The following is a 544,684-nucleotide window of genomic DNA, read 5'->3' as shown; positions in this document are numbered from 1 at the left end:
ATTTTTTCATGATTTTTCTCTCATGTTACAGCTTAAGATCATTTTCAATACTTTTTATTGAAAGAATAGCATACCAATAAATATTTAAGTTTGGGCAAGTGTGTGTTGATGTTCAAAACACTTTGACTGGCATGGTGGAAAGCGATTTCGAATACACCATGTTTCTTCATCAACACTTTTGCCATATAGATACATGACGTAACAAAAATCGCGCCAGTCAAAGTGTTTTGAATATACTTTTGAACAACACTTGCCCAACTTTCTTCCTTTGCTATCCTATTCTTTGAATATGATCTCGGAGAATATGCAATATGTTCGAAAAATCACGAAAAAGATAACAAAAAAAATACAATAAGTAAAAGCGTGCTAAGTTCGGTCGGGCCGAATCTTATATATCCTCCACCATAGATCACATTTGTCGAGCTCTTCCACGATATCTCTTTTTAGGCAAACAAAGGATAAAACGAAAATAAATGCTATGTTATTGGAACAATATCAAGTTATGGTTCATTTCGGACCATAATCGAACTGAATATTGGAGACCATAATAGAAGTCATTGTGTAAAATTTCAGCCAAATCTAGTAAGAATTGCGCTCTATAGGGGCCGAAGAAGTGAAAAAGGGAGATTGGTTTATAGGGGAGCTGTATTAGGCTATAAACTGATTCATGCCATATTCGATACGTATGTTAAAGGTCATGTGAGAAGTCGCTGTACAAAATTTCAGCCAAATCGGATAATAATTGCGCCCTTTAGAGGCTCAAGAAGTCAAGATCCCATATCGACTTATATGGCAGCTATATCAGGTTACGGACCGATTTGAAATACTTTTAATACAGTTGTTAGAAGTCATAACAAAACACCTCATGCTAAATTTCAGCCAAATCGGATAATGATTGTGTCCTCTAGTGGCTCAAGAAGTCAAGACCCCAGATAGGTTTATATGACAGCTATATCAGTTTATGAACCAATTTCAACCATACTCAGCACTGTTGTTGGAAGTCATAATAAAACACCTCATGACAAATTTCAGCCAAATCGGATAAAAATTGTGCCCTCTAGCGGCTCAAGAAATCAAGATTCCAGATCGGTTGATATGGCAGCTATATAAAAACGTGGACCGACATAGCCCATTTACAATCCCAACCGACCTATACTAATAATTAGTATTTGTGCAAAAGTTCAAGCGGCTAGCTTTACTACTTCGAACGTTAGCGTGCTTTCGACAGACAGACAGACGGACATGGCTAGATCGACTTAAATCTCACGACGATCAAGAATATATATACTTTGTGGGGTCTTAGACAAATATTTCGAGGAGTTACAAACAGAATGACGAAATTATTGGGTTGCCCAAAAAGTAATTGGGGATTTTTCATATAGTCGGCGTTGACAAATTTTTTCACAGCTTGTGACTCTGTAATTGCATTCTTTCTTCTGTCAGTTATCAGCTGTTACTTTTAGCTTGCTTTAGAAAAAAACTATATTTGATTAAAGTTCATTCTAAGTTTTCTTAAAAATGCATTTAATTTCTTTCTAAATCCGTAATTACTTTTTGGGCAACCCAATAGTATACCCCCATCCTATGGTGGAGGGTATAAAAATAAAAGAGCGCAAACAGACAAAGAACAAGTAAAAGCATGCTAAGTTCGGCCTGGCCGAATCTTATATACCCTCCACCATGGATCGCATATGTCGTGTTCTTTTCCCGTCATCTCTTCTTAGGCACAAAAAGGATATAGAAAAGATTTGCTCTGCTATTAGAGCGATATTAAAATATGGTTCGGTTTGAACCACAATTAAATTATATGTTGGAGACCTATGAAAAATGTCAGCCAATTCGAATAAGAATTGCGCCCTTTGGGAGCTCAAGAAGTAGAATAGAGAGATCGATTTATATGGGAGCTGTATCGGGCAATAGACCGATTCAGACCATAATAAACACGTATGTTGATGGTCATGAGAGGATCCGTCGTACAAAATTTCATATCGGATAATAATTGCGACCTCTAGGGGTCAAGAAGTCAATATCCCAGATCGGTTTATATGGCAGCTATATCAAAACATGAACCATACTTAGCACAGTTGTTGGATATCATAACAAAATACTTCGTGCAAAAACTCATTCAAATCGGATAAGAATTGCGCCCTCTAGAGGCTCAAGAAGTCAAAACCCAAGATCGGTTTATATGGCAGCTATATCAAAACATGAACCGATTTCAACCATACTTGGCACAGTTGTTGGATGTCATAACAAAACACGTCGTGCAAAATTTCATTCCCATCGGATAAGAACTGCGCACTCTAGAGGCTCAAGAAGTCAAGACCCAAGATCGGTTTATATGGCAGCTATACCAAAACATGAACCGATTTGAAGCATACTTAGCACAGTTGTTGGATATTATAACGAAACACGTCATGCAAAATTTCATTCCAATCGGATAAGAACTGCGCACTCTAGAGGCTCAAAAAGTCAAGACCCAAGATCGGTTTATATGGCAGCTATATCAGGTTATGGACCTATTTCAACCATACTTGGCACAGTTGTTGGATGTCGTAACAAAACACGTCGTGCAAAATTTCATTCCAATCGGATAAGAATTGCGCACTCTAGAGGCTCAAGAAGTCAAGACCCAAGATCGGTTTATATGGCAGCTATATCAGGTTATGAACCGATTTGAACCATACTTGGCACAGTTGTTGGATATCATAACGAAACACGTCGTGCAAAATTTCATTCCAATCGGATAAGAATTGCGCACTCTAGAGGCTCAAGAAGTCAAGACCCAAGATCGGTTTATATGGCAGCTATACCAAACCATTAACCGCTTTGAACCATACTTAGCACAGTTGTTGGATATCATAACAAAACACGTCGTGCAAAATTTCATTCTGATCGGATAAGAATTGCGCACGCTAGAGGCTCAAGAAGTCAAGACCCAAAATCGGATTATATGGCAGCTATATCAAAACATGGACCGATATGGCCCTACACTAATAAGAAGTATTTGTGCAAAATTTCAAGCGGCTAGCTTAACACCTTCGGAATTTAGCGTGCTTTCAACAGACAGATGGACGGACATGGCTAGATCGACATAAAATGTCGCGACGATCAAGAATATATATACTTTATGGGGTCTCAGACGAATATTTCGAGTAGTTACAAACAGTATGACGAAATTAGTATACACCCCATCTTATGGTGGAGGGTATAAAAATATAATATCTGAAAATTTTAGCAGACTGAAATAACAAATTCTGGTTGAGGTAGGAGGTAGAGGTAGGTTAGAGAGTTTTGCTCAGTAAAAAATTATTCTGAACCACTATGAAACGCTTCGGCAGTTTAGTAGGTCCATCTGATGGCTTGTTCCACGATCTTGACTTAACAATACGAAGGTTTTTCACTGCCAGGCTTGAGGTTAGTAAATTACACTGCGGGCTGGCATCTCAATATGTCATACGATACAGTGATGTAGCCTTCAAACCGAAAGTTGCTGACAGAAGCAGCTTCTACAGATTTATGGAACCATATTGCAGTTTGTGGTGGCAATACAGATACCTTGATGTAGGGAAGTTTGAATGTTATTGTAAGGGGTTAGGCGTTTATCGAATATATGATAAACAGTCCAAATTGTATAGGGGAGAAGACGATGGGAAATCTTGAAGGAATGGAAGAGGTTTTGGATCGGATACCTAAGACGACACTTGAAATCTAGTGCCAGGCACTGTTGCCAGCGGCAAAGTCTTGGGTTGACGGAACTCTGGAAGAGCCATCTGGAAGTTCATGTTACACGGATGGAGCAAAGCTAGGAGACAGAGTGCGCTTGGGGGTCTACATTGAGAGCCCAGCGACTGAGATCTATTTCCGATTGCCTCCACACTACGGTCTTGCATGCGGAGGTTTGGGAGACTATGGAATGCGTGTAGTGTTATGGTCTTTACGTGGGCAATTCGAGTGTGTAAAACTTTTCGGACAGTAAACTGGCCATCAAGGCAATAGCAACCAGGACGGAAAGGTCACGAAGAGTCTTGAAATGTAGGGAGCAGACTAACGCCTTCTCTGAGAATGGCACAATCCGCATGTTGTTTGGTTGCTAGGCCATAGCAGAATAAGGAGAAATGAAAAAGCAAACGATTTGACAGTGAAGGCTTGAGGACTGCCGTCAATAAGCTTGTCTAATCCGAACCATTCGGGGCGTTGCGGTCCATGTTAACGGCATATGCGAGGAACGCGCATGTTACACTGGGGAACAGTGAAACAATCTGTAGGATGACGAAAATCTTAAGGGGAGATCTGGATCGTGAGAAGACGAGGCTATTACTTCTAGGAAGTAAGAAGTACATCAGTATAAATTTCGGTTTCATAACAGGACACATAGGACTATGAGCTCAATTATGTAAAACCGGTGAGGTAAGTGACAGCATGTGAAGTGCATGTGGCGAAGATCATGAGACGTTGGAGCACTTCTTATGTCATTTCCTGGCTTTCGCCGCTAACAGATACTGGCACTTTACCAGATATGAACCATGGTAAGCTAAGGAGAACAATTAGGGATTTTGATAACAGCATGGAATTCCTGATTTCCAGCTTTCCACTCTCCTTTTTATAACCACCACTGAAGGATGCGGGTATATTCATTTTGTCATTCTGTTTGCAATACATCAAAATATTCCTTTCCGACCCTATAAAGCATATATATTCTTGATCAGCGAAAAAATCTAAGACGATCTAGCCATATCCGTCCGTCTGTCTGTTGAAATCACGCTACAGTCTTTAAAAATAGCGATATTGAACACAAACTTTGCACAGATTCTTTTTTTTTGTCAATGAGCAAGTTAAATTCGTAGTTGGGCTATATCGGACTATATCTTGATATAGCCCCCATATAGACCGATCCGCCGATTTAGGGTCTTAGGCCCATAAAAGCCACATTTATTATCTGATTTTGCTGAAATTTGGCACAGTAAGTTATGTTAGGCCACTCGATATCGCTCTTCAATTTGGCTCAGATCGTTGGAGATTTGGATATAGCTGCCATATATACCGTTCCGCGGATTTAGGGTCTTAGGCCCGTAAAAGGCGCATTTATTATGCGAATTTGCCAAAATTTGGCACACCGAGTTGTGTTAGGCTCTTCGAAATCCTTCGTCAATTTGGCCCAGATCGATCCAGATTTGGATATAGCTGCCATATGGACCGATCTTCCGATTAAGGGTCTTAGGCCCATTAAAGCCACATATATTATTCTATTTTGCCGAAATTTGGGACAGTGAGTTGTATTATGCACTTCGACATGTTTTTTCAATTTGGCCCAGATGGGTCCAGATTTGGATATAGCTGCCATATAGACCGATCGCTCGATTTATGGCTTTGGGCCCATGAAAGGCGCATTTATTGTCCGATGTCGCCGAAATTTGGGACAATTAGTTATGTTAAGCCCCTTGACATACTTCTGCAATATGGCAAAGATCGGTCCAGATTTGGATATAGCTGCCATATAGACCGATCTCTCGGTTTTAGGTTTTGGGGCCATAAAAGGCCCATTTTTTGTCCGATGTCGCCGAAATTTGGGACAGTGATTTAATTAAGCCCTTCGACATTTGGTTGCAATTAGTTTGATCAAGATTTGTATATAGCTGCTTATAGACACATCTCTCGATTTAAAGTTTTAAGCCCATAAAAGTCAAATATATTTTCGATGTCGCCGAAATTTGGGAGAATCCGTGAGATGTGTTAGGCCCTTTGACATCCTTCTTCAATTTAGCCCAGATCGATGTAGATTTAAATATAGCTAGACCGATCTCTCGATTTAAAGTCTTGGCCCCATAAAAGGCGCATTTATAATCCGACTTCACTGAAATTGGCACAGTGACTTATGTTAGACTTTTCGACATCCGTGTCGTATATGGTTAAAATCGGTTTACTTTTAGATATAAAGACCAATATTTTTTTATACACAATTGACCAATGACTTGTACTTATTAGTAGTGGGTCCAAATCGGAACATATTTCGATATAGCTGCTATGGGACAATAGGTATGCATTTTTTACCGGATTTTGAGGAAAGGTGGTTTACATATATACCGGCCCGGCCGAACTTAACGCCTTGTTACTTGTTTTCTGGATGAATTGGTAGCTCTTGCAATGCTTCTGGCTGATCTCCACTCCAAAGTTGACAATTTTGCTTATTTACATACTCGTTGAGCCAAATATAAGCTTTGTCGCTGAACACAATTTTTCTTAACATTGCACTCATTATTGAATTTTATAATCAAATTCAATAATTTGCAAACATTGTTGGTTTGCAAGACGATTCGTGGTTAAATTATAGACCAAATTGAAGATGTTTGACGGTAAAATAAAACACGAAACGTGCATGAGCGCTTTAAACCAGGGTTGTCAAAAATTAATAACTACAAAATCCCTATTTATGTTGTTAATGACTATATTTTAAGGTAGAGGATAAAATACACCTTCTTGACTGTCGACTTAAAGAAGTCGAAACTTTTTGTCGTCCAAACGATTTTCGACTCAGACACAATTTCCTCAACACCCTCCAGCGAATGTAAAGGGTGATTTTTTTGAGGTTAGGATTTTCATGCATTAGTATTTGACAGATCACGTGGGATTTCAGACATGGTGTCAAAGAGAAAGATGCTCAGTATGCTTTGACATTTCATCATGAATAGACTTACTAACGAGCAACGCTTGCAAATCATTGAATTTTATTACCAAAATCAGTGTTCGGTTCGAAATGTGTTCATTCACCGTAACGTTGAGTCCAACAGCATCTTTGAAAAAATACGGTCCAATGATTCCACCAGCGTACAAACCACACCAAACAGTGCATTTTTCGGGATGCATGGGCAGTTCTTGAACGGCTTCTGGTTGCTCTTCACTCCAAATGCGGCAATTTTGCTTATTTACGTAGCCATTCAACCAGAAATGAGCCTCATCGCTGAACAAAATTTGTCAAAATTTGAACACATTTCGAACCGAACACTGATTTTGGTAATAAAATTCAATGATTTGCAAGCGTTGCTCGTTAGTAAGTCTATTCATGATGAAATGTCAAAGCATACTGAGCATCTTTCTCTTTGACACCATGTCTGAAATCCCACGTGATCTGTCAAATACTAATGCATGAAAATCCTAACCTTAAAAAAATCACCCTTTATATCAGTGACAACCTTTTCTGGTGCCACGTAGTCCGTTGGAGAGTTTCCCGCTAAATGTGTATCAACGAGCTGTTCTAGTGTTTCATCACTAGACATTGTCCATACATTCTCCGACTTCTGAATATATCCCACTGCAATAGTTTTCAAGCATAGCATCTTCTTTAGCCTAGTTGTATCCTCCACGGAACTGCAGAATTCCCTCCAGGAATTGCTCTGAGCCTTTTTAACAAAAAATGAAGGGGATTGCATTTCCTTGTCTGTGAAAAGTTCTCCTTTATTTTGTGGAACAGCCTAATGTACATCTTCTTTACGAGTGTATATCTATCGATTTACACTTCATCCAACAGTTATTTTCAGTTGTAGATAAGCTATGTGGTGTATGTCCATAGTTGCAAACAACGGATTAGAATCCGCAACTTATTCTCATCCTAACCTAACATAGTCTTGGTTGTGCAGGGTATTATATAGTCGACATCACCAAAGTTAGCCATTTCTTACTTGTTCTCATTGAAAGCTTTTTTCCACCAGTTATGTTAATTATCTAATTTCTAATTGCGAACTTTTGCTTTCTAGCATATCTAGTGATACCTGCATCCGTATTGCAATTCAATGAAATGTTGTTTCAGTTGAGGTCGCGTCTTAAGATTGTATACACATAGATTGTTTTCTTACGAGTACAGCTGTCACGAATTTGGTTGTTTTTGTTTAATTTATGATTAACGTTTTTAAAAATTGCTAAACAATGAGTGATAATAATAACAATACAGATAAATCGGTGAAATCTGCGATCCCCAAATGGATAGAAGCGAAATTATTTGAAGATGCCTTAAAGGAGGCGGAACCACAATTTCAAAGTATAGAAGAATTTAAGATTGAACCAGCATTAGCTCCAGGAGAAAATTACATCAGTCTTATGCTCAAGGCGGAATTTGTAATTAAGCTTAAAGGTAAGATTTGCTCAAGAACAAAGGCAACAAATATTAAACAATAAATTTCAAGGCCGAATAAATAAAATATGACCGCTTTCACCCGGAACGGTTATGCAAATAAAGAAGAAGAATAAATTTGGTGCAAAACGGGTGATCGAATTCGTTGATGTAATTAATTTTCTAAATGGGAAGCTGAACTTGGAAATGTATGATCTCAGAGATAACTAAAAATATTCACAAATTGTAATATTAATTCAAGCTGCATGCTTCCATTTAGTTATCGAAGGGTGAATAATTTTTTATTGGACCAATTGAATGCATTGAATGTATAATCTAAGCAGCAATGTTTGTAAAAAAATTCCTGTGGATAGTTAATTCTTAAAATTGAGTCGAACAGCACTCATTGATAAGTGAGAAATGTGCACCTTGTTTCTTAATGAAATGTTCGTGGGCGAATATGCATTTTGCAGTTAACCCATTAACACTGCTGTTGACATTTGTGATCTTTTTGAATTTGCTTTGCGGTACTGCGCATAGTGGTCCATAAGGCTTTTTATCATAATCTTCTTCATTTATTCCGACAATATGGCCTACTCATCGAAATCGTTCTCGTGGTTCTTATGATGCTAATATTCCCCATAGTTCATAGCTTCACAAAGTATTTGTTTTATATAGCATAATTTTTTTCGGTCGAACAGTGGCTTTGTTCCTGAACTGCTTGCTTAATCCAAATTACCATCTGTCATTCAATATTATTCTTCGTTTTATATCGAAACTGGTATCATTCGTTTCATTTCCGTCTGTGCCGAGGTAAATAAACTTTACTAACTTTCTCAAAGTAATAGTTCTCTAGCCAAAGTGAAAATTCCCAAAGTCGGCAAAAAGAAATAAAAAACCGCTCTCAGTTCTACCGTGCTGAATCTTATATACCTCCGCATTTGTGAAGTTCTTTGGTGCAGAAACTTAACAAGTAAAAACGTGTTTAGTTCGGCCGTACCGAACTTTGGATTCCCTCAACCATGGATCGCATATGTCGAGTTCTTTTCACGGTATCTCTTTTTAGGCAAACAAATAATAATGGATAATTGTTAATGATAATGATAATTGTTATGCTTTTGGACCTAGGAGTAGTCCAATTCGGACCATAACTGAGTTGAATGGTCTTCATTGTAGTACATTCGGATAATTATTGCGCCTTGTAGGGACTCAAGAAGCAAAATCGAGAGATCGGTTTATAAAGTAGCTGTACCAGACTATAGATCGATTCAGAACATATAGAACACGTATGATTAAGGTCATGGGAGAAGCCATTGCATAAAATTTCAGCCAAATCGGATGAGAATTGCGCCCTTTAGAGGCTCAAGAAGTCAATATCCCAGATCGGTTTATATAGCAGCTATATCAGGTTATGTACCAATTTAAGCCATACTTGGCACATTTGTTGGAAGTCATAACAAAACAGCTCATTCAAAATTTCAGCCAAATCGGACATGAATTGCGCCCTCTAAACGCACAATAAGTTAAGATCCAAGATCGGTTTATATGACAGCTATACCAGCTTATGAACGGGTTTGAATCATACCTAACATAGGTGTTGGAAGTGATACTAAAACACCACGTGCAAAAATTTCAGTCAAATCGGACGAGATTTGCGCCCTCTGTTTATATGGCAGCTATATCAAAAAATGATCCGAATTGAACCGTACCTTGTACAGTTTTTGGAAGTGGCACGCTCTTACTTGTTTTTGCTCACCACCAATGGGGGGGTATACTTATCTTGTCATTCCGTTTATAAGACCTCGAAATATTATTCTGTGACCCCACAAAGTATAGATATTGTTAATAGTCTCGACATTCTGCGTCGATCTAGCCATGTCCGTCCGTCCATGCCTGCGTTTGTCGAAATCACTTTAGCCGTCGAACGCGTAAAGCTAGCCTTTCTTGGTTCAGATTTGGATATAGCCCCCATATTTTCATCTGATTAGGCCTCAATTTTCATCTGATTAGGCTGAAATTTGGCAAAAGGACTTATGTGACAAGTATGCTCTGATGTGAACATTCACAAGTTATTGGGCTTTTAAAAGCGATCTGGATGAATCAACAGTAGGAACTAGAAGGCATATTCCTTCTTCTGTTCCTGTGGTATCACTATGGACGAAAACGTCTAAGTGAGTCTGAAGGCAGAGTGCCACTTAAACCTTACAAAACTTTCAACATCAACGCTAATTATGATCCGAATCGGTTCATAAACTGATGTAGCCCCCATATAAACCGATACCCGGTTTTGACTTCTTGAGCCTCTAGAAGCCTCAATTTTCATCAGATTTGTCAGAAATTTCGCACAAAGACTTCTGTTCTGACTTTCATCACGATGTGCCAAGTATGATACGATTTGGTCTATATACTAATAGAGCCCACATATAAACCTATCGTGGATTTGACATCTTGAGCCGCTAAAAACCTCAACTTTCCTTAGATTTTTGTGAAATTTGGCACAAGGACTTCTGCTCTGACTTGCAATATCCTTGCCAAGTATGCCCCAAATAGGTCTATAAACTTGTATAGCCCCATATATACCGATCCTAGGATTTGGCTTAGAAACCTCAGTTTTCATCTGATTTGGCTGCAATTTGGTACATTACTGGCTTAGGTGTATGTCCATAGTGACATTGGGTGGATTAATATTCGCACCCTCTTTTCCACCTAACCTACTTAATTTAAGGGGTGATTTGTTAGCTATTATCTGGTTTTAACAGCTCACCCAATTTTCGTGATTTGTTTCACTGTCAAACATCTTCTGTTTGGTCTATAATTTAACCATGAATCGTTTTACAAACGAACATCGCTCGCAAATTATTGAATTTTATTATCATTTAACGAGGAAGCTCATTTTTAGCTCAATGGGTACGTCAATAAGCAGAATTGTCAATTTTGGAGTGAAGATCAGTCAGAAGCATTGCAAGAGCTACCAATGCATCCAGAAAAAGTCACAGTTTGGTGCGGTTTATGGGTTGCTGGCATCATTGGACCGTACTTCTTCAAGGATGATGCGAATCGTAAGGTAACTGTGAATGGTGAGCGCTATCGTGATATGATATCCAACTTTTTTTCTACCCAAAATGCAAGAGCTTGACTTGCATGACATGTGGTTGTAACAAGACGGTGCCACATGCCACACAGCACGCCTAAAAATGAATAAGTCCAAGCAAGCAAGTTCGGTGAACATTTTATTTCATGTTGGGGACCGGTCAATTAGCTGCCTAGATCGTGCGATTTAACCCCTTTTGACTATTTTTTGTGGGGCTATGGTAAAGCTCATATCTATACAGACAGGCTCGCTTCAACTGACGCATTAGAAGACAACATTGAAGAATTTATTCGTGACATACCGGGCAAAATGTTGGAAAGAGTATGCCAACATTGGACTAAGCGGATATACTATTTGAGGCTTAGTCACGGTTAGCATTTGCATGAAATAATCTTCAAATATTAAATTGTATTGACCAAATTATAATGCATTTTTCTGAATTTTGCATGTTATCTTTTTTTATCAGAAACTTTTCTATAGCTCTTAAGAAATCATAATTTGTATTAAGATTACAATTACTTCCTGTAGGTGCTCACGTAGATTTGAAGGACACAGTGGTACATGATTAGCATACCCGAGACCACCGTAGCGCAGAGGTTAGCATGTCCGCCTATGACGCTGAACGGCTGGGTTCCAATCCTGGTGAGACCATGGGAAAAAAACATTTCAGCGGTGGTTTTCCTCTCCTAAAGTTTGCCCCTGTACACATATGTACAAAGTTAATAGCGGCGATGATTTATGTTTCGAGGTGTTGCAAACTAAATAACAAAATTAGCAGTCTTAGATAAGAATGTATCTGGTAATTCAATTAAACTTAAACAATAATTCTCTTCTTTCAGATGACTCTGTGAAGGCAGTAAGTTTCATGTTGAAAGTATGCAATGACTCTGAAGTTTTACGTAAAATGACAAAGGAGCACAATGTATTTGATATCGAAGCAGGAATGTATCGCGATGTCGTTCCTGAGTTGGAGCAGATTTTACGCAGTGCGGGAATCAATGCAAGATTTGGAGCTCGAACATATTCTTTGCCAACAGAAGAATCTTATATATTGTTGGAAAATTTAAAAGAGTATGGCTTTAGTAATACCAATCGTTTGGAAGGATTAGACATGCCACACATTCAAAGTGTTCTCAAAAAATTGGCCCAATGGCATGCTGCTTCTGCCTTCAGAGTTGTCACTAAGGGCAAATATGCGGATGCATATTCCAAAGGATATTTGAAACCCGAATCTTATGAAATGTTTAAGGAAATGTACAACAATGTTGCCCCCATAATATTAGATTGTATTAGACAATACTCCAACTTCGATGTTTACTATGACCAAATTTCAAAATTAATGCCTCAAATGACAGATGAGCTATTTAAGGCGGTTGGCATAGGTGCCAAAGAGGACGATGAAGAATTTAAGGTTCTTAACCATGGCGACGCATGGTCGAACAACATCATGTTCCAATATGATGAGGAAAGCGGTGATATTAGTGAGACCTATTTGGTTGATTACCAGATACCACTCTTCACCTCACCGGCACAGGATTTATGGTACCTCATTATGACATCCTGCAAATATGAGATAAAACTAGCCAAGTTTGAAGAGATGATTGCTTTTTATCACAAGCATTTGGATAAATATCTGCGAATACTAAAGTACCCCAAGAAGATACCAACCCTAAAGGATTTGCATTGTATGTTGCTCAAACAAGGAGTTTGGGGTAAGTGCTTGAGATTTCAAAGTGTAAACATAACATGTTTGTTTATTGTTCTTCGTTTTGTTGCAGCATTTTCGACTGCTATGAACGTGATGGCCATAGTATTGTGTGATCGCACTGAAGATGCCAACATGGATAATTTCATATCTGAGACCGAGTCGGGTTTAGCATTCAAGAAGCTAATGTATACTAATGCCCGATATCGTAAACATATGGAGGCAATTTTACCATGGCTATTAAACCGAGGCCTACTTGAATGTACACAATAGAGATTTGCATACCCTACACCGACACTGTGTTTCAGGGTATTATAGCTATGAGCATTTTTTTGCAATGCTAACAAGGAGATGAGCTAAACCCATTGTTAGGTATACCGATTGGTTAAGAATCACTTTTTGATTCGATTTAGTTATGTCCGTCAGTCTGTCCATAATCTATCTGTCCATGTATACTTGTGATCAAGGTACAGCTCGTTGTTGTTCGATTTTCTGGTTAGGGCAGAATTTTATTGATTTGGAAACAAATCGGTTCTGATTTAGAAATAGCTCCCATATACATATATATTTCATCCAATATGGTCTTTCAAGGATGTAACAGCTTCAATTTTTGTCCAAACCTTATGCAAATATTTTGCACAAGACGTTCTGTTCAACGTCCCAACATAGCCGCCAACAGGCTCGTATCCAAGACTTAATTTCGGGAGGGACCGCCCTCACTGTGGCCACAAATCGAAAAAAATTGCTGCCCAAGCCCTCGATATGGATGAGACTGCAGTAGTCAAAATTTTGGTCCAACTTTACAACATTTTGCATGAGGTGCTTTATTTGAATTACATGATTTCATCCAAAATTGGTTTCAGATATTCATATAGCTCAGCTATATATTTTTTAGCCGATACGCCCTTTTAAGAATGCAATAGCCACAATTATCTTTGATCGTACAAAATCAGTTTTGTTCGATATTTTAAGAGCTATACACAATTTAAGTCTGACCCGATTTAGACATAGTCGTGTAATAATAGTAGTCGGTAGAACGGTGGTGTAGGGTATTTTAAAGTCAGATGAAATGTTATTACTTCTGTTTAAATAAATATGTACACTTTTGTCATTAACCAACACTTTACTTTAATTGGCCATTATAGAGAACTAGCCGAACCGGGCCCGATCCCCTGCGCCTTCTTAAATATTGGGTTGCCCAAAAAGTAATTGCAGATTTTTCATATAGTCGGCGTTGACAAATTTTTTCACAGCTTGTGACTCTGTAATTGCATTCTTTCTTCTGTCAGTTATCAGCTGCTACTTTTAGCTTGCTTTAGAAAAAAAGTGTAAAGAAGTATATTTGATTAAAGTTCGTTCTAAGTTTTATTAAAAATGCATTTAATTTCTTTTAAAAAATCCGCAATTACTTTTTGGGCAACCCAATATAATATGGAACAAAATTATCCTTTGAATATTTATTTTCAACAATTGAAGAGCTTTTAGTGAAATACAATGCTACGAAAATGGTATGCGTATATCGCTTGACTAACAGGATAACAATTTATAAATACCTTTATAAAAAAATCCCATAAGATCTCTATTGGTATATGAATTCGCTCGGAGTATTAAGGGTCATCTAGGTTAGGTTAGGTTTAAGTGGCAGTCTGCCATCAGACTCACTTAGGCGTTTTCGTCCATTGTGATACCTACCGTTGAACCATCCAGATCGCTTTAAAAGACCAACACCTTGCGAATGTTCACATCCACTAAATCAGACAGGTTTTCAAAGAAATGACAACCTAAACCGGAACTCCTTCTGGCTGCTGGTGCGGGACACACACACAAAAGTTGTTCTATAGTCTCTTCTTCCTCGATGTCCCTACAGCTTCTGCAAAAGTTGTTGCTGGCAACCTTCAGTCTGTTAGCATGTTTTCCGATTAGACAGTGACCTGTCATGACGGACACAATGATTGAGACGTCTGTTCTAGCCAATGACAGCAAAGCACTATACCTCTTCAAGTCTAGAAGTGGCCACATAGTTTTGGAATGTTCACAGCCCCCTCTTTGTGGCCGTCTATCATTCGTTGTGCTTCGGGCCTGGTCCTGAAAACTTAGCTTATATGTCGCTAGAGGCGTACTCACAGATTCCAGTGTCCCTGGAGTGTGTAAGGTAGTTCCTAGTCTCGCAAGCTCGTCTGCTTTAGAATTCCGTGGGATATCTCTGTAGCCCGGCACCCAGAACAGGTGAATTTTAAACTGTTCAGCTATCTCGTTGAGAGATCTGCGACAGTCGAGCGCGGTTTTTGTGTTCAGAAATACGTTCTCCAGGGATTTAATGGGTGCCTGCCAATCGTCGTAATGACATTATATCTTAGCCATTCCACCACTTCCTTAATTGCAAGGATCTCCGCTTGATACACACTGCAGTGGTCGGGTAACCTTTAGTTCTAGATCTTTAGAGTACACCCCAAAGCCCACCTGGTCGTTTAGTTTGGAACCATCCGTATAGAAACCTATGTAACCTCTGTTACCAGGGATATCGTAGTTCTAATCGGTTCTATCAGGAATAGTGGTACAATAATTTTTATCAGAAAACGGCTCAGGCAGGGTGTAATCCACACTGCCTGGAACATCGGACATTTTATCAAGTATAACACAGTGTCCATGGCCGCCACATGACCAGTGGGAAAGCTCCCTTAACCTCACTGCAGTGGTTGCTGCAATTTGGGTAGCCACAATATCCAAAGGCATAAGATGTAGCATTAAATTCAGTGCATCATTGGTGTCGTGCTCAGTGCGGCTGTGATGCACAAACAAGCCATCCTTTGGATCCGGTTAAGTATTTAGAAGTTGGTGGACTTTTGAAGCGCCGTCCACCAGACCACAACTCCATATAGCATTACAGGTCTGACAACTGCAGTATATACCCAATGCATGACACGCGGTGTAAATCCCCAACTTTTGCCAATGGCTCTTTTGCAGGTGTATAAGAGTGGCCTTTCTTGCCCTTTCCAAAATGTTGTATTTCAAGTTCAATTTCCTGTCCAGAAAAACACCCAGGTATTTTGCGCTTTCTGTAAATGGAACATTCTCTCCACTCAAGGAGACAGGTTCCACTGTAGGCAACTTGTATCTCCTGCTGAAAAGAATCACTTTTGTCTTGCACGGATTTATACACAGACCACTTTCGATAGCCCACGTTGCTGCTACAAGTAGAGCTTCCTGTATTATATCCCTTAGAGTGCTGGGAAACTTCCCCTAACCGCAATTGCCACGTCATCAGCATACGCCTTTTTTACGACTTTTTCTTCCAGAGACAATAATATATTGTTAAAGGTTATATTCCAAAGTAGAGGAGACAGTACACCTCCTTGAGGTATTCCATCTTTTATGATCCACAGATCCCAAGCCTGCCGTAATGCATCTTTTAGTAAGTAAGCTATTAATAAACTTTCCTACGATAGAGTTGATGCCTAAAACTCCAACTCCTTCATAATTGACATTGGTTTTACATTATTGAAAGCCCCTTCAATGTCAAGGAATGCTACCATTGCATATTCCTTGACAGCGGGAGAACCCTCTATGTAGCCGACTACGTCGTGAAGGGCTTTTTCAGTGGATTTACCTTTACTATATGCATGCAGCTGCGGCGACAGGCGATCTCCAGGGATCTTTGCCCTAAGATATGTTTCTATCAACCTCTCAAGAGTCTTCAGCATAAAGGATGACAGACTTATAGGACGAAAATCTTTCGCCTTCGTGTGGTAGGGTTTTCCTGCTTTCGGAATAAAAATGACCTTCGTGTCCCTCCATTCCACAGGTATATATGACATTTCTTCTGTTTAGTCGATTTCTTCTGTTTAGTCTCCAAGGCTAAAACTAATATAACGATGATCAGAGAAGCTGTGGCCATCCAACACATCCCAATCGCATATTCTTCCACTTATGTATATCTTCCGATACAAATTTAATATCTAGTACCTCCTGCATATTCCTGGTAATAAAGGTGGGTTTATTTCCTTTATTACAAGTCACCAGATTTCAACTTATAATATATTCTATAAGCAGCTCACCTCTTTCGTTGACATCCGAACTTCTCCATATCTGGTGATGTGCATTAGCATCACTTCCCACAGTGAGGCTTCTCTTCCCTACAGAAGCGGCTTCAACCAGCGACTTAAGGTTTGAAGACGGCATCTCTGAATCATGTGCCATATATAGGGAAGCCTGCCAGTAATGAAACATGCTTATTTCAAGGCTGGCTACTACTAAATTTTCAGTGCTTAGCGACGGAAGAAGAAAAACACTTATACTACCCTTTGCAAGAATACAGGCTCTGTGTCTCCTATTCCCCGTACCCTTGAGAAGTTTAAATCCCGGAATTCTTAGTCCACGTACTATTCCTCCACACACCCATGGTTCCTGGATAAGAACTACGTCAAATTCCCCAGCCATCAGGAAGACCTTTAGTGCCGACGAAGCGGCCTTACCTAGGGTCATCTAAGTGTGGATATAAGATACACTTAAAAAAAAAAAGAAATAAAAAACAAAAAATACAAGCAAAATGGCCAGGCCGAACTTTGGATACCCACCAGCTCGAAAATATATGTAAACGACCTTTCGTCAAAATCCGGTGGAAATGCATATCTTTTGCCCCATTGCATCTAAATGTGTTTGGATTTGGACCAAATACTAATAAGTACAAGTCATTGTTCAAGTATGCCCCCGTTCCTTAGTGGAATGTTCATGGGCAAAATTTGAAATATCTAAAAATAAACTGATCTGAACCATATACGTCACGGATGTCGAAAAGCCTTACATAAGTCACTGTGTCAAATTTCAGTGAAATCGGATTATAAATTCGCTATTTTTGGGGCCAATATCCGGGGCCTCTTAACCCCCTTGCCTACGCCCCTGAAGTAAGCTATATGAGAATATGGTCCGATATTCACCATATTCAGGTCGGATGTCGGGGCCCTTAACATAACCTACTGTTTCAAATTTAAGAGATATCGGACAAAAAATGCGACTTTTATGGATTTAAGGCCCTACATCGTCAAATCGGTCTATATGGCAGCTGTATCCAAATATAGTCCAATTTGGCCCATTCAAAAACATAACCTGAATGTAGAAGAAATACGAGTGCAACATTTCAACTCAATATTTAAATATTTAAAGACTGTAGCGTGATTATACGGACGGACAGACACACGGTCATAGTAAAATTGCCATAGAATTTTATGACTATCCGGCATATATACATATATATATATATATATATACATTGTCGGGTCGGAAATGGATATTTCGATGTGTTGCAAACAGAATGACTTAATGGAATATACCCCCTACCCTATGATGGAGGCTATAAAAAAGTGTTTGTTTTGTAGTGGTACCACTTCGTGTATTTTGTATACGGCTTCAAATATAGATACGCTCATGCTCATGCCCTCGCTATTGCAAATTTTGCCCATGAACATTCCACTAAGGAACAGGCTCAAACTTCTCATATATCAATTCAATTTTAAGCTCAATGATAAGGGGCCTCCTTTTTATAGCCGAGTCCGAACGGCGTGCCGCAGGGCGATACCTCTTTGGAGAGAAGTTTTACATGGCATACTACCTCACAAATGTTGCCAGCATTAGGAGGGAAAAACCACCGCTGACGGTCTCGCCAGGATTCAAACACAGGCGTTCAGCGTCATAGGCGGACATGCTAATCTTTGCGCTACGTTGGCCTCCGATATAGGATCATAAATATAGGATTTTTTTAGACCGCTTTACCGATTATACTTCTGAGCACCAAAAATCCTCAATTATTACCAGCCTAGAGTTCTTGAAAATATTCTTTATATAAACTGAAAAATTAAGTGCACCTTTTAACAGATGCCCAAGATTCGGTCCGGCCGAACTTAGCGGGTTCTACATGTTTCTTGTTCAAACCTAATTTTGATTCATGAAAAAGAAATGAATATGTTTAGAACAGATTTTGGTGTGAATAGTATATTTTCAAATTGAATTTATTACTAGTAATCTAAACCTCCTCTTGAATTCAACCAAGGTATAATAAGTTTTAAATGTTTCAAATATATTTCATTAAGAAACATATGATCTTTAAATTTTTCCGAATCCTCTGACTCTCCCATTAGTAGATCCAAATTGGCCAGCTCGGTGGGCTCACACAATGCTGCCGCCATAATGGTGCTGACAGTAAAGATACCTAGAAAGAAAAAAAACATCAAAAAAATTAAAGACTAGAAATTCGAATGAATAACATCTAAAAATGTTCTTAAAAGTCAATTCAAGGGTTGGAGATGTTTTTGTCTTTTCACATTCAACAACTGTAAAACACCATTCAACAAAGATTTAGTAATGAACAAGTAAAAGCGTGCTAAGTTCGGCCGGGCCGAATCTTATATACCCTCCACCATGGATCGCATTTGTCGACTTCTTTTCCCGACATCTCTTCTTAGGCAAAAAAGGATATAAGAAAAGAGTTGCTCTGCTATTAAAACGATATCAAGATATGGTCCGGTTCGGACTACAATTAAATTATATGTTGGAGACCTGTGTAAAATTTCAGCCAATTCGTATAAGAATTGCGCCCATTGGGGCTCAAGAAGTAAAATAGAGAGAGCGATTTATATGGGATCTGTATCGGGCTATAGACCGATTCAGACCATAATAAACACGTTTGTTGATGGTCACGAGAGGATCCATCGTACAAAATTTCAGGCAAATCGGGTTATAATTGCGACCTCTAGAGGCTCAAGAAATCAAGATCCCAGATCGGTTTATATGGCAGCTATATCAGGTTATGAACCGACTTGTTCTTTATTTGACATAGTTGTTGAAAGTAATAATAAAAAACGTCTTGCGAAATTTCAGCCAAATCGGATAGGAATTGCGCCCTCTAGAAGCTCAAGAAGTCAAGTCCCCACATCTGTTTATATGACAGCTATATCAGGTAATGAACGGATTTGAACCATATTTGGCACAGTTGTTGGATATCATAACAAAATACTACGTGCCAAAATTCATTCAAATTGGATAAGAATTGTGCCCTCTAGAGGCTCAAGAAGTCAAGACCCAAGATCGGTTTATATGACAGCTATATAAGGTTATGGACCGATTTGAACCATACTTGGCACAGTTGTTGGATATCGCAACAAAACACGTCGTGCAAAATTTCATTCCAATCGGATAAGAATTGAGCACTCTAGAGGCTCAAGAAGTCAAGACCCAAGATCGGTTTATATGACAGCTATATAAGGTTATAGACCAATTTGAACCATACTTGGCACAGTTGTTGGATATCGTAACAAAACACGTCGTGCAAAATTTCATGCCAATCGGATAGAGGCTCAAGAAGTCAAGACCCCAGATCGGTTTATATGGCAGCTATATCAGGTTATGGACCGATTTGAACCATACTTGGCACAGTTGTTGGATATAATAACAAAACACATCGTCTCAATCGGCTCAAGAAGTCAAGACCCAAGATCGATTTATATGGCAGCTATATCAAAACATGGACCGATATGGCCCATTTACAATACCAACCGACCTACACTAAAAAGAAGTATTTGTGCAAAATTTCAAGCGGCTAGCTCTACTCCTTCGGAAGTTAGCGTGCTTTCGACAGACAGACGGACGGACGGACGGACATGGCTAGATGGACATAAAATTTCACGACGATCTAAAATATATATACTTTATGGGGTCTCAGACGAATATTTCGAGTAGTTACAATCAGAATGACGAAATTAGTATACCCCCCATCATATGGTGGAGGGTATAAAAAATAACGCGTTTTTGTGCTTAGAAATCAAAGAAAGCACAAACAAGTAAAAAGGCATTAAATTCGGCTGAACCATATTTAAGTCCAATATTGAGAGGCATAAAACTACTCACTGCTTAAAATTTCAGCGAAATTAGATAAACCATAAATCTTTTATAGGCTTCAGACTCTTTATCGGGTGATCGGTCTATAGGGCAGATATATCTTAATATAGTCCGAACTGAACCATATTTAAGTCAGATGTCGGGCCTAAAATTACTCACTGTTTCAAATTTTAGCGATATAGGATGAAAAATAAAGCATTTATGGGCATTAGACCCTTTATCGGGAGATCAATTTATATAGCAGCTATATCTAAATATAGTTCGATCTTAACCATATTTAGATCAGGTGTCGATAGGCTTAGGATAACACGCTGTAAGCATTTATAGGCATTAGACCCTTTATTGGCAGATCGGTCTATGTAGTAGCTATTTATATCCAAATATGGTCCGATTTGTCCCGTTCAAGAACTTAACCAGCGTGCATCAAAATAATGTATTTGTGCTAAATTTTGAGATCAATATCTCAATTTTTGAATTTTCAATTTTTCAATTTTGAATTCGTCAATTTGGCCCACATCGGTCCAGATTTGGATGTAGCTGCCATATAGACAGATCCCTCTATTAAGGCCTTGGGACCATAAAAGGCGCATTTATTGTCCGATTTCGCCGAAATTTGAGAAAGTTTGTTGCGTTAGCCTCTCCCATAACTTTTTTCAAATTTGGCCCAAATCAGTCCAGATTTGGATATAGCTGCCATATAGACCCATCTCTCGATTTAAAGTCTTTGCTCCATAAAAGGCACATTTATAATCCGTTTGCGCTGAAATTTGACACAGCGACATCTCGACATCCGTGTCGTATATGGTACAGATCGGTCTATATTTGGATATGGCTACCAAAATGACCAAATTTGTTCTACAAAATTGAACAATTACTTGTACTTATTAGGCCATTCAATATCCGTGTCAAATGTGGTCCAAATCGGACCATATTTCGATAAAGCGGCTATGGGGGCATAAATTATGCATTTTTCACCGGCTTATGACGAAAGGTGGTTTACATATATACCAGAGGTGGTGGGTATCCAAAGTTCGGCCCGGCCGAACTTAACGCCTTTTTGCTTGTTCATTTAGGCATTCCGTTCACAACACCCCCTATCCTACGGTGGTGGCATTTGTCGAGTTCTTTCCCGGTATCTCTTTTTGGACAAACAAAGGATAAAAGAAAAGAATTGCTATGCTAATTGAATTGAGTGTTGGAGACCACAGTATCGAAATCGAATAAGAATTGGGCCTTTTAGGGGCTCAAAAATAAAATAGGGAGATCGGTATATAGGCGAGCTGTACCAGGCTGAAGACATATTCAGACCATATATGACACGCATATTGAAGGTCATGGGAGAAGCCGTTGTACAAAATTTCAGCCAAATCGGAATATAATTGCGTCCTCAAGCGGCTCAAGAAGTCAAGATCCCAGATCGGTTTATATAACAGCTATATCAGGTTATGGACCGGTTATGGACTGTGCCATATTTGGCACAAAATGACGAAATTGGTATACCCGCATCCTCCACCATAGGATGCGGGTATACTAATTTCGTCATTTTGTTTGTGCCATATTTGTATAAAATAATGATATTTTGTTAAATTTTTTTTACAATATTTCAAAAACCGAACAGAGTACCCTGCTTAATGTCAAAGATATTTTCCATTATGCTAAAAGTGAAATCAACTTACCCCATATACCATATTTTATTAACATTTGATGGATATGCCTGAGCGAAGGAAGGTCTTTTTCATATTTCAGCAAAACCAAATTCTCAATTAAATTCTCATGATAGTATTTTATCATTTCATCGAAATGGGCAATTTTCAAATCCAATTTACTGGAAGATAAGATAAAGTAGTACAAATCCATGGCAGGTGAACCATATAGCGGCACTTGTAGATCAACAAAATAGGTAGCTTGCAATCGACTTTCACCGTCATATTGGAACATTATGTTGTTGGACCAACAATCACCATGATTGAGAACATTAAACTCGGATTCATCCCATTGACAGTTGAGATAGACTTTATCCAGTATATTCGAACTTAGTTTATTTAATTTGTCAAAGTATTCTTGGTGACCTGGTAATTGCTTTGTGGCCTTTAGTAGTCCCTTCATGGCATCAACAAACATTTGATGTAGTAAATCCTTCGCTCTTACATTAAGAACACCTCTCATTTTGGTGAGTTCATCTTTAAGTTGAATACAGGCTGCCGATGCGGCATGCCATTGTGCCATTCTCTTTAGAACACTTTTACAATGTTCCATATCTAAGCCGTCTTGCCGTTTTAGAGATTTAAAACCTCTTCTGGTCAAATCTTCCAGCATAATATGCTTGTCACTGACTGGCAAACAATAGAACTTGGCTCCAAATTTCAAATCCTTGCCATAAAATTTATAAAGATTTTCAAATTGTGGGACAATTTGATTATACATTTGGGATTCCCTTTCAAAAAGGCCCCAAGCCTCCCACTGTTCTTGCATTATCTCGTACTTGTTGGGCACTTTCAACATAAAGGTAAGTTTGTCTGCAGAACCATCTATCATTTCGATATCCAATTGAACTTTTAACATATTTGAGGCATAATTCTCTCCTGGTGCGAGTGCAGAATGAACTTTGAATGCTGAGATCTTGTGAAAATCGGGGAATTCTTCTTTGACGAAATTTTCAAACAATTCCGCCCTGATCCATTGTGGAATATTTGTCATGTCTTCTTTACCGGTTATGTTGTTTATAATTACAATCGCTATTATGTTTTTGCTCACCGCTTATCAGTGAGAGCCACGCGACACTGTTGATTATTAGAATAGTAGGGAGTACTTTTTAATGAAACTGAAGAGACGAACGCATGAATTTCATAATATTGCTTGCTGCCAAAGCTTAATACGTTTGTTTATCTCCCTCATTTTTGGCTGAAAAGCTTTGTGAGAAATGCTTTTAAGTTTATAAGGGTTGCCACTTATTCGTCATAACTTAATAAAATGGGGAAAACTGTGGGAAACCAATGTGCATACATAACTTTAAAACCTCAGCAGGAAACGCAAACAAACAGTTTTTTGGACTCTTTGTACTGATGGGAAAAATATATGCACTAGACCAGCGATACCCAAAATAAAATGTGGCTGTATTTGTGAAATACTCTCTTTAAGTATTTTTAACTCTCTTAGTACGTAAAAAATCATTTTTTAGACTTAATGAGTATTGTTTCTCAAAAGTAAAAATAAAATAAAAAAATTGTAAATACTTTTTATACCCTCCACCATGGGATGGGGGTATACTAATTTCGTCATTCTGTTTGTAACTCCTCAAAATATTCGACCCCAAAAAGCATTTACATTCTTGATCGACTAACTTTCGAAGGAGTAACGCTAACCGCTTGAAATTTTGCACAAACACTTCTTATTATTGTAAGTCGGTTGGGATTGTAAATGGGTCATATCGGTCCATGTTTTGATACAGCTGCCATATAAACCGATCTGGGATCTTGACTTCTTGAAACACTAGAGAACGAAATTCATATCCGATTTGGCTGAAAATTTGCATGAGGTATTTTGTTATGACTTCCAACAAATGTGCAAAGTATGGTGGAAATCGATCTATAAGCTGATATAGCTGACTTCTTGAGCCTCTAGAGGACGCAATTACTATCCGATTTGGTTGAAATTTTAAATGACGTGTTTTGTTACGACTTCCAACGACTGTGCCAAATACGACCAAATATAAATCGATCCATAACCTGATATAGCTGCCCTATAAAGCGATTTGGTTTCTTGACATCTTGAGCCTCAACGTACGTGTCAAATATGGTCTGAATCGGTTTATAGCCTGATACAGCTCCCCTATAAACCGATCTCCCTATTTTACTTTTTGAGCCCCTAAAAGGACCAATTCTGATTCGATATGGCTAAAATTTTACATATAGACTTCTACTGTGGTCTCCAACATTCAATTCAATTAGCATAGCAATTATTTTCTTTTATCCTTTGTTTGTCTAAAAAGAGATACCTGGAAAGAACTCGACAAATGCGATCCATGGTGGAGGGTATATAAGATTCGGCCCGGCCAAACTTAGCACGCTTTTACTTGTTGTTTTTGTGTTCTCTAATCGCGAAATATAAAAGGCAAACCTCGTACGACAAGCTGATACCAGCAGAATATATCTCCTTAACCCAAGCAACAATTCCATAGGACACAGCTTGTAATTAATCTGGTGATACATTATCAGGGCCTGGCGACTTATAATACCTTTTTATCATCCAAAGGATTTTTGACTCAGACACAATTTCCACAATAACCTCCGACGAATGTATATCAGTGACAACCTCTTCTGGCGCCACATTGTCCATTGGAAAGTTTCCTGGGAAATGTGTATCAACTTGTAGTTCTAGTGTTGCCACACTAGACATTTTTCATATATTTTCTGACCTCTGAATATATCCCACCTTTATAGGTTTCGAGGATAGGATCTTCCTCAGATGTATCCTCCACTTAGCTGCAGAATTCCACCCTTTCTCGCCCTTGTATTTTCTTAGCTAAGTCTTATATACGATCTGCTTCGTTCGATTATGATGATTTTCCTTACGCATCCAAGAGCACTTGAGAAAGCATTGGAACCACTCTTCCTCAGGGTACTAGGCAGTGGCGTTGTAGACGGTTCCTCCTTAGATGCTTCTTTAGCTGCTACTGTGGAAGTACATTTTGTGTTCGGTCTTTTTCTGCTGGCGCACACCTCGGGCCCAATTTATCCGGATAACCTATCCACACAGGGTTTGTTGGCTTCCGATTTGACGCCTTCTGCTCCTGTTTTCATCGTGGCAGAGGGATATTCAGTCTCCTGCAATCTGCCAGAATTCAGCCAACTATTCTGCCACAACTGCTGAGTCGTCTCCTGACTTCCCCAACCCCAACGCATGTATACACCTTCAGTTTCAACTTGATGAATCAGAAGGATACAACTCCTTCAGACTTGTTGAGGTCTGCGATACAGACGCTGTTTTCCAGTGGCTGTTTGAAAGATTGTGATTACAGTCCCAAATATGGATTCACGATCCGAGGGAATCCTTGGTATCCATTGCTGGAGAAGGTATTTCTTCCTTCTTGACAAAATCCAGTGCTGCACCTAGGCAGATGCGCCGATCTTTTTTAGGGCTCAACGATACATTTTAACTGAGCGTTGATCTCCGAAAGCAATTAGTTTGTATCGGCCCCGATACTAGCCTGCATCGTCACAAACTGAAGGAGACCTAGGCAAGGGTATACAGATGACAGTCCATTGACTATATCACTCCAATTGTTCCTAGGTGTGCGGCCCCATTCTTCTCCCTTGTCGACAACTACCAACACCAAGCTGTCCTTAGCGTCATAAGAAAAGCAATTACTATTGTTCACGCCGTAAAGTTGTTCATCCTAGATGTCCTCGCGTTAACACCACAGGACCATATGGTTAGGCAGTCGAAATGAATGTGAACTCTGTCCTCTTGCTTTGATCCATCTGTTAAGCTTTATCTCCCAGATGGCAATACCAGAGTTCCGTCTATTCAAGACTGTGTCTCTGGCAGCAGTGTCTCAACGTGACACTTGAAGAGTATAAATAAGGGTCCTAAAAAAGTTTAGGTTGAGAACTCCAATCCTTTTGGAATTTTCCTCTATTGATCTCATTCAAAAATATAAAGGGTGAATTTTAATAGCTATAAGAAAACTTTTCAAAAAAATCAAGTAAAAAAGCATTACGTAATGCCGGGCCGAACTTTGGATACCCACCACCTCGGATATGTATGTAAAACCTTTTTCGTCGCAATCCGGTAAAAATTGGATAACTTAAGCAACCAAGGCCTTTACCTACTCACTGTTTCAAACTTCAGTGAAATCGGAAAATAAATAAAGCTTTTATTGGCTTCAGACCCTTTATCAGCAGATCGGTCTATATGACAGCTATATCTAAATATAGTCCGATCAGAACTATATTTGTGTTCTGTGTTAGGAGGCCTTAAATTACTTACTGTTCCAAATTTCAGCGAAATCGGATGACAAATAAAGGATTTATGGGCATTAGACCCTATATCTTGAAATCGGTCTATATGGCAGATATATCTAAATATAGTCCGATCTGATCCATATTTCGGTCGAACATTGGGGAGCTTAAAGCAATTCACTGTTTCAAATTTCAGCGAAATCGGTGATAAATGCAGCTATTATAGGTCTTAGACCCTTAACCGCCGGATCGGTCTATATGGCAGCTATATCATAGTCTGATCTGAACCATATTTAGGTTGGATATCGGGAGGCTTAAAACATCTCCCTGTTTCAAATTGCAGCAATCGGGTAATAAATAAAGATGTTATAGGCTTTAGACCCTTTATCGGCAGATCGGTCTATATAGCAGCTATATCCAAATATGGGCCGTTCAAGAACTTAAACTGCGTGCAGCAAAAAGACGTATCTGTGCCAAATTTCAGCTCAATATCTCAATTTTTGAAGGCTGTAGAGTGATTACAACAGATGGACAGACGGATAGACGGACACACACACGGACATCGGTAAATCGTCTTGGATTTTTACGACGATCCGAAATACATATACTTTGTAGGGTCGGAAATTGATCTTTCGATGGCACCTATCCTATGGTGCTATAGGATGGGATTAAATTATCCATAAAATTTAATGTTTGGAGTTTATTTCATGCAATTCAATTTTGGCATTCTCTTTCCAACATTTCGGCCGGTATATCACGAATAAATGCTTCAATTTTGTCTTCCAATGCGTCAATTGAAGCGGGCTTGTCTGTATAGATATGAGCTTTAACATAGCTCCACAAAAGTAGTCTAAAGGCGTTAAATGGCTCGCTTTAGGCGGCCAATTGACCGGTCCTCTCTCTCAATAAGTCCATTGTAACGCGTGCTGTGTGGCATGTGGCACCGTCTTGTTGAAACCACATGTCATGCAAGTCAAGTTCTTGCATTTTGGGCAAAATAAGTTAAATATCATCTTACGGTAGCGCTCACCATTTACAGTTACGTTACGATTCGCGTTATCTTCGAAGAAGTGCGGTTCAATGATGCCACCAGCCTATGAACCGCACCAAACTGAGATGTTTTCTGGATGCATTGATAGCTCTAGCAATACTTCTGGCTGATCTTTACTCCAAGATCGACAATTCTGCTTATTGCAGACCCATTTAGTCAAAAGTGAGCTTCGTTGCTGAATGGAAGAAGCGCGCGATGAACTTTCTTAACAGAACACGCGTTTTGACAGAACTCGAAACATGCGTGAGCTGTTTAAACCAATGTTGCCAAAAGATAATAGCTAAAAAATCACCCTTTAGAATATGATCATAAATGGTGAACAATTTTATAGAATGGTGGATGCAAAGGAAATAGAAAAATCTAAAACAACCCCTTCATGACGTTTCGAGTATGTTTAGAAAGGCGGAAACTCTGTCTTCATTAGATGTGATCAGCACGGATGAGAATTAGGCATTTAATTAATTTAAATATTTGACCCATTTTAGTCGCATAAAAGCAGTTCTCTAGTGAATACATCACACAAGCGTTTTATATGATCCCCAATTATTGTAAAAGCGGTTCGAATTCATCGCAATGAATAGCAACAACAATCCAAAATGGATAGAATCAAAATTGTTTGTGGATGCTCTAAGGGAATCTGTTGGTGATTTCAAAGAGATTCAACATTTTAAAGTCTCTAATGCCCTGGGACCAGGTGAAAATTATGCCACTATAGTTTTGCGAGTGCAGATTGATTATCTGCTTCCAGATGATTCAAGGCAGTCGCAAAGTTTCATATTGAAGGTAGCCCATGAGAACGAATGGTACAGACAGCATGTTGCCAAATGGGAAATGTTCAAAAAGGAAGCCATGATGTATACCGATATAGTGCCAGAGTTGGAAGAACTCTATCGCTCCAAGGGCCTTGAAGTTCGATTTGCTGCCAAATCATACAACCTGCCAGTGAATGAGGAATATATACTTCTGGAGGATTTATCGCATATGGGCTTTCGCAATGTCAAGCGTCAGGATTGTTTCGATATGCAGCATACCAAAAAGTCTTTAAAAAAGTTGGCTCAGTGGCATGCAGCCTCTGCGGTAAGAGTTGAAAAGAAAGGATCTTATGGACCTCTTTTCCATGGATTCCTGATAGAGGAAACCAAAGAAATGACTGAGCAAATGTTTGGCGACAGTCTTAAATATGTTTTGGCTGCTGTTCGCAAAATACCTAATAATCAAGAGTACTATGGCAAATTGGAATCCTACTTCTCCCGCATAGGCGATGTTATTTACAAAGAACGATTAACCGAATGTGATGACAATGAATTTTTAGCCTTGAATCATGGAGATTTTTGGAGCAATAATATTATGTTTCAATATGAGCAAGGCGGCGATGACGACATAAGTGAAACTTATTTTGTGGATCTGCAGGTACCCAGCTTTGGTTCTGTGACCCAAGATTTGATGTACTTCATTATGTCTTCCGCGCACTTGGAAATAAAAATCAAATGTTTTGATGAGCTTATTCGTTATTACCATCACCAGTTGGTTGAGCATTTAAAATGTTTGGAATATTCGAAGCCGTTGCCAAATTTAAGAGAATTACACACATCTTTGATCAAGAAAAGTGCATGGGGTAAATATGGGGATAAGTGTATCAAAAGCTGTGAGATTGTTTTCTTTATTTTTATATTCCCTAAAGGTATTTTTACCGTATGTTCCACCTTGGCTGGTATATTGTGTGACCCCACAGACGTTGCTAGTATGGAAAATTTTTTGAACGACTCAGAGGATGGGGAAACATTTAGGCAAATGTTATATTTCAATGAGCGATACATTCAACATCTGGAGGTGATTTTGCCTTGGCTGAACAACAGAGGGGCTTTTGAATAGCTGGAGAATTTAAGTCTTCATGGTCTGCTATCTTTCAAACATGAAATCACAACAATCTTAAAATAAGGAGTATACAATTCAAATAATTTTACAGATCCTCAAAGTCTACAGCAATATTATCTCATTTTTTTTTTTTTTGTTTTAAATAAATTTTGTTGTTTACAGATGTGAAGTGTAAAACAATTAACAAGTAAAAGTGCTAAGGTCGGCCGGGCCGAATCTTATATACCCTCCTCCATGGACCGTACTTGTCGAGTTCTATGCGCAGTATCTCTTTTTTGGCAAACAAAGAATATTTAACTAGTAAAAGCGAGCTAAGTTCGGCCGTGCCGAATCTTATATACCCTCCACCATGGATGGCATTTGTCGAGTCATCTCTTCTTAGGCAAAAAAAGGATAAAAGAAAAGATTTTCTCTGGCAGGCAGGCTATAGGCCGATTCAGACCATAATAAACACAAATGTTGATGGTCATGAGAGGATACGTCGTACCAATTTGGTATCATTTGGTACTTTCTTCATAGATGGGTCTAGAGGTCTGAAAATTAACATGTAGGAACAACAAGAAAAATATGATAGGTGACTAAATAATCTATTCACAACTCAAACATTTTGGTACCATTTGGTACTTTCATCACAAATGGAGCTAGAGATATATATATACATAATGTAGATATATATATATATATATATAGGTATATAATGGGTGACTAAATGATCCATTCAAAATTCGTACAGCCTTGACAAAAATGCGACATACGGTGGATTATTCAAAATCGTACATTAAGGTAATAAACCGTACAAAATGGTACTTTCTTTACGAATTAAGCTAAATCACTCAAAATTAGGACTCGTTTACACCTTGACAGTAAATATTGGGCGGTTAGTAGATTTGCTTTTAATTCGTACATTTGGTAGCAGTAGGAGACAGATTTCTGAAATTTTATACGCAATTATAACAAAACTTCATAATCTTATAAATTGTGCGACTACCCACATTTTTGGAAGTCCTACACTAAAAAGTATCAAAAACGGGGGTAGCGAAGCGGACCACCGGAATGCTAGTATACTTATGTAAAGCGAAGGGACCACTTCTGCATTATTTTCTTCTAGGCTAAAGTTTATATAATAAGCTTAAGGGAAGCTGCTGTCATATTCTCTGACAACAAGTTAACATCGGGCACCCCTCTCTGGTTCTAGTAAAGATTCTCCTTTATTATTTAATCGCCAGGTTGCAACCTATAATATATTCGATAGGTAGCTCAGCCCTTACATCTGAACTTTCATATATCTGGTAAGGTGCATAAGCATCACTACCCACAATCAGGTTCTTCTTCCCTTCACGAGCGGTTTCTCTCAGAAACTTTAGATTCGAAGGCAGCATCTCTGGGGGGAAGCCAGCCGTATGGGGGGAAGCCAGCCAATACCGTGATTTGCTAATCTGGATACTAGCATACTCGTCTACTGATTGAAAGAATACAGACACAATGTCTCCCACTCCCCGCACTATTTAGTAGTTTAATTCTTGCTCCACTAACCACGCCTCTACACACCCATGGTTTCCGGATAAGAACAACGTTTCCACCACTGTTGAATCAAATATTCGTATTAATTTGTATACCCTACACCGCTACTGTGGTACAGGGTATTATAGCTGCATTTGTAAAACCCAAAAGGAAGAGAGATAAACCCATTGATAAGTATACCGATCGACTCAGAATCACTTTCAGACTCGATTTAGCTATGTCCGTCTGTCAAGGTTTATTCGCATACAAACTAAAGGTCGCAATTTTCATCCGATCGTCTTTAAATTTGGTATAAGCATGTTTTTCGGCATAGAGACGAAGCCTATTAAAATTGGAAAAAATCGGTTCAGATTTGAATATAGCTCCCATATTTGTGTTTGCCCGATTTTCAATAATAATGCAATAAAATGGTCATTTGTTAACCGATTCTCTCGAAATTTGGCAGGAAGGACTTTACGACTCTCGAAATTACTGGTGAATTTCATGGAAATCGGTTCAGATTTAGATGTAGCTCTCATAGATATATATCACCCGATTTTAACTCCTAGAGCACTGCAAGCATATTTATAGGCCAATCTTGCCAAAATATTACATAACGCTTTCCTCGACGACTAACACAATATCTATAAAGTTTGGTCAAAATCGGTTCAGATTTAGATATAGCTCTCATTTATATGTTCGTCCGATTTTGAAAAATATTGCAAAAAAGTTCATTTGTTAACCAATTCTGTCGAAATTTTGCAGGAAGGATTTTCTTATGACTTTCAATATTACTGGTGAATTTCATAGAAATCGGCTCAGATTTAGATATAGCTGTCATATATGTATATCGCCAGATTTTCACCCCAAGAACCACTGCAAGCGCCAAGCGTTTGACGAATCTTGCCAAAACGCTTTCCTCTCCGACTACCTCATTATATGAGAAGTTTGCTCGAAATCGGTTCAGAGTTAGATGTAGCTCCCATATATATGTTTGTCAAATTTTGGGTAATTTGCCATAATGTTGTCTTTTGTCAACCGTAGTTTTTACAGTTTGAACATATTTACTCGCCGAGGTCCATCAAAATTGTTTCAGAATTGGATATAGGTCCCACATTGTACTTATAGTTTTGGTGTAGGGTATTATACAGTCGGCACCGCCCGATTTTTGCCCTTCCTTACTGATTTTAGTAATGGATAGATAAGCCGAGAAGACATTAATCTTCATCCCTCGCTACTTACATTTACCTGCTATTTACGACTCGTTCTACCAATCGCACATGCCTCGTGCATACTCGTTACTTCATTCCGTCAAACGAACATGCCTCGTATGTGCTTATGACAACTCCTCGACTACCTATTATACCCATGACAACCCCGCCAATGAGTTGTGCAAACAATCAATGTGGAGACCATTGAGTGTTGGCATGACATTGGGTGTTTATTTTATTCTATGCATTTGTTTCCAATGCTGGTGATAGTTCTCAATCGGTCTGTTTTGTTGGTGCTCTTAAGGTTGAGTAACTTCATAGAAATCGGCCCAGATTTAGATATAGCTGTCATATATGTAAATCGCCAAATTTTCACTTCTAAAGCCACTGCAAGCGCCAAGCGTTTGACGAATCTTGCCAAAATTTTGCACAATGCTTTCCTCTCCGACCATCGGTTAAGAATTAGATATAGCTCCCATATATATGTTCGTTAGATTTTGGCTAATTTGCCATAATGTTGTCTTTTGTCAACCGTAGTTTTTACAGTTTGAACATATTTGCTCGTCGAGGTCCATCACAATTGGTTCAGAATTGGATATAGGTCCCACATTGTACTTATAGTGTAGGTGTAGGGTATTATACAGTCGGCACCGCCCGACTTTTGCCCTTCCTTACTGATTTTAGTAATGGATAGATAAGCCGAGAAGACATTACTCCCGCGCTACTTACATTTACCTGCTATTTACGACTCGTTCTACCAATCGCACATGCCTCGTGCATACGCGTTACTTCATTCCGTCAAAGGAATATGCCTCGTATGTACTTATGACAACTCCTCGACTACCTAGTACACCCATAACAACCCCGCCAATGAGTTGTGCAAACAATCAATGTGGAGACCATTGCATGTTGGCGTGACATTGGGTGTTTATGTTATTCCTTGCATTTGTTTCCAATGCTAGTGATAGTTCTCAATCAGTCTGTTTTCGTTGGTGCTCTTAAGGTTGGGTCTGCGCCGCCATCATTGTGAACTCTCTGGTTCTAGAGAAACACGGGCTTAAGTAGTTAAGTGGCATTGTCCGCAATCGAAACAACTTGTCCTGACATAGCTCCAGGTTTTTGCCTCGCACTTAGCTTGCATCCACATCTAGTTGCATCCGTGCTTGGCTCGCATCCGCACTTGCCACGCATCTGCGCTTAGTTCGCCTCCGCACCCAGTTGCATTCGCGCCTAGCTCGTATCCGCACCTAGTAGCACCCGCGCCAATGCTCCCCTGCTAGTAGCGATACATGAAATTGTATATTTATTGATATAGAGTGCACCTGACTTTCCCTACCATTGAAACATAAGACGTCGTCATCGTATCCGCCGACCAACTTTCCGACTTCAGCCGAGCACGACGATCCCAATTTGCTCACAACGGGCGTCCGACAACTGTCGAAAATCATACCTAACGTCGATGCTGAAAATGTTAACAGAACTTAACTTGCAGGAAAATCAAATAAAAATTGTTTCTGTGGGTCTTCTACCGGGAGATTGGTTCCTAAGCGAGATATGCCTAAACACCACATCACTAGAAAGAATAAAGTCTATATTTGAAGCAGATAACCGCAATCGTATCAAAGTTTGGGTGCTTCATACAGGCAAACAGATATTGCTAGCTACCTTGTAGGGTTTTACAACAAAATTTTAAGGGAAGGTGATGGTGGATGGTTTAAAAATGGTATTTTAATTATTTCACAATTATTTCATATAATTTATTTCTATATTTCCATATAATGAGAGTTGACCACGAATAAAGAGCAACAAATGATTAACGTAAACAGCAACAGCAACCCTGTCTTGATTAGATATAAAAGCTTATTTTGAAATATAAAAGCTATCAATGTTTTCGGAAAAAGCTTTCGTTAACTACCATAAAATGAAGCGTTTTGCCTGCAGTAATACCATAGCACTGAGAGCACGAAATAATAAAACCACTTTGACATCGAAAGTACCTCAAACAATGACCAGCCAGAGCAACATACCATCGTGGATAAATTCAACAACATTCGAGGGAGCGTTACGTGAATCTGTGGGGGACTTTAAGAAAATTCAAAACTTCAATGTTTGCAATGCTCTGGGACCGGGTGAGAACTATGCCACATTAATGCTGCGAGTTCAAATTGAGTTTCTGCTGCTGGATGATAGCTTGAGCACACAGTCGTTTATGTTAAAGGTACCTCTCGATAACAAATTATACGAAGAAGAAATGTCCAAGTGGGATATGTTCAAAAAAGAAGCTGGCATGTATCGGGACGTTATACCAGAAATGGAGGAACTCTATCGCAACAAAGGCGTGGAAGTTCGTTTTGGTGCTAAATCTTACTCCTTGCCAGTGACCAAGGACTATATACTGCTGGAAGATTTGTCGCGAAGAGGGTTTCGCAACATAAAACGCCAGAATGGTTTGGATATGCAACATGCGAAGAGTAGTCTTAAGATGTTGGCTCAATGGCATGCCGCCTCCGCCGTCAGAGTGGCCCAAAAGGGTCCATACGACGAAGCCTATGTACATGGGTTTTTAATCGAGAGTTCCAGGGAGATTACCCAACAAATGTTCGACTGCAATTTAAAACATATTTTGGCCGCCGCACGTCAGCTGCCCCATCATGAAGAGTACTATGGAAAAATGGAAGCCATGTTTGCCAACTTAACCGACATTGTCTATAGTGAAAGTTCAACAGAAATCTTTGAGAATGAATTTCTAGCTTTAAACCATGGTGATTTTTGGTGCAACAACATCATGTATCAGTATGATGACGAGGGCAATCTAAAGGATACCCATGTAGTGGATTTACAAATGCCTCGCTTTGGTTCTGTGGCGCAGGATTTGATGTACTTCATATTATCGTCCACTCAACTGGATTTAAAAGTTAAACGATTCGATGAGCTGGTAGCCTATTACCATCAACAGTTGGTAGAACATTTGAAAATCTTGGAATATTCCAAAACCATGCCTTGCTTGAGAGATATCCACAAGTCGCTTATCAAACGGAATGTTTGGGGTAATTAAGATTTTTTTTTTGAAGCTTCTTTGATGGCATATTCACATTGCTTTTCATTTCAGGTATTCTAACAGTTTCTTGCATCATGGCCGGAGTTTTATGTGAACCCACAAATGCTGCTTGTATGGACAATTTTGTGACTGAATCTGAGGAAGGCGATGATTTTAGGCAAAAATTGTTCTTTAGTGAACGTTACTTGCGACACTTAGAGGAGGTGTTGCCTTGGCTTAATAACAGAGGAGCATTTGATCCTTGAGGAGGTATTGATGTGGCTAGTAATAGAGATTTTAAAATGTTAAAAATATTTGCTGTTAGTCGTAGTTAATTTCTTAACCTTAAGTAGTGTTACCAGATTAGTTTAATAGGTCTATTAAAACCTACTGCCATTTGTATCTGTACACACCGCCATTTACTTTAAGTTTGTGATCGAAATATATATGTGTGTATATAAAATTCATAATTAAGCCGTTAACGTTTTATATAAACTGTATGAAATTCGGCCTGGTCGAACTTTTATACCTTCCAACATAGATGGCAGTGTATAAATCTAGTGTTTCCGATTTCGTACCTGGAAATATTGATATGCGGCGCTATACATATATATTGTTGATCGTCTTGAGATACTGAGTCAATCTAGCCATTTCCGTTCTTCCTTTTGTGGAAATCACAATTGCAATCGAACGAATAAAGATATCCGATTAAAATTTGACACAGATACTTTATTTTGAAGTCGATCGTTGCGGATTGCAAATGGGCCATATCGGTTTAGATTTGCTTATGAGTATTTGCGATGGTTCACGTCCGCTACATCAGAGAAGTTTTCAATGGAATGAGAACCTAAAGTGGAACTCTTTCTGACTGTCAGTGCGGGAGATGTACACATCAGATGTTCCAAAGTCTCTTCTACCTCGACGTCCTCACAGCTTCTGCAGATATTGTAACTTGCAACCTTCAGTATGTCAGCAAGCTTTTTGATCAGGCAGTCACCTGTCATGACGGACACAATGGCTGAGACGTCTGTTCTAACCAGCGCACAGTGGCCGATATGCCCAATCTAGCGGTATTTTACCTCTAGAGGGCGCAATTCTTATCCGATTTGGTTGAAATTTTGCCTGACGACTTCTGTTATGACCTTCAACATTTATTTAAAACATACCTGTTAATAAAAATATTATATTACCCATTATACCACTTCTTTAAATACAAGCATGCCCGCTCCATACACACTTCATTAGTCGGGTAATCTTCTCGATGTGACCAATCCTAGTTCTTCAGAGTACATACCAAAACCAAACTGGTCGTCTAGCTTGGAACGATCCGTATTGATGTCTATGAAACTGCTATTGCTCAAATTGGATCTATCAGGAAAGTGACATCGTACTTCTTATCAAAAAGCCGCTTAGGCAGTATGTAAATCACACTGCCTTAGAATATTGGGCATTGTATGAAGTATTGGGTTGCCCAAAAATTAATTGCGGATTTTTCATATAGTCGGCGTTGACAATTTTTTTCACAGCTTGTGACTCTGTAATTGCATTCTTTCTTCTGTCAGTTGTCAGCTGTTACTTTTAGCTTGCTTTAGAAAAAAACGGCTTTCTTGCATGTGTATGGGGCAAGAGTTGGCTTTCTTGCCCTTTCCAAAATGGTAGATTTGAAGTTGAATTTTCTGTCCAGCAAAACCCGCAAATATTTTGCGCTTTCAGTAAATGGAACATTCTTCCTTTCCCAAGGAGACAGAAGCCACTGTGGGTAATTTGTATCTCCTGATGTAAAGACTCAAAACCTTAAATCGAGAGATCGGTCTATATGGCAGCTATATACAAATCTGGACCGATCTGGGCAAAATTGAAGAAAGATGCCGAAGGTCCCAACACAACTCACTGTCCAAAATTTCAGCAAAATCGGATAATAAATGTGGTTTTTATGGGCCTAAGACCCCAAATCGGTGCATCGGTCTATATGAGGGCTATATCAAGATATAGTCCGATATAGCCCATGTTCTAACTTAACCTGCGTATGAACAAAAACAGAATCTGTGCAAAGTTACAGCTCAATGTCTCTATTTTTAAAGACTATAGCGTGATTTCAACAGACAGATGGACAGACAGTCGGACACGGCTAGAAGAATATATATACTTAACTAGCTGACCCGGTCCCGCTCCGGCGCAGCGGAAAGTTTCCTTGGAATATTTATTTTCAACAATTAAAGAGCTTTTAGTGAAATACCATGCTACAAAAATAGTATATCGCTTGACTAACAATTTAACGATATAAGTGCCTTTGTCCGAATTCCATATGATCTTTATTGGTCTACGAATTTAAGTTTGGATGTAAGGTGTACTCCATTCTTAAAATACTTTATTTCAGCCCGCTACTCTCATGATATCTGATTTAGGGGTGGTTTCGGGGGTGAGGTGGTCCCCCAGGCACTTGGCCCAAAATAAATAGGTTATCAAATTCGTTTTCTAATCTTAAATACCACATATTGGCATGGTCGAAAATTTTTTACCCTTTGCGTGGTGTTTTGTGGAAGGGGTGATTCCCTAAATACATGGTCCTAAATTTGGATATCAAATTCGTATTCTACTCCCAAGTACTTTTATTTGAGCCCCATTTTGCGATGGTCACTAAAAAATTGCTGCTCGTGGGGTATTTTGGGAAAGGGGTTGACCCCCAGAAAATTGGTCCCGAAAGTGGGTATCAATTCTTGCTCTGTTCCCTTAATACCTTTCATTTAAGCTCCACATTGACATGGTCAGCAAATATGCCCGATTTAGGGGTGTTTTGGGGATTGGAGTGGTCCGCCAAACACTAAGCCCGGAAAATATATCAGCAACGTGCTCTATTCCCATATATCATTTATTTGAACCCCATATTGCCATTGCCCTCAAAATTGGATATCAAATTCGTTTTTTAATCTCATTGAAACTCCTTATTGCAAAAGTCAGCAAATATGTCCGGTTTGTGGTATTGGCCCTAAAAACTATGAATATTTAGTTCCACTCTCTTTACGACCCAAATTGTTTTGGTGAGCAAATATGTCTTCTTTGGGGGTTGTTATGGTGGTGGGACGTCCCCTAGACAGTTGGTCCCTAATGTTGATATCAGATACGTGGTATACTCCCAAGTACCTTTAATTTGAGCCACTTATTTCCATAGTCGGCAAACGTGACCAGCTTGTAGGGTATTTTGGGGGATGGGCGGCCACTCAGTGAGTTGGCCTTGAAAATATATATATCGGATTCGTGTTCCACTCTAAAAACCCTCGTATTTGAGCCTCATATTGCAAAAGTCAGCAAATACTTTCTTTTTGGGTGGTGTTGTGGAGGTGGGGTGGCCCCATAGACACTTTTACCGAATATTGATATCAGATTCGTGCTTTACTCCCAAACACCTTTCATTTGAGCCCCATATGGCTATGGTCGTAAATTTGTCCCCTTTGGGGGATGTTTTTGGGGAGAGGCGGCCCCCCAAACACTTGGTCTCATATTTGGATATCAGATTCGAATTCTACACTCAAATACCTTTTATTTAAGCCCCATATTCTCATGGTCAGTAAATAATCCTGTTTGGGGAAGGGGTTCACCCCCCAGAAACGTGGTCCCACATTTGGATATCAGATTCGTATTCTATTCATATTCCGATTTAAGGGTGTTTTGGGTTTGGAGTGGTCCCCCAGCACTTGGTTCGACAATTGGATATCAGATACGTTTTCTTATCCTAAATACCTTTCATTTGAGTCCCATATTGTCGTGATTGGTCTAAATATAGGTTTGGTAGGTTTTAGGGTAGGGCGGCCCCCCTAGGTACCCCATCCGAAATTTGTATACCAAATTTTTATTTTTGGGGTACTACATAAGAGCACACAAAATTTCGCTTAAATCGCACCGCCACCATCTGTGAAATTTTCAAGAAAATCGGTTCAGCCATTTCTGAGTCTATAAGGAACACACAAACAAACAAACCTACAAACAAACACAAATTGATTTTTATACCCTCCACCATAAGATGGGGGGTATACTAATTTCGTCATTCTGATTGTAACTACTCGAAATATTCGTCTGAGACCCCATAAAGTATATATATTCTTGATCGTCGTGAAATTTTATGCCGATCTAGCCATGTCCGTCCGTCTGTCCGTCCGTCCGTCCGTCCGTCCGTCCGTCTGTCTGTCGAAAGCACGCTAACTTCCGAAGGAGTACAGCTAACCGCTTGAAATTTTGCACAAATACTTTTTATTAGTGTAGGTCGGTTGGTATTGTAAATGGGCCATATCGGTCCATGTTTTGATATAGCTGCCATATAAACCGATCTTGGGTCTTGACTTCTAGAGCCTCTAGAGTGCGCAACTCTTATCCGATTGGGATGAAATTTTGCACGACGTGTTTTGTTATGACATCCAACAACTGTGCCAAGTATGGTTCAAATCGGTCTATAACCTGATATAGCTGCCATATAAACCGATCTTGGGTCTTGACTTCTTGAGCCTCTAGAGTGCGCAATTCTTAACCGATTGGGATGAAATTTTGCACGACGTGTTTTGTTATTATATCCAACAACTGTGCCAAGTATGGTTCAAATCGGTCCATATCCTGATATAGTTGCCATACACACCGATCTGGGGTTTTGACTTCTTGAGCCTCTAGAGCGCGCAATTCTTATCCGATTGAAATGAAATTTTGCACCACGTGTTTTGTTACGATATTCAACAACTGTGCTAAGTATGGTTCAAATCGGTCCATAACCTTATATAGCTGTCATATAAACCGATCTTGGGTCTTGACTTCTTGAGCCTCTAGAGGGTGCAATTCTTATCCAATTTGAATGAATTTTGGCACGTAGTATTTTGTTATGATATCCAACAACAGTGCCAAATATGGTTCAAATCGGTTCATAACCTGATAAAGCTCCCATGTAAACCGATCTGGGATCTTGACTTCTTGAGGCTCTAGAGGTCGCAATTATTATCCGATTTGCCTGAAATTTTGTACGACGGATTCTCTCATGACCACTAACATACGTGTTTATTATGGTCTGAATCGGTATATAGCCCGATACAGCTCCCATATAAATCGATCTCTCTATTTTACTTCTTGAGCCCACAAAGGGCGCAATTCTTATTCGAATTGGCTGACATTTTACACACGTCTCCAACATATAATTTAATTGTGGTCCGAACCGGACCATATCTTGATATCGCTCTAATAGCAGAGCAAATCTTTTCTTATATCCTTTTTTTGCCTAAGGAGAGATGCCGGGAAAAGAACTCGACAAATGCGATCCATGGTGGAGGGTATATAAGATTCGGCCCGGCCGAACTTAGCACGCTTTTACTTGTTATATATAAGATAGGGTTAGAAAAGGATATTTCGATGTGTTGCAAACGGAATGACAAAATGAATATACCCCCATCCTTCGGTGGTGGGTATATAAACTATATTTGTTATTTTCACGTCATTTGCCGGGCGAATATCAATAAATGTCACAACTTTGGTTTGTTTCTCTTTCAAGACAAGCTCAATGATCGGAGATTTTCTTTGCAAATGGAAAAGGAAAGCCAGAGTTCGCAATACACACCAACCACTATAGGACGCGTTTGGTCTTTGGTTAGAAGACTTTTCAACCATATTAGGTGTGATGGCTTCAAGGGCTGTACGTTGGTATGATGCATTTGCATCGAATTTATTTATTTATTATACGCTCGGCAACCCTGTTAGCTGCACTTTTCGAAGTGCATATGGTTTTTTCTGCGACAATTACATTACTTTCATTGTGCACATGATTCTGTGCATCTGTTGGAAGTTGTATTGATGGCTTCGAACGCTAGACAACGGCAACACGGAGCAGTAGCGAGAATCGAACGTGGTCAATGTGGTATTTGTATCATAGAGGAGTTTTCGCAATAAATACGATACAAATGCACCATTCCAACGTACGGCCCTTGAAGCCATCACACCTAATATATGTGTTATTATTAACGCATATCGTATCGTATCGTATCGATGTTGCCCTAATCGAGAGGTAAACAAAAGAAAAGACTTAAATTTTGAGATCAAAGGGAGTATAACATTGACGTATAAATACCACAATGAACTAAGTAGGACGTTTAAGAGAAAAGCCAGAAAGCCGTATTGAAATATAGAACTCGAAACAGATATTTTTCATTTTAAAGCTCATTGTTTTGTAAAAAATTGTATTAAAGCGTAGGACAATAAAACAAAAAGCCTCAAATATGGGAACACTTAAAAATGTCTAATAACCAGTAAAAAGGCGGCCGGGCTGAACTTTGGATATCCACCCCCTCGGGTATATATGTAAACACCCTTCGGCATAATCCAGTGAAAATTATACAATTTAAGCCCCTAGTAGCCCATAGCAGCTATATCGAAATATGGTCCGATTTGGACCAAATTCGGCATAGACATTGAGTGGTCTAATAAGTACAAGACATTGTTCAATTTTGTAAAACAAAATATTGGTCTTTTTGGTAGCTATATCCAAATGTAGACCGATATGAACCATATACCATATACATCCATATCTGGACTAATATCTGGACTAATAAACCTTAAATCGTGAGATCGGTCAATATGGCAGCTATATCCAAACATGGACTGATCGGAACCAAATTAACAAGGAATGTTGAAGGTCCCAACACAACTCACTGTCCCAAACTTTGGGCCCAAGACCTTAAATCGAGTGATCGGTCTATATGGCAGCTATATCGAAATCGGGACCGATCGGGACCAAATTAAAGAAAGATGTCGACTGGCCTAACGCAACTCAGTTTTGCCAATTTCAGCAAAATCGGATAATAAGTGCGTCTTTTATGGACTCAAGACTTTAAATCGTGAGAACGGTCTATATGACAGCTACATCCAAACATGGACCGATCGGGACCAAATTAAATATGAATTTCGAAGGCCCCAACACAACTTACCGTCCCAAGTCTTGGCGAAAGCGGACAATAAATGCGCCTTTTATGGGCCCAAGACCTTAAATCGAGAGATCGGTCTATATGGCAGCTATATCCAAATCTGGACCGATCGGGGAAAATTGCAGCAGTATGTCGAAGGGCTTAACACAACTCACTGTCCCAAATTTCAGCAAAATCGGATAATAATTGTGGATTTTATGGACCTAAGACCCTAAATCGGCGGATCGATCTAAACAACTTAACCTTAATTTATAAACAACTTAACCTGTTTATGGACCAAAAAGAAATCTATGCAAAGTTTCAGCTCAACATCTCCATTTTTAAAGACTATGGCGTGAGTTCAACAGACAGACGGATGGATATGGATAGATCGTCTTAGATATTTAAGACGATCAAGAATATATATACTTTATAGGGTCGGAAATGTATATTTCGATGTGTTGCAAACGGAATGACAAAATGAATATACCCCCATCCTTCGGTGGTGGGGATAAAAAGTCACAAAGTACCGTTTATGTTTACAAAGTTCGTAAATTGCGACTTAAATCGCTTAGCTCTAACACTGTCTTATGCACAATCCCATGGCAGCCAGTTGTACGTACCGGTTGATCTGATGGAATTCTTCATCGGCAAGGGCTGCGGCCTCAGTGTACAACGCACTGCTACAACAACAACAACTGACTTATGCCTAATCTAATGGCTGGAACTATGTTAGATTTTTAGCCAATTTTTTCCTAATTACTTTTTTTAGATAATAGATTTTCAGATTCAGATTCAATAGGACATTCCCACATAGCTTATGAAACAATGTTAATAAAAATATTTATTATCTTATCATTGAGGTTTTTGTACTGTTTCAACTGGGGAAAACGAACATAATTGCAAATTTCAAATTTTTGTCCATGAACATTGCATTCAGGAACAGGGGCACGCTCATATATCAATGAGTGCTATTCGATTCAAGTTTAAGCCCAATGATAAGGGGCCTCCATTTTATAGCCGAGTCCGAACGGCGTACCGCATTGCGACACCTCCTGGGAGACAAGTTTTTACGTGGGATAGTACCTCACAAATGTTGCCTGCATTACGAACATAATACCAGGCCTAAATTAGGAGGAAACCCTAAAAAATTGAATCTTTAATGTTTCCCCTGGTCTTATTTTCACAGACTCCTACGAGTAAATTTGGATAGCACTATTATCAGACTTACTTTGAAATAGTATAATATATCCACGAGAATATTTTGAAACGATTACATCAGAACAATGCTTTGGAAAATATTATTCGAATACCAACATTCATAGATGTTAAACGCTTAAGTAAAAGCGTGCTAAGTTCGGTCGAGCCGAATCTTGGGAACCCACCATCATGGATTCTGCCAAAATATGGGAGCCCATTTGGTTATAGACCGAATGGGACCGTACTTGGCGTGCAGTTGACGAGAATCATAACAGAACACTATATGCAAAATTTAACCCAAATCGGACAAAAATGGCGGCTTATAAGGGTTGAAGAAGTCAAATCGGGATATCGGTTTATATGGGAGCTATATCAGGTTCTTGACTATTTGAACCGTACTTGGCACAGTTGTTGGAAGTCAAAACCGAACACTACATGCAAAATTTCAGCCAAAACGGACAAAAATAACGGCTTGCAAGGGTTATGAACCGATTTGGACCGTACTAGGCACAATTGTTGGAAGTCATAACAGAACACCATGTGCAAAACGGACAAAAATTGCGGCTTGAAATGGCTCAAGAAGTCAAATCGGGAGATCGGTTTATATGGGAGCTACATCCACATTTGAACCGATATTACCCATTTGTATTCCCCAACGACCTACATCAGCATGACGTATCTGTGCAAAATTTCAAGCGGCTAGCTTTTCTCGTTCGACCGCTATAGTGATTCCAACAAACGGACGGATATGGCTAGTTCGACTCAGAATGTCGAGACGATCAAGAATATATATATACTTTATGGGGTTCTACATCATTATTTCGAGGTGTTACAAACGGAATGACTAGATTAGTATACCCCCATCCTATGGTGGTGGGTATAAAAATGACAAGCAATCGATACAGTCCTTCTGCCAAACTGACATCTGTTTATAAATTAGTTTGGTGCCAATTTCCTAAAGCCTACTACGTGCCTCCATCAATCGTAAAAGTGTTGTCACAATAAACGCAAAGTGTCACCTCTAAATATGGAAACGAATACTAATTAGAATCCATGGTGATAAAGCAATACATATTAAATTGGTGGAACAATTGCTTAACTCAAGTGTTTACAATTTTCAATAATCACATTCAACTTTTTGTTCTGTAAAATAATAGAAATCAATTAATAGGATTATTAGGAAATTATCCACGGAATAACAATTTATTATCGTTGTGCAACCTATTATTCGGAAGAACACTTTTAAGATTAACCACATTGTAAATCTTTTGTTTTTGCAATTCGCAACAAATTACTAGACATTGAAAGGTTTATACCGTAATACCGAACAATGGGATTTGCATATTGATTTTTGTCAAATGGAAAAGCCATAGTTTAAACCGGACAAATTAAAGTTTATGAATATGGACTTAGTAAAAGTGCGTTATGTTCGGCCAGGCCGAATATGATTATACTCTAAACTGTTTATTAAGTTCTTTGTGTGTTTTATATGCAGAAACTAAAACTATGGAAGTGCTCCCTGTAGAATATCACATGCAAAATTTTTACCAAGTCAGCTTAAAATTGCGCTCTCTAGGTCCTCAAGAAGTTAAATGATCGCATCGGTTTATATAACAACTACTATCACATAACATGGATCAACGTATTTGTACAAAATTTTACACATCTGTGTTAACTCCTTCGGAAATAAGCATACTTTAAAAAATCAAACAGAAATCGTCAATTTGTACCCACACCATAGGTTGGGGCGTATGCTAATTTAGACATTCCGTTTTTAACACCTCGAAATATTTATCTGCTACCCTTGAAGTATAAACTAAAATTATGATCTCTGACACCAAGTTTCGAGTTGTCTTCCGTCGTGTCGACTTTCTTAACTAATTTAGCCATGTCAGTCCATTTGTCGAAATTGCGATTGCGGTCGAACGCCTAAAACTAGACCTTTAAAATTTTGCACAAATGGGCCATATCGGTTCAGATTGGGATATAACCCTATCAGGGACGTAGCCAGTAGAGGTGAGGGGTGAGGGGGCTGCAATCGTTCTGAGCCCTCCACTAAATTTCTATTTGTCGAATTTTAGCGTGTCTCTTACGATTTAATGTTTTTTTTGCTATTGTATGCCACCAAAAAAAAAAAATAAAGTCCCAGCTACGTCACTGGTTTTTATATAGAGTGTTCCTTCGACTTGACTTCATAATAGAAACCGCAGTGTAGGCATTTCCTATATACTAACGTACATGTTTGGCTGTTTTTACTATCCACTGCTACTGAGACCCACAAACAACTTTTAAAACAAACTTCAATAATATGTGAACAATATATACGAAATGGAAGAAAATTTAGAAAACGCATAAAGTTCAGCCTTGCCAATTTTTTTTTTGATACCCATGACCATGGATTTATTATATACCCATGACCATGGATTTATTTATATATGGTCCAAATTCGATAAAAAAAAACCACTATTTATAAATCCAAGAAATATTTTCGGAATATCATTCAATATACCACTATGTCACATTATGATCCAACTCTGACCGTACGAGTATTATGCAACTCCCTTTACCAAATTATGTGTCGATGGTGTGGCTCCTTGTTTAGGGAGATATTCTCTGCTTGTATCAACAAATCGTATGTACCTATGGGATGGAGGGACACAAAGGTCATTTTCATTCAAATTGCTGGAAAACTTTACCACTCGAAGGCGAAAGATTTCCGTCCTATAAGACCGTCATCCGTTATGCTAACGACACCAGAGAGGTTATAGATACATTTATTAGGGCAACAATCCCTGCAGATTTCCCGTCTCAGCAACAGCATGTATGTGGCAAGGCGAGTCCACAATAGAACATCATGAACTAGTCAGGTACATAGAAGGTTCTCTCGCTGTCAAGGAATTAAAATTGTAGCATTTCCTGACATCGAATGAGCTTTCAATAATGTAAAACAAATATCAATCATTAAGGAGCTGGGGTATCTTAGCATCAATACTATCGTAAGTTAATAACTTATTTGCTAAAAGATGGGTTAGCAGAGGAACTCCTCAAGGAGGTGCACTGTCTCCACTACTTTGGAATATAGCCCTTCACAATACATTATTTTCTATGGAAGAAAAGGGTGGTCGCGTATTGAAAGCGCAAAATACTTGGGTGTTCTGCTGTACAGGAAGTTGAACTTCAAGTTTAGCTGTTGGCAAAAGGAGGGGGCTAAAACCGCGTGTCATGCACTCTAGTCTGGTCTGTGGTCAATACTCAGCCGGATACAAAGGATGGCTTGTTTGTGCATCACAGCCTCACTGAGAACGACATCATCTGATGCACTCAATTTAATGTTACACCTAATGGCTCTGAGCATTGTGGTCAGACAAGTAGCTGCAACCAATGCTATGAGGCTAAGGGAGCTTTTTCTCTGGTCATGCGGCGGCTCTGAACACTGTGTTATCCATGATACAGTATACGATATTCCAGGCAATGTGGATTACACATTGCCTGAGCCGCTTTTTGATAAAAAGTACTGTACCACTATTCATGATAAAATTCATTGGAACTATAATATCCCTGACAGTAGAAGTTGCATAGACAGCTATACGGATGGTTCCAAACTAAACGGACAGGTAGTCGACGATGGGTATAAATATCTTCTCAGACAGCCAGGGAGCTATTCAATTTCTGGGCAACTTATTTCTGATTTTCAAAACCGTCCTCAAATGTAGCTAATAGCTGAGCAGTCCAAAAGTAATCTGTTCTAGGTGCTGGGCCACAGACATATCACAGGGAATTGTTGAGCGGACGAGCTTGTGATATTAGGAACTACCTTGCATAATCAAGTCGAACTGGATTCAGTGGGTATGCCTCTAGCGACATGGAAGCTACGATTTCAGGATCAGGCCCGGTGCGCCACGAATGAAAGATAGTCACAAAGTGCAGGTTGTGAACACTTCAAATTAATGATCCCCAACTATACCCAGAGAAATTTGTTAATAAAAAACCAAAACTGTTTTCTAAAACAACGGAAAGTCAGCTTCAGAAGTGTGTGTAGTATAAAATATATATGTACAAAACAAATAAAAAGGCATTAAGTTCGGCCGGGCCGAACTTTGGATACCCACCACTTCGGGTATATATGTAAACCTCCTTTCGTCACAATCCGGTGAAAATTGGATAACTTATGCTCCCAAATTCGGCACGGACATTGAGTGGTCTCGTAAATATAAGTCACTGTTGAATTTTGTATTTCAAATTTAGGGTAATAAATACAGCTTTTATGGGCCTCAAACCCTTAACCTGCATATCGGTCTATATAACAGCTATATCTAATTACAGTCCGATTTGAACCATTTTTCTCGGAAGCTAGGCAGCGTTAAAATACCCACCGTTTAAAATTTCGAGAGAATTACATATATACCCGAGGTGGTGGGTATCCTAAGTTCGGACAGGCGGAACTTAATGCCTTTTTACTTGTTTTTATTGTTCTCAATCAACCAACACGCAGCAGATGTCCCTATATATGCAGTGCATTGCGTTGGAAAGGATAGTTAAGGATCGGAGGGGCGAAAGAGGGAGTAGTGTTTATTGACATTTGTTTTGAATTTCTGGATATCGTAAGTAGCGGGAAAGACATCTACCGAAAGAATTCTCTCTGTAGTGCATGGTCCGACCAACTGGCCAATTGATTATAAACCGGTGTGCGCTACCAAGTCAGAAATCAAGAATCGATAGAAATGGAAGAATCGATAGAACAGCGCGAGTTATGTTCGGCTTGATGTACGTAGTGAAGATATTCAGAAGATCAGAGGGAGTGAAATATTTCTTACACCGCTTAAGAAAGCCCAAGCACTTGAATGCTTCCTTCGACACTTCAAATACATATTTTGACCAACGGACATCACATCGAGTCTTCATCCCCAGAACATCAAGAGCCTCTGACTGCTTGATATCTACACCGTCGATTTTTTTTGTGAGACAACAAACGTGCATTTAAATCCACTCTGTTCATTCGACTCACTCAGAAGCGGCCAGCAAATCCAGGCAGAGTTTTACGTCCATAAACTGCCTCCTGTCTTCGATCTCTCGAAGACTCGGCCAAAAGTCGGATGAAAATGAATGACCGAGGTTGCTGTCATCCGCAAACGAGTAGATCGGATGCAAAGTCTGACCCAGTAGATCGACAATGAAAATAAGAAAAAGAGAGGGGGAAAGATCAGGGTCTTGTGGTACTCCTGCCGTCAATGTATATTCGTCAGATGAGAACCCATCCACGAGAACTCTAATAGTGCAATCTCTGAGAAAACTCGATATAAATCAACGAAGTTATTAACGACACCAAAAGCGACAAGCTTTGAAAGGAGTGCACCGTACCAGACCCTATCAAATGTCCTCGATATATCCAGAGCCATGACCTTACTCGCACCGAATTGGTGAATGGAGCGGCTTCATCAGGTCACAGGGCAGGGTTGGTTGCCTCACCCTTCTTGGGAGTAGGCTGCACGTTCGCAATTTTTTAACTCGCCGGGAAAACACCAGCTAGGTTCGCATTAAAATCTCTTAGAACGAATTTAATATCGTGGGCAGGGAAGCGATCGTTCTCTCTCTCTAAGCGCTTGTATTAAATATCCTTGGACTGCCCGTCCTTGTCTTCCGTCGGGGCATTGGCACAAATAAGGCTGATGTGAAAAATTTGGATTTTAAGCCACATCCACTGGAATAGGTTAGGTTAAGTTTAAGTCGCCTATGCCGACGACATCGATATTTTGGGTCGTTCAACGGAAATATTAGCATTTGAAAGAATCGGAAAATAATTAGTGAAAGTGGGCCTGCCATTAAGTGGAGATAAGACAAATGGATGGTATCAACTCCCAAAAAGGCCGAGTACATCCGAGAAGATAAAAAAAAATGGAGAAAGTTGGGAAACACAACTTTGATTAAGTCAATAACTTATCCTACCTCGGCAACTCCGTAACCGAAACGGATGACACCAGTTTTGAAATAAAGCGAAGAATTGTACTGGCTAATAGATGCTACTTTGGACTAAGTAAGCAAGGCCAACTCTCGACAAATGAAGATTACTCTACACAAGACACTGATACTACCCTTGCTGTTATATGGCTAGAAGGCTAGCTCGTCTTAGATTTTTACGACGATCATAAATATATAACTTATAGGTTCGTAAAAGTATATTTTGATGTGTCGCAAATGCAATGACAATATTAACATCCGACTCACTTAGATGTTTTCGCCCATTGTGATACCACAGGAACAGAAGGAGGAAAATGCCTTCTAGTTCCTACCTAAAATAGTATATGCACCTAAATAAAATTAATCCGGGGATATATAAATAGACTGTAGTTGCTGTTGTTTTTGTAGCAGTGTATTGTACTCTGAGGCGGCAGCCCTTACCGATGGAGGAATCCATCAGGTCAATCCGGTACATACAACCGGCTACCATGGGATTGAGACTTTATAGATGGAGATAGTAGCAAATAAACAATTTAGGTTAGGTTAAGTTTAAGTGGCAGCCTGCCATCAGACTCACTTAAACGTTTTCGTCTATTATGATACCACAGAAACAGAAGAAGGAAATTGCTATCTAATTCATACCTTTGAACCATCAAGATTGCTTTAAAAAGCCTAGCAACTTGCGAATGTTCACGTCCGCTAAATCAGACAGGTTCTCAAAGAAATGAGAACCTAAAGTGGGACTCCTTCTGACTACTAGTGCCTGACACACACACAGAAGGTGTTCTATAGTCTCTTCTTCCTCGATGTCCCTACAGCTTCTGCAAAAGTCGTTGCTGGCAACCTTCAGCCTGTCAGCATGTTTTCCAGTGACCTGTCATGACGGACACAATAACTGAGATGTCTATTCTAGTAAATGACAGCAAAGCAGTAGACCTCTTCAAGTCTAGATTAGGCCACATAGTTTTGGAATGCTCACAGCCCCCTCTTTGTGACCATCTATCATTCGTTGCCCTTCGGGCCTGGTCCTAAAAACTTAGCTTACATGTCGCTAGAGACATACCCACAGATTCCAGTAGCCCTGGAATGTGAAAGGTAGTTCCTAGTCTCGCAAGCTCATCTTCTTTATAATTCCCTGTTATATCTCTGTGGCCCGGCACCCAGAACAGGTGAATTTTGAACTGTTCCGGCATTTCGTTAAGAGATCTGCGACAGTAGAGGGCGGTTTTTGTGTTCAGAAATACTTTCTCTAGGGATTTAATGACTGCCTGGCTGTCTGAGAAGATATTTATGCCATGTGTCATCATGACATCATATATTAGCCATTCCACCACTTCCTTAATTGCAAGGATCACCACTTGACTACACACTGTAGTGGTCGGGTAACCTTTTCGATATGACCAGTTCTAGATCATTAGAGTACATCCCAAAGCCCATCTGGTCGTTTAGTTTGGAACCATCCTTATAGAAGTCTATGCAACTTCTGTTACCTGGGATATCGTAGTTCCAATCGGTTCTATGAGGAATATTATTAGAGTACCTTTTATCAAAAAGCGGCTCAGGTAGGGTGTAATCTACACTGCCTGGAACATGGGACATTGTATCAAGGAAAACACAGTGTCCGTAGGCGCCACATGACCAAAGAGAAAACTCCCTTAGCCTCAAGGCAGTGGACGCAGCAATTTGCCTAGCTACAATGTCCGAAGGCATTAGATGTAGCATTAAATTCAGTGCTTTCGATGCTCAGTGCGGCTGTGATGTATAAACAACCCATCCTTTGGATTCAGCTGAGTATTGAACAGTAGGTGGACTTTTGAAGCGCCGTCCACCAGACCACAATACCATATAGAATTGAAGTTCTGAAAACTGCAGTATATACCCAATGCAAGACGCGCGATCTAAACCCCCACTTTTTGCCAATGGCACTTTTGCAGGTGTATAGGGCAAGAGTGGCCTTTCTTAACCTTTCCAAAATGTTGGATTGGAAGTTCAATTTCCTGTCCAGCACAACACCCAGATACTTTGCGCTTTCTGTAAATGGAACATTCTCTCGTTTAAAATTAAGATATAGCATACCTATAGTGTACTTGTAGTAATTGGGTATATATAGCCGGCACTACCTGTCTTTTGCGTTCCCTACTTGTACTAGTTATACCCTCCACTAAAGAGGGGGGGTATACTAATTTCGACATTCTGATTATAACTACTCGAAATATTCGTCTGAGACCCCATAAAGTATATATATTCTTGATCGTCGTGAAATTTTATGTCGATCTAGCCATGTCCATACTTCTTATTAGTGTAGGTCGGTTGGTATTGTAAATGGGCCATATCAGTCCATGTTTTGATATAGCTGCCATATAAATCGATCTTGGATCTTGACTTCTTGAGCCTCTAGAGTGTGCAATTCTTATCCGATTGGGACGGAATTTTGCACGACGTGTTTTGTTATGATATCCAACAACTACGCCAAGTATGGTTCAAACGGTTCATAACCTGATATAGCTGCCATATAAACCGATATTGAGTCTTGACTTCTTGAGCCTCTAGAGTGCGCAATTCTTATCCGATTGGAATGAAATTTTGCACGACGTGTTTTGTTATTATATCCAACAACTGTGCCAAGTATGGTTCAAATCGGTCCATAACCTGATATAGCTGCTATATAAACCGATCTTGGGTCTTGACTTCTTGAGCCTCTAGAGAGTGCAATTCTTATCCGATTGGAATGAAATTTTGCACGACGTGTTTTGTTACGATATCCAACAACTGCGCCAAGTATGGTTCAAATCGGTCCATAACCTTATATAGCTGTCATATAAACCGATATTGGGTCTTGACTTCTTGAGCCTCTAGAGGGCGCAATTCTTATCCAATGAATTTTGGCACGTAGTATTTTGTTATGATATCCAACAACTGTGCCAAATATGGTTCAAATCGGTTCATAACCTAATATAGCTGTCATATAAACAGATCTGGGGACTTGACTTCTTGAACTTCTAGAGGGCTCAATTTCGATCCGATTTGGCTGAAATTTCGCAAGACATTTTTTATTGTTACTTTCAACAACTATATCAAATAAAGTACAAGTCGGTTCATAACCTGATATAGCTGCCATATAAACCGATCTGGGATCTTCTTGAGCCTCTAGAGGTCGCAATTATTATCCGATTTGCATGAAATTTTGTACTACGGATTCTCTCATGACCATTAACATACGTGTTTATTATGGTCTGAATCGGTCTATAGGCCGATACAGCTCCCATATAAATCGATCTCTCTATTTTACTTCTTGAGCCCACAAAGGGCGCAATTCTTATTCGAATTGGCTGACATTTTACACAGTTCTCCAACATATAATTTAATTGTGGTCCAAACCGGACCATATCTTGATATCGCTCTAATAGCAGAGCAAATCTTTTCTTATATCCTTTTTTTTTGCCTAAGAAGAGATGCCGGAAAAAGAACTCGACAAATGCGATCCATGGTGGAGGGTATATAAGATTCGGCCCGGCCGAACTTAGCACGCTTTTACTTGTTTTTTTAATCATCTCAATCGGCAGAAGTCATGTGCTATATTGAAAAGACCTTGGTTCGCAATGGGTGATTGCATCAAAATTATTACTTATTACACAAAAAGTGTCATGGCGTGTTCAACGTTTTGCACTTTCATTCTGTTAATTAAGACCTTCTAATAGTTTCTTGCGTTCAAGTATTTTTCAAATATATTTTTATTAAACTATTTCTTAGTTAATTGTTGAACATTTACTTTAAGTATAACATTGCACATAATAAATTAAATTTCCAATGCCCCTCTGTTACACAACCAAGGTAAGACTACCTGCAGATGCTGAAGAAAGCGATCATTGGAATAGAGAAGTTCTTTGAATTTTTGGCTCTGTTCTGAATCAGAAACAAAATTATCTATAGAAGCTTCATTGGTGCCATCACATAGAACAGCGGCCATGGTAATGACAATGGTCACGATACCTGAAAGTTCATAAAAAAAAACAGTTAATGGATTAAATTTTTTCTGTAAAAGACCGATCTTACCCCATATGCCACCTCTAATGATCATTTGATGTAAGTCCTTCAAAGAGGGCATTCTCTTGCGATAGCCCAACAATTTTAGATGATGCGTCAAGTTTTCATGGTAATAACGCATCATTTCGTCGAAGCGATTAACTTTTAGATCAAGCTGAGCCGATGACATCATAAAATACAACAAATCTTGTGCAGGTGAGCCGTACGAGGGCATTTGAAAGTCCACAAAATAGTTTTCCAACAATTTGCCCTGTTCGTCATATCGGAACATGATATTGTTAGCCCAACAATCTCCATGATTCAGAACATTGAAGTCACTCTCTTTGGCCTTGACCTCTGCAAAGATGACCTTCACAAAATTTTCAGAAAATACCTTTAGTTGAGGATGTAGGTTTTGGCAATTTTTCAATTTCTTGGTGGAATTTAGAATATGCTTTAGACCATCTTTCAGCATAGGTTCCAAGAGGCCTTTGCCCTCCTCGCGTAACATGCCTTTTTGATACAATTGAGGAAGCGGTCCATTATTTTGTACCCACACCGCCGATGCAGCATGGAATTGGGCCATTTTCTTGAGAACACTTTTACAGTGATCCTCGTCCAAGCAATTTTGCCTTTTAACATTGCGAAAACCTCTGACGCAAAGATCCTCGAGTAGAATGTACTCTTCCTTCACAGGCAGTTCATAGGCATTGGCACCAAAGCGAATAGCCACACCTTTGTCGCCATAAAGTTTCTCAAATGCTGGCACTATTTCGCGATACATTCCCGCTTCGGTGGCAAACATATCCCATTTGACCAATTCATTGCGATACAGATCGTTGTCATGCGGCACCTTTAGCATCAACGTGTACTTCTCCATGTGACCTCCGTTGAGTAGACATTCCATGTGGACCTTGAGCATTACGGTGGCATAATTCTCACCTGGTGCCAATGCAGGACACACCTTGAACTGTTTAATTTCTTTGAAATCCTTCAAATTATCCTTAAGGACATTGGTAAACAGCTCCGGCTTAACCCACGACGGAATGTTGTAGGCAGTATCCTTTGACATGTTTTTTCCAAACTAAGACGACTTTTCAGTGTAGTTTGCCGTTACGATTGCGAGTAACCCTTTCCAATTTGCCTTTTAAACTGAACTGAAGTGCCAACTATCTTTGCTAGTCTAGGAAATGCCAGATGCCTGACTGGCGTGCCAAATAGCTGCCAACGATGGTTAGACATTAAAATGTCATGACGTTAGCATGATCTTCGGTAGCTAAGATGTTTCACATTCAAACAAAACGCAGTAGTTAATCAAATTTTATAATATTGTAATTATCTGTCACTATAAAGTATAATTACACACAAATTCTCCTATGATGCATGTAAATGCAAACTAAAAACAAGTAAAAGCGTGCTAAGTTCGGCCGGGCCGAATCTTATATACCCTCCACCATGGATCGCATTTGTCGAGTTCTTTTCCCGACATCTCTTCTTAGGCAAAAAAGATAAAGGATGATTTTTTTGAGGTTAGGATTTTCATGCATTAGTATTTGACAGATCACGTGGGATTTCAGACATGGTGTCAAAGAGAAAGATGCTCAGTATGCTTTGACATTTCATCATGAATAGACTTACTAACGAGCAACGCTTGCAAATCATTGAATTTTATTACCAAAATCAGTGTTCGGTTCGAAATGTGTTTCGCGCTTTACGTCCGATTTATGGTCTACATAATCGACCAAGTGAGCAAACAATTAATGCGATTGTGACCAAGTTTCGCACTCAGTTTACTTTATTGGACATTAAACCAACCACACGAATGCGTACAGTGCGTACAGAAGAGAATATTGCGTCTGTTTCTGAGAGTGTTGCTGAAGACCGTGAAATGTCGATTCGTCGCCGTTCGCAGCAATTGGGTTTGTGTTATTCGACCACATGGAAGATTTTACGCAAAGATCTTGGTGTAAAACCGTATAAAATACAGCTCGTGCAAGAACTGAAGCCGAACGATCTGCCACAACGTCGAATTTTCAGTGAATGGGCCCTAGAAAAGTTGGCAGAAAATCCGCTTTTTTATCGACAAATTTTGTTCAGCGATGAGGCTCATTTCTGGTTGAATGGCTACGTAAATAAGCAAAATTGCCGCATTTGGAGTGAAGAGCAACCAGAAGCCGTTCAAGAACTGCCCATGCATCCCGAAAAATGCACTGTTTGGTGTGGTTTGTACGCTGGTGGAATCATTGGACCGTATTTTTTCAAAGATGCTGTTGGACGCAACGTTACGGTGAATGGCGATCGCTATCGTTCGATGCTAACAAACTTTTTGTTGCCAAAAATGGAAGAACTGAACTTGGTTGACATGTGGTTTCAACAAGATGGCGCTACATGCCACACAGCTCGCGATTCTATGGCCATTTTGAGGGAAAACTTCGGAGAACAATTCATCTCAAGAAATGGACCGGTAAGTTGGCCACCAAGATCATGCGATTTGACGCCTTTAGACTATTTTTTGTGGGGCTACGTCAAGTCTAAAGTCTACAGAAATAAGCCAGCAACTATTCCAGCTTTGGAAGACAACATTTCCGAAGAAATTCGGGCTATTCCGGCCGAAATGCTCGAAAAAGTTGCCCAAAATTGGACTTTCCGAATGGACCACCTAAGACGCAGCCGCGGTCAACATTTAAATGAAATTATCTTCAAAAAGTAAATGTCATGGACCAATCTAACGTTTCAAATAAAGAACCGATGAGATTTTGCAAATTTTATGCGTTTTTTTTAAAAAAAAAAGTTATCAAGCTCTTAACAAATCACTCTTTATAAGAAAAGAGTTGCTCTGCTATTAAAACGATATCAATATATGGTCCGGTTCGGACCACAATTAAATTATATGTTGGAGACCTGTGTAAACTCTCAGCCAATTCGTATAAGAATTGCGCCCATTGGGGCTCACGAAGTAAAATAGAGAGAACGATTTATATGGGATCTGTATCGGGCTATAGAACGATTCAGACCATAATAAACACGTTTGCTGATGGTCACGATAGGATCCATCGTACAAAATTTCAGGCATATCGGATAATAATTGCGACCTCTAGGGGTCAAGAAGTCAAGATCCCAGATCGGTTTATATGGCAGCTATATCAGGTTATGAACCGAGTTGAACCTTATTTGACACAGTTATTGAAAGTAAAAATAAAATACGTCATGCAAAATTTCAGCCAAATCGGATAGGAATTGCGCCCTCTAGAAGTTCAAGAAGTCAAATCCCCAGATCTGTTTATATGACAGCTATATCAGGTTATGGACCGATTTCAACCATACTTGGCACAGTTGTTGAATATCATAACGAAATACTTCGTGCAAAAATTCATTTCAATCGGATAAGAATTGCGAACTCTAGAGGCTCAAGAAGTCAAGACCCAAGATCGGTTTATATGGCAGCTATATCAGGTTATGGACCGATTTGAACCATACTTGGCACAGTTGTTGGATATCATAACAAAACACGTCGTGCAAAATTTCATTTCTTTTTTTTTTTTTTTTTTTTTTTTTTTTTTATTATTCTTAAGTCTATAGATTATAATCCTTACAGACTAAATTATATGCTAAATATTTACGAATATATACATATTTTAGATTCAAAATAAATAAAACTATGTGTTTAAGTGAAGTATTAATTTTCTTTTAACAGAATCACGTTTTTCAGAGAGATCGATGAGGCTATAAAATTTATTAAATTCAACAAAGAGGCGGCGTAAAGGGTCGTTGTTTGCATAGTTTGATGTGAAATAATTTATTTGAAATAGCTGATAGTTTCGGGATGGCCTTAAGGGAACATTTATGTAAATTCTATTCAAAATAAAATCGGAGATTATTTTGCCTTGCATTATATTGATAAGGAAAGTAACATTCAGCATTATTCGTCGGCTTTTTAATGTTGGTAATTTTATTAAGTTTAATCTGTATTCGTACGATGGTAGAGCCCGAGGGTCCCAGCCACGCCCCTTAAGGCAAAATAAAAGAAATTGTTTCTGAACTGACTCAATCGCATTCGAATGAATGGAATAGGCTGGATCCCATATAATGGACCCATATTCCAAAGTAGAACGTACAAAAGAAATATATAATTGTTTCGTTACTAAGGGATCTGAAAATTCTTTACTCCAACGCTTGATAAATCCCAAACTTCTATAAGCTTTGTTCGTAATTAAGGAAATATGTTTTCTAAAATCCAACCTGTGGTCCAACAGAATCCCCAAATCATGAATAGAGTCCACATACTCCACCATACAATCATTCAAATAGTAACTCGTATCAATTCTTCTCAGCCGAAAGAAAGACATATGTTTACATTTTAAAGTGTTTAGTTCTAGCAAGTTAGCATTGCACCATTTATAAAACTCATTAAGATCGGATTGCAGTATACACTGGTTTGCTTCCTCATTAAAAGAGTAGAAAATTTTAACATCATCTGCATACATTAGAACCTTTGATCGATGTATCACGCTGGGCAGGTCATTTATAAACAATGTAAATAAGACCGGTCCAAGATGACTTCCTTGAGGAACACCGGATGTCACAATTATCTTGTCAGAAATAGCATTTCCTACTTTCACCATCTGAGCTCTGCCCATTAGATATGATCTTATCCACTTCAATAACGCATTGGAGAAACCCATAAGATGCAACTTCAACAACAGTAATTCGTGATTGACCTTATCAAAAGCCTTACTAAAGTCTGTATAAATACAGTCAGTTTGATATCGTCTTCTAAATCCTTCATTTACAATCGTAGTTAACTCTAAAAGATTCGTCACTGTAGACCGATGCTTCCGGAAGCCATGTTGAAATTTACAAAAAACAGATGAGACCTGAAAGGATAATATCTCAGTCACAATTTTTTCAAATAATTTAGGAATTGTATTCAGTTTAGCGATTCCTCTATAGTTCGATGCATCAATTCTACTACCCGATTTAAATAAAGGTACAATAAACGATTCTTTCCATATTGGTGGTAAATAGCCAGTATCTAGGGACTTATTGAACATTATAGAGAGAGGAAGAGCAAAATTCTCTGCACAGTATTTAAGAATGCATGAAGGGATTCCATCGGGACCTGGGACCGTTGTGTCCTTTAGACTCTTTAAATTGGCCAACACCGTTGTAATATCCAATAATGGAATAGTAACGGTTGAGAATTCCTCAATATAGTAGGGATATTGGAAAGTGGAATCATATACATTATCAGAGTAGGTAGTTTTAAAAAATGATGCAAATATATTGGAAATTCCAGTATCATCATCTGCAACATCAGATCCAAAATGTAAGCTCTTTGGACAATCATTAGATCGACGCTTAGACTTTATGAATCCATAAAAAGATTTCGGGTTGGATACCAATTCATTCTTCATTCTCGATATATAGCCCTGATACAGTCTTCTATTTAAGATGGTGTATTCCGATCTTGTGACTGAATAATTTACAAAGTCCAAAGAAGAACCACTTTTTTTAAACTTTTTATAATGCTTATTCTTTCTATTCTTTAATCCTGATAAAGCAGCCGAATTCCACGGAGGACCAGTATTCCCACATTTAATCATCTTCGGAACAGCTATAGACAATCCATCTTTCAAAATAGAATAAAACATTTCAATCATCTCATCCAGTGAGTTTAGTGATTTAAGTACAGACCAATCAATCGATCTTAAAAATGAATTCATCTGATTATAGTTTGTTTTGGAGAAACAATATCTTGTCTCCTCTAAATAAGAATTAGCAGAGTCACTAGAGCATAACAATAAGGGAACTTGAATTTTTATGGTGGGATGATATCTATCCTCAGGGTGGACTAAAGGATCCCATGGACAAACAAAAATGTCGTGAGGTTGACTTACGAATACAAGGTCAAGAAGTTTACCAAAAACGTTGTGAATATTATTAATTTGTGACAAGCCGGAACCAAATAATGGACCAATACATTGGTTAGTACTCAATCGGATAAGAATTGCGCACTCTAGAGGCTCAAGAAGACAAGACCCAAGATCGGTTTATGTGGCAGCTATATCAGGTTATGGACCGATTTGAACCATACTTGGCACAGTTGTTGGATATCATAACAAAACACGTCGTGCAAAATTTCATTCTGATCAGATAAGAATTGCGCACGCTAGAGGCTCAAGAAGTCAAGACCCAAGATCGGTTTATATGACAGCTATATCAGGTTATAGACCGATTTGAACCATACTTGGCACAGTTGTTGGATATCATAGCAAAACACGTCGTGCAAAATTTCATTCCAATCGGATAAGAATTGCGCACTCTAGAGGCTCAAGAAATCAAGACCCAAGATCGGATTATATGGCAGCTATATCAAAACATGGACCGATATGGCCCATTTACAATACCAACCGACCTACACTAATAAGAAGTATTTGTGCAAAATTTCAAGCGGCTAGCTTTACTCCTTCGGAAGTTAGCGTGCTTTCGATAGACGGACGGACGGACGGACGGACGGACGGACAGACAGACGGACATGGCTAGATCGACATAAAATGTCACGACGATCAAGAATATATATACTTCATGGGGTCTCAGACGAATATTTCGAGTAGTTACAAACAGAATGACGAAATTAGTATACCCCCCATCTTATGGTGGAGGGTATAAAAAGTCTATCTTCAGTGACAAGGTGATGCGTTCACTCAGAAACGTAGTGGACTTTTCGTCAAAAACTTAAATAAACAAGTCAAAAAGGCCTAAAGTTCGCTTTGGTCGAACTATGGATACCCACTACCATACATATGTGTATATCTTATCATTCTTTAAAGATTAGGCAAAGTTTATGTGGCAGTCTGCCTTTAGACTCACTTAGACGTTTTCCTCCATTGTGATACTACACACTCAAAAAATTTTGAATCTCGACACTAGTTAAAATAAACGAATCTGCAGATATTAATCCGCCCTATGCCACTATGGACATACACCTAAGCCAGTAATCGAGTTGTTGTGCACTCTAAAAACTATAAAGAAACCTCTAAAAAGAAAATTTTAGGTTAGGAATTCCGTGCTACTTAAAAAATCCTTAATTGTTTTCAATACCACTCCCCTAAGTTGGTTCATGTCTGATATTGTGTCTCCATCTAAGTACCGGTATCTGTTGTACGCAAAAGCCGGGCAATGACAAAGGAAATGCTCCAACGTCTCATCATCTTTCCCGCATGCCCTACACATACTTTCACTTGCCGCACCGATTTTACATAAATGAGCTCGTAGTCCTATGTGTCCCATTATGATACCAATAGCTATACTGACCTCCTTCTTGCTTCCTTTCAGTAATAGCCTCGTCTTCTCACGATCTGGATCCCCCCATAGGATTTTCGCTGTCTTACCGACCGTTTCGGGGAGGCCACCGTAGTGCAGAGGTTAGCATGTCCAGCTATGACGCTGAACGCCTGGGTTCGAATCCTGGTTAGACCATTAGAAAAAATTTTCAGCGGTGGCTTTCCCCTCCTAATGCTGGCAACATTTTTGAGGTAATATGTCATGTAAAACTTCTCACCCCAGAGGTGCCGCACTGCGGCACGCCGTTCGGACTCGGCTATAAAAAGGAGACCCCTTATCATTGAGCTTAAACTTGAATCGGACTGCACTCATTGATTGGTGAGAAGTTTGCTCCTGTTCCTTAGTGGAATGTTCATGGGCAAAATTAGCATATAGAATGTTTCGCTATTCCACAATGTTGAAGGCGCATTCGTCACCCACTCGCTTAACTCGGACTGCGTCGACCCGAAAGGCTTCGGGTTAACCAAGTTTGTTGACAGTAGTCTTCTGACCCGGAGGTGGGTATAACAAACACAAAACAAATAAGAGTGTGGTATATTGGCCGGGCCGAATCTTATATACTATCCACCATGCATTGCTCAAGCTCGGTATATCTTTATAGGCAAAAGCAGAATAATGGACAATTTGCTATGCTGTTGGAGCTATATCAAGTAATGGACGAATTTGGACCAGTTTTGGTTTGGATGTTTGATACCTTAGTAGAAGTCATTGCGGCCAAATCCGATAAAAAATTGCGCCCTATTGGAGTTCAAGAAGTAAAATCGGGAGTGGGGTTTATAAGTCGACAGATCGGTCTATATAGGGGCTATATCAAGATATAGTTCGATAAACTTAACCTGCCTATGGACAAAAAAAAAAGGATCGGTGCAAAGTTTCAGCTCAATATCTCTATTTTTAAAGACAGTAGCGATATTTGAACAGACAGACGGACGATCGAAAAGGGCAAGATCGTCTTAGATTTTTAGGACGATCAAAAATATAAAAGGATTTTTTAGCTATTATCTTTTTGACAACACTGGTTTAAACAGCTCGCGCACGTTTCGTGTTTTGTTTCGCTGTCAAACATCTTCAGTTTGGTATAAAATTTAGCCATGAATCGTCGAACAACGTTTGCAAATTATTGAATTCTATTGTCAACTAGCCGAACCGGGCCCGCTACGCTGCGCCTTCTTTAACTCTCTAATATCTTTTTAGGGTGGGGACACTTCACCCTGAATACGGATAACGAATTCATGCCATTGTTGCCTATGAAGCTGAACGCGTTCGATTCCTGGCGAGAACATCGGACAAAGCGATGTTTATCCCCTCTTAATGTTGACGACATTTGCGAGGTACAATGCCATGCATGGTCATTTAAAAAATTTTCCCCAAAGAGGTGTCGCACTGCGGGACGCCATTCGGACTTGGCTATAAAAAGATGTTCCTTATCATTGAATTTAAACTTGAATCGGAAAGCACTCATTGGTGTGTGAGAATTTGACTCTTCTCGGTTGCTGGTGGTAATCTTCTCCTTAGGTTTATGTTCCCCTTAGGAGAGGGATGGCATCTCAGACATTTCGACTCAAATATGGATATTAAATTCGTGCTGCACTTTCAAATCCCTTTAATTTGAGCCCTATATTGCCATGGCCGGTAAATATGAACCGTTTGGAGGGTGTTTTGAGTCTGGGGCGGCCACCGGCACTTTGCACTGAATAAAGATCTCAAATTCGTTCTTTATTCCCAACGGAAATGAAGCTCAGTTTAGTGGGAGCTTTAGGGCGTACCGTAAAACACTTGGCTCCTAAGTTGAACACCAAATTCCTTATTTACTCTCAAATACCATTTGAGTCCCATATTGTAATAATGGGTCAAATAACCCATTTGACGTATCTTTAGGAGGAAAAGCGCCACCTAGACTTGAACGCAAATTTTAATGTCATATTCGTAATCTACTCCCTAATACCTTTCATTTGAGTCCCAGTTAGGGGGATTCCGCTGTGTACTTGGATCCAGATTGGTCTCCAATGCCTTTTATTTGATACCCTTATTGTGCCCATCGGACCACTTTCGGATATGGGTGGCATTTCCAACAACTGTGCCCAGTACGGTCCAAATCGGTTATAACCTGATATAGCTCCTATATAAACCGTTCTCCCGATTTGACTTCTTGAGTCCTTACAAGATCGGTTTAAGTGGGAGCTATATCAGGTTATGAACCGATTTGGATCATATTTACACAGTAGTTGGAAATCAAAATGAAACACTTGGTGCACATTTTCAGCCAAATCGGATAAGAATAGAGGCTCAAGAAGTCAAGATCGAGGATGGGTTTATATGCCAGCTATATGGAAACATGGACCGATATAGCCCATTTACAATTCCAACTGGCTCTCACTTAATGGAAGTATTCGTGCAAAATTTCAAGCGCCTAGCTTTATTCATCTGAAAGCTACGTGCTTTTTACAAACGGACAGACGGTAGGACAGTGCTAAATCGACTTAGAGTGTCAAGACGACCAAGAATATATATATATATATTTTGTTGGGTCTCAGATCAATATTTCTATGTGTTACAAACTGAATTACGAAATTAGTATACGCTCCCATGCTATGGTAAATTTTTGTCCATGAACATTCCCCTAAGGAACAGGGGCAAACTTCTCACATATCAATGAGTGAAGTCCGATTTAAGTTGTTTAAGCTCAATGATAAGGGGCCTCCTTTTTATAGCCGAGTCCGAAAGGCGTGCCGCAGTGCGATAGTACCTCACATATATTTCCAGCATTAGGAGGGGAAAACCAGCGCTGAAAATTGTTCCTGATGGTCTAGCCAAGATTCGAACCTAGGCGTTCAGCGTCATAGGCGGACATGCTAACCTCTGCGCTACGGTGGCCTCCAGCTATGGTGGAGGGTATAAAATATGATTTTAGATAATAATGATAATTGGACAGTTATCTATGAAGTAATCTAAAAACCTATCAGCTATCAAAATCTGGTCTTGTCTGTTAGTAAATAGAAATTTATATTTAAAGATAGCATCCTTATTTTAAAGATTTGGTTATTTGGCTCGATTTCTTTGCTAATATCCTACGAATAAGGAAAAATCTTAAACTTTGAGCCAATTTTTTTCAGTGTACCACTTCTATACACCTTTAGTTTCAACTTGTTGAATTCGTAGGAAACAACTCCTTCAGACTTGTTGAGTTTTGCCTGACAGTCGGTGTTTAGTACGAATACTGCATGTCTCCGATCGCCATCAGTCTCATGCAATCTACCAATCTTCCCTTGGCATGGGATGGTTATGAACACAACACGGGTTGGAACGGGGATCTCCGATTTGTGTGCTGTTTAACGTCAGTCGTATCAAGAAGATCAATTGCGAGCTACCGAGCGCGTCCACAGATTGTGGATAGTGGAATGCTTTGCATACGGAGTTGCTGCAACTGCAATCGCGGATCATATCGAGTGAAAAGTCTCAGTAAGAAGTCGGGTGGTACCAGCTCTTGCCTAAATGCTGTGTGCCTATGATACCCGATATGACGAGGCGAGCTTTTGGAGCCTTTAAATAACCAATGTCCATGACGTTTCCGCGGAGAATGGTCCAATGGGTTGGAAAGAACTTGCTCACCTTGGAGCTTTATAAGGGTCGCTAACTCCACATACGAAAATATGGCTACAACAATAACAAGAAACAATCTTCCAGTAGGTGCTTGAATGTTTGGGCTTAAAATCCCTTGGTCTCGCAAGTATGGATTCAGGGTCTGAAAGTCTCTTTCATGTGCTATTGGGCGAGATGGACTATCTTCCTTCTTGGACAAATCTTTTGCTGCCCTTGGCCACATCTCACCTTTTTTTAAGGAGCAACGAATGCTGTGAAATTTGATTCCCGAAAGCAGTTAGTTTGCATCGGCCATGACACCAGCCTGCATCGTCACAAGCAGGTAGAGTCCCAGGCTTATTTTAAAGGAAGTAATTAGAATTTTCCTACGTTGATTTAGCTAGCGAATCTGCCAGCTTGTGAAATAAAACAGACCAAATATATCGCATCTCCACAAACACAAGCTTGCTTTACAGATATTTAATTTCTTTCTCGTTTATTGCTCCTTGTTGATGGTAATTAACGAATACCAGTTTCGTCTCACTAGTTTTTGTCAATTGAATTTAATTTTAGAATGAATGTGGAATGATAATTTATAAAAAAAATCGGTCGCTAAACCAGTCTTTAATTAATTTGTTATTTGCATTATTATCACTTTCTTTGTATAAACTCAACAACATATTATTTAATTACGAACACGCAATCTAAGCTAATTTAAATAAGAATTTGGTCATTTAAAGTTTGTTACTCTATAATCACCCATGGGAATATCACTCTACCTCTCTCTCTTACTTCTTCTTTTTTTTTCCAAAGATAATTACATGCAATCAATAACAATTTAGTAACAAACCTATTATTGTTTATGTTTGTTGAGATTTCGTGATTTAAAACTACGAGCCGTTGTAAAATATTAAGTTGTATGATGGGAATATTATGACTTTTTGGCATATTTAAATTCGAACGTATATATTCAGCCAAAAGCCAGGCCAAACCTATGATTTAGTATGCTACATTAAAAAACAAGTAAGAAGGCGTTAAGTTCGTCCGGGTGGATACCCACCACCTCGGGTATATATGTAAAACATCTTTCATCAAAATCCGGTGAAAATTACATACCTTATGTCCCTTAGCAGTTATATCGAAATATGATCCGATTTGGACCATATACAAATAAGTACAAGTCACTGTTCAATTGTGAATAACAAAACATTGGTCATTTTAGTACCTATATCTAAAAATAAACCGATCTGAACCATATACAACATGGATGTCAAAAAGCCTAAAATAAGTCAATGTGTCAAATCTCAGTTAAATCGCATTATAAATGTGCCTTTTTCGGGGCCAAGACTTTAAATCGATATATCGGTCTATATGGAAGCTAAATGCAAATCTTGATCGATTTAGACCAAATTGCAGAAATATGTGGAATGACTTAACATAAATCTCTGTGCCAAATTTGGGCAACATCGGGCGCGCTCTTTATGGGCCCAAAACATTAAATCGAGAGATCGGTCTATATGGCAGCTATATCCAAATCTGGACCGATCGGAGCAAAATTGAAGAAGGTTGCCGAAGGGCCTAACACAAATCACTGCCCTAAATTGCGGAGACATTGGACAATAAATGCGCTTTTTATGGGCCCAAAACCTAAAACCGAGAGATCGGTCTATATGGCAGCTATATCCAAATCTGTACCGATCTGTGCCATATTGCAGAGGTATGTCAAGGGGCTAAACTTAACTCACTGTCCCAAATATAAACGACATCTGACAATAAATGAGCCTTTTATGGGCCCAAAACCTTAAATCGAGAGATTGGTCTATATGGCAGCTATATCCAAATCTTATCCGAACATGGCCAAATTAAGGAAAGATGTCGAAGGTCCTAACACAACTTACTGTCTCAAATTTCAGCAAAATCGGATAATAAATGTGGCTTTTATGGGCCTAAGATCCTAAATCGGAGGATCGGTCTATATGGCAGATATATCCAAATCTGCACCTATCTGGACCAAATTGACGAAGGATGTCGAAGGGCCTAACACAACTCACTGTCTCAAATTTCAGCAAAATCAGATAATAAATGTGGCTATTGTTGGCCTAAGACCCTAAACCGGCGGAGCGGTCTATATGGGGGCTATATCAAGATATAGTCCGATATAGCCCATCTGCGAACTTAACCTGCTTATGGACATAAAAAAGAATCTGTGCAAAGTTTCAGCTCAATATCTCTATCTTTGAAGACTGTAGCGTGATTTGAACAGACAGACGGACAGACGGACATGTCTAGATCGTCTTAGATTTTTACGCTAATCAAGAATATACACACTTTTTAGGGTCGGAAATGGATATTTCGAAGTGTTGCAAATGGAATGATAAAATGAAATTACCTCCATCCTTCGGTGGTGGGTATAAAATTGAATGAACATTTAATGTTTTGATATACTACTTGAAGTCATAGGTTAGGCTCAGTTGTGCTGACAGTCTAAACAAGTAAAAGCGTGCTAAGTTCGGCCGAGCCGAATCTTATATACCCTCCACCATGGATCGCATTTGTCGAGTTTTATGCGCGGTATCTCTTTTTAGGCAAACAAAGAATATTGAATAACAACTGTTATGCTATTGGAGCTATATCAAGTTATAGTCCGATTCGGACCATAAATGAATGCTAAACATTGTAGAAGAATATTTCAGCTCATTTGGATAAGCATTGCGCTTTGTAGCGGCTCAAGGAGCAAAATGGGGAGATAGGTTTATATGGGAGCTGTATCAAGCTATTGATCGATTCAGACCATATTAGACACGTATGTTGAAGATCATGAGAGAAGCCGTTGTATAAAATTTCTGAGAATTGGATGAGCATTGCGCCTTCCAGAGGCTCAAGAAGTCAAGATCCCAGATCGGTTTATATGGCAGCTATAGCAGGTTATGCACCGATTTGCGCCATACTTAGCACATTTATTGGAAGTCATAATAAATCATGCAAAACTTCAGCCAAATCAGATGAGAATTGCGCGCTCTAGTGGCTCAGGAAGTCAAAATCCAAGATCGGTTTATATGACAGCTATACCAGATTATGTACCGATTTGAATTATACTTAACACAGTTGTTTAAAGTGATACCAAAACACTACGTGCAAAATTTCAGTCAAATTGGATAAGAATTGCGCTCTCTACAGGCCCAAGAAGTCAAGACCCAAGATCGGTTTATGTGGCAGCTATATCAACGTGTTGGACGTGTTGCCAACACACCACGTGCAAAATTTCAGTCAAATAGGACGAGAATTGCGCCCTCTAGAGGCTCAAGAAGTCAAGGTTCAAGATTGGTATATATAGCAGCTATATCAAAACATGGACCGATTTTGACCATTTACAATCCCAACTGACCTACAATAATAAGAAGTATTTCTGCAAAATTTCAAGCGACTAGGTTTACTCCCTCGAAAGTTAGCGTACTTTCGACAGACAGGCGGACAGACGGACGGACATATCTAGATCGCCTTAAAATGACATGACGATCAAGAATATATATACTTTATGGGGTCTCAGACGCATATTCCGAAGTGTTACAAACAGAATGACGAAATTAGTATTCCCCCATCCTCTGGTGGAGGGTATAAAAAGAATGAATATTTAATGTTTTGATATACTTGCATTGTGAAGCTTACTTGAAGTCATAGCTTAGGCTCAGTCATGCTGACGGTCTGAGTTTAAAAGACTACTCACGCAATACTTACCTCTTGATCACAGTAGCGACAGATCCAAGCCTTTGGTGGGAATCAGAGGAGTTTTAACTTTAAAATCTGCTAAAATATTGACGCATACGGCAAGATTTTTTATCCTCTATCAAAGGATCGCAGAAAAATTGTTTATACCCACCACAATAGGACGGTGGTATACTAATCTAGTCATTCCGTTTGTAACACCTCAAAATATTGATCTGGGACCCCATAAAGTAAATAAATTCTGGATCGTCTCGACATTCTGATTCGATCTGGCCATGTCCTTCCATCCATCTGTCGAAATTACGATAGTGGTTGAAAGCGTAAATCTAGCCGCTTGAAATTTTGCACTGATATTTAGTATTGATGAAGGTCGTTGGGGATTGCAAATGGACCATATCGGTTCAGATTTAGATAAAGCTCCCATACAAAGCGATCTCCCGATTTGACTTCTTGAGCCCCTGGAAGCCGCAATTTTTATCCGATTTCGCTGAAATTTGCAAGTAGTGTTCTTTTATGACTTCCAACAATTGTGCTAAATACGATCCGAATCGGTCTATAACCTGATATAGCTCCCATACAAACTCATCTCCCGATTTGACTTCTTGATCTCTTACAAGCCGCAATTTTTATCCGATTTGGCTGAAATTTTAAATATAGTGTTCAGTTATGACTTCCAACAACTGTGCTAAATACGATCCGAATCGGTCTATAACCTGATATAGCTCCCTTATAAACCGATCTCCCGATTTTACTTTTTGAGCCCCTACAAGCCGCAATTTTTGTCCGATTTGGCTGAGCTATAACCTGATATACCTCCCTTATAAACCGGTCTCCCGATTTAACCTTTATCCGTTACACGTCGCAATTTTTGTCCGATTTGACTGAAATTTTGCATGTAGTGCTATGTTATAACTTCCAACAACTGTGCTAAATCGGTCCATGAACTGATATAGCTTCCATATAAACCGGTCTCTCGATCATCCTTTTTCGTATCCTAGAAGTATGTGGAATATATGTATGCCCCTTAACTAAATTTAGTTTAGCAGAATCCATAGTGGTGTGTTCCCAAGAGTCGGCCCGGCCGAAATTAGCAAGCTTTTACTTGTTTTATATTTACTTACAAATCTACATTCAATTTAATGATTTCAACATAGAGCTGTCGCAGGGAAAATGCTTCTTTTTATACCCTACACCACCACTGTGGTACAGGGTATTATAACTTTGTGCATTTGTTTGCAACGCTAAGAAGGAGACGAGGTAGACCCTTCGATAAGCATACCGGTCGGCTTAGAATCACTTCCTGATTCGATTTAGCTATGTCCGTCTGTCCGTCGATACATCTGTTCGTCTGTCTGTCTGTCCATGTATTCTTGTAATCAAGGTAAAGGTCGCTTTTGTTGGCCGATTGTCACAAAATTTGGACAAGTCACTTCTTTGGTCCATGGACGAACGCTATTGATTTTGAAAAAAATCGGTCCGATATGACCTATTTAAGATGTAGAAGCCACAATTTTTGTCCGATCTTTACAAAATTTTAGATGAGATGTTTTATTTGATGTTGCATATTATGTGCAAAATTTCATAAAAATCGGTTCAGATTTATATATTACTCCCATATATATGTATTATCCGATATGGTCTATTATGGCTGCAGAGACCACAATTTTAGTCCGATCGTTAAAAAATTTTGCATGGTATATTTTATTTGACTTTCCAATGTGTGTCCATAATTTCATAAAAATCGGTTCAGATTTCATATATCTTCAACCCGATATAGCATTTTAAGGCTGTAGAGCCACAATTTTGGTCCGATATTTAAAAAATTTTGCATTATATGTTTTTTTATGTCCCAATGCATTTGGAAATTCTCATAAAAATTGGTCCATACTGTGAATAGTTCCCATATATGTTTTGCATCCTCTTAAGACTATAGAAGCCATAATTTTGGTTTGATTTTTATAAAATTTAGCGAGAGGTGTTCAATTTGATTTCTTAGTACGTGTGCTTAATTTTATTTAAATCCGTCCAGATTTAGATATATGTAGCTGCCATATATATCTTTCATATGATATAGCCTTTAAGGCTCTAGTAGCCCCAATGGGGTTCTTTTGTAAGAAAATCTTACAATGTTCTATTCAGTATGTCAATAGATATGTAAAATTAAAATCTGACTATATTTTAATATGGGTTTCATGCATTTAAAGTAGTACGCAGACTCGGTGGAGTAGGGTATTATATAGTCGACTTTGCCCGACTTTTGGCTTTCCTTATTGGTTTTCGTCAGAACTTGTTTGAGACTTTGAGTGGAGCGGACGTATTTGTATTTTACTCTGCTATCTTATGTCTCCTAAAATAACTGCCTAGTACGAGATACATATTTTTCTGCGATAGTGTTATCCATTAGGCGGTTGATGATATGTGTCTGTTTCCAGTGAAGCGCAGATATAGAGCCCCCGGAGTAGGCTTAGAATTGACTGCAAAGACTTAACAGCTGCGGTGTTGGTATAAGGCCGTAGCATGTTGTCTGCTACTGAAACCTCGACTGGTGGAGTGGCAGCTTCAGGTTTCACTAGCCGACAGACGATTGGTCAGAAGGAAATTTTTACGAAGATACCTAGATCGAGTCTTAAGGACAAGGCCGAAACTAATCTATCCACGCATGCCTATAATTTGCATAGGCCAGGCCACATACACGCTCTTTAAGAGGTTGGGTTTATTGAGAAGCTGGGTCCTAACACTCTCACCGATAATGAGAGAGACTCCCTTAATTGGGCTCGGATATTCCATGAACGGCCTACACCAAAGGCTACACGGCTAGATTCGGAAAAGGCATCGCAGTCAACCAAAAGGTATCGGTCACCTGGGGGGCATCCCAGGCCCAAAATAACTAAGGCGAATAGTAATATGGGTCCAAGAACAAGGGAAAAGAACAGGGCTGCATACCTAGGAATAATTGGGGTGGGATAGTCAATGGACTGTCGTCTGTCCGATGTCCATGCGGAATTACCTGGGCCTCCTTCAGTTTTAGACGATGTAGGCAGGTATCGAGGTCGATACATACTTATTGCTTTCGGGGATTAACGATCAATAGAGATGTATCGTTGCGCCCTAAGACATATTGGTGAGATTTGGCCGGCGCAGCACTAGATGTAATTAAGAAGGAAGATATTCCTTCTCGACCTATGGCGCACGTTTCTATGCCAAGGATTACCTCAGATCCTGAATCCATACATGGGAGACTAAGGGACTGTAATTCCAATCTTTCAACAACCGACTGAAAAATTGGATGAGGCTTATGGTGACCGGAGACATGTAGTATTCGTACTAAACTATGGCTGTCTCGCAGGCCTCAGCAAGTCTGATGGGGTTGTGTCCAACGGATTTAACAAGTTAAAGGTCTATAGAGGCAGTGGGATTGGCAAAATCAGAACAGGAGAGGAAGGCGTTGAAACGGGACCCGGCAAGCCCTGTGAAGGTGGGTCATCCGGTTGGATAGAGCTAAAGGTGTGCGCCAGAGGGAAAGGACAGAACTCAAAAGTTACTTCGACAGCAGCAGCTAGTGAAGCACCTAAGTATAAATCGTTACCAATGCAAGCGCCCTGAGGAAGACCAGTTCCACTGCTTTCTCAACTGGCACTGGGTGCGTAAGGAAATTCATCGTGACAAAATCTAATGAATCTTGCAAGGATGAACTCCTGGCGGACTAGGCTAACGCAACAGTGGTGGAAATTCTGAATCCTGAATACGGCCCGGTTTCTGCAGATATATCTCCACCATTGTAAGGCCTCTTGAGCGGCACTAAAGGTTCTTCTGATCGCAAGTGGATTTGACGTGGTTCTTATTCAGAAGCCGTGAGTGTGAGAGGAAATGGTACGTGGACTAAGAAATCAGGGAGTCTAACTGTTTATCTTCTTTCGTCGCTAAGCACTGAAGATTCAGTAGTAGCCAGCCTTGAAATAATTCAGTCTCATTACTGGCTGGCTTTCCCATATATGGCTCACGATTCAGAGATGCCGCCTTCAAGCCTTAAGTTGGTGGTTGAAGCCGCTTCTCTAGGGAAATAGAGCCTCATTTTAGGAAGTGATGGTAATGCACAAGACCGGTTATGGGGAAGTTTGGATATAAACGATAGGTGTGAACTGCTTATCGATTATATTATAAGTTACAATCTGGCGATTTGTAACAAAGGGAATAAGCCGACTTTTATTACCAGAAGCATGCAGAAGGTATAAGATGTTACGTTTGTATCGGAAGATCTTAGCGGAAGGATATCCGACTTTGAAGTGTTGGATGACCACATTCTTGCGTCAGCATGTCCTAGTGCCAAACCAAGGGGCAAACAGCGGCCGCCATGGTGGACTCCAGAACTGGTTGAGGGAGGGACTGCAGAAGCTCTTCAGCTAAGCGAAAGCCACAAGGGCACCACACGATTGAGATGTCTATAAGGCTGAGCTAAGAACATACAAGGACGAGCTGAGAAAAGGTCAGAACAAATTCCCAGAACAAATGCGGCCCAGATGAGATTGTCGCTGGTATGAATTCGTCGGAGGTTATTGGGGAAATTGTGTCTAAGCCGAAAGTCCATTGAAAGATAAAAAGTTTTGATCCCTTAAGTCGCAAGGCCCTGATGATGTATCACCGGTTGAATTACAAGCTGTGTCCAACTAACTGGCTCCTTAACATAGGTAGATATACTTTGCTTGTATTAGCATGTCAAATATACCTGTGGGCAGAGGGGCACAAAGGTCATTTCCATTCCGAAAGCAGGAAAACCGCAGTGAAATATTTTCGTCTGTTTCGGCAACATTATGCATATAGTAAGGACAATTCCATTGAAACAGACCTTCGCGACATAATCGGCTACATAAAAGGTTATCTCGCTGTCAAGGAATATACAATGGTAGCATTTCTTGACATTTAAGAAACACTACACAACACAACACTACCGTAAGAAAGTTTATTTATAACTTACTAAAATATGCCTTACGGCAGGCTTGGGATCTGTAGATCTAAGAAGATGGGTCAGCAGAGGAACGCCTCAAGGTGTACAGTCTCCTTTACCATGGAATATAACCATTAACAATATATTATTGTCTCTGGAAGAAAAAGGTGTAAATGTGGGCGCGTATGCTAATGACGTAGCTATTGCGAGGGATGTACTTCAGGAAGCTCTACATGCCACAGCAAAGTGGGCTACCGAAAGTGGTCTAGGCGTAAATCCACGTAAAACAGAAGTCGTTCTTTTCAGCAGGGGATACAAGTTACCTAGAGTGACTCCTGTCTCCTTGGGAGGAGAGAATGTTAAATTTACTGAAAGCGCAAAATACCTGGGTATTGTGCTGGACGGAAAATTGAACTTCAAATCCAAAATTTAGGAGAGGGCAAGAAAGGCGCCGTAGCGCAGAGGTAAGCATGTCAACCTATGACGCTGAGCAACTGGGTTCGAATCCTGGCGAGACCATCACAAAAATTTTTCAGCGGTGGTTTTCCCCTCCTAATGCTGGCTACATTTGTGAGGTACTATGCCATGTTAAACTTCTCTCCAAAGAGGTGTCGCACTGCGGCTCGCTGTTTGGGCTCGGCTATAAAAAGGAGGCCCCTTATCATTGAGCTTAAACTTGAATCGGACTGCACTCATTGATATGTGAGAAGTTTGCCCCTATTCCTTAGTGGAATGTTCATGGGCAAAATTTGCAAGAAAGGCAACTCTTGCCTATAAACCTCCAAGAGAGCCATTGGCAAATGTTAGGGGTTTAGATCGCGTGCCATGCATTGGGTATGTACTGCAGTTGTCAGACCTATAATGCTATATGGTGTTGTGGTCTGGCAGACGGCGCTTCCAAGAGAGCTATTGGCAAATGTTAGGGGTTTAGATCGCGTGCCATGCACTGGGTATATACTGCAGTTGTCAGACCTATAATGCTAAATGGTGTTGTGGTCTGGCAGACGGCGCTTCTAAAGTCCACCAACTGTTCAATACTCAACCGGATCCAAAGGATGGATTGTTTGTGCATCGCAGCCCCACTGAGGACGACACCATCGGATGCACTGAATTTAATGCTACACGTAATGCCTCTAGACATTGTGGAGTGACAAATTGCTGCGACCACTGCTGTGAGGCTAAGAAAGCTTTCTCTACTGCTATGACCTTCAACAGACGTCCTAAGTATGGGTTAAATCGGTTCATAACCTTATATAGCTCCCATATAACCCGATCTCCCGATTTAATATAGGGCTCAGTTTATATCCGATGTGCCAGAAATTTTGCACAATGACTTACTATGGCCTCCAATATCCAAACCAAGTATGCCCCGCATCTATCCATAACTTGATATAGCTCCAATAGCATAAAAATCCGTTATTGAACACAGGCTATTCAATAACTAACATTTTAACATTTGATGAGGTGTCTGTTTTCAGAATTTTTGCGTTTCATATATTTGCCAAAACTATTCAAACGAAAACAAAGCTGTACAAATTGAAAACAAACATAAAACAAATATTAGTGTGCAATATTCGGCCGGGCCGAATCTTATATACACTCCACCATGCAACGCTCAAGTTCGGTATCTCTTTATAGGCAAAAACAGAATAATGGCTAATTTGCTATGCTATTGGAGCTATTGTATTGGGTTGCCCAAAAAGTAATTGCGGATTTTTCAAAAGAAAGTAAATGCATTTTTAATAAAACTTAGAATGAACTTTAATCAAATATACTTTTTTACACTTTTTTTCTAAAGCAAGCTAAAAGTAACAGCTGATAACTGACAGAAGAAAGAATGCAATTACAGAGTCACAAGCTGTGAAAAAATTTTTCAACGCCGACTATATGAAAAATCCGCAATTTCTTTTTGGGCAACCCAATATAGCAAATTATGGACGAATTCCAACTATACTTGGTTGGATGTTTGATACCTTAGTAGGTGTCATTGCCACCAATTTGAATAAGAATTGCGCCCTATTGGAGTTCATGAAGTAAAATCGGGAGTCCGATTGCTGCTTAATTTTAAACAAATCGGATTAGAATTGCACTGTAGTGGCTCAAGAAGTCACGATCGCATATACAACAATACTAGCCGACCTACAGATATCGGAAGTATTCGTGCGAATTTCAAACGTGCGTGATTTCGATAGAGGGACAAAAGTGGCTAAATCGGCTTAGAATGTCAAGGCGATGAAGAATATATATATACCTTGTCGGGTCTCAGATCAACATTTCGATGTGTTATAAACGGTGTGACGAAATAAGTATACCCTCGATGGTAAAACAACAAAAATTGAGGAGCAAAACATTGAACAAGTAAAAGCGTGCTAAGTTCGGCCGGGCCGAATCTTATATACCCTCCACCATGGATCGCATTTGTCGACTTCTTTTCCCGGCATCTCTTCTTATGCAAAAAAAGATAAAAGAAAAGATTTGCTCTGCTATTAGAGCGATATCAAGATATAGTCCGGTTCGGACCACTATTAAATTATATGTTGGAGATCTGTGTAAAATGTCAGCCAATTCGAATAAGAATTGCGCCCTTTGGGGGCTCAATGAGTAAAATAGAGAGATCTATTTATATGGGAGCTGTATCGGGCTATAGACCGATTCAGACTATAATAAAAACGTATGTTGATGGTCATGAGAGGATACGTCGTAATCAGGCAAATCGGATAATAATTGCGACCTCAAGAGGCTCAAGAAGTCAAGATGCCTGATCGGTTTATATGGCAGCTATATCAGGTTATGAACCGATTTGAACCTTATTTGGCACAGTTGTTGAAAGTCTTATATAGTCATTATGAAATATGTCATGCAAAATATCAGCCACATCGGATAGGAATTGCGCCCTCTAGAAGCTAAAGAAGTCAAGTACTTTGGACCGATTTCAACCATACTCGGCAAAGTTGTTGGATATCATAATAAAATATTTCGGTCAAAATTTCATTCAAATCGGATAAGAGTTACGCCCTCTTGTAGCTCCAAAAGTCAAGATTCGAGATTGGTTTATATGGCAGCTATATCAGGTTATGGACCGATTTAAACCATACTTAGCACAGTTGTTGGAAGTCATAGTGAAACACGTCGTGCAAAATTTCATTCCAATCGGATAAGAATTACGCCCTCTAGAGGCTCAAGAAGTCAACACCCAAGATCGGTTTATATATATATATATATATATATATATATCAGGTTATGGACCGATTTAATCCATACTTGGCACAGTTGTTAGATATTATAACAAACCACCTCTGTAGGCTCAAGAAGTCAACACCCAAGATCAGTTTAAAATGCAGTTATATCAAAACATGGACCGATATGGCCCATTTACAATCCCAACTGATCTACACTAATAAGAAGTATTTGTGCAAAATTTCAAGCGGCTATCTTTACTCCTTTGTAAGTTAGCGTGCTTTCGACAGACAGACGGACGGACGGACAGACGACATAAAATGTCACGACGATCAAGAATATATATACTTTATGGGGTCCCAGACGAATATTTCGAGTAGTTACAAACAGAATGTCGAAATTAGTATAACCCCATTCCATGGTGGAGGGTATAAAAACTTTTAAGTTGATAGTGTTTGGTCTAAATACCGACACGACACAACCGATTTTCATACTAACATATTTCCACTTGTTTTAGATTGCTGTTAGAATTTTGATGTCATATTCGTTGAACAAAACTTTGATATTTCGTTTTTTGTCTACGTGTATAGTAAATATGTATATTGAACTGAGTAGAAAAACATTTGACAATAAACCAGTTCCTTAGCGGTAGTACAATGAATACTAATAGCAATTGTTTGATTGAATTGTACATCATACATCCATCTCTGCTGTGGTACATAATTTTATTACCAAAATCAGTGTTCGGTTCGAAATGTGTTCATTCACCGTTCAGCGATGAAGCTCATTTCTGGTTGAATGGCTACGTAAATAAGCAAAATTGCCGCATTTGGAGTGAAGAGCAACCAGAAGCCGTTCAAGAACTGCCCATGCATCCCGAAAAATGCACTGTTTGGTGTGGTTTGTACGCTGGTGGAATCATTGGACCGTATTTTTTCAAAGATGCTGTTGGACGCAACGTTACGGTGAATGAACACATTTCGAACCGAACACTGATTTTGGCAATAAAATTCAATGATTTGCAAGCGTTGCTCGTTAGTAAGTCTATTCATGATGAAATGTCAAAGCATACTGAGCATCTTTCTCTTTGACACCATGTCTGAAATCCCACGTGATCTGTCAAATACTAATGCATGAAAATCCTAACCTCAAAAAAATCACCCTTTAAAACTAAGGAATTCTGTTTGTCACACATTTAAGCATCGTGCATAGAATAGACCCATTATAAACTACATTGCCCCATAATCGCTTCCGGCGATTTCTTGGAAATTGATCCAGATTAATATTGGTACCAAATATCGGCTAATTTCACTAACACAAATTTTTTGCCCAAGAGGCAAACCTATTTTTGTGCAGGGTATTAAAAAGCGGATTCACTAGTTTTTAATTTGTTCATACTTGCTTGAATGACTGTTTTGTTATTTTTACAATTTGTATACCCTCCACCATAGGAGGGGGGTGTACTTATTTCGTCATTCTGTTTGTAACTCCTCCAAATGTTCGTCTAAGACCCCATAAAGTACATATATTCATGATCGTCATGACATTTTAAGTCGATATAGCCCTGCCCGTCCGTCTGTCTGTCTGTCGAAAGCACGCTAACTTTCGAAGGAGTAAAGCCTATAATTCTTATTAGTGTCGGTCGGTTGGGAACGTAAATAGGACATATCGGTCCATATTTTTATATAGCTGGCATGCAAACCGATCTTGAATCTTGACTACTTGAGCCATTCTTAATTCTTATCCGAATTGGCTAAAATTTGGCGTTGGGTGTTTCGTTATGACTTCCAATAACTGTGCTAAGTATGGTCAAATTGGTCCATAACCTGATATAACTGCTTTATAAACCGATCTGGGATCTTGAATTCTTCAGCCTCTAGGGGGCGCAATTATTATCCGGTTTGGCTGAACTTGAAAATGTACAAGGGCTTCTAAAGGACGCAATTCTTATTCAAATTAGCTGAAATTTTACACAATAACTTCTACTATGGTGCCCAACATTCAAATCAATTATGGTCCGAATTGGACCATATCTTGATAAAGCTCTAATAGCATAGCAATTCTCTTATTTTATCCTTTGTTTGCCTAAAAATAGATACCGGGAATAAAACTCGACAAATGCTATCCATGGAGGAGGGTATATAAGATTCGGTCCGGTCGAACTTGGCACGCTTTATCTTGTTTTTGATGATTTGTATGGGACAATGGAAGCTCAGCAGATAAATCGATGAAGCTAATTGCATTCAGTTATTTAAATTGATCATTTAATGAACGTGGACACTAAAAAAAATTAAGGCTTACTTTGCAATTTGTCATTATTAATTATCATTATTGAATAAAAGATTCTGATTAAAAGATGTCTAGTGTCGACCTTAATCTCTTTGGTGTTCTCTAGAATTTGCCGCAGTTTGAATATTTGGTCTATGATGGAGTTCCCTGGTCTAAGCTTCATTGATAAGGCCATAGAAATATTTATCTCTTAAAGTTCACTCGAGAGTATTTTGTATGTGATTGTAAGGAGAACGGTACGCACCCAGATATGTCACATTCGGAAGCACACCGAAGAAGCTCACAGATATGGGACACCTGGATCCTAGGATAGTACACTGGCTCAACAGTCGAGTGATTGACCAATACTTATTTAGGCCTCAGAAGTTCGGTGGATTGCGATGGAGAAAAAGTATAACACAATGATAATACAACCTATACTTATCCCATGGCAGCCGGTTGCAAATAACGGATTGACCCGATGGAATCCTTAACGGCAAGGGCTGCCGACTCAGTGCACGTTTTCGGCCTTTTTTCGTCATGGAAGAGACATATCCCGAAGTACCTACTCCACACGCTTCTGGTCTGTGTAGGGATTGAAAAGAACCACGGATCCTAGTTCTATTCGGTTTGTCAGAACGTCCTCCATCATCGATTGGTGTCGGTGAGGTGTAACCGGTGCATGGAGTGGGTACATTTCCGATCTTGCTCGGGCCTTACGTCACTACGGGAATATGGTCACACTGAATATGTTGCAAGGTGCTGTGCGAGCATAAATAGAAGTAGGTCAGAAGCGTTGTCGCCTTCGGCGTCCTCGTTGTCTGAACATATGACCTCCCCGACTTCTCCCGTGCTGCTATATACGCAACAGCAGCTTTCCAGCTCCAATATTGACAGGCCAGTGGCGAGAAGTGTATCGTTTATGCAATAGTCTGAGATGCAATATCGACGAGATAGTAGATTTTATGTGTCGGAAGAACATATTGGTTGCGGCTATTTAGGAGACAAAACTGACCAACACTTGCACCTTGAGCAGTTGTAACGGATATAATGTGCTACGTAATAGCCCTGGATCTAGCCTAGTCATATGCCATATGCAAGATCCTTCGGTCCTTCTGTATAGCTTGTTCGGATCCTTACCTCTAAGAAGTATTATAACATCATCTGCTTACCAAACGGGTTCAAAACGCCTCCTCAGTCAACATACGTAATAGGTTAGTTATGGTAGCCACACAAAGTAGTGGCAATAAAATGCCCTCTGTGACGTGCCCTGTGCCACTTTCTCCTTATATTTATGTCATGGGACCTGCAATTTATACACTTGACCTGCTCCTTAGCATATGGTATATTCAATCTCTAAGGACCCGGTCCGCCCGGCACTGGTCTACTGATTGGATCTATGTGTCGGTCCGCACATTGTTAAACGCCCCCTCGATGTCAATGCAAACCGCCAATGCCAGTCTCCACCGACCTTCCCATGACATAGGCACGCTGTTTGTATTTGGGCAGTTCGCTGGATGTCCTACTCTTTATCATGGTGTCCACAACACGTTTCATGGTTTTGAGTAGATAGGACGTAAGGCTAATGGGTCTGTAGGCCTTTGATGTCGCATAAGTTGTCTTGCCGGGCTTGGGTATAAATACCACCCTTGCTTCCTGTCAGGCTTTCGGAGTATATGCAAGTCCTAGGCACTCTGTGTAAATACTGGCCAGATGAGGCGCCAGATAGTCTACCTCCATCTGTAGTAACGCCGGAAATTTTCCATCAGGTCCGGGTGACTTAAATGGTTTGAAGCTCCTTAAGGATTCCTTCACCATAAATTCCGTTATTACAAACCTTCGATGAACGTCATTAATCCAAGATTCCGGTGTCTCCGTGAGTTCCGTCGTATCCTGTGGAAAATGGGTTTTCATCAAAAGCCTCAACATGTCCTACGTTATCTCTGCTCTCCCTCCCAAGTGGTCTACCAACGATTTAGTTTGAACATGGGTTTTTGAGAAAAACTTTTTCATCATGGAGGCGTGTAAGAAATGCAACATTTTTCCACTTCTGTAGACAACACCATTACAAACGAACAACCCGGTGGTGGGGTTACATTTTTTGGACAAACGAAAATAAAATTTCGATTTCAGTGCAGCATGTCGAAAAATTGCTACAATTTTTAGCACAATCGAAATCACCATTAGATTTTCTTTTTCGATGTATCTTTATAGATTTAGAGCACACAACAAGCCGATTATTGGCTTAAGTGTATGTCCATAGTGGCATGGGGCGGATTGATATCCGCACCCTATTTTCCTAACAAACCTAACATTTTATTATACCCTCCACCCTAGGATGGGGGTATACTAATCTAGGCATTTCGTTTGTAACACCTCGAAAATTTGATCTAAGAACCCATAAAGTATTTATCTTTTTGATGGTCTCAAAATTCTGATTCCAACCATGTCCGTCCGTCCGTCTTTCGAAATCACGATTGCAGAATCCATGGTGGTGGAATCCCAAAATTCGGCCCGACCGAACTTGAAACGATTTTATTTCTTTTCTCTTACTCTTGCCCCTTTAAGTACAACTTAACCATATTAATTTTATCTTAAAGAGCATTCTCAGCACATTTTTAATAAAGTCAATCCGTTTGTAACATCTCGAAATATTGATCCATGGCCCCACAAAGCATATATATTCATGATCGTCTTAACATTCTGAGTCGAACTAGCCATGCGTTTGTTGAAATCACGATAGTGGTCGAACGCGTAAACCAAGTTTCGAGGTGTCTCCCACCACTTGATCTTTCCATCGGGCATTTGGTCTTCCCGGTTTGCGTGTACCACGGCGTTTGCCTTCAAAACTTTTAGGGTACAGCTTTCGATTCTAGACCAAAGTGTTGCCTTAAAAAAACAAATATCGCATCATCAGATCTCAACAAAAAATTTCAATCTTTATTTATATAACAATAAATCTAATAAAAATAATGGATAACTTTTTTTAATATTTAAAATCCCAGAGAATTGGAAATATCATGAATGTAAAGAGGTAACCTCGTTTCCAATGAACATTTCTGTATAGCGAAACATTAAAGAAAACAAGGACGGGAATTGTCCTTTGGCAAATAACTGGTTTCGGTTGTCAGTTGATAACATCAATCAAAATATCCCTTGTAGTACATCCAAGGTAGGGTAACTTCCAAATGTTTTTGTATACGCTCTTCTTTAAGCACGAGAGCCTTTGCCTCAACGCTTTCCTCGGAATCACCCACAAGATTGTCCAATGTTGCAGATTCCACAGGATTTGCCAATGCAGCAGGCATTATACTAAAGGCGGCAAAAGTACCTAACAAAATAAAGGAAAGATCAATGTGAGAGTTATAATTTAATAAAAGCAAAGGAAACCATAGGAATATTCTTATACCCTCCACCATAGAATGGAGGTATACTAATTTCGTCATTCTATTTGTAACACCTCGAAATATGCGTCTGAGACCCTGTAAAGCATATATATTTTTGATCGCCATGTCATTTTAAGTCGATCTAGCCCTGTCCGTCCGTCCATTCGTCAGTCTGTCTGTCGAAAGCACGCTTATTTCAAAGGAGTAAAACAAGCCGCTTGAAAATTTGCACAAATACTTTTTATTAGTTTAGGTCGCTTGGGATTGTAAATGGGCCCAATCGGTCCATTTGGTGTCACTTCCTGTGCTTAGTACGGCGCAAATCGGTACATAACCTGATATAGCTGCCATATTAACCGATCTGGGATCTTGACTTCATGAGCCTCTAGAGGACGCAATTCTCATAAGATTTGGAAAACATTTTGTACAATTTTTTTTGACTTTCAACATACGTGTCTAATATGATCTGAATCGATCAATAGCTTGATACAGCTGCCTATAAACCTACCTGCCAATTTTGCTTCTTGAGCCCTTACAAAGCGCAATTCTTATCCGAATGGACTGAAATATGTTCAGCATTCATTTATGGTCCGAGTCGGACTATAACTTGATATAGCTCCAATAGCACAACAATTCTTATTCAATATTCTCTGTTTGCCTAAAAAGAGATACTGCGCATAGAACTAGACAAATTCGGTCCATGGTAGAGGGTATATAAGATTCGGCCCGGACGACTTGTTTCTATTGCGCTCATTTTAATTTGAACTAGTTCTTATTCGTACAAGCTATCTTATGGAACCGTTCGAGTCAGATCGCTAAAAACTGCCACACTAATGCAAAAAAAAAAAAATAAGACAAAAGTCGGACTGTGCCGACTATATAATATCCTACACCTAACCTATAAGTAGAAATTAGAAATATCACTAAATGGGCGCTTAATCTAATTCTGAACCGATTTTGTTGGACTTTGGCTGAGGTTTTCGGATGGGTAATAAATGATGTTACAAATCTAGCGAATGCGCTAGTCTATGGACAAGAAAAAACGATATTCACGCTAAATAAATGTTTCTCGGAGTTCATTATTGTTATTTCTATACTCTTCACCATAGGATGGGAGCATACTAATTTCGTCATTCCGTTCGCAACACCTCGAAATATGGGTCTAAGACCACATAAAGTATATATATTCCTCACTCATAGAAAAAGGTTTGCTGAAAATAGCAAAATCTGTCTGCTGAATATTGGTAGTTAATTTTGCTGCAGTTGTAGCAGTAGTTCTGCTATTACAGCAGTTGTACTGCAATTTCAGAGCAGTATGCTTATTGCTGAATAAAAATTGAGCCCTTTAGGGGCTCAAGAAGTAAAATATGGAGATCGGTTTATATGGGAGCTGTATCAGACTATAGACCGATTCAGACCATATTTGGCATGTATGTTGGATGTCATGGGAGAAGCCGTTGTACAAAATTTGTGCCAAATCGGATAATAAATACGCTCTCTAGAGACTCAAGAAATCAAGATCCCGCATCGGTTTATATGGCAGCTATATCAGGTTATCCACCGATTTAAACCATATTTGGCACAGTTGTTAGATGCCATAACGAAACACGTCATGCAAAACTTCAGCCAAATAGGATAAGAATTGCGTCCTCTAGAGGCTTAAGAAGTCAAGACGCCAGATCGGTTTATAAGACAGCTATATCAGGCTATGGAAGGATTTGATCCATAATAAGTACAGTTGTTGGAAGTCATAACGAAACACGTCGTCCAAAATTTCAGCCAAATCGGATAGAAATTGCGTCCTCTAGAGGCTCAAGAAGTCTGGACCCCAGATCGGTTTGTATGGCAGCTATATTAAATTATGGACCGATTTGAACCATACTTAGCAAAGTATTCGGAAGTCATAACAAAACTTGTCGCGCGAAATTTCAGACAAATCGAATGATAATTACGTCCTTTAGGGGCTTAAAACATCTCGTGCAAAATTTCAGCCAAATCAGATAATTATTGCGCCCTCTAGTGGCTCAAGAAGTCACGATCCAAGATCGGTTTATATGGCAGCTATATCAAAACATGGACCGATATGGCCCATTTACAATCCCAATCAATGTATCTTAATATGAAATATTTATGCAAAATTTCAAGTTCCTAGCTTTACTACTTGGAAAGTTAGCATGCTTTCGACAGACAGACGGACGAACGCGCACCACTCTCAATGGAGGATTTCAGATATCAACAAGTAAAAGCGTGCTAAGATCGGCCGGGCCGAATCTTATTGGATTGCTTTTTTGGAGTTCTTTTCCCGGCATCTCTTCTTAGGCGAAAAAGATATAAGAAAAGATTTCCTCTGGTATTAGAGCGATATCAATGTATGGTCCGGTTCGGACCACAATTAAATTACATGTTGGAGACCTGTGTAAAATATCAGCCAATTCGAATAAGAATTGCGACCTTTGGGGGCTCAAGAAGTAAAATAGAGAGATCGATTTATATGGGAGCTGTATCAGGCTATAGACCCATTCAGACCTTAATAAACACGTATATTGATGGTCATGAGAGGATCCGTCGTACAAAATTTCAGGCAAATCGGATAATAATTGTAACCTCTAAAGGCTCAATAATTCAAGATCCCAGATCGGTTTATATGGCAACTGTATCAGGTTATGAACTGATTTAAACCATACTTGGCACAGTTGTTGGAAATCACAACAAAACACGTAGTGCAAAATTTCATTCCAATCGGATAAGAATTGCGCACTCTAGAGGCTCAAGAAGTCACGACCCATGATCGGTTTATATGGCAGCTATATCAGGTTATGAACCGATTTGAACCAAACTTGGCACAGTTGTTGGAAATCACAACGAAACACGTCGTGCAAATTTCATTCCAATCGGATAAGAATTGCACCCTCTAGAGGCTCAAGAAGTCAAGACCCAAGATCGGTTTATATGGCAACTATATCAAAACATGGACCGATTTGAACCATACTTAGCGCAGTTGTTGGAAGTGATATCAAAACACTACGTGCAAAATTTCAATTTCAAATCGGACCAGAATTGCGCCCTCTAGAGACCCAAGAAGTCAAGACCCAATATCGGTTTATATAACAGCTATATCAAAACATGGACCTATATAGCCCATTTACAATCCCAACCGATCTACACAAATAAGAAGTATTTGTGCAAAATTTCAAGCGGCTAGCTTTACTCCTTCGAAAGTTAGCGTGCTTTCCACAGACAGACGGTCGAACGGACAGACGGACGGACAAGGCTAGATCGACATAAAATGTCACGACGATCAAGAATATATATAATTTATGGGGTCTCAGACGAATATTTCGAGTAGTTACAAACAGAATGACGAAATTAGTATACCCCCATCCTATGGGTAGAGGGTATAATAAAAGATGTGAGTCGATTTGTGATTTTATTTTAGATTCTGGCCCGAGAATTTGCAATGTTGATATACCTACTCTTAAAACTAGGAATTGATTAGAGTTGACAGACATAACTATGACGAGTTTCAATGATACTGTTTTGACAGATTGGAGAGTATTCGAGGAAGCTTCCTTCTCTGATCATAGATATATCTATATCAATCTATCTTTCTTCACGGACAATCATCCAGCAGTTGGCAGGAGCCATGGTGATCAGTTTTAGGAGCTCTGCCTTCTCAGAGGTTCTAAGAGGTCGCAGCCTGTTTGGTGGTATGGGGAGCTAAGGAAACTGAGGCGGACTGCAACGAGACAGTACAACAAGGCCTGTCGTACCAGTCTTGGTACTATTGTAATTAGGAGTCCATGAAGCGGTACAAGGGCGAGGTAAGATTGGCTTATACAGCCACATGGATTGGTTTCTGTAAGTGGAGGGGGTGAACGAATCCTCTGTTTCGGAGAATTCTACCTACGGCCCGGAAGACCCTCGAGAGTGTCCTGAGAGATGACAGAACTTGTACATGGTCTAGTTCTAAAACACTCCTGTTCACAACGAACTTCTCGGGTGCTCGAATGTGGCCAGTAGACCGGTGACTCCAGACGTTACGGATGTCCCTAGGATACAAAACAGTGCTGAGACGCTGAACAGTGGGAGAAAATCGAAAAAACTAGTAAAAAACAAGTAAAAGCGTGCTAAGTTCGGCCGGGCCGAATCTTATATACCCTCCACCATGGATCGCATTTGTCGAGTCCTTTTCCCGGCATCTCTTCTTAGGCAAAAAAGGATATAAGAAAAGAGTTGCTCTGTTATTAAAACGATATCAAGATATGGTCCAGTTCGGACCACAATTAAATTATATGTTGGAGACCTGTGTAAAATTTCAGCCAATTCGTATAAGAATTGGGCCCATTGGGGCTCACGAAGTAAAATAGAGAGAACGATTTATATGGGATCTGTGTCGGGCTATAGACCGATTCAGACCATAATAAACACGTTTGTTTATGGTCATGAGAGGATCCGTCGTACAAAATTTCAGGCATATCGGATAATAATTGCGACCTCTAGGGGTCAAGAAGTGAAGATCCCAGATCGGTTTATATGGCAGCTATATCAGGTTGTGAACCGATTTGCACCTTATTTGACACAGTTATTGAAAGTAAAAATAAAATACGTCATGCAAAATTTCAGCCAAATCGGATAGGAATTGCGCCCTCTAAAAGCTCAAGAAGTTAAATCCCCAGATCTGTTTATATGACAGCTATATCAGGTTATGGACCGATTTCAACCATACTTGGCACAGTTGTTGGATATTATAACGAAATACTTCGTGCAAAAATTCATTCAAATCGGATAAGAATTGTGCCCTCTAGAGGGTCAAGAAGTCAAGACCCAAGATCAGTTTATATGGTAGCTATATCAGTTTATTGACCGATTTGAACCATACTTGGCACAGTTGTTGGGTGTCATAACAAAACACGTTGTGCGAAATTCCATTCCATTCGGATAAGAATTGCGCCCTCTAGAGGCTCAAGAAGTCAAGACCCAAGATCGGTTTATATGGCAGCTATATCCGGTTATGGGCCGATTTGAACCATACTTGGCGCAGTTGTTGGATATCATAACAAAACACGTCGTGCAAAATTTCATTCCAATCGGATAAGAATTGCGCACGCTAGAGGCTCAAGAAGTCAAGACCCAAGATCGGTTTATATGGCAGCTATATCAGGTTATGGACCGATTTGAATTATACTTAGCGCAGTTGTTGGATATCATAACAAAACACATCGTGCAAAATTTCATTCCAATCGGATAAGAATTGCGCACTCTAGAGGCTCAAGAAGTCAAGACCCAACATCGGTTTATATGGCAGCTATATCAAAACATGGACCGATATGGCCCATTTACAATACCAACCGACCTACACTAATAAGAAGTATTTGTGCAAAATTTCAAGCGGCTAGCTTTACTCCTTCGGAAGTTAGCGTGCTTTCGACAGACAGACGGACGGACGGACGGACGGACGGACGGACGGACGGACGGACGGACGGACATGGCTAGATCGACATAAAATGTCACGACGATCAGGAATTTATGGGGTCTCAGACGAATATTTCGAGTAGTTACAAACAGAATGACGAAATTAGTATACCCCCCATCTTATGGTGGAGGGTATAATATGTCATGTGAGAATGGGTAGAGATATCTCTCTGAAATTTGAAATGGTTAGTGCTGACGTTTTAGCAAGATCGCGTTTTGATTTTGTTTCCTTATTTATTTATTATTATAACATTAATTGCAAAGCATTTAAATTTTTTTGATATTTAATAAATATTTCGAAATTTGTAAAACGTAAAATATTTATATCAGAATCACTTTTTTTATACCCACCACCATAGGATGGGGGTATACTCACCTAGTCATTCCGGTGGTAAAACCTCGAAATATTGACCTAAGACCCCATAAAGTATATATATTATAGATCGTCTCACCATTCTAAGACTAGCTTTATGATTTCGACAGACGGACTATGTCCGTCCGTCCGTCCGTCGAAATCATAATAGCGGTCGAACGCATAAAACTAGCCGCTTGAAATTTTGCACAGATACTTATTGATATTGCATGGTTGAGGATTGCAAATGGGCCATATCGGTTCAGATTTGGATATAGCCCCCATATAAACCGATCTCCCGATTTGACTTCTTGAGCCCTTACAAGCCGCAATTTTGGTTCGATTGGGTTGAAATTTTGCACATAGTGTTCTCTTATGTTTTCCAACAACTGAGAAAGTACAGTCCAAATTGGATAAGGTTTCATATAAACCGGTCTCTCGATTTTACCTGTTTGGTTCGTAGAAGCTTCTATTTTGCAGGTTTGTTAGAAGTTTAGTATGTAGAATAGAATTACGTCCTTCAACTACATTTATTTTGTATAAATTTTTAACCCACCACCATGGAGGTGGGTCCCAAGATTCGGACCGGCCGAACTTAGGACGCTTTTTCTTGTTAGAAGTTTAGTATGTAGAATAGAATTACGTCCTTCAACTACATTTATTTGTATAAACTTTTAACCCACCACCATGGAGGTGGGTCCCAAGATTCGGACCGGCCGAACTTAGGACGCTTTTTCTTGTTTGTATTTTATAATAAATTCTCGTTATATACCCACCACCGAAGGATGGGGGTATATTCATTTTATCATTCCGTTTGCATCACATCGAAATATCCATTTCCGACCCTATAAAGTATTTATAAATCTAAGACGATTTAGCCATGTCCGTCCGTCTGTCTGTTGAAATCACGCAACAATCTTTAGAAATAGAGACATTGAGCTGAATCTCTGCACAGATTCCTTTTTTTTTTGTCCATAAGCAGGTTAAGTTCGATGATGGGCTATATCGGACTATATCTTGATTTAGCCGGTTTTGGGTCTTAGGCCCATAAAAGCAACATTTATTATCCGATTTTGCTGAAATTTAGGACAGTAAGTTGTCTTGGGCCCTTCGACATCCTTCCTTAATTTGGCCCAGATCGGTCCAGATTTGGATATAGTTGTCATATAGAGCGATCTGCCGATTTAGGGTCTTGCACCCATTAAAGGTCCGATTTTGCCAATATTTTTGAGACAGTGAGTTGTGTTAGACCCCTCGGCATTCTTCTTCAATTTGGCCCAGATCGGCCAAGATTTGGATATATCTGCCATATAAACCAATCTCTCTATTTAAGGTTTTGGGCCCATAAAAGGCGCATTGATTGTCCGATTTCGCCGAAATTTGGAACAGTGAGTTGTGTTAGACCCTTCGAAAACCTTCTATAATTTGGCTTAGATCGATTTAAGGTCTTAGGCCCATAAAATGCGCATTTATTGTCCGATGTTGACGAAATTTAGAAGAGTGAATTGTGTTAGGCTCTTCAACACACTTCTGAAATATGGCACATATCGGTCCAAATTTGGATATAGATGCCATATAGACCGATCTCTCGATTTAAGGTTTTGAGCCCATAAAATGCGCATTTATTGTCCGATGTCGCCGAAATTAGGGATAGTGAGTTATGTTAAGCCTCTCGACATACTTCAGCAATATGGCCCAGATCGGTCCGGATTAGAATATATAGCTGTCATATAGACCGATCTCTCGATTTAAGGTCTTAGGCCCAGAAAGATTCTCCTATTTCCCCGAAATTTGGGACAGTGAGTTGTGGTAGACCTTTCGACAACCTTCTATAATTTGGCTTAGATCGGTCTAGATTATGATATAGCTGCCATATAGACCGATCTTTCGATTTAAGGTTATGGGGCCATAAAAGGCGCATTTATTGTCCGATGTCGCCGAAATTTGGGACAGTGAGTTGTGTTAAGCCTTTCGACATCCTTCTGTAATTTGGCTTAGCTCGGTCTTGATTTGGATATAGTCGCCATATAGACCGATCTCTCGATTTAAGGTCTTAGTTCCATAAAAGGCGCATTTATTGTCCGATTTTTGGGAAAGTGACTTATGTTAGGCTTTTCGGCATCCGTGTCTATATGGTTCAGATTAGATCAAAAATACCAATATTTTGTTCTACAAAATTGAACAATGACTTGATCCTATTAGACCACTTAATATCCGTGTCGAATTTTTGTCCAAATCGGACCTTATTTCGATAATGCGGCTATGGGTGCATAAATTATGTATTTTTCACCGGATTGTTACGAAATGGGATTTACATATATACCCGAGGTGGTGGGCATTCAAAGTTCGGTCCGGCCGAACTTAATGCCATTTTACTTGTTTTCATAACTTTCGAGTAAACCCTCTCACTGTTTCGTTTTTATACCCTCCACCATAAGATGGGGGGTATACTAATTTCGTCATTCTGTTTGTAACTACTCGAAATATTCGTCTGAGACCCCATAAAGTATATATATCCTTGATCGTCGTGACATTTTATGTCGATCTAGCCATGTCCGTCCGTCTGTCCGTCCGTCCGTCCGTCCGTCCGTCCGTCCGTCCGTCCGTCTGTCTGTCGAAAGCACGCTAACTTCCGAAGGAGTAAAGCTAGCCGCTTGAAATTTTGCACAAATACTTCTTATTAGTGTAGGTCGGTTGGTATTGTAAATGGGCCATATCGGTCCATGTTTTGATATAGCTGCCATATAAACCGATCTTGGGTCTTGACTTCTTGAGCCTCTAGAGTGCGCAATTCTTATCCGATTGGGATGAAATTTTGCACGACGTGTTTTGTTATGATATCCAACAACTGTGCTAAGTATGTTTAAAATCGGTTCATAACCTGATATAGCTGCCATATAAACCGATCTTGGGTCTTGACTTCTTGAGCCTCTAGCCTGCGCAATTCTTATCCGATCAGAATGAAATTTTGCATGACGTGTTTTGTTATGATATCCAACAACTGTGCTAAGTATGGTTCAAATCGGTCCATAACCTGATATAGCTGCCATATAAACCGATCTTGGGTCTTGATTTCTTGAGTCTATTGAGTGCGCAATTCTTATCCGATTGAAATGAAATTTTGCACGACGTGTTTTGTTATTATATCCAACAACTGTGCCAAGTATGGTTGAAATCGGCCCATAACCTGATATAGCTGCTATATAAACCGATCTGGGGTCTTGACTTCTTGAGCCTCTAGAGTGCGCAATTCTTATCCGATTGAAATGAAATTTTTCAAGACGTGTTTTGTTATTATACCCAACAACTGTGCTAAATATGGTTCAAATCGGTCCATAACCTGATATAGCTGCCATATAAACCGATCTTGACTTCTTGAGCCTCTAGAGGGCACAATTCTTATCCGATTTGAATGAATTTTTGCACGAAGTATTTCGTTATGATATCCAACAACTGTGCCAAGTATGGTTGAAATCGGTCCATAACCTGATATAGCTGTCATATAAACAGATCTGGTTATTTGACTTCTTGAGCTTTTAGAGGGCGCAATTCCTATCCGATTTGGCTGAAATTTTGCATGACGTATTTTATTTTTACTTTCAACAACTGTGTCAAATAAGGTTCAAATCGGTTCATAACCTGATATAGCTGCCATATAAACCGATCTGGGATCTTGACTTCTTGACCCCTAGAGGTCGCAATTATTATCCGATATGCCTGAAATTTTGTGCGACGGATCCTCTCATGACCATCAATAAACGTGTTTATTATGGTCTGAATCGGTCTATAGCCCGATACAGATCCCATATAAATCGTTCTCTCTATTTTACTTCGTGAGCCCCAATGGGCGCAATCCTTATACGAATTGGCTGAAATTTTACACAGGTCTCCAACATATAATTTAATTGTGGTCCAAACAGGACCATATCTTGATATCGTTTTAATAGCAGAGCAACTCTTTTCTTATATCTTTTTGCCTAAGAAGAGATGCCGGGAAAAGAACTCGACAAATGCGATCCATGGTGGAGGGTATATAAGATTCGGCCCGGCCGAACTTAGCACGCTTTTACTTGTTTGTTTTTTTTTTTTTGTTGCAACATCACTTAACACAAACTTACCATAAGCTTTGGCTTCATAAATCATTTTATGTATTTCTCCCAGCGAGGGCAATGGCTTCGAATATTTCAACAATTTCAAATTGTCAATCAGATTATCGTGATAATACTTTACGAACTCATCGAAACGGGACACTTTCAAATCCAATTGAACTGAGGTAACATAAAAGTAAATGAGATCATCTCCCGGTGAGGCATAACGCAGCATTTGATAATCAATAATGTAGGCATCGTTGATCTTTTTGTTCTCATCGTATTGGAACATCATGTTGTTACACCAGAAATCACCATGGTTAAGAACATTAAACTGATTAGGATTGTGTTCTACGTTTTGCAGCAGGAAATCAGCATACCCTTCACTCATTTTTAGCAGTTTCTTGTAGTAAATATCCTTGTTCTTCATATCCTTTACAGCTTTTATAACATTCTGAATGGCTGTGCCACCAATGGCACGCACCAATGGTTCGCCATCAGGATTAATGGAACCCTTCAGATAAATATCGTTATAGGGTCCCTTTCGCTCAACGCGAACTGCCGAGGCGGCATGCCATTGTGCCAACTTTTTCAACATAAATTTGATATGATGCGAATCGAGAGAATTTTGTCGATTGACATTTCGAAATTGCAGCGAATTAAGGTCCTCCAACAGCAGATACTCATGCTCGACGGGCAGTTCATAAATTTTAGGACCAAAGCGAACCTCCACACCTACATCGCGATACATTTGCTCAAAGTCGGGTATGAAGTGGCGATAGACTTCCGTTTCTTTGTTGAAGACATTCCATTTGTACATCACATTATGGTACAGATCTGTATCGTGGGCTATCTTGAGAAAGTACGATTGCGTGTGCAGCGAATAATCGGTTAACATCACCTTTATCTGCACCTTAAGGGCAATCGCAACATAATTTTCTCCCGGTCCCAAGGCATCGTAGACCTTAAACGATTTGATCTCCTTATATTTAGGCACGGTTTGTTGAAGAACTTTTTCAAAAATTTTTGGCTCTATCCAGCTCGGTATGTGGGACATAATGTTGCTGTTTAGCGTACGACTGTTAAAAACGAACTAAAAATTTGCTGCAGTTTTCTTCGAAGTTTTGTTCAATACATCTACATTGAGTTTTTGACTACGCGTTCGCTGTACGAGTATTCGTTATAGCCCTGTTAGAAATTGTTAGCTGTTAGATAATTTAAATTTTAATATTTTACTACAAAGGCAACAAAGACAACAACGAAAGAGAAGACGAACGCTAATCGATCGACTTCGATAACTGGTTTTTTTTTTTCAAAAAAAAATAATGATATTAGGCATTGTTTGTGCACAGTGTAACTAGAATTGAATGGAACAATATGTTGCTTACATTGTGATATATGATACGAAAACAAGTAAATGCCGGGCCGAATCTTATATACCCTCCACCATGGATCGGATTTGTCAAGTTCTTTGGCCGAAATCTCTTTATAGACAAACAAAGGATAATGGATAAGAATAGTTATGCTATTTCAGCTATACTAAGTTATGAACCGATTAGGCCCATACTTGGTTTGGCTGTTATAGACCAAAGTGGGATTCATTGTGCAATATTTCAGCCAAATCTGATAAGAATTTCACCCCATAGAAGCTCAAGAAGTATAATCGGGAGATCGGTTTATATTGGAGCTACATCAGGTTGTAAATCGATTTGAACCATACTTGGCGCAGTTTTTGATGGTCATAATTGCGCCCTCTCATGGCCCAAGAAGTCAAGATCCGAGATCGGTTTATATGGGAGCTTTATAAGGTTATTGACCGATTTGGACCGTACTTGGCACAGTTGTTTTAAGTCATAACGGAACACTATGTGTCAAATATCTGCCAAATCAGATGAAAATTGCGGCTTCCAGGGTCTCAAGAAGTCAAATCGGGAGATCGAATTATATGGGAGCTATATCCAAATCTGAACTGATATGACCCATTTGCAATCCCCGTTGACATACATCAATATTAAGATTCTGTGCAAAATTTAAAGCGGCTTGCTTTACGCTATCCCGACAGCTATCGTGATTTCGACAGACGGACGGACATGGCTATACAGAATGAGACGAGACGATTAAGAATATACATACTTTATGGGGTCCCAGATCAATATTTCGTGGTATTACAAAAAGAATGACTAGATTAGTATACCTAGTCATATACCTAGTCTATAATATGGTGGCGGATATAAAAACACATAAAATTCAGAAAAATGCATGAAATCTTTATTTGAATCGATAGTACGGTCCATATAATTTAATGTTTGAAGATTATTTCATGCAAATTTTCGCCGTGACTGCACCTCAAATGGTCCATCCGCTTGGTCCAATTTTGGCATACTCTTTCCCACATTTCGCCAGGTATCTCAAGAGTAAATGCTTCAATGTTGTCTTCCAATGCGTCAGTTGAAGCGGCCTTGTCTGTATAGATATGAGCTTTAACAAAAAAAATATTAAAGGCGTTGAATCACACTATCTAGGCGGCCAATCGACCAGTCCCGAATGTGAAATAAAATGTTCACCGAACTCTCCTCTCAATAAGTCCATTGTTACGCCTACTGTGTTGCATCTACCACCGTCTTGATGAAACCACATATCATGCAAGTCAAGCTCTTGTATTTTGGGCAATAACAAAAAAATTGGATATCATCCCCCGATAGCGCTCACCATTCACAGTTACGTTACGATTCGCATCATCTTTGAAGAAGTACGGTCCAACGATGCCCCCAGCCCATAAACCGCACCAAACTATGATTTTTTCTGGATGCATTCGTAGATCTTGCAATGCTTCTGGCTGCTCTTCACCACAAAATCGACAATTCTGTTTATTTATGTACCCATTGAGCCAAAAATGAGTTTCATCGCTGAATATAATTTTTCACGCGATGAACCTTCTTAACAGAGCTCGCATTTTGAAAAAAAATCAATATTTTGTAAGACGATTCATGGTTAAGAATACCATATATGGAGGCCACCGTAGCGCAGAGGTTAGAATGTCCGCCCATTTACGCTGAACACCTGGATTCGAATCCTGGCGAGAACATCATACAAATTATCAGCGTTGGTTATCCCCTCCTAATGCAGGCGACATTTGGGAGGCATTGTAAAAACTTCTCCTCGAAGAGGTGTCGCATTGCGGCACGCCCTTCGGACTCGGCTATAAAAAAAGGCCCCTTTTCTTTGAGCTCAAACTTGAATTGGACAGCACTCATTGATATGTTCATGGGCAAATTTGCTAATTTCCACGAAACGTGCGTGAGCTGTTTAAACGAGTGTTGCCAAACGACAACATCTAAAAAATCATCCTGTAGTATCCGTCACAATTATGTTTTTACTATAAGCTATAGGGAATAATATTTGCGCTTTATTGGCCTAGTTAATAGGCTACATTGGAGTTATCATAATCTCGATGGTAGCGCAACAAATGTACACTATCCATCGGACAGACACTCTGACGAACATGATTAGATCATGGTACAAATTAACAGCCATCCAAAATATAGAGGCATATTTCGAACCAGAATAATGGCAAGCAAAATCAATATTAACCCATCCTTCACACTATTCTTAAATTTGGTATAAAATGTTTGTTTTGAATAACAACACTGATGGTATCGCTGATTATATAAAGATTCGTCAACTGCTGCATATTAATTGAATATTTGTTATGTACACTACGAGTTCCCGATTCCCTAATTAAATACAGAACAACCAAACACCTGAAATTCAACATTTGTTATGCCCTCTACCATAGGATGGGATACACTAACATCGTCATTTCGTTTGTAAATCATCGAAATGTTGATCTGAGACCCAACAAAGTGTACGATGTGTAAATTCTTAATCGTGTCGACATTAATGCCTATTTGGGTACGCCCGTCTGTCCGTCCGTCCGTCGGTTTGTCCATCCGTCCGTCCGTCTTACCGTCTGTCTGTCGAAAGCACGCTAAATTTCGAAGGAGTAAAGCTGGATGCTAGAAATTTCAAACAAATACTTCTTATTAATTCAGGTCAATACTATGGTCTCCATTATCCAAAGCATGTATGGCCCGAATCGGCCCATAACCTGATATAGCTCCAATAACATAGCAATTCTTATCCATTATCCTTTGTTTACCTATAAAGAGATACATGACAATGAACTTCACAAATGCTTTTCATGTTCGAAGGTATATAAGATTCGGCATGGCCGAACTTAGCTTGCGTTGAGGTATTCAAGTTAATAGGTATTCAAGATGATCGCAGTAGAAAGAAATTTTAATTAACCACAAATGAGGCAAAGAACAGGGTTGCTGCGAAACAGGAATGCTTTCATCCGTAAGTTTACCTATTCTAAACAGTAGAAATGACAAAAGTATGTCATTAAATTAATTTTAGATAATAAAATTCAATGCATCTATTGCTAGTTGATACATTTCTAAATCATGCTTCTGAAACCATTCAAGTTTTAACAAGTAAAAGCGTGCCAAGTTTTGTCGGGCCGAATCTTATATACCCTCCACAATGGATCGCATTTGTCGAGTTCTTTTACCGGCATCTCTTCTTAGGCAAAACAGGATATAAGACAAGATTTGCTGTGTTATTAGAGTTATATCAAGATATGGTCCGGTTTGGACCACAATTAAATTATATGTTGGAGACCTGTGTAAAATGTCAGCAAATTCGAATAAGAATTGCGCCCTTTGGGGGCTAAAGACATAAAATAGAGAGATCGATTAATATGGGAGCTGTATCAGGCTATAAACCGATTCAGACCATAATAAACATGTATATTGATGGTCATGAGAGGATCCGTTGTACAAAATTTCAGGCAAATCGGCAAAATTTCAGGCAAAAAATCCGCAATTACTTTTTAGGCAACCGAGTATATCAAGACATGGACCTATATGGCCCATTTACTATCCCAACCGACCTACACTAATAAAAAGTATTTGTGCAAAATTTCAAGCGGCTATCTTTACTCCTTCGAAAGTTAGCGTGCTTTCGACAGACAGATGGACGGACGGACGGACGGACAGACAGAAGGACATGGCTAGATCGACATAAAATGTCACGACGAACAAGAATATGTATACTTTATGGGGTCTCAGACGAATATTTCGAGTAGTTACAAACAGAATGACGAAATTAGTATACTCCCATCCTACGGTGGAGGGTATAAGAACCATTTCTTAACGAAGGCAATGTTAGAAATCAGGTCTTAATTTCATTCGATAATATTCATAAAGGAGAATGTTTTTGAAGTGAAGTGTCAATACAAGAAAAAATCTACTTGGTATTTTTTTTCGTTTGGGAATTATTTATATGAGTTAAATAAAATAATGAGGTGATTCACATTCGCCATCATTGTTATTTATAGCCAACAATTTCTATGTTAATGAACTAAATTATGTGTCAAGTTTTTAGTCTTTGTTTTGAGTAGAACAAAATAGAGTTGTCGTGTAGACACCAACCAACCAAAAACACCAGAAGCAAAACACTGTGTCAGTATACAAATAAAAATGTAACTACACAAGTCTTTAAGCATTTAATTTGTTTTTTATTTTCACTGGAATGACCAAAAAGTGGTTTCTAACATATAATCACAAAAAATATTTTCTAAACAAAAGCAAAATTTAAAAAAAAAAAATTAACTCATAACAAAGAGCTTAAACAATAGACATTTTACAAAAATTTTGTTCTTATATAATCTAATACAAAAGTCAGAGTGTGTTTAGTTCTTTGTTTGTCTCTCTGTGTGCTTGTGTGTTTCTTTGTTGATTTGTTCGTTCTTTTTCGTAATGATTCTGAAACATTAACAGATTGTAAAGGATTTTCTGAAGGAAATATATGCTTACATATTGATATATGCGATATCAAGGAGATGGATTAACCGATTGAAAAGAAATTTATTTTTATCTGTGTTGAATAGAAGAGAAATTCTCAAAATTAAAACACAAAACAATTTTTCATATGCAAGTAAAAAGCCGTTAAGTTCGGGCCATATTTCGATATAGCTGCTATTTCGACATAGCTTTTCGTCAAAAGCCGGTGAAAATTGCATACCTTATGTCCCATAGTAGCTATATCGAAATATGTTCCGATTTGAACCAAATACTAACAAGTAGCTATATCTAAAAATAAACCGATCTGAACCATATACGACATGGATGTCGAAAAGCCTAACATAAGTCACTGTGTCAAATTTCAATGTTATCCAAATTTCAGCAAAATCGGATAATAAATGTGGCTATTATGGGCCTAAGACCCTAAATCGACGGATCGGTCTAAATGACAGCTATATCCAAATCTAGACCGATATAAGCCAATGAGGATGTCGAAGGACCTAACACAACTCACTGTCCCAAATTTCAGCATAATCGGATAATAAATGTGGCTTTAATGGGCAAAAGACCCGAAATCGGCGGATCGGTCTATATGCGGGCTATATGAAGGCTATATGAAGTCCGATATAGCCCATATTCGAACTTAACCTGCTTATGGACAAAAAAAAAGAGTCTGTGCAAAGTTTCAGCTCAATATCTCTATTTTTAAAGACTGTAGCGTGATTTAAACAGACAGACGGACAGACGGACGGACATGTCTAGATCATCTTAGATTTTGAAGCTAATCAAGAATATATATACTTTATAGGATCGGAAATGGATATTTCGATGTGTTGCAAACGGAATGACAAAATGACTATACTCCCATCCTTCTGGGGTGGGTATAAAAATTGCAAACATTTTTCGGATTAAAATCGGTCAGACTTGCTTATATATAACAAGTAATAGCGTGCTAAGTTCGGCCGGACCGAATCTTATATACCCTCCGCCAAGGATCGCGTTTGTCGTTCCATAAAGACTGAATAAGAACTGTTATGCTATTGGAGCTATATCAAGTTGTAGTCCGATTCGGATCATAAATGAATTGAATGCTAAACATTGTAGAAGTCATTGTGTAATATTTCAGTCCATTTAGATAAGAATTGCGCCTTGCAGGGGCTCAAAAAGAAAAATCGGGAGATTGGTTTTTATGTGCGATGTATCAAGCTATTGATCGATTCAGATCATATAAGACACGTATGTTGAAGGTCATGGGAGAAGCCGTTGTACAAAATTTCTGCCAAATCGGATAAGAATTGGGCCCTCTAGAGGCTCCAGAAGCAAAATCGTGAGATCAGTTTATATGGCAACTATATGAGGTTATGTACTGATTTGCGCCATATTTAGCACAATTAGTGGAAATCATAACAAAACACCTCATCCAAAAATTTAGCCAAATCGGATAGGAATTGCGCTCTCTGGAGGCTCAAGAAGTCAAGACCCAAGATCGGTTTATATGGCAGCTATATGAAAACATGGACCGATTTGGCCCATTTACAATCCCAACCGACCTACACTAATAAAAAGTATTTGTGCAAAGTTTCAAGCGGCTAGCCTTACTCCTTCGAAAGTAAGCGTGCTTTCGACAGACGGACGGACATGGCTAGATCGCTTAGAATGACATGACGATCAAGAATATATACACTTTATGAGGTCTGAAAAGCATATTTCGAGGTGTTACAAACAGATAACGAAATTAATATTTCCCCATCCTATGGTGGAGGGTATAAAAATCAATTTGTGTTTGTTTGTAGGTTTCTTTGTTTGTGTGTTCCTTAAGACTCAGAAACAGCTGAACCGATTTTCTTGAAATTCATTCACATATGGTGCATAATGATTCTGTGGTAAAAATAGGGTTCTAAATTATTTGATATCTGAAGGTGGGGTGGTCCCTCCCCCTTACCCTAATTTTCAGAAACGCCAGATCTTGGAGATGGTTGGTGCGATTTAAGCGAAATTTTGTGTGGTCTCATATAGTGCCCTAAAAGTAAAAATTTGGTATCCAAATTTCGCAAGAATTTATATCCACTTTCGGGACCAATTTTTTGGGGTCTACCCCTTTCCCAAAATACCCCACAAACAGCTATTTTTTGCTGACCATCGCAATATGGGGCTCAGATAAAGGCATTTGGGAGTAGAATACGAATTTTATTTTCAAATGTAGGACCATTTATTTAGGGCATCACCTCTTCCCCAAAACACCCAAAGGGTAAAAATTTTTCGACCATGACAATATGTGGCTCAAATGAGGTATTTGAGATTAGAAAACGAATTTGATAACATTTTGGGACCATGTGTTTGGGGGACGCCTCATCCCCTAAACTTCCCTTCAAAACCAATAGCAATATGGGGTTTAAATAAGTGGTATTTGAGAGAAGACCACGATGCTGAAATTTTTTCAGGGCCAAGTGTCTGGGGGACCACTTCACCCCCGGAAACACCCCTAAATCAGACATCATGAGAATATCGGGCAGAAATAATGTATTTTAAGAATGGAGTTTACCTTACATCCAAACTTAAATTCGTAGACCAATAAAGATCATATGGGATTCAGATAAAGGCACTTATATTGTTAAACTGTTTGTCAAGCGATATACTATTTTCGTAGCATGGTATTTCACTAAAAGCTCTTTAAATGTCGAAAATAAATATTCCAAGGAAATTTTTGTTTCATATAAAGAAAAAAAAGGCGCAGTGGAGCGGGCCCGGGTCAGCTAATGCATTATAAATATGAAATATTTTTTATACCCTGCACCACCACTGTGGTACAGGGTATTATAGATTTGTGCATTTGTTTGCAACGCTAAGAAGAAGAGCTAGACCCATTGATAAGTATACCGATCGATTCAGAATCACTTTCTGATTCGATTTAGCCATGTCCGTCTGTGAGTCCACGTATTCTTGTAATCAAACTGCAGGTCGTATTTGTTGTTCGATTGTCACGAAATTTTGCATATGTCACTTTTTGGGCCCAAGGGCAAACGCTATTGATTTTGAAAAAAATCGGTTCAGATGTAGATATATGTATCACCCGATTTGTACTTAAATGGCCGTAGTAGCTACAATTTTCACCCGATTGGCACGGACTGTTTTCTTACTGATCTTAATATATATGACAAATTTCATAAAAATCGGTTCAGATTTAGATATAGCTCCCATATATATCTTTCATCAGATTTGATCTATTAAAGCTGTAGAAGCCACAATTTTGGTTCGATCCAAATTCGGTGTGGAGTCGTTTTTTTGAAGTCTCAAAGAATGTGCAAAATTTCATAAAATCGGATCAGATTTAGATATAGCTCCCATATATATCTTTCATCCGATTGGGCTTTTTAAGGCTGTAGAAGCCACAATTTTGGTCCGATCTCTACAAAATTTTGCATGAGGTGCTTTATTTGATGTCTTCATATGTGTGCAAAATTTCATAAAAATCGGTTTAGATTTAGATATAGCTACCATATATATCGTTCATCCGATATGGCCTTTTAAGGCTGTAGAATCCACAACTTTCGCCCGATTTTATATGAGAATTTTAAATTGACGTTCCAATACGTTCGCAAAATTTCATTAAAATCAGTCCTAATTTAGATATAGCTCCAATGTGTATATTTCATCCGATATTGACTTTTATGGCAGTAAAAACCACAATTTTGGTGACATCTTAATGACACATACTGGGCCGTCAATCTCTATTTGACGCCCCAGTATGTGTCATTTAAATTGGCACAAGTTTCGATATATCTCCCATATAACCTTTTATCCGATATGGCCTTTTAAAGATGTGAAAATCCAAATCTTTTGTCCTATGGTAGGAAAATCTTACAATGTTCTAAATTGCTATTTCAATTGGTATCCAAATTAAAGTCTGACTAGATTTCGAGATAAGTTCTACTTATAAAAAGTACTACATGCACTAGTTTTTTTTATTTGTTATATATAGTGCATTGCTGCATATCTGTAGAATTAAATAACATCTAAATAGTCCATTCTTATGCATTTTTGCATAGAATTTTGATTTACTTAACAACGCTCCAAATTCACCGCTGTCGCTGTTAGTATATTTTACGAATTCACTGCAAACACACAGGGAAATAAAAAGCTGATAACATTTTCCTAAAAAAAGCGCTAGTAAAATGTAAATATATAAATGATTATTAGATTAAGATCATATTCTAGCTTTTTTTCTTTTCATACAAATGATATCGGGCCTTTGCAAGACGTTATCTGTTGAATTTAGCAATTTTTGGTCTGTGCTGCGTTCTTGAAATTTTTAACTGCTACACCCAAAAAAATAAAACGTTTGGGCAATTTTTACGACAAACAAAATACTTTTGTCTCGAAGTTTTGTTTTTATTGTAACAGAATAACATTTCCCTTCAACATACAAACATTACCCATAAACATAGTATTATTGAACGTAGCAAATTTTGTTTATTGTAAACTTTTAAGCAGCTTCGTCTACTCTTTAATTGCACTGGATCAATAATTTTTCTCTTGTCCCTCTCCTACTAGAGAGAAATGTCGAATATTTATGCATATAGACCAGTGGTTGGCAAAAATACTCACTATATTGCACATTACTTTGTACGTACACAAGAAAATAATCCCAAGCAGATCCATACGCTTGCAAATAATTGCAATTGTGTACTTGTCATTGGTATAGACACTTTCTCACACACATTTTTTCATTTTTTTGTTTTGACTGTCAGTCAGTATGTTGAGCAGCTCGGACGAGCGCGGATAGTAAATATTTTTAAGGTTTCGGTACAAAAATGTTGGTTTGTCCAATGACAAAAATCATTAGAGCAAAACACAAACGGCTGCCACGTACAAGAAAACACAAGAAGAATTTCTAATGCACATATATGGTTTGATAACATTTATGCGATAAAGTAATATCCATCACAAAGTAGGTATTTAAAAGTGCAAAACAAGAACAACCAATTTTGTTTTATTCATAGCATAACCAAAACAGCACATCATAGTACAAAACCATAATGGAGTTACAAGAAAATGGAAGGTTTTTAAGATATTTGTATATACTAACAACTAAATAAATCTAAATATACTCTGAAAAACAATTGAGATTTGTTTATACTTGTAAACATTTGAATGTGAATTACAGCATTAAATTAAACTCAGTATCATTATCAATATCCACAATAAACGTTTGACATTAAATTAATTTATAAATAAAGAAAAACTAGTTGAAACCCCTTAAAAAGTTAATATTTGTTTCAAATTCTTGCAAGAATTTATCACAAAAAACATGTGCTTTTATCGTAAACAAAGTACAATTTTATTTAGAGAACGGTTTTTAATGTCAAACGAATTATTTTTTTGAGTGTAATAAAAATGCGCGTGCACCGAATTGTGTCTGTCAGAATAAGAAACAGTGGTGCTGCAAAAAAAAAGGTTTTTCGCTTTGCATTTTATCATTATACGATTCTAAAACCAAATAAGAACAAATATTGGCAATGTAGTATAACTATTCTGCATGGGCAAGTTAATTTAGATTGTCCAAAAATAGAAGACATTTACGACAATGTCAACTGGATTGCGACTGCACTTGTGGGGTCTATCGAAGATAGTTGTCTTCTTTGAGAAAAGAAATCAGCCCAAGAAAAACCCTGGATGATCGGGGAGATTCGCCACATTGGGAAAGGGTCCGCAGACTTTTTAACAGAGCACGTTGTAAAAAAAGAGGAAGTTTATTTGGATGTGTATTGCACACGACTAAAGCAATACAATGAGAGTATAAGAGCTGCAAAACGTTCCTCCTGGAAACTTTTTTTCGTACAGTTAGATAGCGTCAATGACGCCGCCGAGATGAACAAGCAAAAAGGCGTTAAGTTCTCGGCCGGGCCGAACTTTGGATACACACCATCTCGGGTATATATGTAAACCACCTTTCGTCAAAGTCCGGTGGAAAATGCATACCTTATGCCCCATATCAGCTATATCGAAATATGTTCCGATTTGGACCAAATATTATTAAGTACAAGTCATTGTACAATTGTGTATAAAAAAATATTGGTCTTTTTGGTAGCTATATCTAAAAATAAACCGATCTGAACCATATACGATGCAGATGTCGAAAAGCCTAACCAAAGTCACTGTGTCAAAATTCAGTGAAATCGAAATATAAATGTGCCTATTATGGGGCCAAGACTTTAAATAGAGATATCGGTCTATATGGCAGCTATATCCAAATCTGGACCGATTTGGGCCAAGTTGCTGAAAAATGTCGAAAAGCCAAACACAACTTACTGTTTCAAATTTCGGCGAAATCGGACAATAAATGCTCCTTTTATGGGCTCAAAACCTTAAATCGGGAGATTGGTCTATATGGCAGCTATATCCAAATCTGGACCGATCTGTTCCATATTGCAGAAGTATGTCAAGGGGCATAACTTAACTCACTGTCCTAAATTTCGGCGACATCGGACAATGAATGCGCGTTTCATGGGCCCAAAACCTTAAATCGAGAGATCGGTCTATATCGCAGCTATATCCAAATCCAAACCGATCAGGGTCAAATGGAAGAATAATGTCGAAGGGCCTAAGACAACCCACTTTTCCAAATTTCAGCAAAATCGGATAATAAATGTGGCTTTTATGGGCCTAAGACTAAATCTGGACCAAATCTGGACCTATCTGGGCCAAATTGAAGCAGGATGTCGAAGGGCCTAACACAACTCACTGTCGCAAATTTCAGCAAAATCGGATAAAACATGTGGCTTTTATGGGCCTAATACCCTAAATCGGAGGATCGGTCTTTATGGCAGCTATTGTATATCCAAATCTTGACCGATCGGGGCCAAATTGACGAAATATGTCGAAGGGTCTAACATAACTCACTGTCCCAAATTTCAGCAAAACCGGATGATAAATGTGGCTTTTATGGCCCTAAAACCAAATCTGGACCGATCTGGGCCAAATTGAAGCAGGATGTCGAAAGGCCTAACACAACTCACTGTCCCAAATTTTAGCAAAATCGGATAATAAATGTGGCTTTTAAGGGCCTAAGACCCTAAATCGGCCGATCGGTCTATATGGCAGCTATATCCAAATCTGGACCAATCTGAGCCAAATTGAAGTAGGATGTCAAAGGGCCTAACACAACTCACTGTTCCAAATTTCAGCAAAATCGGATAATAAATGTGGCTTTTATGAGCCTAAGACCCTAAATCGGCGAATCGGTCTTTATGGCAGCTATATCCAAATCTTGACCGATCGGGGCCAAATTGACGAAATATGTCGAAGGGCCTAACATAACTCACTATCCCAAATTTCAGCAAAATCGGATGATAAATGTGGCTTTTATGGCCCTAAGACCCTAAATAGGCGGATCGGTCTATATGGGGGCTATATCAAAATATAGTCCGATATAGCCCATCTTCGAACTGCTTATGGACAAAAAAAGAACCTGTGCAAAATTTCAGCTCAGTATCTCCATTTTTAAAGACTGTAGCGTGATTTCAACAAACAGACGGACGGATATGTCTAGATCGTCTTACATTTTTACCCTGATTAAGAATATATATAATTTATAGGGTCGAAAATGGATATTTCGATGTGTTGCAAACGGAATGACAAAATGAATATACCCCCATCCTTCGGTGGTGGGTGTAAAAAGTTTCTCTCAAAAACCCATTTCCAATCTGAAACGTTAGTAGACGATATGGAAGTGAGAGCAGAGACAATGGAGCACATGTTGGGGCTTTTAGTGAAAACACATTTTCCTCAGGATACGACGGGACTTACGGAGACACTGGAATTTCGGAATAATGAGGATGATCGAAAGCTTTTCATTACAGAATTTATGGTAAAGGAAGCCTTGAGGAGCTTTAAACCATTTAAGTCACCTGGACCTGATGGAATTACTAAAGAAGGAGGCCCCTGGCCAATATTTTCAAAGCCTGGGACTTGTATGTACTCCGAAAGCCTGACAGGAAGCAAGGTTGGTATGTATACCCAAGTCCGGCAAGGCATGTTATGCGACACCAAAGGCCTACAGACCTATAAGCCTTACGTCCTTTATACTAAAACCATGGAACGTATAATGGATACTATAATAAAAAGTAAGACATCCAGCGAACTGCTCAAATGCAACCAGCGTGCTTATATCAAGGGAAGGTCGGTGGAGATTGCCCTGCACGAGGTTGCGCATAAAATAGAAGAATCCTTCGATGCTAAGACGTACACATTGGCGGCAGGCGTTGACATCGAGGGGGCTTTTGCCTATCTGCGGACCGACACACTGATCCAATCCTTAGAACTGTGCCGGGTGAAACGGGTCCTTAGAGACTGGATAAACCATATGCCATATGCATATGTGGGTCGCATGATATGATATAAGGGAGAAAGTGGCACAAGGCACGCCACTGTGGGACATTTTATGTCCACTGCCCTGCATGAGGTTGTGCATAAAATAGAAGAATCCTTCGATGTTTGAGGGAGCATTTAACAATATGCGGACCGACACGCTGACACGGTTCCTTAGAGACGGGATAAACCATATCCTAAGCATCAGGTGGATAAACTGCCGGTTCCATGACATAAATAAAAGGGAGAAAGTGGCACAAGGCACTCCACAGGGGCGCATGTTATCACCACTTCTTATTATTGAATCCGTCTGCTATGCAGACGATGTTATATTATTGAAACAAGTAAAAGCGTGCTAAGTTCGGCCGGGCCGAATCTTAATACCCTCCACCATGGATCGCATTTGTCGAGTTCTTTTACCGGCATCTCTTCTCAGGCGAAAAAGGATAAAAGAAAAGATTTGCTCTGCTCTTAGAGCGATATCAAGATATGGTCCGGTTCGGACCACTACTACATTTTATGTTGGATACCTGAGTAAAATGTCAGTCAATTCAAATAAGAATTGCGCCCTTTGGGCGCTCAGGAAGTAAAATAGAGAGATCGATTTATATAGGAGCTGTTTCAGGCTATAGACCGATTCAGACCATAAAAACACGTATGTTGATTTCAGGCAAATCAGATAATAATTGCGACCTCTAGAGGCTTACGAAGTCAAGATCTCAGATCGGTTTATATGGCAGCTATTTGAGGTTATGAACTGATTTGAACCATACTTGGTACATTTGTTAGATATCATAACGAAATCGAATAAGAATTGCGCCCTCTACTGGCTCAAGAAGATTCAAGATTGGTTTATAAGGCAGCTATATCAGGTTATGGACCGATTTGAACCATACTGAGCACAGTGGTTGGATATTACAATGAAACACGTCGTGCAAAATTTCATTTCAATCGGATAAGAAGTGGACCCTATAGAGGCTCAAGAAGTCAAAACCCAAGATCGGTTTATATGGCAGCTATATCAAAACATGAGAAGATATGGTTCATTTACAATTTCAAGGGGCTAGCTTTACTCCTTCGAAAGTTAGCGTGCTTTCGACAGACAGACGGACGGACATAGCTATATCGACATAAAATGTCACGACGATCAAGAACTTTGTAGGGTCCCAGACGAATATTTCGAGGAGTTACAAACAGAATGACGAAATTAGTATACCCCAAGTCCTATGGTGGAGTGTATAATAAACTACAAATATATAGCAGCTCACGAATCTGTGCATGAGTGGATTTTAGGTGGATATCAATTTTGTTTCAACCTCTGTCGTGATTTCGACTGACGGTTAGACTGACTTAAATGCTACAATACCAAGAATAGCATAGCAAAAATTTGTACATGTAAGGTTACTGTGGGAATTTAATGCTGCACCTAATGTCTCTGGACATTGTGGCTAGACAAATTGCTGCGACCACTGCTGCGAGGTTATTTAACATTCTCTTTGGTGCCTACGGACTCTGTGTTTGCCTTGATACAATGCGCTTTGTTCCAGGCAGTGTGGTTTAGACATTACCTAAGCCGCGTTTTAATAAAAAAGTATTGTTCCACTATTCCGAAAAGAATAGATTTTAACTACGATTTCCGTGGTAATAGAAGTTCTGTTGACTTCTATGCGGATGATACCAATTTAATGGTCTTTGGGTTGTGCTATGAAGAACTAGGTCATATAGAGAAGTTTACCCGACCACTGTAATGTATATCAAGCGGAGGTTCTTACAAGTAAAGACGTGATGGAATGGCCAAGTGAATATGTCCGAACGACGATTGGCATGACCACATTCTCAGACAGCTAGGCACAGATAAACGAGATGGTTATACAGTTCAAAATTCTATTGTTCTGGGTGCCGGGCCACAAAATTAAAGGAAATTGTAGAGCAAACAAGCTTGCGAGACTAGGAACTACCTCACATATTCCATGGGAACTAGAATCTTTAGGTAATCTTGGCCTTCAGAATAAGACCCGAAGGGCAACGAATGATAGATGGTCACAAGGGTGTGTTGTGACTACTCCAAAATTATGTGGCCTAACCTAGACTTGAAGAGGTTTACCGTTCTGCTGACGCTGGCTAGAACAGGCACTAGTTAAAATGAACTAAATTTGGGAAATATTGAACTGCCTATGGCGCTAAAGAATAATATGCTCGTTGCGATTTCCACAATGTCTTTATAGCTACGAAGTTGTTTATGCATAGTATTAGTTTACTTTCAACTTCCCACAGGTAAAATATGAACTAAAGATCGTTGAAAATTAAAGATAAAATTATTGAAAAAAAAATCACTTTTTCCGAACTCTCTGAAGCATCAAATAGAACACATTTTAATTACTCAACTCCTTTATTTCCGCCTATCTCCCATCTCCACGCTATCAATTACTCAGCTATTGAGAAGAATAAAAGTTAATATGAAACGTTGCAATTATAAATTAAACAAAAACTTTTACTGTTGTCCCAGCCGAGTATTGATACAAGAACCTTATGTTTCTTGGTTCAATACTCTACGCATTCATCCATATCAGTATTGTTTGAGTTTTCGACTACCCTCCACCATAGGATGGGGGTATACTAATTTCGTCATTCCGTTTGTTACTACTCGAAACATTCGTCTGAGACCCCATAAAGTATATATATTCATGATCGTCGTGACATTTTAAGTCGATCTAGCCATGTCCGTCCGTCTGTTCGTCCGTCCGTCTGTCTTTCGAAAGCACGCTAACTTTCGAAGGAGTAAAGCTAGCCGCTTGAAATTTTGCACAAATTCTTCATATTAGTGTAGGTCGGTTGGGATTGTAAATGGGCCATATCGGTCCACGTTTTGATATAGCTGCCATATAAACCGATTTCGGGTCTTGACTTCTTGAGCCTCTAGAGTGCGCAATTCTCATCCGATTGGAAGGAAATTTTTCACGTATTTTGTTATGATATCCAACAACTGTACCAAGTATGGTTCAAATCGGTTCATAACCTGATGTAGCTGTCATATATACCGATCTTGGGTCTTGACTTCTTGAGCCTCTAGAGGGCGTAATTCCTATCCGATTTGGCTGAAATTTTGCATGACGTATTTTATTCTTACTTTCAACAACTGTGTCAAATAAGGTTCAAATCGGTTCATAACTATAGCTGCCATTTAAACTGATCTGGGATCTTGATTTCTTGAGCCTCTAGAGGTCGCAATTATTATCCGATTTGCCTGAAATTTTGTACGACGGATCCTCTCGTGACCATCCACATACGTGTTTATTATGGTCTGAATCGGTCTATAGCCTGATACAGCTCCCATATGAATCGATAATTTTTACTTCTTGAGCCCCCAAAGGGCGCAATTCTTATTAGAATTGGCTGACAATTTACACAGCTGTCGAACATATAATTTAATTGTGGTCCGAACTGGACCATGTCTTGATATCGCTCTAATAGCAGAGCAAATATTTTCTTTTAATCTTTTTTGCCTAAGAAGAGATGCCGGGAAAAGAATTCGACAAATGCGATCCATAGTGGAGGGTATATAAGATTCGGCCCGGCCGAACTTAGCACGCTTTTACTTGTATTTACTAACAACACAAAAGCAAACCATTTTCTCACTTCTTTTCATAAAAGAAGGCCATGCTTGGTTTGTTCAGCTTTGTCATGTTCTATTTATAGACACAATGTCTCACCATTAGAAGTGTGTTTATTAAATTGTTCTTACTTTCGATCATGCATTAGTGAACTAAAAAAAATTAATATGGGAATGAACATTTTAGTTATATTGAACTAAAAATCTTTATGTCTTTAAGTAGTTCATTCAGTAACAAATTTCAGAAAAGGTACTGTCGACGATGATATGCTTTTGCCAATGTTTAGTAAAATTCAGGCTTATTTCAAAAATAATCGTTTAAGTAAAATTATTACCTCCACCTGAATTGTAAGCTATTTTATCTATACTCACGATTAGTTAGTTTTATTCGTACAAAGTTTATGTTCTCACTCTTCATGAATTTTTAACTAATCGTGGATAAATAACATGGACTAACGAGTATTATGTAATTAACTCCTATTTAAGCATTTTTCTGAGTGTTAGTACGGTTTAAAGCAAACATCTCAAGTGCAATAAGAGTGAAGGTAAAACGTACTTCCCACTATCTGACCCTACTTTAGCAGGACAAATACAAAGCATGGAACCTTAAAACACATTTTAAGACCAAAGCAAAGAAATCGCAAACACACTGTCAAAAATATGCCCATATACATTATAGAGTCGAAGATCAATATTTTGAGGTGTTACTAACACAATGCAATCGGAGGCCACCGTAGCGCAGAGGTTAGCATGTCCGCCTATCACGCGGAACGCCTGGGTTCGAGTCCTGGCAAGACCATCGGAACAAACATTTTAGCGGGGTTTTCCCCTCCTAATGCTGGCTACATTTGTGAGGTACCATATAAAATCCTCTCTCCAAAGAGGTGTCGTACTGCGGCACGTCGTTCGAACTTGGCTATAACAGATAGGCCACTTATCATTGAGCTTAAACGTTAATCGGACTGCACTCATTGATATGTGAGAAAATTACCCTTTTTCGTAAGTGGAATTTTCATGGGCAAAATAAGCATTTCACAAACACAACGACTGGATTACTATACCTTCCATCCTATGATGGTGGGTATAAAAATAGTGAGTCTAACGAAATGCAGTCAGTATTCTGACATTTTCAATATTGCGGTACACTCTACCATACCTAATTCTACATTTTTCAAGCGATAATCGCTTTCAATAACATGGTGTTATATTTGAATAGGAATATAGACATCCAAATGTTAACATAATGTTATTGAAGGACGGTATAATATCGAACGCCACAATAGATTAAAAAAATAGCTTTTTAAAGTTTCTACAGAGAGCTTTACAAAAATTAAAAAAGTGTTATATAAAGCTTAATATAAGTTTCTAGCGGGAGAATTGCATTAATTTAAATATGTAAATCAGCCAATGCACAGTGGACGAAATGGAGGGTCCAGCCCGAGATAACTGAAATTTCACAAGAGAGAAATGGTTGTCAGGTATTTTCAATATGTCAGATACGCAACAAACCACTGACTTCGAATCAAGTTGTTTTTGTTACTTTATATACACGTTAAACTAGCTGTGAGCTCTCAAACATAACCTACGTTTCAAAGGGAACATGTGTATTTTTGGTACATTTTATGTTGTGTGGTACAAGATCAACAAACAAAAAAATATTTCCATACATCAAATATATAGTGATTATTTTTAAAGTTTGGGGTATGTGTTAAAAAATAGTTTTCGTGAATTGCGATTCGTATATTAAGTCGTAAATAGCCACATAAATTTCCCGGCCGAACTTACATGTTATACCGACCATCATAAGATGGGTGTATACTTACCTAGTCATTCCGCATGTAACATCTCGAAATATGCGTCTTAGACCCTAAAAAGTATATATATTCTTGATCCTCATGATATTTTAAGTCGATCTAGCCATGTCCGTCCGCCTGTCTGTCGAAAGCACGCTAACTTTCGATGGAGTAAAGCTAGCCGCTTGAAATTCTGACAACTACTTCTTTTTTGTGTAGGTCGCATGGGATTGTAAATGGGCCAAATCGGTCTATGTTTTGATATAGCTGCCATATAAACCGATCTTGGGTCTTGAATTCTTGAGCCTCTAGAGGGCCCAATTCTCGTTCGATTTGACTGAAATTTTGCATGTGGTGTTTTGGTATCACTTCCAATATTTGCGCTAAGTATGGTTGAAATCGGTCTATGTTTTGATATGCTGCCATATACACCGATCTTGGGTCTTGACTTCTTGGGCCTCTAGAGGGCGCAATTCTCATCCGATTTGACTGAAATTTTGCACGCGATGTTTAAGATTGGTTAAAGTATGATTCAAATCGGTCTATGTTTTAATATAGCTGTCATATAAACCTGTCTTGCATCTTGACTTCTTGAGCCTCTAGAGGGCGCAATTGTCATCCGAATTGGCTGAAATTTTGCATGAGGTGTTTTGTTATGACTTCCAATGACAGTGCTAAGTACGGCGCAAATCGGTTCATAACCTAATATAGCTGCCATATAAACCGATCTGGGATCTTGATTTCTTGAGCCTCTAGAGGGCGCAATTGTCATCCGATTTGGCAGAAATTTTATACAACGGCTTCTCTCATGACCTTCAACATACCTGTCTATTATGGTCTAAATCGATCAAAAGCTTGATACAGCTCCCATATAAACCTATCTCCCGATTCAACTTCTTGAGCCCCTACAAGGTGTAATTCTTATTCGAATGATCTGAAATATTACACAATGACTTCTCCAATATTCAATATTCTTTGTTTGCCTAAAAAAGATACCGTGCATAGAACTCGACAAATGCGATCCATAGTGGAAGGTATATAAGATTCGGCGCGGCTGAACTTAGCACGATCTTACTTGTTATACCTACCACCATAGGATGGGTGTATACTTATCTAGTCATTCCGCTTGTAACGTTTCGAAATATGCGTCTTAGACTCCATAAAGTATATATATTCTTGATCCTCATTACATTTTAAGTCGATCTAGCCATGTCCTTCCGTCTGTCTGTCGAAAGAAAGCTAACTTTCGATGGGGTAAAGCTAGCCGCTTGAAATTTTGACAATTACTTCTTATTTGTGTAGGTCGGTTGGGATTGTAAATGAGCCAAATCGGTCCATGTTTTGATATAGCTGCCATATAAACCGATCCTGGGTCTTGAATTCTTGAGCCTCTAGGGGACGCAATTTTCGTCCGATTTGATTGAAATTTTGCACGTTGTATTTTGGTATCATTTCTAACAACTGTGCTAAGTATTGTTCAAATCGGTTAATAACCTGGTATGGCTGCCATATAAACCAATCTTGGATCTTGACTTCTTGAGCAGCTAAAAGGCGCAAGACTCATCAAATTAGGCTAAAATTTTGATTGAGGTGTTTTGTTATGAATTCCAACAACTGTGCTAAGTAGCATTTCTTATCCGAATGGACTGAAATTTTACACAATGACATTCAATACCATAACAGTTCTTATTCATTATTCTTTGTTTGCTAAAAAGAGATACCGCACAAAGAACTCGAAAAATGCGATCCATGGTGGAGGGTATATAAGATTCGACCCGGCCGAACTTAGCACGCTCTTACTTGTTATACCTACCATCATAGGATGGTGGATCTTGTTATTCCGTTTGTAACTTCTCGAAATATTGATCTAGGACCCCATAGAGTATATATTCTTGATCGTCTCGACATCCTATGTCGATTTAACCATGTCCGTCCGTCCGTCCGTCTGTCGAAATAACAATAGCGGTCGAACTCGTAAAGCTAGCCTCTTGAAACTTTGCACAGATAGTTATTATCGATGTAGGTCATTGGGGATTGCAAATGGGCCATATCGGTTCAGATTTGGATATAGATGCCGCAATTTTGGCTGAAATTTTGTACGTGGTATTATTTTACGACTTCCTATAACTGTGCCAAGTACGGTCTTAATCGGTCTATAACCCGATACAGCAGCCTTATAAACCGATTTCCCGATTTGACTTCTTGAGTCCTTACAAGCAGCAATTTTTGTCTGATTTGGCTGAAATTTTGCATGTAGTGTTCTGTTATGACATCCAACGACTGTGTCAAGTACGATCCGAATCGGTTTATAACCTGATATAGCTCCCACATAAACTCATCTCCCGATTTGACTTCTTGAGCCCCTGGATGCCGCAATTTTGGCTGAAATTTTGCACGTGGTGTTCTTTTACGACTTCCTATAACTGTGCCAAGTACGGTCTAAATCGGTCTATAACCTGATACAGCTCCCATATAAACCGATTTCACGATTTGACTTCTTGAGTTCTTACAAGCGGCAATTCTTGTCCAATTTGGCTGAAATTTTGCATGTGGTGTTCTGTTACGACTTCCAACAACTGTGCCAAATCAGTCTATAACCTGATATATTGGTTGCCCAAAAAGTAATTGCGGATTTTTCATATAGTCGGCGTTGACAAATTTTTTCACAGCTTGTGACTCTGTAATTGCATTCTTTCTTCTGTCAGTTATCAGCTGTTACTTTTAGCTTGCTTTAGAAAAAAAGTGTAAAAAAAGTATATTTGATTAAAGTTCATTCTAAGTTTTATTAAAAATGCATTTACTTTCTTTTAAAAAATCCGCAATTAACTTTTTGGGCAACCCATAGCTCCCAAGTAAACCAGTCTCTCGATCATCCTCGTTCGGTTCCTACACGGAAAAGAAACACTTCGAAACCGGAATGAAATCTTATATTAATGCAATGAAGAGCTATAGCTGCCATATAAACCGATCTAGGATCTTGACTTCTTGAGCCGCTACAGCGCACAATTCTTATCCGATTTGACTGAAATTTTGCGTGAGGTATTTTATTACGACTCTTTTCAACTGTGCTGAGTATGGTTCAAATCTGTCCAAAACCTGATATAGCTGCCATATAAACCAATCTGGGGTCTTGACTTCTTGAGCCTCTAAAGGACGAAATTATTATCCGATTTATTTAAATTTTACACAATGACTTCTACTATGGTCCGAATATTCAGTTCAATTATGGTTCAAAATAAACCATAACGTGATATTGTTCCAATAACATAGCAATTCTTTTATTTTATCCTGTGTTTGCCTTAAAAGAGATACCGTGGCAAGATCTCGACAAATGCGATCCATGGTGGAGGGTATATAAGATTCGGGACGGCTGAACTTTGCACGCTTTTACTTGTTATACCCTCCACCATAAGGGGTATACTAATTTCGTCATTCTGTTTGTAACTACTCGAAATATTTGTCTGAGACCCCATAAAGTATATATATTCTTGATCGTCGCGACATTTTACGTCGATCTAGCCATGTCCGTCCGTCTGTCCGTCCGTCCATCTGTCTGCCGAAAGCACGCTAACTTCCGAAGGAGTAAAGCTAGCCGCTTGAAATTTTGCACAAATACTTCTTATTAGTGTAGGTCGGTTGGTATTGTAAATGGGCCATATCGGTCCATGTTTTGATATAGATGCCATATAAACCGATATTGGGTCTTGAATTCTTGAGCCTCTAGAGTGCGCAATTCTTATCCGATTGGAATGAAATTTTGCACGACGTGTTTTGTTATTATATCCAACAACTGTGCCAAGTATGGTTCAAATCGGTTCATAACCTGATATAGCTGCCATATAAACCGATCTTGGGTCTTGACTTCTTGAGCCTCTAGAGTGCGCAATTCTTATCCGATTGGAAATAAACTTTGCACGACGTGTTTTGTTATTATATCCAACAACTGTGCCAAGTATGGTTCAAATCGGTCCATAACCTTAAATAGCTGTCATATAAACCAATCTTGGGTCTTGACTTCTTGATTCTCTAGAGGGCGCAATTCTTATCCAATTTGAATGAATTTTGGCACGTAGTATTTTGTTATGATATCCAAGAACTGTGCCAAATATGGTTCAAATCGATTCATAACCTGATATAGCTGTCATATAAACAGATCTGGGGACTTAACTTCTTGAGCTTCTAGAGGGCTCAATTTCTATCCGATTTGGCTGAAATTTCGCAAGACGTTTTTTATTGTTATTATTGTTACTTTTAACAACTATGTCAAATAAAGTACAAGTCGGTTCATAACCTCAAATAGCTGCCATATAAACCGATCTTGGGTCTTGACTTCTTGAGCCTCTAGAGGTCGCAATTATTATCCGATTTGCCTGAAATTTTGTACGACGGATTCTCTCATGATCATTAACATACGTGTTTATTATGGTCTGAATTGGTCTATAGGCCGATACAGCTCCCACATAAATCGATCTCTCTATTTTACTTCTTGAGCCCACAAAGGGCGCAATTCTTATTCGAATTGGCTGACATTTTACACAGGTCTCCAACATATAATTTAATTGTGGTCCAAACCGGACCATATCTTGATATCGCTCTAATAGCTGAGCAAATCTTTTCTTATATCCTTTTTTTTTGCCTAAGAAGAGATGCCGGGAAAAGAACACGACAAATGCGATCCATGGTGGAGGGTATATAAGATTCGGCCCGGCCGAACTTAACACGCTTTTACTTGTTTTATTTACTAAGAACCCTTCATTTTACTTAGGCATTAAGATCCCTTTTCATAAAAATGCATAATGAATTGTAGGGAAGCCATCAAAGTCAAAATTGGTCTGGCCAGACCAATCTGCCCTTCCTAGGATAAAAAGTTGAAAGGAGGCAACAAGAATTGGATACGTTGCAATATAACAACTCCATGCTGTGTCTGTATTAAAGAAAAAAGAAAAGTTTGGTCAATACGATTCTTGGGAACCCACCACCATGGATTCTACTAAAAATTAACAAAAATTAATTTGGTTGAAGGGCACAAGTGTACTGTACGTACAAAATTTCTGATTTCTGTCAATTTCTGAGATCGGTTTACATGGAAGCTATATTAGGTTATATACGGATTTGACGCGTACTTAGTACGGTTGTTGGAAATCGTAACCGAACACTATGTGTTTCAAAGTTTCAGCCGAATCCGACATCATTTGCGGCTTCCAGCACCTAAACATTTTACAATGCACGTGTTTAGTATTAAGAATGCCGGTACATTTGGTTATCAAATTCCATAATTAAATTCATACTGCTGTGCACACCAGTAATCAAATTCGTTTACCTGTGTTGGCACTACTATTTTTTTGGTCGCAGCTGTATTTACAAACATGCTTTTGTCTCTACCTGTATACATTATGACGTAGTGAACTAAAAAGGGCAGATTATACTTTCGTGAGCTAATATACAATTGCTTTTGTATGAAAGCTTTAGGCGGAAGCTCCACTTATTCGCTGCAGCACAATTGACATTGATCTTGAAGTTGTAGCATGCGTGCCATTAACTTTTCATTTATTTTTTATTTTCACAAATGGGTGGGGTTTTTGGCGTACACCGCCGGTCATATGTAATACACGGTTGCCAGATTCTTTTAGGACAGATCCCGAAAATTCGAAACACAATTTCCCCAAAAAATACAAAAAAATTTCCCCTAAGAAAAAAACAATCTAATGAAAGTTTTTTTTTTTATAAAAAATTAAGTTCTGCCCTCAACCAGTGGATTGATGAGTTTTAATTTTGTTATTGTAAGTGATAACAAGTAAGCGTGCTTTATTCGGCCCGGCCGAATCTTATATACCCTCCGCCATGGATCGCATTTGTCGAGTTCTTTGCCCGGTACCTCTTTTTAGGCAATCAGAGGATAATGGAAAAGAATTGCTATATTATAGGAGCTATATTCAGTTATGGTCAGATTCGGACCATAATTGAATTGAATGTTGGGGACCATAGTAGAAGTCATTGTGTAAAATTTCAGCTAAATCGGATATGAATTGCACCCTTAAGGGGTTCAAGCAGTAAAATCGGCAGAACGGTTTATATGGGAACTGTATCAGGCTATAGGCCGATTCAGACCATATTTGACACGTATGTTGAAAGTCATGGGAGAAGCCACTGTACAAAATTTCAAATGCAAATTGGATAAAAATTGCGCCCTCTAGAGTCTAAGAAGTAACATCGGGAGACCGATTTATATGGGAGCTGTATTAGATTATGAACCGATTTAGACCATACTTGGCATAGTTGTTTTAGCCAAATCAGATAATAATTGCCTCCTCTATCGGCTCAACACACCGCCACAACAACAATATTTTCACAAAACAATTCATATGAGCGTAAATATTGATAAACAGTGAAGTATATTTTATTGAGAATGCTCATAGTCAAGTATTTCCATAATGTGATAACTCAAAATCATTGAATCGCTTGATTTTATTAAGAAAATTTCTTAGGTATATTAAGGTAGTGTGCTTGAAAATTTAAAGATGGCAATGCTTTTTTTGTATTTTGATATGTCCTTAAGTAAATTAAACATGTAAGAGCGTGATAAGTTCGGCCGGGCCGAATCTTGTATACCCTCTTCCATGGATCGCATTTGTCAAGCTGCTTGAATGACTTTTTCAAATATATTATATGAGCATTATCAAGTTAATGGCCGATATGGATCGCAATCGTCGTGGCTGTTAGAAGACAAAGAAATACAATACCTCCAAAATTTCAGGCAAATCGAGTAATAATTTCGCACTCCAGGTGATCAGAAAGTCATATTGGAGATCGGTTGATATGGCAGTTATATCAGGATAATATCCGATTCAAATTGGGTAAATAACTTTTTTATACCCTCCACCATAAGATGGGGGTATACTTAGTCACAGAAAGTGATATTGGAGATCGGTTTATATGGCAGTTATATCAGGTTATCATCCGATATTCTTGATCGTCATGACATTTTATGTAGATATAGCCATGTCCGTCTGTCCGTCCATCTGCCTGTCGAAAGCACGCTAACTTTCGTAAAAATCAAGCTAGCCTCCGACGTAGGTCGGTTGGGATTGTGAATGCGCTATATCAGTCCATGTTTTGATATAGCTGTCATATAAACCGATCTGGGGTCTTGACTTCTTGAGCCTCTAGAGGGCGCAATTCCTATCCGATTTGGCTGAAATTTTGCACAAGGTCTTTTGTTATGATTTTCAACAAGTATGGGTGAAATTGGTGCATAACATGATTTAACTGTCATATAAACCGATCTGGGGTCTTGACTTCTTAAGCCTTTAGAGGGTGCAAATCCTATCTAATTTCGCTGAAATTTTGCATGACGTGTTTCGTTATGACTTTCAACAACTGTGCAAAGTATGGTTCAAATCGGTTCATAACCATATAAACCGATCTGGGATCTTGACTTCTTGAGCCTATATAGGGCGCAATTATTATGCGAAATGGGTGAAATTTGTATAACATGACACGTATGTTCAAATATGGTCTGAATTAGTCTATAGCCTCATACAGCTCCCCTATAAAACGATCTCCCTATTTTCTTTTTGAGCCCCTAAAGGACGCAATTCTTATTCAATTTGGCTGAAATTTTACACAATGGTTTTTAACATTCATTCCATTATGGTCCGAATCGAACCATGATTTGATATAGCTCCAATCGCATAGCAATTATTTTATTTTATCCTTTCGTTTACTTTGTCTGCCTTGAAAGAGATACCGGGAAAAGAACTTCATATATGTGATCCATTGTGGAGGGTATATAAGATTCGGCCCAGCCGAACATAGAACGCTTTTACTTGTTGGGTATTTATAATTTTGCAGATATCTTGGGTATAAAAACATTTTCTAAACAATTTTTGATGGTTTCATATTCTTTGTATATAAACCTGATCTTCTGATCTTAAAAAATTGGATTTTAGTTATATATAGCCGATATATAGACCGATCTCCAGACTTAAAGTCTGGAGGCAATAACTTGATAATTTTTCATCCGATTTCGATGAAATTTGGCACAGTGAGTTCTGGTAGATCCCTTCCCATTTGTGTGAAGTGCTGTTCAGATCGGACTATTTTTGGATATAGCTGCCCTATAGAAGGACCGGCCGATCTCCCGATAAAGGGTATTGAGGCCATAAAAAATCCATTTATTACCCGAATTCGATGCAATTTGACACAGTGTATTCTGGTAGACCTCTACCCATTCTTATAAAATGTATTTCAAATCCAGCCATATTTGGATATAGCTTCCATATAGACCGATCTCCCGATATAGAGTATTGAGCCAATAAAAGGAGCATTTTTCATCCGATTTGGATGAAATTTAAAACAGTGCGTAATACCCGGATATTTACTCAATTTATCCAAATAACCGCGTAAATACCCTTTGGGTATTTACCCATCGCCGATCTCTAGGTATGAACCGATATGGCATTGAACCATACTTAGTACAATTGTTAGAATTGATACTTAAACAGCACATGCAAAATTTCAGCTAAATCGGATAAGAATTGCGTCCTCAAGAAGCTCAAGAAGTCAAGGCCCATGATCGATCTATATGGCAGCTGTAACAAAACATGGACCGATTTGACCCATTTGCAATCCCAAGCGACCTACGCTAATAAGGAGAATTTGTGCAAAATTTCAAGCGCCTAGCTTTACATTTTCCAAAGTTAGCGTGCTTTCGCAAGACGGTTGGATGGGCTGAGGGACAGACGGACGGACATGGCTAAATCGACTTAAAATGTCAGTACGATCAAGAATATATATACTTTATGGGGTCGTAGACGCATATTTCGAAGTGTTATAAACGGAATGAGAAAATTAGTTTTCCCCTATCCTATGGTAGAGGGTTTAAAAAAGTTTTATTTGATTATCTTTTTTTTAGTTTTTGGGTATTATTGAATTAATGGTATAACATTCAGTTTAGTGATGCATTAGGTTGAACAGTAAAAAATATATATATATTGTTTATACCCACCACCGTAGGATAGGAGGTATATTTATTTAGTCATTCCGTTTGCAACACATCGAAATATCAATTTCCGACCCTACAAAGTATATATATTTCGGATCGTCGTAAAATTCAAAGATGATTTAACGATGTCCGTGTGTCTGTCCGTCTGTCCGCCCGTCCGTGGTAATCACTCTACAGGCTTTCCAAATTGAAATATTGAGCTAAAATTTGGCACAGATATGTATTTTTGATGCACGCTGGTTAAGTTCTTGAACGGGTCAAATCGGACCAAATTTGGTTATAGCTGCTATATAGACCGATTTTCCGATAAAGGGTCTAATGCCCATAAAAACTTAATTTTTGATCCGATTTTGCTGAAATTTTAAACAGTGAGTAGTTTTAGGCCTACCAACACCTGACCCAAATATAGTTCAGATCGGACTATATTTAGATATAGCTTTCATATGGACTGATCTGCCGTTAAAGGGTCTGAAACCCATAAAAGCTTTATTTTTTATCCGATTATGCTGAAATTTAAAACGATGAGTAGATTTAGGTCTACCAACATCTGACCCAAATATGGTTTAGATAGGACTTTATTTAGATATAGCTGCCATATAGACCGATCTGCCGATAAAGGGTCTGAAGCTCACAAAAGTTGTATTTATTGCCCAATTTCGCTGAAATTTGAAACAGTGAATTATTTTAAGCCTCCTGACATCTGACCTAAGTATGGTTCAGATCGGACTAGATTTAGATATAATTGTCATATAGACCGATCTCCCAATAAAGGGTCTGAAGATCATAAAAGCTTTTTTTATTGCCCAATTTCGCTGAAATTTGAAACAGTGGGTTATTTGGAGCCTCCCGATATCTCACCTAAGTATGGTTCAGTTGTCATATAGACCGATCTCCCAATAAAGGGTCTGAAGCCCATAAAAGCTTTATTTTTTTATCCGATTTTGCTGGAATTTAAAACGGTGAGTAGATTTAGGCCTACCAACATCTGACCCAAATGTGGTTTAGATAGGACTGTATTTAGATATAGCTGTCCTATAGACCGATCTCCCAATAAATGGTCTGGAGCCTATAAAAGCATTATTATTTTTTTTTTAATCTAATTTCACTGAAATTTGAAACAGTGAGTAGTTTTAGGCCACACACCATCCGACCCAAATATGATAAAAATAGAACTGTATTTAGATATAGCTGTCATATAGACCGATATCGCGGTTAAGGGTCTGAAGTTCTTAAAAGCTTTACTTATTAGCCGATTTTGTTGAAATTCAACAGTGACTTGTATTTATAAGATCACACAATGTCCGTGCCGAATTTGGATGCATAAGTCATCCAATTTCATCGGATTGTGACGAAAAGGGGTTTACATACATACATATATACCCAAGGTGGTGGGTATCCAAAGTTCGGCCCGGCCGAACTTAATGCCTTTTTACATGTTCATATTCGATTTTTTTATCTGTTTTGTCATAGTTCTGATTATTGTCTATGTGCGTTCAAGATCATTTATTTTTGGTTGGCATTTACCACAGAAATGACTACCAAAGCAATGGTTGCCCAATTTATTTATTATTTGGCAACTGTGGGTGATTTTATTTATTAATAAAATCTCCATTTGGTTTCAAAATGTTGTCTGTTTTTACAGCAGACTCTATTATACATGTTTTTGATATAAGTACTATTTAGAACATTAACTAAGTAGGTGACAATTTAGTTGGGATCTGAACGCACAGTAGATAACTGAACGCTATCAGAAACGGAATTTTTAGATTAAAGCTTTACAATGACGGAGACCAATCAAACGCCTTCATGGATTCAAGACAGTTTATTTGAAAATGTGATAAAGAAAATTGTGCCAGAGTTTAAGGAAATCAAAACTTTCAAGCTTACCAACGCATTACTACCTGGCGAGAACTATGCCACCATAATGTTAAGAATACAGCTGGATGTTGATCTTAAGGACAACACTGCTCATACGGAAACTTTGATGATGAAAATTCCCCATGACACTGAAGTTTATCGCAAAGAAATGGCCAAGTGGGATATGTTCACCATTGAGTCATTGATGTATCGTGAAATAATTCCAGAACTGGAACAATTGTATCTTCATAGCGGTTTAACGATACAACTCTGTCCCACCAGTTATCTGTTGGCCACCGACAAGGAATATATTCTCTTGGAGGATTTAAAGAAAAGAGGGTACCGCAACACAAAACGTCAAGATGGTCTGGATATGGAGCATTGTAAAAAGGTTCTGGAGAAAATAGCCCAGTTGCATGCCGCCTCGGCCGTTAGAGTTGAACGAAAAGGGCCATATCCCAAGCAATATGTCAAGGGCATTGCCAATGACGTTGGATTTGAAACAATACGTACTCTAATGGATAGTTGTGTTAAAAATGCCTTAAAAGTAGCCAAATCTTTTCCCAATCATGAGATGTACTATGAGGAAATGCAAAATATGGGTAAACAGTTCACTGAGGTCTTATTTGAGACAAGTGCCTATGATGATACTGATTTCAATGTCTTAAATCATGGCGATTGCTGGAGCAATAACATAATGTTCAAGTATGACACTGAGGGCCATCTTCTTGACTGCTGTCTGGTTGATTTACAAACACCACGCTATGGCAACGCGGCACAAGATTTAAATTATTTCATTCTAACTTCGGCTAAATTGGAGTTAAAGATCAATCATTTCGATGAAATGATCAGGTATTATCATCAGCAATTGAGGGATCATTTGAAGCTTTTGAAATACTCGAAACCCATACCCACTCTGGGTGATATTCATAGGATGATATTAAAAGCAGGGGCATGGAGTGAGAATCTTTCTATTCGAAAAACTCAATTTAAGTATTTTCAAAACTTTCTATTTCTGCAGGTATTTTTGCTGCTTTGAATGTGTTACCTATTGTTCTGGCCGATTCTTCTCAAGATGCCACTGTTGATAACTTAATTGGAGACTCGGAAGAAAGTGAGAAGTTTAAGGAACGTTTATACGCAAATGAACGCACGAGAAAACATTATGAAGTGCTTCTGCCATGGTTGTATCATAGAGGCGCATTTGATTGCAATTAGTTAGAATTCCTTAAAACCTAAACAAAAAGGATTCATTGAATAATAAAATAAAATTTTAGCGAATAACATGTAAAAGCTTGCTAAGCAAACCCCAACGACTTACATCAATAGTAAGTATCTGTGCCAAATTTCAAGCGGCTAGATTTACGCGTTCGACCGCTATAGTGATTTCGACAGACGGACATGGCTACATCGACACAGAACGTCGAGACGATTTATGGGCTCTTAGACCAATATTTCGAGGTGCTACAAACAGAATGACTAGATTGGTATACTTCTATCCTATGAAGGTGGGTATAAAAAGAAAGTTCGGCCTAGCCGAGTTATTCTGCCAAGTTTGGTTGATATGGATATTGCTGACGCCAGGACATTTGCTCATGCAAATCCAATAAAAAACAAGTAAAAAGGCGTCAAGTTCGACCGGGCCGAACTTTGGATATCCACCACCTCAGGTATATATGCAAGCCACCTTTCGTTATAATCCGGTGAAAAATGCATAACTTATGCCCCCACAGCAGCTATATTGAAATATTGTCTGATTTGGGCCAAATACTGCTCGGACATTGAGTGATCAAATAATGCGGCTTTTAGGCGGCCAAGACTTGTAAGTCGAGAGATCGGTCAATATAGCAGCTATATTCAAATCTGAACCGATCTGGTACAAATTGAAGAGGGATGTCGAAGGACCTACCACAACTTACTGTCCCCAATTTCGGCGAAATCGGACAATAAATGAACTTTTTATGGGCCCAAAACCTTAAATCGGAAGATCGGTCTATATGGCAGGTATATCCCAATCTGTACCAATCTGGGCTAAATTAAAGAAGGATGTCGAAGGCCCTAACACAACTCACTGTCCCAAATTTCGGCGACATCGCACAATAATAGTGCCTTTTATGGGTCAAAAACCATAACTCGAGAGTTCGGTCTTTATGGCAGCTATATCCAAATCTGAACTGATCTAAGCCAAATTAAAGAAGGATGTCGAAGGCCCTAACACAACTCACTGTCCCAAATTTCGGGGACATCGGACAATAAAAGCGTCTTTAATGGGTCCAAAACCACAAATCAAGAGATCGGTCTTTATGGCAGCTATATCCACATCAGGGCCGATCTGGGCCGAATTGCAGAAGGATATGGAAGTGCACAACATAACCAACTGTCCTAAATTTCGGTGACATCGGACAATAAATGCGCCTTTTATGGGCCCAAATCCTTAAATCGAGAGTTCAGCCCATATGGCAGCTATATCCAAATATAGACGGATCTGGGACAAATTGGAGAAGGAAAGCGAAGGGCCTAACTAACCTCACTGTCCCAAATTTCGGCGATATTGGATAATATATGCGCCTTTTATGGGCCCAAGACCTTAAATCCAGAGATCGGTCTATATGGCAGCTATATCTAAATCTGAACCGATCTGAACCATATTTAGGTCGGATAACGGTAGGCTCCAAATAACTCACTGTTTTAAATTTCAGTGAAATCGGATAAAAAATAAAGCTTTTATGGGCATTAGACCCTTTATCGGCAGATCGGTCTATATGGCAGCTATATCTAAATATAGACCTATCTGAACCATATTGAGGTCGTATGTCGGGATGCTTCAAATAATTCACTGTTTTAAACTTCAACGAAATCGGGTAATAAATAAAGTTTTTATGGGCCTCACACCCTTTATCGGTAGATCGGACTACATGGCAACTATATCCAAATATAGTCCGATCTGAACCATATTTAGGTCGAATGTCCCAAATTTCAGCCATATAGACCGATCTCTCGGATTTAGGTTTTGGGGCCATAAAAGGCGCATTTATTGTCCGATTTCACTGAAATTTGCGACAGTGCGTTGTGTTAGACTCTTCGACATTTTTCTGCAACTTGGCCGAGATTGGTTCAGATTTGGATATAGCTGCCATGTAGACCGATCTCTCGATTTAAAGTCTTGGCCCTATAAAAAGCGCGTTTATAGCCCGATTTCACTGAAATTTGACACAGTAACTTATGTTAGGCTTTTCGTCATCTGTGTCGTATATGGTTCAGATCGGTTTATTTTTAGATATAGCTACTAAAAAGACCAATATTTTGTTATACACAATTGAACAATGACTTGTACTTATTAGTGTATGGTCCAAACATATTTCGACATAACTGGTATGGGACATTAGGTATGCAATTTTCACCGGATTTTGATGGAAGGTGGTTTACATATGTACCCGAGATGGTGGGTATCCAAAGTTCGGCCCGGCCGAACTTAACGCCTTTTTACTTGTTTTGATTCTACGGAACACACAAACAAACCGAGTCTCATATAGTCATGATGGGTCATATGCCCATTTGGGGAGTTTTTTTGGGGTGGGGTGACCCCCTACAATTCGATCTGATTTTGTATGTCAGATTCGTAATCTACTCCCGAATACCCTACATTTAAGCCCCATATCGATATGGACGACCAATTTTTTAGCTTTTAGACATTTTGGGGTTAGGGAAACTTCCTGGATACTTAGACCCAATTTTAAATACCATATTCGTATTCTACTCTTCAATACCTTCCCTTTGGTATTCATATTGTCTTTATCGGTCCACTTGTGAATTTGGGTGGTATTATTGAGGTAACGGGGAGGGTCCGCCCCCTTTCGATATCAACAAATTATAAAGCATATTTTTTCTTCCTGACCATATTCGTAATCTACTCCCGAATACCTCTCATTTGAGTCCCATATTGTCATGCACGTCTAATGAACCTATTTTAGGGGGTTTTTGGAGTTGGGGCGGCCCCCCAGTTATTTCGACTTAATTTTTAATACGAAATTCGTATTCTACTCCTGAATACCTTTCATTTGAATCCCATATTGTCCTGACCGGTACACTTCTATTTTTGGTCTATACTTTTGGGGTAAAAGTATATAGCCTATGTTTCCTTCCAGACCAACCTACACAATCTGTGTAAATTTAAAGACAATCGGGTTAGCCGTTTTTGAGTCTATAAGGAACAAACAAACATACCGACAAAAAAACACACACAAATTCATTTGTATACATGAGTAGGGTCGGAAATGAATATTTCGATGTGTTGCAAACGGAATGGCAAAACGAATATAACCCAACCTTCGGTGGTGGGTATAAAAATGCCCAAACAAGAAAAGCGTGCTAAGTTCGGCCGGGCCGAATCTTATATACCCTCCACCATGGATCACATTTGTAGAGTTCTTTTCCCGGTATCTCTTCTTAGGCAAAAAAGGATATCAGAAAAGATTTGCTCTGCTATTAGAGCGATATCAAGATATGGTCCGGTTTGGACCACAATTAAATTATATGTTGGAGACCTGTGTAAAATGTCAGCCAATTCGAATAAGAATTGCGCCCTTTGGGGGCTCAAGAAGTAAAATAGAGAGATCGATTTATATGGGAGCTGTATCGGGCTATAAACCGATTCAGACCATAATAAACACGTATGTTGCTGGTCATGTGAGGATTCGTCGTACAAAATTTCAGGCAAATCGGATAATAATTGCGACCTCTAGAGGCTCAAGAAGTCAAGATCCCAGATCGGTTTATATGGCAGCTATATCAGGTTATGAACCGATTTGAACCTTATTTGACACAGTTGTTGAAAGTAAGAATAAAATACGTCATGCAAAATTTCAGCCAATCAAAACTTTTCAAAATAGCAAAACTTGTCGTGCAAATATTCATTCAAATCGGATAAGAATTGCGCCCTCTAGAGGCTCAAGAAGCCAAGACCTAAGATCGGTTTATATGGCAGCTATATCAGGTTATGGACCGATTTTAACCTTATTTGACACAGTTGTTGAAAGTAAGAATAAAATACGTCATGCAAAATTTCAGCCAAACAAAACTTTTCAAAATTACAAAACTTGTCGTGCAAATATTCATTCAAATCGGATAAGAATTGCGCCCTCTAGAGGCTCAAGAAGTCATGACCTTAGATCGGTTTATATGGCAGCTATATCAGGTTATGGACCGATTTGAACCATACTTGGCACAGTTATTGGATATCATAACAAAACACGTCGTGCAAAATTTCATTCCAATCGGATAAGAATTGCCCACTCTGGAGGCTCAAGAAGTCAACACCAAGGATCGGTTTATATGGCAGCTATATCAAAACATGGACCGATGTGGCCCATTTACAATACCAACCGACCTACACTAATAAGAAGTAATTGTACAAAATTTTAAGCGGCTAGCTTTACTCCTTTGGAAGTTAGCGTGCTTTCGACAGACAGACCGAAGGACAGACATGGCTAGATCGACATAAAACGTCGCGACGATCAAGAATATGTATACTTTATGGGGTCTCAGACGAATATTTCGAGTAGTTACAAAAAGAATAACGAAATTAGTATACCCCCCATCCTACGGTGGAGGGTATAAAAACATTATGTAATTTATAATTCTAGTTGGAAACACATTAATTTTCCCCAACAATCTATCCCATGTGGTACAACATGTCCAACTCTGCAATACTTCAAATCTACCACAAAAACCCCAAAATATGGTTTCTCACTACAAATATTCAATGTTATTGTTTCCAGCAATTTGGAAATTTATTAGTAGAGAGATAAAAACGTGTGAAAAAAAATAAAAAAAAAAAACGCTCATAAAAATCCTATATTTCCCAAAAGTACAAACATTATCTGAGCATACGAAAGCTTTAATACCATTTAGAACCGATAGGTGTTGTTTCATTGTTTCTCTTGACATTGATTTTCAGTCATTCCACAGTGTACATTCGATTGCAAAGGGTCTACTTGGTTGAAACATTTGAAAATTCGGTTGTAAAAATGAGCAATGACAAGCAGCAAAATGAAAAAGCCTCTGACGATAAAGCGACTGCCGCACCTACGCCCATACCAGCATGGGTTGAGCCATCCCTATTCGAACCTGTTATTCGCCAAAAATTTCCAGAATTGAAGCAGATCAAGGATTTTAAGGCAATACCGGCATTAGCGGCGGGTGAAAATTTTGCAACACTAATGTTGCGATTGACTGCGGAAATCGAATTGAAAGGTATGTAAAAAATCGCCGGTAGGGTTATATGTATATAGAGTGAGGTTTTAGACTTTAGATATAGTCAACGTTTTAAAGCCTAAATTCGACGCGAGCTCAACGACATAAAACATTAAAAAATAAATAAAAAAATAAAAAATTAAACAAAATTAAAAAATTCAAAACTTTATTAAAAACAAGTAAAAGTGTGTTTAGTTCGGCCGGGCCGAATCTTATATACCCTCCACCATGGGTGAAATTTGTCGAATTCTTTTGCCGGTATCTCTGTTATGCTGTTTCAGGCAATACCCTCGTGCTGTTTCAGGCTATAGACCGATTCAGACCATATTTGACACGTATGTTGAAGGTCATGGGAGAAACATTTGTACAAAATTTCAAATCGGATAATAATTGCGCCCTCTAGAGGCTTAAGAAGTCAAGATTCCAGATCGGATATGGACCCTTTGCACCATACTTAGTAGTTGGAAGTCTTAACAAAACACTTCGTGTCAAATTTCAGTCAAATTGGATAGTAATTGAGCCCTTTAAAGGCTCAAGAAGTAAAATAGGGAGATCGGTTTATATGGGTGCTGTATCAAGCTATTATATATACCGATTCGAACCGCATTTGATACATACGTTGGAGGTTATGGGAGATGCCATTTTTCAAAATTTCAGCCAATTTGGATAGTAAATACGCCATCTAGAGGCTCAAGAAGTCAAGATCCCAGATCGGTTTATATGACAGCTATATAAGGTTATGAACCGATTTTAACCACAGTTGTTGGAAATCATAACAAAACACGACACGCAAAATTTCAGCCAAATTGGATAGTAATTGCGCCCTTTAGAGGCTCAAGAAGTCAAGGCCCCAGATCGGTCTATGTGACAGCTATATCAGGTATGGGCCGATTTCCACCATACTTAGCACAGTTGTTGGAAGTCATACCAAAACACCTCATGCCAAATTTCATCCAAATCGGATTAGAATTGCGCCTTCTATAGGCTCAAGAAGTAAAGATCCAAGACCGGTTTATATGGCAGCTATATCAAAGCATGGACCGATATGGCCCATTTACAATCCCAACCGACCTACACTAAGAAGAAGTACTTTATGGGATCTTAAACAAATATTTCGAGGAGTTACAATCAGAAATACAAAATTGTATACCCCCATCCTATGGTGTAGGGTATGAAAATAAAAATTTTAAACCTTTGAATAAATCCATATAAAATTTTATAACTTCTAAACAAAAATTGAGGCATTTGCGATATACTCATAAAAAATTTCCCAAGTTTAGGCGTTCATTTTTATACCCTCCACCATAAGATGGGAGTATACTAATGTCGTCTGAGACCCCATAAAGTATATATATTCCTGATCGTCATGTCATTTTAAGTCGATCTAGTCATGTCCGTCCGTCCATCAGTCTGTCGATAGCACGCTATCTTTTCTTATTAGTGTAGGCCGGTTGTGATTGTGGTTGTAAATGGGCTATATCGGTCCATATTTTGATATAGCCACCATATAAACCGATCATGGATCTTGACTTCTTGAGCCACTAGGGGGCGCAATTACAATTTGATTTGGCAAAAATTTCGCATGACGTATTTTGTTATGACTTTTAACAACTATGCCAAATATGGTTCAAATCGATTAATAACCTGATATAGCCGCCATTTTAATCGATCTGGGATCTTGACTTCTTGAGCCTCCAGAGGGCGTAATTATTATCCTTTTCTCCCAACGGCTTCTGCCATGACCTTCAACATAAGTGTCAAATATGGTCCTAATTGGTCTATAGCCTAATACAGCTCCCATATAAACCGATCTCCCTATTTCACTTCTTGAGCCCCTAAAGGGCGCAATACTTTCTCATATTGTCTGAAATTTTACACATGACTTCAACTATGGCCTCCAACATTCAATTCAGTTATGGTCGGGATCGGACCATAATTCAATGAAGCTTCAAAAGCAGAGCAATTCTTCTCTGTTATCCTTTGTTTGCCTTAAAAGAGATATCGGGAAAAGGACTCGACAAATGCGATCTATGGTGGAGGGTATATAAGATTCGGTCCTGCCGAACTTGGCACGCTTTTACTTGTCTGTTTTAAAGCATATATATAATAGTAGTAGTTATTTGATGTTATTTAAATTCGATCAAAAATTGCAACATGGCAAAAATTCAAAAAAATTTTACTTTATATACTTGTAAAATTGAAATATTTGTGACATTTGCGACATTTTTGAGCTTTTTTCAACCTTTTAAATTTCGAAAATAGCAGAAAATGTTTGCTGTTTTAGCAACAAATTACTGCTATCCCATTTTCAGCAGACCTTATGTTATTTCAGCAAACATTTTCGCTGTTTTAACTAATAAATTTCTCTGAGTGTATTGACTGCTAGACATCTACTTTTGAAACAACAAAACTCTTTCTATCAATCCAATCCAAGCACTTTACTAGTACACTTAAGGAGATATATTCTCCAAAACAAACGATATGGGAATTTGTTTAGACGAGTTCGTTATCGACATGTATATGTCTTGGACCCCAACTAAACATACGAATTCCTCCCAATGAATCACAAGGTTCCTAATGGGGCAATGTGTACGTGAGTCACGAGCTAAAGTATTTATTTATAACGGCACATGCAAATCTAATCAAATAATTTATCTTTCGAAAATTGCCTTACGACATCAATTTACAGTTTATGTGAACAAATTATGTTTGAACTTCAATAAAATAACATAGTCATATCAAAATAATTATATACACGCAAAAAATTTGTGTATATCCTATAATATTACTGTCAATGCAGCCTAATGTACAAGGAGTCGATGGTGAGACCATCACCCACACCCAAGAAGCCCATTTACTCAAGATTTTGAAGACAAGGACGGGATATTGACAGGAAACTCAATGCAGCTTTCTAAGAGATCGCAGTATACGAGTTATTGTAGATGGGTTCTAATCCGAGTATACATTAATCGCAGGTGTGCCACAAGGCTCTGTCTTTTCTCCTCCCCTTTTAATATCCACCACCGATGGATGGGGCTATATTCATTTTGTCATTCCGTTTGCAACACATTGAAATATCCATTTTCGACCCTAAAAAGGATATATATTCTTGGTCAGCGTAAAAATCTTAGACGATCTAGCCATGTCCGTCCCCCTGTCTGTTGAAATCACGCTAGAGTCTTTAAAAATAAGGATGTTGAGATGAAACTTTGCACAAATTCTTTTTTGTCCATAAGCAGGTTAAGTTCGAAGATGGGCTGTATCGGACTATATCTTGATATAGCCCCTTATACATAATTTGGCCCGGATCGGTCCAGATTTGAATATAGCCGCCATATAGACCGATCTCTCGATTTAAGGTTTTGGGCCCGTAAATGGCTTATGTATTGTCCGATCTCGCCGAAATTTAGGACAGTGAGTTAAGTTAAGATCCTCGACATATTTCTGCAATTCATCGATCGATCTAGATTTGCATATAGCTGCCATATAGACCGCTACGATTTAGGGTCTTGGGCCCATAAAAGCCACAATTATTATCAGATTTCGCTGATATTTGGGACAGTGAATTGTATGAACCCCCTCGATATCCTTTTTCGATTTGGATCGATCCTGGATCGGCCTAGATTTGGATATAGCTGCCATATAGACCGATCTCTCGATTTAAGGTTTTGGACCATAAAAGGCGTATTTATTGTCCAATTTTGCCAAAATTTCGAATAGTGAGTTGTGTTAGGCCCTTCGACATCCTTCTTCAATTTGACCCATGTTGGTCCAGATTTGGATATAGCTGCCATATAGACCGATATCTCGATTTAAAGTCTTGGCCCCAAAAAAGGCACATTTATCATCCGATTTTAGTGAAATTTGACACAGGTTTTTCGAAGTCCATATCGTATATGTTTCAGATCGGTTTATTTTTAGATAAAGCTACTAAAAGGACTAATATTTTGTTATACACAATTGAACAATGACTTGTACTTATTAGTATTTGGTCCAAATCGGAACATACTTCGATATAGATGTTATGCGACATGGGGTATGTATAAGGTATGCATATCTATCGACGGTATAAATATTGAGCAGTCAGATGCTCTTGATGTTCTGGGCATCAAGATACAATGTGATGTCCGTTGGTCAAAACACGTATTCGAAGTATCGAAAGAAGCATTCAATTGTTTGGACTTTCTTGAGGGTTGCAGGAAGTATGTTACCTTTACTGATCTTCTCAATATCTATATAGTATCTACAACAGGCCGAAGATGGAATATAACTCTCATATATGGGCAGGAGCTCCCAAATCATCCTTGAAGCTACTTGACAGGGTTCAACGGAGAGCGATGGTGTTGATTGGGGACAGTAGAGTATCCAACTCTATTGCTTCTCTTAAACATCGTCTGAATGTGGGTAGAGTTGTACTGCTCTATGGTTACTTTCACGGCGTGTGTTCCAGGGATATTCATCTACTTATTCCTGGCGCTAGGATGTTCACCAGGAATACAATACTTGCCGGGAACTCACGCCCGTTGGTAAATGATTGGCCAGTCGACCGAATCATTCGTATGTGGAATCGTCTTCTGGCTAATATCTTTCCCACTGACATTGACGTTCAGAAATTTAAGACGAATAACAATAAACACTACTGCCTCCCCCCCCCCCCCCCCCCCCCCCCCCTCCAATCCTTAACTCTCCTAATTGCCAACGCAGGGAACATCCCCTGCGTGTTGGTTACGTGAAAAAAAAAAACTACTGTGATGAGTATGGTTCAAATCGCTTCATAACCTGGTATAGCTGCCATATAAACCAATCTGGAATCTTGAGTTCTTGAGCCTCTAGAAAATTTAAATTATACTCTTTTTCCACAGATGTCAACGTCGGTGTAACAATGCTGAGACAGGGAGAGGGTGGAGCATACCTAGCCTAACTTTGTCTGCCTTTCGACTCTCCGACACCGCCACCTACGTCGGAGCAGCAACGGCTGGTGAGGAAGGCAAAACATACAGGAAATGAAGTACTAATAAGGTGCGATGCGAACTCTCACAACATTTCGTGGGGTAGTACCAACACTATTAAGCGGGGCCAAGCCCTGGCAGATTTTTGAATACTAACGACCTAACAACTCTTAATAATGGTAATACCGCTACCTTTGTTAATGGGATTAGGAAGAAGGTCTTAGATGTGACAATATGTTCGGAAAATATAATAAATAGATAAGATTTACGATTGGAGTGTCTCCATGGAGCATTCCATCTTCGACCATCGCTGCATTAGGTTAGGACCAGCGGCGATCCGATAAGCTTCCGTAACAAATTGGAAACCAATTGGCCAAAATTCGGAAGACTCAGAAGAAGTCAATATCGACAGGATTACGTCTGCACTAGCGGGATCTAGCTATCCTCTTCGAAGAAAACTATTCTCTTCGAGAAAGGAAATCAGGCCAAGAAAAACCCTGGATGACCGGGGAGATTCGCAAAATTGGGAAAGAGGTCGGCAGACTTTATAACAGAGCATATCGTAAAAAGGCGGAAGTTTATTGGGATGTGTATTACATACGCCTCAAATACAATAAGATTATCAGGGCAGCAAAACGTGCCTCCTGGAAGCTTTTCTGTTAACAGGTTGGTAGCGTTAATAACACCGCCAAGATGAAAAACTTTTTCTCAAAAAATATCCAAACTGAAACGTTAGTATACGTTATGGGAGTTCTCACTCCCATATCGTAAACTAACGGAGGCTTGTTGAGGCTTTTGGTGAAAACCCATTTTCCACAGGATAAGACGGGACACACGGTGACACCGGAATCTTGGTGGTTAAGCAGCTTCCAACCAAGGGCAAGGGTGACACCAAAGGCCTACAGAGCTATAAACCTTACGTCATTTCTAGAGTTGGACATCCAGCTACCTGCTCGAATACAAACACCATGCCTACGTCAAGGTGAAGGTCAGTGGAGACGAGGTTGTGCATAAAAAAGAATCCTTGATACCAAGACTTAAACGTTAGCGGTATGCTTTGTATCGACGAGACTTTTTACAATGTGCGGACCGACACATTGATCCAACCCTTAGACTAGGAGCGAGTCCTTAGAAACTGGATAAACCATATGCTAAGGAAAAGGTTCAGGCCATGTGGGTCCCATGACATAAATTTACGGAGAAAGTGGCACAAGGGACGCCACAGGGGGCATTTTATCGCCACTCCTACGCATGACCAACATAAATAACCTATTACGGATGCTGACTCAATGTTAACCCAGAGAAGACTGAAGTCTGCCTGTTCACGAGAAAGCCGAAGGTAGGTCAATGTGATGCACCACATTTTACTCAATAGAACAATTGCCTAGGTATTTAACCCTGTCAGATATCGAGTGATCTTGGACAGGAAACTGTATTGGAAGTATCAAATTCAGGAGCGTACCTAGAAGGCTCATATTCGGCACTATGTAAACGGACCGTAGGCACGAAATGGGGCTGAATCCAAAAATAGTACGATCACGGAATGCGTGAAGTGGTGTCGTGTTAACGCGAGGACGTCGAGTATGAACATCTTTATGGACAGTAAACTGGGCATCAAGGCAATAAAAGCCACAACCGTAATGTCACGAACAATCTTGCAAGGTAAAAAGGAGATTAACGCCTTCACTGAGGATGGCAAAATCCGCATCGTTTGGTTGCCAGGCCATAGCAGAGTAAAGGAAAATGAAAGAGCTGACGATTGGACAGTGAAAGCCTGAGGACTGGCGTCAATAAACTTGGTTAATCCGAAGCCTTTTGGGTCGACGCAGTCCGAGTTAAGGACGTGGGCTTCCAGTGGGCACCACACAGGCTAGAACATTGACCTCCAATTTGTGTGGTGTTTATTGCTGTCACGAGAAGCTTAGCTACGACCTACCGGGCGCGTAGCTGCAACGGCACTCGCAGACAACCAGCGGTATCGAGCGGAGAGTCTCAGTGAGACGCCGGACGGCGCCGGCTTTTGCACAAATACTGAGTGCCTATGATGCTCGTTATGACAAGGAACGAAACGAACTTGCTCACCTACAGGAGCTTGACGAGGATCGCCACCTCCTCATGAAAATGTGACTACAATGACATAGGAAATATTCCAACGTCTCATCATTTTCCCCGCATACCCGACACATGCTATCACTTGTCATACCGATATTACATAAGTGAGGTCGTAGTCCTATGTGTCCCGTTATGATACCGAAAGCTATACTGACCTCCTCCTTACTTCGTTTTAGTAATAGCCTCGTATTCTCACGATGTGGACCTCCCCATAGGGGTTTCGCCGTCCTACCGACCATTTTACTGTTCCAGAGGTTTACATACGCATTTGTTGACCACACCCTTAACTCGGACTGCGTCGATCCGTAAGGTTTCGAGTTAACCAAGTTTATCGAAGGCAGTTCTCTGGCCTTAACTGCCAAAGCGTCTGCTTTCTCATTCCCAGTTACTCCGCTATGGCCCGGCACCCTAACGTTGAGAATCGCGCGATCGCCTGAATCTCCGCCTGCAGGACAGTATTATGATCAGGCAATCTACAATAAAACAGGCAATCAATGTAGACCCCCAGACCCACTCTGTCTTCTAGCTTTGATCCATTCGTGTAACACTATCTTCCATATGGCAATAGCCTAAGCCTAACTTAAAATATGTGTGAATTGTTGACAAAACAAGTAAGAGTGTGCTAAGTTCGGCCGGGCCGAATATTATGTACCCTCCACCATGGATTGCATTTGTCAACTTCTATGTGCAGTAACTCTTTTTAGGCAAACAATGAATATTGGATAGGAACTGTTATGCTATTGGAGCTATATCAACCTATAGTCCGATTCGGACTATATTGTAGAAGTCATTGCGTAATATTTCAGTTCATTCGGATAAGAACTGCCCCTTGTAGGGGCTCAAGAAGCAAAATTGGGAGATAGGTTTATATGGGAGCTGTATCAAGCTATTGATCGACTCAGACCATATTAGACACGTATGTTTAAGGTTTAGAAAGAAGGCGTTGTACAAAATTTCTGCCAAATCGGATTACAATTGCGCCATCTAGAGGCTCAATAAGTCAAAATCCCAGATCGGTTTATATGGCAGCTATATCAGGTTAAGTACCAATTTGCGCCATACTTCGCATAGTTATTGGAAGTCATAACAAAACACCTAGTGCATAACAAACACCTAGAGGCTCAAGAAGTCAAGATCCCAGATCGGTTTATATGGCAGCTATATCAGGTTATGAAGCGATTTCAACAATAGCACAGTTGTTGGAAGTCACAACAAAACACATCATGCAAAATTTCAGTCAAATGGGATGAGAATTGCGCGCTCTGTTGGCTCAAGAAGTCAAGATCCAAGATCATTTTATATGACAGCTATACAAGATTATGAACCGATTTGAATCATACTTAACACAGTTGTTGGAAGTGACACCAAAACACCACGTGCAAAATCGGACGATAATTGCGCCCTCTAGAGGCTCAAGAAGTCAAGACCCAAGATCGGTTTATATGGCAGCTATATCAAAACATGGACCGATTTGGCAATTTCCAATCCCAACCGACCTACACTAATAAAAATTATTTGTGCAAAATTTCAAGCGGCTAGCTTTACTTCTTTGATGGTTACCGTGCTTTCGACAGACAGACGGACGGACATGGCTATATCGACTTAAAATGACATTATGATTTATGGGGTCTTAGACGCATATTTCGAGGTGTTACAAACAGAATGACGAAATTAGTATGACCCCATTCTATGGTGGAGGGTATAAAAATGAAACAGTTTTTTGTTCTTGATGTACCATTAGCGCATTTTCATTTGAACAAGACATGTCGCGATCCTTGCTATATTAACATCATTGAAAACATTCCATATTTCTGAATAAAATTATTTTAAATCCCAACGCTTCTTCAAATTTAATCATACAAATCTTTTCTTACCTTTAGATGGATCATCCAAGAATGTTTCGTTAATGTTAAAGACTGCCTTTGACATAGATATTTTCAAGCAAATGGTACAATTTCACGATATTTTTACTGTCGAATCGGATGTCTACAAAGAAGTCATACCAGAGTTGGAAGACATGTACAGAGCGACGGGAGTTGAAGTAAAATTTGGACCTAATTCATATGAACTGACAACTGATCAGCCATATATCTTACTGGAGGATCTCTCAACAAGAGGTTTTAAGAACATGAATCGTTTGGAAGGCCTAGACCAGGAACATGTCCTTGCCGCACTCACTAAACTGGCTCAGTGGCATGCGGCCTCTGCTGTGCGCGTAGCAAATAAAGGTCTCTATAAAACTACCATAGGTAGAGAAAAAATGAAGGAAGGTGCAGAAGTAATGTTAAAAGGCATGTTCGATAATATGTTTACACCATTTTTAAAATGCGCCACATCGTATGAAGGGGTTGAAGATTTCTACGAGGCAATGAAAGCTAAATCTGAAAATATGGTCGAACACTTCATTAAACAAACTGAAAGTGAGAAACAAGGATTTTGCGTCTTGAATCATGGCGATATGTGGTCAAATAATGTGATGTTTCAGCACGATGCTTTTGGCAATATCAAAGAAACTTATTTTGTCGATTTTCAATTACCCAGATATGGTTCGCCAGTTCAAGATTTGTATTACTTTCTCTTATCATCGTCAAAATATGAAATAAAACTTGCAAGCTTCGACTATTTCATTAAATATTACCACGATTGCTTGGTGCAAAATTTAACACTGCTGAACTACTCGAAAAAGGTGCCAACATTACGTGATCTCCATATAATGATGTATCAAGGTGGAATTTGGGGTAAGTAACAAAGGTATACACATATAATAAACACTCAAACCAGTATTCGCTAACCTTAGGTTAGGTTAGGTTGAAAGGAGGGTGCAGATATTAATCCGCCCCATGCCACTATGGACGTACACCTAAGCCAGTAAACTTCTTGTTGCGCACTCTAAAAACTATAAAGTAACCTCTAAGAAGTAAAAAGTCGTTAAGTTCGGCCGGGCCGAACTTTGTATACTCATCACCTCGGGTGTTTATGTAAACCACCTTTCGTCATAATTCGGTGAAAAATGGCCTCACTGTCCCAAAACCTTAAATCAAGAAATCGGTCTATGTGAGAGCTATATCCCAATCTGAACCGAACTGGGCCAAATTGCAGAAAGTTGTTGAAGAGCCTAACGCAACTCACTGTCCCAAATTTCGGCGAAATCAGATAATAAATGCGACTTTTATGGGTCCAAAACCTTAAATCAAGAAATCGGTCTATATGAGAGCTATATCCAAATCTGAACCGAACTGGGCCAAATTGAAGAACAATATTGAGGGGTCTAACACAGCTCACTGTTCCAAATTTCGGCGAAATCGGACAATTACTGCGACTTTTATGGGCCCAAGACCTTAAATTGAGAGATTGGTCTATATGGCAGCTATATTTAAATCTGGACCGATCTGGTCCAAATTAAAGAAGAATGTCGAATGGCCTAACACAAGTCACTGCCCCAAATGAGCCAGATTGAAAAAAGTTGTTAAAGCGTCTAACACAACTCACCTTCCCAAATTTCAGCGAAATCGGGCAATATATGCGCCTTTGATGGGCCCAAGACCTTAAATCGAAGGATCGGTCTGTATGGCAGCTATATCTAAATCTTAACCGATCTGAGCCAAATTAAAGAAGAATGTCGATTGGCCTAACACAACTCACTGTCCCAAATTTTGGCAAAATCGGACAATAATTGTGCCTTTTATGTGCCCAAGACCTAAAGTCGAGAGATCGGTCTATATGGCAGCTATATCCAAATCTGGACCGATCTGGTCCAAATTAAAGAAGAATGTCGATTGGCCTAACACAACGAACTGTCCCAAATTTCAGCAAAATCTGATAATAAATGTGGCTGTTATGGGCCTAAGACCCTAAATCGGCGGATCGGTCTATATGGGGGCTATATCAATATAAAGTTCGATTTAGTCCATCTTCGAACTTAACCTGCTTTTGGACAAAGAAAGAATCTGTGCAAAGTTTCAGCTCAATATCTCTATTTTTAAAGACTGCAGGGTGATTTCAACAGACAGACGGACGGACATGGCTAGATCCAAATCCTTCGGTGTTGGGTATAAAAAGAAAATTTAACCATTTTCCTGGAGAGAAAGATGGATATCCCCCAGCTCACAAAGGCGACGGTCTTCATGAAGGCGTGGGTCAGTAAATTCGCTACGGAACGCATGTTGGGATTCTTCGGCAAGCAAAACCAAGGTTTGGTCACAGAGACGTGGAAGGTCTTCCACGGAGAAAGGAACTCTCCTTGTGGTTGGCATTGATCAAGTGTCCGTGACGAGTTTGGCTCAGACTAAAGGCATGGTGCACTACGGAAGCAAAGATGTCTTTTTCAAGATTGGAAGGACTAGGATAGGCAGAAATTCTCATTTTGAGACATCAGGCCGTGCAGTGGCAGGTGACTCAATACCGCCCAACGAACAGGGGGCTAACAAATAGAAAATCATGGCCTCTCTCAGTATTGGAAAGACTAGAATAAGCAAAGATCCTAATACTAAAATATCAGGCTGTGCAGTGGCGAGAGACCCAACACAGCATTACAAACAGGAACCCGATGACGACGGACCCATCACCGACTTCAAGATTCTGAATACTGGGATGAAGTAAAGATCCTAATATTCAAACATTAGGCAGTGCAGCGACAGGAGTATTAATGCAACCCAATCAACAGGGAGCCGATGATGGTACCATCACCTACTCCCAAGAAGCACATTTTCTTAAGATTTGGAAGGCTAAGATAGGCAAAGATCCTAGTATTGAAACATCAAGCAGTACAGGGAACGGAAACCCAATAAAGCCAAACGAACAGGGACCCGACGACGGAACAATTACCGACTTTATAAAGAGTGGGAAGACTAGACTAGGCAAAGAAGCTAAAACTATGACATCAGGCACTGTAGTGATTGGAAAGTCAATTCAGTCTAAAGAACAGGGAGCAGATGATGAGATCATCACCTACTCCCAAGATGCCCATTTACTGGAGGACCAATCATTGAGGTAAATGCAAATTTTGCCCATGAACATTCCACTTAGGAACAGGGGCAAACTTCTCACATATCAATGATTGCATTCCGATTCAAGTTTTAAGCTCAATGATAAGGGGCCTCCTTTTCATAGCCGAGTCCGAACGGCGTGCCGCAGTGCGACACCTCTTTGTAGGGAAGTTTACATGGCATAGTACCTCACAAATGATGCCAGCATTAGGAGGGGAGAACCACAGTTGAAAATTTTTTCTGATGGTCTAGCCAGGATTCGAACCCAGGCGTTCAGCGTCATAGGCGTACATGCCAACCTCTGCGCAACGGTGGCCTCCAATGATTGAGGTAATCCAGATAAACCTCCAACGAAGGCGAGAATGCTACACACGCTCTGATGGAGAAAATCAGCAAGGGCATGATTCATATTTCCTTAATTCCGGAGTCATGGACGACCCGGAACAAAGTTTCTGGACTGCACCATATCAACTACCAATTATTTTATGCTACACTGGTACTCGGCCGAGGACCTGCGTTATTTGTCATAAAAAATTTAATTATATATTTTATCCAGAATTGTCAACGTCGGATGCAACAGTTGTGAGACAGGGAGACGGTGAAGCATAACTGGCATAACTTTACCTGCCTTTCGATTCTCCGACACCGCCTCCCACGTCGGAGCTGCAACGGCTAGTGAGGAAAGCAAAACAGACAGGAAACGAGGTACTAATAGAGTGCGACACTACTAACAAAATCCTTAATTGTTTTCAATACCACTCCCCTAAGTTGGTTCATGTCTGGTATTATTAGACGCGAAAGCCGGGCAATGACAAAGGAAATGCTCCAACGACTGAACATCTTCCCACATGCCCTACACATGCTATCACTTGCAGCACCGATTTTACATTAATGAGCTAGTCCTATATGTACCATCATGATACTGAAAGCTATACTGATCTCCTCCATACTTCCTTTCAGTAATAGCCTCGTCTTCTCACGATATGGACCACCCCATAGGATCTTCGCCGTCCTAGGGACCGTTTCGCTGTTCCACAATGTTGCATGCGCATTCGTCGCCCAATCCCTTAACTCGGTCTTCGTCGACCCGAAAGGCTTCGGGTTAACCATGTTTATTGACGGCAGTCCTCTGGCCTTCACCGCCAAATCGTCTGCCCTTTCATTCCCCCTTACTCCGTTATGGCTCGGCAACCAAACGTTGCGGATTTTGCCATCCTCAGAGATGGCGTTAATCTCCTTCTTACACTGCAAGACTGTTCGTGACCTTACCTTTCTGGTTGTTATTGCCATAATGACAATTTTACTGTCGGTAAAGATGTTCACACTCGAAGTCCTCGCGTTAGCACCACTCCACTTAACGCATTCCGTTGATCGCCCGGATCTCCGCCTGCAGGACCGTATTATGGTCAGGCAGTCTAAAACAGATCTCAGTCCTTGGGTTCTCAATGTAGACCCCCAGGCCGACTCTGTCCTCTAGCTTTGATCCATCCGTGTAACATGATCTTCCAGATAACAATACTAGAGAGTCAATCCAAGACTCTGCCGCTGGCAGCAGTGCCTAGCAGTCGACCTTTATATTCATCTAAGGTATCCGATCGGAAACCTCTTCCCTTCTTTCCAGGTTTCCTATCGTCGCCTCGATTATACCGCGATGGTATGAGCTGCTCCCATCCTCAATTCATTGTCCCATCGCCTTAAGTCTAATAGCCGCAGTGGCTGCCTCTCACTTAATCTGTATGTCAATGAGTCAGATATCTTGAATAGTCTCCAGAGCCCTAGTGGACGGGATCCTCATCGTTCGCCTATGCCAAGACAACATGTTATCTGAACCTATTGTATGGTCCTTATGTTGCACTTTTTCTCCATTGCTGTCCACCAAACTACTGAGGCGTAAAAAGTTTGGTCTAATCACGCTCCTGTAGAGCCAGGGGACTATCCTCGCATTCAGGCCCCATTTCGAGCTTTCGGCCCATCTACATAGTGCCCAACATCTATGAGCTTTCTCAGCGCGCTCGTAAATGTGACACTTCCAATTCAGTTTCCTGTCCAAGATCACACCTCAGTATTTGACCATGTCAGATATCGAAAACGTCTTATTGAGGAAACGTGGTGCGATAAATTGGCCCACCTTCGTCTTCATTGTGAACAGGCATATTTCAGTCTTCGCTGGGTTGACGTTGGGTCTAGCCCAGTCATATGCCATATGCAAGACCCTTTCGGCCCTTCTACATAGCTCGTTCAGATCCTTACACCTTAGTAGTATAACAACATCGTCTGCGTAGCAGATGAGTTTCAAATCCTTCCTCAGTCAGCATCCGTAATAGGTAATTTATATTGGTTGCCCAAAAAGTAATTGCGGATTTTTCATATAGTCGGCGTTGACAAATTTTTTCACAGCTTGTGACTCTGTAATTGCATTCTTTCTTCTGTCAGTTATCAGCTGTTACTTTTAGCTTGCTTTAGAAAAAAAGTGTAAAAAAAGTATATTTGATTCAAGTTCATTCTAAGTTTTATTAAAAATGCATTTACTTTCTTTTAAAAAATCCGCAATTACTTTTTGGGCAACCCAATATTTGGTCACCCATAGGAGTGGCGATAAAATGCCCCTTGTGGCGTGCCTTCTGCCACTTTCTCCCTTATATCTATGCCATGAGACACACAATTTTTCCACCTGTTCCTTAGCATATGGTTTATCCAGTCTCTTAGGACCGGGTCCACCCTGTTCGCTAACCTTAACGTAGCTTTGAAATAGTTTTATTTGACTGATTTCCTTAATATAACTTTTAAATAAACCTATTTTGAAGTTTCATTAAATTTTGTGATTATGGCCGTAAGTGAATTGAGACTGGAAGCCTAAATGAAAAGTGTTTTAATATGAAAATATTGTTTACGTTATTAAGAATTCTCAACTTCTTAACGCACCCTAAACTAGGTTATTGTAGAGAGGAAACGGCAATTCACCATTGTCAACCGTGTTGGCAACAACCTTCGCCCACTCCTTCTCGAACTGCCTCCGAATCCCATTTATAACCAAGAGCCACAAAAGAGCATACAAACCCCTCATTATATTTAGAGTTCCTCTGGTCACAATCGTTCTAATCGGGCCCTCCTCCAGTGACCCGTTAATAATCCGGGCTTTCTGCATCGTATCAAACCAAAAGACCAAAGGGGAGACCTCAAGGCTACCTTCACTTTATTAAAAGCATCTTCAATGTCTAAAAAGCATCTAAAGTGAGGACGCCCACACCCAAATTTCCTTCGATGTAGCCAAAGACATCATGAAGGACACTGATCTCTAGACCTTCAGTCCCTTCAAAATGGAGGATGAGAGACTGTTTGGCCTGTAGTCCTTGAGCAGAGATGGGTTCGGTTTCCCCGCCTTAGGGATGAAAACCACAATAACCTCCCGCCTACCAATCGTGGCGTAATCCAGCAAAACGATGTTCCCTAAAATCACCCCAAGGTGTTCTATGAGATACGGTCCTTTACAACATACGCAGTACGCTTTCCGGTGCAGTTGACTCTGGGCGAATTCACCGCCCAGACTCTTTTTTCCTGCGTTTTTATCTCATTTACCGCATAAAGTGACTCGGCACTGTGTTGTATCTGAGGAACATCGATACCATGCGGGTACCACCAGCTACGTCCCAGCGTCTGTCGTCTCACAGCCATACTTCGTCCAGCTGTTATCATCTCTTATAATGCTCCCAAAGGTTTACAGATCCTTAGAGAGCAATCTATGAAACGTGGAGGACCCTCTATCGACTAGAAAAACTGGCCCATTAGGCCCTCGCGGACGCTTTCACCTCGCACTTGTACTTGTTTATGGATACGCTGCACAGGTCCCAGTCCGCATGCAGCGTTTCTCTAATTCGCCCTATTGCACGGTGGAGCATTTTCTAGATCATCTTTTCCAGTGATCTAGTGGGTGTTATCCTCATCGCTACACCTTTGCCAAGACACCATCTTCTCTGAACCTATTGTATTATCCTTACGTTGCACTTTTTCCACCTTTTTTCTATCGCAGTCCACCAAACTACAGAGGCGTATAGGTGTAATAACGCTCCTGTAGAGCCAGTGAACTATTCTCGGATTCAGGCCCCATTTCGAGCCGATTTCGGTACGCTCCTGAATGTGACACTTCCAATTCAGTTTCCTGTCAAAGATCACTTCCAAGTATTTGCCCGTGTCAGATATAGTTCTATTGTGAAAACGTGTTGCGTCAAATTGGTCCACCTTTATCTTCCTCGTAAACAGGCAAATTTCAGTATTCTCTGAGTTAACATTGAGACCCCTAGAGGTAGCCCAGTGGTATGCCATCTTCAAGACCCTTTCGGTACTTCTACATAGCTGAATTAGATCCTTACTCCTTAGAAGGATTACAACATCGTAGCAGACTGGTTCAAATCCCTCCTCAGTCATCATCCGTAATAAGGTATTTATGGTGGTCACCCATAGGAGTGGCTATAAAATGCCCCCCTGCAGCGTGCCCTGTGTCTCCTTCTCCTTTATCTTTATGTCATGGTACCCAAAATATATCCATCCCTTCCTTAGCATCTACTTTATCCAGTCTCTAAGGACTCGGTCCGTCCAATTATTGTCTTAGAACAGTGGGTCGATCCGCACATTGTTAAAAGCCCCCTCGACGTCAATGCGTATTTTTTGGACAACCTCGTACAGTGCAGTCTCCGCCGACTTTACCATGACATAGGCTTGAGGACATTAGGCTTATAGGTCTGTAGGCCTTTGGTTTCACATAACTTGCCTTGCCCCAAGATCGTGTAGTTTCCTGAAGATTTGTGTCTTCCATGATATTGTCTACGACTAGCAAGAAGAGGACTGAAGAGTAAATGGAAGAGTTTTGCTCATTTGTTTGCTCGGTTATTATTTTAAGTTTAGATTCGTGATCTAGATATGATTTTACCACGGAAAGAAACGCTCGTTCCTGTCCCATCCTATCATATAAAGATTAAGACAAACTTTAATATGCGCATTTTAACATTGCCTTTATTTTTTTCAGGTTTTGTTACAGTTACGGGGGTAATGTGTGCTGTCCTCTTGGACCCAAATGAAGATGCTAGAGGTGAAAACTTATTTGCCAATACAGAAGTGGCGAAATCATTACAAGCCCAAATGTACGGGAACGCGCGATATCGCAAACACGCCGAAGCTCTCCTACCATGGCTTTATGATCGTGGTGCCTTCTAGAGGATTAAAAGCTTTAATAATAAATTTTTGTTTTTGTCATACTTCAATGTAAATAAAATATTTCAGGTTTATTTTTTCTTAATATATTAGTTAATAAATTTCTTATAAACACCCATTCATACATATCTTTTATCTTTTGCATGTGAGGATTTTTACTTGTTTCCAGAGAAGACAGATACCTATGTTTTTTTACAGTTGGCCCGCGTCCATGGTAACCATACATTATGGGAATGAATCGGCCTTGTCTTCAAGATCCATGAAAAATCCTCTGCAGTAGCCACTCCAACAGACAAAATGATATGGTGTGATACCTACACAGCAGCTTTTGGGTCATTGGATTCCATTCCATGGATCTCGGATCCAATGGAAACAGCCGCATGCAGACCACTACCTCCTTCGAGGATGTAGAATTTTGTCGTAAAGATGTACCTATTACGTGATGCAGGGGTATTCATGTGGATCGAGTAAAAACCACGTCAGCTCCACTTAATGGTTCATACATCTTGACCTATTTAAATCTACTATACGTTTCAAATTTCATACCAATTAGATAAAAATGTAGGATCTTGTACTCACAAAAATACTTATCGAAAATATGAGTCTATTACATAATACATTATTTCATCATATTTACTCACGTTTAATTAAAATTCTTAAAAGGTTAGAAAATGATCTTCTCTATCAATAAAACTAATAACTTGTTATGAGTCCGGATGAAACAGTTTATAACTGAGGTGGAGTAAGTTACATACCGACAAACAAGCACAAATTGATTTTTATACCTTCCACCCTAGGATGGGGGTATACTTATTTCGTCATTCGGTTTGTAACACCTCTAAATAGGTGTCTAAGACCTCATAAAGTATATATATTCTTGATCGTCATGACATTTAAAGTCGATCTAGCCATGTTCGTCCGTCTGTCAGTCGAAAGCACGCTTACTTTCGAAGAAGTAAAGCTAGCCGCTTGAAATTTTGCACAAATACTTTTTATTAGTGTAGGTCGGTTGGTATTGTAAATGGGCCAAATCGGTTTATGTTTTGATATAGCTGCCATATAAACCGATCTTGGGTCTTGACTTCTTGAACCTCTAGAGGGCGCAATTCTCGTCTGATTAAACTGAAATTATGCACGTGGTGTTTTGGTATCACTTCCAACAACTGCGCTAAGTATGATGCAAATCGGTCTATATTTTGATATAGCTGCTATATAAACCAATCTTGTGTCTTGACTGCTTCAGCTGTTAGTGGGCGCAATTTGTATTCGACTTGACTGTAATTTTGCATGTAATGTTTTGGTATCACTTCCAAAAATTGTGCTAAGTATGGTTTAAATCGGTACATAACCTGATATAGCTGCAATATAAACCGACCCTGTGTCTTGATTTCTTGAGCCTCTAGAGGGCGCAAATCCCGTCCGATTTGACTGAAATTTTGCACGTAGGGTTTTGGTGTCACTTCCAACAACTGTGTTAAGTATGATTTTAATCGGTTCATAATCTGGTATAGATATCATATAAACCGATCTTGGATCTTGACTTCTTGAGCCAATAGAGCGCGCAATTCTTATTCAATTTGGCTGAAATTTTGCATGAGTTGTTTTGTTATGACTTCCAATGACTGTGCTAAGTATGGCACAAATCGGTATATAACCTGATATAGCTAGCAGCTTGATACAGCTCCCATATAAACCGATCTCCCGATTTTGCTTTTTGAGCCCCTACAAGGCGCAATTTTTATCCGAATGGACTGAAATATTACACAATTACTTCTACAATGTTCAGCATTCAATTCATATATGGTCCGAATCGGACTATAATTTTATATAGCTCCAAAAGCATAACAGTTCTAATTAATTATTCTTTGTTTGCCTAAAAAGAGATGCCGCGCAAAGAACTCGATAGGCGCGATCAATGGTGGAGGGTATATAAGATTCAGCCCGGCCTTACTTAGCACATTCTTACTTGTTATATACAAGATAGGGTCGGAAATATATATTTCGATGTGTTGCAAACGGAATGACAAAATGTACATACCCCCATCCTTCGGTGGTGGGTATAACAATACCTATATGGTAATGTATATAATACCAAGCAGTACTAATCGTTTTTTACTTAACTCACACAAGGTCCGCCTGCTTCTGTAAAAGTGCCGGAAATATTCAAAAAGTTCCGTGTAATCTGTTTAAAAGTTTACGGAATTCTTTCCCAAATTTGGGAATCTGCCCAGTCATTCAGAGTTTTTCTTGGGCTGATTTCTTCTCTCGAAGCAGGCTGCTGTCTTCGAAACATCCTATGGTGATGGGCATAAACAAAATCAAATTATGCATAATGGCATTCAATACAACTACACGCAATTTGCTATAAAATTTTCTTGGTGAAAAAGGTTATTAGATATAGCGATTTCGTATGTGTGGCAACCCTATAAAATCTGCCAAGCTTTTTTCTCTCTCTCTCTTGTTTTCTGTAGAGACAATTTTAAAAGGCTTTTGTGCGTTTTTCTCAAACGGCGTTATCGATATTTAGGAAATCAAAACAAAAACATTCACTCACCACAACCGCTAAGTTTTTCTAAACAAAAATTGAACTTAACACTGAACTTGCGAAAGCTCTCACTCATCTCTCGCCAACCTTGAGTATTTTATCGTATGCATCAATTGGACAGCTAGTCAGTCTACATCATTCATTCATTCCAACTTTTTCTAGTAGGGTACGTTTAGTTTTTTCGGTGTTCTTTTTTAATTTGTGCGTAAAAGTTTAGCGGTTCAGTCCCAATCTCAAATGAATAGCGATCAGCAGCCAAATGGTGGCGGTGAAGCACCCGCACCTCCCGCTTTACCGGCATGGATTGAGCCATCAGTATTTGAATCCGTCATTCGTGACAAATTTCCAGACTTTAAGCAGATTAAAGATTTTAAAGCAATTCCAGCATTAGGAGCTGGTGAAAATTATGCAACGGTCATGCTTCGCTTAATTATTGAAGTCGAGCTGAGGGGTAAGCAATATTTGTATCTTCTATCAACTACAATATTTAGGCATCTATTTTGAACAATAAAACTTTTTGAAACAAACAAGTACTCGTAAATAAAAGTTAGGCCAGGCCGAATCTGGTTGACCAACTACCATGGATTCTACAAAACAATTCCACTAATTAACATCGTTGAAGACATATGTATGTGTATTTTCCACCACATTCCTGCTCCTTGGGGTCTTTGGACTATTGGACCATACTTGGCGCGGTTGTTGGAAGTCGAAGCAAAACACTCCGTGCAAAATTTCAGCCATATCGGATAACAATTGCGGGCTCCGGGGATTCAAGATGTCCAAGATGAGAGCTAATCTGACAGATTATTGGCCGATTTGAACCGCACTTCGCACAGTTGATGGCTGTTATAACAGCCGAATCAGATGGCTTACAGCGGATCTAGAAATTAAATCAGGAGATCGGAACTATATCAAAAAGAAGTATCTCTGCAAAATTTCAAGCGGATATCTCGAGTGCTATCGTGATTTCGACATACGGACAGACGGACGGACAGACGAACGGACAGACGGACGGACATGGCAAAATCGGCTCAGAATGTCGACACGATCAAGAATATATATTCTTTATAGGGTCCCAGATCAATATTTTACAAACGGCATGACTAGATTAGTATACCCCCATCCTTTAATGATGGGTATAGAAAGTGAAGTAAACTGTAGAAATATTTCCATTTGAAAATAGTTCAACTCAATGTTTTTGAATTAGTGTTATCTGAATAATAAATAACGGCTAATCCCATGTTCGTCTTTTGCTAGCAAAAAATTACATTTAGAGATTGCAAACACACTCACCAGAAGTTGTCAAGCTCGTAATCTACGACTTATATTAAGAAACTTTTCATAAGCTGTGGGTCTGAAATCAAACCCCCAAAAATATGTAGAATTCTCAGGCCAATTTTTTATGGGCTTTTTTATAAAACCTTCACCGGAGGTTATACTCCGCAATATACTGCAGATATATTAGAAACGGTTTGACCGATTTATGTGATATAATAACCCAAAAATACAAATGTGATCTGTGCCACCCAAAAAAAAAAAAAAAAAACTTTGGATACCCTCCACCGCCTCGGGTGTATATATATGTAAACCGCCTTTCGTCATAATCCGGTGAAAAATGCATAATTTATGCCCCGATTTCGACGAAATTCGACACCGATATTGTGTAGTCTAATAAGTACAAGTATTGTTCAATTTTGTAGAACAAACTATTGGTCTTCTTGGTAGCCATACCCAAATACAGACCGATCTGAACCATATACGACACGGATATCAAAAAGCCTAACATAAGTCACTGTGTCAAATTTCAGCGAAATCGGATTATAAATGTGCTTTTTATGGGGCCATGACATTAAATCGAGAGATCGATCTATATGGAAGCTATATCCACAGCTGAACCGATCTGATAAGAATTGCAATCGGATAAGAATTTCGCCCTCTATAGGTTCAAGAAGTCAAGGACCAAGATAGGTTTATATGGCAGCTATATCTAAACATGGACCGATATGGCCCATTTACAATCCCAATCGACCTACACTAATAAGAAGTATTTGTGCAAAATTTCAAGCAGCTGGCTTTACTCCTTCGAAAGTTAGCGTGCTTTCGACAAACAGACGGACGGACATGGCTAGATCGACTTAAAATGTCATGACGATCAAGAATATATATATACTTTATGGGGTCTTAGACAAACAGAATGACGAAATTAGTATACCCCCATCCTATGGTGGAGGGTATAAAAACAACCACCATTCAGTGCTTGGGAGTATTTTTAACTCGAATTCATCGCCGCTACAGTGAGATACGAGAAATTACTCGCTGCGCTTGAGTCATATAAAAGCGTTTTGCTGTCATTTGCAAAAGATGAACTGATCACACAAATCGTTTGCATACTGTTTGTTTGCTCATATAAGTTCGGCCGTGCCGAACTTTGGGTACCCACCACCATGGATAAATTAATCATGTTCTTTTATAACAACTCCACTACCACATCCATAGTAATATGCAAATAAGGGCTGGTCTGGGTCATATTTGGTTTAGGTCTCAATAACTCTTATGCAAGTCACAGTTGCAACGAAATCCGGCAACAAATCCGTTTTTTATGGGATAAAGACCCTTTATCGGCAGATCGGTCTATATGCTATATCTAAATAAAGTTCAATCTGATATATATTTAGGTGTGAAGAGGGAAGGCTTAAAAAACTCACTGTTTCAAGTTTCAGCGAAATCGGGGCTCAAGACCCTTATTAAGCAGGTCGCTCTATATGAGAGCTATATCTAATATAGACCGATCTGAACCATATTTGCGTCGGATATCGTAGGATTAAATCAACTCACTATTTCAAATTTCAGCGAAAACTGATAATAATTGCGGCTTTTATGGGCTTCAGATCGGTCTATATGAGAGCTAAATCTAAATATGGTTCGCTCCGAACCACAATTAAGTCGGATGTCGGGAGGCTTAAAACAAATCACTGTTTCTAATTTATCGAAATCGAAAAAAAATGCGGCTTTTACAGGCTTAAGACCCTAAATCGACAGATCGGCAGCAATATCCAAATATAGTCCGATTGGCCCATTCAAGAACTTGACCTGTGTATAGGAAAAATATGAGTATCACAATTTTTAAAGACTGTAGCGTGATTACAACTGACGGACACACGGATGGACTGACGGAATTTTATGACGATCAGAAATATATCCACTTTGTAGGTCGGATATGGATATTTCGATGTATTCCACCCTTATCCTATGGTGGTGGGTATAAAAACCTCGCATGAGCATGTGTGTGTGTGTTACCCATGCTTTTGCCAAATCAACCACGTTGGATTCGTACGAATTTCGTACTACAAAAGTAGACGACAAGAAAAATACTTTATCTGAAGCAAAATGTACCCGAGAACATGCATTTTACAGCGTGCACTCACTGAAATCTGAAACAATCTTTTTGCTGAAGAGCTCGTAAATATACCCACCATGGGGGTATACTAATCTAGTCATTCCGTTGGCAACACCTTGTAATATTGATCTAGGACCCCATAAAGTATATATATTCTTGATCGTCTCGATATTCTCGAGTCGCTCTCGCCATGTCCATCCATCCGTCCGTCTGTCGAAATCGCGATAGCGGTTGAAGGCGAAAAGCTAGCTACTTGATATTTTGCACAGATATTTAATATTGATGTAGGTCGTTGGGGGTTGCAAAAGGGCCATATCGGCTCAGATTGGAATATAGCCCCCATATAAACCGATCTCTCGATTTGAGCTCGATTTGTTGAGCCCCTGGAAGCCGCAATTTTTGTCCGATTTGGCAGAAATTTTGAATGTGGTGTTCTGTTATGAGTTTCAACAACTGTGACAAGTACGGTCCAAATCGGTCTATAACCAGATATAGCTTCCATATTTTAGCAGAATCCATTGTGGCGGGTTCCAAAGATTGGCCCCGTTCGAACTTAGCACGCTTTTACTTGTGTGCTTTCACTAATCTCGTTATCTTTGTGTCTTGTAATTTGTTTTACTCAGTTCTCAATTGTCTCATTTAATGTTGTATTTTAAAACGAAGAGTTCAGTTCTTGAAATACACTATGATTTTTAGTCTGTCATGAAAGCAGTAATGAATGGTCTAACGCAGACATTTACTTAATACCTACAATGATATTTATGAAACGTTTAGCAATTAGAATTAATATATTATCATACCAAGCACGGAATTCCTGACTTTAATTTTCTTTTTATACCCACCTCCGAAGCATGGGTGTATATTCATTTAGTCATTCGGTTTGCAACACATCGAAATATCCATTTCCGACCCTATAAAGTATATATATTCTTGATCAGCGTAAAAATCTAAGACGATCTAGCCATGTCCGTCCGTCTGTCTGTTGAAATCACGCTACAGTCTTCAAAAAATGAGATATTGAGTTGAAATTTTGCACAGATTATTTTTTTGTCCATAAGCACGTTAAGTTCGAAGATGGGCTGTATCGGACTATATCTTGATATAGCCCCCATATAGACGGAACCGCCGGTTTAGGGTCTTAGGTCTACAAAAGCCACATTTATTATCCAATTTTGCTCAAATTTGTGAAAGTGAGTTGTGCAAAGCCCTTCGACATTCTTCTTCAATTTGGCCCAGATCGGATAATAAATGCGACGTTTATGGCTCCAAAACCTTAAATGGAGAGATCTGTCTACATGGCAGCTATATCCAAATCTGGACCGATCTGGGCGAAATTAAAGAAGAATGTCGACTAGCCAAACACAACTCACTGTCCTAAATTTCGGCGAAATCGGACAATAAATGTGCCTTTTATGGGCCCAAAAACTTAAATAGAGAAATCGGTCTATATGGCAGCTATATCCATATGTCCATAGTGGCATGGGGCGGAGTAGTATGCCCACCGATACTCGTAATATCCGATATTCGTGGTAGCCAGAATTTGAGTCCTATTAAAACAAACCTTCTTATTCCATTCAATATTTCAGTCAGAATACAAAATTAAAGTTTGACAAGATTTAGACATATGTCTCTATTTGTTAAAAGTATTAGGTAGATGCGGTGGTGTGCGGTTTTATATAGGTGACTGCCCCCAAACTGTAGCCTTTCCATACTGGTTTGCCATCATAAAATAAAGTTCAAAGTTGGGTAACATCTTGATTGAGCCTCCACATTACCAATTTTTTTCTGTTTCACCTCATAAAAATTGTATTTTATCAACATAAACGCCTATTCCAATTATTTCAAAAAACGGAGCCATATTTAGTTATGGTGACGATAAAAATCGAACTCCGGATGAAACCACTTTAGCTCAGTTAAGAACTGTTTTTACCAAAAATTTGTTAAATAGGGTGGTAATAGACACCTGACCCCTGGATATGGACCAAAGTTAAATATAGCTGCCACATAGATCGATCTTCCGCTAGAACTTGTCATCTCATAACGCATTATTTGCTCCATTGTACCAACATATGGAACTTTGGGATTTAGTAGACCCCGATTTTTTAGTCGATTTTTTAAAAGTGTAGTGAAGAAATGCAATTTTTTTCTCAAAAGTGCTGATTTTGCACCAAATTAATCTGGCAGCCCTGGCTGAGTGTTTTTTCCCATCAGTAATTTGCAGCTTCCAACAAATGTTTTTAGAAAATCAGCTGCTTTTTTTCAAATAAATAACTAAAGAAAGTAAGTGTTGTTCTTACTCTCTGCAAGTTTTTACTGAAAAAACTTTGCCGGAAAAGTTCTCGAACAGACCTATTATTTTACTTTGCTGCACTGAAGCGGGATGTAGACTGAAACAAGTTTTTGAAGATATTTGAATGGGAATTTCTTCGCTAAGCAGCAACAACATATTTTTGTAAATGCTTTTGGTATCTTCTGAACTATGGCGTAGTAATGGGAAAATAATTAATGTGACCTTGGTTGGCAATTCATTTAAATTCGTAAAACAATGCAAACTATAATGTATGATAGCTTAAATGATTTGATGATATTGTGTGATAAGAAAACTTTATATGTATTTATAATTCAAACAATTCTTAAATATTTGTTCTTTAGCAGAATAATATAATAATTAAAATAAATTATTAAATTATAATTAATATCTAAAGCAGAAACTAGAAACTGATAATGAGATATCAAGCAAAACTCTCATGGAATTTTATGCAACCAAAAAAATTTATACAAAATAAATTTAGATTAAGGGCAAAATTTTATTCTAAATTCCAAACATAATCTATATCAGGTTACGAACTGATCGGGTAATCGGTTTATATGGCAGCTATAACAGATTATAAACCGATTTAGACTGTACTTAGCATAGTGGTTGGAAGTCATAAGAGAACACTATGTGCAAACTTTCAGCCAAAAGGGAATAAAATTGCGCCTTCCAGGGGCTCAAGAAGTCAAATCGTGAGATCGGTTTAAATGGGAACTTTATAATGTTATAGACCGATTTGGACTATACTCAGCATCGCGATTGAAAGTCATAAGAGGAAAGTATGTGCAAAATTTCAGTCCAATCGGAATAAAATTGAGGCTTCAAGGGGCTCAAGAAGTCAAATCAGGAGATCGGTTTATATATATCAAGACTATATACACGTTATGGGGTCCTAGATCAATATATCGAGGTGTTACAAACGGAATGACTAGATTAGTATACCCCCATCCTATGGTGGTGGTTATAAAAAGGTTATGGAAAGTATACACTCAGTAGTGATTATAAACACAGACACACATTTACATACGTGTTCCATTTTTTTAATCTCCACCATAGGATGGGGGTATACCAATTTCTTCATTCTGTTTGTAATATCTCGAAATATGCGTCTAAGACCCCATAAAGAATATATATTCTTGATCTTCATGACATTTTAAGTCGATCTAGCCATGTCCGTTCGTCTATCCTACGTCCGTCTGTCTATCGAAAGCACGCTAACTTTCGAAGGAGTAAAGCTAGGCGCTTGAAATTTTTCACAAACACTTTTTATTAGAGTAGGGTTTTTGAGATTGTAAATGGGCCATATCGGTAAATATTTTGATATAGCTGCCATATAAACCTATCTTGGGTCTTAACTTCTTGAGCCTATAGAGGGCGCAATTCTCGTCCGATATGAGTGAAATTTTGCACGTAGTGTTTTGGTATCACTTCCAACAACTGTGCTTAGTATGATTCAAATCGGTTCATAATTTGGTAGCTGTCATATAAACCGATCTTGGATCTTGACTTCTTGTGCCTCTAGAGAGGCAATTCTCCTCCGATTTGGCTGTAATTTTTCATGTGGGGTTTCGGCATTACTGGCAACATCTTTGCTAAATATGGTGCAAATCGTATCATAAGCTGGTATAGCTGCCATATAAACCGATCTGGGATATTGACTTCTTGAGCCTTTAGAGTGCGCAATTCTCATCCGATTTGGCAGAAATTGTACATCGGTTTCTCCCATGACCTCCAACATACGTGTCCAATAAAGCCTGAATCGATCTATTGCTTGGTACAGCTCCCAATTTTGCTTCTTGATCCCCTACAAGGCGCAATTCTTATCCGAATGGACTGTAATGTTACACAATGACTTCCACAATGTTCAGCATTCAATTCATTTATGGTCCGAATCGAAATATAACTTATATATAGCTTCAATAGCATATCAGTTCTTATTCATTATTTTTGGTTTGCCAAAAAAGTTATACCACGCAAAGAACTCTACAAATGCTATCCATGATGGAGGGTGTATAAGATTCGTCCCGGCCGAATCTTAGCACGCTTTTACTTGTTTCTTCTAACATCCCTTTCATAATTAAGCAGCAGTCATTTTCAGCAAACAACAGACTTTTCAGCCGTAAGCCTGATACTCTGAAATTGCAGTACTATTGCTGTAATCGCAGAACTACTAGCAGCAAAATTAACTACTAACATTGAGCAGACAGTGTTTGCTATTTTCAGCAAACTTTCTTCTATGAGCGAACCTTTTAAATGGGCAGCAACAACAATTTTGGTCCGACCTTAAAAAAATTTTACTTGAGGTGTTTTATTCGACGTTCCAATAAGTGTGCGAAATTTCATCAAAATCGGACTAGATTTCAATGTAGATCCCATACATATAGTCCATCCTATATGACCTTTTGAGGCTGTAGTAGCCACAATTTCAGTCCGATCGTTGGAAAACTAAGCGCAAAGTGTTTTATTCCACTTCCAAATGCGTGAGCAAAATTTAAACAAAAATGATCCAGATTTAGATATAGCTTATAACATATCTTTCATACGACATGGTGTGTTACTGCTATAGTAGGCATAATTTTGATCCTATCTTAACATCTTATCTTATATGGCAGCTATATCAGGTTATAGACCGATTTGAACAATTCTTAAAACAGTTATTGGAAGTCATAACAAAACACGTCGTGCAAAATTTCAGACAAATCGGATAGGAATTGCGCACTCTAGACGCTCTAGAAGTCAAGACCCAAGATCGGTTTATATGACAGCTATATCAGGTTATGGACCGATTTCAACCATACTCAGCACAGTTGTTTGAAGTCATAATGAAACACCTAATGCAAAATTTCAGCCAAATCGGATAAGAATTGTGCCCTCTAGCGGATCAAGGAGTCAAGACCCCAGATAGGTTTATATAACAGCTATATCAGGTTATGGACCGATTTCAACCATACTCAGCACAATTGGTGGAATACATAATAAAACACTTCATGCAAAATTTCAGCCAAATCAGATAAGTATTGTGCTCTCCTGCGGCTCAAGAAGTCACGATCCCAGATCGGTTTATATGGCAGCTATATCAAAACGTGGACCGATATAGCCCGTTTACAATCCCAGCCGACCTACACTTATAAGAAATATTTGTGCAAAATTTCAAGCGGCTAGCCTTACTCCTTCGAAAGTTAGCGTGCTTTCGACAGACAGACAGATGGACGGACATGTCTAGTTCGACTTAAAATGTTATGACGGTCAAGAATATATACTTTATGGGGTCTTAGACGAATATTTCGAGGAATTATAAACAGAATGACGAAATTAGTATACCCCCATCCTATGGTGGAGGTCGCTTAAATTGATAGTCTACTTCCCCTTTTGATGTATAGTACCCTATTTTTACCACAGGATTCTAAACACAAATTTGTTTAAATGTTACCATAGAATTATTTTCTAAATATTGTCATTTTAAAATGTTATTCTCTCCTTTCAGATGGTTCATCTAAAAGCATGTCGTATATGTTAAAGACAGCCCACGATAGTGTATACTTCAGACAGATGATGCAATTTCACAATGTATTTGCCGTTGAATCGGATGTGTATAGAGAGGTCCTTCCGGAATTTGAAGAAATGTACAGAGAGGCAGGAGTTGAAATAAAATTCGGTGCAAATTCATATGACTTGACTGTGGAGGAGCCATACATATTACTCGAGGATCTTGCAACTCGAGGTTTTAAAAATATGAATCGTTTGGAAGGTCTGGATATGGAACATGTTCACGCTGTTCTCAGTAAAATGGCGCAATGGCATGCTGCCTCTGCAGTTCGTGTGGCAAATAAAGGACCATATAAGCAAACCTTGAGCAGTGGATTTATGAAAGAGGGAGCACGTGAAATGATGAAAGCAATGTTCGATGGCATGTTTAAAATATTTCTACAATGTGCCAAATCATTTGAAGGATCTGAAGAGTATTACGAGACTATGAATGCGAACAGCGACAAATTGGTAGATGACTTCATCAAGCTGGCTGAGCAAGAGAAAAAGGAATTTTGTGTTTTAAATCACGGCGATTGTTGGTCGAACAATGTGATGTTCCAGCACGACGCTTTTGGCAAAGTCAAAGAAACCTATTTTGTGGATTTTCAAGGACCCAGATATGGCTCGCCTGCCCAAGATTTGTATTATTTCCTCCTGTCATCGGCAAAATATGAAATCAAAATAAAGAATTTTGATCATTTCATTAAGTTCTACCATGACTGTTTGGTGAGGAATTTAACCCTCCTAAATTATTCACAAAAGGTGCCAACTTTAAGAGATCTTCACATTTTGTTGTACAAAAGTGGTCTATGGGGTAAGTTACGTAGCCTTTAGAAATCAATATGGGAATTATAATAAATTAAAGCTTTCCTACACCCACCCTGTAAGTTTGAATGTGGCGATATTTATATATGGATACTATATATAATTCAGAAAAGATTTGGATGGGCTTCGGTATACATAGATGTTCAGATGGGTAATAAAGCAAACAAAATTTTGGGAAACTCCGTGCAACAGTGTAATAATGTTGAAGGGCCTAGCACAGTTAATACCACGCCCCTAAGTTGGTTCATGTCTAGTATTGTGCCCCCACCTAAGTGCTGGTGTCTGTTAACCGCAAAAAGTCGAGCAACGACAAAACAAATGTCCTACATATGCTATTGTGAATAAATTTGACTTCCTTCCGTCCGTTCCACTATTCCAAAATGTTACATTCGTCGCCCATACCCTTAAATCGGACTGTGTCGACCCGATAGCTTCAGGTTAACCAAGTATTTTTACGGCAATCCTCTGACTTTCATTGCCAAAGCGTCTTCTTTTTCATTCCCCCTTTCTCCGCTATGGCCAGGCACCCAAACGATGCGGATGGTGCCATGCTCACAAGAGGAGGTACCCACTTCTTACACTCCAATACTGTTCGTGATTTTACGGTCCTGGTTGTTATTGCCCTTATGGCCAGTTTACAAATACAAATTCAAATTTGCCCATGAACATTCCATTAAGGAACAGGGGCAAACTTCTCACAGATCAATGAGTGCTGTACGATACAAGTTTAAGCTCAATGATAAAGCTCCTCCTTTTTATCGCCGAGTTCGAACAGCGTGCCGCAGTGCGACACCTTCTTGGAAGAAGATTTTACATGGCAAAGTACCTCACAAATGTCGCAAACATTAGGAGGGGATAATCACCGAAAGGATTCCAACCCAGGCATTGGCCAGTTTATTGTCCGTATGGCCAGGATGGTCAGTTTACTGTCCTTAATGGTGTTCACACTCGAAGGCTTCGCGTTAATACCACACCAACTCACGAATTCCGTGTTAGCCTAGATCTCCGTTTGCTGGCCCGTATTATGGGCAGGCAGTCGAAAACAATCTCTGGGTTCTCAATGTAGACTACCAGGCCCATACTGTCCTCTAGCTTTGATACATCTATGTTGCATGAGCTACCAGAGGCCAATATCAGAGTTCCCGCAATCCAAGCAATGCCTCGCACTCGTCCTCAAGTGTTGTCATCGGTATCCGATCGGAGACCTTTTCCATTCCTTCCAAGCTTCTTCGTTTATACTGCGATGGTATGACCTGGTCCTATCTTCTATTCATTCACCAATGAATGGCTCATACTTAATCCGTATGTCTATGGGTCGGATATCAAGAATAGTCTCCAGTGCGCTAGTGGACAGTCGGCGTGATCCTCATCGCTCCGCCTATGCCAAAACAACATGCTCTCTGAACCTGTTGTATTATCCTTACGTTTCACTTTTTCTCCATGGCAGTCAATCAACCAAATACAATAGTTAACTTAAAGATTCGGAATACTGGGATAGGTAAAGATCCTAATATTGAAATAGCAGGCAGTGCAGCGACATGAGTCTCAATGCAACCCAACGAAAAGCGAGCCGATGATGGTACCATCATCTACTCCCAAGAAGCCCATTTATTTAAGATTTGGAAGACTAAGATAGGCAAAGATCCTAGTATTGAAACATCAGGCAGTATAGCTAATGGAAACCCAATACACCTTAACGAACAGGGACCCGACAATGGAACCATTACCGACTTTATAAAGAGTCGGAAGACTAGACTAGGCAAAGAACCTAAAACGATGACATCAGGCAGTGCAGTGTCAGGAAAATCAATGCAGTCTGAAGAACAGAGAGCAGACGATGAGATCATCACCTACTCCCAAGATGCCAATTTACGGGAGGACCAATGATTGAGGTAATCCAGAGAAACCTCCACCCGAGCGAGACTGCTACACACGTTCTGATAAAGAAAATCAGCAAGGACGACCCGGAACAAAGTCTTTGGACTGAACCATATCAACTACCAATTATTCTATGCTAACACTAGTACTCGGCTAACACTGGTACTGGCGGTATGCATTGATATCGAAGGGGCTGACAATGTGCGGACAGACACACTGACACATCCTTAGACCAGTACCGGGTGGACCCGGTCCTTAGAGACTGGATAAACCATATGGTAAGGAACAGGTGGATAAATTGTGTGACACATAACATAAATATAAGGGAGAAAGTGGCACAGGGCACGTCACAGGGGGGCTTTTTATCGCCACTCCTAAGCGTGACCACCATAATTGACCTATAACGGATGCTGACTGAAGAGGGATAATACTTCTAAGGGGTAAAGATCCGAACGAGTTATGAAGAAAGGTCGAAAGGGTCTTACATATGACATATGACTGGGCTAGACCCAGAGGTCTCAATGTTAACACAGAGAAGACTGAAATATGCCTGTTCACGAGGAAGACGAAGGTGGACCAAATTAACGCACCAAGTTACCTTACCTGATTTCGAAATCTGACAAAGTCAAATACTTAGGTGTGATCGTGGACAGGAAACTATCTTGGAAGTGTCACATTCAGGATCGTACTGAGAAGGCTCACAGATGTTGGGCACTATGTAGACGGACCGTTGGCTCGAAATGGTGCCTGAATCCGAGAATAGTCCACTGGCTCTACGGGAGCGTGATTAGACCAATACTTACTTATGCCTCAGTAGTTTGGTGGACTGCTATGAAGAAAAAGTACAACATAAGGACCATACGACAGGTTCAGAGAACATGTTGGCTTGGCATAGGCGGAGCGATGATTACCACGCCCACTAGGGCACTGGAGACTATTCTAGATATCCGACCCTTTGATATACAGATTAAGTGTGAGGCAGTCACTGCGGCTATGAGATTTAAAGCGATGGGAGAATGATTGAGGATGGAAGCAGCTCATACCATCGCGGTATAATCGAGGCGACATTAGGAAACCTGGAAGGAGGGGAAGAGGTTTCCGATCCGATACCTAATATGAACCTTGAAATTGAGTGCGAGGCACTGCAGCCATCGGCACAGTCTTGGATTGACGAAACCCTAGTATTGCCATCTGGAAGATCATGTTACACGGATGGATCAAAGCAAGGGCACAAAGTGGGCCTGGGGGTTTGCCTTGAGAACCCAAGGACTGAGATCTGTTTTTGACTACATGACCATAATACGGTCCTGCAGGCGGACATCCGGGCAATCACGGAATGTGTAAAGTAGTATGGTGCATACGCGAGGACGTCGAGTGTAAACATCTTTACCGACAGTAAAATTGCCATAAGGGCAATAACAACCAGGACGATAAGGACACGAACAGCCTTGCAGTGTAATAAGGAGATTAACGCCTTTTCAGAGGATGGCAAAATCCGCATCGTTTGGATGCCGGCCCATAAGGGAGTATGGGGGAATGAGAGGGCAGACGATTTGGCGGTGAAGGCCAGAGGAGTGCCGTCATTAAACTAGGTTAACCCGAAGACTTTCGGGTCGACGCAGTCCGAGTTAAGGGAGTGGGCGACGAATGCGCTTGCAACACTGTGGAACAACGAAACCGTCGGAAGGACGGCGAATATCCTGTGGAGGGATCCAGATCGTGAGAAGACGATGCTATTACTGGAAGGAAGCAAGACGGAGGTTAGTAAAACTATTGGTATCATAACGGGACATAATGACTACGAGCTCACTTATGTAATATCGGTGCGACAAGTGATAGCGTGTGTAGGGCATGCGGGAAAGATGATGACACATTGAAGCATTTTCTCTGTCATTGCCCGTTTTTCGCGTCTAATAGATACCAGCACTTAGGTGGAGACACAATACCAGACATGAACCATCCTTGGGGAGTGGTATTGAAAACAATAAAGGATTTTGTAAATAGCACCAACGTTTACTTTCGGTTTTTACCTCAATACAAGCTAACTCATTTGAAGTTATATCATTCGAAATTTTTGCAGAATAATAAATTTTTAAAATAAAATAAACTAATTTACAGTTAATTTACTATTGAAATTTGTTTTTATTTTCTCTACAGGTTATTCAACAGTTACCGGAGTTATGGGTGCGGTTCTCTTGGACCCTAATGAAAACGCACAGATGGAAAATTTTTTCGCTGATACCGATGCTGGACAATTATTTAGATTTCAAATGTATTCGGGTGCGAGATATCGCAAGCACGCAGAAATGCTTCTACCATGGTTGTACAATAGGGGAGCCTTTTAAGAAGGCATCTTACAAAACTGCTCAAGGGCATATTTGTATGTGAAGGTTAAAGAAGAAAAAATTATATTCTATTTGCTGTTGAAAGATGTATAAAATGTAATGTATACTAAACATATAAAAAAACGGATTTGATCGAAAACAGAGTCAAATGTTTTATTAAATTAAACAATTATTTTATTGTTGAGTTTTGGTAATGTGAAATTTTGATAAAATCTACTGCTTTGAAAAATATAGCCATGTCAAAAACACAACCGTACCTGACAAGAGGCACGAATGTCGTGTTTACCGCAGCCATCACGGCCCAAGGCCCAAGTGTGAATACAATGCGTCTACCAAACCAACAAACAGGACACGGCAGCCCTCACAGGATACGCCACACATATCTGCATCAACATGGGTCTCACAATCAACGCGGCCACCCTCACGAATGACCGAACACAACCACAACAGCTACGGGAACCAACGATGGGCAAACGCCGCTGCATCAACATGGGCAAGACAGGTGCCAGGCCATGCCATGCGCAGCACTAAATCACGCCGTCGCGCCAGTACAACAACACCTCGTTATGGATAACTAGCGTGTATTCATCTCTCCACTAAGTCTTGTCCGTCTCCTAAGAAATACTTCCCGGGAAAAGGTGGCCAGCCTTGCAACAGTCATCTCGTCTTCAAGGGCCCTACTGAAATCCCACACCGCCTCTCTAATCCTCATCGCGCCTAAATCTCTAATGTCTGCATAGTACGGGCATTCTGTCAGTACATGCCTCCAGTCCACAGGTCTCCCACAGTCGCACAGATCAGTTCCGGACAAATTCCTCTGATGTAAAAATGCATTGAAGGAACCATGTCCCATCAGTATGAAGCCCAGACTTAGGCCGCAGCCAAAATTCGGGCGGTCTCGTACGAACGTCGCGTCACGAATAAATTTGTAAGTCACCCGACCACTCTTCGTCCATCTAGTTCTGCACCTATCATGAAGACGCTCGAAAATGAGTGCCTTGAGCCGCCTAACATCCCCATCTGCAAGCTGAGAAGCGGTGAGCCAATCCTCACACACTAATGGCCATGTAACTCACGAGTAAATCAAGCGGGGGCGCGCCAAGCAATACCTGGCAAGAGAGGATCTTCTTTCGTCCTTAGGCTGTCGCAGCAATTCCGTGCCATACAGTCGCTCCATAGGGCAGCTATATCCACATATGGACCGATCTGGACCACACTTCACAGAAATAGATAGGAGTCTACCAGAACTCACAATACAAAATTTCATCGAAATCGGATGAAAAATTACCATTTTATTGCCTCAAGACTTTAAGTCTGAAGATCGGTCTATATATCGGCTATGTATAACAAAATTCGGACTTTATTAGATCAAAAGGTCAGGTTTATATAGAAAAAATACGAAATCATCAAAAAATGTTAGGAAAATGTTTTTATACCCAAGATATCTGCAAAAAAAAAATTTTTTATACCCTCCACCATAATACCCACCATAAGGGTATACTAATTTCGTCATTCTGTTTGTAACTACTCGAAATATTCGTCTGAGACCCCATAAAGTATATATATTCTTGATCGTCGTGACATTTTATGTCGATCTAGCCATGTCCGACCGTCTGTCCGTCCTTCTGTCCGTCCGTCCGTCTGTCCGTCCGTCTGTCCGTCCGTCTGTCTGTCGAAAGCACGCTAACTTCCGAAGGAGTAAAGCTAGCAGCTTGAAATTTTGCACAAATACTTCTTATTAGTGTAGGTCGGTTGGTAATGTAAATGGGCCATATCGGTCCATGTTTTGATATAGCTGTCATATAAACCGATCTTGGGTCTTGACTTCTTGAGCCTCTAGAGGGCGCAATCCTTATCCGATTTGAATGAATTTTGGTACTACGTGTTTGGTATGATATCCAACAACTATGTCAAGTATGGTTCAAATCGGTAAATAACCTGATATAGCTGCCATATAAACCGATCTTGGGTCTTGACTTCTTGAGCCTCTAGAGTGTGCAATTCTTGTCCGATTGGAATGAAATTTTGCACGACGTGTTTTGTTATAATATCCAATAACTGTGCCAAGTATGGTTCAAATCGGTCAATAACCTGATATAGCTGCCATATAAACCAATCTTGGGTCTTGACTTCTTGAGCCTCTAGAGTGCGCAATTCTTATCCGATTGGAGTGAAATTTCGCACGACGTGTTTTGTCATGATATCCAATAACTATGCCAAGAATGGTTCAAATCGGTCTATAACCTGATATAGCTGTCATATAAACCGATCTTGGGTCTTGACTTCTTGAGCCTCTAGAGGTCGCAATTATTATCCGATTTGCCTGAAATTTTGTACGACGGATTCTCTCATGACCATCAACATACGTGTTTATTATGGTCTGAATCGGTCTATAGCCCGATACAGCTCCCATATAAATCGATCTCTCTATTTTACTTCTTGAGCCCCCAAAAGGCGCAATTCTTATACGAATTGGCTGACATTTTACACAGGCCTCCAACATATAATTTAATTGTGATCCAAACCGGACCATATCTTGATATCGCTCTAATAGCAGAGGAAATCTTTTCTTATATCCTTTTTTCCCAAAGAAGAGATGCCCGGAGAAGAACTCGACAAATGCGATCCATGGTGGAGGGTATATAAGATTCGGCCCGGCCGAACTTAGCACGCTTTTACTTGTTCTATCTACCAACACGCAGGGGATGTTGGTAGATAGCCTTTTACTTGTTTTTCTGTCAGCCAACACGCAGGGGATGTCCCCTATGTATGCAGTGCATTGCGTTGGCGAGAGGATATTAGAAATTGGAGGGGTGGGAAAGATGTAGTGTTTATTGACATTTGTCTTAAATCTCAGGATGTCAAAGTGGGTGGGAAAACCATTAGCCAGAAGTCGATTCCACATATGATCAGTACGGGCTAAATAGGAATTCTCCCTATAATGCATTGTGCGGTCTGCTGGCCAATCAATTACAAACGGGTGTGAGTTTCTGGAATGTCTAGTAGCCCTGACAAACATCCTTTCATCAGGAATAAGAAGACGAATATCAGACGAACACACACCATGAAAGTACCGATAGAACAGCGCCATATAACCCACATTGCGACGATGTTCAAGGGAGGCAATAGAGTTGGATACCTTATTGTCCCCAACCAACGCCGTCGCTCTCCTCTGAACACGGTCCTCCAGGGATGACTTTTAATCTCCAGCCCATACATGAGAGTTGTACTCCATTTTCGGCCTTATGAAAGTGGTGTAGATGTTAAGAAGATCAGACGGAGTGAAGTAATTCTTACACCGTTTAAGGAAGCCTTAGCACTCGAATGCTTCTTTCGACACTTCAAATAGATGTTTAGCCCAACGGACATCACTTTGTATCAAGAGCTTCTGATTGCCTAACATCTATACCGTTAATATACAAAGTTGATTATAATTGGTCTGCGAATCGTTTGTATTTCAACAAGCAGCACTGAGTCTTCCGTGCATTAAAATCTACTGAATTCATTCGACCCCACTCAGAAATGACCAGCAAATCCTGGCAGAGTGCATCAGACATAACCAGTCTCTTGTCCTCAATCTCTCGAATGAATACGAATGACAGAGATTACTGTCACCCGCAAATGAGTAGATCGGATTCGATGTCTGACCCAACAGACCGTTGATGAAAATAAGAAAAAGAGAAGTAAAAAAAAAAACAGAGCCCTAGGGTACACCTCATTGGATGAGAACCCATCTATAACGATTCGAATAGTGCGATCTCTGAGAAAGCTCGAAATAAATCTCTCACCAAACTGGTGGATTGAGCGATTCCAACGTTCCGACAGAAGTGCCATGAGGTCGCTTGTTTGAGCGATTTCTGCGAAACCCATACTATTATTGGTCGATAAAAAGGCCATTATACTCTAAATACCTCACAAGATGATGGTGATTAACCATGCTCTCCATGACCTTGGAGAGAGCGGAGCATATCGCAATTGGCCGATAATTCGCAGGGTTGTTTGCCTCACCCTTCTTGGGTATTGGCTGAACGTTTGCAAGGGTTGCGTAATGGACGAGCGATCGTCAAGGAACACCTACACCTTGATATGCCATCCGAGCACGGGTATTTACGTCTATATTCTCAAGAACCCTTTCAACTCCACAAGTTCGAAAAAATATTTGGGGCATACATTTTCGATTCAGGGGAGTGGTTGATTGCTATCCCGCAGGGAAGAGTTCCCTGCAAATATATCAGCCAATACCCCTTTTAACTCCACGAGTTCGAAAAAATATTTGCGGCATGACGCCAGATACATTTTCGATTGAGGGGAGTGGTTGATTGCTATCCGGCAGGGAAGAGTTAGCCTTATCAACCGGGTCAGTGAACGTTTGATCATTCTTAACAAGAGTTGGAATAGATGAAGAACTACCCTTTATCCTTTTCACGAACGACCAAGCAGGAACCTTTCACTCGTGTAGAAGCAGGAACCTTAGTACGCAGATGCTGTTTATAACGAAATTTTTTGCGCCTACGCACATTGGCACACGAATATCTTGCCTGGTTGCGCAGCAGTTTAGTATTGGAATTTTTATCCAAGTGCCAGTTCCTGAATGCCACCTCTTTCGATCTGACAGCATCTTGATCTGAGACCCAACAAAGTATAAATATTCTTGATCGTCTTGACATACAGTCAAGATTTACAGATTTAGCCATGTCCGTCCGTCTGTCCGTCCATCTGTTTGTCTGTCGAAAGCATGCTAACTTTCGAAGGAGTAAAGCTAGATGCTCGAAATTTTGCATAAATATTTCTTGTTAGTGAACGCGTGATTTCGAATTCTGGAGAGAACATCAAAAAAAAAATGCTGGCGACATTTTAGAGGTACTGTACCATTCGGTATGGCAGCCATGTATAAACTTCTCCACACAGAAGTGTCGCATTGCGACACGCCGTTCGGACTCAGCTGTAAAAAGGAGGCCCCTTATCACTGAGCTTAAACTTGAATGGACAGCAATCATTGATATGTAAGAAGTTTGCCCCTGTTCCTTAATGGAATGTTCATGGGCAAAATTTGCATTTGTTTCTTTTTAGTGCAGGTCGCTTGGGATCGGTCCATGTTTTAGTATAGCTGCCATATAAACCGACATCGGATCTTGACTTCTTATCCGATTTGGCTGAAATTTTGCACCAAGTGTTTCATTTAAAATTCCAACAACTCTGTCAAGTATAGTCCTAATAGGTTCATCACCTTATTCAGCTCCCATATAAACCGATCTCGGATCTTGACTTCTTGAGTCGCTAGAGGACGCAATTATTATTTGATTTGGCTGAAAATTTTCACGAAATATTCTGGTTTGACCATCAACGACTGTGCTAAGTATGATTGAAATCGGTGCATAACCTTATATAGCTCAATTATTATCCGATTCGGCTGAAAATTTGCATGGAGTGTTTTGGTTCGACCATCAACAACTGTGCTAAGTATGGCTCCCATTTAAACCGATTTCCGATCTTGACTTCTTGAGCCGCTAGAGGGCCAATTGCGCCAAGTATCAAATAGATCCATCACCTGATATAGCTCCTATATAATCCGATCTCGGATCTTGACTTCATGATCGTCTAGAGGGCGCAATTATTGGCCGATTTAGCTGAAATTTTGCACAACGACTTTTTCTATGGCCTTGAATATCTAGAGGGCCCAATTCTTATCCGATTTGGATGAAATTTTGCACCAAGTGTTTTATTTCAAATTCCAATAACTCTGCCAAGTATAGTCCAAATCGATTCATAACCTTATATATCATATATATATCATAACCTTATATAGTTGCCATATATACCGATCTCGGATCTTGACTTCTTGAGTCGCTAGAGGACGCAATTATTATTTGATTTGGCTGAAAAGTTGCATGAACTGTTTTAGTTTAACCATCAATACCTGTGCTAAGTATGATCAAAATCGAAGTATAACCTTACATAGCTCCCATATAAACCGTTTTCGGATCTTGTCTTCTTGAGCCGCTAGAGGGCACAATTATAATCCGATTCGCCTGAAATTTCTCATGAAATGTTTGGGTTTAACCATCAACAACTGTGCTAAGTATGGCCGAATTCGGTCCATAACATAATATAGTTCCCATATAAACCGATTTCGGATGTAGATTTTTTGAGCCGCTAGAGGGCGCAATTATTATACGATTTGCCTGAAATTTTGCATGAAGTGTTTTGTTTCAACTTCTACCAATTGCGCCAAGTATCAAATAGGTCCAATTCCTATTCATTATCATTCGATTGACTATAAAGAGATATCGGTCAAAATAATTGACAAATCCGATCCAGGTCTATAAGATTCGGCTCGTCCGAACTTAGCACACTTTTACTCGTTTTCAACTAACCTTCTTCCCTAACGTAACTTAAATGTGTTTTGTGTTATACTCGCATATTTCAATAATGTTTCTTTTATTAATTCATTGCTTAATTGCGTTTTATTATTTTCTATATCATGTTATTATATATGCATACATGTATAGTGTCGTTTTTTCTCACCGTACAATTATTTAATTTTATTGTCATACATTCAACCAGACCAGTATGAGTCCATTTTTAATTGATGTGTAGAATTTCAAACTGATTAATAAAACAAATAGACTTGTGTCCCCAACAACCGAACATAGAGGCATTGTTGTTCGCTGGACGTTTTATCAATGAGATCCCAAATATGGACTTCCTTATGAAATGTGTTTTTGTTTGTATATTTTTTTTTTTTTGTTTATATGTAATGTACCAAATAAACATTCATACAAGTGCACACATTTGTTTATTTGGGGTACAAGTTATGAATAACTAAAGTTCAATAAAAGCTTTATGACATGAAAATTGAAATAAAGAATATCTTCTTCCCGCGATAACGAGTGCTTTTGAAGTGTATGATCGCACGCGTCAAACTAGTCACCACCAGCGAGGGCTGATAGATCCTACTTGATTTATGGTTTTATATCTTATCTGGGAATTATAAGTATCTCTGAATATTATACATTTTTTTTTTGCTAAATTAATGTCAAAAAAGGCAACATATTATAACAATGTAGGAAATCTCTGTTCATATTGCTTATCACTTTCTAATAACGAAAGGGGATTTCCATATGATATAAGAATTTCCAAGCTTATTAATGTAGAAATCGATTCATGCTAATTAATCACAGATTCAGGTTTTAACATCCCTACACGTCGCATTAGATATAATGTAGCATTAGCAAGTAAGCTAAGTGCTAAGTTCGGCTGGGCCGAATCTTATATACCCTCCACCATGGATCGCATTTATCGAGTTCTATGCGCGGTATCTCTTTTTATGGAAACAAAGAATATCGAATAAAAACTGTTATGCTATTGGAGCTATATCAAGTTATAGTTCGATTCGGACCATAAAAGAATGATGAACATTGTGGAAGCCATTGTGTAATATTGGGTTGCCCAAAAAGTAATTGGGGATTTTTTAAAAGAAAGTAAATGCATTTTTAATAAAACTTAGAATGAACTTTAATCAAATATATAATTGCCATTTTGTTCGATAACCTTTTGCCATCTTCCTGGCAAATTTAGTATCCCACGCTCATAGAACTTCTGGCCTTTATCTGAAAAAAACTGAACCAAGTGCGATTTTATAGCCTCATCATTGCCGAAAGTTTTACCATTTAAGGAGTTCTGCAAAGATCGAAATAAATGGTAGACTGATGGTGCATGGTCAGGGCTATATGGTGGATGCATCAAAAGTTCCCAGCCAAGCTCACTCAGTTTTTGGCGAGTGACTAAAGATGTGTACGGTCTAGCGTTGTCCTGGTGGAATATGACACCTTTACGATTGACCAATTCTGGTCGCTTCTCCTTGATGGCTGTATTCAATTTGTCCAATTGTTGACAGTAAACATCCGAATTAATCGTTTGGTTCCTTGGAAGCAGCTCAAAATATACCACACTCTTCCAATCCCACCAACCAGACAGCATAACCTTCTTTTGGTGGATATCAGCCTTTGAAGTGGTTTGAGCTGGTTCACCATGCTTGGACCATGATCGTTTTCGACTAACGTTGTTGTAAACAATCCATTTTTCATCTCCAGTTATGATTCGTTTTAAAAACGGATCGAATTCAATGCGTTTAAGGTGCATATTACAAGCGTTGATTCGGTTTGTTAAATGAATTTCTTTCAATACATGTGGTACCCAAATATCAAGCTTTTTCACCAGTCCAAGACTTTTTATGTGATAATGAACGGTTGATTTTGGAATATTTAACTTCTCTCCTATCTCACGCTCAGTTACATGACGATCCAATTCGATTAATACTTTGATTTGGTCATCATCAACTTCATTTGGCCGACCTGAAAAATCCGCCATTACTTTTTGGGCAACCCAATATTTCAGTTCATTCAGATAAGAATCGCGCCTTGTAGGGGCTCAGGAAGCAAAATCGGGAGATCGATTTATATGGGAGCTGTATCAAGCTATTGATCGATTCAGACCATATTAGACACGTATGTTGAAGGTCATAAGGGAAGCCGTTGTACAAAATTTCTGCCACATCGGATGAGAATTGCGCCCTCTAGAGGCTCAAGAAGTCAAGACCGAAAATCGGTTTCTATGACAGCTATACCAGATTATGAACCGATTTCAATCATACTTAGCACAGCTGTTGAGAGTGATACCAAAACACCACTTGCCAATTTTCAGCCAAATTGAAGAAGAATTGCGCCCTCTAGAGGCTTAAGAAGTCAAGACCCAAGATCGGTTTATATGGCAGCTATATCAAAACATGAACCAATTTCAATCATTCCTAGCACATTTGTTGAAAGTGATACCAAAACACCACGTACAAAATTTCAGTCAATTCGGTTAAGAATTGCGCCCTCTATAGGCTCAAGAAATCAAGGTCCAAGATCGGTTTATAAGGCAGCTATATAAGGTAATGGACCGATTTAATATACTTGGCGCAATTGTTGGATATCATAACAAAACACATCTTGCAAAATTTCATTTCAATCGGATAAGAATTGATCCCTCTAGAGGTTCAAAAAGTCAAGACACAAGATCGGTTTATATGGCAGCTATGTCAGGGTATGGACGGATTTGGACCATACTTCGCATAAATGTTGGAAGTGATACCAAAACACCACGTGCAAAATTACAGCCAAATTGGATAGGTATTGCGCCCTCTAGAGGCTCAAGAAGTCTAGACCCAAGATCGCTTTATATGGCAGCTATATCAAAACATGGACCGATTTGGCACATTTACTATCCCAACCGACCTACACCAATAAGAAGTATTTGTGCAAAATTTCAAGCGGCTAGCTCTACTCCTTCAAAAGTTAACGTGCTTTTGACAGACAGACGGACGGACATGACTAGTTCGACTTAAAATGTCACGACGATCAAGACGCATATTTCGAGGTGTTACAAACAGAATGACGAAATTAGTATACCCCCATCCTAAAGGGGAGGGTATAAAAATAAATGTTTGTTGACTCAATTATGATTTTTTTTCCGTTTAAAACAATGTAGAAATTTTAAATCAGTCTAATCACTTTTTAATTTAACCAATGCCTTGCCTTATAAATTAAACGAAGCGAATTTTTCTTCGATTCCATCCAAATCCGTTAATGCGAGTTCGAGTGGGTGACTCCTGTAACTGCAGGTTCTACGGTATCTCATTAGGCTTCGGTACTAGACGATACTCGGCCTTTATCCATTACAGTTGGTTCAGCTTGAACTTTGTGGTCTGTTGAACGATCGTTGCCTGTTCAAATGTGCGAATCCGAGCGTGAGTCCGTAACTGCGGACATTTTGACTCTTAAGATGATTTATTGGATATATACGACCATCGTGAGACCAGTACTGGCCTATGGAGCACGTGCGTACGAGATAGTTCGGGAAGGTCCAGAGACTGGCCTGCGTCGGGATCACAGGGGCACTGAGATCCGCACCGCAGGCAGGCTTGGAGGCATTTGAAACTGTGCCGCCAGGGTCACGCTTAGGCTAAGGCAGCTCGGCATGCTAAAGGAGGATGGTTGCGGCCACAGTTCGATTCTTGTTGTTATGGATACGGAGGGTAAACACAGGAGGATCTCCGACTATCTGGCACCAGTACACCACGACTGGAGTGAGGGCATTCGCGATTCGTTTTCCTGGGAGGGACGAATGGAAGGCGGATGGTGTATTTGAGGAGGATGAGACCTCGATCTACACAGATGGCTCCAAGATGGAGTCAGGGACTGGTTTGGGGGTCTACTCTGATGCACTCAATATCAGTATGTCTCTGAGACTGCCCGACGAGTGTAGGGTCTTTCAGGCAGAGGTCTGTGCCATCGTAGTGGCCGTAAGAGAAGTTCTGGTAAGGGGCTTACGCAAACCTCGAAACTCAGAATTTATGTGGACAGTATGGCGGCGCTCAGGGCCTTGTGGTTAAGGATGGTGAAGTCGGACTGGTGGCGGACTGTTTGGAATTCCTGGATAGGGTCCGGACCCACGATGTGACGCTGACATGGATTCTGGGCATGAGGGATTCCAGGAATTGAGAGTCGTCCGCCAGGAGGGGTTCATCTGCGCCGGGCGAACCAGTCATCGGTCTTGCGAGGTGGTTGCCGGACTGCGAAGGCGCTATGGCCGGTCTCGACCGGAGGAGGACGAGGGAGTTGCTGGCGATAAGAGGTCGATGAGTACTTTGATAAGGGTCATAACCGGACACTGTGCCATTGGCCGCATTGCGGCGCGCATGGGGATACCGCACAATGACTTCTGTAGGAATTACCTCGAAGAGGATGAGGAGGAGACTATTGAGCACTTGCTTTGTTCCTGTCTGGGTCTGCAGAGACGTAGGCTCTCCTTTCTGGGGAGCCGTTTCTTTTGTGATCTGGGTGAACTTGCAAACGTACCTCTGGTATCTCTCCTGAGGTTTGTTGAGGGAACAGGATGGTTCCAACAGAGAGATCCGTGCTTGTGTAGGGACGGAAGGATCGCCTAAGGCGATCAAGACATGCACGCCGAAATCACGCTAAAGTCTTTAAAAATAGAGGTATTGAGTTAAAACTTTGCACAGATATTTTTTGGTCCATAAGCAGGTTAAGTTCGAAGATGGGCTTTATCGGACTATATCTTAATATAGCCCCCCCTTATAGACCGATCTGCCATTTTAGGGTTTTATGAACATAAAAGCCACATTTTTTATCCGATTTTGGTGAAATTTGGGACTACGAGTTGTGTTAAGCCACTCGACATCCTCTTTTAATTTAGCCCAGATCACTATAGATTTGGGTATTGCTGCCATATAGACCGATGTCTCGATTTAAAGTCTGGGCCCCATAAAAGGCGCATTTATTATTCGATTTCTCTGAAATTTGACACAGTGACTTATGTTAGGCCTTCCGACATCCGTGTCCAATATGATTCAGATCGGTCTATACTTAGATACAGCTACCAAAAAAACCAATACTATACCCTCCACCATAGGATGGGGGAATTCTAATTTCGTCATTCTGTTCGTAACACCTCTAAATATGCGTCTAAGACCCCATAAAATATATATGTTATTGATCGTCATGTCATTTGAAGTCGATATACCCATATCCGTCCGTCTGTCTGTCGAAAGCGCGCTGACTTTCGATGGAGTAAAGCTAGACGCTTGAAATTTTAAACAATACTTTTTATTAGTGTAGGTCGGTTGGGATTGTAAACGGGCCAAACTGATCCATGTTTTGATATAGCTGCCATATAAACCGATCTCGGGACTTGAATTCTTGAACCCCTGGAGGGCGCAATTCTCGTCTGATGTGGAGTTTTGCACGTGGTGTTTTGGTATCATTTCTGCCATATAAACCGATCTGGGGTTTTGACTACTTCAGCTTTTAGAGGACGCAATTCTTATCCGATTTGGCTGTAATTATGCACGTAGTTTTTTGCTATCACTTCCAATAATTGTGCTTAGTATGATTCAAATCTGTTCATAACCTGGTATAGCTGCCTTGTAAACCAATCTTGGATCTTGACTTCTTATTAGACCAATACTTACTTACGCCTCAGTAGTTTGGTGGACTGCTATGGAGAAAAAGTGCAACATGAGGACCATACAACAAGTTCAGAGAACATGTTGTCTTGGCATAGGCGGAGCGATGAGGACCACGCCCACTAGGGCACTGGGGACTATTCTAGATATCCGACCCATTGACATACAGATTAAGTGTGATGCAGCCACTACGGCTATGAGACTTAAGCCGATGGGAGAATGGCTTGAGGATGGGAGCAGCTCATACCATCGCGCTATAATCGAGGCGACGATAGGAAACCTGGAAGGAAGTGAAGAGGTTTCCGATCGGATACCTGAGATGCACCTTGAAGTCGAGTGCGACGCACTGCTGCCATCGGAACAGTCTTGGATTGACGGAACCCTAGTATTGCCACCTGGAATATCATATTACACGGATGGAACAAAGCTACAGGACAGAGTGGGCTTGGGGGTTTACACTGAAAACCCAGGGACTGACATCTGTTTTAGACTGCCTGACCATAATACGGCGGAAATCCGGGCGATCACAGAATGAGTGAATTGGAGTGGTGCTAACGCGAGGACATCGAGTCTGAACATCTTTACCGACAGTAAAATTGCCATAAGGGCAATAACAACCAGGACGGTAAGATCACGAACAGTCTTGCAGAGTAAGAAGGAGATTAACGCCTTCTCTGAGGATGGGAAAATTCGCATCGTTTGGGTGCCGGGCCATAAGGGAGTAAGGGGAAATGAAAGGGCAGACGATTTGGCGGTGAAGGCCAGAGGACTGTCGAGTCCAGTCCGAGTTAAGGGAATGGGCGACGAATGCGCATGCAACATTATGGAACAGCGAAACGGTCGTTAGGACGGCGAAAATCCTATGGGGGGATCCAGATCGTGAGAAGACGAGGCTATTACTGAAAGGAAGTAAGAAGGAGGACAGTATAGCTATTCGTATCATAACGGGACACATACGACTACGAGCTCACTTATGCGGCAAGTGATACCATGTGTAGGGCAAGCGGGAAAGATGATGAGATGTTGAATTTCCTTTCATTGTCATTGCCGGCTTTCGCGTCCAACAGATACCGGTACTTAGGTGGAGACACAATATCAGCCATGAACCAACTTATGGGAGTGGTATTGAAAGCGATTAAGGACTTTGTAAGGTTACTTTATAGTTTTTAGATTGCACAACAAGCCGATTACTGGCTTAGGTGTATGTCCATAGCGGCATGGGCGGATTAAGATCTGCACCCTCTTTTCAACCTAACCTAACCTAAAAACAGAAGAATACATCGTAAAAAGGCAATACCTCATCTTTATCATCAAAATAGCAGCTGCTGATAGTTGTCTTGTGCTCGCAAGGCGATAAGCAACCAATCCGCTATCTCCATGAAACATAGGGCTAAACCTGACCCAAAGACGCCTTGCTCCCATATCCTAAACCTTTCCATCTGGGCTGAGGAAATACCATAGCACACCGGAAAGTCTTTGGACAGTCGGATTACCTAGCGCTAAATGAATAGCTAAGCCCTGGGGAAGAGACCCTATCTCAGGGGCAAAAGCCTGTGGCAATCCATATGTATCACAAAATTTAATCGTCATAGATCTTGGCATCAAATGTTGTATGCGACTTGTTTGAAAACAGCTTCAGAACCGTGGGCACGCAATCATTTCATTCGTACAACATGGATTTACCAATAAGTCTTTGAACCGTCTCATAAAGCAATTCTAAACCAAGAATGGCTAAAAAATCACGTTTTCATGTTTCAACTTCATTTCTTTCACAATGTGCCTGTCCAACTCGCCAGATCCCAATCCGATGGGATTTTTATTTGGACCATTAAAGATAGCATGATAAGCGGAATGTGATTTGAATCTTAAAGTGTGTCACCTACCAATCTACAACAAATTTAAACCGTCAAATGGTTTAAATTTGTCTTAAGTCACGTGATGATAATGATCATGATATTGAGAATTGTATTTCTCAACATTAACTTGATTGGGTATGTTATTCCAAGTTCAGTTATATATCGTTGTGATGAGTTCAAAGACCAAGTTACTAACCGTAACATAGAGACCACGTGACTGTCGATTTGTTTTTGTCCAAAACAATAAAAACAAGTTGAAATAGAAATGAATTCATCCAAGCAGAACTTCATGTGCCCTTTACCTTAGTTTCAAAAAAAATAAAACATCGCCTGATTATTGTTTTTTAGTATGTATTTCCTTAATAGTGTGCTTTGTTTTAAAGGTTCAGGGTTCATTGGATAAATACCATTTTCCAAGAGTTGCTGGTTGTGTTATTTGGGAACAGAAATTAAATTTGACGTTTTAACTTTTGACAGAAACCGTATAAAATTTTTATTTTAAACCTAGATTGGGTAAAAGTCATGTTCCGCACTTCATTTCGTCCACACAGTGGCTGTCCTTTATTTGATCCCCATATTGCGATGGTCACTAAAAAATTGCTGTTTGTAGGGTATTTTGGGAAAGGAGTAGACCCCCAGAAAATTGATCCCGAAAATGGGTATCAATTCTTGCTCTGTTACCCAATACCTTTCATTTAAGCTCCACATTGACATGGTCGGTAAATATGCCCGATTTAGGGGTGTTTTGGGGATTGGAGTGGTCCCCCAAACACAAAGCCCGGAAATTATATCAGCAACGTGCTCTATTCCCATATATAATTTATTTGAACCCCATATTGCCATTACCCTCAAAATTGGATATCAAATTCGTTTTCTCCTTATTGCAAAAATAAGCAAATATGTCCGGTTTGGGGTATTGGCCCTAAAAACTATGAATATTTAGTTCCACTCTCTTTAAAACCCAAATTGCCTTGGTGAGCAAATACGTCCTATTTGGGGGGTTATTTTGGTGGTAGGACGTCCGCTAGACAGTTGGCCCCTAATGTTGATATCAGATTCGTGGTTTTCTCCCACATACCTTTAATTTGAGCCCCAAATGTCCATAGTCGGCAAACATGACCGGCTTGGGGGGTGTTTTGGGGAATGGGCGGCCAATCAGTGAGTTGGCCTTGAAAATATATATCGGATTCGTGTTCCACTTTAAAAACCCTCTTATTTAAGCCTCATAATGCAATAGTCAGAAAATACTTACTATTTAGGTGGTGTTGTGGGGATGGCGTGCCCACTCAGACACTTTTCCCGAAAATTGATATCAAATTCGTGCTTTACTCCCAAAGACATTTCAATTGAGCCCCATATTGCTATGGTCGTGAATTTGTCCCCTTTGGGGGATGTTTTTGGTGAGAGGCGGCCCCCCAAACACTTGGTCCCATATTTGGATATCAGATTCGTATTCTACATTCAAATACCTTTAATTAAAGCCCCATATTCCCATGGTAAGTAAATAAGGCCAATTTGGAGGGTGTTTTGCGGAAGGGGTGGACCCCCAGAAACATGGTCCCACATTTGGATATCAGATTCGTATTCTACTCGCAAATACCTTTCATTTGAGTCCCATATTGCCACGGTAAATATGTCCGATTTAGGGGTGTTTCGGGGCTTGGGGTGGTCCCCCTAGCACTTGGTCCGACAATTGGATACCAGATACGTTTTCTTATCCTAAATACCTCTCATTTCAGTCCCATATTGTCGTGACTGGTCTAAGTATATGTTTGGTAGGTTTTAGGGTGGGGCTGCCCCCCTAGGTACCCATCCGAAATTTGGATACCAAATTTTTATTTTTAGGGTACTATATGAGAGCACACAAAATTTCGCTTAAATCGCATCACCCATCTCAGAGATCTGGCGAGACCCCATAAAGTGTATATATTCTTGACCGTCGTGACATTTTATGTCGATCTGGCCATGTCCGTCCGTCCGACTGTCTGTCGAAAGCACGCTAACTTTCGAAGGAGTAAAGCTAGCCGCTTAAAATTTTGCACAAAAACTTCTTATTAGTGTATGTCGGTTGGAATTGTAAATGGGCCATAACGGTCCATGTTTTGATATAGCTGCCATATACACCGATCTTGGGTCTTGACTTGTTGAGCCTCTAGAAGGCGCAATTCTTATCCGATTGGAATGAAATTTTGCACGACGTGTTTTGCTATGACTTCCAACAACTGTGCTTAATTGCGTTCAAATCGTTCAATAACCTGATATAACTGCCATATAAACCGATCTAGGGTCTTGACTTCTTGAGCCTCTAGAGGGCGCAATTCTTATCCGGTTGGAATGAAATTTTGCACGACGTGTTTTGCTATGACTTCCAACAACTGTGATAGGTATGGTTTAAATCGGTTAATAATCTGATATAGCTGCCATATAAACCGAACTGGGATCTAGACTTCTTGAGCCACTAGTGGGCGCAATTCTTATCCGATTGAAATGAAATTTTGCACGACGTGTTTTGCTATGACTTCCAACAACTGTGCTGAATAAGGTTCAAATCGGTCAATAACCCGATATAGCTGCCATAAAAACCGATATGGGATCTTGACTTCTTGAGCTTCTAGAGGTCGCAATTATTATCCTATTTTCGCATCAGCTATACTGTATTATCTTATGTTGCACTTCTTCTCCACTGCTGCCTCTTATGTTATTGATGTGTAAATAAGAATGAACAAAATAAGGATTAGAAAATGCTTTGGATTATTTCTTCATTTCATCAGCTTTAGTATCCAATGTATGACTCATAACATAGGGTATCCCATTGTCTTTTCTGACTCATTTACACATATTTTATAACCGCTCAAATACTTAAATATACTTTCCTGCATATATATTTTCTAAATTTCGTTCTGAATACAATTTTTCGAATGCCAAGCGAAAATAATTGATCCAAATGGGACTATTATCTTTTATCAAAACAGAGAGAGGATAGAAACTGAGAGCGAGCATAAAAATCGTCAAAGCATCATGACTTTCATAAACTAACCATACCAAACCTAGGTGAGTGGATGTCTCTCTCCAATACAACATTTGTAGTGAATACTTAACGAACAAAGCAGACAATAAGAATTAAACAAGCTTTTGGTGTTTCGCTCTCTCATTTCTGGGCATTAACAAACAAAAAGTGATTTATTTTTCTATGCGCTCATTATGAACTATAACTATATTTAACAGGTCTGTTCGCTCAACCTGAATAACACTGAAATTTTCTTCTGAATATATGTGGATGATTTATTCAAGTTTTATTATTTAAACTTTAGGTTAGGTTGACAAGAGGGTGCAGATATTAATCCGCCTCATGCACCTAAGCCAGCATTCGGCATGTTGTGCGCTCTAAGAACTATAAAGTAACCTCGAAAAAGAAAATTTTAAGTTAGGAATTCCGCGCTACTTACAAAATCCTTAATCGCTTTCAATACCACTCCCCTAAGTTGGTTCATGTCTGGCATTGTGTCTCCACCTAAGTACCGGTATCTGTTAGACGCGAAAGCCGGGCAATGACAAAGGAAATGCTCCAACGTCATCATCTTCCCCGCATGTCCTACACATGTTATCTCTTGCCGCACCGATTTTACATAAGTGAGTCCTATGTGTCCCGTTAGGATACCAACAACCACACTGACCTCTTTCTTACTTCCTTTCAGTAAAAGCCTCATCTTCTCACAATCTAGACCCCCCATAGGATTTTCGCCGTCCTACCGACCGTTTCGCTTTCTACAATGTTGAATGCGCCTTCGTCACCCACTCCCTTAACTCGGACAGCGTCGACCCGAAAGGTTTCGGGTTAACCAAGTTTTTTGACGGCAGTCCTCTGGTCTTCACCGCCAAATTGTCTGCCCTTACTCTGTTATGGCCCGGCACCCAAACGATGCGTATTTTGCCATCCTCAGAGAAGGCGTTATTCTCCTTCTTACACTGCAAAACTGATCGTGACCTCAGAGTCCTGGTTGTTATTGCTCTTATGGCAATTTTACTTTACCTTGCGTAAGCACCATGCCACTTTATGCATTCCTTGATCGCCCGGATGTCCGCCTGCAGGACCGTATTATGGTCAGGCAGTCTAAAACAGATCTCATTCCCTGGGTTCTCTATATAGACCCCCAGGCCCCCCACTCCGTCCTCTAGCTTTGATCCTTCCGTGTAAAATGATCTTCCAGATGACAATACTAGGGTTCCGTCAATCCAAGATTGTGCCGATGGCACCAATACCTCGCACAAGACCTCAAGGTTCATCTCAAATATCCGAGCGGAAACCTCTTCCCTTCCTTCCGGGTTTCCTATCGTTGCCTCGATTATACCGCGATGGTATAAGCTGCTCCCATCCTCAATCCATTCTCCCATCGCCTTAAGTCTAATAGCCACAGTGGCTGCCTCACACTTAATCTGTATGTCAACGTGTCGGATATCTAGAACAGTCTCCAGTGCCCTAGTGGGCGTGGTCCTCATCGCTCCGCCTATGCCAAGACAACATGTTCTCTGAACCTGTTGTTAAATCCTGAAGCGTAAGTAAGTATTGCTCTAATCAAGCTCCTGTAGAGCCAGTGGACGATCCTCGGATTCAGGCCCCAATTCGATCCTACGGCCCGTCTTCATAGTGCCCAACATCTTTGAGCCTTCTCAGTACGCTCCTGAATGTGACAATTCAGTTTCCTGTCCAAGATCACACCTAAGTATTTGACCTTGTCAAATATCGAAATCGTCTTATTGAGGAAACGTGGTGTGTTAAATTAGCCGATCTTCGTCATCCTCGTAAACAGGCATATTTAAGTCTTCTCTGGGTTAACATAGAGACCTCTGGGTCTAGCCCGGTTATATCCCATATGCAAGACCCTTTCGGCACTTTATGGGAAGAGGATCTGATTATTGACCGAGGTAAACCAAATTTACCATGTATAATGAGAGTCATAACAGATATAACAGCGCTCTAAGGTCTCGAGAAGTCAAATCGGGCGATCGGTTTATAAAGGAGATATTTCTAAAGGTAGAACGATTTGACTAACTTGAATTCCCAACTGACCCACATCAATGAGAATTATCTGTGAAAATATTATGGAAGATAGCTTTAGAATAAGCATGCTTATGGACAGATAGATAATCCTTTGGTGGAAGGTACAAAAATACGGTACCCTAACAAGTCTGATGTTGCCATACGGCAAAATCTGAAATGTATCAATAAAATTTACACAACATTTAGAATAGCTCTAAAGGCCTGGTTATGCTTTCGTAAATGTAGTGTAAATGTATAGAAAAAAGATTTGAAGGTGAGAGAGATCTGACGTCAAAGAACTTCAGGCTTAATTCAAGAGCAGGTTTGAGACGTCGGCCCTCCACGCAGTGACGCTTGAAGTTTAGACGTCTCTCCAACTGAAGGAGTACGCAATGGCGACCTTCTCGAATATTGAGAGGGCATTTAACAACGAGGAGATGGGTCGACAGTCACCGCCCCGAGACAGACAGAGAGACAGAATACGCCCAAGTTTCCCTTCTGGATACTATGGATGCGGTGGCACACTGAGAAGGGTTTCAGGAGACAGGGACTGGATTGGGACTAAACTGCGACACGCACAACATTTTAGGAAGAGCTATGTGCCATAACAATAGACGCAAAAGAAATTCTGGGTAAGGATTTACAGTTTTCGAAATTAGTTGTTGTTGCTGATGTTGTAGCCACATTTGTATGTGGAAGAAGCGATTCTCGTCATTCTCGTTCCGGTCACCGATCGCCGCGGGAACGTTATGGCCATTGGTTATTAAAAGACGCCAATGGATCGATCGCCTAGTCACATCGAGTATCACAGGCCTTTAGTATTTATACAAGATCCGTTGTCCCCGGCCTCTTACGGAAAGTTTCCCTTCGATACCGCTGATTGTCCACGACTTCAATTGCAGCTACTCCGTATACATAGCCTTTCATTAATCGCAACCTCGCCCGGTAGCTCTCAGCTAAGCTTCTCGTCATGATGATGAACAAAACAAATTGGAGCTCAAAGTTTAAACTGATGTGGTACTTGTAATCAGCGCGTGCCGGGTCGAAATCAGTATGTGTATTTGGCGGCCCTCAAGGCCGTGGGCTCTAGTACAGTGAGGTCAAAGTGCGTGGAGGAGTGTGTGAAATCAGTTCCACGACATAGTGATAACGTGGGTTAGCGGATACAACAGCGCCGTATTGGCGCTTACCCCTACTCTGTTCTTGTAATTTCTTGTTATCACATATGTCTCATATTCATTCATTTTGTCATTATATTCATTTTTTCATTCCGTTTACAACACATTGAAATATCTATTGCCGACCCTATAAAGTATATATATACTTGATATACTTGATATATACTTGATCAGCGTAAAAATCTAAGACGATCTTGCCATGTCCGTCCGTCTGTCTGTTGAAATTACGCTCCAGTCTTTAAAAATAAAGATGTTGAGCTGAACTTTGCACATACTCTTTTTTTCTTCATAAGCAGGTTAAGTTCGACGATGGGCTATATCGGACTATATCTTGATATAGCCCCCATTTAGACCGATACGCCGGTCTAAATGGGGCCCATTAAAGCCACATTTATTATCCGAATTTGCTAAAATTTGGGACGGTGAGTGATGTTAGACCCTTCGACATCATTCTTCAATTTGGCCCAGATCGGTACAGATTTGGATATAGCTGCCATATAGACCGATCTCTCGGTTTAAGGTTTTGGGTCCATAAAAGAGGCATTTATTGTCCGTTGTCGCCGAAATTCGGGACAGTCACTTAAGTCAAGCCCCTCGACATACTTCTAAAATATGGCACCGAACGGTCCAGATTTGAATATAGCTATCATATAGAGCGATCTCTCGATTTAAGGTCTTGGGTCCATAAAAAACGCATTTATTATCTGATGTCGCCGAAATTTGGAACATTGAGTTGCGGTAGACTCTACGACAACTTTCAGCAATTTGGCCCAAATCAGTTCAGTTTTGGATATAGCTGTCATATAAACCGATATCTCGATTTAAAGTCTTGGCCCCATAAAAGGCGTATTTATAATCAGATTTCACTGAAATTTGACACAGTACCTTATGTTAAGCATCCGTGTCATATATGGTTCAGATCGGTTTATTTTTAGATATAGGTACTAAAAAGGCCTATATTTTGTTATACACAATTGAACAATGACTTGTACTTAATAGACCACTCCATATCCGTGTCGAATTTGGTCCAAATCGGACCATGCTCCGATAAAGCTGCTATGGGGGCATAAATTATGAATTTTTCACCGGATTATGATGAAAGATGGTTTACATATATACCCGAGGTGGTGGGTATCCAAAGTTCGACCCGACCGAACTTAACGCCTGTTTACTTGTTTGCGCACTCAAATTGTCATAAAAAATGTTAAAAATCTTTATCACGCAATCAAACTAATACCAGGTGGTATTGGCAAAGTACCGTCGTTTTTCTATCAGTGTAATTTTATCACCATAAAAGGGCGGCAAAATCTGAAATGTTTCAATAAAGTGTAGATCTTCCGAGAAGCTTACTTGTAATATAATTTGTCAAATGAAAGTAGTATTTAGCATGTTTTTTTAAAAGCCCAAATTTGCAACCCTTTTATAAGAGAACCAATCACACGGCTTAAACAAACGACCATTTGTTAGAAAGAATCACTTCTCACCTTTTAGAAACATTAAAATTTTCACAATAACAAAAAAATTCTGCAATTTTGCACTTAGAAAGTGACTCGTACTTTCGCGTTTTCATTAGGCATTACCAGGGCGATCCGGGTTAATACCACCATAGCTTCTTGGTGTGATGTAATTGCCCAAACGAAAGTGGTTACCCAAAAATATAACAAAAAAATCTGATAAATTCAATAGGTAAACACATTTATTAAAATTTGTAGATAAGACTTGAACTTCCTATTTCGCAATATTTGATCATTGGGAAACGAGCTAATATTTTTGAATTTAAACCAGCCAACGGTCATTAGAAACCACACAGCTGTCATCGAATCTCAGTATTAGGAGAACAGCGCAGACGTTCGGTTAAATAGTTTACAAATAAAACGCGTAGATTCTGTGAAATATTAAACAAAAATGACGACTCAAACAAACGGCAGTGCTCCGAATTCCATACCAAAATGGATACAAGTTGATCTATTCGAAGAAGTGGTTAAGACGAAAGTTCAAAATTTCCGTGCCATTAAAAAATTTGATGTAAAACCCGGCTCAGCCGCTGGTGAAAATTATGCCACTGTCATGTTAAGAGTTGACATTGAAGTAGAATTAAATGGTAAGGGAGATACAATTATTAAATAATTCATTTATAAAAAAAACACAGAGTGAGTTATTAAAGATATTTAACATCGAGAAGGTCGAAGCCAAACAATCGATAAAGAATTTTAGTAAATAAAAAGTGAAGTGTTGAAATTTCGTAATTTAAGGAAAAAATTGATTCCTTATAGAAAGAAATCCAGCAACTTGTATCATATAAACAAATGAAAAAATTACATCATCCGCATCTCAAAACTGGTAACAAAAGTTTTTTCAGTTATACAACTTTCTCCCTTCTGGCGAGATCTGCATATAAACTTCATTTAGAAACCTTAAAACAATTAAAAGCTTAGTTTTTTTTAGCGAACAAAACAATCTACTAAAATCTTCTATCAGCATCAACGATCGACTATAGCATTTATTTAGTGAAATCGAGTCTAAAAGCAAAAATCAGTTATAACTAGAGTCGGGCGTTATGTGCATTTATATAGAAGCAAAACAAGAAAAAAAGTGTTAAATTCGGCTGAGTCGAATCATATATACACTCCATCATAGATCGCATTTGTCAAGTTCTTTGCAAGTTTTTATACCCAACACCGAAGGATGGGGGAATATTCATTTTGTCATTCCGTTTGCAACACATCGAAATATCCATTTCCGATCCTATAAAGTATATATATATTCTTGATCAGCGTAAAAATCTAAGACGATCTAGCCATGTCCATCCGTTTATCCGTCTGTCTGTTGAAATCACGCTACAGTCTTCAAAAATAGAGATACTGAGCTGAAATTTTGCACAGATCCTTTTCTTGTCCATAAGCAGGTTAAATTCGAAGATGAGCTATATCCGACTATATCTTGATATAGCCCCCATATAGACCGATCCGCCGATTTAGGGTCTTAGGCCCATAAAGGCAACATCTATTATCCGATTTTGCTGAAATTTGGGACTGTGAGTTGCGTAAGGCCCTTCGACATCTTTCTTCAATTTGGCCCAGATCGGACCAGATTTGGATACAGCTGCTATATAGACCGATCTCTCGATTTGAGGTTTTAGGCCCATAAAAGGCACATTTATTGTGTGATTTTGCCAAAATTTGGGACAGTGAGTTGCGTAAGGCCCTTCGACATCTTTCTTCACTTTGGCCCAGATCGGACCAGATTTGGATACAGCTGCCATATAGACCGATCTCTCGATTTAAAGTCTTGGCCCCATAAAAGACGCATTTATAATCCGATTTCACTGAAATCTGATACAGTGACTTATGTAAGGCTTTTCGACATCCGTGTCGTATATGGTTCAGATCGGTTTATTTTAGACATATTAGACACGTATGTCGAAAGTCATGGGAGAAGCCGTTGTACAAAATTTCTGCCAAATCAGATGACAATTGCGCCCTCTAAAGGCTCAAGAAGTCAAGATCCCAGATCGGGTTATATGGTAGCTATATCAGGTTATTTACCGATTTGCGCCATATTTGGCACAGTTATTGGAAGTCATAACAAAACACCTAATGCATAATTTCAGCCAAATCGGATGAGAATTGCGCGCTCTACTGGCTCCAGAATTGAAGATCCAAGATCTGTTTAAATAACAGCTATACCAGATTATGAACCGATTTGAATCATACTTAGTGCAGTTGTTGGTAGCGATTCCAAAACACTACCTGCAAAATTTCAGTCAAATCGGACGAGAATTGCGCCCTCTAGAGGCTCAAAAACTCAAGACTAAAGATCGGTTTATATGGCAGCTATATCAAAGCATGGACTGGTTTTAACCATACTTAGCACCGTTGTAGGAAGTAAAACCATAACACCACGTGCAAAATTTCAGTCAAATCGGACAAGAATTGCGCTCTAGAGGCTCAAGAAGTCAAGACCCAAGATCAGTTTATATGGCAGCTATATCAAAACATGGACCGATTTGGCCCATTTAAAATCTCAACCGACCTACACTAATAAAAATATTTGTGCATATTTCAAGCGGCTAGCTCTTCTTTTTTGAAAGTTAGAGTGCTTTTGACAGACAGACGGACAGATATGGCTAGATCGACATAAAATGACATGACGATCAAGAATATATATACTTTATGGGATCTCAGACACATATTTCGAGATGTTACAAGCAGAATGACGAAATTAGTATACCTTTATCCTATGGTGGAGGGTATAAAAAAATGGGGCGTTATAATAGAAACCTCTTATGGAGCTTTTCGCGTATGGATAAGAATTGTGCTCTGTGGACGCTTAAGATATCAAATCGTATTATGAACTTATTCAGGTTATGGACCATACTTTGCATCAATTTTGCAAATTGGAATTGCGCATTATAAGCATCCAAAAATTAATGCGGTTTATGTGGGATCTATATTTAAACATGGCCTTATTTTGCCCTGGTTAGTTTAGGTTAGGCAGTCTGCCATCATACTCACTTAGACGTTTTCGTCCATTGTGATACCACAGTTACAGAAGAAGGAAGATGCCTTCTAGTTACTACCGTTGAACCATCCAGATCGCCTTAAAAAGCCCAACAAATTGCGATTGTTCACATCCGCTAAATTAGGCAGGTTCTCAAAAAAATGAGAACCTAAAGTGGAACTCCTTCTGACTGCCATTGCGGGACACACACACAGAAGGTGTTCTATAGTCTTTTCTCCTTCGATGTCCTCACAGCTTCTGCAAAAGTCGTTACTGGCAACCACTAGTCTGTCAGTGATCTGTCATGACGGACACAATGACTGAGACGTCTGTTCTAACCAGTGACAGCAAAGCGGTAGACCTCTTCAAGTCTAGATTAGGCCACCTAGTTTTGGAATGCTCACAGCTCCCATCTATCATTCGTTGTCCTTCGGGCCTGGTCCTGAAAACTTAGCTTACATGTTGCTAGAGGCATACCCACAGCAAAAAGTTTCCCTGAAATGTGTAAGGTAGTTTCTAGTCCGCTTTACAATTCCTTGGGACATCTCTGTGGCCCGGCACACAGAACAGGTGAATTTTGAACTGTTCAGCCATCTCGTTGAGAGATCTGCGACAGTCGAGGGCGGCTTTTGTGTTCAAAAATTATCTCCAGGGATTTAATGTCTGCCTGGCTGTCTGAGAAGATATTTATGCCAATCGTCGTGAAGACATTATATCTTAGGCTCCAGCACTCCTTAATTGCAAGGATATCCGTTTGATACATACTGCAGTGGTCGGGTAACCTTTTCGATATGACAAGTTCAACAACTTTGGAGAACACCCCAAAGCTCATTTGGTCGTCTAGTTTGGCGCATTTAAAATCCGAAATATTAAAAAAAAAACATTTATAGAAAAGCCAGGTTTAATAGTCAAGGCAGCAAAACACATCTTAATCTCTGAGCAAAAAAAAGATTGCCAACATCAGATCAGGGTGGATACTGTAAGCAACTGATTTAATTCAATTGCATATAATCCAAATAGAAAAATTTCTCAGTCACAACAGTTTTTTTAATGAAATCGTATGTGGCATGCGACTAATTTGCATATTTGTGGGCAAAATAAATAGGCACAATAAAATAAGTAAGAAAAGGAAAAAGTAGGACAGCGCCGACTACAAAATACTCTTCACCTACCCTATAAATAAAAAGTAAGAGCGTGTTAAGTTCGGCCGGGCCGATTCTTATATACCCTCCACCATGAACCGCATTTGTCAAGTTCTTTGAATGACTTTTTCAAATAGAAAAACACCAGCCATAGAAAAACACCACCTCTAAAATTACAGGTAAATCGAGTAATAATGGAGCCCTCCAGAGGTTCAAAAAGTCAAACTGAGAGATCGGTTTATACGACAGTTGTATCAGATTATTTACCAATTTAGACCATACTTAGAACAGTTTTTGGAAGTCATACCAAAACGACATATGCAAAATTTCAACCATATTGGATTAGAATTGCATCCTCTAGAAGCTCAAGAAGCCTTTTTGGGAGATCGGTTTATATGGTGGCTATATCAGGATATTGCCTGATTAGGCCATACTTGACACAGTTGTTGGCAGTGAAAATAAAACACTTCATGCAAAATTTCGTCCAAAGCGGATAAGAATTGCGTGTCAAGACCCAAGATCGGTTTATATGGCAGCTATATCAGTTTATGGACCGATTTTCACCATACTTAGCACGTGCAAAATGTTAGCCAAATCGGATTAGAATTGCGCCTTCTAGAGGCCCTAAATGTCAAATAGGGAGGTTATTTTATATGGCGGCTAAATCAGGTTATGGCAGTGATTTAGATTAAACTTGGCACAGTTGTTGAGAGTCGTACCAGAACATTTCAACCAATTTAGACCAATTTAGATACTATACACAGTTGTGATACCAAAACACCACGTGCAAAATTTCAGCCAAATCGGATAAGAATTGCACTCTGTAGAAGCTCAAGAAGTCACGACCCAAGGTCGGTTTATATGGCAGCTATATCAAAACATGGACCGATTTGGCCCATATACGATCCCAACTGACCTACACTAATAAGAATCCATTGATAAGTATACCGATCGAGTCAGAATCACTTTCTGATTCGATTTAGCTATGTCCGTCTGTCTGACCGTCTGTCTATGTTAATTTGTTAATATTGCAATATAGTGCTCATTTGTTAACTAAATCCGTCTCAGGAAGGATTTTCTTATGACTCTTAATATTACTTGTGAATTTCATTGAAATCAGTTCAGATTTAGATATAGCTGCCATATGAGTATATCGCCCGATTTTTATTCCCACCACCATAGGATAAGGGAATACTAATTGGTCAAGGCCCATAAAGTATATATATTCTGGATCGTCTCGACCTTCTTATTCGATCTAGCCACATCCGTCCATTCGTCCGTCTGTTGCAATCACGATAGCGGTCGAATGCATACAGCTAACTGCTTCAAATTTTGCACAAATACTTAACATTGACGTAGGTCGTTGGGGATAGCAAATGGGCCATATAAGTTCAATTTTAGATATAGCTTGCATGTAGACCGATCTCCTGATTTGACTTCTTGAGCCCTTACAAGCCGCAATTTTTGTCCCATTTGGCTGAAATTGAGCATGAAATGTTTTGTTGTGACTTTCAACAACTGTGCCAAGTATGGTCTAAATCGGATTATAACCTGATAAAGCTTCCATATAAACCGATCTCCTCATTTGATCGGTTCTTGAGTCCATACAAACCGCCATTTTTGTCCGATTTGGCTGAAATTTTTCATACAACAGCTATGCAAAATACGGTCCAAATCAGTCGATAATCTGATATAGCTCCCATATAAACCAGTCTCTCGATCATCCTTGTACGGTTCCTAGAAACATAAATTTTTGCTGGTTTGAGAGAAGTTGTACAATAAAATTATGCCCTCAACTAAATTTATTTTGTATAAATTTTAAGCAGAATCCATGGTGGTGGGTTCACAAGATTCTGCCAGGATTTTACTTGGTATTTCTAAAGCCACTGCAAGCGCATTTATTGAGTAATCTTGCCAACATTTTGCACATAGCTTTTCTCGACAACTTCCACAAAATCTAAGAAGTTTGGTCGAACACGGTCGCATATAAAGGATGATTTTTTAAGAGCTATAGGAAGGTTAGGTTAGGTTAAGTTTAAATGGCAGTCTGGCATCAGACTCACATAGGCGATTTCGTCCGCTGTAATACCACAGGAACAGAAGAAGGAAGATGCCTTCTTGTTCCTACCGTTGAACCATCCAGACCGCTTTAAAAATCCCATTAACTTGCGAATGTTCACATCCGCTAAATCAGACAGGTTCTTAAAGAAATGAGAAACTAAAACGGAACTCCTTCTAATTGCTAGTGCGGGACACACACAGAAGATGTTCTATAGTCTCTTCTTCTTCGACGTCCTCACAGCTTCTGCAAAGTCTTTGCAGGAAACCTTCAGTCTGTCAGCAAGATTTCCGATTAAACAGTGACAGGTCATGACGGACACAATAACTGAGATATCTCTTCTAGCCAATGACAGCAAAGCAGTAGACCTCTTCAAATCTAGATTAGGCCACAAAGTTTTGGAATGCTCACAGCCCCCTCTTTGTGACCATCTATCATTCGTTGTATTTCGGACCTGGTCCTGAAAACCTAGCTTACAAATCGCTAGAGAGATACCCATAGATTCCAGTATCCCTGAAATGTGTAGGGTAGTTCTTAGTCTCTCAAGCTCATCCGCTTTACAATTCCCTGGGATATCTGTGTGGCCCGGCACACAGAACAAGTGAATTTTGAACTGTTGGGCCATCTCGTTGAGAGATCTGCGACAGTCGAGGGCGGTTTTTGTGTTCAGAAATACGATCTCCTGGGGTTTAATGGCTGCCTGGCTGTCCGAGAAGATATTTATGCCAATCGTCGTCATGACATTATATCATAGCGATTCCACCACTTCCTTAATTGCAAGGATCTCTGATTGATACACACTGCAGTGGTCGGGTAACCTTTTCGATATGACCAGTTCTAGATCTTTTGAGTACACCCGAAGCCCACCTGGTCGTTTAGTTTGGAACCATCCTAGAAGTCTATGTAACTTCTGTTACCAGGGATATCGTAGTTCCAATCGGATCTATCAGGAATAGTGGTACAGTAATTTTTATCAAAAAGTTGCTCAGGTAGGGTGTAATCCACACTGCCTGGAACATCGGATGTTGTATCAAGAATAACACAGTGTCCGTACTCACCCCATTAATAATGAGAAAGTTCCCTTAACCTCACGGCAGTGATGGCTGCAATTTGTCTTGCTACAATGTCCATAGGCATAAGATGTAGCATTAAATTCAGTGCATCAGATGGTGTCGTCCTCAGTGCGGCTGTGATGCACAAACAAGCCATCCTTTGGATCCGGTTAAGTATTGAGCAGTAGGTGGACTTTCGTCCACCAAACCACAACACCATATAGCATTATAGGTCTGACTGCTTCAGTGCATGACACTCGGTCGAAACACACAACTTTTGCCAATGGCTCTCTTGCAGGTGTATAGGGCAAGAATGGCCTTTCTTGTCCTTTCCAAAATGTTGGATTTGAAGTTCAATTTCCTGTTCAGAAAAACACCCAGGTATTTTGAGCTTACTGTAAATGGAACTTTCTCTCCACCCAAGGAGACAGGTTTCACTGTGGTCAACTTGTAACTCCTGCTGAAAACCACTTTTGTCTTGCACGGATTTATACCTAGACCACTTTCGGTTGCCCCCTTTGCTGTCGCACGTAGAGCTTCCTGAAGTATATCTCTTAGAGTGCTGGGAAACTTCCCCTAACTGCAATTGCCACGTCATCTGCTCACGCGACCACTTTAACGCCTTTTTCTTCCAGAGACAATAATATATTGTTAATGGCTATATTCCAAAGTAGAGGAGACAGTACACCTCCTTGAGGAGTTCCTCTGCTGACCCATCTTTTTAGATCCACAGATCCCAAGCCTGCCGTAATGCATCTTTTAGTAAGTAAGTTATTAATAAACTTTCTTACGGTAGAGTTGATGCCTAGTAACTCCAACTCCTTCATGATTGACGTTGGTTTTACATTATTGAAAGCACTTTCAATGTCAAGAAATGCTACCATTGTATACTCCTTGACAGCGAGAGAACACTCTATGTAGCCAACCAAGTCGTGAAGGGCTGTTTCGCTGGATTCGCCTTTACTATATGCATGCTGCTGCCGCGACAGGCGATCTCCAGGGATCTTTGCCCTATGATATGTCTCTATCAACCTCTCAAGAGTCTTTAGCATAAAGGATGACAAACTAATAGGACGAAAATCTTTCGCCTTCGTGTGGTAGGGTTTTCCTGCTTCCGCAATGAAAATGGCCTTCGTGTCCCTCCATCCCACTGGTATATATGACATTCTGATACAAGCAGAGTACATCTCCTTAAGCCAGGGAACCAGTCTATCAGACACGGCTTGTAATTCAACCGATGATACATCATCAGGGCCTGGCGACTTAAAGGAGTCGAAACTTCTTATCGCCCAAAGGATTTTCGACTCAGACACAATTTCCCTAATGGCCCCCGACGAATGGATATCAATGACAACCTCTTCTGGCGCAACGTTGTCCGTTGGAGAATTTCCCGGGAAATGTGTATCAACGAGTAGTTCTAGTGTTTCCTCACTAGATATTGTCCATACATTCTCTGTCCCACCGTAATAGGTCTCGAGGACAGAATCTTCCTTAGCCTAGAGGCCTAAGATGTATCCTCCACGGAGCTGCAGAATTCTTCCCAGGATTTGTTCTGAGCGTTTCTAAGCTCGCCCTTAAATTTTCTTAGCTCAGCCTTATAGATGTCCCAATCGTATGTTGCTCTTGTGGCTTTTGCTCTGTTAAAGAGTTTTCTGCAGTCCTTCCTTAGACCAACCAGCTGTGGGGTCCACCATGACGGTCGCTGTTTGCCCCTTGGCTTGGCACTAGTGCATGCCGGCACAAGCGAGTCATTGAAACAAAACATGAACGCGCGTGAGCTGTTTAAACGTGTATTACCAAAAAGATACCGATATTCTCAAAATCTTACACAGCGTTTTCCTTTTTGACTCCCATAAAATTCGTACGTACGAAGTTATTCGTTCGTTCGAAGTTCTTCGTTAGTCGAAGTTCTTCATTTCCAACTTAAGCAAATTTTAATTTCGACGACTTAGCCAGCATACCAAATTTTGTGTAGGGTATAAAAAGGTCGGTTTCCTGCGACTTTAACCGTCCCTCACTAGTTAAATATTTATAGCGCCCATAAAATCCAATCTCCCAATTTGACCTCATAAGGCTCTACAAACTTCAATCATAATCGGATGTGATATCTTTTATTTGTGTGAATGTTTAGCAAAATCCATGGTGGTGGGTTCTCATGATTCGTCTCGGCCGTACTTGCATGGTTTTACTTGTTTTTAAATAAACTATCTCCCGTCTCATTGCAGATGGATCTACCGAACCTATATCCTTTATGATGAAAACCTGTCACGATAGTGATGTTATCCGTGAAATGATGAAATCCCACAACATGTTTGACATTGAAAAAAGCATGTATGAAATACTAGTTCCAGCATTTGAAAAACTCTACGCCGATGTGGGTATGGAAATCACATTTGGACCCAATTTCTACAAACTGGACACAAACGAGCCGTATATACTTTTGGAAAATCTTAGCCCAAGAGGATTTAAAAATGTCGATCGCCGGGAAGGTCTTGATCAGGAACACATTGAACATGCCTTACTTCAACTAGCCAAATGGCATGCGGCCTCAGCCGTATATGAAGAACGAAATGGTGAATACGAAGATAAGTACTTGTATGGATTCTATAGACCGGAAGCCAAGGAAATGATGAATGCAATGCGGCAAAAAGTACGTGGCTTATTTATGAGTTGTATACGAAAATATTCCAACTATGACGAATATGGGGCGGAACTTGTAAGTTCATGCATAAAACCATTTTAATATTGAAATCATTGAAATTGGGATTTTCTTTTTCATTTCAGGAAGGCACATCCGATCGTCAACTAGATGAATTATTCCGAGTCGTCAAACATGATCCAAACGAGTTTAATGTCTTGAATCATGGCGATTTTTGGGCTAACAACATAATGTTCCAGCACGATGATTTGGGGAAGATTGAAAACACCTACTTAGTGGATTACCAACTTCCCAAATATGGAACTCCCGCCCAGGACCTCTACTACTTCCTCCTGTCATCGGCTAGTTACGAAGTAAAACTGAGTAAATTTGATCACTTCATACGTTTCTACCATGATCACCTCTATGAGAATTTGAAACTTTTGAATTATGGCAAGAAAATGCCCACACTGCGAGACATACACATTATGCTCCTTAAATACGGCATATGGGGCATCTCAACGGCAACGGGCGTTATGTCTGTAGTGCTTTTGAATCCCACAGAAGATGCTTCATTGGAACACTTTATGGGTGACAGTGATGCGGCAACAGCCTTCAAGATTGCCTTATTTTCGAATCCCCGCTATCGCAAACATATGGAGGCGATATTGCCTTGGCTTAAAAATCGTGGCGCGTTTTGTTTTTAGTCAATAAAATTCGAATATTGTGCTTGCCTCTAGGTTTCTGTGTATATGTATTATTTATTTTGTATTCTATTAATAAAGGTGGAATTATTGAAAAATCAAACAGGAACTTAGTTCAGAAAACCTTTAAGGATCTTAAAAATATTACATTGAAAGGAAGTAACAAAGTGCTCAAATTTCCCTTGCATAAGGCTGATGGCAACCGGAGACACGCTGTATCTCTACTCCCGTGACCTCGAATACCCCAACAAGTTTAAAGGGGTGTATTTTACGGATATCTCATAACTCTGCTGAAAACTTGTCTAAACAGGTAAAAAGGCGTTAAATTCAGCCTGGCCGAACTTTGGATACCCACCAACTCGGGTATATATGTAAACCACCTTTCGTCATAATCCGGTAAAAAAAAACGCATAATTTATGCCCCATAGCAGCTTTACCGAAATATGGTCCGATTTGGACCGAATTCGACACGGATATTGTGTGGTCTAATAAGTACTAGTCATTGTTAAATTTTGCAGAATAAAATTTTGGCTTTTTGGTAGCCATATCCAAGTTTAGACCGATCTGAACCATATACGACACAGATGACGAAAAGCCTAACATAAGTCACTGTGTCAAATATGAGCGAAATCGTATTATAGATTTGCCTTTTTTGGGGCCAAGACTTTAAGTCGAGAGATCGGTCTATATGGCAGCTATATCCAAATCTTAACCAATCTGGACCAAATTGAAGAAGAGTTTCGAAGGGCCTAACACAACTCACTTTCCCAAATATCGGCGCAATCAGACAATAGATGAGCCTTTTATGGGCCCAAAACCTTAAATCGAGAGATGGGTCTATATGGCAGATCGGGGCCAAATTGAAAAGGATCTCGAGTGGCTTAATACAACTCACTGGCCCAAATTTCAGCAAAATCGCATAATAAATGTGGCTTTCATGGTTCTATGACGCTAAATCGGCGGATCGGTATATATGGGGGCTATATCAAGATATGGCTAGGTTACGTTGAAAAGAGGGTGCAGATATTAATCCGCCGCATGCCACTATTGACATACATCTAAGCCAGTTATCAGTTTGTTGTGCGCTCTAAAAACTATAAAGTAACCTCTAACAGACAATTTTATGTTAGGAATTCCGTGTTACTCAGTTAAAATGGCTCATGTCTGGTATTGTGTCTCCACCTAAGTGCCGCTATCTGTTAGACGCGAAAGCCGGGCAATGACAATGGAAATGCTCCAACGTCTTATCATCTTCCTCGCATGCCCTACACATGCTATCACTTGCCGCGTCGATTTTACATAAGTAAGCTCGTAGTCCTATGTGTCCCGTTATGATACCAATAGCTATACTGACCTCCTTCTTACTTCCATTCAGTAATAGCCTCGTCTTTTCACGATCTGGATCCCCCTATAGGATTTTCGCCGTCCTACCGACCGTTTCGCTGTTCCAAAATGTTGCATGCGCATTTGTCGCCCACTCCCTTAACTCGGACTGCGTCGAGCCGAAAGGCTTCGGGTTAACCAAGTCTATTGACGGCAGTCCACTGGCCTTTACCGCCAAATTATCTGCTCTTTCATTTCACCTTACTCCGTTATGGCCCGGCGCCCATAACGTTAATCTCCTTCTCACACTGCAAGACTGTTCGTGACCTTACCGCCCTGGTTGTTATTGCCCCTATGGCAATTTTACTATCGGTGAAGATCTTCACACTCGACGTTCTCGCGTTAGCATCACTCCACTTCACGGATTCCGTGATCGCCCGGATCTCCGCCTGCAGGCGTATTATGGTCAGTCGCTGGGATCTCAATGTAGACTCCCAGGCCTACTCTGTCCTCTAGCTTTGATCCATCCAGCAGTGCCTCGCACTAAACTTCAAGGTTCATCTCAGGTATCCGACCGAAAACTCCTTCCCTTCCTTCTACGTTTCCAATCGTCGCCTCGATTATACCGCGATGGTATGAGCTGCTCTCATCCTCAATCTCTGCTCATTCTCCCATCGCCTTAAGTCTCATAGCCGCACTGGCTGCCTCACACTTAATCTATATGTCGGTGGGACGGATAACTAGAATTGTCTCCAGTGCCCTAGTGGGCGTGGTCCTCATCGCTCCGCCTATGCAAAGACAACATGTTCTCTGAACCTGTTGTATGGTCCTTATGTTGCACTTTTTCCCCGTAGCAGTCCACCAAACTACTGAGGCGTAAGTAAGTATTAGTCTATTCATGCTCCTGTAGAGCCAGTGGACTATCCTCGGATTCAGGCCCCAATTTCGAGCCTACGGCCCGTCTACATAGTGAGCCAACACCTGTGAGCCTTCTCAGTACGCTCCTGAATGTGACACTTCCAATTCAGTTTCCTGTCCAAGATCACACCTAAGTATTCGACCTTGTCAGATATCGAAATCGTCTTATTGAGTAAACGTGGTGCGTTAAATTGGCCCACCTCCGTCTTCCTCGTGAACAGACATAGTTCAGTCTTCCCTGGGTTAACATTGAGAGCTCTGGGTCTAGCCCAGTCATATGCCATATGCAAGACCCCATCGGCCCTTCTGCATAGCTCGTTCGGATCCTTACCTCTTAGAAATATTATAACATCGTCTGCGTAGCAGACAGGTTTAAATCCTTCCTCAGTCAGCATCTGTAATAGGTAATTTATGGTGCCACTTTCTATATATGTGCCACTTTCTCCCTTATATTTATACCATGGGACACACAATTTATCCACCTGTTCCTTAGCACATGGTTTATCCAAACTCTGGGGACCGGGTCCACCCATTACTGGTCTAAGGATTGGATCAGTGTATCGGTTCGCACATTGTTAAAAGCCCCAACGATGTCAATGCATACCGCCAGGGTGTACGTTTTGGCATCGAAGGATTCTTCTATTTTATGCACAACCTCGTGCAGGGCAGTCTCCATCGACCTTCCCTTGACATAGCCATGCTGTTTGTATTTGAGCAGTTAACTAGATGTCCTACTCTTTATCATGGTGTCCACAATACGTTTCATGGTTTTGAGTAAAAGGACGTAAGGCTTATGGGTCTGTAAGCATTTGGTGTCGCATAACTTGCCTTGCCGGGCTTGGGTATAAACACGCTGTGAAATTATTGGCCAGATGGGGCACCAGATAGTCTGCCTCCTTCTGTAGAAACGCCGGAAATATTCCATCAGGTCCGGGTGACTTAAATGGTTTGAAGCTCCTCAAGGATTCCTTCACCATAAAATGCGTAATTATAAACCTTCGATCAACGTCATAATTCGATGATTCCGGTGTCTCCGTGAGTCCCGTCGTATCCTGTGGAAAATTGGTTTTCATTAAAAGCCCAAACATGTCCTCCGTTGTCTCTGCTCTCATTCCCATGTCGTCTACTAAAGATTCAGTTTGAACATGAGTTTTTGAGAGAAACTTCTTTATCTTAGCGGCGTCATTAACGCTTTCAACCTGTTCGCAGAAAAGCTTCCAGGAGGCACGTTTTGCTGATATGGTAATCTTATTGTATTCCTTGAGCCGTGTGTAATACCCATCCCAATAAACTTCCGCTTTTTTACGACGTCCGCTGTTAAAAAGTCTGCGGACCTCTTTCCCAATATTGCGAATCTCCCCAATCATCCAGGGTTTTTCTTGGGCTGATTTCCTTTCCCAAAGAGGACAACTATCTTCGAAGGACCCCACCAGTGCAGTCGTTATCCTGTTGACATTTTCGTCAATGTCTTCTATGCTTGGAGGCCACCGTAGCGAGAAATTTGCCCCTGTTCCTTAGTGGAATGTTCATGGGCAAAATTTGCAATTTTGCTTCTATGCTTGGAGCAGATGGCCTGATTAGGGTTGTCGATTTGAAAACAGCATCTGGACCTACTACTTCAGAATAAATTCTCGCCTTCGTCTGTCTCAGGGCAACCGTACTCAGGACCAACACTAACTTAAATGATTTCTCTCTTTCTACAGGTATGGCTCAATACCTAGAGGAGTACCGCTGTCTCATATCCAACACAAGATGCTCGCTGAAACTGTGTATACGCTTCTTAGCACTGTCCCACGCTATGTGTGAATGGTCAGGCATACACACACGAAATTAAGAACTGTAAGAGGATAATAAATGTGGCTTTTATGGGCATGAGACCCTAAATCATCGGATCGGTCTATATGGGGCCTATATCAAGATATAGTTCGATTTAGCCCATCTTCGAACTTAACCTGCTGTTTTGTGTAATCAAAAAGAGCGTTTCAAAAGTGTTTTGAGAATTAGGAAAAACGGAAAAAATATCTGTGGGAGATAACTTTGAGGGGACAACATAGTTACTCTGAAAATTTTTAAAATAACGGTTATTATTGGATCAGAATTCAAAGCTAAACAGCACTTTTGCCGCAATGACAGGGATATAAATATGACGCGTCAATTCGTAAAAGCATGTTTCGTCTGGTATTAAATTGACCCCATATAATACCAATATTTGCCAATAACATGTATAAAACAAGTAAGAGCGTGCTAAGTTCGGCCGGGCCGAATCTTATACACCCTCCACCATGGATCGCATTTGTCGAGTTCCATGCGCGGTATCTCTTTTAAGGCAAGCAAAATTGGGAGATAGGTTTATATGGGAGCTGAATCAAGCTATTGATCGATTCCATAGACCATATTAGACACGTATGTTGAAGGTCATGGAAGAAGCCATTGTACAAAATTTCAGCCAAATCGGATGAGAATTGCGCCCTCTAGAGGCTCAAGAAGTCAAGTCCCAGATCGCTTTATACGGCCGCTATATGAGGTCATGAACCGATTTGAGCCATACTTCCGACAGTTACCGAAAGTCATAACAAAACACCTAATGCAATATTTCATCCAAATCGGATGAGAATTGCGGGCTCTATTGGCTAAAGAAGTTAAGATCCAAGATCGGTTTATATGGCAGCTATACCAGATTATGAACCGATTTGATCCATACTTAACACAGTTATTGAAAGTGATACCACACAGCACTTTCAAAATTTCAGTCAAATCGGACGAGAATTGCGCCCTCTAGAGGCTCAAGAAATCAAGACCAAAGATCGGTTTATATGGCAGCTATATCAAAATATGGACCGATTTGAACCATACTTAGCACAGACTTGCGCCCTCTGGAGGCTCAAGAAGTCAAGACCCAAGTTCCGATTATATGGCAGCTATATCAAAACATGAACCGATTTGGCCCATTTACAATCCCAACCGACCTACACTACTAAAAAGTATTTGTGCAAAATTTCGAGCGGCTAGCATTACTCCTTCGAAAGTTAGCGTGCTTTCGACAGACAGACGGACGGACATGGCTAGATTGACTTAGAATGACATGACGATCACGAATATATATACATTATGGGATCGCAGACGCGTATCTCGAGGTGCTACAAACAGAATGATGAAATTAGTATACCCACATCCTATGGTGGAGAGTATAATAATACCAGATGGTATTGACAAAGTATCGTCCTTTTTATCTGTTTTTTAACCGTTCTATTTAGGTTTATATGACAGCCATATCAGATTATGAACCGATTTGAACCATTCATGACACAGTTATTGGATATTGCACCCTGTAAAGACTCAAGAAATGAAGATCAAAACATAGACCGAATTCTTATCCGATGTGGCTGAAATTTTGCAAATGAGTAATTCTGTGACCTCCAATAGATGTACCATGTATGGTTCTAAACGGTTTAAACCCTGGTACAGCTCCCATTTAAACCGATCGTAGCATATAAAGCAATTCTTATCCTAGCATACAAAAATCCATTTAACATTTCTTATAATGACTTTCCATTATTCATGTTTAATTTCTGCCTATAAAAAGAAATCGTCCAAAAAACGTATCGAATGCTATCTATGGTAGAGGGTTTATAAGATTTGGAACTGTCGAATTCAACACACTTTTACTTATCTAAATAATTTGGTCAATACTTTTTTTCATTTTCAATGACATTGCATAATTTTTGTTCAAAACTTACGTCTAAAAAAACAAAAACAAATGCATCTTCCAATATTCAAATAAATGACTATACTTAACGTCAAGCTTTTCGTTATCGGTTCTATACAACAAAAGCGTGATAAGCTCGACCGGGCCGAATCTTATAAACCCTTCGCCATGGAAAAGAAAAGATTTGCTCTGCTATTAGAGCGATATTAAGATGTGGTCCGGTTCGGACCTCAATTAATTTATATGTTGGCGACCTGTGTAAAATGTCAGCCAATTCGAATAAGAATTGCGCCTCAAGAAGTAAAATAAAGAGATCGATTTATATGGGAGCTGTATCAGGCTATAGACCGATTCAGACCATAATAAACACGTATGTTCATGGTCATGAGAGGATGCGTCGTACAAAATTTCAGGCAAATCGGATAATAATTGCGACCTCTAGAGGCTTAAGAAGTCAAGATCCCAGATCGGTTTATATGGCATCTATATCAGGTAATTAACCGATTTGAACCTTATTTGGCACATTTTTTGAAATCATAATAATATACGTCATGCAAAATTTCATTCCAATCTTGTGGCTTAAGAAGTGAAGACCCAAGATCGGTTTATATGGCAGCTATATCAGGTTATGGACCGATTTAAACCATACTTGGTATAGTTGTAGGATATCATAACAAAACACGTCGTGCAAAATTTCATTCCAATCGGATTAGAATTGCGCCCTCTAAGGGCTCAAGAAGTCAAGGCCCAAGATCGGTTTATATGGCAGCTATCTCAAAACATGGACCGATATGGCCCATTTACAATCCCAACCGACCTACACAAATAAGTATTTGTATTTGTGCAAAATTTCAAGCGGCTAGCGTTACTCCTTCGAAAGTTAGCGTGCTTTCGACAGACAGACAGACGGACATGGCTAGATCGACATAAAATGTCACGACGATCAAGAATATATATACTTTATGGGGTCTCAGACGAATAATTCGAGTAGTTACGAATAGAATGACGAAATTAGTATGCCCTCATCCTATGGTGAAGGGTATAATAATCAAAACACCATAGTATATAACAAATTATGCTGAATAATTCATCAATGTGTAATCAATTATGTTAGCCACATCAATACGGGTTCTACCGCTTTTGATTTGTTATCGCTGCCCAGAATGTCACGTTTCTTTTTGCGATTTCATTGAATACTCCAACCTCCTGCTTAGTAATCTTAGAACACAGAAAAAATATATGGATCTAAATTTGACCGATTAAATATGGTTTTGACTTATAAAGAACATTTCAAACAAAGTGTTACTGCTTTAATAATTTTTGACACAGGAATTCGATTTCCTTTTTCTTGTATCACGGCAAGTGATTGGTAAACAAGGCATGCGTTGAACATATTTTTAATTGTACGAATAAAATTCTTATTTAATAGTTTAAATTTTGCATTGATCGAGATTATATTGTGTTCCCTTTCACACGTAACCATTGCGAGAGGAAGTGAGAAAGAGTCAAATATATGCCTCGTTTCGAGGCGTAGGTGACACGAAAAAATATCCAGAAAAATAGAAAATTTAGTTTTTTATCTCTCCATAAAATATTATTTATTTAGTTATATTTCAAAAGTAGAAAAAACAAGTAAAAAAGCATTTAGTTCGGCCGGGCAGAACTTTGGATACCTACCACTTTGGGTATATATGTCATGATCCGGTGAAGAATGCATAATTTATACCTTCATAGCAGCCTTATCGAAATATGGTCCGATTTAGACCAAATTCGACACGGATTTTGAGTGGTCTAATAAGTACAAGTCGAAGGCCCCAACACAACTTACTGTCCCAAATTTCGTCGAAATCGGACAATAAATGCGCCTTTCATGGGGTCAAACCCTTAAATCAATATATCGCTCTATATGACAGCTATATCCAAATCTGAACCGATCTAGGCCAAATTGAAAAAATTTGTCGAAGGGCCTAACGAAACTCACTATCCCAAATTTCAGCGAAATCGGATAATAAAAGCGCCTTTTATGGGCCCAAGACCTTAAATCGAGAGATCACTCTATATGGCAGCTATATCCAAATCTGGACCGGTCTAAGCCAAATTGAAGAAGTATGTCGAGTGGCTTAACAAAACCCACTGTCCCAAATTTTATCAAAATCGGATAATAAATGTGGCTTTTATGGGCCTAAGACCCTAAATCGGCGGATCGTTCCATATGGGGGCTATATCAAGATATAGTCCGATATACCCCTTCATCGAACTTAACCTTATAGACAAAAAAAGAATCTGTGCAAAGTTTCAACTCAATATTCTATTCAAATTAAAGTATTCAGGAGCAGAGTACGAATTTCATATTCTAAATTGGGTCCAAACAACTGGGGGGCCGCCCCATTCCCAAAACACCCTAAAATAGGTTTATTGCCCGAGCATGACAATATGGGACTCAAATGTAAGGTATTCGGGAGTAGATTGCGAATATAGTCAGAAAGAAACAATAGGCTCTACAATTTGTTCATATCGGAGGGTGGCGAACCCTCCCCCGTTACCCCAAAAACACCACCCAAAATCAAGAGTGGACCGATAAGGACAATATGGATATCAAATGAAAGGTACTGAAGTGTAGAATACGAATATGGAAGTCGCCCTAAACCCAAAACTTCTAAAAGCAGACAAATCGAACCTCCAAATGAAAGGTATTAGGGAGTAGATTACGAATCTGGTATTCAAAACCAGATCAATGTTTAGGGGGTCACTCCACCCCCTAAAAACGCCCCAAATGGACATATGCCCCATCATTTGAAACTCGGTTAGTTTGTTTCTTCCGTAGAAATAAAAACGGCTGAACCAATTTTCTTAAAATTTGCACAGATTGTGTAGGTTTTGTGGAAGGAATCATAGGTTACATAATTTTTAGATATTGGATGGTGTCTGACCCTCCCCTTCACCACTAATTCGCTACCCAAAACCAAAAGTGGACTGATAGGCACAATATGGGTATAAAATGAAAGGTATTGGAGACTAGAAAACGAATATGGTGTTAAATTTTTCCAGGTACCCAGCGGGCCGCTCTAAGCCCCAAAACTCCTCTAAACAGATATACTCGACGCTCCTATCATTATGAGACTCAAATGAAAAATATTCGGCCGTAGATTACAAAAACGGCTTAAAAAATTAGGTCCAGGTAATGGGAGGTCGCCCCAACAACAAATATCCCCAGATGGTCATATCATCCGACCATGGCTATATGGGATTGAAATGAAAGATATTTGGGAGTAGATTACGAATATGACTTTAAAATTTCCGTTCAGGTCTAGGTGCTGATTTTTCTCCTAAAAGTACGCAAAATAAGTTCATTGACCCATTATGACAATATGGGACTCAAATGAAAGATATTTAAAAGCAGAAAACGAATCTGATATCCAACTTTCGTGTTTGGGTGTACGCTCTAAAGCACCCCCCTAAACTGAACTTTATTCCCGACTATGGCAATATGGAGTTCAAATCAACGGTATTTAGAAGTAAAGAACGAACTATAAAGCACTTCTCATTACCCTAATACACCATATCTCGAAAATTGTTAATGGTTAATGGGGTCGGGTACATCGGGGGCCACCCAATACCCGGCTAATCGATATATAGTCCAATCACGACAATATAGGCCTCAAACGAAAGGTGCTTGAGAGAAAAAAAAAAATAATTTCATATTCAATTGTCCTAATCGGACGTATTTATCGACCTTTGCAATATTGGACTTATATAAAAGCTATTTGGGAGCAGAGTACGAAATTGATACTCACTTTTGAGACAAAGACCCTGGGGTCTCCTCCACCCTCAAACAGAACTTTTTTACCAATCATGCCAATATGGGGCTCATATAAAATGTATTCGAAAGTGGAGCACGAAGCTTATATTTACCTTAAGGGCCAAGTGTCTGGGTGGCAACCCCATCCCCGACATATCCCCTAAACCGGAAACATTTACCAAAACGGTATTGTAGGACTCAAAAAAAGGCATTTGCCCAGGAATCGGGCAGGGGCAAATATCTCACCCATCATTAAGTGCTTTCCGATTCAAGTTTAAACTCATTAATAAGGGACCTTTTTTTATTTGCCGAGTCCGAACGACGAGCCCCAGTGCGACACCTCTTATTATTTACATTATTGCAAATGTCGTCAGCGTTAAGATGGAATAACCACCGCTTTAAAATGTTTCCGAAGTTATCGCCAGGATGCGAAGGCAGACATTATAGGCGGACATAGGCTACAGTGTCACGAATTCGATATCTACATTCAGGGCGAAGTGTCTCCACCCTAAAAAGATATAAGAGAGTTAAAGAAGGCGCAGCGGAGCGGGCCCCGTTCGGCTAGTACTCTATACAAAACATGTCCCCAACAATGAAGAGATGTTCATTATGGAAACAACAATTTTTCTTATTTTTTTATATATTTATATTTTTAAGCAATTTAAGTCATGTTTTATACGCTATTAAAAGTTTTCATTTAAGTGAAAAATATAAACTATTTATTTTTTTTTTTTAAATTAATAAAAAAAGTCGCTTAAAAGAAAGAACAATTTCAAATAATTGGTTTATGGAATTCCTAACGACTTTAATTGAATTTTTGGGTTTACTGTAAGTCTAAATTGCAAAATTGTTTATCACCAATATAAATTCATTTATAGTACCGATTACAGCCAATTGAACGTACAAATTTCTTAATTGATCCTACCTTTTATTTTTTTCTGTGTAGAGAATCATAATTGGTATCTTTAGAATTTCATAATAATATTATTTTTTCACTCATCCGAAACCTTTTTTTTTTGGGGTTTAAAAGAAAACGAACAAGTATTTTGTGTGTTTATCAAAAGGTTGGGTAATCAGTTTCTAATTAGCAAAGCCACAAAACAGTCGACTTAGTAGCAATGACTAGTCAAACCAATAGTACGCCCAATCCCGTTCCTGCATGGATCGATGTGTCGTTATTTGAAAAAATTATAAAAGAAAACGTAAATTTATATAAAAATATTACAAAATTTGAAGTGAAGCCGGGATCGACGGCGGGAGAAAATTATGCTACCATTATATTGAAGATCAATGTGGAAGTGGAATTGCAAGGTAAGTTGGTAATTTGTTCACGCACACCTGATATGACAAACCTACTAGGAAGAAAGTGAAAACTAAATGTTTTGACCACAATCAAAGGTGGAGGGAAAAAAACGTCCAAAATATTGTGAAGATTGATTGATAAATGAATTTGTAACAGCTCTAAAAGTGTAAATCGGGTGGTACATATAAAGGGTGATTTTTTAGCTATCATCTTTTTGGCAACGCTGGTTTAAACATCTCACGCATGTTTCGTGTTTTGTTTCACTGTCAAACATCTTCAGTTAGGTCTATAATTTAACCATGAATCGTCATACAACGAACAACGATTGCAAATTATTGAATTTTATTATCAAACTAGCTGGTCAGGGCCCACTCCGCTGCGCCTTCCCCCACTCTCTTATTTTATAAGAGCTCTGTACTGGCAAGGTCAGAAAAGTTCTATCAGGTAGGCCCTTTCAGATATTTCGGCCCAATGTGGATATCATATTGGTGCTCCACTCCTAAATACCTTTCATTTGAGCTTTATATTGCAATGGTCGGTAAATAACTCCGGTATGGGGGTATATTTGGGGGTGAGGTGGACCGTCATATATCAGATTCGTTCTCCAGTCTCAAATTCCATTAATTTGAGCCCCATATTGTCAATATTTGTTTGTATTTCCATTTATCTGCGTCCCCCTTAGGTATCTCAACCTAAGTAAGGATTTCAAATCTTTGGTTTTTTTGTTATTATAAATAAACTAAATTTTAAATTGAATTTGAAAATAAAGTAAGGGAGGAGTCCGTCTTTGCCCCGAAAGTGGATATCAGATTTATACTCTACTCCGAAAAATCACATTTCAGCTACATATTGCTATAGTCGGTATATATATGTGGTTAAGGGAGATTTAGGTGAGGCATCCCTGAAGCACTTGGCCATAAAACAGATATCAAATTTAAGTCCCTTATTGTCATAATACACAAATATGTCCACTTTAAAGGGAATCTAGGGTGGGGCTGTGACCCACGCACTTAGACTGAAAAAATAACAGACTAGTGTTCTACACTCAAATTCTCCTTAAATGAGCCCCAATAGCCTTTCTTTTAGGGGGAGTTTATATGGTAAGATGACCGCCAAACACTTGACCACAATATTGGACAGTATTTTATTGTCAAATAGGTATTATTTGAGCCCCTTATTGCCATAGTAGGCAAACGTGGCCGGTTTAAAGGGAGTTAGGGGCCGGAACCTGAAATAATATCAGCATCGTGCTAGAGCACGATTTTGTTTGGCCCTATAATGTCAAGCATATTGAAAGTGGAAGTATATGAAAGTTTTACACTAATTTTTTTTTTTTTGTTTTGGTTATTTACTTTAAAAATCATATTTCAAAGCTACCACTCAAAAACCACATTTTTAAAGATCCATTGGTCCTCCTGTGTCTATCCCAATTCAAGAGTAAACAAGTAAAAGCGTGCTAAGTTCGGCAGGGCCGAATCTTATATACCCTCCACCATTGATCGCATTTGTCGAATTCTTTTCCCGGCATCTCTTCTTAGGCAAAAAAAAAGGATATAAAAAACGATTTGCTCTGCTATTAGCGCGATATTAAGATATGGTCCGGTTTGGACCACAATTAAATTATATATATGTTGGAGACCTGTGTAAAATGTCAGCCAATTCGAATAAGAATTGCGCTCTTTGTGGGCTCAAGAAGTAAAATAGAGAGATCGATTTTTATGGGAGCTGTATCGGACTATAGACCGATTCAGACCATAAAAATACGTATGTTAATGGTCATAAGAGAATCCAAATACAATTTTGCAAATTTTGCCCATGAACATTCCACTAAGGAACAGGGGCTAACTTCTCACATATCAATGAGTGCAGTCCGATTCAAGTTTTAAGCTCAATGATAAGGGGCCTCCTTTTTATAGCCGAGTCCGAACGGCGTGCCGCAGTGCGACACCTCTTTGGAGAGAAGTTTTACATGGCATAGTACCTCACAAATGTTGCCAGCATTAGGAGGGGAAAACCACAGCTGAACATTTTTTCTGATGGTCTCGCCAGGATTCGAACCCAGGCGTTCAGCGTCATAGGCGGACATGCTAACCTCTGCGCTACGGTGGTCTTCAGAGAATCCGTCGTACAAAATTTCAGGCATATCGAATAATAATTGCGACCTCTAGAAGCTCAAGAAGTCAAAATCCCAGATCGGTTTATATGGCAGCTAAATCAGGTTATGAACCAACTTGTACTTTATTTGACATAGTTGTTGAAAGTAACAATAACAAATCGGATAGGAATTGCGCCCTCTAGAAGCTCAAGAAGTCAAGTCCCCAGATCTGTTTATATGACAGTGTTAAGCTGACCAATGTTTAAGCTGAAAAATGAAAACACCCGTACGGTTTGGCTGTATTTTCAATTCTAATTTATTATGCCATTCAATCCTGTTTATATACTATCTTACCAACTAATTCTTAAACTACACTAAGCGAACAATCTTATCTTCCTTATTAGACGAATAACAACAGTACCTAATTACAGCGTCCCTTTTAAGTGATAAGCCGGTCATAAACTACCTAAGCGTCTTCCATATGCGCGGCAGGAAAACCCTAAACAATTATCGCTTGTAAACTCATTTACTTTATGGCTACATTAGATATGCATTAAGAAACCATAAACTGTAAAGAGATAAACAATCTCTATTGAAAGAGTAGGGATAAATGATCCTAATGACCTGAACTATTTTGATAAGAAAAGTATGCTTAAGATATTTTATTACTCCACCTTAAGATTATTCTAATGTATAGATTGTGTTCATATTTTTATGAACATTCTCCCGGCCGGCAAATAAACATTCTAGACCGTCGGCACCCCTGGGAACTGAATTGCAGCTATGCGCCTCTTCCTTATCTTTCCTCTTATGCATAGAATTATTAGAATTATTGATATTATTATAACTAAAATAAATGCCAAATGACCGGACCAATGATGGAACTCTAAGCCTCTTAATTTTATTCCTTCCTTCTTTAAATTGTCCACGACCTTCTTCAGTTGGTTGATCTCTTCGTGATGATTGACCAGTACATTTCCAAGGGGTTTTATGATTTCTCTTTCAGCCGGACTCACATCCTTCAAAAGAACTGAGGGAAATTTGGAAGATATCTCATCCTTTTGCTGATGGACCGCCACCAATGTGATTTGGTCTATCCTTGCCGCACAGTCTGGCTCTAGGACTAAAATACCTTGCTGTGGAAGCTCCATTAGGGTTTGCTGTTTGTCCGAACATTTCACGTGAGCTGTTGTGTTAGCAAATATCTTGAATAACCAGTTTGCCTTGCGTTTGAGCTGTATAAAATATGGACTGTTTTCTACTTCATCGTAAGTGCACTTCAAGTTTATGTGTGGCCTCAGAGGAGCTAACTCGCAATCATTTGTAGACGCATCTCTCCACGGAAAATTTTCTTCGCAAACAATTTCATCATCCAAGGTGCCTTTACACTCGTTCAACATGGCTTGCGTTAGATAGTGAAATGAATCCAATTCGAAATTGTACACTATATACGGTGCCTTTGTCCTCGCTATCATGACGACATTATTTCGTTCAAACGGTATCGGAATAACTCTGTATAGCTGCGATGACTGCCTATTGAAAAGAGGTATTTTCAAGTCGATTACCAACTGAGTGCCTACAAACATCCCATGACCTCTCATTAAATGCAACACCTCCTTCAGTTCTGCACCAGTGCTTTTACCGGGTAAAACATACTTCTCTGGTAGAGCATTACGTATTCTTATTATCTCAGACTGCAGTTGACTGGGACTCATGAGCACGGGGTGAAAGTGACCATTGTTCACTTCCAACAATACGTCGATGACCTCTTTCTGCGCCTCGTCACATTCTGTGATACTCTCGTGTATTTCTTTGGTGATTATAAAGAACCGAATTGATTCTCTATAAACGTAATAATTCTCGTTCATTGTGGCGCTTATGTTCTCAATTTTGCACTTCATTTCCGTAAAGTGCGAATTGACTTCATCTGTCGTTCTCTTTAGCAGATTGACCGTAGCATCAACTACAGATGTCTGCTTCCTTTCTAGTTCTTTAAGATCATGCTGGTTCGCTAATAGGTTTCTCACGTTGTTTTCCATTGCCACGCGATCTTCGTCGTCCATCACTCCGAAAACCCAATGTTGAAAAGAGCCTACGAACTTCAATGGAGCTCCTCTTTTCTGGCGTCTATCTTCTTTCATGAATAAACGATTATTCGCCTTTATTTTACTTATTTTGTATTCCATGTTCCTTATAACTGACCAGCACTGATCTTGAAATGTTTGGAGTCTCGGACATATTTCTTTTGATTTGTCCAGTAATCTTGCTGCAAGCTCCAAAGCATCCAAATAACTTCGCATTTCGAAATATATGACCATATTCCATGAAGATGATGACATATGGGTCTGTGATATCGGATCCAAGTACATTGCCGTGGAACTGTTCAGCTCGTGCACAAACGTAGCTTTAGTCGGCATCAACATACAAATGTTTACCAACATAATCATCATCATTGTGGGATTTCCCAGTATACTTGGTAATCGCCTAGTCGTGCTTAACTGCGCATTTTTCCGCTGCAAGTTTTCCATATTCTTCTCCTCCAATCTTTCATCTTCGTGCTCTAGCGGGCATAACTTATGGACCGGTCTCTTCAATTCCCCACTTTGTGTCTTAACCGTCACCACTCTTACCACTCCATCTTTGCCCGTATGTACTTCTGTGACTTTTGCTAGTGGCCACCGAGCTGGGTGAGTATCCTCATTTCGTAGTATCACCATTTGTCCAACCTCTAAATTCCGCTCTTTCTTTCTCCATTTTGTTCGATTTTGCATGGATGTTAAATATTCTTCCTTCCACTTTCTCCAAAAATGATTTTTTATTCGTTGTATTAATTTCCACCGGTTAACGCATCCCAAGTCTCCTTCATCGCTTTTCGCCGGAGCTTCTAACAATGGTCGCCCAATTAAGAAGTGGCCTGGTGTTATTGTGTCGACATCTTCCGTGCTGCTACTGAGTTCGTGTAAAGGCCTTGAATTTAGAACCGCTTCAATCTGAGACAGCACTGTGCTCACTTCTTCATATGTTAACTTCGTGTCTCCAATAATTCTTTTCAGGTGATGCTTCATTGACTTAACAGCTGCTTCCCATATTCCTCCGAAGTGAGGAGCTGCCGGGGGAATAAAATGCCATTTTACTTGTTCATTTTCCAAGATCGGCGCTACTTTAAAGTTATTTTTTATGGCTTCTACATAATCTTTTTCAAGCTGTTTTGACGCCCCAACGAAATTCGTTCCGTTATCCGAATAGATGTCGCTTGATTTGCCTCTCCTAGCAAAGAATCGTCTAAGAGCTGCTAGAAATGCATCCGTAGTAAGCTCGCTCACTGCTTCCAAATGAATAGCTTTAGTCACCATACAAACAAAAACAGCAACATAGCCTTTCATGGCTTTCGTTCCCCTAGTTTTGGAGCATCTTAGTTGAATCGGACCCGCATAATCAATTCCACAATGTTGAAATGGCTGGCTTATATTGACTCTGCATGCTGGAAGGTCCCCCATCAGTTGATTTCTTACTTCACCTCGATAGCGTATACATGTTGGGCAGCATCTTATACATAACTTTATTCTGCTCTTTGCACCGATAATCCAGTACTTCCTTCGTATCATGTTTTCCATCACCCTATTTCCTCCATGCAGTGTTTCGAAATGGGTATGTCGGATGATGTTTCCAGCTAACCTTGACTTCTGGATAATAATCGGATGTTTTTGATTATACGGTAATGTTGAATAATGAAGTCTTCCTCCGACTCTCATCACTCCAAGACTGTCTAACTGCGGGTGTAATAAAGCTAATTTGCTTCGGTGATCCACGGCTCCTGATACTTTTAATTGTTTTATTTCCGCTGGCCATTCTAATTCCTGGTGCAGTTTAATTATTCTCATTTCAGCCTCTTCTAGCTCGATCGCAGTTAAATGCTCTATTTCTGCTTTCGTTCCTCTCAATCCTTTAATAAACCGTAGTATGTATGCCATGACCCTTTGTTGTTTCTTGAATGACGAAAATTGCATAATTTTCTCATACACGCCATTCTCTTCCGCTGAAATTCTTGTCGCTGCTGACACTGCTAACTTCTCGTTTATTTTTGGGCCATTCTTGCTCACCTTTCACTAGCCATTCAGGCCCATCCCACCATATCCTGGTGGTTATTAATGTCTCGGGGGGAACGCCTCTTGATCCCAAATCTGCTGGGTTCTCTTTTGATTTAACATATCCCCATTTCGCTTCAGGGATTCGTTCCAAAATATCAACGACTCTATTTCTTATAAATTTGTCTTTATTTTTTGAGTTGTTTATCCATGCTAACGTGATCATGGAATCACTCCATGCATACATTTTTGCGGTTGATGTCAAGACCCTTTTGATCTTCTGAAGTAGCTTCGCCAGGAGGTGTGCCGCACATAATTCCAATTTTGGGAGAGTCTTTGCATTTTTAATGGGATTTACCTTGCTTTTTGCGGCCACTATTATTATCTTAGACTCAACCTTCAGATACACTACTGCTGCGTATGCCTTTTCGGACGCGTCAGCAAATCCATGCAGCTCTGCTCCACTAGATGGTGTTATTTGAAACCATCTTGGTATCTGCAAACTTTTCAGCGAGTGAAGACTTTGCGCAAATCTCTTCCAATCAGCGCTCAATTTTTCCTCCAATGGTACGTCCCATTCTATTTGTTGCCTCCATAAATATTGAATGAATAGCTTGGCAGTTACCGTTACTGGGGTCAGCCAACCCAATGGATCAAAAATCTTTGCCAGACTCGACAACGCCAATCTCTTAGTTACTCTATCTTCACCGCCTATTTGCATGTTGAATGTGAAGCAATCCATGGTTGGGTTCCACTGTAACCCTAATGTTTTCAGACACTCATCTTCTCGTATCTGTAGTACTTCATTTTCTTCTCTTCTGCTTACGGCACACAAAACTTCAGGGGCATTTGCGATCCATTTTCTTAAATGTAAACCGTAAGTTTCTAGCTCTTTCGATATTAGTTTTTGAACATCCCGGCACTCTTCCTTTGAATTTGCTCCTGTTAGCAAATCGTCCATATAGAAATCGTCCTTTATTCTATTGCCAATGCCCTGATTTGTACATCTCTTACCAATTTCTATAAGCGTCCTTATGGCCAGAAACGGTGCTGACGCCGTGCCATATGTGACCGTAGGGAGCTTATATTGTTGCACCGGCTCGGACCTACTATTTCTCCAGAGTACATACTGATATTCCTGGTCTTCCTCTTCTACTTTAATTTGTCGGAACATTTTTTCCACATCGGCTGATATGACGAATCTCCACGATCTCCACTTAGTAATGATGTCGAATATGTCCTTTTGTAGTTTGGGACCTGTATGAAGGATATCGTTCAGCGACTTTCCATTCGATGTTTTTGATGACGCATCGAACACAACCCTTACTTTAGTGGTAAGACTGGTTTCTCGGACAACCGCTTGATGGGGCATATAATACTTCGCTAGTTTTTTCGTCTCTACCTTCACCATGTGCCCCATTGATATTAGCTCATCTATCGTCCTTACATATTCTTCTCTCAACTCCGTACATTCTTCCAGTCTTTTCTCCATATTTAAAAATCTTGCCATTGCTCTTTTATGTGATTCTCCCAATACCTTGTCTTCAGCAAACGGTAACCTGACGACGAATCTTCCTGATTGGTCTACTCGTGTTGTTTCTTCATAGAGTTTTAAGCAATAATCATCTTCCATGATCGTTTCTTCGTCTTCTATCTCCTCAATTTCCCAAAATCGCTCAATAGTTGTGGTAGCAACATACCTTCCGCTACCTTTTCCAGGCCTCATTAGTATTTTTCCAGACAGGATCCAGCCAAACTTCGTGTTTTGTGCCACAATCGCTTCATCATGACGAACTCCTCCCTCCAATATTTGTGGGAAAAGGTCGGCCCCAATTACCATATCGATTCTTTCAGATTTGTTGAAGTTTGGATCGGCCAGATTAATGTTCTTCCATCTTCCAATATTGTATTGGAAGCTATTATCTGGATGAGCTGATGCTAGTTTCGGCAGGACTAGTGCTTCCACTTTGATTTTAGTGTTGCTGACAAATCTAGGTCTTATTTCCATTAGTACTTTAGATTTTGCCATTCCCACCATGGTTTCTCCGAGACCTCGTAGTTTCACCTCCGTCTTCGTCTTTGGTAGTTGTAGTAGCTGCGCTGCGTCTTCCGATACCGATGTTATTTGGGATCCTTGGTCAATTAAAGCCCTTAATGTTACGTATTCTCCATGTAAAGACTTTACACGAACTTGGGCGGTAGCCAGAAGAACATTTGTTGCTGAGTTTGTTGTCATTGCCTTCGTGTTGCTGATTCTCTCCAAATGGATTAGTGTGTTATGACTCAATCCGCACTTCTGACATTTGCTATCACTCAAACACCGCTTATCTTTCCCGTGTTTGAGACATTTGAGGCATAACTGCGCTGTCTTTACCCAACTATATCTCTCGTTCGATGACTGTGCCGCAAATTTCCTACAAGCAACAATATCATGCCCATTAAACTTGCAGAATCGGCATTGCTTCTTTTCCGCCATTCCAGATCTATCCTGCGGCTTAAATAGTCCTGGTACGAATTGTTTTCTGCTTGTTGAAGCCTCCAGTGCTTGATACTGCTGTTCCAGAAAGTCCAACACATCTGCCAGTCTTTGAATCTCTTTAGATTTTTTTACATTTTGCTCATACTGAATAAGCCCCTCCTTATCGAGTTTACGTATGATAATTCGGGCTAAAATTGGATCCGCATGGTCTAAAGGAATATCCATTGCTTTTAAAGCATGAATACTCTCATTCACGCTGTCTAGCAATTTTCTTAGACCCACCGCCACTTGGCTGTTTATACTTGGGTGATCCAGAATCTTGTCCACTAGTTTCGTGAACAAAATTCTTTTATTATTATATCTCTTCTCCAGCAATTCCCATGCTGCTTTATAATTTGCGTCTGTGACTTGCAGATGCTGAATTAAACGGAAGGCATCTCCTCTTAAATTCGTTTTTAGGTAGTACAGTTTTTGAACTTCGGATAATTGAGAGTTTCCATCTACCATTTTCTTAAACAGGTCATGAAAGGAATTCCAATCCTCCACATTTCCATTGAAGCATGGAATCTCTATCCTTTTTAATTCCACAGTCTGTGATTCTTCTTTCAAGCCACTCATCTTTACAATTATATTTTGTATTTTTGTGTTCATTTTTTCTTCTATGTCTTCCAGTTCTTCATCCACTTCTTCCATTCCATGTTCTGTGGTTAATTCCAAATGAAGCCGCTTGATGTCGTCGAATTGTTTTTCCCACATAGACTTCATATTTTCTAGAGCATATATGGAGACCCCAGAAATATCTGCTTCCATGGCATCGGAAAACTTCATGATCCTTCTGCGGAATTGAGACAGCACTGCATTTTTTCTCTCACTATTGGTATGTGGGGTGGCTATGGTCAATTCCTTCAACGCTGCTCGCTCTTCTACTTGCTGGGTGACTTCTCTCTTCTTCTCATATAATTGCTCTTGTAGCATCTGCTCCATTTTCTTTTGAAATATCTCCTGCTGTCTCTTCAGTTGCTCCTGCTGTGTTTGAAATTGAAGTAGCATGTTTTCCTGTAATGCCCGAAATTGTTCCATTACTGCTCCTTGGTTCTCTTTTTTCCTTGCACCCTTTTCGTGCTCAGTTGTCGTTGTAGGATTTGTCAGCAGCGCCAGCTCCACTTTTTCGCTTCCGGTTTCCTCATTTTCGGGCTCCTCTCTAATTTGTTGCATGTGTTCCTTGCATTTTTCATAGGAACTCTCAATTCTCTCCCAGATGTTGTCCTTGAAGTAGACATCGCTATTCGGCCCAAGTTGCTCTAATTTATAATTATTTAGCTTTGCTTCCTCCATTTTATTCTCTAGCGACTTGGACGTACTTTCCAATGTAGCCTTTCTGAACTTCTCCGTCTTTAGTTTTCCAGAAATCTCAATGATTTCCTTAAGGATTTTATTTTGAATTTTGTAAAGAATATGTCTATCTGCCGACATTTTTATTATTTGTTTTTTTTTTTTAGTATTTGCCTTTTAGCTGTTATTAATTGGTTTTGTTTTTTTTTTTTTTGATATATTTTTTTTTTTTAATTTTTGTTTTTGCCTTCTTTTTTTTTTGGCTATTTGTATTTTTTTTACATATATATTTTCTTAGCGCTGTTTTTTTTTTGTAGTTGCCTTTCTTCTTGGCTTTTTTGATTTTTTTTTTTTTTTTTTTGGCTTTATATTTTAAGGAATTCCTTTTCCTGTTTTATTTTTGATCTGTTTTTTTTTTTTAATATTTTTTACGGCCGCTGATTTTCTATCGGGTTCGAAGGACCAATGTTAAGCTGACCAATGTTTAAGCTGAAAAATGAAAACACCCGTACGGTTTGGCTGTATTTTCAATTCTAATTTATTATGCCATTCAATCCTGTTTATATACTATCTTACCAACTAATTCTTAAACTACACTAAGCGAACAATCTTATCTTCCTTATTAGACGAATAACAACAGTACCTAATTACAGCGTCCCTTTTAAGTGATAAGCCGGTCATAAACTACCTAAGCGTCTTCCATATGCGCGGCAGGAAAACCCTAAACAATTATCGCTTGTAAACTCATTTACTTTATGGCTACATTAGATATGCATTAAGAAACCATAAACTGTAAAGAGATAAACAATCTCTATTGAAAGAGTAGGGATAAATGATCCTAATGACCTGAACTATTTTGATAAGAAAAGTATGCTTAAGATATTTTATTACTCCACCTTAAGATTATTCTAATGTATAGATTGTGTTCATATTTTTATGAACAGACAGCTATATCAGGTTATGAACCGATTTGAACCATACTTGGCACAGTTGTTGGATATCATAACAGAATACTACGTGCCAAAATTCATTCAAATTGGATAAGAATTGCGCCCTCTAGAGGCTCAAGAAGTCAAGACCCAAGATCGGTTTATATGACAGCTATATAAGGTTATGGACCGATTTGAACCATACTTGGCACAGTTGTTGGATATCATAGCAAAACACGTCGTGCAAAATTTCATTTCAATCGGATAAGAATTGCGCACTCTAGAGGCTCAAGAATTCAAGACCCAAGATCGGTTTATATGGCAGCTATATCAGGTTATGGACCGATTTCAACCATACTTGGCACAGTTGTTGGATATAATAACGAAACACGGCCTGCAAAATTTCATTCCAATCGGATAAGAATTGCGCACTCTAGAGGCTCAAGAAGTCAAGACCCCAGATCGGTTTATATGGCAGCTATATCAGGTTATAAACCGATTTGAACCATACTTGGCACAGTTGTTGGATATCATAACAAAACACGTCGTGCAAAATTTCATCCCAATCGGATTAGAATTGCGCACTCTAGAGGCTCAAGAAGTCAAGACCCAAGATCGGTTTATATGGCAGCTATATCAAAACATGGACCGATATGGCCCATTTACAATACCAACCGACCTACGCTAATAAGAAGTATTTGTGCAAAATTTCAAGCGGCTAGCTTTACTCCTTCGGAAGTTAGCGTGCTTTCGACAGACAGACGGACGGACATGGCTAGATCGACATAAAATTTCTCGACGATCAAGAATATATATACTTTATGGGGTCTCAGACGAATATTTCGAGTAGTTACGAATAGAATGACGAAATTAGTATACCCCCCATCTTATGGTGGAGGGTATAAAAATGTACTCTACTACCAAAGACCTTTTATATTCTATCCTGATCGTCCTTCATATATTTTTTTTAATTCCTCTTTTTTGGGTGGGATAGGACTTTCATCTGAGTATAATATATACTCGGTCGTCCTACATGATAGTTTGGTGTTGTTTTTATTGGGAAGAACGGGTCGGTCTTCCCGACGCTAAGACCCAAATGACAATTTATTTGAGTCTTTTAATCTCAGGATCTACATGTCCGGTTGAACGGCAGGACAGAAGGACGTGACCCAGATACTTTAATGCTTATATCAACATAAGACTCGAACTTTACTGTCATAGACCATTCGTTAAATTCCCATACTTACCCGATCGCACTACACGTCCTATTGAAGGGTATTTAGCGGGTGCGCCGGTCCCAGACTCAGTCCCAATTGTGTACATCAAATTCGTAGGCAACTCCCAAAGAACTTTCTTTTTATAGCCATTTTGTGACGTAGGACATACATACCCGTTTAAGGGGGTTTGTAGTTGGGAAGGCCCCGTAGACACCTTGGACCAAATTCTTATTCTAATTCTTCACAGATAGAAATCCATCTTGGCCCAATTGATAATTTAGCCCTGTCTATATGGCAGCTATATCTAAATCTGGACCGATCTGAGCCAAATTGACGAAGGTTGTCGAAGGGCCTAACACTACTCACTGTCCCAAATTTCAGCGAAATTGGATAATAAATGTGGCTTTTATGGGCCTAAAACCCTAAATCGGCGGATCGGTCTATATGAAGATAGAGTCCGATTTAGCACATCTTCGAACTTAACCTGCTTATGGTCAAAAAAAAAAGAGTTATGGGTATATAGTCGTCACCGCTAGACTTTTGCCTTTCCTTACTTGTTCTAAATCTTTTTCCAAAAATTAATCTTCTTTTTGTCTTTATCAGATGGATCATCAAAATCAATGTCTTTCATGGTTAAAACTTGCCACGATTCAGATATGATACGTGAAATGCTCAAGTCGCACAATATGTTTGACGTCGAAAAAGGCATGTATGATGACATTGTGCCAGCCTTTGAAAAACTTTATGCCGATGCTGGAAAGCAGGTCAATTTTGGTCCCAAAAGCTATAAACTGGACACCCAAGAGCTTTATGTGCTACTTGAGAATCTATCACCACGAGGTTTCAAAAATGCCAATCGACTAGAAGGTCTGGATATGGATCACACAGAATCTGTCCTAAAGAAATTGGCACTGTGGCACGCAGCCTCTGCAGTTTATGCAGAGAAAATTGGCCAATATGAAGATAAATACTTGTACAGCATGTTTCGAGAGGAAACTAAACCCATGATGCGAATGGTGCAGGAAAAATTCACAAATACCTTCATCGATTGTGCCAAAAGCTATTCGAACTATGAGGTGTACCAAACAGACATGGTAAGTCACTATAGATTGAAAATATGTAGGAACCAAATGTAATAAACGTTCATTTCTTTTTTAAAGGAAAAGTTTGGCAAAGAGGATACCGTTGAAGCCATGTATCGTATTACCAAATTTACTCCCAAGGAATTCAATGTGCTGAACCACGGTGATTGTTGGTGCAACAATATTATGTTTCAATATGATGCCTTTGGCAAAATCAAAGAAACTTACCTCATTGACTATCAAATGCCCAAATATGGCACACCTGCCCAGGATCTGTACTACTTCATATTGTCCTCTACTAATTTGGAAATCAAATTAAAGAAGTTCGATTACTTCATTAAATTCTACCATAGTCACTTGAGTGAAAATTTGAAATTGCTTAAATACTCCAAGCCTATACCAAAGCTTAGCGAGCTGCACATAATGCTTTTCAAATATGGCTTGTGGGGTTTATCATCTGCTGGCGGTGTGATGGGAGTAGTACTCTTGGACCCCACGGAAAATGCCAATCTCGACAATTTCATGGGTGATGGTAATGAGGGAGATGCATTCAAGCGACTAATGTTTAGCAACGATCGCTATCGCAAGCATATTGAGGCCATACTACCTTGGCTACAAGACCGTGGAGCCTTCTGCTTTTAGAATTTGTACCTGTTATTTTATTTACGCTTATATATTAATTAAATTTTTTATAATTACATTTATTTTTTTTTTTTAATTATTTTGCCATGTCATGGTGGCTAGTGTTAATGCATACTACAAAAATATCTGTTAATAATTGTTATCACATATTTTAAAATATAAACTAAATATGGCTAGAAAGGCAAATTTATGAGAAGTGACTGAAGACAGTTCGACAAAACTATGCATAATTTTCCTAATATTAATTACATCGATAAGCGATTTAGAAGGATGGGTGTATATTCATTTCGTCATTCCGTTTGCAACACATCGAAATATCCATTTCCGACCCTATAAAGCATATATATTCTTGATCAGCGTAAAAATCTAAGACGATTTAGCCATGTCCGTCCGTCTGTGTGTTGAAATTACGCTACAGTCTTTAACAAGTAAGAGCGTGTTAAGTTCGGCCGGGTCGAATCTTATATACCCTCCACCATGGATCGCATTTGTCGAGTTCTATGCGCGGTATCTCTTTTTAGGCAAACAACTAATATTGAATAAGAACTGTCATACTATTGGAGCTATATCACGTTATAGTCCGATTCGGACCATAAGTGAATGCTGAACATTGTAGAAGTTATTGTTTGATATTTCAGTTCATTTGGTTAAGAATTGCGCCTTGTAGGGGCTAAAGAAGCGCCCTCTAGAGGCTCAAGAACTCACAATCCAAGATCGGTTTGTATGACAGCTATATCAGGTTATGGACCGATTTGAACCATACTTGGTACAGTTGTCGGATATCATAACAAAAACGTCGTTAAAAATTTCATGGTACAAACAGAATGGCGAAATTAGTATACCCATATCCTATGGTGGAGGGTACAAAAATAGAGATATTGAGCTGAAACTTTGCACAATTTCTTTTTTTTGTCCATAAGCAGGTTAAGTTCGAAGATGGCCTACATCGAACTATATCTTGATATAGCCCCCATATAGACCGAGCCTCATTTATTATCCGATTTTGCTGAAATTTGGGACAGAAAGTTCCGTTAGGCCACTCGACAACTTTCTTCCGATTTCGCCGAAATTTGGGACAGTGAGTTTTGTTACGCTCCTCGACAACTTTCTGCATTTTGACTCAAATCGGTCCAGATTTGGATATAGCTGCCATATAGACCTATCTCTCGATACAAGGTCTTGGGCCCATAAAAGACGTACTTATTGTCCGATTTAGCCGAAATTTGGGACAGTGAGTTGTATTAGGCCCTCCGATGTAATTCCTCACTTTGGCCCAGATCGGTCCAGATTTGGACATAGCTGCCATATAGACCGATCTCTCGATTTAAGGTTTTAGGCCCATAAAAGACGCAATTATTATCCGATTTCGCCGAAATTTATGACAGTGAGTTGCATTAGGCCCTTCGATAATTTTCCGAAATTTGGTTAAGATCGGTCCATATTTGGATATAGCTGCCATATAGACCGATCTCTCGATTTAAGGTTCTGGACTATAAAAGGCGCATTTATTGTCCGATTTCGACGAAACTTGGGACAGTGAGTTGTGTTAGGCCCTTCGATATCCCTCTCCAATTTGGCCCAGATAAGACCGATCTCTGGATATAAGGTTTTAGGCCCATGAAAGGCGAATTTATTGTCCGATTTCGCCGAAATTTGAAATAGTGAGTTGTGTTACGCTCCTCCGCAACTTTCTGCATTTTGGCCCGAATCGGTCCAGATTTGGATATAGCAGCCATATAGACCGACCTCTTGATTTAAAGTCTTGGGCCCATAAAAGGCGCACTTATTGTCGGATTTTGCCGAAATTTCGGACAGTGAGTTGTATTAGGCCCTTCGACGTAATTCTTCACTTTGGCCCAGATCGGTCCAGATTTGGACATAGCTGCCATATCCGATTTAACCGATCTCCGATTTTGACCAAATTCGACACGGATATTGAGTGTTCTAATTAGTACAAGTCATTGTTCAATTTTGAAGAAAAAAATATTGGTCTTTTTGGTAGCCATATCCAAATACAGACCGATCTGAACCATAAACGACATGGATGTCGAAAAACCTAATATCAGTCACTGTGTCAAATTTGAGCGAAATCGGATTATAAATGTACCTTTTATGTGGCCAAGACTTTAAATCGAGAAATCGGCCTGTATGGCAACTATATGCAAATCTGGACCGATCTGCGCCAAATTGAAGAAGGATGTCGAAGAGCCCAACACAACTCACTGTCCCAAATTTCAGCAAAATCGGATAATAAATGAAATTTTTATGGGCCTCAGGCCCTAAATCAGAGGATCGTTCTATATGGGGGCTATATCAAGATAAGTGCAAAGTTTCAGCTCAATATCTATATTTCTAAAGACTGTAGCGTGATTTCAACAGACAGACGGACGGAAAGCGGACGGACATGGCTATATCGTCTTAGATTTTTACGCTGATCAAGAATATATATACTTTATAGGGTCGAAAATGTATATTTCGATGTGTAGCAAACGGAATGACAAAAATAATATACCCCCATCTTTCGGTGGTGGGTATAAAAACCACTCGAGCTTTCAAAAGTCCAGATCTCCCATTCGGGCTAATGTTTGTTTTCTTCATATGTGCCCTAAACACATGCAAAAAATTTTTTGCACCACACAATATTTGTAGCCTCCGCAGCAAACTTGGTACAAAGACCGATTTTTAAATAATCTTTATTCGAAGTGGGTATTTTGGGGAAAAAATCTCGTACCGTATTTAGTTTTGATTTTTTTCGAGCACTATCCTGCAAAAATGAATTTTGAAATTCGGGCCACAAATCAAGATTGAGGTACTTTAACTCAGTTTTTAATATCATATTCGTATTCTTCTCTCCAATACCTTTCATTTGATACCTATATTGTCCGAAATAGGTCCACTTTCGATTTTGGGGATTTTGTGTTTTTTTGATTTTTTTTTTTTCTAAAACCCTCCATTTCGGTTTATTTATTTTAACCTATAAGGATAAATGTCGTATCTATTGCAACCTTAGCTAAAAAAAGCCGAAGCAATCGGCGGTAGAAATCGATTAAATCCATTTCGACTTGACATTGCCGTCAATGTCTTTTATGCTTGGACAATCAAGCGTATCTTGTCTTCCACTGAGTAGTCTTCCGAATATTATCTAATTGATTTTTACCTTACAGCGGAAGCTTATCAGGCACGGCGCTGGTCGTGCTATTCAGTTACTATCGAATACACTTCATTATTTCCATACCGTTATAGTCCAAGTTATCTGATTATAACTTGTAATAACAGCCTAAACTTAAACTTACCAACTACAAATTTGATATTTAAATCTGGTAGTTCATAGCCACCTGCAGCACAGCTATACGAATTTTATATAAACAAGTAAAATCGCATTAAGTTCGACCAGACCGAATCTTATATACCCTCCATCATGGATCGCATGCGACAAGATCCTTGACTGACGTTTTGAAATATATGGGAACTAATCAAGTTATAGACCGATATAAAGCGCACCTGTCATGGCAGTTAGAAGTTATACAAACATACCACATTCATAATTTCAGCCAAATCGTATAGTAATTGCGCCCTCTAGAGGGCGCCGATGTCCTCAAATAGGGACATTGGATTATATGGCAGCTACATCCGGCTATCAACCGGTTTCGATTGTACTAGACACGGCTGTTGAAAGTCATAACAAATCGTAACGTGCAAAAATGCAGCCAAATCGGATTATGATTGCGGCTTCTAGAGACTCAAGAAATCAATTTGGGCGATGGGTTTATATGGCAGCTATATCAGGTAAACAATCGTTTTCAACCATATTTGATATGGATGTTGGAAGTCATAACAAATCACATTATACAACATTTCAGCAAAATCGCTCAAGGCTCAAAATCGCAAGTGGCTTAAGAAGTCAATATTCAAGATTGATTTATTTATCAACTATATCAATACAGGGACCGATTTGGCCCATTCACAATTACACCTATAGAAAGTATTTGTGCAAAGTTTCAAGCACCTAGCTTTATTCCTTCGAAAGTTAGCGCGCCTTCGACAGTCCGACGGACATGGCTTAATCGATAGAGAATGTCAAGACCATCAAGAAGATATGTACTTTGTTGAGCCTCAGATGGAGGCCACCGTAGCACAGAGGTTAGCATGTCCGCCTATGAAGCTGAACGCCAGGCAGCGAATCCAGGCGAGACCATCAAAAAAAATTTTTAGCGGTGGATTTCTTCTCAACATTTGTGAAGTACTATGCCATGTAAAACTTCTCTCCAAAGAGGTATCGCACTGCGGCACACCGTTCGGACTCGGCTATAAAAAGGAGGCCCCTTATCATTGAGCTTAGACTTCAATCGGACTGCACTCATTGATATATGAGAAGTTTGCCCCTGTTCCTTAGTGGAATGTTCATGGGCAAAATTTGCATTTTGTTATATCTCAGATCAGTATATCGACGTTTTACAAACAGACTGGCGAAATTAGTATACCCTCATCCTATGGTGCAGGGTATACCAAAAATTGTTATGTTTATCGTGTCATATGAGGTGTAATTTCTATACTCTTACCACTGTTTTTCTTATCGCATATGAAATTGATTAAGTGCAAAAAGGAAAATCACATGTCATTCTCTAATGGTATACACTTTTACTGCTATTAGCCAATAATAAAAAAATTAAATTAAGAGACGAACACTGTATACTAGAATGGGTCAAATATTTTTGCGCCAAATCCAAATTATTATTCTTCAGCTTTGAATATTGTGGATAAAAATTAATTTTGAATAATCGAAAATCTCGAAATTATGTTCATACTCTCCACCATAGGATGGGGGTATACTAACTTCGTCATTCTGTTTGTAATACCTCGACATATGCGTCTGAGACCCCATAAAATATATATATTATTGTACGTCATGTCATTTTAAGTCGATCTAGCCAAGACCGTCCGTCTCTCTATCCGTCCGTCTGTCTGTCGAAAGCACGCTAACTTTGGAAGGAGTAAAGCTAGGAGCTTGAAATTTTGTACAAATACTTTTTACAGGTGTAGGTCGGTTGGGATTGTAAATGGGCCTAATCGGTCCATGTTTTGATATAGCTACCATATAAACCGATCTTAGGTCTTGACTTCTTGAGCCTCTAGAGGGCGCAATTCTTATCTGATTGGAATGAAATTTTGCACGATGTGTTTTGGTATCACTTCCAACAACTGCACTTAATAATCTTGAGCCTTTAGAGGGCGTAATTCTCATCCGATTTGGCTGAAATTTCGCTGTGCCAAGTACGGTTTAAATCGGTCTATAACTTCATATAGCTGCCATATAAACCGATCTTGGATTTTGACTTCTTGACCAACTAGAATGCGCAATTCCTATCCGATTTAGCTGAAATTTTGCATGAGGTGTTTTGTTATGACTTCCAATAACTATGTCAAATATGGTTCAAATCGGTTCATAACCTGATATAGCTGCCGCATAAACCGATCTGGGATCTTGACGTCTTAGGCTTCAAGAGGGCGTAATTATTATCCGATTTGACTGAAATTTTGTACATGACCTTCAATATACGGGTCAAATATGGTCTGAATCGGTCTTCAGCCTGATATAGCTCCCCTATAAACCGATCTGCCTATTTTACTTCTTGAGCCCCTAAAAGGCCCAACTCTTATCCGATTTGACTGAAATTTTACATATACTACTATGGTCTCCAACACTCAATTCTATTAGCATAGCAATTATTTTCTTTTATCCTTTGTTTGTCTAAAAAGAGATACCGGGAAAGAACTCGACAAATGCGATCAATGGTGAAGGGTATATAAGATTCGGTCGGGCCAAACTTAGCACGCTTTTACTTGTTAATAATCGGTTTGTTTGGAAAAGTTTCTTTAGTTGATGCATTAATAAATTTTTTCGTACCCTCCATGTGAACCACACTATGATTTACATGACTTCTTCTCTTGTTCCAAATAGAATTTTCGTAATGAAACGCATCTGTATATAAATTTTCGAATTTTAACAATTATATCCACCATAGACTAGAAATTCACACTACCCAAACTCCTGGAAAACACGCAAGGAAAACCAAACGACACTTGTGAACATATGTATACGACTTTAAAGAATGACGCTTAACAAACTAAAAGCATACATACATACATATGTATATGAAAGATGATACAAACAGATCAGCCACTCCAAACTCTACACTAATAAAACCATATTTGGTTTTAAATAAATTGGCATGCGTTGGATTTTCGTTGCGGTGGGAAATATTTTTATTTTATACTTCAAAGGAATAAAAATGAACAGAAAAACCAAGCACATGATAAGAACAAAAAAAAAATTGATATTATAAATTGCAATTATTAGATTATAAACGAATATATATGCATGTGTATAAGTATGTGTTAGCCAAAAAGAAAACCCACAAAATTTATCATGCACTGTGGGTTCATTACATAAAAATATGAAATGAAATCTTTTTTTTTCCTTTTTTTCCCATAAAAGCCACATTTTTTATCCGATTCTGCTGAAATTTGGGATAGTGAGTTGTGTTAAGACTTTCGACATCTTCCTTCAATTTGGCCCAGATCGGTCCAAATTTGGATATAGCTGCCATATAGACCGATCTCTCGATTTAAGGTTTTGTACCCATAAAAGGCGCGTTTATTGTCCTATGTCGCGGAAATTTGGGACTGTGAGTTAAGTTGAGTCCCTTGACATACTTCTGCAATATGGACAGATCGGTCCAGATTTGGATATAGCTGCCACATAGACCATCTTTCGATTTAAGGTTTTGGCCCCATAAAGGGCGCTATTATTGTCCGATTTCACCGAAATTTGGGACTGTGAGTTCTGTTAGACCCTTCGACATTTTTCTGCAACTTAGCCCAAATCGGTCCAGATTAGGATATAGGTGCCTTATGTACCGATATCGTATATCGTTCAGATCGATTTATATTTGGATATTACTACTAAAAAGACCAATATTTTGTTATACCCAATTGAACAATGACTTGTACTTATTTTTTACATATATATTTCTATTTAGCTGCAATGGGGCATAAGGTATGCATTTTTCACCGGATTTTGACGAAAGGTGATTTACACATATACCCAAGGTGGTGGGTATCTAAAGTTCGGCCCGGCCGAACTTAACGCCTTTTTACTTGTTTTAGAATGTCTTTTCAACAAGCATCACGCGCCTTTTTCACCAGATAGCACAACTTTCCGCCATTTTTCATGGAGCTACTCTACATGAGCTTTAGAAAAAGTAAATTTTCTCGCTATGTGTTTACCAGAAAGAAGGGGCAACTTTCCACAAAATTCGGTGAAAAATGCATACCTTATGCCACATAGCAGCTATATCGAAATATCTGGCCTAATCTGTGCCATATTGCAAAAGAATGTCGAGGGGCTTAACACAACTCACTGTTCCAAATTTCGGCGACATCGGACAGTAAATGCGCATTTTATGGGCGCAAGACCTTAAATCGAGAGATCGGTCTATATGGCGGCTATATCCAAATATGAACCGATCTGGGTTCATCCAAATTGAAGACGGATATCGAGTGGCCTAACACAACACACTGTTCCAAATTTCAGCAAAATCGGATAACAAATTGAAGACGGATATCGAGTGGCCTAACCCAACACACTGTTCCAAATTTCAGCAAAATCGGATAATAAATGTGACTTTTATGGGCCTTAGACCCTAAAACGACGGATCGGTCTATATGGGGGCTATATCAAGATGTAGTCCGACATAGCCCATTTTCGAACTTAAGCTGCTTATAGACAAAAAAAGAATCTGCGCAAAGTTTCAGCTCAATATCTTTATTTTTAAAAACTGTCGTCTTAGATTTTTGGCTGACCAAGAATATATATACTTTGTAAGTCGGTAATGGATATTTCGATGTGTTGCAAACGGAATGACAAAATGAATATACCCCCATCCTTCGATGGTGGATATAATTACGAGATTTGAGAGAGAAACGTCATGTGGATCTCCCGATTTGACTTCTTCAGCCCCTAGAAGCTAAAATTTTAATCCGATTTTGCCTTAATTTTGCACATGGTGTTCCCCAATGACCTCCAATAACTGTGCCAAGTAAGGTCTAAATCGGTCTTAAACCTGATATAGCTCCAATATAAACCAATCTCCCGATTTGACTTCTTGAGCCCTTACAAGCCACAATTTTTGTCCGATTTGGCTGTATTTTACATGTAGTGATCTGTTATGACTTCCAAAAATTGTGCCAAGTATAGTTGAAAGTATGGAAGCCACCGTAGCGCAAAGGTAAGCATGTCCGCCTATGACGCTGAACGCCTTGGTTCGAATCCTGTCGAGACCATCAGAAAAATTTTCAGCGGTGGTTTTCCCCTCCTAATGCTGGCAACATTTGTGAGGTACTATGCCATTTAAAACTTCTCTCCAAAGCGGTGTCGCACTGCGGCACGCCGTTCGGACTCGGCTATAAAAAGGAGGTCCCTTATCACTGAGCTCAAACATGAATCGGACTGCACTCATTGATATGTGAGGAGTTTGCCCCTGTTCCTTAGTGGAATGTTCATGGGCAAATTTTGCATTTTGCATGGTTCAAATTGGTCTATTACCTGTTTGGCTGTATTTTTGCATGTAGAGTTATGTTATGACTTCCAATAATTGTGCCAAGTATGGTTCAAATTGGTCTTTTACCTGGTGTAGCTCCCATATAAACCGATCAACCGATTTGACCTTGCAAGCCTCAATTTTCATCCGATTTGGCTTACATTTTGCACATAGTGTTCTTTTATGACTTTTAACAGCTGTGCTAAGTAAGGTCCATAGAGGCCTATAATCTGATATAGCTCCCATATAAACCGATGTCCCGATTTGACTTCTTGAGCCCCGGGAATCCGCAATTTTTTCAGATTTGGCTGAAATTGAGCATATAGAGTTCTGTTACGACTTTCAACAACTGTGCCCAATACGGGACCGGGAGCTATAACCTGATATAGCTCCCGGTCTCTCGATCATACTAGTTCGGTTCCTAGAAGCTTTAACTTTTCTGGTTTGACAGAAGGTTCGTATGTAGAATAAAATAATGCTCTTCAACTAAATTTAGTTTGTATACATTTTTAGTAGAATCCATGGTGGTGGGTTCCCAAGATTCGGCCTGGCCGTATACTTGTTTGCATACGGATGGCCACGGACCTTTGCCCAAACAACAAGTTCCATCTGTGTATCAAATGTAGAAATTAATTGCAATTTTCAAAAAATTATTTGAAAATTTCAGATATTTCAATAATTTTTTTAATTGATACAATTAAAAAATTAATTAAAAATTTCAACAATTTCAATCATTTTTATACCCACCACCGAAGGATGGGGGTATATACATTTTGTCATTCGGTTTGCAACACATCGAAATATTCATTTCCGACCCTATAAAGTATATATAAACTTGATCAGCGTAAAAATCTAAGACGATCTAGACATGTCCGTCCGTCTGTCAGATGAAATCACGCTTCAGTCTTTTAAAAATAGAGATATTGAGCTGAAACTTTGCACAAATTCTTTTTTTGTCCATAAGATGGTTAAGTTCGAAGATGGGCTAAATCGGACTATATCTTGATATAGCCCCCATATAGACCGATCGGCCGATTTAGGTTCTTAAGCCCATAAAAACCACATTTATTATTGTATTTTGCTGAAATTCGGGACAGTGAGTTGTGTTTGGGCCTTCGACATCCTTCGCTAATTTGGCGCAAATCGGTCCAGATTTGGATATAGCTGCCATATAGACCGATCCTCCGATTTCGAATCTCAGGCCCATAAAGGCCACATTTATTATCCGATTTTGCTGAAATTTGGGACAGTGAGTTGTGTTAGGCCATTTGATAGCCTTCGTCAATTTGGTCCAAATCGGTCCAGATTTGAATATAGCTGCCATACAGACCGATCCTTCGATTTAGGGTCTTAAGCCTATAAAAGCCACATTTATTATCCGATTTTGCTGAAATTTTGGGACAGTGAGTTGTGTTAGCCCCGTCGACATACTTCATCAATTTGGCCCAGATCGGTTCAGATTTGGATATAGCTGCCATATAGACCGATCCTCCGATTTAGGGTCCCAGGCCCATGAAGGCCACATTTATTATGCGATTTTGCTGAAATTTGGGTGTTACAGTGAGTTGTGTTAGGCCTTTTGACATCCTTCGTTAATTTGGCCCAGATCGGTCCAGATTTGGATATAGCTGCCATATAGACCGAACCTCTGATTTAGGGTCTTAGGCCCATTAAAGCCACATTTATTATCCGATTTTGCTGAAATTTGGGACAGTGAGTTAAGTTAAGCCCCTTTATATACTTATGCAATATGCCGCAGATCGGTCAAGATTTGGATATAGCTGCCATATAGACCGATCTCTCGATTTAAAGTTTTGGGCCCATAAAAAGCGCATTTATTATCCGATTTCGCCGAAATTTGGGACAGTGCGTTGTGTTAAACTCTTCGACATTTTTCTGCAAGTTGGCCCAAATCGGTCCAGATTTGGATATAGCTGCCATGTAGGCCGATATCTCGATTTAAAGTCTTGGCCCCATAAAAGGCGCGTTTATAATCCGATTTCACTGAAATTTGGCACAGTGACTTTTGTTAGGCTTTTCGACATCAGTGTCGTATATGGTTCAGATCGTATATGGTTGTACTTATTAGTATTTGATCCAAATCGGAACAAATCTCGTTATAACTGCTATGGGACATAAAGTATGCAAACATCACCGTATTTTGATGAAAGGTTGTTTACATATATACTCGAGGTGGTGGGCATCCAAAGTTCGGCCCGGCCGAACTTAATGCCTTTTTACCTGTTTTAATTGAATTTTTTTGCAATTTTTTAAATTGATAATTTTTTCAATTACATTTTCAAAAACGGTAATTGATATTATAATTTTCGTAATTGGAGCGGTTTCAATTAAAAAATTAATTGGATCAATTAATTTCACGATTGAAACCGATTCTTATTTTTTTTCTATGTGGATATGATGGGCCATTAAAGCATTTGATATGTCATTGCTTAAACTTTCACGACAAGCTTGGTCCCGTACAAAGGGGAGGACAGAATACCAGACTTGAACCAACTTAAGAGCATGGAATGGAGAACAATTAGGAATTTTGTGAGTACCACGATCGCAGAGAATGCAAATCCCCTAACCACCTCCTTATCCAATCAAAGTATTGGGTTGCCCAAAAAGTAATTGCGGATCTTCAAAAGAAAGTAAATGCATTTTTAATAAAACTTAGAATGAACTTTAATCAAATATACGTTTTTTACACTTTTTTTCTAAAGCAAGCTAAAAGTAACAGCTGATAACTGACAGAAGAAAGAATGCAATTACAAAGTCACAAGCTGTGAAAAAATTTGTCAACGCCGATTAACGCAATTACTTTTTGGGCAACGCAATATAATACTATTTATATCCATAAGCACAATATATTTTCCTTGATCTAACTAAGTGAGTTGAAAACGTGAACCCTCCCATAAGCCAATTAATATAGTTGTAGAACCAAAACAAGAATCAATCTTACTAGAAGAAAACTGCATTGGTGGCTAGAAAATAGTTTTATGTGATAGTAGTAATCAAGTCATAACGGCATAGAATATCTACCAGAAAACACAGTGTCGCCACACCTCATAATTTTCAAATTATCAAGGTAAATTACTTTGAAATGACTGGGTAGGGAATATGTATTTTGCACCAATTCAATGTTCATGCTACCAATCCGTCAATTAGCACTAAATCAAAGACATGACAAATGTCTCATCAATCTTATATAGTTCAATTAAATTTTCGACAAAACACTTATGTCTCGAGTTCAGTCCGTGTTTAAAACTTCTTTGGTTAAGAAGTAATTGTTGCAAAATAAAAAAACAAAAAAATTGCTGCAGCCCAACGGAAGTAAGAAATCTATGTGAAACAATTTGCGCAGTGTTTTAAGCAAAGCTTCATTCGAGAATTTAACAGCAGACTTACATCTAACAAGTGGAAGCATTGGAAATAATTACTCAATTTTTTTAATTATAGTTTGGCTGAAAAGTTAAAAATTCAAACTTAAATTGCAAGCTTCTCCAACAATACCCGTATGAATGTCATAATAATAATTAAATGTTATTAATATTGGGTGTTAAATTACGTGTTTGCATCGTTATTGTACAATTTACTTGCACTTATTGTGATAAGCATTTGTTTGAAGAAACGAAATAAGTTTCAATGACACAAAACGAATTACAAATATCCTATGGCGCGCGCGGCATTGTACATATAATGGACTAATATGTACATCTGAACCGATTTTTATTAAAATCCATAGCGTTCTTACTTGACCCGCAGGCCCGCTTGATCTAGATGTTCAATCCCAGCACGTTCGGAGAAGGCACTCCGATATGTGCCTCTCCCATGACGAACAAGTAAAAAGGCGTTAAGTTCGTCCGGGCCGATCTTTGGATACCCACCACCTCGGGTATATATATGTAAGCCCCCTTTCGCCATTATCCGGTGAAAAATGCATAATTTATGCCTCCATAGCAGCTTTATCAAAATATGGTCCGATTTGGACCAAATTCGACACGGATATTGAGTTTTCTAATAAGTACAAGTCATTGTTCAGTTTTGCCGAACAAAATATTGGTTTTTGTGGCCCAAAACCTTAAATACATGGCAGCTATATCCAAATCTGAACCGATCTGGGCCAAATAGAAGAAGGATATCGAAGGCCATAACACAACTCACTGTCCCAAATTTCGGCGAAATCGGTTTATAAATGCGCCTTTTATGGGCCCAAAACCTTAAATAGAGAGATCGGTCTATATGGCAGATATATCCAAATCTGGACCGATCTAGGCCATATTGCAGAAAAATGTCGAAGGGCCCAACACAACTAACTGTCTCAAATTTCGGCGACATCGGAAAATAAAAGCGCTTTTTATGAGACCAAAACCTTAAACCGAGAGATCGGTCTATATGGCAACTATATCCAAATATGGACCGATCTTGGCCAAATTTAAATAGATATCGAGTGGCCTAATGCAACTCACTGTCCCAAATTTCAGCAAAATCGGATATGAAGTGGGGCTTTTATTGGCCTAAGACCCTAAATCGGCGGATTTGTCTATATGGGGGCTATATCAAAATATAGTCTGATATAGTCCATCTTCGAACTTAACCTGCTTATGGACAAAAAAGAGTCTGTGCAATGTTTCAATATCTCTATTTTAAAAGACTGTAGCGTGATTTCGGTGGTGGGTATAAAAATGCATATTTTAATGTCGAGCGGTGCTGACACTCTAATAACCTACACCTACCCTAAAGGTACAAAGTGGGAGATATACCTAATTCTGAATCAATTTTGATGAACCTCGGCGGATGTTTTCAGATGGGTTATAAAACAATCCGCATCAAATTGGGATGATTGGTAGATAAATGAGCTTGCAGTGGTTCCAGGAGAAAATCGGATATATTTAAATCTGAACCGAACCAGTAATACTATGAGTCATAAGTAAATCTCTTCTGGGAAAATTTCGAGAGAATCGGTTAACAAATGAGCACTTTGTTGCAATATTTCTCAAAATTGGACGAACAAATATATGGGAGCTATTTATATCTAAATCTGAACTGATTTCGACACAGATATTATGGAACTCGTCGAGAAAAGCGTTGAACAAGATTTTGGCAAGATGGTCAATAAATGCGCTTGCAGTAGCTCTAGGAGTGAAAATCGGGCGATGTATACATATATGAGAGCTATATCTATATCTGAACCGATTTCTTTGAAATGCGCTTGAAATATCAAGAGTCAAGAGACAAACCTTCTGCCAAACCATTACTGCAAATCGGATGAACATATACATGGGAGCTATATCCAAATCTCAACCGATTCTTTCCAATAGGCTTCTTTTCTGGGCCGATAAACATGCCAGTACCAAATTTGAAGACGATCGGATGAAAATTGCGACCTGTGGTTGGTACACAAATTAATATGGACAGACGGACGGACATAGCTAAATCGAATCAGAAAGTGATTCTGAGTCGATCGATGTACTTAGCAATGGGTCTATCTCTCTTCCTTTTGGATGTAAAAAACAAATGCACTAAGTTATAATACCCTGTACCACAATAGTGGTGTAGGGTATAATAATTGGATAAATTAATTTCATGATTGAAATCGATTTTTATAATTTTTTTTTTTTTGTTTGATGAGAGATTAGCCCAATTTTATGCTAATAATCCCGGTTTCTAGAAAAATCCATCACAAAAAATTTTTTCTTTCTTTCTCAAAATCGCGATAGGTTAGCAACAGCGGTTACTAACCGCTGCACCCCAAGACCTTACCGACCGATCATTACTTAATGAAAAAACCAAAAATGAGACACCTGAGCGTACGCATCTGTACTCTCACGCTTGCATGCAAATGGAAGAGTCATATCGTATAAAAAGAAAAACGATTCATCTTTTCGTGTAACAAAGCATCTTTTGCTATAAGCACAACATTTTTGAATTAAAAGAATTTTTGAATTTTCATGTAATAGAGCAACCCTTTACCACAGACGAAATTCCTGAAGGTTTAACCATAAACGAAGTGACTTTTACATCAAAAAGTTGCAAATTCATGATCAACGTTCAACTGTAGAGGGAAATGTTAGACAGTTACTATAAAAATAGTACTTCCCTTATAAAACGGATTAGTTTGTCGGAAAAATTTTCCAAACGTCTTATTTGTTTGCGTGTGAGAAAACACTATAACTGCTCATGGATGAACATTTCCCAGGAAATTTTCCAATGAATAACTTGACGCCAGAAGAGGCTTTTTCTGGTTCGGGTTAGTCTGGGATTTCTAAGCCCACCACCGAAGGATGGGGATATATTAATTTTGTCATTCCGTTTGCAACACATCGAAATATCCATTTCCGACCCTATAAAGTTTATATATTCTTGATGAGCGTAAAAATCTAAGACATGTCCGCCCGTCTGTCTGTTGAAATCACCCTACAGTCTTTAAAAAATAGAGATATTGAGTTGAAACTTTGCACTGATTCTTTTTTATACCCTCCACCATAAGATGGGGGGTATACTATTTTCGTTATTCTGTTTGTAACTACTCGAAATATTCGTATGAGACCCCATAAAGTATATATATTCTTGATCGTCGTCACATTTTATGTCGATCTAGCCATGTCCGTCCGTCTGTCCGTCCGTCCGTCCGTCTGTCTGTCGAAAGCACGCTAACTTCCGAAGGAGTAAAGCTAGCCGCTTGAAATTTTGTACAAATACTTCTTATTAGTGTAGGTAGGTTGGTATTGTAAATGGGCCATATCGGTCCATGTTTTGATATAGCTGCCATATAAACCGATCTTGGGTCTTGACTTCTTGAGACCCTAGAGTGCGCAATTCTTATCCGATTGGAATGAAATTTTGCACGACTTGGTTTGCTATGATATCCATCAACTGTGTCAAGTATGGTTCAAATCGGTCCATAACCTAGTATAGCTGCCATATAAACCGATCTTGGGTCTTGACTTCTTGAGCCTCTAGCGTGCGCAATTCTTACCCGATCAGAATGAAATTTTGCACGACGTGTTTTGTTATTATATCCAACAACTGTGCCAAGTATGGTTCAAATCGGTTTATAAGCTGATATAGCTGCCATATAAACCGATCTTGGGTCTTGACTTCTTGAGCCCCTAGAGTGCGCAATTCTTATCCGATTGAAATGAAATTTTGCACGACGTGTTTTGTTATTATATCCAACAACTGTGCCAAGTATGGTTCAAATCGGTAAATAACCTGATATAGCTGCCATATAAACCGATCTTGGGTCTTGACTTCTTGAGCCTCTAGAGTGCGCAATTCTTATCCGATCAGAATGAAATTTTGCACGATGTGTTTTGTTATGACGTCCAACAACTGTGCCAAGTATGGTTCAAATCAGTTCATAACCTGATATAGCTGCCATATAAACCGATCTTGGGTCTTGACTTCTTGAGCCTCTAGAGGGCGCAATTCTTATCCGATTGGATTGGAATTTTGCACGACGTGTTTTGTTCTGATACCCAACAACTGTGCCAAGTATGGTTCAAATCGGTAAATAACCTGATATAGCTGCCATATAAACCGATCTTGGGTCTTGACTTCTTGAGCCTCTAGAGGGCACAATTCTAATCCGATTTGAATGAATTTTTGCACGAAGTATTTCGTTATGATATCCAAAAACTGTGCCAAGTATGGTTGAAATCGGTCTATAACCTAATAGCTGTCATATAAACAGATCTGGGGATTTGACTTCTTGAGCTTCTAGAGGGCGCAATTCCTATCCGATTTGGCTGAAATTTTGCATGACGTATTTTATTTTTACTTTCAACAACTGTATCAAATAAGGTTCAAATCGGTTCATAACCTGATATAGCTGCCATATAAACCGATCTGGCATCTTGACTTCTTGAGCCTCTAGAGGTCGCTATTATTATCCGATTTGCCTGAAATTTTGTACTACGGATCCTCTCACGACCATCAACATACGTGTTTATTATGGTCTGAATCGGTCTATAGCCCGATACAGCTCCCATATAAATCGATCTCTCTATCTTACTTCGTGAGCCCCAATGGGCGCAATTCTTATACGAATTGGCTGAAATTTTACACAGGTCTCCAACATATAATTAAATTGTGGTCCGAACCGGACCATATCTTGATATCGTTTTAATAGCAGAGCAACTCTTTTCTTATATCCTTTTTTGTTTTGCCTAAGAAGAGATGCCGGGAAAAGAACTCGACAAATGCGATGGTGGAGGGTATATAAGATTCGGCCCGGCCGAACTTAGCACGCTTTTACTTGTTTACAGGTTAAGTTCGACCCGATTTAGGGTCTTAGGCCCAAAAAAGCCACATTTATTATCCGATTTTGCTGAAATTTGTGACATAGAGTTGTGTTAGATCACTCGACATCCTTCTTCAATCTGGCTCAGATCGGTTCAGATTTAGATATAGCTGCCATATAGACCGATCTCTCGATTTAAGGTTTTGGGCCATAAAAGACGCATTCATTGTCCGAATACGTCGAAATTTGGGACAGTTAGTTGTGTTGGGCCCTTCGACATCCTTCTTCAATCTGGCTCAGATCGGTTCAGATTTAGATATAGCTGCCATATAGACCGATCTCTCGATTTAAGGTTTTGGGCCATAAAAGGGGCCTTCATTGTCCGAATACGCCGAAATTTGAGACAGTTAGTTGTGTTAGGCCCTTCGACATACTTCTTCAATTTGGCCCTGATCGGTCCAGACTTGGATATAGCTGCCATATAGACCGATCTCTCGATTTAAGGTTTTTGGGCCCATAAAATGCGAATTTATTGTCCGATTACGCCGAAATTGGAAACAGTTAGTTGTGTTAGGCCCTTCGACATACTTCTTCAATTTGGCTCGGATCGGTCTAGATTTGGATAAAGCTGTCATATAGACCGATCTCTCAATTTAAGGTTTGGGGCCCATAAAATGCACATTTATTGTCCGATCTCGCCGAAATTAGGGACAGTGAGTTGTGTTAGGCCCTTCGACATTCTTCTTCAATTTGGCTCAGATCGGTCCAGATTTGGATAAAGCTGTCATATAGACCGATTTCTCGATTTAAGGTTTTAGTGCCATAAAAGGCGCATTCATTGTCCGATTACGCCGAAATTTGAGACAGTTAGTTGTGTTAGGCCCTTCGACATACTTCTTCAATTTGGCCCTGATCGGTCCAGACTTGGATATAGCTGCCATATAGACCGATATATCATTTTAAAGTCTTGGCCCCATAAAAGGCGTCTTTATAAACCGATTTCACTGAAATTTGACAAAGTGTCCTATGTTAGGCTTTTCGACATCCGTGTCGTATATGGTTCACATCGGTTTATGTTTAGATATAGCTACTGAAAATATCAATATTTTGTTATAGACAATTGAAAAATGATTTGTGCTTATTAGTATTTGGTCCAAATCGGAATATATTTCGATATAGCTGCTATGGGGCACAAGGTATGCATTTTTCACCGGATTTTGACGAAATGTGGTTGACATATATACCCAAGGTGGTGCGTATCCAAAGTTCGGCCCAGCCGAACTTAACGCTTTTTTGCTTGTTGATTTAGTTGTGTCTGAATCAAGTATTAGGTGGAAGGTCAAAATACTACTGGGCTTTGGAGTGTCCTCCGAAAAACTTGGATTAGGTATATCGAGAAGGTTGTCCGTTCACTGTGTTTTGTATCAAGGGAAGAACCCTCCTTTTCCTATTCTTGTGATATCACAAAGGACTAATATGTCTAATTACAGACTATCACTTAAAACTAAACTAACCTCACCTAACCCAACCAAGAGCATAACAAGATACACTTCTCTTAATAATTTACATTTTTTCTTTATTTCCTCGTTTCAGTCATGGTCACTTTTACAAATAGCCACAAGATAGGCGAAGGTCTTCCAGAATGGCTCAATAATGTCACATTGGAGAAGGCCATAGCCCAACAGGTCGGGGATTTCAAACGAATCTCAAATGTAACAACGGAAAATGCAGCTAAACCGGGTGAAAACTTTACATCACTTATAATGCACGTTACGGCGGAAGCGGAAATGCCAGGTACGCCTAAGACTGACAACAACACAAGATCGAAAGATTCAAATTTAACCAAATTTTTTTTAAATAGATGGCACTACAAAGACGGCAACATTCATTTTAAAGGCTCATCACGTCAATGCATTCATGGCCAATATCTTGGAACGTCTACGTTTGTTTGCGAGAGAAGAAGAAATCTATCAAAAAATTTTGCCCAAATTTGAGCATTTGTATAGTGAGGTTGGTAAGACGGTACAATTTGCTCCCAAAGCGTTTGTCTTTGATCGAGACATGGGAGTGGACTATGTTCTCTTGGAAAATTTAAAAATGAAGCAATACAAACATGCCCATCGTTTGGATGGTTTAGATATGGATCACATGAAGGAGGTTCTGAAAAAAATAGCAGAATTTCATGCAGCCTCTGCTTGCTATGTGGAGCATTATGGCATGTTTGGAGAAGATTTCACCGTTGGTCTGTTTAATGAGAAAAACAAAACTTTGCTCAAGGAGTTCAATGCGTCGGGAGCCTTCCTGAGCCAATTGAAAAAGTGGAAAAATGGTCAACAGTACTATGATAAATTGGTAGGTTAAAACAAGCTTAAAACAAGCAAAATGTGCTAAATTCGGTCGTACCGAAGTTGGAATACCCACCACCATGGATATATTAATCATCCTATTTTATTATAACTCCACTACCATATCCAAAGTTATGTCCAAATAGGGGCTGGTCTAGATCATATTTTATTTAGGTCCCGAGAACTCTAATACAAATCACAGTTTCAGAGAAATCAGGCAATAACTCCGCTCTTTATAGGATTAAGACTCTAAATTGGAGGATCGGTCTATATGGCAGCTATAAATATCGTCTGATAAGATGTCGGGAGCCCTAAAACAACTCATTAAAATTTCAGCGAAATCGGATAATAAATGCAGCTTTTATGTGCTTCAGGCACTAATCAGGCAGATCGGTCTATATGGCAGCTATATCTCAATAAAGTCCGATATGCACCATGTTTAAGTCTGATATAGAGAGGTTTAAAACAACCCACGGATTAAAATTTCAGCGAAATCGGTTAATGAATAATGCTTTTATGGGCTTCAGACTCTTGTCAGGCAGATCGGTCTATATGTCAGCTATACCTAAATAAAGTCCGATCTGACCCGTATTTGCATCGGATGTTGGGAGGCTTAAAACAACTCACGGATTCAAATTTCAGCGAAATCGGGTAATAAAGGCAGCTTTTATGGGTTTCAAACTCTAAATGGGCAGATCGGTCTGTATGACAGTTATATACAAATATAGTCCGATTTGGGCCGTATAAGAACTTAACCTGCGTACAGCAAAAAGACGTATCTGTGGCAAATTTCAGCTTAATATCTCAATTTTTGAAAGCTGTAGAATGATTACAACAGACGGACGGACAGAAGAACAGACTTTACTCTAATACAGCTAATATTTCAGTCAATATCGTCTTCTATTACTACGCTTTCGTATTCTTAATGCAAAAACAAGTAAAAAGGCGTTAAGTTCGGTCGGGCCGATCTTTGGATACCCACCACCTTGGGTATATATGTAAACCACCTTTCGTCATAATCCGGTGAAAAATGCATAGTTCATGCCTCTATAGCAGCTTTATCGAGATATGGTCCGGTTTGCACCAAATTCGACACGTATATTGAGAGGTCTAATAAGTACAAGTCATTGTTCAATTTTGTAGAACAAAATATTGGTCTTTTTGGAAGCCATATCCTAATACAGGCCGATTTAAACCAAATACGACACGGATGTCGAAAAGCCTAACATAAGTTACTGTGTCAATAAATAATAAATGTGCTTTTTATGATCTTAAATCTTGAATCGAGAGATCGGTCTATATGGCAGCTAAATCCAAATATAGACTGATTTGGGCTAAATCGAAGAGGGCTGTCGAAGGGCCTTACACAACTCACTGTCCCGAATTTCGTCGAAATCGGACAATAAATGCGCCTTTTATGGGTCCAAAACCTTAAATCGAGAAATCGGTCTATATGGCAGCTATATCCAAATCTGGACCGATCTGAGTCAAATTGAAGAGGAATGTCGAAGGGCCTTACACAACTCCCCGTCCGAAATTTTGCCAAAATCGGACAATAATTGCGTCTTTCATGGGCCCAAGACCTTAAATCGGGAACTCGGTCCATATGGCAGCTATATCCAAATCTGGACCGATCTGGGCCAAATCGCAGAAATATGTCGAGGGTCTTAACTTAACTCACTGTTCCAAATTTTAGCAAAATCGGATAATAAATGTGGCTTTTATGAGCCTAAGACCCTAAATCGGCGGATCGGTCGATATAGAGGCCAAATCAAGATATAGTTCGATATAGCCCATCTTCGAACTTAACCTGCTTATGGACAAAAAGAGAAATCTGTGCAAATTTTCAGCTCAATATCTCAGTTTTAAAAGACTGTAGCGTGATTTCAACAGACAGACGAACCGATATGGCTAGATCGTCTTAGATTTTTACGCTGATCAAGAATATATATACTTTATAGGGTCGGAAATGGATATTTCGATGTGTTGCAGACGGAATGACAAAATTAATATACCCCGATCCTTCGGTGGTGAGTATAATAACAAGTAAAAGCGTGCTAATTTCGGCCGTCTACCATGGGTCGCATTTGTCGAGTTCTTTCCCGGTATATCTTTTTTGCCAAACTAAGGATAATAGAAGAGAATTGCTATGCTATTGGAGCTATATCAAGTTATGGTCCGATTCGGACTATAATAGAATTGAATGATGGAGACCATAGTAGAAGTCATTGTGTAAAATTCGAATAAGAATTGAGCCCTTTAGGAGCTCAAGAAGTAATATAGAGAGATCGGTTTATAGAGGAAAAAAATGTCAGCCAAATCGGATAATAATTGCTCCTTCTAGAGGCTCAAGAATTCAAGATTCCAGATCGGTTTATATGCCAGCTATATCAGGTAATACACCGATTTGAACCATATTTGGCACAGTTGTTGAAAGTCATAACAAAACTGTAATTAAAAATTTCAGCCAAAAATTACGGACCGATTTGAACCATTCTTAGCACAATTATTGAAAGACGTAACAAAACACGTCATGCAAGATTTCAGCCAAATCGGATAGGAATTGCGCCTTCTAGAGGCTCAAGAAGTCAAGAACCCAGATTGGTTTATAAGGCAGCTATATCAGGTTATACACCGATTTGAATTATATTTGGCACAGTTGTTGGAAGTCATAACAAAACACGTCATGTAAGATTTCAGCCAAATCGGATAGGAGTTGCGTCCTCTAGAGGCTCAAGAAGTCAAGAGCACAGATAGGTTTATATGACAGCTATATCAGATTTTGAACCGATTTCAACCATACTTAACACAGTATTGGAAATTGAAACAAAATACCTCGTGCAAAATTTCAGCCAAATCGGACAAGAATTCTAGTGGCTCCAGAAGTCAAGTTCCAAGATCGGTTTATATGGCAGCTATATAAAAACATGAACCGATATGGCCCATTTACAATCCCAACCGACCTACACTAATTAGAAGTATTTGTGTAAAATTTCCAGCAGCTAGCTTTACATCTTCGAAAGTAAGCGTGCTTTCGACAGACAGACGGACGGAAGGACGGGCGGACAGGCGGACGGACAGACGGACGGACATGGCTAGATCGACTAAAATTATCATGACGGATACGAATTGCACCCTCTAGTGGCTCAAGAAGTCAAGATCCAAGATCGGTTTATATGGCAGCTATATAAAAACATGAACCGATATGGCCCATTTACAATCCCAACCGACCTACACTAATTAGAAGAATTTATGTAAAATTTCAAGCAGCTAGCTTTACTTCTTCCAAAGTAAGTGTGCTTTCGACAGACAGACGGACGAACGAACGGACAGGCGGACGGACAGACGGACGGACATGGCTAGATCGACTAAAAATATCATGACGATCAAGAATGTTTATGGTGTCTTAGAAGAATATTTCGAGGAGTTTAAAACAGAATGACTAAATTAGTATACCCTTATTCTATGGTGGAGGGTATAAAAACCTTGAATACCTCAAACTTAAAGTGTTTCTTCATTGATATTTGTTGTTTGTATTTGTAGGCCGATTCGGATAAGTTCCTGGTGGACCGTCTTTTAGAAGATCAACGTGTCAATAGCCGCCAGTTCAATGTCCTCAATCACAGTGATCTGTGGACCAATAATATCATGTTCCAATATGATGCTTTTGGAAAAATCAAAAATACCCTGCTTGTCGATTTTCAAATGAGCAAATATGGATCCCCAGCCTACGATCTTTACTATTTGATATTGTCATCGGCCAAAAAGGATATCAAACTGGCCAAATTTGACTACATGATTCGTTTCTATTATGATAATTTAATTGAAAACTTAAAGCTATTACAATATCATCGCCCTTTGCCCAAGTTGCATAGTATCCATGCAACTCTCTTTAGAAATGGTTTAGCAGGTGGGTAACAGCTTTACTAATCAGATTTTAGAATATTTCTAACAGCTGTCATTATTAGCATATATGGTTGTTTCTAAAGTACTACCCCTTGCCATGTTGGATAAAACCGATGATGTCAAATTGGAAAACTATACAGCAGATGAGTCCAAACTGAAGTCAGATATGTTTGGCAACCAGAAGTATTGCGCAGCCATGACGGAGCTCTTGCCATGGTTGGATAATCGTGGTCTCCTAGATTGGAAGTAACTATTTCATCACTGCTAATAGTGAATGTTATTTTAAAGATATCTCTTCTTGTTGCATTGTTATATTAAAAAAACATGATTCCTATACTATAAACTTATATCGTTTTATATACAAAGTACGTTTGCATGTAGATGCTAACGACCGCTATCATGATGGTTCCCTCTTGTAGCTCTGAACCTCTCGCTCTAGATCATGTTGATCCACCTTAAGGCTTCAAGGCGTTGAAACTGATGATTTGGATGGTGCCTGCGATAACAGCCCAATATGTATTGCTTAGACAGCATGTAGTTATGTCTTCGCACGTGTAGTATCTTTATATCCTAATGGAGATGATTCACATAAGAACAGAGGAGACAGTCCGTCGCAATTCGAAGGGGGGCATTCTGACAGATCTGAATAAAATTTCACTGCGTGTCACATAGCAGACGAGACTGCACTGCCGCTGCCTAACTTACCATATACCAGTACCAATGGCTTTGTATGTGGTAAGCAAGGATTCTTCATCAGCATGTCTAGTGCGGCTGGCAAATGACTTGAGGACCTTGTTCTACTTTTGACCTTATCGCAAATTGTTGTGCCATGTGGGGAGAATTCGTAAGAGCTGTCAAATGTGACATGACATGTGACGTTACTCCATCAACTTTCACATGCAGCTCATTACTCACCTCACGAGTGTTTTTTGTTGAACAATGTAGCTGAAGATTTGGTGGCGGATATCTTCACATCTCTTGCAGCGAAATAAGCGGCAAGTTCGTGTAGGTAGAATTTTAACTTATCACACAACAATTAGAATCAACAACAATATAAATACTGTTACTGTAGCCGTTGAGTGGAGCGGACGTGTTTTTATTTCGCTCCTCAAAGAAAAAAACAATATATCCGTATCTCGGAATAGGTACTACCTATAACGAAAAAATTTTAAAGACTTTGGGAGTGGCATAACTAGTCGTCAGATTAATTAAAGGAAGGAAGCGCGCACGGCCCCTGAGTTTTCATGGAGGACTGTGACTTCCCAACTGAGGCCACTGTCATCACTGAAGGGGAAGATGGTCGCTGAGAATGGTGAGGAGCCGCCCTCTTACGTCAGAATCGCAAGGAAGCACAACAGAGATGAGCATAGGATTCCACCAGATCATCGGTCTCAAGTGGAGGATCTGGATAACGATCGGATGTTCGAACATGTGTGGAACTCTGTAGAGGGCCCACCCATACAAATGATGAGCTGCGAGTATAAAGGGGACATGTTTACGCTGCGTTTTGCATCGGCGGAATGTATTGATACCGTCAAACAGCTCGTCAGAGGTATTCACGATCCCTGGGAGGGCGCAAAGCTCGACCTGTTGAGAAAGATGGATATCCCCCAGCTCACAAAGTCGACCGTCTTCATCAAGAGATGAGGCAGTAAATTTGCGACGGAACGCATATTGAGATTTTTAGGAAAGCAAAAGCAAGGTTTGGTCGTAGAGAAGTGGGAGGTCTTCCACAGGGAGGAGAAGGAGGAAGGAACTCTCCTTGTGGTTGGCATTGATAAAGTCTACGTGACAAGTTTGGCTAAGACTAAAGGCTTGACGCACTATAGGAGCAAAGCCGGCCTTTTCAAGATTGGGAAGACTAGGAACAGGGGGCTGCCAACGAGACTATCACGGCCTCTCTCAATACTGGAAAGACTAGGATAAGCAAAGATCCTAATACTAAAATAGCAGACAGTGCAGTGGCGACTATTCGACACCGCAACCCACGTCGGAGCTGCAATGGCTGGTGAGGAAAGCAAAACAGACTGGAAACGAGGTACTAATAGGGTGCGATGCGAACTCTCACCACATTTCTTGGGGTAGTACCAACACTAATAAGCGGGGCCAAGTCTCTCTAATAACACTTAATATTGGTAACACCGCTACCTTTGTTAATAGGATTAGGGAGGAGGTATTAGATGTGACGATATGTTCGGAAAATCTCTCTCCATGGAACACTCTTTCTCTGACCATCGCTACATTAGGTTTAGAATAGCACGGCCAGCGCCGAATCCGATAAGCTTCCGGAATAAGTTCAAAACCGACTGAACAAAATTCGGAAGGCTACTCAGAAGAAGACTTGGGCAAGATAATTTAGATTGTCCACGCATAAAAGACATTGACGACAATGTCAACAGGATTACGACTGCACGGGTGGGGTGCGACACCAAAGGCCTACAGACCCATAAGCCTTACGTCCTTTCTACTCAAAACTATGGAACGTATAGTGGACACCACGATAAAGAGTAGGACATCCAGCGAACTGCTCAAATACAAACAGCATGTCTATGTCAAGGGAAGATCGGTGGAGACTGCCCTGCACGAGGTTGTGCATGAAATAAAAGAATCCTCCGATGCCAAAAAGTACACCCTGGCGATATGCATTGACATCGTTGGGGCTTTTAATAATGTGCGGACCAACACACTAATCCAATCCTTAGATCAGTACCGGGTGGACCCGGTCTTTAGAGACTGGATAAACCATATGCTAAGGAACATGTGGAGAAATTGTGTGTCCCATTGCATAAATATAAGGGAGAAAGTGGCACAGGGCACGCCACAGTGGGGCATTTTATCGCCACTCCTATGGGTGACTACCATAAATGGTATATTACGGATGCTGACTGAGGAGGGATTTGAACCCGTCTGCTACGCAGACGATGTTATAATACTTCTAAGGGGTAAAGATCCGAACGAGCTATGCAGAAGGGCCAAAAGGGCCAGTCATATGGCATATGACTGGGCTAGACCCAGGGGTCTCAATGTTAATCCAGAGAAGACTGAAATAAGAGGAAGACGACGGTGGGCCAATTTAACGCACCACGTTTCCTCAATAAGACGATTTCGATATCTGACGAGGTCAAATACTTAGGTGTAATATTGTACAGGAAACTGAATTGGAAGTGTTACATTCAGGAGCGTACAGAGAAGGCTCACAGATGTTGGGCACTATGTAGACGGGCCGTAGGATCGAAATGGGGCCTGAATTCGAGGATAGTCCACTGGCTCTACAGGAGCATGATTAGACCAATACTTACTTACGCCTCAGTAGTTTGGTGGACTGCTATGTAGAAAAGTGCAACATAAGGACCATACAACAGGTTCAGAGAACATGTTGTCTTGGCATAGGCGGAGCGATGAGGACCACGCCCACTAGGGCACTGGAGACTATTCTAGATATCCGACCCATTGACATACAGATTTAGTGTGAGGCAGCCATTGCGGCTATGAGACTTAAGGCGATGGGCGAATGGATTGATGGTGGGAGCAGCTCATAACATCGCGGTATAATCGAGGTGAAGATAGGAAACCTGAAAGGAAGGGAAGAAGTTTCCGATTGGATACCTGAGATGAACCTTGACATCAAGTGCGAGGCACTGCTGCCATCGGCACAGTCTTGGATTGATAGAATCCTAGTATTGCCATCTGGAAAGTTAGAGGACAGAGTGGGCCTGGGGGTATACATTGAGAATCCAGGGACTGAGATCGGTTTTAGACTGCCTGATCATAATACGATCCTGCAGGCGGAGATCCGGGCGATCACGGAATGCATGAGGTGGTGTGGTGCTAACACGAGGACGTCGAATGTGAACTTCTTTACCGACAGTAAAATTTCCATAAGAGCAATAACAACTAAGACGGTAAGGTCACGAACAGTCTTGCAGTGTAAGAAGGAAATTAACGCCTTTTCTAAAGGTGGCAAAGCCTGCATCGTTTGGGTGCCGGGCCATTATGGAGTAAGGGGGAATGAAAGAGCAGACGATTTGGCGGTGAAGACCAGAGGACTGCCGTCAATAAACTTGGTTAACCTGAAGCCTTTCGGATCGACGCAGTCCGAGTTAAGGGAGTGGGCGACGAATGCGCATGCAAAATTGTGGAACAGCGAAACTGTCGGTAGGACGGCGAAAATCCATATCGTGAAAAGACGAGGCTATTACTGAAAGGAAGTAAGAAAGAGGTCAGTATAGCTATTGGTATCATAACGGGACACATAGGACTACGAGCTCACTTATGTAAAATCGGTGAGGCAAGTGATAGCATGTGTAGGGCATGCGGGGAAAGTAATGAGACGTTGGAGCATTTTCTTTGCCATTGCCCGGCTTTCGCGTCTAATAGATACCGGCACTTAGGTGGAGACACAATACCAGACATGAACCAACTTAAGGGAGTGGTATTAAAAGCAATTAAGGATTTTGTAAGTAACACGGAATTCCTAACTTAAATATTTTTTAGAGGTTACTTCATAGTTTTTAGAGCACACAACAAATCGATTTTTGGCTTAGGTGTATGTCCATAGTGGAATGGGGCGGATTAATATCTGCACCCTCTTTTCAACCTTACCTAACCTACTTATTGGTCAGATTATGTCACTAATTGGCATCATTCGCTTAATTTACAATTTGTATACCCTCCACCGAAAGATGGGGGTATATTCATTTTGTCATTCCGTTTGCAACACATCGAAATATCCATTACCGACACTATAAAGTATATATATTCTTGATCACAGGTAAAATTTTAGACTGTCTAGCCATGTCCGTCCGTCTGTCTGTTGATATCACGCTACAGTCTTTAAAAATAGAGATATTGAGCTGAAACTTTTTTTTTTGTCCATAAGCAAGTTAAGTTCGAAGAAGGCTATATCGGACTATATCTTCATATAGCCCCCATTTAGACCGATCCGCAGATTTGGGGTCTTAGTCCATTAAAAGCCACATTTATTATCCGATTTTGCATAAATTTGGGACAGGGAGTTGTGTTAGGCTCTTCGACATCTTTCTTTAATTTGGCTCAGATCGGTCTAGATTTGGATATAACTGCCATATAGACCGATCCACCGATTTAGGGTCTTTGGCCCATAAAAGCCACATTTATTATCGGATTTTGCTGAAATTTGGGACAGTGAGTTGTGTTAGGCTCTTCGACATCTTTCTCCTATTTGGCCCAGATTGGTTCAGATTTGAATATAGCTGCCATATTGACCGATTTTTCGATTTAAGGTCTTGCGCCCATAAAAGGCGCATTTATTGTCCGATTTTTCTGAAACTTGGGAAAGTGGTTTGTGTTAGACCTTTTTACATCCTTCTTCAATTTGGTCCAGATCGGTTCAGATTTGGATATAGCTGCCATATAGACCGATCTCTCGATTTAAGGTTTTGTACCCATGATAGGAGCGTTTATTATCTGATATCACCGAAATTTGGGACAGTAAGTTAAGTTAAGCCCCTAGACATACTTCTGCAACCTGGCCAGATCTCACGAATCCTCTTTAGGGCGCAACGATATATTTTAATTGAGCGTTGATCCCCGAAAGCAATTAGTTTGTATTGGCTACGATACCAGCGTACATCATCATACTGTAGAGGAGGCTTAGGCATTTTGGACCGTACTTGACACAGTTATTGAAAGTCAAAACAAAACGACATGCTCAAAATTTCAGATAAATCGGATAAGAATTGCGGCCTAAAGAAGAACAAATCTATTCGCGAGATCGGTTTACATGGCATTAGATCAGTCCATAGAAACTTTAATTTTCATCCGATTTTGCTGAGATTGTAAACAGTGAGTTTTTCTGAGCTTCACGATATCCGACCTTAGTATGGTTCAGATCGGTTTATAATTGTATATATCAGCCCGGCCGAACTTAATGCCTTTTTACTTGTTACTACACACAGACAGACGGACTGATGGAAGGTCTGACGAACGAACATGTCATGACAATCAAGAATACATATATTGGGTTGCCCAAAAAGTAATTGCGGATTTTTCATATAGTCGGCGTTGACAAATTTTTTCACAGCTTGTGACTCTGTAATTGCATTCTTTCTTCTGTCAGTTATCAGCTGTTACTTTTAGCTTGCTTTAGAAAAAAAATGTAAAAATAGTATATTTGATTAAAGTTCATTCTAAGTTGTATTAAAAATGCATTTACTTTCTTTTAAAAAATCCGCAATTTCTTTTTGGGCAACCCAATAATTTATGGAGTCTCAGACGAATATTTCGAGGTGTTACAAACGAAATGACAAAAAAAGTAAACCCCCATCCAATGGCGGAGGGTAAAACAAATCAATTCAGTTGTTTCGAAGTCTACACAGAACTTTATATATATTTTTTTAAGGCCAGGAATGTGTTATATAAACTAATTTCTATGATAATTAATCTGAAACCCCGCAGCATTTGTTGATTGGCCCATATCTGGTCATCACGTTCAATTTTTTAAGGCACTTATCATCATTAACCATCTCCAAAGTGATGCCACCTTCAATTTGTAAGACAATTGTTCTAGGATCCAAATGCTGGCTCAGATTGGTTCGATCACACAACTTAACATAGTGGTTCTTAAGGCATGCTATTAGACCAATTTTGACTTGTAACAAGCCCAAACGAAATCCTATGCAGTTACGAGGTCCTTGGCCAAAAGATAGGAATAGCATGGGATGTCGACTTTGTCTATTTTTCATGGAGAAACGGTCCGGATCAAACACATTAGGATTTGGCCAATGCTAAAATAGAAAAGGCATCATTAGAGTGGTAACTTCAAGCATAAAATGTTCTCTAGAAATTACCTTTGGATCATAGTGCATGCCAGATATAGAAATCATAACCGCCATACCATCGGGCAGGTTGTAATCAAAATAGGGCTTAAGAGAAAACAAATTTCCCTTATTGTCAGCAGAATGTTCTCTTTCAGTAATTGCCAATGCGGGATACATTCTTAAGGCCTCACGTACCACCATATCGAGATATTTCAAATTATTCAAAGCTTCATAGGAAAGTTTATCATTATTTTGACAAATGGCATGTTCTATCTCCGTTCTTAATTTATTTTGTACGTCGGGATGCTTAGCCAACTCTAACAGGGCACTGGACATGGTGCTGGCGGAGGTGTCGAAGCCAGCAAACATGAAACTCCAAGTGAGGCCGGTTAGAGTATTCATGAAAGTCGACATATTCTCTCCTTCTGCCGTAGCTTCTTTCTTCATCTCGACAAAGGCGTCTATTATGTCATTCCTTTGTAGACACGTACGTTCCCTTTCGCAAATCAACTTGGTCATGGTGGTCCTTAAAAAGTCCTCTGTTTCTTGGGCTATTAATTTTAACTTAAAAGCACCCACCAATTGAGGCAAGAAGTAAATAAAGGCATAACGTATCGATTGCCTCCAGTCACCGACAGCTATCTTGCGAATATCATTGGCAAACTCATCCTTTGGATTGTCCAGGGCATTAGAGGAAACCCCAAATATTGTGGAGTTGTTGGTGTCTATGGAGTATAAAGCAGACAGTTCTCTCATTTCCGCCACAAAACGTTTCCCTTTTTGTCGCAAACGCCTCTCCAGATTGGCACCCACTTCCTGTAGCAAAGGATACATTTGCCTTATTTTGCTACCTGTAAATACCGTTGATAGTTTTGAACGAATTCTCCTCCAATGCTTACCACGGGAGAAAATCATGGCCTTACTACCCACAAGATCGAAGTGTGGATCTGGCTGCGCAAAATGGTTACGAAAATTATCGAATTTTTTAATGAATATTGACTTAAGCATTTCCGGATCGCGTATTAACAAGGCAGGACGATGCAGTATGTAGACACCCACTACAGGTGCATTCTCAAATTTAGGATCAAGATAAACTTTCTTTAGGTGGAATCCGAAATTGGTTTTCATGCGGATAATACCGCCTAAACTGCCACTAAAAAAGCCCCGAACATTGGGAATCCCGAGTTTATCCCAATAACGGAAAGTTGAGTGGTACCATACAAAGCTGATTATCACGATCGCCAAGACAAAAAGTGGCAGGAGAATCATATTCGAAATTTGTGCAACGTCTGTCCAAATACAATGCAGCTGATGAACTAAAATGTTTTCAATTTCATTGTGAGATTTTATAATAAAACCAGTAAGGAAAGGCAAAAGTCGGGCGGTGCCGAATGTATAATTCCCTACACCTACCCCATAAGAACAATGTGGCAGCTATATCCAATTGTGAACCAATCTTGATGGACCTCGGCGAATGTTTTCAGATGGGCTATTGAACAATTCGCATCAAATTTTGAGCAAATATGTCCAAACTGTAATAACTACAGTTGACAAATGACAACATTATTGCAAATTACCCAAGACCTGAGGAAGATATATATGGAAGCTACATCTAAATCTGAACCGACTCTCGTTGAAAAAAAACTTTGTGTAAAATGTTGCCAAGATTGGTCAATAAGTGCGCTTGCAGTGGCTCTTGGAGTTAAAATCGACAGCCATATCTAAATCTGAGCCGATCTCTATTAAATTCACCTGTAATATTAAGAGTCATAAGAAAATCCTTTCTGTCAAAATTCGAAAGAATTGGCTAACAAATGAGCACTTTAACGTAATATTTCTCAAAATCGGACGATCATATAAATACATGGATGGGTGGACATATACTAGACCGATTTCTATTAAATTCGACAGTAATGTCGGGAGTCACAAGAAAATCCTTCCTGCCAAATTTCGAGCGAATCGGCTGATAAATAAGCACTTTATTGCAATATTTCCCAAAATTTAAATATAAACCGATTTCAACCAAACTTTAAAGACATTGTGGTAGTCGTCGAGGAAAGCTTTGGGCAAAATTTTGGCAATATTGGTCAATTAATGCGCTTGCTGTGAATCTAGAATTTAAAAACGGGCGATGAACATATATGGCAGCTATATTTCAATCTGCAAGGATTTCTATGAAATTCACCAGTAATGTCAAGAGAAAATCCCTCCTACCAAATTTCGAGAGAATCGTTTAACAAATGACCATTTTATTGCATTATTACTGCATATCGGACTAACATATATATGAAAGCTATATCCAAATCTGAACCGATTTTTTCCAATTTCAATAGGCTTTGTCTATACGCAAAAAAAAAATGTATGTCCCAAATTTGAAGACGATCGGATGAAAATTGCGAGCTGTAGTTAGTTAGGTCCGTCCCATGCCACTAACTATGGACATACACCTAAGCCAGTAATAAATACTAAAAAAGTTTCCTCGAAAAAGGAAATCTACGTTAGAAATTCCGTGCTACTTACAAAATTCTTATTGTTTTTTCATTCCCCGCCCCTAAGTCGTTTCATGTCTGGTATTGTGTCTCCACCTTAGTGCTGATATCTGCCGCGATTATACCGCGATTGTATGAGTTGCTCTTTTCCTCTATCCATTCTCCCATAGCCTCAAGTCTCATAGCCGCAGTGGCTGCCTCACACTTAATTTGTATGTCAATGGTTCGGATATCTAGAATAGTCTCCAGTGCTCTAGTGGGCGTGGTCCTCATCCCTCTGCCCATACCAAGACAACATGTTCCCTGAACCTTCAGCCCATATTTAACACGTATTTAACACGTATGTTGAAGATCATGGGAGAAGCCATTGTACACAATTTTTGCTAAATCGATTTAGAATTGCGCCCTCAAGAGGCTTAAGAAGTACAACCGGGAGATCGGTTAATATGGAAGCTATATCAGATTATGAACCGAATTAGACCGTACTTGGCATAGTTGTTGCAAGCTAAAAAAATCACTTTATGCAATAAATTTCAGCCGAATTGGATAATAATTACGCCCCCTAAAGACTCAAGAAGTCAAGATGCCATATCGGTTTATATGGCAGCTATATCAGGTTATGGACCGACTTGAATCATACTTAGCACAATTGATGGAAGTCATAGCAAAACATCATACGCAGAATTGTAGCCAAATCGGATAAGAATTGAGCTCTATATAGTGGCTCAAGAAGTCAAGATCCAGGAAGTTGTATCGAAAGAAAGTTATAAATGAATCTGAACAGTTTCAGATTTACAAAGTTATAACACGCTTAACCACTGGTTTAGGGTATAATGATACATGTATTTGTACAACCAGTAAGGAAAGGCAAAAGTCGAGCGGGGCCGACTATATTATATCCTACACCACCGAGAATACGTACTACTCTCAATAAATGGAATGGATGTTGAAATCTAGTCAGACTTTTATTTTGCATACCTATTGAAATATTGAATAGAACTACAGCCATAAAAGGCCATATCGGATGAAACATATATATGAGAGCTAAATCAAAATTTGGACTGATTTTATTGAAATTTTGCACACGTAATGAATGTTACATAAACTAACTTTTCAAAAGATCGGACCAAAAATTGTGGCAGCTACAGCCTTAAATCTCCATATCAGAGAAATGATATATATGGGTGCTATGTGTAAATCTGAACCGATTTTTAAAAAATTTTGCACACGTATTAAGACTTTAAAGAAAATACTTCATGCTAAATTTTCTAAAAATCAGACCAAAATTATAGCTGCTACAGCCATAAAATTACATATCGGATGAAAGATATATATGGGAACTATATCTAAATTTGAACCGATTTTATTGAAATTTTCCGCACACATGAGGACGTAAAATAAAACACCTCATGCAAAATTTTGTAAAGATCGGACCTAAAATGTGACTACTACAACCTTAAAAAGCCATATCGGATGAAACACATAATGCTATATTTTGTAAAGATCGGACCAAAATTGTGGCTTCTACAGCTTTAAAAGACCATATCATATGAAAGATATATATGGGAGTTATATCTAAATTATAACCGATTTTCCTGAAATATTACACATATTTGAGGACGTCAAATAAAACACCTCATGCTAAATTTTGTAAAGATCCGATCAGAATTGTGGCATCTACAGCCTTAAAAGGCCACATCGGATGAAAGATATATATAGGAACTATATCTAAACCTGTTCCGATTTTGACGAAATTTTGCACACACATGAGGACGTCAAATAAAACACTTCATGCAAAATTTTGTAAAGATCGGACCAAAATTTTAGCTTTTACAGCTTTAAAATTCATATCGAATGAAAGGTATATATGGGGGCTATATCTAAATCTAAACCGATTTTATTCACAATCAATAACGTTTGTCCTTGGGCCAAAAAAGTGGCATGTGCAAAATTTTGTGACAATCGGACAATAAATGCGACCTGTACCTTGATCACAAGAATACATGGATAGACAGACGGACCGACGGACAGACGGACATAGCTTAATCGAATCATGAGGTGATTCAAAGCCGATCGATGTACTTATCGCTGGGTCTGGCTCTTCTCCTTCTCAGCGTTGCAAAAAAATGCACAAATTTATAATACCCTGTACCACAGTGGTGATGTAGGCTATAGTGATCGCAGCAGAATTACGCGATTAGAATGTGAAATTTAAATTTCTTTATCTAATTGAAACATTATTTCAAGTGAAACCTGAAATATTAAGTTTGACTTGAGCGATACACGCGCGAAGAGATGATATTGTTTTACAATTAGAATACTTCATACTTGTTCGATAACACTGTGGAAAAAAAAACTAAAAATAACGGTAACAAATAAAAACGTGCTAAGTTCGGCCGGGCCGAATCTTATATACCCTCCACCATGAGACGCATTTGTCAAGTTCTTTGACCGATATCTCTTTATTTGCAAACATTAGATAATGTGTAAGAATTTTTATGCTTTTTGCGCTATACCAAGTTAGGAACCTCTTGGGACCAACTTGGTTTGACTGTTAGAGACCAAAGTAAAATTCATTGTGGGAAATATCAGCCAAATCGGATATGAATTACGCCCTCTAGCGGCTCAAGAAATAAAATCGGGAGATCTGCTTATATGGTACCGATTAAGAACATACTTGGCACAGTTATTGGAAGTTTCAAATACTTCATGCAAAATTTCAGCCAAATCGGATAGCAATTGCGCCATCTAGCGGCTCAAGATATCGAGATCCGAAATCGGTTTATATGGGAGCTATATCAGGAAATTGACCGATTAGAACCATATTTGGCACAATTGTTGGATGTAATAACAAAACACGTCATGCTAAATTTCAGCCAAATCAGATACAAATTGCGCCCTCTAGAGGCTCAAGAAGTCAAGATCCAAGATCGGTTTATAAGACAGCTATATCAGGTTATGGACCGATTTCCACCATACTAAGCACAATTGTTGGAAGTCATATTGAAACACGTCATGCCCAATCGGATAAAAATTGCGCCCTCTAGAGGCTCAAGAAGCCAAGATCCAAGATCGGTTGATATGGCAGCTATATCAAAACATGGACCGATATGGCCCATTTACAATTCCAACTGACCTACACTAACAAGAAGTGCAAAATTTCAAGCGGGTAGCTTTACTCGAATTAGCGTGCTTTCGACAGACAGGCGGAAGGACGGCATGGCTAGATTGACTTAAAATGTCATGTCGATCAATATTATATATACTTTATGGTGTCTTTGGCAATTAATTCGAGGAGTTACAAACAGAATGACGAAATAAGTATACCCCCATCCTATGGTGGAGGTTATAATAAAATCACCCACTGTTGCCAACTAATAAATATGTTGGGCAACCATTAGTTTAGTAGTTATCCCTGTGGTAAATGCCAACCAAAAACAAAGAATCTTGAACGCACATAGACAACAATAAAAAAAATTTTAAAATTTATGTGCTCGGAGTCAATTATTCTTCCCGGAGTCGGAGTCGAATCAAAATTTATCGACTCCACAGCCTGGGCATGAGGTAAGAGCGGTATTTATATTCAAGACCAACAAAGAAAGTTATGCTACATTAAAGGCCTACAGTCTTATAAGTCTTTCTTCTTTTAAGTACCCTTTCCTTAACTAAAACTTTACTTTCCTTTGAGAAAGGAAACTATGCTTTCCTTTGGGAATCCTTTCCTTTGGGAAAGGATACTAAAACTATCCTTTCTTTTGGGAAAGGGTAATTAAATTTCTCCTTTCCTTGGGTGCTTAAACTATCCTTACCTTTGGGAAAGGGTACTGAAACTATCCTTTCCTTTGCATATGAGTACTAAAACTATTCTTTCCTTTAGTAAATGGTACTAGAACTATCCTTTCCGTTGGGAAAGGATACTAAAACTACTCTTTCCTTTGGGAAAAACTAAAACTAACTTTTCCTTTGAGAAAGGGTGCTTTAACTATCCTTTCCTGTGGGAAAGGATACTAAAACTACCCTTTCCTTTGGGAAAAACTGAAACTAAACCTAACTTTTCCTTTGTGAAATGGTACTTAAACCACCCGTTCCTTTAGGAAAGGGTAATTAAACTATCCTTTTCTTTGGGAAAGGGTCTTTAAACTATTCTTTCGTTTGAGAAAGGGTGCTTAAACTGTCCTTTCCTTTGGGAAAGGGTACTAAAACTATACTTTCCTTTTGGAAATGATACTAAAACTATCATTTCCTTTGGGAAAGAGTACTTAAACTAACCTTTCCTTGGGGAAAGGGTACTAAAACTACACTTTCCTTTAGGAAAGTGTATTTAACTATCATTTTCTTTGGGTAACAGTACTAAAACTATTCATTCCTTTGGGTAAAAGTACTAAAACTATCCTTTCCTTTGGGAAAGGGTACTCAAACTAAACTTTCCTTTGGGTACTTAAACTAGTTTAAGCACCCTTTCCTTTGGGTACTTAAACTAGAATAAGCACCCTTCGGGTGCTTATGCACCCAAGCCAGTAATTGGTTTGTTGTGCGCTCTAAATACAAAAAAGTATCCTCCAAAAAGAAAATCTAAGTGAGGAATTTCATGCTACTCACAAAATCCTTAATCCTTTCAGTCGATATGGACTTTTAAGGCTGTAGAAGCCACAGTTTTATTCCGATCTTTAAAATATTTTGTGCGAGGTGATTTATTTGACGTCCTAATATGTGTTGAAAATTTCATGAAAATCGGTCCAGATTTATATATAGGTCCCATACATATCTTTCATCCTATATGGCCGTTTAAGGCTGTAGAAGCCACAATTTTTTACCTATCTCTACAAATGTCATGGGGTGTTTTATTTGACGTCTCCATATGTATGCAAAATTTCATAAAAATTAGTCCACATTTAGATATAGCTCCCATATATATGCTTCGCCCGATTTGCACTTAAATGACCGTAGTAGCTACAATGTTCAACCGATCTGTACAAAATTTGGCACGGACTGTTTTGGCTGTAGAAGCCACAATTTTGGTCCGATCTTCACCAAATTTGGTGTAGTGTCGTTTTTGTGAAGTCTCAATGTATGTGCATAAAAATCGGTTCAGATTTAGATATAGCTCCCATATATATATTTCATCCGATATGGCGTTTTAAAGCTGTAGAAGCCACAATTTTGGTCCGATCTTTACAAAATTTTGCATAAGGTGCTTTATTTGACAACGTCGTATCTGTGCATAATTTCATAAAAATCGGTTTAGATTTAGATATAGCTCCCATATTATCATTCATCCGATATGGGCTTTTAAGACTGTAGAAGCCAGAATTTTGGTCCGATCTTTACAAAATTTTGCATAAGGTGCTTTATTTGACGACGTCATATCTGTGCATAATTTCATAAAATCGGTTTAGATTTAGATATAACTCCCATCGTTCATCCGATATGGCCTTTTAAGGCTATAGAATCCACAAATTTCGTCCGATTTTGCATGAGAAGTTTAAATTGACGCCTAAATACGTGCGTAAAACTTCATTTAAATCAGTCCTAATTTTAGATATAGCTCCAATGTGTATATTTCATCCGATATGGAATTTTAAGACAGTAAAGTCCACAATTTTGGTCACATATCTATAATATAGGGCGTGAGATGTTCTCTTTATGTCCCTGTATGTGTTATTAAAATTGGCACAGGTTTGGATATAACTCCCTTATAATCTTTTATCCGATATGGCCTTTTAAAGATGTGGAAATCCAAATCTTTTGTCCTATGGTAGGAAAATCTTACAAGGTTCTAAATTGATATTTCAATTGGTATCCAAATTAAAGTCTGACTAGATTTCGACATAAGTTCTACATATAAAAAGTACTACATGCACGAGGTGGTGTAGGGTATTATATAGTCGGCACTGCCCGACTTTTGCCTTTCCATACTGGTTTTGAATTTAACTTTATTGTTGAATGGATCATTAGTACAAAATAGCTACATTTTCTACATAAATCTTTAAAGAGGAACCTTACAGGTACAATTGTCACTTAGATTTAAAATAGGTAGAAAGGACACATAACAATTATTTGATTGCCAAAATATAGTTCACAAGTTACACCTTTTAATATCACCATAGTCACCAACATTTTCAGTTATAATTGTAGAATTTTTAACGTTTTTACCTCAGAACTAGTTTTAGCAAACAGATTGACCTTGCTACTACCCTCTCATTCTTGATGATTTCTTGTATTTGACAACTCCATGAATGTTCAAAGTCAATAGCACAACAGATCGCTCTTTTAAAATAGCTTGCAAACGCAACCCTGCCTCGGGAACATATGGTGGAAAGTTATCGGGATTTATATTAAACTTGTTGACGTTTAGAACAGTTCCCTGCATTACGGATGATACAAACCAATGCGCATATTTCTAATTATTGATATTTTATCATGTCATATCATATCATAAATACCTTTTTCAGGGGACATTTCTTTGGCACATTTGAAGAGCGCATTAGTTCATTACGCCAGAGTTCCATAATTTTAAATGCCCCTTTACCTTCTAGAAACGAACAAAAATCCATATTGGTAATATTGGCCACTTCAAGTTTTTCATTCTGTGAACCTTCCACTATTATAAGTACATCCAATTGGGGCTTTATCATATCCCTCACTAAGTTGGCATTCATGCAAAAGGTCTCGGTGTTCCTTTTGGTTCGTATAAATGAACAGTTAAGAAATCCGATGGTTTGGACATTCTTCGTATGTTCAACTTTATCAAAGGCGAAATAAAAAGGACGCTGAAATAATATTTAGGAGCAGTAGAGAATGGGAACAAACATTTTTTGTTGTTGTTAAAAAAGTATAAATGTGGAAAGTTCCACTGTTTTAGACTTACCCAGGCTCCAATTATGTTGAACACTGAAAAAAGCAATGCGATATACAAAAACTCTCTGTCCATATTAGCTTTAAAGTAGTACTGATGATAAAATCATTTTCGTTTTCAATTTTGAGTACACCACACGCTACAAATTGCCCTTAACTGATGACATGATTCTTATTTCGCTGGCAATCAACATTCGCCCTTTCAACATTTATAAAGCAATTTAAATACATATTTTTGCTTTTATAGCCACCACCATAGGATGGGGGTATATTCATTTTGTCACTCCGTTTGCAACACATCGAAATATCCATTTCCGACCCTAGAAAGTATATATATTCTTGATCAGCGTAAGACGATCTACCCATGTCCGGCCGTCTGTCTGTGAAATCACCTACAGTCTTTAAATATAGAGATATTGAGCTGAAACTTTGCACAGATCCTTTTTTTGTCCATAAGCAGGTTAAGTACGATGATGGGCTATATCGGACTATATCGTGATAAAGCCCCCATATACACCGATTCGCCGATTTAGGGTCTTAGGCCCATAAAAGCCACATTTATTAACCGATTTTGCTCAAATTTGGGGCAGTGAGTTGTGTTCGATCACTCGATATCCTTCTTTAATTTGGCTCAGATCGGTAAAGATTTGTATATAGCTGCCATATGGACCGATCCGCCGATTTGGGGTCTTAGGCCTATAAAATGCTCATTTATTGTTTGATTTTGCTAAAATTTGGGACAGTGAGTTGTGTTAAGCCCTTCGACATTATTCTTCAATTAGGCCCAGATCGGTCCAGATTTGGATATAGCTGCCATATAGACCGACCTCTCGATTTAAGGTCTTGCGCCCATAAAAAGCGCATTTATTGTCCGATGTCGACTTAGATGGGGTGCGTCCACAGGGATCTGGGTCGAGTGGGTCTGGCCGGGCAGTTAAACAGATGACGTGTATCGTGCGGTCCCTGGTTACAATCGGGACATACATCTTGCACGTCGGCATTAATCCTTGCTCTGTAGTTGAGGCGACTGCATCTGCCGGAACGTAATTGAGCCAGAACTACTCTGGTTTGCCGGGGGAGGTCAATTTCTTCAGGTGCTATGGCAGGCGATCGTTCTCCAAGGACTACATCCACCCGGTAGCCATTTACCGCAACTGCTTCCGTGTCTGCATGAATGTTGCCTAGACCTGCTTTATATGCCGCTTGATCTAGAGGTTCTCTCTTGTAGCGCTGAACCTCACGCTCTAGATCATGTAGATCTACCTTAAGGTTTGTGGGCGGTGGATATCTATCTACAAGATGATGATTTGGATGGTCCCTGCGATAACAGCCCAAAAGGTATCGCTTAGACAGCATGTCGTTATGTCTTCGCACTGGTAGGATCTTTGTCTACTGATGGAAGTGGTCCACATGAGAACTGTGGACGTGAGTAAGTGCACGGAATGGTGTATCACTAAGGCCAATCCCCCACCTTCATTCCTTAAGCGTTCCTTACGTAGCACATTGCACCCGCTCATAAAATCCACTATCTCGTCGATCTTGCCTAGGAGACCGTTGCAATTCAATTGAAATAATCATACACCTACCGGCACTGGCACTGTTGCGTATATTGCCGCACGGGAGAGGTCTGGGGCGTCACATAATCCGACGACGATGACGCAAAGGCGACGATGACGAAAACTGCTGTCTATGTTCGCACAGCCCCTTGCAACATATTCACTACGGGACAATATTCCCGTAGTGATGTAAGGCCAGAGCAAGATCGGATATGTACCCACTCCATGCACTGATGGAGGCGGTTCTGTGAAACCGGACGAAACCAGGGTTCGGGGTTTTTTCAATCTCGGCACGGACCAGAAGCTTCCGGATATGCCTCTTCCATAACGAAAAAAGGACGAACACGTACACTGAGGCAGCAGCGCTTGCCGATGAAGATTCCATCGGTTCAATCCGATGCGTACAACCGGCTAATCTTTTATCATCATGATCAAGAGCGAGAGGTTCAGTGCTTAAAAATGTAAATGTAAGTTGAAGTGTTTTGGACATGAAACCATAGGACTAAAAATAATAATGGTGCTTTCTAAACCGTAACACATGTTAAAATTTGATAAGACATGCCATATTTTACAGTGCACTAAGTTATACATATCCGAACACAAAATAAAATTGAAACAAATGTTTTTTTGTTTTGTTTTTGTGAATGTTTCAAAGATATAAACATCTTTGTGGTTTTGTTTTAATAAATAAAATAAATCATTACACAAACATAAAAATCGAAAGATAGTGAATAGATAGAGGAGGGAGTTGCGTGGTCAAATAGTCAAAGGCGTTTCAACAATATGTACGTTTATTCCTTTATCTATTAAATAAAAAGTGTATAGATTCTTCTAATTCAGATGTTTGGTGAATTTTAAGGATTCCCGTTGCGTTAGTATAAGCTTTATGCCTTTGATTTGAAAATTGCCTTTATTAACTTGTTCTAGTTCAAGGTTTTGTTTTCAATGGTTTACAAGCCGGCTAAAATAATTCTAGGATCTTCAACGGCAGCCTTAATTTTACGCAAGAACATAACGGCCTCACGACCATCAATCAATCGGTGATCGTATGTAAGAGCAACATACATCATTGGCCGAATGACAACCTGACAAGGAGAAAAATGCAATTTTATTAAAGTTTATTATGAGAGTATGTTCGAAACTTTTCCACTTTACCTGTCCCTTAACGGCAACTGGCCTTTCGAAGATGCCATGCATACCCAAAATAGCACTTTGTGGTGGATTAATAATAGGTGTACCCATGAGAGAGCCAAACACACCACCGTTGCTAATAGTGAAGGTACCACCATCCATATCCTCAACAGCAATGGCACCCTTGCGTGCCTTTTCGCCCAAAGCGGCCATGGCAATTTCAATATCAGCATAGTTCATGCCTTCAACATTTCGAATTACAGGCACAACCAAACCCTTGGGCGTGGCTACAGCAACAGAAATATCGACATAATCACGGTACACGATTTCCTGTAAAATGAAGGGAATTTTATTATAGAATTAAGTAAGAAAAAACTAAAAAAAAATTATAAATGGCAAATAGTTGCCTTGCACTTTCAATTACTAACTGCATAACAACAAAATAGTTATTGCAAATGATTAACTCTTAAAGATTTCAAATAATGCCTCATCACCTCCTATGGTGGAGAGAATAAACATTGCCCATACCCGAAGAAAGTACAAAGTAGGTTAGGTTAGTTTAGGTTAAGTAGCAATCTGCAATCCATTGTATACAAAACTAAGCGAAAGAAAGCGCCTTCTAGTTTCTACCATTGAAGCAGCCAGATTGTTTTCACAAAACTTGCAAATGTAGACATCCGTTAATTTAGATAAGTCTTAACGAATTAAGGAACTAAGGTGGAACTTCTCCTGCTTGTCAGTGCGGGACACATACACTGCAAATGTCCTAGTATTTCCTTGACAATCTCACAAATTTTGTAGAAACCTTTGAGCTAACAGCATGTTTTCCAATCGAAAGGGATCTGACATGTTGGACACGATGAGTGAGACTTCTGTTCTAGTCAACGGCGGACCACCTCTATGGAGTGTATACAGCCCTCAATTTGTAACCATCTGTTATCCGTTGCCCTTTGGGCTTTATCTCGAAGAATTGTCTTAGATGTCGCTTTGGGAAAATGCAAATTTGCTCATGAACATTCCTATACACAACGAACAGAGGCAAATTTCTCACACATCACTGTCCGGTTCAACTTTAAGTTCATTGATAAGGGGCCTTCTTTTTTATAGCCGAGTGTGAACGACGTCCCGCAGTCCGACACCTATTTGGAGAGAAGTTTCACATGACATGGTACCTCACAAATGTCGCCAACATTAGAAGACAACAAATGCGACCTGTACCATGATCACAAGAATACATGGACAAGCAAACGGACATGGCTAAATCGAATCAGGAAGTGATTCTAAGCCGATCGGTTTATTCATCGATGGGTCTAGCTCTTCTCCTTCTAAGCGTTGCAAACAAATGCACAAAGTTATAATACCCTGTACCACAGTGGTCGTCTGGGGTATAAAATTGGTAGCTTTGCTTTCTTAAAAAATTATCATTTAAATAAAAAATAGTAAAAAGGAGTTAAGTTCAGCCGGGCCGAACTTTGGATACCCACCACCTCAGGACTTTCGCCAAAATCCGGTGAAAAATGCACACCTTATGTCCCCATCCGATTTGGACCAAATACTAATAAGTACAAGTCATTGTTCAATTGTGTATAACAAAATTTTGATCGTTTTAGTAGCTTTATCTAAAAATAAACCGATCGGAACCGTATACGATATGGATGTCGAAAAGCCTAACATAAGTCACTGTGTCAAACTTCAGTGAAATCGGTTTAAAAATGCGCCTTTTATATTTTTATTTATACTTTAAAACGAGATATAGGTCTATATGGCAGCTATATCCAAATCTGGACCGATTTGGGCCAAGTTGCAGATAAATGTCGAAGAGCCAAACACAACTGACTGTCCCAAATTTCGGCGAAATTTTACAACAAATGCGCCTTTTATAGACCCAAAACCTTAAATCGAGAGATCGGTCCATATGATGGCTTTATCAAAATCTGGACCGATTTGGGCCAAGTTGCAGATAAATGTCGAAGAGCCAAACACAACTGACTGTTCTAAATTTCGGCGAAATTTGACAACAAATGCGCCTTTTATGGCCCCAAAACCTTAAATTGAGAGATCGGTCTATATATCAGCTATATCCAAATCCAGACCGATCTGAGCCAAATTAAAGAAGAATGTCAAAGGGCCTAACACAACTCACTGTTAAACATTTCGGCGACATCGGACAATAAATGCGGCTTTTATGGGCCCAAAACCTTAAATCGAGAGATGGGTCTATATGGCAGCTATATCGAAATCTGGACCGATCAGGGCCAAATTGAAGAAGGATATCAAAGGGCCTAACATAACTCACTGCCCCAAATTTTGGCAAAATCGGACAATAAATGCGCCTTTTATGGGCGCAAGACCTTAAATCGAGAGATCTGTCTATATGGCAGCTATATCCAAATCTGAACCGATCTGAGCCCAAGTGAAGAAGAATGTCAAAGGGCCTAACATAACTCAATGTCCTAAATTTCAGCAAAATCGAATAATAAATGTGGCTTTTATGGGTCTAAGACACCAAATCGGCGGATCGGTGTATATGGGGGCTACATGAAGATATAGTCCGACATAGACCATCTTGGAACTTAACCTGCTTATGGACAAAAAAAAGAATCTGTGTAATGTATCAACTCAATATTTCAATTTTTAAAGACTGTATCGTGATTTCAATAGACAGACGGACGGACATGGCTAGATCGTCTTAGATTTTTAGGCTGATCAAGAATATATATACTTCATAGGGTCGGAAATGATTATTTCGATGTGTTGCAAACGGAATGAACAAATGAATATACCCCCATCCTTCAGTGTATAGCTATATCTCCCGATATTGTTTATTGAGCCTATAAAAGAAGCATTTTTCATCCTATTTCAATGAAATTTGGCACAGCGATTTCCTGTACCCCTCAAAACCTTCTTATTGAATATCGTACAGATCGGACCATATTTGGATATAGCTGCTATATAGACCGATCTCCCGATATAGAGTATTGAGCCCATAAAGGAGAATTTCTCATCCGATTTGGATGAAATTTAAAACAGTGCGATTTGATAGACAACTCTACACTTGTTTGTTGAATATCGTCTAGATCAGACCATATTTGGATAAAACTACCATATAGACGGATCTCCCAATATAGAGTATTGTAGAGAATATTGTGTAGAGTATCTGGTCCACATTCCCTACATGACTTAATATAAACGATATTCAACAAAAAGGTGGCATAACAGTGCCAAAACGCACTGTTTCAAATTTCATCCAAATCGAATGAAAAGTCCTCCTTTTATGGGCTCAATACTCTATAAGGGGTGATGGGTCTATATAGCAGCTTTATCCAAATATGGTCCGACCTGGACGATATTCAACAAGAATGTTTAGAGGGGTACCGGAACTCGCTGTGCAAAATTTCATTGAAATTTGATAAAAAAAAATGCTCCTTTTATAGGCTCATTACACCACATCGGGAGATGGGTATATATGGCAGCTATATCCAAATATGGTCCGATGTATACCACATTTGACAGGAATGAGTAGGGGTCTACCAGAACACACTGTGGCAAATTTCATCGAAATCGGGTAATAAATGGATCTTTTATGGCCTCAATACCCTATATCGGGAGATCGGGTGATCGGTCTAAGGGCAGCTATATCCAAATATAGTCCGATCAGAACCGCACTTCACAGAAATGAATAGACGTCTACCAGAACGCACTGTGCCGTATTTCATCGAAATCGAATGAAAAATTACCAATTTATTGCCTCAAGACTTTAAGTCTAGAGATCGGTCTATATAGCGGCTACATATAACTAAAATCCGATTTTATGAGATCAGAAGGTCAGGTTTATATACAAAGAATACGAAATCATCAAAAATTTTTTGAAAAATGTTTTTATACTATCTATACTACTATACTATATCTGCAAAATTATATATACCCAGCTTTTGGGTATAAATGGGTAAATACCCGGGTAATTATCCAATTTACCGGGTAAATACCTTTTGGCTATGTATCCATCGCCCATCTCTAATCTAGCTCTCTTCCTTTTGGGTGTTACAAACAAATGCACTAAGTTATAATACCCTGTACCACAGTAGTGGTGACCCGGCACGGGATAACTGTGAGCACCACATAGGCTGTGAGCTACAGTCGCGGATAATCAGTGGTATCGAGCCGAGTGCCTATGATGCTCTATATGACGAGTTAATGGCGCCTTTAAATAACCAATGGCTACCTTGTTCCCGCTAGCTTTTTTTTCTGCCATCCCACACACAGGGGATGTCCCCTATGAATGCAATGTATTGCGTTGGCGAGAGGAAATTAGGAATTGGAGGGGGGAAAAGGATGTAGTGCTTATTAACATTTGTCTTAAATCTTTGGATGTCAAAGTGGGTGGGAAAAACATTAGCCGGAAGTAGATTCCACATACGAACGGTTCGGGCGAAATAAGTATTCTCTCTATAATGCATTGTGCGGTCCGCTGGCCAATCAACTACAAACGGGTGTGAGTTCCTGGAATGTCTAGTATCCCTGACATACATCCTTACATCAGGAATAAGAAGACGAATATCAAACGAACACACACAACATGAAAGTACCGATAGAACAACGCCAAACAACCCACATTGCGACGATGATGAAGGGAGGCAATAGAGTTGGATAGTGTCCCCAATCAACGCCATCGCTCTCCTCTGTACAGGGTCCAGTAGCTCCAGGGATGATTTTGAAGCTCCAGCCCTTACATGTGAGTTGTACTCCATTTTCGGCCTTATGAAAGTGGTGTAGATGTTAAGAAGATCAGACGGAGTGAAGTAATTCTTACACCGTCTAAGGAAGCCTAAACACTCGAATGCTTCTTTCGACACCTCGAATACATGTTTAGCCCAACGGACATCACTTTGTATTTTCATGCCCAGAACATCAAGAGCTTCTGATTGCTCAACATCTACACCGTTGATAGACAAAGATGATCGTAATGGGTCAGCGAATCGTTTGTGTGACAACAAGCAGCATAAAATCTACTCGATTCATTCGACCCCACTCAGAAATGGCCAGCAAATCCTGGCATAACCCGCAAATTCATAACCCGCCTCTTGTCCTCAATCTCTCTAAGACTTGGCCTATGGTCGAATGAGTACGAATGACAGAGATGCGGTCAATTTGTACTCATTGGATGAGAACCCATCTATAACGACTCGAATAGTGCGATCTCTGAGAAAGCTCGAAATAAATCGAACGAAGCCATTACCGACCCCAAATGCGACAACCTTTGATAGTAGTGCACCGTGTCAGACCCTATCAAATGCCTTGGAGATATCCAGAGCCACAACCTTACTCTTACCAAACTGATTGATTGAGCGACTCCAACGTTCCGACAGAAGTGCCATGAGGTCACCCGTAGAGCGATTTCTGCGGAACCCATACTGTTGGTCGCTTAGAAGGCCATTAGACTCTAAATACCTCACAAGATGGTGATTATCCATGCTCTCCATGACCTTGGAGAGAGCGGAGCATATCGCAATTGGCCGATAATTCGCGGGGTTGTTTGCCTCACGCTTGCTCACATACAGGAGCTTGACGAGGGACGCCACCTCCACATAAAAATGTGGCTACAACAACAAAAGGGTATAAAGAGCGAAGAGAACTCTGAGTCATCTACTGAAGACTGTAGACAAAAATATTCTATTCCCTTGTATAAACACAAATTTTTAGTTAATAGCTAAACAAAGCATTATTTGTATATACATATTTTTCAATATATTTAATACGACCAAACAATAAAATTTAAAAAATCTGCTCATATTTGACAAAAAGCATCTGTGCTTATATATTAATTACAAAATACTATTTATCTTACTACAAAAATCTAAATGAAACTCAATCCAATGCCAAAACAAAACTACGGGTTTTATTACCTAAATTTGAAATAGAATTCTCATGGATTCCAAAAGATTTGTTGATCTAAAAATATGCATTCTCCTCACTGGTACCATATACACACACACACAGCTACACACACATACATAGTATATATGATCTAGATACATAACGAATACACCCTCCCATCTAAACAAATAAAATGTTGTTTGATTTGGTCATTACGACACGGTATGCTTTAATGGAATAGATAATAGAACCGACTCAGCAACTACAAGTACACCATAAAATTGAAACATCGTGACCAGCGAAAGGTGTAGAAAAGAAATAAATAAACAAAACAAAGAGTTTGCTGGTAGCCAATGAAAAATCAATGACGTCGAACAAGTCACCCGACCGGCGAGACTTGATTTCAAAGAAGCGGCAAGCATTTCATCAGAGTGATAAGAAATTGCGTAAAAAGTTTAAAAAAAATATAAAAACACACTTTTGAAATGTACGATTAAATTTGTTTTCGATTTGCAAACTGTTACGTATAACTTGTTACTTGTGTGACATATTCCCCCTTGTAAGGCTAGAGTGCGAGGTACATGGTCCGCAACAGCAGAAAATGATAAAAGTTTATGATGATACTCTTATAAAGATAAAGGTATCATAATATAAAAACTTGATAAACCTGCATACATATGTACAGATAAAATGGATACGAAAGTACATCTTTTTGTATGTATGTACAAGTGTTTGAATTACTCTAACCTTGCTATTCATACTTTTATTAAATAATACTTATGACAGCTGCCAGCTAACACTTAGTTATTCCCAACTGCAACATATAATATTTAATTATGCGACTATCTTCTTTATATGACTCTGATATATGACTCTGATATATGACTCTGATAGGCTTTAAACAGGCCATTGCAATGAATGACAGATACCTTACCTAGTTAACATAATACAGAGAGAAGCATTTCCCCACAGAACACACTAAATGTTATAGTATCAACCAAATAGTTAATAGAATTTTCGGAGGCCACCATAGCGCAGGGGTTAGCATGTCCGCCTATGACGCTGAACGCCTGGGTTCGAATCCTGGCGAGAACATCAGAAAAAATTTTCAGCGGTGGTTTTCCCCTCCTAATGCTGGCAACATTTGTCAGGTACTATGCCATGTAAAACTTCTCTCCAAAGAGGTGTCGCACTACGGCCCGCCGTTCGGACTCGGTTATAAAAAGGAGGCCTTTGTCCTTGAGCTTAAACATGAATCGGACTGCACTCATTGATATGTGAGAAGTTAGCCCCTGTCCCTTAGTGGAACATTCGCTGGCAAAATTTATCCATCTATGCAAGTTGAGTTATGTGTAAATGGGAGTCTGCCATCAGACTCACTTAGACTTTTTCGTCCAGGAGAAAAAAGATTCCTTCTAGTTACTACCGTTGAACCATCCAGATCGGGTTAAAAAAGGACCAACAACTTGTGAATGTTCACATCCGCTAAATGAAACAAGTCCCCAAAGAAATGAGAACTTAAGTGTAATTACTTCTGACTGCCACAGCAGATATTCTATAGTCTCTTCTTCCTCAGCATCCTCACAGCTTGTGCAAAAGTTGTTCCTGGTCATGTTCTCTGAACCTGTTGTATGGTCCTTATGTTGCACTTTTTCTCCATAGCAGTCCACCAAACTACTGAAGCGTAAGTAAATATTGGTCTAATCACGCTCCTGTAGAGCCAGGGGACTATCCTAGAAATCAGGACCCATTTCGAGCCTACGGCCCGTCTACATAGTGTCCAACATCTGTGAGCCTTCTCAGTACGCTTCTGAATGTGACACTCCCAATTCAGTTTCCTGTCCAAGATCACACCTAAGTATTTGACCTTGTCAGATATCGAAATCGTCTTATTGAAGAAACGTGGTGCGTTAAATTGGCCCACTTTCGTCTTCCTCGTGAACAGGCATATTTCAGTCTTCTCTGGGTTAAGATTGAGACCTCTAGGTCTAACCCAGTCATATGCCATTTGCAAGACCCTTTCGGCCCTTCTGCATAGCTCGTTCGGATCCTTTACCCTTAGAAGTGTTATAACAATCAAATTCCTCCCCAGTCAGCATCCGTAATGGGTCATTTATGGTGGTCACCCATAGGAGTGGCGATAAAATGCCCCCCCTGTGGCGTGGCCTGTGCCACTTTCTCCCTTATATTTATGCCATTGGACACACAATTTATCCACCTGTTCCTAAGCATATGGTTTATCCAGTCTCTAAGGACCGGGTCCACCCGATACTGGTCTGAGAATTGGATCAATGTGTCGATCCGCACATTGTTAAAAGCCCCCTCGATGTCAATGCATACCGCCAGTGTGTACGTTTTGGCATCGAATAATTCTTCTATTTTATGCACAACCTCGTGCAGAGCAGTCTCCACCGACCTTCCCTTGACATAGGCATGCTGTTTGTATTTGAGCAGTTCGCTGGATGATCCATCCATCATCCATTTTGATCCATCTTTGAAAGATGAGTTATGTCACCTGCCGCAGATGGTAACACTGTATGTCATGCGGCGTCTAGGGAGAATATTTAGAGCTTGTTGTTGTTGTTGTAGCCACATATGTATGTGGAGCTCTATAGGTGAGCAAACTCTTTCCGGTCCATAGGAACGATCGCCGCGGATACGTTATTGTCATTTATTTATTCTCGCTGTCACGAGAAGCTTAGCTGCGAGCCCGGACGTACCCACAGGCAGTAGCAGACAATCAGCTGTAACGAGCGGAGTGCCGGGCGGCACCGGCTCTTCCATAAATATTGAGTTATTGGTGCTTTTAAATTACCAGTGGTCACCATGCCCCGCGGCGATCTGTCCTCTGGACCGGAACGAGCTTACTCACCGGAACGAGCTTACTCACTCATAAGAGCTATGTGGCTACAACAACAACATCGATGCCCATCACACAAAACGGAGCTCAAAGTTCCAACCCGTGTGGCGCTCATAATCATCCCATGCCGGGCTTGTGTTTTGTTTGACTTTGTGCCGACTGGGTGGCGGGAGGTTAGGATCCATTTCATTCTCAAGACGGGAAACCCGATCCAATCCCGGCCCAAGGACTTTAGGCCAATCAGTCTTTCGTCTTTATGACACATCATGGATTTTGTTTACAAATCGTTGATAACCGGCTACCAGCATGCCTACACCAAGGGTCGGTCAGTTGATAGCGCTCTCCAGGACGTGGTGTGTGGTTGGGGATGAGACGGACTAGGGAACGGTGGTGTACCTACTGCCTCGCGATGGCGGGGAGAAGGCTTAGGATAATGGATGAACACCTCACCTCCTCAACGAGCTCTCTACAGTCTATCAAACCCCGAGTCATTCTGAACTTCTGTAAGCTCCTGGGACGGCTGGTGGGCTGCCTTAAAAACTTCTGTCTCTATGCCGCCTTTATCTTTCTCTCTCTCTATATATCTTTATCTCTCTTTCTCTATCCCTCTCCCTATCTCTCCCTCTTTCTATCTATCTCTATCTTACTCTCTCTCTATCTTACTCCCTCTCTTTCTATCTTACTCTCTCTCTATCTTACTCTCTCTCTATCTTACTCTCTCTCTCTATCTTACTCCCTCTCTATCTTACTCTCTCCCTCTATCTTACTCTCTCTCTCTATTTTACTCTCTCTCTCTCTCTATCTTACGATCTCTCTTTATCTTACTCTATCTCTTTCTTTCTCTCATCTTATCATTTCATTTATTCTACGACGAACACAATCATGGACCAGAGGTCTCCGATTGAAGAAGTTGGCAGCTCTCCCAACCAGTGATGCCAACAATTTACCAGCAAAAAGCTTAAAAAAAATTGTTAAAAAGGTAAAAAAGAGTAAAATTATGTGTAAAAAAAAGATTAAAAAAGCACTTGAATGTTATGAAAATTTTACAAAAAGGTACATAATTTTATCGAAAAATTTGGCAATCACAACGGATGCAAAACAATGGGGTGTCGCCAGGGAATCCCTTCAGCCGTTGATTTGGTTAACCAAAAAGAACGCCCAGGTTCAAATCCCGAACAGAGCCCCAGAAAATTTTTTCAGTGGTGGTATTGCTCTCATAAACCCGAATCATCTTGAATTTTTTTGCGTTGCTATATGGCAACACTGTTGATTTGGTTAACCCAAAAGAACGCCCAGGTTTAAATCCCGGGTAGAGCCCCAGAAAAAATTTTCATTGGTGGTGTTCCTCTCATAAACCCGAATCACCCTGAAATTGTTTGAGTTACTTTATGGCAACACCAGAGCGATACGGGTTAATGCTGGCAACATTTGTGGTGTTATCAGCCATTTAAGACTTTTCTACGGAGAAATGTGGTTAAGTAGCACACCGTTCGGACTCGGCCAGAAGTGATCCCTGATCATTAGCCTGTAACTTTAATGGGTCTTAATTCATTGATATGACAGAAGTTTCTCCTATTTCTGTAGGAATAGGAGAAACTTCTCTCAGAATTGTCTCCCCGTGATATCAACAAACTAAAATTTCCAAAAGAGTAAAGAAGCACTAACTCAAAACGCAAAAAGCGTACACTTAGTGTTTTTTCGTTTGGCACTAGGTGGAACATTTTCGGGTTTTGGGTGACCTAAAAAGCACCAAATGTAGTCCGAAAAGTACTAAGTTGGCATCCCTAGCCCCAACACCTAGTTCCGACTATGTTTGCCACATCAGCTACAAAAATTGCAAATATTGCCCATGAACATTCCACTAAGGTATGGGGGCAAACTTCTCACATATCGATGAGTGCAGTCCGATTCAAGTTAAAGTTCAATGATAAGGGGCCTCCTTTTTATAGCCGAGTCCGAACAGAAAGAAATTTTACATGGCATAGTACCACACATATGTTGCCAGCATTTATTTGGAGGGGAAAACCACGGCTGAAAATTTTTTTCTGATGCTCTCGCCAGGATTTGCACCCAGGCGTTCAGCGTCATAAGCGGACATGCTAACCTCTGCGCTACGGTGGCCACAACAGCTAATATCTTTCAGTATATTGATAGATTTTAAACTGTATTACCCTACTGGGGCCGAATTACCGCATACGTGAACGAGTAAAATCGTTCGAAATCTCTCTTTTGTGAATAATGTATCTCTTTATTGAACGGAGATTTGTGAAATTTAAGAACGCGAATGTTTAAATCGAGCATTATCTTGGACATCAAACTGTATATACAATTGGTATAACACTCATTAAGCACGATCACGTATGCGGTAGTTCGGCCCCTGGTTTGTATATTTTTCAAGACATTCATGTATTCTTTTCCATACTCATAAACGAGTCTAAAATCCATTCAATCCTTCGAAATTTTAAATTACAGTAATAAATTCCCAAATAAAAGCAAAAAAAAAATAAAATTTTCTTAAATACTTCGTTAACGTCAATACTTACAGCTTCATCAATAACCGCATTTACAACGGGTTGATCTTGCAAAGCATAAGCGGCAGCTTTGGTGAAGATAGACATAAAACCAATTTTAATACCATATTTCTTTTGGAAAGCCTCCAAATTAGCTTTACGGAATTCCATGGCACCACTAAAAAAAAAAAAGAGCAGTATAATATAAGAATAATACGTAGTATGTATAAATCAAATGGTTTTAAATCGTGAGAAAACCCACAGAACAAGTAATTTGCAAATGCAAATTTGCCCATGAAGGGGCCTCCTTTTTATAGTCGAGTCCGAACGGCGTTCAGCGTCATAGGCGGACATGCTAACCTCTGCGCTACGGTTGAACGGGCGCATCCACAGGTTGCGGATAATGAGATGCTCCATAAACGGAGTAGTTGCAACTGTGGTCGCGGACTATCAGCGGCATCGAATGGAGAGTCTCAGTGAGAGGCTACACCGACTCTTGCTTATGTACTGAATGCCTGCGATACTCGATATGACAAGGCGAGTTATTGGCTCATTTAAATGACCAATGGAGCCAATAACAATAGTAGCAGTAGGCAACTTTAATTTATCAAAAATGTTATTCATTCAAGAATAATTTATTATCTTGTTGTGGATTTTCTCAAGATGTCATAGTTCTTTACTTCGTCGTAATAAAAAAACTTACCTCATATCGATTTCATTGAATGTGGTCAACATGGCGTTAACATTTTGGGCTTCCTTCAAACGGGCAGCAATCTTTTGACGCATACGATTCATTTTGACACGCTGCTCGGTGCGAGTACCAGTGATTTGACGTGAGTAATCAGCTGGAGGTACTTTCACTTGTGGTGCTGGCGTGGGGCGTATGCTGGCCACGGGAATTTGGGCAGAAGGTGGTGGTCTGACTGGTGGTGGTGGTGTGGGACGAGGTGGTGGTGGAGGAGCTGCAGCTGCTGGCTTTGGTGCAGCAGGCTTTGGCTGTGATGGAGTTGGTGGTGGTGGTGGAGGAGGTGCAGCAGCAGCTGGTTTAGGAGCTTCGGCAGCTGGAGCAGCGGCAGCAGCACCACCTTCAGCCTTCTCCAATTCAAACAAAGGTTGACCAGCTTTAACGGTGTCGCCGTCACTTACGAGAATTTTCTTTACAATACCACCAAAGGGAGCTGGCACACCAACTGTGGTCTTGTCGGTTTCAATTTCCATGACGTTTTGATCCGCCTTAACATAATCACCAACTTTGACTGTGAATCTGAAGGAAATTTGAAAAGATATCAAAATATCGGACATTAGGGACTTTTAGAAAAAAAAAATAAGAGCAAATATATTGAACATTTAAAGAAAAGCTCCTAATCTGGAAGGAAGGTCTGGAAGGAAACATAGGCTTATATAATTTTTTGATATTTGGAGGGGGGCGGACCCTCCCCCTTACTCCAAAAGTACTACCCAAAAATAAAAGTAGACTGATCGGGACAATATGGGACTCAAATGAAAGGTATGCAAGAGTAGAGTACGAATTTCATAATAAAAGTTGGGTCCAAGTACCTGGGGGCAGCCCCAACCTCAAAACCTCTTTAAATAGGTTTATTTGACGATCATGACAATATGGGACTCAAATGAAAGGTATTCGCGAGTAGATTATGAATGTGGTCAGGAAGTAGGAAATATGCTTTATAATTTATTTATAACGGAAGGGGCGGATCCTAAACCGTTACCCCAAAAACACCACCCAAAATCAAAAGTGGACCGATAAGGACAATATGGGTATCAAATGAAAGGTATTCGGGAGAAGATAACGAATCTGGCATAAAAAATCAGATAGAAATATAGGGGGTCACGCCACCCCTCAAAACAAAAACGCCATTAGACCCATTATGACTTTATGATACTTGGCCGAACGGATTTTCTTAAAATTTTCATAAATTGTGTACGTTTGTCTGAAAGGAAACATAGGCTATATAATCTTTAGATTTCGGGGGGAGATGGACCCTCCTGCTTACCCCAAAAACACCACCCATATCCGAAAGTAGTCCGATGGGCACAATAAGGGTATCAAATGAAAGGTATTGGAGACCAGAAAACGAATATGGTATTAAAATTTGGGTCCAAGTACCCAGCGGGTCCCCCCAAGCCCAAAACTCCTTTAAACAGATATATTCGAAGTTAATGTCAATATGGGACTCAAATGAAAAGTATTAGGCAGTAGATTACAAATATGGCATAAAACATTAGGTCCAAGTAATGAAAGGTCGCCCACCCTAAATACCCCCAAATGGGCATATTAGCCGACCATGGCTATATGGGATACAAATGGAAGATATTAGGGAGTAGATACCGAATATCACATTAAAATTTGCGTTCAAGTCTAGGTGGTGCTTTTGCTCCTAAGATACGTCAAATGAGTTATTTGACCCATTATGACAATATGGGACTCAAATGAAAGGTATTTGAGAATAGAAAACGAAAAGGTATTTGAGAGTAGAAAACGAAAAGGTATTTGAGAGTAGAAAACGAAAAGGTATTTGAGAGTAGAAGACGAACGAAACGATATTCAATTTTGAAGCCAAGTGCTTTGGGGTACGCCCTAAAGCACCCCCTAAAGTGAACTTCATTTCCGTTGGGAATAAGGAACGAATTTAATATCTATTTTCAGTGCAAAGTGCCCGTGGCCGCCCCAGCCCCAAAACGCCCTCCAAACGGTTCATATTTACCGGCCATGGCAATATGGACCTCAAATTAAAGGGATTTGGAAGTGCGGCATGAATTTGATGTCTATGTTTGAGTCGAAATGTCTGAGGTGTCATGCCTCCTCTAATGAGAACATTACCCTAAGAAGCACATTACCACCAGGAACCGAGAAGGGGCAAATTCTCACACATCAATGAGTACTTTCCAATTCAAGTTTAAACTTAATGATAAAGGACCTTTTTTTATAGCCGATTCTGAACGGCTCCCCGCAGTGCAACACCTCTTTGAGGAAAATTTTTTAAATGACCATGCAAGGCATTGTGCCTCGCAAATGTCGCTAACATTAAGAGGGGATAAACTCAGTTTTGTCCGATGTTCTCACCAGGATTCGAACGCGTTCAGCGTCATAGGCTACAATGGCACGAATTCGATATCCGCATTCAGGGCGAAGTGTCCCCACCCTAAAAAGATATTAGAGAGTTAAAGAAGGCGCAGCGGATCGGGCCCGGTTCGGCTAGTTTAGTCTATAAACAACAAATCATTATTTGTCTTAAAAATCTGCTTATATCTAAACAGCAGAGTTTATTTATGAAGTATTAGTTACAAAAAAGTCAAAACTTCTGCAAGTGGTTTCCTAATTTCTCTACAAACAACAAATCGTAATATATTTTGAAAATGCCCTAATATCTAAACAGCGAAAGATTATTTATGTACTATCAATGTACAAAAAAATTCAAAATTTCCTTGCAGAATATAATCTATACCTACTACCGATTTTCGATAATGCTATTCATTAAAAAAAACTTATAGATTTGTATTTATACTAATCAATTCTCTGAGTGATTTTGTATGTATGCGCTTCAAAAATCTTATCTCTAAAAATTGTTAACAAGGCATTGCGCCAAAATAACAAGCCTCTTTCTTTATCAAAAGGTCTGCTAACAACAAAACTATCTAAGAATCATAAATCACATTTCTAGATTAGAGTTCATTCTAACCTAATCCCAGCAAAGTAGCATATACATGGTTGCAGTTTTTAATAAAAATAATATCGACTTAAGTGCTGAGTAAAATGATTTTTAACTAGACGCGAATAATGAATATTCATACTTGTTCTTCTTTGTGAATTGATAAAACAAACTCGAGATAACGACGATAACAAGTTATCTGCAATGTAGAATAAACAAATAATTCCCTATTAATTTTGCGCACTTTATTGACCATTTCACAATACAAATGTTCGGACATAAGTCTCATTTATAAAACAGAAATTTGTCGGATTATTTTGGTTAAGGGTAATTTTTACCTATTATCTCTTTGGTAACACTGGTTTAAACAGTTCAGGCACGTTTCGCCTTTTGTTTCACTGTCAAACATCTTCAGTTTGGTCTATAATTTACCCATGAATCGTCTTACAAATGGGAATATTATTATCAAATGGGAGCTGTGTTAAGAAAGTTCATCGCGCGCTTCTTCTATTGAACGATGGAAACTTATTCTTGCAAGAGCTACCCAGAAAAAGTCACAGTTTGGTGCGGTTTATGGGTTGGTGACATCATTGGATAGTACTTCTTCAAAGATGATGCAAATCGTGACGTAACTAGCGATACCGTGAGATGATATCCAGCTTTTTTTTTGCCCAAAATGCAAGAGCTTGACTTGCATGTCATGTGGTTGTTTCAACAAGACGGTGCCACATGCCACACAGCACGCGTAACAATGGACTTATTGAGAGGCGATTCAGTGCCGGAGATGTCACCCCACCTTGGGGAACTCCCTGTTTCACTCTACGGTGCTTCGACTTCTTATCCCTAAATTCCACAAATAACTGGCGACTACACAGATAATTCGCGACCCAGCGTTTCAGGCCTGCTGGAGGAACCTATTGGCGATGTCCTCAAATAATTTGGCATGGCTGACCATGTCGAATGTCTTCGATAGGCCAAGTGCCACGAGGACCGTCCTATCACATGGCCTGAGCTGATTGAAGCCACGGCAAATGTGTGCGGTAATGGCAAGCAGAGACGTTAATGTACTATGCAGTCTTTGACATCCATGCTGATGCTCGGCGAATGGAAGTCACGTATGACTTCAGCTCGGAGACCTCGGATACGACGAATGGCTCTCCTACTACCGCTGTTACTCTCGGGATGCACAATAAATTGACAGTTGAACAACCTGGCGCTCCTCTTCTGATCAATCACGTTTACTGGGATTATAGTAAATATAAGTTAGTGCACATGAACCATGAACAATACGCCGACACTGACATAGTTAAGTGTATTAAAATGAGTGAGAGTGAGAACACGTGTAGAACTGACAGAACGCAGTCTATCAATCACCTGCACGAGGAGACCAAGATCTTTAAAGTAAAGGACGATTTCAGCTACTATCTTAACCAATTCTTCCGGGCAACAATCGGTGGGATGACATAAACTTCCACCCTTTTTAATCAATACCATTTTTTTTAAACCTTTTTTTAATTTTTGCTATAGTTCTTCTTTGTTTACTCTTTTTGCTCCCTAGTGTTATCTTTTACGTTACACCGTCAAATCTAGTAACATGTTCGTATTCGATTCGTCCGCCAATGTATCGATATCAGCTGATTCCATAGAGGAAAAATACAGGCAAACGATTATAACCCGGTGGCAGTGAACAATTTGGAAAATAATCTGCAGGAATTATTGGAATCAGGCTCTGAATCAGATGTCACACTTTGTTCAGAACCTAGAAATGCTGACCAACCGAACTTACCCTAGTAGAGAAATTTACACAACTGATTAGCCAAGGTAATTACCACACAAGTGTCCCCAGAACTAGGAGGTGATAACCACCGCTGAAAAATTTGTGACGATCTCGCCAAGATTTGAACCCAGGCGTTTAGCTACAAAAGCGGACGTGCTAACAACTGAGCTATGGTGGCCCAATCTTTTATAGATGTGTCAAACAAACGATTAAACTAAAAAAGGCTTTGACCCTCTTTTGAAGAAATACCCTTCTTGTGTGATCCTTTTTAAAAATGCTCAACGGTAACTCTGCATGTAAGACAGGACTCCTTAACACAAAACATCTATTTACATATCCGGCAAACCAGGCTAATCTTTCTGCTGGTGGTTAACTTCCCACTAGTGAGAAATTTGCTCTCCGTTCGGAATGTGGAATGTCCTTGAGGAAATTTGCATTTAGCATTCTTGCCAAATATGGCCTAAAAATTTTCATTTCTGTCTTTCCGACTGCCAAAAGCTATTATTATCCAATTGAAATGAAGCACCCGAATTTGACTTCTTAAGCTGTCCGAAGCCTAAATTTTCTAAGAATTGGGCGAAATTTGGGAAGTGAAGTACATTTATGCACCGCATAGGTCCATAAATAAATATAGTCTATGTTTTTGACTTCTTAAGCTTCTACAAGACTTAATGTTTGCCTAATTTGGCAGACATTTGATAAGTGGCGTAAACTTGTGCCACAAAAAATGATCCAGCTAGGCTCACAGTTGGATATACCCCCTGAATCATTCCTAGAAGACTTAATCATTAAGCGATTTGAACGCTGGAGAACAATGCAAATGCAAAATCACTTAATGTACATTTTCATATTCCGTAAAGGTGTGTACCCAAGATTCAACGGGATATCTGTGAGCGCAACAAAACTATAGCACGCTTATATCAATGATAGCACAGTTCTATCTGCCTGAAAGTAGCTGAGCAAGTACTACTCTGGTTTGCCGGAGGAGGTTTACTTCGTCAGTTGATTGTGGAGAGCCTGTAAAGGCTGTTAAATGAGACACCAACATGCGTCGTGAAGGCGGACAATCCTATTCCCACAATAATCGGAAGTGTTAGTGTCTCGGCTACTGCTGTAAAAAGGAAATCGTTACAGGATTCGCTGCCCATTTTCTAAATATCGTGAACTATAAGGTTTTCAGAGACAGGTTGAGGTCCTTAGTTAAGCGCAGCATGCCCCTCTGGCGAAATGTTCGTTACCATAAGAAATGCATTGACATGTCCTAAACAGTAAGGTCCGATCTGGTGGTGTTCATTGCTGTTACGAGGAGCTTACCTGCGAGCTACCGAGCAGCAGTCGCGGACAATCAGCGGTATTGAGCGGAGGGTCTCAATGAGAGGCCGGGAGGGACCTGCTCTTGCACAAATACTGATTGCCTATGATGCTCGTTATGACAAGGCGGGTTATCGGCGCCATTAAATAACCAATGACCAACCTGTTCCCACGGCGATCGGTCCTTTGGACCGGGACGAGCTCGCTCATGTACAGGAGCATGATGAGGATCGCCACCTCCACATGCAAATGTAGTTACAACAACAGCAATGTGGCACAGGTTATTATAACTTAGTGCATTTTTTGTAACATCCTGAAGGATAGAGATAGATTGACAAGTTTACGCATCGACTCAGAACCACATTTTGATTCGATATAGGTTTGGTTGGGTTGAAAAGAGTGTACTGGTATTAATCCGTCACATTCCTCTATGGACATTCACCTATACCAGTGATTCGATTCAGTTATATCTTTCTGTCTGTTCGAATGTCCGTCCATATTTATTTGTGTGCACAGACATTATTTTATCTCCTCAAAATTTTGAACAACAGTTTCCCCTACGACTACCAAATAATGACGCGGCGATCGGTCCTTTATAGCTACAATAACTATCAGATATGTATGGAGATGGAGTTTCATCAGGCCTGTTCTATTTTCCGAATGTATGAATGAATGAATGAATATGTTCGTCGGGTTTTGTCATTTGTTAACCCCTATGTTTGCGGGCCTATGCCGAAAATACGGACCTTAAAATCGTGTTACTGGGCTCAGGCCAAATAAGTGTACACTTTCACTGAAATCGGAGGTGCGCTCTATAAAGAGCAGTTGTGCAGCCTATCATAAAATGCAGTTCTCCTCTGGCAGCGAATACAGCTCAATTCATGGATATTTAAATTTTTTTAGATTTCATTGCAGGATATTCTCCGGCTATAGACCATTTCGTTCAATGCCTTCTATTCACAGAATACCACAGCAAAAAAACTTTCAAAAGTAAGGCAAAATGTGTGATGTTGCATAAAAACATTTGACCGGCTATCTGTATCACGATTTTTGATTCGCCAAGAATCTTCACCAGCAAAAATTAAATTTTTTTTGTTTCTATTTGCATAGCATTTAATGTTGGGATTTTATTTGGTTCTTAGAAGTTAATATCAACGTCACATGGTATAATTCGTTGTAGATGAGTCAAAACAAAAAAAAAACCTTCCTGTGGTTTGTTGAACCGCCAATTTAAGGGACTAATTATTTTAATGGTTAATACTCAACACCCGCTTTAACGTTTAATTCCAAATAAGTCCAACATTTTTGCCACCCTCACGGTAGAGGTTGCTAAGCTAATGGGCCATAAACCATGATCACTTGTTGTTGTATCGTACTTTTAACAATAACAAAAACATTTTTATAAAATTAAAAGCTACAAAAAACCGGGAGAGCTTTTAACACTTCAAAGTAATGACCTACTTGCAAGACCTTGGCAAACAAAAAAAAAATACACACACACATACGATTCTTTCAATTACCGCTAAAAGTGAGTGGTACTTGGAATTATTGCAAAGGAATTAGAAGAGCACTAATGTTCTACTTACTTCACATCACCTTCCGACACAGAGTCAGCAAATGGTGGCACCTTAACAGTTTCCAGTTGCCATAGATTAACACTGGTATGGAAACATTGGCTTGCTACCAAGGGCCTGTAAAGAACGAAACATAAAGGGTAAACAATTTGGCATTAGCAATGACGGTGGCAGTAGCGGCGGCGGCGGCTGCAGCAACAGCAAAAAGTGTAGACCTGTGACATCACACTAACCTGCAGGCACTGACGGTGGCTTGTGATTCACCCATCTGGCTCAAGAGTTGGCTCTGCCTGGAAGCTAATCTGGCATACTGGCGTACAGCGTTGGCAGTATTAACCTGCAATTTGAAAAAATGCATCATGCATCGCAGAAACTATTCTTTTGTAATAAAATTGATATGAAGAAAGAACCAACAAAAAAAATCTGTTGATTGCACAACACATTTTCACATTTCCTCGAGACCACTTTTTTGTAGTCGAAAAAGTTAAACACATTTATGATTTGAAAGTTGCGGGAGTAGCAAACACAAAAATTTCACATCACGTGAATGATTCATAATTTTGCTGTCAGAGCACCACCACAGAAACGACAAATGGGAATTTCACTTCACATAAGATTTTCTTTAGGTATTTTCTTCATCAAATTACATAATAATGCTGTGGGAGAATGCTTTATGACATCCTCTAGTGACACTACATATTATGGCGTGGCTGAATGTGTGCTATCGGGAACGCCTGCTTGGCCCCATTCCATGCGAATATTTTTATTGCACTCTTTTCATATATTCCAGAGAAGACTTACTTCTTGGCTGCGAGCCGCTTGCATGCCTAGACTAAGAACATTACGCGGTAAGCGCCGCGAAGTTAGCGATATAATACCGGACATTTTTCAAGCGTTTTTCGTTCGTTTTCTTTTTGCAATGGAATTAAGCCGTTCACTTTCGTCAAACTTAATTTGCTATAAATGTTGGGTCCAGAAAAATTCTTCCACTGGTCTTCTTCTTCAGACCGTTGACATGCGACCCATGAGCACCGATTCGAAACAGTGAAACAGCACCGTCGTAAAGTTAGCAACGTCGTTGTGTTTCCACAGCGAAGTGTAGAAAGAGACAGGGTGACTCGATGATTTGAAAAACCTTCTAATTACCAACCGTATTATTATATTGAAGTATAGCAGTCGTATTCACAAAATGTTATACAGGCATAATAAACTACTACTAGGCATTTGCACCAATAACCGTATACTAACAGCGGTATTCACAAAAAATACTAATGATGCAGTTAAGTGCACAATAGTGATTAAACGATTATTGTACAATAGACCCTCTTTAGCATTCCGTATTCAAAAACCTACAGGGTGCGCCAGTGAAACTTGCCTATAGTTGGGTACAGAATGCCCTTATAAGGTGAGGTCATGCGAACAACTGAGTACATACCCCCATAGGATGGGGTATACTAATTTCGTCATTCTGTTTGTAACACCTCGAAATATGCGTCTGAGACCCCATAAAGTATTTATATTCTTGATTGTCATGTCATTTTAAGTCGATCTACCCATGTCCGTCCGCCCGCCTGTCTGTTGAAAGCACGCCAACTATAAAAGGAGTAAAGAAGGCCGCTTGAAATTTTGCACAAATACTTTTTATTAGTGCAATTCGGTTGGGATTGTATATGGGCCATACCGGTCTATGTTTTGATATAGCTGCCATATAAACCGATCTTGGGTCTTGACTTCTTGAGCCTCTAGAGGGCGCGATTCTCATCCGATTTGACTGAAATTTTGCACGTGGTGTTTTGGTATCACTTTCAACGACTGCACCATACCAACGCAGTGCAAATCGGCACTTGTTTTGATATAGCTGTCATATAAACCGATCTTGGGTTTTGACTTCTTGAGCCTTTAGAGGGCGCAATTCTCATCCGATTTGTACAACGGCTTCTCTCATGACCTTCAAGATACGTGTCTAATATGGTCTGAATCGATCAATTACTTGATACAGCTCCCATATAAACCGATCTTCCGATTTTGCTACTTGAGCCCCTACAAGGCGTAATTCTTATCTGAATGAACTGAAATATTACACCATGACTTCTACTATGTTCAGCATTCATTTATGGTCCGAATCGGATAATAACTTGATATAGCTCCAATAGCATAACAGTTCTTATCAAATATTCTTTGTTTGCCCAAAAAGAGATACCGCGCATAGAACTCGACAAATGCGATCCATGGTGGAGGGTATAAAAGATTCGTCCCGGCCGAACTTAGCACGCTCTAACTTGTTAATATTTGTTTTGATTTTGTAGTAAATATTAAAGGCTTGATAACATAGCTGTGATTTTTTCTACAATTTTAAAAAGATGTTTTATTTGATCCGATATTCCACACATAGCAACAAAAAAGTATTATAATGATAAAAATACAAATGTAAAACATATTAGAAGATAAATTGTAAAACAAAGTTTATTTCAACAACTAATATACGAAAATAGGTCGAATATTTAAATAAATCCAATTTGAACAAAGTTTATTTCTTAAACCACTTTGACATTTCAATTTACGGTATTTTCCACTTAAGGTAGTTTCGTTGGGGGTAGTTTTTTGTTGTTTTGCTAATGACTCTACCTCTTAGTTGTACCATAAGGTTGGTATTATTTATTTATTTTATTTTATTTATTTATTCATTCATTGCAATACTAAGCCAATTAGGCCAAAATACTTGTATTACAAACATAACTTATACACCTAAGTAGCAATAAGCGTATTAGCTTCAATTTCCATAATAAAACTCCATTATTTTATTTTATTTATTTATTCATTCATTGCAATACTAAGCCAATTAGGCCAAAATACTTGTATTACAAACATAACTTATACACCTAAGTAGCAATAAGCGTATTAGCTTCAATTTCCATAATAAAACTCCATATAAAAGAAATAGTAAAAAAAATCTGTGACAAATTTTTCATTTGCGATACCAAGGGCGGGTTCTGTAGAAAAAAATTCGTGTTAGCTAAACGAAACAATAATTTATCGTGGGGGTGAACTTCCTGTTAACATATTTAGTTTTCTTGTACACTTATAAGGTAATTTCGAAGATATAGCATCAATACGCAGCATTCGGATCGCGTACTTACATGACATAATTACTAGGTAGTGTACCGCAAACAGCCGAGTACAATTTTTTCTCGCAAAGTGCACTATCTGTCAACGAGTATTGGTTGGGTGTGTTTATTATATTGTAGTTAACAACCATACACACGCAATCAACGAAAAATGGCGCGAACTAGTTACACAAAATCAGAGTAGCACCAATCAGTGATTTTGACAGATAGCGTGCCAAATATTTTGTTGTTGGGTAACTGCCACTACCTGTAAATGAATATAACTTGGTAAATTCCCAATAAATACCTTTTTTGGATATTTATAATTTTGCCGATATCTTGGACATAAAAATATTTTCTAAACAATTTTGGATGATTTCGTATTCTTTGTATATAAACTGACTTTCTGAACTCACAAAATCGGATTTTAGTTATATAAAGCCGCTATATAGACCGATCACCAGACTTAAAGTCTTGAGACAATAAATTGGTAATTTTTCAACCAATTTCGATAAAATTTGGCACAGTGAGTTCTGGTAGATCTCTACCCATTTTTGTGAAGTGTGGTTCGGATCGAACTATAGTTGGATATAGCTGCCCTTAGACCGATCTCCCGATATAGGGTATTGAGGCCATAAAAGATCCATTTATTATCCGAATTCGATGAAATATGGTCCGATCTGGACTACATTTGACAGGAATGGGTGGGGGTTTACCAGAACACACTGTGCCAAATTTCATCGAATTCGGATAATAAATGGATCTTTTATGGCCTCAATACAATATATCGGGAGATCGGGCAGTCGGTCTAAGGGCAGCTATATCCAAATATAGTCCGATCTTAACCACACTTTATAGAAAAATTACCAATTTATTGTGTCAAGACTTTAAGTCTGGAGATCGGTCTATATAGCGGCTATATATAACTAAAATCCGATTTTTTGAGATCAGAAGATCAGGTTTATATGCAAAGAATACGAAATCATCAAGCATTGTTTGGAAAATATTTTTATGTCCAAGATATCTGCAAAATTATAAATACCCATCTTTTGGGTATAAATGGGTAAATACTCAGGTATTTACCCAATTTAATACCCTTTAGGTATTTACCCATCGCCTATCTGTATTTATTGTCAGGGGAATTGTGCACACCTTAAAAATGATTAATTAAACTGTTTTGTGTCACCCGGTATGTTTAGCTGTCGAAAGTTTCTGACATCGGTAACTTCACTCAGTTTGGTGGTGTTCATAGCCATACGTTTGCTTGAGAGTACCATTTGTACTAAAACCTTTGTGGCATAAGAGAGTAAAAACTAAAGAGTACTAAAACTTATGTTCCGCTACAGCTGATTTTGACAATTACTCTGTTTGTGGTCTCTGCGGCAACAATTACGAAACGCTTATTTTTCGATCTGATTTTATAATAAAAATGTTATTTAATATTAATTAAAGAATATAATACAAAAATCAAAAGTAAAACAGTATAGTATTGAAGAAATTATGTCCGCACAATATCAAAGATTTCTGAAAGTACTGGAAAAGTGGCCGGCAGACAAATCAAAAGTGGGCAGGTAAACATGACGAACTGGAATATAATTGATCTTCCCACTCACTGCATTCACACAACCTCATTACATTAATACATTCCATTCATTATCGCCATCTATTAACACCAAATTTGATTCGTTGAAGCGATCCAGTCAATTATGGTTTGCCATAGGGGACAGGTTGGGCAAAATTTAGATTTCATGCATTTCACATTCTACCTTAAAACACTTATTAGTGTGTGCTTGCACTAACATTTTTCTCAGGTTTTTTGTTGTCCATCCTATAAATTGGTAGTGACTGCGTTCTCTTTGTTCAGTAAAGTCGTGTGTTTAGTGTAGTTTGTTTGGTGTAATTATAGTGACTTTTTTGTCTTGGATATCTTGAATTCCCCTAAAACATGGCTTCCAAATATGCATATCAGCTTATGGATGAAGAATATTACTTCGGTAGTGGACAAGAGTAAGTTATTTTTTGGAATACAATGGACTGTAACTCTATTGAAAAGTACGTTTTGATTTTTTTCGATTTATCAATATTTGTCTATGTGCGTAGGCACACATATGGGTTACATTGGACAATTGATATTTTGTGAACCACGTGGCTTAAGGAATAATTGAAATCCAATGTTTGCTATATTTTAAAATCAATTGACTTATTTAAATAATTTTTGTATTTAGGTTTACTTCATACACAACAAACAATGTGAACTGAATCTAAATGAAAAACAGTAAATGCACCTAAATCGAATTCAAGTGGTGATATATAAATAGACTGTTGTTGTTGTTGTCATTGTAACAGTTTATTGTGTTCTATCTTTCGTCTGCTTGATTCTGTTGATTGTCAAGACCCGGGAACTCTGCGACTAAGATGGGGTGCGTCCACGGGGATCTGGGTCTGAGTCGAGTGGGACTGGCTGGGCAGTAAAACAGGTGATGTGTATCGTGCGCTCCCTGGTTACAATCGGGCACTTCGGCATCAATCCTTGCTCTGTAATAGTTGAGGCGGCTGCATCTGCCGGAACGTAATTGAGCCAGAACTTCTCTGGTTTGCCGGGGGAGGTCAATTTCTTCAGGTGCAATGGGAAGCGGTCGTTCTCCAAGGACTACATTCACACGGTAGTCATTTACCGTATCTGCTGCCGTGTCTGTATGAATGGTACCTAGACCAGCTTGATAGGTCGCTTGATCTAGAGGTTCTCTCTTGGGGCGCTGAACCTCACGCTCTAGATCATGTAAATCTACCTTAAGGCTTCTGGGCGGTGTATATCTATCCACAAGATAATGATTTGGATGGTCTCTGCGATAACAACCAAAAAGGTATTGCTTAGACAACATGTAGTTATGTATTCGCACTGGTAGGATATTTGTCTCCTGATGGAGGTGGTCCACATGAGAACTGAGGAGACAGCCCGTCGCAGTTCGGAGGGCGGCATTCTGACAGATCTGAAAATTATTCCACTGCGTGTCACAAAGTTGACGAGACCACACTGGCGCTGCATAACTTACCACAGACCGGCCAATTGCTTTGTACGTGGTCAACAAGGTTTCTTTGTCTGCATCCGAAGTGCTGCCAGCAAGTGACTTGAGGACCTTGTTTCTACTTTTGACTTTATCGCAGATTGGTGTGACATAAGGGGAGAATGTGTAAGAGATGTCAAATGTGACGCCAAGTATTTTGGGACACTTGATGGTCGGAATCATTTCTCCATCGGCCATCACTGTCAGCTCAGTATTCACCTCACGCGTATTTGTAGTGAACAATGTGGCTGAAGATTTGGTGGCGTATATCTTCAGACTTCTTGCAGCGAAATATGAGACAAGTTCGCTGAGGTAGACGTTCAACCTATCGCAGATGTCATCAATGGGTGGGGGGCCTGGTGCCATGATCGTACAATCGTCCGCATATGATACGATCTCTATGCCGTCTGGAGGGGGTGGAATGGAGGATAGGTAGAGGTTAAACAGTGCCTGGAATATCACATCACCATGTGGAACTCCCTATTTCAATCTACGGTGCTTCGACATCTTATCCCAAAATTCCACAATTGACTGGCGACCACACAGATAATTCGCGACCCATCGTTTCAGGCCTGGCTGGTGGGACGTGTTGGCGATGTCCTCAAATAATTTGGCATGGCTGACCGTGTCGAATGCTTTCGATAGGCCCAGTGCCATGAGGACCGTCCTATCACATGACCTGGGCTGATTAAAGCCACGGCAAATCTGTGCGGTGATGGCATGCAAAGCTTTTGTTGTGCTATGCAGTCTTCGAAATCCATGTTGATGCTTAGCGAATGGAAATTCTCCTATGAGGCTCGGGAGGAGTAATGCCTCAAGCGTCTTTGCCGCTGGTGAGAGAAGGGAGATCGGTCTGTACGACTCCCCCAAACTCGGGTCTTTTCCAGGCTTTAGTAGCGGGATCACTCTGCCCATTTTCCAGACATCGGGAACTATAAGAGTGTTCAATGACAGGTTAAGGACAGTGGTAAGGTACTCAACTTCAGGTGAATTCAGATTCTTCAACGTCAATGTAGAGATTCCGTCGGGGTCCAACGCCTTAGATGATTTGTCGTCACGGATGACATTCGAAACTTCGCCCACGGCAAAATGTGATGGCTGTTCATCGGCTCGGAGTCCACGAATACCTGGCGCATCTCTTCGGATCAGTCACGGTTATTTCGTCAAAAGTGACTGAGGTCCTGTCATCCCGTCTATCGGGGTTCGAGAGTGATTTAACAGTAGACCACAGCTTGCCCACACCGGTGCCTAAGTTACATTGCTCCAAGTGTTCCAGCCACAAATTCCGCTTATGTTCGTTGACTACCCTGTTTATTTCCAGATTCAGCTCGCTGATTCTAGGGTTAGTGGGGTACGCTCGTCTGCGAGTGCCACTACCTGCGCCTGGAAATTGGGCCGCACTTGGGGTATTCGACCGGCTGGTATAAAGCGAGCGGCTGTTGCGTTAATGATGTCTCGGAATTTACTCTCGGCCACAATCACATCCGAGGGGGTGGCAGTTCACTGAAGCGGCGTTCTTCTGATAAACGTCCGGCGCTCAGAGGTTACGAAGTCGGGTGGTCGATCGATGGTGAGAATTATAGTCTGAAGTGGAAGTGGTCTGACCTCAAAGAGATGACGGCTTGCCAGGATACCTCACTCAGGAGATCAGGGGATGCAATGGAGATGTCTGGCGAGCTGCTTTCACCTCCTCATAATCCTAGTGGGGGCATCCTCATTCACCGTGCAAAACGTGGAGCTTTCAATTTGCTCTGCCAAAGCTATGCCACGCTGGTCGTTACCTGGGGGAGAATGCCATGAAGTGTGATGCGCATTAAAGTCTCCTAGAACCAGACGATTATGGTCAGAGAGTAACCCACTTATGTCGGGGTTATGTACACGTTGTAAAGCTTTATCACGGCAGTACCGGACCTGACTGCTATCCCCATGCACTCCATGTAGGAGTGGAGTATTACGAAGGCCAGTCTTACCACTCGCAGAATCCATCGGCTTCTATGCATGGCATAGTACCTGTCACAAATTACACATTACAAATTAAAATTAGGGAATTACCACCATTGAAAATTTTTCTGAGGTGTTCGCCAGTATTCGAACCCAGGTTTTCAGCATCATAGGCGGACATGCTGCGCTAAATCTTAAGCGATGTTCAAGTTCAAAGCAATTCCTTTTCGCTGAAATAAAGTGATGTAGAAAATGCCATGATGTTTAGAAAACAAATGCGACCTTCACCTTGATTACAAAACGAACGATAGGGAAAGGCGGATGTATTCAAGAATCCTTCAGAAGTTTTGGTCTGCATGGCATAGTACCTCAAAAATGACGCCAGAATTAAGGAGGGGATAGACACTGCTGAACATTTTTCTGATGTGCACGCCAGAATTCGAACTCAAGCGTTCAGCATGCTAACCTCTGCGCTGCGGTGGCCTCCTATATTTGGCAGCTTTGCCTAAATCTTTTTTGGATAACAAATGTGTCCTCCACCTTGATTAAAAAAGAGGACAGACGGACGAACGATACGGTAAGAAAACACAGAAAGACGGATATAGCCAAGACTTCTTCAGACGTTTCGTCTTTGCGTAGAAGATAAATTTGTTACAGACGGACTTTTTCGTTAAAAGCCGGAAGCTCGATTTTAATTTCTGACCTATGGTTTCTTTGCAAATTTTCTTAGCATTCGTCGTAGATTTCGGTTACCGCTCGGCGGGTTTTTTTTCATACCAGACAAATTGGCCCACCGTAATGAGCACCGCATGGGTTGGAACCCTGAGTTCCGATTTGTGTGGTGTTCATCATCATCACGTCAATCCAAATTTGGCCACCAATAATGGAATAGGGTTGTTTATGTGTCAATTAACAATTTTTTTTACATTTTGTATGGATTGTTCTATGTGGTCATTATAAGTCAAAGGAAAACTTTGTGCAACGAAAATTGGCTCGTCCAACTTTTGCCTTTATTTACTTTTTGTTTTACATCACATTTCTTTATTAACATACATATACACACATTCATAACTTAATTTATCATCCACATCATTACCCCCCGAACCCCCCCCCACCCTCTAAAAGTGAGTGTGAATTTATAAAAAAAATTTGATATACAAATTGTATTCATTCATAATATGCATCTATCTATTTCCGTTAGGGACCTTGGTGAACAAATACGTAAACATATTGCTACTAGTCTGGCAAATCCAGCATCTTTAACGTCGGAAGCAACCGATAACGTTACAAAACAAATCGATTCTATTGAACGTTTGGCCAATAATACCTACGGTCGTAAATACCGAAGAATTTACGATTCCACCGCAACTGGTCTATCGGCTCAACAGTGTAATCAAGTCCTATCTTCGGAATTCCTGCAATACCTGAACGAAGATAGTAAAAAGAGAAAATAAATCGTTGCAAAGTTACTAAAAAAATGTGGCATAGACAGTGGATAAAAACCTACTGCACCTTGACTCAAAGTCGAACGGTGAAACCGCAACACATACCGGTATTATGCCAAGAAGCTATAAATTTTCTAAAACCTATGCATGAGCAAACATTCATCGATATGACATTTGGAGCTGGAGGTCATACGAAAGAACTATTGGATCGCCACGGTGATATAAAGGTATATGCTCTGGATCGTGACCCCATAGCCTACGAACTTGCCAAAACCCTGAGTACACAATACCAGGGACGTTTAATTCCTTTGCTGGGGAAATTTTCCGATTTGCCTCGTTTACTTGCAGAACACAATGTACAGCAACACAGTGTGGATGGGATTCTATTCGATTTTGGATGTTCATCGATGCAGTTTGATGAGGCTGACAGAGGTTTTTCAATTTCGAAAAATGGTCCCCTCGATATGCGCATGGATCGTGGTAGTGATGCAAATTCCGAACAAATCACAGCAGCCGATGTGTTGGCCAGAGCCGAGGAGACCGATTTGGTTAAGATTTTACGCATCTATGGCGAAGAGAAGTCGGCCAAGAAAATTGCTCGAGCCATTGTCGAAGCCAGATCCGCATTACATAAAATAGAAACCACAAAGCAATTGGCGGATTTAGTAGCGGCATGTATGGGTGACACATCCCATCGTATGGATAAGATGCAACGCCCAGCGCATGTGGCTACTAAGACATTTCAAGCGCTGCGGATCTTTGTTAACAATGAACTAAATGAAATCAATTATGGCATGATTTTGGCAAATACTTATTTAAAGCCCGAAGGACGTTTAGTGGCCATTACCTTTCACTCGCTGGAAGATACCATAGTTAAACGTCATTTGAATGGCAATGTCATAGAGGGTCTGGCCAATCCAGTGCCGCTAAAGTATTGTGGTTACGATTTCACCCATGACAAAGAGTTGGTTGAATCATTTGTCTCCTCCAATTGGAAGCAGTTGCACAAACATGTACTGGTACCAACAGAGAGTGAGGTGGCTCGTAACAGTCGAAGTCGATCGGCAAAATTAAGAGCTGCCATAAAACTGAAATAATTTATTAAAATCTTGCTCCAGAATGAATAAAATAATGATGTTCTCTGAATATTTACTTTTGTAGTTAGAAGAAAATTTTAGCATCGAATTGTGAATAAAGTGTATAACGAACATAGAGACTTCTTCATTGATTTTCGTTTCTTGTTCTTTAATGTCACTCAACTTTGATTTATAGAATACTTGCTGAACCGGGCCCGCTTCGCTGCGCCTTCTTTTACTTTATATGGAACATAATTATGCTTTGAATGCATATTTTCGACAATTAAAGAGCCTTTAGTGAAATATCATGCTTGACTAACAGTATAAGAATATGAATGCCTTTATCTGAATCCTGTATGATCTTTACTGGTCTATGAATTCGCTGGGAGGGTTTTGGGTTCATTATCTTTTGGGTGTTTGAAATACTCTATTCTCAAAAGCCTTTTTTCAGCCGGATATTGTTATGATATCCGATTTGAGGGTTTTTCGGGGGTGAGGTGGTTCTCTAAACATTTGGCCCTGAAAAAAATATCAGCATCGGGCTCAAATAGCATTTATTTTAACCCCATATTGCCATTGGTTTAAGGGGGGTTTACACTTTGCACCAAAATTTGTACTCTTTGGGGGGCATTTTGGAAAAAGGGGCTGTGCCCTAAATACATTGTCCCACATTTGGATATCAGATTTGTTTTCTATTCTCAAATACCTTTATTTGAGCCCCACATTAACGTGGTCGGTAAATATGCTCTATTTAGGGAGTGGGGTGGTCAGACACTTAGCACTGAAAATATATCAGCATCGTTCTCTACTCCCAAATATCATTTATTTAAACCCCATATTGGCATTGGCCTCAAAATTGGGTATCGAATACGTTTTCTAATCTCAAATACCTTTCATTTAAACCCGGTTTAGGCTATGGGCCCTAAAAACTATCAATATCAAGGTCCACTCCCTCTAATAGCCATAATTGAGTAGTTTTTTAACTTATGTTAGAAAATGTACGTCTTATGCATAGTGTGATTATTTATAGGCCTGATGGCTTCGCATTGCATGAAATGAAATAAATAAATTGTTTTGGTGAGCAAATCCGTCCCATTTGAGGATTATAAGGGAGTGGCACGTCCCCTTTCACTTGACCCCCATATTGCTATGGTCGTAAATTTGTCCCCTTTTTGGTGGTGTTTTTGGGAGGGGCGTCTCCCTTAACATTTGGCCCCACATTTGGATATCAGATTCGGTATTCTACGCTTAAATACCTTTTATCTAAGCCCCATATTGCCATGGTCAGTAAAAAGTCCTGTTTGGTGGTTGTTTTGAGAAGGTTCCACATTTGGATATCAGATTCGTATTCTACTCGCAAATACCTTTCATTTGAGTCCCATATTTAGGGGTGTTTTGGGGGTTGGGGTGGTCCCCCTAACACTTGATCCGACAATTGGATATCAGATACGTTTTCTTATCCTAAATACCTTTCATTTGAGTCCCATATTGTCGTGATTGGTCTAATTATATATTTGGTTGGTTTAGAGGTGGGGGGTTGGGGAGGCCACCGTAGCGCAGAGGTTAGCATGTCCACCTATGACGCTGAACGCCTGGGATCGAATCATGGCGAGACCATCAGAAAAACTTTTCTGCTCCTAATGCTGGCAACATTCGTGAGGTAGTATGCCATGTAAAAACTTCTCACCAAAGAGGTGTCGCACTGCGGCACGCCGTTCGGACGCGACTATTAAAAGGAGGCTCTTTATCATTGAGCTTAAACTTGAATTGGACTGCACTCAATGATATGTGAGAAGTTTGCCCCTGTTGCTTAGTGAAATGTTCATGGGCAAAAGTTTTTAGGGTGGGGTGGCTCCCCTAGGTACTCCATCCGAAATTTGGATATCAAATTTTTATTTTTAGGGTACTATAAGAGCGCACACAAAATTTCGCTTAAATCGCACCCACCCATCACCGAGATCTGGCGTTTCTGAAAATTAGGGTAAGGGGGAGGGTCCATTCTACAGACTTAAAGTCTTGAGGCAATAAATTGGTTATTTTTCATCCGATTGCGATGAAATTTGGCACAGTGAGTTCTGATAGACCCCCACCCATTTCTGTGGACCACATGGGCCCATATTTGGATATAGCTGCCCTATAGAATTACTGCCCGATCTCCCGACATAGGGTATTGAAGTCATAAAAGATAAATTTTTTACCCGAATTCGATTAAATTTGGCACATTGAGATCTTGTAGACTCCTACCCATTCTTGTTAAAGGTGGTCCAGATCGGACTATATTTGGATATAGCTGCCATATAAACCGATCTCCCGATATAGTGTATTGCGCCTATAAAAGCAGCATTTTTCATCTTATTTCGATGAATTTTGGCACAGCGAGTTCTGGTACCCCTCTACACTTTTTTGTTGTATATCGTTCAGATCGGACCATATTTGGATATAGCTGCAATATAAACCAATCTCACGATATAGAGCATTCAGCCCATAAAAGGAGCATTTTTCATCCGATTTTGATGAAATTTGAAACAGTGCGTTTTGTTGAATATAGTACTGATCGGGCAATATTTGGATATAGCTGCCATATAGACCGATCTGCCGATACAGAATACTGAACCTATAAAATAATCATTTTTTATACGATGTTGATGCAATTTGAAACAGTGGGTTTCGATAGACCTCTATTCCATTTTGTTGAATATCGTCCAGATCGGACCATATTTGGATAGAGGTGCCATACAGACCGATCTCCCGATGTAGAGAATTGAGCTCATAAACTGAGCATTTGTTTCCGATTTTGATGAAATTTAAAACAGTGCGTTTTGGTGCCATTCTAAACCTATCAAAACTCACTGTTTCAAATTTCATCAAAATCGAATAAAAAATGCTCCTTTTATAGGCTCAATGCTCTATATCGGGAAATCGGTCTATATGGAAGCTATATCCAAATATGTTCCAATCCTGACGATATTCAACAAAACATTTTAGAGGGGTACCAAAACGCACTGTTTCAAATTTCATCAAAATCGGATGAAAAGTGCTCCTTTTATGGGCTCAATACTCTATATCGGGAGATCGATCTATATGGCAGCTATATCCAAGTATGGTCCGACCTGGTGTAGAAAAGGCATAGAGGCCTGTCAAAACTCACTGTTTCAAATTTCATCAAAATCGGATGAAAAATTCTCCTTTTATGAGCATAATACTCTATATCGGGATATCGGTCTATATGGCAGCTATGGTCCGATCTGGACGATATACAACAAAAAGGTTTAGATGGTTACCAGAACTCGCTGTGCCAAATTTCATTGAAATGGGATAAAAAATGCTCCTATATTCGCCTAAATACCCTATATCGGGAGATCGGGCGGTCGGTCTACTTGGCATCTGTATCCAAATATAGTTCTATCTGGCCCACACTTCACAGAAATGGGTAGTCTACCGTCTACCAGAACTCACTATGCCAAATTTCATTGCAATCGGATGAAAACTGACCAATTTATTGCCTCAAGGCTTTAGGTCTGGAGATCGGTCTATATAGCGGCTTTATATAACTAAATTCCGATTTTATGAGATCAGATGGTCAGGTTTATATACAAAATCGTCAAAAAATGTTTGGAAAATGTTTTTATGCCCAAGATATCTGCAAAATTATAGTGTTATTATCTTCGTATGTCGAGAGGTGCCCTTGTTTCTAAACTGCATACTTAGTCGCATCTGTTTGCCAGTACTATTCTTCGCTTTATCTTAAAACTGACGTCGTTGTAGCAGTTTGTTGTTGAGTGTCCAGATCCAGGAACTATGCAACTAAGATGGAGTGCGTCCAGGGGTCTGAGTCGAGTGGGTCTAGCTGGGTCTTAGTCGAGTGGGTCTAGCTGGGCAGTTAAGCAGGTGGCGTGTGTCGTGTGGTCCCTGGCCACAATCGGGACATACATCTTGCACGTCGGCATCAATCCTTGCTCTGTTGGAGTTAAGGCGGCTGCATCTGCCGGAACGTAAATGAGCCAGAACAACTCTGGTTAGCCGGGGGAGGTAAATTTCTACAGGTGCAGTATGAGGCGGTTGTTCTCCAAGGACTACATTCACTCATTACAATGGAAGATAGGTAGGAGTTAAACAGTGCCAGATATACCACACAGATAATTCGCGACCCAGCCCATTTTCCAGACATCGGGGACTATAAGAGTGTTCAAAGACAAGTTGAGGACAGTAGTAAGGTACTCAACTCCAGGTAGATCCAGATTCTTCAGCATCAGAGTAGAGATTCTGTCAGGGCCACGGATGACATTGATTTGTCGCCACGGATGACATTCGTAACTTCGCCCACGAAAAATTGTGATGGCTGCCTATCCTCCTTCCCTTTCACTCTCGCGATGCACAATAAATTGACGGTTGAACAACCTGGCGCATGTCTTCGGATCAGTCGTCGTCTACCGGGGAACGAAAGTGACTTAATAGGAGACCACAGCTTGCCTAGGTTAGGCTAGGTTGAAAAGAGGTTGCAGATATTAATCCGCCCCATGCCACTATGGACATACACCTAGCCAGAAATGGGCTTGTTGTGCGCTCTATGAACTATGAAGTAACCTCAAAAAAGAAAATTTTAAGCTCGGAATTCCTTGCTACTTACAAAATCCTTAATTGTTTTTCAATACCACTCCTCCAAGTTGGTTCATGTCTGGTATTGTTGCTCCACCTAAGTGCCGGTATCTGTTAGACGCGAAAGCCAGGCAATGACAAAGGAAATGCTCCAACGTCTCATCATCTTCCCCGCAAGCCCTATACATGATATCACTTACCGAACCGATTTTATTGGTACCTTTATGATACCAATAGCTATACTGACCTCCTTCTTACTTCCTTTCAGTAATAGCCTCGTCTTTTCACGATCTGGGATCATAGGATTTCGCCGTCCTACCTACCGTTTCGCTGTTCCAAAATGTTGCATGCGCATTCGTCGCCCACTCCCTTAACTCGGTCTGCGTCGACCGAAAGGCTTCGGGTTAACCAAGTTTATTGACGCCAGTCCTCTGGCCTTCACCGCCAAATCGTCTGCCCTTTCATTTCCCCTTACTCCGTTATGGCCCGGCACCCAAACGATGCGGATTTTGCCATCCCCAGAGAAGGCGTTAACCTCCTTCTTACACTGCAAGACTGTTCGTGATCTTAACGTTCTGGTTGTTATTGCCCTAGTGGTGCCGACGGCAGCTGTGCCTGGCACTCGACTTCATGGTTCATCTCAGGTATCCGATCGGAAACCTCTTCCCTTGCTTCCAGGTTTCCTTTCGTCGCCTCGATTATACTGCGATGGTATGAGCTGCTTCCATCCTTAATCCATTCTCCCATCGCCTTAAGTCTCAAAGCCGCAGTGGCTGCCTCACAATTAATCTGTATGTCAATGGGTCGGATATCTAGAATTCTCTGGGTTAAGAGGTCTCAATCTCTGGGTCTAGCCCAGTCATATGCCATATGCAAGACCCTTTCGGCCCTTCTGCATAGCTTGTTCAGATCCTTACCCCTAAGAAGTATTATAACATCGTCTGCATAGCGGTTTCAAATCCCTCCTCAGTCAGCATCCGTAATAGGCCATTTATGGTGGCCACCCTTAGGAGTGGCGATAAAATGCCCCCTGTGGCGTGCCCTGTGCCACTTTCTCCCTTATATTTATGCCATGGGACACACAATTTATCCACCTGTTTCTTAGCATATGGTTTATAAAGTCTCTAAGGACCGGGTCCACCCGGTACTGGTTTAAGGATTGGATCAGTGTGTCGGTCTGCACATTGTTAATAGCCCCCTCGATGTAAATGCGCACCGCCAGTGTGTACGTTTTGGCATCGATAGATTCTTCTATTTTAGGCACAACGTCGTGCAGGGTAGTCTCCAACGACCTTCCCTTGACATACACATGCTGTTTGTATTTTAGCAGTTCGCTGGATGTCCTACTCTTTAACATAGTGTCCACAATACGTTCCATGGTTTTGAGTAGAAAGGACGTAAAGGTAAATGCTTATGGGTCTGTAGGCCTTTGGGCTTGGGTATAAACACCACCCTTGCCTCCTGCCAGTATATGCAAGTCCTAGGCACGCTGTGAAAATGTTGGCCATACGAGGCGCCAGATAGTCTGCCTCTTTCTGTAGTAACGCCGGATATATTTTATCAGGTCCGGGTAACTTAAATGGTTTGAAGTTCCTCAAGGATTCCTTCACCATAAATTCCGTAATTATAAACCTTCGATCAACGTCATTCATCAAAAGCCTCAACATGTCCCTCGTTGTTTCCGCTCTCACTCCCATGTCGTCTACTAAAGTTTCAGTTTGGACATGGGGTTTTTAAGAGAAACTTTCTATCTTGGCGGCGTCATTAACGCTATCGATCTGTTAGCAGAAAAGCTTCCAGGAGGCACGTTTTGCCGCTCTGGTAATCTTATTGTATTCCTTGAGCCATGTGTAATACACATCCCAATAAACGTCCGCTTTTTTGCGACGTGCTCTGTTAAAAAGTTTGCGGACCTCATTCCCAATATTGCGAATCTCCCCGGTCATCCAGGGTTTTTCTTGACCTGATTTCCTTTCCCGAAGAGGACAACTATCTTCGAAGGACCCCATCAGTGCAGTCGTAATCCTGTTGACATTTTCGTCAATGTCTTCTATGCTTGGAGAATATAAATTATCTTACCCAAGTCTTCTTCTGAGTAGCCTTCCGTGTTTTGTCCAATTGGTTTTCAACTTATTCCGGAAGCTTATCGGATACGGCGCTGGCTGTGCTATTCTAAACCTAATGTAGCGATGGTCAGAGAAAGAGTGTTCCATGGAGACCCTCAAATCCTGAATCTTATCGGTTAGATTTTCCGAACATATCGTCACATCTAATACCTCCTCCCTAATCCTATTAACAAAGGTAGCTGTTTTCCTCAAAGAAAAAATAACTATATATTCGTATCTCGGAATAGGTACTACCTATTACGAAAAAATTTTAAAGCATTTTGGAGTAGGCTAGAAATGGACTCCAAAGACTCAACATCTGCGTGTTGTCCTCCCCTCCTATAGGTGTGGGTGCCTTGGCACCTGTAGTCGAGAGTAATGCTTCAAGCGCACAACTAGTCGTCAGACTAATAAATGAGGAAGAGACGGATAAACTAGAAGAATGCTCAGTTCGTCCCCAGCCTTTAAGTAAAGGTGGTGTTTGTGACTCGGATTCAGACAGCGACTGTGTCAATGAAACAGTCATCGCAGCCGAATCGAGAGATAAGGCATCGGGATGACAGCAGAAGTGCGCGATGGTTTTGCTCGCGATCCTGTGCATAACGAAGGAGACAGAGGAGTATGTACCGGCAGCGTACTCGGGCAAAAGTGCAGGATGCTGAAAGGGTTAGAACTGACATTCCAAGCACTACTATGGAAGCTGGAAAAAGAATCAGAATCAAAGAATCTCCCGAAGAGCATAACACTGCTAAAATACTGAAGAAGAAAAAGAGCTCCCCGCTTTCAAGTACTTTGGGAAAACCAAGCCAGCCATCCCGCAATGGAGACTCCAGACTGTGTCCTGTGGAGGTGGACAAAGTTGGAACAGGAACGAAGGAAGTGCGCACGGCCCCTGAGTCTTCATGGAGGACTGTGACTTCGAAAAGGCCACAGCCATCATGGAAGGGGAAGATGGTCGCTGAGAATGGTAAGGAGCTGCCCTCTTACGCCAGAGTGCAGAGTGCAAGGAAGCACAACAGAGATGAGCTGACTTATTCAGTCATCAATATGGGCTGTGCATCCGGTAGGATTCCACCAGTTCATCGGTCCCAAGTAGAGGATCTGGTTAACGATCGGATTTTTGAACTTGTGCGGAACTCTGTAGAGTGTTAAAAGGAGATTAACGCCTTCTCTGAGGATGGGAAAATCCGCATCGTTTGGGTGCCGGGCCATAACGGTGTAAGTGGAAATGAAAGGTCAGACGATTTGGCGGTGAAGGCCAGAGGACTTCCGTAAATAAACTTGGTTAACCCGAAGCCTTTCGGGTTCACACAGTCTGAGTTAAGGGAATGGGCGACGAATGCGCATGCAACATTGTGGAACAGCGAAACGGTCGGTAGAACGGCGAAAATCCTATGGGTGGATCCAGATCGTGAGAAGACGAGGCTATTACTGAAAGGAAGCAAGAAGGAGATCTGTCGATCTAACCATGTCCGTTCGTCTGTCTGTCGAAAGCACGCTAACTTTCGAAGGAGTATTGTAAATGGGTCATATCGGTCCATGTTTTGATATAGCTGCCATATAAACCGATCTTGGGTCTTGACTTCTTGATCCTCTAGAAGGCGCAATTCTCGTCCGATTTAACTGAAATTTTGCACGTAGAGTTTTGGTATCACTTCCTAAGTATGATTTAAATCGGTTCATAATCTGGTATAGCTGTCATATAAACCGATCTTGGATCTTGACTTCTTAAGCCAATAGAGCGCGCAATTTTCATCCGATTTGGCTGAAATTTTGCATGAGGTGTTTTGTTATGACTTCCAATAACTAAGTACGGCGTTAATCGGTATAGAACCTGATATAGCTGCCATATAAACCGATCTTGGATCTTGACTTCTTGAACCTCTAGAGAGCGCAATTCTCATCCGATTTGGCTGAAATTTTGTACAACGGCTTCTCTCATGACCTTCAACATACCTGTCTAATATGGTCGATCGATCAATAGCTTGATACAGCTCCCATATAAACCTATCTCTCGATTTTGCTTCTTGAGCCCCTACAAGGCGCAATTCTTATCCGAATGAACTGAAATACTACACAATGACTTCTACAATGTTCAGCATTCATTTATGGTCCGAATCGGACTATAACTTGATATAGCTCCAATAGCATAACAGTTCTTATTCAATACTCTATGTTTGTCTAAAAAGAGATACCGCGCATAGAACTCGACAAATGCGATCAATGGTGGAGGATATGTAAGATTCGGCCCGGCCAAACTTAGCACCCTAATACTTGTTAAAAAAAATTATTAAAGCAATTAACAACTTGTTTGACAAATTTTATAAGTCAATACTTTGTATTAAAAGCTGATTTTTTTTTCTGAGCGTGTTCAAATAAGCTCGATGTTTGGATTAAGATCTTTGATATTCAAGCTACTTGATGGACCTTTATTAAATTTTCTTTGCAATGAATATGATGGATTTGCATCGATATTTACACTAAATCTTGTGCCAAAATTAGCATTAATTTCGTTGTAGCCAAAGATGCAAGGGAGTAATTGGCGAAATACTACAGTCAATAAATAACGTCAATACGTTATTAATAATTAGCATAGAAGAGCTTTTGCTATCAAGTTCCCGCCAACTTTTTCATCGAGTGCTTTGGAAAAATGGCATTCACTTAGCACATACAGTATCTGGCGATAGTGCGTAGTGATTAGTACTCTGAATATATTTCATTACCAAAATTTAAAATGGGGTAAGTTTAAAAAGATTAAGGAGCAGTATACAACATTTACATTATGTTGTATTTTGAATTTGTTCGCTAAATAATCATTGACATCAGTTTAGGAATTTATTACATGAAGGAGATCAATTAAATTGTGATGGGCGTATGGGAATTTGTTCCAAAGTTTCGTTTACCCATGTATTTTTTAATATGCAATTCACATTTTTAAAGAGATATACAAAATCGGAATCAGAATCTTAGCACTTGCTGAGATTAGAGTTATAAGTAATAGTATTGTTAATTGTGTACCATAAATGACTAAAGTGCATCGCTATACCCAAATGTTGGAAAAGCTTTACTCTGAGCACCTAGAAAATCCTTAGTGTTAACTTTATGTGGAGATAACCTTCCGTGCTATCTTTGCTCCAAACGCTACAGATAAAATTTTGTTTGGGAGCGTCGAATGCTTTTTTCTAAACTCGATTAGGTGTAGCTAACTACAATATATCCATAGTACCATTAAAACAAACTGGCTCACATTTCTATGAGACAAAAAAGGTGTAATTTTTAAGCGGATAGTGGCATCGTCATGAAATCTGCAATTCATGGAGGCTAAGATGTTTTTCAAATAATATAAAAAAAAAATGGCATCCGATAATTGGATATCATGCCAATATGATATCAGGAGCTTAAAATATCCGGCAACCTAATATTGGCAATACTACGAAATTGTGTTTGTGTTGCAAAAGGTTCATTTGTGGTTCGATTTTTATAACCACCACCGTAGGATAGGGGGTATATTTATTTAGTCATTCCGTTTGCAACACATCGTAATATCAATTCCCGACCCTACATAGTGTATATATTTTGGATCGTCGTAAAATTCAAAGACGATTTAACGATGTCCGTGTGTCTGCCCATCTATCCGTCTGTCCGTCCGTCTGTTCTAATCACTCTACAGGCTAAAAAAAATTGAGATATTGAGCTGAAATTTGGCACAGACACGTCTTTTTAATGCACGCTGGTTAAGTACTTGAACGGGCCAAATTGGACCATATTTGGATATAGCTGCTATATAGACCGAGCTGCCGATAAAGGGTCTGAAGACCATAAAAGCTTTATTTTTTATCCGATTTCGCTGGAATTTGAGACAGTGTGTAGTTTACGGCCTCCCGACATCTGACCCGAATATGGTCCAGATCGGAACATATTTAGATATAGCTGCCATATAGACCGATCTATCGATAAAGGGTCTAATGACCATAAATGCTTTATTTTTTTAACCGATTTCGCTGAAATTTAAAACAGTGAATAGCTTTAGGCCTCCCAACATAGGACACAAATATGGTTCAGATCGGAATATATTTAGATATAGCTGTCATATAGACCGATCTGCCGATAAAGAGTCTGTAGCCCATAAAAACTTTATTTATTACCCGATTTCGCTGAAATTTGAAACAGTGAATAGCTTTAGGCCTCCCAGCATAGGACACAAATATGAATCAGGTCGGACTATATTTAGAAATAGCTGCCATATAGACCGATCTGCCGATAAAGGGTCTGAAGCCCATAAACGTTTTATTTTGTACCCGATTTCGCTCAAATTTTAAACCGTGAGTTGATTTGAGTCTCTCGATATCCGAGGTCGGACTATATTTAGATATAGCTGCCATATAGACGGATCTGCCGATAAAGGGTCTGAAGCCCATAAAACTTTATTTTTTATCCGATTTCGCTATTTACATCCGCCCCAAATATGGTTCGGATCGGACTGTATTTAGATATAGCTATCATATAGACCGATATGCCGATTAAGGGTCTTAAGCTCAAAAAAGCTGCATTTATTACCCGATTTTGTTGAAATTTGAAATACAAAATTCAAAAGTGACTTATATTTATTAGACCACTCAATGTCCGTGCCGAATTTGGTTGCATAAGTTATCCAATTTTCACTGGATTGTGCCGAAAGGGGGCTTTCATATATGCCCGAGGTGGTGGGTATCCAAAGTTCGGTCCGGCCGAACTTAATGCCTTTTTACTTGTTAACTGTGATTACTTTTTGATAATGGCTGAAAAATCTCACAAAAAAGATAATTCGACTTTCCAGTTCTCATTTAAAAGACTAGCCTTCCTATATGGCACATCTGTAATCTCCAACCAGTTACATTAAAAAAAATATCTGGAATTATACTGAGACATTATCCAAATCTGCAGCGATTTTACCAAAAACACAACATTCATATGCATTCAAAATAGCTCCCAATCTTTTATTCAATATGACTTGGAATGTAAAAGTAATAAATAAGGAGTTTAATGCAAAATATAAGATATTTGGAGTATTTCAACATAATTTGTCTGTTGTACTGACAATCATTGAATTTATATATCGATAACAAGTAATGTTGGACCTTTTGTCAAGTTCAAATTTTGTTTATTATAGTGGGCTGCTTTACTTGCGACCCGTCAACATGTATGCACCTTATCTCCTAAAAGTACTTATCTTTGAATTTGGTAACTAATGTGCCTTAATTTTGGACATACATACGTTTGTACATTAGACTGCTTACCAAGACAGCTGAAAAGTTTTTGGAAATAATTGGTTTGTTTTATTTACCAAAATGCCCTATACTAACTGGAAATATTTGTGGAAAATTTCAAATTTAGGAAATTTGTTTTTCGAAAATTGGACATAACAGCCAATGGTATATATGGATCAATTTTGCCTATCTACAATCGCAAACGATCTACACTAACAGGAAATATTTATGGAAAATTTCAAATTTAGGAAATTTTTTCTTCGACACGTTTTTTTCTTAAAAACGAGATAACAAGATATGCTTTTACAAATTTTGTTGATGACCCAATTTTTTCCAATACCAAATGACTTCCTATAGAAACAACTTTTGCACCTAAGCTCTTAATTTTCTTATATATAACAAGTAAAAAGGCATTAAGTTCGGCCGGGCCGAACTTTGGATACCCAGTACCTCGGGTAAATATGTAAACCCCCTTACGTCACAATTCGATGGAAATTGGATAACTTATGCACCCAAATTCGGCACGGACATTGTGTGGTCTTATAAATATAAGTAACTGTTGAATTTTGTATTTCAAATTTCAACAAAATCGGGTAACAAATAAAGCTTTTATGAGCTTCAGACCCTTAACCTAACCGGCATATCGGTCTATATGACAGCTATATCTAAATACAGTCCTATTTTTACCATATTTGGGTCGGATAGCGGATACTCACTGTTTCAAGTTTCAGTGAAATTGGATCAAAAATAATGCTTGTATGGGCTTTAGACCCTTTATCGGGAGATCAGTCTATATAGCAGCTATATCTAAATATAGTCCGATCCAAACCATATTTGGGGCGGATGTCGTTTCAAATTTCAACGAAATCGGATAATACAATAAATAGGGATTTTATAAGCTTCAGACCCTTATCAGGAGATCGGTCTATAGGGCAGCTATATCTAAATATAGTCCGATCCGGTTTATATGGCAGCTAAAGGGTGATTTTTTTGAGGTTAGGATTTTAATGCATTAGTATTTGACAGATCACGTGGGATTTCAGACATGGTGTCAAAGAGAAAGATGCTCAGTATGCTTTGACATTTCATCATAAATAGACTTACTAACGAGCAACGCTTGCAAATCATTGAATTTTATTACCAAAATCAGTGTTCGGTTCGAAATGTGTTCATTCACCGTAACGTTGCGTCCAACAGCATCTTTGAAAAAATACGGTCCAATGATTCCACCAGCGTACAAACCACACCAAACAGTGCATTTTTCGGGATGCATGGGCAGTTCTTGAACGGCTTCTGGTTGCTCTTCCCTCCAAATGCGGCAATTTTGCTTATTTACGTAGCCATTCAACCAGAAATGAGCCTCATCGCTGAACAAAATTTGTCAAAATTTTAACACATTTCGAACCGAACACTGATTTTGGTAATAAAATTCAATGATTTGCAAGCGTTGCTCGTTAGTAAGTCTATTCATGATGAAATGTCAAAGCATACTGAGCATCTTTCTCTTTGACACCATGTCTGAAATCCCACGTGATCTGTCAAATACTAATGCATGAAAATCCTAACCTCAAAAAAATCACCCTTTATATCTAAATATAGTCTGATCTTAACCATATTTGAGTCCTCTGTTACTCAATGTTTCAAATTTAAGCGAAATCTGTTAAAAAATAAAGCTTTTATGGGTATCAGACCCTTTATCGGCAGATCGGTCTATATGGCAGCTATATCAGAATATAGTCCGATCTGAACCATATTTGGGTCAGGTGTCTGGAGGCCTAAAACAACTCACTGTTTCAAATTTAAGCGAAATCGGATAAAAAATAAAGCATTTATGGCCATTAGACCCTTTATCGGCAGATCGGTCTATATAGCAGCTATATCCAAATATGGTCCGATTTGGCCCGTTCAAAAACTTAGCCAGCGTGCATCAAAAAGACGTATCTGTGTCAAATTTCAGCTCAATATCTAAATTTTTAAAGGCTGTAGAGTGATTACAACAGACGGGCGGACAGACACACGGACATCGTTAAATCGTCTTAAAATTTTACGACGATCCGAAATATATATACTTTGTAGGGTTGGAAATTGATATTACGATGTGTTGCAAACGGAATGACTAAATGAATATACCCCTATCCTATGGTGGTGGGTATAACAAGTAAAAAGGCAAAAGTTCAGGCGGGTCGAACTTTGGGTACCCACCACCTCGGATATATACATTAACCACCTTTATGAACCCATAGCAGCTATATCTAAATATAGTCCGATCTTCACCATATTTCAAAAAAATTGACCTTTTATGGGCCTAAGAACTTAAATCGGTAGATCGGTACATGTCGGTACATCGAAACGGTGTCGGTTAGCTATATCCAAGTATAGACCGATGTAGACCATATTGAACACGAACGTCGAAGAGCCTAACATAGCCCACTGTGTCAAATTTCAGCGAAATTAAATAATAAACATGGTTTTATGATCTCAAGAATTAAAATCTGGAGAATATATCGCAGCTATATCCAAATCTGGACTGATCTGTGCCATATTGAACAGAGATATCTAGGAGCCTAACGCAACTCATTGTTCAAAATTTCAGCGAAATATGTTAATAAATTCACCTTTCATGAGCCTAAAACCTTAACCTTAATCTCGACCGATCTGCATCGTATTGAACTGCACAAGTCGCCGTCTCAACATTCAGCACAAGACGTTTAATCGAGAGATCGGTATATATGGCAGTTATCCTTAGGTGGTGGTTTAGTGGCAAATTCACGATAAGCGCTCAACACTGGAGGGAAATATTATACAGTTACTATAAAAATGGCACAAAAATATGTATGTCACAAAGTTATTCCAACTTTTTATTTTTTTTTTCGTGTAGACAGATAATTCAAACAAACTGATGCATTGTCAGTGTCTTAAATATGTCAGCTGGCAACACGTCGGCTCCTGCAGCCTTAATATTCCCTATATTGGTTACTGCTTCTTTCACCTTATTCTGCTCATGCGGTTTATATTCCATGTTTTTTAAGGCGCAACAAATACGTAAAATTTTTTAAACAATTCTTTGGCGTTTACGAAATTTAGTACAAATTTTCCAATTTGCCCGGAAGCGATTTTTATACCCTACACCACTACTTTGGTGCAGGGTATTATAACTTAGTGAATTAGTTTGTAACACCCAAAAGGATGAGAGATAGACCCATTGATTAGTATACCGATCGACTCAGAATCACTTTCTGATTCGATTTAGCTATGTCCGTCTGTCTGTTCGTCTGTCCATATTAATTTGTGTACAAAGTACAGGTCGCAGTTTTCATCCGACCGTCTTAAAATTTGGTACAGGCATGTTTTTCGGCCTAGAAACGAAGCCGATTGAAATTGGAAAAAATCGGTTCAGATCTGGATGTAGCTCCCATATATATGTTCGTCCGATTTTCAGTAATAATGCAATAAAATGGTCATTTGGTAAACGATTCTCTCCCGAAGTTTGGCAGGAAGGATTTTTTTACGACTCTCACAATATAAATAGAGTGTTGTTAAAATCGGTTCAGATTTAGATATAGCTCCGATTTTCAGTAATAATGCAATAAAATGGTCATTTGTAAACCGATTTTCTCGAAATTTGGCAGCAGGGATTTTCTCTTGACTCTCAATATTACTGGTGAATTTCATGGAAATCGGTTCAGATTTAGATATAGCTCTCAGTATCTGAGACTGCCACAGTATCTGAGGAGTTTGCTCGAAACCGGTTCGGATTTAGGTATAGCTCTTATATATATGTTCGTCTGATTTTGAGACATATTGCAAAAAAGTGTTCATTTGTTAACCGATTCTGTCGAAATTTTTGCTGGAAGGATTTTGTTATGACTCTCAATATAACTGGTGAATTTTATAGAAATCTGCCCAGATTTAGATATAGCTGTCATATATGTATATGGCCAGATTTTCAAACCAAGAGCCACTGCAAGCGCAATGTTTGACCAATCTTTCCTCGACGACTACAACATTATCTGAGAAGTTTTTCTCGAAATCGGTTCAGAAGTAGATATAGCTCCCATATATATGTTCGTCATATTTTGGCAGCAGGGATTTTCTCTTGACTCTCAATATTACTGGTGAATTTCATGGAAATCGGTTCAGATTTAGATATAGCTCTCAGTATCTGAGACTGCCACAGTATCTGAGGAGTTTGCTCGAAACCGGTTCGGATTTAGGTATAGCTCTTATATATATGTTCGTCCGATTTTGAGAAATATTGCAAAAAAGTGTTCATTTGTTAACCGATTCTGTCGAAATTTTGCTGGAAGGATTTTGTTATGTCTCTCAATATAACTGGTGAATTTTATAGAAATCTGCCAAGATTTAGATATAGCTGTCATATATGTATATGGCCAGATTTTCACCCCAAGAGCCACTGCAAGCGCAATGTTTGACCAATCTTTCCTCGACGACTACTACATTATCTGAGAAGTTTTTCTCGAAATCGTTTCAGAAGTAGATATAGCTCCCATATATATGTTCGTCCGATTTTGGGTAATTTGCCATAATGTTGTCATCTGTCAACCGTAGTTTTTACAGTTTAAACATATTTGCTCGCCGAGGTCCATCAAAATTGGTTCAGAATTCGATATAGGTCCCACATTGTACTTATAGGGTATGTTTAGGGTATTATACAGTCGGCACCGCCCGACTTTTGCCCATCTTTACTGGTTTGTTATGCTTAACTTTTTGTTGGATTGAAATTCCACAAAAGTCGAAGCACTCTATTATACACACCTTTTTTACATTCTTGACCCCGAGAAATAGGAAAAACAAATTGTAAAACAAACTGATAATCTTTTTGCATGAATTTTGATAGCAACAACAAGCAATCAAATCAAAAATAAAATCTTAAATTCCTGCGATTGGGAAATTGGAAAATTCGACTCAATTTTCTTTTGCATTAGCTACAGTTAAGACGTTAGTTTAGTTTCTTCTTAAATCAAAAGCCATTTAATTTAATATTAAAATAAAATTTTTTTAATATAATTTTTTCATATTTTTTTTACAAAAACAGTGACTTTGAAACCAAACCGACCGAAAATATGTCTGTGGCCAAGTTGATATCCGGTACTCAAGTTGCAAAGTGAGTTTCCGTTAGCATGTTAAAAATTAAAAGTAAAAGCAAATTAAATTTATTTTATTGTGATTCCTGATTTTAGTGAAATTCGTGAAACGCTTAAGCGCAAAGTGTTTGACATTCAGAGAGATTTGCCCAATTTTGCTCCCGGTCTATGTATCGTACAAGTTGGTGGACGCGAAGACTCCAATGTCTACATTCGCATGAAAATCAAAGCGGCCAAAGAAATTGGCATCGCTGCTCAACATGTGCAATTGCCCAGAACCATAACGGAAATTGAACTCTTGGACAAGGTTGGTATCTAATACATTATGCAATAGTTTGTAATTTACCCTTGACCTTAATTTACCTATTGGCATTTGAAATCTTATCAAATACGTAGGTGCATTATTGAGGCTATTTCATTCCACATAAACTCTTATGAAGAAAACATGTATTGTTCGTTGCGGGTCTTAGAAATTAACACACGATATGTCATGGAATAATACACCGAAATTGATTGAATCTCTACACTCATAGAAAAAAAGTTTGCTGAGAATAGCAAACACTGTCTGCTGCATATAAGTAGTTAATTTTGCTGCTACTGCTGTATTCTGCAATTTCAGAGCAGTAGGCTGACTGCTAAGAAGTCTTTTGTTTGCGGAAAATTAAATTAATTATGAAGTCAATGTTAGAAGAAACAAGTAAAAAGGCGTTATGTTCGGCCGGGTCGAACTTTGGATACCCACCACCTCGGGTATATATGTAAACCACCTTTCGTCAAAATCCGGTGAAAAATGCATATCTTATGCCCAAAGTGATTTGGACCTAATACTAATAAGTACAAGTCTTTGTTCAATTGTGTATAGCAAAATATTATCTTTTTAGTAGCTATGTCTAAAAATAAACAGATCTGAACCATATACGACACAGATGTCGAAAAGCCTAACATTAGTCACTTTTTTACAGTTTATGGGTCAAGACTTTAAACCAAGATATCGGTCTATTTGGCATCTATATCCAAATGTGAATCGATTTAAGCCCAGTTGCAGAAAAATGTCAAAGAGCCTAACACAACTCACTGTCCCAAATTTCGGCGAAATCGGACAATAAATGCGCCTTTTACGGTCCAAAACCTTAAATCGGCCCCAAAGCCTTTTATGGCCCAATACCTTATATCGCAGCTATATCCAAATCTGGGCCAATCTGAGCCAAATTGAAGAAGAATGTCGAAAGGCCTAACACAACTGTCCCAAATTTCGGCGACATCGGACAATAAATGCGCCTTTTATGGGCCCCAAAGCTTAAATCGGGAGATCGGTCTATATGACAGCTATATTCAAATCTGGACAGATCTGGGCCAAGTTGAAGAAGAATGTCGAATGTCGGTCCTAACACAACTCACTGTTTCAAATTTCGGCGACATCCGAAATAAATGGCCTTTTAGTGGGCTCAAAACCTTAAATCTAGAGATCGGACTATATGGCAGCTATATCCAAATCTGAATAGATCTGTGCCACATTGCAGAAAGGCTTAACTTAACTCACCAAATTTCGGCGAAATCGGACAATAATTGCGCCTTTTATGGGCCTATAACCTTAAATCGATAGATCGGTCTATATGGCAGCTATACCCAAATCTGGACCGATCTGGGCCAAATTGAAGAAGGATGTCGAAGGGCTTAACACAACTCACTGTCCCAAATTTCAGCAAAGTCGGATAATGAATGTGGCTTTTATGGGCCTAAGACCCTAAATCGGCAGGTCAGTCTATATGGGGGCTATATCAAGATTATTTCGATATAGACCATCTTCGATCTTAACCTGCTTATGGACAAAAAAAGAACCTGTGCAAAGTTTTAGCTCAATATCTCTATTAAAGACTATAGGGTGATTTTAATAGACAGACGGACGGATATGGCTTGATCGTCTTAGAATTTTACGCTGATCAAGAGTATATATACTTTATAGGGTCGGAAATGGATATTTCGGAATATTTCGCAAACGGAATGACAAAATGAATATACCCCATCCTTCGGTGGTGGGTATAAAAATTGTATGAACGGGGTACAAAAATTGTATGGTTTATATAGGTCTGTACTTTAGCTGCTATTCTTACACTCAACCAAGTTGTTTATTCAATAGAGCAAACATGTTTGCTAAAACTGCAGTTTTTGTCTGCTGAAAATGAGATGGCAGACGCTTTTGCTGTTTCAGCAAACATAGAGCTATTCTATTAGCAAACATCTCGGTCAGCTAAATCAGCAGACAAAATCCGCTGTTTTAAATACAAAAATTGTTAAATTTTTAGGCTATTGTATACCCACCACCATAGGATGGGGATATACTATCAAGTCATCCCCTTTGTAACACCTCGAAATATTCGTTTAAGACCCCATAAAGCATATATATTCTTGATCGTCTCAACGTTCTGAGTTGATCTAGCCATGTCCGTCCGTCTGTCGAAATCGCGATAAAGGTTGAACGCGTAAAGCTAGCCGCTTGAAATTTTGCACAGATACTTTATATTAATGTAGGTCACTCGGGATTGCAAATAGGCCATATCGGGTCAGATTTAGATATAGCTCCCATATAAACCGATCTCTCGCTTTGACTTCTTAAGCCCTTACAAGCCGCAATTTTGGTCCATTTTTGTTGAAATTGATAATGTAGTGTTTTGACTTTCAACAACTGTGCCAAGTACGGCGATCTAGCCATGTCCGTCCGTCTGCCTATCTGTCTACAATACATTTATTATCCAAATTGGCTGAAATTTGGGACAGTGAGTTATGTTAGGCCCTTCAACATCCTTCTTCAATTTGCCCAGATCGATCCAGATTTGGATATAGCTGTCATATAGACCGATCTCTCGATTTAAGATTTTGGGAACAGTGAGTTGGGTTAGATTCAATATGGCACAGATCGGCCCACATTTGGATATAGCTGTCATATTGACCGATCTCTCTATTTAAGGTTATGGGCCCATAAAAGGCGCATTTATTGTCCGATATCGCCAAAATTTGGGACAGTGAGTTGTGTTAAGCCCCTCGACATACTTCTGCAATATGGCACAGATTGGTCCAGATTTGGATATAGCTGCCATATAGACCGAACTCTCGATTTGAGGTTTTGGGCCCATAAAAGTCGCATTTACTGTCCGATGTCGACGTAGTTTGGGGCAGTGAGTTGTGTTAGGCCCTTCGATATCCTTCTTCAATTTGGCTCAGATCGGTCCAGATTTGAATATAGCTGCCATATTAACCGATCTCTCGATTTAAGGTTTTGGGCTCATATATTGTCCGATGTCGGCGTAATTTGGGACAGTGAGTTGCGTTAGGCTCTTCGAAATTTTTCTGCAACTTGGCCGAAATCGGTCCAGATTTGGATATAGCTGCCATATAGACCGATATTTCGATTTAAAGTTTTGACCCCATAAAAGGCGCATTTATAATCCGATTTCACTGAAATTTGACACAGTGACTTATGTTAGGTTTTTCGACGTCCGTGTCGTATATGGTTCAGATCGATTTATTTTTAGATACAGCTACTAAAAAGACCAATACTTAGTTATACTCAATTGAACAATAAGTAGTTGGTCCAAATCGGAACATATGTATTTCGATATGGCTGCTATGTGGCATAAGGTATGTATTTTTCACTGGAAGTGAAACCTGATATAGCTGCCATATACACCGATCTGGGATCTTGACTTCTTGAGCCTCTACAGGTCGCAATTATTATCCGATTTGGCTGATTTTGTACAACGACGTTTTAAACATATGAATCGATCTCCCTAATTTACATCTTGAGCCCCTAAAGGGAACCGATAAGGACAATATGGGTATCAAATGAAAAGTATGCGTGGGTAGATAACGAATCTGCCCAAAATCAAAAGTGGACCGATAGGGACAATAACGGTATCAAATGAAAGGTATTGGAGAGTAGAATACGAACAGACATATTGGACGTTCATTTCAATATGGGGCTCAAATAATAGGTATTCGGGAGTAGATTTCGAATCTGGCATACAAAATCAGATCGAAGTGTAGGAGGTCACGCCACCCATCATAAACGCCATTAGACCCATTAGGACTATATGATACTTGGATGAACCGATTTTATTTTTTTTTAATTTTCTTTCATTGAAAGGTATTGGAGACCAGAAAACGAATATGGTACCCAGAGGGCCCGCCCCAAAACTACTTTAAACAGATATATTCGAAGTTAATGTCAATATGGGACTCAAATGAAAAGTATCCGGCAGTAGATTACAAATATGGCATAAAAATTGGGTCCAAGTAATGGGAGGTCGCTTCACTCCCAAATACCCCCAAATGGGCATATCTGCCGACCATGGCTATATAGGGTTCAAATGATAGATATTTTGGGAGTAGATTAAAAATATGACATTAAAACTTGCGTTCAAGTCAACGTGGCTCTTTTCCTCCGAAAAATACGTCGAATAGATTAATTGACCCATTACGTCAATATGGGACTCAAATGAAAGGTATTTTTGAGTAAAAAACAAAATTGATATCCAATTTTGGGGGTACGCCCTAAATCATCCCTTAAACTGAACTTTATTTCTGACTATAACAATATGGAGAATATTTGAGTCGAAATGTCTACCCTAAAAAGCACTATTACCCTGATTTCAAAAAATACCAGATTTAGGGGATTGGTAATGTGATTTTTTGCACTCTAACAATCACCAAAAAACAAAACATGGTTTCTATTGTTGGGGACGGGTGTCGCGGGGACAGCCCAAAACCCACTCCACCCCAAAATACCTCCCAATTATATAAAAGCTATTTGGGGTGGATATTTATTGATTTTCGGGAAATTTATATTCATTTTTGGGACAAAGACCCTGGGGTCCACCCCACCTTCAAACACAACTTATTTACCGATCATGCCATTATGGGACTCATACGAAATGTTTCTGAAAGTAGAGCACGAATCTTATATTTACTTTGATGGCCAAGTGACCACCCCCGAAATACCCCCTAAACCCGAAATATTTACCAATGCAGTAATATGGGGCTCAAAAGAAAGGCATTTGGGAGTAGAGTAAAAATTTTCCCAGGAACCGAGCAGGGGCAAACTTTTCAAACATCAATAAGTGTTTTTCGATTCAAGTTGAGTTTATCAACAATAAGGAACCTTTTTATAGCCGAGTCCGTACGGTGTGCCGCAATGCGACACCTCTTTGGGGAGAATTTTTTACATGACCATGCATGGGATGGTACCTCGCAAATGTTGCCAGCACGAGAGGGGATAACAACCGCTTTAAATTTTGTCCGAAGTTCCGCCAGGATTCGAACGCAGGCGTTCAGCGCCATAGGCGGACCTAGGATACAGTAGCACGATATCCACACTCAGGGCGAAGTGTCTTCACCCTAAATAGATATTAGAGAGTTCAAGAAGGCGCAGCGGAGAGGGCCCTGTCCTGCTAGTTAACTATATACGTTAGACTCTATGTTTAAGTGCATAGAATTTTTAACCCTTCTAATATGAGTTAGGCTACGCCATATCATGTCAAATATATAGATGGAATTTGGCCAAAACTTTTTGCTTTCTACAGTTTCATAGTTCAGCACTAATCGACCAATCTCTTTATAAGAGGCCAATAAGGTTACATTAATGGTTTTCAGATGCCATAGGCGAGCGACACAACTAAACTAAAATGTTCGGATCTTTAAACTGCTAACCTATATTTTGTGATTATATAGAAAATTATAAAATCTGTGGCATTGTGATAGATATGTAGTCACATCGACATCCAGGCATGGCTAGATTGTCTTAGAATTCTACGACCACCAAATATAAACATACATATAATACTTTTAAGAGTCAGAGGTGAATATTTTAATATGTGTCAAACGGAATAACAAATTTAGTTTAAAAAGCTTTTTCTAATTTGTCTGCTTAGGACTGTTTTGCCGAAAATAATATCTTTGCATGAAGGCCATAAAGTACATATGACTTTTGTTTACGCTAATCACCTGATTCCTGCTGGATGCCCGGTTTTTAATGATAACGGCATGGCCATTGATTTGATTGTGTTTTTGTTGACTATTTTGCCGGAGATAATGTTTGACCCTGGGTCGCCTATGATTGGACATAGCGACTAGCAAGCACATTGTCGTTGGCATTAGTACTTGTTGACGTTCAAAAATTTTCTCCCTCACTCGCTCTCGCTCTCTCTCTCTCTCTTCCTCCTTCATTGTTTGCAAATAGGAATTAAAATAATTTATACAAATGTTTTCAAGAGTAAGATCGATTATGATCGAAATTTGATTAGTCTTATGACGTTAATTATGATAATTGTCAAATTGTGGTGCATCGACAAGTAGAACTATGTATGAACTATTATTATAAAAGTTTATGTGGAGCCCTGGTTACCAGAGGGTAACAGGGAATCCACAAGTCGATGAACTCATGAGTAGCCAATCCAAACTTATGATAAAAATTAATTTTTTTGCAATCAATCGAAATAGCGAGTAACCGATCAACAGTCTACAATTCCTCACTTGACTGGTTTCCCGTATCGGGATTTCATTTTAGACCAAGAAAAATTTGCTCTAGCAACAACACACTTTTGCTGACATTTTAATGTTTTTTGCTATACTATTGGTTGCCCAAAAAGTAATTGCGGATTTTTCATATAGTCGGCGTTGACAAATTTTTTCACAGCTTGTGACTCTCTAATTGCATTCTTTCTTCTGTCAGTTATCAGCTGTTACTTTTTTCGCTTGCTTTAGAAAAAAAGTGTAAAAAAGTATATTTGATTAAAGTTCATTCCAAGTTTTATTAAAAATGCATTTACTTTCTTTTAAAAAATCCGCAATTACTTCAGGTTATATACCGATTTGAATTATTCTTAGCACAGTTGTTGAAAGCTATAACAAAACACTTCATGGAAAATTTCAGCTAAATCGGATAATAATTGCTTCCTTTAGTGGCTCAAGAAGTCAAGACCCCAGATCGGTTTATATGGCAGCTATATATGGTTATGAACCGATTTGAACCATTCTTAATGCAGTTGTTGGAAGTCATAACAAAACACGTCATGCAATATTTCAGCCAAATTGCATAAAAATTGCTCCCTGTAGAGGCTCAAGAAGTCAAGACCCCAGATCGGTTTATATGGCAGCTATATCAGGTTATGGATCGATTTGAACTATTCTTAGCACAGTTCTGGAAAGTCATAACAAAATACCTCATGCAAAATTTCAGCTAAATCAGATAACAATTGCTTCCTCTAGTGGCTTAAGAAGTCAAGGCCCCAGATGTGGACCGATTTGAACTATTCTTATGACAGTTGTTGAAAGCTATAACAAAACACGTCGTGCAAAATTTCAGCCAAATCGGATAGGAATGGCGCACTCTAGACGCTCAAGAATTTAAGACCCCAGATAGGTTTAAATAACATCTATATCAGGTTATGGACCGATTTCAACTATACTCAGCACAGTTCTTGGAAGTCATGATAAAACACCTCATGTAAAATTTTAGCCCAATCGGATAAGAGTTGTGCTCTCTAGCGTCTCAAGAAGCCAAGATCCCAGATCGGTTTATATGGCAGCTATATCAAAACGTAGGACGATATAGCTCATTTACAATCCCTACCGACCTACACTAATAAGAAGTATTTGTGCAAACTTTACTCCTTCGAAAGTTAGCGTGCTTTCGACAGACAGACGGACGGACGGACATGGTTTGTTCGACATAAAATGTCATGATGATCAAAAATATATATACTTTATGGGGTCTTAGACGAATATTTCGAGGAGTTACAAACAGAATGATGAAATTTGTATACCCCCATCCTATGGTGGAGGGTATAAAAAACATATAGAAGTCAGCAAAAAGTGTGTTGTTGCTAGAAGCATTTTCGACCAAGAAAAATCATCAGTGGGAGATGTCAAATGGATCACGGTGCTTTGCAACCATTCCAACTAGAGTAAGTTGTAATGCACACATCTGAATTTGAACAGGGCTCTTTAAGAAGACTAGATTCATAAGCTTTACTTTACTTTAATTGGCTATGACAGAACATTTGTTCCACTAGCCGAACGTAGAATAGCGTTCCAAGCACTCTCGATGTCTCCCACCAATTGATCTTTCCATTGGGCTTTTGGTCTTCCCGGTTTGTGTGTATCACCGTGTTTACCTTCAAAAGACTTCTTTGCTGGAGCATCTTCATCCATTCTGACAACATGACCTAGCCAACGCACCCGTTATATTTTGATGCGTGTAACTATGCTATCACCGTCATACATTAATTCTCCATTAACGCAAACTTGTCCATATATTTTACAAAGAAACTTTCTCTCAAAAACTCCAAGCATTGCCTCATCTGCTTTCACAAATACCGATGTCTCAGAGCCATATAACAACACGGGTAGTATCAGTGTCTTGTATAGTGTAATGTTCATCTGTCGAGGGGTGGCCTTGTTTCTAAACTGCTTACTTAGTCCAAAGTAGCAGATGTTTGTCTGTATTATTCTTCGCTTTATCTCAAAACTGGTGTCATTCGTTTCGGTTACGGCGGTGCCGAGATAGATAAAGTTACTGTCTATCTCAAAGTTGTGGTTCCCAAATTTCTCCATTTTTGTATCTGCTCGGTTGAACAAGGCGTTTTGGGAGTTGAATCGTTTTATCTCCATTTACTGCCAGACCCATTTTCACTGACTCTCTTTCGATTCTTTCAAAGGCTGCAGTTACTACTTCCGGTGACGGACCTATGATGTTGATGTCGTCGGCATAGGCGAGTAGCATGTGTTTTCTTGTGTGATTAGTGTGCCATATCTATTAACATTATTCGAGATAATCTTCTCCAGCAGGATATCCTTGTCTGAAACCTCGTTTGGTATTGAATGGTTCGGAGATATTCTTTCCTATTCTTACTGAGGAACGCGTATCAGCAAGTGTGGTCCTGCAGAGTCTTATTAATTTGGCAGGGATACCAAACTCAGGCATGGCTTGAAATACCTTTGAACATAAAGGGGTATCGAAAGCGGCTTTGTAGTCTACAAAGAGATGGTAGGTGTTGATTTGTCCTTCTCGGGTCTTTTTCAGGACTTGCCGCAGTGTGAATATCTGGTCCAGGGTGGATTTGCCAGGTCTAAAGCCGCATTGATAGGGCCCAATTATCTCATTGACTTTAGGTTTTAATCTTTCACACAGTACGCTCGAGAGTATCCGGTATGCGATGGGGAGGAGACTTATATCTCTGTAGTTGGCACATTCCGCCTTGTCCCCTTTCTTGTGTACGGAACACAGTATGCTGAGGTTCCAATCATCGGCTAGGCGTTCTTCTAGCCAGATTGCGCAGATAAGCTGATGCATACGCCTTATCAGCGTGCCGCCTTCGGTCTTAAATAGTTCAACGGGTAACTCGTCGGCTCCTGCTGCTTGTTGTTCTTTAATCGGGTCACTGCTACTTGGACCTCATTCTGGTTTGGTGTTGTAGTGACCGCATTCCCAGTCCATCGCATTTCCTGTAGGGCGGAAATATCTGCCTTGTACTTCTCTAATACATCCGCCAGCTCGTATACTGCACCTTATCTATAAAGAGTGCGGACATTCCAGTTGCAGATCCGCAAATCATGTTTTTTTTTTCGTTTGCGTGGGTCGTCAACGTTGGGGGGTCCGTTTTTAATATTCCTTTGTTTCTGATAGTAGTTCTCATATGTCCGTCCGTCTGTCCGTCTGTCTGTTGAAATCACGTTACCGTCTTTAAAAAAAGAGATATTGAGCTGAAACTTTGCACAGATTCTTTTTTTTTTTATCCATAAGCAGGTTAAGTTCAAAGATGGGCTATATCGGACTATATCTTGATATAGCTCCCATATAGACCGATTCGCCGATTTAGGGTCTTAGGGCCATAAAAGCCACATTTATTACCCGATTTAGCTGAAGTTTGGGACAGCGAGTTGTGTTAGGTCCTTCGACATCTCTCGTCAATTTGGCTCAGATGAGTCCGGATTTGCATATATAGCTGTCATATAGACCGATCCTCCGATTTAGAGTCTTGCGTACATAAAAGCCACATTTATTATCCGATTTTGCTGAAATTTAGGACAGCGGGATGTGTTGGGCCTTCGACATCTTTCGTTAATTTGGCCCAGATCGGTCTAGATATGGATATAGCTGCCATATAGACCGATCCTCCGATTTAGGGTCATGGGCCCATAAAAGCCATATTTATTATCCGATTTTGCTAAAATTTGGGACAGTGTGTTGTCTTAGACCCATCAACATCTTTCTTTAATTTGGCCCTGATCGGTTCATATTTGGATATAGCTGCCATATAGACCGATCTCTCGATTTATGGTTTTGGGCTCCTAAAAGGCGCATTTATTGTCCAATGTCTCTGATATTTGGGACGGTGAGTTGTGTTAGGACCTTCGACATCCTTCTTCAATTTGGCCCAGATCGGTCTAGATTTGGATATAGCTGTCATATAGACCGATCCGCCGATTTAGGGTCTTAGGCCCTATAAAGACGCATTTATTATCCGATTTTGCTGAAATTTGGGACAGTGAGTTGTGTTAGGCCCTTCGACATCCTTCGTCAATTTGGACCAAATCGATCCAGATTTGGATGTAGCTGCCATGTAAGCCGATATCCCGATTTAAAGTCTTGGCCCAATGTCGCATTTTAAATCCGTTTTCACAGAAATTTGACACAGTGACTTATGTTAGGCTTTTCGACATCCATGTAGTATATGGTTCAGATCGGTTTATTTTTAGATATAGCTACTAAAAACACCAATATTTTGTTATACACAATTGAACAATGACTTGTACTTATTAGTATTTGGTCCAAATCGGAACATATTTCGATATAACTGCTATGGGACATAAGGACACCGGATTTTGATGAAAGGTGGTTTACATTTTTTTACTTGTTTTTGTACACTTCGCCATAGGAGGGGGAAATACTAACTTCCTCATTCCGTTTGTAACAAATGGAAATGTTCTTTATCGTCCTGACATTCCATGTCGATTAAGCCTAAATAATAATAAATCTAAGCGTTTGAAACTTTGCACAAATATTTCCTATTAGTGTAGGTCGGTTGGGATTGTAAATGGGCCATAACCGTTCCATATAAACCGGTCTTGGATCTTGAATTTCTGAGCCTCTAGATGGCGTAATTCTTATCCAATTTGGCTGAAATTTTGTACTATGACGTTATACGGATGGTTCGAATCAGTCCAAACCTGGTATAGCTCCCGATCTTCCGATTATACTTCTTGAACCATTAGAGGGCGAAATTTCACATAATGGTTTCTCATGTGACTTCCAACAGTAGTGCTAAGTATAGTTCGTATCGGTCTATAACCTGATATAGCTCCCATGTGAACCGATCTCCTGATTCTACATCTTGAATCTCTACAGCGCGCAATTCTTATCCGCTTTGGCTGAAATTTCGCACGATATCTTCTGCAATGATCTTTAATATATATACCTGGAATGGACCACATAACCTGATGTAGGTCGTATATAAACCGATCTTTCGATTTGACATCTTGAGCACCAACAGAATGCAAATCTATCCAAGCATATACACAATCAATGGGAATTTTTTGTTATGACCTCCCATTATCCTTTTTTAGTTCCTACCTATAAAGAGAAACCATGGAAAAAACTTGAAAAATGAGGTCCTTGGTGGAGGGTATATAAGATCCGGCTCAGCTGAAATTAACACACTTTTACTTAGTATTTAATGATTTTATCTCCTGGCAACGCAACTAAAGTTGAGTTGCAATCTACAGTCGATCCGTACTAATAGAAGTTTATAATTTACAGATTAACAACCTTAACAATGATCCCAGTGTACATGGCATCATTGTTCAAATGCCTTTGGATTCGGATACCAAAATTGATTCACATAAGGTGACAGATGCCGTACATCCGGACAAAGATGTAGACGGCTTGCACACCATGAACGAGGGTCGTGTCTCAATTGGTGATTTGGGTGGCTTTATGCCTTGCACTCCCTGGGGATGTATTGAACTGATCAAAAGATCTGGCATTCAAATGGCTGGTGCTAGAGCAGTTGTTTTGGGTCGTAGTAAAATTGTTGGTACACCTGCATCGGAGCTTTTAAAGTGGCACAATGCCACTGTTACTGTATGCCATTCCAAGACCAAAAATATTGACGAAGTTGTAAGTATTTATATAGATAATTACCGATAACAAATATATTTTATCTCTGAATTGTTTGCTTGAAAATTACAGTGTCGCACTGCTGATATTTTGGTTGTGGGTATTGGTGTTCCCGAAATGGTTAAGGGATCTTGGGTTAAACCTGGTGCAGTAGTAATTGATTGTGGCATCAATGTTAAGAAAGGTGAGTAGACAGAAACACATTCAATAAAGAAAATTCGAATGAAAATTAAAATGAAAAGAAAAAAAATTTTTGAAAAATATTAAGTGATTCGCTGAATCTAAAAAATCTGCCTTCATTACGTGCTAAAACATTTTTGAAGATCAACTGGCAAGGAAAACTAAGCCAAAAACAGACTTTTTCTCAGTAAGTCTGATGTTCATTGCGAAAATGTCGAAAACAAGTAAGGAATGTCAAAGGTCAGGCGATGCTGACTATAATATCCTTCACCTAACCTATAAGTGAAAGTTGGGCAATCTCACTATATACTCATATATACACACCATATCTTACTTTGAAGCGATTTTGATAGACTTCGCCAGAGGTTTTCAGATGGGTAATAATTCAATCCGCAGCGAATTTCCAGCAAATTTGTTCGAAATTACAAGCTATGAATAAATCTAAACCTGTTATGCCGAAAGCCATAAGAGAATCATTTGTGTCAAATTTCGTGAGAATCGGTTAATAATTGACCACATTATTCCAATATTACTCCAAATCGGACGAACATATATATGGGAGCTATATCTAAATCTGAACCGATTTCTTTCCAATTCAATAGACTTCGTCTCTAGCCCAAAAAAGGAAATATGTGCTAGTTTTCCAGATGATCTGATGGAAATTGCCATCTGCACTTTGATTACAATTTAGCATGGACAGACAGACAGACGGACATAGCTAAATCGAATCAAAAATGATTCTGAGTCGAACGGTATACTTATCAATGGGTCTACCAATGGGTTACAAAAAAAGCACTAAGATATAATATCCTGTACCACAGTAGTGGTATACATAGAACAAAAATTTAAATCTGTTTCAATCACGACATTTATTGATCCAATTAATTTTTTAATTGAAACTACTTGAATCACGAACATAATAATATTAATAAAATTTTTTTTTAAAAAAGGGCGATTGAGAAAAAGAAAGAAAAGAATTGCATATTCAACTAAAACAAGTAAAAAGATGGTAAGTTCGGCAGGGCCGAACTTTGGATTCCCACCACCTCGGTTATATATGTAAACCACCTTTCGTCAAAATCCAGTGAAAAATGCATACCTTATGCCCCATAGCAGCTATATCGATTTGGACAAAACACTAATAAGTACAAGTCATTGTTTAATTGTGTATAACAAAATATTGATCTTTTTAGTAGGTATATCTAAAAATAAATCGATCTGAACCATATACGACACGGAAGTCGAAAAGCCTAACATAGGTCAATGTGTAAAATTTCAGTGAAATCAAGGCCAAGACTTTAAATCGAGATATCGATATCGGAGGGGCATAACAAAACCTACAGTCCCAAATTTTGGCGATATCGGACAATAAATGCGCTTAATGGGTCCAAAGCCTTAAATCGAGAGATAGGTCTATATGGCAGCTATATCCAAATTTGAACCGATCTGTGCCATATTGCAGAAGTATGTTGAGGGGCTTAACTTAACTTACATTCCGGCGACATCGGACAATAAATGCACCTTTTATGGGCCCAAAGCCTTAAATCAAGAGATCGATCTATATGACAGCTATATCCAAGTCTGAACCGATCTGGGCCATATTGTAGAGTATGTTGAGGGGCTTAACTTAACTTACTTTCCCAAATTTCGGCGACATCGGACAATAAATGCGCATTTTTTTGGGCCTAAGACCCCAAATCGAGAAATTAGTCTATATGACAGCTTTATCCAAATCTGGACCGATCTGGGCCAAATTGAAGAAGGATGTTGAAGGGCCTAACAAAATTCACTGTTCCATATTTCAGCAAAATCGGATAATAAATGTGGCTTTTATGGGCCTAAAACCCTAAATCGGAGGATCGGTCTTTATGACAGCTATATCCAAATCTGGATCGATCTGGGCAAAACTGACGAGGGATGTTGAAGGGCCTAACTCAACTCACTGTCCCAAATTTCAGCAAAATCGGATAAAAAATGAGGCTTTTATGGACCTAAGACCCTAAATCGGCGGATCGGTTTGTATGGGGGCTATATCGAGTTATAGTCCGATATAGCCCATCTTATCTCGAACTTAACCTGCCTATGGACAAAAAAAGAATCTGTGCAAAGTTTCAGCTCAATATCTCTATTTTTGAAGACTGTAGCGTGATTTCAAGATATAGTCCGATATAGCCCATCTTATCTCGAACTTAACCTGCCTATGGACAAAAAAAGAATCTGTGCAAAGTTTCAGCTCAATATCTCTATTTTTGAAGACTGTAGCGTGATTTCAAGATATAGTCCGATATAGCCCATCTTATCTCGAACTTAACCTGCCTATGGACAAAAAAAGAATCTGTGCAAAGTTTCAGCTCAATATCTCTATTTTTGAAGACTGTAGCGTGATTTCAACAGACAGACGGATGGACATGGCTAGATCGTTCTAGATTTTTACGGTGATCAAGAATGTGTATACTTTAGAGGGTCGGAAATGGATATATCCATCCTTCGGTGATGGGTTTAGCTGCTATATAGACCGATCTCTCGACTTGAGGTTTTGATCCTCCACCATAGGATGGGGGTTATACTAATTTCGTCATTTGGTTTGTGGCACCTCTAAATATGCGTCTAAGACCCCATGTCCGTCCGTCTGTCGAAAGCACCCTAACAACCAAAATAGTAAAGCTAGGCGCTTGAAATCAGATTATGAACCGATTTAGATCATACCTGGCACAGTTGTGGTGGATGTGATACCAAAACACCACGTGCAAGATTTCAAATCGGTTAAGATTTGCGCTTTCTAGAAGCTTAAGAAGGCAATACCCAAGATCGGTTTTGTATGGCAGCTATAGCAAAACATGGACCGATTTGGCCCACTCACAATCCCAACCGACCTACAGTAATAAAAAGCATTTATGCAAAATTTCAATCGGTTAGCTCTACTCCTTCGAAAGTTAGCGTGCTTTCGACAGACAGACGGACGGACACGGCTAGATCGACTTTAAATGACATGACGATCAAGAATATATATTCTTTATGGGGTCCTAGACACATATTTCGCGGTGTTACAAACGGAATGATGAAATTAGTATACCCCCATCCTATAGTCGATGGTATACAAATTTTAGTTTATTGCTTTAAAAATTCTATCGCTCTAAACAAATGCCAAACTACATGGAATTCAAACATAGCTTGGCAAACAAACGTAAAAAAGTCTTGTGAGCTGCAAGCCAATGCATCTCTTTCAAAGACCTCATTGATTTGAGCAATCTTATCAGTAGTTCATGTCAGACACTATTGCTTACAGCAATGATTTTTCTGATAACAGAGGTCATCAGCTAAAAAACACCCTTCAAATCCATCGTCAACATTAAAAAAAAAAATTTTTCATTTTCCAGACCCAACCAAGAAAAGCGGTACGCGTTTAGTTGGTGATGTTGACTTCGAAGAAGCAAAATTGATTGCTTCTGCTATAACTCCTGTACCTGGTAAGAATACAAATTTTAAATTTTTTAATTTTGTAATAATAATCCATAAATAAACAAATTACCAGGTGGCGTTGGACCTATGACGGTTGCTATGCTGATGGAGAATACCGTTCGTTCAGCTTCAAGGGCAGCAGCCAATTTATTGAAAAAAGTATGGGATTTCGCCCCATTAGTATTGAGGCCTGCTAGGCCTGTACCAAGGTAACTTACCAAAGGAACTCTTTTTTTTTTTGTATATGTTGAATTTTAATTTTTTGTTATTGTTGCAGCGACATTGTTATTGCCCGTTCCCAGACACCCAAGGATATTTCAATGTTGGCACAAGAAATTGGATTACTTGGTAATGAAGTGTCCTTGTATGGCAATAAGAAGGCTAAGATTTCATTGAATGCCATTAATCGCCTTAAGGCCAGAGGCGATGGTGCCTATGTCGTAGTAGCTGGGTAAGCTTGAGTTTTTTTTATCCTCAAAGGGGATATTAAAGGGGGATAGTGTGCAATTTACTTAATCTTTCATCCCTCAGTGTCGCCCCTGGGGACAGGTTTCCCCTCGCGTTAGGGCAAGCTCGACCGAATCGAGAGTTCGTCACAGAAATCTATTGATTTATGATATGTTAACTTAGCTTTATTGATAGGCAATGACTTAATCCTACTTAGTCTAGGAGAGGGTAGTACAAATTTGTAAGGTTTTGGTCCAGGCGTCTTGGACAAGTGGGTGAGAATTCGGCGATAGAGACCTTGATAGGTACTCTAATCTGTGGTGCGGCCTCTCTCGGTAGGTTTGAAGTAGTGTTCTCGGGGACGTCAAATGATCTCGACGACAGAGACCTTGATAAGTAACTTGGTCGGCGGCGGGATCTTATAGGTAAGGACTTGAATGGAGAGCGGGTTTCCGCGAATGGGCGGTTGGAGCAGAAACCATGATAGATGATCTGTTGGAAGTAAGGTTAAATGCTATAACTTGAGACCTAAATAAGTACTCAAAGGAAGACGTGCAAGGTACTGCAGCGCGAGACCTTAATAAGTATTCACGCAAAGACAGGGATGGTTCTACGGCAAGAGACTTGAAAAAGTACTGAAGCAAGGACGAGGTAGAAATCTACAAGAAATCTTAACAAGTAATCAAACTAGGACAGGGATGGGTCTACGACAAGAGACTTTTATAAGTTCTCAAGCAAGTACGAGAGAGAAATCTACGCTAAGAGTCCTTAGTAAGAAATCAACTAACAAGAACGGGGTAGAATTTTACGGCGGGATATCTTAATAAGTACTCAAGCAAAGACACTCTAGGACAGGATTAGCTAGGCGACGTTTGTAAGTATTCCCATAAGGATATGCTAGGACTGCTGAGAAGCTACAGGATTTGCTAGGAGACCTTGATAAGTATTCCCGTAAAGTTACGATAGAACTGCTGAGATTTTACACGATTGGCTAGGAAACTTCGGTAAGTACTCCAGTAAGGATACGCTTGGATTACTAGGATTCTACAGGATTTGCTAGGAGACCTTGATAAGAACTCCTGTAAGGATACGCTAGGACTATTCTATAGGATTTGCTAGGACACCTTCATAAGTACTTCCGAAAGGATGCGCTGCGATCACTAGGATTCTACTGGATTTGCTGGGACACCTTGATAAGCACTCCAGTAGGGATACACTAAGACTACTAGGATTTTGCATAATAGCCAGAAGACCTCGGTAATCACACCAGTTAGGATACGACAGGACTGCTAAGATTTTACAAGATAGCCAGCAGACCGTGGTAGGCGCTACAACAAGGATAAGGAGTGTGATCCTTCGTTATCTCTGACTACTAGGATGGTGCACGATAAGTGTATCGGAGACCTTGACAAGTACTCCAGGGATAATATAAGAATATTCGTACTCGTTGCTTGATGTTGACTGCTTCATTGCTACGCACTGACTGTCCCCATTCGGTCGTGTGTATCCCTTTTATACCCAGCACCAGCCACGTGTTGTATGGGAGCCACGAAAACAACGGCTGATCAACATCACCATTGACCTGTGAATATATCTACCAGTGGTATGAACGCGTCGTTGTCGTTTTGTTGTCGTTGCCTAATGGTACGTAACAATGAACATTACACTAAGGAAATGGGGCATTCTTCTCACATATCCATGAGTGCAGTCCGATTCAAGTTTTAAGTTCAATGGTAAGGGTCCTCTTTTTTATAGCCGAGTACGAAAGGCGAGCCGCAATGCGACATGGCATAATACCTCACAAACGTTGCCAGAGGGGAAAACCATATTTGAAAATTGTTTCTGATTTTATTATTAATTTTATCACAAAAACTTAGAAAATACTCCATGGTGTCGTCGAAAGTATGTGAAACGATTTTCGTCGTCGCACTTCCTCCCTTTCTGGGGTGGGATTATCAAGAGCACGCTGCATCACAACGACTCGCCCGACTCGACCCACCCGGATCCGTAACTTTTGGCGTCGCACCGTTACCACCCGTGGAAGGACGGTGCATTGTCAGCGCTGCCCTCCTCTCGTATTTCGGCAACAGTTCCGCTTTGCAGGCGAATTCCACCGCTGCCGTTCCCTTCTCTAGAATGAACACCACGCAGGTCAGCTTCCATCGCTGTTCCGTGATTGACGTGCAGAACCTCCCCGCAGCATATCGAGGATCTCCCACAAGCACTAGCTGTCGCTGACTAGGCTACTGCCGGAGGAGATCATCCCGATAAAGGCGGCGAATCCTCTTAGCCCGCGAACCGGAGTGATGGGTAGCCTATTATGTCTGAGGCGACCCGAACTAGGAAGCCACCAACACTAATCGTCATGGGTATAGACCATCTCCGGTTGCAGCTTCCTTCTTCCCGAACGTACCTCAGCGGTGTGCGGCACTCGGACACCATTGGTGAGGGAGTGTGGGGACGGAACTAGCTTTTTTTGATGGCCCTTTGTGAGGTAGAGGATTCTTTGCTCGAAATTTCGATGACAACATAGGGCACGGATTGGATTCTTTCGGTTATGCCTGCTAGTGTCTCTGGGTCCTCAACAGCAATCTAAGTAATCTCTCTCCTGTCTGATAAGCGAAATAATATCGGGTTAATCTTATCAGGCAAGAATGGCACGGTTTGGTGCTTGATCTGGCAGAACTCTGCTTTTAATGCTGCTTTAGTTCTCACCCGTCCCAATCTGTTGTCAGACCTGTGTGTAATAGAGAGAACAGAAAAGGTATTAGCCAAGGCCTGTTGGAACTGCCGCTGCGAATCGTCTGCCACCTCAATGGCTATTCCATCGATCGACTTAAAAACACCACGGTCTACTGATTTCGCAAAGGAGTCTCTGACGAAACTCTTTGTTGTCCCGGTATCAACTGATAGCTGTTGGTCGTGAGTATGCGAAGTACAGAGAGGTTCGTTCTGAATAGGAGACATCGTGTTGGGCCCAGCACTCCTTAACTCTGTCGGGATTCGCTGCTCGTTTCCCGAGGAGACGTCTACTCGGCCACTTTCTCAACAGTAGCTTCTGCTGGTTGCGACATTCTGCGGCGAAGTACCCCTACATCTTCGACAAGCGGTGGCCAGGTTTATAGCTGACTTAGGGATCTTTTTAGGCATCTCGTGTCTCCATTCGTAGGTGGTGACCTTTGGCAACACTGGGCGCGGCCGGTATTCCCTCCAAATCCTCAGCCATTTCTAGAAGGCCGGGTAGATCGGTAAAATCCTTCGGACGTATGTACCCCAGGTATGTGGGAAATGCATTTCTTAAACTTCTTTCCACCTTCTGCTTGTCGGAGTAGCTGCTATGATGTATGAGATTCTGCTTCGCTAGCATGTAGTCTTCAAACAACTGCCGGGGTCACTGTCTCCGTTGGCGAATTTCGTTTCCAATTTCGGCATAACCGTGACCGGGTCGTTGGCCTCAATTCCGTAGATCTCGGCTCGAACTTCTAGTATTTCTATAATTTTCAGCGGTTTACTCTCACTGGTGTAATTTACTCCACATTTTCGGTGAAACGGAGGAAGCTGGTTGGTCAACTTCCCTTTCCGGGCACTTCCAGACTCGTGCTCTCCTCCCTCACGGTGCACAAATTCCACATCCCAGATATCGCATCCTTCTCGCCTTACCCGATTTTCTAATGGATTGCAACTCCTTTCCTTTCAGCATCACCCCCACACCCCTTGGTGAAGGTAAAAGTACTACCCTTATTGGCCTAGTTCAAGCTTTGACCGCCCACAGACAACGTAATGCCGTAGCTTGTTTGCGTCAACCTTCCCAAGGGCCTACTTTCGGCATTAAAGGTGGCGCAGCTGGTGGTGGTTATGCCCAAGTCATACCCATGGAGGAGTTTAATTTACATCTAACTGGCGATATACATGCTGTCACTGCCGCCAATAATCTCCTGGCCGCTCAACTGGATACTCGTATATTCCATGAAAAGACTCAATCTGATAAGGCTCTGTATGACCGCCTGGTGCCTCGCATCAAGGGCGAAAGAAAATTCTCGAAAATCCAATTGAGACGTTTGCAGAAGTTGGGAATCAACAAAACCGATCCCGATGCCTTAACTCCCGAGGAATTTGGTAAATTTGCCCGTTTAGATATTGATCCTGCGACCATTATGTGGGAACGTGTAGTGGACATTAACGATAGATATTTGAGACAAATCACCATTGGCCAATCTTCTACGGAAAAAGGATTCTCACGGACGGCTTCGTATTCAATTTCGGTGGCTAGTGAAATTATGGCCGTTTTGGCCTTAGCCAAAAGTTTGGATGATATGAAGAATAGATTGGCAAATATGGTTGTCGCTTTCGATCGTAAAGGTGGTCCGGTAACGGCTGATGATTTGGGTGCCACTGGAGCCTTGACAGTTCTACTTAAGGATGCCTTGGAACCCAATTTGATGCAAACCTTGGAAGGAACTCCTGTACTTGTACATGCTGGTCCTTTCGCCAACATTGCTCATGGTTGTTCATCGATTGTGGCTGACGAAATCGCCTTGAAACTGGTTGGTGATGAAGGATTCGTTTGCACTGAAGCTGGTTTTGGCTCTGACATTGGCATGGAGAAGTTCTGCAATATTAAATGTCGCTCATCGGGTCGTAAGCCCAACGCCATGGTCTTGGTAGCCACTGTGCGAGCTTTGAAAATGCATGGTGGTGGTGCCCCAGTTACACCAGGTGCTCCATTGAATAAACAATACACCGAGGAAAATTTGGAACTACTTGAGAAAGGTTTGCCAAATTTGCTGCAACACATTTCTAATGGTAATGCATTTGGATTGCCCGTGGTGGTGGCCATTAATTCTCATAGGTATGTAGTGTAGTTATACCCGGCCGCAAAGAGTTTAATTTATGCCCTAATCTTTCCGTTTAAAGTCATGACACTCCCGCTGAACATCAATTGGTTAAGGCTGCTGCCCTCAAAGCTGGAGCTTATGCTGCTGTAGTGTGCTCCCACTGGAGCGATGGTGGCGCTGGTGCCACCGAATTGGCTGATGCAGTTATCAAAGCTTGTGAAAAATCCAGCTTTAAGCTACTTTATGGAAATGAAATGCCACTGTTGGACAAAATGAATAAAATCGCACAAACAATGTATGGAGCTGCCAAGGTGGAATTGACACCAACTGCTCAACATGATTTGGAAAAACTAACAAAAGCTGTAAGTTGATATCAATTAACCATCAAAAAAAATATAATTTGGTACTTGGAAGGGAATATCTTTGAGAATTGTAAAGTTTGTTGACTCCACAGGTTCGAGCCTCAAAAAATGAACATCCCATCCGATGGGAAGGGGGTAAACTAATCTAGTCATTCCTTTTGTAACACCTCGAAATATTGATCTGCGACCCCATAAAGTATATATATTCTGGATCGTCTGGACATTCTGAGTCTAACTAGCAATGTCCGTCCGTCTTTCGAAATCACGAACGTGTAAAGCTAGCCGCTTGAAATTTTGCACAGATTCTTCTTATTGATGTAGGTCATTGGGAACTGTAAATGGGCCATATCGGTTCAGATTTGGATATAGCCCCCATATAAACCGATTCCCCGATTTGACTTCTTGAGCCCTTAGAAGCCTCAATTTTCATCCGATTTTCAACATCCATGCCAAGTATGATCTGAATCGGTCTATGAACAGATATAGCCCCCATATTAACCGATCCCCCGATTTGACTTCTTGAGCCCCTAGAAGCCTCAATTTTCATCCGATGTGGCACATATACTTGAGTCTATCCACGCCAAGTCTGGTTCATATCGGACAATATTTAGATATATCTGTCATATAGTGCTGATTTGGGGCCTTAAGTCCATAAAAGTCGCAATTATTATCCGATTTCGCTGAAGTTTAAAACATTGAATTAATTAAAGCCTCCCGATATCCGACTAAAATAGGGTCCAGATTGGCTTGTATTCAGATATAGCTGCCAAATAGAGCGATCTGCCGATTAGGGGTATTGAACCCATAGAAGTTGCATTTATAACACGATTTCGCTGAAGCTTGGAACAGTGAGTTATTAAAAGTCTTTCGTCATTACACCTAAATATGGTTCGGATGGGAGTATATTTAGATATAGCTGTCATATAGACCGATCTGCTGATTCAGGGTCTTAAGCCCATAAAAATCGCAATTCTAATCCGATTTCGGTAAAATTTGAATCAGTGAGTTGTTTCAAGTCTCCCGACAGTCGACTCAATATGCTTGAGATATAGCTGCCGTATGGAGCGATCTGCCGATTAAGGGTCTTGATACCATAAAAGCTGCATTTATGAACCGATTTCGCTGAAACTAAAAACCGTGTATTATTTCAAGCCTTCCCTCATCACACCTAAATAAGGTACAGATCGGACTATATTCAGATATAGTTGCCATATAGACCTATAAAAGCCGCAATTATAATTCGACTCTCTGAAATTTGAAATATTGAGTGGATTAAAGCCTACCGATATCCGACTCAAATATGATTCAGATCGGTTTTTATTCAGACATAGCTGATCTGACGATTAAGGGCAATTTGGCCAACCTATGTAATTACATCACAGATCTTAACTTATTCTCACAAACAAGCTATTTAATGCTTCGTGGGACGTAATTTATAATGAAATGTAAAATTTGTTTATCTAATATCAATTTGTTTATCTAATAAAAAAAAAAAAAAAGTCTTAAGCCCATTAAAGCTGCATTTATTACCCGATTTCGCTCGAATTTGACACAGTGTCTTGTATTAATCCTCCCGACATCCGACTCAAATATGGCCCAGATCAGACTCTATTTAGATATAGCTGCCATATAAGACGATCTTCCAATTTAGGGTCTTAGTCCCATAAAAATCGGATGTGTTGCCCGATTACGCTGAAACTGTGCCTTGTATAAGAGTTATCGGGACCTGAATCAACTATGATCCAGATCAGCCCCCATTTGTATATCACTGTGGATGTGGTAGTGTAGTTGTTATAAAAGAAGATGGTTAATTTATCCATGGTGGTGGGTATCCAAAGTTCGGCACGGCCGAACTTAACACGTTTTTACTTGTTTAAGGTATTTTTTACATTTTTAAGCTACATTCGACTAGAGCTGGTAAACTATCGATATTCGCACCATTGCATCTTTTCGATATTTTTAAAAATATATATCGATAGTATCCATACTATCGATAATTTGCTATCTATCACCTTATTTCAAACGAAAATGAGAAATAAAAATCCGGAGATCGATTTATGTAACAGCAATATCAATGTACAGACCGAATAAAACAAAATTTAATAAAGCCAGTTGGAAGTCATGAGAGAAAACATTGCACAAAATTTTAGCCCAATCGTATGAAAATTGCGCCCTCTATAGGCGAAATGTATCCAGATACATTTAGTGTGGGATCGCTTATTTTTGTTCAATTTTGGAAAAATTTCAAACGATATTCAGAAAAAAAAAAATATCGACAGTGACATCAATATTTTGCCAGCTTTACATTCAACTTTTTACCACCTGAAAAAGCAGAAATTTTTTGCAGTTTCAACAAAAAAATTACTGCTGTGCTAGTTTTAGATGACTTAACCATTACCAGCAACTATTTTTGCTAATTTTACTAACAAATTTCACTGATTGTAGCATTTTACAGACCAGCTATTAGACTAATGCGAAAATCTGAAGATTTACCAAGCACAAACAAGCGCTTCTATAACTTTGTTTTTGTTTTTTATTTCAGGGCTTTGGAAATTTGCCAATCTGCATGTCTAAAACATCCGGATCTTTAACTGGAGATGCTGCCATCAAGGGTGCACCCAAAGGCTTCACCTTGACCGTTAATAATATGTATGTATCGGCTGGAGCTGGTTTTGTGGTGGCCATGTGTGGTGAAATTTCCAAGATGCCTGGTTTGCCAACGCGTCCCTCCATATATGACATTGACTTGAATACCGAAACTGGGGAAATTGAAGGTCTCTTCTAAAATGTCTCATACAATTGTTCTGTTATCTCCTATTGCTTGTTTTTTTTTTTATATGTTAAAGACAAATTATATATTTTTTTTGATATAGCGCTTTCATGTTTTTAAATTGTTTATATATAAAACCATTATATAACACATATTTGTATTTTTTTTGTTTTCTAATAAATACATTCCAAATTTTTTTATATTAAAAATAAATTATATATATCTTATATATAAAAGTCCATTTGTGTTTGTTTGTTTGTCGGTTTGTTTTTATGTTCCGTATAGACTCAAAAACGGCTGAACCGATTACCTTGAAATTTTCACAGATAGTGTAGGTTGGTCTGGTTTTTGATTTCGAGAGGGGGGCGGACCCTCCCCCTTACCCTAAAAGTACTACTCAAAAATAAAAGTGGACGGATGGGGACAATATGGGATTCAAATAAATGGTATTCAAGAGTAGAATACGAATTTCATAATAAAAGTTGGGTCCAAGTACCTGGGGGGCCGCCCCAGGCCCAAATCCACTTAAAATAGTTTTATTTGACGATCATGGCAATATGGATCTGAAATGAAAGGTATTCGGGAGTAGATTACTATAAGGACAATATGGGTATCAAATGAAAAGTATGTGGGAGTAGATAACGAATCTAGCATACAAATTCATGTCGAAGTATTGGGGGTCACCCTACACTCACAAAAACGCCCAAAATGGGCACATTAGCCAATCACGGATGTATGGGACTTGGTTTGTTTGTTCCGTATAGACTGAAAACGGCAGAACAGATTTTCTCGAAATTTTCGCATATGGTGTAGGTTGGTCTGGAAGGAAACATAGGCTATATAATTTTTCGATATCGGAAGGGGGACGGGCCGCCCCAACCCCAAAACTCCCCCAAACAGACATATTGGACGTTCATTTCAATATGGGGCTCAAATGAAAGGTATTCGGGAGTAGATTTCGAAGATCAGATCGAAGTATAGGGGGTCACGCCACCTCTCTAAAACGCCATTAGACCCATTATGACTATATGATACCGATTTTCCTATAATTTTCATAGATTGTGTACGTTTGTCTGGAAGGAAACACAGGCTATATAATTTTTTGATATCGGGTCGAGGCACCCTCCAAACGTTTCATAGTTACCGGCCATGTCAATATGGGGCACAAATTAAAGGGATTTGTAAGTGCATCACGAATTTGATATCCGTATTTAAGTCGAAATGTCGGAGATGCCATCCCTCCCCTAAAAAGCAACTCTCATTACCCTAAATTTTAAAAACACCAGGAATCTAGCAGGGGCAAGCAGGCACATCAATGAGTGCTTTCCGATTCAAGTTTAAACTCAATGAAAAGTGCCCTTTTTTATAGCCAAGTCCGAACGGCGTTCCGCAGTGCGACACCTCTTTGGGGAACATTTTTTTAATGACCATACATGGCATTGTACCTCGCAAATGTCTCCAACATTAAGGGGGAATAACCACCGCTTTGTCCGATTCAGGATTCGAACGCTTTCAGCATCATAGACTACAATGGCACGAATTCGATATCCAAATTCAGGGCGAAGTGTCCCCACCCTAAACAAATATTAGAGAGTAAAAGTAGGCGTAGCGGAGCGGGCCCTGTTCGGCTAGTTTGATATAGAGCTTAACACCGGTATTCACAAAATTTAATATAGATTTTTAGTTTATTTGACAGATTTCCTTATAGAACTGTTAAATAATCCTATTTTAAGGCTTCATTAGGTTTTGCGAAAACGGCCGTAAATGTTTTTTTTTTATTGTTTGTATTGTATACAGTAGTGTTATATGATACATATATATTTATTTTTCAAGTTCTTATTAGAATTGTTTCAAATCATTGTTAGACTCTTTATCCTTGGTGAAAAATTCATTGTTGAGAATTTTGTGCTCTAAATTTCCTGAGGGCCTTTCCTCTATTTTGTTCATATTATTCATTTCAAATAAAGGGTCATCGTGCAGACCATCGAATTCATCTTCCTCGGAATCCGTACTAATTAAGAGAGATTAGAGATTTATACACACAATTATACATACATATATGAAAATTACCTTGACTCTGCATCAAAGACTCCTGCCCGAGGTGCTAATGTTTCCTCTGTTTGCTTGTGATATACCGGATTCGATCCTTCAATGGAAAATATATTTGTTGCAGTTCCTGCAATTCTGTTCAAATTTGAAGCTACTGAACCAAATTCTGTTGGATCAAAAGCCTTAAGTTGTTTTTTTAGAGATCGCACCTTTATAATATATAAAGTCATCATGATTAAAAATGAAGTTCCAAGGACAGCACTCAAGCCAACAAGACTTGTCATTAGCCAGTTTGCCACCAGGGGAGATTCTTTTACAGGCTCCACATGGGGTATATCGTAAAGTATGAGATTGTAAGTCTGAAGAGCATTTTGTAGACGCGAAATGAATGCCAAATCATTTGATCTCTTCTTAATGTCGTATGCATCCACTGCCTCGTTGTTGTGGATAAAATGTGCTTTCACTTCGGTAATGAAGGCTGTGGCACCATTTATTGATTGTCGTGTTTCTTTGGATTGACTATTGGTAATATCGTCCACGGCATCAATATTGCAGATCTCATAGCCATAAAGCCCTTGGAATGTTTCACGAAGCTGTAAAATTGATTTGAAAGTATTGAAATAATTAAAATAAATATTAATTCGTAACTGAGCCGTAATTGGGTGCCACAGTTTTCCCTGATATGTAAAACCATTGCACCACATCTAGTTAATAAAGCAAAGAATGCGGTATGCAGTGCCACCGTGCGGTTGGTAGCAAGAAAAGGAACGAAGAAGAGAGAATTGGAAAGGTGTGAGTGCACTCAAATCGAAGTCGTAAAGAAACCCCAAAAATTTTACCAAAGGGTGAAGCATCATATCAAATAATTTATTTCCTTATCTTCTATAGAGAATATGGCGACGTACAGTGGGGGAAATCGAAAAAAAAACTTTTAACAAGTAACAAGTAAAAGCGTGCTAAGTTCGGCCGTGCCGAATCTTATATACCCTCCACCATAGATCGCATTTGTCGAGTTCTTCTCCCGATATCTCTTTTAAGGCAAACAAAGGATAAAATAAAACAAGTTATAGTCCGATTCGGACTATAAATGAATTGGATGCTGAATATTGTAGAAGTCATTGTGTAATATTTTAGTCCATTTGGATAAGAATTGCGCCTTGTAGGGGCTCAAGAAGCAAAATCGGGAGATCTGTTTATATGGGAGCTGTATTAAGCTATAGATCGACTCAGACCATATGAGACACGTATGTTGAAGGTCATGAGAGAAGCCGTTGTACAAAATTTCTGCCAAATCGGGTGAGAATTGCGCCCTCTAGATTTAAGAAATCAAGATCCCAGATCGGTTTATATGGCAGCTATAACAGGTTATTTATCAATTTGCGCCATACTTAGCGCAGTTGTTGGAAGTCATAGCAAAACACCTCTTGCACAATTTCAGCCAAATCGGATGAGAATTGCGCCCTCCAGCGGCTCAAGAAGTCATGATCCAAGATCGATTTATATGGTTGCTATATCAGGTTTTGAACCGATTTAGACCACACTTAGCACAATTGTTGAAAGTTATACCAAAACAACGCGTGGAAAATTTCAGTCAAATCAGACAAGAATTGCGCTTTCTAGAGGCTCAAGAAGTCAAGACCCAAGATCGGTTTATATGGCAGTTATACCAGGTTATGTACCGATTTGCACCATGCATAGCAGTTGGAAGTGTAACCAAAACAACGTGTGCAAAATTTCAGTGAAATCGGATGGAAATTGCGCCCTCTAGAGGCTTAAGAAGTCAAGACCCAAGATCGGTCCATATGGCTATATCGAAACATGGACCGATATGGCCTATTTACAATCCCAACCGACTTACACTAATAGAAAGTATTGTATTTGTGCAAAATTTAAAGCTCCTAGCTTTACTCCGTAAGTAAGCGTGCTTTCGACGGACAGACGGACGGACATAGCTACATCGACTTATAATGTCATGAAGATCAAGAATATATATACTTTATGGGGTCTTAGACGCATATTTCGAGGTGTTACAAACAGAACAACGAATTAGACGAATTAAAATACTATACTAATTAAAAATGAATTAGTAAACCTCCTTTCGCCACAATCCGGTGAAAATTTGATAATTTATGCAACCAAATACGGCACGGACATTGAGTGGTCTAATAAATATAAGTCACTGTTCAATTTTGTAGAACAAAATATTGGTCTTTTAAACCGATTATAAACCGATCTGAACCATATAGGACACGGATGTCGAAAAGCCTTACATAACTCACTGAGTCAAATTTTAACGAAATCGGATAATAAATGCGCTTTTTATAGGGCCAAGATTTTAAATCGAGAGATCGTTCTATATGGCATCTATAACCAAATCTTAACCGATCTGGATCAAATTATAAAGATATAACAAACATCCTATTTTATTATAACTCCACTACTGTATCCGTTGTTATATCGTAATAGGGGCTGGTCTCGATAGTATTTTATTCTGGTCCCGGGAACTCATATACAAGTAGCATTTTCAGACAATAAATCTGCTCTATATGGCAGCTTTATCTAAATAAAGTCCGATCTGAACCATATTTGGGTCCAATGTTGGGAGGCATAAAACTACTCACTGTTTCTAATTTAAGCGAAATCGGTAAAAAAAAAGCTTTTATTGGCTTCAGACCCTTTATCAGGAGGTCGGTCCATATGGCAGCTATATCCAAATAAAGTTCGACCAGAACCATATTTTGGTCGGATATTGAGAGGCTCAAAACAACTCACTGTTTCAATCGGGTAATAAATAAAGCTTTAATGGGCTTCAGACCCTTTATTTGGAGATCGGTCTATATGGCAGCTATATCTAAATATAACCCGATCTGAACCATATTTGGGTCCTATGTTGGAAGGCATAAAACTACTAACTGCTTCAAATTTCAGCGAAATCGGATGAAAAAAAAGCTTTTATGGGATTCGGACCCTTTATAGGGAGAGATCGGTCGATATGGCAATCATATCCAAATATAGTCCGATCTAAACCACATTAAGGTCAGATGTCGGGAGGCTTAAAATTACTCGCTGTTTCAAATTTTAGCAAAATCGGGTAATAAATATAACTTTTATGGGCTTCAGACCCTTTATCGGCAGATCGGTCTATATGGCAGCTATATCTAAATATAGTCCGATCTGAACCATATTTGGGTCAGGGAGGCTTAAAATAACTCACTGTTTCAAATTTCAGCGAAATCGGGTATATATGGCAGCTATATCTAAATATAGTCCGATCCATATTTGGGTCAGTTGTCTGGAAGCCTAAAACTACTCACTGTTTCAAATTTCGGTGAAATCAGGTAACAAATGAAGCATTTATGGGCATCAGACCCTTTATCGGCTGATCGGTCTATATAGAAGCTATATCCAAATATGGTCCCATTTTGCCCATTCAAGAACTTAACCAGCGTGCATCAAAAAGACGTATCTGTGCCAAATTTCAGCTCAATATCTCAATTTTTGAAGGCTGTAGAGTGATTACAACAGACGGACGGATAGACGAACAGACACACGGACATCGTTAAATCGTCTTAGAATTTTACGACGATCCGATATACTTTGTAGGGTTGGAAATTGATATTTGGATGTGTTGCGAACGGAATGACTATACGAATATACCCCCTATCCTACGGTGGTGGGTAAAAAAACAAATTCATGGTTCATATGATCATATATGGTAGACCGAATTCGAAATAGGAATCAAGGATTCTGTCGGTTGCCACTAAAGTTAACTGCAGGGAAAGAAAAATGTGTCAAATTAGAACCAAGTAAATATTGCCGACTCACAAGATGTCGAGAAGATTAGGGCGGGCAATGGAAGTTGACAACTGAAACGTAAGATGGTCATCGCCTTTATCGCCATAAGCAAACCCTAAGGCTGCCTTCCCCCAGATCAATATTGTGTGATACCATATATAGAAGAAGCAAAGGAAGTGCTTGTTCGGTTAAGAAACAAATTTTTTGTATATATTGTGTTTTACTTTAATAAAGAGAGCAACATTTTAATTACATCATCTCGGAGCATGACATACTCGTATAAGCACAATAATCAGTTTTTACAAATATTGTACTTCATTTCAAATGGATACTTACATATTGTTCATGTCTTCGTATAACTTCGATGGGACTGAGGAAAACAAACTTTACTCGATTATTTTCGGATACAATAAAAACTTTTACAGAAGCCACATCTTGGTGACCCACCAAATCCAAGGCCATAACATTGAACATCATATAGCCCTGCATATCATTTGAGACATATGAGGTTAAACTCAAAACACCCGTCTTCTGATCTAGTGAAAAAATATCAGCGAAATTTTGAACCATATTTGCTCCATGACTTTCATAAGACTCTACAGCGACTAAAAAACTGAGTTGATCATCTAAATCTGGATCTTCAGCCTGCAATTGGAAAACGGAATATTTGGATTATAAAGCTCATCTCGTGAGTGAAATTGACATATCATCAGAAAAAGGATGCTTGCCCTTACAGGCAAATAAAATTAGATATATGAGAATATTTTTTGTCTATTCACAATATAAAAGCTAACTTACTTTCAGTGTTAAAATAGCTTTGTTTACTGTATCTTTTGACGTCAACCCCGCAGCATAGAGGTTTTGGAAAAATTTGGGAGCATTGTCATTAACATCATTGACTTGTATATGGACGTTGAGGGTGTAATTAATACTATTGGGATTAGTTATTAGACCATTTTCATTGTTTGAAACTTTTATTTGTATGGTAAGATGGTCTACGGTTTCACGATCCAAAGGTTTTATTAGTTTCAATTGTCTTGTAACAGAATTTAGCTCAAAGCATTCAGAATTTTCCGGATACGATGTTTCTAAATAAAATCTTAAAATTAGGAAACTCAAACAACTTATAAATAATAAGAAAGTTAAGATACTAATAACACAACATTCCTGTGATTTTTGTTGTAGTTTCTATCTCAATTAGGTGCGTTGTTTTCAAGCTTACAAGAGTTTGTGTCCAACAGCTTTTGTTTTAGAGATACTCGTTGCTAAGGGCCAAAAGTTACGATATTTTGCTAGATTTTCGATTTTTATACCCTACACCACTACTTTGGTACAGGGTATTATAACTTAGTGAATTTGTTTGTAACACCCAAAAGAAAGAGAGATAGACCCATTTATAAGTATGCCGATCGACTCAGAATCACTTTCTGATTCGATTTAGCTATGTCCGTCTGTCTGTCCGTCCGTCTGTCTATCCAGCTGTCCATATTAATTTGTGTACCACCTACAGGTCGCATCCGATCGTCTTCAAATTTGGTGCAAGCAAGTTTTTCTGCCTAGAGACGAAGCCAATTGAAATTGGAAAAAATCAGTTCAGATCTGGATATAGCTCCCATATATATGTTCGTCCGATTTTCTGTAATAATGTAATAAAATGGTCATTTTTTAACCGAGGGAGGGAGGGAGGATTTTTTATGACTTTCGACATTACTGGTGAATTTCGTATAAATAAACATATACATCTACATCTATATATATTGGGTTACCCAAAAAGTAATTGCGGATTTTTTTAAAAGAAAGTAAATGCATTTTTAATAAAACTTAGAATGAACTTTAATCAAATATACTTTTTTTCTAAAGCAAGCTAAAAGTAACAGCTGATAACTGACAGAAGAAAGAATGCAATTACAGAGTCACAAGCTGTAAAAAAATTTTTTAACGCCGACTATATGAAAAATCCGTAATAACTTTTTGGGCAACCCAATATATCGCCCGATTTTCACTCCTAGAGCCACTGCAAGCATATTTATTGACCCATCTTGCAAAAATTTAGCAAAACGCTTTCTTCGACGACTGCTATAGTATCTGAGGAGTTTGCTTGAAATCGGTTCAGATTTAGGCATAGCTCTCATATATATGTTCGTCCGATTTTGAGAAATATTGCAAAAAGGTGCTCATTTGTTAACCGATTCTGTCGAAATTTTGCAGGAAGCACTTTCTTATGACTCTCAATAATGTTGGTGAATTTCATAGAAATCGGCCCAGATTTACATATAGCTGTCATATATGTATTTCGCCAGATTTTCACCACAAAAGCCACTGCAAGTGCATTGTTTGACCAATCTTGCCAAAACTTTCCACAACGTTTTCCTCGACGACTATCACATTATCTGAGAAATGTGATTTGCTCAAAATCGGTTCAGAATTAGATATAGCTCCCATATATACGTTCGTCAGATTTTGGATAATTTGCCATAATGTTGTCATTTGTCAACCATAGTTTTTACAGTTTGAACATATTTACTCGGCGAGATCATTCATTGTTTCGCCCCCGAAAAAGACGAAATTTACGGCGTACAATGCCAGACATAAGAAGGAAGAAGATAAGGGACCAACATGCATGACAATAATAGGGACCAGACGTGCTGGAGAAGTCCCCTCTAGTCAGCCATTTAAAGCTTCTATTGTAGTCAAGAAAGGCGAAAGGACTATATGCCTGAAAATAATTTATACAGGAAAAAGGTCTCCGTTTAGCCATTATCCTACCCCCGCAATTTCAGGCAGTATCACAATAGGTACTTAACGGTCTTTAATGGGCAAGTCCGCAATGTGTGCAGCGCGACATCAAAGTCCTGATATTGCAATGGCTTGTCAGTACCCCTTTCAGTAGTGAGAGCGATAGTTCCACCTCATCTAGAAGAGGTCCCCTGAACACACCAAGTTACCTCATATTGGTGTATTGCACCAACTTTATCTTTCGGGGGTTTACGTCAAGCCCATTGCCCAATCATAACAGCATACTATGTACACTCTGAACGTCCACACACCAAGATGTAAACATCATCCTCGTAGCCAACAAACTTTAGCCCTTTTGCTCCTTTTCTTAAATGACCTAAAAATCCCACATTTATCCAAGAGATAAAAAAGGGTTACAAAAACCGCCCACGAGCTAGTGGTACGCTAGTTATCCTGCCCATCAACATCGTATGAACTCAATTCAGAAGGTATCCTCATGTCCCCCAGAGAGTCATGAATTTGACACATGGATGTGTGGTCCATGGTTATAATAGAGACAAACGTTGGAATTGAGCTAGAACTACTCTGGTCTACCGTGGAAGGTTAAATGCATTCTTAATAGCTAGTGAAAACTATTTAAACATGCCATCTTGATGGCTTTGTCTAAAGCTAATAGGAATTTTGAACATTTAAATTTTTTTTTTTTGCTTCACACTCAAAAATTAGTAAACTTCTTTCTTCTTGCTCTGATTGGTCGGAGCAAATTTGCCGAAAATTTCAAATTTGAATTTTCTTCGCCCTGTTTACAAATTTTGACCTATCAAGTTCCCAAAAAAGATGCTTTGTTCGAGTAATTCGCCGATGCGGCCACCTTTTAAATACGCCTTGTATTGGGCTTTTGGAAAATTTCCTATCAACATTACTATGAAATAGAATTAAGTCATCAGGACAAACAATGGGTTTATTATGTTAAATGTAGTATGTCTACGATTATGGTCCATTGAAAAAGAAATTCCATAAAGTTCGTAACACCCATTATTTGACGATTTGTTTTGCAAATTGTAGTTTTTGCCATACGAGTATATTTTGATATGAAACATAAGTGACCTATGTGGCGTATGGCGTATGGATTACAAGGGTATAATTGTCGAATAATAAACATACGCACCCATGTTCATTAAATACAATAAAGGACTTATTTATGGTTGATGCAGAGTCAGATTCTCGCTAAGTTACAAACTTCATGTCACTAGACTTATACAGTTAAAAATAAAAAAATTGTGTTTGTATTAGGGGCAGCAGATTCCGACCAATCAACCATGTACAAAATAACAACAATACTATGTAAAATAACAATAATGCGTCGACCGTACTAAGGCACACGAGTTGCTTATACAGCCCGTGAACGATTGCTAGTTTTCCCTATGATTGCGAGCATAGGTATTTATGTGCGGTTGTGTGTTGTTGCTCATCTACTAGATGGGCACTAGACCATAACCGTAATATACCACGCAATCGCGGCATACAATATGAGGAAATCATTGATTGTCCTCATTGCGTAATTCTATTTTAAAGTATTGAAACACTACAACCATTTCAATAATTCCATTAAAATTTTAACATAAGTAATGAGGGAATGTACAACTGAATAAAATCAGCAAGTTTTTTTTTGCTTTAAAATCTATTATCTACCAGTACCAGCCATATGTCCAATTTTTTTTTTTAATTTTCAAAAACAGCCACAAATATAACAAAAACTATTTAAATAAAGAACACAATACCCAAAAGGTATTTACCCGTAAATTGGGTAAATATTCGGGTATTTACCCATATATACCCAAAAGCGGGGTATTTAAAATTTTGCAGATATTTTGGGTATAAAAACATTTTCCAAACAATTTTGATGATTTAGTGTTCTTTGTATATAAATCTGACCTTCAGATCTCAAAAAATCTAAATTTAATTATATACAGCCTCTATATAGACCGATATGCAGACTTAAAGTCTTGAGGCAATAGATTGACCATTTTTTATCCCTACCCACTTCTGTGAAGTATGTTCCAGATCGAACCATATTTGGATATAGCTGTCCTATAGACCGACCGTCCCATCTCCCCATATGGGGTATTGAGGCCATAAAAGATTCATTTATTACCCGATCGGATCATATTTGGATATAACTGCCATATAGACCGACCTCCCGATATAGTGTAATGAGTATATAAAAAAAGCATTTTTCATCCGATTTCGATGGAATTTGATACAGTGAGTTTTAATAGACCCCTTCCCACTCTTGTGAAATATTGTTCAGCTGGGATCATATTTGGATATAACTGTCATATAGACCGATCTCCAGAAAAAGGGTATTGAGCCCACAAAAATTTTTCATCCGATTTTAATGAGATTTGAAACAGTGCGTTTTGCTACTCCTCTACACCTTTGTGTTGTATATCGTACAAATTGGACCATATTTGGATATAGCTGCCATATAGACCGATCTCCAGATATAGAGTCTTAGGTGGGGACACTTAGGTGAGGACACGATACCAGACATGAACCATCTTTGGGAAGTGGCATGGAGATCGGTCTATATATCGGCTATTTATAATTTAATTCCAATTTTATGAGATCAGAAGGTCAGGTTTATATACAAAGAATACGAAATTATCAAAAATTGTTTGGAAAATGATTTCAATTACCAAAATATCTGAAAACTTGTAAATATTTACCTTACTTTAATTGGATATGACAGAACATTTGTTCTACAAGTCGAACGTAAAATAGCTTTCCAAGCGCCTCGATTTTTTGCGCTCATTCTTAAATCTCTGACACCAAAATTCGAGGTGTCTCCCACTACTTGATCTTTCCATCGGGCTTTTGGTCTTCCCGTTTTGAGTGTACCACCGTGTTTGGCTTCAAAAGACTTCTTTGCTGGAGCATCTTCATCTACTCTGACAACATGACCTAACCAACGCACCGGTTATATTTTGATGCGTGTAACTATGCTATCGTCGTCATACATTAAATATCCATTAACGCAAACTTGTCCATATATTTTTCGAAGAATCTTTCTCTCAAATACTCCAACCACTGCCTCATCTGCTTTCACAAGTACCCATGCCTCAGAGCCATATAACAACACGGGTAGTATCAGTGGCTTGTATAGTGTAATGTTCGTCTGTCGAGAGGTGGCCTTATTTCTAAACTGCTTACTTAGTCCAAAGTAGCAGCTGTTTGTCTGTATTATTCTTCGCTTTATCTCAAAACTGGTGTCATTCGTTTCGGTTACGGCGGTGCCGAGATAGATAAAGTTGCTGACTATATCAAAGTTGTGGTTCCCAACTTTCTCCACTTTTTTATCTGTTCGGTTGTACAAGGCGTTTTGGGAGTTGAAACCATACAATTCGTCTGTGCTCCATTTACTACCAGACCCATTTTCACTGACTCTCTTTCGATTCTTTCAAAGGCTGCAGTTACTTCTTCCGGTAACCGAACTGTGATGTCGAGGTCGTCGGCATAGGCGAGTAACATGTGTTCTCTTGTGATTAGTGCGCCATATCTATTCACATCTGCGTCTCGTATAATTTTCTCCAGCAGGATATTAAAGATATCACACGATGGGCTGTCTTCTTGTCTGAAACCTCGTTGGGTATTGAATGGTTCGGAGAGATTCTTTCCTATTCTTACTGAGGAACGCGTATCAGCAAGTGTCATCATGCAGAGTCTTATTAATTTTGAAGGGATACCAAACTCAGACATGGCTTGAAATACCTTTGAACGTAAAGGGGTATCGAAAGCGGCTTTGTAGTCAACAAAGAGATGGTAGGTGTTGGTTTGCCCTTCTCGGGTCTTTTGCAGGATTTGGCGCAGTGTGAATATCTGGTCCAGGGTGGATTTGTCACGTCTAAAGCCGCATTGATAGGGCCCAATTATCTCATTGACTTTAGGTTTTAATCTTTCAAACAGTGTAAGAAGGAGATTAACGCCTTCTCTGAGGATGGGAAAATCCGCATCGTTTGGGTGCCGGGCCATAACGGAGTAAGGGGAAATGAAAGGGCAGACGATTTGGCGGTAAAGGCTAGAGGACTGCCGTTAAAAACTTAGTTAACCCGAAGCCTTTCGGGTCGACGCAGTCCGAGTTTAGAGAGTGGGCGACGAATGCGCATGCAACATTGTAGAACAGCGAAACGGTCGGTAGGACCGCGAAAACCCAGATCGTAGGAAGACGAGGCTATTACTGAAAGGAAGCAAGAAGGAGGTCAGTATAGCTATTGGTATCATAACGGGACACATAGGACTACGAGCTCACTTATGTACAATCAGTGCGGCAAGTGATAGCATGTGTAGGGCATGCGGGGAAGATGATGAGACGTTGGAGCATTTTCTTTGTCATTGCCCGGCTTTCGCGTCCAACAGATACCGGTACTTATGTGGAGACACAATATCAGACATGAATCAACTTAGGGGCTTAGTTGTATGTCCATAGTGGCATGGGGCGGACCAATATCTGCACACTCTTTTCAACCTAATCTAACCTAACTTAATCTTTCACACAGTACGCTCGAGAGTATCTTGTATGCGATGAGGAGGAGACTTATTTCTCTGTAGTTGGCACATTCCATCTTGTCTCCTTTCTTGTGTACGGGACATAGTATGCTGAGGTTTCAATCATCGGGTATGCGAAAATTTATAAATACCCAAATAAGTACAGAACAAGTAAAAGCGTGCTAAGTTCGGCCGGGCCGAATCTTATATACCCTCCACCATGGGACGCATTTGTCGTGTTCTTTTCCCGGCATCTCTTCTTAGGCAAAACAGGGTATAAAAAAAATTTGCTCTGCTATTAGAGCGATATCAAGATATGGTCCGGTTTGGACCACAATTAAATTATATGTTGGAGACCTGTGTAAAATGTCAGCCAATTCGAATAAGAATTGCGCCCTCTGGGGGCTCAAGAAGTAAAATAGAGAGATCGATTTATATGGGAGCTGTATCGGGCTATAGACCGATTCAGACCATAATAAACACGTATGTTGATGGTCATAAGATAATTCGTCGTACAAAATTTCAGGAAAATCGCATAATAATTGCGACCTCTAGAGGCTCAAGAAGTCAAGTTCCCAGATCGGTTTATATGACAGCTATATCAGGTTATGAACCGATTTGAACCATACTTGCCACAGTTGTTGGATATCATAACAAAACACGTCGTGCCAAAATTTCAGCCAAATCGGATAGAATTGCGCCCTCTAGAGGCTCAAGAAGTCAAGACCCAAGATCGGTTTATATGACAGCTATATCAGGTTATGGACCGATTTGATCCATACTTGGCACAGTTGTTGGATATCATAACAAAACACGTCGTGCAAAATTTCATTCCAATCGGATAAGATTTGCGCACTCTAGAGGTTCAAGAAGTCAAGACCCAAGATCGGTTTATATGGCAGCTATATCAAAACATGGACCGATATGGCCCATTTACAATACCAACCGACCTAAACTAATAAGAAGTATTTGTGCAAAATTTCAAGCGGCTAGCTTTACTTCTTTGGAAGTTGGCGGGCTTTCGACAGACAGACGGACGGACATGGCTAGATGTGGTAAAAAACACCACATTTAAAATTTCAGCTATATCGAATAAGAATGGCGGCTTCTAGAGGCGAAAGAAGTCAAATCGGAATATCGGATTATATAGAAGTTATATCAGGCGATTGACCGATTTAAATTATACGTAGTACGTTTTTGGGAAGCCATTATAAAACACCTCGTGCAAAATTTCAGGAAAATAGGATAATAATTGGTCAAGGAGAGATCTTTTTATATGGGAGCATCGAGCATCACTCTATAGCTTAAAGTTCAAAGATGGCCTATATCTTGGATATAGCACCCTTTATACCGATATCCCAATAAGAAAACTTGAGTTTATAAAAGTCGTATTATTGTCACGATTACAATAAACAGCCGTGCCGAGTTTGGATGAAGCAATTTCCAGGTTTAAGAGTTTGAGACCATTGTCGCCGTTGCAGTGAGATGCATGGACCTTATAAACTCGGAGTATGGGCCAGATCTGGCCATATTTGTAAGCAGCTGTCATATAGCCCTGTTTTTTTTTTATTGAATGGATTGAAAGCACAAAAGCCGCATTTCTTACCCAGAATTTATGAAATTTGAAAGAGATTCCTTGACATTCGTACCAGTTACAGTCAATATCAGAACTTTCGCCCTTTTTCTGAAATTTGATATAATGAGATACGTTGCAACAGTATTTGGCCCCTGTACCATTCATGGTTTTATTTGTCATTCTTAACGAATACACAGAAATCGGCGATTTTTTCAGTGATTTACTTTGTATTTATAAGTTGGAAAAACCTACCAAAAATTGAGGTCAGCCTACAACCTACCAAGAGAATAAAAGTCTACCAACTTTGGTAGGAACCTACCATGAACGGCAACACAGAACAGGTCACACTCGATTGCAACCATACTTAACAAGTTTGTTGGAAATCATAATAAAACACCACATGCAAAATTTTAGCCAAATCAGATAAAAATTGGACCCCTCTCAAATGGGAAGATCGGTTTATATGCGCGCTGTATCAAGTTACGGACCAATTAGAATCATACGTAGGACGTGTGTTGTAAGCTATAATCTGATATAATTGCGCTATTTAGAGTTTATAAAGCAGCTATATTAAATCATGGACTGGTTTGGCCCATTTAGAATCCCAACTGACCTGAATTAATAAGAAAAATTTTCAAGCTCCTAGCTTTACTCCTTCGAAAGTTGGCATGCTATCGACAGACAGCTGAACGGATGGACAGACATACGGATGGACATGGCTAAGTAGACTTAGAATTTCTACATGATCCAGAATATATATACTCTTTTGGATCCCAGATAATTCGATGATTTACAAACGGAATGGTGATGTTAGTATACCTCCTTCCTCTGGTGGAAGGTATAATAACAATAAAATATTTTGTAGTGTCCAAAAAACGATAAACTGGCAAAAATCGTAATATATGGCCCTCAGCTTCAAATAAAAAATAAAAGCTGTTGAAAAAGAAATCTTGGATTCGAAATAATACTCCAAATTCGGAATGGAAACACAAAAATCTGAGGAAACAGCCTACCTGTGTAATCAACCTACCATCTATAAAATAATATAATTCATAGAACTCATCAGAATCGTCCAAACCTTCGTTCTTAGGGTCATGTGCCATTGGAATAAAACGTTCTTCCAACAAACCATCCTCATTTTCTGTATATCAATCGAAAAAATGTTTTATGATTTACATTGTAGTTGACCTAATTCGAGCACTTACCTGTGAATGTGGTATTAAAAGTTGTTTCCATGAACATTGGATTGCCTAACATATCAACAAATACGATCTTGAGATTTTTTAATATCGCAGATGTACTACCACCGCCATCAATAGCACGTAGGTTTATCTGAAATTATATAAAAGAAAAAGGTTCAAATCTTAATATGTTTCCCATGTCAACGTACAATTGATTGTTGGCATTTGCGCTTTAAAATAAAGGGTTCTAAAATTTTATACAAGTTTCCCCAAAGCGAAAACTACTCTGAGAAAAAAATTTATCCTACATTAAAGATTTATTTAATTAAATTTGGAGATGCAAAATTTTCCTAATTTTTAAGGAAAAATTTCCTTTCATTTAAAATTGGAGTAAAATAAGAAAAGTTAGGTAAGGTTGCCAAGAGGTAGATGATTTAAACACTAAACCAGTAACCGTCTTGTTGTGCGATCTATTATAAAAAAAAAAAATTAAAAGTAACCACGTCAGAATGTTTTTATCCAGATCAGGGCTGCGGAGTCTAGCCCCGGGTCGGGGTCGAAGTATTTAGCCGGAGTCGGAGAGCGGTTCGGCTCAATAGTCTGACTCCGACCTCAAAAACTCAACTCCGTTCGACTCCGCGGCCCTGGTCCAGATCCCCTATAGGGTTTTTGTCATCCTTTCGACCTTTTCATTGTTCCATATACTCGAGACAGTGTCTGAAAAGGCTTTGGATTCATCATGTCAACCCTTTGATCATCACAGCCCAGTAGTCAATACAGAGTTGGCCCTCTTCACTCCGATATATGAGCTATCGGATTTTAGACTCCAGTCGGGACGAGTTCAACCTGCAGTTGTCGAAGAAGGTGACTGTGCCTAGTATTCTATTCGAAAATGTCTAGAAAAAGAAATACGGATGAATGGGGAAGTTGTATGGTGGAAGGCTGTGGAGATCTCTTTTTTACAGATGGCTCCAAGATGGAATTAAAGACTGGATTGTGAGTACGTTCTTTTAGGCAGAGGTCTGTACCATAACGATGGCCGCAAAATAAATTCAGATTGAGATATAGGCTCTTGCCCCCGATTCTCTTCTTGTAATTTCTTCTTACAGCGGTCAAAAAAAGTATTCATCATTAGCAAAATTGATAATAAATTCACTTATTTTGGGTAATTGAAGAAAATTTAAAGTAAACAAATAATGCAGTTTTATGCAATAGTTTATTTTTCGTAATATGTTTTAAAATAAATTCAAAAAATAAATTTAATTAGCGCAAAAAATGCAATTTTATATAATAACACCAAAAACAGAACAAAAAAAGTATTCATCATTGATGTGCTATCATCAAAGTCAAATTCAAATATTATTTGGGAATCCCCCTTTTCTGTTTTATTTAGTAAAGGAGGCTTTGCCCTTGACAGCAAATATTTAATTTCATTGAAAATATAGTTTTTGTCAAAATGGGTCGTAAGCAAAACGAGGTTTCTGATGAGGTAAAAGTTTTGATAATAAAACACCACAGGAATTGTTTAACTCAAAAAACTATCAGTGAAATATTAAATAGACCACGATCTACTATACAATCCATCATCAGAAAGTGGACAGAAACGAAAACTGTTGACAATAAACCAAGATCTGGTCGACCAAAAGCACTTTCAGTTGGAGATGTGCGTTGGCTAGTGCGGCAAGTTCAGAAAACTCCGAAGACAAATGCGACCATTCTTCGTAAAAACACTATGGAATATTTAGGGAAGGAAGTTACTACACAAACAATTCGAAATACACTCAAAAGGCATAGTTACAGAGGAAGAACTGCACGTAAGAAGCCCTTTATAAATAAAATAAACCGAGTGAAAAGGCTAAACTTCGCAAAAATGTATGTAAAACAGCCCGAATCATTTTGGAAAACAGTCATTTTTGCAGACGAGAGCAAGTTTAATCTTTTTGGGTGCGATGGAAAGGTCATAGTGTACAGAAAACCAAATACAGAGCTTGAAGAACGAAACACAGTTGCTACTGTAAAACATGGTGGAGGTGGTTTAATGGTTTGGGGGTGTATGGCGGCTTCAGGAGCGGGAAATCTTGAAATTATTAATGGAGTAATGGATCATAAGTATTACATTGACATTTTAAAGAGGAATTTAAAAGATAGTGCTGTAAAACTTGGGCTTGGTAATAACTTTCAATATTATCAAGATAATGACCCCAAACATTCTGCTTTAAATACCAAGATGTGGATGCTGTATAACTGCCCCAAAGTCATTAAAACTCCTCCTCAAAGTCCCGACTTGAACCCAATTGAACATCTTTGGGAACATCTCGAACGCAAATTGAGAACGCGCAATTTTTCGAGCAAGAGTCAAATGCAACAGGTGATAATGGAGGAATGGACTAATATAGACCAAAATATAACCGCTAAATTAGTCCAATCGATGTCAAACCGTTTAAAAGAAGTTATAAGATGCGGTGGTCGAATAACAAAGTATTAATTTTTTTAAATGATGTTATTTATTTTTTTGTTTTTTTGCAATGATGAATACTTTTTTTGTTTAATTTTTTGTGTTCAGCTGTAAAATGGCCCTTTTTGTTCCAATAAATACTATTTTTTTCTTTAAAAACAATTAAATTGTGTACATATATATCACACAAGCACTACTGCATCATTAGTTTAATATGTTTTTATTCCAATTGTCTTTTGTAGACTTATTAAAAAAAAAACATTGAATGATGAATACTTTTTTTGACCGCTGTATATGCTCACAAATTTTCTTTTTCATTCTCACTTCATTTTCTAACTAGGGTATCAATTGACCAGACTGGTGTCCCAGTGAACTCACCCTTTCATTATGGGCTACCCATTCAACCTAAACCATTAACAATCATTGAATAGGACTAGCTGTGTTAAAAATACACATTTTTGGTTTTGAAATTTGTTCAAACTTCAAATTTTATAAGCTTGCACGAAAACAGAACGTAAATTTTTGTTTTTACTGAATTCTACTTACGGTCGACAGACGTTCGGTAATCGTTTGCATGTATATTCATAAGTCAAAACAAAACAGCTGACACATTTTCGATTCGGATCATAATTAAATTATATGTTGGAGATCTGTGTAAAATTTCAGCCAATTTCTTGAGTTGTTGCTCAAGAAGTAAAATTGAGAGCAGTATCAGGCTATAGACCGACTCAGACCATAATAAACACGTATGTTGATGATCATGAGAGGATCCGTCGTACAAAATTGCAGATACATCGGATAATGCGACCTCTAGAGGCTCAAGAAATCAAGATCCCAGATCGGTTTATATGGCAGCTATATCAGGTTATAGACTACTTTGAACCATATTTGGCCCAGTAGTTGGAAACTAAGACAAAACACGTCATGCAAAATTTTAGCCAAATCGGATAGAAATTGTGCGCTCTAGTGGCTCAAAAATTCAAGATTCAAGATCGGTTTATATGGCAGCTAAATCAGGTTATTGACCGATTCGAACCATACTTAGCACAGTTGTTGGAAGTTATAGCGAAACACGTCGTGCAAATTTTCAGCCAAATCGGATAGGAATTACGCCCTCTAGAAGATCAAGAAGTCAAGACCCCAGATCGGTGTATGTGACAGCTATATATTCGGTTATGGACCGATTTGAACCATAATCAGCATAGTGTTGGAAATCATAACAAAACACGACATACAAAATTTTAGTCAAATCGGATAAGACCCTCTAGAGGCTGAAGAAGTCAAGACCCAAAATCAGTTTATATGGCAGCTATATCAAAATATGGACCGATTTGGCCCATTTACCATCCCAACCGACCTACACTAATAAAAAATATTTGTGCAAAATATCAAGCGGCTAGCTTTACTCCTTCGACTGTTAGCGTGCTTTCGACAGACAGACGGACGGACAAGGCTAGATGGACATAAATTGTCATGACGATCAAGAATATATATACTCTATGGGGTCTCAGACGAATATTTCGAGTTAGTTACAAACAGAATGACGAAATTAGTATGCCCCCATTCTATGGTGGAGGGTATAAAAATAAATTGACAAAAAAATGGATTAAGTCGAAAACATTTTCGTGCGATCATTTTTCGCAACTTTCGACGTGGATTATTATGTCAAAAGTGCATTGATGAACTTAAATCTTTGTATGTTGACGAAGCACAATCCTTGTTTAATGAACTCATTCTTGACCAACTCTCGCTCAAAGCCGAATTCTTTAAAGGTCGTCCATAAACGGCCGTTGTATCAGAGAACATTGATGCCGTGCGTGAACTTGTAATGTAAGATTGTAATGCGACATACCGTGCGATAGAGGCAACTGTGGGCATTTCTCCCACAAGGATCTATACGTATGAGCCCGAAATCAAAAGCCAAATCAAACGAAAATTGTTAGTGGAAGAAGAACTTCGAAACAATTGGTCGCCTGTTTCTTCGGCAAAAGTGGTCAAGTGGCGACCGTTCCTCTTGAGCAACATAGAACGGTCAATTCTGAGTGGTACATCATAGTTTGATTGCCTGCTGTCTTGGGAGAAATTCGATAAAACGGACAAGAGATAATAAATCATTAATCGCCATGACAATGTGAGCTCTCACACATCGGCTTAAACCAGCGTCGTACAGCCCGGATGACTTATTTTTATACCCACACATTAAGAAAAAAGTCCATGGTCAACTATTTTCGTTGCCAGACGATCCTGCTGAAACGTCCAATAAACATATTTTGGAGGTGTCTCAATCGGAGGGGAAAAGGTGTTTTGACAATTGCATGCATGCAAAAGTGTATAAATCATTATTGAGAATAATTTGAAAATCAATAATACCATTTTTGATGATAAATATTTACTACTACTAAATTTCCCATGAACATTCCACTAAGGAATGTGCAGTCCGATTAAAATTTACGCTCAAAGACAATGGACCTTCATTCTTATGCCGAATCCGAACGGCGTACCGCATGCTAACCTCTGCGCCACGGTGGCCTCCATAATAATAATGATAAATATTTACATTTTCATTATTAGGTCAGAAACTTATATAGCAGCCCTCATATGAGTAGTTCTCATCGCCTGTATGGCCCACCTGGAGAGTCAACTAATCTGTGAGCCGTTTCAGCACGCTCCTGGATGTGGCCTTTATAGTTCAGTTGTACTCCCAATTATATGACATCATCTTATATAGAAATCAATGTTGAAGAATAGTGGTAGCTAGAATTGACAAACAGATTCAGTCTTCTTTGATTTAACGTTTAGATCAGGGTTGCGGAGTCATCTTCAGAGTCGAGCGAGAAAAAATTATCTCGACTCCGACTGCGGACAAATTAGTAAAAAATTAAAAAAAAAAACAAGAAGTAAAATAGAGAGATCGGGCTATAGACCGGTTCAGATCATAAAAAACACGTATGTTGATGGTCATGAGAGGATCTGTAGTACATAATTTCAGGCAAATCGGATAATAATTGCGACCTCTAGAGGCTCAAGAAGTCAAGAACCTAGATCGGTTTATATGGCAGCTATATCAGGTTTTGGACCGATTTGAACCTTATTTGGCACATACGTCATGCAAAATTTCAGCCAAATCGGATAGGAAGTCAAGATTCTAGATCGGTTTATATGACAACTATATCAGGTTATGGACCGATTTGAACCATACTTAACATAGTTGTTAGAAGTCTAAGCGATACACGTCGTGCAAAATTTTATTCCAATCGGATAAGAATTGCGCCCTCTAGAGGCTCAAGAAGTCAAGACTAAAGATCGGTTTCATGGCAACTGTATCAAAACATGGACCGATTTGGCCCATTTACAACCCCAACTGACCTACACTAATACGAAGTATTTGTGCAAAATTTCTAGCGGCTAGATTTACACCTTCGAAAGTGAGCGTGCTTTCGACAGACAGATGAACGGGCAGACGGACGGACATGGCTAGAGAGACTTAAAATGACATGATGATCAAGAATATATATGCTTTATCGGGTCTTTAACACATATTTCGAGGTGTTGCAAACAGAATGACGAAATTATTATACCCCCATCCTATGGTGGAGGGTATAAAAACACCAACTGCAATTTTTTAGCCAAATCGAGTAATAATTGCGCCCTCCAGAGGCTCAAAAAGTCAAACTGGAAGATCGGTTTATATGGCAAATATATCAGGTTATATACAGATTGAAACATACTCAATACAATTGTTGGTAGTCATACCAAAACGACATATGCAAAATTTCAACCACATTGGGTTAGAGTTACGCCTTATAGATGCCCAAGAAGTCTAATCGGGAGATCGGTTTTATGGCGGCTACATCTGGATATGGACAGATTAAGACCATACTTGATACATAACAAAACATCTCATGCTAAATTTCAGTCAAATGGGATAAGAATTGCGCCCTCTAGAAGCTCAAGAAATCAAGACCGACTTATATAGCAGCTATATCAGGTTATAGACCAATTCAAACCGTTCTTGAAAGTCATGACGAAACACGTCATGCAAAATTTCAGCCAAATCGAATAGGAATTGCGCCCTTTAGAGGCCTAAGATGTCTAATCGGGAGATCGGTTTATATGGCGGCTATGCCAGGTTAAGGACTGATTTATATTGGGTTGCCCAAAAAGTAATTGCGGATTTTTCATATAGTCGGCGTTGACAAATTTTTTCACAGCTTGTGACTCTGTAATTGCATTCTTTCTTCTGTCAGTTATTAGCTGTTACTTTTAGCTTGCTTTAGAAAAAAAAGTGTAAAAAAAGTATATTTGATTAAAGTTCATTCTAAGTTTTATTAAAAATGCATTTAATTTCTTTTAAAAAATCCGCAATTACTTTTTGGGCAACCCAATACCATACTTGGCACAGTTGTTGGGATTCATACCAGGATTTACAAACAGCATGACGAAATTAGTATACCACCGTCCTATGTGCAGGGTATAAAAATGAATTAATAATGAAAAGCTTACTACTTTTGAAAGTAGGTGCGACTCTATGTGAAAGTCTTTAAAATCCACTTTTCTTCGCTAAATGGTCATAAAATATTAAGAAAATTATTTTTTCTTTGTTCCAAAACCATATTGGTAACACCTCGAAATATTGACTTGAGACCCTATAAAGTGTATATATTCTTGATCGTCTCGACATTCTAAGTCGATATAGCCAAGTCCGTCCGTCCGTCTTTCGAAATAACGAGAGCGATCGAACGCGTAAATCTATCCGCTTGATGCTTAGTATTAATATGTTAATATTAATGTAGGTCGTTGGGGATTGCAAATGGGCCATATCGGTTCAGATTTGGATATTGCCCCCATATAAACCGATCTCCCGATTTGACTTCTTAAACCCCTGGAAGCCTTTATTTTTTGTCCGATTTGGCTGAAATTTTGCATGTGATGTTTTGCTATGACTTTCACCCGCTGTGCTAAGTACGGTCCAAATAGGTCTATAACCTGATATAGCTTCTATATAAACCGATATCCCGATTTGTCTTCTTGAGCCTCTGGAAGCCGCAATTTGTTCCCGATTTGACTGAAATTTTGCACATAGTGTTTTGGTATGGCTTCCAATAACTGTGCCAATAGGTTCATAACTTGGTATAGCTTCCATATGAACCGGTCTGTCGATTATCCTTGTTCGGTTCCTAGAAGCTTTAATTTTTCTGGTTTGACAGAAGTTTGTTATGTAGAATAAAATTATGACCTTCAGCTAAATTTATTTAGTATAAATTCTTAGCAGAAATCTGTGGTGGTGGGTTCCCAAGATTCGGCCTGGGCCAAGTCCTATGTTATTTTCAAGACCCTTTCAGTCTTTCAACGGCGAAAAAAATGTCCCCCTGCGGCTTCCCCCGTGCCACTCCAACTCTTATCCTTATGATATACGACCCACAATTTATACTCCTTTCTCATATCCAGTTTCTAAGGACCACCCTGTTCTCGTGAAAGGAGTGTATCAGTGCGCCGGTTCTCACATTGTTAAAAGTCCCATTTGATGTGAATGTATAGCCCCAATGTGTAAATATTGTCATTGGAGGATATTATATCCTCCAATGAAAAAATGTTTGTGCTAATTTTAAAGATTCGAGCCAAGGATTGGCAAACTTAATTTCCAACTTTTTAAGGAAAGATTCCCTTTGGGGAAAAATATTTTCCTTCATATTAAGGGCTTTTTATTTTAAATGGAAGGTAAATAAATATGCGTCTTGTTTTTAAAGACAAAAATCTAAAATAAAGGTCAAAGTATCCTTGAATGTTCCAAATCCAAATTTTGCCCATGAACATTCCACTAAGGAACAGGGGCAAACATCTCACATATCAATTGGTGCAGTCCGACTCAAGTTTAAGCTCAATGATAAGAGGGCTCCTTTTTATAGTCGAGTCCGAACGGCGTGCTCCAGTGCGACACCTCTTTGGAGAGAAGTTTTACATGGCAAAGTACTTAACAAATGTTGCCAGCATTAGGAGGAGAAAACCACCGCTGACAATTTTTTCTGATGGTCTCGCCAGGATTCGAACCCAGGCGTTCAGCGTCATAGGCGAACATACTAACCTCTGCGCTACGTTGGCCTCCGAATGTTGAATTGTTAGGAAAATGAAATTGGGACAAGACAACGGTGAACCGTAGTTAAAGACGGAAAATAGCCTTACAAATGTTAGGAAACTGAAATCGGGACAAGACAACAGTGAAAGACGGAAAATAGCCATACAAATAGTAACGTTTTTAAATATTTAATTTGTTTAGATTAAGATGCTAAGTTTACAAAAACAATTTGTCAAAAAATAATAATTAGACAGTCATCTATGAAGTAAAATACGAATCAATCAGCGATCAAAATTTGAAGTGGGTGGTCATCATAAATTCTGGGCCAACTTGATTTTGAACGTTGATTTTGAGAAAAAGACAACATGTAACTTCGTACAAGAAAAAAATCTTAAATTTTAAATACATATATGTTTTTTTTTGGCACTGATCTTTTCTGATTATATGTAGTACTTACCAAATATATGCCAGATGACATGACATTTTTCACAAACAAATTTGTTGTATTACGAGTTTCTTTTGACAGCTGAAAGTACTGGTCATGGCCGACTGAAATTTGGGTAAACGCAAACAAATAATTTTTAATTATTAACAATTTTCCAGCTTACCATCACTGCTTAGTTCAAAATGTACATCACCATATTCCCCACCATCTGGATCATATACTTGAAATTGCTTTATTCGAGTAGTGCAATCAGCTTCGTACAATGGACGTAGTGGTTCTTGTAGAGAGTAGCTAAATTAAATATACAAAATTCAAATTTTTATGGCGTAGAAATTCTCGTATAAAAAACCCTACCAGATCCTGATAGCTTTCTGTTCTATTGGATAAAGCACTTGGGGAGCATGGAAGTTGTGAGGTCTAATGTTGAGTTCATATTTTGAAGAATTTTTCAAACTGGGCAAACCCTTATCGGAGGCTTGAATTTCGATAAGCCAAAGGCCATAGAAGCCTTTAAGAGATTCACTGATTTTCAATTTACCAAAACGATGATTGAAAGTTATTATGTTAAAAAGACCATCGTAGGAAGGTAACAATGGATTGTTGTCCCGTACTATTGAAGTAGTTTAATAATATTGTTGTCATTGAAAAAATAGAAATCAAATTATGAATAAAGTTACCTGGCTCCAAGGAAAGTATTCTATAGATAAACTGTGAGTTTGGAGTATTTTCCTCATCCATATCTGTTGCGACCAAATCAATTTTGCCATATGTATTCTTGAAAGGAAAACATTTTATTGAAACAACTGTTTATCAAAATATACATAAGCATTCCTTACCTTTTTATCAGCTTCCGAAAATTCAAAGACTATCAGCTTTGAATCGGGCATTACTGGTGCATTATCATTTACATCCAACAGTGTTAAATTCAAATAGGTGGACTTTTGATTTACAGCTAAAAGTATTAGGAAGAACTCCGCATTGTTAAGTTTGTCTTATGATGAATTCAAAAAACCTAACTAACTAAGTGAAACAAGTTAAAGCATGCTAAGTTCCGCCGGGCGGAAGCTTGGGAACCCAATACCATGGATTCTGCTAAAAATGTATACAAAACAAGTAAAAAGGCGTTAAGTTCGGCCGGGCCGAACTTTGAATACCCACCACCTCGGGTATTTATGTAAACCACCTTTCATCAAAATTCGGTGAAGATTTCACACCTTATGTCCCATAGCAGATGTATCGAGATATGTTCCGATTCGAACCAAATACTAATAAGTATAGTAGCTATATCTAAAAATAAACCGATCTAAACCATATACGACACGGATGTCGAAAAGCCTAACATAAGTCACTGTGTCAAATTTTAGTGAAATCGGATTATAAATGCACCTTTTATGGGGCCAAGACTTTAAATCGAGAGATCGGTCTACATGGCAGCTATAGCCAAATCCGGACCGCTTTAGGCCAAGTTGCAGTAAAATGTCGAAGAGCCTAACCCAACTCACTGTCCCAAATTACGCCGACATCGGATAATAAATGCGCCTTTTATGGACCCAAAACCTAAAATCGAGATATCGGTCTATATGGCAGCTATATCCAAATCTGGATCAATCTATGCGATATTGCAGAAGTACTTCAAGGGGCTTAAATTAACTCACTGTCCCAAATTTCGGCGACATGGGACAAAAAAAACGCCTTTTATGGGCCCAAACCTTAAATCGAGAAATCGGTCTATATGGCAGCTAATTTCAGCAAAATTGGATAATAAATGTGGCTTCTATGGTCCTAAGACCCTAAATCGGCGGATCAGTCCATATGGCAGCTATTACGAAATCTGAACCGATCAGGGCCAAATTGGCGAAGGATGTCAAAGGGCATAACACAACTCACTGTCCCAAATTTCATAAAAATCGGATAATAAATGTCGTTTTTATGAGCCTAAGACCCTAAATCGGAGGATCGGTCTATATGGCAGTTATAACCAAATCTGAACCGATCTGGGCCAAACTGACGAAGGATGTCGAAGGGCCTAACACAACTCACTGTCCCAAATTTCAGCAAAATCGTATAACAAATGTCGCTTTCATAAGTCTAAGACCCTAAATCGGACGATCGGTCTATATGGCAGCTATATCCAAATCTGGCCCGATCTGGGCCAAACTGACAAAGGATCTCGGAGAGCCTAACACAACTCACTATCCCAAATTTCAGCAAAATTGAATAATAAATGTGGCTTTTATGGGCCTAAGATCCTAAATCGGCGGATCGGTCTATATGGGGCCTGTATCAAGATATAGTCCGATATAGCCCATCTTCGAACTTAACCTGCTTACGGACAAAAAAGAATCTGTGCAAAGTTTCAGCTCAATATCTATACTTTTAAAGACTGTAGTGCGATTTCAACAGACAGACGGACGGACATGTCTAGATCGTCTTAGATTTTTACGCTGATCAAGAATATATATACTTTATAGGGGCGGAAATGGATATTTCGATGTGTTGCAAACGGAATGACAAAATGAATATGCCCCCATCCTTTGGTGGTGGGTAGTTGTAATTTAGTTGAAGGGCATAATTTTATTCAACATATTGTCAAACCAGCAAAAATTAAAGCTTCTAGGAACAGAACAAGGATAATCGAGAGACCGGTTTATATGGAAGCTATATCAGGTTATAGACCGATTGGGACCGCACTTGTCACAGTTGTTGGAAGTCACATCAGAACACCATATGCAAATTTTAGCCAAATCGGCTAAAATTGAGACTTGTAAGGACTCAAGAACACATTGTCACTCATGAAAAAATTCAAAGATGGCCTATATCATGATATAGGTCCTGATCTTCCCACATTTTCGCCATTACAGTGAGCTGCATGGACCATCAACATCTGAGTAAGAGCCATATCAGAACTTATGCCCATTTTTATGAAATTTAAATCAGTGAGACCCCTTGACCCCTCGTCTTCTCACGATCTGGACCCCCCCCCCCCCCCCCCCCCCCCCCATTGGATTTTTGCCGTCCTACCGACCGTTTCACTGTTCCACAATGTTGCATGCGCATTTGTTGAAATGAACCTGCAATATTTATACTTGTTCCATGTTATATTAGAATAATTTAGTTGCCTTAGCTTTCTATGCTCATTTGTCATATACCAAAAATAGTATTAATAAATTTGTCCTCACTTCATTTTAAATACTTGAATAGACTAGTTGTCCTTATTCTATCACTTCCACTTTTACATCAGGTTATGGGCCTTTTGTACTGTTTTTGGTAGAATTGTCTCGCGAAATACAACAATAATACAAGGTGCATTTTTTAAACGCGATGGCTTCAGCTTTAAATTTTCCATTCGAAAGGCTACGTGGACGTGAAAATTTCGATGTTTGGAGAAGACATGCGAAGTCATTTTTGGTAATAAAAAAATGCTGGAAAGTTGTGGAAAAAGGCGTAACTGGGGACAACGATAATGAAGCGAATGAACTTGCTTTAGCGGAGATAACGCTAATGATCGAACCCACCAATTAGGCTCACATTGCAAAAGCTAAAACGGCTAAAGAGGCTTGGGATTCGCTAGTGCGTGCTTATGAGGACACAGGATTAACCCGGAAAGTTGAATTGTTGAAACAGTTGGTGCAACTTAAGCTTGGCGATTTTTCTTCATTGCAAGAATACGTTATTGCAATGATTTTAACGTCAATTAAGGTAAACAATGCAGGTCTGAACATCAATGACGAGGTGACGGCTTCACTAATGTTGGCTGGGCTGCCGGAAGAATTCCAATCATTGGTGATGGCAGTTGAGAATTCAAGACGCAGTTGACTGTTGATTCTGTGAAGAACCTATTGTTGCAAGATGCGAAATTTGACAATGGTAAGAAAGAAAGTGCAATGGTGTCTAAAAAGAAATTTAAAAATGGGAAATTTAAGTGTCATTCTTGTAATGAAATCGGCCACTTCAGTAAAAATTGCCCAAAGAAAAACAAAAATAATACGAAAAAAACAACGAAAAATAATAGTGACGTTTTGTTTGCTGCTCTGTTAACTGAAAGAGAAAAATCGAACGAGTTGTATATTGACTCCGGTGCGACATCCCATATGACTAATAATGATGAGCTGTTGCATAACAAAACTGAAGTCCGTAACAAGGAAATAGTTGTCGCTAACAATAACAAATTGAAAATTTTGTCTTCGGGAGATGTCCAAATGTCTCTAAAATTGGGAAAAAATGAACGTTAAGCAGTTGTTAAAAATGTTGAGTATGTTCCAAACCTTTGTGCAAATTTAATGTCAGTTTGTCAGTTAACTCAGAATGGCAATAAGGTTGTTTTTGAGAAAACTATTTGCCAGATTTTTAGCAAGAAAGGTGATTTGATTGGGAAAGCATTTATGTGCAATGGTTTGTATCGCCTGAACTGTGATGTGTTTGCCTCCGACGAAAAAGCTCTCATTGCGAATGAAAGTTCAAATTTATGGCATCGGCGACTAGGTCACATTTGCAATGAAAATCTCCGAAGTGGTAAATCGGCTTGTTTTGGTATAAATTGTGAAATTAGCTCCAAATATCAATGTGTAACGTGCATTGAGGGAAAACAAAAATGAAATTCTTTTAAAGATACTGGTGAAAGAGCTACGGAGTTACTGGAAGTGGTGCACTCTGATTTACTTGATCCATTTAGAGAAAAATCTTTCTCGGGAAACTGTTATTTATTAACATTTGTGGATGATTTTTCCAGAAAAGTTTTTGTTTACCCAATTAAACGAAAATCAGAGGTTTTTGAAAGATTTATGGAATTTAAGAAATCTGTGGAAAATGAATGTTCCAGTAAAATCAAAATATTACGCACTGACAACGGAACAGAATATGTAAACAACAGATTATCCAATTTTCTGAAGAACCATGGAATAAAACACCAGAAAACCTGTCCATACACACCTGAACAAAATGGGGTAGCAGAAAGAATGAATAGGACTGTGGTAGACTGTGGTATGTTATTCGACAGCGGTTTAAGTGAAAAATTTTGGGCAGAAGCTGCTGTGACTTCTGCATATCTCATAAACCGAGTTCCATGCAGGGGAAATGCCCGTACTCCAGAGGAAGTTTGGTCAAATAAAAAGCCTACATTAAAACATTTAAGATTATTTGGTTGCAAAGCTATGGTTCACGTACCAAAACAGAAGCGGTCGAAATTGTCGAAAAAGTCCATTGAAAGTATATTAGTTGGGTACAGTTCAGAGTCAAAGGCTTATCGACTGTTTGATCCAGTAAGAAAAGAAATCATTACCAGCAGAGATGTGGTTTTTTTCGGAAACGAATTTCTTGGTGAAACTCTAAATAAAAATCAAATTTTGTATTTTCCAGAAGTGTATAAAGAGATTAATTCTGAAGGTGTCAATTCTGGGGAAAGTACGTCAGTAGAATTGCCAATTGCGAGAGAACCAGAAATAGAAAGTACTTCAGAAGATTTGCCAATTGCTGGAGAATCAAAAAATGATATATTGGATTTGCCACCAAATGCTGAAAATAATTCAACAAGCAGTGAAAAAGATTTCTTTGATAGCATAATGCTGGAAACAGGACACAATGACGAAAATTCAGAAATCCCATCGATGGAACTTTCCGAAGCAGTAACTGAAAATATTCAAATTCGACGTTCTGAGAGGATAGCAAATAGGCCTAGACGTTCATTTGTATTTAGTGCTTTGGAGTTCGTGTCTAATGTCCCAACAAATTTATCTGAAGCAATTTCATCTCCTTATTCTGAGGAATGGAAGCAAGCTATGAAAGAAGAATACGATTCTCTGATTGCAAATAAAACTTGGATTTTAACGGGTTTACCACCTGACAAGAAACCAATTCCTGCAAAGTGGGTTTTTAAAACGAAAATTGGTGCAAATAACAAGGTATTGCGAAGAAAAGCAAGGTTGGTGGCAAAAGGTTATAGCCAAGAAAAAGGAGTAGACTACAACGAAATTTTTGCTCCTGTGGTAAGATATGAATCCATACGGTTTTTAATTGGATTAGCTGCCAAGCATAATTTGAAAATACATCAAATGGATGCGGTTACAGTATATTTGAACGGAACACTTAAGGAAGAAATCTACATGGACCAGCCCGAAGGTATGAATGATGGAACTGGAAGACATTGCAAACTGCAAAAATCCATATATGGGCTAAAACAAGCTAGCCGTGTATGGAACGAAACGATTAACAAAGTTTTGTTGAAGATGGGTCTCACTCGATGCGATACTGATCAGTGTATTTACTACAAAATTGAAAATGATGATAGAACGTATGATGCAATTTACGTAGACGATGTTTTAATAATGTCAAATAAAAGTAGTAATATTGCACATATTAAATCGTCATTGAAAAAGAACTTCGAAATGAAAGATTTGGGTGAAGCATCATCAATTTTGGGAATTCGAATTTCTCAAACGAAAGATTCAATTAAAATTGATCAGTCCCAGTATGTTCAAAATGTACTTAAGCCTTTTAAAATGTTCGATTGTAACCCCACAAAAACTCCGGTAGATTGCAATACAAAAATTTCCAAGGAGTTTTGTCCTAAAACAAAGGAGAACGAAGAATACATTTCAAATGTTCCGTACATGGAAGCTATCGGCTGTTTGCTATATGCTGCTAATGTGACTCGACCTGATATTTGCTATATTGTCAACGTTTTAAGCAGATATTGTGACAATCCTGGAAAAGGGCATTGGGAAGCATGCAAAAAAGTGATGCGTTACTTAAAGGGAACATTGGGCAGAGGTATTGTTTATACAAAACGTGGTCAAGAAATAACTGGATATTGTGACGTTGATTGGGCCAGTGACGTTGATGAAAGACGTTCAACTACTTGATATATTTTCACTTTTCAAAATGGCGCTGTGTCATGGGCTACTAAAAGGCAGAAAACTGTTGCTTTGTCTTCAACTGAGGCAGAATTTATGTCCATGGTTGCGGCCATTCAAGAGGCTATTTGGCTGAAACGTTTGGAGAAAGAACTTGAAGTTAAACCTACAAGAACTATAATTTTGCACTGTGATAATAAGAGTGCTATTCCTGTTGCTTGCAATAACGTCTACTCATCTAGAACGATGCATATTGACGTCAGAGTTAAATTCATTCGAGAACGTCTGAATGATGGCACCATACAACTGCAGTATGTATCTACAAATGAAATGGTTGCAGACATGCTTACAAAGGGTGTTCCTTTGAACAAACTATTGATGTTTACAAAAGAGTTTGGTTTGCAGTAACTTTGCTATTTTACTTATTTTGTTTTAAATGTAAATTTAATTAGTTTTTATATAAAAAAAGATATTACATGTTCAGGGGTACTGTTGAAATGAACCTGCAATATTTATACTTGTTCCATGTTATATTAGAATAACTTAGTTGCCTTAGCTTTCTATGCTCATTTGTCATATACCAAAAATAGTATTAATAAATTTTTCCTCACTTCATTTTAAATACTTGAATAGACTAGTTGTCCTTATTCTATCACTTCCACTTTTACATCAGCATTCGTCGTCCACTCCCTTAACTCGGACTGCGTCGACCCGAAAGGCTTCGGGTTATCCAAGTTTATTGACGCCAGTCCTCTGGCCTTCACCGCCAAATCGTCTGCCCTTTCATTTCCCCTGACTCCGTTATGGCCCGGACCCAAACGATGCGGATTTTGCCATCCTCAGAGAAGGCGTTAATCTCCTTCTTACACTGCAGGACTGTTCGTGATTTTACCGTCCTGGTTGCTATTGCCCTTATGGCAATTTTACTGTCGGTAATAATGTTGACACTCGACGTCCCCGCGTAGCACCACCGTATTATGGTCAGGCTGTCTAAAACAGATCTTAGTCCCTGGGTTCTCAATGTTAACCCCCAGGCCCACTCTGTCCTCTGGCTTTGATCCATCCGTGTAACATGATCTTCCAGATGGCAATACTAGGGTTCCGTAATTACAAGACTGTGCCGATGGCAGCAGTGCCTCGCACTCGACTCCAAGGTTTATCTCAGGTATCCGATCGGTAACCTCTTACCTTCCTTCCAGGTTTATTTACCGAGATGGTATGAGCTGCTCTCATCCTCAATCCATTCTCCCAACGCCTTAAGTCTCATAGCGCAGTGGCTGCCTCACACTTAATCTGTATGTCAATGGGTCGGATATCTAGAATAGTCTCTAGTGCCATAGTGGGCGTGGTCCTCATCGCTCCGCCTATGCCAAGACAACATGTTCTCTGAACCTGTTGTATGGTCCTTATGTTGCACTTTTTCTCCATAGCAGTCCACCAAAAATACTGAGACGTAAGTAGAGCCTGTGGAGGTAGAGAACTGTCTTCAGATTCAGGCCCCATTTCGAGCCTTTTGGTAGGAACCTACTAAAAACTGCAATACTGATCAAGAAGACAAATCGAGCTTTATTAGGTTATAGACCGATTGGGACAGTTGTTGGAAGTCTTACAGAACACCACATGCAAAATCGGACAAAATTGCGGCTCAAGAAGTCAAATCGGGAGATCGGTCTTGGCACAATTATTAAAAGTCATAACAGAACGGAAATCGGTTTATATGGGAGCTATATAAGGTTATAGACCGAATTGAACCGTAGTTGGTACAGTTGTTTGGAGCCATAACAGAACACTACAGGGCAGGATCGACTTAGAACGCCGAGACGGTCAAGAATATTTATACTTAATGGGGTCTTCGACGAATATTTCAAGGTGTTACAAACGGAATGACTAGATTAGTATACCCCCATCCTATGGTGGCGGGTAAACAAATACAAAAGGAACTTTGAAAAATACTCGAATTCGTAGTATTTCGGAGGCTCAACATTGAGAAGCTATGATGCAATTAATTTTCTCGAGATTTGTTCGATAGCAACGATAAGCGAATTAAAAATCAAGGCTTTAAGTTTTTACTGGGAAATTTAACCATTACAACTAACCATTAAAAAACTTTTAGGAGACTTTGAAGTTTAGAAAAATTCAGCCTCTATGATTGATTGAAGCTAATAGACTTCTCCGCGGCATAAAACATGTTAGTAAGCAACCACAGATTTCAAAGTCGAAAAATTCAGAAGGCCTCACGATTGTACCCCGAACTAGAAGTTGGAAATGATAACGTTGTAATAGAGGAAAGGCTATCATATTATAGCGAGTTAGATTTACGAAAGATCCGAGGAGCGAACATACATTCGAATCATTACCTTGCTGGAGCAAAGGTTTACACTCGTCTAGGCGTGGCGCGAAACGTATGATCCGGCACTGCATGGAAGCCAGACGTTGAAAAGCTGCAACGACGTACTCCACTCCACAGACCCAACTTTTCAATGAGAGCAATGAAAGGCAAACCATTTCTCACTCCATAAAAAATGTCGCAAAATCCATATCTTCCCGGGATATACAGGATTTAGAATGAAGTCCGAAAATTTTACCAAAGAATCAAACATCAAATCTATGGCTTTGGTACCGGCATATACTCTGGTAGCAGATACAGATAGTGTTCTTAAGATATCGAAATTAACCTCTTTCGCAGATTCTAGTATCTGATAAAAGCAGCGACGGGGAACCAATCAAGCAGAACCAATACCTAATAGGACTGGTCCTAAAATTCTCACCGATAAGGAGAGTGACTCCCATACTTGAAAACGGAGATTTACTGAACGGCCTACACCAAAGGCTACACATCTAAATTTGGAAACGGCACTGCAGTCAGCAACCAAAAAGGCAGCGGTCACCTGGAGGGTGAACAATAGTAATATGGGTCCGAAAACCTTTGCTAATATCGCTAAGGGCAGCTTGGTGATGGTAGTTGTCGACAAAGAGAAAAACAGGGCTGCATACCTAGCAACATTTGGAGTGGGATAGTCAATGGACTGTCATCTGTATACTCCGATGTCCTTGCGAAATTGCCTGGACCTTCTTCAGTTTATTGCGATGTAGACTGGTGTCGGGGCCGATATAAACTAATTGCTTTCGGGGATCAACGCTCAATTGAAATTTATTATTGTGCCCTAAAAAAAGGTTTGCAAGATCTAACCAGGAGCAGCACTGGATCAATGGCACACGCTTGGATACTAGGAATTCCCTCAGATCCAGAATTCATACTTGGGAGATTTAGGAACTGTAATCCTAATCTTTCAACCACCAATTGGAATATTGGTAGATTGGATGTGGCTGATGGTGATCGGAGACATGCAGTATTCGTACTAAATTGTGGTTCGCAGACCTCAAGTCTGAAGGAGTTGTATCCTACGGATTCTACAAGTTGAAACTGAAGGGGTATAGAACGGTGGGGTTGGGGAATCTCTCTGAGGTACTACAACTATGCAGGAGAATGAAAATCTCAAGGTGTGCGCCAGCCACAAGTGTCCTGGGTCCTGAAGAAGAGTGGTTCCAATGATTTCTCAATTGCTCCTGGATACGTAAGGAAACTCAACATGACAAGATCGAACGAATCTTGTTAAGACGATATTCTAGCGAACTCAGGACACGAGGCTAACGCAACAGTGGCGGAAATTCTAAATCCTGACTATGGTCCGATTTCTTTAGTAAGATCTTCACCGTTTTAAGGCTTTGGCGGCACTAAAGGTCCTTCTGATTGCAGGAGGATTTGACGTGGTTCTTCTTCAGGAACCATGGGTGTGTGGAGGAATGGTGCGTAGACTAAGTATTCATGGATTTAAACTATTCAAGGGTACGGGAGTTTTTTGAAGACGATCACTGTGGTACATGCAAACAGTGACGACAAAGAGCCCGGTGGAAAGATCAAGTGGTGGGAGGTACCTCAAAGCTTGGAGTCAAAGATTTTAGAAGGTAGATCGAAGCGGCTATTCTACGTTCCGCAAATGAGACAATTGTTCTGTCATTGCCTATTTAAATAAGTAAGTAAGGATACGGGACAAAAGTAGTCGTTGAGTGGAGCGGACGTGTTTTCATTTCGTTCCTCAAAGAAAAATATCCGAATCTGAGCTAACAAGCAGACCTAGAAAGCGATCCGGCCAGAGGACAGCCGTCAATAAACTTGGTTAACCCGACGCAGTCCGAGTTAAGGGAGTGCGCGACGAATGCGCATGTAAACTGTGGACCAGCGAAACAGCCGGTAGGACGGCGAAATCCTATGGACTGATTCGGATAGTGAGAGGCCAAGGCTATTACTGAAAGGAAGTAATAAGGAGGTCAGTATAGCTTTTGGTATCATAACGGGACACATAGGACTACGAGCTCATTTATGCAAAATCGGTGCGGCATGTGGAGAAGATGATGAGACGTTAGAGCATATCCTATGTCATTGCCCGGCTTTCGCGGCAAAAAGGCAACGGTACTTAGGTGGCGGCGCAATACCAGACATGAACCAACTTAGGGGCGTGGCATGAAAAACAATTACGGATTTTGTAAGAAGCACCGAATTTCTAACTTATATTTTCTTTTTCGAGGTTACTTTGTTTTAAGTATTTAAAGCGCACTACAAGCCAATTACTGGCTTAGGTGTATGTTCATAGTGGAATGGGGCGGATTTATATACGCACCATCTTTTCAACCTAAGCTAACCTAACCTAAGGGTACGGGAAATGGGAGACATAGAGCCTGTATTCTTCCAAAAAGTGGTATACGTGTTTTTCTTCTTCCGTCGCTAAGCACTGAAGACTCAGTAGTAGTCAGCCTTGAAATGAATAAGTCTGATTACTGGCTGGCTTCCCTATATATGGCACACGATTTAGGTATGTCGCATTCAAGCCTTAAGTTGCTTGTTGAAGCCACTTCTGCAGGGAAAAAGAGCCTAATTGAAGAAGTGATGCTAATGCACATCACCAGATATAAGGAATTTCGGATATCAACAAAAAGGGCGATTTGTAATAAAGCGAATAAACCGTTCTTTTTACGAGGAACAGGCAGTAGGTTTTAGATGTTACCTTTGTATCGGATAATATAAGCAGAAGGATATGCGACTGGTAAGTGTTGGATGACCAAATCTTCTCAGATCATAGTTATATTAGTTTCAACCTTGAAGAAAATATTGTGGGAGAGATAAATTATGGCATACATTCTGCATGACTATCCCTTTGGACCAGAAAACGAAGTGGAAACTGGGGAGTATATAGACATAATTGTCAAGCGGTTCACGAAGGCCATGAATGACTCGCTTGTGTCAGCATGTCCTAGAGCCAAGCCAAGGGGCAAATAGCGACCGCCATGGGGGACCCCTGAACTGGTTGGTCTAATGAAGAGCTGCAGAAAAATCTTTAACAGGGCGAAAGAAACAAAGGCACAACACGATTGGGACTTATATAAGGCTGAGCTGCGCAAATACAAACTGAGAAAGGCTTGGAACAAATTCTAGGTGGAATTGTGCAGCTCCGTGGAGAATACATCTGAGGCCTTTAGGCTAACGAAACCTCTTACGGTGCATAAATCAAAGAATGTATGGACTATGTCTAATGAGGAAACACTAGAACTACTCGTTGAAACACATTTCCCGGAAAAATATACAACGAATTCGTTGGAGGTTGTTGGAGAAATTGTGTCTGAGCCGAAAATGCTTTGGTGAATCCTTTGATTCACCAGGCCCTGATGATGTATCACCTTGACTTTGGCAGATGTACGCTGCTTGTATCAGCATATGGTATGTACGGGGGCTGCTTTGTGGCCAGGTACAAAATCTCAAACATTCTGATGGAAATCCAGATTCCATTCGAAAGTTTGACATTTTCTAGCATAATCGATCTGGATGGTTCAACGGTGGGAACTAGAAGGCATCTCCATTCTCCCGTTCCTTTGATATCACAAACGTCTAAGTGAGTCTGATAACAGACTACCACTTACCCCTAACCTAACCCAACCATATACTTCCTGGCCAGAATAAGATCAAAATAGCGGCTATGCCAAATACATGTCATTTCATTAAAGCCGGATAGTACTGGGTTAAAAAAATATGATCAATCAATCAGACCCAGTTACAAACTTAGCTTAATAGATGAATTCTCAAAGCCGATTTGGATCGTTTCTAATTATTAAAATTTTTTCAGTTCTAAAACTAATTTTAATTAATGCATTTGATGTCGGTAATGGCTTCGTTCGATTTATTTCAAGCTTTCTCAGAGATCGCACTATTCGAGTCGTTATAGATAGGTTCTCATCCAATGAGCATAAATTGACCGCAGGGGTACCCCAGGGCTCTGTTCTTTCTCCTTCTCTTTTTCTAATTTTCATCAACGATCTGTTGGGTCAGAAATAGAATCCGATCTGCTCATTTGCGGATGACAGTAATCTCTATCATTCGTACTCATTTGACCATAGGCCAAGTCTTCGAGAGATTGAGGACAAGATTTGCTGGCCATTTATGAGTGGGGTCGAATGAATCGAGTAGATTTTAATGCACGGAAGACTCAGTGCTGCTTGTTGCCACACAAACGATTCGCTGACACATTACGATCATCTTTGTCTATTAACGTTATAGATGTTGAGCAATCAGAAGCTCTTGATGTTCTGGGCATGAAAGTACAAAGTGATGTCCGTTGGGCTTAACATGAATTTAAAGTGTCGAAAGAAGCATTGAAGTGTTTAGGCTTCCTTACACGGTGTAAAAATTACTTCACTCCGTCTGATCTTCTTAACATCAACACCACTTTCATAAGACCGAAAATGGAGTGCAACTCACATGTATGGGCTGGAGCTTTAAAATCATCCCTTAAGCTTCTGGACCATGTACAGAAGAGGACGATGGAGTTGATTGGGGACTGTAGGGTAGCCAACACTATTGCCTCCCTTGAACATCGTCGCAATGTGGGTTGTTTGGCGCTGTTCTATCGGTACTTTCATACGCCTGTGTTTGTCTTATATTCGTCTTTTTATACCCACCACCGAAGGATGGGGGTATATACATTTTGTCATTCCGTTTGCAACACATCGAAATGTGTGTTGGGACGAAATATCCATTTCCGACCCTATAAAGTATATATATTCTTGATCAGCGTAAAAATCTAAGACGATCTAGACATGTCCGTCCGTCTGTCTGTTGAAATCACGCTACAGTTTTCAAAAATATAGATATTGAGCTGAAACTTTGCACAGATTCTTTTTTTGTCCGTAAGCAGGTTAAATTCGAAGATGGGCTATATCGGACTATATCTAGATATAGGCCCTATAAAGACCGATCCTCCGATTTAGGGTCTTAGGCCCATAAAAGCCACATTTATTACCCGATTTTGCTAAAATTTGGGACAGTGAGTTATGTTAGCCCTTTCGACTTCTTTCGTTAATTTCGCCTAGATCGGTTCAGATTTGGTAATAGCTGCCATATAGACCGATCCGCCAATTTAGGGTCTTAGGACCATAAAAGCCACATTTATTATCCAATTTTGCTGAAATTAGCTGCCATATAGACCGATTTCTCGATCTAAGGTTTGGGCCCATAAAAGGCGCATTTATTGTCCCATGTCGCCGAAATTTGTGACAGTGTGTTAATTTAAGCCCCTTGAAGTACTTCTGCGATATCGCACAGATTGATCCAGATTTGGATATAACTGCCATATAGACCGATATCTCAGTTTTAGGTTTTGGGTCCATAAAAGGCGCATTTATTATCCGATTTTGCCAAAATTTGGGACAGTGCTTTGTGTTAGGCTCTTCGACATTTTACTGCAACTTGGTCTAAATCGGTCCAGATTTGGCTATAGCTGCAATGTAGACCGATCTCTCGATTTAAAGTCTTGGCCCCATTAAAGGCGCATTTGTAATCCGATTTCACTAAAATTTGACACAGTGACTTATGTTAGGCTTTTCGACATCCGTGTCGTATATGGTTCAGATCGGTTTATTTTTGATATAGCTACTATACTTATTAGTATTTGGTTCAAATCGGAACATATTTCTATGAGATATAAGCTATGAAATTTTCACCGAATTTTGATGAAAGGTGGATTACATAAATACCCGAGGTGGTGGGTATCCAAAGTTCGGCCCGGCTGAACTTAACGCCTTTTTACTTATTATTCCTGATGTAAGGATATTTGTCAGGTATACTAGACATTCCGGGAACGCACACCCGTTTGTAATTGATTGGCCAGCGGACCGCACAATGCATTATAGAGAGAATTCCTTTGTCGCCCAAACCATTCGTATGTGGAATAGACTTCCGGCTAATGTTTTCCCACCCACATTGACATCCAGAGATTTAAGACAAATGTCAATAAACACTACATTCTTTTCCCCCCTCCAATTCCTAATTTCCTTTCGCCAACGCAGTGCACTGCATTCATAGATGACATCACCGGCGTGTTGGTTGATAGAAAAAAAATTAAACTTACGGCCATATACAGCATTTATGAAATTGAAGTTATCCCTTATGTCAATGGGTATGTAATGATATGACACTCCCATATCTCGATCCAAATAGAATCCATTGCGTAAATGCACTTTCACTTCTCCAGTTGAAGTGTTGATTTGGAACAGGTCATGGAGGTCTGTAAATGCACTGTTAATCGAGTATTCTAAAGTATTATGAGGACCTGATGAGAAAAAAATACATTATTAATTGCAACCTTATTCAGAAAAAGTACACACATGGAAAACTTACTATCTCTGTCATTGTCATAGGCTCTTACTTGGCCTACAACTTGACCAGTTGTGGCATTTTCATATATAAACACTTGATGCTCGAAATCATCAATTTGTGGCACTTGATTGTTTATGTCTATTATAGAAATGTTAATCTGAAAATATTAGCTAAATTACAGTGTTTGTTAAATTAGACCTCATTTTTCGTACCTTTCCGGGGGATGTGTTTATGCCATCGCTTAGTGTAACAACATATTCGAGATAATATATTTTTGGAATATCACACTGTATCACATCAGCAACTCTTAATAGTCCGGTTGTCTCATTGATGTGAATCAAGCCAGGAGATGTTAGATTTCCCAGGGGCCTAAAAACATATAAAATATATATATTTTTCTATTCATTTGTTTAACAATATGTCGAATTTGGTACTTTATTTCAAAATGTATTTCATTATTTCCGGGTCCATCTAAATCGAAAGCTTCAATAGTTCCTAAAATAAAAAGAACGAATCAATTTCATACGAGTTAATAATTTCTTAATAATGTATACTTTACCTATTGTGCTCAATATTTCCCCCATTTCTGTAACTACGCGGGCCTCTTGTAGAGTTCCTACTACAAATTGTGGGGCATTATCGTTTAGATCGTCTACGCGTATAGTCAATACAGCTATAATGACAAAAGAAACAAAAATATTTGATATGGATTACTGGTTCCATTGAGACATGTAAATAACAAGCAAGAGCGTGCTAAATTCGGCCGCGCCGAATCTTATATACATTTCATTTCAGCAAAATCGGATAAGAATTACGGCCTCTAGAGGCTTAAGAAGTATAGATCCCAGATCGGTTTATATGGTAGCTGTATCAGGCTATAGAGCAATTTGAACCAAACTTAGCACAGTTGTTGAAAATCATAACGAACAACTCTATGCAAAATTTCAGCCAAATCGAAAGAAAATTGTGCCATCTATTGGAAGTCATTATAAAACATTTCGTGCGCCCTCTTGTGGCTAAAGAAGTCAAGATCCCAGATCGGTTTATATGGCAGCTATATCAGGTTATGAACAATTTTAATCCAGTCTAAGCACAGTTCTTGGAAGTGATACCAAAACACAACGTGCAAATTTTCAACCAAATCGGATAAGAATTGCGCCCTCAGTTTTAAGCTCAATGGTAAGGGCACTCCTTTTTATAGCCGATTCCCAACGGCGTGCCGCCTCACAAACGGTAGATTTTTAATAGTTTTTTTTCGAATCTATCCCACTGTGCGACAACTGCAATGATATCTGCTAATATAAAATACATATACGTAGGGGAGATAATATGAGTTCTACCTATTCACTTGTGCCTATAAATAAAAACAGGTTTGGTCTTGGTTATAGTCCAAATTCAGACTTAAAGATTTTAGTCTAGTTCCAACATTTCAAAAAGCCAATTCCCACCATGGAACAGGATGTTTAGGTTATTTTAAAAAGAGTATTTAGCGCGGTTGTGATGCACAAACAAGCCATCCTTTGAATGCGCTTGATTATTTAACTTTGGTGGACTTTTGAAGCGTCGTCCCCCAGACCATAGCGCCATATAGGTCTGGCAACTGCAGTATACAGTTAATGCATGACACGCGGCTTAAAGACCCCAACTTTTGATCAGGACTGCGGAGTCTAGCGAAAAAGTTTTGCACGTCTGAATACCTCGCAAATATAGCCAGCATTTGTAACAGGATAACCACCGTTGAAAAATGGTTATAGTTCTCGTCAGGATTCGAACCCAGATGATCAGAAATACTACTATTATATTTTACTTGAAAGCAACTGATAACTCTATGTTACAGGTTACTAAATGCTGTAACAGTGGAACTGTCCTTGCTATAAGAGTGTTGTTGTCGAGACAGGCGACCCTGAGGGAACTTCGCCCTGAGATATATATGTATTTATTAACCTGTCTAGATTCTTTAGCATAAAGATGACAGATTTATGGGACGACAATCTTTTGCGCTTGCCCTCTATCCCCTAAGAATATATGATATACCAACAATAGCAGAGTAAACCAGAAAGCCAGTATATCGCACACAGCTTATAGTTCGACGAGCTTTACATTATCAGGTTTTGGCAAATGTAAGGAGGCAAAACTTTTGATAGCCCACATATTGTGATTTTGTTGAGGGTTAATGTATGGCTGTTGAAAAAATTCTTATACGTTAAGATTGCAATCAGTCCACATATTTCTTTCGATCATTAAATGTTGTACTTTATTTTTATACCTTCCACCATAGGATTGGGGGTATACTAATTCGTCATTCCGTTGGTAGCACCCCGAAATATTCGTCTAAGACCCCATAAAGTATGTATATTCTTGATCATCATGACATTTTAAGTCGATCTATCCACGTCCGTCCCTCCGTCTGTCTATCGAAAGCACGCTAAGGAGAAAAGCTAGGCGATTAAAATTTTGTACAAATACTTCTTATCAATGTAGGTCAGCTGGGAATGTAAATGGACCATGTTTTGTTATAGCTGCCATATAAACCGATCTGGGATCTCGACTTCTTGAGCCACTAGAGGGCACAATTCTTATCCGAATGGACTGAAATATTACCCAATGACTTCGACTATTGTCTTCAGCATTCAATTCATTTATGGTCTGAATCGGACTATAACTTTATATAGCTCCAATAGCATAACAATTCTTATCCATTATATATAAGATTTGGCCCGACCGAACTTAGCACGCTCATTCAATCATATATTTCGCTCTTCGTATTGTATCGTGTTTAAACCTATATTTTTCTGTTTTAGACTACACCATTTAATCAAAATTATGTTAATATCAAATATTACTTACCTAAAGAAGAGTTTTCACCTATCTCCTGATTGACATCCCTTACACGTACAGTCAAAAATATCGTATCATATTGTTCATAATCAACTTTGTGCCGGAATCTTTCATTAATTTTCAAATGTCCAAATGCCAGATTATTGGTCACCGATTCCGTTTGTAGAACAAAACATTTCATAAACATGGAGCTGTCAACCTCTTGGCCAGCCTTTGTAGCATACGACATAGACCAAAGAATATCGAATTTTAATCTTGCTGTAGTATCAGGATCTCTAGCTTCAATTTTGTCAGTTATCAGTGTTGATGGCTTGGAATTTTCGGTAACGTTTACAACAAAGCGTGGCTTAAATGGTATGCAATACATTGGAATTATATATCATTGTTAAGTCAATTTTTTACCATTCTTAATTCCGGTGTCTCATCATTGATATCTAAAATTTTGATCAACAACTGGGCAAATGAAGTATGTAGATCTTGACTATGAGCTGTAGTCAGTGTATCCTTGGCTTGGATTTGTAGCATTATAAAAGATTGGCGTTCATAATCGAAAACATTGTTCTCACTTAGAGTTATTAAACCATTGGCTGGATCGATTGTTAGACCATCAAAATTTCCTACAATAGAATGTCTGAAATTGGAAGTAGGGATTAAAAATTATTTTATTCTATATAATATCCATTTTTAGTTTTTCCTCCTTAACTTACACCACACGGTCATTGATGTCCATATCCATGGCTTCTATACGAATTAATTCAGTATCTTTTGTTGCATTCTCATACAATTCCATCTCGAATGTATCAAATTTGAACTCAGGTCTTTCATCATTCCAATTAATCAATTCTATGCGAAGAGTTACTTCATTTCTATGCTCTGAATTTTCAATTTCTTCTGCTGAAATCTTGAAATTTAACAATACTGTGAATGATACCTATTCAATTGATTTTAATTATGGCGTCCGTTATATTTACTTTCAAGTCAAATGATCTCCAATTTTCATTTTCATAATCTAGTCTATCAGCTTGCGTCACAGTTAGAGAAAATTCTGTTCTTTGATAACCGCTATTAGGTACCATTGCGAAAGCATTGGCATACATCGTGGTTTGATTATGGTTGCTGAAGAAAACATTGTAAGTGGCATTGGATCCCTTAAAATTAAGAAGAATTTATATTTGTTATTTAATATTTAAACTAATGGAAACAAATAAACTAATAAGAAGGAAAATTATAATTCCATTACATGGCCACGAGAATGTTTTTAGAAAGTAAAGTATGTTTCCTTGAGATAAAGAAAACAAATAAAAAGGCGTTAAGTTCGGCCGGGCCAAACTTTGGATACCCACCACCTCGGGTATATATATTAACCACCTTTCGTCATAATCCGGTGAAAATGCATCATTTATGCCCCCATAGCAGCTTTATCGAAATATGGTCCGATTTGAACCAAATTCGATACGGATATTGAGTAGTCTAATAAGTACAAGCCATTGTTCAATTTTGTAGAACAAAATATTGGTCTTTTTGGTAGTCATATCCAAATATAGACCGATCTGAATCATATACGACGCGAATGTCGAAAAGCCTAACATAAGTCACTGTGTCAAATTTCATGGAAATCGGATTATAAAGGTGCCTTTTATGGGGCCAAGACTTTAAATCGAGAGATCGGTCTGGGCCAAATTGAAGAGGCTGTCGAAGGGCCTTACACAACTCACTGTCCAAAATTTCGGCGAAATCGGACAATAAATGCGCCTTTTATGGCCCCAAAACCAAAAACCGAGAGATCGGTCTATATGGCAATTATATCCAAATCTGGACAGATCTGAACCAAATTAAAGAGGGATGTGGAAAGGCCCTACATAACTCACTCTCCCAAATTTTGGCAAAATCGGACAATAAATACGCCTTTTATGGGCCCAAAACCTCAAATCGAGACATCGGTCTATATTGCAGCTATATCCAAATCTGAACCGATCTGGGCCAAATTGAAGAGGGGTATCGAAGGGCCATACATAACTCACTGTCCCAAATTTCAGCAAAATCGGATAATAAATGTGGCTTTTATGAGCCTAAGACCCTAAATCGAGAGATCGGTTTATATGGCAGCTTTATCCAAATCTGTACCGATCTGTGCCAAATTGAAGAAGAATATCGAATGGCCTAACACAACTCACTGTCCAAAATTTTAGCAAAATCGGATAATAAATGTGGCTTTTATGGGCCTAATACCCCAAATCGGCGGATCGGTCTATATGGGGGCTATATCAAGATATAGTCCGATATAGCCCATCTTCGAACTTAACCTGCTTATGGACAAAAAAAGAACCCGTGCAAAGTTTCAGCTCAATATCTCTATTTTTAAAGACTGTAGCGTGATTTCAACAGACAGACGGACAGACATGGCTAGATCGTATTAGATTTTTACGCTGATCAAGAATATATATACTTTATAGGGTCGAAAATGGGTATTTCGATGTGTTTCAAAAGGAATGACATAATGAATATACCCCCATCCTTCGGTGGTGGGTATAATAAATTGGCTGCAAAAGACAGTCAAGACACATAAGTATTTGTTTTTCTATAATCGGCTGGAACTTCTCTTCGGCATCATTGTGAATTATATCCGTCCATTTGACTGGCCCATAATTTCAAACCTTGTTAATTGTACTATCAATTAACAATTAGTCTCAGATTCTGTCCAATATCTCTTCAAACAATTCCAATTCTCCCACACTTACTTCTCCACACACACTTCTCGACCAATGGCACACGCTTGGATATCAAGGATTCCCTAATCCTGATTCCACACTTGGGAGACTAAGGGACTGTAATCCCAACCAACGACTTGAAGATTGGTCGATCGGATGAGGTTGAAGGCGACCAGAGAAATGCAGCATTAGTACAAAACTCCTGCTATCGGAGATCTCAACCGGACTGAAATAGGTGTGTCCTACTGATTCTACAAGCTAAAGCTGAATGTCTATAGAAGCAGTGGGGTTGGGGAATCAGGAGACTACTTAGCAGTTGTTGGTGAACATTTGTCCGTGGAACTATCAACTAAAGCTCTAAAGTCTGGTGGATTGCAGGAGACTGAAAATCCCCCCACCCAGACCAAGACGGTAGGGCTATACGTCGAAACGGGATCCGACAAATTCTGTGTTGGCTAGTCATCCGGTTAGATTGGGCTCAGGGTGTGCCCCAGCGCGGAAGGACGGAGCTCCAAAGGTCCACATTGCAAGTGTCCAAAATCGTAAGGAAGAATGGTTCCACTGCCACAATCAAGACAGGAAGGGTAGACGTCGAAACGGGATCCGATAAGTCCTATGTGGGTGAGTCATCCCGTTAGATTGGGCTCAAGGTGTGCCCCACCAGCGAAGGATGGAGCTCCAAAGGTCCACATCGCAAGTATCCCATATTGTAAGGAAGAGTGGTTCCACTGCTTTCTCAACTGCCCCTGGATGCGTAGGAAAACTCATCATGACAAGATAGAAAGAATCTTATGAGGATGAACTCCTGGCTGACTCAGAAGACGAAGCTTACGCAACAGTGGTAGAAATTCTGAATCCTGACTATGGTTCGGTTTCTTTCGTAGCTAAGCACTGAAGATATAGTAGTAGCTAGCCTTGAAATTAATAAGTCTCATTGCTGGTTGGCTTCCCAATATATGGCACACGGTTAGAGATGCCGCCTTCAAGCACACCATAGGATGGGGGTATACTAATCTAGTCATTCCGTTTATAACACCTCGAAATATTGATCTGTGACCCCATAAAGTATATATATTCCGGATCCTCTCGACATTCTGATTCGATCTAGCCATGTCCGTCCACCGTCCGTCAGTCGAAATCACGATAGCGGTCGAATGCGTTAAGCTACCCGCTTGAAATTTTGCACAGATTTGGATATAGCTCTCATATAAACCGATCTCCAGATTTGACTTATTGAGCCCCTGGAATCCGCAATTTTCATTCGATTTGTCTTAAATTTTGCACATTGCATTCTGTTATGACCTTCAACATCTGTGTTGATTACGTTTTAAATCGGTTCATAACCTGATATAGCTCCCATATAAACCGATCTCCCGATTTGACTTCTTAAGCCTTTGGAAGCCACAAATTTTGTCGGATTTGGCTGAAATTTTGCATGCGGTGTTCTATTTTCCATGTACGGTTCAAATCGGTCTATAACCGGATATAGCTGCCATATAAACCGGTTTCTCCATTATCCTTATTCGTTTCCTAGAAGCTTTAATTTTGCTGGTTTGGAGTAAAAGCGAATTTTATATAGTCAATTTTATCAATAATAAGTGAATTCGCTTACAATAATAGTTGCTTATGGATTTTATGCGTAGTAAATCGATTACACTCTGCTTATTGAAAACTTATTTGATACCCTCTCGAAATTTTGTCTTAGATCCTACAAAAAATTATAGTATTTTTATACCCACCGCCACCGGGGTATATTCATTTAGGCATTCCGTTTGAAACACATCGGAATATCCATTTCCGACCCTACAAAGTATATATATTTCGGATCGTCGTAAAATTCTAAGACGATTTAACGATGTCCGTGTGTCTGTCCGTCCGTCTGCTGCAATCACTCTACAGCCTTCAAAAACTGATATATTGAGCTAAAATTCGACACAATTATATATTTTTTCTGCACGCAGGTTAAGTTCCTGAACGGGCCAAATTGGACCATAGTTGGATATAGCTACCATATAGACCGCAAATCTGAAGCCTCGCTGAAATTTGAATCAGTGAGTTGCTTCAAGCCTCCCGCCATCTGACCCAAGTATGATAAAGATCGGACCATATTTATATATAGTTTCTATGTGTTCATATATGATGAATTTTCACCGTATTATGACGTAAGGTGGTTAATATATATATATATATATATGTATATATATATATATATATATATATATATATATATATATATATATATATATATATATATATATATATATATATATATATATATATATATATATATATATATATATATCCGAGGTGGTGGGTATCCAAAGTTTAGCCCGGCCCAACTTAATGCATTTTCACTTGTTTATTTTCCTTCATTCCTTCGGTCGAGGGGACGCTTCCCCATGCGTGGAAAGCGCGTACACACAAAATTCTGGAATGTGGCGGGTAAATCGTGGTTCTATAGTACCGACTGCAGATAGTACCTCAGCCAGTAATGTAACTAATGCATCCCTACACACGAATTCTTTCAAAACAACGTATAAAGAGTGACTTCCAAAAACAACAGAAAACAGCGAGGTAAACATAATCACAATATAACCGTTAATTAGCAGTGTACTACTGGTCCGCAGAAGAAGTTGTAGACTAGGTGACAGGTGATTAATCGGCGTATGCAATTGGCAAAGTTCTACTGGTCCACAAATGGAGTTGTAGATAAAGTTACAGAGCCCATGTGAAAGGCAAATAAATAAGGAGAACGATTCCTAAAAACTGATAACTACTACTCAAAAGCCAGGTTCTACTGTTCCGTGGTCAGAGTTGTAGAATATGACGCCGTAAGTATTGAGCCTAGAAATATGAAACAAATTAGCAATTAACTACAAAGTGACCAATAATTAGTTACTTTGTATATGATGTTACTTTGTATACAATCGTACATGTACAATGCCAAATTCAAAATTGCGAGTTCTCCGAGAGGGAACATTAAATGTTATCTAGGTTGTCAGGAATGGAGAATCGATTAGACTCCGTAGTAATTTAATGATAAATGATGAAGAAGAAGAAGGAGGATCAATCAACACTAAACGACGTAAGGCTGAAATAATTCCGACGGGTTCCAATTCAGGCCACGTAAAGCGAAAATTGGATCTGAACTGATTCGATCCTATCAGAGTAACAAATGTAAAACGGGCTCCATATGACGCACCCATAACCCAATACAGGGCGAACTAGGCTTACAAATAAGCTCTTAGTGACATAAAAGTCATTGAACTCCTTAGACCAATGTCTAATGAAACTTAATGAAGCTTAATTAACGCAAAAATTAAATCAGCAAAAGAATCAACAGTACCCAGTTTGTACGAGGCAGCTATATCTAAATATAGTCCGATCTGAATCATATTTGGGTCAGATGTCGGGAAGCCTCAAACTACTCCTTGTTTTAAATTTCACCGAAATCAGATAATAAATAAAGTTTTATGGGCTTCAGACCCTTTATCGGCAGATCGGTATATATGGCTAATCGGTATATATATCTAAATATCGTCCGATCTGAATCATATTTGGGTCAGATGTCGGGAAGCCTCAAACTACTCCCTGTATTAAATTTCACCGAAATCGGATAAAAAATAACGCATTTATGGGGTTCAGACACTTTATCGCCAGATCGGTCTATATAGTAGCTATATCCAAATATGGTCCGATTTGGCCCGTTCAAGAGCTAAACCAGCGTGCATCAAAAAGCATATCTGTGCCAAATTTCAACTTAATATCTCAATTTTTGAAGGCTGTACAGTGATTACAGACGGACGGACACACAGACATCGTTAAATTGTCTTAGAATTTTACGATAATCCGAAATATAAATATACTTTGTAGGGTCGGATATTGATTTTTCGATGTGTTGCAAACGGAATGAGTAAATGAATATACCCCCTATCCTATGGTGGTGGGTATAAAAAGTTTCGACTCCTTTAAGTTGTCAAGCCTTGATAATGTATCACCGGTTGTGTCCGGTGTGACAGGCTGGAACTTGGCTTAGGGACATATACTCTGCTCGTACCAGAATGTCGTATTTACATGTGGGATGGAGGGATACAAAGGTCGTTTTAATTTCAAAACCCGAAAACCTTACCACACCTCCTTACATCTGTCAGTCTTTAAGCTGTAGACCCTAGAGAGGTTGATATAAACACGTCTTAGGAGATCGTCTGCCTCGGAAACAGCATCCATATAGTCGGTAAAATGGAACGCTCTCTTGATTTCAAGGAACTCACAACGGTAGCATTTCTTGCCATTGAGGGTGCTTCCAATTATGTAAAACCGACGTCAATCATAAGGGAGCTGGAGTATATAGATATCAATACTACCGTATAAAAGTTTATTAATAACATACTCATTAGAAGATGTATTACGGCAGGCATGGGATCTGTAAACCTGAAAAGATGGTTCAGCAAAGGAACTCCTCAAAGAAGTATACTGTCTCCTCTACTTTGGAATATAGCCATTGATAATATATTATTGTCGCTGGGGGAAAAAAGGTGTAGAAGTGGACTCGTAAACAGATTATGTGGCTTTTGCGGTTAAGGGGAAATTTCCAGGCACTCTTAGAGCTATACTTCAAGTAGCCTTATGTGCGAACGAAAGTGGTCCAGGTGTAAATCCGTCTAAGGCGGAAGTTGTTCTTTTCAGCAGGAAAGATATAAGTTACCCACAGTGGAACCTGTGCCCTTGGAAGAAGACAATGTACCATTTACTGAAAGCGTAAAATTCCTGGGTGTTTTGCTGAACGGAAATTAACTTAAAATCAAACATTTTGGAAAGGACAAGAAATGCAAATCTTATTATATTCACCTGCAAGAGAGCCACAGGCAAAAGTTGTTAATTTATATACCAACTTTGACAATATATTATTATTATACCAACTACTTATGCACTACAGTTGTCAGACTTATTATAATACCATTCAGTTTTGTTGTATGGTTGACGGCGCTCCACCAGTCCACCTATTGTTCAATACTCAGGCGGTTCCATAGAATGGCTTGTTTGTACATCACAGCCGCAATGCGGACGACACCATCTGAATAGATGAATTGCTGCGAACACTGCTGTGAGGCTAAGCGAGCTTTCTCCTTGGTCATGTGGCGGCTACTACTCCAAAACACGGTTGCCAGGTTTTTGAGAGATATTCATCATTCTGTTTGTAACTCCTCGAAATATTCGTCTAAGACGAATGATCGTTTGTCGGATTTGGCTGAAATTTTGCATGCGGTGTTCTATTTTCCATGTACGGTTCAAATCGGTCTATAACCGGATATAGCTGCCATATAAACCGGTTTCTCCATTATCCTTATTCGTTTCCTAGAAGCTTTAATTTTGCTGGTTTGGAGTAAAAGCGAATTTTATATAGTCAATTTTATCAATAATAAGTGAATTCGCTTACAATAATAGTTGCTTATGGATTTTATGCGTAGTAAATCGATTACACTCTGCTTATTGAAAACTTATTTGATACCCTCTCGAAATTTTGTCTTAGATCCTACAAAAAATTATAGTATTTTTATACCCACCGCCACCGGGGTATATTCATTTAGGCATTCCGTTTGCAACACATCGGAATATCCATTTCCGACCCTACAAAGTATATATATTTCGGATCGTCGTAAAATTCTAAGACGATTTAACGATGTCCGTGTGTCTGTCCGTCCGTCTGCTGCAATCACTCTACAGCCTTCAAAAACTGATATATTGAGCTAAAATTCGACACAATTATATATTTTTTCTGCACGCAGGTTAAGTTCCTGAACGGGCCAAATTGGACCATAGTTGGATATAGCTACCATATAGACCGCAAATCTGAAGCCTCGCTGAAATTTGAATCAGTGAGTTGCTTCAAGCCTCCCGCCATCTGACCCAAGTATGATAAAGATCGGACCATATTTATATATAGTTTCTATGTGTTCATATATGATGAATTTTCACCGTATTATGACGTAAGGTGGTTAATATATATATATATATATATGTATATATATATATATATATATATATATATATATATATATATATATATATATATATATATATATATATATATATATATATATATATATATATATATATATATATATATATATATATATATATCCGAGGTGGTGGGTATCCAAAGTTTAGCCCGGCCCAACTTAATGCATTTTCACTTGTTTATTTTCCTTCATTCCTTCGGTCGAGGGGACGCTTCCCCATGCGTGGAAAGCGCGTACACACAAAATTCTGGAATGTGGCGGGTAAATCGTGGTTCTATAGTACCGACTGCAGATAGTACCTCAGCCAGTAATGTAACTAATGCATCCCTACACACGAATTCTTTCAAAACAACGTATAAAGAGTGACTTCCAAAAACAACAGAAAACAGCGAGGTAAACATAATCACAATATAACCGTTAATTAGCAGTGTACTACTGGTCCGCAGAAGAAGTTGTAGACTAGGTGACAGGTGATTAATCGGCGTATGCAATTGGCAAAGTTCTACTGGTCCACAAATGGAGTTGTAGATAAAGTTACAGAGCCCATGTGAAAGGCAAATAAATAAGGAGAACGATTCCTAAAAACTGATAACTACTACTCAAAAGCCAGGTTCTACTGTTCCGTGGTCAGAGTTGTAGAATATGACGCCGTAAGTATTGAGCCTAGAAATATGAAACAAATTAGCAATTAACTACAAAGTGACCAATAATTAGTTACTTTGTATATGATGTTACTTTGTATACAATCGTACATGTACAATGCCAAATTCAAAATTGCGAGTTCTCCGAGAGGGAACATTAAATGTTATCTAGGTTGTCAGGAATGGAGAATCGATTAGACTCCGTAGTAATTTAATGATAAATGATGAAGAAGAAGAAGGAGGATCAATCAACACTAAACGACGTAAGGCTGAAATAATTCCGACGGGTTCCAATTCAGGCCACGTAAAGCGAAAATTGGATCTGAACTGATTCGATCCTATCAGAGTAACAAATGTAAAACGGGCTCCATATGACGCACCCATAACCCAATACAGGGCGAACTAGGCTTACAAATAAGCTCTTAGTGACATAAAAGTCATTGAACTCCTTAGACCAATGTCTAATGAAACTTAATGAAGCTTAATTAACGCAAAAATTAAATCAGCAAAAGAATCAACAGTACCCAGTTTGTACGAGGCAGCTATATCTAAATATAGTCCGATCTGAATCATATTTGGGTCAGATGTCGGGAAGCCTCAAACTACTCCTTGTTTTAAATTTCACCGAAATCAGATAATAAATAAAGTTTTATGGGCTTCAGACCCTTTATCGGCAGATCGGTATATATGGCTAATCGGTATATATATCTAAATATCGTCCGATCTGAATCATATTTGGGTCAGATGTCGGGAAGCCTCAAACTACTCCCTGTATTAAATTTCACCGAAATCGGATAAAAAATAACGCATTTATGGGGTTCAGACACTTTATCGCCAGATCGGTCTATATAGTAGCTATATCCAAATATGGTCCGATTTGGCCCGTTCAAGAGCTAAACCAGCGTGCATCAAAAAGCATATCTGTGCCAAATTTCAACTTAATATCTCAATTTTTGAAGGCTGTACAGTGATTACAGACGGACGGACACACAGACATCGTTAAATTGTCTTAGAATTTTACGATAATCCGAAATATAAATATACTTTGTAGGGTCGGATATTGATTTTTCGATGTGTTGCAAACGGAATGAGTAAATGAATATACCCCCTATCCTATGGTGGTGGGTATAAAAAGTTTCGACTCCTTTAAGTTGTCAAGCCTTGATAATGTATCACCGGTTGTGTCCGGTGTGACAGGCTGGAACTTGGCTTAGGGACATATACTCTGCTCGTACCAGAATGTCGTATTTACATGTGGGATGGAGGGATACAAAGGTCGTTTTAATTTCAAAACCCGAAAACCTTACCACACCTCCTTACATCTGTCAGTCTTTAAGCTGTAGACCCTAGAGAGGTTGATATAAACACGTCTTAGGAGATCGTCTGCCTCGGAAACAGCATCCATATAGTCGGTAAAATGGAACGCTCTCTTGATTTCAAGGAACTCACAACGGTAGCATTTCTTGCCATTGAGGGTGCTTCCAATTATGTAAAACCGACGTCAATCATAAGGGAGCTGGAGTATATAGATATCAATACTACCGTATAAAAGTTTATTAATAACATACTCATTAGAAGATGTATTACGGCAGGCATGGGATCTGTAAACCTGAAAAGATGGTTCAGCAAAGGAACTCCTCAAAGAAGTATACTGTCTCCTCTACTTTGGAATATAGCCATTGATAATATATTATTGTCGCTGGGGGAAAAAAGGTGTAGAAGTGGACTCGTAAACAGATTATGTGGCTTTTGCGGTTAAGGGGAAATTTCCAGGCACTCTTAGAGCTATACTTCAAGTAGCCTTATGTGCGAACGAAAGTGGTCCAGGTGTAAATCCGTCTAAGGCGGAAGTTGTTCTTTTCAGCAGGAAAGATATAAGTTACCCACAGTGGAACCTGTGCCCTTGGAAGAAGACAATGTACCATTTACTGAAAGCGTAAAATTCCTGGGTGTTTTGCTGAACGGAAATTAACTTAAAATCAAACATTTTGGAAAGGACAAGAAATGCAAATCTTATTATATTCACCTGCAAGAGAGCCACAGGCAAAAGTTGTTAATTTATATACCAACTTTGACAATATATTATTATTATACCAACTACTTATGCACTACAGTTGTCAGACTTATTATAATACCATTCAGTTTTGTTGTATGGTTGACGGCGCTCCACCAGTCCACCTATTGTTCAATACTCAGGCGGTTCCATAGAATGGCTTGTTTGTACATCACAGCCGCAATGCGGACGACACCATCTGAATAGATGAATTGCTGCGAACACTGCTGTGAGGCTAAGCGAGCTTTCTCCTTGGTCATGTGGCGGCTACTACTCCAAAACACGGTTGCCAGGTTTTTGAGAGATATTCATCATTCTGTTTGTAACTCCTCGAAATATTCGTCTAAGACGAATGATCGTTATGACGTTTTAAGTCGATCTAGCCATGACTGTCCGTCTGTCTGGCGAAAACACGTTAACTTTCGAAGGAGTAAAGCTGGCCGCTTGAAATTTTGCACAAATACTTCTTATTAGTGTAGGTCGGTTGGGATTGTAAATGGGTCATATCGGTCCATGTTTTGATATTGTTGGCATATAAATCGATCTTGGATCTTGACTTCTTGAACCACTAGATTTGGCTGAAATTTTGCACGAGGTATTTCTCAACAACTGTGTTAAGTATGGTTGAAATCGGTTCATAACCTGATATAGCTGTCATATAAATCGATATGGGTTCTTGACTTCTTGAGCCTCTAGGGGGCACAATTCCTATCCGATTTGGCTGAAATCTTGCATGACGTGTTTCGTTATAACTTCCAACCACTGTGCTAAATATGGTTCAAATCGGTGTATGATGTGATATAGCTGTCATATAAACCGATCTGGGATCTTGAATTCTTGAACCTCTAGAAGGCGCAATTATTATCCATTTGCACGAGCTGTTTTGTTTCTATTTCCAACAACTGTGTTAAGTATGGTTGAAATCGGTTCATAACCTGATATAGCTGTCATATAAATCGATATGGGTTCTTGACTTCTTGAGCCTCTAGAGGGCGCAATTCATACGCTGAAATCTTGCATGAGGTGTTTCTTTATGACTTCCAATAACTGTGCTATGTATGGTTCAAATCGGTCCATAACCTGATACAGCTCCCCTATAAACCGATCTCTCTATATTACTTCTTGAGCCCCTAAAGAGGGCAATTCTTATTCGATCTGGCTGAAATTTTACACAATTTTACTATGGTCTCCAACATTAAGTGCAATTATGGTCCGAATCGGACCATAACTTGTTATAGCTCCAGTAGCATAGCAATTCTTTCAATTATCCTTTGTTGGGCAAAAAAGAGATACCGGGAAAAGAACTCGACAAATGCGACCTATGTTGGAGGGTAGCATGCTTTTACTTGCTTTACTTCTTTCAAACGTCATTTGTTTGCCAAAAAAGAGATACCGGGAAAAGAACTCGACAAATGCGACTTATGGCGGAGGGTATATAAGATTCGGCCTGGCCGAACTTAGCACGCTTTTACATGTAAGTATGTATATAAAATTGGTAGAACGGCTCCAATTTATCCTTCACCAATATTGCACTCGGAAATGTTATCAATTATGAGCCCTTGTTGAAATTCATTTTTGTTTGTTCTTCAAACATGCTTTCTAGTCTATTCAAAAATTTAGATTTAAAGCTTTTAGGCTGACTTACCAAATCCATGTCATCCACATGAAATTGTTCCAAAGGCACTGTTATATATTTCCCTTCTAATATTTGCACTGTTTGTGGCGTCAACGATATTTCCGGTATATGATCATTAATATCCTGAACGATAAGTATGGTCGAATTGCAAATCATCCATGAAGAGTTATCGCATTTATATGCACAGGACTAAAAAGTATTGATTGAGTATTTTAAAAAGGTAAGAGATTTACTTAGGTATTCTTACGTAAAAACTGAATATCTGTTGATGCAAAACATCTCGATCAATGGGTCTGACATTTAGAACTCCTGTAGTGGAATTAACAGCAATCACATTCGAATCTGAAATGGGTACAATATTTATTATTACACATCATTGTACAGATTTGAAGCTAATATACAGTCTAAATCATTTATAACGCCCTAGCTTTTCAGTCTCCAATAAGGTAAGTTAAACAAATCAATATCACTTTGAATATTAATAACATATGGGGGCTGCATTCCATCGTGTCCAATTTGGAATATTACTACTGATTTAGACTGTATACGTATAGGAAAAGCCATACAATCCTCTTCAAACTCCAAGCGATAGCATATGGGCCTATTTATACCAGTGTCACCATCAATTGCTTTTAGTAGAAACATCTATTAGGAAGATGGACATACTTTAGTTAGTATTAAGGGATTTTTTTCATTCTCTACGTACTTGCTCAGTTTTTTCATTAAAAGTTGCCGTTGTTAGTGGTCTTACCCATATGGGGTCACGATTTGGCAAATCTATAACCTCCAATATAGCAAATATTTCACCCGTATTGTTGTTCGCATCATGGACCCGCACATCTAAATTGTAAATAGCCTTTTCGTCATAATGCAACTCTTCTGAAATTCTTAAGAATTTTACATTACATAATAATAATAAATTATTTTTCTACAACACTGATGAAGATTATACTTTAATTTATATTGCTTCTCGTGAGTCGTAGTTTCACCATGGACTTGAAATTTGAATATGGAATGCATCTCTCCTTGGACTTCAATTCGTAAAGCATTGCGATCCATGCCATCTGGATCATAAATGGTAAATATGCAGTCTGTAAGATAATTTGAACGCAGTTCCTGAAAGAGAAAGCGAGTTAATTTGAATTTTGTAAGAAAGCGAAAAGGTTAGACAAGACAGAAAATCTGAAATCGCAGGCAAATGCTCACCTCAGCTCTGCAGGGCGATGGTCCATATGTTACTGTAGGCTTATTGTCAAATATATTCTCTAGGGTAATAAAAATACTTTGCTCTACTGAGTTGGCTTCCACGGAATCTTTTAGGTATATTTGAAAGAAATATATACGTTGAAGGGGATTCTCAAAGTCCTGCCGTTTTTCGATAATAATGTACCTGAAATAAATTACTTTATATTCATGCCTTAGAACACGTTTACACTGATCATTAAAATTCGTTTTTAGTGCCTCAATCATCTGTTTTCCCTTTATAAAATCAGCAGACGAGTGCATTAAATCCGGTTTCAATGAGCAGTGTAAACGAGGTTTTATTGATTGATAAATTGTTACAATACTTTCAATCAAGAAAGAAAGCTCTTAAGTCGAGAAAAGGCGACCATTTGAGACTGAAACTAAATTTATCTGGGAAAAACCTATTTCAGGGACTCCGTGCTACTCACATAAACCCTAATAATTTTCTAATCTGTCCCTCTAAGCGAGTCGGCTAACAGAGAGCCGCGAAAACTGGGTACAGGAAATGCTCCAACGTACAGTGTTGCCAAATCGAAAAGTCTTTGAAATAATTCTGCAACTTCTAAACGGATAGAGATATGTACACGAAACTTAATGTAGTCAATGTTGATTTGGTTCCAAGAAGTATGAAAAATTTAGGGACTCAAGTGGGTCCAGAGGCTGAATGGGACTTGAAAGTTAGTCATCGCGAGCACGTCAAATTTTGAATTGCTTCCCAAACAGTCAATTATGGGCTACCGACTTGATTTTTTAAAGACAGAGCTCGTAAACCCCTTAAGATCTGGAATATCTCAAAAGGTTTATTAGTTATTGGACTGAATTTAAATCACGCTATCGTCGGTATTTTTAAAATTGTGTCACCATTTGTGAGCCGATTGGAAAGGTTAAAAAATTCTAATAGTTCCTTCCTTCCAAAAGTTATGCGCTTAATAACCTACAATTTCCTAAAAAATTAAAATTTTGCATTTTTGTTTTTCCAAAAAATGTAACATCATTATTTCCTTTATAACTTTTTTTTTCTTCCAGTTGATTAATTTTCTTGTTTATATTTATTCTAAATAGGACCAAATGTAGATGCGAATAATGCTGCGGAAGTCTCTAATTGATCAATTTATATATATATCAAGGCCGCTCTAAAATTGATCATTTTTAGAAAAAACAAGTAAAAGCGTGCTAAGTTCGGCCGGGCCGAATCTTATATACCCTCCACCATGGATCGCATTTGTCGAGTTCTTTTCCCGGCATCTCTTCTTAGGCAAAAAAAGGATATAAGAAAAGATTTGCTCTGCTATTAGAGCGATATCAAGATATGGTCCGGTTTGGACCACAATTAAATTATATGTTGGAGACCTGTGTAAAATGTCAGCCAATTCGAATAAGAATTGCGCCCTTTGTGGGCTCAAGAAGTAAAATAGAGAGATCGATTTATATGGGAGCTGTATCGGGCTATATACCGATTCAGACCATAATAAACGCGTATGTTAATGGTCATGAGAGAATTCGTCGTACAAAATTTCAGGCAAATCGGATAATAATTGCGACCTCTAGAGGCTCAAGAAGTCAAGACACAAGATCGGTTTATATGGCAGCTATATCAGGTTATGAACCGATTTGAACCATACTTGGCACAGTTGTTGGATATAATAACGAAACACGTCGTGCGAAATTTCATTCCAATCGGATAAGAATTGCGCACTCTAGAGGCTCAAGAAGTCAAGACCCAAAATCGGTTTATATGGCAGCTATATCAGGTTATGAACCGATTTGAACCATACTTGGCACAGTTGTTGGGTATCATAACAAAACACGTTGTGCGAAATTTCATCCCAATCGGATAAGAATTGCGCACTCTAAAGGCTCAAGAAGTCAAGACCCAAGATCTGTTTATATGGCAGCTATATAAGGTTATAAACCGATTTGAACCATACTTGGCACAGTTGTTGGATATAATAACAAAACCCGTCGTGCAAAATTTCATTCCAATCGGATAAGAATTGCGACCTCTAGAGGCTCAAAAAGTCAAGATCCCAGATCGGTTTATATGGCAGCTATATCAGGTTATGAACCGATTTGAACCATACTTGGCACAATTGTGGGATATCATAACAAAACACGTCGTGCAAAATTTCATTCCAATCGAATAAGAATTGCGCACTCTAGAGGCTCAAGAAGTCAAGACCCCAGATCGGTTTATATGGCAGCTATATCAGGTTATGAACCGATTTGAACCATACTTGGCACAGTTGTTGCATATCATAGCAAAACACGTCGTGCAAAATTTCATTCCAATCGGATAAGAATTGCGTACTCTAGAGGCTCAAGAAGTCAAGACCCAAGATCGGTTTATATGGCAGCTATATCAGGTTATGAACCGATTTGATCCACAGTTGGCACAGTTGTTGGATATCATAACAAAACACTTCGTGCAAAATTTCATCCCAATCGCTTAAGAATTGCGCACTCTAGAGGCTGAAGAAGTCAAGACCCAAGATCGGTTTATATGGCAGCTATATCAAAACATGGACCGATATGGCCCATTTACAATACCAACCGACCTACACTAATAAGAAGTATTTGTGCAAAATTTCAAGAGGCTAGCTTTACTCCTTCGGAAGTTAGCGTGCTTTCGACAGACAGACGGACGGACGGACGGACGGACGGACGGACGGACGGACAGACGGACGGACATGGCTAGATCGACATAAAATGTCACGACGATCAAGAATATATATACTTTATGGGGTCTCAGACGAATATTTCGAGTAGTTACAAACAGAATGACGAAATTAGTATACCCCCCATCTTATGGTGGAGGGTATAAAAATTTACCCTCACATTTTTCAAATCGCAAAGCAAGGATTCCCAAGTTCGTCACATTTTACTACAAACTTATTGTCGAAGGTTTCTTCTTCAAAGGTTTCACCTCTCGCAAATTTGTGTTGAAAAATGTGGCTGAAGATTTGGTGGCAGTTTTTCAGATCTCTGGGAGCGAAATAAGCAGCAAGTTAAAGACGTTTTACCTGTCGCAGATGTCAACAATGGGTCGGGGATTTGATGCCATGATCGTACAATCGTCCGCATATGATGCGATCTCAATGTCGTCTGGGCTGATTGAAGCCACGGCAAATGTGTGCGCTGATGTCATGCTAAGCAATTGATGTGCTTCGAAATCCATGCTGATGCTCGGCGAATTAAAATTCTCCAACTATGCTCGGGAGAAGTAGTCCCTCAAGCATCTACTGGTGAGAGAAGAGAGATCGGTCTGCACGACTCTCCGTTACTCGGCCCCTTCCAGGCTTCAATAGTGGGATCACTCTGCCCATCTTCCAGACATCGGGTACTATAAGAGTGTTCAAAGACAGGAGAGAAAGGTACCCGACTACAGGTAGATCCAGATTTCACAGCATCAGTGTGGAATCTCTATGTTCATTGACTACCCTGTTTACATCCAGATTCAGCTCGCTGATTCAGAGGTAAATGGGGTCCATGCAACGAAACCCATCATGTTCATCTGCGAGTACCGTCGCCTGCGCCAAGAAATTGGGCCGCACTTGACGTATTTGACCGGCAGGTATGAAGCGAGCGGCTGCTCCGTTAATGAAGTCATGGAATTTCCTCTCGGCAACTAGCACATTCAAGAGGGTGGCAGTTCACTGAAGTGGCAATTGGTGTACTCTCTGAAGCCAGGCCAATCGGCCTTCGCCTGATTGATAATCATCCGGCGCTAAGAGGTTATGAAGTCGGGTGGTCGATGTGAAAACTATGGGGAGGTGGTCTGATCCCAAAGAAATGACGGCTTGCCAGGATACGTCACTAAGGAGATGAGGGGATGCAATGGAAATGTCTGGCGAATTGCTACACCTCCTGCGATTTTAGAACATCAGTTAATGGTTTTTGCAGATTACAAATGCATCTGCTTGCTTTACCAATGCTAAAATTTTCGTTTGGTAATGATTGAGGACAAAAAAATTAAATGGCTGAGAGAACAACAGACGGACTTTCAGCACAGAAAGGATATACGGACAGACGGACATGGCTGAGCCGAATCAGCAGGAATTTTTGAGTCCAACTGTACATTTTATCACGGCCACATTAGTAGTAGTGCAGGCTACAATTTGAGGTTTTGTAATAAATTCCATAAATATGTTTACTTAGTTTACCAATTTCATGCTAGAACCTAAAATACTCAACTAGATTCCTTAGAAAGCACTACATCCAAATTTGGACGTCGTGGCGGCACGGGTTATCGTTAGCCGGCAACAAAATTATTTCGTATTTTGCTTATGAGATCAAAAGGAAACAAAATGGAGGGTATGAGAACTGATAGAGATGACTCTTTGAAGTTTTGGATGGTTAGAGCTAAGACCAACTTAAACGGTTGTTATATGAAATGCAAAATGGGCAATTTTTATAAAAAACTAAATTATCAAAAAATTGGGAAAACGCAAAGCCACAATTTTTTACTGGAAGTCGGTAATTGATGATGTTCGATAATTGAGAGCTTGCAAAATTTTGTTGGAGGTTTTTTCCCAGCAGCAATGTTGCAGTTTATTCAAATGAATGAAACAGTTTATTCAAATGAATACCAAAAGAGAAAAAGGTGTTTTTTCTGTCCTGCTAATTTTTACTGGAAAAGTACGCGAACAAACCTTATATATAGCAAATGCTTCAATTGTGGCATGGTAGAATGGAATCGAAAATAAGTAAAAGCGTGTTATATTCGGCCTAGCCGAATCTTATATACCCTCCACCTTAGATCGCATTTGTCGAGTTCTTTTCCCGATATCTCTTTTTAGGCAAACAAAGGATTAAAGAAAAGAATTGATTTAATATTGGAGCTATATCAAGTCATAGTCCGATTCGGACCATGTGTAAAGAATGAGTGAAAATTGCGCCCTTTAGGGGCTCAAGAAATAAAATAGAAAGATCGGTTAATATGGGAGTTGTATCCGGCTACAGACCGATTCGGACCAGATTTGACAAGTAGAAGGTCATGGGAGAAGCCGTTGTACAAAATTTCACCCAAATCGGATAATAATTACGCCCTTTGGAGGCTCAAGAATTCGAGAACCCAGATCGGTTTATATGGCAGCTATATCAGGTTAAAAGTCATAACAATTAAGCCCTTTGGAGCCTCAAGAAGTCAAGACCCCAGATAGGTTACATCAGGTTATGGACCGATTTCAATCATACTCAGCACAGTTGTTGGAAATCATAATAAAAAACCTTGCGCAAATCGCAAATTCAGCCAAATCGGATAAGAATTGTGCCGTTGCTCAAGAAGTCAAGATCCAAGATCGGTTTATATGGCAGCTACAATATATCAAAACATGTGCCGATATACCCCATTTACAATCCCAACCGACCTACACTAATAAGAAGTATTTATGCAACATATCAAGCGGCTAGCTTTACTCCTTCGAATGTTAGCGTGCTTTTAACAGACAGACGGACGGACGGACATGGCTAGATCGACTTAAAATGTCATGACGATCAAGAATATATATACTTTGTGAGGTCTTAGACGATTTTTTCGAGGAGTTACAAACAGAATGACGAAATTAGTATACCCCCATCCTATGGTGGAAGGTATAAACACTAATAAAAAATCTAGCGTTTGAGAACGGGTGGAGATGACACTTTGAAATTTTAATGGTTAAAGCTAAGGCCAACTTAAACGGATGTTATATGTACCACAAAATAGGCAACGCAAAGCCCATACCCCCATTTGTTTCAATGCTTTTTTTTAACCTAAACCCATGTAAAAAATGTTTACACCAAACAATATTTGTAGCCCCCACAGCCAGTTTACTAAAAAATGGTGATTTGCAAATCCTCTTAGGTATTTTGGATACTATTTTTGATATTTTTCTGAAAATTTTCAGGCACCTTGACCACTCAAACATTTAAAATTTCAAAGACCTATCTATATCCATTTTCAAACGGTAGATTTTACAAGTTATTCGATTCTATCCGTGTGTGTGTCGTCTCGTATGGTTTCCTTAAAAAATATGACGATTTCAATTTAACAGACAGTATTTTCTAATATCAGCAAACTTATTTCTCTGAGTATAGCAAATAATTTAGATAATTACCATTCATTTTCCGTAAAGTTAATTCGAGCTCCTAAAAGGCTGTTGTCACCAATATCAAACGCACCCAATGCCGGCATTCCTGTAGTGCCTAGTCCATAATACGTTAGGATTAGGGTTGTGTTCTCCATACAACTCAGTTTACTTACCATTATAGTTGATTTTAGCTAACTTATACGGAACGCTCAGTTCTTCTCTAACATTTATTTTTTGAACACTTGCCGTAGAGTTGTTATTTGTTGTCCAATATATGCCATCAGTGTGAGGATTAAGAAAATGTGGTTCCTGCCACGATTCTAATGTGGAGCCTGTAACCAAAGTATGTATGTAATTTTAATATTGATATTAAAGTGAAATATGCAATGCAAGAGTTGAGATTCTTCGGGGCACAGATGAGTTATATGATATACGATTTGTTTTCAAATCAAATTGGATAAGTGTAACAGTAGACGGCAGTTTAATGATTTTGCATTTTTCAATCCATCCTCCTTCCGAGTACAAATGTTCAATTCAACTCAAGTTTGGGTTTTAAAATTCGAAATTTTGTTTTGTATAAGATGCAATTATAAAAAAAATTGTTAAAATGCTCAATTTTATGAAAAAAGTGTTTTCACCAGTAGTCGGCACCATTTTCCAATGCTCGGCATAACATGTTCTAAAAGTCGGCATATAGTATTTTAGTAAAGAAAATAATAATTGTTAAAGAAAATAATTGATATACCTATTTTTTAATACAAGTTTTACATTATTAACTTACATACATAACACAAATAAGAAAAAACGAAAAAAAAACAAGTAAAAGCGTGCTAAGTTCGGCCGGGCTGAATCTTATATACCCTCCACCATGGATCGCATTTGTCGAGTTCTTTTCCCGGCATCTCTTCTTAGGCAAAAAAAGGATATAAGAAAAGATTTGCTCTGCTATTAGAGCGATATCAAGATTTGGTCCGGTTTGGACCACAATTAAATTATATGTTGGAGACCTGTGTAAAATGTCAGCCAATTCGAATAAGAATTGCGCCCTTTGTGGGCTCAAGAAGTAAAATAGAGAGATCGATTTATATGGGAGCTGTATCGGGCTATATACCGATTCAGACCATAATAAACGCGTATGTTAATGGTCATGAGAGAATTCGTCGTACAAAATTTCAGGCAAATCGGATAATAATTGCGACCTCTAGAGGCTCAAGAAGTCAAGACACAAGATCGGTTTATATGGCAGCTATATCAGGTTATGAACCGATTTGAACCATACTTGGCACAGTTGTTGGATATAATAACGAAACACGTCGTGCGAAATTTCATTCCAATCGGATAAGAATTGCGCACTCTAGAGGCTCAAGAAGTCAAGACCCAAAATCGGTTTATATGGCAGCTATATCAGGTTATGAACCGATTTGAACCATACTTGGCACAGTTGTTGGGTATCATAACAAAACACGTTGTACGAAATTTCATCCCAATCGGATAAGAATTGCGCACTCTAAAGGCTCAAGAAGTCAAGACCCAAGATCTGTTTATATGGCAGCTATATAAGGTTATAAACCGATTTGAACCATACTTGGCACAGTTGTTGGATATAATAACAAAACCCGTCGTGCAAAATTTCATTCCAATCGGATAAGAATTGCGACCTCTAGAGGCTCAAAAAGTCAAGATCCCAGATCGGTTTATATGGCAGCTATATCAGGTTATGAACCGATTTGAACCATACTTGGCACAGTTGTGGGATATCATAACAAAACACGTCGTGCAAAATTTCATTCCAATCGAATAAGAATTGCGCACTCTAGAGGCTCAAGAAGTCAAGACCCCAGATCGGTTTATATGGCAGCTATATCAGGTTATGAGCCGATTTGAACCATACTTGGCACAGTTGTTGCATATCATAGCAAAACACGTCGTGCAAAATTTCATTCCAATCGGATAAGAATTGCGTACTCTAGAGGCTCAAGAAGTCAAGACCCAAGATCGGTTTATATGGCAGCTATATCAGGTTATGAACCGATTTGATCCATACTTGGCACAGTTGTTGGATATCATAACAAAACACTTCGTGCAAAATTTCATCCCAATCGCTTAAGAATTGCGCACTCTAGAGGCTGAAGAAGTCAAGACCCAAGATCGGTTTATATGGCAGCTATATCAAAACATGGACCGATATGGCCCATTTACAATACCAACCGACCTACACTAATAAGAAGTATTTGTGCAAAATTTCAAGAGGCTAGCTTTACTCCTTCGGAAGTTAGCGTGCTTTCGACAGACAGACGGACGGACGGACGGACGGACGGACGGACGGACGGACGGACGGACGGACAGACGGACAGACGGACGGACATGGCTAGATCGACATAAAATGTCACGACGATCAAGAATATATATACTTTATGGGGTCTCAGACGAATATTTCGAGTAGTTACAAACAGAATGACGAAATTAGTATACCCCCCATCTTATGGTGGAGGGTATAACAAATAAAAGCGTGCTAAGGTCGGCCGGGTCGAATCATAGGTACCCTCCACCATGGATCGCATTTGTCGAGTTCTTTTCCCGGCATCTCTTTTTAGTCAAAACAAGTAAAAGCGTGCTAAGTTCGGCCGGGCCGAATCTTATATACCCTCCACCATGGATCGCATTTGTCGAGTTCTTTTCCCGGCATCTCTTCTTAGGCAAAAAAAGGATATAAGAAAAGATTTGCTCTGCTATTAGAGCGATATCAAGATATGGTCCGGTTTGGACCACAATTAAATTATATGTTGGAGACCTGTGTAAAATGTCAGCCAATTCGAATAAGAATTGCGCCCTTTGTGGGCTCAAGAAGTAAAATAGAGAGATCGATTTATATGGGAGCTGTATCGGGCTATATACCGATTCAGACCATAATAAACGCGTATGTTAATGGTCATGAGAGAATTCGTCGTACAAAATTTCAGGCAAATCGGATAATAATTGCGACCTCTAGAGGCTCAAGAAGTCAAGACACAAGATCGGTTTATATGGCAGCTATATCAGGTTATGAACCGATTTGAACCATACTTGGCACAGTTGTTGGATATAATAACGAAACACGTCGTGCGAAATTTCATTCCAATCGGATAAGAATTGCGCACTCTAGAGGCTCAAGAAGTCAAGACCCAAAATCGGTTTATATGGCAGCTATATCAGGTTATGAACCGATTTGAACCATACTTGGCACAGTTGTTGGGTATCATAACAAAACACGTTGTGCGAAATTTCATCCCAATCGGATAAGAATTGCGCACTCTAAAGGCTCAAGAAGTCAATACCCAAGATCTGTTTATATGGCAGCTATATAAGGTTATAAACCGATTTGAACCATACTTGGCACAGTTGTTGGATATAATAACAAAACCCGTCGTGCAAAATTTCATTCCAATCGGATAAGAATTGCGACCTCTAGAGGCTCAAAAAGTCAAGATCCCAGATCGGTTTATATGGCAGCTATATCAGGTTATGAACCGATTTGAACCATACTTGGCACAGTTGTGGGATATCATAACAAAACACGTCGTGCAAAATTTCATTCCAATCGAATAAGAATTGCGCACTCTAGAGGCTCAAGAAGTCAAGACCCCAGATCGGTTTATATGGCAGCTATATCAGGTTATGAACCGATTTGAACCATACTTGGCACAGTTGTTGCATATCATAGCAAAACACGTCGTGCAAAATTTCATTCCAATCGGATAAGAATTGCGTACTCTAGAGGCTCAAGAAGTCAAGACCCAAGATCGGTTTATATGGCAGCTATATCAGGTTATGAACCGATTTGATCCATACTTGGCACAGTTGTTGGATATCATAACAAAACACTTCGTGCAAAATTTCATCCCAATCGCTTAAGAATTGCGCACTCTAGAGGCTGAAGAAGTCAAGACCCAAGATCGGTTTATATGGCAGCTATATCAAAACATGGACCGATATGGCCCATTTACAATACCAACCGACCTACACTAATAAGAAGTATTTGTGCAAAATTTCAAGAGGCTAGCTTTACTCCTTCGGAAGTTAGCGTGCTTTCGACAGACAGACGGACGGACGGACGGACGGACGGACGGACGGACAGACGGACGGACATGGCTAGATCGACATAAAATGTCACGACGATCAAGAATATATATACTTTATGGGGTCTCAGACGAATATTTCGAGTAGTTACAAACAGAATGACGAAATTAGTATACCCCCCATCTTATGGTGGAGGGTATAAAAAGATTTGCTCTGCTATTAGAGCGATATCAAGATATGGTCCGGTTTGGACCACAATTAAATTATATGTTGGAGACCTGTGTAAAATGTCAGCCAATTCGAATAAGAATTGCGCCCTTTGGGGGCTCAAGAAGTAAAATAGAGAGATCGATTTATATGGGAGCTGTATCGGGCTATAGACCAATTCATACCATAGTAAACACGTATGTTGATGGTCATGAGAGGATCTGTCGTACAAAATTTCAGGCAAATCGGATAATAATTGCGACCTCTAGAGGCTCAAGAAGTCAAGATCCCAGATCGGTTTATATGGCAGCTATATCGGGTTATGAACCGATTTGAACCTTATTTGACACAGTTGTTGAAAGTAAGAACAAAATACGTCATGCAAAATTTCAGCCAAATCGGATTGGAATTGCGCCCTCTAGAAGCTCAAGAAGTCAAGTCCCCAGATCTGTTTATATGACAGCTATATCAGTTCATGAACCGATTTGAATATGGACCGATTTAAACCATACTCAGCACAGTTGTTGGATATCATAACAAAACACGTTGTGTAAAATTTCATTCCAATCGGATAAGAATTGCGCACTCTAGAGGCTCAAGAAATCAAGAGCCAAGATCGGTTTATATTGCAGCTATATAAGGTTATGGACCGATTTGAACCATACTTGACACAGTTGTTGGATATCATAACAAAACACGTCGTGCAAAATTTCATTCCAATCGGATAGGAATTGCGCACTCTAGAGGCTCAAGAAGTCAAGACCCAAGATCGGTTTATATGGCAGCTATATCAAAACATGGACCGAGGGACAAAAATGCAATACCCACAATCGAAGATCGTTCTACATAACAGCTTTATTCAACGGAGATCCGATATGGATCTATTGGGAAAGAATATAGAGAGGTCTATACTATCTAATTTTCTAGGAAATCGGTTGAAAAATACCTCATCCATCTATTGCGCTGCCTAAAAAGTAATTGCGGATTTTTTAAAAGAAAGTAAATGCATTTTTAATAAAACTTAGAATTAACTTTAATCAAATATATAATTTCCATTTTGTTCGATAACCTTTTGCCATTTTCCTGGCAAATTTAGTATTCCACGCTCATAGAACTTCTGGCCTTTATCTGCAAAAAACTGAACCAAGTGCGATTTTATAGCCTCATCATTGACGAAAGTTTTACCATTTAAGGAGTTCTGCAAAGATCGAAATAAATGGTAGTCTGATGGTGCAAGGTCAGGGCTATATGGTGGACGCATCAAAAGTTCCCAGCCCAGCTCACTCAGTTTTTGGCGAGTGACCAAAGATGTGTGCAGTCTAGCGTTGTCCTGGTGGAATATGACACCTTTACGATTGACCAATTCTGGTCGCTTCTCCTTGATGGCTGTATTCAATTTGTCCAATTGTTGACAGTAAACATCCGAATTAATCGTTTGTTTCCTTTCTTGGAAGCAGCTCAAAATATACCACACCCTTCCAATCCCACCAAACAGACAGCATAACCTTCTTTTGGTGGATATCAGCCTTTGAAGTGGTTTGAGCTGGTTCACCATGCTTGGACCATGATCGTTTTCGACTAACGTTGTTGTAAACAATCAATTTTTCATCTCCAGTTATGATTCGTTTTAAAAACGGATCGAATTCATTGCGTTTAAGGTGAATATCACAAGCGTTGATTCGGTTTGTTAAATGAATTTCTTTCAATACATGTGGTACCCATATTAAAATTGACGCCAAACAAACAAATGTAAACAAAATTTCACGCACTTTTTTTCTAAAGCAAGCTAAAAGTAACAGCTGATAACTGACAGAAGAAAGAATACAATTACAGAGTCACAATCCGTTGAAAAAATTTGTCAACGCCGTCTATATTACTACTATATTACCGACAATTACTTTTTGGGCAACCCAATATATAGACGATATATCATATTCGATACGAATGTATAGAGTATCAGACCCTTACTTGCGCTCTCTCTCTCTCTCTCTCTCTCTACATCACATTGATTAAAATTTCAGCGAAATCGGGTAAAAAAATTAGCTCAAACCTTAAATCGGGAGATAGGTGTATATGGAAGCTTTATCACAAAATGCTCCGATCTGGATCATTTTCGAATAAAGATCTATCTATATTCTAATCTAATATAAACGTTGTAAATTTCGACCAAATTGGGTAAAAATATTCGTTTTAAGAGCTGAAATTCGTGTGGTCGGTTATACAGAGTCTATATGTAGATGTAGTTCGGAAATGGTCCCCTTTAATCGAACTAAACCCGAGGTTTAGCCAGGGATTCAGAGCATGCCTAATTTTGCCGGATTGGTTTCCAATCTCAAAATCCGCTCCATTCCGACAAAATAAAAACCTTTTAAAGACACATTTTTTTTTGACCCACCACCGAAGGATGGGAGTATATTCATTTTGTCATTCCGTTTGCAATCTATCGAAATATCCATTTCCGATCCTATAAAGTAAATATATTCCTGATCCGCCTTAAAATCTAAGATGATCTACCCATGTCCGTCCGTCTGTCTGTTGAAATCACGCCACAGTCTTTAAAAATAGAGATATTGAGCTGAAACTTTGCACAGATTCTTTTTTTGTCAATAAGCAGGTTAAGTTCGAAGATAGGCTTTATCGGACTATATCTTGATATAGCCCCCATATTGACCGATCCGCCGATTTGAGGTCTTAGGCCCATAAAAGCTACATTTATTATCCGATTCGGAGGCCACCGTAGCGCAGAGGTTAGCATGTCCTCCTATGACGCTGAACGCCTGGGTTCGAATCCTGGCGAGACCATCAGGGAAAATTTTCAGCGGTGGTTTTCCCCTCCTAATGCTGGCAACAGTTGTGAGGTATTATGCCATGTAAAACTTTTCTCCAAAGAGGTGTCGCACTGCGACACGCCGTTCAGACTCGGCTATAAAAAGGAGGCCCCTTATCATTGAGCTTAAACTTGAATCGGACTGCACTCATTGATATGTGAGAAGTTTGCCCCTGTTCCTTAGTGAAACGTTCATGGACAAAATTTGCATTTGCATTATCCGATTTTGCTGAAATTTGCGACAGTGAGTTGTGCTAGGCCCTTCGACATCTTTTTCAATTTGGCCTAGATCGGTCCAGATTTGGATATAGCTGCCATATAGACCGATCTCTCGATTTAAGGTTTTGGGCCCATAAAAGGCGCATTTATTGTCCGATGTCGCCGAAATTTGGGACAGTGAGTTAAGTTAAGCTCCTTGACATACTTCTGCAATATGGCATAGATCGGCCCAAATTTCAATATAGCTGACATATAGACCGATCTCTCGATTTAAGGTTTTAGGCCCATAAAAGACACATTTATTGTCCGATTTCTCTGAAATTTGGGACAGTGTGTTGTGTTAGGCCCTCGATATCCATCTTCAATTTGGCCCAGATTTGAATATAGCTGCCAAATAGACCAATCTCTCGATTTAAGGTTTTGGTCCCATAAAAGGCGCATCAATAATCCAATTTCCCTGAAATTTGACACAGTGACTTATGTTAGGCATCCGACGACATCCGTGTCGCATATGGTTCAGATAGGTTTATTTTTAGATATAGCTATTAAAAAGATCAATATTTTGTAATACACAATTGAGCAATGACTTGTACTTATTAGTATTTAATTCGATATAGCTGCTATGGGGCATAAGATATGCATTACATATATACCCGAGGTGGTGGGTATCCAAAGTTCGGCCCGGCCGCCTTTTTACTAATTTGGTTAACAAATGAACTTGTTATTTTGGCGAATTGGAGATAAATTAAGAGTTAACTTTCGTAAATCGATATCAAAAACATATAGAGAATCATTTTCTACCAATTTCAAAAGGTTTCGTCTTAAAGTCAAAACAAATAAAAACGAGCTAGGAACGGTCGGGCCGAATATTTTATACCATTCACCATTGATGGCATTTGTCAAGTTCTTTACATGGTTCCTCCTTATAGGCAGAAACTAAAAAGGATCAAGCAACAAACTCCATTGATTTTTTATATCCGCCAAAATAGGATTAGGGGGTATAATCATTTAATCATTCCGTTTACAACACATCGAAATATCCATTTCCGGCCCTTCAAAGTATAAATGTATATTCTGAATCATATGAAAATTCCAAGACGATTTGACTATGTTCATGTGTCTGTCCGTCCGTCTGTTGTTATCACGCTACGGCATTCAAAAATTGAGATATTTATCTAAGATTTGGCACAGATTCGTATTTTGTCTATACGCAGGTTAAGTGCTTGAATGAGCAAAATCAAACTACATTTAGATATAGCTGCCATTTAGACCCATCTCCCGGTTTAGGGTCTTAAATTCCAAAAAAACTGCTAGGTTCCCAGATAACTAAACGGAATATGGCCCATATCGGGCCAAAATTATATATAGCTGCCATATAGACCTAGCTACCGATATAGAATCTTAAGACCATAACAGAACTTAATGGTCCAGATTGGACTACATTTAGATATAGCTGTCATATAGACCGATATGCCGATTTAGGGATTTAATCTCATAGAAAGTAATATTGCCTATTTCGCTGAAATTTAGAAAAGTGAGTTGGACTTAGTTTCCCGTCTGGCCGAACCGAATTTGTTCGAGATTAGACCATATTTTGCTATAAATTTGGTACATGGAGTTGCACTAGGCCCTCCGAACCGCGTAAGGTCCATATCAGACCATATTTGCATATAGCTATCAAATTGACCGATCTGTGATCATAAGCCATAAAGTCCCAATTTATAACCAGATTTCCCTGAAATCTGCAATGTGACTTGTATAAGGCTTCTCGGCACCAGAACCGAATAAGATCAAAATCTGCCTATAAGTGGATATTTATATAGATATTGTAGGTTTACCATCACTCCGTAGCGCAGAGGTTAGCATGTCCGCCTATGACGCTGAACGCCTGGGTTCGAATCCAGGCGAGAACATCAGAACAAATTTTCAGCGGTGGTTTTCTCCTCCTAATGCTGGCAATATTTGTGAGGTACTATGCCATGCAAAACATCTTTCCAAAGAGGTGTCGTACTGCGGCACGCCGTTCAGACTCGGCTATGAGAAAGAGGCCCCTTATCATTGAGCTGAGAAAAATATATAAATCCATTGTGGTGGGTATCTATAGTTCAGCACGGCCGAACTTAATGTGTTTTTACTTGTTGTTTATTGTAAATATGGTTAGGAGTTGCTTGTATATTTCGCTATATATGTCTAAGAAGTAACGTCGTAGGATCCGTCTAAATGGGAGCAATAGAGGCGGATTAAGATCACACTTGGTATGGATGTTGAAGGTTAAAGGAGAAATCATTAGGAGAAATATTTCAGGCAAATCGAATAATAATTGCGCCCTCTAGAGGCATAGAAAGTAAAATCGGGAGCTTGGATTATATGGGAGTTTTATCAGGTTCGGACCATACATGCCAAGAATGTTGGAGAAATTATAAAAAATTTAGACAAATCCGATAGGAATCGCTTTCTCAAGGGGTTCAAAGAGTACAATCGGAAGATCGGTTTGTATGGGAGCTATAAACGTGGACCAATTGAGACTATACTTGACAAGAATGTTGGAGGTCATAAAAGAAACCGGTATGCGAAGTTTCAGCAAAATCGGATGACGATAGCGCCCTCTAGAGGCTCAAGAAATCAATGCCGTGAATAGGTTTATGTGGTCGTTTTATAATAACATAGTCCGATATAGACGGCGATCAAGAATATCGGAGTTGAAAATTTCTTGTTAATGTAATGACAAAATTAGTATATGACTTGCCCTATGACGATGTGTATATGAAGAAAATTAAACAAAAAATAGTCAATTTAATTGCAAAGGTACGGAAGCGGAGCGGAGCGAAAAAATTTTCGGAGCGGAGCGCAAAAAAGGTACCCGCTCCCGATCCCTGGGTCAGTTAATTTTTTTAATTTTAAAAGAAGGACAAATTACTTCTGCACCAAGGAGACCTCCAAAGCATTAACCATAGGCAGGTTAATTTTGAAAATAGGAGATACCGAAGGATACTTTGATATATCTTCCTTATAAACCGATCTACCAATTCGATTTTTGAAAAGCGCAGAAGAACCATTTTCCACCCGGCACCCAAATGCCGACTACTGGAAAATCCAATTTTGTATGGTCCCCAAAGGCGGCATCAAATAAAAATATATAAATTTTTATACCCTCCACCATAGGATGGGGGGTATACTAATTTCGTCATTCTGTTTGTAACTACTCGAAATATTCGTCTGAGACCCCATAAAGTATGTATATTCTTGATCGTCGTGACATTTTATGTCGATCTAGCCATGTCCGTCCGTCTGTCTGTCGAAAGCACGCTAACTTCCGAAGGAGTAGAGCTAGCCGCTTGAAATTTTGCACAAATACTTCTTATCAGTGTAGGTCGGTTGGTATTGTAAATGGACCATATCGGTCCATGTTTTGATATAGCTGCCATATAAACCGATCTTGGGTCTTGACTTCTTGAACCTCTAGAAGGCGCAAATCTTATCCGATTGGAATGAAATTTTGCACGACGTGGTTTGTTATGATATCCAACAATTGTGCCAAGTATGGTTCAAATCAGTCCATAATATATATATATAGCTGCCATATAAACCGATCTTGGGTCTTGACTTCTTGAGCCTCTAGAGTGCGCAATTCTTATCCGATTTGAATGAAATTTTGCACGACGTATTTTGTTATGATATCCAACAATTGTGCCAAGTATGGTTCAAATCGGTTCATAACCCGATATAGCTGCCATATAAACCGATCTTGGGTCTTGACTTTTTGAGCCTCTAGAGTGCGCAATTCTTATCCGGCTTCTCTCATGACCTTCAACATACGTGTCTAATATAGTCTGAATCGACCAATAGCTTGATACAGCTCCCATATAAACCTATCTCCCGATTTTGATTCTTGAGCCCCTGCAAGGCGCAATTCTTATCCGAATGAACTGAAATATTACACAATGGCTTCTACAATGTCAATCAGCATTCATTTATGGTCCGAATCGGACTATAACTTGATAAAGCTCCAATAGGATAACAGTTCTTATTCAATATTCTATGCTTGTCTAAAAAGAGATACCGCGCATAGAACTCGATAAATGCGATCAATGGTGGAGGGTATATAAGATTCGGCCCGGCCGAATTGTTTTTTAATAATTTTTTGTACAAAAATGTTTCTTAGATTGTCCTTTACCACTAAAAACTATTTTTGATTCAAAATTTTATATTTTTCTAGGCTTCCTTATATTAAAAAGTTGATACCTCAACTAACTGTTTCTTAAAAACAGGCACTTTCGCCCTTACTGATAGACACCCTCACATAAAGCTAAATTCTGATGTAATCCGTAAACTCAGCTAAAATAGTTTTGCTCATAATGAAAGCCAAGAATATTGTTGACGTTTATTGACCATTTTTTATACCTTCCACAATAGGATGGGGGTATACTAATCTAGTCTTTCCGTTTGTAACACCTCGAAATATGCGTCTGAGACCTCATAAAGTATATATATTCTTGATCGTCATGACATTTTAAGTCGACCTAGCCATGTCCGTCCGCCTGTCGAAAGCACGCAAACTTTCGAAGGAGTAAAGCTAGCCACTTAAAATATAACCTGATATAACTGTCATATAAACCGATCTGAGGTCTTGAATTCTTGAGCCTCTAGAGGGAGCAATTATTATTCGAATTGGCTGAAATTTTACACAATGATTTCTACACTGGTTTCCAATATTCAATTCAGTTATGGTCCGAATCGAACCATAACTTGGCATATCTCTAATTGCATAGCTACTTATTTCATATAAAGTATATATATTCATTATTGTCATGACATTTTAAGTCGAAGAAGCCATGTCCGTCTGTCTGTCGAAAGCACGCTAACTTTCGAAGGAGTAAAGCTAGGCTCTTGAAATTTTGCACAAATACTTTTTATTAGTGTAGGTAGGTTTCCAAATCGGTCCATGTTTTGATAACGCTGCCATATAAACAGATCTTTGGTCTTGACTTCTTGAGCCTCTAGAGGACGTAATTCTTATCCGTTTTGACTGATATTTTACACGTGGTGTTTTGGTATCACTTCCAACAATTGTGCTTAGTACGGTTCAAATCGATTCATAACCTGATATAGCTGCTATATAAACCGATCGGGGATCTTAACTTCTTGAGCCTCTATGGGGGTCAATTATTATCTGATTTGGCAGAAATTTTGTACGACGGAAATTTTGTATGCTCTGAATCGATCTATAGCATGATACAGCTCCAATATAAACCGACCTCCCGATTTTGGTTCTTGAGTCCCTACAATGCGAATAGACTGAAATATTACACAACAAGTAAAAGCGTGCTAAGTTCGGACAGGCCGAATCTTGGGAACCCACCCCAAAATTTATGCAAAATAAATTTAGTTGATTTATTCTACAATACATACCACACTTCTGCCAAATCAGCAAAAATTAAAGCTTCTACGAACCGAACTAGGTTAATCGAGAGACCGGTTTATATGGGAGCTATATCAGGTTAAAGATTGATTTGGACCGTACTTGGCACAGTTATAACAGAACCCTACAATCAAAATTTCAGTCAAATGGGACAAAAATTGCGGCTTGTAAGGGCTCAAGAAATCAAATCGGGAGGTCTGTTTATATGGAAGCTATATCAGGTTATAAACCGATTTGGACCGTACTTGGTACAGATATTGGAAGTCGTAACGGAACACTTCATACAAAATTTCAGCCAAATAGGACAAATATTGCGGCTTACCGGGGCTCAAGAATCAAATCGGGAGAACGGTTTATATGGGAGCTATATCTAAATCTGAACCGATATGAACCATTTGCAATCCCCAATTTCAAGCGGTTAGGTTATGTTAGGTTGAAAAGAGGGTGCATATATTAATCCACCCCATGCCACTATGGACATACACCTAAGCCAGTAATCGGCTTGTTGTGCGCTCTAAAAACTATAAAGTAACCTCTAACAAGTAAAAAGACGTTAAGTTTTTGTTTTGGGGACAAGACTTGTTTTTGGGGCCAAGACTTTAAATCGACAGATCGGTCTATATGGCAGCTATATGCAAATCTTGATCGATCTAGACCAAATTGCAGAAATATGTGGAGGGGCTTAACTTAACTCACTGTCCCAAATTTCGGCGACATCGGATAATAAATACTCCTTTTATGGCCCCAAAACATAAAATCGTTTTCCGGGGCGGGTTACTGGCCCAGCGCCCCAACCGCATGGGTTTTGTGGGATTGCACACGTATCCCTCGTGTTGGCGAGCCGCTTGCTCCACGATCCGACGCTCGCCGCCATCCGCCCCTAACCTGGGAACAGACGCTGACGTTGGCCATTGGTTATTTGAAGTCGCCAATAACTCGCCTTGTCACCAATCATATCATATTATTGGCACTCTGTATTTAATTAAGAGCCAGTGCCACCTGACTTCTCACTGAGACTCTCCTCTCGAAAATCGCTGACTGCCCGCGGTCGCATTTGCAGCTACTCGGCATAAAAACGGAGCTTTCCACCATCCGCAACCTGTGGACGCGACCGGTAGCTTTCAGCTAAGCTTACCGTGATAACGATGGACACCACACAAGTCGAAGCTCAAAGCTCCAGCCTGTGTGGTGCTCATAGTTATCCCGTGTGGACTGGGGCTTTTGGCCTAAGACCCTTAATCGGCGGATCGGTCTATATGGGGGCTACATCAAGATAGGTTCGATATAGTCCATTTTCTAACTTAACCTGCTTATGGACAAAAAAAGAATCTGTGCAAAGTTTCAGATTAATATCTTTATTTTTAAAGACTGTAGCGTGATTTCAACAGACAGACGGACAGACTTCCAGACATGTCTAGATCGTCTTAGATTTTTACGCTGAATTACGAATATATATATTTTGTAGGGTCGGAAATGGATATTTCGATGTGTTGCAAACGGAATAACAAAATGAATATACCCCCATCCTTTGGTGGTGGGTATAAAAAGAAAATTTTAAGATGGGAATTCCGGGCTACTTACAAAATCCTTAATTGTTTTCAATACCACTCCCCTAAGTTGGTTCATCAGCTAGACGCGAAAGACGGGCAATGAGAAACGAAATGCTCCAAAGTCTCATCATCTTCCCCGCATGCCCTACACATGCTATCACTTGCCGCATCTATTTTCAAGCGGTTAGCTCTACGAGTTTGACTGCTATCATATTTTCGAGACGATGAAGAATATATATACTTGTTGGGGTCTTAGACGAATATTTCAAAGTGTTACAAATGGAATGACTAGAATGACTAGGGATATACTAACCCCATCCAATGGTGGTGGGTATAAAAACAAAAGTGCCGACTACTGGTACATACTGAACTTAGGAGCACTTACCCTATAGTCTGTCCAATTTGATTAATCTTTGATTAATCTTTTGATTAATCTTTGTTGAGCTTTTTCGATCTGAACTTTGAGAAAGAAAGTTCTGTATAATTCGATTCTTCTTTTCTTGAATTCTTAAAAGTTTATTTTTAAATCACATTTAATCCTAACTACTCCAAATATCATCCACATTTTGATATTTTCTTCCAATTTGGAAAATTTGGGATGAATTAAAGACTAGACCATATATGAATATTTGAAGATGAAAATTAGAAGAACCAATTGGATATTCTTTTATGTATACATACCCCTTTGTAGATTTATTAATATCCAAATAATTGGTAAGTAGCAATTTAGATGTATTTTAAAAATATCCATCTTCAAAATCTTTTTATTAAAACCATGCAAACAAGATCTATTCACGATGTAATTTTTCCTTTTTTTTTTTGCTTAATCTTGCTTTTCTAGTTAAGAATATCACTATTTTACATTAATTAAATTTTTTTAAATACTCATTTCCAAAATGCAATCGGAAGGCTGATTTAAAATGCAAACTACGACATATAAATGAATACTGAAAATAGAAACTTTATCAAAGTATCTCCCGCGTACGAGTATTGTTCATAGAAAAACATCTAGATAGCATATCAATTGATAGCATCTTTAAAAATATGTCCGCACTACATGAAAACATCCACAGAAAGGGAGACAAGATGGGTATGACTTCGAATACCCATCACTATCGGATGGGGCTACATATACCACCTCACAACTCAACACCCGGAAATGTTGCTCCGAGATCCTATAAAGCATATCGATCCATGATCTTTTCAATCGATCTGGTGATGTCTTTCCATCTGTCTATCGCAAGTAGATGAGTTCTGTTTAGATTTAGATTTATTTATTTGTATTCACATACAGTGCCGCACAAAAGTATTAGCGCAGTGGTATGTTGTAGAACAAAATTCCGAAAAATCATATAAAAGAAAACAAAAAATGTGTTAATTTTAAATGTGCACTTATTGCTATGATTGTATATCTGATGGGATATCATAAAACAATGCATAATTAAATATTTATTGTATATGTAAGTAAAAATACAAAAAATATTTTTAATGGTTTTGCAAAAATGACACTTATCAAACAAGATAGAATTTTATTTTTATATCCTACACCACTACTGTGGTACAGGGTATTGTAACTTAGTGAATTAGATTGTAACACCCAAACGAAAGGAAGAGAGATAGACCCATTGATAAGTATACCGATCGACTCAGAATCACTTTCTGATTCGATTTAGCTATCTCCGTCTGTCTGTCCGTCCGTCCGTCTGTCTATGTTAATTTGTGTACAAAGTACAGGTCGCAGTTTTCATCCGATCGTCGTCAAATTTGGTACAGGCATGTTTTAAGGTCTAGAGACGAAGCCTATTGAAATTGGAAAAAAGCGGTTCAGATCTGGATATAGCTCCCATATATATGTTCGTCCGATTTTCAGTAATAATGCAATAAAACGATTCTCTCCCGAAATTTGGCAGGAAGGATTTGTTTATGACGGTCGACATTACGATAGAATTTAATGGAAATCGGTTGAGATTTAGATATAGCTTTCGTATGTACATATCGCCCGATTTTCACTCCTAGAGCCACTGCAAGCACATTTATTGACCAATCTTGCCAAACTATTGCACAACGCTTTCCTCGATGACTACCACAATATACATAGAGTTTGGTCAAAATCGGTTCAGATTTAGATATAGCTCCCATATATATGTTCGTCCGATTTCCAGTAATATTGCAAAAAAATAGTCTCTTGTTAACCGATTTTCTCGAAATTCGGCAGGAGGGATTTCTCTTAACTCTCGGTATAGGTGGTGAATTCCATGGAAATCGGTTCAGATTTAGATATAGCTCTCATATATATATATATATATATATATATATATATATATATATATATATATATATATATATATATATATATATATATATATATATATATATATATATATATATATATATATATATATATATATATATATATATATATATATATATATATAGATTAATCAAATTGGACAGACTATAGGGTAAGTGCTCCTAAGTTCAGTATGTACCAGTAGTCGGCACTTTTGTTTTTATACCCACCACCATTGGAGGGGGTTAGTATATCCCTAGTCATTCCATTTGTAACACTTTGAAATATTCGTCTAAGACCCCAACAAGTATATATATTCTTCTTCGTCTCGACGTTCTGATTCGATCTAGCTATGACTTTCCATCCGTCTGTCGAAAATATGATAGCAGTCAAACTCGTAGACCTAACCGCTTGAAAATAGATGCGGCAAGTGATACCATGTGTAGGGCATGCGGGGAAGATGATGAGACTTTGGAGCATTTCGTTTCTCATTGCCCGGCTTTCGCGTCTAACAGATACCGGCACTTAGGTGGAGACACAATACCAGACATGAACTAACTTAGGGGAGTGGTATTGAAAACAATTAAGGATTTTGTAAGTAGCACGGAATTCCTATCTTAAAATGTTCTTTTTATACCCACCACCGAAGGATGGGGGTATATTCATTTTGTCATTCCGTTTGCAACACATCGAAATATCCATTTCCGACCCTATAAAGTATGTATCTTCTTGATCAGCGTAAAAATCTAAGATGATCTAGCCATGTCTGTCCGTCTGTCTGTTGAAATCACGCTACAGTCTTTTTAAAATAAAGATGTAGAGCTGAAACTTTGCACAGATTCTTTTTTTGTCCATAAGCAGGTTAAGTTCGAAGATGGACTACATCTTGATATAGCCCCACCGATTTAGGGTCTTAGGCCCATAAAAGCCACATTTATTATCCGATTTTGCTGATTTTGGTGGGACAGTGACTTGTATTAGGCCCTTCGACATCTTTCTTTAATTTGGCCCAGATCGGTCCAGATTTGAATATAGGTGGCATATAGGCCGACCTCTCGATTTAAGGTTTTGGACCCATAAAAGAGGCATTTATTGTCCGATGTCGATGAAATTTGGGACAGTGAGTTGTGTTAGGCTTCTCGATATCTTCCTGCTATATGGCCTAGATCGGTCCAGATTTGGATATAGCTGTCATATAGACCGATCTCTTGATTTAAGGTCTTGGGCCCATAAAAGGCAGATTTATTGTCCGATTTCGCCGAAATTTGGGACAAGGAGTTGTCTTAGGCCCTTCAATATTCTTCTTCAATATGGCTCAGTTCGGTCTAGATTTGGATATAGCTGCCATTTGTACCAATCTCTCGATATAAGGTTTGGGCCATTTTTTGTCCGATTTCGTCGAAATTTGGAACAGGGAGTTGCGTTAGGTTCTTCGACAACATTTTGCAATTTGGTTAAGATCGGTCCAGATTTGGATATAGCTATATGGCAGCCCATATATATTTTTAATCCGATTTCGCTGAAATATGACACAATATAGGCTTTTCGTCGTCCGTGTCGTATATGGTTCGGATGTGTCTATATTTGGATATGGCTACCAAAAAGACCAATATTTGGTTCTACAAAATTGAACAATGGCTTGTACTTAATAGACCACTTTATATCCGTGTCGAATTTGGCCCAAATCCGACCATTTTTCGATAAAGCTGCTATGGGGGCATAAAATATGCATATTTCACCGGATTTTGACGAAAGGTGGTTTTCATATTTACCCGAGGTGGTGGGTATCCAAAGCTCGGCCCGGCCGAACTTAATATATACGAACTTATTAATACGCGGATTTATGCCCAATATGTGTTCAATGTGTTATCTAATAGGACGGTGTGAATGGAAAGGGGGAAAGAGAGTGTATAGGTATGCAAAATTTGCCAAATATTTGTTTCCGTGTTGCATGATATTTGTTGCTTTCTTCAAATGTTCTTACAGTGCCAATAGTTTTGTGCGTCACTGTACAACAAGATAACAATTGTCTTGTAATTACAGTATGTTAGATATCAATGAAATTTAACAAAGTTCAACAAATTATAGTGCATAATGTGCAAGTAACATATGTAATATAAAATTAAACAATAATTTTGACAATGTTAAGATTAATTAAGGCGTTAACAATATTAAGATTTTTTTAAAGATTTAAATTTTGGTTGGCTTGGAGATGTTGGAAACAAGCAACAGTTCTGATTGATTTTGACTTGTCAAACTCCAGGCTTATCTCGATCTTCCTTCATGTAACGGATGTCTGTTAGAAGTGCATTTCTTAAATTCAACAAAGTTTGGAGATGCAGTGACATCTTATATAATACAAATGTCAGAATCTTCAAAAGGAGTGTTAAATTTATTTTATGGCTGTATGGCTGTACAACTTGGAGCTTGACACAAGCGACTTCCCGTAAAACTCAAGTTATTATTAATCGCTGCCTACGACAAATACAGTTGAACCTCGATTATCCGACTCGTTCGGATCCGATCTAAGCACGGAAAATTGAAAACACGCTTAATAGAATTTTTTTTTTAAATTTCATTATTTATGTGTTTTCATATAAAGTTCAGTTTAGTCTAAGTCTAGTTTAGTTTAGCCCCGTACTCTTCTCTTTGGTTTGCTATATGTACTATGCCATAAGATACAAAGCACAGGATGTGACACCACCATCGACCTCCATCTACTTTGAGAAGTCATTAATTGAACCTCCAGGCGTTATTGCAATGTTTGATTGTTTAACATAATTCCCCTTTTCGTTATCGTGGGACAGAAGGTTGTTCCAATAATTATGTTCAACTTATGATGTTACATTGTCCCAAGATATAGCAGTTGTCTTTATATTCAAAGATTTGGCGAAATCATGTCTGCTGTCTGAAACCAAAATTTTTTTGGATGGTTCCTTTACGGTGGTTGAGTTTTAGATTGTCCCTTGAACAATAGGCTGAATGTTAATAGGCAATGTTACTATAACTTTTTCATATATCACTGCTTACATATATCTAGAAGCAAAAGCACTTTGCACTCCTTATCAAAGCAAATGTTTTGTAGAATTTCTAGAGGCATATTTGAAAATTATTTTCTCTTTTTGTATTAAATTCCACAAAAGTTGTTTGCCCACATCATATTTTTCTGATAACAAACCAACGGAGATGTGTATTTCGGTTCCAATTTTTCCTGTATTGAAAGAATCTTACGTTCTCTTTCTTATGTAGTTGAAGTCTTGTTCGAATAAACACTTTAACCTGTTAACTTTCAATTACAGACTGAATGTAATTTGACACTCAATTTTAACTTAAAATAAAAAGGGGAATCCCAGAATTGTACATCAAGTAAAAAGGAGTTAAGTTCGGCCTGGCCGATAGGTGGATACATGTATACCCGAGGTGGATACCCACCACCTCAGGTATATATGTAAACCACCTTTCGTCAAAATCCGGTGAAAAATGTATATCTTATCCCACATAGCAGCTATATCGAAATATGTTCCGATTTGGACCAAATACTAATCGGTTCAATTCATTGTTCAATTGTGTATAACAAAATATTGGTCTTTTTAGTGGCTATCTGTAAAAATAAACCGATCTTAACCATATACGACATGGATGTCGAAAGCCTAAAATAAGTCACTGTGTCAAATTTCAGTGAAATCGGATTATAAATGCGCCTTTTATGGGGACAAGACTTTAAATCGAGATATCGGTCTGTATGGCAGCTATATTCAAATATGGACCAATTTGGGCCAAGTTGAAGAAGAATGTCGAAGGGTCTAACACAATACACTGTCCCAAATTTCGGCGACATCGGACAATAAATGCGTCTTTTATGGGCCCAAAACCTTAAATCGAGAGATCGGTCTATATGGTAGCTGTATTGAAATGTGGACCGATCTGACCCAAATTGAAGGAGAATGTCGAAAGGCCTAACACAACTCACTGTCACAAATTTCGGCGACATCGGACAATAAATGCGTCTTTTATGGGCCCAAAACCTTACATCGAGAGATCGGTCTATATGGTAGCTATATTGAAATTTGGACCGATCTAGTCCAAATTAGAGAAAGAAGTCGAAGAGCCTGGCGCAACTCACTGTCCCAAATTTCGGCGACATCGGACAATAAATGCGCCTTTTATGGGTCCAAAACCTTAAATGGAGAGATCGATCTATTGGGTTGCCCAAAAAGTAGTTGCGGATTTTTTAAAAGAAAGTAAATGCATTTTTAATAAAATTTAGAATGGACTTTAATCAAATATACTTTTTTTACACTTTTTTCTAAAGCAAGCTAAAAGTAACAGCTGATAACTGACAGAAGAAAGAATGCAATTACAGAGTCACAAGCTGTGAAAAAATTTGTCAACGCCGACTATATGAAAAATCCGCAATTACTTTTTGGGCAACCCAATATATGACAGCTATATCCAAATTTGGACCGATCTGGTCCAAATTGGAGAAGGATGTCGAAGGGCCTAACACAACTCACTGTTTCAAATTTCGGCGTCATCGTACAATAAATGCGCCTTTTATGGGTCCAAAACCTTAAATCGAGAGATCGGTCTATATGGCAGCTATATTGAAATTTGGACCGATCTGGGCCATATTGGAGAAGGATGTCGAAGGGCCTAACGCAACTCACTGTCCCAAATTTCGGCGAAATGGCACAATAAGTGCGCCTTTTATGGGACCATAACCTTAAATGGAGAGCTATATCCAAATCTGGACCGATCTGGGCCAAATTGAAGACGGATGTCGAGTGGCCTAACACAACTCACTGTCCCAAATTTTGGCAAAATCGGACAAAAATGTGCCTTCTAGGGGCCTAAGACCATAAATCTGCGGATCGGTGTATATGGGGGCTATATCAAGATATATTCCGATAGAACCCATCTTCGAACTTAACCTGCTTATGGACACAAAAAGAATCTGTGCAAAGTTTCAGCTCAATATCCCTATTTTTAAAGACTGTCGCATGATTTCAACAGACAGACGGACGGACATGGCTAGATCGTCATAGATTTTTACGCTAATCAAGAATATATATACTTTATAGGGTCGGAAATGGATATTTCGATGTGTTGCAAACGGAATGACAAAATGAATATACTCCCATCCTTCGGTGGTGGGTACAAAAAACTACAGAAGCCAAGAATGCAGCAAACAGGCAAACTTAACAGTTAATAGCACTGCGCCATGCGAAGGAGAGGTATCGGGAGAAAGCAAAAACATCTATTACACAGAAAGAAAAAAGAAATGAAGTGAGTGAGCGAATTGAAATGTGCGATGGTTAGAATGAAGTCCGAAAATTCTACCAAAGAGTCAAACTAATGCTTTGGTACAGGCACATCGTCCTACAGAGACAAAGAAGTAAATCTAGTAACTGATACAGATAGTGTGCTGAGTATATGGAAATAAAATTTTACCCAACTGCTAGTATCCGACGATGGTGGTGAAGAGGATACCTCAGAATCAATCCCTGATGATGGTATAGAATGTTTACCTCCTAGTCAGAATGAATAGTATAACCAGACTGAAAAACAATAAGGCAGCAGGAGCCGATGGATTGCAGGCTGAACTTTTTAAGACCGGAGTCTGATAAATATTTGAAAAACGTATGTATCAGCTCGTCTGCGCGAAGGATAATATTGGCTAACAGATGTTACTTTGGATTGAGCAAGTAGTTCAAAAGTTAGGTCTACTTTATTTCCTTGGTTTTGGTGGTGGATTGGAATAGCCAAAGTGGATATAAGATGCATAATCTACTCCCAAAAACCACATTTGAGCTACATATTGCTATAGTCGGTATATATGTGTGGTTCAGTGGGAGTTTATGAGATGTGTCGTCGATGAAACACTTGGTACAGATATCAGATTTGAGTCCCTTCTTGTCATAATCTACAAATATGTCCAGTTTGAAGTGTATGTAGGGTAGGGCGGCCACCCACTCATTTAGCCGTGAAAAATATCAGGATTGTGCTCTATTGTTAAATTCCTTTTACTTGAGCCGCAATTGCAATTGGTTTAGGGGGAATTTATTGGCTACCTCCAAACATTTGGTCTCAAAATTGGGTAACAAATTCGTTTTCTACGATAAAATACCTATTATTTGAGCCCCTTATTGCCATAGTAAGCAAGCATGGCCGGTTTGAAGGCAGTTTAGGGGGCGGTCCCTGAAATAATATCAGCATCGTGCTAGAATAAGATTTTGTTTGAGGTCCGTAATGTCAAGCATTTTGAAAGTGGCGATCAAGATATTCAGCAGATCCACACTAATTAATTATACCCTCCACCATAGGATGCGGGTATGCTAATTTCGTCATTCTAGCCGCTTGAAATTTTGCGCAAATACTTCTTATTTGTGTAGGTCGGTTGGGATTGTAAAAAGGTCAAATCGGTCCAAGTTTTGATATAGCTGCCATATAAACCGATCTTGGGTTTTGACTTCTTCAGCCTCTAGAGGGCGCAACAGCTCCAATATAAACCGATCTCCCGATTTAGCTTCTTGAGCCCCGAATCGGACTTTAACTTGATATAGCTCCTCCTCCTCCACCGTTCTTATTCATTATTTTTTGTTAGCCTAAAAAGAGATACTGCGCAAAGAACTCGTCAGATGCGATCCATGGTAGGGGGTTTATAAGATTCAGCACGCTCTTACTTGATTTTTTTTGTATTGGTTGGGACTCGTTCAGATCTACACTATTGTATTGGTTATCCGCATTCAAAATCATATTTAAACCTACCACTTGGGGTAGCACATTTTTAAAGATCCACAAGTTTCCTGTGTTTATTCCAATTTGAGGGTAAAAAGTGTACTCTACTACCAAAGATCTTTTATTGCTGTCCTATTCTATCCTGATCAGCCTTCATATATTATTTTTAATTCCTTTTTTTGGGCAGGATGGGAGAAGGAGATTGCACTCTAACACGTCCTTTTATTTGAGTACAATATTTTCTCGGTCGTCCTACATGACAGTAAGTGTTCTTTTTATTGGGAGGTGAGGGTCGGTCCCCCGACGCAAAGACCCAAAAGACAATTTATTTGTGTCCTTTATTGTCGCGATCAGCATGTTCTGCTGAACTGCAGGACGTGACCCAGATATTTGAATTCTTCGTCAACATTAGATTCAAAATCTACTGCCATCGGCCTTTCGTTTAATTTCCATATTATCCCGATCGAACTACACGTCTTATTGAAGCCATATTGACCCATATTATCTAAATCTGTAAATATGTCCTGTTGAGTGGTTTTTGATGGGTGGGTGCGCCTTTTAAATACATTTCATTTGATATATATATTGTCCCAATCGGCAAATTTGTCCTGCTGGGGGGTTTTGAGGGGTGGGGTGGCCCCTCAGACACCAAGGAATACATTTTTATATAAGATTTGTACTCTACTTTTAAATACCTTTCATTTGATACCCATATTGGCCAAAGCGGTAAAAGTGTCCTGTTGGGTGGTATTTTGGGGGTGGGGGACTCCCCCGACACACTTAGGGTGACGTTTTAATATCAAGTTCTTTCCGATCTTGCTCTGGCCACACTGCATTACGGGAGTATAGTCATACTGGATATATTGCAAGCTGCTGTACGAACATAGCAAGCAGTGAGTCACAAGCGTCGTCGTCGCCTTCTGCTTCCTCGTCGTCGGACTATGTGACCCCCTGACCTCTCCCGTGCGGCAATATACGCAACAGCAACAGGGAGGTGTATCATTTTTGCAACTTAACTGCAACGGTCTCCGTGGCAAGATCGATGAGATTGCGGATTTTATGAGTTGGAAGAACATTTTGGTCGCAGCGATCCAGGAGACAAAGCTGACAAACACCTTCAGTTTGCACAGTTGTCACAGATACAATGTGCTACGTAAGGATCGCTCAAGGAATGGAGGTGGGGGATTGGCCTTCATGATATACCATTCCATGCAATATAGACCCATCTCTCCTAAGCGTGGTGCTACTGGATCCTACATGGAGGTCTGGTAATGCCGAGATAGTGCTATACAAAGTGTACATACCGCCGGTTGATAGCTGTGTTCCAATTAATGGCCAAGCTTACAACTCCTCCCCTAGGTAACGACCAGCGTGGCATGGCTTTGGCAGAGCAGATATAAGTCTCCACGTTTTGCATGGTGAATGAGAATGCCTCCACTAGGATTACGAGGAGGTGCAGCAGCTCGCCAGACATTTCCATTGCATCCCCTGATCTCTTGAGGGACGTATCCTGGCAAGCCGTCATCCCTTTGGGGTCAGACCACCTGGCCATAGTTCTCACCACCGACCGACCACCCGACTTCATAACCTCTGAGCGCCGGACGTTTATTAATCAGAAGAAGGCCGATTGGGCCGGCTTTGGAGAGCATACCAATCGCCACTTCAGTAAACTGCCACCCCCCCTCGGATGTGCTAGTTGCCAAGAGGAAATTCCGAGGCATTATTAACGCAGCAGCCGCTCGCTTTATACCAGCAAGGCTTTGCACTGTGTTGTGATAAAAAATTCTTTCGTCGTCCACATTTGATCTATCACATTAATTACCATCTTAATCCAGAGTATTTCAAATGTAATATTTGCGGAAAATATTGGAATAATAGACAACGACTGCATAACCATTTAAGGATCCATGGCGAGAGGGACTTTAGCTGTGATCCAATCGCCACCCTCCTCGGATGTGCTAGTTGCCAAATTCTGAAGCATCATTAACCCAGTAGCCGCTCGCTTTATACCTTTATACCAGTGCGGCCCAAGTTCCCGACGCAGGCAGTGGTACTCGCAGACGAGTGTGATGGGATTCGTTGTATGGGCCCCACTAATCCCAGAATCAGCGAGCTGAATCTGGAAATAAATAGGGTAGTCAACGAACATAAGGGAAATTTGTGGCTGGAACATTTGAAGCAATGTAACTTATGCACAGGTTTAGGCAAGTTGTGGTGTAATGCTGACAGGACCTCTGTCACTTTTGGTGAAGTAACCGTGACCAATCCGAAGAGATGCGCCAGGTTGTTCAAACGTCAATTTATTTGGCATCCCGAGAGTGACAGGGCAAGGAGGAGAGTCATTCGCCGTATCCTTGGTTTGCGAGCCGATGGACAGCCATCACAATTTACCGTGGGCGATGTTACGAATGTCATCCGTGGCGCCAAATCATCTAAGGCGTTGGGCCCCGACGGAATCTCGACATTGATGTTGAAGAATCTGGATTTACCTGGAGTTGAGTACCTTACTAATATCCTCAACCCGTCTTTGAATACTCTTATAGTTCCCGATGTCTGGATTCCCGGGCAGTGATCCCGCTACTGAATCCTGGAAAAGACCCGAGCTTGGGGGAGTCATACACACCGATCTCCCTCCTCTCACCAGTCTTGTCTGCCCATGTTAAGTTGTGTACAAAGTACAGTTCGCAATTTTTCATCCGATCGCCTTCAAATTTAAGTTTAACGGACTATTTTCTATTTAATAGAGAAATTGCAAAATGTAAACACATTCCGCAAGTAAAAAACAACAGTTGCACACACGTAGGAACCTTATCTGTGAAACTAATGGTGATTTCGATTGTGAAAGTGCAGCATTTTTTCGACATGTTGCACTGAGATCGAAATTTTGTGTTCGATTCTCCAAAAAAGTGTAACCCCACCACCGGGTAAATGTTCGTTTGTAATGGTGTTGCCCACTGAATGTGAAAAAATGCTGCATTTTCTACACCGTGGCTAGGTTAGGATGGAGAATGCCGCACTTTAAATCAGCTGCTATCATCTCATGTGCATGCCACTGTTCAAGCAAATTTTGGTTGAAAAGAAGAAGAAAACAATTTGTAGAATGTTTGGCAAAATATTAAAAAGAAATACATAAAAAAAGAAAAAAGTAATCGCGTTTTATTTAGCTAACGGCATATTAGATGCATTGCTACATTTTACAGCATTATTTGGTTGAAATTACAATATACGGGCATATTAACACGTTCGATTGAAAATGTAAAAAGTGTAAAACTATGAGAGGGATAAGGCAGCATTCCCAAAATGTTGTCCCGTATAAGTGCAACATTAGTGTAACATTTTTTTTTTCAGAATCGAAATCACCATAACTAAAAAAGAAGACCAAGCAGTTTGACCATCTTGTACAATTCCTAAAATCTTTGAGACACAGTGCTGCTCAGCTGATTGCTATACACTACCTGAATTAATATGTCTTGGATACGACTACGTCTTTACGTTCCTTGTTTACGTGTTTAGCTAATCGAGGAAGCATAAATAAAAAAAAACAAATTCATTTGTTTACAATTTTATCACTGGATTAATTGCTTATCAGTGAATGATAAATATTAATATAAGTTAAATTTTTTGATATAATGGATTGCCTTATCTGCTTGGACGTAAATGTGATTGGCCCCAATTGCATAGCTGTTGATTCGGAGCAGTGGTTAAAGTTCAACATAACTAACATTATTAAGAAGTATTTATGGCCTCTTGTATGATATCCCCTCTTGGTCCAAATGCATTGGCATTCTAAGGTACTCGTTTTTGCAGGAACCCATCCATTCATTGAGTTGTATATGTTCGGACTGTTGGAGAGAGTTAAATGGATTTCACGAATTCTATACCCGTGTGGAAAATGCTCACAACAATAAACCTCTATTTCTGAAACCCGAAATAGATCCTTTGATAGAGGATCGAGATCGTTATGACTTTTGCGTATTGCAACCGGAAATCGATATAGATTCACACCCCCAAATAAAGGTGGAATGTGGAGAAGTTTCCGGTAATGATTGTAAGTCTAATGAAAAAAAGAATGAAAACATTGCTGTACAAACTTGGACGGCGCCTGCGTTAATGGATGAAGACCAAAACTCGGACAATGAAAGTCATAATGATATTGACAGTCAAAATGATACAGAAAGCACGATAAATCCAAACAATGACGTTTTGGAAACTAACCAAAATGAACGCGAATCGCATAACAAATCCAATTTGGAAGAAAACAAATTTTCTAGGACAAGGCTTACTAAGAAAGTCAACAAAATTGACAATCCTTGTATACCCAAAATGGAACTATCAGAATATGATGAATTTCTCAAGAAACATTTTGAAATGAAGTGTGCATTTTGCCAACAAAAATTTGATGAATTTCGTTCGCTCTGTAATCATTATAGCTCTGCGCACAACGAACAAGGCTATGCACTGTGTTGTGATAAGAAATTCTTTCGTCGTCCACATTTGATCGATCACATTAATTACCATCTTAATCCAGAGTATTTCAAATGTAATATTTGCGGAAAATGTTGGAATAATAGACAACGACTGCATAACCATTTAAGGATCCATGGCGAGAGGGACTTTAGCTGTGATATATGCGGGAAAAAATTTGTGGAAGGGCGTCATTTGGAGACACATAAACTAGTACATGTGCCAGAATCAGAGAAGAACTTTCCTTGTAATGAATGTGGCAAGTTGTAAGTCAAAATTAGGAAATAACATATGCCTAAAGCATTGCACTGTAAATGTTTAAGCTTACTCTACTCATAAGTTTAACTTATGAAATTGTGTCCAAAATCACTAGACTAATGATCAAAACTGGCCTTTGCTGAGTGATAAAACATTTGCATATAAATGTTCAAAGGCCACTATTTATGTGTTTTACTTTAATTTTATTTTTGGCATAAATTTAATTTTTCACATGCTTTTCCCATAGTTATGCCAATGAGGTTGCACTCTCGCGACATAAGAATTCAGTCCATCTTAATATTTACACCAAAGTTTGCGATATTTGTGGACAAATTTTGCCTGATGCGTCCACCTTTAAAACGCATATGGAAAGACATGCAGGCATATCTGTAAAATGCGATGAATGCGGTTTAATATTGGCCAATAAAAGATGCTTAACATTACACAAACAGAGAAAGCATCCAGTTGATGGAAAACGTGATTACAATTGTCATATTTGTTCAAGAGTATCACCGACATTGAAGGCCCTTAAGAAACATATACACGAAGTTCACGAAACCGATTACAAATTCACCTGCACCATATGTGGGAAGGGATTTAAAAGATCGGATAATTTCAAGGTAATAAATAGGTAACAAATTAAAGTTATCGGCTTCCAATAATTTGGTAAAACGTTTTCCAGTCTCACATGTCTACACATACAGGATCCCCTCTATATCGTTGTCCTTGGTGTCCCAGAGCCTTCAACTCGAATGGAAACATGCATAAACATCGTAAAACAGTTCATTTCGTCGAATGGGAAAAGGAACAGCGGAAAAAATACTCGGGAAACTTGCCACCAAAATACGAAGCACAGTGTAAATCGTAGTACGATGTAGCATATTGTAGTGAAAATTAAAGTAATAACATGATAATATCTAAATGCTGCTGATTGGCCTAAGCTTAAATAATATTTAAACAAATACTGGCTATTTAAACGCAGAAATTATATTCCAAACGAGATTTAAAGGATGCTCACAGGTTCTATGCTCCGAAACGACCCAGCAAGGATTTTTACCCTGCACACAAGTATAAGGATACAATGATAACAACCGAGCGGTAAGGAGACCCATCCGTCCGATCCATTTTCTATGGTTAAGCACCGCAATGTATCGTGGACGAAATAGAATACCATCCTAAGTGCAAAGTCCAAAGCCCTGTACCCAGACGAAATATTTGCTGTTGAAGTGGTCATAATTACCATAGAAATGCATAAGACCCAATACTTCCCAATCAATCGCCACTTATGCCAAAGCAAGTGTATGTGTCACATGAAAGTGACAAAAGTAAGTTAGCTAAAAACACATGCTTATAGGACAATAGAATGAGCAATCCCATGGCAGACGGTTGTACGTACCGGATTGAGCCGATGGAATTCTTCATCGGCAAGGGCTGCCGCCTCGGAGTACAATACACTGCCACAAGCAAGCACCCCTCAGCCGATTGTCTTATGCTGGCAAACCGCCTCTGCTAGCTTATAATGTAGGGTGGCAAAAACATTCGGATACACTCCGTTGTTTATTGCAAATTTTCCCCATGAACATTCTACTAAGGAACAGTGGCAAACTTCGCACATATCTATAAGTGCAGTCCGATTCAAGTTTAAGAGGTGTCACACTACGGCGTGCCTTGGAGAGAAGTTTTATATGGCATAGTACCTCACAGATGTTGCCAGCATTAGGAGGGGAAAACCACAGTTGAAAATTTTTTTCTGATGATTATTTGTGGAATTTACTCCATGAGCATAGAAATGCTCTAACTTCTCATCATCTTCCCCTCATGCCCTACACATGCTATCACTTGCCGCACCGACTTTACATAAGTGAGCTCGTAGTCCTATGTGTCCCGTTATGATACCAATAACTATACTAACCTCCTTCTTGCTTCATTTCAATAAAAGCCTCGTCTTCTCACGATTTGGAACCCTCCATAGAATTTTCGTCCTACAATGTTGAATGCGCATTCGTTCCACAATGTTGCATGCGCATTCGTCACGCACTCCCTAAACTCGGGTTAACCAAGTTTATTGACGGCAGTCCTCTGGCCTTCACCGCCAAATCGTCTGCCCTTTCATTTCCTCTTACTCCTTTATGACCCGGCACCCAAACGATGCTGATTTTGCCATCCTCAGAAAAGGCATTAATCTCCTTCTTACACTGCAAGACTGTTCGTGACCTTACCGTCCTGGTTGTTATTGCCCTAATGGCCAGTTTACTGTCGGTAAAGATATTCGCACTCAACGTCCTCGCGTTTCCACCACGCCCCCTCACGCATTTCGTGATCGCCCGGATCTCCGCCTGCAGGACCGTTTTATGGTCAAGCAGTCTAAAACAGATTTCAGTCCCTGGGTTCTCAATGTAAACAACATGGCCCACTCTGTCCTCTAGCTTTGATCCATCCCTGTAACATGATCTTCCAGATGGTAATACTAGGTTTCCGTCAATCCAAGACTGTGCCGATGGCACCAGTGCAACGCACTCGACTTCAAGGTTTATCTCAGGTATCCGATCGGAAACCTGTAGCGTGTCACCCTATGTCTGATTGGAGTAGAGCGACATCTGGTTTTGAACAGTCACGTTTTTATGGCAACTAGGGAATACAACCCTGCGCTACCACCATATGTTACCTCCACATACAAATGGGACCACTACAACGACACTTCAAAGAAACATATGTTTTTTGTTTTTGCTATTTTGGAAAAGCAAATTTCATGATGGTTCCTCGGTGGACATGATGGCTTGGGGGAACCATGATGGTCAGTATGTGGAGGATGACAAGTTCTTTTTCGATTGGATCTTGGCAGCAAACGGAGGTGGGGCCATCAGTAAATATAAAAAAAGAATTAAACAAGTGAATTAGCAAAAGAAAAATTTAATGTGTTTATTGAGCGGTGTCACAGAATAAACAAAGTGGTGAAAACTAAAGGAATAATTTAAAACAAATGTAAAGTTTTAGTGAACATCTTAAAGCTATAGAAAAAGTTACAAATATAAGGCAAAATTCTAAAACAGTATATATGTATATATATATATATATATATATATATATATATATATATATATATATATATATATATATATATATATATATATATATATATATATATATATATATATATATATATATATATATATATATATATATATATATATATATATATATATATATATATTTATGAAAATTTTACAATGATTTAAAATAACTTGAAAAATAAAAGAATAAAAGAAATCGGAAAGCTTAAAGAAAGTAAAGCTGTAAAAAAAAACCTGTAAAAGAAAAAGAAAGATTTATTAAAGAAGAAAACACTGAAAAGAAATAGAAAAGAAATCAAATCATATAATGTAAAATTTAAAGCTAAAAACTTAAGTCTAAAAATAAAAGCGAAAGTCAAGACTCCTCCACCTCCACTGCCACACGTATAAAAGACTTTAGCTGCTGCAATTGGCATATCCACAACTCCTGTCGCTACTCCACCGAGGGACCTAGACGCTGTCGCATACCCCAGTGTCCATAAGGTAGTCCAAAAAGTTTCTCTGATCATAAACAGACAGGCATACAGACGGTTGACTCTCGACGGATTTATTTTTGTTAAAAAAAGTTTTTTCTGTAAAAAAAGTGAAAAAAAGGAAATTAGGTGGGGACAACATCGAGCTTTTTTTTATTACTTACCCTTTGGTTGGGTTCTATAGAGTAACCTAAGCATGAGCTCATAGTTAGGTTAGGTAGTGGATAGTAGAGGATATTTCCTTGCCCATCAGCCAATGTTGACCTTTATTTATTTTATTTAATTAATAGATGAGTTTACAAATTGCTTATGTTACTTCCTCGATAAATTATATATAAATGATTCGTATTCTACATCTATGTTTGGCTTAGCGATTTGCTGTTTGCCATTTTCTCATATTAAGTTATACAATAAAAAGAATTCAAATGTGATTAGATATTGTATTCATTTAGAATTAATTTTCTATATTTACAACTTGCAATAATATATTTGTACAGTGAAAGAAAATTCGTGCCATTTAGTATCTGAATAACTTCACTCTCTTCAAGAACACGCTTGCCAAAAAATATTGTTCTGTATTCTGCTAAAATAGGGCAAGCTCCAATAAAATGTAATGTGTCTTCGGGCTGGTTTAAATTACAAATTGAACAAAATACATTTGAGTTATTTCTTCCAGTGAAATGTTTGGCATTCAAGTCAAGCAGGCCACCTCTAGCTTTTATAATCAAACCTGTTGCATATGCAGATAGATCTGCAGTACAAGAAGGGATTTGACTGTATTGTAAGCAAGAATAAAGATCATGGAATTGCGAGTTATTTGCACTGCTACAAAAATCATTACGTTCGTGAGTACTCAAATTGTCAATAATCTCCTTCCAATAATAACAAACGGGGACGTTATGATTGGGAGGAAAGTATTGTATCTTTTCGCATATATTTGACCATTCTTTCGCCCAATATATTTTCAACTCCAAAACTTTTTCTGCAAGTACTCGTGGCAATCTGTGTGATCCTAAACGCAGAACTCTGCTGACATAACAAAAATGATTCTTTAACGTAGACATATATAAAGTGGGTAGACCAGTTTCTAAGTGTATGATATAGTTTGGCGTATTATTTGGAAGGTACAACATTTTTTTAATGAAAAATCTTAGCAGTTTCTCCACACATTCATATTTCTGGAAACCCCATATTTGTGAAGCATAAAACATTATTGATCTAGAGCATGCTGTGAAAATCTTCAATTTATTACTTTTCGATATTCTAGGTTGGGCTAAATATTTCGACCATGTAGAATTTATAGCCATCTTGGAAGACAAAAGTTTAGTCTGTAAGTGAGTATTGAATGATAAATTGTATGCAAGTTCAACTCCAAGATAGGTGTATCGGTTTACAATCTCAATCTCTTGATTATCATAATACCATTTCAGACCTGACTTTATTCGACTACCTCTACGAAAAACAAGTATCTTCGATTTCAATAAGTTGACTTTCAAACGCCATTTAGTGCAATACCCTTGCAAAGAGTTTATCATCGTTTGTAAACCATTGGGGGAATCAGATAGAATTACTATGTCATCTGCGTAAAGTAATACTTTAATATTACAACCTGCGACACTGACTCCACCCGGTAATTCGTCTGGTAGATCGTTGATGTATAATGAAAACAGTGTCGGACTTAGAATACATCCCTGTTTCACACCCGAATTTACGCTAAATGCCTTCGAAAAACTGCAACCGTCCCAAATCTTTGTAGTTGTATTATTATACAGACCTTGTAATATTTTTATTACCTTCGTAGATAAACCCATACCTGATAATTTGTAAAAAAGGCTGTTTCTAGGTATCAAATCGAATGCTGTCGAAAAATCGACGAAAAAACTATAAGTGGGCTTATTATCATTCATATTGAGATATACAGTATTCACAAGGTTAAAAATGTTATCCACCGTTGAATATTCCTTTCTAAAACCTGCTTGAAATTCGTTAAGGATATTTTCACGTTCCAGCCAACCTGTAATACGATTTAATAGGATGGTATTGAAAATTTTCGAAATTGTATCCATGAGCGATAATCCTCTATAATTTGAAGCAATGTTAGGATCGCCTTTTTTAAAAAGGGGAATCAATATAGATTGTGTGAAAGATATTGGTATATCCACATGTAAAAAAAATCCTATTAAAAATAAGGAGAACATTCTTCAAAAAATGTTGACCTTACGGTGCTGAGAAAGCAGCACATCAGAAAACCCCTAGAAAATAATAAAAGAAAAAAACTTTTTTAGACAAGAACTGACTGCGACATATACACTTAAACACGACAATACTTACCAAAGACTAGACGGACGGACGGACAAACGAGAACCTAAAAGGGACCCTATTGGCCACAGAGGCTGCCACCAGGACCACAATACCCGGGGACTCCATTGGCATTTATCCGGAACAGTCGCTATTAGAACCAGGAACCTGAAAAACACGACTTTGAGAAATTGAATTTGAAAGCCTTTAATTTTGCTACTGTTTTTGCTTAAAGTAAATGTTTTACGAAAAATTTGTTAGTCTTGATAACTTGAATTTTAATTTCTTAACTACCTTTTCTTTGGTCATTACAAGTTTAGTTTTAAATGTCAAAATTGAGAGTATCAGGGAGGTTGTGACCTCCAAATAAAGCAGTGCCGAATTTTGTACGAATGTTAGAATGAAATATTTTTGGTTTTTTTTCTTTCCCATGAAGGGATAGGAGACTAAAGAAAGGGGAAGGAATGTTGTAATGAACAGGTGAGTAAGCTTTTGGGGTACTCCGATTTAATGGGCCACGGGAGTAGGCCGGGGCATGCCATGGAAGACCGGCATGCCAGCGAACCGATAAAGACATTTTTCTGTGTGTTTAATTTCAAGTGTTTACGTACCCGCTGTATTTGTCCACCCACAAGCTGGTTGATTTTAGTTTTTTTTTTTGTCCCTCCTTTTTGGCAATAGGTGTTGGCAAAGAACCGCGCCCCATCCACTGAGCCACAGCCGGAGCTCAACCGCCAGCATCAATTGCCACTCCAGAGAAAAGGTGGAGCGACCTCCTATGGGGGTACGTGACAAGAAAATGGCGCCCGCAACATGGGGCCTGAGAGATCAGGCTTACCACATCATTATAGTTTCAATCGTTCCATGTTTGTTTCATATTTTCCGCCCATGTAAGCCCCGGTGATGGGTTAATGGAAGCTGAAACCGTGAGTCTCATGGAGGAATTCATGAAACTTACATGGATACAATTGTAGCAGTGTATTTTTCACAATCCATGAAGGAGGCGTAAGTCACGGCTTAACGGGATCCAAGTTCCGATGGTCGTTTGCGACGTTTCTAGGGAGAGAAGAATGCGTTAATATAAAATAGTTTTAGATTCAATAGCTCTAATTGTATTTGCCTACCTGTCCGTCCGTTTTCCTTCTTGTTGTTTAAGCAAATGCCAAACCAAGAGAGGCCTGCATGGTATCGTTATAGATGTCCTTCAGTGACCTTTGGTTTCTCGTTAAGGGGGCAAATTCAATCCCATTATTACCTTTTGTTTTATTAATGTCAGCGGAACGCAACCTTGGAAAGAAAAGAGAAGAAATTAAGTTATTTTGGAGGACATTGAATTTCTACGTTATTTGTCTTTATTGGTTTGCTTTGTACTCACCTGTTTGTAAATTACACCATTCACATTCCTTTCCTTGTATTTAGGCATAGCATATCAGTTTAAACTGTAAGATTTATGTGCGTGTTTTTTCTGAAAATATAAAAGATATATTATTTTTTTTCAGTCATTATTAATCAATAAACTAAATGGTAAGAACTAGGGCAAATAGCTACGAAGAGGGGGGATTAGGTCCCATCTGTTCTAACATGGCAGCAACAACAAACACAACAACAATGATGCTAACAACCACAACGACCACAGCAGGAGCTAGCACAACCGCAACAATGATAGTGCCCGCTAATATAGTGTCATCGGCAGTTTCAAGCCCAGCACAGTCAGGTGCGTCAATCTCAGCAATAAACGAGACATCTCCAGAGACCCCAAATTTTGGCAGTATAACCGCGCAAAATATATACAGAGACATCCGGCAAAATGGACCGCAAGCGAATAATGTAGCCACCGACAGATTGGCCCAAGGTACCGACAACCATTTAGAGGATGTAATTGATTCGGCTATTGGCTTAGGTCAAATAGAGCTTATACGGATACTGGACGAGAGGCTCAGAAGATTAGTGCCACAACTAGTCCAGGAAAGTTTGACGAATGGCGCTGTACTATCATCGCATCAAAATCCGCCGGTGTCCAATCAACCACCACAAGATCCCACATCCATGCCAAATGCACGCGTGTTTCCATACACAGAGCGAGCACGACAAGTACCTCTGGAAACTATAATGCCACAGAGCAACCATAGCTACCAGCCACAAATGCTAATTTGTTACCGCAGCAGATGGCGAGTCACAGACAGCCCAGACAGTACCACAACGAGAATGAGCAGACATGGCGACAGCCACCACAATCAGGTGCTGCACCAGTACCATACCCACATCTTTCTACTGCGTCAAGAAGCCATATTCGAAACGTGGACATGGAAAAATGGAAGCTGAAATTTGATGGCACATCCAAATCCAATACAGCTGGAGATTTCATATTTAGATTGGAGCAATTGAAAGCAGATCATGAATGCGATGAAGACGAGGTGCTAGTAAAGTTCCCGCAACTTCTAGAGGGACCAGCAGAGGACTGGTACTGGATGCAACGACGATAGGGGCGAGTTCATAGCTTTGAGGCGCTAAAAGAGGCATTCCTGTCTCAGTTCAGGAAATTTGAGAGTGATTTCGACGTGCAGCGGCGTATGATGGATAGGAGACAAGGTCCACAGGAGCCTTTCGAAGATTTCTATAATGCGATGCTGCGTTTGCGACACCAGCAACGAGAGCCAATGAGCGAAAACATGCTGGTGGAGATGATGAAAGGTAACTTGAAACCGGTTTTGGCAGCTTTGGTGTTCCCAATTCGCATGTATGGCCTCCAACACTTCCGGGAAGAATGCAGAAAGGCCGAAACAATGTTGGCAAATCAAAGGCAAGCAAACCAGGGACATAGGCAGCAGTTTGCTCCACGAGTCCATGCCATCGAGGCGGATGAGCCACAAGAATTTGAAGTGGAGGCAGTTTCAAGACAAGCAAACTATGTGTGCTGGAATTGCAAAGAAAGAGGACACGGATTCATGGATTGCCCTTCGACAACACGAAAGCTGTTCTGTTATGGTTGTGGTTTGGAGAACGTTGTCAAGCCAAATTGTCCCAAGTGTAAGGGAAACATCCAGACGGGCTCGGTGAAGGGGACAACGCGTCCGGCACAAACAAACCCCAAATAAGAATCGTTGCAAATGAACAGATGGAACCTGAAGTAGTTTTAGAGAAAAATAGTGTTAGTAGTAGTAGTAAACGGAATGAATTTAAACTTAAAGAGATAAGGCCTTGGAACGTAAGAATGCAGGAGTATAATCAAGTTAGAGCTAGGATATTTAGTGAATTAAGTGAAGTTAATGAATTAAAAAAATATAATGAGAAGAATGAATTGTATGATAATAGTGTATTAAATAAGTTTTTAGATATAGGTAAGGTAAGTCAGCTAATCTCTACTGAGTCGAAACAGACCCTAAACAATTGGAAGAGACATCTGCGAATCAAAAGAGCTAGAGAGCGGTATAGGTCTAGAAGGAAACTCAGGCAGGAGATAGCCTCATCTACCTTATATGAAGGAGAAGGCACTCGTCTTTACTTGCGAGTGAAAATTGGAAATGAAGAGGTAGAGGGGTTGTTAGATAGTGGCGCAACAGTCACCGTCTTAGGCAAAGGCTGCCTAGAGTTAGTTGAGAGGGCGCAGATACCAATTTTTAAGTTTTCGGCACAAGTCGGCACAGCAGACGGGACACCACACAAGGTTGTAGGACGTATTCGGGTCCCAGTGAAACTTGGTAAAATGGAAAGTGAGGTAACCTTTTTCTTAGTCCCCACTTTAAGTAAAGCACTATACCTTGGGGTCGATTTCATGAAACGATATAAATTGCTAGTCAGTGTTGAAAGTTTGTCGTTGGAGGAGGAGGCAGAAGACGTCCCTATTGACCCATCCAAGCATCAATTGAACAGTGATCAGAGGGAGAGATTAGACGAGGTCATATCTCAGTTTCCGTCTTTCGAGATAAGGGGATTGTGAAGCACATCCTTAGAGACACACACTATTGACACGGCAGATGCAATACCAGTAAAGCAACGTCATTACCCTGTATCTCCAGCAGTGCAAAGCCTAATGTATGCAGAGCTAGATAGGATGCTTGACATGAGGGTCATTGAGCCCAGTGAGAGCCCCTGGAATAACCCAGTGACATTAGTCCGGAAAGGCACAAAAAATAGATTATGCCTGGATGCTCGAAAGATCAATTCCATTACTGTCAAGGATGCCTATCCGCTCCCAAACATTGAGGGCCTTCTCAGCCGGCTAGGGGATACGCATTTCATATCGAGTGTGGATCTGAAAGATGCTTTCTGGCAGATACCACTCGAGTTGAAGAGCAGGGAGAAAACGGCCTTTACTGTACCAGGAAGACCCCATACCAGTTCACCGTAATGCCCTTTGGGTTGTGTAACGCAGCCCAGAGGATGTGCCGGTTAATGGATAAGGTGATTCCTGCGCATCTCCGTGAAAGAGTGTTTGTTTATTTGGATGACCTGCTCATAGTGGCCCCAGATTTTGAAACACATCTCGACCTTTTGAGACAAGTGGCAAAGGCCTTAAACGCGGCTGGTCTAACGATTAACGTGGCAAAGTCAAATTTCTGTTTTAAAGAGCTACGATACCTCGGGTATATAGTTGGTGAGGGAAGAGTAAAGCCTGATCCTGACAAGGTTTCTGCGATAGTGGGGTACGAATACCCAAAGAATGTCAAACAGGTTAGGCGTTTTACAGGTATGACAGGCTGGTATCGCCGTTTTATTGCCGATTATGCGACCATCGCAGCACCAATTTTCGCCACATTAAAGAAAGGGCGTGGTTTTGAGTTTGGTGATGAAGCCAAAATAGGGTTCGAACGGCTAAAGGAGGCATTAACCCGTAGTCTAGTCTTAAGACACCCCAATTTCCGGAAACATTTTTACATCCAGTGTGATGCATCCGACGTTAGTATTGGTGGTGTCCTATTTCAAAAAGACGATGAAGGAGGCGAGCATCCGATAGCGTTCATGTCGCAGAAGTTGTCCCCAGCGCAGAAAAATTACTCCGTCACCGAAAGGGAGTGCTTAGCCGTGGTGATGGCAATAAAAAAGTTTCGCCCTTATATAGAGCTGATGCCATTTACGATCATCACAGATCATTCATCACTTAAGTGGTTGATGAGCAACAAAGAGCTGAGCGGTCGTCTGGCAAGATGGAGTCTTTTACTGCAGGGGCACAACTTCGAAATAGAACACCGCCGGGGTAGTCAAAACGTGGTACCTGACGCGCTTATCCTTTAGTCTAGTAGACCTCAATGCGGCCGAGTTTAAGGAAGAGGAGTACCTTGGGAAGATCAAAGCCGTGGAGGCTAACCAGAAGGATTTGCCAGACTTAAGAGTCATTGATGGCTATCTCTACAAACGGACAATACCAGTGACGGTGGACCTTCCTTACGAGGATTCAGTATGGAAACTATGGGTACCGGAATCGCTCACGGCATCTGCTATAGAGAAAGCTCATTGTCCCAGCACAGCAGCGCACGGCGGCTTTCACAAGACACTGTTTAGGTTGAAAGAATATTACTACTGGCCTAATATGAGTGCTCAGGTCAGACTTTTCGTTCAGAAGTGCCAAGTGTGCAAAGAGGCTAAGCCGAATAATCAGCCAATGCGTCAGCCGATGGGGGCAATGGTAGAAATCAGTCGTCCTTTTCAGAAAATCTACATTGATTTTTTGGGCCCTTATGTACGCTCTAAGGCAGGAAACTGCTACATTTTTATTGTCTTAGACCACCTGACCAAATATGTTTTATTGAAACCAATGGGAAAGGCAACCGCTCGAAATGTTATTAGATTTCTTGAGCAAGAAGTTTTCCACAAATTTGGTGTGCCCGAAACTATTTTATCCGACAATGGGAAACAATTTACTGGGAAAGATTTCGTGGCGTTTATAGAGGCTTACGGTGTAGTCCATATGAAGACGGGGCTCTATTCACCTCAAGCTAACGCATCAGAACGAGTTAATCAATCTATATTGGCGGCCATTCGTTCATACTTGCAGGAGGATCAAAGGGATTGGGACCAAAACTTGTCTGCAATTGAGTGCGCATTGCGGTCATCGGTGCATTCTTCAATAGGCATGACACCTTATTTTGCTCTTTTTGGAACCAGTATGATTACGCACGGCAGCGTTTATAGGCTGGCCAGACGATTAGACTCGTTGAAAGACCCAGAGTTTAGTGCTTTACCAAAATCGAACCATTTGGAATTAGTGAGGGAAGAGGTCAGGAAAAGGTTACAGAAGAATTACCGCGAAAGGGCTAAGAAATACAACATTCGTGCCGGAAGAGTCAGGTTTTTCCCAGGTCAAGAGGTTTATCGACGTAACCATCAATTGAGCGACTTCGGTAGAAATATCAACGCAAAACTCAACAAGAAATACATAAAGTGTCGAATAGTTAAAGCAGTCGGAAAGTGCTTATATGAGATTGAAGATCTAAAAGGGAAATCATTGGGCGTATACCATGCTAAGGACCTAAAGCAGTAAATATCTTCTAGCTACCAATGCGTCCGATAAAGCAAATTGCAAATTTTACCCATGGACATTCCACTAAGGAACGGGGGCAGACTTCTCACATATCAGTGAGTGTAATCCGATTCAAGTTTAAACACGATTATAAGAGGCTTTTCTTTGTATAGCCGAGTCTGAACGGCGTGCCGCAGTGCGACACCTCTTTGAGGAGAAGTTTTGCATGGCATAGTACCTCACAAATGTAGGCCTCGGCGCTCCGATAAAAAGTTAATAAAAATTGAAATCAGTGACTTACCGTTTTAGCTATAAGTTGGATTCCATCACATGGGCCCAAGGTCCATAGGTATTAGCCAGTAGTGTAAGAAGCTATAGGATAAGAGAAAAATGAATTAGGATTTGCGTTATCTTTTGAATTTATAGTAATGGATACTTAGCTTTAGTTTTAGGAGGCATAGAATTTTTGGATCCAGTCTTGAAGTTTTTGTTGCCTTGAGCTGCTTTGCTGCTTTGCAGCTATTTTGGATTGTTTCCATAAGAATCGTCTTGCGATTAATATCCCATCGTCGGCAAGCGGTGAAGAATGTGTGTGTGTAGGATGATTATATATACCTAGAGGTTTGGGACTTTATACTTACCGTTCGACTTACCTGAATTATCCGTCGGGGACTGAGAGCGACGAAACTCGTGGTCTTACGCAGTCGCGAGTGCGGGGCCGCCAGGAGTGTTCCAGTGGTGAATGTGCAAAGGGGTTAGAACGGGGTAGTGCCATTTCTCTCTGCCTATCTGGGGTGCCTCGACCGCCGGAGAGATCGCTGTCAACTTCGCAATGGGTGACCCGTCTTTCTATCACTATGGCATCTTGGACATGGAGCGCGAGTTGCAGCGGAAGGCGTTTTGTCCGGACGAGAGATTGTCATCTCTCGATGCCGGCCCCAGGATATCACTCAACCACGGTAGAGCCTCATATCAACCTCGCAATGGGTGACCCGTCTTTCTATCACTATGGCATCTTGGACATGGAGCGAGGGATGCCGTGGTGAGTGCAAGTAGGGGGCTGAGAGGAGTAATAAAGAATACGCCGTGGCGTATTATTTATTTGACACTTACTAGTTCATCTGCCCTGGGCACATTATGTCGCTGGTCCACTTCTGGTATGGTCCGTGCTCTCAAGCGAAGCGGCCGATGCGAGTTTTTACCACTTTTACTTACCTTTAATTTAATTGCTTATTCGGCATATTTTTTCCGTCCGTCCGCTTTATTGATATGAAGTTAATTTGATCAAGGTATGTCTAAGGAAGGTATAACTGGTTAATCGAGTACCGGGTAGGTACTACTCGAGTCAAGGTATACTTATAGCTCAAGGTATATTTATTGAGGAAGAATTACAATTTCTTAAGGGGCGAGAGAATTGTTTTTCCCTCCCATCCTATGACAGTGATGTCTAAAGGATGGTTGGGTTTGTAGCGTGTCACCCTATGTCTGATTGGAGTAGAGCGACATCTGGTTTTGAACAGTCACGTTTTTATGGCAACTAGGGAATACAACCCTGCGCTACCACCATATGTTACCTCCACATACAAATGTGACCACTACAACGACACTTCAAAGAAACATATGTTTTTTGTTTTTGCTATTTTGGAAAAGCAAATTTCATGATGGTTCCTCGGTGGACATGATGGCTTGGGGGAACCATGATGGTCAGTATGTGGAGGATGACAAGTTCTTTTTCGATTGGATCTTGGCAGCAAACGGAGGTGGAGCCATCAGTAAAAATAAAAAAAGAAGTAAACACAAGTGAATTAGCAAAAGAAAAATTTAATGTGTTTATTGAGCGGTGTCACAGAATAAACAAAGTGGTGAAAACTAAAGGAATAATTTAAAACAAATGTAAAGTTTTAGTGAACATCTTAAAGCTATAGAAAAAGTTACAAATATAAGGCAAAATTCTAAAAACAGTATATATGTATGTATATATATATATATATATATATATATATATATATATATATATATATATATATATATATATATATATATATATATATATATATATATATATATATATATATATATATATGAAAATTTTACAATGATTTAAAATAACTTGAAAAATAAAAGAATAAAAGAAATCTGAAAGCTTAAAGAAAGTAAAGCTGTAAAAAAAAACCTGTAAAAGAAAAAGAAAGATTTATTAAAGAAGAAAACACTGAAAAGAAATAGAAAAGAAATCAAATCATATAATGTAAAATTTAAAGCTAAAAACTTAAGTCTAAAAATAAAAGCGAAAGTCAAGACACCTCCACCTCCACTGCCACACGTATAAAAGACTTCAGCTGCTGCAATTGGCATATCCACAACTCCTGTCGCTACTCCACCGAGGGACCTAGACGCTGTCGCATACCCCAGTGTCCATAAGGTAGTCCAAAAATTTCTCTGACCATAAACAGACAGGCATACAGACGGTTGACTCTCGACGGATTTATTTTTGTTAAAAAAAAGTTTTTTCTGTAAAATAAAAGTGAAAAAAAGGAAATTAGGTAGGGACAACATCGAGTTTTTTTTATTACTTACCCTTTGGTTGGGTTCTATAGAGTAACCTAAGCATGAGCTCATAGTTAGGTTAGGTAGTGGATAGTAGAGGATATTTCCTTGCCCATCAGCCAATGTTGACCTTACGGTGCTGAGAAAGCAGCACATCAGAAAACCCCTAGAAAATAATAAAAGAAAAAAACTTTTTTAGACAAGAACTGACTGCGACATACATATACACTTAAACACTACAATACTTACCAAAGACTAGACGGACGGACGGACAAACGAGAACCTAAAAGGGACCCTATTGGCCGCAGAGGCTGCCACCAGGACCACAATACCCGGGGACTCCATTGGCATTTATCCGGAACAGTCGCTATTAGAACCAGGAACCTGAAAAACACGACTTTGAGAAATTAAATTTGAAAGCCTTAAATTTTGCTACTGTTTTTGCTTAAAGTAAATGTTTTACGAAAAATTTGTTAGTCTTGATAACTTGAATTTTAATTTCTTAACTACCTTTTCTTTGGTCATTACAAGTTTAGTTATAAATGTCAAAATTGAGAGTATCAGGGAGGTTGTGACCTCCAAATAAAGCAGTGCCGAATTTTGTACGAATGTTAGAATGAAATATTTTTGGTTTTTTTTCTTTCCCATGAAGGGATAGGAGACTAAAGAAAGGGGAAGGAATGTTGTAATGAACAGGTGAGTAAGCTTTTGGGGTACTCCGATTTAGTGGGCCACGGGAGTACCATGGTTTGGGGAGGGTTAGGCCGAGGCATGCCATGGAAGACCGGCATGCCAGCGAACCGCCTCCTTTTTGGCAATAGGTGTTGGCAAAGAACCGCGCCCCATCCACTGAGCCACAGCCGGAGCTCAACCGCCAGCAGCCAGCGCCCGCCAGCATCAATTGCCACTCCAGAGAAAAGGTGGAGCGACCTCCTATGGGGGTACGTGACAAACCTCTTCCCTTTCTTCCAGGTTTCCTATTGTCGCCTCGATTATACCGAGATGATATGACCTGCTCCCATCCTCAATCCATTCTCCCATCGCCTTAAGTATCATAGCCGCAGTGGCTGCCTCACATTTAATCTGTATGTCAATGGGTCGGATATCTAAAATAGTCTCCAGTGCCCTAGTGGGCGTGGTCCTTATCGCTCCGCCTATGCCAAGACAACATGTTCTCTGAACCTGTTGTATGGTCCTTATGTTGCACTTTTTCTCCATAGCAGTCCACCTTAGGAACTACTGAGGCGTATGTAAGTATTGGTCTTATCACGCTCCTGAAGAGCCAGTGGACTATCCTCGGATTCAGGCCCCTTTTCGAGCCTACGGTCCGTCTACATAGTGCCCAAAATCTGTGAGACTTTTCAGTACGCTCCTGAATGTGACACTTCCAATTAAGTTTCCTATCCAATATCACTATCATTGCAGACGGGTTCTAACCCCTCCTCAGTCACCATCAATAATAGGTTATTTATGGTGGTCACCCAAACAAGTGGCGATAGAATACCCCCTTGGGGCATTTCTCTTTCTCCCTTATATTTGTCATGGAAAACGCAAATTATCCACCTGTTCCAGCATATGGTTGATCTAAAGACCGGGTCCACCCGGTACTGGTCTAAGGACTGTATTGGATTAATACAAATAAATCCCGAGAAAAACAAATCGTCAACATACATATAAAGGGATTCAAAGCGAAAAGCGTCAGCGCCAAATTTTGGAGAAAAATCGTCAAAATGACTTAAAATCGTCACATCTGGCAACCCTGACAGAACACCACCGAAATTGCTTACGTGTTTCTCAAATCGACAAAGCGTCATTCGTCTTTTAGCTCTCGCGTTGACAACATCCTTGTCGTTTCAGAGCGATTCGAATTTTTTTTGCGGACACTTTTGTATTAGTGTGCGTGCCTTTTTTCACTGCAGCTGCGTGCAGCGTTTATTTGTGTTTCCGTTATACATACACAAAATAACGTCTTTTTCTTGGACGAGACGAGGAATTATTTCGTCACCCTAAGCTGATTCTATTCTTTCTCACTGCGGGGACGACGACCCCCGCCTTGTGTTTCTGTCTTTTGCACTGATTTTTCTACTGTTTGAGACCACAAAGCCCTTTGTGTGCGCCTGGTGCTCGGCGCGGAACCGGAGCGCCAAATATGGCTGATATGGACGTTTGGGAACCACCACCTGAACCACCACAACCCCCCGATGACGGTAAGGGCAGACAAAAGAGGAAAGCTAAGGACGATAAAGGTAAGCCAATTAACTCCACTGTAAGAACCAGGTCCAAGGAGCCCAAAGTGGATCACCACTTTTCTGATACCATGGACCAAGCAAGTGTTCTTCCCCCCTTTCTGGCTTTTTAAGGCCAGCTACTAGATCTGACGGCTCTGAGGAGGTGGCCGCACCGCCTTCCTCGCCCACGACTGATGATGCCCTGTCGGCAGCTGCCATGTTAAATTTTTCATCACCTACGACTTCCCCTGCCGCCGCTTCTGGTGTCAGCAGCATTGGTCAGGCTATACGCAGACAGCAGATCCAGTTGCAACAGGAGATTTTCCAACATCAGGCCGCCCAACAACAAAACGATCAACAACCGAACGCCCTACAACAGGCCGCCCGACAACAGGTAGCCCAACAACAAGTAGCCCAACAGCAAATAGCCCTACAACAAGTACCCCAACAGCAAATAGTCCAATCACAGGTCGCCGATCAACAGGCAGACCAGCAACAGCCCGCTCGACAACATGGCAGCCGACAAATCCAACGGGATGCTTTTCCACAACAACAACAACAGAACTCACAGACCCAGCAACCGATTCAACAAACCCAGCAAGCAAATCAGCAGACTCAACAAAGAGGTCAACAGACGCAACAACCCCAACGAAACCCCTTTAAATCACAGCAAAACACACAGTCTCAGCCTACACCGGTGGGACCTCGCCTCCAGCGGTCACAGCTTCGCCAGACCCTTCCTCTGGGAATACAGCGTTTCAAGCCAGTGCAACCGAGTTTTTTTCTGTATCCAGCGATCAAGAGGGTGCTGGGGCGGCCGGTGGTAACGGCGCCACACCCGATTCGAAGGGGAAGACCAGGAACTATTACTATGATGAAAGCCATACTGGACCCTATATGGTGTATGTGGACTCTTTCAATAGAGGTGAGCAACGCAGACCCATCAATGTCCTTGACCTGGCGAGAGAGATAAAGTTGCTTGAAGTGCCCAATGTCTCGGAGGTGACAAAGATTGGTTACGGTAGAATAAAGATTACATTCAAGGATGCGGCATCGGCCAATCAATTCGCATATGATGCAAGATTCCCCGAAAAGGGCTTTCACCCGAAGATATTCGCCCATTTCGTTTCGTCAATGGGGGTTTTGTACCCAATTAACCCCAGATACACCATCGAGGAACTCATGGATAATGTCGAGTCGGACGTGCCAATTTTAGAGATGTTTCGGATAACCCGAAAGGATAAAGGAACCGGAGATAGAGTGCCCACTTGGAAGGTGAAGGTGCTTTTCCAGGGGCCGAAAATCGGAGAAAAGGTGTGGTTTTTTACCCACGGTTGCTACAGTGTCGATCCTTTTGTGCCATTTGCACAGTGTTACAATTGCTTTAGATTCAACCATTATCAACAGCATTGCAAACAAAGCCAAGGAAACTGCAGAACCTGTTTCCTAAGACACCAGGAGGGAGCATGTTCGGGCTTGGTGACTTGCTCGAACTGCGGTGGGGCTCATTCCCCGATCGACAGAAACTGTCCGGCAAGGACAAAGGCGTATGCAATAAAGGAGAAAATGACTATAGAAAACTTATCATTGGTGGAGACGAAAATTCGGTATCCAGTACTATTCGATAACCGTTTTGCCATCTTGGAGCAGGACGTTGAGGGATCTTTTCCAGCGCTGCCCAGTCCGCGTGGACGTGGACCTGAGCAGGTGCGGAATGGGGTGAACCACCAGCAATCTGCCAGGAACCTACATGCCGCCTTCCCATACTCGAAGGTAGCCAGGCATGACCCAAACAGGGCAAGAGAGACGGAGAACGCAAGGAGGATGCTGGCGGAACAGGATGCGGTGCTCAGGGAACCAGTTTATGTGGCCCCCAACAGCACAGCCTTGGCTCGTCTGGAAAGCGGCAAGTCATCTGATTATGAACGCATTGTCAATGAGGTGGCCAAAAGTATTTCAAACTCACTTCTGTCACAGACCCTGAGTGGTGAGGGTCGTGAGATTCTGAGTGGCATTCGGGACGGTATTCAAGGAAGATTAATAGAAATGGACATCGGTTTGATACAAGAAAGAGGCAATTCTACGGCGGGAGTGGTGGACACCTGTTCGTAGACTTTTCCCTTGATTGATTTTAACTTATTGATGAGGATTCTACAACTAAATATACAAAGCATCAATAATACAGAGAATAAGGATTTACTTGAGCTATATTTGGAACGTAACAATGTGGATTTGGCATTGATATCTGAAACCTGGGTTCGGGATAACTCCCGAACCAGTATGTGTAATTATAATTTTGTTGGAGTCGGAAGAATAGATGGTTATGGAGGTGCTGGTATCTTCATTAGAAGATCGATACGCTTCTCCATTTTTAATATCAACTGTGCAGGTGAGGCGATTGGTATTACTACCCTTAATTTACGGAATAATATTAATGCAGTGGTTGCATATATGCCTCCCAGTGTCGCTTTGGCGGAATTTCAGTCATCTATCATCAATATTTTCGGAACCCTGGGCACACCTGGGCTTCCTACTGTCATCGCTGGGGATTTCAATGCCAAGGCATATCTCTGGGGTAACTCAGTGGAGGACAGGAGAGGCGAATATCTTGCTGAGAAGATAGGTCAGTCTGATTTTTATTGTCTTAACAACGGCAACCCTACCTATTCTATAGACGAGCATTATTTTTCGGCTCTGGATGTGACCTTCTTTAATGGAAGGGGGGGCGACCCTGACTGGAGGGTTAGCCCGGTCAAACTTACCAATAGCAACCACCATCCGATTATTTTGGAGATTTATGGCAAGACTGAGATTACCAATTTTACGAAATTCGTTAGCAGGAGCGGAGTGCTCGCGGACGTGAGTTCCCTTGTCGTGGGGAATGACTTGGAATCTTTCAACGAACAGATTGGAGAGGTGATCCACAACAAGTAAAAGCGTGCTAAGTTCGGCCGGGCCGAATCTTATATACCCTCCACCATGGATCGCATTTGTCGAGTTCTTTTCCCGGCATCTCTTCTTAGGCAAAAAAAGGATATAAGAAAAGATTTGCTCTGCTATTAGAGCGATATCAAGATATGGTCCGGTTTGGACCACAATTAAATTATATGTTGGAGACCTGTGTAAAATGTCAGCCAATTCGAATAAGAATTGCGCCCTTTGTGGGCTCAAGAAGTAAAATAGAGAGATCGATTTATATGGGAGCTGTATCGGGCTATATACCGATTCAGACCATAATAAACGCGTATGTTAATGGTCATGAGAGAATTCGTCGTACAAAATTTCAGGCAAATCGGATAATAATTGCGACCTCTAGAGGCTCAAGAAGTCAAGACACAAGATCGGTTTATATGGCAGCTATATCAGGTTATGAACCGATTTGAACCATACTTGGCACAGTTGTTGGATATAATAACGAAACACGTCGTGCGAAATTTCATTCCAATCGGATAAGAATTGCGCACTCTAGAGGCTCAAGAAGTCAAGACCCAAAATCGGTTTATATGGCAGCTATATCAGGTTATGAACCGATTTGAACCATACTTGGCACTGTTGTTGGGTATCATAACAAAACACGTTGTGCGAAATTTCATCCCAATCGGATAAGAATTGCGCACTCTAAAGGCTCAAGAAGTCAAGACCCAAGATCTGTTTATATGGCAGCTATATAAGGTTATAAACCGATTTGAACCATACTTGGCACAGTTGTTGGATATAATAACAAAACCCGTCGTGCAAAATTTCATTCCAATCGGATAAGAATTGCGACCTCTAGAGGCTCAAAAAGTCAAGATCCCAGATCGGTTTATATGGCAGCTATATCAGGTTATGAACCGATTTGAACCATACTTGGCACAGTTGTGGGATATCATAACAAAACACGTCGTGCAAAATTTCATTCCAATCGAATAAGAATTGCGCACTCTAGAGGCTCAAGAAGTCAAGACCCCAGATCGGTTTATATGGCAGCTATATCAGGTTATGAACCGATTTGAACCATACTTGGCACAGTTGTTGCATATCATAGCAAAACACGTCGTGCAAAATTTCATTCCAATCGGATAAGAATTGCGTACTCTAGAGGCTCAAGAAGTCAAGACCCAAGATCGGTTTATATGGCAGCTATATCAGGTTATGAACCGATTTGATCCATACTTGGCACAGTTGTTGGATATCATAACAAAACACTTCGTGCAAAATTTCATCCCAATCGCTTAAGAATTGCGCACTCTAGAGGCTGAAGAAGTCAAGACCCAAGATCGGTTTATATGGCAGCTATATCAAAACATGGACCGATAGGCCCATTTACAATACCAACCGACCTACACTAATAAGAAGTATTTGTGCAAAATTTCAAGAGGCTAGCTTTACTCCTTCGGAAGTTAGCGTGCTTTCGACAGACAGACGGACGGACGGACGGACGGACGGACGGACGGACAGACGGACGGACATGGCTAGATCGACATAAAATGTCACGACGATCAAGAATATATATACTTTATGGGGTCTCAGACGAATATTTCGAGTAGTTACAAACAGAATGACGAAATTAGTATACCCCCCATCTTATGGTGGAGGGTATAACAACACGGTCAGGATTGACCCGGGAAATCACTACAAACCCAAGGCTTGGTGGGACGCTGAAGCCTCGAGGCTTTTTAGAGTAAGGACGGCGGCCAGGCACAAATATTATAGACAAAGGACTATACAGAATTGTCTGGATTTAGAGGAAGCCGATAGGGCTTTTGCCATTTATGTGAGGGGATTGAAGAGGAAGAATTTCCAGTTGCTACTTGACGATTTATCGTCGGCTAGGCCGGCGGATATGTGGAGATCGCTTAAGAACGTCCGCAAGTACAGGATGCCTAAGGACTATCGCAATTCATGGCAGGAATCCCAGAACGCCGAATTTCTGCAGCGCATGGTGGCCCTCGCTGGACGGTGTCCTTCTCCATCTGCGCCCGTGATCCCGGGATGTTCACCACCGATGACGACGCATTCATCAGGATTACATTCGCCAGCATCGCGTCCATCACAACTGCCTTCATCACCACCACTGCCTGCGCCGTCACCACTACGGCCGTCGCCACCTCCGATAACGAGATTATCTTCCTTACCATCCTTATCGTCACCCGTATCACCACTTCGTACAGCTAGAACACCAGCATCGACGTCATCATCCACCACGTCTGCCTCCACAAGTCCACCACAGTTGCCACCACGGACAACACCACAGATGCCACCACGAACACAATCACCGTCTCAGACGTCTCCATCGGGGCTATCTTCGCTATCGCGACCATTTCAACCTAAGCTTATGCAATCGACGACAGTGCCTCTTACACCTCCTTTGATGCCACCGCCATCTTCTGCACTGGTCCCACTGCCGCACACAGTCGTCACATCGACAACACCTCCGTTGGGGGAACGTCCGACGGCTGGCGTATCGACCTGCTTGCATTTCGATGACTTTCTGAGATTTCTTGATAGCAGAAATGCCAAGTCTGCTGCTGGACCCTATGGCATATCATATGCCATGCTGCGTAAATTGACACCGGAATCGAAATACTCCTTGTTCACTATACTCGACAACATATGGAAGAGCGGCGTTTTTCCGGAGAGCTGGAGGGAGGTCAGGGTGAAGCCCATCCCCAAGAGGGGAAAGGACCCCACGGACATAGGAAATTTCCGCCCTGTCTCTTTGCTAAGCGTTTTGCTGAAATGTGTGGAGGGTCTCCTCAAGGTCGCGATACAGGAGAAGACAGAGAAACTTGGTGCTTTGCCGGAGAGGTCTTACGCCTTTAGACCGGGTAGATCCACTTCGACTTGCATAAATGATCTTATCAACAATATTTATTTGCTCAAGGCCAAGGGCCATCACGTTCTTGGATTTTGTGCCGATATAGAAAAGGCTTACGATACGACCAGGGGTGACAAACTGGCAGAGGCGATGAGAGATTTTGATATAGCTGAGGACATTATAAGCTGGATTACTGATTTTATTGGGCATAGACGTATTACTCTCGGCAACCAGTCAGTCATGGTTTCGGATGGTTTACCACAGGGCAGTGGCCTTAGCCCACTCCTATTCAATATATACACTGCCACACTCCATGAACTCAGCTCAGACGCGTGCTCTGTCTATCAGTTTGCGGACGATTTCTTCCTAGTTGTTCATGACCGCGACTTTGGCACGGCGAGACAGTTACTGGAGTCTAAGGTTTTAGAATTCAGAAGGCGATGCCAGGATTTGGATTTACAATTCAACCTCGATAAAATCAACAGCATACACTTCAATCGAAGAAAACGTCCTATATCCATTGCTCTGAACGGAATTGACATCAAGGAGGTTGCCAAGATCAAGTACCTTGGCTTTATAATTTCCGCCAATGGGTCCGCTAGAGACCATGTGGAGGGCACAGTTGCGGATCTGTCACGAAGGGTGAATTTTATGAAGATTCTGAGTGGGTGTAGATTTGGGATTGACCCTCGGAGGGCCTTGATAATCTATAAAGCGGTGGTTAGATCCAAGATCGAGTATGCGGGTGCCGCCTTTTCGCATGCGGGTATAACCCACCTAAGGAAATTAAGGACATGCGCCAACGAATTTCTCAGAAGGGCTCTCGGGCTTCTGAGATCAACACCACTTTTGGTTCTATATCACATGGCGGATGAGATGCCCATACGATACCGCTTAGAGTTATCGACGGCTAAAGAGATAGCCAAGTCCATGGCATTGGGGCACCCGGTCGTATCGGTGCTCCAAGAGTGCAATGACAGAGTTAACACTAGCTACATGGCGGTCTACAGGGAATATAGAGGCATATTCGAGGGCATGGGCCCAATGGTTGGACCCTTCCGACCTGCCGGCAACGTGAGGTTTTTCAAGGACTTTTTCCAGAACGCAGCGGGTCGAAAGAAGGAGGCGAGCACCGCTCTTGTCGGACGACTTTTTGCCGAGAAAATGGGGAGATTGTCGTAGGAGGGGTTCGATATTTTCTTCACTGATGGCTCGGTTACTTCAGGGCTGACGGGGGCGGCCTTCATTCACCAGGGCAGTGGCACCGTCCTTTCCTTTTATGTTCAGAAGGAGATGTCCTCCATGACGTCGGAATTGATGGCCATTGTCAAGGCCACCCAGCATGCGGCATCCAACGATATGGCGAAGATTGCGATTCTCACCGATAGCCTGAGCGGGATTTCGGCGCTGGAGGGGAAGAGATATGATAATTTCCTGATTGAGGAATTTCACCGGATTGCCGAGGGGATTCCCTTCGGAGTCGAACTACACTTCATACCTGGGCACAGCGGAGTTAAGATGAACGATGCAGTAGACATTGCGGCAAAGAGGGCGAAGGAAGGCGGTGTTCTATGGAGCATCCCCTGGCCGATGAAGGATGCAATTAGAACGATTGCGAGATCGATTGACTACAAATGGAAGGCCGAGTATGAGGAGGGAGCCAGGGGGGGCAACTCTCACTATTATGATATCTTCCCGACTGTCACTGGAGGGACCTGGTTCGAGGGGTTGGCTTATGGGCCGTCTGAATGCAAGTTGATTAACAGGATTCTCAGCGGCCACTGCTTTTGTGCCGCCACACTTTTTAGGTTGGGGGTGGTGGATTCCCCACTTTGCGACAACTGCGGCGTTGAAGACAACGTTGAACATATTATTTTCGAATGCGGCAAATATTCTCAGTCCAGAATGGCATTCCCCATGGTGAGCGGAAGTGCTGATTTGAATCAATTCATCAACCGGAATGGCTTATCGAAAATCTTGGAGATCACGGACTTTTTGAACACGGCTGGAATTTCTCTTTGAATTCATGACAGGGTAGCCCTGTACATTGGAGTTGGCGCTTTACATCTTTTGATGGGCCAAATTGTCTACCCTACCTTTGGGTTGACGCAACTTTAAACAACAACAAAATAATCGACAAAGCGTAAATAAAAAAAAAAAATATTCATTTGCTTACATTAAGTCAGTGGATTTATTGTTTATCAAGGAATGATACACATTAAATTAAGTTAAATATTTTAATAAAATGGATTGTGTAATCTGTTTGGACGTAAATGTGACTGGCCCCCATTGCATAGCTGTGGGTTCGGAGCAGTGGTTGACATTCGATATTGCTAAAATTATAAAGAAGCATTTGTGGCTTCTTGTATGATATCCCCAGTTGATCAAAATGCATCGGTCTTCTAAATATACTCGTTCTTTTGCAGGAACCCATCCATTCGTCGAGTTGTATATGTTCGGACTGTTGGGGAGAGTTAAATGGATTTCACGAATTCTATACCCATGTGGAAAATGCTCACAACAATAAACCACTATTTTTAAAGTCCGAAATAGATCCTTTGGTGGAGGATCGAGATCGTTATGACTTTTGCGTATTGCAACCGGAAATCGAAATGGATTTACACGCCCAAATAAAGGTCGACTATGGTGAAGTTTCCGATGTACAAACTTGCACGGCGCCTGCATTAATGGATGAAGACCAACACTCGGACAATGAAAGCCATAATGATAGCGATAGTCAAAATGATACAGAAAGCACGAAAAATAAAAACAATGACGTTCTGGACATCTCTAACGACAGTGGATTGAAGCCACACAACAAATCCGATTTGGAAGAACACATATTTTCTATGACAAGGCCCACCAAGAAAATGAACAAAATTGACAACTCTTATGTACCCAAAATGGAACTATCGCAATATGATGAATTCCTCAAGAAACATTTTGAAATGAAGTGTGCAATATGCCAACAAAAATTTGATAAATTTCGTTTGCTCTGTAACCATTATAGCTCCGCACATAATGAACAAGGCTATGCATTGTGTTGTGATAAGAAATTCTTCCATCGTCCAGATTTGATCGATCACATTAATTATTACCATCTTAATCCAAAGTATTTCAAATGCAATTTTTGTGGCAAATGTTTAAAAAATAGACAAGGTCTGCTTAGCCATTTAAGGATCCATGGCGAGAGGGAATTTAGCTGTGATATATGCGGTAAAAAATTTGTGGAAGGGCGTCATTTGGAGACACATAAACTAGTACATGTGTCTGAATTAGAGAAAAATTTTCCTTGTAATGAATGTGGCAAATTGTAAGTCAAAATAACATGTCTAAAGCACTTCACTATAAATTTTTAATCCTACTCTACGCATAAGTTTTACCTATGGTGTTGTGTCCAAACTCACTACACTAATGATCAAAATTGTGATAAAACATTTGCATATAAATGTTCCAAAGCCCTTTTATGTATTTTGCTCTACTTTTATTTTTGGCATAACATTAATTTTCCAAATGTTTCTCCCATAGTTATGCCAACGAGGTTGCACTTTCGCGTCATAAAAGATGCATAATGTTACATAAAGAAAGTAAGCATCCGGTTGATGAAAAACGTGATTACAATTGTCGTTTTTGTTCAAGAGTATCACCGGCATTGAAGGCCCATAAGAAACATATACACAAAGTTCACGAAACAGATTACAAATTCACCTGCACCATATGTGAAAAGGGATTTAAAAGATCGGATAAATTTAAGGTAATAAATAGGATACGAATTAAAGTTATCGGCTTCCAATAATTTGGTAATCCGTTTTCCAGTTTCACATGTCTACACATAGAGGCTATGGCTAAGCACAGCTAATTATCGAGAACGAAATAGATAAATACCATCCCAAGCACAAAGCCCTGTGCCTAGACGAAATCTTTGCGGTTGATGGGTTAGTACTTACCAGAGAACCGCATGAGACCCAATACTTGCCACTTATGCCAAAGGAAGTGTATGTGTCGCATGTAAGTGACAAATGTAAGTTAGCTAAAAACACATGCTTATAAGACAATCCCAACGGGGGATAGCTGTAAACACCACACAGGCTGGAACATTGAGGTCCGATCTATGTGGTGTTCATTGCTGTCACGAGAAGCTTAGCTGCGAGCTACCGGGCGGGTCCACAAGTTGCGGACAGTGGAATGCTCCATACGGAGTACCTGCAATGGCAGTCGCGGACAATCAGCGGAGAGTGTCAGCGAGAGGCTGGGTGGCACCGGCTCTTGCACAAATAATGAGTAATGAGGCAAGGCGAGTTATTGACGCCTTTAAATAACCAATGACCACCTTGTTCTCGTGGCGATCGGTTCTTTGGAACGGAACGAGCTTGTCCACCTAAAGGATCGCCCGAATATTAAGAGTAGCCTCCAGTGCCATAGTGCGCGTGGTCCTCATCGCTCCGCCTATGCCATGACAACATGTTCTCTGAACCTGTTGTATGGTCCTTATGTTGCACTTTTTCTCCATAGCAGTCCACCAAACTACTGAGGCGTAAGTAAGTATTGATCTAATCATGCTCCTGTTTTTTACACCGGTGAGAAAAAAGTTTCATTTTGCTGTGTCAATCGACCATTTTTTTAACAGTGACAAATTTTGATGTTTATCAAAAATCAACAGTAAACAAGATGTGCGCGCCACATAATAATGCAGGAAAAAGCCAGAAAATAATTATTATTTTTTTCAAAATATATTCCATTACTGCTAGCAGTTATATTGCAAATGCGAACGTTGCAATATGGAGATATTTTAGATCTTGCTTTGGAAAAGAGGAAAACATCTGTATTAATTATATCCTAATTTTAGGAAGTTTTGCACATGAAACCTTCACGAAAAATTAATGTAAATGAAAACTTGCTTCAATTTTTTCTATTGTTTACATGAAAATGATAAATGAAACTCACGCCAGTTAAAAAAATTATTGACGGCTTTATAGAAAAATCACTAAACGGCGGCGCCATCATATCAACAAAACAGAACTTTTGTCCATTATTGTGAAATAACAACTCAAGTTACAATATATTAATTTACAGGTAGTGGCATCTGCCCAAAAACAAAACATTGGGTTCACTATCTGTCAAAATCAATGATTAGTGCAATTCTGATTTTGAGTATGTTACTAGATCGCGCCATTTTTTGTTGTTTGTGTGTATATAGTTCATAATTATAATACACACACAACCAAAACTCGTTGTCAGATTGTGCACTTCGCAAGAAAAAATTGTACTCAGCTGTTTACTGTAGTTATGCCATGTAACAACCTTTTACAATCCCGTTGCCAATGATAATAAACAATAATTTTTCTTAATTTATGCCAAATAAGTCGTTTAAATTTAGAGACATCTGCCCACAATGTAGGCGGCTAAGTTATGCCGCACGCAAGTTGGTTACCAAAACGCAAATGAATTTACAAGTACTGACATGTGACTTTGATCTGTGAAAAGTAAAAAATTTGCTGTGCTGTAAAAAATCTTACTAGCTTCTGGGCTACTCAATTATTACTAAATTATTCAACACACTTAACGTCATATTTTTACTGTCCCTACAACTTTGCTACCATTCGACCGAGATGTATTCATTTACAGGTAGTGGCAGTTGCCCAACAACAAAATATTGAATACACTATCTGTCAAAATCAGTGATTGGTGCAACTTTGAATTTGTGTATGTTAGTAGCTCGCGCCAATTTTCATTGTTTGTGTTTTATAGTTCTTAACTATAATACACACACACAACCAAAACTGGTTGACAGAAAGTGCACCTCGCGAGAAAAAATTGTACTTAGCTGTTAACGGTACGCTACCTGGTAGTTATGTCATGCATTCGACACACAACCATATAAAGGGATTCAAAGCAAAAAGCGTCAAAAAGCCAAATTTTGGATCGTCAAAATAACTTAAAATGGTAACATCTGGCAGCCCTGACTGAACACGAAATTGTTTTGGGATATACGACTACGTCTTTACGTGCGTAATCGAGAAAGCGTAAATAAAAAACAAATTTATTTGTTTACATTAAATTAGTGGATTTATTGCTTATCAATGAATGATACACATTAAATTAAGTTAAATATAGTGATAAAATGGATTGTGTAATCTGTTTAGACATAAATGTGACTGACCCCAATTGCATAGCTGTGGATTCGGAGCATTGGTTGACATTCGATATTGCTAAAATTATAAATAAGCATTTGTGGCCTCTTGTATGATATCCCCTGTTGATCAAAATGCATCGGTCTTCTAAATATACTCGTTCTTTTGCAGGAACCCATCCATTCGTCGAGTTGTATATGTTCGGACTGTTGGAGAGAGTTAAATGGATTTCACGAATTCTATACCCGTGTGGAAAATGCTCACAACAATAAACCACTATTTTTAAAGTCCGAAATAGATCCTTTGGTGGAGGATCGAGATCGTTATGACTTTTGCGTATTGCAACCGGAAATCGAAATGGATTTACACGCCCAAATAAAGGTCGACTATGGTGAAGTTTCCGATGTACAAACTTGCACGGCGCCTGCATTAATGGATGAAGACCAACACTCGGACAATGAAAGCCATAATGATAGCGATAGTCAAAATGATACAGAAAGCACGAAAAATAAAAACAATGACGTTCTGGACATCACTAACGACAGTGGATTGAAGCCACACAACAAATCCGATTTGGAAGAACACATATTTTCTATGACAAGGCCCACCAAGAAAATGAACAAAATTGACAACTCTTATGTACCCAAAATGGAACTATCGCAATATGATGAATTCCTCAAGAAACATTTTGAAATGAAGTGTGCAATATGCCAAAAAAAATTTGATAAATTTAGTTTGCTCTGTAACCATTATAGCTCTGCGCATAATGGACAAGGCTATGCACTGTGTTGTGATAAGAAATTCTTTCGTCGTCTAGATTTGATCGATCACATTAATTACCATCTTAATCCAGAGTATTTCAAATGCAATATTTGCGGTAAATGTTTGAATAATAGACAACGGCTGCATAGCCATTTAAGGATCCATGGAGAGAGGGAATTTAGCTGTGATATATGCGGTAAAAAATTTGTTGAAGGACATCATTTGGAGACACACAAACTAGTACATGTGCCAGAATCGGAAAAGAATTTTCCATGCAACGAGTGTGGTAAATAGTAAGTCAACAGCCTGTAAGAAAAAAGCATGAATTTTGCTCCATTTAACTGTACTTCTGGTGTTGTGTCCAAACGCACTAGACTAATGATCAAAATTGGCCTTTGCTAAGTGATAAAACATTTGCACATAAATGTTCCAAAGCCAGTTTTATGTATTTTGCCCTACTATTATTATACCCTACAGCACTAATGTGGTACAGGGTATTATAACTTAGTGAATTTGTTTGTAACACCTAAAAAGAAGAGAGATTGACCTAATGATAAGTATACCGATCGACTCAAAATCACCTTCTAATTCGATTTAGCCATGTCCGTCTGTCAATCTGTCCATCCGTCTGTCTGTCCATGTTAATTTGTGTACAAAGTACAGGTCACAGTTTTCATCCGATCGTCTTAAAATTTGGTAAAAGCATGTTTTTCGGCCTAGAGACGAATCCTATTGAAATTGGAAAAAAATCGGTTCAGATCTGGATATAGCCCATATAAATATATTCGTCCGATTTTTAGTAATAATGCAATAAAATGGTAATTTGTTAACCGATTCTCTCAAAATTTGGCAGGAAGGATTTTTTTACGACTCTTGATATTATTGTTGAATTTCATGGAAATCGGTTCAGATTTAGATATAGCTCTCACATATATATTTCACCCGATTTGAACTCCTAGAGCCACTGCAAGCACATTTATTGACCAATCTTGCCAAAATATTGCGCAACGCTTTCCTCGACGAATACCACATTATACATAGAGTTTGCTCAAAATCAGTTCAGATTTAGATATAGCTATATATGTTCGTCCGATTTGCAGTAATATTTCAATAAAATGGTCTTTTATTTACCGATTTTCGCAAAATTTGTCAGGAGTGATTTTCTTTTGACTTTCATTACTGGTAAATTTCAGAGAAATCGGTTCAGATTTAGATATAGCTCTCATATATATATATATATATATCGCCCGATTTAAACTAGAGCCACTGCAAGCACATTTATTGACCAATATTGCCAAAATATTGCGCAACGCTTTCCTCGACGACTACCACAATATACATAGAGTTTGGTCAAAATCGTTTCAGATTTATATATAGCTCCCATATATATGTTCGTCCGATTTGCAGTAATATTTCAATAAAATTGTCTTTTGTTAACCGATTTTCTCGAAATTTGGCAGGAGGGATTTTCTTTTGACTCTCATTACTGGTGAATTTCAGAGAAATCGGTTCAGATTTAGCTCTCATATATATATATTTGAACTTCTACAGTCTTGCCAAAATTTTGCAAAACGCTTTCTTCGACGACTGCCACAGTATCTGAGGAGTTTAGCTTGAAATCGGTATAGCTCTCATATGTTCGTCCGATTTTGAGAAATATTGCAAAAGAGTGCTCGTTTGTTAACCGATTCTGTCGAAATTTTCCAGAAAGGATTTTCCTTTGACTCTCAATATTACTGGTGAATTTCATAAAATTGGCCCAGATTTAGATAAAGCTGTCATATATGTATATCTCCATATTTTCACCCCAAGAGCCACTGCAAGCGCATTGTTTGACCAATCTTGCCAACATTTTGCACAACGCTTTCCTCGAAGACTACCACATTATCTGAGAAGTTTGCTCGAAATCGGTTCAGAATTAGATATAGATCCCATATATATGTTCGTCAGATTTTGGGTAATTTGCCATAATGTTGTCATTTGTCAACCGTAGTTTTCACAGTTTGAGCATATTTGCTCGCCGAGGTCCGTCAACATTGATTCAGAATTGGATATAGGTCTCACATTGTACTTATAGGGTAGGTGTAGGGTATTATACAGTCGGCACTGCCCGTCTTTTGCCCTTCCTTACAGGTTTTTGGCACAACTTTAATTTTCCAAATGTTTTTCCCATAGTTATGCCAACGAGGTTGCACTTTCGCGTCATATGAATTCGGTCCATCTTAATATTTACACCAAAGTTTGCGATATTTGTGGACAAACCTTGCCTGATGCACCCACCCTTAAAACGCATATGGAAAGACATGCAGACATAACAGCAACATGCGATGAATGCGGTTTAATAGTGACCAATAAAAGATGCTTAACATTGCATAAAAAAAGACAGCATCCAGTTGATGGAAAACGTGATTACAATTGTCATATTTGTTCAAAAGTATCACCGACATTGAATGCCCTTAGGAAACATATACGTGAAGTTCACGAAGCAGATTACAAATTCACCTGCACCATATGTGGAAAGGGATTTAAAAGATCGGATAATTTTAAGGTAATAAGTAGGTAACGGATTAAAGTTATCGGCTTCTAATAATTTGGTAAACCATTTTCCAGTCTCACATGTCTACACATACCGGAACCCCACTATATCGTTGTCCTTGGTGTCCCAGAGAGTTTAACTCGAATGGCAACATGCATAAACATCGCAAAGCAGCGCATTTCGTTGAGTGGGAAAAGGAACAACGCAAAAAATATTCGGGAAACTTACCGCCCGTAAAACAGCGCACATCAAGCCGTTTACTGGCTTAGGTGAATGTCCTTAGTGGCATGGGGCGGCTTAATGTCCGCACACTCTTTTTCAAGCTGTCCTAACCTTCCGCCCCTAAATATGAAGCACGGTATAAATCGTAGTACCATGCTATGTCATGGTGGATATTGATGTAATAAAATGATTATCTTGTTTTCACCAGCGATTTGGATTTGATGGCTGATAATTGGCTTATGCTATGAACATATATTAAAAGCGGAAAGGCAATAATATTAAATAATATTAAAACAAATAATAATTAAGGCGATTATTTAAATGCATTTGCTCTATTCCAAATGATATTTAAAGGGTCCCGATAGTGATCAGTTCTATGCTGCGGAACCTTTCAGCTTTTTCAAAGAAGGTAGCCAAAGACATTTATTGCTCACATGTATGTAGTTACAACGACATAAACTGAGCGGAAAGGAGAGCCATCCATCCCATCCCAGTCTATGGCTAAGCATAGCAGTATATCGCGGACGAAATGATAAATGCCATACCAAGCATAAAGTTCCAAGCCCCGTGTCGAGACGAAAACTCTGCTTTGTTGTTGAAACTGTTGTATTACGCGGGAGGCAGTTCACTTTGTCTAAATCAGGTCTGGCCATTGGTTAGGCCTGAATAAGGCACTTCCCCAAGACTGGGGGATTGTATCATATCCGATCACGGCTTCGAAGAAGAAACCTTGTTGACTGCATTCAAAACAATTGGTTGGTCGTTATTAAATTATGCAGCACCGCCATGGACTTGCTAGCTGAGCGACACGCAGTTGAATAACATTCGCATTAGGAGACAAAGAGGCTACCCACGCTGTCTAAGCATTATCTACTGAGCTGCCCCAATATTTCGGTTAATGATGAAACATCACTTCCCATTCCGTTAAGGGTCCACAAAAATGATTAAATTTGTAACCAAGACTTACTTCATGTTTAAAAATTATTATTTTATTTTATAGTTAAGATTTAAAAACGCTAATAAATGACAAGAGGAGCGGTTCGCCTCATTTATAAAATGGTATTTCAACGCGCCCAGCTTTCGAATTTACAGCCTCCCAACAGGTACAATGAAACGTTTGCCGATCCATATGATCAATATAGAGTTTTCCATCTAAATGATCCATTTCATGTTGGGCAATGCGAGCATTCCACCCACTCAGCTGCAGTTCAGATGGCGTATCTCTTTTCCCAATGCCGGTAAGTGTAACAGCTTCGTAACGTTCAACTTCAGCCGAATAGCCACGCACACTCATACAACCCTCGGGATGTTTATGCTTAATGTAGTTGGTAATTTTTAATGTGGGATTTATTATAACCTTTAAGAAAAGACAAAAAAGTTAAAATAATTTTACTTGTTTTTTTTTCCTTCAAGATATTATAAATATTTTAAAGCAAGTCAAACACAGAAATGAAAATAAGTGCCAAATTGTAGAGAAACACTGCGAACAACCCAACCAGCAGATAACAGAACTTGGGAAATAGCGTGCAACTCGCTAAGAGATAGATATATAGCAAAAGATGGAAAACGATACAAACAAACCGGCACAAAGAAAGTATGGATGGAGATAAAATTTCAAAAAAAATAGTAATGTCACCGAAGAAGAACAATACGAAAGACAACATACCTTCCAACAAACAGCAGCATAGGAAACAATGAGTGGCATTCTCCCAGAACTTCTACAAACGAATCCGCAGTCTGCACCACATTATAGAAGCCTGGATGACCAAACGCCTTCAAAATTCATGGGCAGCCGGTACAATAATAGATTCCGAAGAAAATTTACATAACCGCTTGGATCAATTGGTGGCGCATTACGCTGTTGAACACCACCTACAAAATAGTAACCATTGAGGGATGAACAATCAGGCTTTCGTCCACATAGAGACTGCCTTGATCAGACTAACACTTTCCTTGTGGCAATACAACTCTCGATAGAATGGAAAACACCACTGTATCTAACATTTTTCGACTTTAAAAAAGCATTTGAGCAAAGAACTATATGGCAGGTGATAAACCCCAAATAATACTACTTAAAAAGTAGTATAACTAGGTGCAGCCCTGCAAGTCCGTCACAATGGCAATGAAGAAAACAGACATTTTATGCAATTTTGAGAAACAATTGGAAGATTTAGACTTTGCAGATGACATCCATATGTCACATAAATTCAATGACATGCGTAGCAAGGCAAATGAGCTGGTGAACCTGGCAGGTGGAGCTGGTCCGGATATAAGTATCGGGAAGATCGATCCAACGCCCATAAACAATAATAGCGACAATGAGTTTATAATAAAAAACCAGAAAATTAAATATGTCAAAATTGTTTGCTATGCTAGCGCCTTTGGTAGGCCCAATGAAACCTGCTGCAAATATATGTTAAATCGGCACTTCTTTACGGTAGCGAATTGAGGCAGATGACAGCACAGACTACAGAATCCCATGGCAGCCTGTTATACGTATCGGATTGACCCGTAGAGATTTTTCATCGGCAAGGGCGGCCGCCTCAGTGTACAACACACTGCTACAACAACAACAACAGAGACTACAAGTATTCATAACAAATGCCTAGGGATAATTTGTGGAATATTTTGAGCAAATAATAATAGCCAGAAGAAAGTGGAAGTGGATAGGTCACAATCTTCAGAATACGGCGAACAGTATCAGCAGTGTGGCACTCGAACGGCAGCCGAAGACAAGGCCATACTCACAAATTCATTTCGCTTTAGACCCTTGATTGTAGATAGAACCAAATTCAAACTTACCTTTAATGGTAGTGTTGACATTTTTCGAGCAGCATATACTTCTTTTGTAAATTTATCTTTTAACCCTTCTCGGAATTCCATAACTATTAAACGCAATGAAACACCTATCTGAGGTGCTGCAATGCCCACACAATCATATTTACGTAAAACTTTTATCATTTGATCTATAATCAAGTCTATCTCTTTGCTGTCCAACATGTCGGCGGGTACATCTACAGCCTTGGAACGCAAAACGGGATCACCAACTTGAACAAAATGACCGTATGGTGGATGAATTTCAGACTTTGAAGACCAAAAGTCTCTATATTTTTGTGCGAAAGTTTTACATGTTGCAGTCGTTGTTGTAATGAAACGTCGGGAGTTATTTATTATGGTTATAGGCCACAGATTTAACTTTCGTAGAGCCATCTCCTTGTGGGGTTCATAGGCAGTGTGTGTTTTTACGCAATTTATTGCCGATTGGCCATTGTGTAAACAAAAAACATATGTTCATATTAAAAACGAAAGATGCCAGATGGGGAATAAAAATAACAGACCGTTTTTAAATACAATAGAATGTAACAGTCAGCTCCAGATAAAATTTGTTTAAATTTCTTCTTGCTCTTCGTGATTTTTCCTTGAGCTTTTGAGCCTTATATGTTATATTGTGGGGTATATATGGGACACCCTATACAGTCGTAATAAGCTTTTCTTAAGCGAATTCTCGAACTTGATTATATTTAGTTCAATGATTTGCAAATCTTCACCTATAATGGCTATTGACTCAACTCAATATAGAGAAGGTGCAGTATACGCATTAGTTGCTGCTTTGGGAAATTACAAACCCGACATTCTAGCCGTTAAGTTAGTGCACCGGTTTGGAAGACCACACCGAAAGAGACAATTACGGGTAGCTGTGGGCTTGTGTTTGATTAGAGACTAAATCACCTTTTTTTCCAGATTTACTCCGTGGATGAAAGATTTAGATCGGCTTAATCTGTGCCCAAGTTCGATAGAATATAATGATCAGAGACGGTGCAGTATAGCATAAGCTCATGTATTACAAAACTACAAGTCCGATCACGGCACGGGATAGCTGTAAGCACCACACAGGCTGGAACGTTGAGGTCCGATCTATGTGGTGTTCATTGCAGTCACGAAAAGCTTAGCTACGAGCTACCGGGCGCGTCCACAGGTTGCGGATAGTAGAATGCTTTACACGGAGTAGCTGCAACGGCAGCCGCGGACAATCGCGGTATCGGGCGGAGTCTCAGTAAGAGGCCGGACGGCTACGGCCCTTGCACAAATACTGAGTGCCTATGATGCTCGATATGACGGTTATTGGCGCCTTTAACTAGCCAATGGACACCCTGTTCCCGCGGCGATTGGTCCTTTGGACCGGTTGTCATGGGATTGGTCAGTCCGATTGCTTCTAAGTGTGCATTCCGAGAGTTACAGGGCTAGAAAGAGAGCCATTCGTCATATCCGTGGTCTCCAAGCCGGCCATCACAATCTAACGCGGAAAAAGTTACGAGTGTCACCCGTGGCGCCAAATCATCCAAGGTGTTGAGTTCCGACACAATATATATTTACACTGATGCTGAAGAATCTGGATCTACCTGGAGTTGTGTACCTTACTACTGTCCTCAACCAGTCTCTGAACACTCTTATAGTTCCCGATGTCTGGAAAATGGGCAAAGTGATCCCACTACTGAAGCCTGAAAAGAGTCGTACAGACCGATCTCCCTTTCGCACACCAGTAGCTAAGACGCTTGAGGGACTACTCCTCGTTTTAGAATTTTCTTTCGCCGATCATCAGCATGGATTTCGAAGACTGCAAAGCACAACAACTGCTTTGCATGCCATCACCGCACACATTTGCCTTGGCTTCAACCAGCCCAGGCCATGTGATAGTACGGTACTCGTGGCACTGGGCCTATCGAAGGCATTCGTCATTATCAGACATGCAAAACTATTTGAGATTATCGCCAACACGTTTCTCTGTGTGGTCGCCAGTCATTTGTGGAATTTAGGGATAAGAAGTCTAAGCACCGTAGAGTGAAACATGGATTTCCCCAAGGCAGGGTGATATCACCGGTATGTTTAACCTCTACCTATCCTCCATTCCAAGGAAACCTAACAAAGAAACCTTGTTGTCCACATACAAAGCAATTGGCCGGTCTGTGGTAACTTATGCAGCGCCAGTGTAGTCTCGTCAGCTCTGTGACACGCAGTGAAATAATATTCAGATCTGTCAGAATGCCGCCCTTCGAACTGCAACGAGTTGTCTCCTCAGTTCTCATGTGGACCACCTTTATCAGGAGACAAAGATCCTACCAATGCGAAGACATAACAACATGCTGTCTAATCAAGCGGACGAAAAATAGAACACAACAATCTGCCACAATAACAACAACATTCATGCAGACACGGTAGCAGATACGGTGAATATCTACCAGGCGACCGCCACCCTTCGCACATGAGGAAATTAACCTCTCCCGTCAAACCAGAGTTTTTCTGATCCAATTACGATCCGGCATAGCCAGCCAGAATGTGTGTCCTAATTGTGACCTGGGATCACACGTCACCTGTTTAACTGCCTTGCCAGACCCACTGACTCAAGTCCAGAATACTCTGGACCCACTCCCCTTGGTCACAGAGTTCTTGGATCTGGATATTCAACAGAACCAAGTGGACGGAAAATAGATCACAATACACTGCCACAAAAACAGCAATCCCATGGCAATCGGTTGTACGTACCGGATTGATCCAATTGAGTTTTTCATCGGCAAGGGCTGCCGCCTCTGTGTATAACACACTGCTTCAACAACAAAAACAACAACTACCCTTGTTATAGGCTTCCGAGGCATGGGTTTTTGTGAAAGAATGTTTGAAAGAAGATTCTTTGCAAAATTTATGGACCAGTCTGCATATTGGACCATATAGGCGTTGTATGAACCACGAGCAAAATACAACGACGCGCTGTTGTTGCCATAGGTGTGTTCTTGGGCTCGTCTTTCAGCGTTTATTTTTCAGAAGAAGAACATTGTCGTTCAAAGAATACCACCTGATTCAATTTCATCTCAATAAAAGCAAATTTTATATGGTTGAAAAGACCAAAAACGAAACGCGTCCCATAGTGGTTGGTGTGTGTTGCTATCTTTGGCTTTCCTTTTCCATTTGCAATTTCCGATCAGTGAGCTCGCCTCGAAAGAAAAACAAAACAAAAATCATAAAATTTAATGATCATCGCCCTAACAGGCAAAAAAGCTTGAAAAATGGACAAATTCGGCAGAGCCTGGCAGGGATCCGAACCTGGATACACGGAGCAACAGCGAGAGCCGTTGCCGTTGTCTAGCGTTCGAAACCAGCAATACAACTTCCAACAGATGCACAGAACCATGTGTACTACGGAAGTAGTGTAATTGCCACAGACAAAAAGTCTGTCATTACACAAAACCACATGCATTGGGAAAAAGTACAGCTAATAGACAGGGTTGTCGAGCGTGGTTAATGTCGTAATTGTATCATAGATGCGTTTTCGCAATTAATACGATTCAAATACAATACAACCTACAAATGCACGGCCCTTGAAACCATCACACCTAATATGGTTGAAAAGTCTTCTAACCAAAGACGAAACGCGTCCCAAAGTGGTTGGTGTGTGTTGCCATATTTGGGTTTACTTTTCTATTTGCAATCTCCGATCATTGAGCTCGTCTCGAAGGAGAAACAAAACACAAATTTTGTATGAGTTGAGGTAAAGGTTCTACTACTACTTACACCAAATTTCCCATGAACATTCCATTAAGGAACAGGGGATACTTCTCTCATATCAATGAGCGCAGTTAAATTAAAATTTAAGTTGACTGATACCTCACAAATGTAGCCAACATTGCAAATTTTGTCCATGATTATTCTCCTAAGGAACAGGGGAAAACTTCTAACATATCAATAAGTGCAGTCCATTTCAAATTAAAGCTCAATGATAAGTTGGCTCCTTCTTATAACTGAGTTCGAACGGCGTGCCGTTGTGCGACACCTCTCTAGACAGAAGTTTTTATATGGCATTGTACCTCACAAATGTCGCCAGCATTAGGAGGGGGTTACCACCGCTGAACTTTTGTTTTCCAATGGTCTTGCCAGGATTCGAATCCAGGCGTTTGGCGTCATTGGCGGACATGCTGCGCTACGGTGGCCTCCAAATGTAGCCAACATTAGTAAGGGGATAATCAATCCTCGCTTAAAATTTTTCTGATGTTCAAGCCGGGATTTAAACCCAGGCGTTCGGTGTCATAGGCGGACATGCAAAACCACTGCCCTACGTGGCCGCCGATAGGTTAAAGTTCTAAAACAATAACATCATTGTTAATCTATACTTCTTTATTTAGCATATTAATTCCAATTTAAGTTTTTTTTTGTAGATTAAAAAAGAAACAGAGCTTAGCTTTGATCATTGAAAACTAAAAAAGCACATACATACCCTATAAATTCTCACTATTACAATTATTATTCTATGGATGTCATATAACAGATCACAAAACGTTTATGTTTAATAATAGTGCAGATAGTTGAGAAAATTGATTTAATACTACATTGAAGCCATTATAAATACTATTAAATGAGATTCCGCATTTAAATCAATTTCAAAAATTCGTCAATCTAAAATGCCACCGCATTCATTTAGAAACACTTTATATTATAGATAAGAAGAAAGGGGTTCTGTAAGATTATGCAAAGTTTCCAGAGCCCCATAAAATACCAATGATTAGAGAACATAATCGTAATTATTTTCCATTTTTATGCCTGGTGATGGAAGTGAACTCTGTGGAATAATTATTGTTTTCTCGCCCAAATTGATGTTTTTGAATTTGATTTAATGCGGAATTTATATTTGGTATTATTATCAGCATAAACCTTCTTGCATATTGTAGCAAACATTGTTAACGTTTATGCGCTTAGTTTCTTATAAAACTTGGAAAATGGCTGGGACATGTCACCGATAATAAAATACGGCCCCCTTGTGCACTTCAGAACTTGCACCAGCAAGTTACAAAATTGATAGATTATCATTATTATTGCATATAGTGAGAGTACATATGATAAGCCCAATGTGTACTCGTTAAAAACTTCGCTACAATCGTCTGGAAAAGTCACTGGTATGTTCCATATGCGGCCAATCAAAAGAGGATGGCAGATTGCAGTCAGTGTTAGATATACGCCAAATAGAAGTGTTAGTATGCCCATTATCATGCCCGCATTATAAAAGCGCATATTATATTGGCCCACACAGCAGTCGAGCCAATAACTATGGTGGCTTTGCATCATAATGCAGGCATTGCATACATGGCAATGGATAGTGCGGGCTGAGACATACTTTCGGCATACATGACACATATTGGTTTGATGTGAACTCGATCGAGTCTTCTGTGATCTTATCGGCGAATCATTGTCTATTAGTAAAGCAGTATGAGCAGCAGCTTCTTCCTCTTCCTCGGCGGCCGTTGCCTCCGTTATGTCTGCCAAATCGTCATCCGTGCGACTGGGCAGGTCATGGCATGCGAATGCATGTTTTCGCGTTAGCCACAGCAAATAGCCACTAAGGCAACCCATTACAACCAAAATAAGGTTCTCTTCGGGCAAAAGTTCCAGCAATGGCACTGCAAATTGTAAACCAGCGATCATATACATCACAGACCACAGCAGCCACATAAAAAAGAATTTAGTCTTAATATGGTTACGTTTTACATACTGGTGTCCATAACCCAAAAACACCACAATGGAACCCAGCATTATATATGAGGTAATCTCATTCAGGGCGGCCAAACCCAAGACCAGGGGATAAACGGCGCCGGGTATAATGGCCTCCATTGATATACGCTTAGCACCTCCTCTCCACGGTATTCGCAAACGATCCTGGAATGTTAGTAACATATTACGCCTATTAGAAGCGTCCACTCGCTGACAGGTGATAAAACTGGTAAAGGCCGAATCCAAGTCCACGCAATTGCAGCAAATACCCAAAATATGAAATCGCTGCTGCTCTCGATCTATATACTCACAACAACAGAGTGTGGAGGGATTTGTTCGTGATTCCTCCTCCTCGGCTCTCTGAGCCACGGCTATATAATCGTATGTGGTCATTGTTGTTTTACAATTTGCACAATAATTCCCAGCACAAGATAATTTTTATTACATTCCATAAATTTCGGGAGGCGGCATGTGAAAAATATACAATTTTTTGTGTAAAAAAGTTTAGCAAAATTAAACGCACGTTTTACACAACAGAGCTACAAACTTTTGAAACAAACTGAAAAAAAAGAATAATTGCACAAAAAATCGAAATTATAAATAAAACAACTTTAAAATCTCTTACATTTTGTAATATTTAAAGCACAAATTTGTGCGAAATATAAATAGTTCACTTATGTATAACAAACAAAAACAAATATTTTTGGACTTGATTAGTGGACGTGCTGTGACGTTGTGTCGGGTATTGTAATGTATAACTATGGTAGTAACGGTATTTGCATGGACATATAGTAAGTCAAATTCATGATAAAGTTATAAGGGTAAGGCTAAGAGCTCAGGTATATTATCAGAGCCTGAGTCAAAACGTTTAATCTTCCAAAGGATTTCCGACTCAGACACAATTTTCCCAACAACGTCCGACGAATGCATATCAGTGACAACCTCTTCAGTCACCAAGTTGTCCATGGAAACGTTTCCTGGGATATATGTACCCTCTGCAGTTTCCCCTTCAATTTTAGGTCTAGCCAGGATAGTCATGCAGAATGTGTGCTGAAATTTATCCCAATTTGTCCAGCTCCTCCTGCCTGTTCCTGGTAAAAAGGTCGGTATATTTCCTTTATTACAAATCGCCAGATTGCAACTTATAATATATTCGATAAGCAGCTCACCTCTTCGTTGATATCCGAACTTCCCGATATCTGGTGATGTGCAATAGCTTCACTTCCCACAATGAGGCTCTTTTTTCCTGTAGCAGCGGCTTCAACCAGAAACTCAAGGATTAAAGGCGGCATCTCTGAATCCTGTGCCATATATAGGGATGGAATTTATAATTTCAAGGCTGGCTACTACTGAAGAAGAAAAATATTTAGACTACTCTTTGCAATAATACAGGATCGGGTTTTTCATCTCCCGTACCCTTGAGTAGTTTAAATCCAGGAGTTCTAAGTCCACACACCTATGGTGCCTGGATAAGAACAACGTCAAATCCTCCTGCCATCAGAAGGACCTTTAGTGACGCCGAAGCGGACTTACAATGATGGAGATTTATCTGCAGAAATTGGATCATAGTCAGGATTCATAATGTTGTTGTTATTATTGTATACTTAAAGGCGCCAATAACTGGCCTTGTCATATCGAACATCATAGGCACTCATTATTTATGCAAGAGGCGGTGCCATCCGGACTCTTACTGAGACTCTCCGCTCGATACCGCTGATTGTCCGCCACTGCCGTTGCAGCTACTCCATATGAAGCATTTCGCTATCCGCAACCTGTGGACGCCACACAGATTGGAGCTCAAAGTTTCAGCCAGGCCATTGGGATTACAGTCCCCCAAGTATGTATTTAGGATCTGAAGAAATTCTTGGTATCCAATCGTGTGCTATTGGTCGAAAAGGAATATATACTAGTGCTGTGCCTGGCCAAATTTCGCCAATATTTTTAAGGCGCAACGCCACATTTCAATTGAGCGTTGATCCCCGATAGTTTGTATCGGTCCAATACCAGCCTGTATCGTTACAAACTGAAGGAGGGCCAAGTCAATTCCGCAAGGACATCGGAGTATATAGATAACAGTATATTGAATATTCTATCTAATTGTTTGGCTCGAGATCAGAAAAGTAAAAATTATGGAAGCGAAATAACACAGTGATCTGATCCGAAACGAATAGGTCCGGTTGAGCTGTTAAACAGGTGACGTCTAAAGTGGTCTCATGTCTCACACACATTCTGCACGTTGGCATCAATCCTGATTCTATAGAAGTTAAGACGGCTGCATTTGCCGGAGCGTATTTGAGCCAGATCTACTCTCGTTTGCTGGGGTAGGTCAATTTCTTCTAATGCAATAGGGCGTTCAGTGTTGGCGCGACCAGGTACTCGAGTTCTGATGAAGGCGGAAACCCAGAAACAGGATTCCTAAAAACGCAGAGATTTCGTTTATTGGCGAAAAATACTATTTAGTTCAGTCTGTCTGGGTTTATGCCAGGACGTTGCTCATCCAGACAGAATTGCCCACCATAACGACGACTCCATCCGCTCAGGCAACGACCTTCACCTTTCGAGAAAGGACTCATGATATAAAAGGCTCCTTCTATGTCTAAGAAGGTCGCCGAAGGGAAGTCACCCATCCCAAAATTCTCTTCCATTTAACCAACCGCATAATTAAGAACACTGTCAACCGAACGATGGATCTCTAAGTCGAAGGATGAAAGCTTAATTGTGTAGATGTACTTGAGCATGGTGTGGGTCGTTTTCCCCGCTGTTAAGTTGAAAACAAACCATATTTTAACATCACGTCATCCAGTCGGCACGTAGGCCAAACAAACGGAGCACCTAAAAATCATTTCAAGGAGTCGTATGACGGAGCATCAAGTCTGAGAGTCTTGTAAATAGACTTGGTCCTGGTTCCAACTTCTCTCAGAATGTTTTCAAGGGTTTGGAGATCCTTAGAGAGCAATATACGGAAACTTAAAGAATCGTTCACTCTATCTATCGATTCCGACATCACATCCCTCATATACTCGTTTAATGGTTCCCTGTAAAGTTCGTTGTCAATGCACTTCTTGTTTCTATTCGCCATATTACTAAGTGCAAATTGTAGTCCATGTAGGCTTTCACAAGACCCCGCTCCACCAAACGGGCTGCTATCACTTACCCTGGAAGATCGGCAGTTTTCCTCATAACTAAATTTTAGCTGCCGATTCAAGGGAGCGCATTTGGCAGAAGCCCTTCTCGTATCGAGCATATCTCGATGTCAGCGACTAGTGGCTGGTCAGGACTCCCACCAACAGCCCAAGGTAGCTTTTGTTCAGCCTCAGGACAATCGGTGTCCTCATTTCCGAGAACCACTCTGCAGCCCGAAGCATGCCGATATCCACTAAGGAAAAACAGTTGTTTATTCTTTCTAGACGTTGGAAATATCTTTGGTCTGCTCGTTCTTGTCTTTAGCTTTGTACTACTTCATTCGCACCGAAAATGCCTATTAAATTATTGCGAAATCCGACGGACTCTTTTCTTTGCCAGTACACAAACGAAAGTCAAATAACAACACACAACAAAGACAGCATCACTGAAATAGAGTTGATTGGTGTCCACTTCGTGAGCATTTACACACTGGCAATTAATTGAAGCGAAATTTGCATTGGCGCAGCGACATGTCGCTACTATTTTGCGTATAGAACACAGTACCACTTTAACTGAATGTGTTCGCATTTTCTTCGTCACCATTTTTTTATAGTGCGTTTTCACAGTTGTTCGGACGAAAAGTCGAAATACATATCTACGAAATAATTAAAGCCCCACCTTTTTGGGTTTCAAATAAAACAATTGGTTGAAGAAATCTTTTGTGTGGCAACACCGATGCCCGCCATATGTTTTCCTACCGCTACTTTTCAAGCATCCACAACTGTTATCAGACATCGATGTTATTAAAATAAACATAAACAAACCCCCAAAAACAGCCATAAGACTCACTGACAAGAGAAAGAAGAAGCGAACAAAAATAAGGGAGAGAATATTGTACTCAGCTTAACATATGTTCTGTACCTCCTTTTTAGTGCTAAGTGCGAGTGGCGAGTCAATGTTACATTGTAACATTTTATTTATATTGACAGCAGCAAACTCCACCACCACGGCATATCAACAACCACCAATCAACATTGCTGTTGTACACACACATACAAACGCCAAAACAAAAAGGATATTGATTTTCCAACGAGTGCGAAGAAGAAAGAGAAACGAACGGACTTTACAAATGAAAATCAAAGCTGAATCATACTTTTAGCTCGCGGTATACAAAAAAAAAAATAATAAAATATGTAAAAGTTATTTCAGCAAGCCATAAATTTGAAAATAGTACCTAAAAAAGCACAGAAAGGTGTAAAAAAGGTTTATAAAAATAGTAAAACCCAAAAAAATGCTGTGCAGTTCACATAAACATTAACGAAAATCCATACCCTCAAGTTTTTACTTTGCAAGAACGGTCTTAACAAGTGATACAAAAAAAGTGTAAAAACCAAGACCACCAATCACCCATTACTTCAAAAAACGGATATTTTCCTCTCCAAGCAGCACAGTCTACACTTCCTTGGTATCTACATATCCACATAGTGTGGCCCTTAACACTGTGGAGCATTTTTTTTGAAAAAGAAAAAATCACATCTCCTATTCAAAACAATGGCTTTAGATTTTGTTGCGACCTACAAAGTCTTGGTGTTGGGCGATTCTAATGTCGGCAAGACATGCATTGTCCACAGATATTGTGATGAAAAGTATTACGACACATACATCTCCACTATTGGTAAGTAAGGATTTTTTACATAAGAGAATCTCCTTTTCTCCACGTCGTCATCTTTGGGCATAAATAAATAATTAATGTCGTTGTTTTTGTTTTACGATGTATGTTTTGTGTGGGTGTTAATAGGGAGAGGAAAAAGTTTGAAAGTTGATTGTTGGAGTGTTGTTTTCTGTTCATTAATGGGGGACGAAATTTACGAGTGTTTGTTTTTCAGGACATCATGTTTTTTGCGTTGCCAGTGAGATGTTATTTAATTAGTGTTCAATGCCTGCACACATACATATGTATATGTTGCTCATGTAGTAGAGTGTCTGTTGACTTTTAATTACGAACAACAGTAATGTGAACTTATTGATGGTTAATCTCTATCTACACCAATGCAACAAGATGGAGCCGCTACATTGTGTACAATTTATATGGATGCTTTTATTGCATGTATTAAGGATTAGAAATTTCTTTTCGTACCGTACATACTGGAATATCTACATCTGAGGTCATTTGGTCTATAATAATATATCTAAGTGTTTAGTGCAATTTATAACATACGGATTCATCGCAATTGGTTAAAGAACCTATTTCCAAGAATTACTTTGGAGAGTAATTATAATTACGATTGCCTCATGGAGCCAACATTAATAAACTTTACATTTCATCAATTATTATTTGACACATATACCGATTCACTTTACAAACTTCACGATACACATTACGAACAGAGAAGATTGGATGACAGATGCTGCTTGTATGGACGATGAAACATCGCGGAAGGCTTCAAAATGAAATACAGAACGGATCTTTGATGCATTTAATCTCAACATATTGTTTAACCTTTCGATACACGATGAGGTTCCTAGGGATTTTTTTCAACTTTGTTTGGCAATAGCATCCAAGTTTTTTGATGTAGAAGTCAAAACTTCATGTATTCCTGGGGCCTAATTCTCGCATCCGCAATCAGCTTATTACGATCGAGTCTCGCATGGTTTGGATTATGGGATCCGTTATCGATTAATTCTATTCGAAACATCGAACAGAAATGTGCGAGCTTTTGCCCGCAGACATTTACCTTGGTTAGGTTTAAGTGGCAGTCTGCCATCAGACTCACTTAGACGTTTTCGTCCATTGTGATACCACAGGAACAGAAGAGGGAAGATGCCTTCTAGTTCCTACCGTTGAACCATCCAGATCGCTTTAAAAAGCCCAACAACTTGCGAATATTCACATCCGCTAAATCAGACTCAAAGAAACGAGAACCTAAAGTGGAACTCCTTCTAACTCCTGCTGGTGCGGGACACACACAGAAGGTGTTCTATAGTCTCTTCTTCCTCGATGGCCCTACAGCTTCTGCAAAAGTCGTTGCTGGCAACCTTCAGTCTGTCAGCATGTTTTCCGATTAGACAGTGATCTGTCATGACGGACACAATGACTGAGACATCGGTTCTAGCCAATGAGAGCAACGCAGTAGACCTCTTTAAGTCTAGATGAGACCACATAATTTTGGAATGCTCACAGCCCCCTCTTTGAGACCATCTATCATTCGTTGTCCTTCGGGCCTGATCCTGAAAACTTAGCTGAAAACTTAGCTTACATTTCGCTAGAGGCATACCCACAGATTCCAGTGTCCCTGGAGTGTGTAGATAGTTCCTAGTCTCGCAAGCTCGTCTGCTTTAGAATTCCCTGGTGGTCCTGGGTGGCACGGCACCCACAAAAAGTTAATTTTCAACTGTTTAGCCATCTTGTTGAGAGATCTGGGACAGTTGAGGGCGGTTTTTGTGTTCAGAAATACGTTCTCCAGGGATTTAATGGCTGCCTGTCTGTCTGAAAAGATATTTATGACAATCGTCGTAATGACATTATATCTTAGCCATTCCAACACTTCCTTAATTGCAAGGATCTCCGCTTGATACACACTGCAGTGGTCGGGTAACCTCTTCGATATGACCACTTCTAGATATTTAGAGTACACCCCAAAGCCCACCTGGTCGTTAAGTTTGGAACCATCCGTATAGAAGTCAATGTAACTTTTGTTACCAGGGATATCGTAGTTACAATCGGTTCTATCACGAATAGTGGTACAGTAATTTTTATCAAAAAGCGGCTCAGGTAGGGTGTAATCCACACTGTCTGGAACATCGGATATTGTATCAGGGATAACACAGTGTCCGTGGCCGCCACATGACCAATAAGAAAGCTCCCTTAACCTCACGACAGTGTTCTTTTCAATTTGGGTAGCTACAATGTCCAGAGGCATAAGATGTAGCATTAGATTCAGTGCATCAGATGGTATCGTCCTCAGTCCGGCTGTGATGCACAAAGAAGCCATGTTTTGAATCCGGTTAAGTATTGAGCAGTAGATGGTTTTTTGAAGAGCCGTCCACCAGACCACAACACCATATAGCATAATAGGTCTGACAACTGCTGTATATATGTATAGGGCAAGATTGCCCTTTCCAAAATGTTGGATTCGAAGATCAATTTCCTATCCAGCAAAACACCCAGGTATTTTGGGCTTTTTGTAAATTGAACATTCTCTCCACCTAAGGAGACACATACCACTGTAGACAACTTGTATCTCCTGTTGAAAAGAACAACTTCTGTCTTGCACGGATTTATACCCAGACCACTTTCGGTAGCCCACTTTGCTGTTGCACGTAGAGCTTCCTGAAGTATATCTCTTAGAGTGCTGGGAAACTTTCCCCTAACCGCAATTGCCACATCATCAGCATACGCGACCACTTTTACGCCTTTTTCACCCAGAGACAATAACATATTGTTAATGGCTATATTCCAAAGTAGAGGAGACAGTACACCTAATTGAGGTGATCCTCTGCTGATCCATCTTTATAGATCCACAGATCCCAAGCCTGCCGTAATGCATCTTCTAGTAAGTAAAGTATTAATAAACTTTCTTACGGTAGAGTTGATGCCTAGAAACTCCAACTCCTTCATGATTGACGTTGGTTTTACGTTATTGAAAGCACTTTCAATGTCAAGAAATGCTACCATTGTATATTCCTTGACAGCGAGAGAAAACTCTATGTAGCCGACTAAGTCGTGAAGGGCTGTTTCACTGGATTTGCCTTTACTATATGCATGCTGCTGCCGCGACAGGCGATCTCCAGGGATATTTGTTTCTATCAACCTCTCAAGAGTCTTCAGCATAAAGGATGACCGACTAATAGAACGAAATTCTTTCGCCTTCGTGTGGTAGGGTTTTCCTGCTTTCGGAATGAAAATGACCTTCGTGTCCCTTCATTCCACAGGTATATATGACATTCTGAGACAAGCAGAGTATATCTCCCTAAGTCAGGGAACCATTCTATCAGACATAGCTTGTAATTCAACCGGTGATACATCATTAGGGCCTGGCGACATAAAGGAGTCGAAACTTCTTATCGCCCAAAGGATTTTCGGATCCGACACAATTTCCCTAATGTCCTCCGACGAATGCATATCAGTGCAACCTCTTCTGGCGCCATGATGTCCGTTGGAGAATTTCCCGGGATATGTGTATCAACGAGTAGTTCTAGTATTTCCTCACTAGACATTGTCCATACATTCTCTGACTTCTGAACGGACCACTACTTCTTTTTTTTTGTCCAAGGCTAAAAGGTCATCCAACACTTCCCAGTCGAATATTCTACCACTTTTATCTTTCGATACAAAGGTAATATCTAATACCTCCTGCCTGTTCCTGGTAATAAAGGTCGGTTTATCCCCTTTATTACAAATCGCCAGATTGCAACTAATATATTCGATAAGCAGCTCATTCCTTTCGTTGACATCCGAACTTCCCCATATCTGGTGGTGTGCATTAGCATCACTTCCTACAATGAGGCTTTTCTTCCCTACAGAAGCAGCTTCAACCAGCGACTTAAGGTTTGAAGGCGGCATCTCCGAATCGTGTGTCATATATAGGGAAGCCAGCCAGTAATGAGACTTGTTTATTTCAAAGCTGGCTACTACTAAATCTTCAGTGCTTAGCGACGGGAGAAGAAAAACATTTAGACTACCCTTTGCAAGAATACAGGCTCTGTGTCTTCCATTCCTCATACCCTTGAGAAGTTTAAATCCCGGAATTCTTAGTCCACGTACTATTCCTCTACACACCTATGGTTCTGGATAAGAACTACGTCAAATCCCCCAGCCATCAGGAGGATCCTTAGTGCCGCCGAAGCGGCCTTTCAATGGTGGAGATTTATCTGTAGAAACCGGACCATAGTCAGGATTCAGAACTTCCACCAATTTATTTATTTATTTATTTATTCATTTATTTGGTTTCACATACAACAAGATTTAAAATCTTATAATTACAGTATGTGATTAGAATCGTTATTCTAACAAAAGGGATCATTAAGTTCGGCTTTAATTTTAATTACATTAGCAATAAAAATCAATAATCAATAATCAATAATCAATAATTCATTAACAATAATTAATTGAGAGGAAGAATAGGAAAAACAAATCACTTAATTTATAGGCTTTGAAAGTATTTTGTAAGATTTTGTTTGAACTTATTTGCGTCGCCATTAAGTTGTATTGATGATGGGAGGGAGTTCCAAAGACGGGTAACGGTGAAGAAAAATTGCCACTCCGATACCAGCAATTTATGGCGCATTGGTACAATTAAAATCCTTCTGTTGGTTCTACCAAGCTGCAGTTTATCATACAAGTACGATGGTGTTTTAGTATATATAATTTTGTGTAAAAGTACCAGTGATTTAATATTCAGAACGTTTGCAATATCCACCCCATACAGGCTTTTACGAAAAGCTGAACAACTCTCAAATCTTTTCAGTCCATAAACGTATCTTAGGATCGAATTGTATGCAACTTCTAGTCTATGTTTGCTTCTTGAATCGCAGTTTGTAAATAATTCGCTTCCATAAATTAGAACCGGTATAAGATAGGATTTGGCCAAGAGGGTTCGAATGTGAATAGGTGTAAAATATTGTGTCTGGTATAACGTTCTCAGCATACCAAAGACTTTTCCAGTGGCAGCAACAACATGATCACTCCATGTTAGGGTTTGATTAAAAATAACGCCCAAGTTTTTTGCCTTGGGAACTTGTAAAATGTTTTGATTTCCAATCTTGACCAAATGTTCGCATGTAACTGCACTCATTCGGTTATTTATAAGTAAAAAGTTTGATTTTTTGGGATTTATCATAAGATGGTTTGCTAGGGCCCACGAGTAAATTGCTTGTAAATCCGTATTAAGCTTCATTATACCCTCAGAAATTTGCGATTTGGGACAGTTTAAATATATTTGCACGTCATCTGCATAGATATGTATTTTTGTATGTTTAAGAATGTTTGGTAATTCGTTAATATACAAGCAGAATAGAAGTGGGCCTAAAATTGACCCTTGAGGTACGCCAGCTTTAACAGGCAGTGGTTTGGAAGTAACTTTTTTTATTACTACGGACTGAGTTCGACAGTTTAAATAGTTTGAAATCAGTCTCACTGCGGTGATAGAAAAATTAAAGTTTTGTTGTAGTTTTCTGCATAGAGTATCGTGATTGACGCAGTCAAAAGCCTTTGAGTGGTCCAGTAAGACTAGAAATGTTATAAGTCCGTCATCAATGCCAGATCGTATATTTTCAGCGACATCAACTAAGGCCGTAATACAGCTATGCTTGGGACGAAATCCAGATTGATGTACGGTGAGCAATTCATGGCGCTGAAGATACTCGCCAATTTGTAAATGTATAATACGCTCAAACGCTTTTGATAGGTACGGCAAAATGGCTATAGGGCGATATTCATGGTTTCCGGTCGACTTTGGAATTGGAAGTATTTTAGAGTGTTTCCATGCCCTAGGGTATTGGGCCGTAGTTATAATAGTGTTGAACAAGTAGGTAATATATGGAGCTATACTTGGCAAGACGATTTTTACAAACTGTGGATATATGTTGTCAAATCCAGCAGCATTTGATTTAATGGACAGACAGCTGCTAATGACATCACCTGGATACACACATGAAAATTCGAAGCTGGAAAATGATGGAAATATTGGATATCGCTGTGGAATTAAATTGATATTTTGGGAATGGGAACTGGGCTCATGGTTAGTGGGAGTAGATACGAACATTTTATTGATGTCATCAGGATTTGCGTCGATATTAACGCAACTTGACTTGCCTATACCAATTTCCCTAATAGTTTGCCATTTGCTCTTCGAATCCATCGCAGAACGGAATCTATTTTCGTAATACGTTGCCTTCGATTTTTTTATGGCTTTATTGACTTCCGTTCTCACTGCTCGGAAATCATCGTAGAGTTGTGGAGTTTTGAACCTTTTCCAACGTTTATACACCATATCTCTTTTCCTTATTAGCTCCGTTATATTTTCATTAAACCAGCATTTATCATTTTTCCTTATTCTTGTTTTTTTTAACGGCACCGAACATTCTAGCAAATGTGTTAGATTTTTGTTGATAAAATCCAGTTGATCATCTGTTGACTGAAAATCGTATATTGCATTCCAATTAATGTTAGAAAGTTCATGTGATAATGTATTAAAATTGGTTTTCGAAAAGTTAAAAAATGGCTGTTCCTGATCCTCTGGTGGTGGATGGGAGTCATAAGTCATAAGGATTAAGTCATGCCTGGAAAAACATGGTACGCTTAGCTGATCATAGAGTAAAACTTTGGTAGGGCTATCTACCAGAAAAATGTCCAGAAGACTATTTGAAGAATTTGAAAAGTGAGTTGGTGTATTTGTGTTTACGGTGTGAATGCCATCGTTTAGCTATCGTTATTAACAAATTTTCGTCTATTTTCAAGAAACTACGCTAAAAATAGGACATCGACATATTATATTCACATTTTTGGTCCTTTAAATTGAACAAAAATTTACTTTGTGCTTACGCCGAATTCGGCAAAGCAAATTATTAAATAATCTACAGACATGACCAAACCAAAAGTTGGATCAATTTACCACTAAATTTAAGGGAGCAGAATATTTTTTCAAGAAAAAGGTTCTGACTTTATCCAATTGTACTTTGGCTGTTGTTCTCCTTGTGCCTGCCCGAAAAAACAGACGTAAAACAAGCACCGTTGGCTGTGCTAGAGGCGATGTAATCCACATATATTTTTGTCCTCTTTTGCATTAAGCAGCAATTTATAGTGTAAAAACAGTAACATATCGTTTAAAAACAATTGCATATTGTTAAATGTTTTATTTATTTTTTTGTGAGGCCACCGTAGCGCAGAGGTTAGCATGTCCGCCGCTGAACGCCTGGGTTCAAATCCTGGCGAGACCATCAGAAAACTTTTCAGCGGTGGTTATCTCCTCCTAATAATGGCGACATTCGTGAGGTTTTATGCCATGTAAAAACTTCTCCAAAAAGAGGTGTCGCTTTGCGGCACGCCGTCCGGACTCAGCTATAAAAAGGAGGTCCCTTATCATTGAGCTTAAACTTGAATCGGACTGCACTCATTGATATGTGAGAAGTTTGCCCCTGTTCCTTAAATGGAATGTTCATGGGCAAATCTGCATTTGCAATTACTTTTTTTAACAACCACCATTTGCTTTGTTTACCTTTCAGATGGCGAAATATGCTCAACGTATCGATTTTTTCTTCTAAGAAATCGAAATAACGATCGTAAGCCATGATACAATTTGTACTTACGGAACGGAATTTATCTTCGAACTAAAACTCGCTCGATTGCAGATGCGAGAATTAGGCCCCTGGTTTGACTCGATTCATTGATTTGGAGCGATTTTACAAAGCTTTTTGTATTCACCACCATAGGATGGGGGTATACAAATCTAGTCATTCCGTTTGTAACACATCGAAATATTGATCTGCGACCCCATAAAGTAAATATATTCTGGATCGTCTTGACATTCTGAGTCTATCAAGCCATGTCCGCCCCCGACTGTCGAAATCATGATATCGGTCGAACACGTATTGCTAGTCGCTTGAAATTTTGCACAGATACTTCTTATTGATGAAGGTCGTTGGGTTTAGATTTGGATATAGCCTCCATATAAACCGATACTCCGAATTGACTTATTGGGCCCCTAGAAGCCTCATCCGATTTGGCTGAAATTTGGAACAAAGACTTGAGTTATGACTTCCAATATACATGCCAAGTATGACCCGAATCGGTGTATAAACAGATTCAGCCCCCATATAAACCGATCCCCGGATTTGATTTCTACAGACCTGAGAATCCGTAAAATGTAAAGACAGGAGTAATGATTTCCAACATCAGTGCAAAGATATATACGAATCGGTCAATATGGTAATATAGGCAAATGTCGACCGTAACTACGCCTCAAATGGTTCACCCGCTTAGTCCAATTTTGGCATACTCTTTCCAACATTTCGGCCAGTATCTCACAAATAAATACTTCAATGTTGTCTCCCAATGCGTAAATTGAAGCGGGCCACATAAAATAGTCTAAGTGAGTTAAATCGAACGATCTAGTCGGCCAATTGACTTTTGTTACGCGTGGCATGTGGCACCGTCTTGTTGAAACCGCATGTCATGCAAGTCAATCTCTTGCATTTTGGGCAAATAAAAAGTTGGATATCATCCCACAATATCGCTCACCATTTACAGTTACGTTACGATTCGCATCATCTCTGAGGAAGTACGATCCAATGAAGCCACCAGGCCATAAACCGCACCAAACTGCGCCTTTTTATACCCACCACCGAAGGATGGGTGTATATTCATTTTGTCATTCCGTTTGCAACGCATCGAAATATCTATTTCCGACCCTATAAAGTATATATGTATATTCTTGATCTGCGTAAAAATCGTAGACGATCTAGCCATGTGCATCCGTCTGTCTGTTGAAATCACTCTACAGTGTTTAAAAATAGAGATATTGAGCAGAAACTTTGCACAAATTCTTTTTTTTTCCATAAGCAGGTTAAGTTCGAAAATGGGCTATATCGGACTATATCTTGATATATCCCCCATATAAACCGTTTGGCCGATTTAGGGTCTTAGGCCAAAAAAGCCACATTAATTATCCGATTTTGCTGAATTTGAATTTGGGACAGTGAGTTGTGTTAGGCCCTTCGACATCTTTCTTCAATATGGGACCGATCGGCAAAACCGGCAAACCGGGAAGACCAAAGCCCGATGGAAAGTTCAAGTTGTGGGAGACACCTCGAAACTTGGTGTCAGAGATTTTAGAATGAGCGCAGAATATCGAGGCGCTTGGAACGCTATTCTACGTTCGGCTAGTGGAACAAATATTCTGTCGTAGCCAATTAAAGTAAGTAAGGCTCCGATCGGTCCAGATTTGGTTATAGCTGTCATATAGAACGATCTCTCGATTTAAGGTCTTGCGCCCATAAAAGGCGCATTTATTTTCCGATTATGCCAAAATTTGGAACAGTGAGTTGTGTTAGGTTCTTAGACATCCTTCTTCAATTTGGCCCAGATCGGTCCAGATTTGGATGTAGCTGCCATATAGACCGATCTCTCGATTTAAGGTTTTGGTCCCCTAAAAGGCAAATTTATTGTTCAATGCCGCTGAAATTTGGGACAGTGAGCTGTGTTAGGCTCTTCGACATTCTTCTTCAATTTGGCTCAGATCGGTCCAGATTTGGATATAGCTGCCATATAGACCGATCTCTCGATTTGACGTTTTGGGGCCATAAAAGACGCATTTATTGTCCGATTTCGCCGAAATTTGGGACAGTGAGTTCTGTTAGGCCCTTCGACATCCTTCTTCAATTTCAAATCGGTCCAGATTTGGTTATAGCTGCCATATTGACCGATCTCTCGATTTAATGTGTTGGGCCCATAAAAGGAGCATTTATTGTCCGATGTTGTCGAAGTTTGGGATAGAGTTAAGTTAAGCCCCTCCACATATTTCTGCAATTTGGTCTAGACCGATCAAGATTTGCATATAGCTACCTTATAGACCGATATCTCGATTTAAAGTCTTGGCCCCCAAAAAAGGCGCATTTATAATCCGATTTAACTGAAATTTGACACATTGACTTATGTTAGGCTTTTCGACATCCATATTGTATATGAGTCAGATCGGTTTACTTTTAGATATAGCTACTAAAAAGACTAATATTTTGTTATACATAATTGAACAATAACTTGTACTTATTATTTGGTTGTCCAAAAAGTAATTGTGGATTTTTCATATAGTCGGCGTTGACAAATTTTTTCACAGCTTGTGACTCTGTAATTGCATTCTTTCTTCTGTCAGTTATCAGCTTGCTTTAGAAAAAGTGTAAAAAAGTATATTTGATTCATTCTAAGTTTTATTAAAAATGCATTTACTTTCATATTTCGATATACAATACATTGCTATGGGACATAAGGTATGCAATTTTCACCGGATTTTGATGAAAGGTGGTTTATATATATACCCGAGGTGGTGGGTATTCAAAGTTCGGACCGGCACGCCTTTTTACTTTTTTTTACATATGTATAGCTACTAAAAAGATCAATAATTTGTTATGCACAATTGAACAATGACTTGTACTTATAAGTATTTGGTCCAAATCGGATCATATTTCGATATACAATACATTGCTATGGGACATAAGGTATGCAATTTTCACCGGATTTTGATGAAAGGTGGTTTATATATATACCCGAGGTGGTGGGTATTCAAAGTTCGGCCCGGCACGCCTTTTTACTTGTTTTTACATATAGCTACTAAAAAGATCAATAATTTGTTATGCACAATTGAACAATGACTTGTACTTATTAGTATTTGGTCCAAATCGGATCATATTTCGATATAGTGGCTATGGGGACTGTAGCGCAGAGGTTAGCATGTCCGCCTATGACGCTGAACGCCTGGGTTCGAATCCTGGCGAGACCATCAGAAAAAATTTTCAGCGGTGGTTTTCCCCTCGTAATGATGGCAGCATTTGTGAGGTGTCGCACTGCGGCACGCCGTTCGGACTCGGCTACAAAAAGGAGGCCCCTTATCATTGAGCTTAAAACTTGAATCGGACTGCACTCATTGATATGTGAGAAGTTTGCCGCTGTTCCTAAGTGGAATGTTCATTGGAAAAATTGCAATTTGCTATGGGGCATAAAGTATGCATTTTTCACCGTATTTTGACGAAAGGTGGTTTACGTATGTACCCGAGACTTAACGCCTTTCTTCTTATCTTTTATTAAATTGGTAAAATGTTGTTTGCGAGAAGCGACAACTTTCAAATAAATTGGTTTATTGAGTTAATAATTGATTTAATTCGATATTTGAGCTTGTCATAAATCCAAATCACAAAATTGATGATCAATAATACAATTTCGTTTTTATTTTATTTTAGCGAATTTTTTAATTGAATGTTCAAATTTCTTAATTGAATCACATTTTTAATTTTTTCTGTGTAGTCTCTATATAGTCATAATGTATACTCAAATGTCTTTATGTACCCTGTGGATCGTTCAGGGAATTTTGAGCGTATTGGCCGCCCGTTTGTGGAAAAACGTCTTTAGAAACTTTTTCGAAAAACAATATATATGGTCTAAAGTCTATACGGAACACAAATACAAAAGCGAGTTTAATACATACTATAGGGTAATTGCGGATTTTTCATATAGTCGGCGTTGACAAATTTTTCAACGGCTTGTGACTCTGTAATTGCATTCTTTCTTCTGTCAGTTATCAGCTGTTACTTTTAGGTTGATTAAAGTTCATTCTAAGTTTTATTAAAAATGCATTTACTTTCTTTTAAAAAATCCGCAATTACTTTTTAGGCAACCCAATATAAGAAGAACATAATCCTTATTGTGCATCCATATATGTTTATTTTCAGGCATCGACTTTAAACAAAAGCTTATCAATCTTGATGGAGTACCGATAAAATTGCAAATTTGGGATACAGCAGGTCAAGAGCGCTTCCGCACTTTAACAACTGCATACTACAGAGGTGCCATGGGTATTCTACTTATGTACGATGTCACTAATCTAGAGAGCTACAACAATTTATCGTATTGGTTAAGAAATATACAAGAGGTAAAAATTATGTTTACCTGTGGTTTAATTTTTTTCATAATAAAAATAAATAAAATGTATGTGTGTATTTGTTTGCAGAATGCCTCACCGGATGTGGTCAAAGTTTTAGCTGGAAACAAATGTGAATGCTCAGCCACTCAACGAATGGTGGATAAAGAACGGGGAGAGAAGGTAAGAAGAACCACATCGTTTTGTGGTGGTTTATAACCTGGCGCCGTTCTAGTAAATATTGTGTGTGATGCAAGAGAAAAGAAGTCGAACTTGTTCCAAGTGAATGGTGATTTTTGAAGCGTTCAAAAATAATAACATCAGTTTTTTAACAATTGTTTTCAGGACCTCGAGCCGAACAAACCAAAAAAGTAAAAAATCTGATAAAACACTCAAATTTGCATCATATATTAACATTTTTTATTGAAATAGAATAATTGCTCGTTGCAATTTAAGGTGCTATTATAACGGCATGTAGATGTCATATGCAAAATGCAAAATTCGCCCATGAACATTCCATTAAGGAACAGGGGCAAACTTCTCACATATCAATGAGTGCAGTCCGATTCAAGTTTAAGCTCAATGATAAGGGGCCTCCTTATTATAGCCGAGTCCGAACGGCGTGCCGCAGTGTGACACCTCTTTGGAGAGAAGTTTTACATGGCATAATACCTCACAAATGTTGCCAGCATTAGGAGGGGAAAACCACCGCTGAAAATTTTTTCTGATGGTCTCGCCTGGATTCGAACCCAAGCGTTCAGCGTCATAGGCGTGCATGCTAAACTCTGCGCTACGGTGGCCTCCGTCATATGACATGTCACTTTTGTATGCACATGTAATTGAAAATGTTTGTTAAAATTGTCAATTTACATACGATTCATCATTTTTGCTATCACATCTGTATGTTATTTTCGTATGATATAACCTGCAAATATGAGCAAAATCAGATTTTTTATGTGTAATAAATGTTTAATTTGGGGTTGCTTTCATTCGACTGACAACAAAAACAACTAATTTCTTTATGTTTTTGTCATAGGGAATAGAGGACGCTCTAATCGAAAAAAATTACATGTGCTATTTTGAAAAGTGATTTTCATATGTTAGTTTCGTTTGTATCACACGACATGTACAACTCAACATGTCATAAGACAACTACATGCCGTGTAATAGAGCCTTTACTTTTTTAAATAACTATTCGTAAATATTGCCTTCGGCATCAGTTCAAATGGGCAATTCGTTAGGTTCAATTTTGTGTCACTTTTTCGAGCTCTTCGGAGTGTATCACACGAATTACATGTGCTATGTTATACTGATCATTAAAACCAGTTTTAATGGATCATTCACCTGTTTTCTTTTATAAAATCAGCTGACGAGAGCCTTAATCCGGTTTTAACGAGCAGTATAAACAGGGTTTAAGACTTCAATCGTGTTTGGTTTGTCCCCGTAGACCAACAAGCGGACAATTTACAGGGCCACTTCGAGAGATATTCTGCTCACCAAATTCATCGCTCAATATGTCCATTGTTTCACGAGCTTTGTTTATGACGCAATTTTGTGCTCTCGAAATTTGACAACAAATGTCAAGCTTATTTTATTTTTCTTCAAAGCAAGCTGCTTTGCCGCAACAAATTAAAACAAGTAACAAGTAAAAAGGCGTTAAGTTCGGCCCACCACCTCGGATATATATGTAAACCACCCAAATTGAAGAAGAATGTCGAAGGGCCTAACTCAACTCACTGTCCCAAATTTCGGCGACATCGAACAATAAATGCGCTTTTCATGGGCCCAAAACCCTAAAACGAGAGATCGGTCTATATGGCAGCTATATGCAAATCTTGATTGATCTGCACCAAATTGCAGAAATATGTCGAGAGGCTTAACTTAACTCATTGTCCCAAATTTTAACAAAATCGGATAATAAATGTGGCTTTTATGGGCCTAAGACCCTAAATCGGCCAACCGGTCTATATGGGGGCAATATCAAGATATAGTCCGATATAGCCCATCTTCGAACTTAACCTGATTATGGACAAAAAGGGAATCTGTGCAAAGATTCAGCTCAATATCTCTATTTTAAAAAGACTGTAGCGTGATTTCAACAGACAGACGGACAGACATGGCTAGATCGTCTTAGATTTGTACGCTGATCAAGAAGATACATACTTTATAGGCTCGGAAATGGATATTTCGATATGTTGCAAACGGAATGACAAAATGAATATACCCCCATCCTTCGGTGGTGGGTATAAAAAAAAACATTTAAAAAGTCTGCAAAACATGTTTTGTTGCTAGAAGCATTTGACTGGTTTCCTTTATCGCGATTTCATTTTCAACCAAGAAAAATCATCAGAAGGAGATGTCAAATGGATCATGGTGTCTTGCTATTAGCATCGTTGGATCCAAATCGGAACATATTTCGATATAACTACTATGGGACATAAGGTATGCCGGATTTTAATGAAAGGTGGTTTACATATATGCCCGAGGTGGTGGGTATCCAAAATTCAGCCCGGCTGAACTTAACGCCTTTTACTTGTTTTGCTATACTATTCTTTGAATAGAAAGCATTAAACAATGGTCTAACGCCGGACAATATTCTGCAATGGAATCTCAATAAGTTTTGTGGGTATATAAAAATACATTTTCCCATGAACACTCAATTAAGAAATTGGTGATACTTCTCTTATATCAATCAATGAGTGCAGGTCCAAAAGGCATGCCACCACTTCGAACAGAAGTTTCTACTTGAGTGAGTACACAAGTGTCCACGGTATAAGGCGTATCGTATCGATATTCTTCTGGTTAAAGGAATTTGGTTTTCTAAGTGAGGGAAAATTTTTTGTGATTCTTTCGCCGGGTATTTGATGTTGGGTGCGTAAAATTTTACTAATATTTGGGTAATATAAGCATTTTATAACTATTGCAGAGTATTTCGGCCCAGTCAAATTCTTTTTTATCATAAAGGGTGATTTTCAAAAAAAAAACATACAATTCAGAAAAATAAATCCATAGTACGGTCCATATAATTTAATGTTTGACGATTATTAAATGCAAATATTGACCGTGACTACGCCTCAAATAGTTCACCCGCCTAAATGCTTCAATGTTGTCTACCAATGCGGCAATTGAAGCAGGCTTGTCTGTATACACATGAGCTTTAACATAGCTCCACAAAAAATAGTCTAAAGGTGTTAAATCTTACGATCTAGGCAGCCAATTGACCGGTCCCGAACGTGCAATAAAATGCTCACCGAACTCGCCTCTCAATAAGTCCATTGTTACGCCTGCTGTGTGGCATGTGGCACCGTCTTGTTGAAACTTCATGTCATGCAAGTCAAGCTCTTGCATTTTGGGCAAAAAAAGAAGTGTGATATCATCTTAAACACCGTTTACACTGCTCTTTAAATCCGGATTTAATGGCTCGATCTTGTGTTTTCCCTTTATAAAATCAACTGACCAGAGCCTTAAATCCGGATTAAATGAGCAGTGTAAGCGGGGTTTTACCATTCACGATACGATTCGCACCATCTTTGAAGAAGTACGGTCCAATGATGCCACCAGCCCATAAACCGCATCAAACTGTGACTTTTTCTGGAGGCATTGCTAGCTCTTGCAATGCTTCTGGCTGATATTCACTCCAAAATCGACAATTCTGCTTATTTACATACCCATTGAGTCAAAAATGAGCGCGCGATGAACTTTCTTAACAGAGCACACATTTTGGTAATAAAATTCAATAATTTTCAAGCGTTGTTCGTTTGTAAGATTATAGACCAAACTGAAGATGTTTAACAGTGAAACAAAACACGAAACGTGCGTGAGCTGTTGCTAAAAAGATATTAGCTAAAAAATCACCCTTTACCTAGGGGTCAGAATTCAGCCAAGGTTAGGGGTTTTGAGTCATTGATAGATACCATGGCCTAAATTTTTATACCCCCACCATAGGATGGGGGTATACTAAATTCGTAATTCTGTTTGTAACACCTCGAAATATGCGTCTGAGACCTCATAAAGTATATACATTCTTGATCGTCATGCCATTTTAAGTCGATCTAGCCATGTCCGTTCGTCTGTCCGAGATAGGTCTGTCTGTCGAAAGCACGCTAACTTTCTAAGGAGTAAAGCTAGCCGATTGAAATTTTGCATAAATAGTTTTTATTAGTGTAGGTCGGTTGGGATTGTAAATGGGCCAATTCGGTCCATGTTTTGTTATAGCTGCCATATAAACAGATCTTGGATCTTGACTTCTTGAGCCTCTACGAGGCACAATTCCCGTCCGATTTGACTGATATTTTTGCACGTAGTATTTTGATATCACTTTCAACAGCTGTGTTAAGTATGAATCAAATCGGTTCATAATCTGGTATTGCTGTCATATAAATCGATCCTGGATCTTGACTTCTTGAGCTAAGTGAGCGCGCAATTCTTATCAGATTTGGCTGAAATTTAGCTGATGTGTTTTGTTATGACTTCCAATAACTGTGCTAAGTATGGCGCAAATTGGTACATAACCTGATATAGCTGCCATATAAACCGATCTGGGATCTCGACTCTTGAGCCTCTAGAGGGTTAGATTATCATCCGATTTGGCAGAAATTTTGTACAATGGCTTCTCTCATGACTCTCAACATATGTGTCTAATATGGTCTGAATCGATCAATAGCTTGATATAGCTCCCATATAAACCTATCTCTCGATTTTGCTTCTTGAGCCCATACGAGGCGCAATTATTATCCGAATGAACTGAAATATTACACAATGACTTCTACAATGTTCAGCATTCATTTATTGTCCGAATCGGACTATAACTTGATATAGCTCCAATTGCATAACAATTATCCTTATCCACTTTTCTTTGTTTGCCTAAGATTCGGCCCAGCCGAACGCTCTTTGTTAATTATTTTTTCTTTTTTTCGCTCTTTGTTAATTATTTTTCGCTAACAAAAATCTTTCTTATTTTCAGATTGCCGAAAATTTTGATATGCCATTCTTTGAGGTATCCTGTAAAAATAATATCAACATTGAAGATGCTTTCCTATCACTAGCTAGAAAAATACGAGAACAACGAGAAAGAAGGGTATATATAAAGCTGACAAAACTGACATTTACAAAATTGTTTCAATTCCACTGTTCTCATTTTTAGGGTGAAAATTTTGATAACGACGATAAACCACAAGAAAAAAAATCTCCTGGCTCCAATGGCTTAGGCACATTTAGCCTAGCCAGTTTATCGGAGGCAAACCGTTGTTCTTGTTAAACCCACAAGAATTGGTAAAACTATGTCTTAAAATAAACCAAAAATTAAATTATTTTAAAGAAATCGTTTAAGTAAATTATGATTATTATTAATAACAATTATCAATTAATACATTAAACACTTGTACACAAACTCGTGGGCTGCAACAAAAAAAAATCCAAAAAAATAAACAAATCTTGTCCAAATAGCAACAAAAGTATAATAATGAGAAAAACTAAAAAAAAAACAGACATTTTAACGCCAAACTATACAGAATGATATAGTGTATAAACATTTTAAATTTCTAAGTAAATGCTTTTGGGTTTTTTGAAACCTTGCAAAATATTTTCATAAAACGCTTTGGAATATAGGGAAAACCGAATGTTTTTTCTTTCTGTTTCTTTTTGTGCAATTTCAAAATTCGCTGCTGAAAAGTCTGACACGTATGTATTGTGCAATAACATTTATTTATATTTACGGAATATTTTTTTTTTGAAAATGATTTAAGTCAATTTCTAAGCCAAGTTCGAGTATATATTTGCTGAGTTTAAATCTCGATTAAATAAAAAATTCAATTAAAATTTTAGTATATTTAAAATTTTTTTTTAAATAAAAATGTTTTTTTTTTTAATTATTTATTTGTAATCCATTATGAAGAAATTATAGCTCAAACTGCCGAAATTTTAAAATCTTCTGAGATGATACGAATCCTTTTGATGATGTATTTTAATAAGAAAACGAATATTGCGCCGTAACAGTTTCATTAAGTAAATTAGTATACATACAGAAGAAACTGTTACATCAACAATTCAATTGATAAACAAAAAGTTATTGATTACGCCGAAGAATGTTACAAACGCACTGAGTGGAGGATGGGAGAATTTGAATTGTACGAAGATATGTTGATCTGAAAACTGGCTTGCACTGACTGTGGTTTGTCTCATATACCCAGAGAATAAGTAACAAGTAAGAGCGTGCTAAGTTCAGCCGGGCCGAATCTTATATACCCTTCACCATGGATCGCATTTGTCGAGTTCTATGTGCGGTATCTCTTTTTAGGCAAACAAAGAATATTGAATAAGAACCGTTATGCTATTGGAGCTATATCAAGTTATGGACCGATTCGGACCATAAATGAATGCTGAACATTGTGGAAGTCATTGCGTAATATTTCAGATCATTGCGCCTTGTTCAAGAGGCAAAATCGGGCTCGTATCAATCTATTGATCGATTTAGACCATACTGGACACGTATGTTGAAGGTCATGAGAGAAGCCGTTGTACAAAATTCCTGCCAGATCGGATGACAATTGCGCCCTCTAGAGGCTCAAGAAGTCAAGATCCCCGATCGGTTTATATGGCAGCTATATCAGGTTATGTACCGATTTGCGTAATACTTAGCAGAGTTATTGGAAGTCATAACAAAACACCTCATGCAAAATTTCAGTCAAATCGGACAAGAATTGCGCTCTATAAAAGCTGCAGAAATCAAGATCCAAGATCGGTTTATATGGCAGCTAACCAGGTTGTAGATCGATTTCGACCATACCAACACCACATGCAAAATTACAGTCAAATCGGGCGATAATTACGCCGTCTAGAGGCTCAAGAAGTCAAGGCCCAAGATCGGTTTATATGGCAGGTATATAAGGTTATGAATCTATTTGAACCATACTAAGCACATTTGTTGAAAGTCATAACAAAACACCTCATACAAAATTACAGCCAAATCGGATAAGAATTGCTCGCTCTAAAAGCTCAAGAAGTCAAGACCCAAGATCGGTTTATATGGCAGCTATATCAGGTTATGTACCGATTTGCGCCATACTTAGCACAATTGTTGGAAGTGATACCAAAACTCCACGTACAAAATTGCGGATAAGAATAGCGACCTCTAAAAGCTGAAGAAGTCAAGACCCAAGATCGATTTATATGGCAGCTGTATCAGGCTATGAACCGATTTAGACCATACTAAACACAGTTCTTGTCAATGATACCAAAACACCACATGCAAAATTTAAGTCAAATCGGGCGATAATTGCGCCCTCTAGAGGCTCAAAAAGTCAAGACCCAAGATCGGTTTAAATGGCTGATATATCAAAACATGGACCGATTTGGCCCATTTTGCGATCCAAACCAACCTACACTAGTAAAATATGTACTTCTTCGAAAGTTAGCGTGCTTTCGATAGACAGACGGACGGACGGACATGGCTATTTCGACTTAAAATGTAACGACGATCAAAAATATATATACTTTATGAGGTCTTAGATGTATATTTCGAGGTGTTACAAACAGAATGACGAAATTAGTATACCCCCATCCTATAATGGAGGGTATAAAAACCGGCTTGCACTTACTGCGGTTTGCCGCATATGCAAATTTGCCTATGAACATTCCATTAAGGAACTGGGCCAAACTTTTCATAAATCAATAAGTGCTGTCCAATTCAATTTTAAGCTCAATGATAAGGGACCTTCTTTTTATAGCCGAGTCCGAACGGTGTGCCGCAGAGCGACACCTCTTTGGGGAGAAGTTTTTACATGGCAAAGTACCTCACAAATGTCGCCAGCATTAGGAGTGGATAACCACCGCTGAAAATTAACACTTAACACCTGCGCTACGGTGGCCTCCGGTCTAATGCATATACTCAGAGAAATTAATAAAATTAGCAATTACGTTTGCTACAAGAAGAAAAATTATGTACGGAGTTATTTTTTTGCTATAATAGCAAACACTTTCTGTATGGTTCGTAAAAAGTTAAAATTATTCTTAGCAAGTAAAAACGTGCTAAGTTCGGCCGGGCCGAATCTTATAGCCTCCACCATGGATCGCATTTGTCAAGTTCTTTGAATGACTTTTTCAAATATATATGAGCTATATCAAGTTTTTGACCCATATGGACCGTAGAAATCATAGAAAAACACCACCTCCAAAATTTCAGTCATATCGAGTAATAATTGCGCCCCTCCTAAGGCTCAGAAAGTCAAATTGGGAGATCGGGTTATATGACAGATATATCAGGTTATCAAGCGATTTAGACCATATATGGAACAAGTGTTGGAAGTCATACGACATATGAGGAATTTCAACTAAATTGCATAATAATTGCGATCTCTAGAAGCCCAAGAAAAAGGTTCATATGGCGGCTATATCAGGTTATGGATTGATTTAGACCATACTTGGCACAGTTGTAGAAAGTTATACCAAAACGATATGTGCAAAATTTTTAACCAAATCAGATAAGAATTGCGCTTTTCAGAAACTCAAGAAGTCTAATCGGGAGATCGGTTTATTAGGCAGCTATATCAGATTTTTAACCAATTAAAACATTTTGAATAGCAGAAATATTACCAAATTTTGTGGAAAAGAATGTGGTTTTTATACAATAGTTCTGGGGGCTCTAAAACTTTAATGGGGTGTGCTTAGCCCACCCCCTGAGGCCTTTCTACGCAGCTATATCAAAACATGCACCGATATGGTTCATTTACAATCCCAACTGACCTACACTAATAAGAAAGCAGAATTTTAAGCGCCTAGCTTTACTCCTTCCAAAATTAGCGCGCTTATTGAACTGGTTTGTATTTTAATTATTTTGTAATCGATGAAATCGGGTATTGATTGAGCTTCTAGGGGTTCAGGGAGTCAAATGCGGGGATCGTATTATATAAGGGCTATATCACTTTATAGGCCGATTCGGATCATACTTGTTACGGATAATGGAAGTCAGATTAGAATTTTTGTGTCAAATTTTAGTCAAATCTTGTGAAAATTGGGGCTTCTAGAGGTTCAAGAAGTTAAATCAGTGGATTGGTTTATGTGTGGGTTATATACAAATCTGAACCGATATGGCCCACTTGCAATCCCCAACGACGGAATCACTATACTAATATACCCGCCAGCAGAGGATGGATGGAGAATAAAAAGAGGGTGCGGATTGTAAATGGCAATAATTGGATTGTTGTGCGATCTGAAAATATCACCAAAGAAGTCTATGACAAAGAGATGGTCACTATGGACATACACATAAGCCAGTAATCGGCTGGTTGTGCGCACTAAGAACTATAAAGTAACCTCTACAAAGAAAATTTGAAGTTAGGAATTCCGTGCTACTTACAAAATCCTTAATCGCTTTCAATTCCACTCCCCTAAGTTGGTTCATGTCTGGTATTGTGTATCCACCCAAGTGCCGGTATCTGTTAGATGCGAAAGCCGGGCAAAGACAAAGGAAATGCTCCAACGTCTCATTATCTTCCCCGCATGCCCATGCCATTAGTGAGCTCGTAGTCCTATGTGCCCCGTTATGATACCAATAGCTATACTGACCTCCTTATTGCTTCCTTTCAGTAACAGCCTCGTCTTCACACGATCTGGATCCCCCCCCCCATATGGTTTTCGCCGTTCTACCGACCGTTTCGATGTTCCACAATGTTGCATGCGCATTCGTCGCCCAATCCCTAAACTCGGACTACGTCGACCCGAAAGGCTTCGGGTTAACCAAGTTTATTGAAGGGAGTCCCCTGGCCTTCACCGCCAAATCGTCTGCCCTTTCATTTCCACTTACTCCGTTATGGCCCGGCACCCAAACGATGGGGATTTTGCCATCCTCAGAGAAGGCGTTAATTTCCTTCCTACACTGCAAGACTATTCGTGACCTTACCGTCCTGGTTGTTATTGCCCTTATGGCAATTTTATTGTCGGTAAATATGTTCACACTCGACGTCTGCAATTTGGTCCAAATAGGTCCAGATTTGGATATAGATGCCATATAGACCGATCTCTCGATTTAACGTTTTGGGCCCATAAAAGGCGCATTTATTGTTCGATGTCGCCGAAATTTGGAACAGTGAGTTGAGTTAGGCTCTTCGATATCTTTCTTCAATTTGGCTTCGATCGGTCCAGATTTCCCATAGAAGCCACATTCATTATCCGATTTTGCTGAAACTTAGGACAGTGAGTTGTATTAGGCCACTCGACATCCGTCTCAATTTGGCCCAGATCGGTTCAGATTTGGATTTAGCGGCCATATAGACCGATCTCTCGATTTAAGGTTTTGGGCCCATAAAATGCGCATTTATTGTACGATTTTGTCAAAATATGGGACAGTGAGTTGTGTTAAGCCTCTCGACATCCTTCTTCAATTTGACCCAGACCGGTTCAGATTTGGATTTAGCGGCCATATAGACCGATCTCTCGATTTAAGGTTTGGGCCCATAAAAGGCGCGTTTATTGTTTGATATCGCGGAAATTTGGGACAGTGAGTTGTGTTAGGCCTCCGAAATTCTTTTGTAATTTGGCTCAGATCGCTCCGGATTTGGATATAGCTGGCATATAGATCGATCTCTCGATTTAAGGTTTTGGGCCCATAAAAGGCGCATTTATTGTCCGATTTTACCAAAACATGGGACAGTGGGTTGTGTTGGACCCTTCGACATTCTTTTTCAATTTGGCACAGATCGGTCCAGGTTTGGATATAGCTGCCATATAGACCGACCTCTCGATTTAAGGTTTTGGGCCCATAAAATGCGCATTTATTGTCTGATATCGCGGAAATTTGGGACAGTGACTTGTGTTAGACCTTTCGACATCCTTTTTCAATTTGGCCCAAATCGGTCGAGATTCGGATATAGCTGCATATAGACCCATATCTCGATTTAAATTCTTATATAGCTGCTAAGCATGTATGCAGGTATGCATTTTTCACCGGATTTTGATGAAAAGTTGTTTACACTTATACCCGAGGTGGTGGGTATCCAAAGTTCGGCCCGGCCAAACTTAAGGCCCTTTTACTTGTTTTTGAATCTTATACAAAAGAGAATTAAGATGCACACTTTATAATACCATTTTATTATATTGGGTTGTCCAAAAAGTAATTGCGGATTTTTTAAAAGAAAGTAAATGCATTTTTAATAAAACTTAGAATGAACTTTAATCAAATATACTTTTTTTACACTTTTTCTTTAAAGCAAGCTAAAAGTAGCAGCTAATAACTGACAGAAGAAAGAATACAATTACAGAGTCACAAGCCGTTGAAAAAATTTGTCAACGCCGACTATATGAAAAATCCGCAATTACTTTTTGGGCAACCCAATATATGTTCCTTCTGAAAGATTTTTTTTTTCGTAAACAAAAACAATGATATCTTTTTATCAATACTACGCTTTTTTTCATTTAGCAATTATCTTAAACACCATATAACTCTCACTCTCAGTAATAAGGATCTAAGGATAACAGGCCTAATATAATAAAATCGAAAATGTATCTGCAATGAAAACAAAAGTTATCAACTCAAAATAATATGCTTACATATTTTTCTAAATGTATACATAGAAATGCAGCCTGTTTGCTATGATTTGTATCTTATTTAAGCTATTCGGGAAGCCAGTTAACTCATGTTTTTACTTAACAATTAACGGCACAGTTCAAGGCATTACGAAAATTATATATATATATACAACATACATATATTTGAACACTAAATGATACATTTGATAAAAAAAAGATAACCTAGAAATGCTCAGCAGAAACTGCACAGCACGGCATACAAATTTTTCTGTAGATTTAAATTACACTTAGATGCAAATTACTAGTTAAGAAAGCCTTTTATTTTCTCAATGGCCTCCAATTATAATTTGAACAAGCAAGTGGGCTGAAGCAAATAACAAGAAATTTATAAACTTAACCAATTAAAGCTTCCATTCGATATATGTACTTGTATTACTGTATTAGGCTTTTTATAAGACCAAAACCTCCAGGATTCCCTGCCCTCCCAAAATATAGCATATATTGTATATATGACATGTCAAAGTAACATATACACATATACTTATAGAATTTGGCTATAGTGAAACAATCAATAAACCCACACACATACATGCATATATACCCACTGTCATTTTTAGAATTTTGTATTTTATGTTTTTCGCAAGTAAATACTATGAACCCAACGAATATTAGGCAAAACATGTTTACATATATAAAGTTTTGAGTGTTATATTTCGTTTGATGGCGAACCCAATCTGTTTCCTGGGTGTAGCCATCATGTATTGCAGCTATGTAGTTATCTTACGAAATACATTCGTACATGCATTTAATGATTTGGTTTGCCCTCCAAATATTATACATAGATAAGTTTTATCGGTATTTTGTTGTTGTTTTCAAAAGACCTACCTACATCACTTCACCTCCCCACCCCCCCAACCCATGTAAATATAAAGTTTGTTTTTTTGAAACTATAATTTAATTGTCAATTAAATAATTTTTTTAAATGAAATTTTTTAATACAAGCTAAACGAGAGATCATATATAGAATATATAGTAATATTTAAAGAAATTTTTTGAAAAGAAAATTTAAATCTCTTAATGGAAACAATACATACACGTATATAGTTTCATGCATACATACAAACAATTTATTTTTAAGTGAAATTTTTATTAACTCTATATGAAAAACAAGCAAAAAACCTAAAAATAATAAACGAAAATAGATATAGAGACATACATAAGTATATGTATTCTATATAAATGTAAAAGAAATTTCAATAAAATGCAAATAAAAAACTTTACTTGTTTCTTATTATACCCTCCCCCCAAAGGATGGGAGGTATACTAATTTCGTCATTCTGTTTGTAACTACTCGAAATATTCGTCTGAGACCCCATAAAGTATATATATTCTTGATTGTCGCGATATTTTATGTCGATCTAGTCATATCCGTCCGTCCGTCTGTCCGTCCGTCTGTCTGTCGAAAGCACGCTAACATCCGAAGGAGTAAAGCTAGCCGCTTAAAATTTTGCACAAATACTTCTTATTAGTGTAGGTCGGTTGGTATTGTAAATGGGCCATATCGGTCCATAACCTGATATAGCTGCCATATAAACCGATCTTGGGTCTTGACTTCTTGAGCCTCTAGAGGGCACAATTCTTATCCGATTGGAATGAAAATTTGCACGACGTGTTTTGTTATGATATCCAACAACTGTGCCAAGTATGGCTCAAATCGGTTCATAACCTGATATAGCTGCCATATAAACCGATCTTGGGTCTTGACTTCTTGAGCCTCTAGAGTGCGCAATTATTATCCGATTGGAATGAAATTTTGCATGACGTGTTTTGTTATGATATCCAACCGATATGGCTCAAATCGGTTCATAACCTGATATAGCTGTCATATAAACAGACCTGGGCACTTGATAAACCGATCCACCGATTTAGGGTCTTAGGCCCATAAAAGCCATATTTATTATCCGATTTCGCTGAAATTTGGGACAGTGAGTTGTGTTAGGCCCTTCGACATCCTTCGTCAATTTGGTTCAGATTGGTCCAGATTTGGATATAGCTGCCATATAGACCGATCCTCCGATTTGGGGTCTTAGGCCCATAAAAGCCACATTTATTATTCAATTTTGCTGAAATTTGGGACAGTAAGTTGTGTTGGGCCCTTCGACATTCTTCTTCAATTTGGCTCAGATCGGTCCAGATTTTGATATAGCTGCGATATAGACGATATCTCGATTGAATGGCTTGGTCCCAAAAAAGGCGCATTTATAATCCGATTTCACTGAAATTTGACATAGTGGCTTATGTTAGGCTTTTCGACATCCGTGTCGTATACGGTTCAGATCGGTTTATTTTTAGATACAGCTACTAAACAGATCAATATTTTGTGTTACATAATTGAACAATGACTTGTACTTATTAGTATTTGGTCCAAATCGGAACATATTTCGATATAGCTACTATGAGGCATAAGGTGTACATTTTTCACCGGATTTTGACGAAAGGTGGTTTACATATATACCCGAGGTGGTGGGTATCCAAAGTTCGGCCTGGCCGAACTTAAAGCCTTTTTACTTGTTATACCCTGCACCACCACTGTGGTACAGGGTAATATGGATTTGTGCATTTGTTTGCAACGCTAGGAGAAGGAGAAGAGCTAGACCAATTGAAAAGTATACCGATCGACTCAGAATCACTTTCTGATTCGATTTAGCCATGTCCGTCTGTGAGTCCATGTATTCTTGTAATCAAAGTGCAGGTCGTATGCTGTCCGATTGTCACGAAATTTTGCACATGTCACTTTTTTGGTCCAAGGACAAACGCTATTGATTTTGAAAAAATCGGTTCAGATTTAGATATAGCTCCAATATATATCTTTCATCCGATATGGCTTTTTAAGGCTGTAGAAGCCACAATTTTCGTCCGATCTTCACAAAATTTGGCATTGGGTCTTTTATTTGAGGTCTACACATGTGTGCAAAATTTCATAAAAATAGGTTCAGATTTAGATATAGCTCCCATATATATCTTTCATCCGACATGGACTTTTATGGCTGGAGAAGCCACAGTTTTAGTCCGATTTCTACAAAATTTGGAATGGGGTGCTTTATTTGGGGTCTACACAAGTGTGCAAAATTTCATAAAATGATGGATCCATTTTTTTGGAGTCTCAATGTATGTGCAAAATTTCATAAAAATCGCTTCAGATTTAGATATAGCTCCCATATATATCTTTCATCCGACATGGACTTTTATGACTGAAGAAGCCACAGTTTTGGTCCGATCTTTACAAAATTTTGTATGAGGTGCTTTATTTGACGTCTTCATATGTGTGCAAAATTTCATAAAAATCAGTTTAGATTTAGATATAGCTACCATATATATCGCTACCTTTTTAAGGCTGTAGAATCCAAAATTTTTGCCCGATTGTACATGAGACATTTAAATTGACGTTCCAATACGTGCGGAAAATTTCATTAAAATCAGTCCTAATTTAGATATAGCTCCAAAGTGTATATTTCATCCGATATGGACTTTTATGGCAGTGAAAACCACAATTTTGGTCACATCTTAATGACACAGTTTTCGATATAACTTCCATATAAACTTTTATCCGATATGGCCTTTTAAAGATGTGGAAATTCAAATATTTTGTCCTATGGTAGGAAAATCTTACAAGGTTCTAAATTGCTAAATTGTTAAGTTCTACATATAAAAAGTACTACATGCACTAGGTGGTGTAGGGTATTAAATAGTCGGCACCGCCCGGTTTTTGCCTTTTCTTACTGGTTTGTGCGTGTAAATATTTTTATACCCTATTAGCTGGACCGGGCCCGCTCCGCTGCGCCTTCTTTTACTTTATATGGAGCAAAATTTTTCTTTGAATATTTATTTTCGACAATTAAAGAGCTTTTAGTGAAATACCATGCTACGATAATAGTATATCGCTTGACTAACAGTTTAACAATATAAGTGTCTTTATCTGAATCCTATATGATATTTATTGGTCTACGAATTTTAGTTTGGATGTAAGGTGTACTCCATTTTTAAAATATTTTATTTCACCCCGATATTCTCATGATGTCTGATTTAGGGGTGTTTTCGGAGGTGAGGTGATTCCCCAGACACTTGGCCCTGAAAAATTTTCAGCATCGTACTCTTCTCTCAAATATCATTTATTTAAACCCCATATTGCCATTGGTTTTGAGGAGAGTTTACAGGATGAGGCGTCCCCCAAACACATGGCCCCAAAATTGGTTATCAAATTCGTTTTCTAATCTCAAATAACTTTCATTTGAGCCACATATTGGCATGGTCGAAAAATTTTATACCCTTTGGGGGTGTTTTGGGGAAGGGGTGATTCCCTAAATACATGGTCCTACAATTTGATAACAAATTGGTATTCTACTCCCAAATACCTTTATTTGAGCCCCATATTACGATGGTCAGTAAAAAATTGCTGTTTGTGAGGTATTTTTTGGGGTACCCTCCACCATAGGATGGGGGTAAACTAATTTCGTCATTCTGTTTGCATCTCCTCGAAATATTCGTCTAAGATCCCCATAAAGTATATATATTCTTGACCGTCATGACATTTTAAGTCGATCTAGCCATGTCCGTCCGCCTGTCTGTCGAAAGCACGCTACCATTCGAACGAGTAAAGCTAGCCGCATGAAATTTTGCACAAATACTTCCTTTTAGTGTAAGTCGGTTGAAATTGTAAATGGGCCATATCGGTCCATGTTTTGACATAGCTGCAATATAAACTGATCTAGGGTCTTGACTTCTCGAGCCACTAGAGACCGCAATTCTTAACCGATTTGGCTAAAATTTTGCAAGGCTGTTATGACTTCCAACAACTGTGCTAAGTATGGTTTAAATCGGTTTTTAACTTGATAAAGCTGCACTATAGACCGATCTTAAATCTTGACTTCTTGAGCCTCTAGAATACCCAATTCTTATCCTATTTTAAATTGGCATGACGTGCTTTGTTATGTCTTCCAAAAACTGTGCCAAATATGGTTTAAATCGGTACATAACCTGATATAGCTGTCAAATAAACCCATCTGGAACCCTGACTACTTGTGCCTCAAGAGTTCGCAATTATTGTCCGATTTGACTGAAATTTTGAAGGTTTGAAGGCTTCTCCCATGACCTTCAATATACGTGTCAAATGTGGTCTAAATCGGTCTATAGCCTGATGCAGCTCCCATATATACCGATCTCCCTATTTTACTTATTGAACCCATAAAGGGCCCAATTCTTATTCAAATTGGCTGAAATTCTACACAATGACTTTTACTATGGTCCCCAATATTCAATTCATTTATGGTCCGAATCGGACTATAACTTGATGTAGCTCTAATACCAAAGCAATTATTTTCTTTTATCCGCTGTTCGCCTAAAAATCGAGAAGAAGAACACGACCAATGCCATCCATGGTGCAGGATCGGCCCGGCCCGGAATTCGTACTAGAAAAATGAGTTCAACGATGAAATAAATTTGGAAATTCCTCGCAGATAGGACCGTGGTAGGAAGCCTTTTAATTTACCACCACATTGGGCTTGCCACACACAACAATTCGAAAATATTAAAAATTGGGGCACAAAAAAAATCGATTTTTTGGTGTTGAATTTCTTCTACACCAAAGTAAAATGACACCAATAGGCAATATGGTGCTATAAGTAAAGGACATTTATATAGATCATTTTGGGGGAAAAATTTTTATTAAAAAAAAATTTTTTGAAATTTCAAATATTTTTACATGTTTTTTTTTTTTGACTGCACGGCTAAACCATTGGAATTATAAACCTATAGTTCAACTCAGCTAGTTAAATTTTTATTTTGACGTATGTGTAATTTGAATTTCGATTTCGTATTTCTTTTGGAACCTATCACGACGTAAATCGAGGTATTACTGTATTATCTTAATGTTTTCAGTTTGTTTGCGTATAATAAAATAAATGAATAGCATTTGAAACTGATTGTCAAAATCGAGAGAATATCCTATTGAAACCATAAAATCATTTTGAGACTAATTCAAATATTTAACAAAAAAAAAGAATCGCCATCAAAATACTGAAACCAATTCTCTGACATTTTTAACAAAATTATTGCATAACCCATCTTACTAAAGAGTGATTTTTTAGCTATTATCTTTTTGACAACACTGGTTTACACAGCTCACGCACGTTTCGTGTTTTATTTCACTGCCAAACATCTTCAGTCAATTGTCTTACAAACGAAAAACGCTTGCAAATTATTGAATTTTATTATCAAAATGTGTGTTCTGTTAAGAAAGTTCATCGCGCGGTTTTTCCATTTTACGGCGAAGCTAATTTTTGGCTCAATGGGTATGTAAATAAGCAGAATTGTCAATTTTGGATCAGTCAGAAGCATTGCAAGAGCTACCATTGCATGCAGAGTCACAGTTTGGTGCGGTTTATAGACTGGTCACATCATTGGACCGTACTTCTTCAAAGATGATGCGAATCGAAACGTGAGATGGTATCCAACTTTTTTTTGCCCAAAATGCAAGCGCTTGACGTGCACGACATGTGGTTTCAATAAGAAGGTGCCACATGCCACACAGCACGCGTAACAATGGACTTATTGAGGGGCGAGGAATTCGGTGAACATTTTATTTCACGTTCGGAACCGGTCAATTGGCCGCCTAGATTTAACACCTTTAGACTATTTATTTTTTGGACTATATTAAAGCTCATGTCTATACGAGAAAAGCCCGCTTTAATTGACGCATTGGAAGATAACATTGAAGAATTTATTCGTGAGATACCGGCCGGAATGTTGGAAAGAGTACGCCAAAATATAGATATATAAGCAACAATTCTTCAAACATTAGATTATATAGACCGTACTATCAATTCAAATAAAGATTTCATGCATTTTTCCAAAATTCATGTCTTTATACCCTACACCACCACTGTGGTACAGGGTATTATAACTTTGTGCATTTGTTTGCAACGCTCAGAAGGAGAAGAACTAGACCCATCGATAACCTATGTCCATGTGTCCGTCTGTCTGTCCATGCATTCTTGTGATCAAGGTACAGGTCGCATTTATTGTCCGATTGTCACAAAATTTTGCATATGTCATTTTTTTGGCTCAAGGACGAACGCTATTGTTTAAATTTAGATATAGCTCCCATATATATCTTTCATTCGATATGGCCTTTTAAGGTTGTAGAAGCCACAATTTTGGTTCGATCTTTATAAAATTTTGCGTGTGGTGTTATATTTGACGTCCTCATATGAGTGCAAAATTTCAATAAAATCGGTTCAAATTTAGATATAGCTCCCACATATATCGTTCATCCGAAATGGTGTTTAAGACTAAAAAAGCAATAGTTTTGATCCGATCTTTACAAAATTTTGTATGAGATATTTTATTTGACGATATTGACCAGATTTTTATATAGCTTTCATATATATCTTACATCCGATAAGGCCTTTCAAGGCTGTAGAAGCCACTGGTTTTGTCCAATCTTTACAAAAATTAGTTTATGTAACGTTCAATACGTGTGCAAAATTTCACCAAAATCGGTTCAAATTTTGATTTAGCTCCCATATATATCTTTTAGCCGATATGGCCTTTTAAGGCTGTGGTTCTATTCAATATTTCAATAGGTATGCAAAATAAAAGTCTGACTAGATTTCAACATAGGTTCCATATATTACGTATTCTGGGTGGTGTAGGGTATAGTATAGTCGGCCCCGCTCGACTTTTACCTTTCCTTACTGTTTTTTTTTTTTTGAAAAATTTTCCTAAAGCTCTTAAAAAATCCCCCTTTATAAAACTAAGATATCCGCACAGAAATTTCTAATAGGCCTATAAATATTGTTTTGGCAAGCAATACACAGTTCAGATCTTGTTTTATGACAAAATATCAGCGCCGATGGGTTCCTTCATGGACCTAATAGCGAGTGGTTATATTCATTTCAAAATTACAGAAGGGTTTTGAAAATCTTTCGATTTTGCACCACAGTCCGGCCTCAAGTAGTCAAGTCTAAGGACAATATTATATGGGAGCTATATCCAAATCTGAACCGATATAGCCCATTTGCAATCCCCAACGACCTATATCAATACGAAGTATCTGTGCAAGATTTTAAGCAGCTATCTTTACGCGTACAACCGCTATCGTGATTTCGACAGGCGGACGGACGGACATGGCTAGATCGACTCAGAATGTCTAGATCAACATTTCGCTATGTTACAAACAGAATGACCACATAAGTATACCCCCATCCTATGGTGGTGGGTATTACGACTTATAATCATCAGCAAACTTACTTCTCTGGGTGCACAATATCATTCAGATATAGCGATGACTTTCATTATTACAGGAATGTACGCAATCCTTAATAGGATACGTATGTATATTACATTCGTAAGTATGTGTGTATATCTGTACTACGGAAAAAGCCAGAAAGCAATAAAGCCCCAATTTTATCCGCTAAATCAAAAGTCATAAAAACACATGTCATGACCATAACGAGTACTCTAAGAATGACTAAAATAGTTCTGCAGTCAACAATTGGCATGTCAGTTGTAATATATGTAAATACAAGTTCAATGAACTTCAAATGGTGGGCTTAAAATTGTAGTACATCCAATAAAAACATGTGAAGCCCAAGCAAAGAAATCAAGCAGCAAGGAAGGGCAAAAGTCGAGCGGTGCCGACTGTATAATACCCTACACCTACCATATAAGTACAATGTGGGAGCTGTTTACAATTCTGAAGCAATTTTGATGGACCTCGGCAGATGTTTTCAATGTTTACTCAAAAAGTTAATATCGGGCGATATATATATATATATATATATATATATATATATATATATATATATATATATATATATATATATATATATATATATATATATATATATATACACATATATATATATATATGAAAATTGTATTTGTTATCCAATTTTGCTGAAATTTACCACAGTAAGCCGTGTTAGTCCCTTGGATATTATCATTATCGTATCACATCGAAATATTGATCCAACAACGTATTGGGTTGCCTTAAAAGTAATTTTCGGTAATATAGTAGTAATATAGTCGGCGTTGACAAATTTTTTCAACGGCTTTGATTCTGTAATTGCATTCTTTCTTCTGTCAGTTATCAACTGTTACTTATAGCTTTAGAAAAAAAGTGCGCGAAATTTTGTTTACATTTCTTTGTTTGGCATCAATTTTAATATGGGTACTACATGTATTGAAAGTAATTCATTTAACAAACCGAATCAACGCTTGTGATATGCACCTTGAACGCAATGAATTCGATCCGTTTTTAAAACGAATCATAACTGGAGATGAAAAATGGATTGTTTACAACAACGTTAGTCGAAAACGATCATGGTCCAAGCATGGTGAACCAGCTCAAACCACTTCAAAGGCTGATATCCATCAAAAGAAGGTTATGCTGTCTGTTTGGTGGGATTGGAAGGGTGTGGTATATTTTGAGCTACTTCCAAGGAACCAAACGATTAATTCGGATGTTTACTGTCAACAATTGGACAAATTGAATATAGCCATCAAGGAGAAGCGACCAGAATTGGTCAATCGTAAAGGTGTCATATTCCACCAGGACAACGCTAGACCGCACACATCTTTGGTCACTCGCCAAAAACTGAGTGAGCTTGGCTGGGAACTTTTGATGCATCCACCATATAGCCCTGACCTTGCACCATCAGATCGATCTTTGCAGAACTTCTTAAATGGTAAAACTTTCGGCAATGATGAGGCTATAAAATCGCACTTGGTTCAGTTTTTTGCAGATAAAGGCCAGAAGTTCTATGAGCGTGGAATACTAAATTTGCCAGGAAAATGGCAAAAGGTTTATGGAACAAAATGGCAATTATATATTTGATTAAAGTTCATTCTAAGTTTTATTAAAAATGCATTTACTTTCTAGTAAAAAATCCGCAATTAATTTTTAGGCAACCCAATATATATATTCTTGATTCTCTTGACATTTCCAGTTGATTTTGCCATGTCCGTCCGTCTATCTGTCGAAAGTACGCTAACTTTCGAAGGAGTAAAGTTAGGTGCTTGAAATTTTGCTCAAATACTTCCTATTAGAGTAGGTTGGTTGGGAATGTAAATGGGCCATATAGGTCCATATTTGGATATGGATGACATATAAACCAATCTCGGATCATGACTCTTCAGCCTCTAAAGGGCGCAATTCCCATCCAATAACTGAGCCAACAATCGTCAAAATTTCTTCATAACCTGATATAACTGCCATATATGCCGATATGGGATCTTGACTTCTTAAGCCCCTAGAGGGCGCAATTTCTATCCGATTTAGCTGACGTGATTTGTTTTGACTCCCAATAACTGCACCAAGCATGGTCCAAATAGGTTTATTACCCTATATAGCTCCCTTATAAACCGATCCTTCGATTTGACTTCTTGGCCTCTATGGGCGCAACTTGGTATTATTTTACTAATACTAGTAGTGATGGCAAGTACGGTCCATTTAAAAAAAGCCATTCAAAAAACGTGTCCAATGCCATCTATTGTGGAGAGTATATAAGATTTGACCCAGCCGAACTAAACGCGCTTTTACTCGTATCTTGTTTGTTTGACTATAAAAAATCGCTTTCTCATCCTTAGCTCCGTTTTTAATTTGATTTTTGGGTGGATTTAATCTCGTATCTCAAATCAGATATTTTGTGGGGGTGGGAAGGAAAGCGCTCACACCTTAACTATAGTATGTAGTCATATAGTCTGAAATAAAGCATACATACACCAGTTGCATCGTTGCCCAGCAACTGAACTAATGGATATTAAAATGACCACAAATAGTAGATTTCATTATACATTTTTCATTACTCGCAGGACATTTAGAGCCAACAGTACACCACGTGAATAGTTTTTGTTGGATGACTTTCATATAACTACAACGGAGGAAATGCAAAAACTTAAAGCAAAAGCGTCATCCTTACCAATTTTTAATGGTCGCATATCCGACTCCTCCACCTCGAGCACATCGTCATCTATAGTATTAGCGGCAAAGGCTAAGAAACGAAGCACTTTTAATGGTTTTTTAAAACCCACCGTTTTCTCTATATCATCATCGACAAATAATCTTTCGCTGAGTGAAGAACAGACACTGGACTCTGCCGAAACCGATGTGGTGGTGATGGAAGCACCCAGTTCAGTGGCTAGCTCCGACAAGACCCAGAGATCCATTAGTGTTGCTGGCACCGAATTGAGTAATTATGAGAAATTAAAGGTGGTTGGACAGGGGTCATTTGGCATTGCTGTTTTATATCGTCGAAAAAGTGACAACCATCATATAGTTTTTAAACAAATAAATTTGAGTGACTTGACTCCTTCCGAGAGAGATTTGGCCATGAATGAAGTGGATGTGTTCTCTAAACTACACCATCCGAATATTATCAGGTAAGACGGCATTGTTTTATTTGAACATTTCCAGCAATTCAGTTGTTCCTACTTTTACCCCCAGTTATTTGGGTAGCTTTATCAAGGATAATACACTCCTTATTGAAATGGAGTATGCTGATGGTGGTACATTGGCCCAGATTATTGGTGAACGTGCTATGAGAGAATACTTCCCCGAACGTTATATTGTCAATGTGTTTGAACAAATATCTAGTGCGATAAATTATATGCACTCTGAGAATATTTTACATCGGTAAGTATGTTTCTACAGGAATGTGTCAAACAGAAAATTAAAATCAAATATGGCATAAAGATTAGGGAGCCTATCAAAGCGCACCACGGCGTTACACAGTGGGATATGGCAAAGATTTGGTGGAAAAAAGAAAAAGTCGGGCGGAGCGTACTATATAATGCCCATGCCTCCGAGTATAGCAACTATTTTTACACCCACCACCGAAAGATGGGGGTATTTTCATTTTGTCATTCCATTTGTATTTGTATTTGTATTTTATTATGATCGAAATATCAATTTCCGATCCTATGAAGTATATATATTCTTGATCAGCGTAAAAATCCAAGACGATCTAGCCATGTCCGTCCGTCTGTCTGTTGAAATCACGCTACAGTTTTAAAAATAGAGATATTGAGCTGAAATTTTGCACAGAATCTTTTTTTGTTCATAAGCAGGTTAAGTTCGAAGATGGGCTATATCGGACTATATCTTCATACAGCCCCCATATAGACCGATCCGCCGATTTAGGGTCTTAGGCCCATAAAATCCACATTTATTATCCGATTTTGCCAAAATTTAGGACAGTGAGTTGTGTTAGACCCCTCGACTTCCTTCTTCAATTTGGCCTAGATCGGTTCAGATTTGGATATAACTGCCATATAGACAGATCCGCCGATTTGTGGTCTTAGGCCCCTAGAAGGCACATTTATTATCCGATTTGGCTGAAATTTGGAAAAGTGAGTTGTGTTAGGCCCTTAGATATCCTCCTTCAATTTGGCCCAGATCGGTCCAGATTTGGATACAGCTGACATATTGGCCAATCTCTCGATTTAAGGTTTTGGGCCCATAGAAATCACACTTATTGTCTGATGTCGCCGAAATTTTGGACAGTGAGTTAAGTTAAGACCTTCGACATTCTTCTTCAATTTGGCTCAGATCGTTTCAGATTTGGATATAGCAGCCATACAGACCGATCTCTTGATTTAAAGTTTTGGGGCTGATTTCGCCAAAATTTGGTACAGTGAGCCCTTTCACATTTTTCTAAAACTTGGCTCAAATCAGTCCAAATTTGGATATAGCTGCCATATAGACCGATCTCTCGATTTAAAGTCTTGGCCCCATAAAATGCGCATTTATAATCCGATTTCACTGAAATTTGACACAGTGACTCATGTTAGGCTTTTCGACATCCGTGTCGTATATGGTTCAGATCGGTTTATTGTTAGGTATAGCTACTAAAAAGACAAGAAGAAGAAGAACAATGACAAATCGGAACATATTTCAGTGGGGCATAAGGTATGCATTTTTCACCGGATTTTGATGAAAAGTGTTTTACATATATACCCGATGTGGTGGATATCCAAAGTTGGGCCCGGCCGAACTTAACGCCTTTTTACTTGTTAAATAATGAGAAAACATACCCAATTGGCGATATAGTGACTCGGAAGCTATATCTAAATTTGATCATACCAAACTTAAGGCTACTCAAGTAGTAACTACTACATACGAATCCGTTGTAAAGAACAGAGCAAAATTATGGCTACTACAATCATAAAGGACCACTTCGGATGAAAGCCATATATGAAAGCTATATCTATTGGGTTGCCCAAAAAGTAGTTGCGGATTTTTTAAAAGAAAGTTAATGCATTTTTAATAAAAATTAGAATGAACTTTAATCAAATATACTTTTTTACACTTTTTTTCTAAACGAGCTAAAAGTAACAGCTGATAACTGACAGAAGAAAGAATGCAATTACAGAGTCACAAGCTGTGAAAGAATTTGTCAACGCCGACTATATGAAAAATCCGCAATTACTTTTTGGGCAACCCAATAGATATGAACCGATTTTGAGGAATTTTGTACACATGCTGGGACGTAAAATATAACAACTTGTGAAGATCGGAGCATAATTGTGCCTACTATAGACATAAAGTTCCAAATCGGATGGACAGCACTCATTGCCCCTGTTGCTTAATGGAAGTGCATGGAAAATGTATATCGTTTGTTTACAAGCCACCAAAAGCATTACTTCTGAGTTTATTTGCATAGAAAGTTATTCGTGGTGGTGTTCAAGCACTGTAGAGTGATTGCGTTATATTTGGCCGTAAAGTCATAACCGGCTGTTGGCGAACTCAAATACTTCAAAATGTTCGTGTATCGCACCATAAATCGTTACAATGATACTGGTATCGTTGCCAAAAAAAACTGCAACACTTGAAATCGATAGGCTAGTGAGAGCTTGAATTCAACAAAATCCGTAATAGGAGAAAAGTTGCATTTTTGTGAAAACGAAAAAACAAATTGAAAAAATTATAATAAAAAAAACAATATGAGATATCTTAATAATTTTTTATCAGTTTTGTAGATAAAGTGTCCTTAAAACCCCAAAAATGAATACTGCCCGAAATTATTCACAGAAATACCCAACATACCCATTTCGGACAAAGATAGTCGCCAAATAGGAGGCCACAGATATTGTTTGGTGCAAACAATTTTTTGATTTCGAAACTGTTCAACTTTTACCCGAATTATAGGATGCTAATGCATACTGCAGCAAAGTCATTCAAATCATGCAGCAAATGAAAATCAAACCACAAATGTCGTCGCAAATCGCAAAAATCGAAGCCAGTCTCGGTCAAAATTTAAATAAATAAAAATTAAAAGTCGAATATCTCCGAAACCAGTAGAGGTATTGTAGACCACAAGCGGACTTTTTTGAAGAGATTTTTGAGCACTATCCACCATACCCCGACGGAAGTCAAGGACGAATAGACCAATGATATTTTCTACGAGCGCCTAAAAAGAAATCGTTCTGGAAGATTTTAATGCGAAAATGGGGAAGAAATATATTTTGGCCCAATAGTCGGAACATTTAGCCTACACGAGGAAACATCCGATAATGGATTGCGGCTAATAGAATTCGCCGCGGCAAAGAACTAAATTCCAACATCGAAGGATTCACACAGCCACATGGCTGGCACCGGATCAAAACTTGAGAAACCAAATAGATCATGTTGTGATAGATGGAAGACATTCCACCAGCGTGATAGATGTACGTTCCATCCGAGGGGCGAACATTAATTCGGATTATTACCTTGTTGCTGCAGAGGTTCGCAATAGCTGGACATCGGTAAGTTCCAAACACAACAGAGCGCAACGGCACTCTCCACTCGGCTGACCCATTTGCTTGAAGAAAGCACTCGCTGTCCCGATAGTATAGCAACGCAATGCCAAACCATATCCAACACCAGATGAAGGAGAGGTTTCGGGAGAAAAGGAGAGAGGAAAAACTTAACTTCCGCAAGAAAAATAAGGAAATGAAAAGACGTGAGAATGAAGTCCGCAATTTTTACCAAAGAATTCAACATCAAAACGATGGTTTTGGTACAGGAACATTCTCCTGCAGAGACAAATAAGGAAATCCGGTAACTTATACAGATAGTGTGCTGAGAATAAGGAAATAACACTTGTCCCAGCTCCTGATATCCGATGATGGTTACCATGAGTATACCACAGAACCAATCCCTCATAATGGTATATAATGTGTAACACCTAGTCAGATCGAGGTCCAGTAAACCGGCTGAACAACAATAAGGCAGCAGGAGCTGAACTGTTTGAGACAAGAGGCGTATGCATTAGCTCGTCTGTGCAATCTGTCTAGAAGAACGCATTGGAACCGATGATTGGAACTTCAGCATACTATGTCCCGTACACAAAAAAGGAGACAAGGCGGTGTGAGCCAACTACAGAGGAATAAGTCTCCTCCCCATCGCATACAAGACACTATCGAGCGTACTGTGTGAAAGATTAAACTCTGTGTGGGATAAAACCTGATCAGAACGAGGTCAACGTAGCAGTAACCCAGCTGAAAAACAATAAGGCAGCAGGAGCCTATGGGTAGCCTGCTGAACTGTTTAAGACCGGACGCAACACGCTGATAAGGCGTATGCATCAGCTCGTCTTTTCAAACCGGCTAGAAAACCGCATACCAGGTGATTGGAACCTCAGTATACAAGCATACGAGACGGTATTTGCCAACTACAGAGGTATGCGCCAACCCCATGGCATGTAAGATACTATCGAGTCTTCTGTGTGAAAGATGAAAGTCTAAAGTCAACGAAATAATTGGGCACCATTAGTGTGGCTTTAGACCTGGTAAATCCACCATAGACCAGATATCTACACTGCGCCGAATCCTAGAAAAGACCCAAGAAAGACAAATCAACACCTATCATCTCTTCGTTGACAAAAAAGCCGCTTTCGACAGCCCTATACGTTCGAGTTTTCCTGCAAAACACCTACGACTTTGTAGGGTGACGATTGCTGATACACCCTTATCAGTTGAAATGGGAAAAACCCTCTCCAAATCTTTCAATACTAAACGAGACTTCAGACAAGGAAATAGCCTATTGTGTGATCTTTTTAATATCCTGTAAGAGAATGTTATACGAGATGCAGGTGTGAATAGGCATGACACACTACTCACAAGAAACATATGCTACTCGCCTATGCCGCCGACATCGATATATTGCAATTGAAACCTTTGAATGTATTGAAAGAGAATTAACCTACGTGGGTTTAGCAGTAAATGGAGATAAGACAAATTGGAGGCCCTGTAAACCCGAGCAGTTAAAGAAAATTGAGAAAGTTGGGAACAACAATTTGGAGATAGTCAGTAACTTTATCTACCTCGGCACCGCCGTAACCGAAACAAATGACACCAGTTTTGAAATAAAACGAAAAATAATATTGGCTAATAGATGCTACTATGGATTGAGCAAATAGTTCAGGAGTAAAGCCACCTCTCGGCAGACGAAAATTGCACTATACAGTAAATTACACTATACACTGATAATACCCGTACTGTTGTATGGCTCCGAAGCATAGTTATTCCGAAAGCAGATGAGTATAGTATTTGAGAGAAGATCCTTCATAAAATATATGGACCAGGGTGCATTAATGGAGAATTTAGACGCCATTTAAACCACGAGCTGTAGACGACGATAGTATGTTAAACCCATCAAAATACAACTTTTGCGTTGGCTATGGTCAGAATGGTTTTTCATCCATTCTCAAGCAAAGAAGTCTTTTGAAGGCGACCATAATAGAACACTCAAAAAGGGAAGGGTGTCAGGAATTAGGGAAGAAGCGCAGAAAATCGAGTCGCTTGGATATCTATTCAACGTTCGGCTGAAGGAAAAAATTTTCTGTAATGGCCAATTTAAGTTAAAGTAATACGGCAAAAAAAAGAATTTTGGAAATCGGACCACAAATGAACATTTGGTCCGAACAATTTTTCGGAGTATCGAGGTTACCAATTTTAGGACTCCGCAATAGTTGATGAGATCATCTAGAGCTTTGAAATTTTACACATTATTTCGATAACACCTCAGCTATGCATTTCAGGATGTTCTCAAATGACATATTTTTGACAAGAATTTTTTCGATTCTATCTCACTGTGGTACGCAAAAATTTCGGTCGTAGAGCTGCACGAAACAAAAGCACGTAAAGCACGTCTTAAGCAAGGGTTGCTAAAAACTCATGCTCCGCACTTAATTTTATACACATAGTGGCCCTTCAATTCGCCAGGTGCACACACGATGGACTTTTCTATTTAACCCATTTTAGACAGCAAGGTAAGGGCTAAACGTATGCCAATATGGATTCGTTAAAAAGAGTGATTGTACGGGAATGGGACAAAATACACTTATTTACTCTATTTACACATATAGATCCGTAGTTATCACAATTTTGAACAAATTTGCTCGAATTTTGTCCGAAGCCGAGGTCCCACAAAACCGGCTCAAAATAAGATATAGCATCCATATGGTGGTATTACCCTACAATGGTATTATATCTCGTTCGAATTAAATAATACTCTGCAAAAAATGTCGTACCATATATGATAATTTGCCCATAGCTATGACATGCGTGCCAGCCTCTAGGGGATTTTCAATTAATTACTGATTCAAAAGTTCATCGTTCATGGCTTTCAAAGCTTTGCTGCGATTATCATCTGTCCATACTTTCAGCGCGAATTCCTCGGCCAATGATGGCCAAAATCTCTCTTTGCCAATAACATAGAAACCACATATGTAGAGTATACTCTTGCCGGCATGTTTAGCTTGGAACTCTTGCACTAAATGTTTGGCCCTGTCAATGGTTGGTATACGTGGTATCCAAGTAGATGGTGTTTATATGATTATTCCAAAAGACAGGCTCCTCTTCCATGCCATGCCAGGCACGGAAATCTCCAGTGTGGAGAATACACAGGCTGTTGGATTTAATTTAAAAAAGATAACACTATGGTACCAGGGCAATGATTGTCATCCAAGGCACCTTCCGACTTTTGTCTTTCCTTCCTTTTTTTTGACCGAGGCTGGCCTTGTATTTCGTATATTCACATCGTCTGTACGTCTATCGAAGCACGCTAACATGCGAACGAATAAAAGCGCTTGAAATTTGGCACAAATACTTCCTATAAGTATAGGTCGGTTTGGATTTCAAATGGGCCATAACGGTCCGTGTTTTGATATAGCTTCCATATAAACCGATCTTGGATCTTGACTTCTTGAGCCTCTAGACGGCGTAATTCTTATCCGATTTGGCTGAAATTTTTTACGAAGTGGTTTGTTATGACTTTCAGCAACTGTGTTAGGTATGGTCCAAATCGGTTCATAACTTAATATAGCTGCGATATAAACCGATGTCGGATTTTGACTTCTTGAGCATCTAGAATGCGTAATTATTATCCGATTTGATGGAAATTTTGTATAAAGTCTTTTGTTTTGATTTCCAATAACTATGTCAAGTATGGTTTAATTCGGTTCATAAGCTGATATAGCTCCCATATAAGCCGACCTCCCGATTATACTTCTTGAGCCTCTAGAGTGCGCAATTATTATCCGAATTTGCCTGAAATTTTGCATGAAATCTTTTGTTTTGGCCAAGTATGATCCAAATCGGTTCATAACTTAATACAGCTCCCACATAAACCGATCTCCAAATTGTACTTCTTGAGCCTATAGAGAGCTCACTTCTAATCCAATTTGGCTGAACAACGACTTCTCCTATGGTATATAAGATTCGGCCCGGCCGAACTTAGCACGCTTTTACTTGTTTTAATTGTATTACGTTTGAACATTTTCTACAAATTTCGGTTTTCAGAAAACAACTATAGTCCAGCTATGTATTTTATATTTGGAATTATTTTATGAAACTTATGTTTCTTTCTGTCTTTTCAAATCTTCCCTACAGAGATTTAAAGACCGCCAATGTGTTTCTTAACAAAAGAGGTATTGTAAAAATTGGAGACTTTGGAATATCGAAAATAATGAATACAAAAATACATGCTCAGACAGTATTGGGGACACCCTATTACTTTAGCCCAGAAATGTGTGAGGGAAAAGAGTATGATCACAAAAGTGATATTTGGGCTTTGGGTTGCATATTGGGTGAAATGTGTTGTTTGAGGAAGACATTTGCCGCTTCAAATCTATCAGAGCTTGTGGGTAAAATTATGGGGGTAAGCTAAATTTATTTAAAATTGTTCCTTTTTTGATGAATTTATATATCTTTAGGGTTCTTACACACCATTGCCCAAGGGTTATTCGTCGGCGTTGAAAAGTTTGTTAAACAATTTACTCCAAGTGGATCCAACAAGACGACCGAAGGCTTCAGAAATTCTCGAATATTGGATACCGTTGATATTTCGTAATTTGAGTAAAAATAGGGGGTAAGTTTTTTTATCTTTTATTGTAACATTTCCACAGCAACTACTTTCAATATTCCAGTCATTATTACGAAGATGATGTGAGTTCCACAGTAATGTCCTCAAACAGCTCAAAGTTGCTATCACTACATGAGGAGCCATTGTTGGAAGATAGTTCCCGTCGTTCTACCATTGTCGATTTGGCAACTGCACAAACAGAAACCAAAGAAATAATGAATGCCGAAACAGTACCACCCAATGAAACTGTAGAAACCAGGTTAAGCCTTTTGATAAAGAATAAATATTATGCCTTTGATTTAATAAATTTCGCATTTTTTACAGATCTGTTTTATACCAATTGAAATCATTTGGCAACAGCTTCAGCATGACTCCCATTCATTTGCCACCAAAAGCTTCTATATTGTCGGTAGCCACAAGTGAAACTCACTTCGTTGTTGTTAATAATGGTAAGAAAATTATGTATAATGCTATTTCACTGTTACAACAGGCTACAGCCCGCTATCAACTCGGGGAAGACCGTGCTTTCAATTCCCACAAGAGGCTTTGGTCTGACGCTACTGTGGTATCACAATGAAGTAAAATTATCTAAGAAAGTCGAAGACCGCCAATCTTACCTAACCTTCTTCAAATCAAATCGGGATATCGTTTTATATGGGAGCTATGTCAGATAATGGCCCGATTTTGTCCATACTAGGAATTATTTTTAGAAAATCATGAAAAAAGAACATTTGCTAAATATCATCCAAATCGGACAATAACTTCGCTCTCTAAAGGATCACGAAGTCAATTCGGAAATCGCTTTATATCAGAGCTTTATCAAAATATGAACCGATGTGACCCATTTAAAATCTAAACCCACCAACACTAATAAGAAGTAGTTAGGCAAAATTGAAGCGCCTAGCTTTACTCCTACAAAATGTAGGATGTTTCGACAGACAAACAGAATGGACATGGCTGAATAGGGTAAGATGCACCCAGATAAAAAACTTTGCCGATATCAGAAAGACTGCCTGAGCCCCTGGAAGCCGCAATAGTTATCCGACTTGGCTGCAATTTTCAACGTGGTGTGCTGATATGACTTCCAACAACCATGCTTAGTACGATCCAAAAAAGTCTATAACCTGATATAGCTCCCATATAAACCGATCTCCGGATTTGAGACCATGATCCTTTGGAATCCGCAATTGTTGTTCGATTTCGCTGATATTTCACACGTAGTGTCTGTTATGACTTCGTATTTTAATAAAATATATTGTAGAGGGTTCCAAAAATTCGATCCGGCGGAACTTACCACGTTCTTACATATATCACTTATTGTAATTCTAATAACCGTTTAAACATTTTCACAGCTATTGGTCACATGTTGGACTCCTGGGGGTTCTTAATTAGGTGAAAAGTATATAATAGCTGCTCATCGCGGTCCTTTCCTTAAAATTGATCTCCTGGGTACGACAGTGCTGTTGTAAGGATTTGTAAATGATTCGTGCTATTTATTGGTTGGAATGGGATAGCTGACGGTAAGGAGGTGAAGGATGGAAAGGAGGTGAAGGACGGTGAGGAGGTGATAGACGGTGGAAAAGATGAGACGGAGGATGGATGAGGAGTTAGTAGACTACATCGAAAAGGTAGGTACTTTGAAGGCTACTGTACCGTGTTGAAGTCTTCGGAGTTGGTTGTGTGAGAGTAATTATGGAAGTTCTTGTTGGTGTGAATGTTTTTCACAGGGTGCCTCTATAATTCCTTGTGAATTGCAGAATGTATAACATGTTGTGTGAATGTTTCGGTGGCATTTCTGTTTTGGCTCAGTCTTGTACTGAGTCATATTAGGTTATGCCACCTTATTTCTGATGCAACATACCACTAGGTAACCGGTCCGCAACTGTTTGGAGTTCAACTGCAAGTAGTTGGACTACGTGGTCAGACAAGAGTTTTTACTCTTATACCATGAGGCTCAGGAGCCGCTAGAACTTCGTTTCAACCTGACTATGGGTGTTGGTAGTTGGGAGCAACGTGGTTGTGGCTTAACCCTTACATCGCTGAAGGGGCCAATGTGAGCCAATTTTCAATGCACTAGGTTGTCTGGTCGCCTTTTGGCAAGCCTCTGCAACAATTTTGCAAAATTTGTTGGGGCTACCAAATCTTCGTTTGTGGTCCGATTTCTAAAAAAAAAATTCCCGATTTTTTTTTTTAAAAAATCCCCAAAATACCCATTTCGGGCAAAGATGTTTTTAAAAACGGTATTATTTTAGTATTGGGTTGCCTAAAAATGCATTTTTAATAAAACTTAGAATGAGCTTTAATCAAATATATAATTGCCATTTTGTTCGATAACCTTTTGCCATCTTCCTGGCAAATTTAGTATTCCACGCTCATAGAACTTCTGGCCTTTATCTGCAGAAAACTGAACCAAGTGCGATTTTATAGCCTCATCATTGCGAAAAGTTTTACCATTTAAGGAGTTCTGCAAAGATCGAAATAAATGGTAGTCTGATGGTGCAAGGTCAGGGCTATATGGTGGATGCATCAAAAGTTCCCAGCCAAGCTCACTCAATTTTTGGCGAGTGACCAAAGATGTGTGCGGTCTAGCGTTTTCCTGGTGGAATATGACACCTTTACGATTGACCAATTCTGGTCGCTTCTCCTTGATGGCTGTATTCAATTTGTCCAATTGTTGACAGTAAACATCCGAATTAATCGTTTGTTTCCTTCCTTGGAAGCAGCTCAAAATATACCACACCCTTCCAATCCCACCAAACAGACAGCATAACCTTCTTTTGGTGGATATCAGCCTTTGAAGTGGTTTGAGCTGGTTCACCATGCTTGATCGTTTTCGACTAACGTTGTTGTAAACAATCAATTTTTCATCTCCAGTTATGATTCGTTTTAAAAACGGATCGAATTCATTGCGTTTAAGGTGCATATCACAAGCGTTGATTCGGTTTGTTAAATGAATTTCTTTCAATACATGTGGTACCCATATTAAAATTGACGCCAAACAAACAAATGTAAACAAAATTTTGCGCACTTTTTTTCTAAAGCAAGCTAAAAGTAACAGCTGATAACTGACAGAAGAGAGAATGCAATTACAGAGTCACAAGCCGTTGAAAAATTTTGTCAACGCCGACTATATTACTACTTTATTACCGACAATTACTTTTTGGGCAACCCAATAAATATGCTGTCGACGCTACAAATATTGTTAGTTTAGGGAACATATGGAGTAAAAAAAAGTGTAATGGGAAATTTGTGCTTTGAAATTTAAGAATTCGAGGGATTTTTCAAATTATTTTATAAAAAATTGTCTATTTTGAACAAATTTTAGCACCCGTTTTGGATGGCGGTTAGGCTAGGTTTGAGTGGCAGTCTGCCATCAGACTCACTAAGACGTTTTCGTCCATTAGCCAGTGACCCGTCATGACGGACACAATGACTGAGACATCTGTTCTAGCCAGTGGCAGCAATGCGGTAGACCTCTTCAAGTCTAGATTAAGCAACATAGTTTTGGAATGCTCATACCCCCCTCATTGTGACCATCTATAATTTGTTGTCCTTCAGGCCTGGAACTGAAAACATAGTTTACATGTCGCTAGAGGCATACCCACAGATTCCAGTATCCCTAGAGTGTGTAAGGTAGTTCCTAGTCTCGCAAGCTCGTCCGATTTACAGTTCCCTGGGATATCTACGTAGCCAGTCATCCAGAACAGCTGAATTTAGAACTGTTCAGCCATCTCGTTGAGAGATCTGCGACAGTCGAGAGCGTTTTTTGTGTTCAGAAATACGTTCTCCAGGGATTTAATGGCTGCCTTGCCTGTCTGAGAAGATATTTATGCCAATCGTCGTTATGACGTTTTATCTTAGCCATTCCACCACTTCCTTAATTGCAAGGATATCCCATTGATACACTTCTTCGATGTCCTCGCAGCTTCTGCAAAAGTCGTTTCTGGCAACCTTCAGTCTGTCAGCGTGCTCAGTATGATCTTCTTCAAATTTTACTTAAAACGCACCTACAATATGCCCTTTTCACAAAAAAGGTACATTTAAGCAAATTCTTTCAATAAAGACTAATTAATAAAACTACTTTTTATGACCTGACTGCAAGGACTGTTGGAATTTTAAACAATTATTAAAATATTTCATTTTTTTCTAATTTTAGAGGAATTTTTTTATGTTTTCAGCAGATATTTTGCTGTTACAGCAAATATTTTTGCTATTTTTCTGAGTATTCCAAGACAATCAAGAATATATGTATGTACTACTAGCCTGCTCCGCTGCATCTTCCATCACTTGCTAATACCTTTTATTTGAACCCTATATTGGCATGGTCGGTTAATAAGTCCTGATTGGGGGTGTTTTTGTAGTGAGACAGCCCCTCAAACATTTAGTTCCAAAATTGAATACCAAAATTTGTGCTCTACTCACAAATACCTATCTTTAAAGCCCCATATTGCCATAGTCGGTAAATTTGTCCGATTTGGCAAGTATTTTGAGGGTGGGGTGGACCCCCAGAAACTTGATCCCGAATGTTGGTATTTCGTGCTCTTCTCTTAAATAGCTTTAATATTGCCATGGTCGGTAATATTTTACAGCTTTGTACGATTTTTCAAAAATATTTTTTGGTGGGCGATTTTTCGATAACCGCACGATTTTTTACTTCGTACCGCCATTTTTATATTTCATCTTATATAAATAGATAACGTCCAAAGAACTTGATAAATGTGATCTATGGTGAATATATAAGATTCGACCCAGCCTAACTTATCCCGCGTCTGTTGTTATCCTTTTCGAATTGTTTTGAAATCAAGAAGTAAACCACAAACTATACTTTGAAACTTTTAGATGGATCTGTATACACTTGGGGTGAGGGTACACATGGCCAATTGGGTTTAAGCTCTCTGGAAGCATGGAAGCACTATCCTAGTCGTATGGAAAGTGTACGTAACTATCATATAATAAGGTAAGTTTGTTTGATGTGTTGTAAAAAAAAATCTAATGAAACTATTTCTTCTAGCGCTAGCGCTGGGGAAGGTTTTACAATACTACTAACCCAAAGCGGTTCCATATTGTCATGCGGAGACAACAGTAAATATGCTTTAGGTCACGATGATAACAAAACCTATCATAGTCCTAAGGTTGTAGAAAAATTAGAGAACATTAACATAAAGGAGATAAAAGCAGGAACAACACATGTGCTGGCCTTAAGTGTGGATGGTGCTGTTTTTACATGGGGAACAAATGTTCAGGGTGCTTTGGGCTTGGGAAATTTACAAACACAGCAGTAAGTTTGAGAAATTATTAGAGTTTAAAAGAGTTTGTTTTTTTTTAATCTTTTACCATTTAGAAAAATTCCGCAGAAAATTTTGCTGTCTCATATTAAAGCCAAAGCGAAGCAAATCTATTGCGGTCCTGATACTTCAGCAGTACTATTCGAAAATGGTGAATTGTATGTGTGCGGTAATAACGAATATAATAAATTGGGATTTGAAAAATCGTCAAGAATAATGGCTTTGGTAAGTGGAAAATAAATAATTGCATGAACAAAATTGTTTGACGGAAGCTAATCCTTATTTTATAATAACTTTAATTTGTTAACCTCAAAGAAAAAATTACAAGTTCCTCATCGCATTTTGGAAGCCAGTTTTTCATCAACTCACACTATGATTTTGGCCGAAGGCGGATATGTCTTCACAATGGGCTCAAACTCGGCCGGACAACGTGGTGTTGGTCATTGCAATAATACATTAGAGGCTATCACAATGGTGGAATTTATAAAGGACAGATATATTATGGTAAATACACTCAAAGAAATTTGGTAGTATTTGCATTTTAACGGTTTGGCGTATCAATAGTAGGGATGATATTAGTTTTGCGTAATAATATGATGCACAATGGTTTTTTCGTAGCCAAAAAGTAACTTTGTGCATGGATCGCTCAAGAAGTAAAATAGGGAGATCGGTTTATATTTGATCTGTGTCAGGCTATAGACCATAATTGACACGTATATTGAAGGTCATGAGGGAAGTCGTTGTACACAATTTCAACCAAATCGAATAATAATTGCGACCTCTAGAGGCTTAAGAAGTCAAGATCCCAGATCGGTTTAAATGGTAGGTATATCAGGTTATGGACCAATTAAAACCATATTTGGTACAGGTGTCAAATCGGATAAGAACAGAGCACTCGGATAAGAATTACGCACTCTAGTGGCTCAAGAAGTCAAGATTCAAGGTCGGTTTATATGGCAGCTACATCAGGTTATTGACCGATTTGAACCATAATTAGCATAGTTGTTGGAAGTCATAACAAAACACATCATGCAAAATATGTGGCACCAATATCAAAACATGGACCGATATGGCCCATTTACAATCCCAACCCCTACCTACACTAATAAGAAGTATTCTTGCGAAATTGTAAGCGGCTAGCCTTACTCCTTCGGACGGACATAGCTAGATCGACTTAAAATGACATGACGATCAAGAATGTATATATCTATTGTCTCAGAGGAATATTTCGAGGAGTTACAAACAGAATGACGAAATTAGTATGCCCCCATCCTATGGTAGAGGATGGAGGCATTCCACCTTGCTCTCGTCCTGAGAGTAAGGTGGTTACTAACCATCTAAGGACTGCCATCAGTAATCTTGCTGAATGTGAAACCTCTCGGTGCGACGCGGTCCGAGTTAAGGGCGTGGACAATGAACCAATAACCTATACGGATGCTGACTGAGGAGGGATTTGAACCCGTCTGCTACGCTCTTTGTCTCAATGACAAGCGATTCAAATCTAAAGTCAACGAAATAATTAGGCCTTGTCAACGCGGATTTGAACCTGGGCCGAATTACTTCATACGTTAAAGAGTAAAATCCTTCACAATTATTAATTTTCGGATTTTTTTTTTTTGATATTGTGGGATTATTTCGATAATCTTAGAAGGAATACGTTTTAATCTACGAAAATCTACCTCTACTTTGGTACAATAGTGTAAAACACAGAAGGAATGGAAATGGACCCATTGATAAGTATACGTCTGTCTGTCCATGTTAATTTGTGTACAAAGAACCGATCTCAGTTTTTATCCGATCATCTTCAAATTTGTCATAGGCAGTTGAACCTCGATTATCCGGGCCTGTATTAACCGGATACCCCTGTTAACCCACATGCTGTGCTCTTGAACCTCTATTAACCGTACTTTAACTCTATTATTCGTGCGTCAATAATGATCCCTCTATTAACCGTGCACCACACACATGATTGTTTGATGTAAAATTCTGGGGTTCCCCTTTTTTATTTTTTATGAATATTAAATAACATTCAGTCGCTAATTGAAAATTGGCCGGTCAAGGTGTTTGTTCGAAAATGGCTCCAACAACAAAGGAGAGCACGTAAAGTTCTTTCAATTCAGGAAAAATTACAACTGATTAAAGATCACAGTAAAAATATGTCCATTGGTGTGTTATTAGAAAAATATGGTGTCGACATAATATGGCAAATCAAAAATCCTGAGGTGTCAGAAGAAGGAAACTCAAAAGACCCAGAAATACCCACATTGGCTCAAACAATAGAGGGATGCAGTGTTCTTTTGGATACTCTTGAAAACAATAGAATTCCCGAAATTTCAGAGCCAGATGTAATGCAGGTACATCGCATACAGACAAATCTACTCAACAAAAAATACACGCTCAAAAACAAACAACACTTCATAAGTACTTTAAATAATTGTATACAACATATAGCATACTTATTTTAAAAAGCATCTATTAGCGATGTTTATATATAAAACATCATAGAATTCTGTATGGTATTGAAAGAAATCAATATAAATATATAATTAATGACATTAGAAAAAACCTTGATTTTCTGTGCTAAGCTCTGTCCCGAGCAAGCAGGATAATCGAGGTTCAACTGCAAATTTTTGTGGACTTGGGATGAAGTCTATTGATATTGAAAGGAAGCCCCATAATTTTCACCCGATTTGGTCTAATAGTACCTAAGATTTTCGGTAGTTACCGACAATTCATTCCGACAAAATTTCAATACAGAGAGCACTTACTGACAAACATCGTAAACTTCTGACAAAAAATATCGTTAATTTTGTCGGTAAGGAGTTAGAAAATCGAACTACAGCTTCGAATTTATGTAAAAGGCATCAAAATATACTTTTATGCGTCAAATGGTAATAATATAAAAAGAGAATAAGGAAAATATAAATACAGAAGAAGCAGATATACAAATATCCATTGTTAGTAATCACTTCCTGATTCTTCTTAGCCATATCCATCTGTCCGTCCATGTACTTTTGCATACAAGGTACTGATCGAATGTTCGATTGAATTATCTTAAGAATTTGGCACAGGTGACTTTTGAAGCCTAGAAGCTACATAGCTATGGATATTGCTGCTTTGTCTGCCTATTTACATTGATAAAACCACAGTTTTGTTGTTTAACTCTATAATATACATGAACTCAATACGGATGGTCCGATCTGGACGATGTTCGACGCAAAGGTGTAGAGGTCTATCAAAACGCACTGTTTTAAAAATTGCATCAAAATCGGATGAAAAATGCTCCATTTATAGGGTTATTATATTATATCGGGAGATCGGTCTATATGGTAGCTATATCCTAATATGGTCCGATCTGGACCACATTCGGCAGGAATGGGTAGGGGTCTTCCACAACACACTGTGCCAAATTTAATCGATTTTGGGTAATAGATGGATCTATTATGGCCTCAATGACCAATATGGGGAGATCGGGCGGTTGGTCTAAAGGGCAGCTATTTCCAAATATAGTCCGATCCGAACCACACTTCACAGAAATGCGTAGGGGTCTACCAGAACTCACTGTGCCAATATTCATTGAAATCGGATGAAAAATTACTAATTTATTGCCTCAAAATTTTAAGTCTGGAGATCGTTTATACAGCGGCTATATATAACTAAAGTCCGATTTTATGAGATCTGAAGGTCAGGTTTATATACAAAGAAAACGAAATCATCAAATTTTTTTTGGAAAATGTTTTTATACCGAAGATATCTGCAAAATTATAAATACCCAGCTTTTGGGTATAAATGGGTAAATACCCGGGTATTTACCCAATTTACCGGGTAAATACCTTTTGGATATTTACCTATTGCCCATCTCTAGACATTACATTTTCGAACTAGCCATGTCCGTCCGTCTGTCGAAATTACGATAGCGGTCGAACGCGTAGAGCGTAGAGCCGCTTGAAATGTTGTACAGATACTTTATATTGATGTAGGTCGTTGGGGATTGCAAATGGGCCATATCGGTTCAGATTGGATATAGCTCCCATATAAACCAATCTCCCGATTTGACTTATTGAGCCCCTGGAAGCCACAATTTTTGTCCGATTTAGCTGAAATTTTGTTATGGCTTCCAACAACTGTGTTAAGTACGGTCCAAATCGGTCAAGAACCAGATATAACTCCCATATAAACCGATCTCCCGATTTGACTTCTTGAGCCCATGGAAGACACAATTTTTGTCCGATTTGCCTGAAATTTCGCACATAGTGTTCTTTTATGACTTCCTGCAACGGAGCTAAGTATGGTTCAAATCGGTCTATAACCTGAGATAGCTCCCATATAAACCGCTCTCTCGTTTTGACTTCTTGAGCCCCTGGAAGCGTCAATTTTTATCCGATTTGGATAAAAATTGATCATAGTGTTTTATTTTGACTTCCAACCATTGTGCCAAGTATGGTTTAAATCTATATATAACCTGATATAGATCTCATATAAACCTATCTTGGGTCTTGACTTCTTCAGCTTTTAGAGGTCGCTATTCTTATCCGATTTGGCTGCAATTTTGTACGTGGAGTTTTGGTATCACTTCCAACAACTGTGCTAAGTATGGCGCAAATCGGTACATAACTTGATATAGCTGCCATATAAACCGATCTGGGATCTTGACTTCTTGGGCATCTAGAGGGCGCAATTCTCATCCAATTTGACAGAACTTTTGTACAACTGCTTCTCCCATGACCTTCAACATACGTGTCAAATATGGTCTGAATCGATCTATAGCTTGATACAGCTTCCATATAAATCGATCTCCTGATTTTGCTTCTTGAGCCCCTACAAGGCGCAATTCTTATCCGAATAGACTGAAATATTACACAGTGACTTCTTAAATGTTCAGCATTCCATTCAGTTTTGGTCCGAATCGGACTATAACTTGATATAGCTCCAATAGCTTAACAGTTCTTATTCATAATTCTTTGTTTGCCAAAAAAGAGATACCACACAAAGAACTCGTCAAATGCTATCCATGCTGGAGGGTATATAAGATTCAGCCCGGCCGAACTTAGCACGCTCTTAATTGTTTATTTTAACATTAAGCTTGCTTTTTGCGCTTTGAACAGCTTCGTTTGAAAAAAATACGAGTTACATCCTTATATTTTTAGAAATGCAAATGCAACGATCAATGCTCCGTTGTTTATTCGGACAACAATGTGGTTACATTTTGGGGTACTCGCAATGGTATACCAGAAATGGGAGAAGGAAGTTCCACAGATGTTCAAGAAACTGAGGCAAGTATTTACACATGGACAAAGAGATTACAGCGATCGATTATAGCTATGATTATCATCCATCCTCAGGCCCTAAGTAACAATTTAGATTTGGAATTGGGCAATAGCACAGCGGCATTTACCAACTTCTTAGCATCAGTTTATAAATCGGAATTGGTGTTGGAGCCACAGGATATAGTGGCGTAAGTAACATAAATTATTCTTCATTTCATTGGTCAATCGTTTAAATTGTCTCCTAACTACAGCCTATATTCATCGCCCGAACAATTGGATAAAGGATTCTATGTGGTGGTAAATGATATTTTTCCATTGCCTCATAGTGTTTTAGTTTTAGTGGATACGACAACACCTCTTATAGCATCAATTGAAGATTTAGCGTAGATTATGACAATAATATATTAGGTAAAACGTAATATATTATTGTCATTATTGTCATAATATATTACGTTTTACCTATAGACGCTGCATTTAGGTTTAGTACAGTTAAAAATATGGTTAATGATTTAACCCGTTCCTTACAGCAAGTAAGGAAGTAAGTACATTTTTTACAAGTTCTTTAACCTGTTTCCATTTTACGAGCCAAAGACGGTTCAAGAATGGTAAAGTGTGTGATTTCAAGCAATGTGACTTCTGTTTGGCAAAATCCAGGCGGAGCTGTACCTATGGCTAATTCTTCATCTTGTTTTTCCTCCACGATAGAAGAGAGGAAATACTAACATTGTCATTTCGTCTGTAAATCACGATCTCCTTGACATTAAATCCAGCCAAACCCGTCCGGAGAACGCTCGCAATCATTCGAGACAATAGAGGTATATGCTCCAATATTTCAAGTGACCGAAATTGCGCAATACACAATGGAAAGAGACAAATAAGAGAGCGGGTAATTTGCGTTTAGGGGTTCAAATTCGTTTTTATTATTTTGCATACACATTTAAACAATTTTTGGACAATTTTAATATTGCGGGGTTAGGTTAGGTTGTCGTTTTGTCGGCAGCAGTTTGTTGTTGTAGTCACATTTTCATGTTGAGGTGGCGATCCTCGTCAAGCTCCTGTATCTGATCATGCTCGTTCCGATCCAAAGGCCGATCGCCGCGGGAACAATTTGGCCGTTGGTAAAGGCGCCAATTACTCGCCTTGTCACATAGAGCATCATAGGCTCTCGGTATTTCGCAACAGCCGGTGCCGCCCGACCTCTCACTGAGACTCTTCGCTGGATACCGCCGATTGTCAGCAACTGACGTTGCAGCTACTACGTATGGGGAATTCCAGTATTCGCAACATGTGAACGTGCCCGGTAGCTCGCAGCTAAGCTTCACGTGACAGCAATGAACACCACACAGATCGGACCTCAATGTTCGAGCCTGTGTGGTGCTCACAGCTACCCCGTGTGTTATACATTGGGTCAATCGGGTACGTACAACCGGCTGCCATTGGATTGGTTAGGTTAGGTTGATAGGATATTAATCCGCCCCATCCCACTATGGACATACACCTAAGCCAGTAATCGGCTTGTTGTGCGCTCTAAATACTAAAAAGTAACCTCGAAAAAAAGATTTAAGTCAGGAATTCGTGCTGCTTACAAAATCCTTAATTGTTATCCATACCACGCCCCTTACATGGTTTATGTCTGGTATTGTGTCCCCACCTAAGTGCCCGTGACTGTTACTGTGACTGACTGTCCGCGAAAGCCGGACAATGACGTAGGAAATGCTCCAACGGCTCATTTTCTCACAATTTGGATCCCCTTATCGGATTTTCGTCGTCTTGCCGACAGTTTCGTTGTTCCACAGTGTTACATGCGCGTTGACGGTAGTCCTCTGGCCATCACTGCCAAATCGTCTCCCCTTTCATTCCCCCTTACTCCGTCATGGCCCGACACCCAAACGATGCGGATTGTGCCATTCTGAGAGAAGGCGTTAATCTCCTTCATACACTGCAAGACTGTTCGTGGCCTTACCCTGCTGGTTGTTATTGCCCTTATGACCAGTTTACTGTCCGTAAAGATATTCACACTCAACGTCCTCGCGTTTGCACCACGCCACCTCTCACATTTCGTGATCGTCTGGCTCTCCGCCTGCAGGACCGTATTATGATTAGGCAGTCTAAAACAGATCTTAGTCCCTGGGTTTTCAATGTAGACCCATAGGCCGTGTAACATCACATTCCAGATGGCAATACTAGGGTTCCAACAATCTAAGACTGTGCCGCTGGCAGCAGTGCCTCGCACACGACTTCAAATGTCGTCTTAGGTATCATATTGGAAACCTCTTCCATTCCATCCAGGTTTCCTATCGTCGCCTCGATTATACCGCGATGGTATGACCTGCTCCTATCCTCTAGTCATTCTCCCATCGCCTTAAGTCTCATACTCGCAATGGTTTCCTCACACTTAATCTATATGTCAATGGGTCGGATACTTAAATAGACTCCCTGGCCCTAGTGGACGTGATCCTTATCGCTTCGGCTATGCGAAGACAACATGTTCAGAGAACATTATGGTAACGCTGCACTTTTTCTCCATCGCAGTCCACCAAACAATTGAGGGGTAACTAAGTATTGGTATAATCACGCTCATGTGAAGCCAGTGGACTATCCTCGGATCCAAGCCCCATTTCAAGCCTACGGCCCATAGTGCCCAACATCTGTGAGCCTTCTCGGTACGCTCTTGAATATGACACTTCCAATTCAGTTTCCTGTCCAAGATCACTCCTCAGTATTTGACCTTGTCAGATATCGAAATTTCTCCATTGACGAACATGGTGCGTTAAATTGACCCACCTTTGTCTTCCTCGTGAACAGGCAGATTTCTGTCTTTTCTGGGTTAACATTAAAATTAGGGTATGCCTTCTGCAGGATCCTTTCGGCCCTTCTGCTAATACCCTTCGGATAATAGCCCTAAGAATATATTCAGCGGTCGTAGTCGAAGGCGAATATCACATTTCGTGGCATTCTGTAACTTATTCGCCTTCGACAGTTTGATAATAGAAAAATATTGTGGTAAATAAAAAAATAATATAAAAGTAGGTTTCATACTCTTTCGATAAGCAGGCCCGATGTAGTTTAGAATGCAATAAACTTATATATCGATCGTTTCCGTCAATTTTGACAGTCGAATTCGACTTACCTGATACCAAAAATGTAAACGAATTTTCGTCTTCGACAACCATAATAGGTTAGGTTAGGTTAGGTAAGAGTGGCAGTCCTTTACAGACTCACCTAGACATTTTTAGTTCAATTGTGATACACAGACACAGTAGCATCAGACCAAGGCTTCTGGTGGGAATCGAACCCACGACCCCTGCACTGGTAATCCAAGCACGCTACTAACTCGCCTACCGGGGCTCCCAGACAACCATAACCCCATTTTGTAAAAATTGAGACATTTGACTACGCCATCGCCTGCATTCTGACAGATCTAAATTTTATAGCACTGCGTGTCACAAAGCTGACAAAACCACAATGACGCTGCATAACTTACTACAGACCGGCCAATTGCATTGTACGTGGTCAACAAGGTTTCTTTATCTGCACCCCAAGTGCTGCCGGCAAGTGACCTGAAAAGCTTCTTTCTACATTTGAATTTATCGAAAATTGCTGTGGCATGTGGGAAGAATGTATAAGAGCTGTCAAATGTGACACCAAGTATTTTGGAACACTTGATGGTCGGAATCATTTCTCACGCGTATTTAAAGTGATGGTGGCAGATATCTTCGGATTTCTTGCAGCGAAATATGAGGCAAGTTCGTTGAGGTAGACGTTCAACCTAACGCAGATGTCAACAATGGGTGGGGACCTGATGCCATGATCGTACATTCGTCCGCATATGATACGATCTCTATGCCGTCTGGAGGGGGTGGAATGGAGGATAGGTAGAGGTTAAACAGTGCCGGAGATATCACCCCACCTTGGGAAACTCCCTGTTTCACTCTACGGTGCTTCGTCTTCTTATCCCTTAATTCCACAAATGACTGCCGACCACACAGATAATTCGCAACCCAGCGTTTCAGGCCTGGCTGGAGGGACGTGTTGGCGATGTCCTCAAATAGTATGGCATGGCTGACAGTGTCGAATGCCTTCGATAGGTCCAGTGCCACAAGGACCGTAATAGGTCATTTATGGCTGTTGTTGTTGTAGCATGGGATGTAGTAGCTGCCATGGGATTGATTTATGGTGGTCACCCATAGGAGTGGCGATAAAATTGTCCCCTGTGGCGTGCCCTGTGCCATTTTCTCCCTTATATTTGACATGGGAATCACAATTTATCCATTTGTTCCTTAGCATATGGTTAATCCAGTCTTTAAGGACCCGGTCCACCCGGCACTGGTTTAAGGATTGGATCAATGTGTCGGTCCCCACATTTTTAAACGCCCTCTCGATGCCAATGCAAACCGCCAATGTGTACGTCTTGGCATCGAAGGATTCATCTGTTTTATGCACAATCTCGTACAGGGCAGTCTCCACCGAACTTCCCTTGACATAGGCATGCTGTTTGTATTTAACCAAACATAGGCCTGTAGGCCTTTGGTGTCGCATAACTTGACTTGCCGAGCTCCGGGGTTCCGGTAACCCTGTATTTAAAACTGTTAAAGGATTATTCTTCCTTTGTTGTTTTGAAAACATTTCTAATAAGCTCTGGAGCCATAATGAGGCATCTTATTGTTGCACAAGGTTCCTCTACTGTACGCTTGAATTTGAATGTGGAAAAGGTTATATTGTCTGCATGGACAAATTAACCTTAGGATCCAATTTGCCTGTATCCCAACTCACTCAAAGTGTATAATTTTAAATGAACACTACGTGATAACAAATAATTGGTTTTAAGAAAATAGTAAAACCCAGAACAAACTTTGCGTGGTTTAACGTGTTAAAAATGTGTAATGATATATTCTACAGCCAATGTCAAAAATATATGAATAGTAAGCACAAATGATAAAACTTGGTTTAAAATTTAATCTTATGCATTTCATCATCTCACACCTGCCCAACGATCTCACACCTGCCCAACGATCTCACACCTGCGCAACGATCATTAAATCACAATATCATCAAGAACGCTTACTAAGGGTTTTTTCTTTTTTGAATAAAATAGTTTTTATTGAATAATTTTAAACATTTATGTTTATTGACAATACACTACATTAATGTACTGTGTTTCTATATCTAAATATGTATTGTAAAGGAAAAATATATACTACACATACTAGTAGGTGATTGTAATTTAGATGACTCCAATAATGAAATGATTGATGTACATAGGGTAAATACTTACAGCTATAAACAAAGAAATGATAAAATTGAACAAAAATGTTATACCGTCTTTAACCATTGTGTCTTAACAAAATAAAAACATAATTCATGAGGAATAAAGAGGCAAAAAGTAGAGGCAAACTATGCTAAATATTTATATTTCAATCAGAGTGCTGCTTATGCATTTCTTTATGCCGACTACAATAAAAACACAAATAAGGAATTAATATGGTTTTAAATAGTGGGTCTTACTACCAGAGACTGATAATGTTTACATTAACGTTTACAACAATCCATATACGAGGGAGGGGAAACCATTCATGTCGTCTGCGTCTTTAGTAACGCGATGAGACGGGACCACCATAACGATCTTGACCAGAGCGACCACTGTTATACATGCCGCCACCACCACCACTACTGCCGCCAGCGTAACCACCGCTTCCTCGCTCATTATAGGTACGATCGTAACGATCTTGGGTTGAAGGTATTGCACGCCAACTGCCCTCATCGGCTGGGGTAGATTTAGGCCAACCAGAACTAGAATGCATTGTCGAGGACATGCCGTTGCTGGAATACTTCATAGATGAACCCACTCCACCACCTCCTATATGAGCTGATGATGAGGGAGCCCAGCCACCACTGTTGCCACTGGACCCACCACCAAAACCGCTAGAGCTGTCATAGCGTTTGCTGCCTCTGTTTAAACAAAAAAAAAAAACAAAATATAATGAAATGGAAAAATATACCGACCAAAAAATTTTAAAACATACCCCATGTCATCAACGCGTCTATAACTGTGCGACGTAGTGCGATCATCATAGCGACCGCCGCCTCCACTGCCACTCTTATGCATGGAACTGCTGGAATGATACGAACTACTACCGCCACCACTGGTCGGTAGATGACGGATTTCCACTTCACGTTTATAATCGTCACGACCGCTTTTTCCTGCTGATGAATAATCGTCCAAACCACGTTTTGAGGAAGACGAACCCATATAATCTCCGCCCCGTTTGGTGTAATCGTCCGTACTGCGTTTAGTTGGTATATCGGAAAAGTCATCTACAGCCGAACGCTTAGTCGCACTAGAACTACCGCCATAATCGATTCGCTTAGAGGATGACGATGTATAATCATCTATGCGTTTGCTGGAGGAGGACGAACCATAATCATCGCGTTTATGAGTGCTAGAAAAGTACAGGTCACTTTTTTCAAAAGTCCCATTATTGAAAATGATCATTCAGTGCAAAGAAACCAATATATGAGCAAGCCAAAGAGCATTAATGATGATACAGTCACAATGAGAAATAGTGAATAATTTGCGCTTTATATTCGTTTTTCAACGAGCGTAGGTTTTGATAATAAAACCAATAATGCCATATTGAACAACTAATGGGGGGGGGGGGGATATATATATGAAAGTCAGTCAGGTGAAAGAACATAATCTGGTCATTATTATAGCATTGCTTGTCTAGTGAGTAAAGTATGAGATACCACATGAATGTTCATCGGCAAATTTGCCGATTGCCTGCCAATTTTTTTCTTATTCGAACTTTTTAGATGAATTAGAACCAAAAGTGGTCTTCTTAACACAGTCAGAAAATTGCAAATTTGCCCGTGAACATTCCATTAAGTAACCAAACTCGGCGCGGATGTGGGTAATAAATGGGCTTTATATGAGTTCAAAACCTACATAGAATGAAATTGTAGATATCCAAATATGGTCCGATCTGCCCCATGTTCGGGAAATATGTGTAGGGGTCTAATAGAACTCACTGTACCAAACTTCAGCGGTAGTGTCAATATGGCAGGTATATTCAAACAAAGAACGATCTGGTCCATATTCGGCATGGATTTCAATGATCTTAACGCCTCACTGTGTGACATAATTTCAGCGAAATTGAAAAAATCCTTTTATGACCCTTAGGCTTTAAATAGGGAGATTGGTCTATATTAAGATATAATCCGATCTAGACCGTATCCAGTACGGTATCTGGACTATAGCCGGCACTGATGTCGATATTATTAACACAACTCAGTGCCAAAATTTCAGTGTACAAGTGCGGCTTCTATGGGTCCAAGACTTTAAATCGGGAGATTGGTCCATATGGAGGGCTTTATCAAGATACAGTTCGATATAATCCATATTCGAAATCAATCTGTCTACTGACAAAATAAAAGAAATTGTTCAACATTTTAGCTTAATATCCCTATTTTTATCGTAACTTCAACCGACAGATGTGCATAGCTTCGATAGGACGCAATATTGATTTCGACAGCCGCACTGACGGACATGGTTAGATTGAACGTTGAGACGATCAAGAACATAGGGAGAAGTGATTATTGGCATTAATCTTGGATTATTGGATGTCGAAGAAGTTGGAAAAACTTTTAAAAAAAGGTTTTCTCTCGCTAGCTCATGGTCCCCTCATCCGTTATGAGTTTGTAAAGTCTCAAGTTTGTACAAACGTCAGAAATAAAAACCCACATTCCGACGATTCTCAAAAGACACAAGAGAGTTGAATACACTATAACTGTCCAGTTCTATTAGTCGGTTCTCGAGGCGGTCCAATAGGTCCAAGGAGGGCCTTGAAACCTTGCCCAAAAATGCTAGTTATATTCCATCTTTGGCCTGATGTACGTAGTGTAGATATTAAGAAGGTCGGAGGGAGTGAAATATTTGTAACATCACTTAAGAGATCCCAAGCACTTGGAGACTTCTTTAGACACTTCAAATACATTTTTTGACTAACGCATTGTATCTTCATATCCAAGAGGCTCTGAGCAGTGTTGTCACTCCACAAGATTATTTCCTACCAAAATTTAAGAAAAACCCTACCATATCCGACCAAACCTACCAAATATTCTACAAGAATGCGGTATATGTTTTTATGCCCGCCACCGAAAATTTGCCCATTTTGCAATTCCATTTGCAACACATCAATCAATATATTTTGAACCCTACAAATGTATATAAACTAGATCGTGGCTATATTCATAGACCATCAATACATGTCGGTCCATCTGTTTGTTGAAATCACTCTACAGCTTGAATTTCAAAGATGACCTATATCTTGGTATAGCACACTTTCCGAATAAGAAAACTTGATTTTAGAAAAGTCGTATTTTTCAATGGACAACCGTGCCGAGTTTGGAAAAAGCGATCTCCCGGTTTAAGGGTTTGTGCCAAGAAATGCTCTTTTACTACCCATTTTTGCCGTCACAGTGAGTTACATAGACCCCTCAGAACATTCACCCTTCTCCTGAGATTTGTTGCAGTGAGACCCTTGAAACAGTATTTGGCTCCTCAACATTCATGGTTTTATTCTGCACTTTTAGCGAATACACAGAATCGACAAGAAGTGAAATATATTTAAGTCATCCCCGGCGATTATTTCTCTGACTGCTCATTATCTACACCATCAATAGATATTGACGACTGTGTGACAAAAAACACCACAGCGTCTTCCGTGCATTTAAATCTCATCTGTACATTCGACCCCACCAAAAATGGCCCGCAAATCCTGGAAGAGTGTTCGTCCTAATCCGCCTCTTGTCTTCGACATCTCAAAGAATCGGCCTGTGGCCGAATGCCAGAGATTGCTGTCATCTGCAAACGAGTAGATCGGACTCGAAGTCTGATGCCAAAGATCGTCAAAGAAAAAAAGAAAAAGGGAGGATGATAAGACAGAACCTTGCGGTACTACTGCGGTTAATCTGTATTCATGGGATGAGAACCCACCAATAACAACCCTTATAGAGCAATCTATAAGAAAGCTCGAAATAAATCGAACGTAATTATTATCGACATCAAAAGCGACGAACTTTAATATGAGTACACCGTGACAAACCCTATCTAAAGCCACGACCTTACTCTCATCAAACTGGTGAATGGAATGGCTCAACCGTTTTATCAGAAAAGCCATCAGGTCACCCATAGAGCGATTTCTACGGAACCCATATTGTCGATTGCTAAAACGGCCGTTGGACTCCAAGCATCTCACAGATGGTGGTTAACCATGCTCTCCATCACCTTGCAAAGAGCGGAGCATATCGCTATGAGTCGGTAATTTGCAGGAACTAAAGCGACTTTGCTTTGATAGAAGTGCACCGTGACAAACCCCATCAAATGTCCTAGAGATATCAAAAGCCACGACCTTACTGTCACCAAACTTGTGGATGGAGCTGCAGGAAAACCATCAGGTCACCCATAGAGCGATTTCTACGGAACCCATATTGTCGATTGCTAAGAAGGCCGTTGGACTCCAAGCATCTCACAGATGGTGGTTAACCATGCTCACCTTGCAAAGTGCGGAGCATATCGCTATGAGTCGGTAATTTGCAGGGACCAAAGCGACAAGCTTTGGTAGAAGTGCACCGTGACAAACCCTATCAAATGTGCTAGAGATATCAAAGCCACGACCTTACTGTCACCAAACTTGTGGATGGATGGAGCGATGTCTGTGGAACCCAAATTGCCGATTGCTAAGAATACCGTATTGTCGATTGCTAAGAACACTTTGGAAAGTGCATATTGCTATGGGTCGGTAATTTTCGGAGTTGTTCGCCTCACCTTTTTGGGAATCAGCTGTACGTTCGCAACTTTCCAATTCGTAATAGACCATCGAGCATCGAATAACACTTGCTATGTACCATCCGGGTCCGGAGAATTACCTACGTCGAAATTCGCAAGAACCTTTTTAACTCTGCATGTTCGAAAATATATTTGAGGCATGCAACTAGATACGTCTTCAATAAAGGGGAGTGGTTGATTGCATTCCGACTAAGAAGAATTTCCTGCAAACATCCCGGTCAGTAGCTTAGCCATCAACCGGGTGAGTGAATAACTAGTCAGCTTTAGCCCAGTTACTCTTTTTACAAACGGCCAAAATTTACTTTAGCACGAAGACGCTGTTCGTTTGGAACCTTTTCGAGTCTAAGTACTCAGGGACACAAATTTCTTTTCTGCTTGCGTAGCAGTTTATTACTGGCATTTTTGTTCAAAAGCCAATGATTGCATCCTCTTTCGATTTGATAGCATTTCTGCATGCCCGGTTAAACCAGCTCTCGTCCTTTGATTCAGACGAAGCCATCTTAGTTGGAATGAATGATCCCACTGTTACTAAAATCATCTCCTCCACTTCAGCTGTCACTTTTATGTCATCACAAAAGCAAAGCAAATTTACCCAGAAACATTCTCTTTAGGAACAGGGGCAAACTTCTCACATATAAGTGAGTGTTTTCCGTTTCAAGTTTAAGCTTAATGATAAGGGAACTCTTTATTGACGAGTCCGGGGAGAAATTTTAAAATGGTATAGTACCTCACAAATGTCGCCAGCATTCGGAGGTGAAAACCATCGCTGAAATTTTTTCTAATGTTCTCTGCTCTACCGTGGCCATCAAGAAAGCTAAGCTTCCAATTAAAACTGCGGAAGATATCGTTAAGCTCAGCCCAGCGGGATTTTTTCTACATACAAATTGTCCGTTTTGGGACTGAAGAAGAAGCGGCACGAAGAGAAAAGTACGAAAAAGATGCTGAAATTATGCAATGATCGGAGTTTCAAGAGTTGTAAGCACATTAACATCGTACTTTTCAGAGCGCAGATTTCAACCCAATGTTACAACAATACTTTTGAAAATTGTTTTCAGATCCAGACGTTCCGTAACATAGATGGGATTGCAGCCATAAGGCTTCTAAAAGTTGAGAAGTCGGTTCATAAAAGTTCTACTTAAAAATATCAATATCAAAAATATCCTGCCCGATTTTAGATCAAACACACTTATTTTTGTAACAACACAAAAATTTTAACCCTCCGGCGGGTGAGAAGATCCCTGTGCACTTTTTTCAAAGTCCCTGGGGGTATATCTAGTTCAGGTTATATTGATATTTGTTTAAATTTATGCTAGAATTACTTCCAAACTATCTTGATTGTTGTAAGTTTATGCTACTTTGTATCTCATATAATGTTTGCCTCAATACTAATGTATCTCTATATTTTCAATGCACTGTCCAAATGAAGATTGGATATACAAAGACTAAAGAAAATTATTTACTTACCTTCTTGAGGATGTATCCAAACTAGCGTCAAACCTTGGTGGAGGAGGTGCCTCAAAGCGGTCCGTGCCGGCAGTGCGTTTACGATCAACCGTATAGTGATCATCACGTTTGCTCAAACGTTTGATAGGATCATCACGAGTTTCCATAATTCTTCATACGCGTTCAAGGTACAAGAGAGGTACGCAAAAACGATATTGCGTTTGGGGAAATAGAGAAAAAGGGGTAAAACAAAAATAAAAAAAAACAATATTAATAATTGAATTGTAAAACCAGAATATATAAGACCCCCCAGCTGACAATACAATATGGACTTGTTTCTATAATTTCTTCCACAAACACCATTTGGTTTTGTTGAACGAATACAACAACTTGAAGCAATAGCTTGAAATTCCTTTGAACCGATCGGAGAGCGGGGATTATTTTAGGAGAAATGATTGTTGATTAGTAAGTCAACAAAAAGTATGATGAATAAATGGATAGACTTTGTCTATGCCTCCACGAAGAGTGATGAATAACACTGTATGTATTCGGTTTAGGAAATATTTTTTGGAAGAACTGGGTTTTCGAAAATGTTATTTTTTATGACGATTTCTTAACTTCTATTGCACTACTCATACATTATATGTTGAGTATATTAACTGCTCGCGGCTTATTTTTCTTGTTTAGGTTTTTAAACATAGCATACTTCATTTGTTGGCGTTTTATCTCTAGTCGTTCCAATTCAAGTTTTTCTCGTTCCAGCTTCTGGCGCTCGCGTTCCAAACGCAAGAGCTCTGCCTTTTCACGCTCCAAGCGTTCACGTTCTAAAGCCAATTTTCTACGCTCTTCAGCTAAACGAGATTCTTCTTGGCGTTGGCGTTCTCGAATCTCACGTCGGCGTCTTTCCTCTTCACGTAATTCGCGCTCACGTTCACGTAGACGTTGTCGTTCTCTTTCCTCACGTATTCTCTTATAGGACAAAATCTCTCGTTGACGCATGCGTTCCCGATTTTCTCGCTGGCGTTGAAATTGATAGCGGCTGTCATTGGTGTGCAAGGGCCGCCTTCTAATCGATGAGGATCCAGAACGATCCTTGTCGCCTTTGGTAGAATCTTTGCTTTTATCGTCTTTTGAACGGGACGACTTATCATTGTCGTCTTTTCCGGTCTCACCATCGTCTTTTTTACTTGCGTCACCACCACTGCTGGCTTTATCCTTACCACCACCCGCCGACTTCTTAACATCATCCTTCTTCTTTGATTCCGAACGTGCTGAGCTGGATGTTTTGCCACCACTATCCTTGGAATTCGCTGCACCACTGCCACCAATCTCATTTTTGGTACGTTCCACAGAAATAATACGCCCATGCAGCTCGGTACGGTGCAAATGGTCGATGCAGCGACTGGCGTCTCCAGACGATGACATGGTAACATATCCATAACAACGAGTACCTGGTGTGCGGGTATTGGTCACAACCTTTGCTCCAATCACTTTGCCATATTTAGAGAATATGGTTTTTAAATCACTAGCACGGGTGGATGAGGATAGGCCGGATACCCAGAGATTGCGTGACGCATTGGCCGATGATGATGATGTTTTGCTGCCACTTGTGGATTTTGAGTTTGCGGCATTCGATGACGAAGAGTTGTTTGTTGATGATTTCTCTGGAATTTCCATATAAATAATAACAGAGTAGAGAGAGAAGAAGGTTGAGTTATATACATATAAATGTGATGTTCTGAAATGTATTTGTTTTTATGTTCTTTTCATCATGAGAATTAAAAAATAAATTCTCAGTATTACAAAAAATTTTCACTGTATTTTTCCACTGATCACTTTTTCGGTTTAGACTGCTCTTTAGTATAATTAGAACTAAACACATTTCTCTTGGGAAATTGTTATTTTTTTTTTCTTAACAAAAAGCAACAGAATTCTTAACAAGAAAGTGTGAATTTATTGACGATGGATGGTTGATGATTGTCTGTTGGTGATATATTTGGCGTTGAATGATGATGTGATGATAATGCTGCTTGCTTAAAACTCCGGCTGACAAAAATACTGCATGCTAAATTTTCGCCAAAAGATAATTTTTATTGAGTATGAATCTCATTAGTGGGCCAAAATCGTATTCGCTTATATTTTTGACCACATCAGCTTCCAGTGTATTAAGTTATAAGTCTGTTTATAACTCCTAAGTATTTTATTAGAGATGGCAACAACATGAAATGGGGTAAAGGTGTTGTAGAAACTTCTCGTTGATAATATGATCCAAAGGATTATTAGGAATTGGCATGCATTTTATTTTGTCTTATAGTAATGTTCCTGTATACTTAGCCGGATAAAAGTACTAAGGAGTTTCACCTTCAACAAATAGGCCAATAAGATTCACACAAGTTCTCCAGGTAAATTTGCTAATTAATCAATGAACATTCCGTTAATCCATTAGTTCCGCTCATTTCAATAATGCTGTCCTCCGATTCACGTTAAGCTCAATGATAAGGGACCTTCTTTTTATATCTGAGTTCACACCACCACTAAAAATTGTCTGATTTTCTCGCTAGGTTTCCAACGCAAGTGCTTGCCGTCATAGGCAGACATGCCAACCTCTGCGCCACTGTCGCCTCCAGTTTAGCATATTTGTCCAACCTTACAAATAACTTCAGTATATTTGATACCTAATTCACTTTTCACCACAAGAAGGAATACAAATTCGTTCAGAGAAAAAATTACCAATATAATGATACTTCCAGTGGTTGCGTATCGTAATCCAGCGATCAATGCTCTAATGGGGCTTTAGATGAGTCTGCATATAATTAATGCGCTGAATAGCGGTTGTCGGTTTTTCCATATGCAATGTATTGTATATAACCGCTGAAATTGTTTCCTTCCTCTTATGTTCATGGATTCTTATACGAAGAGTAACAAAAAATGCTCCGCTCCCTGCAACGTGTGATTTTGTAAAAACATTACTAATGTAGAATGAATTTTTGCTTAATTGTTTAACAAATGCGATCACCAGGAAAATGATTGGTTAACACCTGCAAAGAAATCCTATAATTTTTGCTGGGTTATGCGATGGTACACATCGTTATCTCTTTGCGAGTTGTACATTTATATTTCTCCGTGGACTAAAATTCCAAATTTAGGAGGCAAATGCTTATTGTTTTTTGTTATCACAAGAGGCGAAATGACAAAACCATGTAACGAATATATCTATCCCATACTGCAATCGCAACTACCTACCGGGATGGACCCTGGATGAAGCACGCTGCGGCTGTAAAACAACAATCGAAAATTTTGGCTGGAGAGAACGTAAGCATTCTTTGCATATTGCCTTTGTTTTCCTTTGCCAACTGGTATTTTAATTCCAGATGGACTCCATCTGGGTCGGCTACATTATGTGATCACAAAAGGGAGAAATATTTAATCTTACGAAGGGAAATTTTAGTTTAGGCCCAAGCGGCGGTGCGCCATAACTGGTTCTATTAAAGGCCATTAGCTTATGAAGTGATGATATTCCTGGAGCACCAATTCCACGATTTTAATATAAACAATTCAACAGTGAAACCAAAAGTTGGTGCTTAATTACAAAGCAACTTGTCATCAGATTTGCAACGGTGTACTACTGCGGCATCCTTTCTTTTCAAGCCAATCCATATCATATGCTTTCAAATAAATTCACACTTTCTTGTATATAGGAAACTAAGTCCTGATATTTTGCTGGTTCTTAACACTGGTACACACTGTTCTCATAAACTTTAGTTTAATGATTTCCAAAAATCTATTTTTTTGTTTGCACACATTTAGTAGTCTAAATGTCAATTCAAGCTGTGTAAAAAGTTACCTTTGTCGTCTTTTTGTCCGGATTTTGTTTTATCGCTGAAAGTAGAACAAAGAATAATAATTAAATTTATTATTAACTAACAAATTAAGTTCACCAAATAGGTTTCACTCAATGATCCCCATTTTTTATTACCTTTCTTTTTTATCGCTAGACTTATCATCTTTCTTTTTGTCCTTATCACTATTGTGGCTGGATTTTTTATCGTCTTTCCCTGATGATTTATCCGATTTAGAATCTTTGGTAGACACCTTCTTTTCTGATGCTACAATAAAAATATTGTTGTTTAATAGTTTTACAAAACAATTTTTTAATTTAATTTCACCACAAACATCGATAATTACGAAGTTAAGTCTTTCTTAAATCATTTGGTGTTACTAAATTTTAGTTGTACAATTATTACAGGAATTATAAAGGAATTTGAGTCTATAAAACAAACAGTTTTTTATAGAAGAAAACCAGTAAGAAACGGCAAGTCGGGCGGTGCCGACTGTACAATACCATACACCTACCCTGTAAGTACAATGTGGGAGCTCTATCCAATTCTGATCTATCTTTGGTGGACCTTGGCGGACGTCAAATCAAATTTCGAGCAAATATGTTCCAACTGTAATAGCTACGATTGACAAATAACAAAACTATTTTAAATTACCCAAAAACCTGGCGAACATACATATATATGGGATCTATGTCTAAATCTGAACCGATTTCTGGCAAACTTCTCAAATATTGAGGTAGTCGTTGAGAAAAGCGTTGTCCAAAATGTTGGCAAGATTGGTCAATAAATGCGCTTGCAGTGGCTCTAGGAGAGACAATCAGGCGATATATTTATATATGAGAGCTATATCTAGATCTGAACCGATTTCCATGAATTTCACCAGTATTGTCAAGAGTCCTGCCAAATTTCGAGAGAATCTGTTAACAAATTACTATTTTACTGCATTATTACTGCAAATCGGACGAATATATATATGGGAGCTATATGCATATCTTGTTGTTGTTGTAGCAGTGTCTTATACACTGAGGCCGCAGCCCTTGCCGATGAAGATCTCCATCGGGTCAATCCGGTACGTACAACGGCTGCCATGGGATTGATCGGTATAGTTATCAATGTGTCTATCTCTCTTCCTTCTGGGTGTTACAAACAAAGTTATAATACCCTGTACCACAGTAGTGGTGTAGGATATAAAAAAAAACCTGGGCCTCACCGGTTAAAATAAATAAGAATACTGCACTAAGTGACTGAGCAGGATCGTTCAGAAATCTCTTTTTTTTAATTTCCACTTCAATCTTTACACACAATAAGTTGCTGCCGAAGTTGATCTTATTCGTTGTCAATTTCATAAAATAAAATAAAACCCAGTTTGCATACAAAAAACAAACAATAAATACAAAATACATAGTCCAAAGTAGAAGCATATGCCATTGCGTGATATCCATATGAAACAAACTAAGCACATCACCCACCACTACAACACCCCACCCCACCGCAACAGTTCTATCACGTCACGAGATAACTACGAGCATGACACAGGCTGAAACTTTGAGCTGCGATCTGTGTGGTATTCATTAATGTCACGAGAAGCTTATTTACGAGCTACTGAGTGCGGCCACATTTTACGAATAGTGGAATGCTCCACACGCAGTAGCTGTAACAGCAGTCGCCGAGAATCAGCGGTATAGAGAGGAGAGTCTCAGTGAGAGGCCTGGGCGACATAGGCTCTTGCATAAATACTGAGTTCCTATGATGATCGAGTTATTGGCGCCTTTATATAACCAATGACCGGAATAGACTGAAACCAGCTTGCCTATAGGAGTCCGACGAGGATCGCTATTTTTACATATACATATGTGGCTACAACAACGCGTTATCTCTAATACACCCAACTCTTATCTCTCATTCTTTCACCTAGTGCTCTAATATTATGCCATTCTGTTTAAGGGAGCCTCCACAGTAATAATGAATTCTATTAGTATACTCAGTGTCGTTGTTGTTGTACATCTTGCACGTCGGCATCAATCCTTGCTCTGTAGGAGTTGAGGCGGCTGCATCTGCCCGAACGTAATTGAACCAGAACTACTCTGGTTTGCCGGGGGAGGTCAATTTATTCAGGTGCAATGGGAGGCGGTCGTTCTCCAAGGACTACATTCACCCAGTAGCCATTTACCGCATCTGCTACCGTGTCGCATGAATGTTTTCTAGACCTGCTTGATATGCCGCTTGACCTAGAGGTTCTCTCTTGTAGTGCTGAACCTCACGCTCTAGATCATGTAGATATAACTTAAGGCTTCTGGGCGGTGGATATCTATCCACAAGATGATGATTTGGATGGTCTCTGATAAAACAGCCCAAAATGTACTGCTTAGACAGCATGTAGTTATGTCTTAGCACTAGTAGGATCTTTGTCTCCTAATGGAGGTGGTCCACATGAGAACTGAGGAGACAGCCCGTCGCAGTTAGGATGGCGGCATTCTGACTACATGTCGTAATATGGCTTTGCGTTAGCACAAACATATGAGTCCCATGACAGGCGGTTGTACGTACCGTATTGACCCGATAGTTCTTCATCGACAAAGGCTGCCGCCTCAGTGCATAACACACTGCTACTACAACAACAACATATGCAATCCCATGGCAGCCGGTTGTACATAACAGGTTGACGCGATGAAGTCCTTCATTGGCAATTGCTGCTGCCTCAGTGTACAACACACTACTATAACAACAACAAAAATATGAGTCCCATGACAGTCGGTTGTACGTACCGAATTTTTACTATTGTTAGCATGCTATAGTTCGAAATTTAAAGAATCCACCCTTATCACGATGCACCTTCGTACCAAGGTTATACTAATGCAAAATATCAAGTTTGTAGGTGCAGCCATTTCATCTGGGCGAATATCAGTCAGTTACACTACTCTTTTAAATATGTATGTATGTATATGGATGAGCAATGAAAGACTTTAAAACATGTTTTTTCTCTCCTACAAATTGTTCACTGCCAATTAATTAAATAAATAGAATTCGAGAAGCACAAAATTATGTTAGCTTTTGCTGTAAAATATAGACCAAACATTTCTATTGATTTAGAACTATATTATAACGAAATAGTCGTTAAAGAGAATATTAAGTTGTTTTAATATGGTTAAGATTGAAAAAAAAACCTAACCTTTTACTCGAAATATGTACATTTGGTAACAAATATGCCGGTATTCTCACGTTTCTGAAAAAGTACTAATGTACAGAGGGCGTCACAAATATGTCTATACCAGTGAAATTTTTGGCATTTCATTCGAAGAGTGTACATAGGACATGACAATCTTTAAAATATTATAAATTTCCAAGAATATTGAAAATACATACTTTCCTAAGTAAAAAAAAATTTAAATATATATCTTAACATTCTCTTTTCTCGCAATTTTATTATAAACTAAATTTTAATGGGTGTTGTCTCACTTTTGACACTCATAGTACATTTTGTATGTACATACATTATATATAAAAGAAAAACCAGTCATTTTTATTGCGTTAGAAAATATGTTATGTATATCGAAGCAGTCGTTAAAGAGAATATGGGTTATTTTAACTTGATAAAGTAAGACTGACAATAACATAACGTTTTTACTCGAAATTTGAAAACAACTATATTAGTATTGGCACGTTTCTGTAAAGGCATTGATGTACATTATACATGTACACACATAATTACAATTGCAATTAAAAATGAATAAAAGCTTGCGCTTCAAGCTATAATCATAAAACTTTCTGGGAATATATAATGAATCATTTACTTACCCGTCGATTTATCCTTATCGTCAGGGGCCTAAAAGAAAATAAGAAATAGCCTCAATTATAAAGTAAAAACAAAAAACCTAAGTTTTAATGTTATTTACCTCATCGTGCAGTAACTGTTGTTCGTCTTCGCCAATTGTCAAATTTATTCCCTCTTCATTTTCATTATTGCCTTCTTCATTTTCGTTATCTGCATTAGCCTCGTCGTCTTCATATGTTTCATCTATAGCTTCATGTTCCTCGCCACCGCCACCTTCGGCTTCAACATGCTCCTCTTCAAACTCAGCCTCCTCTTCATAAACTGCTTCTTCCTCATCGCCATTCTCATGACATTCGATCTCATCTACTTCTCCGACTTGATCAGAAATTATGTCATCTATATTTTCGTCATCCTCATTGTGTTCATTATTGTCCTCCATGTTACCTTCGTTGTAATCTTCCCCGTTGTTTTCCGCTTCCTCATCTGCTATTGCACATGAAATATACAAGTAGAGACAAGATTATGGATTTCAGTACAAAACTTTTGATATTTTTAAATGCTACTCTTTAAGTAAAGTTGATTTACATACCTGGTTCCTCTTCAGGCTCTGGCTCGGGTTCGGGTTCTGCCTTTTTGGCTTCTGCTTTCTTTTCTGCCACTTTTGGTTTTTCAGCTGACTTTGCTTTGGCTGCTCCAGTTGGGGTCTTTGGTGTAGAAAGCGGTTTTTTAGGTGTTACTGTTTTTTGGTTACCTCCAAATACATATTTGGCTGGATCATGGCCCTCCCTTTTCAAAGCCTTAGTGGAGAACAAAATTATAATTTACAACGTGACAAATTTGAGCATTTTCTTACTTTTTCCAGCCTGTCAATCAACGAGGCTTTTGAGCCAACAACGTCCAATTTACGTTTTTCCAGCTCATCCTTGAGATCGCACACACGTAACTCAGCTAATTTTTTACCTGAGTCAGTCATTTTTCTCTTGGTTCTTCTCACAAAGTTTTAACTAATTTTTACTTAAGCGCTTCAGTATCACTATTGTTATCCTTTAAAATATCTTATATTTTGGTCCTTTGCTTAACCGCCTTTACCAGTCGATAAATTAAAATTGATAAAAAAATGTGTATTTGCTTTCCGCACGCCGACTGAAATAAAAATGCAAAATGGCGACGAAAAATCTACCACCAAATGCAACCCTAAATTGTGGTGTACAAAGCAAGTCTTGTAGTACAATAAATCGATGGTATTTATAGGTTTGATCCAAGGCTGATTTAAAAAGGTGGTATCATGCGAACAATTGTTAACAGCCGCCAGGTTGGACGGTATTAAGATAACAGATTTTTGTTAGCATTCTCTTTTTTGTTATCTTCTTCCTCGTATATTCTATGCTCATGTACGCATACAGCGGTCAAAAAAAGTATTCATCATTAGCAAAATTGATAATAAATTCACTTATTTTGGGTAATTGGAGAAAATTTAAAGTAAACAAATAATGCAGTTTTATGCAATAGTTTATTTTTCGTAATATGTTTTAAAATAAATTCAAAAAATAAATTGAATTAGCGCAAAAAATTCAATTTTATATAATAACACCAAAAACAGAACAAAAAAAGTATTCATCATTGATGTGCTATCATCAAAGTCAAATTCAAATATTATTTG

The 544,684-nt window shown here is 39.4% G+C and overlaps 25 protein-coding genes, 2 long non-coding RNA genes and 1 other non-coding gene across 35 annotated transcripts; 16 read left to right on the top strand and 12 right to left on the bottom strand.

Annotated features, from left to right (window-relative positions):
- Window positions 1-7,793: 7,793 nt before the first annotated feature.
- LOC106087277 (uncharacterized) lies at window positions 7,794-14,015 on the top strand. The gene is made up of 3 exons (XM_013252266.2): window positions 7,794-8,125; window positions 12,035-12,907; window positions 12,974-14,015. The coding sequence occupies exons 1-3, from the start codon at window positions 7,921-7,923 to the stop codon at window positions 13,171-13,173; spliced, it is 1,278 nt and encodes a 425-aa protein (XP_013107720.2). The 5' UTR covers window positions 7,794-7,920; the 3' UTR covers window positions 13,174-14,015.
- Window positions 14,016-18,792: 4,777 nt separating this feature from the next.
- Window positions 18,793-23,650, bottom strand: LOC106087286 (uncharacterized). The gene is made up of 2 exons (XM_013252277.2): window positions 22,464-23,650; window positions 18,793-19,102 (listed from the first exon to the last, which is right to left on the bottom strand). The coding sequence occupies exons 1-2, from the start codon at window positions 23,482-23,484 to the stop codon at window positions 18,909-18,911; spliced, it is 1,215 nt and encodes a 404-aa protein (XP_013107731.2). The 5' UTR covers window positions 23,485-23,650; the 3' UTR covers window positions 18,793-18,908.
- Window positions 23,651-28,300: 4,650 nt separating this feature from the next.
- Window positions 28,301-35,891, top strand: LOC106087283 (uncharacterized). The gene is made up of 5 exons (XM_013252273.2): window positions 28,301-29,413; window positions 29,480-29,669; window positions 29,844-29,860; window positions 34,286-35,431; window positions 35,494-35,891. The coding sequence occupies exons 1-5, from the start codon at window positions 28,372-28,374 to the stop codon at window positions 35,685-35,687; spliced, it is 2,589 nt and encodes an 862-aa protein (XP_013107727.2). The 5' UTR covers window positions 28,301-28,371; the 3' UTR covers window positions 35,688-35,891.
- Window positions 35,892-53,215: 17,324 nt separating this feature from the next.
- Window positions 53,216-54,727, bottom strand: LOC106087279 (uncharacterized). Its single transcript, XM_013252269.2, has 2 exons — window positions 53,556-54,727; window positions 53,216-53,492 (listed from the first exon to the last, which is right to left on the bottom strand). The coding sequence occupies exons 1-2, from the start codon at window positions 54,595-54,597 to the stop codon at window positions 53,299-53,301; spliced, it is 1,236 nt and encodes a 411-aa protein (XP_013107723.2). The 5' UTR covers window positions 54,598-54,727; the 3' UTR covers window positions 53,216-53,298.
- A 26,741-nt stretch (window positions 54,728-81,468) lies between these two features.
- Window positions 81,469-92,960, bottom strand: LOC106087284 (uncharacterized). The gene is made up of 2 exons (XM_013252274.2): window positions 91,887-92,960; window positions 81,469-81,889 (listed from the first exon to the last, which is right to left on the bottom strand). The coding sequence occupies exons 1-2, from the start codon at window positions 92,911-92,913 to the stop codon at window positions 81,699-81,701; spliced, it is 1,218 nt and encodes a 405-aa protein (XP_013107728.2). The 5' UTR covers window positions 92,914-92,960; the 3' UTR covers window positions 81,469-81,698.
- Window positions 92,961-122,221: 29,261 nt separating this feature from the next.
- LOC106087274 (uncharacterized) lies at window positions 122,222-123,572 on the top strand. The gene is made up of 2 exons (XM_059361699.1): window positions 122,222-123,313; window positions 123,376-123,572. Exons 1-2 carry the CDS (start codon window positions 122,278-122,280, stop codon window positions 123,570-123,572), a joined length of 1,233 nt encoding a protein of 410 aa, XP_059217682.1. The 5' UTR covers window positions 122,222-122,277.
- A 4,719-nt stretch (window positions 123,573-128,291) lies between these two features.
- On the top strand, window positions 128,292-145,977 carry LOC106087280 (uncharacterized). Its single transcript, XM_013252270.2, has 3 exons — window positions 128,292-128,606; window positions 137,548-138,405; window positions 145,673-145,977. The coding sequence occupies exons 1-3, from the start codon at window positions 128,381-128,383 to the stop codon at window positions 145,858-145,860; spliced, it is 1,272 nt and encodes a 423-aa protein (XP_013107724.2). The 5' UTR covers window positions 128,292-128,380; the 3' UTR covers window positions 145,861-145,977.
- A 2,541-nt stretch (window positions 145,978-148,518) lies between these two features.
- On the top strand, window positions 148,519-162,858 carry LOC106087278 (uncharacterized). The gene is made up of 3 exons (XM_013252267.2): window positions 148,519-148,853; window positions 157,598-158,455; window positions 162,502-162,858. Exons 1-3 carry the CDS (start codon window positions 148,640-148,642, stop codon window positions 162,687-162,689), a joined length of 1,260 nt encoding a protein of 419 aa, XP_013107721.2. The 5' UTR covers window positions 148,519-148,639; the 3' UTR covers window positions 162,690-162,858.
- A 30,914-nt stretch (window positions 162,859-193,772) lies between these two features.
- Window positions 193,773-194,987, top strand: LOC131995104 (uncharacterized). The gene is made up of 2 exons (XM_059363046.1): window positions 193,773-194,258; window positions 194,327-194,987. The coding sequence occupies exons 1-2, from the start codon at window positions 193,794-193,796 to the stop codon at window positions 194,885-194,887; spliced, it is 1,026 nt and encodes a 341-aa protein (XP_059219029.1). The 5' UTR covers window positions 193,773-193,793; the 3' UTR covers window positions 194,888-194,987.
- A 10,747-nt stretch (window positions 194,988-205,734) lies between these two features.
- Window positions 205,735-219,853, top strand: LOC106087275 (uncharacterized). Its single transcript, XM_013252264.2, has 3 exons — window positions 205,735-205,941; window positions 218,674-219,164; window positions 219,231-219,853. Exons 1-3 carry the CDS (start codon window positions 205,749-205,751, stop codon window positions 219,792-219,794), a joined length of 1,248 nt encoding a protein of 415 aa, XP_013107718.2. The 5' UTR covers window positions 205,735-205,748; the 3' UTR covers window positions 219,795-219,853.
- Window positions 219,854-231,653: 11,800 nt separating this feature from the next.
- LOC106094744 (uncharacterized) lies at window positions 231,654-243,140 on the top strand. Its single transcript, XM_013261982.2, has 5 exons — window positions 231,654-231,727; window positions 238,233-238,433; window positions 238,501-238,991; window positions 242,528-242,894; window positions 242,953-243,140. The coding sequence occupies exons 2-5, from the start codon at window positions 238,235-238,237 to the stop codon at window positions 243,138-243,140; spliced, it is 1,245 nt and encodes a 414-aa protein (XP_013117436.2). The 5' UTR covers window positions 231,654-231,727; window positions 238,233-238,234.
- Window positions 243,141-249,221: 6,081 nt separating this feature from the next.
- On the bottom strand, window positions 249,222-250,979 carry LOC131995198 (cytochrome P450 6g1-like). Its single transcript, XM_059363436.1, has 2 exons — window positions 249,718-250,979; window positions 249,222-249,654 (listed from the first exon to the last, which is right to left on the bottom strand). The coding sequence occupies exons 1-2, from the start codon at window positions 250,954-250,956 to the stop codon at window positions 249,307-249,309; spliced, it is 1,587 nt and encodes a 528-aa protein (XP_059219419.1). The 5' UTR covers window positions 250,957-250,979; the 3' UTR covers window positions 249,222-249,306.
- A 7,387-nt stretch (window positions 250,980-258,366) lies between these two features.
- On the bottom strand, window positions 258,367-259,107 carry LOC106094742 (uncharacterized). Its single transcript, XM_013261980.2, has 3 exons — window positions 259,045-259,107; window positions 258,620-258,946; window positions 258,367-258,540 (listed from the first exon to the last, which is right to left on the bottom strand). The coding sequence occupies exons 1-3, from the start codon at window positions 259,105-259,107 to the stop codon at window positions 258,367-258,369; spliced, it is 564 nt and encodes a 187-aa protein (XP_013117434.2).
- A 2,253-nt stretch (window positions 259,108-261,360) lies between these two features.
- LOC106093220 (dihydrolipoyllysine-residue succinyltransferase component of 2-oxoglutarate dehydrogenase complex, mitochondrial) lies at window positions 261,361-282,362 on the bottom strand. Its single transcript, XM_059363438.1, has 7 exons — window positions 282,094-282,362; window positions 281,526-281,629; window positions 281,305-281,409; window positions 273,666-274,226; window positions 272,996-273,140; window positions 261,743-262,048; window positions 261,361-261,672 (listed from the first exon to the last, which is right to left on the bottom strand). The coding sequence occupies exons 1-7, from the start codon at window positions 282,175-282,177 to the stop codon at window positions 261,538-261,540; spliced, it is 1,440 nt and encodes a 479-aa protein (XP_059219421.1). The 5' UTR covers window positions 282,178-282,362; the 3' UTR covers window positions 261,361-261,537.
- Window positions 282,363-285,752: 3,390 nt separating this feature from the next.
- On the top strand, window positions 285,753-333,354 carry LOC106093221 (C-1-tetrahydrofolate synthase, cytoplasmic). Of its 3 annotated transcripts, XM_059363435.1 has the most exons (12): window positions 285,780-285,967; window positions 294,585-294,587; window positions 308,927-308,995; window positions 309,072-309,282; window positions 320,788-321,147; window positions 321,220-321,331; window positions 324,705-324,794; window positions 324,860-324,995; window positions 325,064-325,237; window positions 328,931-330,082; window positions 330,148-330,430; window positions 332,973-333,354. In XM_059363435.1, the coding sequence occupies exons 1-12, from the start codon at window positions 285,897-285,899 to the stop codon at window positions 333,213-333,215; spliced, it is 2,904 nt and encodes a 967-aa protein (XP_059219418.1). In that variant the 5' UTR covers window positions 285,780-285,896; the 3' UTR covers window positions 333,216-333,354. The 3 variants fall into 3 exon arrangements, with proteins under 3 accessions (XP_059219417.1, XP_059219418.1, XP_013115695.1); XM_013260241.2 differs by lacking the exons at window positions 285,780-285,967; window positions 294,585-294,587 and adding an exon at window positions 308,794-308,829; XM_059363434.1 differs by lacking the exons at window positions 294,585-294,587; window positions 308,927-308,995; window positions 309,072-309,282; ... (6 more) ...; window positions 330,148-330,430; window positions 332,973-333,354 and adding an exon at window positions 290,604-290,856 and having other exon boundaries at window positions 285,753-285,967.
- On the top strand, window positions 286,315-286,711 carry LOC106093222 (uncharacterized). The gene is made up of 2 exons (XR_009397251.1): window positions 286,315-286,403; window positions 286,497-286,711. It is a non-coding gene; the product is annotated as an uncharacterized LOC106093222 (transcript).
- LOC131993964 (probable methyltransferase-like protein 15 homolog) lies at window positions 290,880-292,061 on the top strand. The gene has a single exon (XM_059363439.1). It carries the CDS (start codon window positions 290,880-290,882, stop codon window positions 291,942-291,944), a length of 1,065 nt encoding a protein of 354 aa, XP_059219422.1. The 3' UTR covers window positions 291,945-292,061.
- Window positions 333,355-334,965: 1,611 nt separating the features above from the next.
- LOC106093219 (fat-like cadherin-related tumor suppressor homolog) lies at window positions 334,966-411,850 on the bottom strand. The gene is made up of 29 exons (XM_059363440.1): window positions 411,776-411,850; window positions 396,990-397,148; window positions 396,844-396,931; window positions 390,710-390,893; window positions 390,456-390,619; window positions 390,210-390,390; window positions 390,070-390,148; window positions 389,751-389,845; window positions 389,513-389,692; window positions 377,417-377,593; window positions 377,153-377,346; window positions 376,848-377,076; window positions 376,455-376,791; window positions 374,167-374,280; window positions 374,042-374,102; window positions 373,820-373,976; window positions 373,629-373,764; window positions 373,360-373,560; window positions 358,892-359,007; window positions 358,733-358,829; window positions 358,410-358,665; window positions 358,219-358,346; window positions 358,068-358,159; window positions 349,107-349,233; window positions 348,932-349,042; window positions 339,843-340,132; window positions 339,381-339,689; window positions 335,271-335,842; window positions 334,966-335,211 (listed from the first exon to the last, which is right to left on the bottom strand). The coding sequence occupies exons 1-29, from the start codon at window positions 411,843-411,845 to the stop codon at window positions 335,040-335,042; spliced, it is 5,076 nt and encodes a 1,691-aa protein (XP_059219423.1). The 5' UTR covers window positions 411,846-411,850; the 3' UTR covers window positions 334,966-335,039.
- Window positions 411,851-423,660: 11,810 nt separating this feature from the next.
- On the top strand, window positions 423,661-427,826 carry LOC106091826 (gastrula zinc finger protein XlCGF26.1-like). Its single transcript, XM_013258500.2, has 4 exons — window positions 423,661-423,871; window positions 423,930-424,852; window positions 425,092-425,464; window positions 425,527-427,826. The coding sequence occupies exons 1-4, from the start codon at window positions 423,752-423,754 to the stop codon at window positions 425,710-425,712; spliced, it is 1,602 nt and encodes a 533-aa protein (XP_013113954.2). The 5' UTR covers window positions 423,661-423,751; the 3' UTR covers window positions 425,713-427,826.
- Window positions 427,827-428,169: 343 nt separating this feature from the next.
- On the bottom strand, window positions 428,170-437,645 carry LOC131995012 (uncharacterized). Of its 2 annotated transcripts, none has more exons than XR_009397062.1 (8): window positions 437,445-437,645; window positions 432,062-432,151; window positions 431,811-431,973; window positions 431,298-431,742; window positions 430,720-430,867; window positions 430,605-430,640; window positions 428,553-428,652; window positions 428,170-428,487 (listed from the first exon to the last, which is right to left on the bottom strand). It is a non-coding gene; the product is annotated as an uncharacterized LOC131995012 (long non-coding RNA). The 2 variants fall into 2 exon arrangements; XR_009397061.1 differs by having other exon boundaries at window positions 430,720-430,854.
- Window positions 437,646-439,294: 1,649 nt separating this feature from the next.
- On the bottom strand, window positions 439,295-440,655 carry LOC131994943 (uncharacterized). Of its 2 annotated transcripts, XR_009396985.1 has the most exons (4): window positions 440,201-440,655; window positions 439,940-440,074; window positions 439,721-439,856; window positions 439,295-439,654 (listed from the first exon to the last, which is right to left on the bottom strand). It is a non-coding gene; the product is annotated as an uncharacterized LOC131994943 (long non-coding RNA). The 2 variants fall into 2 exon arrangements; XR_009396984.1 differs by lacking the exon at window positions 440,201-440,655 and having other exon boundaries at window positions 439,940-440,089.
- A 3,543-nt stretch (window positions 440,656-444,198) lies between these two features.
- LOC131994810 (uncharacterized) lies at window positions 444,199-448,900 on the top strand. The gene is made up of 2 exons (XM_059361698.1): window positions 444,199-444,541; window positions 446,646-448,900. The coding sequence occupies exons 1-2, from the start codon at window positions 444,199-444,201 to the stop codon at window positions 448,898-448,900; spliced, it is 2,598 nt and encodes an 865-aa protein (XP_059217681.1).
- A 974-nt stretch (window positions 448,901-449,874) lies between these two features.
- On the top strand, window positions 449,875-458,431 carry LOC106087301 (transcription factor grauzone). The gene is made up of 7 exons (XM_059361697.1): window positions 449,875-450,083; window positions 450,145-451,031; window positions 451,247-451,472; window positions 451,568-451,726; window positions 454,021-454,904; window positions 456,787-457,159; window positions 457,222-458,431. The coding sequence occupies exons 1-7, from the start codon at window positions 449,964-449,966 to the stop codon at window positions 457,414-457,416; spliced, it is 2,844 nt and encodes a 947-aa protein (XP_059217680.1). The 5' UTR covers window positions 449,875-449,963; the 3' UTR covers window positions 457,417-458,431.
- On the bottom strand, window positions 458,337-460,639 carry LOC106087303 (peptide deformylase, mitochondrial). Its single transcript, XM_013252296.2, has 2 exons — window positions 460,172-460,639; window positions 458,337-458,726 (listed from the first exon to the last, which is right to left on the bottom strand). The coding sequence occupies exons 1-2, from the start codon at window positions 460,577-460,579 to the stop codon at window positions 458,415-458,417; spliced, it is 720 nt and encodes a 239-aa protein (XP_013107750.1). The 5' UTR covers window positions 460,580-460,639; the 3' UTR covers window positions 458,337-458,414.
- Window positions 460,640-464,514: 3,875 nt separating this feature from the next.
- Window positions 464,515-466,619, bottom strand: LOC106087295 (palmitoyltransferase ZDHHC23-B). 2 transcript variants are annotated; one of them, XM_013252285.2, is made up of 2 exons: window positions 466,527-466,619; window positions 464,515-466,460 (listed from the first exon to the last, which is right to left on the bottom strand). In XM_013252285.2, exon 2 carries the CDS (start codon window positions 466,292-466,294, stop codon window positions 465,101-465,103), a length of 1,194 nt encoding a protein of 397 aa, XP_013107739.2. In that variant the 5' UTR covers window positions 466,295-466,460; window positions 466,527-466,619; the 3' UTR covers window positions 464,515-465,100. The 2 variants fall into 2 exon arrangements, with proteins under 2 accessions (XP_013107739.2, XP_059219808.1); XM_059363825.1 differs by having other exon boundaries at window positions 464,515-466,272; window positions 466,527-466,559.
- Window positions 466,620-469,886: 3,267 nt separating this feature from the next.
- On the top strand, window positions 469,887-488,469 carry LOC106087296 (ras-related protein Rab-13). The gene is made up of 5 exons (XM_013252286.2): window positions 469,887-470,699; window positions 482,462-482,661; window positions 482,740-482,832; window positions 487,613-487,726; window positions 487,793-488,469. Exons 1-5 carry the CDS (start codon window positions 470,576-470,578, stop codon window positions 487,904-487,906), a joined length of 645 nt encoding a protein of 214 aa, XP_013107740.1. The 5' UTR covers window positions 469,887-470,575; the 3' UTR covers window positions 487,907-488,469.
- Window positions 488,470-505,068: 16,599 nt separating this feature from the next.
- On the top strand, window positions 505,069-524,510 carry LOC106087292 (serine/threonine-protein kinase Nek8). Its single transcript, XM_013252283.2, has 13 exons — window positions 505,069-505,608; window positions 505,673-505,861; window positions 513,100-513,367; window positions 513,423-513,577; window positions 513,636-513,830; window positions 513,896-514,020; window positions 518,411-518,528; window positions 518,583-518,849; window positions 518,913-519,081; window positions 519,172-519,360; window positions 524,004-524,114; window positions 524,199-524,311; window positions 524,375-524,510. Exons 1-13 carry the CDS (start codon window positions 505,115-505,117, stop codon window positions 524,508-524,510), a joined length of 2,529 nt encoding a protein of 842 aa, XP_013107737.2. The 5' UTR covers window positions 505,069-505,114.
- A 4,719-nt stretch (window positions 524,511-529,229) lies between these two features.
- On the bottom strand, window positions 529,230-544,185 carry LOC106087300 (SAFB-like transcription modulator). 3 transcript variants are annotated; one of them, XM_059362055.1, is made up of 10 exons: window positions 543,878-544,185; window positions 543,614-543,821; window positions 543,146-543,510; window positions 543,048-543,075; window positions 539,390-539,519; window positions 539,258-539,292; window positions 536,120-537,077; window positions 535,435-535,584; window positions 530,147-530,581; window positions 529,230-530,072 (listed from the first exon to the last, which is right to left on the bottom strand). In XM_059362055.1, the coding sequence occupies exons 1-10, from the start codon at window positions 543,995-543,997 to the stop codon at window positions 529,712-529,714; spliced, it is 2,790 nt and encodes a 929-aa protein (XP_059218038.1). In that variant the 5' UTR covers window positions 543,998-544,185; the 3' UTR covers window positions 529,230-529,711. The 3 variants fall into 3 exon arrangements, with proteins under 3 accessions (XP_059218038.1, XP_013107746.2, XP_013107745.2); XM_013252292.2 differs by having other exon boundaries at window positions 530,147-530,563; window positions 543,878-544,184; XM_013252291.2 differs by having other exon boundaries at window positions 543,146-543,507; window positions 543,878-544,184.
- Between the last annotated feature and the right edge of the window lie 499 nt (window positions 544,186-544,684).

This window comes from Stomoxys calcitrans, chromosome 2 (genome assembly GCF_963082655.1).
Source record: "Stomoxys calcitrans chromosome 2, idStoCalc2.1, whole genome shotgun sequence".
Lineage (NCBI taxonomy): Eukaryota > Metazoa > Arthropoda > Insecta > Diptera > Muscidae > Stomoxys > Stomoxys calcitrans.
This window is presented reverse-complemented; position numbering and strand designations above follow the sequence as displayed.

Bases quoted from the DNA above. Each gene is read 5' to 3' on its own strand.
- LOC106087277 (XM_013252266.2), top strand. From the start codon at position 7,921: ATGAGTGATAATAATAACAATACAGATAAATCGGTGAAATCTGCGATC. The intron at 8,126-12,034 runs GTAAGATTTGCT...CTCTTCTTTCAG, and splicing joins ATTTGTAATTAAGCTTAAAG to ATGACTCTGTGAAGGCAGTA. The intron at 12,908-12,973 runs GTAAGTGCTTGA...GTTTTGTTGCAG, and splicing joins GCTCAAACAAGGAGTTTGGG to CATTTTCGACTGCTATGAAC.
- LOC106087286 (XM_013252277.2), bottom strand. From the start codon at position 23,484: ATGACAAATATTCCACAATGGATCAGGGCGGAATTGTTTGAAAATTTC. The intron at 19,103-22,463 runs GTAAGTTGATTT...TTTTCTTTCTAG, and splicing joins AATAAAATATGGTATATGGG to GTATCTTTACTGTCAGCACC.
- LOC106087283 (XM_013252273.2), top strand. From the start codon at position 28,372: ATGAATAGCAACAACAATCCAAAATGGATAGAATCAAAATTGTTTGTG. The intron at 29,414-29,479 runs GTAAATATGGGG...TATTCCCTAAAG, and splicing joins GATCAAGAAAAGTGCATGGG to GTATTTTTACCGTATGTTCC. The intron at 35,432-35,493 runs GTAATTAAGATT...TTTTCATTTCAG, and splicing joins TATCAAACGGAATGTTTGGG to GTATTCTAACAGTTTCTTGC.
- LOC106087279 (XM_013252269.2), bottom strand. From the start codon at position 54,597: ATGTCAAAGGATACTGCCTACAACATTCCGTCGTGGGTTAAGCCGGAG. The intron at 53,493-53,555 runs GTAAGATCGGTC...ATGAACTTTCAG, and splicing joins CATTAGAGGTGGCATATGGG to GTATCGTGACCATTGTCATT.
- LOC106087284 (XM_013252274.2), bottom strand. From the start codon at position 92,913: ATGTCCCACATACCGAGCTGGATAGAGCCAAAAATTTTTGAAAAAGTT. The intron at 81,890-91,886 runs GTAAGTTTGTGT...TTATTTTGTTAG, and splicing joins TTATGAAGCCAAAGCTTATG to GTACTTTTGCCGCCTTTAGT.
- LOC106087274 (XM_059361699.1), top strand. From the start codon at position 122,278: ATGACGGAGACCAATCAAACGCCTTCATGGATTCAAGACAGTTTATTT. The intron at 123,314-123,375 runs GTGAGAATCTTT...CTATTTCTGCAG, and splicing joins ATTAAAAGCAGGGGCATGGA to GTATTTTTGCTGCTTTGAAT.
- LOC106087280 (XM_013252270.2), top strand. From the start codon at position 128,381: ATGAGCAATGACAAGCAGCAAAATGAAAAAGCCTCTGACGATAAAGCG. The intron at 128,607-137,547 runs GTATGTAAAAAA...TCTTACCTTTAG, and splicing joins TGCGGAAATCGAATTGAAAG to ATGGATCATCCAAGAATGTT. The intron at 138,406-145,672 runs GTAAGTAACAAA...TATTTTTTTCAG, and splicing joins GTATCAAGGTGGAATTTGGG to GTTTTGTTACAGTTACGGGG.
- LOC106087278 (XM_013252267.2), top strand. From the start codon at position 148,640: ATGAATAGCGATCAGCAGCCAAATGGTGGCGGTGAAGCACCCGCACCT. The intron at 148,854-157,597 runs GTAAGCAATATT...CTCTCCTTTCAG, and splicing joins TATTGAAGTCGAGCTGAGGG to ATGGTTCATCTAAAAGCATG. The intron at 158,456-162,501 runs GTAAGTTACGTA...TTTTCTCTACAG, and splicing joins GTACAAAAGTGGTCTATGGG to GTTATTCAACAGTTACCGGA.
- LOC131995104 (XM_059363046.1), top strand. From the start codon at position 193,794: ATGATGAAAACCTGTCACGATAGTGATGTTATCCGTGAAATGATGAAA. The intron at 194,259-194,326 runs GTAAGTTCATGC...TTTTCATTTCAG, and splicing joins ACGAATATGGGGCGGAACTT to GAAGGCACATCCGATCGTCA.
- LOC106087275 (XM_013252264.2), top strand. From the start codon at position 205,749: ATGACTAGTCAAACCAATAGTACGCCCAATCCCGTTCCTGCATGGATC. The intron at 205,942-218,673 runs GTAAGTTGGTAA...TGTCTTTATCAG, and splicing joins TGTGGAAGTGGAATTGCAAG to ATGGATCATCAAAATCAATG. The intron at 219,165-219,230 runs GTAAGTCACTAT...TCTTTTTTAAAG, and splicing joins AGGTGTACCAAACAGACATG to GAAAAGTTTGGCAAAGAGGA.
- LOC106094744 (XM_013261982.2), top strand. From the start codon at position 238,235: ATGGTCACTTTTACAAATAGCCACAAGATAGGCGAAGGTCTTCCAGAA. The intron at 238,434-238,500 runs GTACGCCTAAGA...TTTTTTAAATAG, and splicing joins GGCGGAAGCGGAAATGCCAG to ATGGCACTACAAAGACGGCA. The intron at 242,895-242,952 runs GTGGGTAACAGC...TGTCATTATTAG, and splicing joins CTTTAGAAATGGTTTAGCAG to CATATATGGTTGTTTCTAAA.
- LOC131995198 (XM_059363436.1), bottom strand. From the start codon at position 250,956: ATGATTCTCCTGCCACTTTTTGTCTTGGCGATCGTGATAATCAGCTTT. The intron at 249,655-249,717 runs GTAATTTCTAGA...TTTCTATTTTAG, and splicing joins GCATGCACTATGATCCAAAG to CATTGGCCAAATCCTAATGT.
- LOC106094742 (XM_013261980.2), bottom strand. From the start codon at position 259,107: ATGGACAGAGAGTTTTTGTATATCGCATTGCTTTTTTCAGTGTTCAAC. The intron at 258,947-259,044 runs GTAAGTCTAAAA...ATATTATTTCAG, and splicing joins TCAACATAATTGGAGCCTGG to CGTCCTTTTTATTTCGCCTT. The intron at 258,541-258,619 runs GTATTTATGATA...TCCGTAATGCAG, and splicing joins AGAAATGTCCCCTGAAAAAG to GGAACTGTTCTAAACGTCAA.
- LOC106093220 (XM_059363438.1), bottom strand. From the start codon at position 282,177: ATGTCCGGTATTATATCGCTAACTTCGCGGCGCTTACCGCGTAATGTT. The intron at 281,630-282,093 runs GTAAGTCTTCTC...TTCAAATTGCAG, and splicing joins AAGCGGCTCGCAGCCAAGAA to GTTAATACTGCCAACGCTGT. The intron at 274,227-281,304 runs GTAAGTAGAACA...AATTTCCTTCAG, and splicing joins GTGTCGGAAGGTGATGTGAA to ATTCACAGTCAAAGTTGGTG.
- LOC106093221 (XM_059363435.1), top strand. From the start codon at position 285,897: ATGTCCGCACAATATCAAAGATTTCTGAAAGTACTGGAAAAGTGGCCG. The intron at 308,996-309,071 runs GTGAGTTTCCGT...TCCTGATTTTAG, and splicing joins TCCGGTACTCAAGTTGCAAA to TGAAATTCGTGAAACGCTTA. The intron at 330,431-332,972 runs GTAAGTTGATAT...TTTTTATTTCAG, and splicing joins TGGAAAAACTAACAAAAGCT to GGCTTTGGAAATTTGCCAAT.
- LOC131993964 (XM_059363439.1), top strand. From the start codon at position 290,880: ATGTGGCATAGACAGTGGATAAAAACCTACTGCACCTTGACTCAAAGT.
- LOC106093219 (XM_059363440.1), bottom strand. From the start codon at position 411,845: ATGGATATTTTTAAAATACATCTAAATTGCTACTTACCAATTATTTGG. The intron at 390,149-390,209 runs GTACGTAGAGAA...TCTTCCTAATAG, and splicing joins TTAATGAAAAAACTGAGCAA to ATGTTTCTACTAAAAGCAAT. The intron at 358,830-358,891 runs GTAAGGAATGCT...TTTCCTTTCAAG, and splicing joins TTTCGGAAGCTGATAAAAAG to AATACATATGGCAAAATTGA.
- LOC106091826 (XM_013258500.2), top strand. From the start codon at position 423,752: ATGGATTGCCTTATCTGCTTGGACGTAAATGTGATTGGCCCCAATTGC. The intron at 423,872-423,929 runs GTATGATATCCC...TCGTTTTTGCAG, and splicing joins AGAAGTATTTATGGCCTCTT to GAACCCATCCATTCATTGAG. The intron at 425,465-425,526 runs GTAATAAATAGG...AACGTTTTCCAG, and splicing joins AAAGATCGGATAATTTCAAG to TCTCACATGTCTACACATAC.
- LOC131994810 (XM_059361698.1), top strand. From the start codon at position 444,199: ATGTGTAATTATAATTTTGTTGGAGTCGGAAGAATAGATGGTTATGGA. The intron at 444,542-446,645 runs GTCAGTCTGATT...GTCTGGATTTAG, and splicing joins ATATCTTGCTGAGAAGATAG to AGGAAGCCGATAGGGCTTTT.
- LOC106087301 (XM_059361697.1), top strand. From the start codon at position 449,964: ATGGATTGTGTAATCTGTTTGGACGTAAATGTGACTGGCCCCCATTGC. The intron at 451,032-451,246 runs GTAAGTCAAAAT...TTTCTCCCATAG, and splicing joins TGTAATGAATGTGGCAAATT to TTATGCCAACGAGGTTGCAC. The intron at 451,727-454,020 runs GTAAGTGACAAA...GTTCTTTTGCAG, and splicing joins AGGAAGTGTATGTGTCGCAT to GAACCCATCCATTCGTCGAG.
- LOC106087303 (XM_013252296.2), bottom strand. From the start codon at position 460,579: ATGGCTCTACGAAAGTTAAATCTGTGGCCTATAACCATAATAAATAAC. The intron at 458,727-460,171 runs GTAAGTTTGAAT...CTTTTCTTAAAG, and splicing joins TGTCAACACTACCATTAAAG to GTTATAATAAATCCCACATT.
- LOC106087295 (XM_013252285.2), bottom strand. From the start codon at position 466,294: ATGACCACATACGATTATATAGCCGTGGCTCAGAGAGCCGAGGAGGAG.
- LOC106087296 (XM_013252286.2), top strand. From the start codon at position 470,576: ATGGCTTTAGATTTTGTTGCGACCTACAAAGTCTTGGTGTTGGGCGAT. The intron at 470,700-482,461 runs GTAAGTAAGGAT...GTTTATTTTCAG, and splicing joins CACATACATCTCCACTATTG to GCATCGACTTTAAACAAAAG. The intron at 482,662-482,739 runs GTAAAAATTATG...ATTTGTTTGCAG, and splicing joins GGTTAAGAAATATACAAGAG to AATGCCTCACCGGATGTGGT.
- LOC106087292 (XM_013252283.2), top strand. From the start codon at position 505,115: ATGCAAAAACTTAAAGCAAAAGCGTCATCCTTACCAATTTTTAATGGT. The intron at 513,578-513,635 runs GTAAGTTTTTTT...TCAATATTCCAG, and splicing joins AATTTGAGTAAAAATAGGGG to TCATTATTACGAAGATGATG. The intron at 514,021-518,410 runs GTAAGAAAATTA...TGAAACTTTTAG, and splicing joins CTTCGTTGTTGTTAATAATG to ATGGATCTGTATACACTTGG.
- LOC106087300 (XM_059362055.1), bottom strand. From the start codon at position 543,997: ATGACTGACTCAGGTAAAAAATTAGCTGAGTTACGTGTGTGCGATCTC. The intron at 543,822-543,877 runs GTAAGAAAATGC...TTCTCCACTAAG, and splicing joins TGATTGACAGGCTGGAAAAA to GCTTTGAAAAGGGAGGGCCA. The intron at 530,073-530,146 runs GTATGTTTTAAA...TTGTTTAAACAG, and splicing joins AGACGCGTTGATGACATGGG to AGGCAGCAAACGCTATGACA.